At 37.7% G+C, this 472,265-nt stretch overlaps 28 protein-coding genes and 2 long non-coding RNA genes across 62 annotated transcripts in view; 14 read left to right on the top strand and 16 right to left on the bottom strand.

Moving 5' to 3' along the window:
* The first annotated feature begins 478 nt into the window (after positions 1-478).
* On the top strand, positions 479-21,591 carry LOC144205649 (uncharacterized). The gene is made up of 4 exons (XR_013328145.1): positions 479-609; positions 8,199-8,436; positions 15,776-15,845; positions 21,357-21,591. It is a non-coding gene; the product is annotated as an uncharacterized LOC144205649 (long non-coding RNA).
* A 387-nt stretch (positions 21,592-21,978) lies between these two features.
* Positions 21,979-104,382, top strand: eys (EGF-like photoreceptor maintenance factor). Its single transcript, XM_077729412.1, has 50 exons — positions 21,979-22,153; positions 22,413-22,529; positions 24,322-24,515; positions 24,833-24,963; positions 25,631-25,745; positions 26,431-26,590; positions 28,673-28,777; positions 31,359-31,495; positions 32,236-32,399; positions 32,524-32,777; positions 32,894-32,998; positions 35,765-35,887; positions 36,577-36,690; positions 38,088-38,210; positions 38,365-38,478; positions 38,614-38,844; positions 39,209-39,331; positions 39,420-39,533; positions 40,912-41,025; positions 41,146-41,259; positions 42,014-42,211; positions 43,559-43,680; positions 45,249-45,367; positions 45,989-46,248; positions 49,741-49,837; positions 50,430-50,537; positions 52,957-53,108; positions 57,334-57,505; positions 57,749-57,827; positions 58,304-58,494; positions 60,156-60,280; positions 60,791-60,915; positions 61,749-61,962; positions 65,585-65,772; positions 65,918-66,009; positions 68,450-68,600; positions 68,979-69,082; positions 69,232-69,392; positions 72,851-73,027; positions 77,268-77,418; positions 84,879-84,987; positions 89,937-90,157; positions 95,138-95,310; positions 98,399-98,581; positions 99,316-99,482; positions 99,895-100,039; positions 102,146-102,308; positions 102,395-102,567; positions 102,687-102,848; positions 103,196-104,382. Exons 1-50 carry the CDS (start codon positions 22,120-22,122, stop codon positions 104,380-104,382), a joined length of 8,355 nt encoding a protein of 2,784 aa, XP_077585538.1. The 5' UTR covers positions 21,979-22,119.
* A 377-nt stretch (positions 104,383-104,759) lies between these two features.
* phf3 (PHD finger protein 3) lies at positions 104,760-114,207 on the bottom strand. The gene is made up of 16 exons (XM_077729413.1): positions 114,059-114,207; positions 112,913-113,163; positions 112,602-112,718; positions 111,233-112,514; positions 110,839-111,151; positions 110,299-110,347; positions 109,944-110,052; positions 109,702-109,858; positions 109,496-109,612; positions 109,277-109,405; positions 109,053-109,188; positions 108,798-108,972; positions 108,566-108,713; positions 107,744-107,833; positions 107,466-107,661; positions 104,760-107,379 (listed from the first exon to the last, which is right to left on the bottom strand). The coding sequence occupies exons 2-16, from the start codon at positions 113,145-113,147 to the stop codon at positions 105,695-105,697; spliced, it is 4,938 nt and encodes a 1,645-aa protein (XP_077585539.1). The 5' UTR covers positions 113,148-113,163; positions 114,059-114,207; the 3' UTR covers positions 104,760-105,694.
* Positions 114,208-114,692: 485 nt separating this feature from the next.
* On the bottom strand, positions 114,693-115,328 carry LOC144205592 (isoaspartyl peptidase/L-asparaginase). Its single transcript, XM_077730080.1, has 2 exons — positions 115,096-115,328; positions 114,693-114,856 (listed from the first exon to the last, which is right to left on the bottom strand). Exons 1-2 carry the CDS (start codon positions 115,280-115,282, stop codon positions 114,693-114,695), a joined length of 351 nt encoding a protein of 116 aa, XP_077586206.1. The 5' UTR covers positions 115,283-115,328.
* Positions 115,329-115,556: 228 nt separating this feature from the next.
* Positions 115,557-141,491, top strand: khdrbs2 (KH domain containing, RNA binding, signal transduction associated 2). 3 transcript variants are annotated; one of them, XR_013328240.1, is made up of 12 exons: positions 115,557-116,662; positions 122,082-122,215; positions 125,761-125,877; positions 127,690-127,836; positions 130,833-130,960; positions 133,008-133,206; positions 136,422-136,504; positions 136,626-136,684; positions 138,223-138,319; positions 140,253-140,296; positions 140,833-140,900; positions 141,248-141,491. XR_013328240.1 is itself a non-coding variant. In XM_077730464.1 (9 exons), exons 1-9 carry the CDS (start codon positions 116,572-116,574, stop codon positions 138,315-138,317), a joined length of 1,053 nt encoding a protein of 350 aa, XP_077586590.1. In that variant the 5' UTR covers positions 115,558-116,571; the 3' UTR covers positions 138,318-138,656. The 3 variants fall into 3 exon arrangements, 2 of the variants coding, with proteins under 2 accessions (XP_077586590.1, XP_077586591.1); XM_077730464.1 differs by lacking the exons at positions 140,253-140,296; positions 140,833-140,900; positions 141,248-141,491 and having other exon boundaries at positions 115,558-116,662; positions 138,223-138,656; XM_077730465.1 differs by lacking the exons at positions 115,557-116,662; positions 140,253-140,296; positions 140,833-140,900; positions 141,248-141,491 and adding an exon at positions 121,605-121,661 and having other exon boundaries at positions 138,223-138,656.
* A 4,274-nt stretch (positions 141,492-145,765) lies between these two features.
* Positions 145,766-157,369, top strand: LOC144205638 (mechanosensitive cation channel TMEM63B-like). 5 transcript variants are annotated; one of them, XM_077730141.1, is made up of 22 exons: positions 145,766-145,856; positions 146,286-146,353; positions 146,892-146,985; positions 147,064-147,098; positions 147,180-147,322; positions 147,532-147,577; positions 147,660-147,768; positions 147,869-147,939; positions 148,445-148,525; positions 148,623-148,737; positions 148,929-149,062; positions 149,147-149,284; positions 149,364-149,517; positions 149,775-149,881; positions 149,966-150,052; positions 150,158-150,223; positions 150,455-150,617; positions 150,991-151,096; positions 151,268-151,435; positions 151,525-151,640; positions 151,711-151,834; positions 156,981-157,369. In XM_077730141.1, exons 2-21 carry the CDS (start codon positions 146,292-146,294, stop codon positions 151,798-151,800), a joined length of 2,085 nt encoding a protein of 694 aa, XP_077586267.1. In that variant the 5' UTR covers positions 145,766-145,856; positions 146,286-146,291; the 3' UTR covers positions 151,801-151,834; positions 156,981-157,369. The 5 variants fall into 5 exon arrangements, with proteins under 5 accessions (XP_077586267.1, XP_077586269.1, XP_077586265.1 ...); XM_077730139.1 differs by lacking the exon at positions 145,766-145,856 and adding an exon at positions 145,907-146,124; XM_077730143.1 differs by lacking the exon at positions 147,180-147,322 and having other exon boundaries at positions 156,981-157,368.
* Positions 152,789-161,626, bottom strand: prim2 (DNA primase subunit 2). Its single transcript, XM_077730144.1, has 14 exons — positions 161,494-161,626; positions 160,888-161,037; positions 160,695-160,807; positions 160,522-160,616; positions 160,335-160,455; positions 159,812-159,907; positions 159,566-159,703; positions 157,756-157,823; positions 157,231-157,303; positions 156,946-157,131; positions 153,580-153,706; positions 153,389-153,471; positions 153,238-153,306; positions 152,789-153,148 (listed from the first exon to the last, which is right to left on the bottom strand). Exons 2-14 carry the CDS (start codon positions 161,030-161,032, stop codon positions 152,903-152,905), a joined length of 1,560 nt encoding a protein of 519 aa, XP_077586270.1. The 5' UTR covers positions 161,033-161,037; positions 161,494-161,626; the 3' UTR covers positions 152,789-152,902.
* Positions 161,627-162,006: 380 nt separating this feature from the next.
* Positions 162,007-166,537, top strand: rab23 (RAB23, member RAS oncogene family). The gene is made up of 7 exons (XM_077729968.1): positions 162,007-162,366; positions 163,152-163,386; positions 163,466-163,551; positions 163,885-164,041; positions 164,131-164,213; positions 164,391-164,483; positions 164,561-166,537. The coding sequence occupies exons 2-7, from the start codon at positions 163,232-163,234 to the stop codon at positions 164,692-164,694; spliced, it is 708 nt and encodes a 235-aa protein (XP_077586094.1). The 5' UTR covers positions 162,007-162,366; positions 163,152-163,231; the 3' UTR covers positions 164,695-166,537.
* bag2 (BCL2 associated athanogene 2) lies at positions 165,715-168,423 on the bottom strand. The gene is made up of 3 exons (XM_077729969.1): positions 168,162-168,423; positions 167,903-168,012; positions 165,715-167,406 (listed from the first exon to the last, which is right to left on the bottom strand). Exons 1-3 carry the CDS (start codon positions 168,281-168,283, stop codon positions 167,012-167,014), a joined length of 627 nt encoding a protein of 208 aa, XP_077586095.1. The 5' UTR covers positions 168,284-168,423; the 3' UTR covers positions 165,715-167,011.
* Positions 168,424-169,022: 599 nt separating this feature from the next.
* znf451 (zinc finger protein 451) lies at positions 169,023-173,660 on the bottom strand. 3 transcript variants are annotated; one of them, XM_077730356.1, is made up of 13 exons: positions 173,500-173,660; positions 172,925-172,985; positions 172,706-172,789; positions 172,500-172,613; positions 172,315-172,426; positions 172,088-172,229; positions 171,899-172,025; positions 171,670-171,829; positions 171,394-171,541; positions 169,780-171,200; positions 169,485-169,574; positions 169,257-169,280; positions 169,023-169,192 (listed from the first exon to the last, which is right to left on the bottom strand). In XM_077730356.1, the coding sequence occupies exons 2-13, from the start codon at positions 172,979-172,981 to the stop codon at positions 169,152-169,154; spliced, it is 2,520 nt and encodes an 839-aa protein (XP_077586482.1). In that variant the 5' UTR covers positions 172,982-172,985; positions 173,500-173,660; the 3' UTR covers positions 169,023-169,151. The 3 variants fall into 3 exon arrangements, with proteins under 3 accessions (XP_077586482.1, XP_077586483.1, XP_077586484.1); XM_077730357.1 differs by having other exon boundaries at positions 173,419-173,577; XM_077730358.1 differs by lacking the exon at positions 169,257-169,280.
* Positions 173,661-174,841: 1,181 nt separating this feature from the next.
* dst (dystonin) lies at positions 174,842-247,510 on the top strand. Of its 15 annotated transcripts, none has more exons than XM_077730184.1 (98): positions 174,843-175,225; positions 175,423-175,454; positions 176,380-176,568; positions 178,557-178,770; positions 185,881-185,942; positions 186,749-186,838; positions 188,847-188,924; positions 189,734-189,826; positions 192,116-192,282; positions 192,584-192,696; positions 192,771-192,877; positions 192,941-193,060; positions 193,148-193,243; positions 193,332-193,459; positions 194,628-194,721; positions 195,083-195,237; positions 195,335-195,755; positions 195,840-195,968; positions 196,037-196,114; positions 196,224-196,385; positions 196,481-196,585; positions 196,655-196,750; positions 196,835-196,960; positions 197,049-197,201; positions 197,315-197,469; positions 197,558-197,684; positions 197,774-197,957; positions 198,055-198,212; positions 198,280-198,458; positions 198,533-198,671; positions 198,757-198,950; positions 199,068-199,230; positions 199,317-199,400; positions 199,497-199,604; positions 199,670-199,768; positions 205,644-205,790; positions 206,698-206,786; positions 206,867-206,975; positions 215,775-215,927; positions 216,007-216,240; positions 216,344-216,616; positions 216,696-217,244; positions 217,504-217,680; positions 217,823-217,946; positions 218,028-218,236; positions 218,355-218,672; positions 218,747-218,913; positions 219,002-219,158; positions 219,272-219,398; positions 219,526-219,576; positions 220,010-220,245; positions 220,332-220,461; positions 220,646-220,845; positions 221,054-221,552; positions 221,879-223,347; positions 228,593-228,754; positions 228,866-229,036; positions 229,289-229,455; positions 229,806-229,965; positions 230,130-230,456; positions 230,629-230,713; positions 230,793-231,034; positions 231,183-231,389; positions 231,495-231,614; positions 231,699-231,806; positions 231,878-232,096; positions 232,170-232,373; positions 232,531-232,756; positions 232,840-233,066; positions 233,149-233,271; positions 233,355-233,456; positions 233,526-233,627; positions 233,746-233,919; positions 234,007-234,162; positions 234,244-234,441; positions 234,762-234,890; positions 235,252-235,413; positions 236,193-236,348; positions 236,497-236,703; positions 236,840-236,959; positions 237,653-237,822; positions 238,049-238,208; positions 238,784-239,107; positions 239,214-239,357; positions 239,445-239,633; positions 239,880-240,009; positions 240,201-240,364; positions 240,442-240,604; positions 240,842-240,996; positions 241,383-241,457; positions 241,616-241,633; positions 242,416-242,532; positions 243,470-243,587; positions 243,830-243,895; positions 244,952-245,130; positions 245,348-245,458; positions 245,822-245,948; positions 246,609-247,510. In XM_077730184.1, the coding sequence occupies exons 1-98, from the start codon at positions 175,042-175,044 to the stop codon at positions 246,863-246,865; spliced, it is 17,121 nt and encodes a 5,706-aa protein (XP_077586310.1). In that variant the 5' UTR covers positions 174,843-175,041; the 3' UTR covers positions 246,866-247,510. The 15 variants fall into 15 exon arrangements, with proteins under 15 accessions (XP_077586315.1, XP_077586310.1, XP_077586309.1 ...); XM_077730183.1 differs by having other exon boundaries at positions 243,830-243,943; XM_077730185.1 differs by lacking the exon at positions 219,526-219,576 and having other exon boundaries at positions 243,830-243,943.
* On the top strand, positions 200,263-205,697 carry LOC144205559 (uncharacterized). Its single transcript, XM_077729990.1, has 2 exons — positions 200,263-203,055; positions 203,156-205,697. The coding sequence occupies exons 1-2, from the start codon at positions 200,263-200,265 to the stop codon at positions 205,199-205,201; spliced, it is 4,839 nt and encodes a 1,612-aa protein (XP_077586116.1). The 3' UTR covers positions 205,202-205,697.
* A 1,635-nt stretch (positions 247,511-249,145) lies between the features above and the next one.
* LOC144205486 (uncharacterized) lies at positions 249,146-258,830 on the top strand. The gene is made up of 26 exons (XM_077729886.1): positions 249,146-249,269; positions 249,543-249,666; positions 250,364-250,757; positions 250,834-250,911; positions 250,984-251,079; positions 251,152-251,205; positions 253,060-253,113; positions 253,191-253,244; positions 253,367-253,420; positions 253,508-253,561; positions 253,650-253,703; positions 253,787-253,840; positions 253,926-253,979; positions 254,078-254,122; positions 254,204-254,257; positions 254,458-254,511; positions 254,593-254,646; positions 254,759-254,830; positions 254,917-254,952; positions 255,536-255,580; positions 255,666-255,698; positions 255,792-255,938; positions 256,372-256,548; positions 257,320-257,410; positions 257,680-257,757; positions 258,369-258,830. Exons 1-26 carry the CDS (start codon positions 249,191-249,193, stop codon positions 258,584-258,586), a joined length of 2,307 nt encoding a protein of 768 aa, XP_077586012.1. The 5' UTR covers positions 249,146-249,190; the 3' UTR covers positions 258,587-258,830.
* Positions 258,831-260,777: 1,947 nt separating this feature from the next.
* Positions 260,778-275,834, top strand: col21a1 (collagen, type XXI, alpha 1). 3 transcript variants are annotated; one of them, XM_077729784.1, is made up of 29 exons: positions 260,778-260,887; positions 265,238-265,362; positions 265,673-266,233; positions 266,302-266,467; positions 266,540-266,768; positions 267,917-268,090; positions 268,467-268,544; positions 268,732-268,815; positions 269,015-269,077; positions 269,246-269,299; positions 269,378-269,431; positions 269,521-269,574; positions 270,411-270,464; positions 270,552-270,605; positions 270,675-270,728; positions 271,056-271,109; positions 272,295-272,339; positions 272,425-272,478; positions 272,558-272,611; positions 272,674-272,727; positions 272,840-272,911; positions 273,062-273,097; positions 273,367-273,411; positions 273,607-273,639; positions 273,753-273,899; positions 273,976-274,030; positions 274,106-274,297; positions 274,360-274,437; positions 274,582-275,834. In XM_077729784.1, the coding sequence occupies exons 2-29, from the start codon at positions 265,266-265,268 to the stop codon at positions 274,770-274,772; spliced, it is 2,886 nt and encodes a 961-aa protein (XP_077585910.1). In that variant the 5' UTR covers positions 260,778-260,887; positions 265,238-265,265; the 3' UTR covers positions 274,773-275,834. The 3 variants fall into 3 exon arrangements, with proteins under 3 accessions (XP_077585910.1, XP_077585909.1, XP_077585911.1); XM_077729783.1 differs by lacking the exon at positions 260,778-260,887 and adding an exon at positions 262,229-262,321; XM_077729785.1 differs by lacking the exons at positions 260,778-260,887; positions 274,360-274,437; positions 274,582-275,834 and adding an exon at positions 262,229-262,321 and having other exon boundaries at positions 273,757-273,899; positions 274,106-274,285.
* Positions 275,835-276,950: 1,116 nt separating this feature from the next.
* On the top strand, positions 276,951-284,319 carry bmp5 (bone morphogenetic protein 5). Its single transcript, XM_077729786.1, has 7 exons — positions 276,951-277,748; positions 279,756-279,948; positions 282,099-282,247; positions 282,382-282,579; positions 283,069-283,145; positions 283,240-283,350; positions 283,486-284,319. The coding sequence occupies exons 1-7, from the start codon at positions 277,265-277,267 to the stop codon at positions 283,633-283,635; spliced, it is 1,362 nt and encodes a 453-aa protein (XP_077585912.1). The 5' UTR covers positions 276,951-277,264; the 3' UTR covers positions 283,636-284,319.
* Positions 284,320-289,528: 5,209 nt separating this feature from the next.
* On the top strand, positions 289,529-305,777 carry hmgcll1 (3-hydroxymethyl-3-methylglutaryl-CoA lyase like 1). 2 transcript variants are annotated; one of them, XM_077729730.1, is made up of 10 exons: positions 289,529-289,944; positions 290,446-290,734; positions 291,351-291,948; positions 293,060-293,155; positions 298,342-298,433; positions 299,143-299,317; positions 303,451-303,673; positions 304,718-304,795; positions 305,420-305,497; positions 305,700-305,777. In XM_077729730.1, the coding sequence occupies exons 3-6, from the start codon at positions 291,784-291,786 to the stop codon at positions 299,147-299,149; spliced, it is 360 nt and encodes a 119-aa protein (XP_077585856.1). In that variant the 5' UTR covers positions 289,529-289,944; positions 290,446-290,734; positions 291,351-291,783; the 3' UTR covers positions 299,150-299,317; positions 303,451-303,673; positions 304,718-304,795; positions 305,420-305,497; positions 305,700-305,777. The 2 variants fall into 2 exon arrangements, with proteins under 2 accessions (XP_077585856.1, XP_077585857.1); XM_077729731.1 differs by lacking the exons at positions 305,420-305,497; positions 305,700-305,777 and adding an exon at positions 304,999-305,135.
* On the bottom strand, positions 303,216-312,616 carry gfral (GDNF family receptor alpha like). The gene is made up of 8 exons (XM_077730079.1): positions 312,580-312,616; positions 312,263-312,367; positions 311,845-311,988; positions 311,652-311,693; positions 311,244-311,556; positions 303,429-303,685; positions 303,286-303,363; positions 303,216-303,232 (listed from the first exon to the last, which is right to left on the bottom strand). Exons 1-8 carry the CDS (start codon positions 312,614-312,616, stop codon positions 303,216-303,218), a joined length of 993 nt encoding a protein of 330 aa, XP_077586205.1.
* On the top strand, positions 305,840-306,596 carry LOC144205386 (uncharacterized). Of its 2 annotated transcripts, XR_013328067.1 has the most exons (5): positions 305,840-305,915; positions 305,983-306,056; positions 306,124-306,196; positions 306,264-306,337; positions 306,405-306,596. It is a non-coding gene; the product is annotated as an uncharacterized LOC144205386 (long non-coding RNA). The 2 variants fall into 2 exon arrangements; XR_013328066.1 differs by having other exon boundaries at positions 305,853-306,056.
* Positions 312,617-313,283: 667 nt separating the features above from the next.
* On the bottom strand, positions 313,284-320,892 carry hcrtr2 (hypocretin (orexin) receptor 2). Of its 3 annotated transcripts, XM_077729727.1 has the most exons (8): positions 320,434-320,892; positions 319,600-319,874; positions 317,031-317,209; positions 316,410-316,653; positions 314,887-315,002; positions 314,556-314,776; positions 314,341-314,462; positions 313,284-313,816 (listed from the first exon to the last, which is right to left on the bottom strand). In XM_077729727.1, exons 2-8 carry the CDS (start codon positions 319,739-319,741, stop codon positions 313,647-313,649), a joined length of 1,194 nt encoding a protein of 397 aa, XP_077585853.1. In that variant the 5' UTR covers positions 319,742-319,874; positions 320,434-320,892; the 3' UTR covers positions 313,284-313,646. The 3 variants fall into 3 exon arrangements, with proteins under 3 accessions (XP_077585853.1, XP_077585854.1, XP_077585852.1); XM_077729728.1 differs by lacking the exon at positions 319,600-319,874; XM_077729726.1 differs by lacking the exons at positions 319,600-319,874; positions 320,434-320,892 and adding an exon at positions 319,246-319,591.
* A 134-nt stretch (positions 320,893-321,026) lies between these two features.
* Positions 321,027-327,909, bottom strand: fam83b (family with sequence similarity 83 member B). Its single transcript, XM_077729725.1, has 5 exons — positions 327,725-327,909; positions 326,360-326,833; positions 325,380-325,544; positions 324,173-324,297; positions 321,027-324,061 (listed from the first exon to the last, which is right to left on the bottom strand). The coding sequence occupies exons 1-5, from the start codon at positions 327,794-327,796 to the stop codon at positions 322,144-322,146; spliced, it is 2,754 nt and encodes a 917-aa protein (XP_077585851.1). The 5' UTR covers positions 327,797-327,909; the 3' UTR covers positions 321,027-322,143.
* A 3,611-nt stretch (positions 327,910-331,520) lies between these two features.
* mlip (muscular LMNA-interacting protein) lies at positions 331,521-344,161 on the bottom strand. The gene is made up of 12 exons (XM_077730078.1): positions 344,088-344,161; positions 343,352-343,448; positions 337,796-337,969; positions 336,072-337,568; positions 335,500-335,571; positions 335,234-335,308; positions 335,067-335,150; positions 334,946-334,990; positions 333,872-333,901; positions 332,821-332,883; positions 332,579-332,713; positions 331,521-331,763 (listed from the first exon to the last, which is right to left on the bottom strand). Exons 1-12 carry the CDS (start codon positions 344,159-344,161, stop codon positions 331,566-331,568), a joined length of 2,544 nt encoding a protein of 847 aa, XP_077586204.1. The 3' UTR covers positions 331,521-331,565.
* A 3,827-nt stretch (positions 344,162-347,988) lies between these two features.
* Positions 347,989-388,862, bottom strand: cdh5 (cadherin 5). Of its 3 annotated transcripts, none has more exons than XM_077729400.1 (15): positions 388,554-388,862; positions 363,904-364,137; positions 363,274-363,553; positions 363,094-363,216; positions 362,851-363,018; positions 362,426-362,604; positions 361,260-361,373; positions 360,996-361,138; positions 360,731-360,864; positions 359,447-359,556; positions 359,228-359,330; positions 355,148-355,278; positions 354,965-355,079; positions 352,527-352,659; positions 347,989-351,839 (listed from the first exon to the last, which is right to left on the bottom strand). In XM_077729400.1, exons 1-15 carry the CDS (start codon positions 388,596-388,598, stop codon positions 351,437-351,439), a joined length of 2,415 nt encoding a protein of 804 aa, XP_077585526.1. In that variant the 5' UTR covers positions 388,599-388,862; the 3' UTR covers positions 347,989-351,436. The 3 variants fall into 3 exon arrangements, with proteins under 3 accessions (XP_077585526.1, XP_077585528.1, XP_077585527.1); XM_077729402.1 differs by having other exon boundaries at positions 388,565-388,862; XM_077729401.1 differs by lacking the exon at positions 388,554-388,862 and adding an exon at positions 371,052-371,511.
* Positions 388,863-389,460: 598 nt separating this feature from the next.
* Positions 389,461-392,004, bottom strand: mtx2 (metaxin 2). Its single transcript, XM_077729410.1, has 10 exons — positions 391,803-392,004; positions 391,224-391,271; positions 391,084-391,130; positions 390,928-391,000; positions 390,603-390,679; positions 390,422-390,514; positions 390,303-390,341; positions 390,107-390,232; positions 389,954-390,030; positions 389,461-389,810 (listed from the first exon to the last, which is right to left on the bottom strand). Exons 1-10 carry the CDS (start codon positions 391,840-391,842, stop codon positions 389,651-389,653), a joined length of 780 nt encoding a protein of 259 aa, XP_077585536.1. The 5' UTR covers positions 391,843-392,004; the 3' UTR covers positions 389,461-389,650.
* A 1,024-nt stretch (positions 392,005-393,028) lies between these two features.
* Positions 393,029-395,510, bottom strand: LOC144205202 (homeobox protein Hox-D4b-like). Its single transcript, XM_077729408.1, has 2 exons — positions 395,008-395,510; positions 393,029-393,840 (listed from the first exon to the last, which is right to left on the bottom strand). The coding sequence occupies exons 1-2, from the start codon at positions 395,480-395,482 to the stop codon at positions 393,566-393,568; spliced, it is 750 nt and encodes a 249-aa protein (XP_077585534.1). The 5' UTR covers positions 395,483-395,510; the 3' UTR covers positions 393,029-393,565.
* A 13,992-nt stretch (positions 395,511-409,502) lies between these two features.
* On the bottom strand, positions 409,503-412,768 carry LOC144205201 (homeobox protein Hox-D9b-like). The gene is made up of 2 exons (XM_077729407.1): positions 411,902-412,768; positions 409,503-409,825 (listed from the first exon to the last, which is right to left on the bottom strand). The coding sequence occupies exons 1-2, from the start codon at positions 412,662-412,664 to the stop codon at positions 409,581-409,583; spliced, it is 1,008 nt and encodes a 335-aa protein (XP_077585533.1). The 5' UTR covers positions 412,665-412,768; the 3' UTR covers positions 409,503-409,580.
* Positions 412,769-415,429: 2,661 nt separating this feature from the next.
* On the bottom strand, positions 415,430-418,046 carry LOC144205203 (homeobox protein Hox-D12-like). The gene is made up of 4 exons (XM_077729409.1): positions 417,627-418,046; positions 416,890-417,031; positions 415,680-415,828; positions 415,430-415,604 (listed from the first exon to the last, which is right to left on the bottom strand). Exons 1-3 carry the CDS (start codon positions 418,006-418,008, stop codon positions 415,714-415,716), a joined length of 639 nt encoding a protein of 212 aa, XP_077585535.1. The 5' UTR covers positions 418,009-418,046; the 3' UTR covers positions 415,430-415,604; positions 415,680-415,713.
* Positions 418,047-422,957: 4,911 nt separating this feature from the next.
* Positions 422,958-429,455, top strand: lnpk (lunapark, ER junction formation factor). 2 transcript variants are annotated; one of them, XM_077729406.1, is made up of 15 exons: positions 422,958-423,687; positions 424,178-424,234; positions 424,569-424,610; positions 424,730-424,780; positions 424,866-425,002; positions 425,070-425,128; positions 425,203-425,243; positions 425,358-425,441; positions 425,524-425,575; positions 425,707-425,817; positions 426,147-426,221; positions 426,283-426,388; positions 426,559-426,629; positions 426,803-426,967; positions 427,544-429,455. In XM_077729406.1, exons 2-15 carry the CDS (start codon positions 424,208-424,210, stop codon positions 427,735-427,737), a joined length of 1,215 nt encoding a protein of 404 aa, XP_077585532.1. In that variant the 5' UTR covers positions 422,958-423,687; positions 424,178-424,207; the 3' UTR covers positions 427,738-429,455. The 2 variants fall into 2 exon arrangements, with proteins under 2 accessions (XP_077585532.1, XP_077585531.1); XM_077729405.1 differs by having other exon boundaries at positions 422,964-423,687; positions 426,141-426,221.
* Positions 428,620-435,190, bottom strand: LOC144205199 (acetylcholine receptor subunit alpha-like). Its single transcript, XM_077729404.1, has 10 exons — positions 435,051-435,190; positions 431,974-432,116; positions 431,723-431,767; positions 431,449-431,558; positions 431,181-431,376; positions 430,879-431,116; positions 430,589-430,812; positions 430,402-430,516; positions 430,185-430,309; positions 428,620-430,100 (listed from the first exon to the last, which is right to left on the bottom strand). Exons 1-10 carry the CDS (start codon positions 435,103-435,105, stop codon positions 429,972-429,974), a joined length of 1,380 nt encoding a protein of 459 aa, XP_077585530.1. The 5' UTR covers positions 435,106-435,190; the 3' UTR covers positions 428,620-429,971.
* The window catches only part of mcm8 (minichromosome maintenance 8 homologous recombination repair factor), a 244,565-nt gene continuing 202,904 nt past the window's right edge, over positions 430,605-472,265 (top strand). Inside the window, exons 1-3 of the mRNA XM_077729396.1 lie at positions 430,605-430,769; positions 430,882-430,987; positions 469,339-469,388. The gene's annotated coding sequence lies outside the window, so the exon portion shown is untranslated. The remainder of the gene's footprint in view (positions 430,770-430,881; positions 430,988-469,338; positions 469,389-472,265) is intronic.
* Positions 454,140-472,265, bottom strand: part of cdh11 (cadherin 11, type 2, OB-cadherin (osteoblast)) — a 48,016-nt gene continuing 29,890 nt past the window's right edge. For both annotated transcript variants that reach the window (XM_077729398.1, XM_077729399.1), the window contains 14 exons: positions 468,577-468,861; positions 467,537-467,676; positions 466,868-467,162; positions 465,912-466,031; positions 463,813-463,980; positions 462,345-462,532; positions 458,980-459,093; positions 458,762-458,901; positions 458,546-458,682; positions 457,607-457,728; positions 457,429-457,546; positions 456,660-456,911; positions 456,323-456,474; positions 454,140-456,151 (listed from right to left, as the gene is read on the bottom strand). In XM_077729398.1, coding sequence (XP_077585524.1) covers positions 455,789-456,151; positions 456,323-456,474; positions 456,660-456,911; positions 457,429-457,546; positions 457,607-457,728; positions 458,546-458,682; positions 458,762-458,901; positions 458,980-459,093; positions 462,345-462,532; positions 463,813-463,980; positions 465,912-466,031; positions 466,868-467,162; positions 467,537-467,676; positions 468,577-468,709 — 2,442 coding nt within the window. In that variant the 5' untranslated portion in view covers positions 468,710-468,861 and the 3' untranslated portion in view covers positions 454,140-455,788. The remainder of the gene's footprint in view (positions 456,152-456,322; positions 456,475-456,659; positions 456,912-457,428; positions 457,547-457,606; positions 457,729-458,545; positions 458,683-458,761; positions 458,902-458,979; positions 459,094-462,344; positions 462,533-463,812; positions 463,981-465,911; positions 466,032-466,867; positions 467,163-467,536; positions 467,677-468,576; positions 468,862-472,265) is intronic.

Here is a 472,265-nt window from a genome sequence, read left to right as displayed (position 1 = left end):
CTAAAATTTAGATGTTTTTTCGTTAAATAAGTAGAGCCAGACATTTAAACAGATATGTTTATAATTTTTATTTCTGCTGTACTGGGCTTTATTTGTGATTTCAAGAAACTCAGCTAAGTTGCACTATCTCCCAATGGTGCTTCCTATCTTCTCAGGGACATTCCTAGCCCAGTTTTAAATTACTGCTGCTGCTCTTAATGTGCATTTTTTCTCTCTCTGACCTTTAAACCACAGGGGTCTCTCCCAGGACTCACAAGTTGGCATTGCAAATAGAGTGCATTACATGCTGTAGGTAGAGAGCCAAGATATCCAGTTGAATGATCTTGGAATTTGCCATGAACAGATATATTTATTTACCTCCTAATGCTGAATGAGTTTGAGAAGCAGAAAACCAACAAGAGCTAGGAAGAGACAGTTCCTGATTATGTTTGGTGTGGATTAACTCAAATCTTATTTTTGTACCTTCTCTGTCATTGTAGTTAAAACCCATCAAAAAATTCACCAGTTTCAAAATAAGCTGCAAGTTACAAAGTGCCAAATGGATCTTGACCAAAATGTGCATCTGGACAAACAGAAAATTGAAGTCTGTCAAATCCTGATATAAAAACGGTAAGAATGTTTTCAATTTTAAATATTCTATCATCAATGCAAACCATGTATCAATCTGTATCATAGAATATGTCCATTTTTTGCTCTTGAAACTACTCACCTAAAATCCCACCCAAAAAAACCCCCACACAATTAAAGTGTCAAAAGCAAAGAAGACCAATTAACCGGCTGCTCCTGCTCAGATTGTTAAGATTCAAATAAACATTTTGGCCTGAGTGAAGTAGTGACAGCTGTAGGGCATGTTTGCCATGGTCATCTAAAAGATGATGATTGCTCTCCCCTCTTTTTCACTGGAGTATAAAGCTTGTAGAATATTTATTCATAAGCTTCCAAAAAGATGTGTGAACTTGCAAAGCACACAAAAAGAGGTCGTAAACACAGAGCTTTTTTGCCCTAGAAGCCAAATTCTGGTAGTTACAGTTCAAGGTCAATGCAATTTAAATAGATAAATATAAATAATCAGTAATCCTAGATCATAGATTTCCAGTCAACTTCTTTCCACATAATGAACTTTAGTTCAATGCCATTTAAAAATATGTATATGTTTTAGATTCACAGATGAATCCCTTTCCAGTAATATACAGTGCAAAGCTCTCTCCACTTCACATATTGTTGCATCTAGCACGGCCTGCAGTGATGGCCAGTCAAATTGGATTAAGCTGAGGTGGCTTGGGGCTTTTCGGCAGCTGCTGCTGTTTGATATGAGCTTTAGGTGTGCCGCAAGTGTTCACTTGGCTTGCCTTAAAGGACTCACAGATACACATTAATATTTTATGTGACACTACATGCCGCCGTGCCAAAGAGTGATTGGCCGTACAAGAAAGGGAGCATTAGAATGTCTGATGACTAAGTCGCCCATAATGTAAGACCCTTCAAGAGTATACAGTCATGAAATTAATTTCATTCTATCTGACTCATGACTGTCAGTATGAGTGTTACTATCTATTCTTGGAAAATGTATACAGGATAAGATGGTGTAAATGGTATCGTGACAATAATTGTTTTAGTTACTCGTTCCCAAGTGTCTGTAGAATGTCTTAAGGGTAATAATTAATTTCATTTTCTTCTTCACACATATTGAGCTCGTACGTATTTAGCACTAATGGTTTTTCACTTTATTTATAATGAATGGTCAAAACAAGGATTTCTTTACTTAACAACACATCAAAAAAGATGTGAAAGTAGAAATAGAGTGGCATTTAAAAGTTAATGCATAAAATGGATAAGCTTGATAATTCCCTACGACTACAAATAACACAATCACATCCACAATAAGGAACATTTTGAAAAGTTTGCATAACTGCGCTATGTGTGACAAAGTTGGATTTCCTGAAGGAAACCCAGACAAGCTCAGGCAGAACGTTTAACATTGAAAATTACGGCAGACACTAACCGCGTGAGGCACCGTGTCGCAATTTTACAGACCAATTTACAAAACCATCTTTTTATTCTCTGCCTCATTTTTATTGCAGTTGCATATTTTATAACGCTTTGGGCATTCGTGCATAAATCTTAAGCGGATGCAATAAGAAGCACAGCAAATCCCTGCATGTCACTGATAAGTCTTCACTCCGATAGGGATCACACAGCATTGGAGTCTCTTGGATCAATAGGAGTGAATGTTCAGCCTGCACACCACTACATGTCATTAAGACAGAAATAGTGTCATATGAATGACAATATTGATCTAGCCAGCCTTAAATGACTACACAACAGAAGACACTATAACTAACAGATGGCCTAATTGCAGAATATACAGTTAAACAAGACCACATATTTTTTAAATATTGTGCAAAATCACCTTAAGTCAGTTGAATGGTGTTGCATTTCTGTGCAAATATAGTCTGACACTATTAGATATAGATTTAATAAACCAAAATTTTACAGCTTCCAATTCAAGAAACCTTTAAGAAGGGACTTGCGATGGCTGAGCAGAAATATTATTTTAAAAAATCATCGGAATAAATACTGAAATAAATCATTTATGATAAAAAATAGGTGGATATGTTGGAGATAATTGTAATGTAATATCTTAATGTTAAATCTTTATAAAATATTGTTTTAAAATGTTACATATGTAGATATAAATGCACAGAAAAATACTTTTTTAAATATTTTTTTTTTGCAAAACGTCAATGTCAATTTCCAGGTCATATTTTTAAATTAGTCTTGCATGGCACACGCCCTAAAAAGATCTAGAAGCGCAAAAAAAAAAAAAGAAAGAAATAAGGCACGTGATGCATCAAATATGGAAGGAGGGCAGCTGCTATGAGCACCAGAAAGCCCGCGGCAGATGTTTGGCTGAATTTTGGATTAAAAACTAGGAACAGTGTAAAGAGATGAGAGGGTGGTTATGGGAGGGGGGCAACAAAAATGATAGTCATTCGCAACTTCATTGAAGCGCCGTGCTTCATCAAAATTTCAATTACAGCCTTGCAATTGGTCACTGGGCATCTGTTGGGTTGAAGCCCTTGGTTCAAATATGACTATAAACTGCAGGTTTCCATTACTGTGACATATTTTAACCATACAAATAGGTGATTTGGGGTCAAATATGATCGTTTTTGATCAGACTGTAAAAAAAAAAAAGGTTGACCCAAATTATTTTTTTGAACTGGAGAAGTGCAAGGGAGCATCTGCTTGCTGTTCTAAGCCTAGGGTCCTCCTCATGACATGACTAATTGCAGTGGGTCGTTTACATTTAATTATCCACTTCAATGCGTATCTCAGTAGCGAAGGACTGCACATCTTTTACACGACATCTGTAACAAGTAGTCTTTTTTTATACCTTTTTATGTTTCATTAATTCTTAAAAATGACTCACTGTAATTTATTCCATGAAAAGTATACGTTAAACATGAATAATTAACATGGAGATGTAATGCACATGAACTTGCTAGAAGGATGAATGAATCCTTGGATTCACAGCCTGCAGTATTTGCAGGGCACACATCAAGGACGCCATATTTTCTGTAGAAATGCATTTTAGCAGCGGCTTAAAATGTGAGCACAGAATCTTAAATATAGATAGTGTGTGTTATGATCGCTTAAAACTGCATTTTAATGCTTAAAATGTCATTTTTTTATCACAATGAAGGAATGTATTTCCATCTATTATGTCAGTAATGCTTTCTATACATATTAGACTTCAGTTTTTATGTTTCCACAGAATGTTTGTGGTGAACATGCGAACAAGATGTTAAATGCCGTTGCACAAATCTATCTAGCCATCTAGAATATTTGGCAACTGAAATGCTTAGTCATAGAACGAAGTCATCTGTCGAATTTATGTTTCCTTTATTTTCCACAGTCAGGCTGGCTTGACAGGCTAGATGTGATTGCCTCGTTAGATATGTTCTTTTTTTTTTTAATAATGCTTGTAGTCCAATTTTTCAAGTGGAAAACTTTGGCATATGTTGCCATCATTACATTTTTTTTGGACATAAAGCCTGTACTACGACACAAAGGCAAACTCAATGCAATTTTAGGACTAACAAAGCATGAAATGCAACTACGACAACCACAACAAAACAGCAATAACAACATATATATATCATATGAATGAATGAATCTGTTACAACATGGAATTCTGCCTCAAAGCAATTAAGTTTTGCGTGTATGCATATATCGTACTTAAATGTAACATAACTGACTGTACTTGCTAATTTGAATATGACAGAAGGGTGAATAACCATTCAACTGTAACATCAAGTCAAGCGAATCAAACTGTGTGTATGTTTTTCTTTCCTTATAAAAAAAAGGTTTGTAATTCTTGCTGAGGTAAGTATAATGAGCATGTTTACAAGCCTGAAGGTTTTCACTGTTTGAATGCTTGCTGCCATTTGAAAGCGTTCACCATGAAATTGACAAACACATTGATGACGCAACAAAAGCACATTTATAGGAAGTGTTTTCTTCAATTTAAGATCTGATGACACCCTTTACTCTTTTAAATAATCATGACGGATACAGTTGGCTTTCTCAATCTGATGTTATCATTTGCTCAAAGCGAATGTTTGTATAGAAAGACAAATTCAATCTTTTTGTCTTCCATCCGTTGAAAAATGTGAAACTATGGCTGCAAGATTGCATCAACTATGAATGACAGCATGACATTTTTCCACACAAATTTCATTTAATGAACGTATCCACTGAAAATACCATTTAAAAATCCAATTTTATCCCCTTCTTAGGAAGTGTATGTTTTACTCTAAATGAGATTATACTTTTAGAATGAAGTGGGGCCAAAATTGCAATCAATACAATTGCTGAATCAGATTTGACTTGTCACTAGCAAATAGAATGCAATGCACATAATGTCAGGCTACACTAATGACTTTTGACAAGGGAGATTGATCTTTAGGGAAGATCAATTTATATTAATGTGGTCGCTGCTACTTCAATATATATTAATGTAGGGTATACATTTCTATTTTGTATGCAGAGGTACTGTATCTCCTAAGCATTCTTTTTGCGTTTAATGGAGCCTGTGTTAAATTTTTATTAACCTTGCAGCGATGGATAAGGAACATAGAAACTCACCATAGTTTTATTTTGCTCTGTTTTCATGACATGTTCTTTTTCAGGTCAGAGGAAGTTTAAAATCTGATAATTTTATTAAATTATATAAAATTCTGAGTTGAAAGAAGTTTAAAATTTGATAATTGTATTAAATAATATAAAATCAGAATTAAAAGACGTTAAAAATCTGATGATTTTATGAAATATATAAAATTTAGAGTTAAAAAAAGTTAAAAAATACGATAATTTTATGAAATAATATAAAATCAGAGTTAAAAGAAGTTAAAAATCCTATAATTTTATGAAATAAAATAAAATCAGAGGCAAAAGAAGTTAAAAATCCAATGATTTTATTGAATATAATAAAATTCTGAGTTTAAACAGTCATCCCTACAAACAAAGTGGTATTATTTACTATAAGGAAATAGATATTGCCCAAAACATACTACCCTATATTATCCAACCATCTATATGTCTGAAAACCTCCACCTCAAGCCTTATGTTAAAAGAAGGAATGCATCTCAAATGAGTTTGGTCTTGAGCAAATAACAGCTTTAGATAAGTCACCACTGGAATATTTCAGAGTATGTGATGTCTGCTTCTGATACTCTCAAAGTATACCACAAGCTTATTTCCACCTATTTCCATTGACACATGTGCTGAGTGCTATGTTTGACTGCAACGGAACAGCCAGACCGAGGCTGCACATCATTAAGGCTGCATAAAATGTTGCACAGAAAGATGAAAATCAAATTGGGCTGCTGCCAAGCCTTTCTCGTGCCTCCCCATGAAATACACATGGTTTTGCAGAAATGAATTTTGAAGCAGCATGCACAAGCTATCGTTACCGCTCACCCTCACGAGAGTTGTGAGGTTGCTGGAGCCTATCCCATCTGACTTTGGGCAGCGGGCATGGTACACCCTGGACTGGTTTGCCAGCTGGACAGGGCCTAAATAACAACCAGACGCTCACACATGCGTGTAAAGACTGGAAAATGTAAATTAACTGAGATGTTTAGGATTTTGCAAACATGTCGGAACTGTTGCTTGTATTTTTCCTAAATACGATGATTTAAAAGTAAGAATTGCATTAATTTCAAGTGCATTTCCAATTAGAATAAGAACGCCGTCATTTAACTTGTAGGGACTCGAGCGATATAGTAATGTTTGACGCTGGCAACTACAAGAGATGAATAACCAACTCATGAGGCACAATATGTCCCATGGCTACAGTATATTACGAGTGGATACTAAGAATTATGATGCTATTTTATGGCACCAAATCATCCCAACATGCAGTGCCTCCTCATATTTTTTTTCAGTGAGGCAGAATGACAAAATCTCCCTGCATGAATACAAATAATACTTGATGATCATGCAAACGGAGTGAAACATTCTTTATGAAAATACTGTTTGTTTTGTAGCACAGTGAAATGTAGTACACATAAATTCTCTACATTACTTTCAAAATTAGTTCATCTGTTAAGAATTGTTTAATTTACAAATACATATATTCCCCTTACAATTTATGATGCTCTTTTCTATAGTTTTATACTATTTTTAAAAAATTATATTGTATCATTATAGATTTTATTGTGCATATTGTATATGTGTAAAATATATATATTGGAGTAAAATAAATCTTCAGAACATAAGAATTAGGTTCTATAAACCTTGATTTGATGAATTCTGGAATCTGACAGCATGAAAACTTATCCTGAATATAATTTATGGTTTTAGGCTTGCTGTTGTTGTTGTCAAAGTTTCTCGAACAAAAGCAGAAGACAAGTATGAATGACTCATCGAGCAAGTTAAAACTACAAACTTTATCCTTAATACGTGGTCTAGACTTCAGACTCGGGATTGATAATGGCTGGTCGGAGTTAAAGAAAGGATTGTGGGAAAAACACTTCCATCAAAATCTCAGTGCCGCGCAATGATGCTGAATGATCCTTCGCAAGCTCGACTGGATAAAGTCAAACGTCCTGGTCATGGACATCAATCCTGTTTGTGGCTGTTATGCTGCAGGATGTTTTCTTGCTCTGCCGTTCAACAAAGCCCCTCACGGTGACTGCTTGGAAAAGGCCAAGCTGTTCTGCAGCTCGGGGGAGAACATCTGTCTTCCGCATGCACGCGCATATTTAGCAAGGACATGTGCAATTCATCGACATTAATGCTGTCGAATGTGGATCATCCAATTTTTGGACTTCTTAATCAACCCAATGAAGTCTTTTAAAAAAACCCAATGCATCAGCCAAAACTCATTCATTCCAGGAACTATTCATGCCCACGCATTGTAAAACTTTTGCCATCATTAAGCAACATGAAATGTAGAGATATTGGCACATCTACGCGCCTCACTTGCAAACGTAATGGCCTTGTCCATTGACTGCTTGGACAACCACAAAAAATGATGCATGATCCTGCTTGTAAGCTGTCTCCATGTGGGTCAGCTGAAACATGATTGCAGGCCCCCGACTCGGCTTCTCTTGAGACAAACTGGTGGTTTATACCAGATGTGTGCAGCTGGAGCTCATCTTTGCACAGGAATTGGCCACGGCTTCAGCTCGGTGGGCAAGACCCATCAAACTGAATGTGTTAACATCCGTTTTTTTCATCATTTGGACCAAACAATAAAGCCCAAGATTTGCTTTGTTGGGTTTGTGTTGTTTTACCACATCTCTCATGTATTATACATTCATCTGATGCTTAGGTTTTGTGTTTTCTTTTGTTTTAGTTTAAGATCTAGGTCATGGGTGCTAACCACAAGATATGTGATCTGTATCATTTTGAGTGGCAAATCCCATGCATCAACTTTACCTCTACTTCTGACTAATGCAATTCCTCTTCAAAAATATATTATATTTTGGGCAAATCTAAATGTTTTCACTATGTCACCTGTGAACATTAAGGATTCCAGTCTGTCTGCTTATCTATGACCACTAAAAACCGGTAGAAGATCAGAACTGATCACTTTCAGTTCCATCTCAACTTCTTCTGATACCCTCCTACTGTGCATGTCCTATACAATTCTAACATACTTTTTTTGCCTCTTCTGTTCCGCTCAGGGTCGCCCGTCAAAGGCTTTATCTCCAAAGATACAATACGCCATGGATGGACGTGTTCTTTTTCCCAGAGGGCAACAGGTGGAATACGTGATGTGCAGGATGAAACGGGTCATGTAGGATATTGTGTGCCCATCTTGAACAGCGGGTGGTGTCGATGGTCCCGGTGACACTCACTACTACTTACACAACCCTCTACTTGGCCTTAGTTAAGCTGGAAAACCACACCAAGAATCCATAGGTGAGTGACCAACATTGCAGAATTTCAACTTTTAAGTGTTACCAGTATGGGACTGCCTGTCTGATTGTTGAAAATTGCCCAGTCATTTTTTAACCTCACAAAAGGAATGGTTTTCTACTTGTATGGAAGGAGCAAACACTGTAAAATCTATAATTATTTCATCTTAAATGACTAAATAAAAACCCACAATCACAGATATGATAACAAATGGCGGGAAATATTCCTAATGGTTTATTAATTCTAAGATAGACCAAAATAACCAAATCTCCAAACATAAAAGAATAACTAAATTCCTAAAATAATGTGCTTCAATACTACCCAATAACCCAAAACATAATAGAACAAAGAAACACAAATTAAAACACAAATCCTGTCTTTCATTTTTATTTTCAAACGTATCCACGCTCAATAATGACAAGTTATATTTCCGAGTCATAAAATGATGAAAGGGCATTGTATTTTCTCCCCTTTGTCCAATTTCCTTTCACAAAACAACAAGATGAAAGGGAAATAATGTCAAGCACAATATAGGGTCATAGAAAGCACTTAATGGACGCCATGGTTGCTGTTGAAAGAAAGGCCCCACTGATGTGGATGGCTGCTCTTATGACAATGATATATGGCGCTTCTTGCAGCCTTGCAGGGTCCTGCCGGGCTGCCAGTGACACTTGGGAGTCACACTAAATGCCTGGGCCCATGTCAGGGACCTGCCATCAAGGCCTAGGGGGAACGTGGGTGAGATTATCCAGTGACACATGTCCCATCAAAAGTTTTACAGGCATTAAGCAACGAATAGTGAAAACCCCTTTTAAGTTTGGATGTTGATTCGCTGATTTCCAATACAATGTTTGAAAAAGATAGGTCATGATTTCGACATTTTGCACCTGATGTGGTTTGTCCCAGCTGCAATTACTGCATTTGAATTTAATTGTTTTACTGTGTATTTAAGATCATTATTTGTAGATGGGCTTCCGGCCAATCAGTTTAATAGAAATTAGCTAAAAGTGAAACTTGGGTTTAATGTCTATGCTGATATACTTTGGATTAGAAGCTTTTCTATCTCACATTTTTTAAAAAGCATTCAATGGGAATTGGAACAGAATTTGCTAAATTATTACCTGTCTTATTCTTTTAATCCCATAAATAATCTATCTAATAGCTATACCATTAAAACAATTTGAGTCCCTAACTATTAAGTTATATTTAAAAAAAAAATCAGGGTGCAGTACAGTGAAACCATGGGGGAAAAAAATAAATTCAATTGTGTAGCATTAAATGCCTGTGGGTCTCACTGATATGAGTTATTTCTTTTATCTGAATTTTTAAAATGAATTGTCCTCCTCAAATCTATTTCAAGGCCACTTACATTATAATATTGCATGTATTCTCTGTATTTTAAATTGGTGATTGACATTCTCATGATAAATAAAATCGCTCACATACAAGATGATTATTTCTCTTTGGTCGTCAAAGACAATTTGACTACGTGAATGAACCTCAAGAGGGAAATTAAATATATTTTCCTAAATTAGACTGCCCTGTACCAAATTCAACTTGCCGGCAAAGGCTGACAATTGCATAATGAGTCACGCTACAAAGATAAACCTTCCAAGTGGGGGAATTCTGGAAATAATTGGCGGCGATACTTTAGCTCTTCATTTGAACCAAGGGACAATGTTTAACAGGCATTTCATTATATTGACAAGAATAGTCACCATAATGAATTTGTCAATATACCTGCAATAAATGACTTGACAAGCAATTGATCCTACCATTACTGCCCTATTAGAAATCCTCCTTAAATCAGCAACACAATGGAACATGATTTTATATTGTTTTGTTGTCACCATACATTGTAGTTATGGATAATCATGTATATATTATAATCTGACAAAGTTATGGCCTCGTCTTGATGACCTGATGAGTTCATAAGAAACTACAGTACTACTCTCAAACTTTTGTAACTTTAAGTCTTAGCCATATTCCCAATCTTCTAGTATCTTGCCCTAAAAGGCAACACCCTTGGATGTCTTTCTTTTCAACACCCCTGCACAACATTGTTCAGGTTTCAGGGAAGATATTTGCTTGTTATTGTTAATTGAGCTCCCCGAGGCATTCACTGTAGCCAATTATAAACGTCTTGTGAGAGACATTTATATTTGCAAAAGGTCACATTGCTCCAATTCTACCACATATTTATCAAGTGGTCACAGTCCCCCTGTAATATTTCACCAGTGGATGAAGCTCTACTATAAAATGAAATATATATACTTTAGACCATGTTCAACATTTTTGTATAAGGTTACCTCAGGTAGCCGTAGGTGTTTTTTAAAGTTTTTTTAACCATCCTTTTTGCCAGCCTTCTTCATAGATTTTCACTTGGGTATTTAGTTTAAGTGTGAAAGTAGAACTGTAATTGACATTTGCAAAAAGTCAAAAAAATGTAGCAAACTTTGAAAACCCTAAAATAAATAATAATAATACAACTCTAGTATACAATGTTCGAATTCTGATAGTGAAATTTCTGACTTCTGATTTGTAGTAAAGCAGCATTAGCTCAGTACTTCTAAGGACTAAAAACAAGGTAGAAATGCCTGATGTTCCATTCATAAACTGTGCATCGTCTCATCATTTCATATCAAGGTGTTGGGATTGTCGCTTGTCACGGCATTTTTATTTTATTTTTTTCCCTTTTGAAGCTTTTAAGTAGCTTACAGGAGAGGTGCCAACACAGGGCCTCTCCCTTGAGCTCTCCATTTCTGTGTAACGCAAGGTCATATGGAATTGATCTACAGAGCTGTTTGGAATATTTATATGGTGGCGCGGGACTTGAGAGTGCAAAGGTGTGGTTGTTGCCATCACAGCAGCATTTTAAGGCCTTTTTTGGAAATGGCTTCTATTCAAAACACAATTTAAAGCACACATGAAGACCATTTTATCCCATTTAATGTAAAATGGGTTCTACTCCAATTGCTTCCTAAAATCACATAATCCTTTGATTATTATTTGATGCAGATTTAGAAAAACCTCAGTTTGTGATAACATGGTTTAGCCTTTTTTTGAACATAGTTACCATGGTGATGAGCAATGTAATAATTTGGCATATTTCCACAAGAAGTGTTCCATCAAATTGCCCCGAAAGCATGAGCAAAGTAAGACTTCTGTCTCCAAGAATATAAATATTTATTATATTACAAGTACTATAAATCTTTAAAAATGTATTTATATGTATTTTTATCCAACTTTAGAAGGTTTCAACGTCAGCGTCTGAATAACATGTCTGAGACAATGCTTTTTGTCAAAATACCCAAAGGATGGAGCAGCACTTAGCCCAAATTTCATGCCACCTGAAACACGACCTGTTTTGAGGGGACATGTCTGTCTCATAAAAAATATTCTCTACTCTGCCATTAATATGACACACTTTTACTACCATAACAACAGAGGTTGGCAATTGTGGAAGGTTAACACACTTAAAGAATACTAAAATATATAGAATTTTGCTGCAATAGCAGACATGATAACAGACATAACTACTATATTAGAAAGAAAAACAATTGAATCATTCATGAAGGTTTTTCTTGGAATAGATGTTGGTGTGGATTGCAGATTGTAATATTCAAACATCATTCATTTTCCAGTATGTCGACTCAAACTTGGTACCTCGCAAAGTCAAAGTAAGCAAACATTATTCTACACAGACACAAGACAACAATGTGAATATGATATCACATTAAGTGTCAGGGGAAATATAACAAATAACCTTCAGCACACTGTATAGAAACAGGAAATTACCTTTAAGGAACCACTGTGCTGACTCAGGGAAGAAGCTACAAGGCACAAAGAATCTGATGGCTCACAAAGGTGCCATCCTAGGGATCCAATCGCCTACTGAAAGCTGCAGGCAGAAGAACAGCTACTTAAACGTGACCGCACATAAATTTCTTACACATTATCAGTATTGTAACAGCTTCCATGATGTTTTTTCCCACCTTAAGACTGTACCAATCTGCCATAATTCCCCTTATATACTATATTGATGCATACATTTAGGCATTCATTTCTCAACTCCGAGACCTTCAGTACATTTGACATATCTTCCTTAACCATTTAAAATAAGTATAGTATATATTCACAGTGTCTGCTTTGCCAGCAACACGGTGACAGAAATAGACGTCATTTCGTTGAACTTTTGTCGAGTTGCTACCTTTCAAAAAGAAGAGGGCGACCTCTTATGTGCCACTGCATACAGAAATATGCTCTGTCCACCTTGATTCATGTTCTAGCCACTATGAGCCATAGCTGCTCCCCACCCAATTAACATCCCATAATACATCAAGGGAATAACGTGGAAATAACACATGGAACTGTAGAAAAAGTCTTGGAGACAAGTGCGGCTAATGGACAGTGGTGGCATTTGCTTCAGACTACGCCACAGATGTAATGATTCAGGTGGACAGAGGCTGGCTACACTGATAAGTAGGTCAACAGTAAAATATCTATTCCTGCACTTTTTTTTTTTTTACCTCCTCTCACTTTGTCATTTTGTTGTAAGGAGAAAGTTATAGTTCAGTCTGGCATGATCTGAATACATCCACTTTAATATGAATTAGCCATAAGAAATGGTAAAAAAAACAATCAGTAGGCTAATGTATTTTAGAAGTGTGGGTGAAGATATGTGGGTGTAATACACGGATGGGGGTAAATGCTGTAAAATATTCATATTACATGACTTACTAAAATGGGTTTGCCTCTATCAGTATCTTAGGGACGTTTTCGACAACCTTGACCTGCTGAGTACGAAGTCATGAGACATGAAGCCCAGTGGTATTAAAGCTTTTATGGGCTACATCTGCTTTGTTCTCCTATATTTTGTGGGATCTCGGGCCGATAATGTAAAACTTTGATGAGGGTAGAAGAAAAATGTTCACTTATCAGAGAGAACATTTATTTACGAAGAGAGGGTTATCATAGTTTCCAGTCAAAACTGTTTTCCAATGAGGACATAGTCTATTCACTGTAGTTTATTCACTATTCACAAGGAGTGGAAGAATGGCACATTTTGATTGTGATATATGAGGATGTAATTTCTCCAGTAGGTTTCTATCACATACAATTGTTGCTCTGTTTTCAAACAGAGCATTGATTTATACATAGAGTTGAGTTTTGACCTCAACATTCTACAATGTGCCACGGGTGTACACAAGCAACAGTTCTGTTGTCATTTGAGCTGACCTTTTCTATTTGAATGAAGTAAAATGTCAGATAATGTTCATTTACATTTTCATCCGATAATATAATTATTATTCCATTGAATTCTATGTAGTCATGCCAGTGTCTTCCTCTAATCTTCCTGATATTATTTGATAAGGTTTTGATATTTTTAGAACCAAGTTAAATTATATTTTTATCCATTTGGTGCTCCTTTATTAGACACAATTTCTAGTAAGCAACAGCAAAGATCCATACTATGTTTCTAGACTGAATTAATTTAATAAAGAACTGTGAAATCCATCAGGCAACTTTTTCAAAGGAAAGTTTGGAGAAAAGAGTTTTGCAGTACGGGGTTTAGATTATTCACACAATTGGCTCTATTCATGGTTACTGCATTAAATTATCTATTTCCTCCCGCAATCATATTATAGGATTTATGATTACCCATATTTTCATTTTAGTTACAGCTTTAAAGCTGGTTCTGAATTCCATTGATCTCAAAACACCAACGATTTGATAGAAATATGATTAAAAAAAAACATTTCTATTGCTATTCAATAGATCCTGTCTGAATTTGAGGAAAAGTCAACAAGCTTTGCATTCAATAAAGTTTTATTCTATTCCATTTATTTGGATAGACTAAATTGCATTATTTCTTTTCCCCTTAGGTTCTTATATGTGAAGTCTGCACAGTAGCGGGATTGCAGTAAAAGTCTTGAAGGGGTTGTCATGGAAACTGGGTATTAAAAATAAGTAGAAAATATTACTTTGTCCTGGTGGAGATGTGCTGTGTTGGCAAGGGGAGAAAATGTGTGCACATCCTGGGGTATACATGTGTAGATAAGTTTTTCATGAATGTATGAAATACAGTTACTCACTATAGTTTTCTTTTGCACATTTATTTCAGAATGCACCTCAATGCAATTGTTATCCAGTTACCATGGCTACCTATAATTCCTCTCTGTTGACTGTATGATAAAAACTTTTTTAAAACTACATTTATGAAGACTCATCTTGTATTATGGTTCAAAATAGGCATAAAGCTAGAATATAATAAGAATACAATGATGAATGGTGGTCTTGAATTTCAATGAAAAGGAATTATGCTTTAATAATAAACAAGCAGTCTCGCTGAAATGGGTCACTGTTAGTTTTGGTTCATGTAATGCAGAGAACCTAAAATAGCTCCTTGACATTAAGCTTCTTCTTGAATAAGACATGAAAAATTGGGAAAATAACCGACTCTGTCACTCTGTATGGCATAGGGATTATTATAGTAGTTTGACTGTAAAGTTATTAAGAGGGCAAATCATTGCGATGTACACACTTTGTACGTTTTGTGCTTTTTTTAAAAGCGGAAATTCAAAGGTCAAGGTCAGGAATATGCTCTAATTTTAATCCGACTGTGCTTAAAAGTAGACATAGTAAACACATTTTCCATGGAGATATACTTTATATCCTTTAAGTCATTTTCCTGGTAAACATCTCTATTTTGGGGGAACCTGAGATCACTGCATTGTGTGACACAGCAGGTGCAGTTAAAAACAGAATATCATTGCTTAAGGCAAGGTGACAGGTCTAATAATCTGCCATCCTTTATGCTTAATATTTAAATCCCAGGGGTAAAGTGAGAAGGATGGGTTGTCCTTGTTTCAAGCCTCGTCCATTCTCTATTTTATCCTTTTGATACATTGTAATCAAGGAGTGCTTGTTTTCCATGTAACGGTCTTTGATCAGGATCCAAAAGATCTTAAATTTAAATGATGTAAAATAATTTTAATTATTGATACTGTTTATATATTTAACAAATTTGAGCCATTTGGGGTTTATTTCCTTGGTTTAAAATGTCATTTTTAATATTTTAAGGCAATATACTATGTATTATACTGTATATCAGTTCACATGTAATCTTGTAATATGTTACATTTGTGTTAAGTGAGCAGGGTGAGAATAAAAACAAAAGAAAATGTTATTTACTCTGATTGTAACAAAAATATATCACTTACCTGCTCTTCTCAAGACATTTCACTTGAAAACATTGTCCAGTACTGTGTAGGTGTCATTGTGAAGGTTTTATTATATTTTATTTATTGGTATTTATTTATGTTTTTTTTGTCCTCTGCAGTGGAATGGCTACCCATTGTCAGTTGGGATAGGATACGACTACATCCGTGCAACTATCATGAGGATAAGAGGTAAAGATATTTGGATGGCTGAATAATGAATGAATGAATGAATGAATGTATGGGTTGGATATGGAGTTTGAATTCAGGATAGGTGGGTGTTTTATTCTTATTCTTTGTGCAATACAGGGCACATTTTCATCCAAGAGTTGTAGCATTTGCCATTTCATTATGCACAGTGTTAAGTATGAACACCACATTTGCATAATATAACTGGTATAGTGCTAACATTTGCAGTATTGATTTATACTGTACCATTAATTGCATATGCAGTCCTACGTCTCACATAGCACAATTGTCATTCTCCACTGAAAATGTTTGGGATGCACCATTGCTACTTTATGTGGAGTGAACACCAATGAGGCCTTTAGTTCATTATTCAGCCACTGTTTGCTTGAGCAACAGTCTCATTACATTTATATTCAAGTTTTTTTTATTTTGTTTGTTTTTTCGGGGGCTCTGCACAGCTGACTTTGCGTGCATAACCGGGGCCTTGATTAACAAGATGGTGAGTCAGCATATTTAGCAGCATAAAGAACCTAAAGGCAACATATTTTTAGTAAAGTGTTGCAAAAAGAAGAATACTAATGTAAATGACAGTAAATTTGCAATAAAATAAAGGTTAGTTAGGGTTGTTTTAAGTGATCCAGGTGGAAAACTCAACTAAATTGTTTTACAAGTTCGTAAATGCAACGAGTTGAAATAGAAATTCTGCCCAAACACAACTCAGCATGTCCCAGTCCACCGTGCTGTTTGGAGCTGTTGGTCGATTTTTCATATCATTGATGTTTGCTGGGAGTGCTGGTTTCGTTAAAGACAGCGTTTATTTTCCTCAGCGTGAGGGCTGCTTTCTTTTACAATGCAGCCCCGAAGGCTGCAAATTGGGGAGCGCTGGCCAATATTTTATGATTGAAAATACATTTATAAAAAACATCCCTAGCCTGAATAAACTATTTTGAAATAAGAGAGTTAAACACTATGGCCTTTTTTCCATCTCATCTTCCAGATGGTGGAATGATGGCAGTAGTTTGCGGTAGTATACACACAGATAAATGCTTGCTTTTTGGGTTATACATTCTAATAATGGAAAAAAGAAGAAAAAAAACAGCAAAGGTCAATATTTCTACACCTAATGAAGAGGCCTTAAGCTGCAGGAAATATTGCCAACGTTACAAGCCAAAGGGCAGCTCATTAATCTAACCACAGTGGGGGAGCCAACCGCATTCGCCTTCTTAAATGTCTTTGACCAGGATAAGCATTAGAGTTAAAATATATCAAATGTTAAAGTCATGCGTATTTTGATGGATTTCCTTAAATGGATTATTCAATAAGTATTTTAAAGTAATGCCGTTTTAACACAGAAAAATATCCAGTAATGTCTATTTCACAACTATGTAGTTTATGGAGATTATTTTTGATCATGATAATTTATCATTACTCAGCAGACTTCATTTATCTTTACTATAAATTATCGAGCTGTTTAAAAGCAAAGCATCAACCTGATTTATTACATTCTATATCTGTTTAGATATAAACAATGTGTAAACATAACCATATTTTAGATTTTTTTTTGTTATTTGTTAGTATTTTTTAATCAGAATTTAAATCTACAGCACCCAAGAATAGAGTGGAATAATTATTTTTTCTGTATTTTATATGAAAAAAAATATTAGGCTAATTATATTTTTAAGTATTTTTAAAAATGAAACTAAAGCATGCTATCCTGATTCACAATTATCTTTATTTTAATGTCATTTTCATTGTGTAATTTGGTCCAGACTTGTAAACAAAATCTGTATCATCTCAACAAACCTGACACCATGTTGTCCTCTAATAAGGCCCTTAACCCCCAAGTCATACCGTTGCTCGGCAACAAGAAGTAGAAAACTGATGGCAGTGGCATAGCGGAGGATGTGAATGGAACTTTGAATTTCTACTAATATATAGATGTCATTGTGTGAATCTCAAATACACTCCTTGTCAAAACAGCACTCTAACAACCAAATGTGAATATTATATAAGCCATGTAGAAGATTTGTTGAATGGTAGAAAACTCATTCGACATCATTGCAAGAATTTCAACATACATATTATACCTCCAGACAAAGATTTTGCACAGAAATGATGAGACCATATTTCCCAACGTGCCTAATTAGTACACGATACTTGAATCTGTCTTTTTTTTCATCCATTAATTCATCTTCTGAACCACTTTATCCTCACGAGGGTGATGGGTATACCGAAGCCTACCCCAGCTCACAAAATGCAGGAGGCGGGCTACTCACTAAAAATTGCAGGATTCTGCCATTATTTTTTCTCCAAATTGAACAACCCATAAAAATGGTCATTATTTAAGGAGCTCTGCAATGTATATTCATGAAAAAAAACGTCAACACGTCATATTTATACCATGCATAAAGTCTAGCAGTCTGTTTATCGAGTGTTAAGCAATGAAGTGTGTCAAGTAATTGCATTTAGGAATGGACCACAAGTATCTTCTTACAAGCCACAACTTGAGTTTATGTTTGATTTGAGCTCTATTCCCTCTTGTCTGAGAAAAACAAATATTCATTTATGGAGTTATTTACATAAGGTAATAGCTTCTCTTGCCTGCCGCATATTTAGCCGAGCCTAATTGAATAATCAATCAGGCAAGCTGTATCTCCGCCCTGTTGTGCCCCATAGGGCCTCTCTCCCGTAAGCAGGCACGCCTCCAGTTTTCAGCGTCTGATCACGTCTCCTAGCAACAATTTCATCCTGTGAGCTCCTAAAATGATCCCGCTGTCCAATTCACCTGGGAGAGGCACATCTGACCTCTGAATACCAAACTCCACAATAGGATGCCGTAAGTGGGTCTCATAGGCGAATATATCCGATCCAACTTAGTGGTGAGTATGCATCCTAGAAGCAAAGACGTGATCTAATTGACAGCAAACGTAGATGAGTGCTGTGCTGCTTGGCACACACTAGCAGATGGCCTTACTAGACAGATTACGTAGCCTTGCTAAATCCTAGACCTAGCCTTTAGAAGAAGAAAAAAAAGCTCCAGACAGACATGAGAGCCAGGTGTAATTATAATCTGTTGTTTAAAGAGCAACTATTTGATTAGAAGGCTGTTCCAGATTAGTGTGTGACAGATGCATCTTCACACCCAAACTCTGTCAGATAGAAAAATATATATTATGTTATACATTTTCTCAATAATATTTCAACATCTTTTAACAACAAGGCAATTAAATGTAGTGTTGTAATGAGGTTTTTTTTTTTTTATAATCGAAATAATGATTGGGAGAGTACTACTTGTTTTACTAACATAACTGACACTGATGAAGAGAGATGTGTTATTTAAAGTGGAAGAGGACACATGCAAATTTTCAGTAGATTCAGTAATTCCATCTAGCTTATTTTTTTCATGCCACAAGGGCTACGTGGATTTGCAATATGCAGGAATTTACATTTTACTATTTATACTTTACATTAGTTATGTTTTGGCTGATGCCCCAGGTCTACCACTTTCAATTAGGATTAAATTAAATTAGGTTTGTTTAAAAAAAGTGTACAAATAACTTTTTAAATAATTTGAAACTGTAAATTGATTTTGGGGATGTTGTTACTCAAACACCACTGCGGAATCTTAAAATCAATCATCAAATTATGTCATAACCTGGAGTTTAACAGTAAGAGTATTCATAATTTTATCTTAATGCTGCTATTTAAACTATGACTTTGACTTAAAAGTTAATAATAACATTTTAGAATGACCAGGAATTAGAAAAGTTGTGTAACACTGACACTTCTAAACGATTCTGAGCCAATAGTCACACAAAGTTGGCTGAATAATGTGTAATTGATGCAATAATGTGCCCAAAGCTGCTACAAAGTCACAAAGCAATTTTCTGGTCTGTGGGTGTACAACCTAAAACTAAATCATGATTATGTGACTAATGCTGTTTCAAAGACTCCCTCCTTTTTTTTCTTCTTATGCTCGACTCTTAAAAGTCGCATGTGTTTGAAAGAATGGATAATAATAATATATTGTTTTCACCTCCCAAAAACAAAACAAAGCATAGCTCTAAATTGCAATAGGATTCTGCCCCCCGACTGTTAAATACACACAGAAACAAACTGGCCAATACAGAGAATTCCTTGAAAACATTGTGTCAAACGGACAGTCAGTTCTGCTGAAGCCAAAGTTTAGAGTGAAACAAAGTTTATAGAGGTCTTAAATCAACTCCTAAATTGCTCAAAGTCTATTTTAACCATTCAGTTTTTCTTTGAAATAATTCATGCCAAACATAAAAACAACAAACTACAGTTCAAAAGCAAAGACCCAACCTACCTACGTTAGTGTAACTATATTGAAAATTATATTATACGTTGCTTCTATGTGTTTTTCAGAACAGGTTACGTTGCATTGATTACTCCTTGAACACATCACATAATTCAAAACATTTTCTTCATTCCATTACTGACTGAAACTCCTAAAAAGGCAATTGTAGTTGGAAGACTGCGTGCATTTGAAAGAGATTTTGTGCCAACTTTAGTGATTCAAGGGAACATAAAATTCACCAATGCAAAGAAGAGAAAAGCTTTGTAGGGTTCTTTTTAATAAATTATAATATACGAGTGTGTTAAATGTAGAATCTACAGTTATTTAATTAAAGTTGAAATGATTTACCCACATTTTATCACACTTTGGAGACTAAAATACACTTTGCATCTGCCTTTTTAAGATTATCAATGATGTTCTGGACTTATTGGTTTTATTATTCTTATCTTTGTCAGAGTGATGATTTTTTAATTGTAATATTGCAGTTGTAGCAAATTTACCAATCAGAAATGTTAATATTCTTTATTTATTATTTAGCTTGGTCACAGTGCGTCTTTTTCTTTTTCCATCAATCTCTGCCATATTTTTAACTGATCGACTGTGAAAAATGTGCTTTTCTACAAATATTTTTCGCAAGACCGATGACACTCTTCAATCACTGTGAAATGTTGTTTCCTATGAGATATTTTGTTGTACTTTACACATATTCCCATTGTTATATAAAAAGCCTTTTGGTTCAGTGAAATGATTAGTGGTGAGTGGTCATGGCTGATGATAGAACATGTTGATTAGTGTTATAGTGCTGATAATGACTCACAAAGCCAGTGCAGGTAAACCCCTGCATGGATCTAGCCGCAGTTCTCTGATCCTAAGTTATAATCGCTTCTGTCATGGCTGCACAGGGACATTTATGGCTGGCAGCTGACTCTGGCCATCAAGTTGAAATATATATTTTATGGTTTTATTTAGACCTTCTCTGGAATGATCAAGTACAGTATTTGTTGATTAAGTCTATTCTCTAGATGCTTCACAGAAATTTGTCAGTGACTTATGTGTTGAAAAACATGAGTCAAGCAATGCAATATATTAAAAAACACACAAACACTGAATTAGTTGAAATATAAGGTCTAAGGTAAATGAACGAAAGCATATTAAGTACTGCAATGTCTCAAAGTTGCATCAATGTCTTCTAGGTTTTCTGGGGCAGCACTTCTTACCTGGAATTGGACCAAAGAAGAAAACATGAAGGCATTACTATGTTCTTTGGAGTCCATCTTTGTGATTGGGACAGTTCACGTGAGCCTTTGTTTCGCTGTTTGTGGGAAATTACCTGCTAAGGAGTGGCACCCGGACCCTATGATCATCCAAATGACCTGGACTCTTAGGGAGAACATTTGTGGAACAATTGAGGAGTGTTGGGGCTTTGGTGTTACAAATACCCCAAAAATGCCTCTTAACTTCCCTCAAATTTGTCCACTTGAGTTGCAGTATGGTGACAAACTGTCCCTGGACACCGATGAAATACTGACTGAATACGGTGTCAGAATTCTCAACGTATCAAAGGAGAATTTTGAGAGTTGTTCAACAAATGGACTAACAAGTGACCAGTTGGTTTTCCCCCGGAACATAAATGGTAGCAAAGAAGTGGATACTAAGTGGCTCGAGTCTGGTCAACACTATTTCATCGCTCTGTACGACAAAGACACTCAACTGTGTAAGCATGGTTTAAGACTCAACGTGCTGGTCAAGACACAACTTTGTCAGGCTTCTCCTAGGCTTTCACTTTGTTCTGGAAATGGTCTTTGTCGTTCGGACTCCTGGGAATGGGCGTATTCATGTCGGTGTCAACATGGCTACTCTGGAAGGTTTTGTGAAAAATTGGACGCTTGCTTCGATAATCCTTGCAAGAACAAAGGAGTGTGTTTGAGCAACAGCTCTGCAGAACTGAAACACACCATGTTCAAGTGTCTCTGTCCTCCACATTTTTCAGGTAAGAATGAAAAATGTTCTGCAATGTGACTTACTCAGATCTAACATTGATACTCTTACACTAGCACTGTTGTAAATGTGTAGGTGATGTATTTCTTCTCATATTTGTTGTTAACAATTGGGCTCCAATAGTTCCAGGACCCAAAAGGGTACAGAAAATCAATGAATAGAAATCTAAAAGCATTGCAGACAGTTTTTGTGCATAATGCAGAGGAATGAATATATTATCATTATAGTTTTCTTTTTTTCTGTATTTTTAGGAACAACCTGCTCTGAAATTATTGGAAAGGAAAATTGTGACAGACTGTGTAAAAATGGGACATGTGTTAAAGTTTCATCCATCTCATTCTCATGCATCTGCAGTGAAGAATTCTCAGGTAGGTACTTTTACAAATGTTTCACTTCACAAAATATCTTGAGGAAAAGGTCAAAGCTGAAGACGTTTTTTTTCTATCTAAGAACAGCATTTTCATATTGGCTTTAAACATGAACCTACTTTATTGTATTTGTCATCATAGTTTCAGCAACCACTTAAAATCAGACACTTTTGTAGCTGATATTTGGCTCTAAAAAGCTGCATAGCTGCTGGCTAAAGGTGCTTGCCGTAGTTTATAAAACACAGGTTTACATCTACCAATAAAAATGTCATTTATATAGTATTGTTTCTGCGGATATGAAAGTTTTCACAAGTTTGATATTGCTGTGATTTTCCATATGCTATTCTCTGTCCGGTTTATATGAAAAGATTTTAATGGTTGAACTCCTCTTAACAGCTATTAGAACTATTAACTTTTTCATTTTCCAAATCACTTAAGCTAACATGCATTTTTGGAATATGAGAGGAACCTAAAGTACCAACAGAAAATAAACAATTTTCTCGTTTTATAGACTTAAGTCATTAACACATCAGCTAATTACTGAAAATTAAATTAGAGATAAGAATAGAAATTACTTTGTGCTGGAAATGCTAAATCTCAAAAGCATTTTATATGGCATATGCAAGAAAAGCATCATCTACTTAGAGTAGACGAGGAGGCAAGACAAGACAATTTATTTGAGTTGTAAACAAAAGAGCCATTTAAACTGCTTTGATAGCACTTTCAGGCAAAAACAACTTTTATCTGAAAGTAATAATCTAATGGTCTAAATGCTTACGAAAAACATTAACATTTTGCAGCTTGTTGGGGGGTTTACAAATCTGTTCACACACTGTATGAATTAATCAAATTTAAATGATTATTTTGGTCGACATGAAGTCAATCACACTTTAATGTATGTAAAAATGCAGAGAGGAAGTCTAACATACACATATGGACAGAGGCCTCATATGCTTTGCATTCTGAGAATAAATCATTTAGGGTTCTACATAAAACATCAGACTTTCTAAAAATATAAAGCTTTGGAAAAAGAAAAAGCTTATTGTTAGTGTTTGGCAGTGCATTGACTTCACCCCAAAGACAACAACACAACATGTCTCATGCTGATGCTGACCCAAATGCTCATTTGTTCACCTGACTTCACCACATAAAAGCCACAGATAGCACGTATCCTTTGTTGCACAATATGGTTAGTATTGCATCCAGAGAAATCCATCCATTTTGCTTTAAAAAGAAAATAGAAAACTAGACCTCAGTCCTAATCAGTCACTGGTGATGAGGTAGCAGAATTTGGCAAACATGACATTACACTTAATGAAAGTAAATGTGATGTCCGCTCATGGCGGAACAATTCCCCCCAATTGCCCTAAAAAGTAATGAGTAAAGAACTAGACATTTTTGTTAATGCATCACACTATCCTTACTTGCTATACCATACAAATATTAGAGTTAGGACATTATCTTTATTGTGATCGTTTAGTCTTATGATCAGGAATTGATTTGTGGAGGGAGGCTTGGCTCTGGGGGTAGAGTGATCGTCAATCACATCCATTGTCTAAATTGCTAAAGTATCCTCGAGCAAGATACTAAAACCACAGTATTTGCTAATGCCTCTGTAGTAGAAGGAATAAATAATTTTGAATGTGCTTTGAGTATCCAGGACGAACATGGAAAAACTTAATTTAACAATTTTCTTTTGAATTCTTATGACATTCTTTTGTATATTCTTTCTTCAGTCATACAAAACACTGTTAGATAAGTCTTTTTTTTTTTTTTTTTTTTTTTTTTGCAGAACCACCTTGCGAGAAACCATCCACTTGTGAACCAAATCCATGCCGAAATGGAGGTATTTGTGAGATGACTCCCACAGGACTGGTCTGCCATTGTTCTGAAAATTTCGGGGGCCTCTACTGCGATTCGGCATCCTCCATTGATTGCATGCCAAACATGTGTTACCAAGAAAAAAATTGCAGAGCACGAGAACATGTGAGCTTTTAATTTTCATTTTTCTATTATCACTAACACATTGAATGTGGTCTCTTTAAACAGAATCAAATTGTAGCACAGTTTTTTTCCACATTTTTGGTGACTTTTAGTGCATTTTAAAGTTCCACTGAATCTCGGCTAGATACTCAAATGTATGCACGTTATTCATAAAAAAATACTAATGTCCAGTCATTTATTTCAACATTGACTAAAGAGACAATTTCACCATTAGAGAAAAAAGACAGGCCTATTATTCAGTCATATGTGAAATCCATCCTTGTTTCACGTGGCCTGGTTTCTTCTGTCTGTGTGTCCAGGCCTCACAATGTGTGTGTGCAGATGGTAAAGTAGTCCCAGCATGCAAAAGAAGGCAGCGGAATGTGTGCAACCCATCACCATGCCTCAATAATGCCACCTGTGTGTCCAGAGGCCATGATTATGTGTGCAGGTGAAATACAAAAACAAAATACTCTTTTCCACTAGGCTGGATACAATTTTGTCAATTTGTTTTCCCACTCAACAATGAATAGTCTTATGAGATAAACTCAATAATGTAAGGATATGTATGACCGATATGTATTAACTGGAAGGATGATACATTTGGAAAATTGGAGGTTAATTTATGGAGGTTTTTTTTAAATAGTATGGGGGAAAAAAATCCATCTTTTAATCTTGTCTGTTCTATTGGGTCATGCAGTGTGGATTTGGTTTCCACTCAGTGAACATGGGAGTGAATGATTGTCTGTCTATGTGCGTCCTGTGGTTGACTGGCAACCAGCCCAGGGTGAAATATGAAATTTGGTTCAGCTAGGCTAGCCATGACCCTGAACAGAATGAGCAGTGGAGAAAAAAAAGATAGATGGGTAGATATATTTTGTGTTTCATTTCATTTATCTTTTTAGTTTTTTAGTTTTTTCACCCTCAACTTAATCTGTGTTTGACATTTTATTCCGATTCCAATTGTTGATCTTTGTCGAGGAAGAATATTTGCCAAACCTATCAATCGGCAACTCTGAAGAGAAATCCACAAGTCCAGACATGGTGTAAAAATAAAGCTTGTTAGAGCCTGAAGCTTGAAGTGAAATGATTTTATGACACTCACCTACCCTCAACAGATGTCCTCGGGGCTTTTCGGGGAAGAACTGTGAAGAAGTAAATGACTACTGCCGCATGCTCAATATCAACTGTCTAAATGAGGGATTGTGTTTGAGTGTAATTGCCGGATATCAGGTGAGTAATTCAATGTCTCGGTCATAATCAAATACTCAGAGGCCTCAGAAATATGTCTCATGTTGCACTTGGAAGAGTCATGTGATATCCTCTAATACGACATTGATTAGTTTGATGGTGACAGATGCTACAAATTAGCTGTGCACATTACTGTAATTTTTCAGCCAAATATAAAATGTGAAATAAGTCCTTGGTGTCTTTTAACTGTGAACATCCAAGCGACACACCTGCTTGTCATATGCTGCTTGCAAAAAAAAAAATACTACAGTGATTAATTGGTACAAAATGCTATAATTGTGTGTGTATTTCCACCTATTGTAGTATCTCAACCCTAGAACAACTTTAGAATGAAGTACAATAATGAGTATTGTATGTAAATATTGCATTTTAAGTAAAAAATAGAAGGAAAAATATATTTCCCTTTTTTTAGTCACATTCATGCTTTAAAGTAATGTTTAATTTTTGAAAATGCTATTATAATGGCACTATAATTGTTTGCATGGAGAGAAAGTTTTTGTTTATTCTTGAATTGAAGCCTGGCGTGCATAGTCGTAATTATCCTGTTCTCGCTGTAGATAACACACTAAGCCTCAGCGCCTTCACTGAGCTGAAATTTACAGTTGTAAAGTAGGATTGATGAGTAGCGCATCATGTCAAATGTACTGACATGGTTGATTTGCTGCAGTGTATCTGTAAACCTGGATGGACGGGAGAGTTCTGTCAATACGTGAGTGATGCATGCCTGCTAGAAAACAGCAGTTGCTTGAATGGAGCCACGTGTATTACAACAAGTCATGTGTCGTCCCCTCCACGCTACATATGCAAATGTCCGGATGGATTCACGGGTGAGACCACCGTTTGTTTTATCAGTTCACACAAGAGTAGCATATATATTTGAATGAAGGATATCCGATCAAAGCTAAAAGAAGTAGGTCAAATCTCTAACTTTGCAACATGAAATGTCAATGACTGATTTCTCAAAGATGGAATTGCATTTTGCACATGTAGTTATGCAAATTTTAGCCTTTAATTTGTATTCAAGTGTAATTTGTTTTGTAGCTTTGACAGTTTAGCTGATGCCTCAAATCTGAATGCAACTTCTTTGAAAAATAATGATTTATGACAATATTTAAGTCAAATTGATATGTTTACATGGCAGATGACATCACGAGCAGTCATGACTTTTAATCGGATAGTAAAAAAATATTTTAAAACTGGCATATATGTTTTTCTAAATTTGGAAAAAAAACATTCTACAATGAGAGAAAACTTGTTGACACAAAGTTGCAGATAAACAATCCAAACAATATACAAAGTTACTATCAGACTTAATATTAATCAATTTAAAGATCACTTATTAAAGTTCTCCCAAGAACCCCTGCAAGGACTTTTATTCCACTATATCTTGCCTTGACTTAAATAAAGCTAAATGATAAGACAGAACATGTAGAGGACACATCAACCTATTTAGGAAGTGTCTATGACCTCTAGTACTATATACTATATATCATACTGAGGTCAACAGTGCTGTAGAGGTTTAGTTTTCTGCTGCCATGTTTGCAAGAAACAGTGATTAAGTGCCCAGAGAAACGGATTTGCTACGGGCTCAAGGTCTTTTCTGTCACTGACTTCTTACCTCCAACCTTACTAATAAGACACACAGGGGAAAAATATGACACAGATTGAGACATAATTTTCCTTAGCTGGCCAACATGATAAATAATTCAGTATAATTTTCACAGGCGAGTTCACTTTGTGAAACTTAAGGTGGCATATTATACTCACAGAGGAACCTAACATAAAAATGTAGATCTTCCAAAATGTAGATTTTTGTATTTGCACTCAAAAAGCCATTTTTAAAGCGTTTCAATATTATTTTATTAGTTTTATATATACAGATATAGTATTAAACCCTGACCAACTCATTGTACAAAATGTTCTACTCTTTTTACTGCTTAAAATCTGCGCCCACTTCGATAATAGAAAAAAATGTCTCTTAAACGAGTGATAAAAATTCATCATTTGACTTTCTTTTTTTTTCCACTTGAAATTTTGAGTCATACAGCATAAAAACACGATTTTAATTTCAGCCGTTGGCTTGAAAACTCCCACAGTACTCTCTCATAGATCATGACTACAAGTGTATTGCTCACGACAAGTATGGAGCTTTTATTTAGCTTTATTTCACTGGTTGCAATTTATTATCTTGGCTTTGTTCACAAAATTTGAGTCAGCCCGGCACATCCACATTTTTCATCCACCACTAACTTTTCCAAATTGCAATTTACTTGTAAGCTTCTTTGGCGGCATACCAAAAAAACATTTAATGTCTTTATTTAATTGTACACCGAGTAAAACAAGAAAATATAATAGCTGTATGAGGTAAATCACATCACTAAACAACTTATGTATGTCATCAAGTTTTGAAATAGTCTTCATACATTATTTTTTTTCAAAAAACAACTTGATGCAGGATCACAGGCTATGTTAAAATTGCAAAATGATGACACGAGTGATACATTGACACCTAGTAATAAGTACAGGCTTTTCTTAGATGTGTAGATTGATGCAAAGCATGACTTACTTTGTGTATAATGAGCTGCAGCATCTACCCTGTGATGATATTAATCTTTGTTTTTCTGCTATGACATGAAAGCGCGTCTGTCATGGCATGGCTATTTTTGCTCCTCTGGTTATTGATGGAGGGACATTTTGAATTAATAGTCTACTTTGGAAGCTCCCCTACCCCCTGCCGACAGAGTACCGTAATAACTCTGTTTCTGAGCTTTATGGGAGCACCAAACAACTAAAAAAAAACATAAAAATCAAAAATCAAATCACTTTAATTTGCATTTTGAAACAAGAGCAACAATAGTTATTTTTTTATTACACAGATGCATTTTAGTTTCACTTTTGTCTTTTCACAGGAGCAAACTGTGAAACGGATATCAATGAGTGCCACTCCAACCCCTGCCGGCATAATGGCACATGCTTTAACCGGGTGGGACATTATGAATGCCAGTGTCCCACAGGTAAGTCGTTTATGCCTTTGTGCATTTATTTGTATTAACAATGGTGGCAAGCAAATGTGCGACATTTTTCATTGAGGTGAATATGGCGTCCGAGTCTTAGCCAGGGACCTGCTGGCCTTTTCAGTGTTTAGTAATCTACGGCAATTGGAATTTGTCGGTAGCATACCTCAGATAAAACATAATTTTGCTCAAGGAAATACAGCTAGAGAAATAGACAAGACCTAAATCATTTTTGTTTTTGTTTTGTCTCAACTCTGCAAATCAAAAACAAATCAACTCAGATTTTCAATACTGCCTTCTCTCCCTTGGATTATAAATTAAGACCAATACTGATCACTTTAATCCAGAGACAAGTTCACAACTTTGGACAACTTTGTTACATAACAATGTGTCAAATTCTGGTCCAATGTAAATTAACATTTTATGGGATTTTTAGACAGTGGCAGTTGGTAGAGAAGTCAAGGAATAGGTTGACCTTTGCTCAAAAGCATCTAAAATTCTTAAAACATGAATGCTTGATTCACATATTTTCATGCAAGACATTCTTCCGTCAAGCTGCTTTCTTCTAAAAAATAATTATAATATTTTCACTTGTGCAGCAACAAAAAGCCTGGGGTGCGGCGGACATTATATCTCCGTTAAACAAATTTGCCATGTGATTGACAGCAAAAAGAAATCACAAAGCTCATTAACAGACTCCAATAATGTGTTGGAATTGTGCTAAAATAGCCTGAGACTCTCATAAAAAAAAAGAAGAAGAAAAAACAATCCATTAATCTCTTATTTTGCTTCACCGGCTGAGACCTGATTTTAAATTCACAAAATGCAAAGGGATGAATGCCTCGTGAGAGACGGGGTTGTTGGCAGGGCACACATTGTGTCTCACAGTCCCCTTACCCCCTTTAATAGAGCATTTTACTAAAGTAGATGGACTTTACGTCAATTTCAGAAGAATCTGCCTAACCAGTAATAGTATACATAGTATATAGTAGTTCTTCAATAAATAATTTTGAATGTTATTACACATTTTTGTTGTAATTAGTAAATGTTCCCTTTATGTGGTGCATGAAACAACTATTCTAAGCTGCCAGGGTTGTGAGAAATGTGGCTATATTACGTTAATGCGTGGAAGAAAAAAAAGCTCTTCAGTTTATGGTTCTTATCATAAAGTATGACATCAATTACATTTACAATGAAAATGAAAACAAAAATTTTAAAGTTAAATTTTCAACTCAGGGGTGCAAAACTCTTGAGTGATGAATAATTTAGAGTGCTACCTGGTTGTAGAGCTTAAATAAAAAAACAAAAGGCGAACATATTTCATATGCACACAAACCTGTACGATTTTCTTTTCTACCAGGGTCACCAAAAGCATTCTTTCTGCTGTCTTTGCAGCCTGAGTTAATCCTCCATCGGGAATCCCAAAACTCTAAGTAAACTGGTGCTAGATATGTGAACACATCACGGTTACAAAATTCCACAGGGCAAACCTTCTCCAGTCTAAATCTCATCTTTTATCTCAGTACACTTAAGCCTCTTACTCTCAGATGCATCATGTGCTGCACGTACTCATGGTGGAGTTCCGTAAAGCAAGTTCCAGTTGTAAGAAAATAGACCCCTGGGTTGTGGACACTGTTGCAAAGTCAAATCTTACATTACTCAGTTTATATAAGACTGACCTGTAAGATATGTGCTGTTAAAAAACAAATATGTGTCCATAATAGCTTGTTTGGAGGGGAGAATTCATCCACACCTTTCAGCTTAAATGGAATTTAATGTATTTTTCACCAGTATGCCTGACCCTTTACATTGTGTAACTTGTTGAGCAACTTTTTACGTTAAAACCATGTTGACAAATTAGCGCTTATTATCAGAAATAGCAAGTAAGTTGTTGTTGTAGTTTTCCCATTCAATGAGAAGCAACCTACACAGCATTATTCTTAAAATCGACATGGCTATTATGTTTTTTACTCTACACCTGACATACGTTTAACTGACTAACTGACACAATGATGGAAATACATGAAACTAGTGTCCTTACAATTGTGTTCCACATCTTTATTTAAGTATACAATCAACAGTTGAACATAGTAAAGCATTGACAAATCTGCAGAAAGCGATAATAAGTCATAGCAGACGTGCCTTGGTTGTGGAATGGCAAATACATTTAATAGAAGTGTCCTTCACACCATTCTTTGTCTGTGCTGAGCTGTGAATAACAAGTAAGAAAAAGCAGTCTCAAAGAAACTTCATGAGTATAAAGCACTCTATCTGGATATAAACACTAATCACATATACGTATGATATAAAAACATTTTGTCACTGGCAATGCTATTTTAAATGTCCAGTTACTAATGCACATGTCAAATGCAAGATATTTGTTTTTTAATTGCTTCTAAATGTACATTTGCATGAAAATGACACGCAAATCCATAGAAATTTTATTTTTTGCTAATTATCCCGCGACATGTAGACAAGGTCATAAAGCAGGGCCAGCCAACCTTGTCGTGATTGGATGATGCATTAATAACTCTGGATGAGGCATCAATTGTTGTATTTAATATCCAATCTCCTCTTACAGGTTTCCTTGGCAAAAATTGTGAATTGGACGTAGATGCTTGTGCTTTTAATAACACGTGTCCACCCAAGACTCATTGTTTGGATCTTTCTGATGGACTTAAATATACCTGCCGGGTTCCTTGTCCCATAAATCTCCAGGTGGGTCAAATGTCTTGGTATTTCATATAAATATACTATATTATGGCTTTTTTTGGAGTATTTCAGCCATCAAGAAATAGTGACTTTGAGCAAGGTCTACTATTCTGTTTATTACCTATGTGTGTAATTAAAATAAATTTTGAAAAGGAAATTCCTTTAACAGTAGTCCATCATTAACATTTTCAAAAGGTAAAATGTCTTCAAAAGGAATGGGCTTCAGTCAATTCAGACTTGAATTTAAGGAATCCTTTGTGAGAATGTCTAACTAGAACATCTATGTCTAACTGCAAGAAACTACAAAAAGATGAATAGACCATTGGGGAGACTTCGATGACAGATTTTTTTGTCCGTGTTGAATGGCTTGTCTTCAGTGTTATGTATGTAAACCTTTTAGCATTTAAAAAAAAAAAACATGCACACAGCATGACAGACTTTTTTTCCATTCTTTTTGTTAGTGAGCTCCTGGGAGCTTTTGCCCTCAATGGTCATTGATCTTGTCTTGTAAGACGTGATTTAGATGCAACATGAAATAGCACGGATCAGTATTCATGAGTATCATGTCCCAGTAATGATGCTCATTTTCCGGCTGTCAGGAAGAAAGAAAATATTAGAAGCTGTAATAAGAAATAATACACTGAGCCTTGACCTGTGCAATGTTAAATATCATATACAATACAAAAATATAAAGATGATCAACACACTTTCTAGATGTATCAAACTTCTTTCTCTTCTTTCATCAGCCATGTGCCAATGGAGGTCGTTGTGTGTTGAATAGCGGAAACAGCTATTCGTGTATTTGTAGCCCTGGCTGGTCAGGGCATAACTGTCGCACAAACGTCAATGATTGCGTGCAACATTGGTGTCAAAATGGTGCTACTTGTGTGGATGAAATCGATGACTATAGGTGAGTGTTACAATCCCAATCATCTTTTTGTTACCAAGGTACTGTGGTGTCATATATATGCCATTAACTATCCTCTCGTGTCTCAATTAAAATGGTTAATCATTTACTATACAAATTATTCCAGCTGCCTATGCCCCATGGGATTTGATGGTACCTTTTGTGAAAAGGACATTGATTACTGTGAGGACCATGACTGCTCCGACCATGGCGTTTGCGTGGATCAGGTGTTGAACTTTACCTGCCGTTGCACTCTTGGATTTGAAGGGCTCTTGTGTGAAAAGGAAACAGATGAGTGCAATGTCTTTCCATGTCTAAATGGGGCAACATGTGAGGATCTCATTGGTGATTATCAATGTCACTGTCCCTCAGGGTTTGAAGGTAAGATAACTATTTCTGTGTCCAAAACCAACATTTAAAAAGTGATGGATTAAGTTGTCCATTACCTAAGTCCAACCTCATGTGTGTTTCATTTTTATTTTCTCCATATTCTGCAGGAAGGAGATGTGAGGAAAATGTAGACGATTGCTGGTCATTGCCTTGTCTCCATGGTGGCTTATGTATGGACCTAATAAATGACTACATTTGTGACTGTCCTCTTGGTAAGTGCCAACTCCATGTGTATTATTATTAATCATCTTGACAATTTAAAAACATAAATAAATACAAAATGTCAATTTTTGCCTCTGGTACATAGCCAGCCATAAATTGATGTTTTATGTTTAGAGGCTTTATTTCCCATCTGTACTCTTTATTTCAATGGCTAATGCCATTGTTAGTTCAGACTGTTGTTTTATGTAGATGCTAAGACTTCCATAATAACATGAATACAAAATATATTGCTTTAACTAAGATACATTGATGTAATTTAGTCAAAGGTCAGGGTCACTTTAAGACCTTTCTTTTGGATTAATATTGTACGTCTGGAATTATGTAATGCAAGTCTGGACTTCCAGGTGGGCATGAAATGTAAACAAGGAATTTAAAACAATAAGGAAAGACTTTAGGTAATGTATTCCATAACAAGTGTCCTAGAAAGTATCTCTAATCAACTCATAACAGAAGGCTATTTTGCATTCTACCCTAAGCAGCCGGTTTGTCGTCTCCTTCTGGAAAGAAAATATTTAATCACCACTTGATTGCACCAGTCACATTTCTGCTTCTAGCACTTGTTGGCATTTTTCAGTCCAATGTCACATTTAGTTATAGGCAATAAAGCCTAAATATAAAAATAAAAAAATAAAAAATAGAACAACACCTGACATGTTTAACATACTAGTTATACTTTATGTTTAGAGTATAAATTCAATCTTTCTACTGGTTTGTTGCTTTTGTATTTAGTTTGTTACTGGAATACATTGTCACTGGACAATAAATTCATGGTCATAAAAAACATTAGCCAGGTTTTACCTTTTACTTGGTGTGTTTATGACATTAGCAAAAGACCAAATGCATCACTGTGAATTATCTGCCCTTGCTAATTTCCTGCATTTTGACCAAAATTAGATTTCAGCAAAAAACAGACCACCAATGTGTGAGTACAGCTTCCATTACTGGTTTATTACACGGACAGATTTATAGACAGGTGTTTATAATGTGCTTATCTTTTGTTCAGAAACCCAATAATGTGTGTGCATGCATCTGTGTCTGAGGGGGATGCTCGTTCCTTCCTGAGAAATCAGAACACATGGCTGTGTGGTCTAAGTTAATGAATTATATTAATTTAGTTTTATGGTACAATGCTCTATTGTTTTTGTCTTTTGTATGTCAAACCACTGTAGGGCAAGTACGGGAGACTCGTTTAGTCTTGTATGCACACGAATAATTACCTATTTACATTTCCCAAAGGAAATTCTTATGTTTTAAGAAAATGGGCGTAACGTACTAGGAAAATAGCATAAGTAACTGGATTGTTAGACACGTATTAGTTTATCAAATGATGTTACTTACCATCCACTGATTTTCATCTCATGATTATCCTATAAAATATTTGCTCCAAATTGTTGAAAAGGTCATAAATTTACCCCTAAACAGCTAAGATTGTATAAATGTTTCTCTATTGTTTTGTAATCACCTTCAATATATTTGACGACAACGCTCGGTGAAATAAATCAGGGCAAAATCTTTTTTTAAGTGGCACTAATAAACAAGTCTACCAGCCTCAGCGGTCACGTGCAAACTGTAATATACACCCGTCAATGTTAATCTTCCTACCAGCAGATGTATAGTGAGTCCCGTGGATGGTATTAAAATGGCTATTAAAATATGCTGACTTGAAAAACTAGAGACAATAAGACGTGAATGTAAGTGCAAGTTTACCTTTAATCGATGCGCAAAGCAAAACAGCAATTCGGGCCTGTTTTACATTTTTTTTTAGAAAGAATATCATGACTTAAGGTGCTTATAATTGAGCTGAGATGCAAGTCAGACTGAACAGTGTGTTCCATTTGATGATTGTGATACTAAAAATGTGACATTCTTTCATGCGCCATTACCTGCCGGGTGAATTGCATGCACAATTGGTTATTAAGCACTTTAGGAACAGTCTGTGGGGACAATAGTTGGCTATTACCAAGTCCAGGTAATATATTACGAAGGGAAAAAGATTGGCCAGAAGGTCAAATGGTTTTGTTGCATACAGCTTTTTACGGAAAAGAAAAGTGCTTATTTGGAAGGTTTTAAAATCCAGGGAAAACTAATTGATCTGGTACACTTATTATATCACATTTTACAATTTCAACAGTTAACCGTGGACTTAAGAGAAATTAGTGAGTAGCCAGTATTTTTCAATGTACCCATCTATCTAGCTACCTGTCTTTCTGCCTGCTTTCAAGAGTCATTATATAATTAATCCATTCACAATAAAATTTAAAAGGTAATTTAAGAACGTATAAGGTTATTTTGAATGCTTCCCATTCAAAAATACAGTCAAGGATTTTGCCTTTTCCAGATTGTAATGTTAAAGCTGTTCAATTTTGAACCCACTTGGTTCATTTTAAGATTTCCCTACTAAATTTAGGACTGGGTCGCTTCGAGAACTTGCCAACAATGGCCTTACAACAAAATATATTGACTTTGCTTTCTATCAATGGCATGCAGATGTCCATTTGGTGCCTTTGATAAATGTGATCTCCATCGGTGAGGGAAGTTGGGTCACTGTCAATGAGACGCTCAATTAACATAGTGCATACACAGCATCGGGATTACAAGGGGAGAATCAATAATGCATGAATGTGCTAAAAGGCGTATTCTCCTTATAAAACACAGTCATATAGTGAGTGCATACTGTACACGAATCTTCTATGTATTGCACATTTGGATGTGTTTTGAATTTTAAATTTTAACCACCATCTATATTGTCATTACAGGATTCAAGGGTAAAGACTGCTCCATAGATATCGACCTTTGCATATTAGGAATGTGCACCCAACATACATTAATGTGCACAGAAACACAAGATGGGCAAAATGTATCTTGTGAATGTGAGAGAGGTATGGAAAGACCTTCAACGTAGTACACTTTGAAATGTGTTCATATTGTATTTTTTTATTGAATTATCATATAGTATGTGCTTTTCCCTTTCATTTTTTTCTTTTAATGAGCTTGCAGGTAAGGTTTCTTAGTGTACTTTATTAATTACACAACTATATCTGTCTTTTATATAATATTAGTGCCAATTAGAGCATGTGTTTGCCTCCAGGATTTGACTGAATGTGTGGGCATGTGGCTAGACCCAAAGACATTATCATACTGTGCATACAACTAGACTTTTTAAGCTTATGGTAAAATGGATGTTGGCAGTCAAAAGCTCATATTTCTACTTTTTCTACTCATTTAATGGACGTTCATGCAACCAAATTACCATCAAAGTGACTTTATCACTCATTTCACATGATCTAGGCATAATACATATGACATAATGGAGATGTGATTTCTTACATGAATGAAACTGGCCGCAAGCCATACCGCCTCTCAAGGACACACACTTTAGATTTTGCCTTAACTTAGATGTGCCAGTTGGGCATTAATATGTATGCCAGTTTAATTTTGTTTACATATGTTTTAGAATGGATTGGCAATTATTTAACTGCCGTACTTACACAAAATAATGTCGATGGAAGGGAATATTGGAAAATGTGTGTGCCTTAACTTACTTTGTTTGTTTTTACATTATTTGCAGGTTTTGGGGGGTCTTTTTGTGAAGTCAATCTCAATGAATGTGAGTCAAAGCCCTGCCAGAATAATGGAGTTTGTGTGGATGGTACTGACCACTATGAATGCTTCTGCTCTATGGGTAAGTGTCCATGTTTGTCACAGTTAGATATGTAGAATATCAGGATATAATCTTTCAGATAACTTTCAAAATACAACTAACAAAACAAATGATATATTTTACTCCACACCTTGACTTTCACACATTTAGTCTGGTAAGAAATGGACAAATGTAGTTTTAAATTGCAAGCAATATACACTGTTTGCACACAAAATACACACTTGCATCATTATGTAGAGCCCTTTTAAATTTCAGCAATTTTCCCACTCATGTGGTCCAGTTAGCCTTACTTAAGAGTCATAGTTGTGATTAAACCACCATTGCAGGTTAAGCCATTTATGCATGCTTAATGAAGTCAAGATAATTGTAAAATGTTATGACTCATGGAGAGCTGGAAATCGGTTCCATAGTCTGTTTGAGAAACCATGAAATGATGAGTATTTGACCTGCATCGATAATGCTGATGGTCCAGCATTCGCCATGGCCCTCCTGTAGTTGCTATGTGTGACAGTGCTAATGACAGTCATTTTGTAGCGTGACCATGCACTGCAATAAATTTATGAGGGGGGATCAAATGTTAGAAATGGTGGCAAACCTTTTCACGTCATGGCATTGAATCAATTAGGACATTTGAAAATGTGCAGAAATATTAATCGAGGAGATCCATGCATAAAATTACTGGCCTATTTGGTCTTTGTGTCAGTCACAAAATCACAATGGGGTGCCTATTCAATATACAGTATATTAATACATTTGCCCCTATATTAGATTCCAATCAGACAGAAAACCGAAAGATGTACAATAAATTAAAAAGAAGTACCTTAATTTCGTACGTTATCTAAATCTTGAGTCTGTCAAGAGTGAGGCAGAGTTTTTGGTCAGGTTCTGGGAACTTCAGGGATAGGTAAGATTGACCTTTTGAAAAGAGGTTTTGATCCACTGAATACGGGCACCCACCTATACTTAAAAGGAGAAAAAAATAGTATTTTTTTTACTAGCAGCTTGGTGCAAAGCATGCTTGGAATGACAAAACGATTGGACTTTGGCCAATGCAAACTGCGTGTGTGACCCTCCCATTCCCCTCTACCATGGCTTTGCCATGATCATTGAGATGGTTTTAGAATCTAATGAATATGATAATCAGAATTATGCATTGAATGATTTGATTTCAATAACGATTCAGAGGAGTTGATGACATTGACATCCACATCACTCGACAGCTGAGCTGAGTATCCATCTTCTCGCACATTGTGTGTTAGTGCCAAGAACAGTGTTTAACCTTGTGTTCAAATATAGACTTTTCAATGTCATACTTAAGATTAACAAACATGTGTATGTATACTATATATACTTTGCATCTTTATAAAGGATGGTGTTTACTGACATTTTCACACCGTTTCTATTTCTCTTCAAATCAGGGTTTGCAGGAAAGAACTGTGAAATCTATTCTAACGAATGTGACCATGGATACTGCACCAATAATTCTACATGTATAGACTTGGTTGGAGACTATGAATGCAAATGTATGTTGGGCTTTACTGGTGAGTTACCTAAGATTACTATGTCATCCTTTTTATTATTAGAGCACGGCTGAATTTGTTGACCATGACTTCAAAATTGCTGATTCTTGAGTAATTGTATTTTAAAAAGGATCATGACTGAATTGTTGGGCTTTGAAATCCCATTTTTTTCCAGGTAAAAATTGTTCAGTTCCTCTCTCAGAATGTACCAATGATGTTGAGTACTGCAAAAATGGAGGAACCTGTTTGAATGGCATAAGTGGGGAATTACATTGCATTTGCCCACTAGGTATTTATAGTACTTTATTATGAAGAACTTCCATTAGCCCAGCATATATAAGTGGAAAGTCTGGAGGATGCTGTCCAAGGGGCAGCAACTCACATTCAACATTCCATCATTAATCCCACTTTTCCCTAATGCCAGGACACTTTGGGAGTGACTGCTCTTCATCTGTAAACCATTGTCTGTCAAATGACTGTGATCCCAACGGGACTCTCCACTGTGAAGGTCTTGCAAATACCTACATGTGTGTTTGTCAACATGGCTACCATGGTTCACAATGTGAAACACCCATTGACCACTGTGTGGATGGCTTGTGTCAACGTGGGACATGCGTCGATCTTTGGAGTGGCTTCAAGTGTGCTTGTTTTCCAGGTAACTACGTTGTGCAACAAGCAAATGGTTTCAATTGAGGCTTGACTTGATTGAATTGCTATCATAGCAGAAATAATCCAGACTAAACACATGGTGCATAATACATTTATGACTCTTTATGTGGTAATTATCTAGATGTGACTTCTGTTAATGTTTAAAATGAAGCTAAAATTAAACAATTTGCATGTTACAATATGCTCTGCTATATGAGTACAGTTTCTATCAGCATGTCTCAGTGGTAAGCAACAACAAATAACACATTCCATCAATGACTAATTTTGTTACAATAAATGTTCACTCCTATTTTACATAATGATCCTGTAAAATTGAGTTTTCAGGTTTTTTTTTCTAACTTTCTTTGCAGGTTCAACTGGTCGTTATTGTGAGCTGAATATAAATGATTGTGGTGGTAATCCATGTGGTGTCTTAAGCATTTGTAAAGAGACTCTGGACGGCTACATTTGCTTCTGTGCGCCTGGATTTGTTGGTGCGTCAAGATAGTTTTGTTGCGTTGTGTGGAATTTCATTGTTCACTCCACACATTTGTTTTCATTGTTCCCTGTGATGCTTCATAGGAAATAACTGTGAGATTGAAGTAAATGAATGTCTCAGCCAGCCGTGTAGAAATGGCGGGTCCTGTATTGATGATGTCTCTTCTTTCAACTGCCAATGCCCAGTTGGATTCAGAGGTAGTACACAGTTAGTATGAATATTTTTCATTGTTTTTCTTCTCCCCCAAAGCTGAATTATTTTTTTCCAGTAAAATATTTGCTTTTCATTTGACTTAGTATACTATACATCTCACAACTAATATACAGTAAGTACACAGGCATTCACCCACACTATATTTTTCTAACTTCAAGGTACTCAAAGTACTTTGACACTGTCTCCTCATTCAATTACCGCTGACAAAGCATCGGGATCAACTGGGGGGCTCCAATCCAATAGAATTTATAATACCACTTCCAACATAATCACATACCTTTTGTAAATGTAGTATATCCCTCCAATAAAAAGCTACTGTATGTCCCTACTGAAATCTTTTTAAAAAGTGTCGTTTTCTAAGTTCAATTTGGATTCCAAGGTGGCTCCATGATCACATAACATATACATAAATCATCTGTGTGATGGGACCATGGTAAACCCTAACCGTAATCTCCGAAATAGCCAATGCCATTAGTAGTCAATAAGAGTTTAACAAGTTGACTTACGCAAACTGTAAAAAAAAAAAAAACCTATCTGCTAAATCACTAGTAAATTAACTAGTAAATGTAATTGCCTCCTGATGATGCCAGCAAAGGAAAGTCACACCGTACTAATTGTCCTTATGGTTTGACATTTTATCTAAGTAAAGTCGTTAAATGACGCTGTACTCCCTATTGTTAATGGGCAACATATTCGTAACGGGATGAAGACGAGGGCACTTAGTGGGATTTTTGGCAAAAAGTGTTACAACACAAACTATGAAGTTGTAATTCCTACATCAGGTATTAAGATTGGAATGCCATCATTTTGCTCAATGTGACCTCAAGACTGTGGCGCAATCATAAAACCAATTTGATATGTGACGTGTGGGGAATAGAAGAAGTCATTAAACATTTGTAGATGCATTATTGACCACAACTTTTGCATGCATCACATCAGCACTCTCAATGCATTGAGGCTTCTGGTTATGACAGTCGATATAGAGCATGGGAGCTTAACTTTTATTATACACATATACAAGTCTCACCTTGAGCATTAGTGGCAACAATACATAAGTTAAGAAAAAATAACCCTTTATGATTACATTTAACAATCAAAATCCCTACTCTTCAAAGTTCATCACTGAATACAGTAAATCCACACCATATTTCTGTCACTTAATATCATAATCTATTACTGGAAACTATTATAGTGTGAAGAGTGTATTCTAGGTGCAACCAGCGTTCAGATTTAATATTCTATGCCGCATTTCAGAGCTCAAGTGTGCTTAACGCCAACTTAATTCAGAAGAGGAAGACAGTGAAAGAGTATGGATCTATCAGAAGGACTATTTTCTATTCTCACATATGTTTTTCCTCTTAGGCAGCTACTGTGAAATTAGCATCAACGAGTGTGTGTCGTCCCCTTGCATGCACAATGCCACTTGTGTTCACCTTGCTCATGGCTATGGATGTGTATGTGGATCTGGTTTTACAGGTTTGTAAATGCACGTTTTTCTTGTGTGTTGTACTGTGTTTGTCAACACATTTTCCAAATGAATTTTTATTTATTTATTATGAATTCAGTACATTATTTCTGTTTGTTCCTTTCTTCAAGGAACCCGATGTGAAGTTCCCATTGATGAGTGTACTTTGTCACCCTGTAAAAATGGCGGCACATGCATTAAGCAGCCTGGTAATTACTTCTGCCAATGTCTGCCCCCACTTAAAGGTAATAAACCCTTAGACAATAGACACCTTAGAAAAAAAAAAGAAAATACATTCAAGATTTAAAAAGAAAATCAAATATTTAACCGCACATACTGTTTTTCAATTTATTTTTTGTTCGTTTTCTAACTGAATTTAATAATGCAGATGATTCATCAAGATTAAGGTTTCAACTGAATGTGTGGTTTAAGTGTCATTGAATTATGATATGATTGCATCAACAATGCAAGTGCTTTAGGCTAATGTATGATGATTAAAGTAGGTCAAGCATTAAACACCATATAAAGAGCAATGAGGCTAAACTGTTAGTAAAAATTCAGTTATACTCATTAGTAAATTGTTGCAACAGTTACTCTATTTGTTCATTTATGGGTGCAATGATAAGGGATGGAATCAATTTCTTAGTTTATAATTTGTTCTTAATTCTTTACCCCATGCAGGTAAAATGGTCTTTTAGGAAAATGTTAGGATACTACTAGTACTCTAGTACTCCCCCCATTATTTATCAGGCACTAATATTAGAATGTTGTATTTGTACATGTTATTCTGTAATCATGCCATCATTAGAAAAACAAGCGTGCTCTAAATTGCTTGTTCGCAGAAGAGATAAAGCTCCCATAATAATCAAACAGCATTGAATCTGTCGCAAGGTCGAGTTCAAAGAATCAGATAATAAGGGGGCAGTTTTTTAAAATCCCAAGATCTGCTATTTTAACTCTATTTCAACAAGACTGTATTCTTCTGTGTATTCACCCCAGGTCGAAATTGTGACTTGTCCCCCTGTGAAGCCAGTAATCCCTGTGAGAATGGAGCCTTGTGTGTGGAAGAGTTAGATGAGGACCATTACCCTTTGGGCTTCCGGTGCCGCTGTCGACCAGGATTCGGGGGTCCCTATTGTGAAATCAATGTGGATGAGTGCAGCTCCAATCCGTGCATCAATGGATTTTGCTATGATGGTAAGAAAGTTGAAAGATTGAGAGAGCAAGAGAGAGAGAGAGAACATGAAATTGAATCAGTGTTGCTTGAATTAGTCCAATTCAGTAGTAATGTTGAACAAATGACGCTAACATAGATGACATTTTCTGTCCAAGTCTATATTTCATAACTACAGGATTTACTGCACTTTTACATGTAAAATATATACATTGCAGTAATGTATATTCAACTTTTTAATGTATTATTTTCGATCAGCAGTGTTTTTTCCCTTATTCAGATGCACAGCTGAGTTAATTTCATGATCTACATTTACACATTGAATGTTCCGTTTAAAAAAAATAAACCAAATCCGACATTTTCCATGGCACAAACTTGTGAGGCTAGGGTATAACTTTATTGTGTTCCTATACACCCCCAGCAAACTGTCTGCACTAACCTTGATTGCAGCCAGTTTGGGGGGGCCTCTAGGAGCCACTGACCCTGCGCTCAACACGAACTAGTCCCATCCCCAGGGAGAGGACCACAGAGCCATAGAGGCTCAGATGAGTAATGCTGCTGCCACCCATGACCAAAAGCATTTAATGAGAGTAATAGTGGCTACACACAGCAAGACAGAGTGACAGCATAGATTACCTGGTAAATCTTCGGGATAATGAAGAATCCTGGGACCCTGACTAGGGACGTAATAAATTCACTCCGGAAAGAAGCGCAATTATCTCTGTCACTGGCTAACTGAGCATCAACGTTGTATGCGGGAGACGGCGTGCATGTCGCATCTCTTGTTATTAGTAACAAGTAGAAACACATTAAAAACTAAGGAATATTTTACAGAGTGGTGTAAGAAATTGGATCTTTTGAAATGTGAAAAAGATTCCTCTTTTCTATTGCTTCTTATTGATTTGCTTGTAATGTGAACTCTGCTGTGTGGCGACACATTTTATGCTTTCTTTCCTGGCTTCTATGAAGAGAAATGGTTGGAAGTGAAAGGGGTATTAAGAGGGAAAAAAAGAGGGCCATGGGCCGTACATGTTGAGTAGAAGGGAACTACAATATTTAATTAATTGAAAAAAAACTGAATTTCGTTTTAGTAATGTGTAAGAAGGGAGGAAAAATTTAAATAAGATTGTGTATATGTAAAAATGGTTTGGAATAATATAATAATATATAATTAAAATAAATAAGACTGAAATGGCTCATGGGTTAAGGCCTGCAAAGATGCTTATTATGCCAATATACTTTTAAACAGTTACTATTGGCAATGCTTACTATTAGCTTTGTAGAAATGGAGTGATATCTGCTGAGAATAGTAGATAGTAATTGATGATGCAAGGTGATGTATTGTAAGTAAACTGCTGATCTTGTTTCAGTTGTAGATGGCTTTTATTGCCTTTGCAATCCTGGCTATGCTGGCCTGCAATGCCAGAAAGACATTGATGACTGTGCGAACAATCTGTGTAGTAGAAACTCCATATGTAAGGACCTCCATCTGGTAAGTAGATTTTTTCTATATATATGACCATATAATGGAGTGATAGCAAATGACTGCAGGCCTGTAATGAAAATGTGTCTATAAATCAGCAAAGTTGGCAATTTGAATTGCAGATGGACTCGTTTGATTCACATAAGGTTTTTCCAATTGTCTGTTGACCTGTGTGGTTATTATAGGAATATCAAAAGGGATAGAAAATGTAGTAGCATGCATTTGTATCCTGTGCATTGCCATTTTCTTGATTTTTCTTAGGATTCTGTTTATAATTGACAGGATCTCTTTTCTTTGCACATAGTTTAAGACTCTTGAAGTCCAAGTAGCCTTAATTGTCTTTTTTGTTCTTAGTACATGGCTCTGTCAATCATTCCCATGCTTTGCATTCTTCTGAAAGTCAGCTGCAATAATATCCAGGTTTTATCAGGCCTATCCGTATTATCAACTTGAAATATTTTACTGGAATGTATTAAGTATTTTCTTGGCCTTTCCTAAACTCATTACGAAGACTTTTTGCTGCATAGCCCTGTTTACAGCCCAGCCAACGCTGTCTCCGAATACAGTGTCCTATGGAATTTATATTTGAAAATTGCAGTCCCTGAAGGTGACTTAGCAGCAAAAATGAGATTATATTCTCCTGCCCAGGGTAACGAATCTGAATATCCTGGAGGTAACTAATTTATCATTAGACGAATTCACCCAACATCCTCACTAACACCCAGCAGTCACATAAGGAAAGTTTTAACAGTACTGTCCCCTTAGCAAACACATTACTGATTAGAATACTTTCAATCCAGGACTTTTGGCCACAACATCAGCAATGATGAATCCTGGGGAAAACAACTTTGACATCACAGGTCCCTTGTGTATAGTGTACTCTAAATTAAACCAGTTGCATAAAACATTAATCTTCCGTGCTCTGATTAATTGTACTAATGGAAATTATGATGAAATAAAGGACACGTTGTTCTCATGCTGTTTTAGACACGGGGAAGAACATAAACAGATTAATTTATGTGTATATATGTGTATATATGTGTATATGTGTGTATGTATGTATGTATATATATGTGTATATATGTAGGTATGTATGTATATGTAGGTATGTATGTATATGTAGGTATGTATGTATATATATGTATGTATGTATGTATATATATGTATGTATGTATATATATGTATGTATATATATATATGTATGTATGTATATATATATGTATGTATATATGTATGTATATCTATGTGTATATATATATATATATATATATATATATATATATATATATATATATATATATATATATATATATATATATATATATATATATGTATGTATGTATATGTATGTATAAACATGTATATATATGTATGTATGTATAAATATATATATGTATACATATGTATGTATTATGTTGTACATTGCCTTCTGGGGAAATGTATGCCAACATTTTTATGTTAAAATGTAACAAAGTTAAATAACCATTCCTAACAGATGCATTCAGACAACTGCAAGGCGTGTGTCCATTTTTCATGTTAACCAAAACACTTATTTTTTTGTTGTTGCTGTGATGCAGAGTTACGAGTGTGTATGTCACACCGGTTGGGAGGGAGAATACTGCCACCAGAAAACAGATGAATGCTTGTCACAACCTTGTAAAAACAACGCTACTTGCACTGCACTCAATGGCTACAAGTAGGTACATGCAGCAGAGGTATCAGTCATGTAGTAATCGTAAAAAAATAACGATGCTATGTCGTTTCTTTGGCAAACGACGCAATGAATATAACTGGCAGATAACACAAATGTTTCAATAGTGGGTTAGCCGTGTGGAAAAAGAAAATACCAGTGGATGTATGACTCATTGAAACTGCTTGCGTCAAACTGCTTCACAAGAGAAAGGAAGAGGGATGGAGAACAATGGGTGGAGTGTTTTATTACTCACTGCCACCAAGTGGAATAGTTACCAGCTGCTTGAGTACAGTAAATCCAAAGCACACACTTGCGCTCTCTTTTTGTTGCGATAGTAAAATTGGCCAACGAATACCTACGTCAAGGCCACTCTAGCAAATGGGCCAATGTGAGTACGGGTGCTAGAAGAATGGTTATTTCACTGTTGAAAGTTGCCAGTTCAATCCCTAGTGACTTTTAAGAGTCTTCTATGCAACTCCATGATAAACGGAAGCTATTTACATTTTGGTTTGGGTAAAATTATTGGACTTAAAAACGTTGAATCACCCTGAAAACCCTGAAAAGTATATATATTTTTATTGTTTTGTTTTTAAGTCAGACATTTCTCTTTTTGGTGTCTCCTAGGTGTATATGCTCACCAGGATGGACGGGTACGGACTGTGCTGAAGAAGTGAATGTGTGTGAATCTGAACCTTGTCCAAATGGAGCTCGGTGTCAGGGGTCACATGTACCTGGGGATTTCTTCTGCACCTGCCCCCCCTTTCTCACTGGCCCATTGTGCAATCACCCTTATGAGCCATGTGATGCGCTCCACAATTCCTGCGTGCACAACTCCACCTGTCTGACACGCTCTGATGGAACGGCATTCTGCAAATGCCCAGCTGGTGAGTGCAAAATTGGCCTTATTTCATTTTTTTTTAACAAATTTGGTTAAACTACACTGATAGTTTTTCATTTATGTTCCCTGGTTAAATTAAAGTAGAGGTAGAGTTCCGTTAGAGCTGTTTTATCTTATTTCAGAAGTGCAACATCTTTTTCACTCCCACCCATAACAGTCAAATCTATGAGACACCTGTGAACATTTGGCACAACACACACAAAAAAACTTTCCTTTCAAATGCGTCAGACTTGTTATAAAGAAAATACAGATAAAAACCAGCACATGCAGGATTGTCCTCCTTTATTTTGTCAAACTGAATCTACACCCACATTTTTTTCTGATCCACCCACTTGGTCATAATTTGCAATATTTTGTACATCTTACCATATTTTTCTTTTTTTCTAAACACATTTAGACTCTGGTTTGACTGCTAACTATACAAATATTTCTTTTTCTAGTAGCCCAGCAAATTTGCAATACATTTTCAGCCTTTGTAAAACAATGTTAGGCAACGTTTACAAAGCAGCAAACAAAGAAATGTTTATAATAACATAAAAATACATTATGGTTGATTTGTTGACTTCAATCAATCTCCAAAAGACAGATTATTTATATCATAAAGTAAAAAAAATAAACCTTTATGTTGATAAGGATACATTTTGACAGTTATAAGTTGATGCTTGACACGATGTGTGTGTGTTCTGTGTAAAATGCCTCTATCATGGCAAAGAGGTGATGTTTTCAGATATAAATAGAGAGGCTAGGTGGTTTCTGAAAGCTTCCTTGGAGAGGAATAAGAAATTAGGTGCTTGCTGCATACATTACACAAGTACTCTGCGTGGGCTCACTCGTTTTCACTTCACACAAGAATGATGACTCATTTCTGCCATTATTATTCAACCTATATTCGTGCTATCTGCTTAGTTTTTTTGGGAACAAAGCTAAAAGGACATTTTACAACATTCGATTATGTCCTTTTGAATTAATAGGATGATTATTTTTTATTGAGTTATTATATATATATATTATATAGTGGGTTTTGTAAAATGGGAGGAATGTGCCATGAGAAAAGCAACCTAAAAATGGTGTCCGCATCCTAAGTGCCATAGAATGGCTCATTGTTTGTTTTGCCATCCCTCCCAGTTTCTATGTTATTGTGACATGGATAATGGTCACTTCAGTTTATTGTTGAGAAGTTGATTGCAAAAACTACATTGCTACTTCACCCTATAGGCATTACACAATGGTCACTTTCGAGCACTCTAGCTGAAAATGCATATACTCTGAAAATAATGTGTATGGCAGAGCTCAGAGGAAACGTACAACTGGGATAGACAATATAATGAGTGTCATTCAGATTTAGTAGGTTAGTCTGTAGGGCATGAACTAAATTTTGTGATTGTAGTGCAGGAGAGAAACACTGCATAAGCTACTTCATTAACTTTTGACCGCAGCCATAATCACCAATGTTGAAGACCATCCCACATGCGCTCACTGACCACAACATTAGATGTAACAGCACCAGGTTTGAATTTTGATGATCAATCTTTTTTGTTAGGTTAGTTATGTAATCTATTTACGCTACTGTTTATCCTTCATTAATATTTTTGACTCAAACCAGATAAGCGCTGTCCATGGTATGCTGCTTTTCTAGTGCACATTGCAGCCTTCTAATGAGTGTACAGCAGCAGGAAGTTAATGACCCGGAAGCAGAACAAACTGAAAAGGCTATTGTAAGGGCAAATGTCAGAGTGAGGGTTAGTATATGACAAGCGTGACAAATTAAACAATAGATATCTTCTGAAAGTTAAATTAGTACTATTGTAATGCCTATTATTGCATCTCCTCCTGTGAATATTGAAGTACCCAAAATATAGTAGGCAAATTAGTATTATAGTAATGAATAATGAGCTCTGCCTTAAAATAAAGAAGCTCTTTTTGGGGGGTGGTGTGGGTAAATCCTTTTTCACAGCACTGTCCTTTCCTTCTTCCATTATGTCAAGACATTAGAGATTTTAGAAACCATTATTTCTTCTTTGCCCAGATCTATTTTCGATCTGATCAGACCATAAGGACAAATGTTGCAGTCCAAAGCAAATTCACAGTCACAAAATGAAGACATCAGTCATTTTTCAATTGAAACGCCTATCAAAGTTAGCTGACTGTCCACCGGGGATTACCCTCACTTTCTATTTCCTACGAGACATTCAGTGGCTGTGGCAGCCATCTCATAGGCGAGCTGCGACCACATGATGGAATGACTTTGCGAGCTTGTGCCTGCACTATCTCTCTCGGTGCTGTCAAAAAGAAGCCTCCAGTCAGTGCTTAGTGGCACAAGATGCATTACATTGCAGTGACATTCCAAATAGCCCCCCCGAGGTGTACCGCCATTGCCGTGACTGACACGCCAGGTTGGGAAACCTGTGCTGTCCCATAATTCACTAGATTCTGCGCTCTTTGTTCACCCATGAAACCACTCTCATTCCTACGTCCCAAGTTATACAAAACTGTAACCTGTCACAACATTGCAACAGGCCGGTGTATTCATTTTATTATAAAAGAAAATATATTGTTTGATATCCATTACAGTTTGGGCTGGGTTCAAAAACATAATGATTTATTGCTCCGGGGGGGAAAAATGGAGGCAATCCGTCGACTGCCACCACACCCACAAAATGTAGAGTAGTCAATCTTTGCTTAACAGAAATGTCTACAGGCTTTCCTGGTCGCGCTCGGTAAATCAATGAAACAATTTATGATTTAATCATGCTTTTGATAGTTTTGCTCATTAAAAAGGCAATCCGCTTTATTTGGGGCATCACATTTTTATTGTGTACAGCAATATTTCTATCTAAGATAGCAACAGCCTGATCATATGATTAATTTATTATATAAAACAAATATATATATACATACACATATATAATAGTCAGAAAAAAGACCTCACACAGCAGCATACTGAAATTGAAATTAACCTCCAATAAGATTTTAACTGGTATTGTATTGAGTTTAAATCAATTCAGATTTTTTTGTGTTTTTGGACAGCACTGAAGGAGAACATTAGAGACTGACCCTCCTTTTTATATCAAAACTCCTTCTGATCTGCTTAGCCAAACTGCCCTGAACCCCCTAACGAATCAGGGCAAAAGAACCCATGGGTTTTTAGGCTCTCCCTCTTGCCCCAACTTAACAAGAAGCACCCCCATCTTTACTTTCCTTATTCCTAAAGACATATGCATAGAGTGGCCCATTCATCCGCCTTTTTCCCAAACCGCTAACCCTCAAACCAATCTGTCCGTGGCACTGAAGTATTATTAGACTTACACGCTCTCTGAGGAGAAACCGTATGTGCAAAGAGATGGAGGATGAGAAATGCTACAGGGGCTACTAGTTCCATTAAAATGGTCCTCACCAGGGCCTTGGTTATCATCGACCCTGACGTTTTCAGCAATGTGGGCGGGCTCACTGATCCACGACCATATCCTCTGTCTTTTAGGATTTGAAGGAAGCCAGTGTGAAACTGACACCAATGAGTGCAGCTCTAATCCTTGTGGAGACCATGGCACGTGCATGGACCGGGTCAACGGATACAGGTGATAAGTCTCAGTTTTTTCAAAAAGTACAAAACTACATGCTAAGCTTTTGCTTGCCATATTTTATGGACTAATGGTCAAAACATAAAAATGTTCTGAAATGTATTTTACACCAAATATTACCCTTCCACTAGATTAAGATAAATTAATGTCAATGAGATGAGTATTTGTTACAAATGCGAGTTAAAGACTGTTTAAATGCTATGTAGGTTAAAGAAAGTTGAAGAAGTGGCTGAGCTGCAGTGCTATAACATTGAAGCCTGCTCAGCTAAAGGAAGATTACAGTAGTCAGCATTAGTACTGCATGCAATGCTGCTGGCCAGTCACGTCCTACAAAGAGAGTATTGGCACTTTTGCGACTATGACTTTTGAACTGCTTCTTGTTGTTGTTGGTTTTTTTTTTTATGATGCATTTTATCTATAGTGACTGATCATTTTTACATTACGAATGGATAATGTCAAGAGAACTTTTATTTAGAGTAAGAAGTCTTTATCAAAATAAGGAATTGCCTGTATTTTATGTGTTTGTCAATTCACCATTCAACTAGTTGGTTACATGTTTTTCTGTTTTTGTTTTGGTTGTATTTTACAGCTGTGTTTGTGAACTGGGATATTCAGGGCTTTTCTGTGAGCAAAACATCAATGAGTGCTCCTCAGAGCCTTGCCTCCATGGTGGTACTTGTCAAGACCACGTGAACAAGTAAGAGTAGAAAAAAATGTGGAACTGATAACAGCCTGTAGTCAGGGGAGATGCAGAGGTACATTTGCCTGACTTGCTGTTAATTTTCTGGATGAGCGAGGGAGCCAAACGCAGAGGAGGGAGGCAGTTGTAACTAAAGTTTATTGACGGGTTTGAGGGTATGCAAATCTGTAGTAGACGAAGCAGGTGGGGTGTTTGTTGTGTGAGCAGGTGAGCAGGCTGACAGATGGCCCGGCAGGCATTCCGGCATGCAAACGATGTGGGATCTGTGAAACTGAAACCAAAATGAGCTCTAACTGAATGCTCGAATCAAATAATCGGGAAATTGAAATGTTGATCTGACAATGAAATGAAGCCAAAGAACGGCTTACATATGCTGTTGAAGATGATCATCTGCATCAGATTTAGTTAACTGTCCAATTGACACACCTGCTCAAAACATACACATCCCCATATTCACTTTGCAAGGAGCATTGATTCCTCTATTATTCAATTTTAGTGGGAATCGCCTTGCAACCGCCTGGCAACAAGTTTACAGTGTAGTCTGCTATCCACGCAAAACCATATGAACAGCCTCCACTACAAGGCAACCCTACAGGATAAGCGGTACTGAAAATATGGAAATTTATTTTAAATGTGTAGCCATCTTCCTCCATACATAGTGTATTATCTGTAAGATGCCGTTCTGAAGACGGAGAGTTGATCAGCTGGAAAATATCATGTACCTTTAGTCCGTCTTCAGTCCAGCGCTATACTACTGCTTCTCTCTGCCATGCCTAACGAGAGCCCCGGGGCTTGTGAGCTTAGCTGAACAGACGGATAGGAGCAGTCCCAGGGCCAATTTGAGTCCTAAATGGTTTGTCTCGAGTTTGTCTCCCATCATGCGTTGGCTCCCTTGTGACCCAGGCCTACTCAATACTAGAATGCTCACCTTATTGCACAGTTCGGTGTGTTTTAACCTCCACGCTCACTATAGAAACAACACAACACGCTCACCCTTATCTTCATCTCACTGACACGCCAACTGAATAAACTGTTGTACACTGAGCTGATTCAGTTTGTTCTGCAATGTGTTCAACAGTGTCTTTTCGCTTCTGCACACATTCCTATTAACCTCTTATCACACGGTAGGCATAGGCAAATAATACAATGTTATCAATGGATACAGTTTTGTTTCATAAGAAGCTCAAAAGCAACGTTGGCTGGCAGGCAGCAAAGCGAGAGAGCGTTAATCACCAGGGTACTGTTCCTGACCAGTTGAGCCACAATTAGAAGGTACGGTGCTTTTGTGTCATATGAAAAGCATCTTGCATATCAGGAAAATTGGGTATAATGTTGCTGATTTTATGGAGACAAATTATACCATACTTATAATATTATTTGGATTTCAGACCCCCTATAAATAGGGAAGCCATTGCCTTAGAGACGTGAGGTCAAAAGATATTAGAGCCACTGACAGCTGGGGAGAGGGATTTGAATGGAGTAAACTGCATTATCAGACTCATTAGGCTATTCCCTTCAGTAATAAGTCATCAAGCATAATTCAAAGTGAGTTGCACCATGGGAAACTTAATTGCTGCTATATTGTTCCTGTTTGAATGAAATGCCAGTCAGACATGAAAAAATGACTGTTTATTCCAAAGTTTCTCTTTCTATTCAAATAGCTCCATCAATCGTATGCAAAATCTATTATCCTAAGAAAAGATTTTGCCAACCATTTATGAAAGATTATTTGTTTCTGCTCACCTTATTTTTTATTATACATGTATCCATGTCTTTTATTTATTGTATGATACTGCTTAACTTGTTTTGCCTGTAATTTGATGAGATAACACAGTAATAATCGAATTATACTCCATAACAGTTGCTCTTAAAGTGCAATTTACAAAATAAATGTTAACTTTAATTGAGATTATAGTTTAGTTTTCCATTTGCATATTAAATCCACATTATTTGTCCACCTGCTAAGCTATCATCATTTCTTTAATGCCAATGAACAATTACTTATGACAGGGATGCCCAAAGTGGTCCTTAAGTGCCACTGTGGATGCAGGTTTTAGTTCTAACTGATTCAACACAGACTAAAATAAGCTACACCTGACTGCCATTTACACTTCTACAACACCTCATTGATACAAGACTGGTGTCCTCTTCACTGGCTAGAAAACCTGCACCCATTCGCGGCCCTTTTTTTAAAATAATTTTCCCACCTCAGGCTTAATACTTGGGGATATGTCGAACTTGTCCCCTGCCTTAGTTTTAAAGAATAGGCTCCAGCACTCATACAGGGCTTTGGGAGATAAGAAGGAAAAAGGATGAATGATTTGTCATGAAAAGAATTTGAATTCTGAGAGCATGCTCAACTCCTCCATTCATCGACTTCGGTGATTGCCTGATAGCGTACTTTTTTATTCCATAGGTTTGCCTGCATTTGTCCTCCTGGTTATTTTGGAACGGTGTGTCACCTGAGTGGGAAAGACTGTCGAATTGTACCTTGCCGGGAAGAGGAAGAGGGTACCTGTATCAGCGAGGCGGGGGCTGTCGGCTGTATCTGTCAGCCAGGATACTCAGGTATATATATCTTATTTTCCATGGTGACAATGAGAAATAAATAGAAGAACTGAAAGGCTTTTCACAATTGGTACAATTGGGAGAACTGACACAGATGTGTTAAAACTGCTTCCCAAAACTTTCTATTAATTGGTCTGCCTGGGGCAGATGGAATGGTTGCTTTTTGAGAGAAACATTCCTTTTACCCGTTTGCTCTATTAGAAACTTCTCCTGATTCTAAGCTCCTTTATTTAATCAAGCTATTTAGTATCAGAAATCCTATAGTTGCTTCACTTCAATCCATTCGTCTTCTTTTCCTACGAGTCAGATATTGAGCTATTTTAGTGCACGTGTGTACGTGTTTTTTTTTCTACTGAAGCCGATTCCTGTCACCTCCCGGGAAGATTAATTTCATTTGTCTTCCGTATTGTATCATCAATTTATCCTTCCTCAATTGAGAGAGGGGGAGAAATCTCTGAGGTATTGCGACTCTAGAGAGCACAACCTGACACGCATGGCCCAATTCCCACTGAAGCAGCTTTTATTATTAGGCCTGCGAACACTATAGTACAAGTCATTACTTTTTCTGATGCTCTAAGTTCATGCAGGGAAACAGGACTCCCCAAGAGAGCAAGCATCCAGAGAATGTGTTCTGACTTGGCTCAAACCAACTGGAAGTCTTGCAAGTATTCTCTCTATAACTTTCTACTGCAGCACAAAAAGTACTGTGCTTGATAATAGGTTTTTTGGAGAGTTCTTTGATGCTACTTGGCTCAATTTGGAGTGTTATTCTGAATTAATAAGTATGTGTCAAGTCTATTTGGGATGAAACGTGGAAATTTGATTCTACCACATGATTAAGGTTTCTCTCTGCTACTGACATCAGGAAAGCACTAGATATTTTTTTGTTGTTTTTGTTTTTTTGCTTATTAAATGCCAGAATCAATTTAGGGGCCAATAGATGAAGCTGTTTACTATTAAATGTGTGAAGGCGTTATATGGTAGCTTACTTGGATGCAAATATACAATAATGATAAGGTTTTTTTACGTGCATTGCATCCTTCATTGGATTGTTTTTGGTATGAATTAGCATATTAATTTTAAATTTTGTTCGGTATGAAAGATTAGCGTCAATATATTTTAAAAGTTATGGTTTTGGATTTTGGAATATTTGCATTTTTTTTAATTGATTTAAGACTTGGACTTGAGCATTTTTTCTACTGTGAAAAAAGAGTTAAGGGTATGATGTTTGAATGAATCAAAGTTTTGGATGTTGTCATTTGTCAGATGCTATTTTTTTCTTTTTTATCCGTCATTAAGGAGCGTGTTCCCTTGAGTGATAGTACAGTACAATCAGCACAATGGAGTATTTTTTTCTCAGTCAGCACGCTGTTGCATGCTGATGATGTTGCAGTGAGGCTCCAGTGAATTTGCACTGCTGGATGAACATGACAATTGAGATATGGTCATCAGTTGAATTATAGCAAGTCTGCACTTTTATGTTGTGTTAGAAATACGACTGTGTTCATTTTTTAGCCTGAAACTTTTGAGTACTGTAATACACATTACTAATTTTATTACATCATGGAAAAATGCAGTGTTAAAAATGAAATAATGAATTAATAACGATATATATCAAATCATTCATGAATCTACCCCACTAGAATTATAAACCAGAAATCCATTCATCAATTGCTTGTATAGATATTATAATACATTTTACAATGATTGGTTCATCTAATTCGCTGTATTTGTTCCTTAAGGAGACCTGTAGAAAATGTTTTAAAGCCTGCAGTAGTGTATACAATCTCTACTTTATCCTTAATTCGGTTGCTTATGTTTGGGTGGAAAACCGCTGATTAGAGTTAATGCTGAGGAGAAACTGAAGGATGTTTCTCTGTATGATAACTAATGAGGTGTCGGTAATGATTTGGCTTGTAGCAATATTTTTTTCCCCTTAGAAAGTATTAAGGTATTTTTTTTTCAGTTGTAGAATGTTAAGTGAGCATGAGGGAATTTGAGGTTAAAATAAAAGGTTGCAAGCAAACCTCGAAATGCTTCATTTGATATAAAAGAGGGACAAAAATGCATTCCAATTACGCCTCACTAAGAAATTACATTTAGAGGATAGGCTGTAATTATTTTATTTTATTTTTTATTAAATGCACATGATATTCCATTCATGAGAATAGAAATTACAAAACGAGTCGCTAGTCTTTGAAGGAAGATCATTTATCTTAAATCAAATCTCATATATCATATTTACTGACTCGTAAAGGTAAATAAATGTATTTTTTATATCTTTTGTATGGATACATTTTAGGTAAAGGTATAAGACACAAGAATTATGCTTTACTCTAAGTAAGGCCTTCAACAGAGACCATATTGTAATGACTATATTACTTGTTATAATTTCATATTCTAATTTGAGTCGCTACAGCAAATTGCCTTCAGGCTGGCTTTAACATCCTAAAAAAAATGTTTTTAAAAATGAGACCCCGAGGCGACCTACACAGAAAACAGTCAACCCACAACACACAATCTTGTTAAAAAGTACCTCCTTAATATAAAATTAGCACTTGCACATTTGCTATGAATTTTTTTTATTCTGTCTTTCATGTCAGAGTACATAAAAATCAATACAAGATTTTATCTATGAAAGAAAAACACACGTCTGAATGAATTCCATAAGATCGCAACTCAGATTTTGCACAATATAATTCCTGGATTTCTTTAAAAATCATAATTAACAAATCTTCTGTTATTGTGAAAACGAAATAAAGCAAAAGATAAGATTTATTTTTCTTCTTTCATCCAGGAAAAGTCAGTCACTATATTTCTTTCTTTTTTAATGAAAGGGATAAAGAAGAAGAAAAAAAATCATCAATACAGTTAAAAACAAAGGTCCAAAATGCAATGTGACCTGCCTCTTTTAGATCTATTGGAAATAATGGATGAGCCTGACAAAGCAGTTTACTGCATTAATGAGATATACAGTTCAACAGATAATCATTATGTACTTTCGTCAAGGGCATCCACCGTATAACCCATGAGTAGCAATAAAGGATTAAGCAATATTTATTTATTCATTCAGTTTGACAAAAAAATCCACATACTCAAATGTTTTTTTCACAAAGGCCAAACTGCACTCAGATGAAATAGTGTACTTTCCACTGGAATGCATGCATTATATTATATATTTTCAGGTTGTATTCTTGCTTACATGCATGATTGCTGAATTTCAAATAAGAATGACCATTAAGTAAATACATCCTTGAGTTCCAAAGTATTTGCAGATATTTCTGTGGATATAATGTCCAGATATGGCCATGTTTTTTTGTTTTTTTTACCTCAAGGTTTGACCTTACCATACAACAGATGAAGCATTCCTATTGCTATACTTGACTGCCAAATTGTAGATTCTTCCATTTTTTTTCCGATGCTGAACTAAGAAGGGCATCAGGTCATGTGTCAAGTTGAATGTTCTCTTTGGTTCAAATTGTTATGCAGTCAGAAAGATTGTCTTCTGAATACATCTTTTCAATAATTCTGGTCATTTTCTGCTGCTCTCTTTTGGATTCTTGACAAGAAAACTGAACAATACTTTGTTGGGGCTCTCTTGCATAGTTTTTTGTGTGTGTGTGTGAAGTACTATTACATTTAGCAGATATTTTTGAGTGTCTATCAATATTTGCATTTACAAATGCACTCTATTTACCATAGACACCATGATTTGGAGTAACATTTCAACTTCAAAGTTGATTTTGCTATCAAATTTAGGAGATCAGTGATCCAATCAGAGCAAAGTGCATGTGTGTTTAATATTTATGAGAAAATCAGCCATGTGAGCTGCCAAGCAATTTTGAGCACCTAAAATACCTTGAAGGAGGATATCCTGGGCATTAAGGCCAAGATGGCCTTAAAAAAATAAATCAATAAAAATAGGTGTGGTATGGGATCATTAACTTTCCTTTAAAAAAACGGAACTATGGTCTAATGAGCTCATTTCAACTTTCCCATGATGTGATATTCTGCATGATGCGTATAATTCATTTTGACCTTTATTATCAAAACACACCCACACCCAAATACTGTATATATAGTTTTAGAAAATGACTTCTAGAGTCTGACTGTCTACTGTTGATAGGTTGCTAGAAATGTATGTTTTCTTAAAAATTTAAACAATACAACACAATTCCTTTCTTGTTGTATTTGACTGTTTAAAGAAATGGGCTTTATTTGCTAGGACCATGGTGTGAAGTCAACATTGATGAGTGCATTTCAAAGCCGTGCCAAAATGGCGGGAGATGTATTGACGAAGCCGATCAATATCACTGCGTGTGCCCTGACGGCTTCTCAGGCCCCAACTGTGAGACCAACAGTGATGAATGCTTGTCGGCACCTTGTTTTCAAGGGAGGTAGGTATTTATCTCTGTCCCCTTTGAATCGGAAATGCTGTAGATTAGGACAAACCATGATGAAATGACTTTGAATGAATGTCCTTCCACACACACTCGTGATGAATTCCAGGTTGTCAAATGACATGTTTCCCAATCGTGTGTTTTGCATTTACAATAGAGCTGCTTTAAAAGAAACATTGTATTTAATCTCAACTCTTACTCAAATCAATTCTACCCCCTTCTGTTTCTGACCCACTTTAGCTGTCATGATGGAATCTCTTCCTACACTTGTCTCTGTGATGCAGGATGGAGCGGCAGCAGATGTGAAACAAACACTGATGTGAGTGGAGTTTTAATGATTAAACCTGCTGAATGTTCGGGAAGAACTTTGTTGTCTTTGTGCAGTCTCTAGTGTCACTAACTTTATCAACTGTTCGAAACGATAACGGAACCGAAGCGGTGCCATCATGCAAACTTTGTACAAATACCTTCAAGTAAATGACTCAGTCTAACACCTAATTGATTGAAGCAGTATGCAGCTTTAGATGGACTGCAAAGATAAGGCATTGGGTTACTTTTCTAAGGTGTCTTTGAACATTTAATTGAATCTTTTTGGATTGGCCGCGCAAGTTCTATAAGACCAGCCAAGACACCTTTCATGTTGTATAAGCACGAGAATTGGTGATAAGATTGTTTTACACACTGTCAAATTGTATTTATGCTGAGTTCAAATTAGAGTCAACAACTATAAAGGGCATAAAATAATGCCATATGTATACATGTTTGTTGTGAACCATCTTTGATCCTTATTTGCAGGATTGTGCTATCAAACCCTGCTTGAATGGAGGCTCATGTGTGAAGATGATGGATAAATACTTGTGTACTTGTCCGGATGGTTACTCAGGAAAATTCTGCCAGTATAACATTGATGCGTGCAAAGAATTTGGTCGCATTTGCACTAATGAAGCTGCATGCATTGGTGGGCAAGGACTCAACTTTACTTGCAGGTGAGTTTACTTGTTTCCTACTGTTTACCTAAAACCTCATGACATAAGAGCAATCTAATTATTTAATAGTGTAAAAGGCCTTTACCAAACATATAAAACACCAACTGATTAGACATTTGTTGTACCCATTTGTAGTTACCAGAGGAAAGTCAATGTGTTTTATGCTGTAAATATATATATATTTCAAATAATTGAAAAAAATCCCAAGTGCAATGCGAGTCAAATCAAAACAATTTTCATTGGCCTTGTAGATTTGACTGCATGCCAAGTTTGGCCTGTCCCCAATTAAAAATACATTTGAAGTATTTGATCATATGGCCTAATGGTCCTTCAGGTAGACTGCCAGTCTGTCATTCGAATTTAATTGCACACATTATGTCCCCTAAGTGATGACACGCATCTAAATACATGTTTTATGTGATTAAAGTGTGCATTTTGAACTCTGTACACTGCCTCCAATGTCCTACAGATAATTGCTTTGTATGACCTTGTACTGATATGTCGCTATATGCTCTTTGTCGTGCTTTAAAAGTATCCATGACGACAATGACTTCAGAAAGAGCACTACCATACATTATTCATGTAGAGATTGCATTTTTATATCTACTTCAGAGTAGCTAGTATTTGTTTGTGGTTTTTTTTTTGTTTATTATGGGCAGGTACTATAAGATAAATTTGCTGTTTACCAGACACATTAATGTGTGGTCTGGTATAGATTTGAAAAACAAAAACAAAAATCAAGATCCAAGCCAATTACTTTTTTATAACTGATTTACCTTTGAAGATTTTATGCAGTGTATACAACAAAAGACATATTTTTTCACTCTAATCATTTAAAGTTCCTTTTAAAATAACCAAGTTTAATTCTTTGATGCAATATGTTTACTTGGTAAAAAAAATAATAGATGTGAATGAGTAGATAAAAAAAACTGAGATACAGATTGATGTTATCTGCAGAAACTGTTTGAAGTGATGCATATTGTGTTCTGCACCTGTCTAACAAATAGCCTGAAAAACACATTGTTTTCCATGTGTTGTGGGCTCAAATGTCACGCTTGACAAACTTGCGCATTCGCTCTTGTTGCTAAGATTGAATTAAAAATACCTTCCACACCTCACTCTAGCAAAAAAAAATATATATGAATGATTAGACCGTTTTTATATTTTTTAAAATGCTTGCTGAGGTCACACTAAAGCAGTGTTTTTTGTTACAGTCTTCGTTTCTGTAGATACTATTTAGATATATCATATACATTAAATTTACAGGGGAGAAAATATTCAATATTTCTAATGTTTGTTAGTATTTTAAAAGGAGATTATCGAGAATCATTCTAATTTTAGCACAAAAAAATGAAGTTGGCTCCCATGATTTACCTTCGAGGCTAAGAAAAGTGATGTGGCGGACCACATCTGGCCCCAGGGCCAGTAGTTTGAAACCAGTGATGTTTCTGATCAACTGAAAGACAGATAAACAGATCCTTCAGGGCATGTCCTTCTAACAGTTGAAAAGAAATCTTATTAATACGCTTTGATGGCTAAAACAAAAAAAGACAACAGCCGACAGGCTCTGCAATAAATAATGAAGTATCTCTTGCTTACAGCCAACACTGGAGATAGAACTGACAGCCTCCCACATTTAAGAACATGATATGTTTTCTTAGCTGTCCAGCAGGTTTCACGGGGGATTCATGTGAAGTGGACGTTAACGAATGCGGCTCATCTCCCTGCCACAACGATGCCATTTGCCAAGATCTTATTAATAGCTACGTCTGCCAATGCGGGTCAGGTAAGTCCTTCAAATGTTGTGGAGGTTTGTCATATGACATCAAGCCAATGAACCAGACCGTCTGTTACAAGAATCCTTTGTTACTCATGAAAAGGCTGCATCAACTTGCATTGCCCCACTTTCCCAGAGTGGACTTTGCCATATGTCCTTCTTTGTTTTTGTTTTAACCGGCCATTCATAATCGAAATAAGGTGCTTCAAGTTACAATCATGTCTGTACAGTATCACTTCCACTCTTCCCAGCCATCCAATAGTCATCTACCTGTCTCTGGGGAATGATCCAGACATACAGTATGGAAATAATGTGATAAATAGATGATACTGCTGCTACCTCATTAAAATGGATGCAGCGGCCATACACTTAGTGAAAGCCTTTTCTTGTCTGTGCATAAGTGTGAACCCAAAAAGAAGAAAATCAATGTGGGAGCATCTGATTGATATTCACTTCAGAGGGTGGAAGTGGGAGAGCCAGGGCTCACCAGTGCACTCTGTGGGCTTTTGTTCCTGGCAGGTTGGACAGGCCTTCACTGTGAGGATGACATTAATGAGTGCCTTCCACAGCCCTGCAACCAGGGGATCTGCGTTCAGCGTGATCCAGGCTACGGCTACACCTGTTTCTGTCGTCCTGGATTTGTGGTGAGCCTCCCCACCTGTTTCTTCCTCACCATTATTATTAAAAAAAAAAATGGAATTAACCTATCTCCTTCTGCACTGGCAATTCACTCCATAATCATGATTATTATGAAGCAATAACTGTACTTCGCTGTACTGCTGAAATACTGATGTAATCCTGCTTTAGCAATGACTGGAGTGGAATATGTCTGGCAGGCGTGAACAAGAGTAAATTGGATCAGTGCCAAATTTAGTCATTTGGATGCACTTGCAAGTTCATAAACGTATATTTACCCTTATCAAAACAGACATATCTAAGCAGGGAATTCACATTATTTCTGATTTTATAAAATGGTTGGTGGAATTTAATGAGAATGGGATTTGGGGCATATAGTAAATAATATAGTAAGGATTTGCCTGAATTTTGATGGGTTGCATTTTTTTCAGGGTTTTTTGCCACCTCAAATTCCCAATTCATTGATGTTAATTTTTAATTGGAAAAGCTCTATACTAAAAGTTTAAAATGTTGTGTGTCCAAGATTACTAACGATAATCCTATGATTGGTAAAACCCATTTCGCTGCCAAAAAAATGGTTATTTTTTGCTTTTGCCCCACTCTCCAACAAAAGTACATTTCAAATTGGTGAAATCACATCCACAAACAAACTGCTCTGGTAATTTAACCTCATTAAATTGCTATTCATGCCTAACACCACATTTACATAAATGCCCATAATTCAATATTACTTCTTCAGGCAAGAATCTGTATTTTTCATACTGTTAACATTATATACAGTTTGTGTTTCATTTCACTCACACACACACACGTCTACTGGCTGTTTATTCTTTGTACACAGGGGAAAAACTGTGAGCACAACTATGATGATTGCCTCTTAAATCCATGTCCAGAAGCATATTCCTGTGTAGATGGCATCAACAAGGTCACCTGCCTCCCTCATGGAACGGATGCTGTTCCCTTGGAGACTGCACTCAAGAACATCACTCGCGGCTTTACACCAAGTGTGCAAACACTGACACTCCGCTCCTCGCAGACAGCTGAGCAATCCACAGGTACAAAAGCACATTTTGGGAGTTATATAGGCGCCGGACCGCCGCAGTGTCCTCACGCTACCTTCCGTATTGCAAAGATTTAATTCTCCGAGTATGAGAGGTTGGATCAGTCTTTTTCTTGCTCTCAGATACATATGATGCTTGGCTTGATGCTCTGTCTTGTGTTTTTTTTATTTTGTTTTGGGTTTTTTTCTTATTCGTGCAGCTGGGAAGAACAAACAACTGAAATGAGGAAGCAGGTGGTCTGCAAATTGTCAGTCACAACACTGAAAGAAGGTTCTAAACCAATCAATTCTTTCTACATCCTTTTCCATTGACCCCTCTTGGTCTCTGTGGAATGAGTTGAGACGCTATCTGAGTTCAATGTTTTCCCCCCCAAAATGATTTTATGATGTTAAATGGTGGTTGTCAATGAATTTAAAGATAAAAGTATGCGATAAATAAAGGCACTTAGTCTTAAATAAGTTTAGAACAAGAGGAGTATTGAGTAAATCTTGTTTTGCCAGCTCTGAAGGTCTTGCTATAGGGTTGCTTTAGTTTTCCAGGGGAATATAAAATATATTCGGAGTCTTAAATTGTAAAGGCTTGAAAGTCTCCTGGATGTGGGTGGTACATTTCGAAACTGAACACCTCAGAGACACCCTTAAAAAAAATGTCGATCCCTGATTGATTCTGAGCAAACTAATGTTGAATAGGAAGTCAAATACATGACAATAATATTGCTTACGTATAACAGACAAATGGCAAATCATTTCAAAATTTTACAGTCACGAGAAAAGGGTGCGGATCAGACATTCTCCACGTTGCTATTGCTATTCACCTACATCGTGTTAGAGAGGAGGCAGATTGTTTCTTCTTGACAGATGAGGTCTGCCTTGGCTTTGAAGCTGTTTATAGAGCAGCAGAGCAGTTAAGCAGACCTATTGAACACAGACAAGCTTGAACCAATTCACTGTGACACGCTGAAATTCACTCTGGGCCAAACATAACTGAGTCTTCCCAGCTGCACCTGATCCGTTCTTGGGTTGCACGACGCTGGGATTATTAAGACACGGTTACTTGTGTTGAGTCTAGAAAACTCAAGGTTCATCAGTTATCCTCTATGGACAATTTTGAATAAGTTTCAGGTGGAAGGACAAAGAAATCTGCATGTTTATCTAACCGGGTCACTGTCAAAAGGAAAGTTGTGGTCTTACTGCAGTTCGAAATGAATTCAGACTGCTTCTTTAAACCCTCGTCTGATAAAAACACATCAATAGGAATTCAAACAGAGGCAATAAGATACTGGTATACAGACACACCCTTTGCTGAAATGCAAGGTCTTCTTGAGATAAGCATTTGCTAGAGACTCGTCTGAGGGCCTATCAAAGAGAATAGTTTTAAATTTGAATATTAAATGTTCAAATTCTATGAAGTCAAACTCATCTAAATGAGAATCCGCCTGTTTGTAGAGATAAGCAAAAATAACCAACTAACAGCTTGGAAAATGAGTTTCTAGGCATTTTGCATTTGCAAATTGTATTATCAAACTTGATAAAATGACAACAGTTGTGAAAAACAATGTCACAAAAACTTTACATCCACCTTTAAATAATGTTTAATAGTTTAAATCAATGATTGTTAATATATATTCATTTCTCTCATTTATAGGATTAAAAATAGCCCTTGTATTTGCCAACACGTTAGAATAAGTCGTTGAGAAATTTGCTACAGTCCTGAATGATTGACTGTCTGAAAAAACTCATGAATTATTATTAATAGCTATTATTTAAACCCATCGAAGGTCCAAGCAAAGAGCAAAAAACATGTTAAGTCTTACACTGGGAATGCAGTTTCCCAGCTTTCCACATTCACTTAAACCTTTTTGTATCACCTCGCCTCAGAACAAGAATCACAATTGTTGAACGTGAAGAATGACATTTTGCCTTGCCTTGAGGCTCAGAAATTGCTAAAAGTCTAAGAATGGTCCTCTGCAGCGTTTTATCTCAGTCCGGTGACAAGTTCAATCCGTCAGTCTATTGGATTAACCAATATATCATGGACAAAACAAGATGGCTATCCTCTTTTCTTTTTCTTTTCCAATAAATTGGAAATTACATCTGCATACACCATACACACACTCACATATAGTACAGTAATAGCATATATATATATGTGTATATTCTCATTCATTTGAGATACTTTTTACCCAATGAGGTGACTGGTGAATTGTATACAAATTTGTAAGAAAAATATATAAAGGGGGAAAATGGGAGAACTTTGAAGGCGAAACTGAAGCTAGCTTTTAATGAGGCACCAGGTTCAGTCCTTGCAACAGTCTAATAGTGCATCAAAGACTACATCAGACCAAACAAGTCTTTAAAATGAATGAAAAGCATTGTCTCTACTGGCTAATTTCACATCATCAGCACTGGCAACTTTTATTGTCAGGGGTAAAGAACACAGCTTTCTATTGTTACGGTCTCGGTTAAGCCTCATTAATTCTCAGGTCACAGTAAGTATGCTCCTCATGATTGTCTTCTTTTGTCAATGGCTTCTCTTCCTATAGCTTTGCCATACAAATGGGATATCAAGGTAAACCTGCTTGCCAAATGCCTCAAAGAACATGCCGTTAGATCAAAAGTGCTCGCAAGCCTTTTAGGAGTTGACGTGTAACAAATATTGATAGAGGTCTCCCTTGTGCTTGCTTGATTAATCATGGCAACCACTTTAAAGGAGCTTTTGCTGATTTCTCTAGTGTAATGAATGTCTTTGTTTTTTTCCCCCTTTTTTTGGTTACTTGTCCTCCAGATAAGAATAGACGGAACATGAGACAAGTGCATCCACAAATGCTTTTCAATTTAACACACGTCCCGCTTTGACATCCCAGTAACAGATTTGCACCCTTTCTTTCAAATGAGAAATACAGCGTATCGAACATAGGCTCCCTAAATGCAAGGCCGAACCTGTCGTTTAAGTGGGTCCTCGACACTACGCCCAATAAGTTCTCGGCCAGGGAAGCTTTAACAGGAGTGTCCCATAATTGCCTTTTCTCACGGATGATACAAGACAAGTTATTCCACTATAAAACTCAGCATGTAATAAACGGCCATGACTACATTGAGCTTCTCTCTCCTGGTATTGTGCCATTTGCATGCTTCACAGCTTTCTACCCGAATAGAATTATTTTCAGTTTGCCGCTACAGTGAGCAAAAAGGGGAGAAAATACCGACAGAGAAGAATTATTTGCAGTTCTTTTCATATAAAAGCAATCTACTCTACCTTCCTTTCCTAAGTTTTGTGCCGTTCTCTTTCGGTGTATTTCAGCTGTATTCTATTCTTGTTGCTAAGGTTATTTGGCGAATACATTTAGATTTTATGCCCCAACAAAAGCTGTGGCAAGGGACTCGGAGGAATAAAAACAGGAAGTTCATATCGGTTTCGCATCTTTCTGGCTAGACATGGAAGCTGCTCGGTGATATCGGTCAAGGTGATGTTTCATAAACTCACCCAGTTTTCTTAGGTGGAATTGTATGGAAAATACAACTTTCCATGCAGGGATCAGGTCTGAATCTTTTGTAGAGTGTCTTGTAGAGATAAAGATACTTTTCTCATTATTTTACTTTCTTTATATTCTCTTTAGAATCAAACAATGTCCAGTATTTTGGAAATTCATATCTGGAATTTGAAGGGATTGACCTTAGCCCATTCAACGTCACCGTGAAATTTCAAACTCAAGTCAACCATGGAACTATTATTTATTTGGGCCAAGGACCGGCTGAGGAAAATATCATTTTCATGGAACTCTTTGTCACGGATGGGATGTTACAGGTAAAATGCCAAGATGATAATAGATTATATATAAAACATAAACACACGTATGTGAAGTATGTTTTTCTATGGAACACATGTATTCATGTGCACAATTTAGAATGTATTTAGCATTAATTACCTTCAGTTCTCACTTTTCTTTCAGTATGTCTTTTCCTGCAATCAAGAGGGTGATGTGACGTGGATTAACACCCAAATTTATGTTGATGACAACAAAGTACACATCGTCAATATCAGGTATGTTCATTCCAATTGAATTGCATTGCAATGTGTGGGATTATCATATCATGGAATATATTGTGTATTGGATTGGTAATTTCTATTTACATTTCTAATTTTATTTGCTTAAACTCATTTGCCTCTGGGTATATTTTTCCTTTAATGAGTAGGTAGCGGCCTCATTGCATCATAAGCTTCTTAGCTCTAACATTTAAATACTATGTTCAAGAGTATTAGCGCCTCTGGTGGTATTAACTTCCCATTCTTAGTTATTGTTGTCAAGTGTTAAAACATGTGTTCAAAAATAAAAAATGTAAGTCAAACCAGCAGGGCATAATCATAATGAATATTTTAGTTCAAACAAGTGTTTATTTCAAAGAAATTTTACTCAGTGACACACAATGCTGTAATTAAAAAGCGTGAGGTTTTATTAGCTCTTTTTATGTCATAATTTTTAGTTTTTCCCCCCAAAAAAAGATTTGCAGTCGAGAGCCAAGCATAAAATCAATGCTTAAATAAATTAAAGTGAGGCTGAAAACCTTTGACATATTGTTTTTGAGTCTTGGCACAATTTTGCAAGCACTTTTCAATGATGTTTTTAGTTCCATAATTGTAACTATTTGGGCTGTCCCAAACCATATATTTATTTTAGTTTTCTCTGTTCCTTCTTTCATAGCTGTGACAGAAAAAGACCAAAATATGGACATTAGCCTTAATTATAGATGAGTTCCAATTTTAAATGTCGCTGGGGCTTTTAACAATTGTAAAAAGTCAGACAAAATAACACATTAATAAATTGTTGGGTAACTACTTCTCATCATTCTTTTTTTTCTCATTTTATAGAAGAGAAAGGCAATTTAATTTTGAAACTATTGTAGCTTTTGCACTGCTTTTTGGTATTGTAAAAAAGACATAGTACTTGGAAAAGAAAACTATGACAATATAGAATAGAAGATGTGAAAAACAAACAATGTTTTCACATTGTTACATTAAGCAACACATGAACATAAAGAAGCTACTTAAGTTATACTGAATCTTGGCAGAGGTGTTGAACATTTCTTGGAGCAATCTGGCACGATTACCTTAACACCCCCACAGCACTGCAGAAATATACTCCATATCTGGCCTAAATATCAATGTGCATATACACAAGACTACCAGGTTAAAGGGGTAGAAAACTCCACCCCCTTTTTTTCCTTGGAAAAAAAATAAAAATAAAATAAGAGTGGTAAAAATCCATCATCATGTTCTTTGCTGAACCCTTGGAGACAGTTTGAGAACGAGAGCTGTCATAACTAGAGGGTCAAGAGTGTGGAAAAATGGTTGTCGGTGTCACCAAGCAAAGACTTTGTAATTGTCTGACAGCATATGCCGTCCATCTTTGTCTGATTTGACCCAGAGCTACCACACCATGGTCATCCTTAGCACCACACTCATAATAGACTTTTAACATATCTCCCCATTGAAGAGACTTTTCAATATGTTAAACAGAAACCCGGTGGGGCTGGCTTCTCAAGGACGGCGTGTACACTGCCCTCTGGCTGTTGGCCAGGCTGCTCTGGCAGACTGCTTCTAAATTAATCGCCATCCCATGCAAGGGAGCTCTTGAGAAAGGACTTATGCAGCTTGCAGTCTTTGCCCCGAGAATTTATCCGGTGTATGCAACAGTTTGCAAAGTGAGGTCTAAACAAATCAATATAGACTGCTGCGTGGACCTCCCTTACTTCCACTCCCCATAATAGAAGGTATCAGAGGAGAGGGATTGGTGGGATTTGTGGCCTAAGTACCCTCAAAGTGCTGATAGTTAGTGCTGCATCTGCACTGATGGAAAAATCGGCCCCCTCTGGCGTTTCAAATAGACATTTTGAGAGACGGACCTTTTGAGAACAGCCCATGGTTCCTGGGTGCTTCAGAAGTCTGTTACTAAGGAGAGACCTTGAGAATAGACTTCACAGTGGGTATTGTTCAAGATATCATTGCCTTCCTATTAAAGCGTGGTTGTTGCATTCCTATTAAAGCGTGGTTGTCACATGTTGACGTTGTTAGAACTAGCAGGCATCAAAATGTTGTAGGTGCATGGTTTATAATGAGCAGTGGGAATGTGTGTTATTTGAGAATGTGTTCTCATTATAGTGTAACACATGTAACTCTGAAAGTAAAACTAAACGATAATAATGATGTGAGGTGAGTTGTGTAAGGCTGAATAAGTGAAATAAAATGTATATACGTAATTAGGGATATTGGAGTGTTTGCAGGTCTGACTAACGAACCTCTAGGATCTTCAAAGTTGTAAATTCCATCATTTAAATATAATAAAATGCTTAATTTTGCACCCCATTTCAACTACAAAGCATTGAAAATCAATCAATTCTTTACCCAGATTTTTTGGGGATGAGTTGCAGTTGTGAGTTTTTCATTTTGAACCCTAATAATCACACTTGTATATTTCACTTTTTAGGCAACATGTGGGTCCTTGTGAGGCTGAAATAACTCTTTCTGGCCATGGAAAATTTAAAAGAGCTGCAAGTAATTATGGTTTGAAACCTACCATAAAAAAAATAAACCACATCTTTACCGGTGGTCTTCCGCAACGATACTCAGCCAATCAGGTAAAGTTTGACGAGTACTCGTGAAAAAGTCATCACTGCCTATTGAAAGAAATGTTAAAAAAGATTATCCTACCCAGACTTAATGGAGTGTTATAAAAGCTACACAGTTGTTTGTTGATTATGCATTGCCTCTGTAAACTTCCAATCCCCAACTGGTTACAAACTATGGTAAGACTATATAATAGCTAAAAATAAACATTTATCCATGAAAGAAAATCAGTTTATAGTTATCTGGGGAGTAAAAAAAACCTCATCCATCCATTGTTCCATTACTTCTGGTGTTATTAATAAAGTTAAAGGGTAAAAAGCATGCACCTCTGTCAACAAATAAGAGATTATAACTGTTAAACTATTAAAGATAAATCTTTTTTTCTCTAGAGGGCAAAGCCTTTCTTCAATTTTACAGGCTGCATTGAAATCCTTGAATTTAATAAAGTCAGCCCATCTGATGCCATCAATGGCAGCAACTTTGACTTATGCAGGTAAAGTATGGCAGGATTTTATGTGTTGTTGTTGTCAATGTTTGAATCAACCATACATGTGGTGATCATCATTGGATTGGATAACTTTATTCATCCCGTATTCGGGAAATTTCATGTATGGCTGAATTTTTAATTTCACTTACCAACAGTGCCAACGTGACCGGAACTTCTGCTCAAGCACTAAAGCATGAACTTTGCGGTGATGCCATTTGTCTCAATGGGGGATTGTGTCGTGAACTGCGACAACAAGACAAGCATGTGCCTTCATGCCAGTGCCTGCTTCATTTTACTGGAACATTTTGTGAAAAAGGTACCATTTTCCATTTTTTTGTCCATCTTATTTTTGTGTGCTCAGAACGTTTCCCACTTTGGACACTCTGCGAAACACAAAACTTGTACAGCAACTCTTTCGTGACCTCAACTGTGATATCTTGAAGAGGCAGCCAGCTAGTAATGTTGGTTAATATATGCTGAGCCTCTGTGGGTAATAGGTTTCACATCCAGGCAGAATAGACTCCCCTACATTAGGAATTTTGAGTGAAGTGAATTATTCAGGACATGATTAATGAAATGAAAGATCCATATAATCAGCTTGAACCATTTCTGAATGAGAATGCGACCTTGCGGCAATTGCCCATAATTCAGCAGAAGGTCTCGCTCAGGTCCCCCTAACAAATACCTCCTTTTTGTACAGGAGGCATAATTAGCAATACAAATATAAATATACATAAAAGGAAATACATATGCAAAACATATCCACTTATAAAATGATCATTATTCCTTTCCCAGAGAGTTATTAGAACACAACTAATTTATTCCATCAATACAATTCATTTTAGACCTTTTACATAAATACCATTTAACCCCAGCATTTATTTTTTGGACCGGAGAACAAGTTCTTGCTTATCCAACAAATTCTCCTAGCCATGAAGTCTCGCTTTAAAGACCAGCAGTGGGGCTTCAGATTAGTTTCTGCTGACTTTGTGAGAACGAACCGTCCTCAAAAGTATGTTATGCAGTCTCTCAGGTTTAAAGGAGTCCAATCTTATACAAGCACTCATCCATTGCTGTACTTTGCAACCACTGATTACGATGTACTGTAGTAGTCCATGGGCTGTTTACATGCTGACAAAGCCTTTGCTCATGTTTGTCACCATGGCAGCTTTCCTTGCTAACAACCTTGTCTTCACATCTCGTTAAATTAAGTGATGGCCACAAAAGAAGAGAGAGTCATCTCTGCTCTTCGTTGTTTATCCAAATGTCATCTTCGGATGGAACTAATGACATTGAACTGCTTACTTGCATCGTGAAAGCTTGCATGCTTACACATCAAGAGTACACATTGCATAGACTTGCAAGTTAATTTTGAATCAAACTGATTTCAGTAAGATACATATAATGTGCTTGGATCTAATGTAAAATGTATTTATGCAGGTTTCGCCCTCAAATCTTATTTGTTGTTTAGTCATTTGAAAATGGTGTTAAAAGCCTAAAGCAGCATGTGGGATGCTAATCTTCTACTGCTCAGAGTAGACAACCCATTTACATGTTTTGAATATTTATTTTCATTGTCTATGTTACAGAAAGCAATATCATAAGGTTTTACAAAAACTGCCACGGTTAAAGAAAAATCTAACCTGCTCGGTGGAAATATGCAAGGTTTTTTTTTTTTTTTTTTAAGATTACATCACCACACTTGTGGGTGTTTTTGTTGCTCTGATTATTTCAAGTCGAGATAAAATACAACTGCTACAGCATTATATTCTATTTTTTACCAATGCACCTGTAAATGGTGACAGTATAAACAAAAAATATTCATTGAATTTGATGACTTAAAATGTCTTTCAGACACTAGTATACATAAATAGTATTTAATTATTAGTGCCAGTAATTTTAGTTTCAGCCAGTTAAAATTTAACTTGAATGTTTCCATTAAACTTCAAAGATTAACTTTTTCTTAAAGAAATAATTTGTTAAAGTTGCTTTCAAACTTGAAATGTCAATTTATTTTCAAGGTCTAAAGTTCTTGGGTGAAGAAGGCCAAAGAACAAAAGTACTCAAACTGTCCTACAAATTCTGGAAATAGGTTACATTAATTCATAAGACAGAATAAAGCATGGTATCATACTTTTTTTTAAATAACCCTCGATAAGGTAGAACTTTTTGAAAAGACATAAATGGGACAAACCTGCAATCACCTTTCATTTGAATGATTCACTCTCAGCCGACATCCTACAACAGACCTTCAGATATTCAAGAAATAGGGACATAAGGTAATGAGCCGTAGAAGGAGGTCATAATCAATACAGACTGAATAATTTCCCGCCTCGATGGTTTTGTCTTTTATGACTACATCTTTCCCTCTAAGCCATTTAGTCCTCAACTAATCCTGTCATCATCACGTAGCTTTCAATTGACTACTTGCAGGGATAGCACATTGTCGTTTCTCCAAGGTCTAGCACCAATCACCTCCTATTTGAGGAAACAATTTATTATATCTTAGAAATCTAACTGGCATGACCATATTCTTGGCCACTTAATATTAAACAGTCATTGACCAGGCACCCTTTGAGATTAAAATTCTGAAATCACAGTTGTTAACTTTAGCCGGTCAAATTTGAAGATCACAAATGTCAGGCTGAGGACATAAAATCCCAAATCTAGAAGGAAGCTGACTATTGCCTGGGATTGTCACTAAATAAAGTATAGTATATAATATACGTACATATATTACAGAAAAGGAAAACTTCCCAAACGTAACTCTTAAATTTGCTCGACTTTTGATAAGGACCTCATGGTGTCAGTCACGATTGCAGCACAAATGCATGTTAATAATCATCATTTTCATTCAAGTTTAAAAAGAAAAGTGAACTAGGTACTCTTCCTAACAACAATATTACATAAATTGCAGGAAAATGGGCTGTTTACTTGCCTATTCCTAAAGTCTTGGCAGGGACCATCTCAAAAGTCCTGCCTTTTCACAAAACAGTGGCAAAAAATGCCCCTGCTAATGATTTACATGATATGTTGTCATGTAAACCCCCAGGAAAATAAATATCTACATGGTTTTGGACATTCATTTTATGACTTGGGCTGGAACTGGCAATTTTGTATCTGTCATGAAGCCTAGCTCTCTAATGCACTCTACCAGGTGTGCAATGTCATTGTCTTTTGGATCTGATGACCTGAGTAGGCACCTCCTTCAGCTCCCCTTCAAGTCATACCCTTTGTCATCCAGGGGGAAATAACAACACCATATAGCCCTGGCAGAGAATTGCTGACTGCTAATAGGCAAACTGTCAGTGCAGCAAAGGCAGACCTGACAACTTTGCTCGGTGTCACTTCAACTACACATGCTGGCTACAGCATTGGTACATCAACACTACCCAATGGCGATCCAAAAAAAGAAAAGTCTGGATTTTAAAGGTCCTTTCTGCTTTGTTCTTGTTATTTTTACTTTGTATTGCATGCATATTATGCGAAACCTACGCAAGCAATGACACGGGCTCATGACATAAAAGCCAGGTGAGCTCTTTGTCAAGACAAAAAAAAAGTCTATTGATTCAAAGATGAATGGAATGGAGATTACTTAATCTGAGAGGCCAAATTTCAGGAACTGAATCACATCATAGATCAGTACAGATATGATAATGTATTGGCCACTGTTTAATTGCTTCAGTTGTTATTCAGAATATCCAAATATCATTTTCTCTTTTATGAAGGAGTAATGTGTTTTTGTTTTTGTTGTTTTTTGTCTTCTTCTAACAGAGTCTAAAGTATACATCCCAGCTTTTGATGGCACATCTTATTTGCAGTTGCAGTCGCTTACATCTGTTCTCCATACCTCTGATTCCAGTAATAATGTAGCCCCTCCTGCCAAGGACACCACTGTTACTCTCCATTTGACTGTGAAAACTCGATATACGCAAGGCACCATTCTCTACAGTGAGTATAGTTTGAATTTTTATGTTTGAAAGTATTAGAGCATTGCGGCATGCAAACGCAGATAAAACAGAAATATGCATTTCTGTACAAGCCAATTATTTTGATGGCGTTTAATGTTGCTTTTTCCCTGCAGATGTCCTTGTAAGTGCAAATTACCTAATGTTTTCCATAATTGTGATATTAATGTCTCTTGTGGGACTGCTTTCATCTGAATTAAAATCTGAACTTTAAAAAAAAAAAAAACTTGCAAACAAAACTGTGAATTTAAAAAAGTTATTCGTGGTAAAAAGCTAAGTTGGCCTTGGAACTCATATGAATACTGATGAAGTATCAAGTGCCAGGCAGGTCAGTGAATAACTGCAGTACTGAGATCAAGGGGCCAGTTTGTGGGTTTTCTCAAGGTAGTCAGTTTTCCTGGCAACTGTGTTTCCTCAATGGAACCAACTTATTTTTTGTCCATTAATGAAAAGATTAAGAAATCTAGAAACAGCATCCTTGTTGTGGTGATTACAGATGATCACATGTTGCTATGGTTACAATCCCAAGCATCTACTAAATGTGTTGGTTTAGTAGATTGAGAAAGCGTTGAATTTCTGGACAAAGACAAGCCAGTCTCAGGCAGACCTGCTGGAGCTAAGGCTTGCACAAATTGAGCTGAACCTTAACATTAATTCTGTGTGCTACATTGTCCTGGCAGCTCTTTTGTTCTCTGAACTTCACCCATGCATGCACTCTTGTCTTTTGAAGCAGAGGGACATTTTGATAGCTAGGCAGACACCAATGTACAGAAGTTTAAAACAATACAGCATTGTTTTGGAATCACTCAGATCTTGGTCATTTATTTCAATGTTGAGTTAACTTTCAGCTATGTGAAATAAAGCTGGATTTTGCAGATGTAGTTATTGGTGTAAAAATAATTTGTGCTTGACTGTTGGCAGTCATTATGCTGTAATTGTAGAAAATCTGCTCGGTTAATTGACTAGGTAGACAGTTTAGATTAGGGGAAATAGTCTTTGGGCGTAATGTTATTGAATATAAAAATCAATTGGCTTCAAATCGAGCTGCAGGGAAACCCATTTTGTTTAATAATTTAGATTTATAATGTCAGTTTTTTTCTTGACAAGTGTCGGTGTCGAAATAGTCAATTTGGCGTCACTAAATCTTGTTTTCATTATATTAGTTTTCAAACTGCATTATTGAAAACAGAATTGATTATGCAGTATAGGATAGGTCAAATAAATGCTTTAGGGGAATGGTGAACCTTTGTTCTAGAACCATTGTGTAAATAAAAGTAAGATGGCGACCAAAAAAAGCAGGTCTCAGTTGAGCATGGTTTTGCCCTGATGAGTGCAACCACCCCAATCGTGCAAGGCTATCTCTGCCCTGTGTGACTCCACACTGAGGCACTTGCAAGTCCAGCAGAACTCTAACCTCGATGGATTGGGTGGTGATTATCCGTGATTGATTTGCCACCAAACGCGCGCAGACATCACAACATTCATCTCTTGCGCTGTAACCCAGATTAACCTCTTATCCGTGACATCACTGTCCAGTTCATGGCCTCTCATTTACATTTACAGAGTCATTATACATGGCAATGCACTTCAGGGCATCCTCTTCAAAATGATCAAGTTATTTATTTTCCGCTATCATCTTTTGAAAATCACATTTCATTTTTAGGTGAAAAGAGAAATTGTTAGTGCCTTGCAGAGAATGACTTGTCACAAGGTCCAGCAGGAGGACTTCATTGTGATCAAAAAAAGGAATTAGATCATGTCAAAAAAAAAATCCTAATCATTTCACCTTCTTCCTGTCAAGACTCACCACCTCATTTATCAGCTGCCACACATCATCTGGCCTCTTTGATTTTTAAGCAAGCCCTCATCTTGGCCTTTTTCAGATTTTCTTATAGATTAGTCCAAAAAATAATGACTACTCTGATGACATGCCATCTTTTCATCATTACACTCACAGAGAGAAAAAAATAGGTTTGAAGCTTGAAGTCTATTCTATAATTCCTAATTATAATGAGGTCTGTTTGCTCAGTGTCATATTTGTCTGAAATGTTTACCTTCAGCTCCTTGCGGAAGCCAGGAAAAAGAAACCGTGATGCTTGTCATAGGAAGAGACGGATGTTCAGAAAGCATACATTGAGGGCACATTGCCTTTTATCTAGTAATACTTCCTGGCTGATGGCAGAGCATGTCTTTGACATCAGAGGATAGCAATTGCAAAAAAAAAACCCTCCAGAGATTAAACAGACAAAATTAATCAGGAAACAACTAAAAGACATACATTGAGATGCAAAAATCCTTCATACTAGAGCTGATTATTCTTACATACCCCCTCTTTTTTTTTGCTGTTACACCTCTTCCCTGAAGCAAACATGTATATCTCCCCCTGGACTTCAATTGTCAGCTCAAGCAGAGAATTCCGAAGCGATGGGGTGAGTAAGAAAGAGGCTATATATGAGTAAAAAATAAAAAAAAATGGTGACAGAATCCAACATAAGGATGAACGCAGAGTAGCAGCACCATGGGGACTAACAACCATGTCCTCAATGTTGAAAAATGGAAAGTAAAAAGATGGGTCAGTCTTGACACAATAAATACTACTTGTCGACAGATGAATAATGGTAGGGGCTTCCAGTTCTTTTGTTTTGAAAGGACGTTTGTTGCTGTGCGAAGTGAATCATTGACCTATATGGCTGTCAACTGCTCAATCATGTTCTGGATTGGGTACATTTTTTTATTTGTTTTGTTCTTAGGGGTCATCATGTAAAGGAATTTGTGGGTTTTGAGTGCCTAAAACATGTTTGTATCGCTTTTTTTCTGTTTCTAACCACTTTGTGTGTCAGACACACCAACTTTAGGGATGAAAAAGCATTGAAAAAGAATTTATGCTGGCCGGCTTTTAAAGTTATTTGAGTTATATCCTTTACAGTGTAAAAAAAAAGTTAAATCCCATGTGGAAGAACTAAAAGGAATGTAATTCCAGACTGACTTTTCACCTCGTCCTGCTCAACGATCCTCGGTCGGACAGAATTTAAAATCCATACGGTTCATCTTGCCCTGGTAAATGTAAATTAGCTACAATTGGAGAGTTCACGTTAAATTTATTTTCCCTGAATTCCCAAAACTGTGCTTTTAAAGAGCACTTTTTCTTGGTAATATTTGCGGTTGTGATAGTTCACCAGAGAGGACGACGAGTCATACAGGAAATGGTGGATTATCTGAACATGATTTTCCTTTTGCGTCCCATTCTGATAATATGTCACAGTTAAGAGTCTCACTGTCTCAGTTTATGATGAGAAAGACCTCCAAGTCAGCTTATAACAGGCATTATCTGACTCCAGTATTAAGCTAAGCGTAGCCTATCTGTGACAAAAAGATGGGGGATTTTCGAAATGCTCGTCTTATCCTGAAGGAATTGTTGAGCGCTGTCATATCAGTAGCCATGCAGGCTGGAAACAACAAGCTCAGCTTTTGCACCAATTCCTCTCATCCATTTCCATTCTTTCTCACTCCCCATCACTTTATCACACATGGCAGGAGTACTACAAAGACATACTGAACTGCGTCTCAACGGTTTGCACCTATTTGTCCAAATTCTTCAAGCATGTGCCAGATTTTTCAAAGCGCTTTGACTCGGTCATCAAATCAAAGTACCCAAGGTTGCTTATGTTGCCTCTTGGTTGTCTTTTGACCTCTTCTTCTTGATGGGATTCAAGGTTATTAGTGGTTTCGTCATGATGGTATAATGCTTGCGCTTTGGTTTACACAAAGACACGTACATTCTCACATCTTCTTAGGGAATTGTGCAGGATTAATGTGCATCCTCCTTCCTTCACCTTGCCGTAGATCCTGAGCTTCTGTTTGGGTGTTAGCTCTGTAGTTCCCTGTCGGACCCCCGCTGTTTTTCTCCACTGTAGACGCTCCCACTGTGGAAGGATTTAAATTAGTCTGGAAATTTAGTCGGATGTTCAACTTGTGATGCAGCTTGGTGCTGTTGTAGGATCAAGTTTGGATTCATGAAAAAGTACAAGTATGATTTCCAAAGCGTTCTACAAAGAAGCATTTGGTGTGATAGTGATGCTTCTGGAGATACCATTTGGCCTAATTTTTGCTTTCTCAGAAGCCTGTTAAAGATGGATAGGAACTGGCAAATGTGGGTGAAATCTCTTTGCTTGATATTATGATGACAAATAATCAGACATGGTATTTTTTCCCAACTTTTTCAGCTGAGGAGCAGACGTTTGGGGGGACTTTCCTTCATGTGTTCCTCCAGGATGGAAATCCTGTTGCTGAGCTTGGATGTGGTGGTAAACATGTTCTCAATGTGGCAGCCAGCCAGAACATCAACAATAACAAATGGACGCCAATGACAATTCGGTAAGAATCATTTTTTGATTACAGTTCACTCCACTGCTAACTAATTTAAGAAAACTACTTAAATTTACAGATTTTCCTTAGAATATTATTTTAAGTATTTGTAACTCCCCTTATCCTTAACTTGAAGAGTTAGAAATAGAAGTACAATTAGTTCTGCTAATTTAAATGATCAACATGGACAAAAAAAATACTATTTGGAGTATAAAGAGCTGAAAAAGAACTTGTTTTGCTATTTCTTTGTGCTGGTACATTTATACGAGAACGGCCAAAGAAAATATGTTCACTTTTATAAACAAGAGCAGCACCATTGCGAACGGATTACGAAGGCAATGTTTTCAATGAGACAGCAGATTTGTTTCACCATGTGTATCCATGTAAAATTACATGTTTAATCCAGATAAAAGTGATCACACTGTTTGAGTCTGAGCTTTTGGACAAAAAGAGTGAACGTCTGCTGCTGAGCTCTGCCTCCCTTTTAGCCTTAAATTGTGAAGCAGTTCAATTCATATGCAAATGAGGACATGGCATCATGTGGTTAGGTTTGGACAGTGACAACCTGCTTTTCCCAACACTTGGGTTGTCCTCATTGAATCAATTTGCTTTTTATACAGCTCAGGTCATACTCTTGGCTGTAAATTTACAAATAACACATTGCTCATTCTCATTCAGTCTTGCCTTTGCCTTTTTTTGGATTTTAAATGTTCACTATTTGGTCATTTTCTGCACATGTCATCTTGTCAATTGTCAGATCCATAGAGACATATTCTTGTCAGTGTGATGGGTAATAGGCCAACGAAAAAAAATTATATTCAGTATACATATCATAACTAAAATGCATACTCATGGCCCCTTTTTGCTCAGCGCAGTAAAATATTTGTTCAATCTCTCTACATACCTTTTGATAGCTTATTGAAAATGTCTTATATGGTCCGGATGGGCAGTGTAAATTACCCATTTTTATTGCATTATGTTTTACCTTCACACCACGCGAACTCGCATATTATACCACCACGGGGGAGGTCAATTAGATAGTGAGGCAGTACAAGTTCTTGAGAATACTCTTGACTATGGGCGGAATGGAATACTAATATGGATGTTAATTTTTGTGACTTTAATGCATGTGCAAGAGCTTGAAGATGTTCTACCAGGCAGTTATAGCAAATGTTATCTACTTTGCTCTTGCCCCAAAATTTAAATTTAGTCCAATTAGCTGCATATTAATGACTTTCACTTTGCCTCCAAAGCATGTTGAAATTGATTTTTTTCCCTCTTTAACTCAACAAATTAATCATTGAACAGCTCTTACACTAAGCATAAAATAAAGAATTAATAATCAAAACATGAAGCTCTAGTTAACTATAGAAATTCACTTTGCAAAACCCCCAAAAACATTTTCTGGTTGGAAAACATTGGCGTAACCTACCATGGCAAATCTTGTTTGCTTTTTTCTTATTATTGCTAGATGACAAATGTGCGTGGTATTGGAAGAATCCATTGTAGTGTTTAGGTGAGAATGTACTGCAAATAAAAAGTTTCTTGCCTTTCTTAGCTGTTTATCCATGCTGTGCTGTTATGCACTGCAGTTTTTATAATGACATAATTGCTCCCACAAGTAGTTGGAAGGATGAGTGCAAATCAACACATTAACCAACGTGGAGGGTCTATTTAAATGACATTAAAAGCCCTCTGGTGGGTGATCTACACAGCTGCTGCACCTGCTCTGAGCTTAGCAATCTTACTTCTCTTCTAGTGACACAGTTTTGGGGGGCGAAAATGTATTTCCTAAAGTTTCTTCTTCTTCTTTTTTCTTTTGGTTATTTTTTTTTCTTCCTTTTTTTTTTTTTGTTCTGACCAAAATCTCGTTAACAATTCTCCTTCTTCTGCCAGACATTTGACAGTGTTGTCTGGCTACCACACTTGAATAAATCATGTTCCTTTTCTTTTTGTTTTATACATGCAGAAGAGGTTTGCATTGGGTGTGTTCTTGCTGTGTGTTTATGTACATCCACTAGCAATTGCAAAATCAGAATAGAATAATGCAAAGGTACATTATATATGGTATACTGGGGATATATAATGAATAGAAATGCAGGTGATTTGAAAAAAATTGTTCTAATATTGACATGATTTTCCTCTTTTCTGAAACGTGATTTACATTTTGCTAGATTTTTGGTTTTTAGGAGTTGGTTGACTATTTTAACACTTAGAAAACTGCATTCCGTATTAGTTATAGATTTTTGTTCAACGGGTAATTCTGCAAAATCACCTCTGCTTGTCACAGGATGCGAAACTTCAGGTTCTCGGAAAATGCTATTAGTTTAAACGCTTGCCATTTCCTTTCTCCCTCCTCTTGTCATTTCAGAGAATGGAAGTCTTATTACTGTCTATCATTAGGATTTTGTACTCGTTTTGCTTTCTAGCTCTTCATGTGTAGTAGTCTTATCTACATCTGACAAAATGTTCATTGAACATACAAACATGAATCCTCTCTAAGAATTCTCTCAAATCCACATAAACGTTCTTGTTCTCCAGACCACATTAAGCGATAGACCTGCGATTTAGTAGCAACTTATGCATGGTCATTTATTGACCTCTCCAGCTCCCACATTGGGCGGGTTAAGAATTATAGCAAATGAATAGCTAGATGGATCGTACCAAAACGTGCACCCACCACAATCCCGAAAGCAGCGACATAAACCAACGTCACAACAACCCCAGATTATAGGAAAGTCATAACTAAAGTAATCACTACTGTAATTAGTGTCTGAGTGAATAATGGGAAGATCTTTCATTTAGCAATGTGGAGTTTTAATTAGAAAAGGACAATTGATTACCTTTTCTGGCTCCATCAACTGGCAGAAGCTATCCTTTGATTCTCCAAATGGCTTTTTATCACTTGATGATTCCTCAAGGAGTAGTATTTATTTTAGCAGCCATCATGCTAAGTAGTTGTGTTCATAAGTTTAAATACTGTGGATTTGAATGAGATATCTCATTATTTTCTTTATTATACTCAGTGGGATTTTGCTGATTTGGTCTTGGTAGTGGATGTATTGTAGATGGGATTTGATTATGTTGATTTGTATTCTATTTGTAAGATGTTGATAGATATTTTACTTTGTGTAGGTTTGCTGTGTATATTAGTGTTTTCCGTCAAATCTTTTTTAAGACAAATTAATTTGTTTTTTGCTGAAAGACTCAAAAGAAAGATTGATTTATACAAAAAAATGAAAGGTTGAGCGCATCCCAAAAGTGTGGGATTTCTTTTGGTGTTAAAATTCTTTGGGTGGAAAAAAGCTCTTCTGTTTAAAAAAAACAATGCAAATAGTGGATGGTAATCATGAAAACTTTTCCTCTTCTGTTTTTGTGCATCCTATAAAATTCAATAGAAGAGCTGCAAAAGATTCTCCTCTTTCTTCACCAACTCAATTTCTAGCACTTCTGTCTACTTTATTGTAGGAACTGAAGTACTAACCACACACAGTTACACACTGTCCAAATACAAATACAAAAGCAGGTGCTGAGGTAGACGAATCCAATGGAGTGATAGCACCACAACTGTCACTAATTCAGTGAAGAATTTAGTGTAAACATCTCCACTTCACTGAAGTCAATAGAAATATCAATAATCTGGAAGCGCTTGTGTACACGATCATTAAATAGATGCAAACTGGTGGTTTTATCTTCCAAGTGGGAATGTAACAGGTGCGTGCTCTCTTCCATCTACATTTATTGCATGTGACCTATTTCTTTTCCTGCTCGCAGGTATGAATCTCCACTGAGCAAACTCACTCTTGCCATAGACAGACTGGGGTGCTAAGTGAGCTGAAAATGATGAATTCTGGAATAATGGTGTGCCTTTGTAAGGTTATGAAATATGATTAGAATAATAAGACTTCATCAACTGCTGAGAAGTGTTGCATAGACGTGCTGCACAATGCTTTACTGCCATCTGTCGCCAAAGCTTTCAGATGTTTTATGCAATACTAACATTTTAATGATCCAACCTTGTCGTTAATTATCTGCGGGGCACCGTGAAGGAGCCTTCCTTGTTCAAAAGGACTGTTAGGAGGGAAAAAAACCTTTGCTCGTACTTCTGTGTTAACGTGTGGTGCTGCAAATACTGAAATGCTATCCTCTGAAAACAGCTTTTATTTCATTTCAAAGTGGCTCTGTGCGCTAAATTAGTCACGTAGCAGAGTCTAAATGAGGATGTCTAAGATGACAAAAAAACAACAACCTATGATTAGAGCGTTAGCCAGATGAAGTCATGAATTAGTAATGACCCAGTGTAAATAATCACTGCCATATTGTGGTCGTGTGTACTTAGAGAAAATGAAATATTCATACATGTATTTGTTTGTTTACCTCAAGTGGCACCACTGTCGGTCCTGCGAGACTGAACACTGAATGGTGCACAAGGGAGGAATTTACACGCAGCCTTTTTCGCCTCTCTTTGTGTGAGTAATCGAGTCTTTGTCAGTGTGTGATTGTATTTCTACAGTCATGGTCCACAACACTGAGAACAACTGCCTGATACAATAAGATCCAATACAAGAGCTGGAACAACAGTTCTATTTTTGAAAAGATTAGAATGTTCAGTTACCCGAAAGGTACTGTTCTTGTCTGCAGTGTCTTTTTACTTCCTCACTACTTTTTGTCCAATCATTTCAGAACATTTTTCTCCTGAGCACATTTTGTATTATTAACATTATGCTAGGATTATTTCTTCATGATTATTATGACTATAACCAATGTGGATATAATTGCAAAGACCCCAATGGACATCTATATGATAACCCATTGATATTCACACTTAATTTCATATACAGAAGAAACTAAATGACACCGTTTATTTCTAGAAAGACAAAATGTTCTACACAATTGTATCAAAGTCACTAGTTAATGCAGGTGTACCGTATGCTGTGCATGATTGCATGGTGTAGTAGCAAAGATGATAATTATGATGATGATGACAATAGAGCTGGCAAGCACCTGCGGCAGAATAATTCTTTTTTTTTTTTTACGTGGCTACTAGATGACGTAAAAAAGTCATCTTCATGAATAGTCATGTGTGCCTCAGAGCAAATCCAGCAGATGAGCGAGTTGAAACATCCTGTATGCTCACGAGAGCTCCTGAAGTCGTATCATCATGTTTGCACAGTGAACCTGCTCTTTGGGTCTCGCGGGGAACGTCTTTGCGGCATTAGCAGAACCAATCAAAGAAAGATACTATTATAAAATGCTCAAATGAGATATCCCATGTGTCTAACATGGTGTTAAAAATCTTCAGGTGCCTCTTCAAAGTGGGAAATGAGCTTGACTTTGAAAAGTTTTTTCAGTGCTTGAAATTGCAAATGTTTCTATCATAAGATATAACCGTCTCATTGAATGGTTTACTGGTAAAATCATCAAATGGAAATTAAGTGGATTCTCCATTTATTACATAGCTGTTTATTTTATCTTTATCATTTTTAATAATATTATGACGATAATTTAAAAAAAGATGTCAGCCTACAAAAAAAGATGTAAAACCTCACTACCATGTTTATTCTATCCTCGCATACCTTTCCCAGAATCCATTTATTTCGAAGTGATGTACGAACGTTGGTAGTATGTATTTAGGTCTTCTGTTATATTTGTTCCAATTGGTTCATTCTCCATGACCACACTGGGCAAAAGACTGTTTGGAGTCCATTGTAAATATTATAGTTCATTCACAAAAAGGACAACAATCTTACTTGGGCAGTGTCTTGAACTAAAAGGATAAAAATGTTAGTTTTCCACATTAACACTTAAGCTAGATACGGCATTTCGGGCCTATGTGCATAGCCGATAAAGCCTGCTCGGATGAATGGCAAACCGTCTTCAAGACAACCAGATCACTTCAGTTATAATCGATTAAGTGTACTTGGAAGGCATCCCAGTGTGATCGTAAGGAGTGCATTAAGGGATAATTAAAGGTTTCCTGTGTGAACAACACCACCAATGGCAGACTTTTGGTTCCGATTCATTTATGGAGTAAACAAATACTCGTGTGTGTAAAGACACTTATCAAATGGTGGTTAGCCCATCTGCCTCACTGTTATTTTTGGATTGATTTATTTGATGAGACAGCACATATTAATGAACATATATATATTGATGTTAATGAACATATGTAAATATGTAAGATTGTAGCCAGAGAAGGTGCTTTGGCTGTAAGCACTATTTTTGAAGGGAGCTACACAGTCACCTCTCGAGCCAGCCATAGTTGATGGGTTGGATTTTTTTGTACTTGCAGTGGAGGATGTGGTTTGTGTTGGAAGATTTGGTAGACTAAGGTGGTATCTGCATATTTAACAGTATTGAAAGAACCTTCATCGCAGGTTTTTCCTCATTTTTAAGCAATACGCATGGTATCTCATAATTGCTATGATATGCTCGGATGACTTTACATCAGACCTCATCATTAGTGTTGTGATAACTTGAGATGTGTAGGACTCCCTGGATTTATGCATGCTTGCATAGATTATCGAGTTCAGCAATCGGGAGGGTTGCCATGGATATAAAGACATGCAGTTTGCTTTTTTTCCAGCTCAAATTTTTTAAATCAAATGTTTTATGCATGCTAAATAACTTGTACTTAAATTATGAATGACAAATGATGTACTTGTTAGCAAACAAAGTCAAAATAAATAGAGCGAAACAATTGCACATTATTCCCGTGCAGGAGAGTTTTTTAGAATGTGTGTTGCGTAGCTTGTAGAGTCTCATACATAATGCACAGCCCCTTATTGCATATTATGTACAAATGATGTATCGGAGAGCGGGAATCACTTGACTTTGCCAAAGCTGCCTTATGACACAAGTAGACCATCTACTTAACATTGTGACTGCAACATTAATGACTGGTACAAATGTATATTTCCCTTGAGAGGCCAATACAGGGTCGAACTAGAAAAACGGACCTCAAACTCATTAGCTTTATTATGTATATCTGCTTTCTGCCCCCATTTTTTTCTCAGCATTAATTAATCTTGAAGAACATAATGAGCATTGTGCTTATCTTTTATTGGGTGGTAAATAACGCATTTTGTTTAGAACATGATGAGTTTGTATAAGTACATCTTAATGTGATTCCAGCATTAGAAATGAAAGTTGTTGGGTTTTTTTGTGTGTCGATTAAAATAGAGCTATGAAAATAGTCATAAACTTTGATTTGCCCTGCCTTTGGGTTTTGGTTACGGCTTGGACTCCAAATGAACTAGCAATGACTAAAGTTTGTTATAAACTTGTGTGTACATAGCAAGTTTATAGTGTCGTCTCAACGGTGACATTAGACGCTGCATTACTGCCTCTACTTTGTCTTCTGTATTTTCATGCTGGATTTTATTGTGCGATATCATTGGAAGCGCATTGTCTGACGAGCGCATTTTTCATTCACTTTCTCCTTTCTTTTTTTTTCTTTCTCTCTCTAGATACAATCTGCCCAACGGCAAACAAGCCGGGTCATGTATGATTGAAATAGCGGTAGATAATGGCCCGGCCCAGCTTCTCCAGGAGCACGTGTCACAACCGATGACAGAGGTAACATGACCTCTTTCTATCTTTTCAACAACCACTTGAGTGTTTTTAGTCTTTGACCTCATCATTTGTGTGTTGTTATATTTAAAAGACAAAGCAAGCTGGACAGCATTTGCATTTGGAATGTATTACTTTGAAATTAGTATTTGACAGTTACAAGACTATGCAGAAAAGTAGCCGCTTGATATTTGGGCATTTTAAATTATGCATATTTTGTGCAAAGATGTACTCTGAAGTTCCAATGAACATGACATCACTAGCTTAATAGAGAAGAACATTTTGGGGGAAAATTATGTGCTTTTTCCCTTGTGGGGTGGGTGTGTGAATGTGTGTTTTTGCCAATATTTTTTCTGAAAACAAGTTACACTCCAGTGTTTCACTTTTATGATGATCAAAGCTATACTTTTCACTTTTACAACTATACTTTTCCCAGCAGTATTATTATGCACCAGTGCACCTTAAAACATTAATTTACAACATTATGAGCTGGTCCAGATAAAAATCTCAACAAAAACAATAATAAATCACACTTAACTAATTGATTGTTAATTTTCCATATCAATGACATTTCCATTATATCAATGTTTAAAGGTGGAATTAGAAAATTAGTTTTATCTCTTTATGTTGTTTTTCTTTTGACCCTTTCAATGAAATTAGGAATATGACTACATTTTTAATCATTCAAAAGCTTTTGTGGAGCTCTTAGTCTAAAAAAATGCTTTCATATGATATAAATGCCAGCTTTGATGAAATGTTTTGTATGAAAAATTACATGTTTTTCCTCTGATAAGTGATGAAAGGGATTTTATAGATTAAAGTCACTTGAAACAAATATTCAATATTCTACACATGGAATCACAATTAGGCATCCCTCAATTGTTTAAACAATGCTACAAGGGATATGTCTCACATAAAAAAATATAAATATATATTATAACGATAAACTCCAACACAATATAACATATTTTAGTTGCTACATACATCCAGTTGCTATACAAAAAAAAAACATTCTGTGAAATATACCTCTGGGTTATTCTTATTAAAGTGCAGGATTAAAAAGTTTAACAATTTTTAAAAATCCACACATTTAAAACATAAGTTAATAATTCAGGCCAAACTGTTGCATAAAATACCCTTGCAGTAAAAAGTGATGAATGGGGTTCTTTCAAAGCAACTGCGAGCAGAAAGGCCATTAAAACAAGAAAACCTGATTGAATATTATCCGCAATTATTGTGTTCCTTTTATAATGGTGTGTGAGGTTTTTTTTTTTTTTTTTTTGACAAGCAATGAAAGCAGCACTATGTTGATTTTTACCTGCTGCCATGCTGGTTATGCTCATTAGTTTGATTAACAATCTTAACTGAATCATTTTCTTTTTCCTTTACAAATACACTTTAGAAAACCCAACTTTACACAGGCTTAAATACACTTTACCTTCTTTATGCTTTGAAAATTTGAAGATTGTGTTCGTGTACTAATGCACTTTCACAACTTTCTTTTCTTAGTGGCCTTCTTGTTCATTTTTAATGTGGGCAAACATAATAAAAATGAAATTCTGACTCCGCTGACTCATGACCAGACGTTTGGTCGCCCGGACATTTGGTCGCCCAGTCGTTTGGTCGCCCGGACGTTTGGTCGCCCGGACGTTTGGTTGCCCGGACGTTTGGTTGCCCGGTCCGGGCACCCTGAATATGGATGTGGTAGTACTTTCAAAATGTTATCGACAATTATTTCTGCAGTGTACACTTTTTCGACTTGAGTACATGGGAAATCTGCAGGAAGCAGTGGGTGTCAGCTCAAAGATCTCTTGAGTTGACAACTATATGCTGTCGTTAAGAGGAAACACCGCTGTCTGAACCAAAGGCAACCCACAGGGCTTAGACAATTTCAGCACGCTGTTTTTGCTGTCAAAGCCCTACATGGTGTTTTGGCGTTGACGACAAAATAGCAGTGAAGCAACGGATATGCATTTGAAAACCTAATGAACAATGTCTGAAGGCAGTGACACAACACAACATAGAGATCAGAAGGAAAATCTTGCCAAGAACGCCGGCTGGGCTATAGCTGTTCTTTTAATGACAGGATAGAATTTGGAGTCCACTTACAAACTGGTGAATAGCACATTAGCACATGCTTCAGATGAACGCATCTCATAAATAGGGTAAACACCCTTGAATCGTCATTTCATTGCATACCAGTTTCTTTTCGACGTGCAGCTCGAGTGGCTTGTAAAATGTGCTCCCTCAGTCTATCCAAATGCATCAAGTCAAAGCACACACGGAATTTTATGCTAAAACTTTGTGCACGCGAAAACAAGAGCAACTTTGACTGTAGTGGATGTGAAGGCTTGTATTTCAAAAGACTGCATCCAGGATTACACACCTAAGCGCCACAGAGTACATTACATATAGGTCATGAGAGCAGTATATGCAAATATAAATATTTTGCACACAATATGAGAAGAATTACTGTGTGATTTTTACCATCTTGAGGCCCAAACATATTAAAATGTTCTAAAAATGCAACCCATTTGGTGGGCACTCAAGTGTTAAACAAAATGTTTTTTTTTTTTTTTTGTTTTTTAATGTGGTTGCTGGCATCACCATGTTTATCAGGGAAATAGATTTATTCTCTGGAGCTCAATCTTTGCATACTTCTGCAAAACTTTCCAAGCTTTCAGGTGGTCCATTTGTCGTTTCAATGACATCTGATGGAATTAAGCCAACATTTCAAAAGATTATTTGGCTCGGCGCCTCATTTCCGCCCTCCATTGCATTTGTGTGGTAACGCCACTGTCAAGTTATGAGGAATGATATTGTGGGGATAAGTCAGAGTCATAAAAACAGCAATGTGACATGTGCACACAATTCAGTTTGGCAACATCCCATTCAATGTAACGCATCAATTCCCACAATGCCTCTTTTTGTCTATTAAGAGGTCTATTGTCAATGAATGACTGGGGGGTTGTTTATTTGTTTTTGTTTTGTTTTTTCTTTGCTGGGACGAAAAAATACATAGAACTGTTACTTATGAAGGACTCCACCAGTGGGATTTATTTTTATTGTTTATGACACTTTCACTGACTAACAATACAGCTATGCCAAGAAAAACATCAACTTTCCTAATGCATGACATTAGAGATTAGTATTTCTAAGTATAAGCATTTGTATCTGATATGAAATGTTTTCATTTTGGTTTCATTTAAGATGACAAACATCATAATTATACACTGCAAAGCCAACTTTATCGTGAATTAGCTTTAATTAGAAAAAGGATCTAGTTTGCTTTAGAATACACAAAAAAATATACCAAAAAATGCCTGTTTGAGGTACGGTGCCTTTTGAATGGTCTCTGATATAAACAAGATTAGATTTAGGCTCTGCTATGGCTTTGGCAAAATTGATTAGAAAGAAATAGGTCTGTTGTACTAAAAGTTTGTGTGGGTGCTTCCATAAACATATGGTGAGTAAAAAGTTATTTAAATTGCCACTATTTTCTGATACAAGGCTTTTTAGGTGTTTTTTTTTTCAATTTTACAGTCAAATAATGGATGTCAAAGGTTAAGCCAATTTCAAATTATGCAAAACATTGCTTTTATTCATTGAGGTCACCAGAATTATGAAGCTGATAGATTTATTTTTTTGGAACTCAGTCATTTGTTTGTTTGCCACTTCCAATTTCATTTATCCAAACTTAATTCACCATTTGTGATTCTCTCCAAAAATGTTCCATCATAAAAACAAGCTGGGCTACCTAAAATATAAAACCTCTTGCATTTGGCAGATCTCCACAACTTTTAGGCCCATTTCCCAAAGCACGTAAAATAAATTAGAGTGATTGAACATAAAATTTAGCACCTGCTATTTAGGAATTGCTCAAATATTTCAATCTGTTTCACCAAAAACACTGAAAGTGACAGCATTCTCTTTCAGATCACTCAATCAGGCCCTGGTTAGTCTATTTTTAGAAGAACATAAACCAACCAATAATACCAATTGAGGAATTAAGATACAATTGTGCTGTTCTGCAACATCAATGGAAACCAAATGAGAATGGAACCCGAGCTTATAAAGTGCTGCAGGCAGATACCTTCAGGGAAATAGTTCATCTGATGTGGGCAGGCAAAATTCTCCTTAACAAAGCGTCTAGTGAAATTGACGCTATCAGATCTTGGCCTGGTCGGTCAGTTTAGAATCTATACAGTAACAGCCACATAATCGATCATTTTCACTTAGAGTAGCTCTGTCTTTTAGCAGTGGAAGATGGGGGAGGAGAAGCACAGTAAGAAAAAATGCTTTGTGAGGTTGAACTAAATGCAAAGCCCTACAATTTTTTATTAAAGTGTTGTATTTTCTGCCCTATAAAGTGCAACTAAAAGACTTAAATGTTCTCAAAATTGCGCCTTATGATCTGATGTGCCTTGTATATGGATCAATATTTCTTAATCATAGTATGAAATGTATAAAGTATGGATGTATAACGCTATCTCCAACAACTATTACCACTACTACTACTATGTTTTATAATCTGATGCACCTTATAGATGAAATACACTTTAATATTCATTGAATGTGCGGAAAAGATGGTATTTTTTTCAAATTTCTACACAAAAACTCGTATAAGTAAAACTGAGGTAGATGTCGTATGTGATCATAAAAAATTGTCTTGGCCTTTTCTGCAGCTGACAATTAGTTAAAGTAGCATAATATTATATCATTATCTTCAATAACAAATCTGAAAAGTTATTCACCGTAAAGAAACCTTTTAAAGGTTAAATGCATTTTGTGTCCTTATATCGGAATGACTGTATTAAGACAATAGTAGTAATATTTCTTCCATTTCCCATTTTCACAATTTGGGGTCATACTATATATATTTTTGATTTAGTATGATTTAATAAACAATATTCATGATATGTGGCTTCCTGCCTGTTTTCTCTTTTATTTTGCAGAGAACATTCGGTCCCATTTTTCTTGGGGTTGTTTCCACCCATTGGGAATTGCATGTCGGAATTGCAAAAGGACCGAGATTTATTGGATGCATCCAGCGACTTCAGGTCAACTCAAAGGACGTTTCTTTGGTGGGTGAAGCCGTGAGAGGGGGAAATATCAAGAACTGCGACCCACCTGTTTGCCAGCACCTTCCCTGTTTGAATGGAGGGAGCTGTCTAAGGTACTTGATTCAGTCTTTGCCAGCACCTTCCTTGTTTGAATGGGGGAGCTGTCCAGGGTACTTATTTTAGGACAGCGCCTCGGTAATACCTTTTTTTAAATAGGATCGTAACACATGCAGAGGAGGCAAAAACATAAGAAAATAATTTATAAAAATCACAGTGCATCCAGTTTTCATGCACTTAGGTTCATTTAAAGTGTTTAAGCATTTAAAGCAACAAAACGTTTGTGAAGTTGATGAATTCCCCTGAATTAGTATTAGACAAATGTATTAATTTCTTGTAACGCAATTATGCTTGTTGGCTTTTTTCCCTCACAAACATCTCACAGTGATGAAATATCTTAACTTCTTATTACAAACTTCATATAAATAGTTTAGTACTGATCCTTCTATGTTGTAGATTCGACCTTGATAGCATATGAAATATCCTAGTTACAAAAAATATGATAGATTTAGAGGTTACATTAATTTCCTAGTTGAGTCTGGTATGTGATCCAATCTTCCTTCATATTTAGCTATCTTAGTTCAGTGCAACACAATCACAAGTCATTTTGCAGTATTTTGACCCTATTTGTTAGTCTGTATAAATGACCTATAATGCACTTTCCCCTTAGCTAATCTAAAAAAGGTAGGTGATGTAAATGACTTTTTTGTTGTTTTATAACACAATTAATTAACAGTTACATTTGTTTAACAGGAAATGAATGTGGGCACCCTGATTGTTGAGATAAGAACAAGCTTGGCGAATACAAATTAGGATGTGATGGTATTGTGGTTCTAGTGGTTTGTCATGTGTTAAAGAGGTCTTGCAATTATCCCAGTGTGATAGACACCCATTAATGTAAGTGTCTCTTGCATGACACACAACATAAGGGGGTCATTGAGAGTTCGCAAAACACAATTGGATGACGGAAAGATGGTGGTTTTGACAGAAGTTGTTTATTAAAGTGTTGCATATTATTATTTGAGCATCCATGATTGGATGGAACCTATTTTTCATACTTTGAGTTGCACTTTTTCCCACAATTTACAACTAATAGTCAATTGCAACTGCATTTTTTTTTGGCTTATATGACTTGTACTCATACGATTTATAGTCCAAAAAATACAGTGAACAGCTCTATGTAGCTAAAATGTATTTCTTTTATTTATCAAGTGAGTTAGTTGTTCCACACACTTGTGTGAGTTTGTTCAAAATGCTTTCAAGGTAGTCAGGCAAAATGGCAACCCATTTTATTGGTTTGGAAAGGGGTCCCGAGCCTCGCTTTCCCCCTGCTTTGGGATATAGCACTTAATTTGATAATCCACACTGTGGATTTCATAAAGGAAAATGCATCTGCTGGATACAGTTTGACTCCCACCAGTCTCTGTCTGCAAGTGGTGTCCTGCTAGGGGGGCCCTTTTGTTGATGTTTTTGAATTTGTGTGGGTGTATTGTGAGCCTTTTGGAGGAACAGATGGCTGCATCTTTCACTGCTGCTCTCTGTCATTGAAGCATAGAGGCCTACATATAAAAACCACATGAGCTTTTCACAACAACACAGTGGTTTACTTTTTTTTCCCCTATAACTCCAATTATTATTGAAACAACTACCTAGGAGTTAGGATATGATCAAATCAAATTTCTTAGTAAAATGAATGAGTCCAAATGAATATGTACAAATTATTATCAAGTCTTTAAAATAGAAAAATGCAAATTACTCTCACATGTTGAAAATATACTATCTCTAATCATAATTCTATGAATAATCTTAGTCTGTAGTTATGTTATGATGAATTAATTTCTACATATTTTTCAGATAGTAATTGAAAATAGACTTTGCTTCACACAATAAATTAAAGCTTACTGTAATACTAAAATTGTATCCGTCAGTATCTATCATAAAGTATGTTAGAATGGAACATTTTTATTGCTTTTTTTCTTTTAAATAATTTAATCAAATGAAAACCGCTGCAGGTAAAGTCGCTCATTTAAGGAAATTAAATACTGTGTTAACCTGCAAGTGATTGAATTTGAGAAAATTAGGTTAAGGCAATGTAGATGAGGCCGGAATTAATCAAAAGGGCATGTTTTCAGCACATTATTCAAGAAATGCAAAAAACAAAAATTACCGGTAATTGCTTTTCTCTGTTGAATAAATCCACAGAGGACAGCAGTGTCAACATGCCACATCGCAGGTGCATCCCTTAGGTTTTTTTTCTGTTTATTTTTTTCCCTCTACGGCCTTCAGCTTGGACCATCCCAAGTTTCTTATTTGCAGAACGAGAATATATTCCAAAGCTTTTGAGAAATTGCATGTGAGTGATGCTTTGCTTTGACAGTTTGTTTGAAACAACGTCGACAGAAGCTCAGTAAAAGTCGCCCTTTGTCACTGATGGACAAGCCAAGAGTGTCTGTACGAGGTTAGGGAAATGTCGCCTAGCCGTCTGCTCAAACAAGAGCCTGAGTACATCAGGTGAATGTCACATCGAAATTCAAGTTCTCCTTTATTCCCCGGCTCGTATTAAAATTCACCGAGGGAACCGTGAGGTGATGTTGAGATGATTTATCCTACCGCCTTTGCTAGAGCTCTCAATTGTCATGCTTCCAACTGTCTGTTTGCAATAATAGAGGGCAAGCGTTTCATACTAAAGTACTACTAATCTATAAATAACATCTACTTTTTTTATTATTTTTTTTTTAACATGGGATAGTGTGGACTAGTTACTATTTCACCCAGATGAGAAACTTGGGAGTTGAATTTTATCATAAGCTCGCATACAAACAAGCACTTGAAAAGAAGTGTTTAGTGCATAATTTAACATGGATGACATTTATGAAATGTCTTTGGAGGTTATTGTTTTTGTGATTTTCTGTGTAGCAATACAGTAGAGATGGCAAAATATTTATGTATTTATCTGAGTCATAGTTGTTTTAGAATGTGCAAGGGCAAGTGGGAACACAATTTTCAGATTTTATTTTTTCTGTGACATGCTTAGGAATGAGGAGGAACATTTTAAGGGTTTGTTCTAATGGACAAATTTGAAGTAAAGTTTCATATTTCCATTAATATGCAGAAAGAAATAGGACCATTTCATCATCAAAGCTGCCACAGGGAAATTTAAGGCAATTAAAAATTCAAAAGTATTTATAGACTGGTATTTTTTTCTCTCCTCAACTTAGCAGTGTTTTTTTGTTATACTTAATGGGAGGGGGGGCTCAGTTTTGAGGCAATGTACTTAGTCTTCATTAAGTAAGGCATTTCATTAGCCTGTTTCTACAATGAGTCACTTTCTTCACAGCTGAAGATGAGTCATGTTATTTCCCTAAAAGGTCATGAATAGGATTGTGACCGTCCATTGTTTAGTCAAAACAATCTTATCCAATACATGATAACAATGCATTCAGTTTTTCCCAATGGATAGCCTTTTTTAACACTCCACCATTGGTGGTTTGTCAGAAAATCTTGATCCAATGATTTTATGACCACAAACCTACTCCAAAGCCTTTTTTTTCATCAGACTCTAACAATGTTGTCAAAAAATTCAGCTACATTACTTTAAAAGTGTTGAAATGATACAAAAGCACACATTTTAATGTATAGAAACGTTTTAATTTCCGAGTATGGCTCCCAAGGAATAATATTTGAAAATAGAAAGTTTTTTGGCTCTCTCTGTCAAAAAGGTTCCCAACCCCTGCTCTATAATCTGCTATAGAAAGTTCTGACATGATTTTAAAAAATGTAAGGCACCTCAGTTGAGTTAAGAGCATGTCCAAACATCTGTAGTAGTCCACCAAGCCAAGCCAAGTCCAAACAGGATTCAATACTACTACAATCTCAGAGTCCCCATGTATTATGTAGCATTACAGAATTTCCCATGACATTTCTCATGATTGACAAGCAACCGTAATTGATTCTTAGCGGTTGACAGATGTCTTTCATTAAAACGAATGCACTTGTTTACTCAAGCAAACTTTGTTCTTGTTCATACATAGAACATTTTCAAAGCAGTGCAACAGTGCGACAGTACGATTGCACCTTCCAAATGGCATTAGAAGGTCATTAATACTGCTTTCTTGATAGCAGAACACAGTCGCGTTCAACAATGCACTTTGCAGGCGACAGAATGTAAATATTTCATTTCTGGCAGGCAGTTTCTCAAGAAGCAAAAACACACCCTGCAGAGCTTACTGCACCAAACACATGATTAATTTATAGGGCTGAAACTCACCAGTGCCTCTTCTATCTGTGACTAACCCTCAGTACACATCTTTTCTGCCACAACGTCAAATGTTGGTTTGTGTCATTGCCAAGTAAGAAGCAATGGAAGAAAATTCCATTGTGTTTGTCTATTGTCTGACCTAGAAAACCTCACCGATTGTCTTGAGTGAGTTAGTGGCTACAAAAAAAAAACAATTAACTGCACAGTATGGGATTGTATATATAAAAAAAAAATCACTATAGTAACTCGGGTATACATAAATCATAGATTGACATTTTCTTTATGTAAACATGTTCACACTGTACCAGCTTAAATTTCACAATGTTTCTGCTTGATTTTGCATGTAGTAGATATCATTTCACATGTAATCCTAGTATGTTGCATTTGTTCTACCATAGCTTTTGATGTAAACAGAATTGGTTCTTATCATAAACCTCTTGCAGACTAAGCAGAACAGCCCAAGGCTATTTAGTAATATTCTTCTGTATATTGATTGCTCTGCTGTAGCATCATTTTAAATGGTCTAACCGTCATTTGTCTTTCATTCTTAGTTTAATATGTAGATTAAAATCTCTCAATTGTAGTGGAGGAGTATCTGTCGACCACATGCACTTATGCTCCACTTCAAATAATCTAAGTTTATGTCCAATTCTTAGTTTGCACATGCAAATGTTTTACACAGTAGTACCATTTATCACACACACACACACACACATTGTCGCCATGTTGTTTCACTTCTTGGTCTAATGATGTCTCCCTATGTGTATCTGCCATTTAGTGATTCAGAGGACTGGTTCTGCAAGTGTCCCCCGCTTTACACTGGCCAGCTGTGCCAGTTTATGACCTGTGAACGCAACCCCTGCAGTCATGGAGCCACATGCATCCCAAAGTCACCACTAGAGGCAGTGTGTCTTTGTCCTTATGGAAAACAAGGCCTACTTTGTGATGAAGGTAAGTCTTTTGGGTCAAAATACACAAACTGTAGTCATCTATTTACCAACCATTGTTCAAATAATTTTGTCGTCCAATATTATTTTTTAAAAACGATGCATTTTCTCCCTCTAAAATACAACCGTTATATGAATAAATAGCCAAAACAAGGCATTTTTCCCCCCCATTTTCAAAATGATGCCCCTAAAACAGCAGCCACATCAGAGCGCTGTAGATTTTGCAGCTTTATTAAGGGACTCATCTGCAAACAGTTGGTGAATGGAAGCCTTGAGCAGTTGGTCGAATGAGTGCCTGTTGTTAAGTAAAGGGATTAATGGAACTAAATTGTGCTGAGGATGTAGAAATGTGCTCTTCCTCCAGCAATAAAGTTGGATAATCAAAGGAAAGCTCACAGTTGATTTGCTGAATATTTCAAAGCACTTTTAAGTGAATCAGATCGTATTTACTTGAAGCAACTTTCCTTAACAGTTTAGCTCTAAAAGTTCTTTTTTTTTACGATTAAGAACCGTTTATTTTGCAAATACTACATTAAAGCACAGGTGTCAAAGTGGCGGCCTGGGGGCCAAATCTGGCCCGTCGCGTCATTTTTTGTGGCCCGGGAAAGTAAATCACGACTGGCGACTTTCCGTTTTAGAATAAAATTCAAATAAAGATGATATAGATGTATATTATATTTCCTGATGTCCCCTTTTTAAATCAAGAATTGCAATTTTTAATCACATTTTTCAATGTTTTCACATTTTTTTTAGTTCAAATTGTACTTGGCATATCATAGATATGCTCCAGCCCCCACATGCCCGACGCATCAATTCAACCAACCAGCACACACCCAGCGTACGCCTGACATTTAGATGCCGCCAACATTCGATAAGATCAGCACAATCGCAGCTGATCACTCCCCAGGGTCCTGTTGTATGCTCATCTCAAGGCCTCAGTACCCATTTCCTAATCTGTATTAGCCTCTAAAAAAAAAATTAGCCCAGTAGTCCTTCATGATATGTTTTACCATTGTCATTCTAAAACTAAAAAATAAACATCTACGCCCAGGGTGTATGACTCGGATTGGTTCGCAGGGCACTTTAACGTCAACTTGATTTCATGTGGGTCGGACCATTTTAGATATAATATTTAGATTTTTTTTATAAATGGATTAAAAGTACAGGATTAAACTCACTGAGTATTCAGTTTTTTATAGATCTAAAACAATGTTAATTTAGCTTTTTTTTATATTTTTAGATTTTACCAAATGATTTTTAAACTGAAAATACGAATAAAATGGATAACAAATTACAATTGATTTAAAAAGGGGAAAATCAGTAAATTTAATATAAATATAAATTCATTTTAAATTTATCCTAAAACAGAAACTCACCACTCATGATTTACTTTCCCGGGCCACACAAAATGATGCGGCGGGCCAGATTTGGCCCCAGGGCCACCACTTTGACACCTGTGAATTCTACGCTATTCCCATGAAGTCTTTTTCTAATGAACAACCTTAAATCCTACGAGTTACCTCAGAAAATAGTTCAAGGAACGTGTTGATTCCACTCAATAAACTATTAGCAAAGAACAACACATGTTCCTTTTCAGCATTCAAGTAATCACATTTCATTTTTTCAAACCCCGAGGGATGATTACTCCATGTCAAAAGCAGAACTCTTATGGTTTTAAAGGACGTCCAACCAAAGAGGCTTAGGTGGCGTAGCTTAAAGGTCAAAAGAAAAGAAAACAAGATTTTGTACCCTTAGTGTAATATTTTCAGCTCTGCTCTCATGTGCACTTAAATTGATACAGTTGCTCTCTGAACAACCGGGAAACCAAGTGCAACGGATGTCGGAGTGGCTTAGCGGATGCCATGAAACATTCATGTATATTTTCACTGACTTCCTTCAGAATTATTAATAGTCTACCTTTGCAGAAATGTTGCTCAGGGAGCCAGACAATGTTGAGACTGAACAAGGCGGGTGATTCAAAACACGGTAGTTTTACGTACACTTAAAATTATTTTATTTGTCCCCAGAAATAGGTGATGTGGCTTATGGTGTATGCTTGGTACTACTATAGCATTTTTGGTTGTGTTTAATGACCTCAAATCGATTTTTGTTGAAGCATAACAGTATTATACGACTCCTGTCAAGTGCTCAAGACACACATTCATCATTCATTCATAAATAGAGAGATTAAACAAATAGTAAACAAATCAAGAAATAAAGCTAATGTTCTAAAAATTAAAAGAATAAAAGACAAAAAAAGCACAATTTTGATGCACTAATGCGTCTTATAATCAGACTATTATTACTTATTCACTGATTATACCTAATAAAACCAAAATTATAGGTACATTTATTAAGAAGTAGAGTATTGACTATTATGGATGTGCAAGTGTCTCTTTATTTAATCCAACTTTTACTAATTTTGGCATGTGATGTAAAAAAATAAATATTAAGCACAGTAAAAGGTGACAATGTCCACATAATTGGCAAAATAAATGGTCCCTGTTGCATGTAACATGTTAATTGCAAGAAATTATCTAATTTTAAGCTATAGAGTCTAACTCTAAAGATACCTGAGATAATGCATAGGTATTATCGATCATTTATATGCATGAATTGGGCAATTGAATAGCCAAATTTTGAGCCTGTTGCCATCACAACAACCATGAGAAGTGTCCTCCAGCTAAGAAAAGAATAACTGATGTTTTTTGGGGAAAAAAATCTCGTCTTTTTACATCGAATGAGTACATAGTACAAAATCAAATCCAGAAATGCAATTCAAGTTGAGCGCTTTATAGCACAACAACACTGTCATTGTGACTCAACGTGAATTGAATACGACTGTTCTGGCATTGTGTGTAGCGAGAGGATGAAGAAGTCACGGGCTGCTTGCCAAAATTCAGCCTAAATAGCTTCTAATGGAAATAGAATGGGACTACTGGAGAGGTGGTGCTGTTTGAAAACGGGTCACCGTCTAATAGTATTCAATACGCCCCACAAATGCACTGTGTGGCAATAGTGCCATCTTGTGGCAAATTGATGGAAAGCCACTGTGTCCTTCTAAAAATGTCCTGTTTTTTTTTGTCTTGCAGCGGTCAACATCACGCGTGCGAGATTCAGTGGCACGGATGTCTTTGGCCTCACATCTTTTGTGGCTTTCACAAATATTCCCAGTCTGAATTTGTTCTACGAGTTCCAGATTAAGTTCAGGCTGGCCAATAACTCTTCTGCTGTGAAAGACAACTTGATTCTATTCGCTGGGAAGAAAGGACGAGGTCAGCAACTCTTTTGTGTCTCATCAATAAGTGAGATGTTAAATCCACCGCAGGTTTTAAATGAATTAAATGCGTTGGAGTAAAAGCAATTAGGAAGGAAAATATAGGCAAAAAAATAATTTCTTTTAGAGGTATTTTTATTTTTTATTTCCATGTTTAATTGGAATATTTTCTCAAAGTCACACAACAGGGCATCTATTTAAAGTACTTTTTTAGTTATAATTGCATTTTAGTTGTATAAAAAGCCTATATCTGCCAGAAATTCCATTTTATTTCCAATATTGGAGGTTTTAATCAGCCTACCATGCAGATTCTGTTGTCTACTTTGAATTCATAACAAAATGAGTAGTAATAAGAATAAAGAAATAGGTGTGGGAGAGAAATTGTGCATATCCAAACACAAGAAAAGTGGAAAAAATGAATAATTGAAGCAAAAATTGCTTTAATGGAATGTCTTCTTTGATCAACTCCACAAACCTATGAAGCACAATTATTTAACTTATGCATAAGATCACGTTACAAACCATCACAGCGGTTGCAATGATGAACATTGTCGTCTATAATATGCCTTCAAGCAACCCCATTTATAATTGAGTTTAAATGTGGCTAATTGATTGTTATTGTTTTGTAGGTTACAGTTCACTAAGAGTTCATGATATTTATAAGATATTTATATCCTAACTGTATTCTATCTGGAACCATTCTCATTATTCATTCAAGACTTATTCCACCAGGCACCGACGGTGACGACTTTCTTGCCTTAGGTATACGGAAGGGAAGAATTCTCCATAAATTCAACCTCGGCTCAGGTATTGCAACCATCATCTCGGATCGACTGAACCTCCACGTGGACATCCACACAGTCACGTTTGGAAGGACCAATAAAACCGGATGGCTAAAGGTGATTGGATCGTGCCTTATTTGATTGCAAGGCATCGAACATACCCGCCAGCCTGTGTAACAACCCCCCATCCACTCCCCCCTAAAGGCAAATTGATCACTAACGACTTGAAAGAGCATTTTATTCTCGTCCTTCCTTTCCTTTTATACGTATGTCCTCGACAATGTGAGCTTGTGTAACATATCCCGCCTTGCGCTGGTTATTTTTGGTACATAATCCCAATGGAGAAAAAAAAAATGTCTTGAAATTCGCCAGAACAGCGTGACCAATAATTGAGGTCTACATTTGTATCATGCAAAAACACAAGCATTTAAGAGCTAAGTGAATCGAATCAATAGGAGGTCATGCATTCCCCACACTTGGGACTTTTTAAATAATTTACTTGCTGGAGTATTGACAACATCTTTCTTAGGTTGACGGACAAAGGACCAGAACGGGCTCGTCTCCAGGACCTCTGCGGGGCCTCGCTGCTGTCAAGCTCCTCTTTGTAGGCGGTTATAATGAGTACACCCCTGACCTGCTGCCACTTGGCTCTAGGTTCCGTCAAGGCTTTCAGGGTAAGACAGCCACTTTAAGCAGTGTGCACTATAAGAGCACTGGAGCTTGGCCTTCATCCCAGGATGGTTGTGCTTTTGTAAGCAGAGCAGAGGCATATAAGGCAAGGACAGAACTCACAGATTGCTTCTATCAACACCTTTCATTGCTGATGCGTGAAGACATTTTGCAGCTACCATTTCCCTTTAATAATGAAGATATAATACAGTATGTCGTGAACATATGGTACACCCATTTTCTATACATTGCCCATTGCCCTATTAGATTCGTATATCTATGTATATGAGGAGTATTTGTTGCATTTTTGGAAGGACATTTTTTTATTTTAGCAGAAACCAAGAACAAACAGGTTTTTAGTTACAATAGTTAGATAGAAAATAGAGATATGGTAACATAAATGTTCTTTTCAGATAAGTATAGCCTAAGAAACAAAAATATATCAGGCTTTTGGTTGTCATGGATAGAAAAAAATATATAAGTCGCACTTGAGTATTAGTTGCAGGCCCAGCCAAATTATGACTAAAGTGCAACTTATAGTCCGTATACTACGGTCATTCACTTTGCAGTATGACAAATATTCCTTCAAACTCTCATTTCTAACAATAGTAAATTTTGAGTTTTATAGTTATACGTACTTTGGAACTTTTACACAGAAGTATAAGTTTTATCAAGGGTCTGTTGTGTTTAATACTTAATGTTTACTCAGCCCGATAATTGCAAACAGAACCCAAAAAAATGAGGTCCCTCCTTGCAGAATGATGTACTTAATAATAGAATTGCAAGTCACATCTGAACGGAAGAAGGCAGGTCACAAAGGCCATTTTAATTCAATCCTAAATAAAGGGACACTTTATTTGAGTGGAAATGCCTGGTCACCTTGCCCATTAAAAATAGATTGCAGTGTGCATTATTGAGATTCTAATTGGAACAACATTACCAAATAATTATTATGAACACAACTTATTCCCATAGAATGCCAATTATATGCAGGAATGTTTATTTTCTGCACCTGCTCTTGTGCAAACATTGACATAAGTATACATTCAGGATTCAGACCGACTTGTTATAAGCTTATTTAGTGTTAACGCTTGGATTAATTTCTATTTTGCTTATGATTTTTGACATTTATTTCAATTCAACCTTTAAAATTGATTTTTTTTCTCCCCCCCAATCAAATCCATTGTGGGTAACACAGTTCAAATATTCCACCTGACTCCCCACCGTCCGTCTCCATGTTGGTAAGCTCAACAACACCAAGCGGTCCCGGGGATGTAATGAGAACTCACTGGTGTCTAATCAGATCTGTGTGACCTTCCTGGAGCCCTAATCATGATGGCTGGCAGTGAACACACTGATAATTCACTTCACTCCCAGTTATCAACAGATCCACACACTTCCCCTGTGGAAATGTGGCAGAGGAGAGACGCGGTGACTCCTGAAATGAATCAATCTGCCAATTTGAGCCAGTGATCAAATCACCAGTAACTGGAAATAGTACTTGTTGACGCTCGACATCATTCTATGCAAATATTCTTATTGAGGACATTTGTTCAACACAATATTTACCTGATACTTTAGTTATTGTGTATAATACAGTTAATATAATCTATATACTATGATATATCCATGTATAAATTATATCACTTTAGTCTGCCTTTAGATGGCATCAAGGCACAAATGGTCAAAAATGACCGTGGCTTTTATTTTTTTAGTGCATCCTGTTTGTCCTGGGGACCAATATAAGAGTGTAATTTTTTATGTCTCCCTCTCATGCTCTGCACTTAGAGACAAAGTAAATATTGCCTGGATGAAAATAAATGTTGAAAGCAAAAGTCAAACATGACAAGGAAAGTGCTGGATGACAACCACTGACATAGTTGTTTGGTTTTGGTGTCAATTCTGAGAGACAAACAGTCACATTAATGTTATTTTTACAAAAGTCAATGTTTTGACAATCCACTGACAGGATCACCAATTCTCATTGAGGTCAAAGGTTATTAAAAAGTTGACTTTTTATCTTATTTTTCCCAATTTCTAAATAGAATTTAATGTAACCTCTTGATCTGAGACACATTTAAAACTTCCCATCTTTGTCTGTTTTTTCCAAGGATGCATTTTTGACATATACTTGCGCACAAGAAGAAATGGCGCTGTCCAAGTGCTGAAACGACCTGCCTTTGGGCGAAATGTGGGTCAGTGTGGGGTCAACATGTGTGATCATGTTCACTGCAAGAATGGAGGAACGTGTATGGACTCTGGTTCATCCGTATTGTGAGTATACATTTTTTTTCCAAGATCTTACTAAAGAATATTGAAAAGTAAATCATTATCTCTGTGTGGGTATTTTCCTCTCGCAGTTGCCACTGCCCTTTAGGACGGAAGGGAGCACTGTGTTCGGAAACGGCGTCGGTGTGCGATGGCGCACACACCCCTCCGCCTCTTTGCGCCCTGGGCTCCACCTGCATCCCTCTTCCAAATGGATATACCTGTCAGTGCCCCCTGGGAACAGTGGGACTCCACTGCGAGAAAGGTCAGCCCATCAAACCCAATCTTCATCATTACACGTGTTTTTTTTTCTCTGTTCATTTTGTCAACAAGGAAGCACTTTGGCTGCTCAATTATTTAACTGCTCTATTGTCCCCATTTCAGCTGTGAGCATCAGTGATCCATTCTTTAGTGGAAAGTACTCCTCCTGGATGTCCTTCCCTCCAATGAAAATGAGACATAGGACAGTTTTAGAGTTGCAGTTCCGACCTTTATCACCTGATGGCATCCTTGTTTATGTTGCGCAGAATCTTGGAAACCCAGCAGGTAATATTTTAAATTGGACTTTGTTAATGCAGACATAAAATACACACGTTTTGGTCATTTCTCTCTATCAACCACATAAGGTTAAATGACATGACTGCCATTGCCTACCTTATTTAAGGCTCTATGCACCTCTAATGTGCCATGTTTAATGGTTTTTGCTTACACTGTTGTTGTAATCTACAGCTTTTTTTATTATTATTATTATTCATGACAGGTTGTTTGGGTAGCTGTAGCAGTATTCCAATTATATCAGCCTATTTTTACAGAGCACTTCACTGTCAATTTACAATGATTTTCACTGATATTGTATCAAATTTTCAACTCATTTTTGTATTTCATCCCCGCAGGAGACTTCCTCTGTCTGTCTTTGACGTCAAGCTTTGTCCAACTGCGGTACAACCTAGGAGATGGTCTCCATATCCTAAAGACAGTCACCAAAGTCCACCTGCACAACAGAAAGTGGCACACGGTAAAAGCTGGCCGGATTGGTCGAAACGGCTTCCTCATTCTGGACGGCGAGGGACTCAAAAACAACGTAAGCAATGGTATGAGCACACTGGACGTTGCGACGAATATCTTTATCGGGGGCGTGTCCTCTCTGACCTTTTTGTCCGCCGATGCGATCCAAGGGGAACCGGTGGGCTTCACTGGGAGTGTTAGGGAAGTGATAGTAAACGGCCTTGAGTTGGAATTAACGGAAAAAGGAGCTCTTAGTGGCGTGAATGTCGAGGATCGGGATGGGAGTGCCTGTGGGTACAAGGTGTGTCGTAATGAAGGTCAATGTAGGCCAACGGGGATTAATTCGGCCATGTGTGATTGCCCTGTGCCGTGGAGCGGGCCAACGTGTAATCAATCTTTAAGTTGTGTTAATAACATATGCAAAAGTGGTTCTATTTGCATGCCTATTAATGGGACGTCTTATATTTGCATCTGCCCAATTGGGTGGGGGGGAAAGTACTGCACCAATGAGGTAGCAACTTACACTTTAAAGTTTATGGGGCAGTCCTATGTTAAGTATGTTGATCCGAAATATAATAAGAGGAATTTAAGGTATGTTCGACTTTCTTTTATATTTCTTGCCAGCACAAATGATAGTTTGATTATGTGGATGGGAAACGCGGGGCATGAAGATGATGATTTTTTGGCGGTAGGGTTAGAGAATGGAGGCCTTAAAGTTGCGCTTAATCTCGGAGGGAGGATTTGTGTTCTGGAGAATTTGAAAAGTCAGATTTTGTGTTGTGACAGGTGGTATCATGTCGCCATTTTGGTCAATAGTACTGTTATTCAAGTTTATTTGAATAATGAGAGGGTCGTTTTTGAGGATGTGGATCCGCTTGGGAAATATGTAGCCTTGAACTATAGGGGGCAGCTCTACTTTGGGGGGTTTGAAATGTATACAGATATAGCTGGTGTGACAGCGGGGTTGTTTTTACAAGGGTTTCAAGGGAAACTCAGAAATGTTTATTTGTTTGACGAGCCTGTTGTGTTTTTAAAAAACAGTGAGGGCTTTAATGTTCATAATGGGAATGTGTAGCAGGGAGGGAGGGGGGGGTTATCATAGTTCTTGTTGTTATGAGATGTGCAGTAGTTAAAAAAAATACTAGGAAAGCTCATGGATAAATTAATTTAACCAATCTGGTGCTAAAGTAAAGAGCATGTGCAATGCTTTTATATTCTTTGCAGAAAAAATATTTGCTTTTAATGGTGCTATTTGTGATGTTGGCTTCCATTTGAGAAGAGTTTGAATTAGACCAGTTTGTTGAAGGTAAAAGGTAGGAACGTGTGTAATGGCTTGTTGTAATGTTTTTTTTTGTTGTATAGGTTATACAGTATCTTTTTTAAATGTATATTGTAGAATTTCATATAGCAAAATTCATATTTGTAAGACAATGTAAAATGTAATTCTTTAAGTAGAATTAAAGATTTTGTGATAGTAACAATTTAAGGGCAGAGTACTATTCGTTGTAACTGAAATTGTGAGTTGTAGTATGTAGTATTTGTAAATCTAGTGAGTTTTAAGTACATTTAATACAGCTTTGTTGCTTAGGTGACGGTAACCTTTAATATTTTATTTACTATCCACAGAAATTTGTGATGTTTTTAATGATAATTAAAAAAAAATTAGCTTTATTACCAACTGTACATACACACGTGCAAAGGCACACTTAATTTCTAAAGGTATATTACAAGCCAAAAATGTACAATGAATTTCTGGTAGAAAGTAAGATTATAAAATATTTAAAGCAACAAAAGGAATCAACTTGGGAACACAAGATTTTGTTCAATAGGTGCATCTGTCAAGGTATTTACAAGGTAAATGCCAGCTCTTTTCCAAAATGAAATGACCTAATGTCTTTCAAATGTAATTACTAGGAGGTTGAAAACATGTCACAGCAGTTTAGTAGAATTGAATATAAAAAAATTGGAACATTTTAAAATTGGAAATGGCCCCTTTTCTAATTTAGGAAAACAATTAAAACTTGTTGCCAGGCCTACAATCGGATGGATCAGCTTACATTGGAACACAAAAGGAACTTTAGTTCAGGCTGAATCTGAAAAACCGAAGTATTCTCCAGTTGTGTTATTAGTTTTCCAAGAAGTAGCAACTTTGTCTGTCCATTAAAACAATAGCTCAACATTAGAAGAGGACTCAGCAGCAAGTGTGACAAAAGCTGCACATTGATGACATCGAGGACATAACTGAATGTACGCACCCTCCAAAAAAGTGGTTTGAACCAGGGATTGTGTTTCAGAGCACCAATACTCACTACAGGTCTTCATTTTTAAAAAATGGGAAAGTTAAAAAAAAAAATTAAAAAATAATAATAATAATAAAACCTCTCAAATTACAAATAATTGTCTTTCTTGCTCCTCCGCCCATTTTCATAATCCGAATCCCGCCGATGTCGGTGTCTGTCTTTGTGTCTGCCGCTGTAATCGTCGCCATAGTGTCGCTCTTTCCGCCTTTCGCCATATCTGTCCTCCGAGTGTTTGTGGTGCCTATTCCTATCTCTGTGCTTGTCGCTGTAGCCGTGCTTCCTATTGCGCTCCCTATCGTGGTGATGTCTGCTCTTCTTCTCGTGATGTGAGTCTCTACGTTGGCTTTCCCTCTCGTCGTTTTCTTCCCTTTCCTCGCTGTCCTGATCCCTCTCTTCCCACGGGTGGCAGTAGGTGTAGAGTTCTTCCTGGACTTCCTCCTTGGCCTCTGTTGGAGCTTGACCAGCTTCTTGGGAGATACCCTCGAGCTGTCCTGCCTCTATTACGACTTCCTGGGCCTGTGCCATGGCGTGGTTTTGCTCCCAGACGTGTGGCCTGTCGAAAGAGTGGGTAACAGGTGGGATGTGGTTGATGTCAGGTACCTGAAGCTGAGGCGACTGCTGGTGGTGGTGGACTGGCGCCATCTCCGTGTCCGGTTGGACCTCGCCGATTGGTAAGTCCTCTGCTTTTGGTTCTTGGACTGCAGTAGGGTTTCCTCCCTGTGTTACCGTTTCTTTCAGAGGGACTTCTGTGAGATCTTCCTGTTCCTTAAGTTTGTGTTTGGCTGGAGACATCTGTAAAAAGCCTTGGTGAAAAGTAGTAACAGTGCGACTATTACCGCTACTCAAATCGGGAGTGTTTCTCGTATCCACGGTGATCAAGAGCCTATTTTCACTGGCTTGGATTTCGGGTATATTTGAAAAAGTGGAGATCTTTTTCAAAATTCCACTTAAAGGTTTGGACACATTTGCTTGCTCTGACACTACCTGTGTTTCCACCTTAACTTTATCTGGATCGGGGGGTGGAGGGGTGTCGTTTTTCTCGGGGGGGTCAATGCTAGTTGTTTCGGTCTCGTTTTGACGCTTTGTCAAGCTATCCAGGAAAGCTTCCGTGGAAACATCTGGGGGCTTGTCTCTCAGGGAGATTGGTGGACCTCGAGGTGCAGCCTCAGCATCTTTTCCTGGAGATATATTCGCAACTTCCGCCTGGCTAGTTGATTGTAGTTCAGCTTGGACAGGTTTGACTTCTTTTTTCTTGATGACAAAGCGCTCCCGGGGTGCAGCTGGGACAACATCTGGACCCTTCTTGGCACTCTGGCTGGATGCCGCCTGTTTTTTCTTCAAAAGAATTTTCCTGGCAAGTTCGGTAATAATTTGGGCATTTAGGGGCTTTCCACCAAAATCTGGCAACGGTGGGAGATGTCCACCTAAGCCAAGTAGGACACCTGGAAGAAAACGCAAGGGCTTGAGTGAGTCCTGGCCGCTGTTTTCCGCCGCAGACGGTTCTTCAAAGGACACCGGGATGGGCTCTTCTGCAGCCTCTTTGGTCTCGAGTGATTTCTCCATCTCGCTTTTATTGGGAGTAGTCAAGGAGGCCAGGAAGAGCTTCTCGTCTTCTTCTTCTGTTGGAGTTTGTTGGACAGAAATTGGGACGGCGGGCTGGACTTCGGGAGACATTCTTGTGGGTTTGTTCACGTCAACGGGAAGATAATCTGTTTTCGGCCTTTGACGAATTATAAGGCCCAAGAGAAGATTTCCTCGGTTGTTTTCCAGACCTGACAGATGATCAAATACATTTTAATCAGAATCGGAAGAATGACATTTTTGTTAACACGGAGCAGATTTTTTTTTTTTTGGTCACCTGGTCCGTCGAAAGGCACAAGCTGGTGTGGTACTTTTTCCGAAGCACCCAAAGGAAGAAGATACATGTCCTTGACTTGTTTGCGGTTGTTTGACACCACCCCAAAACGCTTTCGGCTACTGAAGTATGCATACAGGAGAGTGTAGGATATCTCGTCTTCCTCAGTTACAGGAGAGAAGCGGATAAGACACAGTTCCTTGAATATAAAAAGAAAAAAACTGCATGTCAAGAAAGGATCAACGGAAGGTGCAATGCAATGAATGAACATGAAATATTACTTTAGTTCCTGTAGCTCGGATCTTCTCCAAGTAGTCCCACACAGTCTGCGGGCTTATCCGTCCACCAACCTGAATGCTGTCAGGAAGATCCTGAAAAGATATATTGTATATTGTTAATATAGACTTTGCTAGAACTGGGTGATTAAATGATAATGATAATTAAATTCTATTTATATATTACTTGTTTTTTTTTCCACTGTGAAAATGTACTTTGTGGAGTAGCACCACCAATTTAGTTATGGGCAATTGTGAATGATGACAATAAAGGATTTTGAGTTGAATTACCGTGATTTTTTGTTGTTGTCAACAATGATATTAAAAACTTTCGAAAAAATCGACCAATTTAAAATGTATTTTGTGGAGTAGCACCACCAATTTAGTTATGCGCAACTGTGAATGATGACAATAAAGGATTTTGAGTTGAATTACCGTGAATTTTTGTTGTTGTCAACAATGATATTAAAAACTAGAAAAAATCGACCAATTTAAAGTGCAATTAAACCACCTGACCAGTTAAACTTGTACTATAAAACAAAATGAGAGAAAAATAATTTTGTTGACAACTGGCAGTCTTTTTAGAGTACTAAACTACTAGTTCAATGGCCATTATAAAAAACATTTATTTTAAAAAACAATAAAGTAACTGAAAATCCACCATTGCTTTGTAGTAAAGTGCTGACAAGAAAATGCAATCTCATGTAAAATGGATCGATCAAAGGTCTAACTCTTTATAAGAAGCTTTGTAGTTAGATTCACGTTTCAAAGTGGACATGAATAAAGAAAAGTCGTGTCTGTAGGCTTTGGTTAAAAATGCTTACATACCTCAGTCAAGTTGTCCAGAATTCCTGATACAGGGAAAGCTTTAGTGACAAGTTTGGCCACAGAGTTCATTGTAAGGAAACCTCGCCACAGGGATTTCAGGCAGGAGAGGAATGTTGTTTCATCATCTCGGCCAGCTGCTTGGTCAGCCCTGAGATATGAAGGGGGAGAAAAAAAGCTCTCAAGTCACCTCTTTTGACATAAAATTGCAAAGGTTTCAGAAATGAACGCTCACTTCCGATCGTAGCTGGTGTGAGCCTTCTGAAAGCTCTCCTCTAAAACGGTGAGGTGCAGGTCATCCTCCACAGCCATCGGCGACTCCTCGCTTTTAGAAGACTGTCTCTTTGCCACTGTGGTAGCAACTTTAACCACTTTAGTGGGTGCTTCTTTCACCGGGGGTGCCATGCGCCCTTAATCAGGATGGAAAAGTATGTCAGTCACGATATGTGAAATGCGCCAAGTTACAATTTGGACTTGTGATATGAGCTACCTGTACAGATTTTGCAGTTGAGGTCAAATAAATGAGATTTGTGTTTGCTGGTGGTGTCTTTATCAATCTCGGTGCTCTCTGAAAGCTTCTCTGGGACAGTCGGAGGCTCTTCTTGCACTTCGACCGGCGAATCAATCTGTCAAAGAATCCACCAGTCAGTTGTATATTTATTCTGAAAAAATAAAATACAAAATGAAAAAAAAAACCTGAGATCTCTTTCTTACCTGCACCTCCACAGCCTCAGCTACTTTCCCAGGTTCTTCATTCTCAATCTCAATCTCCCCTTTATGTGTGATTTTAATGATTGGACGCCTCTCAACCTCTCTTTGCTCTTTTTCAATCATTTCTATTGTCTGTGAGAGAGAATAAAAATAGCCACATGACAATTTGTTAATGAGTGAACCTACATACAACAGTTATCAAATTTAGATGAGGATTCTCACATGTCGGTTTTCTCTCTTGCGCCAAGCGGCCAGTTCCTTAGAAGCCAATTCCTCGGGACTCATGCGGATTAAATTAGCAGGAGATATTTCCCCTTTGAGAACCTTCTTAAAGAGAACCTGAACAGTAGAACAAAGGTAGATTACTTTAAAAATAGTTCTGAAACTACCATTTTTTTCCCATGCACGTCATTTGGTGACTAACTTACATTATTTTTAGTATCTTTGAGATTAAACATCAAGCTTCGATACTTGTTCTTATATTTGTTTTCGGTATCTTTATACATGTGGAAAAGTTCTCTCTCAGTCTTCTTGGAAACCTCAGAAGCTTTTTCTACTGGGACATTCAAATCTGACTCCTTCAACCTAAAATGGAAAGTGTCACACATTCAGCACCACTAAAGAAAAGTATTTCAAACCTCTGCAATGTTAATTTACTGGATTTTCTTACCTCTGTAGAAGGATATCTTTCAAAGAATCACGCACACTGCGCCGGATCTCCTCCATCGAAGCAGGCTTTTTTGAAGTGGAAGATGCACTTTTACTTTTTGACTGAATGCCTGAGAGGACAGAACAAGTCCTGGGTTATGTTTTGCAAGAAAACAAAAATTCTTCTGAAACTCCAAAAAGGCTTTTTTGCGCTAGGTTAAATTCACTTAAAAATGTAAAATTGTCCAACAGCATACCATGTCAGTGTTATAATAAAAGAATCATTCCATTAAAGAAAGACAATTGTTTTTTTTCCAAATGTAACCAAAGTCACCAGTAGAGTTATTATATAAATGGTAATATATTTTATGAAATACCTGTTTTATGATGACTTTCTTTGCCATCTGCAGATGATCGAGCTTGTTCCTATTTTGGAAGACAGTAACTACAAATTACTCAAGGGCAATTCAATAATCTTCATACAGAAGAACATCGTATATGAAAAAAAAACATGAGTATGATGCAGTGAAGTTTTATGCCACATTAATGGGCTATTGTAACGGATATTGTGTAAAATACACTTTAGAAATGGCTAAATATCTTCAACTGTGCAGGTGTACCAGTGGGTCTATTTTTTTATATAATGCCATTATTCGTGTTCTATAAGATACACGTGTAAAATTGCTATGACGATCTACTAATGTCGAGACCACAGACCTGTAGCAGACAAACACCCAGGTTAAAGCCATCGGTGTAAATGGAAAGTAAAAGAACAAAATAACAAACCCTTGTTGAAAACTGTGGACATGGCTATTAAAATCTGAGCATCACTTAGCTGAGGGAAACATGGTGGAAGACCCTTTGAAAGGAAGACTTTTGTTAACCAACTTTAGAATGAAAATGCCAACGCCTCTAACCTTTCGTGAAGCTCTGACTCCCCCTGATGTCAGCTCCTCAGGAGCTCTGGGCCTGGCTCTGGAAGGGGAAGTTAGTTCTTCCGAGACACCTGTTTTGGCTTTTGGTTGCTGCTTCAAAGCAAGGGCTTCGGTCTTGATTTCGGCCGCGGGTCTGGCAGGGGTTTCCAGCTCCACCTTCTTGCTCTCCTCCTCACAGCACTTTAAACACACGTACATCTGGTCCTCCTCTTCCATTTCACGTACTTTGAGTAGATCAAGACCAACACAGTCCCCGTGAAACCAGTCATCGCACCGACCGCAGCCTACCATGAACCTGTATGGATGAAAAAATAAGTTGCTTTACAACCTACAATAAATAGTTCTAAATTAACTGTTAATTCGAGTGAAGACTTACATGTTGTTATGGTGTTTCTTGCACTGACCACAGCAATTGTTCCCATCCCACACAGATTCGCTGTTTGCAGGCTCTTCTTGCTGTAGCACCTGTTCCTCAACAGTTTCTTTTTTCATAACAGGAGCATTGTCCGGAATAAACAGCTGTGGCTCATCCACGGAAATGCTTCTCGCCGTTTTACTCCTTTGCTTCTGCACCAACTTTTCTGGCTTCTTTATTTTAGACTTCTCCTGGGTCACTTCCTCTGGTATTTTGGAGGAATGTACCACCGGATGGGTGACGAGCGAGGTGTTAAGCTTGTTGAGTTTGGACGGACTATGTAGTTCCACGCGGCTACCACTGGGTGGCGCTTTCTTAACAGGTGAACTGGGTTTAACTTTGGGATATCCTGTTTGCATCTTTGGGTGCTTTGAGGCATGTTCACTGTGGGAGTTTTCACCACGTCTTTTTAATTGTTCACTGCTTCTCTTCTCTTTAAGAGACTTTAATTTGTGAAGGTTACGGCTATGGACTACTTTGGGTGTTTCATTTTGGGAAACTGACGTTCCTTTAGTCATATCGCCTGGTTCACCTATAACCACACCTTTCTTATTGGAATTAAGATGTTGCTTGGATTGGAGCTGGTTTTTGGCTGAAATTGGTTTCTTTTCTTTAGTGTCCACTCTGTTTCTTGCACCTGTTGTGTGGTTGGGTGGCAATTTAATAGCACATTTTCCATCTTGGACAGGCTTTTCCTTTCTCACTACAGTTTGATTGTCATCTTTAGCTTCTTGAGTGCACGTTTTAATTTCTGTTTCTGTCCCGTTTGCTGCCTGAACATCATTAGGGTTTACATAAGGACCTGATGCAAGTAGTGTTTCATCAACACACATCTTCTCTGTTACATCCTGATCTTTGACTTCCTCGGCCACAGGAGGCTGTGTGGAGATGCCGTCATCTGGCAACACGGGATACTCAATATCTGCACCGTAGGACAAACTATTGTCAAGGTTAGCTTCGGAATCCTCCAAATACGATGGCCCGGGAAGAAGTTCAATCTTGAATCCTCCAATGGTGACCGTCAGTCTTTTCAATACAACAGAAGGTTTTAACCATAATCCACCCTCAATATCGTTGATATTGATGCGTCCGCCCAGAGTTAGTTCTTTCTTCAACTGCACGCCTTTAACTCCTTTCTTTATAATAAAAGCTTTCTGTAATCTGTTGGAAAACTTCCTTCCAGGTCGTCCTCTGGGTCCAGTGTTTGTGGTAACCTTGGCAGGCTCTTGACCATCACTGGAATCTGTATCAAGATGACAAACACATCACCACGTCTCTCTTAATCTCTTCCAACGTGGCAAATAAGACAAAAGATAAACTTGGATCTTACCTAATTGCACATTACATGGACGTTTCTTGGGTCTGCCTACAGGTTTCTTGATTCTGACCGGATTGGTCTCCGATAGGTTTCCACCAATGCCGGTAGATGTTGGACCACCACTGATATCTGAGGTAAGTGTACAGGTAGGTAAATGAACAAGGAAATAGTCATGCACAAGAAAAAGACACATTTTTTTATTATAATCATACTAGTATGATCCGTTTACTATTAAGCCACCACTGACTGAAAAATATAACACCTGAGACTTAACTTTGATATTTTTTTGTGTATTGCATGTCCTGTTGTGATGGAAAACGTACCTGCTGAGCCTGTGATGGGAAAAGTGGCCTCCTCATTGTCCAGCAGGTTAAACTGAGAAGTTGCGCATCCAAACATGGGATCTGTGTCACTCAGCATGTTCTTGAGAGAATCTTCAAGGCAAGGTCCTGTTCCAAACTCATTACTGGCTTCACATTCCAAATTTTGACCTATTAGAAGGGTGTCATCTAACTGGTCACTTGGTATTAAAACGTTAAAAGTGTCCACAACATCCATGAATGCTGCTGCCTTCCTGCATGGGTGCAACAAAAGTAGTACTTACTACCTTGTTTAAGTGGCATGTAAATGCAACAAGTGGACATCATCAAGACAGAAAGCATGTAAGTAAACGTGAAGAGTTGTTGTTGTTGTAAGATGCAAATAATGTAAACAAGTGAGGGTCAACGGGGAATTTGTACCATAATGCAATTCAATGACGACTCCATTAGTGGTGCGAGTATTTAGCAAGTTGTTTACTGTGTTTTACATGCTTTTTCACTTCAGATGCCGGAGTGCAATAGCAAATTAAAATGTTGAGTCAATATTGATGGATCGTTCTGGATTTTGGCAAATACCAGATGCAAATCAACAATTTAAGTTTGAACCTAGCGTGTACACAAGTTCTACCAGGCCAAATTGGATGTATTAAGCATGAAATAACGTAGAATATATATTTATGTGATAGTAGTTAAGATGAGTATCAATAGACAAATGTAATACGATCCTCATTTTGACTAGATCTCCAAAGGGACGACTAATTAATTTCCCGATCGTTACTGCACGCGTTGCTAATATCAGTCTGCAACTATAGCTCATATACGTTAGCAAGCTAAAGATGACCTGAAGATGAAGTTTGCTATTCCTCCGATCCCTAATCTAGTAAACCTACACGGATGCCCCGACGTTACCATAGCAACCGGTTAGATACGCGGAGTCGTTCTAGAAACAACATCAAAACATGCACAATGTACAATATTATAAAGGAATATATCAAGCATGCTAACTAGGTCGTGCTAGCTGGGGCCTAGGCTTGTTTGTAGCCTGATCGAAGCTAACAGGCGTTGCAAGAACACGCCCACGGGCATCTAATTCATCTTTGGATCACTTTATACTTTTGAACATGGCTGTGTTTATACTTCGAGACGTACCTCTTTCTGAGTGCAAGGATGTATCCAGTACGTGTAGGTTACATAGTACCGCGGGTGCCTGCCTGGCTGCCTCCGCTAACTTCCTCTACAGCTAAGCCGTCAGTCGTCCCGCTGCCGCAAAGCTGCTGACGGTGAGGACTGTTGGTCACGTGGTTTGTGTTTACAGCAAGTAGCTGAGCAGCCGATACCATGCACAACTCCATCCACATGGTTTACTCAAGGCAAATATACCTGACTTATTTGAAGAGAATATTTGAGTTTAGCTTGGAGAATATACAGAAGATTTTATGTTATATTGTGATCACTCAAGTGTAATTGATTAATTTATGATGCAATCCAAATTTCAATATGTTTAATGAGATCAGTTTCATGTAATTACATGGATATGAAGTTACTCTCCTCCTTTATCTCGTTTAACAGTTTATTTTATCCTTATTTATTTAGCTTTTTGGTGAGTCTCTATGATTCTGATGTAATGAAGGTGATCTTTTTAAAAAAAATGTGACATTGCACTTTTATAAACATGGGTTTTATCACCAATACCAATAATCAAACAAGTTATTGTGGTTTAATTACACATAAAAGTAAAGTCATCATGTAATCATGATTCAAAATTTTCCTCGATTATACAAGATCAATCCATGTATTTTGGCACTTTCTTCATCACTGCCCTTGCCAGGGAAACGGGATTAGCGATATTCTTTACAGACGACACAGCATCACAGGCTAATGTCTTTCCATCCACGATGAGGGCATCCATCTCCACTTCGCCATCTGTGTTTGGGGTTGCTCCGTGACCTTTAACGATATCACACATTTTCCAGCCACAATAAACCAAACCTCATATTCACCATACAGTGATTTCTGGGTAAAAAAAACTGAAAGTTAATGGACCTGACAAGAAGTTGCAGCTGAAACAGCCAATGAAAAGGGCATGTTACATTAGGGCTTGGGTAAAAAAAATGCTTGTTTCTGTGTTTTTCCACACCAAATGGCCCCAGATGTGTCAGCATAGAAGTGAAGATTATTCTGCTTACCTGCATTAAGTACCGTGTTATCTTCCAGGGCTCGCACGGCTGACTCGACAGCATCCAGCGCAGTTCCATTTTTCTGCAGAACAGCAAAGCCTTCACGTGCCGATGCCTTTACGCCATCAACCGAGGCCTTGCCGAGGTCATTGGGAATGGCCCATGCTCCACCGTGCACGACAATGACGGCAGACATCTTTAAATTCCAGTGATGGCATTCAACAAACAATTATTGTCTACATCTCTGTCCACAACAACGTTGTTCTTACCATAGACTGACTAGACACTTTCTGCATTGCTCACCTATGTTAACTATTTTTTTAGGTCTGCCATTTGCTGCTCCAATTTAACAGTAGGTCGTGATAGATTTTCACTTATTATAAAGTATAAATAGATCATTTATTATTCTTTTATAATCGAGCTGCAAAAAAAATGTCATGTTTGCAGTTCTAGAATTGTTGTCTCTCAGTTACACTCTTTAATTCTTATAGATATTGAAGTTCAAACAGGAGAAGTTCCCACAATTTAAGTAGAGTGAAATTGTATTTCATCCGTACATTAATGTATTTTTTATTTAGTGCTGAACTTTAAGCAATGCTAACTTTTGACCACTTGAGGGCGACAAAAAGCTGCCAAAGAATACCATAAAAAACCTGAGGACAACAATCAATTGCACCTTTATTTAGTACTTGACAAGTTTCAGTCGTTGCTCAAATCAATTTGCAATCTTATCTACTCGTACTTCAAATGAATTATCCCCTTTAAGAATAATCAATTATTTTATTTCAAACCCCACCTACCACCAAGATCAAGTGTACACCTGTAATGTACTTCTCACCACCCATAAAACAAGCGCCTTTACAACTTGATTCCATTTAAAAACATCCCTTTTCCAATCCCCTTATCCTCACGAGTATCACAAGGATCCCAGGGCATATCCCCGCCAACAGCTGACATTAGCCAGTCTATCGAAGTAATTCAAAACAATGGAAACCGATGACTGCATTATTGTAATGTGTTCTTAGTACATGTTCAATATGGATCTTCCCTTTGTTGTTTTCAACACGTGTTACAATTTTCCATAGAGCCCATTCACTTCTATGCGTATAGGCATTTGGAGGGAGGAGAGAAGCCTTTTGTTCTGCAGCACGAGCATCCCCAGTCCCAGCATGTGTTCTTTTGGGGGGCGGGGAAGAGCATCAGTGCGCACCCAGTTGAGTGCAAGCTTCTGGCGGGGTGCTGAAGAGAGAGGAGAGGCATCAGCCACCGGTGGAAGAGATGGACTCACATTTATGAATCATAAATTCACCTGCAGGCAAGCATCCCGGACGCCCTGAAGAACGAAATTAATTGGGACCCTTTTTTTTTTGCTTTAGGTGGGAAACTCTTGGCTTTTGAGTCTGCACCTGGCAACATTCGGAGCAAGGAGCTCAATATCGGACGCGAGCACATCTTGCTGCTGGTTGCAAATCTCCGCTGATAAGAATGCATCAAAATAATATCTTACCTGAATTGAGGACTGAGAAAAACACGCTGGAGCCTCAGTTTGGGCATTCTCTACGTTTGCTTGCAGAAGGTAATGTCACTTCATATTTCATGTGTTATGTTCACACTCACTAAGTAAAGGAGCAAAGTTTATTGTGAACTATTGACAATCCCAAAATTCTGCAATAGGACACTGCACCTGGATACTTAAATGGCTCCTAACATTGATGGCAAATTATTATGTAAAAGTATTTCTGATTTTATTGATGAAGTGTCTGAAATAACACTCCAAATGAGGTTCATGTTATATGAATGTTGAGTAGTTAAGAACAATACTAAATGTAAGAAAAGCTACTCTGGTTTTGTTTGTGTAATTGAACCACAGTCTGTACATAAAAAAGGTTTTATTTTGCCTTTTAACTATTAGGCAGACCAAAAATGGTAGAACAAGTTTTAACAAGATGAGTTAGTTTTTGCACAAAGCAATCATTTTCACTGTGGCTCATAAACACAAAGACAGGTGGTTTGTTGTGATTTTACCTTTACCTGAGCACCCAGCTGCTGGCACTTACAGTATATAGGCAATGTGTCATCTTTATAGTACGAGTATAAGGGGGAAAAAACTACTCAATTTGTTCAGCACAAGCATATATCCCATTTCTCATTTCCACCCTCTACACAATTTTGTTAGGCTGTTACTGAGCCCCATGTAAGGATTTTACAGTTGTGCCAAATTAATTCATGAAACTGTCCCCCATTAAAATGATTAAAATCCAGTTATTTTGATAGGAAACATCTATTTTTAATCATCCCATACAATTTATAGAAGTAAACTAATGCAGAGTATATATATATATATATATATATATATATATATATATATATATATATATATATATATATATATATATATATATATATATATATATATATATATATATATATATATATATATATATATATATATATATATATATATATATATATATATATATATATATATATATATATATATATATATATATATATATATATATATATATATATATATATATATATATATATATATATATATATATATATATATATATATATATATATATATATATATATATATATATATATATATATGCAAATTGCTCTGTGTTCTTGTATTTTGTTAAATTGGAACAATAAATGTTGAACTCAGAGATAAAAAATGACAGTCTAAAATAACCTGCATGTAGAGATAGGTAGGTACCTTGTGGGGTTTTTTTTACACTGGGGATTAGAATGGACGCCTCTTGTGTGTTTGGCAATGTGTTGATGAAACACCTGACTGGTCTGCACTGTCTGTCGTCTGTCATGCAGATGTAGTATGATTACAAATAGTATCACTGCCTTGCAGTCTGCCTGACAACGTTTGAGCTACGTGGAAGTATTTGGAAATATCTACTGGGAATTTGTTTTTATTCTTAATTTGTATGAAGCAAGCAGTTGATTTAATGTGTGTTTGTATAATGGCAAAAAAACACAATGAGGGGTCAATTTAGGAATTATTTTAATGCCATTGCTTATGTGAGATGTCCAATGTGGCTTTTTTCACCCGTATGCTGTGAATGGGGATCACTGTTTACGAGTAGACATCCAATCCATTTGAAGTGGAAGGGCTGAGAGCGAATGGACATTCGTTCATTCGCTGCCAGCCTACTTCAAATGATTGGATGGCTATGAAAACCTACAAAAAAATTCCCAACACCATATCTCGATGGAGTCAAAGTTTCACTGATCCAAGACGAAAGATTTCTAATTCGTCCATCAGATTTACCAATCTTGTTTTGTTTTACCTAAATTCAAGACTTTGACTTTATTCCGTATAATTTCGAAAATAACTTTCATGGGTTTAGTAGTTGTTAATTTTTTGTATTTCCCATCCTTGATCAGTGGAAACACACTTACAACCCCCATATCTGCTCCTGTTGCTTCACATAAAGTACAAACACTACATTTTGGCTGTTTGGGGATACGTATATCCTTTGGATCTAGTCGACATTGTCAATGAATATTAATTCTGACATGTCCCTACAAATGCTTGGAGCTCCAATCAGGATTAACAACAAGTTTGTGCTATCCAAACAACTAATGCTAGTGTCAACAAAATATGCACCTGCAGTGCGTAGCTAAGTTGATTTTTATTATATCATATTTTATTATATTGCAGAAAAATACTTGAATTTGAACATACTTTAATCATATATGCAGGGCTTTAGCCTGAATTGTAGTAGCCTTTTGTAATTTTGTAAAGTGTTGTAGGTGGCGGATAAAAATGACATTGTAATGTCATCCATCAAAAGGACACACAAGTTACATTCCGGGAAAGTGAAACTATGCATTACATTTTCATCATAATGCAGACAAGGTTATCAAACTCGACTTATACAGAATGTTTGGCACCATTATCATTCACTTTCAAGGTCTGGAGCATTTCAAGCAACTCTAATGAGCAAATGAGCCAGAGAATGGACATGGGCATTGCTGATAACAAAAACTGGACTGTACCTCTTCAGGGTTTAAAATGCTTCATTAAATTATGTGTCAATGTCAAGTGACAAAAGAAGGCGAACATTAAAGCACTGTTAAAACAGCACATTACTTTTTTATTGTTTAGTTTCAAAGGCAAAAAGTAGTTGTTAGGGCAAGAAGTTAATTATCTTTAATCCACATTTTATACTCTGAATATGTAATATAATTCAAGTTCAATTAGGTTTTTTTTTTAATTTCATTTGGTCTTGATTATTCGGATTTTTATCAATTGATTAGATTTTTTTAACTGTTAGAAAAGAATCTGCAATGCATATAAGAAACTAAAAGCTTTTTAAAAAAATTCAAATTATATAGTATTCCTATTCTGGAAACACTGAACTCAGCATGTTTCCTTTGCATTTAGTCATTAAAATAAATTGGCCAAATGTAATACCGATCCTGCATACATAAAAAAATGGTTGAATTATGACAGATACGTGTTGTGACCACTAATTAATCACTATTTTCTCTTTTTATAAACTGTCATCTGGGCTTTGGTAAACATAAAGCCGGAAACGTGACAAATAGGTTGAGCGAAATAGAAAACAAAACAAACAAAAAACACTCACAAGAATGCTCCCCGCAGGCCATTTTTAATTTTTTTTTTTTTACAAACTAGCCAAAGCCTTATTCATCCTGGATTATAACATTTTATATTGAAAGCATCACTGGCTAAGTGAAGATTATTGAAACGTAATCATGATTATATTTCCATAATTTGCTTGGTTTTTATACATCTCATTTTGTGTGCGTGATAATTGGTTTTTGCGCCTTTCAAAATCACTTTTTCACTGTGGCAGAGAATTGGAAAAATGGCATCAAGATTTCATTTGTAAATCATTACTTCAACACTGTGTTGCAAACAGACTTAAAAAAATGCAGCTCAGTCATGAACAAAAATAACAAGCCATCAAACAACCAACAATTCTTTCCATTCATCCATCCAAACCATAAAAAAAACAATGTTAATTATGCTTTTCAATCCATTTAATCAATAGATTATCCTGCAAACCATAGCTTGAATTGACTGGAATGCCTTTATTGTCATTATACAAGTACAGCCTCATTATATTTTCATCTGAATAAGCCTAATTTGATTTATTCAGCAGTTCCCTACATTGTTCATCCTTAATAAAAGGCTTTGATTTAAAAAAAAAAAACAATTGCAGATTCATCTAATGGTTGTTTTATTTTTAGACCCTTTTCATATAGACTTTGATGCATAATATACAATTGTTATGTATGAAATTAGAGCAGTTTAACTGGATATAGTGTGACTCCTGTATTGTACAGTTAACACATTGATCCTATGGTTTTAAACCATTCTCTTTTCACAATTCTCTTCCTGTGAGATTCAATGCTGTAGCGGTTTTGGCCGTTGCATCAGAGCGGATCAAGAGCACCAGAATAGTAACTCAGAGTTGAAATGATTCGTTTTCACCCCAATGAGTTTTTTTTTTAAATCTGTGCGAGAATTGAAAGCATTGACCTTGAATTCACATTTTGGCGCCTTTGATCTTTGCCCTGGAAAGGCTCCCATTCACATGGAATGGGGAAAAAAAAAAGAAAAAACATGACGCCGGTGCAAATGTTTTGCCATATTTATTCAACTGTAAGCCGATTTGGCTCTCTTTCACGCAAACACAATCTTCTTGTGGCAGGCTGCTGACCACATGAGAAGCACTGCTTTGGATTACAAAACTCCTGTTTTCAAGACAATATTACTTCCCAGAAACCATACTCTAATATGGCCATTTGAGGAGGTAAATAAATGTAAACATACAAAATAATATTGATTTAAATAAAACAAGCACAAGACCAAATCAGTAATAAATCAAGGGCTTTAAAATGAAATTAGACTGACCTTAATTAGATCGTATGCCTTGACAAATTGCACTTGTGTCTTTCATTAGTTCATGCTGACACTTGCGATGCTAATATGTTATTAAAGATTTAAAGATTTTCATCATTAACCATGCCGGAAGGTCTTAGCACATAATTTGTAAATGAGTACTTATAATCTTCCATGTACTTTTTTGTGTATACAGGTTTAAAAAAAAATTAAATAGAAAAACAGATAGGGAAAAACAATAAGAAAATGCTGTCATTATAGCAGGATTACTGTGAAGAGCATCCAAAGAAATTGAGTGGCAGACTGACCGACCATTTGGAAAAATAAATGCTACTTAGGGTATTTTGCCCGTTTTTTTCTCTCTAAAGACAGCACTGTGCAATGTTCTCTTTTTGGTGGTGATAAGAAATTTTGCAAAGTGATAAAATAATTCCTGAGTCCTCGTCTAAGGAAAACAACCAATTATTGTGTGATGATGAGCAATCATCCTTGCCCTAACACCTGCATTTCATTTCCTAATTTACTCTTAATCTCATTTCTAGATATCTCACCAGTTTATTGATTTTACAGCTCCTCCCAGTAAGAGCTGCTTGACAGTTGTGGATCAACTGAATTTAAAGGCTCTATGCAGGAAATCATTAACGGTGTTCTGGGGTGTCTCTCCCATGCTAATACTGTATGTTGAATCGGAATCATTTTCCCATAAAGATTGGTGTACATCCAATGCCCATTGGGCCAATTTGCATGAGGTTTCCCACTCATGTAAATGATACAGAGACAAAGTCCTGTTTGATTGGAATCAATGATCTGCAAATATTATCTTAATGTGAAGGGCTCACAGATCTAATCTCCGACACCCCAAACAATTGCTTTCTAATGACATCAAGCAGCGCCATTCCCGTATTGTAATGTGATCCTATTTACAGAAATGAGGGAACACAGTTGTATTGCTCCAAAGTGTCCCCAGAGTCAGAATTTTTTATTTTAACATCAGTTTTTGCAGTCACCCTTATGCCAGAATAGACATTGGCTAATGTAGTTTAACATATAATCCTCTTTATCTTTTTGTATTCTCATTTTTTTTGCTTGACTATAGAAATTGAAAAGCATGAAGGTGAAGGCGACGAACTGCAAAAAGATGGAATAATGAAAAAATACCTTGATATTATCAGCAATAAGAATATCAAGCTGTCGGAAAGAGTTCTCATTCCTGTTCAACAGTATCCAAAGGTAAGATTGTTTTATGTGCAACTGTTTAGTCTGTTAAAATGACGTCTTTATTAAGACGGTTTCAACTTTAAACCGAAAATCTTAACAATCTTAAGTGTGAAGAAGTTGAATTTGTGTTGGACCAAAGTAGATGTCCAGGGACTTCAACCCAATGAGCTCCTTTGGAAAATCCATACATTAATTAACTTTCCATTTCAAGATCAGTGTTGAAAAAGTCATTAATCTGTGGTATAGTGAGGAAGTTTCTACTGTGTTTATTGATTTTAAATCAACAAATTACAGATTGCCTTCTACTGCTCATTCTTAATTAACTGTAAATTCATTGCAAAGGCTCTTTTGTAGTCATTAAATCAAGAAAAAAACTTCTTTCAATAGCAAACCTTCTAAAAAATCCTCATCGATGGTTTTTTAAAGTCATTCCCTTCCAACACATGATGGAAGAATGAAGTGCTGCATGCTTACTTTTCAATGCCGCTTAATTACATTCATCCCGTAATGTCCGATAGCTCCAGTAGGTAAATCCGTTCTTGATTAGATAGTTAATGAAAGTGCAACAGAGCCTGCAAATGGAAAATGCTTGGAACATCATCAAAATCAATGAAAACACAAAAGGAAAAATGGGGAAAAAACAAAACATCATAATGAACATGTTTAACTGAAGATGGTTTGACATACACTAGGAATCTCATCATAATTTCCAAATTACAATTGACTTTCATGGTCTTAGCCTCGTCTCAGCATTGGTTTTATCTTAATCTCAGCTCCCCTACAGGCTTAGTCTTGGTGAATTTTGGTCTTGGGCAAATCTCAGTGTTGAACAAAACACACAACACATACAATTAATTGGCTTCTTTTCATTTTTCAGCTCACTTGTCACTGCTGCTGTTTCCTTAGGTATTCAATAACGTCCTGCTTTGGTGGCAGAGCAATAGAGAAATTTACAAGACATCATAAATCTCTTTTGTCAGGTTGTAGACGTGCTGCAGTGCCTATACTACTTGCTTATTGCAGCCCTCCTGGCTGAACATAATTAAATGTGAATTAATTACAATATTACTTGGGAAAAGTCTTCTGCATGGTTTCAGATATCTTGAATTGATGCATGAAAGATTAATGCCAGTTTGCTGTTAAGGGCAGCTAAAGGATAATCCCTGTGTTTGGTCTTGGTGATGCACTACATGAGCCTAGTACTGCTCTCTTCTGGGGTGCTTGAATGGAGATAAGCCATTGTTGAGCTTTTCTTGCTGTCCAAATATGTGATGTTTACCAGCTTTACTGTGCATGTTGGCCTGCAGATTGCAATTAATTGTTAAGAAAGTTCTTTGCTGATTAAAAGTGCATCTGCTAAAACACTTAAAAATAAATAAATTGTCTGTGCATGCATTTGTTTGTAGATTAGATCTTTTGTCATTAAAATTGAGGACTTTTTGGATTAGATTAATAAATAAGGTAGGACTTTGGTAGCCTTTGAAATGTAAGATTAGTTTTCTATACAAACAACAATTATTATGGGGACTAGAGGATTTTTGGTAGAATTTATGGGTGAAGCGGTAAAATACAGTTTTAAATACACAGTTGTCCCTGTGTTTCTAAGCAAAATGCAGCTGTTTACTAGGTGAATACTGAAGGGCATATTCATTTGTGGCGCGTCCTTGTGAAAGACATGTTTTGAGAACGTTCATTATTGTAAATTGTAAGTAGTGTTCTGCTATGTTCATAGTACTATTCCTTTTCTGTCTGTTTCCCAAAGAACCATGATACTATGGAAATAGGTTGTACTTTGATAAGTGGAACAGCATGCATGTTGTGAATTAAATATGAGCAAGTGTGATATCATGGTGCAGACATATGATATTTGTCTTGACAATGTATTTAAAAATGGACCATGATAAGGTAACAAAGCACAGTTTGGATTGACACAGTCAGGGAGATTAACACTTCATACTTAGTATACTTATTTAGAGGCAATTTGTTTCATTTTTATGGTTGAACTTCAGTGATAAGTGTACTTCAACGTCTCTGTGTACTTTTGTAACTTTTTCAGTATACCTCCCTCTAATGTGTAGGGTCTATCAGGGTTGGGACAGCAGGGGGCACATTGGATCATTTCAAAGCTCATTTAACAGTGGTACCTGCCCACTCTTTAAAGCCTAAATTACCCGCCTTGGAGCTGCATAGGGGGCTCTAGACATTAACTTAATGAAAACAGGCCACTCTCTTTTCTAGTGCCCAGCAAATACGTTTAAACCGTAGCTACCGTGGCCATCTGCTGTCCAGCTTCCCGCCAGCGTAGGGATGGATAGCACTGTCCCGCGAACAGTGGAATCCAAAAGGTACCCTAATGATGCAGATCGGAGGACAAGTGAGGGGCGACGGGGATGCTTTTATTTTCTTAAGGATGGTTTCATCTGTGTATCCCTTGGTGGTAAGATGATGATGTTAATTTGGAGGAAACAAGCTGAGTGTGCAGTTGTTCGACTTGAGTCACAGCAGCACCACAGCTGGCAGGAGAGTTATTAGCAGTTCAGCCGCAGCGGGAGAAGGTTGTTTTGTGAGAAGGTTAATATCATTTGGGTTAGGTTTGTTAAGTATTGGTGGGTTGATGACCACCTGTTCCCTTCTGGAGGTGGTCTCTTCACTCTGAAAACAGACATTTGAAGGTCAAATACAAACTAGTACGAAGATTAGTACATGAAAAATAGGTCCGAATACAATTGCTATTCCTCTATACTACTGGATGGCTATGTATTCCTTTTGATTGTAAAATGCTGTCTACTTTAATCTGTGACTTTAGTAATGGAAGAACAAGACTATACCAATGATTTGCTTCAGTATTGAAGTGATCCCCCTTTGGGTTTGACCATAGTTTAGGAAATAACTGCACGTATCTAGCAACATCCAAAACATGAGTAGCCTTGTGAAAGTACACAATGCAAAGGCTGGTGGTGCACAGTGCAAGAGAAATGATAGCACAAGTGCCCTGAGGCTTGAATCTGATCGTTTGTCATCTGGATACTATTGCTTAATTTCCACAGGGAGGAAACTCATTATTTCTGACTTTATCTCAACACTGACCTCTAGAACAGTCAGTCAGGAATGTTATTGGTTTCATCCCATGTTTCCTCACCTTTTTTATACGCCTGCATGACACATATGATCCTCAAATGAATAAGATTCATGTCCAGCAGGGGCAGAGTTCAAGCCAAAGATAGGAAAAGGCATTTAATACTGAATAACGGACAAAAGTCCTAGTCACTTTTAGTGTGCGACAGAAAAAGCACAATTATATTGATTTATTGCCGGCTACATTACACCATCTTTTTGTGAAGGATGGTAAAAGGAATCTGAGATTATATTGACTAAAGATGACAAATGGTCGGTAAACACCTTTTGCGGTTAACCTTTTTTTTTCTCCCCCGAATGGCTCACGTTCCATTTCCTTTCATTGATAGATGGCAAGTGGTCTTTGTGTAAATTATTGAATCATATCACCATTTATATTTTTCCTTTTCATGACACTTATTTTCCTCTGACTTGTGTCGTAGTTTAATTTTGTTGGAAAGCTACTTGGACCTCGGGGAAATTCCATGAAAAGGCTACAAGAAGAAACAGGAGTCAAGATGTCCATCCTTGGAAAAGGGTCCATGAGGGATAAAGGAAAGGTACTATACACTCATTTTATTTGGAAATATTATTCCTACATGTGCTGAACATTTGGATTGCACACATTTAATCAAATTCTTAATGATCAATGAATGGCTCTCACCTCCCTCTCTTATCTTGTACTGTTAATAATTGTCTCAATAATTATGAAGCATACAAGGATTAATAAATCTTTATAATTGGCAACAACCGGTGGAGGGGGCAATGAATTCAGTTGCAATTAATATGCCACCTGAAGTGTAAACTCTAAAACCGGCAGTAAAATCCATGGAAATGACTTTGGGTATTGGATAATGTTATTATTGCAACTGTGTATGTATGTTTCCTAGTAAGGCAAAAAATTAGACATCCAAATTCTGGAAACTGAGTGATTGTTTCCTCAACGACCTCACTTGATTATACTGATTTTTTTTGGTATATCTCTGCAGTTTTGTTTTGTTTATTTTATATTTATATTGTCAAAGAATTGTGTTTGGAGTAGTGTAACCTTCCTTGGGATTTAGAGAACAATTTGACAAAAAAAACAGTGTTTTATCACCTGAGTTTAGAACTTGTTCAAGGACAATGTTTTGAATAAGTCAACTATAAAAAAAAAAGTAAAAAAAAGGTTTTGTTGGAACTGATTGAAATCAAATTTTCAAGTTTTCCGTTACCAAGGAGTTTGCCTTAAGGCCTTGAACAATCTTCAGTTTTAATTTGCTTTAGCTCCTCTGCTAAGTTAATTAACTAGTAAAATGTTAAGGAATCGGAAAGTCTCATCTGGTATTTCATTTTATGGTAATTTTAGAAGAGGAAATTTATGATACACTAAATTACATTAAAAAAACTGTGCAAAGGCTCTGTTTCCAAAGACCACCACAATCAGTGTGTCCATTGTTGCCTCAATGTCTTTTTTGGGTGTGATTGTGTCTACTACCTCATTCAGTTGCGACCCACATGGGTCAATAAGATCCCCAATGGGGTGATGGATCAGTTTGGCGGATGCATCAATAGTCTTCCTTGTGCTCGTGGATCAATCGGATTAACAGTTCATTCAGTCCAAGAAAGAACATTTTTCACCTTGTGGACATGAGACTTTTCACAAGATTGAGAAATGTATTTGTGTTTTAACAGTTGCACACAATGTACCTGTTAGAAAATATTGGAATAGGTTGTCATAATTCCAATACTAGATTATAATTTGCAGATATTTGTGGCTGCACACCATTGCACAGCCATTAACTGACCCCTTTTGTTGTTGATGGTTAGTGCTAACAAATTATTTTACTTTATTTTGGACAAAAAGAGGGAAGAGAGCATGTAGAATTGGTCTAACCACAAGAGGGTTGTCCTTGAGCATGGCACTGAAACCTTGATGTGCTCCCTAGGATTTGCATCAGTCGCCTTCTGCTCAGTGTGTGTCACTAACAGTGCACATTTTTTTGTTGTCACTAATGTGATGGATTAATTGCAGGGGCAGAATTTTATTTAAAAGCATTGCCAGTATTCATTTTCTCCTTCTTCTGCATAAAGCAGAATATGTAAAGAGTAAAGTAGGAAAAGAGACATTAGTTTATACTGGATTTGGTTATCGATGACAAAAGTGACTTTTAATGAATAATGCAAAAGTAGCAAAAAAATGCTGAGATTAATTCAGGGATTAATTCTTTGATCCCAGGCTCATTTTTTTTCTCTAAATTTGAAGTTTAACTTTTCTCAGAGTAGTGTATAAAACTTGCTCAAATAACTTTATCTGCTGAATTATTCGGCATGTGCATGCATATATTAACAATTTTGTAGCCACTGTTTTAATGCATGGATTCCTCTCCCAGGAAGAAGAATTAAGGAACAGCAGAGAGGCCAAATACGCACATCTGAGCCACGATCTTCATGTTTTAATTGAAGTCTTTGCTCCACCGGGCGAAGCCTATTCCCGTATGAGTCACGCTTTGGAAGAGATTAAAAAATTCCTTGTTCCAGTAAGTGAACCATTTTACATCTTTGTTTCAAAGCGCTGCTTAATCCCTTGTAGAACTTTTGCTGAAATATCATTGAACTTTGTTTAATTGTTTGTCAAGTGGTTTTTGTCTTCGTGTGCAACCTGCAAAAACTGGCGACCAGATTAGGATGTAGTCCTGTTTTAACCCGGATTCAGTTTACATAGGCATTTAGATGTTGAAAATGAATTAATTAATGTTTATGTCAGGTTTGGTGACATAAAGAGAGAGTACAATATTCAGTCAGGGGTCAGTTATGTAATTATTCTGACTATAAGATGTAAACATACTAAATCTCATTTTGCAAAGAACATTTTGAAGCCTGAAAAAGCCTTGAAAAAATTCAAGGTGGGCAGTTAGTTTGTGACTTGTGCAAAAATATGAAAAGAAATATGAATCTGCATTCTTAACGTTCAACAAAAGGCATAGTGGTTGGTTGCTGTGTTAATAGGAACATTTACTTTAAAGCTAATAGAGTTTATCCATAGAGCCGCATTGCATACTCAGCCAAATTAGGTCAAAACAAATGGTTCTGTATAATTAGTTGGCATGCATGGGCGAAGTTAGTTTTACCCTGCAAAGAGATCTGACAATTTTTTTTTAGCAAACTGGCAACCTGGGACGACTGCAGGTGGGTGGATGTTAGATAAACAACACTCAAAATGTGCTCCAGAGATCATTTTTCACAGAGAAGTTCAATGTGACAGCACGTATTATGGGGATTTTAGCAAAGTCTCTTTGTTGATAAGCTTCTTGAACAATGCCCACTGTGTTCTGTGAAGATTTATGTTCACCAAGCAGCGTCTTTAAGAGTCTTAACCAGTGTTGATGTGATAATAAGATCAAGAAGAGTAATTGCAGAGCATAAAGCAGCGATAGCTTGTCGATGGAGCAGACAGGAGTTTTAGTCACTCTTCTACATGTGCGAGGACAACAACAAAGGCCATGTTTTTTATTTAAAAGGACTTTATGAATAAGCTTTTCTGCGGAAAAAACTTGTTTTGGGTTCTATTCGTGCATTGAAATGTAGAAAAATCTGTATTTCCTCATTTTTTTCTTTCGTTACTTTGAAATTCTCACCTGGATTTACTGTACTTTGGACAAAATATAAGGAGCCAATATCTTTCGTTTGCACAGGGTTATCGGTTGTCAGGACAGATTGCTGTGTTTAAACTGGAAATGAAAGAACACTCAGAGGAGCCAGTAGGTTAAACAGTTTACGAAGTCTTGTCTTGACTGACCATGACTGGCATTGTGTGGTGGTTTAACCTTTTCAACATCCTGGACGAGTAGCATCACACACGGTCAAAATTAATCTCTGTGAGCAAACAGTCTGACCCAAAGAGACCCAGCACGGTTTATCTCTTATGTAGTCACGCTAACGCCTCCGTCAAACAGTCAACATTTACAAGGTCTGGCACATTTATAGCGCTTTGAATAAACTGCCAGATTTCCAATTAAAAGACCTGCCAGTCTGAGTTCAAACCAACAGAACGCTCTCGGCCATATTAATTCACGAACGAGCGTGCGGCGTGTCAAATATTTTGGATGCTCGGCTTGGGGATTTTTTTTTTTATAAATGCATGATGTACGCATCTAAAAATTGAGTGTGGAAAATACAGACATTTTTAATTATGTACTGAAACACCTTCATGCTGCAGTTTGTACTGTGGGGGATAAGTTGTTTTTTTGAAGTGCTGAACCAAAGCGAAAACAGTTTATTCTTGACAAAAAAACATTTTTTTTAGATACTATATTCTTGCATTGAATATATAGCCCCTCAAATCCCATTCTTGAATGATATCTTAAATTTTTTAGCATGTAATGTTTAAATTTGGACCTACAAAATATTATAGCTAAGATACTAAAATTGCTGAGTACTTCTATTAAAACCAAATGGCAAAAATAACTTGAACAATACTTCACTGAATTTTTAGTGCAACACCAACAGTGCACTGAGAAACTAATGTTTTTTTTTTTGGGCGACTTAATATTCTGCAAAGGCGATCGCCTCCAAATTTATGAACAAATAAAGAAAATACATGTGTATACTGAATTATTTAAACCACGTCCTATTTTTCTTGTAGATATAGACTGCACTATTCAAATGCCATAATTAAAGTACATAGTTGGTGGTCATGGGAAAACAGTGTGTGAGTTGCCATCTCATATTGATCTGACCCCATGAAACATTGTGCTTTAAGTCAATATTATTTCAGTCAATAAATTAAAATAAATGTTTCACTGTCTGAACTGAATAACTACAGAAAATAAAAGTCTAAAGGCAGCAATTTATTTAATGTGATGGAATATTGTCATTTAGTTTTGGTCATTTACTTTGTAACCATAGTTAACCACAAAATGAAATACAAAATGTGAATTATTGAGGTGACAAAATTTGTTATGATTCTTTCAACCTGCCATAGAGTACGTCAGACATTTTAATATATACTATTGTGTCATTCATTGATTTTGTTTTTAATATCATATGTCTGCCAAAGAGTTTATAGAAAACATGCCTTTTGACTGCTTTGTTGCTGTCAACAACACCATTAAGATAGGAGTGTCCAATCATGTTCACTTGGCATTTCTTTTGAATTAACCACGTTCATTTTGTCACAAATGATGAGATGATGCATTCTGCCGATCTACGTAATGATATCTTGTCTTGCAAATTGTTGACTTAAAAGGCTCTCGCCTATTTTATACAACAAAAAGTGTTGAACCCTTCAATTTGAGGCAGTTTTTTTCAAAGACAAATGAATAGTCTGAGATGGAAAATTCAGGGGATAGAGAGTGTTGAATGCAAAATAAATTGGGTCCACTTTTTCTTTTCCATTCACTGCAGTGAAAAAAAATCTGTCATGATGGTTAAACACTAATGACAGAAGCTATTATTTGGACCATCTTGGCAGTCAGAGCAGAAATGCATGTTGTGTTTTAATAAATGGGACATGTTGTTTTTCTTGCTTCTACAGGACTATAATGATGAGATTAGACAGGAACAACTACGAGAGCTTTCACTGTTGAACGGTTCTGATGAGTCCAACAGAGGCAGGAATGTACAGGGAAGAAACATTCGGGCAACAACTGCGGTATCTACCAGGTAACATGTCTTAAAAGGCTTCTATCAATCAGTCATGTAATGAAGGATAATCCACTAGATGGATGAAACATTGAGTCCTTGTTACATACGATGACAATAACGAGACTTCTTCCAATGCTGATCATTTATTTTATTCAATGAGAATCCCGGTGCTCGGACATTTGGTCGCCGGACGTTTGGTCGCCGGACGTTTGGTCGCCGGACGTTTGGTCGCCGGAAGTTTGGTCACGGGTCTTTTGGTCGCCGGAAGTTTGGTCACGGGTCTTTTGGTCGCCGGTCAAATGGTGGCAGAGAGTTTACTGTTGAAACCAGCTCTCAAAATTATATTCATGAGAGAAAGTTTAATATTTAAGAGAGAGAGAGAGTTTAATATCTAAGTACTGCTTAATATGTAAGTACATTTGACCGGCGACCAAAAGACCGGTGACCAAACGTCCGTTCACGAGAAGCCCTGGTCACAACTGGCCCTTTTTTATTGTTTTATTGAATTTTCCATCATATCGAGAAATGTTATTGTGATCCAAAGATTGTGTTACTACCTTGATGTTTGCAATGCCATCATAATCAGAATGATGTCTCTTTAAATGTGAATCAAACAAAACATTTCATTAGCCTATTCCTGAATGAGGTTGCTCTTAGGCGCTTTTTATTTCTTTATGAGAGCAAATTATCGGCAGTATAACAGCCGGTGGTGATCTGACTGGAACAAACCGGTATGGTCTTGGAATTTTTTGGTGCCATAAGTAGACCTGCTAATTCCAGCAGTATCAAGGAATGCTCAAAACAACAAGAAAAATATTCAGCACCACCAACAGCACTTTCCTACTCAGATTTACTGCTTATAGCACACTGATAAGCAATTAGTGTAAATCTCCGTGAAAAATATACACCGCTAATACCCCTTTGAGATGCCGCATTTCTGGCTCACAAGAGGCTGTTACCTAGAGGAGAATATACCACTGTAAAAAAGGTTATTCCAGCCTACCTGCATTAAAATGAAAGTTAGAGGACAATAGACTGTTTTGCAATGCTAAATCCAACCTGCAACCCTGGCAGTAATTTTTTTCATCCTGCGCCAAGACGCCCCACCCAAATATAAATAATGCAGTGGCCATTTTTCTAAACTCTACTTTGACTAACATTCACTCAACAGTAAATATTTAATGGGACAATTGATGCAAATTTGTTTCTTCATGTGTGGACAAATGTATGATATAAACATTGTTCTGTTCATATAGAATGAAAATGTAGATTTGTTTAAAAAAACGATGTACGTAAAAGTCTTTTAATTCACATTCCCATGTAAATTTATGTCAGACAGAATATAAATATAGACATTTGAATTCACTTACAAATACCACGTGATGTAAATATCTTTATACCTACATCAGCCAATATTTCTAACCAGTATTCAATATCAAATTCTATTGAGACACTATGTACTGAATAATTATATTATTATGGCATATTTTTCCAATGGGTCCATTGCCAAAATTCCACTCAAACTATCTCAAAATCTGGACTGATCTCAAAATAAAAAGCAATTTAACTTCAAACTGCATGATTTTAGTTCACAATCAATCTGTTTTTCAAACCTGAGCCTCTTCCAGACTTATTTGTTGAAAAATATACTTGACGTAGTAAATACAGAACACATCAGTGCCAGTAAACATCTGGATTCCAGTTGACGAAAAGACATCAATGGCCACCAATAAGTTGAGCGAAATTGGATCACAAATGATTGACAATTTACGACAGCCTATATATGAAGCACTTTAGTGCATCATTGTTTGGCCTTGGCAGAGTAGTTTTGTCGTTATACAGTATCATATCTCAACAATGACACTTTTCATCCTGCCAGCTTTACAAGCCTTAAATACGGTCTGAGCTTACGCTCATTTCAGCTTTCACCCGAGACATACTTTCCTGCAAGCCGACAGATAAAACCGATTTTCAGGCGATTTGCAGACTGTTCACACACAACTTGCATTGTGGCATTCCCAAGGAAAATCAATGCCAAGCTCTCATACTTGCATGCTTTGTTCAGGGCCCGCAGGAACACGGGAAGGAGTACGGCAACGCCTCGGGGGACGACTGCCGCGACACACGGCAAGCTCGCGGCGCCCGTTTTAACGAGGGAGGCTCACCCGCCGAGGGCCAGGGGAACAGCGGCGGCGGCGGCAATCGGAGGAGGGTACCGACCTCCACCATTGGCCGTGGTGACACACGACTCCTACGACGACTTTGTGAGTGGAATCCTCTTTGCTTATGAAAAAAATCAGATCTGATCATAATTGCTGTTTAACTGTAAGTCAGCTTTATTTTAATCCGCTGACTCACATTAATAAGTTAACATCTTTTAAGTACTTATCACATTTGAACCAATAGTTGTTCAGGGAATTTAGAAGAAAAAACGGTGATTGATATGAATATCACTTTGAAGAAATAAAAGATGAAAAATCTGAAGTTTGGGCCATTTTCCAAGGGCGTTTTACATCTTAAAGGTGCTCTCCAAGTTCCACCCAAACATTAAAAAGGCAAGACTTTTGCCAGTCGAGACCATCCAAGGCTTCCCGCTAAGCAAAGCCACCCCCCTGTGTGCAGGCATGTGAAGATTGGGCTGTCTGCACAGGGAGATGCAAAAGCACAGTCTCATTACCAAACCAAATTGAGTTGTGATGTAGAGCCTGCCTATTTCTCCAAAGTGAAAAAACGCGTCTTTTCTTCTCTTTGTAATTGGCGGTTGGAAAGGAGGTTGGGAGCACAGAGACTAGGGGATTACAGGACCAAGATGAGTTTGTCCTGAACATTTTCTTCTCTCATATCTTACATTGACGGGAGTTTTTTTCTCTGTTTTTTTCTACACTGTACAATTTACTTGGAGCGTACTTTGATAGTTGCATTTTTACCCCCGTGACTTTGAATAGGGATGCTATAATGGCTTTCTTTTAGCCAAACCCAACATCCTGACCAAGCCGATAAAATGCCAAAAAATGGTTCCTCAAGGGCATATTTGGCTCCAAAATTATGCAGCCACTCTGGATATTGTGTCAATTTCTTAGTGATGGACACTGTCAAGGTGTCAGGCACCATTAAATTGATGTACAACTTTTAGAGAAACTACAAGAAAGGTAGTTCTTATCATGTGGCCATGCCTGTTCATAATTTATGAATTCAATATTCATTTTTCCCCACTACGAATATCAGTATGCTACAACGTATCTGGCATTAATGCGAATGCATTATGGACACCACTCAGACATTTATGAATAGAATGAAATAATGGAATGTTCAATAAAGAATTAGCACAATACCTTTGAAAATATAAATTTTGGACAATGGCAGTGTTTGAAATTCATTCTATAAAGATGAGTCGGGACCCAAACGTGATGAGAAAGAAAAAATAGTATTTCTTCATCATAAACTATATATAATATATATACATGTATGCATGTAATAACAGTCATCGCCCTTTTGTGAACGAATGATCATGTGATTGATGTTTTCCCCTTATTGAGAGCATAGGTGTCACCGAAAACCTCTCAAGAGACTGTCGGGGATTAGTGAACTCTGTCGTGGTGCCATGTAGTCAAATAATAGTATCGTTTTGGCTTTTAGAAGAACACAATTAGGATTGGAGGGCATTAACAGCAATAAGTAGAGTGAGGCTTAAAGAGGAGTAGAGTGTGTTAGTGTATTTGGGCTATGTGTCCTAGAATAAACTCTACTCGGGTAACGCGCGTGATTTACAGCGCATTCTTAACTATGTCATTAAAGATGTGATCATTAATTAAGAATTTGATGTGACTTTGCTTAGAAAATTGAGTCCAAACCCATACAGTGTGATTAAAAGATAAATTCCAAACTTTGGAATGCATTTTTCGCATTTGCAATTTCCTTATTGGACTTCTTTAAGCACCTTTTTTTTATGGATTCCTAGTTCTATCTCCTAAAATGACTAATTTTTTTCCTTAAAAATGTCATACAGGGGCACTGTTCATAATATTATGACACTAATGATTAAGAGGGATATAGGTGAAGCACTCAATATCAACTAGGATGGATAAATCTTTTAAGAAGTAGACTTTTTAAAATTAAAAATTGGACTAAAAACATCATCCATAGATGTATGATGAAGAGCAGTAATTCAAAAAGTACTATCCTACTGCTATATTACAAAATTACTCATTATGATACGAAAGAAAAGTACTTTAAAAGTAAATCTAGTGCATTCCAGAAAGTTTTATATTGTAATAGTTATATTACATGGCTGTAACGTGCAGGTGAGTGTGAACAATGTTGGTGAAAATTTCAAATGCATTGCTTTCTTCTGCAAATCCTGAGGCCCCCAACCATAACAGGACTGAAAACCCCTAATGTGATTAAACACAGAGCTTTGGTAGGATTTTGGGTATGGTGGGTTTTTTTTTGGGGGGGAACTCAATCGTCTGTGGAAGCTGCATAAGACAACCTTTTGAAATGAGAAGAAAAATCCTACTGGTGTTTGGAAGAGATGCTTCAAATTTATGCTTTTCTAGGACGGTAGCACTTTCTTTGCTCCTCTTTGGAATTCTTAGTGTATCCTTTTTCTGCTTTTAAAAACAGAGGCTTGATGTAGAAAGAGCTCAGAAAGGAACCAATTTGCTCAACTTTTTGCGTCATTTGGACTTCTTTGGAATTAAAGCGAAATATAACAGAACTGAAAAATTGGTGAAAAATGCATTGAGCTCATCACAAAATTGAATTTGAGTGGATCGTGTGGATAAATGAGCCCCAACAAAAGGTTTTTTTCAAAAAGTAGAAAGTCTGAAGAGCAAGAACTATTCACTGAGACAAAAAAAAAATAGTGGGAATCTCATTTTGTTTCACATCCTGCTTTGCAAGCAACACATTCGAAGGCATAACGGCGTGAAGATCCATCACTGTCGAGGGAAAAGCAGGTTGTCAACTGATAATGAAGCACACAGCTACAGGGCTTCAACTCCTTGCTGTCCTAATTATGCCCAATAACAACCTTCAACCTTTGTGTTAACATTTCATTTATTCCTGTCATCCTGTATAAAAGGCAGCGTCTATTTCCTTTAGTTTTACAGATGAGTGTCAGGCTTAAAGAAACATGTCCCATTAATTAGAGGTTACAAAGGGACATTGTCACTTCCAATAGTGTGTTCAAAAGGTAAACCCAAATCTTTAGGGAAAATTTGCTACAAAGGTGATATATTTTTGAATTATGTATGCCTCTAAGCTCTACATATTTGAAGTTAAAAGTCTTTGATAGCTCAAAAAGTACTGTTAATTTTGCTCAAATATAAAAAAAACATGCATATTCAATACCAGCAACAGGGAATTTTTTTCTGCACATTGTCTGTATTAGTAAGTATTTATTTATTAATTTGATCCACTTTAAGTGTGAAAAGGTGAGTGGTGAGTTCAGTTTTGCTAATATTGTCCTCCATTGCAGGGCTACGACGATGGATATGGCGGAGAATATGATGATGACAGCTATGATGCTTATGATGATAACTACAGTAATCAGTCAAAGAGGTCGGCTCAACAGTATTTAAAGTATTTTAAAAGGAGTAACTCATTTTCTTAACTAATTTCCCAGCTACATATTTAATACATTGTCAGTTAACAATGATGTTTTGCTGTCTTTTTCTTTTAGCAACTCGGAATATTATGAATATGGAGAAGTAACAAATGACAAATCTTACAACAACTATGGTAAGTAATAATTGTTTGTAGTAAATTTGTGTTTAAAAAAGGTTTTTTTGTATTACTTTCACAATAATTGTCATTTTTGATATGCCAGCTCAAATAAACAACACATATATTGAGTAATATGGTCATTAGTGATGCATGTGATCAAGAAATCCATTATTTGTGATGGTTATGGTCCATGAATCATAAATGACCAATTCTTGGATATTATATAATATTATGCTCCAGTAAACATTAACGAGGATGGAAAAAAGGAGGATTTTCATCAGACGCTTCAGGCAATTGTCCAGAAAATAACACCATGCAATATAATCATTCATTCTATTTAAGATTGGAATCAATAGCTGCAATAAAGAAAGTCAAATAGTAATGATTAAATACTCCAGAGGAAAAAAAATCTGTGATTTTTATTTTATTTTATTTATTTTATTTTTAACCTAAACAATAGGTTGTTTGTTTTCTATAATGGATGCATAGGATACCCTGAGTACTATTTTGCAAGTTAGCTCCAGAAAATCAGACCGAAGACATTTGTATTCATTGAAATTTCTTCAGGTGCCTTCAAGATGAATGTGTGAAAAGGGCATCAGATGTAGAATCAGACAATTTACTGGTGTCACAGAATGAACTCAAACTAAAGAGAAGACTTTTTAAATAATGGCGTAGCACTCTTGAAGGACACAGACGACAGTGAGCATTTCAAAATTACACAACACATTGAAAGCATTATACTTTGATAGTAGTTGACAGTAATACTAAAAGACAAGTTTCCAATGATTCCCCTTAAATAAATAATTCCCAGTTTTGATGCCTTCAGTTATTTGCAGATTCCCACAATGCATTGCAATCATAAAACTCCTGTACCTTTTCGCCAAAACCTGATTTAAGAAATTATTCCAAGACTTTAATCCATTCCCAAAGACAAATTTTGACCACAAAATCCTATGTGGAATGTGTTTTTTTTCCCCACTGATCCCGTCTTGGCTCCAACTGTAGTCAGTGTGCCAGAAGGAGCTTTGGGGAAATGACGGATGCACATTGTGCAAGGTGGAGTGTTTTGCATCTTGGATGTACGCCCTCTTCACTACAAAAAAAAGACCATAGCAACAGCCTTTTACTGTAAAAAAAAAAAAAAAAACACTAACTCCATCTCAGTCACGTGGTGGTGACATTATAAGAGTTTCTATGGCTTTGAATGGATTTTTACCAAACCCAATTCACACTGGAGTGTTGATGTTGATCAAAAACCAAGAGGCCAACGACTTTATTTTCTGCCTCATAAACATTTGCCTATTTGAAATCGTGCTCAATGTGCCATGCAGAAGAGGTGGCCGCCTTTTTTTTTTATATGGCTTGCCGGGAGAAAGGAACTGCTGGCTGTCAAATCACAGAATAGCTCCAACAGAGGCCAAAGTCCTTGTAAAATTAATTTGCTGTAGAATCTCATGAGATGAAATGCACACATGTATTCAGGCTCTGTGAATGCATATGATGATACGTACCTGTGTGTACTAACTCATGTTTTTTATTGGTTTTTCCAGAGGAGGAGTGGCCCACTTCACGTCCTAGTTTGAAAGCGCCAGTGCTCCAGTTGACAAGAGGGGGATACAGAAAACGTCCCTATGGTCGATATTGAAGGTGCTCCGTCCATGACCTGAGATTTGTGTCTTTTTATTTCAAACACTGTCTGTCCGTTCTTTTTCAAAAGTCCTTAAAGCTGTGGCTTTTCAAAGTGAGCCTGAAAAATAGAGGACAAAAATACACAAAAAAACGCTATTTGAAATTTTTGTCCAGTGCGACAACTAGATTCATTGAATTGAGAGGTTAAATAGAACAGATGTAGCAATATAATTAGATCGTATAGGATTTGTTGGTAAGTCATTTTGAAATATTTGACTGACAGAGTGCACAATTTAAAAAAAAATTAAAAAATCAGTTTGTTTTTTAAAATAAAATCACTTTGAAATTCCCTGAATTAAGATTGTCTTTATTATTTATATCATGATAAGAGTGGAACAATTCTTTATACACAAATGCAAACATATCAAATAAAAAACACTCATTTCTTTTAAATGTGTGTTTTTTAATCAATTTTATCCAATTTCATGTTGATCAAAGATCGCCACTGCTACATATAGCTAAATATTTTGGCCCCGCTGGTAAGCAACTAATTAAAATTAATTTAAGTCAACCATGATCTTCATAATTAAAAAAATTAAAAGAATAAAATGAGAAGGCTGTCTTCTGTACATCACTTTTAGTTCACAAAATTTTCCACAGTTCTGTAAATGCAGGTGTGTAACCACCATATGGTTTGGAAATAATTGCATGATTTTGCCAAAACAATAAGACAGAGAAAATAAGTCAAGAATAAAACATACCGTCATTTTCCGACTGCAAAGTTCACTTTTTTCTTCACAATTTGATTGATCCTGCAGGATAATAATGGACCCGAATAAGGCCTTATACATCCTAAAATATCCTCCAAAGCCATCTAAAGTCTAAAAAACAAACTAAATGCTGTTTCCCAATAAATAACAATGTGGTGCTAAAAAGCAATTTGACCAATAGACTGAAATTTATTCACTTCTTCTGACATTTTTTTTTCTCTGTGGTTAAAAGCAATCAAGAAATGTACAGTGTGTTCTTCATAATTAGTGCTTTTATTCGGTGTTCAATTCCTCTTTGTACATAGTATTTAATAAAAACAAACATAAACACCAGCACCATGTGTACGACTTTAAATACAGCACGTGGCAATGTGTTTGTTTTTGTATTCAATTTAATCCAGTGAGAAAAATGTAATTCTGTTTATACAATTATAATATCTGCGTGCTTCCCACTAATCCACTGCATTAAATGGCTGCAAAACAATCCCATTTTCCATTTAAATGGATGCTTAAACATCCTGACAGTATATGATAACTTATCTTAATCGCAAAATTAATGTTTTTCCACCCCTTAATCCATTTTGTCAAGTTTCACATCGATAAACAGACTGAACTATGCTGTTAAAGAGGTAAGACACCCTTCCCCTTATATTGTATCATCTTAAATAATAATCTCGCTATTGATAACACAATAACAGACTGAATGCAATTTCTGAGTGAAACATTTTAGCATTTTTTTGAATACTGATTAAAAAATGCTAAAACTCTTTGCTAACCTTTTTGTTTTTCTGTCATTGAATCTGAGATCTCTTAAACCTCATCGCTGATGTCCAGTTAAACTCTAAACAGGTAATTAAAATACATATTAATATTTAATTCTAACACCCACTAACAAAAAAAGTAAACCTTACAAAATAAACATTGCTGCTGATATAAAAAAATACCTCTAATTAGATGCTCATAAAGACCACATTGTTAATGTGACCACAAATAAATGATGATAAACAAACACTAAAACTGTGCTCTAAATAAAATTCATGAAATTCAAAACTATAATGCATTCAATTTCAGGTCTTTTGATAAAATTGGTTTACTTTTTTTCTATGCATGCATGCATGAAAGTATTTACAATGTTGTTATTTGTTAATGTTGAATACAATCTGTCTTTGCATTTTTTTTAGGTATAAAAGCACTGTAGTGTCAAGACAAATAAGTCATAAAACAGGTGAGAGGATGCATTTATACACACATTGTAACACTAAATTAACTTCTGAATATACCATTGAGCAACATTTATGATCATTGGCACTTTTATGGATAGGTTAAAAGATTTGACTCTTATCTTTGGACATTAAATCATTTGCCATTCAATGAATTACAGGTTTACCAGTGGCTTTCATTCACAAATCTTAAAAAAAAACAGTTTAAAAGGTTCATGTTATGAGCAGTATTTACAAGAGTAAGAGCTATCTGAGTTTTATGCCGCTGAATTGAACAGTAGTTTGCAAACATTGGCTTGTTGTAAATTTCCCGCAATGGTCGCAAAGCGCTACTTTTATAACTCTGACTACCCATTAAAGACAATAAAACTAAACCCAAGGAAACTGCAGTTTAGTGTGTGGACATATATATGCATGTGTGTGTGTACATATATGCATATATATATTGGTGACAAGATTAGTATCAAATATTTTTCCAGTATATGAACGATAATGTCTTGTTTTTGTCTGTCGATAAACATGTTTTTCTTTTCTTTTTTAGACCATGTAGATTCCAGAATCTGCTGCAGGAGCATGGGTTCAATTCCCATTATTGCTCTGGAGTGCCGGGTATGTATGTTGCTTTTTCAGATTCAATAACTGTTACTTTGTATTAATTTCTTACTTTAAAAGAGAAAGTTAAGCATTTGTATAAAGTTAATGTGTTTCTGTTTTTAATCCGTGTCAAGTGAAATGGTAGTAGTTGACAGTATACATATTTTTGAAGTTGTTTGGAATTGTGCCAGATTTCATTCTCAAAATGCCTCCACAAATCTATTTTACCAACACGCTCTGTCGATGCAGGTTTATGGGGTTGTGAATTCAATTGATGAAAACCCCCTCTTCCATTCAGATTACATGCAGGATTTTCAAAATGGATCATTTTTTTCACACTGAGTATTTGTCTTGTTTTGCAGAAATACTTGAGTCTAAGGTGCTTAAAGACTTTGAGGCTGTCATCACATTTCTTTTGCCTTCACTCCACATAAACAAACACAGAAACTCTTTTACATTGCGCAACCTTTGGCACAGAATGCAACATGAAGAACTGGACTAGGAGAGTCCTCTTGTGTATACTTTTAGGTAAGAAGAAAGTGACTTGAGTTTCACTGAGATTAACATGGGAAGTACTATATATTTTTATATTTATTTGAACACAGGACTCAACAATTATAGTCCACTACCAGAATTAAAATAAAACATTTTGTCTAAGCTTTGTTGTGTTTTATTTTTAGGAACATAGAAAACCCTTCTCAACCAATCCAATGCAGAGTAACATAAATGTCCTGCACACGGTGGTTGAATATTTTGCAATGTGGCACTGGCTTGACTGTGACAGAAATAGAACATGTGAAATATTAATGTGAACAAGAATACACCAAAGGTTGCAAAACATTTGTTTGCAACATTATGCAGCGGCAAGATGATACCATCTGCTGATGCGATTAAATTGGCTCAGAGAGCAGGCTCTACACAGAATGCTGTTACTTGGTTACTCGCAAATAATGGCTGGAGCAGGCAAGTGAGAACAATAAATGATGGCTTGTTGATTGTTGGTGATAACGTGCCATGGCATTTCCGCAAATAAATAAAGCTATTTGGTCCTAACAAGAGAAAATGGATTGTTTGACAATAACACGATGGGATAGTGAGTGAGGCAAACAATACAAATTAATCATTTATTCATTTGCTGTAACCACTTATCCTAAAAAAAGGGTCACAGAGGGTGCTAGAGCTGAATTCGGTCACTGGATGGGGAACAAACCAAGGCAATCGCAGTGCACAATGAGATGCAAAACTACTCTTGATTTTTGCAAATAATGCTAACAGAATATATAACAAGTTGTATCAAAAAATTGGGGAACACGATATGACTAAAAAGTGTGAATTCTCGGTGACAAAAGACTGTATTTAAGGACAGAATGTTCCGTATTTTTTCCATTGACAAGTAAATTTGATGTCATTACATTATCACAGGCATTTCCAAGCTTTGTTAGCATGTCAAGAATCAAAATAAGAACTCTCATCTGTTCTGTGCAGTTGTTTACCGCATACTTGTTTCTTCACTTAGGCATGCTGCTATCATCTCCTTGGCTGGCACCTCATTGATCATATTCACAGCCGCTCACAATGCAAATTAAATCTCAGTCATTACTTCAGGTGAGATGCTACAACGGCGCAAGTCCAATCGGTTTACACGCGCTGTATAAAAGCAGACAATGAAAGCATGGCAGGCTTCAATGCTGTTTTTCATTTCTCTCATCTGCACTCCCCCTTCTTGAGGTCAGCGCAATGACATGTCAGATAAACGCCTCAGACGACAGCTACTGTGATGGAAGTGTCAAGTTCAGCATCACTAATATGCACATGGAAATGTGTTTTTTTTCCCCTTGTTTAACACAAATTGTTTATATCCATTCATTTGTGGGTTGTTGTATTCAACAAAACCCATTCAGCAGTTATAGAAATTATAATTCAGTCGGAAGATGTCGAAGGCTATGACGAAATGGTAAATAAAGAGCAAAATTGGTTATCTGAATGCTTAAATTTGTCAGAATCCAACTATAATAACATAAGAGAATACATATACATTATTAGCTTTCAGAGTTAAACACATTTAGGTAAGTATTATATCTTTATGTGGATTTTGTTATTTTTTTTCTCCCCAATTTCATTTAGTGGTGTCTCCTTTTCTAAAGTTCAGCTACACAAAATTACCTCCTAAATCAATGCTAGTTCTGTTTATATGGTATGTGGGCTGGTCCAACAATATTAAATATCACCTGGCTTGTAAAATAGTTTTAAGAGTGTTCCCGCTTGTTGGAGGTCATTATATTATTAAATAGCAATGTTTCAGTGTAAAATGTTGGTGGCAGAGTATTGTCATCGTAACCTTGATTTGAATCCTAACAGAAAAAGCAGTCGGGGCATGAGTGGATTATTTCTAGGCGGTTGCTTTGTTGCAGTGGTAAAGTACCCTGGGGGCTGCAGCACTAAACTGTTGAAGTCAATTATGAACTCAACTTTACCTCATTTTATCAGTCTGGCAGGCCGCAGTGTTGCATTAGTGTTCCCTTTTTGGGATGAGCGAAAAAAAACAGTACAACTGTATGTATTTATATTAAAGAAATGCAGAACTTCAGTCAAAATAAATCAGATTCTCTAATGCTAGTTCTTATTTCATCTCCCTATGGACCGTCTTCTCCCGCAGTCCACGTATAATAAGATTAAAATGTCTGAAGCGAAATCTCGGCATGAAGTTGAATTGTTAAAATATTGACTCAATACTCAGTGTGTACTTTTTAAGCCTGTTCAGGTGTTTAAGTCCCAAAGTGCTTGCACTGCAGCCACAAAATCTGCCCACGTGTGCAAGCTACCTGCGCTGTCAAGCCACCGACAAGCACCAGGTAAGAGGAAATTGCAATTCTATTGTGAGAGCTTCTGGTGAAGCTGTGAAGATGAAAAATGTATGCGTATGTAAGGGGGGTGCGGGTGGGGATAGCAGCCTCATAAGGGAGTGAACATCCCATCCTCAAACAATTCCCAGCATAGCTCTGTGAGAAACCAGGCCTCCTCCTTCAATGTAGCCTCACTAGGTAGTCATTTTTCCAACCGTTCATTCTTCAACACATATCCAGTGTCAGGTGGGGTTTAATAGTCCAAATAAATTGTGTGGACATGAAAGGCAGGGCCCTTCTTGCAATGATAGATTCACTGTTGTGAGGAGTTTGAAGCCCTGAAAACAATTTTATTTTTTCAGCAGAGTACAAATTGAACATGGCAGGAATGGCAAAACTTGAGATATATTAGAAGATATATTTTGGCGGTGTGCTTTTAAAAATGTGTCTCTAATCATTGTACCGCTACAGTTTGGTATGCAGCTTTTGTATAGAAGCATTTACAGGATTGTGATCAATTCGCTTATTATAATTTTTTCCCTATGCTCTCGCTTTTGTGCTTCCTCTCTGTATTGTACTTTCACTTTGGATTATAAAATTATGTAAGTGCAAACCTGGTCTATATATGCATTTGACTATAATTTCTCAATTAAGAAAACGCGTCAAGAGGAACCCAATTGTTTCAATTGTTGGGTTTTGGGACCAGTATATAGACGAAAATTCTCAACACTCTGCACATCCAAACAAATTAATCTTTTACCTACAAAATATATACTCAGAATTGTGTATACCATCTTTGTGAGGTGGGATGGATTACACAGACACCTGTTTTGAAGTAGAATTGGTTCTAGCCAGTAACCAAATGAGAAGTATTGACAAGTGATTGGAACAAGAAACCATTTAACTTTTTGTATTCCCACCCACCCAAGAACTAAGAGAGGATCTTATTTTGGATTTCATCCAAGTGGCAGCTCTCCCACAAACTGAACAATTACCAAACCATTCTCCGCTGTCTTTTCGATTACAAGGCGACAACAATAAGAGCCAATGAACTGTCCTTTTCTTGTCTTCTATCTTACTAAACCACATCAGGAAGCAGTCTTTAACGGGATATCCAACCTGGAAATAAGGAAAAAGCAAAAAGTTCTTTCACATCTATCAATCTCCAGGTCGCAATATGGTGGACAGCTTGGAGCTACAGCTCATCAATCTATCAACGTCAAATGGGAAATCCATGGAATTGTTTTCAACAACAGTTGCCCCTCTGGCTATCACACAGATTCTCATTTCTTGTCTGTTTCGGCCTCTAACGTTTGTGTCAATTCACGACAAATCAGCAAGCTCTTGTGCTCTGTCTGGCCAACAAGCCCTCCAGGGAATCAGCACATGCATTCAGTTGCTTGACAGCCAGGCCCATTACTGCATTGCTCACCCTTGACAGATCCACACATGATTCCATTCTTTGACAAGTGTTTTCCCTTTCCACCACTCAAAAGCAAGAAAGGCTTCCTTATTCTTCTTTCCAGTAACGTTTAATTATATCAAAAACAGAATGTTAAATATATAAAGAGTGTTAGTGCACACCCAACTTTACAATTCTTGAATTCAGGAAAAAATATCGGATATTGTCTGGAATTTGAATTATGATGAGAAGAAACAGAATGATGATAGTAATATTTGCTGGTGGTAGTAAAGTAAAATAGTTTAGATTAAATTCTAGAACACATTGAAATAAATATATGTAACTTGCTTGGTCCAGTAATAATAATAAACATTTTTTATCTTACTTATTTCTTTTTCTTTTGCCATGCATGTCAAATGATGAAAAGAAAACATTCTATTTAATACCTTTGAGGAAAAAACAAAGTGTTTTGAATTAATCTGCAGTTGTATTAATTATTAATTTTCAAATTTATGTGGAAAACATTAAAATACTATTCTACAACATCAGCTTTTTCTATATAAAAGTAAATAAATCATTTAGATAATATCATGCATGTTTGAAAACACCAAACGTAAACGTACTGCATTGGTATTCAATGTACTAGATTACTGAGATTATTTTTGTGACTTTAATTCAAGGCATACGCGCATCACGTCTTAAATTGCAGCAAATGATGACGTCTTGGTGAGTTTGCCCTCTTTTGAACTTCGTTTTCAGGTGACACATTGTCGGCGAGACACTGTTTTTGAGACAATAAATATTGCGGCTTGTTTAGACGAATATGTCGCGCGTGTTTCTATTAATATTGTTGATGAGTCCATTGACGCTGGCAAAAAGGAAGAATGTATCCATCGATCACTGCTATGGGGGTCGCTTTCACAGCACTTTACTGGAAAAATTCTACTTTAGTGGGGTCTTCATTGTTCTCTACGGACACTTTTTCTGTTTTGCGGTAGGTTTTTGCAGATATTCGCCTCGTTCTAGTCAAGATACTGTCATTTGCCCTTTGAAATGTATTGATACATCCATATTCGGGCTCTTATTATAGATTACTCAAAATAACAACTCCTCATTAACACTTTTTAATTTCTTTTTTTTTTTAAATATTGTCAGCTGTTGATGTGTGTGTTATGCTTTCGCATAATGACGGGAGGTTGGGGAAACGTCCCTCAAGAAGACAAGTGAGTCAAACCCTGCATTTGTTTTCCTATAAAACACAACAAATGAATCATAAACCTATGATATAAGTCTATATTTCTTCTATTTAGTGTTGCTTAGCTGTTCTAATCTTCATTCATTCATTTTTCATACCGCTTATCCTAATCAGATTTATCCATTCATTTTCTGAACCACTTATCCTCACAAGGGGTGCAGGGGGTGCTGGAGGCTATCCCAGCTAACTATACTGGCACCAGGCAGGGCATGCTTGAAACAGTGGCCAGCCAATCACAGGGCACCATTCATACCTAAGTGCAATTTAGAGTTTTTAATCAGCATGTTTTTGGCGATGTGGGGGGAAACTGGAGTCCCTGGAGAAAACCCACACAAGCCCGGGGTGAACATGCAAATTCCTGGAATTATTCAGTCAGTTTAAAAACTCAGCAAAAAATCATACTACTTTCTGTGTAATACATGGTAGAATAACACAAAATAGAAATATTTTAGGGTATGTCTGCTCTTTGTATTGAATACATTCTAATACAATGTTTTTATTAACAGTGCCATATCTAATATAGAGGACATAATCGATGATGACAGTGAATCCTCTTCATCATCCAGTACACCTTCACAACAACAGACTGATAAAGAAACAGTGAGTTTGTAAATGTTTTTTATTTTTATTTATTATTTTTAAATGAAGTGACTTAACATTTCTATTTTGTTCTCCAAGCATATCATGTCATGGATGGATATGTTCTATATCAGGTAAGCAATTAACCATGTTTTTTTGAAAGAAAAGCTGGTGAATAATGACATTTAAAAATGTTGTATATTGTGTTGCTGCAGTGAAAATGCAATCAGGAGAAAGTGTGAGGAGGATGTGATTAATTATTTGTCCTTCCAGCGCCACATCATTGGTCTGTTAATAATTTTGAGTGTATTTTCAATGGGCGTCATCTTTCCCATGAATTATTCAGGCACACGATTTGGTAAGTTTGTGGGAAAGCATTTCATATTTTTGTTGTTGACATCTTGTATAACCCTTGAGGCTTAACTTTCTTGAACATTTGGGTTCAACTCCAAATTGTACCAATTGTACCACTTTTAGAAGCAGTCGGTTTTCATTTGCCTTGTTAAGCATGTTTAAAAATCTCAGCCGACACTGCGACTTATTCTAATTCCTGTTTTGCTTGTACAGAATCCGAGCATTATTTTGGAATAACAACTATTGATAACATGGATAGGTAATTTATTAATCATTTCCCTTTAATGTTAATGCATATATATGTCATTATAACCCTGTTATTTTTCTCTTTGCTCACCCAGTGAAATGGGTTTATGGGTGCACAATGTGTTTTCTATCTTTTACTTCTTCCTGACTGTGTACAGCATGAGAAGGCACACATGGAAAATGCACGACAGAGATGACGACAGGGTAAATTGCATTCTGATCACATTTCCAACAACAAATGACACATTTTTATAATGGTACATGCCAAAAGTTGCAACATTAATCAAACATTTCATTCTTATAGACAAACTGTACATTGTTGGTCAATGGAATCCCCACCGATGCAGAGGCAGGGGAGATTAAGCATCATTTTGAGTAAGTACTATTGAGAATTGAGGTTTAGATTTTTTTTTTGTATATTCACCATATAGTTAATATGCATTTGATGAAAGCTTACAATGTTCCAACATGGCGGACAAATGTCCCTCAATATATTTAGACATCCTTGAGCATATATAACCAAAACAATGATGACTATACATGAATCTGAATTTTCTTTTCCTTTATATTTGCAAGTCTTAACTCATCTATATTGCATTGTGCATACATACCCATTCTTACAGTTGCTTTTACATTGCATTTACTGAGTCTATCAGGATTTTATAATAGGATGGACAAATATTACATTGAGTAGTTTCAAGTCTTTAACTAATAATAATAAGACTTGGTGCATTATTTTGATCTAGCTACAACAACTAAACTCTTACTATATCCAGCAGTGAATGAAATATGCTGATTTTACTGACATACTTAAAACTGCTGGTTACAATTCTTTTTATTTTTGCATGTTTGTCCCTTTCTTTGCTTTAATCTTTAATAGGCAGGCATATGACTACTGTCATGTGGAGGGTGTACGTATCTGTTACGATTTCTCTAAACTCCTGGATCTGTTTAATAAACGGTAACAGTGTACCCATGTGTATTTAAATGTTTGATTATCTTTTCCCCATTTGTGCCCTAGCAGTGTTTTGAATTTTTTGTTAATGTCTGATGTGCAGGAAGAGGGCAGAGATCCAAAAAAACCACTACCTTGAACTGGAGGCTCAGGGCATCACTGCAATGATGACTCCAAAGCTTTGTAGACATTTCTGGTGTTTCAAATGTTACAAGCAGGTTAGAACCAGTCCACTCTAAAATTGACACTGCGTAAAGACAATTTTAAGAAGTTTTTCTTGTCATTTTAGGGACTTTTTTCCAGAACATTGGAGTTAAACTGAAAATGATGCAGTTTTTAACTAGATAGGCATTTGTAGGGAACTATTCCCCAAAAGATATGAATAATAACCTCAATTCTATCCTTCCAGGAAGAGGCAGCCAAGTATTACACCAAGCTGGATGAATTGTTATCGCAGATCTTTGTGGAGGAGAAAGCGAAAATAGAGAAGAAACATTTACAAATGGTCTTTGTCACGTTTCAGAATGGGGACGTCGCTGAGAGGTAAGTCCTATTTGACAAGAATCAGTATTACTAAGGCTGCTCTGTAACTGACATTATGTTATCTGGACACGTGGTTCTTTACAGAATTTTGAGAGACTTCAACATGTGTATATATCGTGGCTGTCACTGCCGTCAAGAATCCAGGTCGTCATCAAATAGCGCCAAGCTCAGGACAAACAAGTGGACTGTCAGCTTTGCACCCGATCCACACAATGTTCTCTGGTAAAAATGACTTTAAGACATACAAAAGACATGACTTATGTTTAGCTTTGTACTTCTTCTGAACAGCTCTACTTCGTAGGGACCATCTGGCAGTGAGCGGAATTGTTTGGTGGCTACGCTTTCTTATCATCAACGCTTTACTCATCGTCATTTTGTTTTTTTTTACAACACCTACCATCATAATGGCCACTTTGGATGATTTTAACGTCATCAAAGCAGTAGAGACCTTAAATGTGAGTAGGTTTTGGATATTAGGATGTTATCTCAAAGCACCATAATTGTGGAATGATCAATATTGGTTAGTGTGCATATTCTTTAACATTATTTATCTTGATATTTGAGCTTACAAGAGGTTTAAGTTGCCTTTAGTGTTTCATGTTTGCATATAAACTTCATGAATACACACTGCCATCGTATTTTGTACAAAAATCCCTTTAGTGATAAGTAGTTTTCTCTTGATGACTCAATTTGTTGTCTGCTTTACCTCCAGAATCCACTGATAACCCAGTTTTTACCCACCTTTCTCCTGTGGTTGTTCTCCACCTTGCTCCCTACCATCGTCTACTACTCATCTACTTTTGAGTCTCACTGGACCCGGTGAGTTTCCACAATCCAGAACCCCCCATTTTTTTATATTGTGAGTATGCATTCATTTAGTCAGTACTTCTAATCATTCCACAGGTCAACAGAAAACCAAGTGACAATGCATAAGTGCTATGTTTTTCATACCTTAATGGTTCTCATACTGCCCTCCTTAGGCATTGGCAAGTAAGTACTTCATTTTTTTAAAAATTATAAGTCTTGCAGTTAACCAAACTCATATGATATGCATAAAATTGTAAATATCTAATTCCGTCGAACTCTTTTCTGCAGTCTGGAGTATTTTTTCGAATGGATATTTGAATCCAAATCCTTGTCAGATGCGACTCGTTATTTTGCGTAAGTAGCACATCCATTTTCCATCCTGCCGTCCCTCGAGATACAAGTTGAGCACGCTCGATTCTCAAAACAAGGAAGCAAGACATAAAAACCCCTCCAAAAACTGTAAATTTCAACCCAATCAAATACACAGACAAGGATATTTGAAATTTATACTGAAGCGCGTATCTGTTATTTCTGCTCAATCCTCATGATTTATGAACCACCTGATAAAACCTGTCATTTCTTTAGGTGTATGTTCCTTCCGGACACAAGCTCCTTTTTTGTTAAATGTCTGATTGCATCTGGTTTCACTGGTAATGCCATGGAACTGATGAGGCTGCCAGCTCTATTGGTGTATGTTTTTCGTATTTGCCTGGCTTGTTCGGAGGCAAAGCGGAGAAATGTCCGAATGGTTAGTGTCATGTCGTGGAATTATGATGCAAATAATGACTTGTTATTGTTAATGTATAGAAACAATGTTGACCAACAAGAGTTGAGTCAAGTCATTATTGGAAAAGGTGAACCAATGGAGGAGTGTCAGATTTGGATCAAATATTTACATTTGAATACACTAAATATACAGTATATTATATATTTTTACAACACTTATGAGTTTATAATATTGTAGCGGCCCTACATTTCTGTTATGTTCAATCACAGGCTCTTTAGATTCTTACAGTATATCCATAATGGAAAAAAGTGTTGCTGTATTGAAAGTCATGGTATATTTTTATGATGTACTATGCAGCTCTTGGATGCTAATTTAGTTCAATGTATTTTTACAGTTACCAGCAAGAGAGTTCCCATGTGGAGCATCTTATGCCTGGATGATGTGCATATTCACAATAGTTATGTCCTATAGCATCACTTGCCCGGTCATAGTCCCCTTTGGTAAGTTCCATTTCCTTGGATTCTCATTGTTTCTATAATTAATACTGAATAGGATGAAATAATGCAAGTTGAAACATACTTAACAATAGCTGTTGTACAACAATACATTTTCATACTATAAGTGACTGCTTTACAAAAGAGCCTTTGAGTGAAATGTCTCTCTTTGCACAGGACTGGTGTACATGTTAATAAAACAACAAGTGGATCGCTACAACATTTACTACGTTTACAGGCCAACCAAATTGCACAAAAATATCCACTCTGGGGCTGTTAATCAAGCCATGGTCGGCCCCGTTCTTGGAATATTGTGGCTGTTTTTCTTCTTTATGAAACGTTTCGGTATTGGAACTACGATGCCATTGTTTGGATTTTTTCTTTTTTTGTGTGCTGCAATTCAAGTTCAAGGTACCCCTTCTTTCTACCCACAGGTCATTTGGCTTATATAACCCTATTCTCGGGTTCCATGCTGATCCTCATATTTGTAATTTTCTTCACACGCACCTTTTTGGGATGTTTTGCTACATTAAGTCCTCACAACTATCAGGTAGCCTGTCTGTTTTGTGCATTTTAATTCAGCAGTTTCTGTTTAAACTTTACTGTTTTCTTGGTTCCAGGTTGATGCTCATAGTCGAAGTCAAAGGGAAAGAGAAACTGAAGTCGAAGACCAAGACACAAACTTTTATTCTCTCTTCGAACTGAAATAAACTTCACCAAGAGGCCATTCGACCACAAACACAAGTAATTTTTTCCTTTAATTATCGTTAAAAGCCTTAATTAATGGCCAAATACCATTACATTGCATGTTCATGTTTATTGGTATTGCGGAAATTGGGTCCGATGCAATAGTAGAGTAAATTCATCTAACTTTTTTAGCTTCAGTCACTCACACTATCAAAACAAATCCGACATTCTCTTGCTGACAGCGCCACTGTTATCGACTTGGCTAAATCCTTTAAGTCGAGCACCATTCTCGACTGTTAAACCCAAATGAAACGATTTATGCTTTGCTGGTGTTTCTGTCTTAATGTTGGTGGAAGTCACAATGAATTCTAGTCCAAAAAAATATCCTGGCACAGAGAAACTAACAACGACACATCCATTTTGAATGTTACACCTCCATCCGGAGTTATGTATGACTCACAAAATCATTTACTAGCTACCGGAGGATTCACTTAACCATTCATGGCACCACTCTTCCTTTAGGGGAGTGTGCATGTATTCATATAATTAAGGGCTGACTCATCTAAGCCAATAATTGGATCTCAAGTTATTAATCTTGACAAAAAAAATGCTGATCAAAGAACAAAACTGTACTTTCTGAAAAAAAGGGGGAGATAAGACTGCATTGCCAAATACACAGGCAGGAAAAAAAGGTTCCGATTTTTAGACAGCCACCATTTTTCACATCTTATTAAGAATCCTCAGTGGTAAAAAATTTGGGAGTGGACCATGTATGCTAGGAATATATTCTGCACTGAGAAGGCAATATTCCCGTGGCAAGCGGCATAATACGACCGAGGGAATTATTTCATTCAACCAGCTGCCACTGTTCATCCACAGTCTTGCCAGCAAATGTAATGATATTGTAACTGAGGCTATTGGGGACCCCTTTTAGATAGCACCACCACATAACAACTCTTATCAAAAGGACCATCCAGTCTGCTTGGAATAAAGAAAGTAGAGTCAAAAACATATGCAAAAGATTTGAGTTTATTGAGAAAGGACAATGTGATATAAGGTTTGAGGTAAAGGCCCAATTCACACAGAAAACTAACATTTATTTAAAAAATGAAGGCAAAGGACACATTAGATGTCTTGGAAGTAGGAGTCTAGATCTTCCGTCATTTCGTCCAAGTCCTGAGATCCACTTGGGGTGGCAACTTCGGGTGCCTTCTCTTGAGTAGCAACAGGGTTTTTAGGTGTAGAATTTCCTTGTGACCTCTGCGGGGTCTCCATAATATCACGCTTAACATCTTTGCTGCCACCTAGGACCTTCTGGCTTTCCACAAAGTATTGGTTGGGATGATTGAGGGAGAAATTGGCATCCTCCAGCTGTCATAAAAAAAACAACAATTTCACCTAAAAATTCTTTAATTAAAATATTTTGTCATTTATACAACAGAAAGTATGGCGGTTCTTACATTATGAGTGAGCTCAAAATACTTCTGGCAGGCCAACTGGTAGTGCACACCTTTGACTAAGTCTAATATCTGCAGGAAAAGAGGACAAAGTAGCAATTTTCTAGAATCACATTTGAAATTAATTAAGTATTTCCCCCCCACAAAAACCCACCTGATTAACACCACTAGGAGACACCTTGTAGAACTGAAGCTTCTGCTTTAGAAGCTCCGGATCGCTGTGACGAAAGGGACAACCTACAAAATACACGCATTCCACGTCATTTATCTTAAAAAAACTGTACATTTTTCAAACGTTACGTCATTTAAAAACGTCTTAATTTGGGCTGACAGCTGTTAACTCACCATGATGGTCACCCTGGCTGGGTGGGTTTGACATAATCACCTTCATGCAGCTATAAGGGGAATAATCTGTCCTTTTGCCTTCTTTGCCAAACATGTGGCGGATGCTGTAAGCGTATGCTTTGTCAAACTAAGAAAGACAGAAAAAGAAGGACAATATTAGGGGTTAGAGCTCCAGATTGAGATACACTGTTAATCATCATGCCATTGATGAAATAGTAGAGAAAACTGAAGAATTACGTGGTGCATATGTTGCAATTTGGAACATGGCATGGCCATTTTTACAGACATTAAAAGAGAATTAAGGCTGCCTGCCTCTAAAATGCAAAGCCTTTGCACACACGATAACACATTCATGCTGCAATAAAACTCTTGGTCTTGCTAATGTAACAACCAAGCATGGCAATTTAAAACACATCAGCTCTTACCCCACAACAATAAATCTCTAATTAATTATTGAATCGAATAGCTCACTGGATTCATCTGGCGTTGAGGACCTTCACCTTCTGTATTAAGACAAACACTTGCACTCTGCTCTTACCCAAGTGTGTTTAATGTGTGTATAGTAAAAGGGAAATCCTCATAACTAGATAACACCCCTAAATGTTGAGTTAACAATAGTTTGAGAGGTCATTTTTCCCCAGCCAACTTCTCCAACACGACCAATAAAACATGTTAAATATTACAATTAACAGATACTGAACATTGGATAAAAACAAATAGGTTGTGCAGGTTGAAAAAATAAATTCCTTTCCTACTCCAAAAAACACCATCCCTCCAGAATCTTTTTTTTTAGTACTTCCCATCTGAACAATATTTCATCCCCAAGTTATTTAAGGGATTTTGCAAAAAAAGTTGAGTTAACCCTCTACTTTAAAGTTTGTCATTCCTTCTCTATGTTCTCGATAATCCTGGATGTACCCTAATATAGCTGACCTCCAAACTGGCATCTTTAAGAGCCAGTAGGAAATAAAAACAGGATCACAAAAGCCGTATTTAAAAAGCCGAGCCATAGCTTGGCACATCTTGGCACATGAGCTCTTGATCATCCCCGCAGCCTCCGGATGAGAACACGCTCACAAAAACCTTAGGCTCCTCCAAGAGAAAAATAGGCCGCAATCAAAAGGATTACGTTTATGTGCGTATATATATACACAGTACACTTGGCATTGCTTCTTAGACACAGTCCATAGTGACTGATCTCCCTCGAGGTCCAATCTGTTTTAGATGTAATTTCATTAAAGCGTGCTTATTTATAAGCATTTCCACACTAGTCCAGCTATGAGAGTAATATACTGCTAACAGGTTGCAATTGTACTAGGTATAATTACAGTAAAAAGTACACAGGGGGGAGGGAAGTCATTGACCTAGTAGCTGTAATTGGAATTTTATGGTAAATGCATTTATACATATATAGCAGCTTTCCACCTTCACAGCACTTAGTATAGTTTTAACTCTGCACTATGACTTTGGTGGTGCTATTTAGTATATGCAGGTCTCTCCAAATCTATAAAAGTTCTTTAGGTCTGCTTAGTTGCTGGAACACATTAAAAATTAATACAAAATAACACAAACTCTGGTCGTATAGTACTTAAGGACATAAGAGAGGGTATTGCGTATGTACAATTAATGTTAAAAAGAGCAAATGGCAGTAAAAATATCAGTGCTGTCGAGTTGCGTAAATCAATTTAGTCAAGTATATTAATAGATATAAAACCAAGCGCAGTTTTTCCTCGAGGTCCACATAGTGCAAAGATCAAGATGTGTGGCCACATAGACATTTCACAATGAAATTGTGATACAAGACACGCACAGTTGTTCTGAACATTTCCCCCCTGATATTCCATCGCCTTTCCTTCTGGCCCTGCATTTCGGCACAGTTGGCTCCCATTGCTTCTGATGTACTTTGCATACTAATGAGGCAGCCCACCGAGAAGACCAACCTCTGACATGACATAATACAGGGTGAGAGCAATACTGTCTTGTATGGGGGTGTGGTGTTCTGGGAATTCACTACTATAACTAAGATGGCAGTAAATATGGTGCACTCAGGGAGTCACATAAGCAGATGGTGTTAGACACAAGGGACTGGAGAAGAAAACTGATGAGCACATTTTAATTATTCTGTTGGTGTGCTTTTGGAACAAAAGATAGGAGGGCATGTTGGCATGAATCCAGAAATAAATGTTGTTCGTAAGTGCTAAAACTACTACACAAAACAACTCCCGGTATTATTGGTATTCCCTGACATGGGTTGTTAATTATATTCTGCATGAGTTATGGAGCCAGATCAGGATTCATTCACCTAAAGTTATTGCAAGGGATTCCAGTACAGGTGGAAGTTGCAAATAAAGCAGCAGATCCCATTTGTTATAATGTGAAAAAGGAAGAAGCAATATTTTCATATATCACAGCCTTGACAGAATACATTTCACCTTGTGTAAAAGGGATTTTTTTTTGCTCATGGCTCTTCTACAGTGATAAAGTGCAATTATTTTTTTAGCCATTTAGATAGAGACAATAACAGTAAAAATAAAGTAGAACTAAATGCCTAAAAGCATTAGTAAATAAGCTAAGAAGACAATGGCAAAAAGGAAAAGCAATGCCAATAAAAGACAATGCAAAATATTAACAAATTAAAGTTTGCATTTTAAAATAGGGGAAATAATAATGGCCAGCATACCTACAGTTATTTGGAATATAATTACATGCCTGCCAGGTTTTCTTGCTTAAATTGGCTGCTGTATACAGAGGAATTAAACAATGCTAATGAGGCATTCACACTGTTTTTGCCATCATTTTTATAACGGAGTATTTTCAGTTTGTATGCTGCCTTCCACATGACGGCATTGACAGGTTGATGTGTTCATTTTCTTATTATAAAAGAGTTTGTTTCATTTTGTAACATTCCGCTTCTGCATTTACTTGCAAATGCGATAAGACGGCAGTTTTGCTGCCTTTACAAAAGCGTTTTCCGATACTTGTCCCAAGAGATTTAACTCTGGAATAATAATACTGTTTTTGATAACTACCTCTGGACATCAGGGATTCCAAAACAATTAATGCATACCGGATAAGTAACATTCTGCAATATCAAGGAAAGAGATTCCTGCATTTGCACATTCTGGGGGCCCCTTAGAAACATGGAAAATTTGAACTAATGCATTTTAAAGCACAACAAGGCAAAAATCAATTTTTTTGCAGTGTCCTAATACTAAAAGTATGTATAAAGATGTATTGAATGACAGGTCAAAAGCAGCATTCAGAACAAGATATTATAGAAACACCATCTATTGAGTGTGATAGCTTATAGAGAAGAGGTGTGGAAAGTAAACAACCCCAAAAAAAAGAATGTAAAAAAGCATTAACCTTGTCTGCGTCGATTTTGCCTCTAATGAATTCAGACCTCCAGAACTGCAACGCCTGCTCCAGAGAGAGACCAATGCCCTTGAGAAAGAGACCGTATTGCATGCGGCCACCATGTCGGAGATGGTGGTTCTCTCTTAAGGACTGATGGAGCTGCCTCATGCACAAAGGGAAGGATTTGCCTGACAACTGGAGGTGGACACAATTGGTTAATAAGCACACTGTACACTTGAATCATTGAGATAAAATAGGAACATTCCGATTTGGAAAAAAAAAAAAAAAACTTACTGAATCAATTTGTTCCAAAGAGATTTTCCCAACATTCTTTTGGTTGCTGTAGTCTTGTCCCAAATAGGAATGACTAATAATAATAAAAAAGGAAAACATACACAGTTTAGAGCTTTATTTTTATGCTCTTAGATTCCTACTTAAGTATTTTTATTTCGAATGGGTAGTTTTAGATACATATAAAGAGATCAATGACCCTTAGTTTGCTTAAAGTAAAATAAACATTACATTAGATTGCCTCTTAGTGGATTTTATCAACTTCAAGAGAACTCTACTAAAATACACAATGCTTTGAGGGAAAAGTGGCACAAATATGTGCTTTGTTTTGAGTGTACAGTAGGATTTATGGAATTTCTGTTCTATTTGGGATGCACAAATTGAGTGGGCTCTCATTTTGAGTGCATAAATGTGAAAAAGATCTGGACCTGCTGGACCACAAATGGCCCTTGGTGTCAAAAATCAATTCCAAAACAAGTCCTCTAAGGTAAAACTGAGTAGCTAAAAGTTCAGAATCCCACCACTTACCTGAGGTGGCTAAGGAGGGGCTGAAGCCGTTCATCAGAATGCACCGCCGGAAGCGAACGCGCCGTCAGCTGCGGGAGAGATTGGCATCGTTTGAGTAATGGTAAAAAGGGCGGGTCGAAGAATGAAGAAGAGCTGAACACGGCATGTCGGGGATAAAGATTAAGTGCCGTGGAGAGAATTAATTAGAAGACAACGACATGGATTTGTAGCTCTTCTGATAATTTGGGGTGGGGGGGGGGCACATAAAATATGACTAAACAAAATGAGAAATCAGCAGTTTGATCAAATGGCTATCACAATCTGAATTTAACTATGCTCAGTTTGTAATTAATTGTCATGCGAACCCTCAAATGAAAACACCCCGTGGTTTATGGATTATTTCTCTTGTAAACACGGGTTACGATGAATTAAGGCGTCGTCCAATCAACTAAAGCGCAGTTAACACAGTCAGTTTTAACAGAGCCATGTAATGCTTCATATAACAGAATCATAAAGCTGTAACAAAAGCAAGAGTCAGATGGGAAAAGGATAATTTTAGGAGAAGGCATGTTCAAACTGCCACCCTGTGTGTCCCCAGTGGACAATATGAGCCATTACACTTAATTAGGGCCATTACGTGGCTTTCTCATTTGTGTTTCCAATTTGAAAAATATGCTGGTCAGTCCCTTATGAGACATGTGTGCCCTGTTCAAGGAATAAATGACTTTATGCAGCTTGTAATGTTTAGGATTCAGTAGTGACAAATTGGGTTTGATTCCATATTCAACACTTGTCTCGCAGCCTCAAGTTCCCCATTGAACATTTTAATGGTTCATGCATAATAACTGATGCCATTGCAGCTTGTTTCAGTTTTAGGAGACCCTACAGTCTTAACACTAATGATCGAAATAGAAATGATATGCAAGTTCCGAAATAAGTTGAAACTATAAAAAGTACCTAATGAGACTTGCTTATCTTTGAGTACAGAAGTATAATACTGCCACAAAGCCCTTGAGAGAAAGGATGCTTAGAAATACAGTGAAATATTTTTACTGCTCTTACAAAGTAGCAAACCTGAGCAATAGCCCACTCAAAATGGCCACCAAAACTCCCTTCCACATATAAAATAAATGAGTGTCCACAGAAAACTGCTTCTACTAATCACTTTAGAGGCGAAAAAACAGTAAAAATACTTCTTGATGAAACTAAAATGTCTTTCTAGGAGAATAACAACACCCTAAAATAAGGACCTGTATTTAACTATTCGTAGCAAAGCTATTTTACTTTGTATTTCCAAACTTGTCACTACACAACTGGTCTCATTACATGCAGTAAAATTATAGAAAAACGCCTCCAGCTTGCCCCAAAACTTCATCCTGCGAGAGCCTATGGGCATCCAATACAGTGCAAGGTGTATTTCAGTATTATTCCTTACACATCCACATTAAGTGTGTGTGTATGTATGTGTGTGAGTGTGGGGGGGGTCAAAGCAATGCTTAGCCCCATCTACCCTGCAGGCATTTCCTGTTATACATGCACACACGTTTCCCTCATTTGAACCCTGTGTTACTTTAACAGCATTCAGGGCCCTTTAAAGAGAGCTAAGCTGCAGTATAATACCAGCACAGGTATAGTACATTTTTATATATCAGATCTACTATACGTTTACACACGTATATATGGGTGCTGTTGGAAATGCAGCCACCAAATTGATTATTTACACCAAAAACACATGTATAGATGATTTGAAACATTTGTTTATAGGAATTTATGCACGTCTACCCTTTAAATCTCAAAGCTAGTGCCATAACAAGGAATTTCAGACACTTACTGCAAGAGCTTTAGACAGCCTTGTGCGAAAATCATTGAGTACTATGGTGACAATATCTTGATGAGGGATGTACACGTAGCCTGCTTTGAGGTAGGCTTTTCTTGTTCGTACTAGATCCAGAGCATCTTGGAAAGGAACCTCAAAAGAGAGGACATACAGTCAGTGTTAGAGATTCATAGCATTCTGGAGTCGGAAATTTTAAATTCTACATCAATTGAAATAGAACGTAGGAGTTGAAGAACTTACTCTGTAGAAATCTTGATCTTCCACAGTGATTCCACTAACGCAGTAGCTGGAGTTGATAAGTTTATCTTTCATAGCACGCTTGTCCTCGATAGAAATCTGAAATTTAATCAGTGGTAAAATAATGAAAACTCATGAAAAAAAAGCTTTTCCTAGGTTGAAAAAGTTCTAAAAAACACGATGCATTTTGAATTGTGTATTTCCATACAGTACACTGGTTAATTAATGTACTAGGTGCATAGCGAGAACAAAGTTTAACAAAGCTTTGCAAATCAGTGCTGCCGTTTCATTGTAGTCAAACTGCACCATCTAGTGAACATTTTTTGGATGGCAGTTTGCATTCTTGATGCAAAGTATCTTTGTACGACAACATCAACAAAAAAGACCAGAAATCCAGATTTGAACACAACATTAAAACTGTGATGTAAAAGTGTATAATAAATTATGGACAAAAGTAAGAAACATGTCATGAAGTGGAAGAAAAAAATGCTTCAAAATTGTATTTCAAATAATAAATAGGTCATACCGCATCATATTCCAGATTATTTTTGTGCAGAAATTCGGTCTTTATTTTAGGATTCAGGTCATTGAAGCGGTAGCGCAATAGATCCACTTCTTGCTGTATGAACCATCGTCTGAGGTCCTCCCTGATCGGATACCAAATTAAAATACATTTGCTTCCAATGAGACACACTTTTCCAAGCATCACTTACGTCTGGCAATAAGCGAGCCTCAGAATGAAGTGGGAGATGTGATCCTTTCTTCGTTTTTCGTATTCACTTGGTACGTTTGGAGCTTTTCTATCATCCTAGTATAGTAAATTGATATTAATTGGATTGGCTCGCTATTCAGTTCGTATTATTGATGATGCAAGAGTGCTACTCACAGCCTCGACTTTGTAAGGAAAATTCAAATTCTTAAACTCGTTATCCAACTTGGTCACGTATTGCTCGGACAATTTCACGTAACTCACACCTAAATTCTCAACGGTCTTCAACACTGTTGACATCAAAAGGAATAGAACATGATTATTTCAGTGTTTGAAAGGCAATAGGCATGATCTATGGGCATGTACTTACGTTTCAGTCTTTCAACTGCAAATGTTTCAAATTCAGTCAGTGATATATTCTCTAAAGGGGGTTGACCATAGAACTGCAGAGGAAGTCCATAGAGATCTGATTGAGGATTGGTGCCAAACTTTTTCCTTCTGCTGGAAAACTGCATTATGTCTGCAAGAATAACAGGTTGTGGGAATATAACATTTTTCTAGAGAAAATGCAATTGACATTATTGCAAGAATACAGTTCCCTCTAAACAATAAAAAATAGATTGACCCCACTCATACTGTACTGTGGCTATTCTATCATCTAGGTATTACTATTATGACTATATTAATACAGTGTACTCACTGGATTGCATCAAGAGTATAGATATGATTACAAATTTAACATTAGTCATTACATAACGTGTTTACTTAAATAGTCGTTACATCCTATCAAATCAGCAATGTTTAATATATCATTCATGAAACTAGAATACAAGATTTTACAGTAGCAAACGTTGTACTTGTGGTGAACGCAGATAACATGGAACGCATCAGTGTTCATTTCGCAGAGAAATCTGATTGCTGTTGCATCGTGCACCAGATAAATAGGAACAAAAATAGGATATAAATGTGTTCTTACCATTCAACTACTATTGCCACTTCTTGCGCTTTGTTTTTCAAAGTCTGATCCCGCCAAACAGTGTTGGCTGACTTTAGGAACGCGGGTAAACTGATGACGAAATGCCAAAACCGGGAAGTAAAATGGACTAAGCCCTGCCTCTTTATGTCATGAGCTGTTCGTTTTGTCGGTCCACTTGTCCCGCTATTCCCAAAATCAGCTGTTAACAACATACAAAAAAAAAAAAACATTTTGGGCTTGTATATATAATTTCATTGAAAAATAAAAATATAACTGATCGTGGGAGAATGTTTAAAAGTAATTGAATTGGATATGTCTCAGATCTGTACTTTGAAGACCAAAAACATAGAGACTAAAATGTGTTTGAATAAAAATATTAAAATGCATTTTTAATGCAAATACCATATTTTACTTCTCCAAACATGCTGTTCTCATAATTTGCCTACCTTTGAAAATAGAACTACATACGCTCCCGTGAGCATCGAGTTCTGACGTCATAGCCCACTCGTACTCTGCTGCCTAGCAACAAACATTAGTGAGCTAGCAATGCCACCTAGCCACTCGTGTGCTACGTAGCTATCTCGCCAACTAGACCTTACGATGAGCGCAGATGGATTTCAAACTAGGCAATTTTAGATAATATTATTTTTACATCGACACTGACATGGATGTAATAGTTTACACCAGGAAGCTTCGCCTATTGTATTAGTGTTTCGCAAGACGACATTATAGGGAGGCACATAGTTTTTTTCTTCTGCCGAAAAGGAGCTAATCGTGGTCAAGTCATTTTAGCGTGAAGAGTCACTTTTATTATTTTTAGGGGAAAAGAAGACATTTCATCTGATGTTGTCTAACGCCCAAACGCCATTCCAGGTAAGAGATCCATTTCATTTTGGTGGTTTTCTCTGCTTGTCACCCCCGTTGGCCAGTAGGACTGCATCAGCAGCTGATGACCACTTCCAAGCCTCTTGTGAACTAGAAGAAGCCAGAAATGCGAAGCTACAAGCGTCAGCATTAGAACACAATATCGGCAATACTGGAAGCAGCTCAAATCAATCGATTTTAACCTTGCTGATTTGGTATTAAAAGGTTTGGGCGTCAAAATTCTGATTGGGGTTTCATATGAGCGTTTGGTCGCACTGAAAAGATGCCACGTTCTACCAAATGTCAAATCATGCAATCAAAATCATTACCGGTGGGAATATATGCATGTATTTGTATATTTCTGCTCAAGGAAAAGTTATCACGAACTCGAATAGAGGTGTGGCAATATGTCGCAATCTTTTGTCTTCCCAAAAGTTATCAATATCCTCTTGCCTTGAATCAATATATTGTTTTAAAATTCCTAACCCTTGAAAGAAAAGTATCTAACATGTTCCCCAGCAACATTTTCCACCAGTAAAGTGCCTGTTAATTCATTTGCTGCCATTGACGACGTTAGACGTCCAATCCACGTTGACTATATTAGGAGGTGAGCAGCCAATTAGTCTCCCCACCTTTGGGGCCGCCTACAGGTCACTTCCAGGTGTTTTTATTTTATTTGTCCAATTTTCTATGTTTGAAAGCTGAGAATTACACAAATATTTTGACCTGTATTGCATTTTCTCCTTCATCTGATAGTTTCTTTTTAGTATATTCAATTAATAATTCATTTTCAGAGGGTTTACGTGTATGTTACACATTGGTGAATAAATCCTCCATCAACGTCAAAGTGAGACGAGCAAGATTCCCCTTGATCATGCTGGAGGAGGACATGGAAGTGGCCATCAAGGTGGTCGTGGTTGGCAACGGTGCTGTGGGGAAGTCCAGCATGATCCAACGTTATTGCAAAGGTGTCTTCACCAAGGACTACAAAAAGACTATTGGAGTGGACTTCCTCGAAAGGCAGTTAATGTAGGCCACATGTGATCCTTATGTAGGCTGATGTCACCGTGACTCATCTCTCACTTTGCCTTCTTGTTTTTTTTTTTAGTGTCAATGACGAAGACGTCCGCCTTATGTTGTGGGACACCGCTGGGCAGGAGGAGTTTGATGCCATTACTAAGGCATATTATCGTGGTAAATAAACACCATTCGAACAGGTCCAAGCAATGTTCCCTCTAATTTTTGCTAAAACATGCTGTAAAACACGAAAAACATAAGAGTGAATAGAGCTACTGCCACTGGCTGCCATCATGAGGAAAGGAGTAAAAAAAATGTTTGGATTTTATTTACTGCGCGCCATATGATTGCTGCTGCGCAAAGAAGACGAGAGTAGTGCGCAATTGCGCATGTGCGCAGCTTAGAGGGAACATTGGGTCCATTGGCTTATTAAATACACCAAGCAAATCTTGAAGTAGTTGAGAATAAATGTATTTAGTCTGGTGTTTTTTTGTATTTTTCGTGTTACAGGCGCCCAAGCATGCGTCCTGGTGTTTTCTACCACAGACAGAGATTCATTTGTGGCTATCGACAATTGGAAAGATAAGATTGAAGCAGAGGTGGGAGATATTCCCATAGTTCTGGTGCAGAATAAAATTGATCTCCTGGAAGAAACTGTTATCAAAAAGTAAGTTCTTTTTCATGCTATACTAAATGATAGTTGGGAAATTGGTGAATTGGAGTCCTATTCTTATATGGTCTTTATTTATGTTGCAGCGAGGAGGCGGAAGGCTTGGCCAAGAGACTTAAAATGAGATTTTACAGAGCTTCGGTGAAAGAGGACTTGAATGTGACAGAATGTAAGTTATTGAACTAAACCTGATGATCACATTGATAATCGTACAATGTACAATTTAACCGTAAACATGTGTCATTAATCCTAAAAATTCCATCAACAATTTTGGGCAAGAATGTCTAAATAATTATCCTAGATGTACACAAATTAATGTGTTTCTGATTGCTATTTTTATTTTCAGTGTTTAAATACTTAGCTGAGAAGTATCTTCAACAACTTAAACAACAAACAGCAGAAGAGACAGAAGCAGTACACTCAACAAGCAATAAAATAGGTAAGAAAAACTATGGTTAATGTTGTTATTGTTTTAAATTCTGCTTTTCTGACATGCTATACCATTTCCTCACACAGGAGTTTTTAATACCACAAACAGTAATCAAAGCAGCCAGACTTCCAGCAACGGTAGGGAAGTCATCACACTGCGACCCAACAAACAAAGGACCAAGAAAAGGAGAAACCCATTTGGCAGCTGCAGCCTCCTCTAAGAAAAAAAAACACCTCCTTCCCCATCTGACCATCCACAGGTAGCCTCAGATAGATACCAAAGTGCAAAGACTGAAATCACCTTGTTACACTAACCCCACATTTCTTATCTTCACTTATTCACACTGATGGATGGATTTCCTTTCCATAATCTGCACAATATTTTCACTCTTCTTCATGCTTACTGTACATAATGTATAGTTTGTCATGACTACTGCCACTGAGATTTTTTCTAGTGCAGAAGTTATATTGTCATACAATTCCAATTTCATCACGGTACATTATTTTGAACATTTATTATAAAAAAAGGTTGACAGTTTGATTACTATTCTCATTTAGCAGCCATTATACTTGTAATCATATTGCTGCTTTTATTCTTTTCTATAATTAATGCAAAAGGAAAATATTACCATGCATTTCAAGGTGTTTCAAGGAATACATTCCTATTTACATGCATTTAATTGGGATTATTCATATTTTACTGCATTTGCACATACTACACATTTCAGCAGGGCAAGATGATTATTTCAAAATGCTTCGACATATCTGTAATGAACTCGGTATTTTTACACAAATCACTTAAGTGTTGAGTGATCTTTTAAGTGATGGCTTTCTGGTGCCAATTATTTACTGTCTTACAAAAAAAGCAGAGTTTTGAATGTAAGCTTCAAACCGTTAGTCGTGCTAAAATATAACCAAATTGAATTTGTGTACTTAACTGTCCTCTCATAAACTTTGAAATTAGTCTGACATACATACATTCCCTATAATTGAACCCATTCATATTATATCCCAGTTTTTACCCGATATTGTCTACATTTTACTTCAATGTAGAGGCATTTTATACCACAATATATGTGATGTTATATTTGTAACACATTTAATCACATTTTTTAAGCCATACATTGTATTTATGTCATGTTGACATTGGTACATTATTGTGCATTATTAAATTGCCCAAAAATATTGCATAACTTAGTGAAGACATTAATGTACTCACTTGAAAATAGGCCATGAAAGGGTTATTTTAACATGCTTTATTGTGCTGAAATATCAAAAATCCATTTTTGGTATTTTTCCAAATGTCCATTCTTTTCGCTTTTTATGCTGCTATTAAACGCACAAAGTAACATGGTGTGTTGTAGAAAAGTATCCTCTGTTATATATTGTAAAGTGAAATCATCCCTTAACTTCCTTCTTAATCGTATTTAAATGAATCTCTATAAATTACATTGGCAGATTACACATGCATGCACATTGTTTATGTTTTATTGGAAATTGGTTCACAGGAAATAGGATAGGATCAAATATTTAAATACTGTATTAATACTGGTGGTGTACACTTTTGGGTAGTGCTACTGAAAGAAAAGAAAAGTGATGTAATTGTTTTTTTTTTGCATGCAAAAGCCCTTTGTGACAAATCAGTGAATGTTTCATTATGGTTGCAAAGCCACAATGCCTTAACCGTGTTTACATTTTAGATTGACTTGGAGGAAAGAAACATTGCTCTAAAAAAATGTACAATTGTACATAGTTATTTTCTTTGCCTTTTTTTTTGCTGTTTAATCGAATGGACTTTACGCACTTTATCCGTAAAATTGCAGAATTATACTAACCAAGAATTTGAAATTCCAATTCATCATAGTAATGTGTTGTCACTCAGGTTTTGGATTTCCGTGTTGCTGACATTTTATTCACTACATTTTCATTTGTTGCTTTCAATCTGTCAAAAAATAAACAAAAAAAAAATGATTGTTACATAGTTTTAACAATGTGCCCCACAGCTGTGCTTTTGCTGTCATGGTACTGTAGGGAGAGCTAAAATAAAGCAATCTTTACTTTGTTCTCAGGCCTGTATGTTTTTTTTTCCCATTTTCTGTCCTTATATTCCCTTTTTTTTGCATAATTTGGGGGTATATTAAATGGGGGGGGTATATTAAATATTGAATATACCACCCATTTAATATCAGTCCAGTCATTTTATGGTGGAATCGGCTATATATTCTTAAAGTACCTTGTTAGTAAGTTTGACATTTAGAAAAAAAAACTGCTTTGTTAACACGTGAATACACAAAATCAACTTAATGGAAACCAACTTTAAAATCCTCATCTTAATGTGACTTTCATTGTCTTCATGCATTAAGGTAAGTGCAATCAGACCTCAATAATCTTTTCAAATATTTCCTATTTGTGTAATAACTTTCACATGCTGTCATTTTGGCCCCATCATTCAAAACAAAAGTATTGTATGCATCGACAATAGCATACTTTAGAGTTGACTTAAGACAGGGAGGACTACATTTCAAGGTTTGGTGAGTACTATTGACTGCCATTGGTTTTGTGCTCTTCTAATTTCTGGTTATCCATTATTCTAATATTTTTCTCAGCATTTCCAACATTCCTCAGCAGCATCTCCAGCCTTCTCTTGATCTTCTTCTGGTCCTCCAGAGCACAGCTGATCACAATGGCCTGAAACTTTGGGTCAATAGGGACGGGCGGTTCCTCGGTGACGCAGGCCGAGTGCAAAGCCAGGAGACGTTTTTTGGATTCCGTCATGTCAAGCAGGAGTTTCTTGACAATTTCGTCAATGATGGACGTGGCTTGGTGCAGGGCCTCCTCCTGCTGACTGCTTCGGATGGTGCCCACGTTGATCTCGACTGATAAAGTGCGGCCCATCAGTCGGTCAGCAGTTAATGTCAACTCCTCCTTCTCCCCTGGAAAATATGGTCGAATTGGCATTAAGGCTGGATTCATTCTTTCTACCCAGAGAAAGGCCACGTCTGCAAAGGATGGTGAGTAAAATTTGATTTTTGGGGGCCTCTATCTCTCCATTTATTTGTTAAAAATGGTTAAAAATTAAGAAACGGTAGTGTTTTCTGGAAAATAAGGCAATTAGTTCTTAGTTATCCTTCTTTATCATTCCAATTAGAGTAGTGTTGAGTATATTATTGGATATTTCATAGATGCGTCATACAATGTATTCTTTTCATTGTCCTAACAGAATGATAAATATTCAGATGCAGTTTTTATTAGTCTTGGAAGAGTGCATGGTCCATTGTGGGTGGAACTGCTTGGAAAAATATTTTTTTTTGAATAACACCCACACTGAAGACCAAAATAAATGAGTTGCTATAGTACAATAAGACACAAACTAAAAGTACAAAATCACACCTAAAGAAAATTGTCCACATAGTGGAAATCAGAGCTTACCAGCACTGATGTTATGCATTTCTTGACTGTTCTGTAAGGATTGAATCATTTCCAGGATGCACTCCCTTTCCTGTTCCATGGCAGAAGCGGTTTCACGCAAAGTCTCCACCCTGAAACATATGCAAAATTACATAATAATAATAATAATTGTAAAAAAAAAACATCACCATCCATAGATAAATCAAAGTAAACAAATGAAAATTGGGAAACCCCTCTGAACATATGTTACCACACAAGGAGCGTCAGTGCCGCACTTCACCTCATTTCCAGCTGGTCCAAATTCGCCAAAAGTTGTCCAGCCCGGTCCGCCATGGACATAGTTCTGTTAAACTTGCTGCTCGATACCTCATTGAATTTCGCCTGTATTTTTGCTTGAGCCATGGCGATCGCTGTACCGTTGTTTACAATGATCTAGAACTTTTGAAAGTGATCTTTGCAGTGAGCAAGTACACTCCGAATCCAGTCCACCGTACACTGTTGTCCAGTTGAACGCCCTGGGGAACATTGCCAAAAAAGGTATGGACTTCCTCTGCTCGATCTTCACCGAAGTTTTCCGAAGACGCCCGAATGGACGATTAGAAAACCCGAGTTCAGGGGACCTCTAGGGGACACTGAAATCATTTTGCAACACATTCAGTTTGATAATTGCGATAAGATAGATTTATTTGCTTGGTTTTTAGTAGTTTTTGTCGTGTGAAATTGTAGAATTTTAAAATTTTACATGACATTTTCTTATTTCTCTTCAGTAATGGTGTTTGCTGTTCTATTTACAGATGAGCAAGACACTAGTCTTTCCCCCTGCTTCTAATCTAAAGGATGGCTTCAAACCGATATCACTTCTTGGCATGCAGTTTATTTGAAGGTATGTGCAAATCATGGCCTGTGTGTTTTGTAAAACCATAATGTTTAACTTATTGTGGTTATGAGAGCACTGGTGACCTAGCAATAGATTTAATTCAGGTTTTTGACAGTAAAACAGCCATGTAAACACCTTAACTTGATTTTTACTCTGGTTACTCTTTTTTTAAAACATGAATTGAAAAGGAAGCATAGTATTACAAAAAAACTTGTAATATGGCATAACTACTACAAAATGCTTACAGAGTAAGACAGTACTGCATTATTTTTTTCCATGAGAGAATCATGTTTATTATTGCAGGTAAAATGTAGTACGATTTCCAAGAACAAAAACAAACTCAAGATATGCAGGTTTAAGTTAACCGTGGACCAAAAATGTGTATAACGTTGTTCAGAAATCCAGAAGGCTTCTTTCAATAGCATCTTCTAAGTCTGGAATATATGAAAAATAGGCATTAATAGAATTAAAGTTAATACATTTTTCTCAATCACATACCTGCAGTTTCTTGGTCTACTTCATCTGTGGTAAATGACAATACAATATAGGTCAATACTAAAATATGTTTGCCCTAATTATAATATTAATATCAATAAATTATTTTGGCCAATAAGAACACTTGTTAATATATGCCTTTTATCAACTTAAACATTAGTTAAGTTAAAAATATTTCATGTAGGACTTGTTTTAAGAGGAAAGAAATGCATTTAGTATATATTAGTTTACCTAGTGAGCCAGAGCCATGTTGGGCTTGTTTCTCAAGTGGATTGACATTGGGCTCCTGCTTGATCTTAAATGCATCATTTTGAGGTTCACCTGTAGAGAGAGAGAGAAAATAAATCATAGTTTTGAATTAAATAAAAGAAAAGGAGCTACGTACACTACTTTATTGATTTAAACTTATTATATTGTGACGTTAATTAGCCTAGGTTTGGACAATTCATTACAGGCTGTCAATAGCAAAGTTTTACTGTAATTAAATTGTTCAAAAAATGAATGCGATAAAGAAAAATGTTAAGACCTTTCAGGTTTTTGCCCACAGTGTTCAGAATTTGGGGTTCTTTTGTCGATTTCCTCTTGGAGGCGATGCATGGCTCCAACATGCAGTGCTTGGAATGATGGTGATCATGATATTTTGGAATAGTCGCAAAATGTTCTCTGCAGGTTTGGCATTGGACTTCAAAGGTCTTGTCCACATTTAAGCTAGCGTGGGTGGTGTTGACATGCGTTTTGATCTGAGCATAGAATTGCACGCTTAGGGGGCAGAGAGCACACACATACCGACAGAGCCCATCAGAGGCCAATTTCTTCATGCACCGCGTGTAGGCGGCTTTCATGTCTTGTTTGTTCTTCACAGAGCTCATGCAGGGACAACATTCCGCAGGTGTGACGGCACTTTCAACGGGCTGAACGGGGTCACTGGTGTCAATACAGTAATAATCTTTACTATGCAAGCGTTGGTAGTGCTGCAAGAACTCCTTTTCAGACTCAAAGTGCATGCTGTCGCAAAGGCCGCAGAAGTAGGCGGTCTTTATTAACCCGTCGTGTTCGTTGGTACAATGGCGCCGTAAAGTGGATTCCTTGAAGAATTTCTCCGGGCAGTGGCCACAGACGAACTTTTGGAAGCGGTGGTTGTTCAATTCGGCGCAATGTTTGCGGACGGAGGCCTCAGAGTTGAAGACATCTTCGCACATTCTGCACATCCAAGTCGGCGTCACTTTCGAAGTGGATGCGGTGGCCTGAAGTGTAGTGGTCGGAGGTGAGGACTGTTCTTTTTTTCCACTTTGGCTGGTGGATGGCTGAAGATCTTCAGGTTCCTCCCGTTCGGTAATGAACGTGTGCCCGCTATGTTTATCCGACACATGTGACATGATATCTTCCAGGCGAGGCATTTCCACTTTGCATTTACGGCAGTAGAAAAAGAAGTTAGAGAGATGTGCTCCACCATGAAAACGGCTCATGTGCAAACGAGTAATGGAAGATTCTCCCATGAGTTTTTGGCACACACCACATTGATGGAAGATTTGATTCACTGCAAAGAGGTGATTACTAGCTAAAGTTTCCTCTGGGAACTTCAGGCCACATTCACAGAACCATGCGGTTATATAGCTTCCTATTCTTTGTCGTTTTGTCGGTGTAGTGTCATTTTCACTCTTGGATTCATTTCTAGGTATAAATACTCCTGCGCTGAGTGTTTTCTCGGCATCGGTCATCCTGTTGCCGTGCGATTCGTTGAATCTGCCATGCTGAAGTAAGGCTCGTTCCATGGTACTGTTGACCTCCACCTCGTGGTGGGTGTCTTCTCTATGGCGGTCCACTTCTGTTTGGCTCAAGAAGATTAAGCAGCAGAGGGAGCATTGGCCTCGGACTTGCAGTCGTTTGACTACGTGGACCACCGTTTCATCAGCAGTGGCTACTGCAGAGCCGTGTCTACAGTTAACACTGGTGAGGAAAAATAAGGAAAAGCAATCATATTAATGCATAAATCCATCTATTAAGCACAGTTAATTCACATATCTTGTAAAGTGTAGATTTATGTTACATTATTTTCCTTGGACTGTTGTAATTCACACTTAACTCTCTTTTTTTTTTGTTCATTAGGAAAAAACAGCGACCAATAAAAATAAAAGCTTACTCAAAATGAGCTTGAGCTGCCTGATGCGAGGTCAACACTTTTTTACAAGAAGAGCATCGAACAGTGAACGGGGTTTCCCTGCACAAAGCGATGAGGCGATTTCTGGCTTGCAGTGGAAACGGAACTGGTACTGCTTCACTTTTGGAATCTTTGAATATGTAAAGAAAGAGAAAATGGAATTCACAATACTACACAATGGCTACTCACCATCAGAAATTGGACTTGTATGTAGTGACATTGCTGTAGTTCTATATATATGGAACAAGTAAATCTCACCGCTCATTTTGAGGGATTCAGTGAAGTGTTTTTTAGCTGACATGTGCTGAAGACACTCATCCCGCAAGTTAAATAGAAGGTAGCAAGCAGGGCAAGCAAAGCACACAATGGGCTGGAATCTCTGAGACATGCTGTGACCATCAGGATGAAATGATGACACCTACGAAATACAATAATGAGTTAAAACAAGGGGAGGATTTCCTAAGCTTTTTTTTTAAAATGGAGAAACCTTAGCTAGAAGATGTGTGCGCCATTCTTGTTTGGTTTGGAAATGACAACAACAGGCCACACAGGCAAACAGCATTTTGGAACTCCCTTTGAGGGAAATGGTTGGATCACAAGGTGAGTGATCAAATCTACGAAAAAAAGGGCAACATTTTGACTTCAGGAACCCAATTGGTATATCAATAAAAACAACCTTTTTAGATGACCACCAAGGAGAGAGACATTTTCATAAACACGACTACAGTTAACGACGGGACATGTATGTGAAGTTGATGAGTTTCGGGGAAAAACAGTTCTGCGTCGTCTTCCAGTTCCAAAACCGCCAACAGCAGGACCTAAAAGAAAAGTGGAGGTTAGTTACAAACTATAATATTTCAAATGTTGGAATTGTACCATTTTGGTTACTCAATGATGCAATACCAGGCATTTTTAGCCACATGTCCACACAGCGTTTTGCTTCTAGATTCGTTCCATTTGATGAACTCAACGCAAGCTCTTGTTGTCCGTGAACTCTTTGTTTTAATTGGTTCTCCTGATTGAAGGAGAAATAATAGAATGTAATCAGACAAAAAAATTACATATATTCACGTTCAGTTTTTGCTTACCTTGAAAGCTCTACATTTATCCGCTCTTTCCCGCTTTTCCAGAGCGACCTCCTGCGCAAGTCTATCCAAGGTCGATTCAACACGTGCCTTTTGACGATTAATTTTATCTTCGATCTTCAGGAGTGTAAAGGACAGACACAGCATCAAATAGAAGAAATTGTCTTTCCCACTTAATTAAGGTGTGCGTATATAGTTTGAGCTCTTACCGTTTTTGAAAGGGACGAAGTTCCTTCTTCGCTATCGTCACTCAGCAAATCAACACACTCCATCTGTGGCCTGAATTGACCTTCCTGTGAAAAAGTACAAGACAACATCCTCATCAATTCCTAAAATATAATTGACTGTAAAGCTGGCAAGTTGTGTGGATCACATTATTTGGTCATTTTATACATTGTTTTAGTTATATAGGATTATGTATGACTTACAGATACAAACTCCACTCCGTCCATCTCATCTTCCTCTTCTGCTTGATTTTGAGACATTTATCTGGAGTAAACAATACAAGTTTCTACAATCTGGATTTAGGACCCTTTTAGTACATATGCATTTGAAAATAAAGAAACAAAATCATGATGCCTGAGAATGTTGCAGACAACTGGCCCATATTTAACACGTGCTTTCTTTCCCTTAATGATCTCAAATACTCCAAAAACGTATTAATGCAAATGTCCACTAGAGGGTCTACCGAGCTAAAAAGAAAATCCAAAATGCTTAATAAAAGAGCGAAGAAGACACTTGCCGCGAAGTGCTAACGTGACAAAGTATTTAAGTTGTGCAAGGCAATGCATTAATTGCATTGCGTTTGATTTCATTTCATGCTTTATCTTAACTCAATTTGCACGCCAATGTGACGCTTTATAGATGGCAGAGAAATCTAACTGTCGCAAACAAATGCCGAAAGAAGGAGCAGAGACCTCACCCTTGCTCTTGGAAAACCCACAGCTTATTTCAACGGGGCATGACGTTAAGAAACTACAAACAGCTTCAATCATCACATTACCTTTACAGTAAACGCCGATTTTGTTGACTAAATGCACTCCTCTCTTGTTAGCTTGCAGGGGAGCTCGCCAAACTACGTGACTACGTCACAATGACGCTCCTGAGATGCGCTCCATTTGAATGCGATTGGTCTCACACGGGAGGCGTTTATGGCTGTTCTAGAAATGATTTGAAAACAAAACCTCGTGTTTTAGATGTTACGCTTTTCCAGGATTCCATTCAAAGATGTGGATCAACGTTTTAGGAAAATATTTGTACAAAATGGATTGCTCGATGTCATTAGAAATTGAGGATACAACCAGCTCAGCGCCCTCCTGTGGATGACACCGTGTAAGTACATATACGTTCATTTTTGTAGACTTGGTATACTTGAATTCAATGTATATTTTCACTGAAAATAGTTTTTCTTTCACTAGAAATGTTTTCTTTGATAGAAGTGAAGGTTTTTTAAAACGACTCTTTTATGTTGGGCAATATTAGAGGTAGAATGTGTGTCAATAATTCAAGCCAAAAAGTTTCTTCAAACAAAAATAGAAATAAGAATTGATAAAATCACAAACAAAAACCTTACAGATAGATACAGAGTGCAAAAAGATGCTTTATGACACTTTAAAATGGATCATGCTTCCTTTGATAGAAGAAATGAAAAAGAAATATTTCCAATCCAAGAAAAACACTCAATGCAATTAATGGGACTAATTGTTTACAAATATGATTTGCCATTGACTACCACCCAATGCAAGTTGGCTCAAAGTCAGACTCACTGTCAGCTCACCCTCAATTGAACCCAAGCGCTGTGGAAGATGGAACAGAACCAGCAAACTAATGGATGCATGGGGCCCTTCAGTGCACCCCCAAAACCCTACATGGGGGGAAGGGTCCTGATACTACACATGCCTTCATTACCCTCTCCCATGGTGGCATGCTATTCAAAAAAACAAAAAAAACAAATGCAACCTCTGAGGTCAGGCAAACCATTTGCTCCCCAACCCCTAGCCAAAAAAATTACATAATCCCAATTGCATCATTCTAGCATAGCTAGTGTTTTTACTTAATCCTGAAATTGTATGCAATAATACACCCCACCTAATCAAATCCCTGGACTTAAAAAAAAACACGATGCACTTGTTTGCACGCATGCAAGAAACTTAAAAATGTCTCCTCGGTTATATAAAGCACCCCCTGTTTTTCTAAAGAGCCCCAATAGTTTGATCCTTTTGGCTGAGGGTTTCTGATGCAGATTACTGCAAGGGCTCGGCTAAATGTGCTGACTGACTGACTCTCTCCTCCCAACCTTGTCCGAAAATAAATAAATAAAAGCGACTTGCTGCTGACTCACTAGGAACATAACAGTGCCACAAGCCCAAACTGGAGCTGGGATTTTTAATTTCAGCTCCACGAGTGGCCCAGTAAGCAGGGTAATGATTGGTGAGCCCCCGTGCGACTCCTATCTTTCGGGCTTGGGGGAGTTCAAGAAGGAGGAGAGGGAGGAGGAGGAGGAGTGAGTCGAGTGGATGGATCTGCGCCACCTCATCCTAGTTTGATGATGATCGCTGCCGTGTTTCTGGTCCTTCTCAGGCCGCTTAGTGTCCAGTGCGCGTTGCTCTTGTTGTTGCTTTTGCTCGGAACCGTTGCCACGATCTTATTTTTTTGCAGCTGGCAACGCAACGTCGCCCACGGGAAGCAACCCGTCAAATCGGCGTTGTCAGGGCGCTCCAAGAACCGCGGTGAGTGAGTGCCTGACTCTTTATTTTTTTGGTTGTTGTCATGGATGCGCAATACAACTGTTCCAATGCATTCTGAATTACGAGCGCCTATTTAAGCGTCTGTGGAAAGATGGTGTCATGCATGATGCACGTTATGTTTCTTTTCTTCTGCATTTTCAATTTGGTGCGTGGCTAACTTGTTTATTTCTGTTTCGCAGTGGGCCTTCGAACGCATCATTTTCGATCAGAGGTAAGGTGAACTTTTGTCATTACAAGTTTTTTTTTACGTCATCGCCATCGCTGTCATGAACGCAGCATCATCACTTGTAACCATAAATAGCAATTGTTCTTATAGCAGATTCCTCGTGTTTTTAAATACACACTGACAGTTCTGGCATGTGATATTGCTAAAACGTTTGATTTGACTTTATTGAAGCACCGCATTGCTATTTATGGACTACCATGTGCGCAGTGCGCATGTGTCGTCGATATCTAGGTGATTTGGCACTTTCCTTTTAAAGAGCGTTATCACTCGGATTTAGGGTATTCGTGACAGTATACAGAGTAATAGTGGAGATTTGGTCATAGTGCAATAGCCAGATCATCATTTATTCAGAATTAATGGGAAATAAACTTAGTGTATTTAATATGGGTCGAGCTTGTGTTTCCTGTTCAAGGACCTTGTTTTCAAAATAAAACGAGTTAGGATGTGTATATTAGGGCTGCCAGGCGGATGAGTGGTTAGTGCTTTGGCCTCACAGTGGTAGTGGGTTCAAATCCAGGTCGGTCCACCTGTGTGGAGTTTGCATGTTCTCCTTGTGTGGGTTTTCTCCGGGTACTCCGGTCAGCTGGGATAGGCTCCAGCACCCCCCGTGACCCTAGTGAAGATAAAGCGGTTCAGAAAATGCGATGAGATGAGTTGTGTATATTAACACAATTTCACATCACCTATGTAGAATACTATTGTATAAGTATATTGTATAGAGTACTAGCACAAAGACTGCAAAGTAAAGTACAGATTAAATTGTTGATGATTGAACTTTCCTCATATATAGAGCTTGCAAACAAATGCTGTCTTGGTTTGGTCTTTTTGATTTATACTTCTGCACTTTGTTTACATCTCAGTAAAATGCATGCCATTCAACTCTGACTAATTGTCTCGTCTCATTTTCCAGTGCTTCAGACATAGTCCACGTCACTCGAGGAGAAGCTCACATGCCCGCGCGTTGGAAGAAAAATCCAAGCTGGTTGAAGTCCCCAGAAATGAGCCTGATTCCTTATCCGTTCTCAGGAAGCGCAAAGTGAAGAAACGAGTCCTACCTGAGTTTTATCAGTCAGTGCAAGTCACCCCGACACGCAAAACTGTAGGTATATACTTTATTTAGATAAATGGTCAACCATAATAATGGGCTATTTCACAGTATTTTGTTAGATGGTAAACTATAAAGAAACCAAAATAGATCCACTTTTAATGTGGCCTCAAAGCTACTCATTACTGTTCTTTCAGTAATGTTTTAGGTTTGTATATGACGTGGCTGCTATGACTAGCCAGTGGGACATAAAAAATGATCTCATTGATCCCTGCAGCTGTGAAGCAACTTCCTGCTTCCATTAGTTGTGCTGCAGTAATGCAGATAGCATATGAAACCTATTAAGATAACCTGACACGTTTGTTTTCCATTATAGTCAAGTAGAAATCTGACCTTACTGTTGACAAAAGTATTGGAATAGGCTCAAAATGTACACAAATCTACGTATGAAAGCACCACATTGGGGTTTGAGTTTAAAACTAAATAATGTGGATCTCAGGTAATAAGGGGAATAAGCCAAAATTAAATAAAAAAACATGGCAGCCTTTAAGATAAAAGCTATTCTCATCCTGACCTGATTGCTTTGACATCAAACAGAATTATTAAAGATAAATTATGATAGAGACTTTTCTACGTAACCATTTGTATCCTATTCTTATCTTTTCTTAAGAAGAATATTTGAGCACTGCGATAAACATTACAAAATGTTAGTTGGCCCAGTTTATTGTGACAAAATGTGGATGATGGATGAATGGATTTCTATTTTTAACAAGTTTGTGCTTGGGAGCAGTTTGCTGCAGTGGATTTCTTAAATTAGAAATCCTTGTATCTCAGTAAATGTACAATTTTTTTTTCACGACATTCAACTCTAACCTTAAACTAATATAGCTAGTGAACATTTCTTATTAGAACATATTAAAGAATTTTAATAAATGATGTGTTATTTTTCACAAAGGACAGTATCAACATTCAGAAACATATATATCAGTCCCTATTTATTAGACATGTCCGCTTTAATAAAATCATGTAACATTTTGATTATTATATATTTCCAGTTGTGCAAAAAAAAAACAACAACCATGACCTCACTTATTGGAGAACAATGCCTAAATATGGACACAAAAAAGGGAAAAACAGCTCTTAGTATGTTACAATTGTAAAAGCACCTAATTATCCAGTTTCTAATGTATTTTTTTTCTACGCTTTTTTCTTCGAGCTCAGAGCTGTGACTACACTTTTGGGGCTGAGTGAGTCTCTTGTAAGGAGAGAAAGGAAATGTTTGCTTAGAGATTTTTTTTTGTCTGTGAGTTTGTTTGCTCCCTTTATTTTCATCTTTACTTGGTGCCATTGACGTCTAATGCCGTCAATGGCACCAAGTAAATGAACCCACCCCACCAAAAATGGTCCTGATGAGATCTTCTTCTCATTATTGTTGCCCACCAAGCCAACTGACTTCAACACCCCACTATAGACAGTCAGCAGACTGTTCTCCTTCTCCCATCTTGTTGTACATTTGTATCCTATCCTACCAGCCCCTTTGCGTGTCGCTGTTGGCTACAGTCTTTTCCTTGGCTGGCTGGCGCGCATGACACAAGGGAACAGTTGCACTAGGCTGCACTCGCCCGACATCATCAGCAGCATCAGCAGCATCACCCTTGCATCCTTGGCTAAATGAGCTCCAATCGTGACCCATCCAGAGCATCCCCGCAAGGGCGTGGTACTGCGTGGACGCACGGAATGGAAGACTGACCGTTAGAAGTAGCTAATAAAACCAAAAAAATAGGATTGTTTGGATTTTGCTTCCTATCATGTACAGCGTGGTAAGTCTTAATGTTCACCTGGCGGGGGAGCTAGACACTGTTTACTAAATGTTATCGTTATTTCGCTTCATTTTTTTTGGAGAACATGTGGTTACTTAGAGGAAAAAAGATGCATATGCTGTTTTTTGCATTTTTCATCCTCATATTGAATTGTTTTTGTCATACATTCAGAGAGAGATGCATGCATTTTTTTATTATTATTATGCTCTTCTATTGTCTCAGAGCTCCGGTTCGGGGAACCCTTCCCTCCACTGTTCCATGTCTTCCTCCGCGGATTTATCTGAAGATGAAGATTTCAGCGTGAAATCTGGGACTGCATCGCCAGCACCTGGCGACACCTTGCCATGGAATCTACCCAGACACGAAAGGTCCAAAAGGAAGATCCAGGGAGGATCTGTTCTCGATGCTGCCGAAAGAGCAGTGCTCAGAATCGCAGGTAAGAGCCACTTGTGTTGTTTTGGGCTGGAATTCATAGAAGGGGGGAGGTGAGAAGCCCACTAGACACCCCGTGGATGTATAGTGATCTCTTAATGAGCATTTATTTAATTGACTGGCACACCCATGTCTGCTTGGGGCTGTGCCATGTGTGATGTCATTTTGGATAGAATGCTGCTCTTTTGTGCATTGGAGATTCAGCAGGGGGTTTAGAAAGATGGATGCGCTTTAATAGATGGTTGAACTCGAGATTCCTGGTCACGTGTTGTCTAGTTAAGCCTTTTGTATCATTGACGGTGATTGATTTTAGTCGTTGTCTGGGCTGTGAAGCTATTCGTAAAGAACTACATTGATTGTGTTTCCCTTACTCTTCTCTAAATGTCTTGCTAACATGGACAATTAACACTGAAGGCACTTATCAATAGATATATGTAATAAGTGGTGGTATTTGGTGTGGATCTGCCCTTTATCTATCAATTTAGCTGAAAATACGAAAATAAAACCCAGATAAAGCAAATAACTGGTGCTTTTATCGCTTTAAAAACTGCCTAATTGATAGTGCGTCTCCACCCAAAGCTGCAAAAAACAAACGTGCTATTCTATGAACTAATTGACTACTATTGACAACAATATACATCTAATCTACTAATGCGCTGGATTGATCTTTACTACTAACTCGAAATCAACATTGCTGTATGTAATCATGTTTGAAAGACGATTCTAAGTTAGGTAACATGACATTCTAGAAGAGCGACTTTCTAAAGCGCGTGTAGTAGGGTCGCCTTGGTCGTTCCCGATCAATCCACGCAAGTCCGGGCAGGAAGTTGGTCTTATTGGACGGGGTGCCCGCAAGGGAGGGTTTTAGGGCGTTTCCTTCGGCGCAACAACAGCGCCGATCGCTCTTCAGGATCCAACACACACACGTTGAAATCGCGCACCACACGCACATGTTGTGTCACTGTCCGCCGCTCGATCGCGTCCAGTGTGGGGAGGCCGTGTTATGGCTCAGCACGCCGCGCAGGGATATCCTTTTTCGGACGAACAGGAATACCTCCAGGCCTATGAGGACGTTCTGGAAAAATACAAAGGTAAAATGACTTTAAGGATCGTAGTGGGGAAGGCTTAAATGGTTGTCCGATTGCGGTTTGACAGTGCAATAATGTGAGCGTAACCCACCCACTCTAGTAGCCAGGCAGCACTACTGCCCCGCTTCACTCCATTTCTGTCTCAATTCTCATATTATTTTTTTGTGCTGTGGAAGTGTGGAAATATTTCTGGTTTGAGATTGTAGATCAAATGTCAGTGGCAGGGTTATGTGATGGGATTCATTTGGGGGAAAGATTGGAGTTTTGTTTAGATTTTTTGTGGTATATTGGTGGGTTTAATGGCACTGCAATATTGCAAGATGTTACTTAAATAGCTACTGTTGAGTTGACACAAGTTTATTTCAGTATTTTGTGCTAGATTATTGGCTAATGGAGGTTGTGTAGGCCTTTAAATAGCAATATTTTGTTTTAATTTCATAGCTTTATGCAAACATGCACTGTATTTCACAATTCACAGATATATATCAGCAAAGTTGTGATTATAATGCATGCATTTTCATTTTTTGTTGAAATGTTTGTCATGTTTTGGTGGTTGGGTGTTTTCTTGTGTGCAGTGTCCGTCTGATTAGGAGTTTCACCTGGTGTTTTAATCATCAACCCATTGTCTGTGTAATTAAAGCCCTGTGTTTTTTGTACGTTTGCAGCAAAGGCGCTTAAATCATTTTATACTTAAAAAAATAGAAATTGTGCACCTGATTGGCAGGCAATCTACTGAAACTAGTCAGAATCAAAATGTGTATATGGTGTGCAAGAATTCTTCAAAATGTATATTGTTAGCTGATAGGCAGAAAGTTGATACTATACTATCTATTATGTCATTGTGGAATTGCTGTACAATGAAGAAAAAATCATTGGAAAAATGTAACAGATGAGACGGTGACAAAGCATAATTAGGCGTTTCCTCCCTTTGAGATGCTGAAGTGGATGCGTGTGTAAATGTGGGACACGTGAGTGGACTATATTATTGAGACAAAATCATGGACACGAGTTGTCAGGCCAGGCCAAAGGGCGGAGCTCACGGAGGTCGAAATTGAATGTGACAGCCAGGCTATTAACTCTTGCATGTTTTATGTGCCCATGCGTGCAAAAAGAAATGTATGGGATGCAAAGATCCACTGATGTGTTCGTTTTTTAGCTGTTCTAAGCGCCAATTTCCATGCTTCGGGGTATTAAATACCCTTATTGGACCCCACTGTGATCATATGATAAAGTATAATTAGCCCGTAAAATTGTGGCAGCAAAGGAGGGGGATTCTGCCTTGCAGTATTTACTGCTATCGCATAAATATGCGCAGTTTTTCTAGTTATCGCTGTGCTTGTTAGATTTTTTTTTTACTGGACACCCTGGCATTTTCCCCATGTTTGGAAATGATTTTATTTTATGGTTAATTAAAAACTATGAATTGTTGATGACTTTGAATGTGGGTGAATTACTTTGTTTGCACTGGTTAGTTAGGTCATATGTCTCATCTTGGATAATCTCCATTTTATTGTTTGGAAATTATTTTGTTTTTAATATTTGTTTTTATGATGTGGTCAGGCCTCAAGCTTCTTCCCATGTGATAAGATTAGGGAAAAAAAGAACAGATTTCCATAGCAAAATAACAACATAAGCACAAATAGAAGTCAACAGCCAGAGGTTATATTTGGTTTGGATTCATATCTAATTTTATCATGAAAACTACAGCAGTTGCAAATGTACATTAGTTTCAGTAGAAGTTCATTTTAATTACCTAATCATATTCAGAAGGAAGTATGTACTGTAAATGTTGGCATCTCATCACTATAATTGCAGTACAAGAGAAAAATATGTACCAATTTACAGCTGTACTGTAACACAACTGATTTATAGTTGTGGAAGAAGTGAGATTTTATGGTGAAACTGAAACTAGATTTAGCAGTACTCCTTGTACTGTATTTGTTTGCCCTCTCGTGCAAAAATACCGCACTAATTAGGTATTAGAGGTAATCATACACTTATCTACTCTGGGTCACACAGAAATTCAGTGGTGGGTTTACAATAGCCTACACACTTGTGGAAGGACATAATGAGAGCATTTCCGAGGGACATGCTTGTGAATAACAATTGGCTGGGTTGGTTTAAAGCATGTCGTTTGGTAAAGACTGATGGACATTCAACCTTTGTGGATATATTTTAAAATAACCTTTAACATGTATGAGCTTTTCTGAAGGCCCATGTTAGTTTTTTTTCTCATTTTTATTATTAGTATTTTTTTGGACAAATATTTATGACTTAAATGTTAATATTTATCTCTAAAAAACTACATGAGTGTTTATTTATTTATTTTTATATTTGCATTGCCCTTTTTGTCAGTTTTGTTGGTCCTTGCCCACCCCATTCCCTCTTGCTCCATGTCGACCACCCCACCCATCACTTTTAAACAGCCCACCCACTCTGTCATCCACCCTCCTAGGAGATTGACTGCTATCACACAAAAGAGACTTTGTTTTTATGGGAGCAGCATACAAGTTCCAGATACTTGTTCATGTGTCAAGTTGATAGTCGTAGCTGTCTGACACTCCTTTTTTTGACTGAACAATGACATTTAAACACCAGGGACTTGAGCCACACTTTCAAAGTGTTCTCTTGTACTCAGCAGATTTACACCCTGTGCTGTCAAAGCATTGACTTAATGAGTTATAGCTCCCACAAAACAACATACGGCCCCCTAAATTATTTTGAAGATGCTGATTAGTGTAGCATTGTATGTACTATTCCTGTTCAAAGACAGCCTTTTTTTTTACACATCAACCAAGAGATATAAAAACTGCACCATCATCCCTTTTAAGTGAAATGAATAGCAGCCTTTGTCAACCATTGCATGTCAATTTATGAAAATAAATGCCTATATAATAATTGAAATAAAATAATTTTGTTAAATCCCCTAATTTTTCTCAAACACATTTAATTGCTATTTCTGTTATTATGATCATCATCTGACCCTTGATGATTACCATCCTCACCGTTCACATGGGTTATTCACTCTGTATTGATTTGGATTGTTGAGTATACCAGCAATGCAGCCCAGCGTCATGTAGTCATGCCTGTGTTGTATTTATATGCTGTCATGGTGACTAAGAGGCTAGAGGTGGGACCGGACTCCATTCCACAGCTCTGTTCAGCTTCTCTCACATGAGATCATCTATTCCGCTCTGACTCACGGGATGCAGACAGCCTTCTGCACTGGCAAGCTCCACCCTTTTTTTTTTTACTGAGCGAACATACCTAGCATTTATTTGGTAAAGCCAACCGGAAATGGATTCGCAGCAAAGTCAAATCTATTGTTTACATTTCTCTAAGGGTTGGGATCTTGAATTAATAATCTGAAGCGAGCCCGTTTGATGAAGGATTTAAAATGGGAAATAGTCAAGATGTTCTTTTCCATAATATGGATTTGTGTGACACACTTTTTTTCCAGTACCTGTTCTTATGCAAACCAGTTTTCCTCCTACTAAAGGACAGTATTATATAGAATGGTGGCAAAATCTTCAGTAAAAAATCCACAAATAGCTCGTGCCTATATTTTAAATATGAATCACTGGTAAATGCACATTAAAACTGTACAAAAAGTGACTTTTCTTAATTCTACTTGACATTGTAACAGCTGCAGTGGTTGCTAAATATTTGTTAACATTGTTCTCGGATCCGCACTCTGGAACAAACACTCCATTTGAAAGAAAAAGCCTCACAAGCAAGCTGGGATTCACTATTTTCCTCAAGCCTACTCGTATATAAAGTACCTCACGCCCCTATTTTTTTTTCATCATTTTTCTAGTAATATTGTTAACACATTATTTAAGTTCTATTTTGAAAGGTAAACGAGAACCTGTTCCAGCTGTTTAACTGTTCTTGTCACATATTTGTGACATTGCCTTGCCCAGTTGAGAAAGCTGACTTTTTTGTTACTGCAAGAATGAGAAAAATGCACTATCTTGCTCTACGACTGAATTAAAATCCACAATAAACTCATGTTGGCTCTATGAATGGAAATGAAAATCTCAGCAAAGATTCTGATTGTGTGTCTTTGCAGGGGTGGGATGGTTATTTATAGCAACGCACATGTGCTTTGCTGAGGTCTACAAATAAGTGTCTCGGCCAGGCTGCATGTTTGACCGCTTTGGTGGACTCATTAACACGGGGGGCCACTCAGTGTAAATGGGGACAGAACACATACACTCATTCATGTGACAGTGTAGGTCTAACTTGAACATTTGCTGTGTTAAAAACTTGTTTGTGATGATTGTTAGGCTTGTACTGGAATAATGATGATGACTTGGTCTGATGTGTTTTATTGGATTAAGCCCAGTCATTCATTGCTCAATTTGTCTGAGCATAAGAAGAGGATGACGGTGTGTTTCCTGGATGATTCCCTAGTCGATCTATATTATGGATTTATGTGTGAATATTGCAGTCATTTGGGGGCGGAGTTGTTTAATATGGTGTCTTACAGTATTCACATTGGGTGTTGTACTGTTTACAAGTTTAAATCCTACAAATCTGTATAAGTAAAGACAACTTACTCTCCTTACCGATGTTAATTAATCTTTAATTTTCTGTATGCCATTTTTTGCAGACACACAACAATTGCATTGTTAGGGTGTGTAAAATGTGACTTAAACAGTAGTATAAGAATGGAACATTTGGGGAATTTTAAAACTTTGAATGGAATTTTTTTCGAGCAGTAAATTGCTAAGGCTGTGTGTTAGTTATTTCTATTTCATTACAACAGTTGCAGGAGTCTTAGCATTTGCACAATGGAAGTAATTCTGTATGTATTGGTCAAGGTATATGTAATTTGATAAGATCTCACTTATCAAGTGAGCCAATCAAGATGCATTGTTCCATCAGTGTCTTCTAAGCCCTTCTCTTTCAGAAGCATTCTGTGTAATTTTAATTCTTTAAGCGCTTGTTACTTCAGTGGCTGCTGCATAAACACTCAAATTCAGCTTAGAATACTTGGTCATGGAAAACCTGACAGGACTCGTTTGGGAGAGAGAGTTTGGAAGCCAGGAAGGCAGAAAGAAAAGACCCAAACTGTTGCCTCAGTCATTCGTGCTCATAGCATCTAGGAACAAGAAGAAAGATTTCCTTGGTGGTACTTTGGATAAAGTAGAAAAGATGGAATACCTGCTTGGAACCGAGAGGGAAAGGCGGGCTCACCTGGTAACTCTCATGTGTTGCATGGGTCAGTATTTGTCTTTAAAGGGAACCTTGCTTTTTTAGTCTGTCATTTTCCATACTGCTTATTTGCACTGTGGCTGTGGGTGCTCTTTTATATACAATTATATTTGGTTTAATGTATTTTTTTAATTGGATGATGATCCACAATGTTGAATGATAGGGTTAATTACTGGAGGATAATGTTGCTTTTGAGTTTGCTACTTGTACTGTTGAGTAATCCTGGTTGGGCGGGATTTTAGTTGGCAGTCAGTGTTATTGGAGTGTAGAGCTGCAAGTGGAACTACATAATGTGGTTTATTGTTTTAATTGTGTTGTCTATGACAGTGGGAAGGAGCATGTTAATGTAAAAAAAAAAAATATATATATATATACATTTTATTTCATAAATTTGGTATGCAGTCAGTGCTGGAAATTATGTTGCCAGGGTGGTGAGAACCATGTGGTCATTTTTCCTTTCTTTTCATTGGAATAAATGTTTCTCCTACCATATGCCATGTTTTGGACAACAGCAACTGTGAAACAGATGGCAGCAGAATGTGAAAATTTGGTTGAGGTACGGCTTAATCTGGTGATAGGAATGTAATAATTTGGCTTAATAGTTGCATCTAAATCTAGGACGTTCTGCAAAGTATTGTGTCACTGCATTGGGCTATTTGCAGTTATATAAATTGCCTTAACCACTACAAATCAGGGTCTAACAGAGGATGGAGTAGCCAATCAAATGGATTCTGTGTCTGTTTATGTCCTAACAATAATGGGTGTGAAAAAAAAAAATAATTGTGGATTTTCTTTCTCTTCCCCAGACGAAAGAGACAGAGTCCAAAAGAAAACATTCACAAAATGGATAAACCAACATTTAATGAAGGTAAGAACTCAATTTTTGTTTTTCTTTATTATTATTATTAATGCATTTATAATCATTTTTTCGAATTTGCTTGAATACTGCAAGTTGATGGGTTCTGACATGTGAAAGAGTTTTATTTGGAATTGCTTAGTGTGGTGTTGTGTAGAATTTTTTAAAACACTAATGCAGACAAACACGTGCTGGCATGCCTAAAATTTAATAACGTGAATCAGTCATATTACCCACTTGGTCCAAAAATAATAAATACATATTTTTTATAACAAAGGAAAATATTAATGTATTGCTTGGGCTGTGATTGGATGCTCACAAGAATAAGACGTTGAGAATTTGAATATAAAATCAAATGAACTGACTGCCATGCTACTTAACAGAATTGCTGACTAATGTTTGGGAATCTGCCCAATAACATGTGCAAGGTGCAGCTCTATTTTGGCTCACAACTGTGGCTGGTATGTGGGATTACAGTGATGAAAGCCCCTGTGTGAAAACAGGTCAACAGGAGGCCAGTTTGGAGAGGTTCGGTATTTAGGCCAGTGAGGACAGAAAGATGTCTCCTGGAAGGAGAAGGACCCGGAAGCAGTCAAATATGTGGCTCCGGTGTATAACTGATGGCTGATAGTGCTTAAATGGTTCATCATTTGAACATCATGGAACACTCCAAAATATACCTGTTGTTGATCTTTAAAAAAAAAAAAACACAGTGGTTTAAAAGGAAATACAATATTATTTCCTAGCTAGGAGAAAGTATTTATTGTTCTGCAGCCTTTATTTTAACATGTGTAAATTTATTCTTTTTTTATTTGGAGGTACGGAAGCATATAAATGACTTGTATGAAGACTTACGAGATGGACATAACTTGATATCGTTGCTGGAGGTCCTGTCTGGCGATAAACTGGTAAGAGGCATTCTTTTTTATATCAATAATACTATTTGATTGATTTAAGCTGAGAATATTGCGGTCGGTTTTCTTTTATTGTTCAACCACTATTTTTGGAGTCAGTTTTTTTGTTCACTGCTCTGATTGGGATATATATTTTTGCATAAAAACCAGGGTATGATAGTGTATCAGCATATAATAATAGTGAAAAAATCCTTCTACAATGCTATTTCTTTGCAGTACATTTTTGCAGCTGCAATGGTGTTTTCTTTTCTGAAAATGATGTTTATTTTATGTGTCTAGGTTTTTTTTCCATATTTTTCTGTTGGGAGTTAGTCCTTTTAAATTCCCATTTTTATTCATGTCACTTAGGAATAGGACTTGTAATTAGAAAGTTACTCACAATTCATTAGGAGAAGGCTATCAAGTGGGATATCTCATTTGCTTACAGAAATGTACAAATGCTTTGCAGCCAAAAAGTAATGGCAATCATTAATAAGGTTGCTTAGTAACCTTCTCAACCCACTAATTGTAGAGAATGTAATTAATTGAAAGCATGAAATAGGAATAACATTGAGTGTTGCTTAATGGCATTTTCACTATCTGTAGCAAGACAAGCCTTTAACTGCTTAAATGCTGGCTTTTAAAATTGAGTAGACAATTTAAGTTATTTTAGAATTCTGGAAGTTATGTGGGATACTTCCTACGAACAATTAGCATTTTACTTTATTAGATTTAAAAAAAATCATTTTTTGCTAAAATATGATGTCATATTTTAAGAGTTTTGGTATTTTATGGTTGTTTTGGTTGACGATTTTATCGAAAAATGACTACATTAAATAACAAATTATGATTTACCATGTCTAAAGAGAGACTGAAGTTACTTTTGTGATGAAATATTCCAAACATAGACGGACTTTATTTGATTCTGCTTAGATTTGTGGCAACTGTATTAAGGCAACAAATACAATTCTGGCCTAAATTATCCTGATGCATGTAATCCCATGTATACATTAGCCTATTAGTTTCATCCATTGTGACTAACTTTCATTCTCCAGCTATCTAGTTTGCTCTTTTTCCTCTTGATCCGTCCGTTTCCTCTGTTCCTTGGTTGTTTTTCTGTCCATTGTCTAACCTCCTTTTTTGATTTGGCTGCTGTGTCTGTCTCCATCCATGTCTTCCTACCCCCCCATCCCCTTCCCCTTTCCCATGCGTTGCCTTTTGGCCTGATAAGCCGAGGGAGCGCGATGTACTGAAGACATTGCGGTTGGTGAGTGGGACAGAAGCATGTGCAGTTGAGCGGCATGGAGACTTGCGGGATGATGACAAGGGGGTACGTGTGGATTGCCCACTCCCACGCCCTCATAACCAACTAAATGACATAATAACGTGTGCTGTGACCACTTGGCACGAGTGGAGAATAAATCCCACTGTATGATGTGTCTTCACCTAGTCGTATTAGTAGGGTTTAATGAAAATTGATTATTTCATCCAGGCTAGAATCCTATTCACATTTGAAGCAGATATCTGGAATAAGGAAAGTCATAAAGCATATTCTATGATACATTTTTCGTCCCCTGTTATTGGAATTTCAGCTTTTTTTACATCTCCCTCAAACTGAATGATTTCAATTGTTGCCGTTTTAGTGTCTGAATGCAGCACAATGTTTTTTTTCTCTAGAGCCGCATCTGAGCTTGATTGCATTTTCCCATTTCATTCTCCTCTTGCTGTGTGGTGGATACCCGGATGTCAGGGAGCATTAGTGCAAGAAATTGCACGGTGCCTTAGACAAAAAGCATTTCTGAACAAATAAAGCTAGCAGCAAGATCCTTTTGCTCATTCATAGCATGTTTCCTATAGGTGGAATTGCTGGGAAATATTATAAAGTGTGATCGCACAGATCCGAGTGAGATCCCGAAAGCACGTCCTTTATCTTACATGCTACTAAACTTTCAATTGAACTTTTTGTTCCATTGATAATGAACATAACCACACCACTTATTGCTTTTTTATCCTTTTTCGACAGCCTCGGGAGAAAGGAAGGATGCGTTTCCATAGGCTCCAGAATGTGCAAATAGCTCTGGATTATTTAAAGAGACGGCAGGTGAGACTCAGTCAATGTACAAGCATCTTAATAAAAGTGGTATTTTATTTTAGTTTTAAATGGGAAAGGTACATTTTTGTACAATTGCCATAAATTCACAAAGTAGCAAATATTATAAATGTGTGTGGGGAAATTAATATTAATTAATATGAACTGAAAATCATATGCACATCAATGTTTATGATGATAGCGTAGCATGGCCTAGTTGGCATATATCGGACTGGAGGCTTTGTGTGTTTTCTTAAATAAAACCAGAGAATGGTAATTGCAAACCCTGAAGTAACATTGCCTACAAATCCCATCACTGGGGTTTCAAATCCCATCAGTGGGTTTTCTGGGGACTATGATTGGCCTCCCTTCCCCCCTCTCCCAGTCAGGGTGTGATAATATGAATGCAGGCCAACTCAGCTGTTGCCACATGTGACGCTGAAGTACCAGACAAAGGAGTCATAGATGTGTACAATAGAGACATTGGATTGCCTCATCTATTTTACACATTCAGTCAAGGTTTTGTCAAAATAAAATCCATTTAAATGTCAATTTTGACAGGCATTCATAAAGACATATTTCAGAAATGTGATATTCAATTGACATTTGGCTTACTGTCTGATGTTCAAGTCAATATGCCTTTTAGTACAGTAGCATGCTTTCTTACATCACTAGCAATTGTGCCACCATGTGGACAAATTGTAAATTGTTGTCAAATTGTTTCCTTGAGACACACCCAATAAATAAAATAAATAAAACACAAAACGGGTCATGCATGTATATAAGTTTGTACTTGATTTAATTTGTTTCTTCATTTCTAGGTCAAACTTGTAAATATAAGGAATGATGACATAACAGATGGCAATCCCAAACTAACCTTGGGATTGATCTGGACCATAATACTGCACTTTCAGGTCAGTATTATTGAATGGCTAATTCATTGTTTATTGTTTTGTGCAAATAGTTTCAGACAAACATCATTTTTATCCCAGGAAATGTGTGTAAAATATTTAACTGTTCGAAGAAAGGACTGCTGTAGATATATTAGTACTGTGATTGACAATATGGAAGAATTATGTAGACAACTTTCCTTGGATTTAGCACGTTAACAGGTCGGGAAGGTGATAATGCCAAAATTCAGTCTCACGCAAGCCCTGCAGCAGGGGCCTGTTATTTCTTGATTTTCAGGTGTGTCAGGAGTAGGGAATGAGTGTTTACTTGTAGACTAGACTTTATTATAAAATCATATTTAAAAATATCCATGGAACTTTTTAGGGGCTCAATTATTCTGCATGCATCCCTTTGGTGAATAATTCCCCCGAGATGGGATTTAATATAAAACGAGTATTGTTGAACCGTGCTGGTTTTCAGTGGACAGATATTTTAAGCTGTGCTATTTATAGTGTAGTTGCTATATGGTTGCACTATGTCCACCTTGTAGTCCCCAGTTTAGTCATATTTTGTTTTATTTGTGTACATCTCTACGCTTTTACCAGTTGTGACATTATGATGTAATGCTTTCATATGGAAAATCACTTCCTGGTTGTGGCGTTTGGCATGCTTTTCACGTTCGAGGTTATTTTAACCACAGGGAGTGAAAGCTGCCTCCGACCGTGCCATTGTATGTGTCTTGATTAAAGCACAAAGACAAAGCTCTGTTGGATTTGCCAGTGCCGCTCATGTCAACGTGGACTCTTTGACAGCCGCCTGTGACTGTCTGGGTCACGGCAGACTGATTTGCTGAGCCAAACTTTCTCCCTGGGCTACCGTGACCTCATTTCCCATACAAATTGTAGGGAAACCTGGCATGGATTTGCAATTTCCCTTTTGCTTACTGCGTCAATAAGAGTGAACCGACCAGCCCCTAAACTGGTCCATGCAGGAGTTTTTACCCTTGCTCAGCTGAGAGCTGCTAACACGTGGGTCACGCTGCGTGTGCATTTATGATGTTTGTGCTGGATTAGTACAGCCGGCAAAGGGTTTCAAAGGTCGGAATGGATTCCGCTGTCACACTAGTGGAGCAAGATCTAAAGGGAGCCACAGAGAGAGAGAGAGTCGCCAGTTTTTTTTTGTCAATGGAATGGATTACATTGGGACAGATTTTTTTGCTTGATTACAACACACCGGTAGTTTAACTCTGGACTGACCTAAAATATCATGGGGAATTCGTGTGGCTGTGTACGGGGCCCTAAGGAGGAATGCTACGTTGACCCCAAGAAAGCTCCACTGAGCCTCGGATCGAAGCCTTTCAAAGGTCGTCGCTACTTTCAGAAAAAGAGGCAAAAATTGACTGATTCTGTGTCTGTTGACAAGGATCTTCCTGAATGTGATATTCAGGGCAATTGTACCAGTGAGGTGGGTTTAGGTGGAGAAATTGGTTCCTTGAATGTCTCCAAAGAACGTCTTGGTGAGATCTTAACTTGTGCAGTTGGAAGAATTTGTCCAGATGATGGAATAATAAGATCTAGTGAAGATCAGAATTTTCACCGTAGCTCTCTTGGAGGTGTCTTAGATGAGGATGATCTGTCTGTGAAGAAGTTACTCAGGCACCAGCTCAGGAGGACTTTTAGTTTGGGAGCAGTGGAGCATTTGTTAAATACTTTGGGAGGCAATGATGGCCATATGTGTAAGGAAATATTCACTGATGTTAATTGGGACTTTGAGTCAAACAGAAGAACCAGGCGGAGGACCTGCTCTGGTCACATTGAATATACTAAATGTATTTTCAGCCAAAAAGAGGTAAATAGATGTTCTTATGGGCTTTTTTTAAATGCAGGTTTCCCCTTTCTGCTTAAATTATTTTATAAAATGTGCTTTTATAATCACTGTTGATTTTAGACTAAATTGCTTTTGGTTGCAAGAAAATAAAGAAACGTGTTTATTTCAAATGATAACGGTATTGTGTTCCACATGTCAGGCAGCTTCTGAAAAAATTAAAAATGTATTTTTTTTTTACATATCAACTCCAAGTGTCCACTTAACAGTATGCATGTTGTATGTAACATAGAGCTGTGATAAATGATCATTTTTTTGGCTAACTTGCATAACCTTATCTGCCATAGCTGTTTTGTTTTGTGTTTTTTTCTTCTCGTACGTATAGCTTCTAAGTGTCACATTAGGGAAACATTTCCATTGTAACTGAATAGTAATATGTATTCATGCATTTCATGGAATCAGTTGCATGGTGTTTTCTCACTGAACAGATCTCAGAGATCCACGTCACAGGCGAGTCCCAGGACATGACAGCCAAAGAGAGGTTGCTGCTCTGGTCCAAGCAGATTACTGAGGGCTATGTCGGGGTTAGATGTGACAATTTTACAACATCCTGGAGGGATGGAAGGCTTTTCAATGCCATTATTCATAAATACAGGTATGTTGAAATGTTATGAGCCTGTGAGACTTAGCAGTAATTTAGAAGAAACTGACAAAAACATGTGGCCACACCCAAGACTGATGTAAAAAATGATGCAATCCTCCTAGAAAAAAGATGTCTTTGGTACAGCTTGCAATTTTAGAAAATGACTAAATGGGCCCTTTCTTTAAAGGAATGAACCTTTTTTTTCCTCCATCTAGTTACTTAATAATCATGTCTAATTATATATTTTAGAGGCTTAAAATAGTTGATTTTTGTTTCTGATCCTTCCTTAAAAGTCTAAATTGTGTCTTTTCAGACCCGACATGGTTGACATGAGCCGGGTCTCCACACAGACTAACCGATCTAATTTAGAGAACGCGTTCGGTTTGGCTGAGCAACTCGGGGTGGCCCGACTACTCGACCCAGAAGGTGCAATTTCCACACATTTTCATCCATATTTGATAACCTATTGTGCCTAAATCTTTTCTTTTCTTGCTCCACAGACGTTGATGTACAATCTCCTGATGAAAAGTCCGTTATAACGTACGTTTCAACGCTGTATGATGCTTTCCCTAGAGTACCCGAGAGCGGAGAAGGAATTAGTCCCAATGTAAGTTGATGTTATCGATTGGCCCATATGCAGATGCATTAATAATCTTATGCTTTTTAACAGGATATTGACATCAAATGGGTGGAGTACCAGAACATGATCAAATACCTCAGTCAGTGGATCAAGCATAATGTAGCTGTAATGAACGAGAGATCATTCCCCAACAATCCTGCTGAACTTAAGGTACTGAAATGGAATGATGTGTAAAGTCTAATTTATCTTCCATTTGGTTCTTAGCCAACTTACAGTTCATTCTCACTTTCTCTGCAGGCACTTTACACGCAATACCTGCAATTTAAAGAACATGAAATTCCACTAAAAGAAAACGACAAGACGAAAATAAAACATTTCTATAAAATGCTCGAGGTAGGCAAATTCCTAAAAAAAAAACAAATGCTTGCACATGTTAAACATATATCAATGTTGTCAAATTTTGACTTGTGGAATTCCACAGGTATGGATCGAGTTTGGGCGCATACATTTACCACCAGGTCATCATCCAAATGATGTTGAAAAGGAGTGGGGAAAATTAATTGTTGCCATGTTGGAAAGAGAAAAGAGCCTGAGGCCTGAGGTAGAACGGTATGTGACACATTCATTATTTTTTATTAAGTGTTCAGTCTGGGATTACAGCCTGGCAACCAACCACCCACACACTTAGTATTTATGTTTTTACACAGTGTAATAGTAGTTGTTGATAGATTTTCTTCATTGTCAAGTGCAAATTATGTTCTTTTATCTTCAAGTTTAACATAGATGTATTAACACAATTACGATACATATCATCGGTTACAAGATTCTGTCATCTCAAATGATTAATTCTTTTAAATGGTATATACACTATGTAATGTAATAAAACAACTCCATATTAAGATATTAAGAACATTTAAATCAGCATCATACAGTGCAATTCTATTGAAATGCATGAGTATGTGGTCTAAATATTTTGAATTGAACTGTCTTATATAAGACCTTATTCTATTATTAATTATTACATTAATATTCCCTGATATCATGTAATTGTCAGCTAAGTCTTTCAGCATTAATGCATACTTTCTAAAACAACACCTAAAATAAGCAATATGACTAACTTTTACTTATTATTTTACGATTGTTGAAGCAGATATGTTATTTTTTCTTACAATGTTTGTTTTTCTCTGTGCCTGCGGGTTTTAGGCGGAACCATATTTTTAGGGTTCTTTTGACACTTGTTTGTACAAATTGAAGTATCCAAACACTCCGTATTAGCAAAACTAAAGAGAGGGTGTGCCATAGACGGCAATTACAACCCTTCAAATGCTTTCATGAAGGAACGCTGTCTCAACCTGCTATCTTATATTGCTTTCCCTGAGGATAAAATATTATTTCAAAGTGGGATGGCCCTCATGCCCCCCTCCCCACTCTGATACTATAAATATTAGAAGGTTGGCATCCTTTCCATTTGTTTGACAACGCTTAGATGTTAAGATCCAAATAGAAGGTCATGAGGAACTATTAGGAAAAATTAGATAGATAAAATGGCATACTTGAGCGGGGTTTCATCTACTAGCAATAGTAGTTACGCCAGTTATGGTTCTAGTGATAATGTTTTTCCTCGAACTAGATCAGAACCGTTGCTACTTCACAGTTCTTTTCTTAATAACAATATTGCCTATGGATCCAGGTGGGTTCACCTGAACAGTTTTGATGGAGTGCCTCTTTGGTAACTTTTGTTTTGCTCTAAAAAAAAAAAAATGCTTTGCTTTTTCAGGCTCGAGACGCTGCAGCAGATCGCCAACAGGGTCCAGCGAGACTGTGTTCACGGTGAAGACAAGTTGGCTCTGGCAAGAAATTCCCTCAAATCAGTATGTTTTTCAATTTTTAATCTTTTTTAGTTTAAAATCACAAGCTACAAAACATTATTTTAAACTATACAAGTCTTAAAAGTTGGAAAATACCCCAAAATAATCAAATGCTATTACTCAAGAATTAATTCCTATACACTAAGGATACAATCTTAATTGAAATCTTGAGTGGGAGATAGTAGCATTATAATTCAAATGTCACAGTGTCATCTTTGTTGAATTGGAGGGAATTTCGCGGGTATAATCCTGCAAGATAAGGATAGTATTTAAAATAGATCTGCACTAAATTAATTTAGCCATTGACCAATAATCCATGTTTGTTTATAACATCACAAATTGCATTTGTACTTTTTTTTGTCAGGATGTTAAACGTCTGGAATCTGGCATCCAATTCCTAAACGAAGCTGAAATTGCTGGCTATCTATTGGAATGTGAGAACATACTAAGACAACAAGTAGTGGACATCCAAGTACTCCTTGATGGAAAATTTCCATTCACAGATCAACTAGTTCGAAGGTAAAACAAACAAAAAAAAATTACTCCTTTTACTGCATAATCACCATGGGTTGAAAATCCTGTACAAATCACGACATCACAAATTGTTTCCAACCAGGGTTTCAAACCTGCGAGACGATCTTCTATTTTTGAGAGCAGAGTGTGGCAACTTGTACAGCAAAGGCCGCACCCTAACAACCGAGCAGACCAAAATGATGATCTCGGGCATTACACAAAGTCTGGATTCTGGCTTCTCCCAGAATCCCGCCTTTCCTCCTGGTCTCACCCAGGGAGGGTTCGATTCCTCTACATTCAGCTCAAGCCTTACATCATCTTTAACTCCTGGGATGGAGTCTGTTTCTGAGCAAAGCTACATGAGCAGTGCTGGTATCATGGAGCCAGACAGCCTTAGGCATATGACACAAATGCACATTCCTAAGCCCTTAATGAAGTCTTTATTGGCTGACCCCAGTTTGACGGAAGGAGAGGTCAACATGAAATATGTTCAGGACCTTTTGAAATGGGTGGCAGATATGCAGGTGAACAATGGAGAATTAGCATTGAGTTCACCATGTGTCCTATTGAAAGCTGTATATAGTGAAACCTGTATTTTTTTTGTTTAGTTGCAGTTAGACCGTGCAGAGTGGGGATCTGACATGCCAAGTGTTGCAACTCATTTAGAAAATCACAAATCAGTACACAGAGCCATTGAAGAATTCGAAATGAGTCTGAAAGAGGCAAAATTAAGCGAGGTGAGCAGTCCTTCTTAATGAAATAACATGTTTTATCTCTTCATAATCATGGTTTTTATTCTCTCCAGATTCAGATGAATCTACCTTTGAAGCTAACCTACTCAGAACAATTAAGCAGTTTAGAGAAGCAGTATGAAAAACTATTGGTAAGTTACGTTTTCATTTTAAAATTCATTATCTGCCTCTTTGCGCATGATTTATTCCAAGTCCATGGCTTCCAGGCTTCTTTTCAAATTGTTAATTTGTGCTTGTTAGACTTCTTCAAAGGACCGACAAAACCACCTGGAGAGCCTGCACGACTTTGTATCGCAGGCAACACGTGAGCTCATCTGGCTTAACGAGAAGGAAGAAGAGGAAGTCGCCTTTGACTGGAGCGACCGCAATAGCAATGTATCCAAGAAAAGAGACTATCATGCTGTGAGTTTGACTCATTCTTACTGATTAATCCTTGTAACTACAGGAAGCAGTAACAACCTTCTTATTCTTTCTATTCTTTTGATGTATCCAAATAGGATTTGATGAAAGAACTGGATGAAAAAGAAGGCGTAATCAAGTCTGTGCAGGATTTTGCAGAACGACTTCTTTTTAGGAGCCACCCAGCCAAGTTAACAATTGAAGTAAGTAGTAGACTGTAGTTTTTTTGCCACCATTTATGCCAATATTTACTCTGGTTTTGTATTTTGCAGGCGTACAGAGCTGCCATGCAGACGCAGTGGAATTGGATCTTGCAGTTGTGCTCGTGTGTGGAGCAACATCTCAAAGAAAACGCTGTTTATTTTGAAGTATGTCCTCCCACTTGAAATCATGAAGATAACTTTGTGTGAGCACCCACTCACATCTTTTATTTACATATGCTCTGTGTTTAGTTCTTCAGCGATGCCAAAGAATCCCTGGATTTCCTTCGAAACTTGCAAGAGGCCATTCAGAGAAAGTATAGGTGTGACCGAACAAGCAGCTTGCACAGACTAGAGGATCTCCTTCAGGAATCCATGGTAAACTTGCACAAGCATGCATCAAGCTAAAGGTATTTTTTCATTAATTCTGAAGGTGATTAAATGCTTGGGGGTTGTATTTCTTTAGGAGGAGAAAGAGCAGCTTCTTCAATACCGCAACACTGTCGCTGGGCTGATGGGTCGGGCTAAGAATATCGTGCAGCTCAAGCCTAGGAACCCTGATAGCCCTCGGAGATCTTCCATCCCTGTCAAAGCTATCTGTGATTATCGACAAATTGAGGTAGAATGGTCTATGGGATTCAATAGCAAAAGATAAGAACAATTCAGATTAGTGATGTTGTTAATTCACTGGCATGAGTACAAGCTTAGTTACTAACAACTTTCTGTCTTCAGATAACCATTTACAAAGACGACGAGTGCGTGCTGGCCAACAACACTCATCGGGCCAAGTGGAAAGTCATCAACCCTGCGGGCAATGAGGCCATGGTGCCTTCTGTCTGTTTTACTGTACCCCCACCCAACAAAGATGCTGTAGATATAGCTTCAAAGTAAGATCTTTCCTCCAACCCTTATTTGGTGACTGCATACATTACATAGTTCAATAATGTGTTCATTTAATTTACTCTTCTCCTACAGAACTGAGCAATTATACCAAAATGTCCTTTCACTATGGCATCACTCCCATATCAACATGAAAAGTGTGGTGTCTTGGCATTGCCTCATGGATGATATACGCAACATCCGCCACTGGAATGTAGCATCTGTAAGTTCTTCAGAGTTCACTAGCATCTCTTACAATTGCCTATGAAATGATGTTAAAATGTTTTTTTTTTCTTTTCCAATCTGGTGCAGTTCAAAACAAAGCTACCAGGCGAGCACCAACAAGTTTTAAGCAACCTTCAGTCCCATTTTGATGAGTTCCTAGAAGACTCTAAAGAGTCTGAAGTGTTCACTGTGGCAGACTGTGCTCAGTTAGAGAGAGATGTCACTGGCTGTAATGAATACTACCAAGAACTTCTCAAATCTGCAGAAAGAGGCAAGTATCTGGTGAACAGAAAGGAATTTTACCATTTCAAACCTATTCTCTTTTTATGGCAAATCATTTTTGATGGATTTTTTTGTGTTTTTAACAGAGGAACACGACGAGTCCTTGTACAATCGTTATATCTCCGAAATACGCAACTTCCGCATGCATCTGGAAGGCCACGAAGAACACCTTATCAGGCAAATCCGTACACCTCTGGATAGAGATGATGTTTACCAGAGTCTGCAACGCATTACTGACCAAGAGGTTTGTTTGTTTTTTGATTTAAGATTTTTTAATTTATTTTTTAAATCTTGTTTTTTGCCCTCCATAGAAGAAAATGGCAGAACTGGATAAATTCAAAGAGGACTTGGATACAATGAAAGACAAGTGTGAGCTGTTCCTTACTCAAGCTCCCGGCTTGTCTTCAGCACCGACTCTTTCTTCCGAGCTGGCCATTGTGGTTCAGAGCATGAGCCAAGTGCAATCTATGTCTTCTATTTATATGGACAAGTACGTGTGAATTTATTCTTTAAAGTTGTTCACTTGTTCAGACATTTTTATACCATCTTTGTAATGTTTAACAGACTGAAGACCCTGAATTTGGTAGTGAAGCATAGTCAGAGTGCAGAGGCATTAGTGAAGGCCTATGAATCCAAACTCTATGAGGAGGATATTGTAAACTCTGACCTTCAGTCTATTGAAACAGTCATCACCCTCCTCAAGGTAATTAGCTTTATTTAAATTTTTATTGATTTTGGCTGGATGATTAGTTCACAAAATGCATGAATAACATATGACCTGATTGTAGGAATGGCGGACAGAGATTGATGAAAAGCAGGAGGTATTCCACAACATGGAGGATGAATTGCAGAAAGCAAGACTCATCAGCGATCGCATGTTTAAGGCCCATAACGAGCGGGATTTTGACCTAGATTGGCATAGGGAGAAAGTTGATCAACTGAGTGAGAGATGGAGGAATGTTCATTCACAAATTGATTGCAGGTAAGAGTGGTTCGTTTTGAAAGTACGGATTTAGTGAAATAAAGCACCCTTTTGACGCTTTGTGGATTTGGTTTGAGACCCCTGCATGAATGGTTTGGACATTGATTTCTATTTTAGGCTGAGGGACCTCGATGGTAATAGCCAATCTCTCAAGCTTTACAAAGACGCCTACAGTGTTCTTGACGAATGGGTTCGGGAAGTTCAGCTGGAACAGATGAAGGCCCAAGAAAATAAACCAGAAGATGGAAAGGCCCTCACAGAACTGTTGAACAAACAGAAGGTCGGGCAATAAGACTTTTTTTTTTTTTTTTAATGATAAACGGACTTTACAAAGTGCATGTAAATATATTATATGCTTTTTTTCAGGTGCTTGTTGCTGAAATTGAAGAAAAGCAGAATCAGATTGATGAATGTCAGAAGTACTCAGAACAGTGCTCATCTGCTATTAAGGTCATTCATTAAATGGAAACTCTTGGTTTAAAATGTCCACTAGACTGCACTATATTTAGTATGACAGAAAAAAATAAGGGTGAAATGTGATTTTAGGATTATGAGCTCCAGTTGATGACCTTCAGAGCCTTGGTCGATTCCCAGCACAAATCTCCCCTCAAGAAACGCAAAATGCACAGCTCATCTGATGCCATCCAGCAGGAGGTAATGAATTTCAAGTTCATAATGGTATATTTTTTTCACGTAAAAAATCCGGTATTTTTTACTAGTTCATGGATCTTCGAACCCGCTATACGGCCCTTGTGACCCTCATGACTCAGTATGTGAAGTTCGCGAGTGAAACCCTGAAGAGAACAGAAGATGAGGAGGTAAGCCTGTCAAATTCAAACCTCCTTTTTTTTATTTTCACACTCTTATGTTGCTGCAGAACATTTTTATACCAATAGGAATGATTTGGAGTCATTCCTATATGTAGCTGCATGCTCTTTTAGGTCTCAATGTTCAAGGCACTCTTGCTATTTTTTCCCTGCTTTAGGGCTTTGAGGTTTTGTTTTATTGTTGGCTTATAAGAAGTCTCATGTTACTATGCATTAGTAACATGTAAATGCATTGGGCTCATACTGATGACTTGAACTGTTGGAAATAGCTGGCATTTTAAGATCTTTTGCTATTGGTTTTCTAGGAGAGTAAAAAGTCTTTTGAGAATTCTGTAAGTTGCAACAATCTTGATGCATGTGTTCCATTCCTGGTTCTTGTTTGCATTGATGCTCTGGTGAAAGGGAAATTAGTTATGGGTGAGGAAAGGCAATGTTTATTATAGATGATTCAATGGATAACAAAATTCTTTGCGTTATAGAACAAAATGGCTTTTGAGAAGGCAGAGATTGCAAAAAGGACAGAAAGTATGGAGCTCCAAAAAGCTGCAGGGGATATCAAATTTAGCCAACTTAATCTGCTGGTGGGTGAACAAAAGGCCTTGCTGGTTGAGAGAGAAGCACAATTGCAAAGGTTGGAGGGAGAAGTACAATCACAGCAGAGGATAAATGACAATCTAACATCTCACAAATCGCACCTTGAATACGAGGTTCGCCAGTGTCAGGCCAAACTGGAGCTAGTAATGGCTGATAAAACTGCTCGTGAGCAGGAACTAAGTCATTCTAAACTATTAATCGAGCAGGCAGAGGCCAAGTGGGCCATGGCACAGAGGAAATTGGATGACCTTGTCAATAAAAACCAAGATCTTTGGAATCAGAGTCCCAAATCACAGAGAAAGAAAATAGTTGAGGAAATGGAAAAGGAAAGTGTTCAAAGTCAAGTCCAACCTCACATGCAGTTAACAGTAGACGGTAATTCAAGTGAGTCCCACTCAAATATAGTTAAAGAATATCAGAAAGTTAAAGAGGATTTACAGCAGAAGTATGACGAGTTAAACTTGGTTCAGAAACGGGCAGAAATATCTGAGGAAAAAGCTCAAAGTTATAAAAAGATGTTAGATGATAGGGATAACCGACTCAAGAAGCTTCAGTTGGATATGGAAGCGGAAAGGTTTAGTCTAAGAAAAAAATCAGATGATCTCCAAGGGGAGACACTCGCCATGCAGAGAACCATCTCTGAATTACAAGATGAAGTCAAATCTCTCCATAGGGTAAAGTCCTCACTAGAACAAGATGTGTTTTTCCAAAATACAGAAGTGGACGGGCTAAAAGAGCATCTTAAAATTACTCAAGGAGAAATTCATAGGCGGGGATCTGTGGATCAGGAAAACCTTCAAAAGATCAGTAGTCTTGATGAAGAACTAAACTCTAAGCAAATGTTAATAAATCAGCTTCATCTTAAATGTGCTGAATTTAAAAGACTGTCCACGTCATCAGAGAGTGATCTGAGAGCTCTTCAGCTTCATACTAGAGCGGTGGAAAAAGAGAAAACTTATTTTGAACAGAAGGTTAAGTCTATGAAGAGTGAAATTCAGCGCTCTATAGTTGAACTTCAAGAGGCGAAGGAGGAAGTTGCAGTAATGAAGAGATCAGAGCAGGAGTGTCTGTTCAAATGTAAAAGTCTAGAGGCAGGGATTCAAAATTGTGAATTTGTAGCTTCACAGTTGCAGAAGAAAGCAGATGAGACAAAGCAAGTAAATGCTGACTTGGAAAATACTTTGAAGAGTACAAGGGATAAGCATGATCAGGTTTTGATGGAAATAGACCGAAAAGATCAGCAAATTGAAATTCTAAAGTCTCAGGTCGAAGCAGCCAAATCGCAGATCAGAATTATCGAGGGAGAGCTCTATAACAAATCGCTGTCTTCACATGAACAAAATTCTACGTTTAACTCCAATGTTATTAACCTCGAAAGAGAAATTGCAACAGTGAAATCAGACCTGAAATCGGCATTAGCCAAGAACGAAATAGCAGAGCATAATGTCCGCATGAAAAATGCTGAAATTGATGATTTGAACACAATATTGAAAAACAAAAATGATGAAATTCAGAAAGGATCTACTGTGATTAATAAACATCTCACTAAAGTGAAAGCATTAGAAGACGAGCTTTTTAAGTATGAGCACGAAGTCAAAGGAGTAGCAAGGAACTCGGACAAAATGACAGGGAATTTAAAGCAAGAGATTCTTGTTCTCCAAATGGAGAAAAAATCTGCAGAGAAAAATGTAGAACTCTTGAACGTTAAAGTTTCAGAGTTGAGCTCTGCTTTTCGCAAAGTAAAGGAAGAATTTGAAAAAGAGAGCAAAGACAGGAAAAACAAAGAATTTATTATAGCGCAGCTTGAATGTGATTTGACGAAAAATAAAACGCCATTAGGAGATGAATTGTCTAATTCGGACCAATCCAAATTAAATCTCCATCACGAAAATGTAGTCCTCCAGAGAGAGAAAACAGATGCTTTAGAGAAAAGTGTCTCATTGGCATCTGATATCATCTTGCTAAAGGAAAAGATAAGGTGTAACCAAGTAGAAGATGATAGATTGCAAAAAGAGAATTCCCTCCTTAGATTGCGCTCACAATTGATGGAGGAACAGGTCGCAAAATGCAAGCGAATGCTTGATGAACTAAAAACTAAACTGGATCTTCAGAAGCAGGGCTACGAAAGGCATCTGATGTTAGTGCAGGATGAAATGGAAAAGAAAGTTATGTCCAAACAGTCAGTGAAGAAAACTGAAATGGAGGTGTTGCTCACAGAGTATCTGAAAGGAGAGGTTCAAGTATTGAAATCTGCTTCGCAAAACATATCAGAGTCTAAGGAGCAAGTTGATGTCAGAATAGACAAAAAGGAGCAAGAAAGAATTGCACATGAACAAGATTTACTAGAGATAAAATGGCAAATTGCTCAACCTCAGGAAGAAACACTAAACATATACTCAAAGGTAAATGCTATAGAAAGTAAGGAGAGTTCACCACGGTTTTCCAAAGATGGCAGTTGGAAAGTGACAGCAAAGGAAGCAAACTCTCAACCGGGACAAATCCAGTTAGACTTGAAAGAGAAGAAGGAAAGCCAGAACTTTAGGAAACTGGAAGGTCCCAAAGGCAGTCACCAATATGTAAAAGACTCAGATGCTGCTGTCCTAAAGACAGACAATACAGTCATGCAGAAATTGGACACTCAACTCAAGGAACTGGAGATTCTCCAAATGAAAAGCTCCTTAGAGGTATGAGATGAAGTCTCTATTTCACACATACACTGATATAAATCTGTTGTACTTTCATAGTTTTCTCTAACCAAAAGGTATTCTAATTTCCAATCCACAGATGAAGAAATTACAGAACAAAGACATTCTTAAACCATTCAATCCTGACAATATGAATATCAATTCTAGTCAGACAACTGTGGCACGCCCAATTTCTCAAAATATCACTCTACCACATAACACATCTACGACAGGAACGTCTCAGATTTATTCAAATAAGAATCTGGCCCAAAATACGCAAGGATACATGGCCCTGTGTGAACCCTCAGAATACCAGGGACAAAAACACAGCATCTTTACGACAACAACAACTTACGAACTCCAAGAAACTCCAGAAGCAAGTGTTACATTTACAAAAAGTCTTCCAGAAAGTCGGAAAAGCCTCATCCTATGGAACACTACTACATTGAGTCTCGAAGATCTCAAAGAAAGCCCAGTTGTCCAACACCTTATCAAGTACAAGCTCTTGGATGAAGATATTTTCCATAAATTAGAGAATGGTATTACTACAATAGATAAGGTGCAAGCATCAATCGCACCCTATGTTGGCAAACCACCCGTTATCGCTGGGGTTTATGTAGAGTCAAGTAAGAAGAAGATTTCCTTCTTAGAGGCAGCCCAGAAGGGTTTCTTGGCAAAGGTACACGCAATAGAGTTTCTGCAAGCTCAAGTAGCAATAGGAAGCCTCACTGATCTGAGAACAGGCCAAATATACACCCTAAATGAGGCTCTTGAGAAAGGAATTTTAGAATCCACCTTGCAAGATAAACTAATGTTGGCCGAGAATGCTTTTAGTGGTTATAGCCACATTGGCAAGACGTTGTCTGTGTTTCAGGCAATGGAAGCTGGTATTCTTGAGCGATACAAAGGCAAGAAGTTCCTTGAAGTACAGATCGCAACTGGTGGTGTGATTAACCCAGAGGGTGGTTTCAGAATGCCGGCTAGCGTTGCTATTGATCATGGCTTTTTAAACAAGGACACACTCCAATTTCTTCATGATCCTGTTCGTAATCCTAAAGGTTTTCACAACCCTGATACTGGACAGAAAGCATACTACGCTGAAATACTTAAGACGTGTCTCTACGACATTGATGGCGATGTCCTTCTCCTTCCGCTTGGGGACCGCCACCTTACACACAGTTCTCCTTCAAGTTCTCATCGGGTTTCTGTTGTCAGTAGCAACCGTGGCACTGAGATGTCTGCACATGAAGCATTCAAGAAGAAACAGATTGTTCAGCAGATATATATGTTTCTGTCACAGCAGGAAAGTGAATGGCAAGAGGTGCCTTCAGATGATGCTGGGAAGAGTTCGCCTCTCGTCATTTCTGATGTCAAAAACGGAAGAACGCTTTGTTTAGAGTCTGCTCTTAGTCAAAGGTTTCTCGAAGCATCTGAATTTGAACGGTATAAGAGTGGCCTTCTTAGCATCTACGAGATTGCCGACCTGATATTTTCAAGGATGGTTGTTGTAGAGGATGTCCACAGCCCCATTGCTGGTCTTTGGGACCTCAACCAAAAGAAGAGGCTCTCTGTTCTTCAGGGTTTACAACAGGGCCTTACTGATGGGATGACTGCTTTGAGATTGCTCGAAGCCCAGGCTTGCACCGGCGGCATTTGTGACCCCTTTTCTGGAGAGAAACTTACCATCAGTGATGCAATCAGTAAAGGTCTTTTGAACGAGAAATTGGCTCAGCAGCTTCAGCTCTTTGAGCAGTCATTCAACGGCTTTACTCACCCCAAGACTGGGAAGGTCGTGTCCATCACTCAGGCAGTCCAGGAAAACCTCTTACCCAAGGATGTCGGTACTCGATGTATAGAGTTCCAGCTTCTTACAGGAGGCGTGATAAACCCCGAGACTGGTGACAGAATCTCACCAGAGGAAGGTATTCAGAAGGGCCTTGTTGATAAAACCACAGTATCGGCCATCAAAGATGTTAAGTCCCACACCAAAAGCCTCACTTGTCCAAAGGCCAAGAGACGAATCACTTTCAATGAAGCGCTTGAAAGAAGTGTTTATGATTGCCACACTGGTCTACGATTACTGGAGGCTGCCAAAGCTCATGATTTTGGAGCATTATCAAGCTTTCATTACAGAAAGTTGAAATAAAACGGGCATGTTTTGTCGCAGATTCGGGTTATTAGAAATGGGCTTTTTTTTCATCTTGATGTATAATCAGTGGAATATTTTGGATTTCCCATTATTTTTACTTTCCTGCAATGTTGTGGCCATAGTTACAATTTCTGTTAATTAGAATTCTGTTAAAAAGACCTTGTTCTTTATTTGAGATCTGCTGTGTTGTTGTTCATGAATTACATCGCAGTTCAGCAAGAATTATCTGCATGTTAAATCGGTTTTTTTTTTGTACTGGCTGAAACACGAAAATGCATGTCTAGACTCTTCTACTATTTCATGTATTTTTATCTTCCCACTGGGCAATATTTAGTTTTGTTTTGTAATATATTTTGAGAGATCATATTTTAGATGGGATGTCACGTTTTTGCTCTTGAAATGACTCCCATTCTCATGCCACAACCTGTTCTGATTCCAGAGATCGGTGGATGAAGAGAAAAGAGAACATGGTGATAAAGTTAGCAAACTCTTAGGTTGGATGTCTAATGTAAAAAGGAATGTAAGCAATGAGGGAAAAGCTTTGCGAGATAGTAATGACAACACAGATTCTTCAAATAACTCTCAGGTAATAATAACATGTATTAGTTTTTTTTTGCTTTATTTTACTCGATTAAAAAAGGAGGGTTTGAGACATTTTCTATTTCTTTTGACTTTTAATAAAAACAAATACTTTCTGCTTTACTTATAAATGATTATTTTGTTAATTATATCAAGTGCCCAATTGAGGAAAACCACCTACTACTGTTGCACAAGCACCCATATTTCAAAACAAATCAATTTGAAATGAACTTTAGACGTATGTTGATATACTTTCAAGATTATACACACACAATTACCACTTAAAATTTTGGTCCCCTGATACTTGACATATAAAGTGCATATCGTGATTTCCATTTTGTATAGCATTTTTATTTTACTACATATGTGACTGAGCAGATTTTTTTTATTCTTACTATTCACATGATAAAACTCCTCATTAGTTGATATTAACAAATAGTGACTGCGGTTAAGTGTACTTTTTTTTTTCCCAAAAGCTTTCTGTAACTTTATAAAAGGACCCATCTATTTAAGTGTACAAAATATTGGGATGTAAAGTTTTACGCCAAAGTTCCCATAACATAATAATAGTATAATAATTACATATGTCACATTCTTATTGTAACTCAGTGTGATATTGCATTTATAAGACATTTGTAGTTTGAATTATTATTCAGCTACACTGAATACTGTATTTTATTTGTATACTTAATCTCATGTATTGGGTGGTTATGCTCTACTGGCTTGCACATTGAGTAAAACAGCCTGAAGCAAATTCTTCTGGCTCTGCTAGACTGGGTCAAAGCACCCGTAGAATAAGTAGTAGTAAAAAGTTTAAAATGAATTTCGTCATTTGCATTCAGTGTAATGCATAGTATTTTTCTTCTTTTTTTTTTAATGCCGTGTTTTGTTTTCTTATCTTTTTGGTTCTGTAGGTGTCTTTGGAGGAAATTGTTACTAAAAAAGAACAGGTTGCAGAAGCCATTAGGGCCACTGAAATTATGCTGAGCAAACACGGTGAAAAGTAAGCTATTTAACCACTAAAATAATTGGGAACATTTTTGTAGAATATATCAATTCAAAGGCTTTTTCTTTACATTTCAGAATGTCGGAGGAGGAGAGGGAAAAAGTCCAGAAACAGTTGGAAGACCTCAACCAGGCTTGCAATGAACTGTCCCATCATTGTTTGAGTCAACCATCACTTGAGAATGAGGTTTGAAATAATACTTTTTTCTTCTTTTCACTGGAATGCTTTTGCATTTTGTAATGCCTCAAAACAAGTGTTATCCGAGGGTTTATTGCATGATGAAAACATTTCCTACTTCTTTGCAGCATTTGTTTTCTCTTCATACTGACGCCGGTATTTTCAACTGTTATTTGCAACCAGAACATTTGAGTATGCTGTAAACATGCCTTTGAAAAATTGTCGGTCAATCTGCTGATATTTAACTGGCTAACAGGGTTGTTGCATCAATCTGTTCACTGCCATGTGACTAACAGACACTTTTTTACAAGCGGTTTAAAGCATGATTGCATTCACCATATGCTGACAAACAGACACTTTCTTGTTGCAACGTTGATGCAGTGTTGAACTCGTGCACGTGACCTTTAACATATTGGTTTACTGGTGAGTACACATTTACCTTGATTCTGAATACTTAAAGTGCCATCAGGATCAATTTAACTGTTTTTTCTCTTTCTTTATAGGATGTTAAATCCATCAATAGCAATGGCTGTGTTTGGACCAAAGCAGTTGACGGCTTAAGCAATGACATAATTAGCCTTCTCATCCCAACTCCTGACATATCTCAATCTGAGTCTGAACTCATCTGGGATGATGTTCTCAAACAAGATGCTCCTCACAAATCCACAGCTGGGAATGAGTTACTGGAGTTTAACCTGAAGAGCAAGTGCATAGATGGTTCACATGTGACATCCGTATCCATTGGTGAAGTAGCAATGGCAGCCAGAGAAGCCTCCATATTGGAAAACCATGTCATGAAAATGATAGAGTTCAAACAAGTCAATGATGGACTTGATGTGGCCTATTCAGGAGATACAGTGACCCTTGAGATGGCATTTCAGAGAGGGTTAATTCCTGCTTCTGTTTACGTTAACATTTTAAAACGACAAAAGACTTATCAGGCCACATTTCCGGACCATTCTATTCATAATGAGCCTTATTTAGAAGAGGTGCAGGTTAATAGACTAATTGTAAAATGCCTACAAAACAATACATCACGGACAGATAGGAATGTTTACACCTTGACATCTACCGGTGATCTGGACACACTATCAAATCTTAATTCCATGGAGGTAGATGTTGCTGACCCAACAAAGGAGGATAAAAGTGCAACACCAGGAGATTTTCCTTTCACCTGGAACAATGGTGATCGAGTGACAGTTGATGCTCAGGTCCAGTGTGATTTAATGAGCTTTAGTAGTACACTTATTGTACTAGGAAGCAGTCATCAGTTCATAAGCATTGTTTTGCCTCGGCCAAATGAATCCCAGTTTAGTTCTAGATCATCAGAGTCCTATGAGGAAAATATCAGTGATGTGTTTAAAAGTAGTCTGTTTAGCAACAGTGGGAGAATTGCAGCTTTTTACATTCCTGAAAGTGCTGAGGTTGTTGACATGAATTCTGCCATACAAAATGGTTACATTGATGTGTACATGGCAGATGTCTTGAAATCCATCGTAATCCCTGATAGGAGTCTTGATTTTGAGAAGCTGGATGAACATTTTTCATCGTGGCTCATGTGTAGAAAACTCAGAGTTGGTGGAGGTTGCCAGGATGAAGAACTTTTTCCTTCTTCAGAGACAAAGCAGCTCTTTGTATCTTACTTAATGATCAACAGTTATATTGACTCCAAGTCTCAGAACAGGGTTTTAATACTTGACAAGCAGCTAACTAAAATGGTACAGTTTTTCCTAGAAGATCCAGTATTGTCGGAAAATTTACAACACAGTATTACGCCTTGGAATGTCAATGATGGGGATGTTTCAGAGCAAGTTGACCTAGAAGTACCTTTTATAAGTGAGAACTCTGATGAGATGGACAACACAAACTACAAAGCATTTGATGATAGTTTATATATTGAAGATCCAGATGATTCTTATGATAGTTGCAATCAAGAGAATCCTGTTCTACCTTTGGAAAGCCATCAACCTCTCACAGAATCAATTGCTGAATCAACAGGCGTAGGGATACCCAAGGAGATTTCCTATGAGAACGTGTTTGAAGAAAGTACACACAACAATGATGCTTCACAGTTGGAAGAACCATTTGAAGAAAAGGCTATTGCCGATGGCTCATTTTTACACGGCTTACAAGCGACAACTGATGAGACATTTTTGAAGTTGTTTGTCAACCAAGTTGAAAATGAGGAGGATGACATGTTTCCAAAAGGATACTGCAGCCAGCCACACCCTGATGACAAACTGGGTTCCAATAATTCAAAGGAAGCTGAAAAAACACACCTCCCAACAAGTCATGTTGAACCAGAGAGTCCCAATGTGTCCCTCACTGGCGGCCTTCAATCCAACAAAGATAACCCAGTGTTCAGACATGAAGATTGCCACAAAGAATATGAGACACAATGCGAATTGGATGCATCATCACCTTTTATGGCGCTTTCTACTGAAGCAGTGCTAGATGAAGTGAGATCCTCATTACCTGGCAATGACATCCAAAATTTAGGTGCACAAGTTAATTCTGTCCAAAAGGAGGATGTCAATAGATTTCAGCAAGTTATGCTTCCTTCAGAGAGTGGATATAATTTCAAATCTGAATCCAGCAACTCTCTGCGTTCTGAAGATTTTCCACTAATGTCTAACACGGCGTCTGTTACACCAATTGGGTCTGATAAATCTACACCAATAAATGATCCCGGGCATGAAAACAGTGAAATAGACATTGAATTTTGCGCTGCAGTTCATCGGGATCAAACACAGACTGGTTCGAGTTGTAGTCTGGTTCACACAGAAGGAACAAATGATTATGAGGAAAACTCTGGTTTATCAAGCGATGTGCAGACAGGAGAGACATCTCAACTGGATTTAACTAGGGTTGAATCGGTTTCACCCCCAATCACTTTGCAGAACTCAACCCTAAAAGGCCATGCACCTCCAGATAAAAATGGGATGAATGTAGAAGAACATACTCAAGTCATTACGGATTTCATGCCACTCAGCACTGCTCCATCGCAGAATTCAACCTCTTTAATGCCAAATGTTAAAACCCATGAAGAGCGGGTGACGGAAGCATTCATTCAGAATGAGAGTGAAGGAGCTACTCCTACAAGTCAGTCTTTACTATCATTGGATAATTGTGTATCTTTTGAGCAAGATGATGCATGTCTGCTTGCAGAGTCTGGGTTTATTAACTTGGAGGGCAAAGACATACCCAGTATGACCAAAACTGAGCAAGAAATTAATGGAAAACTGCCTGGCAATCTAACCCTCCACAATCAAGAGTATGATACCCCACTTGGAAGAAAGGAAAATGAATCTTTTTCCACAACTGGAATAGATGGTGTTAAATTTGATGAACTGACCAGGACTCATTCCCCAGTTACAAACAATGAAGAGCAAATTAAAAAAGAGAAGTCATCTGAAGCAGTAACTGAGAATATTCAGCAGGAGTTCTACATCCAAAGTAGGGATGAAAATAATGTATATGCTTCAAATGAAATTGTTCAAGTAAAGTCTGAAAACCCAACTGTAAGAGAAAAAGACTGCTATGATGTCAGCCCTACAGAAAATGAAGTGAACTCCTTTTCTCCATTGAGTGGAAAAATTGAGGAGTTCAATACCTCAACTGTTACAAATGATGAAGATGAATATGATGCCTTACCTTTAGAAGATGGGAGCTATTTTTCTGCAGATGGACCTGATAACAATTATTCTGTAGGCCCACCTAGAGCTGAAGAAGAGGGGTCTTGCACCCCTCCTCCAATACAGAAGGACACTGATGCTCTAAAAGTAGGAAAGGAAGAGGACACTGGTTTTCCAACTCAAAAAGAAAAAGGACACATTCAGGAAGATGAAAATACGTCTTCTGAACCATGTATAAAAGACGATGATGGCTCTGATTCCTTCACTAAAAACGCTACAGATGAATATCCTAGAGGACTTTTAGGAGGCGCCATTGAGCCTCTGAAAACAGATGAGGAGGGGTATCACAACACCACTGAAAAGGTTGACGAAGAAGTTTTGAAGCAAACTGAAATGGAGGGAAGAGCTCAGAAAATTGATCAAATACAGCAATGTTCTCTAATTGGAAATGATGAGATAATTGATCAGCATGATACACAGCTTGGAAAAGAGGTTTTGGTTAATACAGTTGGAAAGAAGGGGGAGTTGTCTCCAAATAATGAATACAAATTAAATAATCCAACTCTAGGAGTTGAAGATCAAGAAAAGGATGAAATGAGATCTGAACACTCGCTCACGAAACAAGAATATGAATTGAATAACCCAAGCAAAACAGATGTAAACAACTCCAATGGCAAATGTATTGGAAAAGATGAGGACAACTCTTTGAATTCCATTAATATAGAGAAAGAGGAGTCTACATATCCAACTAAAACAGAGGAAGACTTCTCTGATGGCTCAGATGATGTGTTCTCCATCACCCCGTCCAGCAAAGAGGAAGATCGCTTTGATGCCTTGTTTGGAGAAATGTCTAATGATCCAACAAAATTGGAAAAAGGGGGTGATTCCCAAACTAGAAATGAAGACTCAGCTTCTCCATCTTCAAATGCGATTAATAAGGAGTTTGATGCCCAACCTACAAATTATGAACTTCAGTTCGACTCAATAACAATTGAAGAGGGGTCAGATGACACTAATATAAGCTTTCAAGTGTCTAGTTGCCAATCTGGAAAAGATTTTCATGCAGAAATTCGAGAAGATGATACTAACACATCAGCTGGAAATGTTCAAAAGAAATATGATAATTCATTGGAAAAAGTGGAACACAATTTTTATTCTCAATCAGAAAATGATGCTTTAGCGATGCAATATGATAAGGGCTTTGAAAATGACACTAAAAACATTGAAGAACAGTCCATAACTTGCCATGAAATGAAAGATTTGAATGGCTCACCTGGAAAAGATGAAGAGAACAATGTTCCTCAGACCAAATGTGAAAACATGACTCATGCCTCACTATTACAAGATGAAATTGGATCAAATGACTCTACCTTACTTGAAAAAGACAACTCAGTTGCTCCAACAAGACTAGATGAGATGTCTGATATCCAACCTGTATCATATAAAGAAGAACCTCAATCCAAAACTGAAAATAATGAAGAGGAGACTCACACTTTGACTGGCAACATTTTCAATGAATTATGTCATATCTCTCCATCTCACAGAGAATATGACTTGACCATACCAAGAAAATACAACGACGACAATGATCAACTGTCAAAGTATGACGTAGACCCTGACGCTCCACCTGGAGTGGATGAAAAGTGGTGTAATGCGTCAATTTTAAAAGACCAGGTCAGGTCTGGAATGCCAGATTTAGAGGAGTCCAGTTCCATGTTGTCAGGAAATGAACAAGAAGCTGAAAAAGCTGAAGAAATCTATCTTCTCCCACCTGGAAATGATCTACATAATTCAGGCAGTGAAGACTTATCTTCATTAAAAATTGACTCTTATTCCCCAACTAATAAAGATGGAGATCCCCTAACACAAATAGATGAAAATACAACAGAAGTCTCACTTCCAAAAAATGAAGAGTTTACTGAAATTCCTGCTGGAAATATTCTTGAAGCCAATACCCCAAATCAAAGAAATCAACAAGATGGCAGCATGCATTTCCTTCCTGTAAATGATCAACCAACACATTTTGCTGTTTCTAAAGAAGCGAAAGAGGTTGATGTTTTACCTGTAGAATATGAAAAAGGACCTCTTTCCTCACCACTACTAGCACTGTCCCCTGAAACCACTGAAAAAACTGCCCAAAAAGATCTCACATCAAGAACAGACTGTGGAAACCAAGGTAGAAAAAATGATGAGTCTGAAGCCCCAACTGGAATAAATGGAATGGGTTCAGGTATTTCAGAACAATCTTCTATATCACTTTTAAATATGGAGACCGGTGCCCCTCCTAGCAGAAATGAACAACAGTCTGAAATACACATAACCAACTCTGAAACACCGTCTGTAAGTGTTGAGGAGCCCAACACCCCAAATATAATAAACAAACAAGATACCAGAGAAGATAGCAGCTCATTCTCCACATGTGGAAATAATCAACATACATATTCTACTCCATTCGAGGACAGTAAAGAGGCTGATATTCTGAGTGTAAAATATGAGAAGGGGTTTGATTCCTCATTTCCCCAAGCCAAAGAGTTGTCCCTTGATACGACGGAAACGGTTCAAGAGTCTGACTCCCTCCTAATTTCCCAAAATATCACCTCAGGAAAAGACTTAAATTGCCAAAGTAATAAAGAAGAAGAGTCTAATGCCTCAACTGTCTCAGAAGGGTCGTTAAATGTTGAAGTAGAGACCAGTAACCCAGCTAGAAGTATAGAACATGATTTTCATATTCCAATCAGAAGAAATGAAGACAACTCTCCTACTCAACCTAGGAAGGATGAAAAGCATTCTGAACAGGGCTCTAATTATTCAACAATGGAGATTGAAGATGTTTGCAATTACCTAAATACAAATGTTGACTCTGATGCACAAACTGAAAAGTATGATCAGGGGTTTGATGCCTCCATAATAAGTGATGAGGAGGAGTTTAATCCCTTAACTAGAATATCTGAAGCCTCTGTCTTAACTCCAATTATTGATGTGCCATCTCAGGACTCACTGTTGAAGTTTGACAAGCTTTGCAATGAACTAACTGAAAAAGTTGATGAGAATTCTGCTGAACTATTCAGAATAGATGAAAATGACTCTCCTGAAAAGTCTGATCAAACTTCTGATTTCTCAGTACCAAATGATCAGGTGTCAAATAGCCCAACTGAAACAGATGATGACTCTCTCCTAACTCTAAATAATGAAGTGTCCTCTGATGCACCACTTATAAATAATGAGAGGTTACCAACCAGGAATGGAGTGGATTCTTCTTGTAAAGATAATATTTGCACACCACCTGGAAAAGATGAACATAATTCGGATCATTCAAAAGAGGAGGGTGACTCTGATGCTCCTGGAAACGAGGTGCAAATTCTGCAGGCACTCAAAAATGCTTCATCAGGCCAAAATCTTTCAATCCCTCATGAAGTGATGGCCAGCCTCCAAACTGCTTCAAGTAGTAGTAACACAGACTCTTTGGAATGCGTCAAGGAGGACAGCACAGAGGTTGAATTGCTAGCAGAACTGCCTTCTACATCCACTACTGGAAATGGAGAGGAGACCAAGAATCCGGTAAATGACCCCTCAGTATTTTTTTCTTTAAGTATTTTGAACACTTTATCACCTTTTCCTGTTGTTTTCCTGCAGATCGTCTCTACTCAGGATTATCTAGAGTGTGTAGGGAAACTCCAAGATCACGCTGATGTTTTAGATGATGTAAGAAAAGATCTTCTGATTGTGGAACCAGCTGGCAAAAGCATGGAAGAATTACAGATGCAAATGGATGTCATTCAGGTTAGAAAGGGAAATACACGATGACATATTAGTATTATTATTGTTGGTTTTGTTTAAGGGTGTACAAGCACTTTATCTGACTAAAATATGCTTTTTTCCCCTTTCTTTAGCCCCTGGAGTCACAATTGTCATTACTAGCTAGCGTTCTGACTGAAGATATGGAAAAAGCTAAACAGCTTTTAAATGCTTGTGACATGAACATTCCCACACAAATCTGTGACGATCTGTCTTCAATGTATGTTGAAATAGAGCGCAGTTTTACAACAATTTGCCAAATGTGTGCAGAAAGGACACAGTCATTGTTTGAAGAAGTGGAAACTAGGAAGGTGCGTATTAAAACTTGGGTATTTACACTCTGTGTACTTTTTTAAAGGATAATTTTAAATGTCCATATGCTTTCAGGCACATTTGGAATCAACGTACCAGAAACATCTTGCTGATCTTGAAGTGTTATCAGGCCTCATCCAAAATGAGTTCAATATGGAGGATACTGATTTCAACATGTGTGATGTGGAAGAACTGAAAAGATACATACAAAAAAACAAGGTATGTTTACCATAGTGGTTCTAACTACTATCATTTAAATTAGGCTTGTTAAAAAAATGTGATAAGCAGTACATTGAATGGATAAATGGTATTATAATGAATAGTAATGTAGTCATCTTTTTGTTTTTGCTCTAGGACACAGAGAGTCATCTGCATCAGAAAGTCAAACTCAAATTAGATGATGTCACATTCGCAATCCAGAGTTTTGTATCCGAGCATGCTCACTTGTTGAGCCCTGCTCATAGCAGTTGCCTCCTGAAGAACCTCAGCAGCTGTCAAAGAGCCTACAGAGACCAGACGGACAAACTTTTCAGCCTGAGGTCTACCTTAGATGTCCTACTGGGCACCAAGGAAAGGGAATTCCACAAGAAGGTCTGCCCTGTGTTGCCAAACATCACTGATGATCTAACATTTGCCTTGGCATGGATCTTACAGTCAAATTATCATGAGAGGACCAAAGCATTCTGTAATTGTGTAGCATTTGTTCATTTGTGAGAGCTGTTGTTCTTTATCAGTGCATTATCTTTTTTAACAAGTGTGAAATTGCATGGAAAGGATGCTTAATTATTTCTTTACACTAACCTCTGTACTGATTCTGTTCTACAGGCCTCCAGGGAATCCTTGCACAATTAACATTGGAATCAATGCCCTCCTGGAAGTCTTAATATATAGTGATTTATTGCATACACATTTTGTTTAATGCCTCACTGCACTTTTTTAAGACCAACTCAAAGACCGAATAGCATGTTTACAGCATACTAGATTTGATGTCTTTGTCATGTTTTCAATTGCTTTTTTGTCAAGCTTTTCAAGGAGTCTTATGCTCATGTTTGTTTTTCATCGACAGTCCATCTTGGAAAGACACCAAGCGATTTCAGACAAGTTAGAGGAAATGTGTGATACTCTCACTTTGACTGAGAACCGTCTGATTGGTCACCAACAGCAGGCTGACAATGCAGAGTGTGTCACGGATCTGCAGCAGTACCAACAGGAGCATCAGGTATGACAAATGACTGGATTTGAGTTATGAGTTTGTGTCAATTGAGCGCAAAATTCTGACCATTATGCCTGATGTGAAGGCCTTGCAGAAAGATGTCTTAACAAACGCCACCGCTTTGAATGAGGTCATCACCAGCACAAAACGGTTTCTTGAAGAAAATCGGGACAAGCTCTCGGCAGAGCAAATCGCAAATATCGAGACAAAATTGGAAGAAGCAAATGGCAAGGCCAAGCTTATCCAAAAGCAAGCTGAAGAGTCCAGGAAGGACTTGGAGAAGGTTGTTACTACTGCTATAAAACATGAAAGTGAAAAGGTAACACCAAATTTTGATTATCTACTTCAATCGGTCACAATTTTAATATATACAACATCTCTTTACAACTGTTTGTGGCCTTTTGTCAATATTTCTTATTTAGGCTGCAGCTGTTGAACGTCTGGAGGAAAGCAAGAACAAAATCGAAGGTTTACTTGAGTGGATGTCGAAAATAGGGGATAAAAATGAAAAACATAATTATGAAAGTGACTTTTTAAACAAAGACAATGGAAATCTACCAATGGAAACATTAGACAAGTTACTGAAAGGAGAGAAGGACGATGCTAATGGAAACAGTTTGCATCCAAGTGAAAGTGGTTTGGATGGGCAAACAAATGCCGGCATGGACATTGACAAGCAGTATGAAAGAGTCAAGGTATGAGTGCTTTACAGCACATAATGTATAGAGTGAGCTATACAGTATGTTATATAAATAATATGACTTTTTCATGCAGGCTCACCATCAGGAGATTCTTTCCCAGCAGCAAGATCTGATAATGGCCACCCAGTCTGCCCAAGCTCTTCTCGACAAGCAAGCCAATGTTCTCTCCCCAGAGGAGAAAGACAAACTACAGAAGAACATCCTGGAACTGAAAGGACGCTATGATGCTTCCCTCAAAGAATCTGAACAGCAGATGAAGCAAGTCCAGTGTGTTCAGGAGGAGTTGAAGAAATTTCAGGATGACTGTGAAGAGTTTGAGGAGTGGTTAGCGCAGGCTGAAGGCGAGATGGAGCATTTAGGTGCCTCGGCGGGGTCCTTAAAAATCCTCAATGACAAACTGGGTCGACAGAAGAGCTTCTCAGAGGATGTCATCTCTCACAAGGGAGACCTTCGTTTCATTACCATTTCGGGACAGAAAGTTTTGGATGTGGCAAAAGTATGTGGAGCGGCTGACTCAGAGTTAAAAAATGGTCTGATGCAAGTGGATACTTCAGGAACCTGTTCTGCTGTCAAAGATAAACTGGATACTGCAGCCAGTCGATATAAGACACTTCACTCAAAGGTATTTTCTTGGGAAATTAACATGGAAGCAATGTTATACGTTTGCCATGTGGGGGCAGCATTTGTCTTTCTAGCAAAATGTGCTTCAATGAAAATTCAGTCCATTGATTAAATCATTATTCAATTATAGACTAAGCATTTATGAAACCTTGCTTTGGTTTGTGTGTTAATAATGCAGAGAAAGAAATTACTTGATACTTTTTTTGACATTTTAATGCATTTTCTGTAGACATTTTAACAGATTTTTATATACATTTCAGTGCAACCAGCTTGGCAACAACCTCAAGGATATTGTTGACAAGTACAAGAAGTACGATGACTCAAGCGCGGGCCTACTAAAGTGGCTTGGAAGTGCCGAAGACGAGGCAAGGAAACAGCAGTCAGAAGCCATTGCTGCTGAGCCCAAAAAGTTGCAGACACAGCTAGAAGACACTAAGGCAAGAAAAACGTGTCTTATTTACCATATTTGAAAGAGGTCGTCAAAAATAGAATGGCTATTCGTACAAAGGCCAGACCTTTATAAAAATGTCCTCATCCCTTGACGGATTGGAAAATCTTACTTTATTGTTTCTTCCTTAGGTTTTACAAAGTCAGATGAGCGGACATCAAAGTGCGATTGACGCACTATCCAAGACGGCTGATTCTTTGATCACATCTGATGGAAACCTGTTGAGCAACTTAGACGAGATCAAGGAGACAGTAGGTGAGTGTCTAAATGTTATTAATTAGATTATAATTTGAGTGAGTTTTGAGGATAACTGCTTATTTTGTCCTGTGGCAATAGATGACATCGTGGAGCGATACGACAACTTATCCAAGTCTGTTAGTGATCGCAATGAGAAGCTACAGATCACCTTGACTCGCTCAATGAGTGTACAGGATGGACTGGATGAGATGATGGGATGGATGGAAGGAGTGGAGGCCAGTGTGAAAGAAAATGGACAAATTCCATTGGACTCTGTCTATATCACAGACTTGCTAAGCAAAGAAACGGTATGTATTTTTGTCAGTGCAGCAACACCTCGTTTTTCTCTTGCCAACCAATCAGAGCTACATATTTCCAGTGAGTGTGTCCACTTTAAACCATTCCATATTTTGTTCATTTTATTAGGCCATAGAACAAGACATTGCAAGTCGCCAGAGCAGCATTGCAGCCATGAAATCAAAAGTGAAGAAGTTTGCAGAAACGTCCAACTCCTCCTCTGCAGCTCTCCTACAATCCAAGATGGACGGTCTCTCCAAACGCTTCTCCGATACATGTGACAAACAGAAGCAGAAGGTTTCACGTCTTGAAGAAATTAAAGACAAAGTGGAAGAGTTTGAGAATGTCGCCAAAAATATACAGCAGTTTATTACCAAGCGTTCGCAAGATCTGGATGAGACTGACGGGCCGGGGAAAACATTTGATGAACTTTCTCAACTAACGCAGGTAAGCAGACCCTCCGAGATCTACAATTAAGCACCATTGGCGAAACAAACAATGACACGTTTGTTTTTATTTAGAATGCAAAAGCAGAGATGGTTGAACATGGCCGTCATTTGGAGAAATTGCAAACCCTGTCTAAGGAGCTCTGTGAAATGAGTAAAGATGGTCATAGAGCACAGATCCAGAGCAAGATAGACAATCTCTTAAACAGTTTTAGCACCTTCAAGGAAACAGTCAAAGAGAAGTACTTGCAAATTCTTCATTATCTGAACCTCAAAAATAGCACCAATTAAATGCTAGGCACTTTCTTACTGAATTTATCTACTCTGCAGGGATGAGGAAGTATCATCCTGTCAGGATATGTTGGGAGAATTCAGGGATGCCGCTGGTGTTCTCAGCAAGTGGCTGGAGGAGACCACTAAGAAGGTGCCTCCGGTGGAGAAAAATGGCAATGCAAAAAGTTTGGAGAAAGACCTCCAAATAATCACTGTGAGTCATCATCGACAACCCGTATCTCAATGTCACCACTATACATTTTTGTGGGAAATAATCACAAATGGAGTAAATTTTTTTTTTTTTTTATCTGTCCATTTTTATATTAGGGTTTATTGGACGAATGGGTGTCAAAAGATCCCGCAGTGCAGGATTTGAACTCTAAAGGAGCTTCCTTATGTGATCACATTGCCAGTCTCACATCACCAGGCAAAGCTAAGATCAGTAACAAGACAGGTAAACTCACATAATGTCATCTTTATGAATAATGAAAAAGGATGGGAAGGATTGCTGCTATTGTGCATGTTAATGTTGGCTAACTGGAAAATGTGTCTTGAGCGTTGTCTTCATGTTTCTGTGATAGCTCTTACTAATGGTGGTGGTCCGGTGAGCCATTCCTACTTAACCAATAAAGGTAATCAAGTGTGCATGAGGCTACTGTGTTGAGAAAGGAAGTAAAGTAGTGCTGGAAAATGTACTGTAATATTAATCAATGCAACATCATCAAATAATCAGTAATATTACCTAATATATAATTTTGATCCAGATTGTCCAGGCTTACTGAGCTTATGGAAGGTGATTTTCAAACTAAATATTTCTATTTCTTTAACTAATTATAAAAGGTGGTCTTTCAAATGTATGGATGTAATGAAGTGAAACATTACAATGTAACGTGTTATTAAATGTAATTTATTTGCATTCAAAAAAATCTTGATAGATTTTCATTGTAATGTTTTGAAAAAAGTTCCTTTTCTATTTAATTATGCCAGTAATATGTATTCATTTGCAAAAAAATAATGAATAATTTGAAAGCTATTCATAAATGTATTGTGTTCATTTTTTTTTAGAGCTGATGACAATTCAGCAAAATATGTCATTCATCAACGAGGGCTATTCCTGTCTGGGGGATACTCTGAAAAGAAGATCCACTGAAATGGGTGGCTTCGTGGGGGAGCTCAAGGATATCAAAAAGGAGACTGAAAACATGATGACATGGCTGGAGGACATGAAGAAGACCGCTTCCTCTTGGAAAAATGGCGCCACAGAGAAAGATGCCGTGAAAACACAGCTTGAACAACAAAAGGTGATGTCATCAGATTCCAAAGTTAGGGTCTCTTATTGTATATAAGTACTTGTTTTTTGTAAATATTTGTTTTTATCTTCACATAGATGTTTGAAGACAGCATGCAGCAGAAGAAAGAACAGCTCCAAAAAGTGAGGGAGAAGCTCACTGACTTGATCCAAAATCATCCAAACTCACAAGAAGCAGATAAATGGAGGCAAATGTTGGAAGAAATAGGTAAGCTTTTTTGTATTTTGTCTATTCATGCAATCCCAAAAATAGCTTGACCTGCCTGATCTGTCCAGAGTTCACGCCATGGCCTCAGCTTTTTGAAATCAAATTAACACATTTGTAAAGCCAAGTGCTGCTCTGTGTGAGATGTTGGACACTTTGTGGAATGACTCATGCTCTACTGTTTTAGATGCTGCTTGGGCAGATATCAGTGGCTCAGTGTTGGAGAGGAAGCAGCACCTAGAGCAGTCCAACAAGAATCTGGACATTGTCCAAAACTCTCAACTACAGCTCGGTCAGTGGCTGTCAGAGAAGGAGATAATGATGACTGTCCTTGGGCCACTCTCAATTGACCCCAACATGCTTAAAATGCAGAAGCAACAAGTCCAGGTAGACCATTTATTTAATTATTTATATTATAGTATAAAAACACAAATAATACATTAAAATGGTACAAACAGTGAATGATAAAGTGAAAATAATATACTAAAACATTGATGATAGACTATGAAAGCTTAATTTTTCATACAATTTGCTCTGATTCAGACTAAAATCCTAATAGGATGGACTAAACAATTTTACTATTGTGTATGTTAAGATCCTCCAGAATGAATTCAAGAGCCGCGAGCCTCAGTTGGAGCAACTTAAGGAAGCTGCCTCAGCCATTTTGAACTCGTCAAATAATCAAGACCCCACAAACGGGGAGCTGGTGAGAGATCAGCTCGCGACAGTCACCAACAAATGGCAGGGACTCATCGGGCAGCTGGATCAACGAGACGGGCTCATTGACCGAGCCGTGTTGAAGACGGGACTGTTCCAAGAGCTCCTGAATACTCTTGGCCAAACCGCTGCTCAACTGGAGGATCAGCTCGGGCGGCATCAGGCGAGCAGCACGCAGCCTGATGCAGTTAAGAAGCAACTGGAGGATGTCCACAACATCTCGCTTCAATTGCGGGAAGAGAAGGAGAAGCTGAAGCAGGCTGAAGATGTTCATGCTGACCTTAAAGCCATGGTGACTGAAGACTATCTCAAAGCTGACTTGGACAGGCAATTGGAGAGTGTCAGCAAACCTCTCAAACAGTTGGAAGAGAGAACAGGTTTGTCATCTTCATTTAATGACAATTTTGTATGCAGACCAAAAGTTTTCCTGGCTCCACCTACAGTTAAATAACTTGGAATCTTAAGTCATTTTTTCTTTTACTTTTGCGGTAGAGGAACATCCATTTTTCTTCCAACAATTGGCCAATGATCAACATCTCATTCTAACAAATGTGTTTCTATGACAACTGGTAAAAATGGAAGAACATTCCAATTCGTGTTAAATCATTTTTAAATTTCATTTGTATCTGAACTTGTGCTCATTTTTTGAAGAAAGCCTGTTCCAAGTAAAAATTATTCCAATGTTTTTCTTCTTCTGCTGCAGCCAAACAAATTGAGCAGTTGAACTCCACATTCGCCAGCTCTCAACAGTTTCATCAGACCTCCAAAGATTTCCAATCCTGGTTGGCTGAGACGCTGCAGGACCAGTCAAAGCCTCAATCCATCTCTACCAAAGTAGATGTTCTACAAAAAACCCTGAATGAGCACAACAACCTGCAAGTGGCGCTAAATGAACAGGAGGCAACTTACATCACCATAGCAGGGGAAGGCGAGACGCTTCTTCAGAGCACTGACGGTGCAGAGAAGTTGGCACTTCAAGGTCAGCTGTCTCTCCTCTCCTCTAAATGGCAGGAGGTGAAGAAGAATGCAGAGGTACGCTCTGAAAAACTGAAGACGGCTCAACAGAGAGCTCAGAAGTTTGAGGAGCATCTTGAGAAACTTAGTACATGGATTAAGGACTCCGAAGACATTGAGGGTGCAGTCAAACTCACTCTTGATCTTGTTGCTATGGAGAATGCTGGTGCTCAAGTGAAAGCTCTCCAAAAGGATCTGGATAAGCACAGAGGGACGGTTGAACAGATGAACTCTGCAGCAGGGAGTCTTCTAGAAGTGGCTGATACGGACACAGAGAGAGTAAAAAATGAGTCAGAAAGCATCTCTAAAAGAGGGGACGGCCTATCAGAAGGTCTTCAGAAGAAAAAGGAATCCCTGGACAAGATTTCATATGCCCTTAAAGAATTTAATGAGAACTCCAAAGAGGCCAAGGCTCATCTAGAAGGAGCTAAGATGCTGCTAGATACTTATGATTCACAGGGAGTGCATGCAAACAGTAATAAGAACTTGACTAATATGAAAGCTCAACAAAAGAGCCTTGAAGGAGTGCAAAACCAAATAGAACAGCTTGAGAGCTTAGCAAAGGATCTTGTCGTTGAACTCCCAGATGTTGATGGCGTGACAGACTTATTATTTCAAGCTGACAGCATAGGAAAGGAATATGGCAACCTTAATAAGAGGCTTGAGGAGAAATGCCAGATCCTAGAAGGTAAATTGCAAGGCATTGGGCAGTTCCAAAATCAGATCCGTGAGATGTTCAGTCGCTTCACAGATCTGGATGATGAATTGGATAGTATGCCTCCTGTGGATCTGGACTTGGCTGTTCTGAAGGAGCAACAGGAGAACATTGAGAGCTTTGTAGCACAATTGCAGGAGCTGATGGTCAACACAGACAATGCCAAGGATGGATGTAAAAGGATGCTTGAGACAGACTCCTCACCTGATCTCTTGGGTCTGAAGCGAGACCTGGATGCATTGAGTAAGCAGTGCGGCAAGCTGATGGACCGAGCCAAAGGTAGAGAAGGTCAGGTGCAGAGTACGCTGGTCAAGCTGGAGGAGCTTTGTGGAAAACTGAATGGCTTGGAGGATCAACTCTGCAGAGCTGTGGACAAAGAAGCCTCCCAAGGAGCGGTTGGCATGGAGACGGATATCATCAATCAACAGCTGGAGGCTTTTAAGGTACGTCCATGGATGTATGGAACGATGGATAGTACCATTAACCCTGAATATTTTGTTTACTATTATGTAGTAGTCAAAAGAAAATGGTACCTAATTTATATTTTTGGTAGTGCTCTCAAATTTGATTCATTTTCAATGAAAGATTTCAAATATGCAGCTCGTACACGTGACCACAGTCTTCATTTGAAACCACTCGGGGACAAAAGCGACCAATCTCTGGGGACTACGTGCTCGTCAAAGGCATCTGGTGTTAACAAAGAGAATGTTGCTTGAATCGGCTGGTAGATTTTTGGATGAAGCCAGCAGGGTGCCATTGTCATCCTTGATTGTGGGGGTATAGGCTTTAATCCTTACAGTGAGCAATTTGAGGGTCAAGTCTTTTGATTAAAGCCGCTGGTTTTAGATTTCAATTGGACTCTTTTGGTGCTTTTGACCATAATATTTGTCAATGCTTTTATTGTCCATAGCTATGGATTTAAATTAGTTATTGAATTGTAGATGAAATGGCCTCTTTAAATTGATTGGACGTTTAATGCCGTCAATGACAGCCAATGATTTAATGTGTTGTTGTCAGTATAGGATGGCTAATATATGTTAGTAAGAAAATATGGCAGTCTCCTGCAAAAAGGGCCTAATAGCTCCCAACCCTGTCATTCTATACCAAAGTCATGCTGGGTGACATGAATGGAAATCAACTTGGCTATCCCAAAGACTGTCAAAGCTTTTCTTATGCAAGTAATTGATGGGTTTAACTTGGAAACGTCATCCCTGTAATCACAGTCATATATCTGTGATGCTATCTAGAGAGTCTGTTCTTAATTCTTTCTCCTCACTGGATATTGTCAAATATGATAGTTAGCTATGACAGCTATAAATAAGGTGCTGACATAAATATATATTTTTTAAAAAGACTATAAATTTCTATGGAGTCATCCAAGAGAGGATTAGCCTACATTTGCAACTGTAATATGATAAACACTTGGGATCATTTCAGGTATTAAATGGCATTACACTAAAACAATGTAAACAGATGTGTTTTGGTACATTGACACAGATGTCGGTGCAAAGATGTAGGTCAAATGAGTGTTTTTCTTCTTTTGGGGGGGGAGCAGTATAGGGTGGCAAAAAGGGAGTTTTGTTGAAGTGTTAAACCTTCCTTTGAGTTGCAGCAATGAGTGAGTCCTCCTGTGAGAGGTATTTTTTTTTCTTCCACCACTCTTTGTCCTGCGAATCAGATGGGAATTAGTGGGAAACCCCCCGTCATATTCTTTTGTGTCAAAAGCAGCCAAGCAGTTTTTCTATGTTTAGCTGCAATGGCTTTAATGCTTAAAAAAATCAGATCCACTGGCATCGTACTATGATTTGTATTCTGTGGATTAGGTTGATGTCATTGAATTAAGTGAGGGAAGACTAAACAGAGAGGCACCGTTTTGGGTTCCTCTCTTTAATGGATTCTTACCATTTTAGGTCAGGTTTTGCGAGGGATAAGTGACGTAAGCTCAAGAAAGCTTGCCAGTGGAAGGTGCTTACTGTATGAACTCTATCTGTATGTATTGTATGGGATAATTGGCAGGTTCGTGACTAAACAGTATTGGGGGTCATAGTGTGGCTGACTCGTGCTCTTCAGACATTACATCAGTGTCTGTTTTCATTCAAATTAAAATTCTTATCTTCTGAGTCAGTGTAGTTAATCCATTAAAGTTTATAGTGAAGGAAAATGTTCATTACTCACCGCCACACGGTAATGTCTCAATGAAGGAGAACTGTAGAATAATTCATAGATTTGTAGAAGGATGGTATCTGAAATTTCAGTCCACTAAAGTTATTTTCATTTATGGTTGCCATGCCACAACTGAGCTACTATTCTCCTATTTCAAAACCCTGGAGCTATCACTCTAACTTGGAACCTGTTAGTTTAGAAACATTTTTACATGTTTTTACTGAAGTACAACAGGAATTTCTCTCTACTTTTGCTTTTTTAAATTTTTTTTAATCCAGGCAGCTCATGGGCCAATTCATCTCTGCCATCATCTTTTTCCAATGTCCATTTTTGCATGACGAGTAGGACAAATAAGTTAGGATTGTTTGCTCCTATGGTCATTTTGGCTTGCTGAAAATCCAGGGGGGGAAAATCCTGTCATCAATTGCTTCATATCCTTCTTCTGCCTTCCTGCTGTCTACTCGGGTCATAGGACAAACAAAGCCCCTTTTTGGACTTGGCATGCCTGCCGGTGTTAAATTACCTGCAGCCTCTGCCTCCGTCAGCATTCAAAAGTAATTAAGATTATCTGCAGGGTTTAACACAACCCTCCAGTGGAAAAAAATACACAAAGGGAGAATGAATTTGTTGAAAACGTTTCCCCAGTTCCATCAGTTAGAAAGAAAGGGAAGGGAGTAATTGAGTGATTGTGTCAGGATGTAGATGACTTCGACGTGAAGTCATATGGGCCATGCAAACCTTTAAACGGAATTAAAGTTGAGGGTTTGGGTGGGGGTCATTGGGTCCTAGATGGACCAATCAGCATGTGCCGGTGCGGCTCGGAGCACAAATGGAGTTGTGGCAGATGTTGTGTGAATAATGAGTGGAGGCGGGGCATGGGAGCCTCTGCCAGGAGGGTGTCTGTCACTGTGAGCTGAGCGAGGAGAGAGAAAGGACCGGCTGTTTTGTTTATGCTTGGAGTACCAGCACATTTTGGAATAAAACACGGACGGCATGGATATTTCACTTTGCTTCTTTCAAAGTTTTTCCAGGATGGATTCTGGAAAGATTTTAGGACCTTGAAGCTAAAGAAATGGGATTAAGTTTGGCAACGCAAAGGGGAAGGCTGAAACGGAGCAAATGAATGGCTTCTTTTGGAAACTTCTGCACTTAAATATCATTTATATCAATTTAATTTATATGGATAATCTTGTAATATAATTTATGAGATGCTGTTTTTTATAGGAAAAGCAAAAGTTGGAATTTTTTATTTATTTAATATTTAAAAAGCAGAAATACAATTTGCCTTATTTTTTTTATAGGAATGCAAACAGTGAAGTGGGATACACAGTAAGGTTTTTTTTTCTTTTTACGCCTTTGTAGTCTAAAGAGTGTATGTTTTGGCATGGGGAAACCGCTGAGTCGACCAGATTGCCTCAGACAAAACCCATCCTGCCTGGGGAAGGGGGAGGAGGAGGACATGAACATTGATGACTGCTATGTTCCTCAAAGGTCCATTTATGACACTGTGCGCCTCAATGAACAGATAGACTCAAGCTCTAAAGGTAGCCTCTCATCGCATCATTTTGCAGGAACGTTACCCTATACCCACCGCACTTTGGACTTCACCAACCTATGTGGAAATGGAGTCCTTTCCACCTCTAGTTCATTTGAGCTGCGTACCCGTAAACCTGCCACATTGGACGAACGGACGGTCTTTGACGGTCTCAAACTCAATGGGAATATTATTAGACCGAATGATACAGTCTTGCCAAAGTCGCGTCCCCAGAATGGAGAGAAGCAGCCTCATCGTCGACGGTCATGGAGGACTTTTGTCCCGACAAATCTTGGAGAGTACGGTAGCCGGAGTGGATTTTTGTGTTCTGGGAGTGCGGAGAGACCTGGAATGATTGGTGAAAAAAGAGGGAAAAGTGTCACTAGCTCCTTGACATCCGAAGAAGACTCAGGCCTTTACAGTCCTACTGTGGAAAGGGAACGGCATGCCGAACGCTCTCATAGGAAGGCAGGCCCAGGCACAAGAAGCCTCTCTTCTTCAGAGGCCGTGCACATGTCTGGGGACCTGAAAAGGCTCCGGTCCTTAAGCTCAGGACAAGATGAGTTCCCATTCACACCTACACGAGATAACCATACTCACTACCAAAGTGGTTGCCTGATTAAAGAGCCACAACAGATGCAATCTGACCTGGATAATTTGAATGAAAAAAATCCCCTCAATATTGGAGAATATAAGTTTGCTGGGAGATCTGCGTTTAGGACTCTTGATGAAACCTCTGGCTGGTATTCAAAGACTTTAACAGACTACGAGGAGTTATCTACAGCTGAGGTCTTGGAGTGCGCGCCATCCCAAGAAGACATTGAGCTGGTGGCACAGGCTGAGACTTACGGAAACTCTGTCACTCTTCCAATTGACAGCCGTCAGCAAAAGAAACCATACACTGTACAACGAGTGGCGTCACAATGCAATATGGAAGAGTTGGAAGAGTTCCTGCAGTCAGTGGAGGATTGCCTGCCAAAAGATTTACATGCTTTCCAACACGCAGGGGAGATTGAGGCTTTACTGAATACTATATGTCCAGAAACGGACTGTATGGTTTATTCCACTTCACAGGTACCCTGAATTAGCTTTGTCATTTTAAGATCCTCCATTATTAGGGACTTTAGAATCTGCCATACTGAATGATATGGGTCTTTAGAAGAGTTGTTGTTGGCTCAGTATACAGTACATATCTTATTACATGAAGAGGCAACTATGTTTTCCCTGCAAGTCTGTATGGTTACATGTATCTGACTTTCATTGTAAACTTGGCTCCACTCATGGAAGAGAACTTCAGGATCTGGGGGAACTCGGTGTCAAAGCAATTTTAGAGATCATAATCAAGCTATTATTATTATTTATTACGATTGGTTTTATGATGGAGTTTAGTGAACCTTTGAGTATGGGTTTGGTAACTCGTAAAATTATATTGGACGTAATTCCGAAATACAAGTACTACCTAAAGTAAATCAAGCTGCGCTTCCAAAAAAAAAGAGAAATAAAGCTCCTTGGGGATTTCTGCTATTCACATTAGCACCAACAATAGTTGGATGTTGCCAAGGAACTTTTTATGGCAGTTCATTTGTGAGTGAGCATTTATTGTAATTTTATTAGCCCTTCAACAACAATAAATTATAGTTGATTTTATTTTTTTTAATGGAAAATCCTACTGGGCAAATTGTTAGGATTCTCTGAGATTTTCTTTCATTTCATAATGGAGCAAATGACCAAAATTAGGCAAGTTGCTATCAAAAGAACAACACGTTTAGACCGTTTGTTTTTATTGTTGTCCATATATGTAACAGGCTGACAAAAGTGATAGATTGTCCATGATGTAAGTGTGTTTTTTCTTTAACTTTAGGCTATTTTAATAACAATATCTAGCTATTTAAGTTGCTTCTGGTTTTCCCGTACACACAATTGGATATTAAACCCTATTGTTCAGCCCAAGAGCGCACTCCTCCAAATCAACTGTTTACTTTTTATTATAGGCTTTCCAAAAAGACGACATCGATCCATTACAGACACAGCTCCAAGACATCAACTCCATCAGTCAAGGGCTGATCCAAAACGCAACCAGAGGCACCAACACAAAGAAACTTGAAGATGACCTGGAACAGATCAACACAAAGTGGAACACGCTTAATAAAAAGGCATGTATCCAATTTCCAAGCATGACAATAGAGGATATAAATAAAACACCAGAAATGTGTGTGATTGCGCCACTCCTAACAGAACATCTAATTTTACCTTATCAACCGCAGATTGCCGAGCGCTCGGCACAGCTGCATGAAGCCCTGTTACATTGTGGAAGGTTCCATGATGCTCTGGACTCACTACTCAGTTGGTTGACTGACACAGAGGAGCTGATAGCCAATCAGAAGCCTCCCTCGGCAGAGTTCAAAGTGGTCAAGGCACAGATACAAGAGCAGAAAGTAAGTATTTATTGTGTGTGCTAAGGAACACTTGCAGTACATAAAATGGCATTCTGCCTCTAACATTTCGCTTTTGCAATTTATCTTCTTTAAATGACATTCATTGTAAAACTCAATTGCAGTCTGTAAAGCTTTTAAGGATGTAATGGTGACTGAGTATGTGTCTATGACTGTTTTCCACCATGAAAAAGGACATTTGCTCAGAGCATTTAATGATGTCCAATACATCTTCTTCTTTGTCCGCTTTGACAGCTCTTACAGAGACTGTTGGATGACCGTAAGCCCACAGTGGAGCTGATAAAAAACGAGGGGGGGAAGGTTGTGGAACTGGCAGAGTCTGAGGATAAGGAAAAGGTTGCCAAAGCTGTCAGATCCCTTGGGCAGAGGTGGGACACTTTGCTCAAGAAAGCTGAGAACAGGTTAGTGTGTGCATTTGTGTGTCAATGGACTGCGGAAATGAATACTCCCAAGTAGAAAATGTCCAAACTATCAAAATAGCAGTTTAACTTGCAGTAAAATGAATTAATTAACATCATATTGACGTGTATGCATGTGCCACCTCATAAACTAGCAGCTTAATTTTCAAGTATAACTCTTTATCACTCGTATTGCGTTATCTGGACAAAACTTGGCTTACACATGCAGCTACCTTATCAATTGTGTTATTTTCTTAAAAGAACTTTGTTTAACTAAACACTGTAGATGTGAATTACACATATTAATACATAGAGACATAAACTCAATCTGTATTTTGATCTGTATGTGTTAGGCATAAGCAATTGCAGAGCATTTTGGTAGTCACTCAACAGTTTCATGAGACTCTTGAGCCTTTGAGCGACTGGCTGGCCGTAACCGAAAAGCGGCTCTCTAACTCAGAACCACTTGGCACCGAAACCTCCAAACTGGAAGATCAGATCACCCAACATAAGGTAACAGTGTATGTTTTTGTTTTGTTATTTTTAAGTCCTTCATCCATCATGTTTTGAGTTGATGTTTTCACCATTCATTTGTTACATTTCCATTCAATTTCAGTTGGTTTTCTGTTTGTCTTTTTTTTGTTCTGGTTGCATTCTTTGCCATCCCGTGCACTCAGGCCATAGAGGAGGAGATAATGAATCACAGTAAAGACCTGTTTCACATCGTCAGTCTGGGTCAGATGCTCAAAGCTGTGAGCTCGGTTGATGGCAAGGACTTTGTTCAGTCCAAGCTGGATTCTACGCAAGGCACTTACTTTGAGCTGCAGGAGCGCTGCAAGAGAAAAGGCGAGATGCTGCAACAGGCCTTGGCCAATGCTCATCTATTTGGGGAGGACGAGGTGGCGCTCATGAACTGGCTCAGTGAGGCATACGATCGCTTGACTGAAGTATCTGTGGAGGACTACATAGTAGACACTCTTGAAAAGCAGATGGCTGAACAACTGGTACACACACCCAGCCCAGCTTCTTATTTCCCCCTTGTCAATTTCAATCATTTCTCACATGGTTTCGAGTGTTTTGTTAGTGTTTTTTCTTTAATGATTTTGTTTTAATCATATTCATTCAAAAATATATTATTGATGTTATTCTCTAAGGTTGTAATTTCCATTTTTTTAGGCTTTACAAAGTGATATTGAATTGAGGAAGAAGAATGTTGACCAAGCCCTCTTTAATGGAACTGAACTATTGAAGCAAACGACAGGTATTTTCACTTTATTATTTGTGGATGATTTGTGCTGTTTGTTTTGTATATAGAGTAATGTTTATTTGTCTAATTACAGGTGATGAGGTTGTGGTTATTCAAGGGAAATTGGATGGTATAAAAACAAAGTATGCTGAGATCACCTCCATGAGTGGCAATGTTTTGAACACATTGGAACGGGTTTTGAGTCTCTCCACAAAGCTGCACCATACACATGAGGATTTTAGTTCATGGCTACAAAAGGCAGAAACTCAGATTAATTCTTATGTTGATGAGCAGCCCATCGGTGAGCAACTCACTGAAGATCAACAAAAACAAAAGGTAGGAAAGTGATTGTAAATTAAAATTCATTGTTGAGAAACTCAGTAACTTTTTTAATGGAATTTATTAGAATGATTACAGAAGAGATTGAGATCTTTACTATTGTTTATTTATGACGTTATTTGAAATGTTTAACTTGTTTTTTCAGACTTTGCTAATGGAGACTAAAGAACAAAAGGCTGTAGTGGACAAGCTGAATGAGGTGAGTTCTTCTCTACTGGATCTCATTCCCTGGCACACCCGAGAAGGTCTTGACAAGCTAGTAACAGAAGACAATGAGCGCTACAGAGCTGTCTGTGACAGCGTCACTCAGCAGGTTGACCAGATCAACGCCGACATTCTCAAGTCACAGCAGGTGCGCAAGAAGATAGTGATTTTCAAAGTCTAATCTTTCATTTTCTTTGTTGCTTTGATTTGAAATGATTCCCATCTCTCAAGTCTTTATCACCGTTTGTTTCAGTTTGAAGAAGCAATGGAATCTGAACTAGCATGGCTCAAGAACGCTGAGAAAAACCTAGCGTCTATGGGGGAGATCAAACTGGGTCAAGACCAAACTGCAGTCCAACTACAAGCACATAAGGTCAGCCAACCACCATGTGTATGTCTGTGGATGTGTTTTTTTTGTTAAACTTCCAACCAAATTCACTAAATCACTTTTCCTCAGGTCTTTTCTATGGACATAATGAGACACAAAGACTCTGTTGATGCAATAGTGAAAAAAGGAAATGCCATCATGGGCAGCAAAAAGCCAGAAGAAAAAGAAGTGTTAAAGGTGAAAATCATAGCAAGTGTTTCTTTGTCTACAGTCTTCTGCATACATTATAATATGTGGTCTCATGTCAGGCCAAGACCAAGACATTAGTCGAGAAGTATGCTGCGGTGAGTCAGCTGAACTCGGAGCGTTCGCTCCAGCTAGAACGAGCTCAGTCTCTCGCGAGCCAGTTTTGGGAAACCTATGAGGAGTTGTCGCCGTGGCTTCAGGAAACCCTGAAGCTCTTCAACCAGCTGCCCCCACCGGCTATCGAATACGAGGCACTTAGGCAGCAACAAGAGGAGCTCCGGGTAAGAAGACACAAGAGTAAAATCAGCATCTCTGTTCAAAACAGGTTGTTTCAAACTGTTTATTGCTCTGCAGCAAATGCGAGAGCTGATTGCCGAGCACAAACCACACATTGACAAGATGAATAAGACCGGCCCTCAGTTATTGGAATTGAGCCCAGCAGAAGGGTTTCCCATTAGAGAAAAGTACACGACATCTGAGCAACTTTACACCAAACTTAAGGCTGATGTCAAACAGAGAGCTGCTGAGTTGGATGAAGCCATCTCCAAATCGTCTCAGGTCAATATTTTGTTCTTAAACTAAAATATTTTGCTATTGTAAAAAAAATATGATGTAATCATTGGTTAGCTATGCCTATAAATGTGGGTACTGAGGATTATTTGGACTTGTAGTCGCAATACTGATTAAAATGATCCTTTTTGTTATTCCGCAACAGTTCCATGATAAAATCGCCCCAATGTTGGAATCCTTGGAGCGGATGGCTGAGCGCCTACGTCAGCCTCCATCCATTTCCGTAGAATTGGATAAAATCAAAGAGCAGATAACCGAGAATAAATATGTCAGCGTCGATCTGGAAAAACTACAGCCTTCCTTTGAGACTCTGAAGCAGCAAGGAGAAGAAATGATTGCGCGGTCAGCAGACCGAGAATTATCTGCCAAAGGTATAATAAGTGCAATCTATACATATACAATAGACGGTCAAACCTTCATAGGAAAATGATTTCATACATATTTTTTACACTAGCTGTGCAAGACAACCTGGATCACATGGTATTCTTGTGGACTGACATCCAAGTCTTGTTGGAAGAGCGAGAGGCAAAGCTATTGGATGTGATGGACCTGGCTGAAAGGTTCTGGTGTGATCACTGCGCCCTGATTGTCACCATCAAAGATAGCCAGGACCTCCTAAGGGAGTTGGAGGAGCCTGGCGTGGATCCATCAGTTGTCAAACAGCAGCAGGAGTTTTTGGAGGTCTGCACAAACGAAACAAAGTCATTATGAATTACAATCAGAAGTGTCTTCAGTCTTGAACATGTTCTCTTGATCTCTACAGGGTTTCAAGGAAGAGATTGATGGGTTTCAAGAGGAGCTGGATTCGGTTCGAAACCAAGGATCTGAACTCATGACTGCCTGTGGAGAACCTGACAAACCTGTGATAAAGAAAAGCATTGATGAGGTTCAGTCGTTTTCCTTTTTTTTTACACTATCGAGATTGCAACTATAGTATCATACCAATGTCTTGTGATGTTACTCAACTAGGTGAATTCTGCATGGGAAAATCTGAATAAGACTTGGAAAGAACGAGTTGACCGATTAGAAGAGGCCATGCAGGATGCAGTACAATTCCAAGATGGTCTTCAGGTACGCTGATCATTGCTTCCATCTTTGAAGACATAAGGATAATAACTTTTTCAATTGCCGTGCACACAGGGTATGTTTGATTGGGTGGATATCTTGGAGAGCAAACTGGACTCCATGTCACCTGTGGGAACCGATCTAGAAACTGTCAAACAGCAGATTGGTGAACTCAAGGTACGGTCATTAATGTACTTTGCATTCAGTTCAACAGAACAAGATATGCTATTGCAGTTCTAGAATTATGCCTTAATTGATCATCAATACGACTTTGTTTTCCTGCATGTCTTTTTAGGAGTACAAAGTTGAAGCATACCAGCTGCAGATTGAAATGGAGCGCCTGAACCACCAGGCGGGCCTCCTGCTTAAAAAGGTGACCGACGAGAACGATCGATGCGCCATCCAGGAGCCCATGTACGAGCTCAAGATGCTTTGGGGAAACCTGGATGAGAAGATCATCAACCGCCAGGTAGCAAAGAATACATAAAAAGTTGATGTCTGATGGTGGTTTCTACTCATTGGCCAATTTCTAATGGATTTTCTGCTCTTACCTCAGCACAAACTTGAAGGTGGCCTATTGGCACTTGGACAGTTCCAGCATGCGCTGGATGAGCTGTTGGCCTGGATGAGCCACACCGATGAGATGCTCAATGAGCAGAGAAAGGCAGGAGGCGACCCTAAAGCCATTGAGATCGAGCTAGCCAAGCATCATGTAAATACTCTCACTTTTTTATCTCCTTGTTAAGCATACAGAAGTAGGTAGTTCATTTTCTGCTCGTTGCTTTCTCCTCAGGTACTTCAGATTGACGTATTGGCGCACCAATCCACAGTCGAGACGGTGAACAAAGCGGGGAGTGAACTTGTGCAATCCAGTGCAGGAGAGGAAGCCGCTTGCTTAAAGAGCAAACTGGAGAATCTAAATGACCGATGGAAAGCCATCCTGGAGAGGACAGAGCAGAGAAAGCAGCAGTTGGAAAGTGCTTTGCTCCAGGTATATAAACACAAAGTATTTTTTTTATTTAATTCAAGTTCCTTTCACAACTTTGTCATTGAAATCAGACTTGAAAAACAAATTATAAATAAGAAAAGCTGATAGAGTACTGAATCCCATTGCTGTGCATACTTGGATCACTCAACATTCAGGTTTCCCTATCAAAGACATCTATATATCGACGTATATATGAAACAGAATGTATGTCAACCATTGTTTTGGAAACATAATGAATGAATCCAAGAAAATGAGAACCACTCCCCCTGGACAATGAGTGTTGGTGCGATCTTTTGACTGACTCGGGTTGTATTGTGTTGTAGGCCCAGGGTTTCCATGGTGAGGTGGAAGATATGCTGCAATGGCTGAAAGACACAGAACGTCAGCTGTTGGCATCAAAGGCGGTGGGAGGCTTACCAGACACGGCCCGCGAGCAGCTTAACGCCCATCTGGTACGTGTTTAACAATACGAGTTGCGCATGCAGATGGTCGGGCCATGAGGAGTCTGTCTCCTCTCTCTTTTGCTCAAGTGTGAAAATTCAATGTCTCTTTTGGCTTCCCATAGCAAAAGATGACCCAAAGACTTCATGGTCTTTTAAACTGTGATTCAGTGTAATCGGATTCTCTTATCTCCAGGAATGTCTTGATTTTCCTTGTCTTCCATTTAGGGTAGTTACTTTGCACGCTTTTTTGTGAGAAAGTTTTTTGGGAGCAGCAATTCTTAAGTGCAAACATGATACTGTTTAAAAGTTTGTGGGAACATAGAGATGTGCAGTTTGCACTCAATGACGGGTGCGTCATGTCATCACACAGGAGTTGTGTTCTGCCTTGGAGGTGAAGGAGGAGCTTTACCAGGAGTTGATGATTAAAGGTCAACAGTTACTCACTCTGACGCCGGAAGGCAATACCGAACAGGACCTTGCCAACTTGACGGAAAAATGGGAAGCGACGCAAGCCAAAGTTGCTGATAGGAAGGTATAATTCCCTCATGATTTAGTTTTGACCAAAAATTGATAGTTTTTGAGTTCCTAGTAATTTGCTACAATATAAATACCTTAATTACTTTGCATAATGCACAATTTCATCATCAATTTTAGTGGGGCAGTTGCAGGTTTTGCCAAAGATCACAAATATGTGGGTGTAGATTGAGTACTTTACCATAGATCAATAACAATATCTTTTAATATGCTACCTACTGAATATCACTCGAACAAATATAAATGAATTCCTGCAAAAAAACTATAAGGGTTCATCCTGCACTTGTCCTTCACCTTAATGAATAAACCAAAACAACAATAACACTCCCGCACAAAGAACAAGAGCAAAGTGACTCTCTCACTACAAATATGGCCTGGCTTCTCCTTGAAACATTCTGCTTCCCCTTTACTTTGGTCCCGTTCCCAGAATCACAGTGCCGTCTGTAGCCAAACAAAGTGTTCCCATAATAGAATAAAGAACTGACAACTAGAGTCCACTTTTAGCCCTCTCACTGACATATGAGGGAAGAGAGCCAGCTTCAAACATCACCCTGCTAACATTGTTAACATGGCTGTGTGACATGGATGTTTCTCCACATTCAATTAAAAATCCATTAGTTCCAATCTGTTTGACCATCGGCCTCTATGGCTCTACAAACTTCCTCATTTGGTTAGGGCTTCAATTCATGACTCACTGAAAATGATTTTATCTTACATCTGTGTTTAATCAAGACATCATTCAAAGGGATTGTTCTTCACTTGGGTTTATATTCACAGGCAAAACTGGAGGAGGCTTTGACGCTGGCCACAGACTTCCATAATTCTCTGCAGGACTTCATCAACTGGTTGACCCAAGCAGAACAGACCCTAAACATGGTGTCAGCTGCCTCTCTAATTCTTGAGAACATCCAATTCCAGATAGATGAGCACAAGGTAATACTTGCACAATGAGAACGATACATAAAAAACACATTACAGTACATGCTCGGGTGATGATGTCACAAACTCTTTTTTTGCTCGCCAAGGAACTGAAATCCTTTTAAAATGACACAATCATGTCCGTACAATGTCTCCTCTACAGATGTTTGTGACTGAGGTCAACTCTCACAGAGATGACATCATTGAGCTGGATAAGACAGGCACGCATCTGAAGTACTTCAGCCAGAAGCAGGATGTTGTTCTGATCAAGAACCTGCTCCTTAGTGTTCAAGGTCGCTGGGAGAAACTGGTCCAGCGATCTGTAGAACGTGGTCGGGTACTGGATGATGCGAGGAAGCGAGCAAAACAGGTATTTGCAGGCTTCTAGATCATCAGTTCTTTTTTAATGTCTATTGTATTCTTCACAAGTTATAATATTTATACACCAGTAATAAAAAACATCACAGAATTTGCTGATGCTGACATCTTATCTCATTTGTCCTCAGTTCCATGAAAACTGGAGTAAATTGATGGAGTGGTTGGATGAATCTGAGAAGTCACTGGACTCGGAAGTAGAAATTGCCAATGAGCCGGATAAAATCAAAAAGCAGCTGTCGCAACACAAGGTGAGTGGTGTAAACATTTGTCAGTGTTGGTACTAATGCTTGAAGCTTTTGAAAATGCATTGAGAAAGTGTTTGAAAAAGACCATAATGCGGATAATAGTATTTTTAGACATCTCAATAATGATGCAGCTTTTTAAAAGATTGCTTTTGTATAGTCTCATTCAGAAAGAAAAACGCATAGGAGCATTCTCAATAACACATCTCAATAACACATTGTCCGGTTTTAATAAAAAAATAAAACAATCTGACACCTATCCAAATGAATTAAAGTATAGTGCATACATTAGTCGCGCTTTTGATTCTATCGTAGGCTACATAATCCCCGCTCTGCACTGCTGCACTAGCAGATTGTGTTAATCCTGTCATAATACTAGGATAGAGCAAATGTAGTTGGGGTGGCCGTGTTTTGGGATACTTTTAATCTCTTTGGAGCAGAGGCTCTTGAGTTTTGACCCATTTTCGCTTTTCCATGCATAGAGCTGTGATCGTAATCAGAAGACGTAGACAGATGGATTAGGATGCTATCTATTATGCACTCAATTAGAATATATAGAATGCTCAAGTAAAAAAATGTGATAGGCAAAAGTGACTTTAATGAGAAAAAGCAGAAGTTTTAATAACAGTGGTCTGGTAAATGCGGTATTACAATTATTGTGTTAAATGTACTATAGCAGTGTGGATTTCATCTTGACAGGAGTTCCAGAAATCTTTGGGTAGCAAGCACTCTGTGTATGATATGACATCGAGAACTGGACGAGCACTCAAGGACAAAACTTCACTTCAAGATGATAATCAGAAACTGGATGACATGCTGAGCGAGCTGAGAGACAAATGGGACACCGTTTGTGGAAAATCCATAGAAAGGTAAGCTTTTATTTTATTTTGAACATATTTGGATATAAAAAAATGCCCAAAAATCACATTTTCGTTGCTTTGATTCATTTTAACTGTTACTTTTCTTTCAACCATTTATTGTTTTTCAAGGGAAAAAAGAAGAACACAACCTGCCTGATAGTATACCTTCATTTTAGGGTGCAATTATATGCATGGTCTGGGATAATTGATAACATTGATGTGTGTATTTATACAGGCAAAACAAGTTGGAGGAGGCTCTGCTGTTTTCTGGCCAATTCAAAGATGCTCTGCAGGCTCTCATTGATTGGCTGTACAAGGTGGAGCCTCAGATGGCTGAAGACCAACCAGTTCACGGAGATATCGACCTGATCCTGAACCTGATAGACAACCACAAGGTCTGAACTTCTTTTTCATCTTCCTTGTTGAATAAACACCTCATTGTATATCTATCAAAATTGAAAACAAAAGATGTGTTTAGAAAATAGTTGAGTCAATAGCCATGGTATCTCATTACCACTCCATTGAGCTTTAAGCCTGTGACGCTCTCTCTCTCTTCTGACATGTGTGGGAAAGCCTTTCTATGCCAGTGGCTCTATGCCAATAACAAAAGCAGCACAACAATTGGCTTCTTGTTACTTTGGCTAGCACTCTTTTAAAATACATTGAATGGATGCCTAAAGCAGCCAAATTGACAAATATTTTCTCATAAAACACAAACAAACACATAATAAAAATATATTTTTGCTTTTGGATGAAAATACATCCCAGATTTGGCAATGAATCCTATTCAAAATGACTCTACAAATGTATATAAAAGTCTTAATTCCCAGTTGAAGAAACTTGTAGGAATGTTGGTTTGGGCATTTGACCATTATATAATAAAACATGACCTTCATCGGATAGCTTTTATTTAGCCTATCATCACCCAGTTTTATGTTTGACATAGTCTTCCATTTGTGATGCACTCCAGGTTTTCCAGAAGGAGCTGGGGAAAAAGACAGTCAGCGTCCAGGCCCTGAAACGCTCAGCCAGGGAGCTGATTGACAGTAGCCACGCCGACTCCTCCTGGGTTAAAGTCCAAATGCAAGAGCTGGGCACCCGCTGGGACACCGTCTGCAACCTCTCGGTGTCCAAGCAGGCACGTCTAGAGCAGGCCTTGTCTCAGGCTGAGGAGTTTCACTCCACGGTTCACATTTTACTGGAGTGGCTAGCCGAGGCTGAGCAGACTTTGCGTTTCCGTGGCAGCCTTCCTGAAGATGAAGAGGCTCTCCGTGCACTCATTGACCAGCACAAGGCAAGTGCTTACATTTAGATGTCTTTATCTTAATGTGATCATGTTTATGTCTTCAGATTTTGGTCTCAATGGGATACCTAATGTGTTCCTTTCCTTTTTTTTTAAGGATTTCATTACGAAACTGGAAGAAAAGCAAGTTGCCCTGAATAAAGCCATTAGTCTGGGTGAGGCTATTCTAAGCATCTGCCATCCTGATTCAATTACAACAATCAAACACTGGAACACAATCATTAAAGCCCGTTTTGAAGAGGTAAATGCCGATATGCAGCAGTATATTTGGAAAATGAGTACGTTTTCTGTAGTACTGAAGTTCTAAATCTTCACTTGGCACTTTTAGGTACAAGCCTGGGCCAGGCAGCACCAGCAGAGACTGGCTACAGCTCTCAGTGAGTCCTTAGCCACTCAGGACTTGCTGGAGAACCTGCTGACTTGGCTGCAATGGGCCGAGTCAAACCTGAGCGATAAGGACAAGGAAGCTCTTCCGCAAGAGATCCAGGAGGTCAAAAATCTCATTGCAGAACACCAGGTAAAGGGATTTCTTTGCATTTACAATAGAAAATAAGACCGGATTGCAAGGGAGATTTAACTGTATTATTTCTATTTGAGGGTCAGTCATAATTTAACAATTAGATTAAGGGTACATTCACCTATTAGTGTTTTTTTTAAGCAAGACACCTAATGTATTGCTTTTTTTGTGGGTCCTTTTTAACAACCATAAAACAATAGCCACTTGAAGCCTTGTTTATGACAATTGTTTTGTTTAACCTTTCAGGCTTTCATGGAGGAAATGACCAGGAAGCAACCAGATGTTGACAAAATCACAAAGACACACAAAAGAAAGGTTGCTTTGGAACCTCAACTTCACTCTCAAATCCCTGTGCTGGACAAAGGAAGAGCTGGAAGTGCGTATCCTACTTTTTTTTTTTTTTTTTGCTTTGCAATGCAAAACCTGCACCATCTGGCAAGTGATGAGTCACTGCAGAGTGACTCAACATCCTCCTTGAGTTCACTTTGACACCTGGAGTGATCTTATCACTTGTCACAAGGTTCTGAAATACTTTTTGATGTTTTTTTTTTTAACTTTCACTTACAGGAAAACGTTCTCCCACACAAACCATGTATGCATCAGCGACACAAGCACCTATTGAAACCAAAAACCCACGGGTTAACCTGCTGGTCAGTAAATGGCAACACGTATGGTTGCTGGCTCTGGACAGGAGGCGGAAACTCAACGATGCTTTGGACAGATTAGAGGAGGTCAATTGCAATGTCTAATGTAGCATATATTTAGTCAGTTTAAGTAAACACGCGCTGTTTTTCTTTTCTTCATCTAGTTGAAAGAGTTTGCCAACTTTGACTTTGATGTGTGGCGCAAGCGTTACATGCGTTGGATGAACCACAAAAAGTCTCGTGTTATGGACTTCTTCCGACGTATTGATAAAGATCAGGATGGGAAAGTCACAAGACAAGAGTTCATTGAGGGAATTCTGTCTTCTAGTAAGTGGATGTGCTTTGAAATTACTCCCAATCTACTAAGCACAGTGAGTGTTTAAAAGGCTATCATTTCACCCAAAGCAATTAAATAATCAGTGTAATAAGGTAATTCTTTGTATAGTAGTTTTTTTATTCATGTTATTAATGTGAAGCACTTTTTGCCATAGGTTTTTATTCGTAATGTTATTGATGCCATCCAATATTTTTATTTTTAACACATCTGGGGGATTGTACCCTCAGAATTCCCAACGAGTCGACTGGAAATGAGCGCCGTGGCGGATATATTTGACCGGGACGGTGACGGTTACATCGATTACTACGAGTTTGTGGCAGCGTTACACCCCAACAAGGATGCTTACAAACCTCTGACAGATGCTGACAAGATTGAAGATGAGGTAACAATTATTTTGCCACTTAAGTCTATAAATTGCTGTTCCTTAACCTAATGGGATTTATAGTAATAAACTCAATGTTATCTATGGAGGTAGGTTATTCATGGAATTAGTTTCTCTCATCACAAGTATGTTTTTCTTGGATGTATTTGTCTGGCCGACCAATACAAAAATAGCTATGCTCAACAATTTAGGTCATGCTTTGTCCTTAAAAAAACAATACTGTAGGGATTGAAGGATAAATAATCTGATGAGGATAAATACTGACAATGGTGGCTTTATTTACTCTGTAACAGCGTCATCTGCTGGTTATTGCGCCAGTTTAATTTAATATCGAAAGCCAAGCATGAGTTGGTTTTTATAAATATATATATATTTTTTTTTTATAGGTGACACGCCAAGTGGCCAAATGCAAATGTCCCAAAAGATTCCAGGTGGAGCAAATTGGTGCCAACAAGTACAGGGTAAGGCAAATTTTACATGTCACAAAATTGGAATATAAGTTTAATGATTATAGTATAGTTTACTGACCATGAAAGAAAACTAGTATTTAAATTCCTGAGCTGAGAGTGTCAAACTAGAATGCTAACATGGAATTTTCCATTGTTCTCTGCACCTCCAGTTTTACCTTGGAAACCAGGTAAATTTTGTTTTCCCTAACTGTGCTTTTCTGCCTCAAATGGCTTTTTTTTTGCCCCGTGTTTGTTTTCCAATTAATAATGCCCACTTACCTGGCTGATGGTTACAAACTGGAACTCAGAAGTTTGGAAAAGAGCTGCAATCTTTGAATTGAAACTTCAAAATATGTCATGTTATTTTTGCGTCAAATTATGAAGTACTGAAAACTGGCAGAAACTAAAAGAATTCCAACTAGTGTTGTTTACATTTGAAATGGCCTAAATTTGCAATTAATATATTAACAACTAAGTCATCCCGTGGTGCATTAAATATATTAAAGTTCCACTAAAAGAATTATTATTTTTACTTTAAACTGCATCAGAACTAAGAATCTCCAAAATATAACCCCACGATTAACGCTCAAATCACCATATCGTCCACTTTTGAGTTTCAGTTATTGTCCTGCAAATGTGCTAAAACACCATTTCAGCCTACATTTTTATTGGTTATTCATCTGCTGGGCCCTAATTGAATTAAAATGTGTCTGCTTGCTATATTGCGCTTCAATTTCCTTGGGAATGTCTTACCTCAACGTTGGCTGACGCTGTTTGAAACTCACTTTTTTTTTGTTTTACTTTCATTTGACCTATTTTATTTAAATAAAAGAAATGCATGTTTAAATGTAAAATTCATGACAGGTATGGGTCACATTGTCATGGAATCGCGATGGGTAGTGGGGTACACGTATAGTTGATGTGTCCATGTCTCACCAAACAATGAATTGAATTATAATTCTTTTGACAGTTTGGTCTGGTTCACTGCTTACATGACTCCGTAGTCGGCGATGAGACAATAGCAAACAGGGAAAATCAAAATCTAAACCCTCACCTGCACGTTGCAGTTTTGGAAAGCTGTATCCTGGTAAATGGTTATTCTTCAAGTGTTTTATTGTGCCTTTTTTATTTTCCTCCAGATTCATGACTCAATCTCCATCACCTTAATGTATCTGATCACTAAAATCACCAGTGGCGTTGAATCATTCTGAGAAATCATACAGATTGCAAGATTCAGTTCCTTTTTCAGATCAAATATGTTAGTGGCAGGCACTCGTTGCAGGGTCATCATCAGTGTTTGCTCATGTTTGAGTGTCCCACTGTGATGGATTTAGACATTAGAGATAATTTCAACCATTCCTCCATGTGTGTCGTCCAGCGCCAGTTGCCTTGGTTCTGCATCATTGTCAAATGCATCTTGGATTGTACTAATCAAGCGTGCAAGGGGGTGCTGGAGTCGCGGGAGTTTGATGTCTGTGCTTCCGTCGATCCTGATTTGGACAGAAAGCATGCGGCTGTGTCATTCACTCACTAAACGCTCAAAATCACATCCAAATGGCTCTACCGTTAAGCGCAGTTGTGAGCAAGTAACAGTCCAACAGTGCTCTCCTGTGGTGGACACTGTCATTTCTTTCTACTAACTCAAACATGCAGTAATTAGATTTACCATAGAATCCGTAAAACTATCCTAAGTCAATTATCCAAGAATGAAAGTAAGCCATTTGGACTGACTTTGAGCTGTTTGTGTATTTGAGAATGAAAAAAATGTATGTTTTTGTGGTCAAACTTTAATTTGTGCCAAACCTTTGCAACACCAAGGAAACAAGCTCTGATTCAATTAATTCATTATTGATACCAAAAGTTTTTGCATGTGTATGGATCTTGATTGACAAAATGTAAGTGATGTTTAAACCACATTCAGTTGGTTTCCAGTGTTGTTCGGGTACAAGGCTGACCTGTTCACATATGCAAGACTTGTCTTATTGTTCTTTTTAATTATTTTTTTTCCCTTCATCTCGCTGTAGTTCGGCGATTCTCAGCAACTTCGCCTGGTGCGCATCCTGCGCAGCACCGTCATGGTGCGTGTGGGCGGCGGATGGATGGCGCTGGACGAGTTCCTGGTCAAGAATGATCCCTGTCGAGGTGAGCTAAATTCATTTTAAATAGAAAGTGCTGGAATGGAAAAATGTCAACAACTAACCCGGAAACCACAAAATGCTGTTTTATTCAACAATGTTATGAAGTATAACTAATGTTTTCTTCTTTTTTTTAATACATTACAAAATTCTGAACTCTTTCTATTCAACTGCAATGAGTATGCAATCCTCTTATATTCTTTTCCTGTTTGTTTCCTGCTGCTCGACAACTTTCATCATTTCTTCTAGTTCACCACCATGGCAGCAAAATGTTGCGCTCCGAATCAAACTCTTCAATTACTCAGTCTCCTATAGGTTGGCAAATCTCACACATTCTCTCCCTGCTCCATGAACCCACCAGTGGTATGTCTGTTCACACATCCCAGTGTGTGCTGCTTGTGCCGGGCCCATGACTGTGTGAAGGTTTTATTGGATAGGAGCGCTCAGTGTGAAACTCAGCACTCACTCACCCTTAGTCTTCATGCATGTTGTTATTATTTTTGTGGTCACATCAGCCTATGGGCTTCTTTTGTAGCTCTTTACGTCAACCAGACAAACAGAAAATTGAAAACAAAAATATTATAATACAATTTAAACAGTTTGAAAAGGTAGGTGGCGATGCATGCAACTCACTCAAGTTTGTTTTTCACAAAAAGGAGCAAGATTTTTTTTTTGTTGCAAGAATATTTGGTCATATTCATGCATATATTCACTGGACACAATCTTAGGGACACCCGCACTTAAATCTGCTTAGCATTTTTGGACAAATGCATTCAGTTTGCAAGGTTTAAATGAATCAAATTGAAAGAACTGTCTTTTGCATACAGTGTTTTTCAATTGAATTTGCTGTTCTCTTATCTGTCGTCTATGATAATTGAATGAGCAAATAGGAAAAAAAAAAGCTGAAAAAAGAAATGCCTTTTGCTTGCAAGGAAACAGAAGATCAATTATTATCCTTATTATTATGAGAGGTTAATAAGGTCATTTTCTGAGCCAGTACTAACGAGACCAACATATATAAAACTAAGATACTCATTGAATTGGGACAAACAAAACAACACCCTGTTGTTCAAATATATAATTTACAAAAATAGTTCTGGTGTACCATATAAAGTGTCCTCTGGGTGTATTTATATGAATGCATTGTGTCAAATGCAGACACTTTTTTGTGTCAAAATGTCAATGTGAGCCCTGTTACAGCACAGCCAAGACGTGCAATACACGCATGACATTTGGTGTTGTTATTGTTTTCCATCCATTCATATTTATTGTCATCATCAAATGTTTTCCACGTGAGACCATCAGCATCCTTTCTAGAAGCAAAAAAGGCATGCAAAGTTCCTCATTTGGATTTTGTGTGCTCACTTTCAGCAAAAGGGAGGACCAACATGGAGCTACGAGAGAAATTCATGGTCCCTGAAGGCACCACGCAAGTGATGGCAAGCTTCCGCTACAGGGGACGACGATCTCGGCCCTCGTCGCCCAACAGGTCCGTTTCCAGCCAAAGCTGTATCATCCCGTCTCATCTGGCAATGAACAACACCCCCAAGGTAAGAAGAGAGTAACACGGTATTTATTGGCATCTCAGTTGCAAAAATCATCCTCCATTTACCATTCAATCACATTTTGTTGTGCATTCTTACAATCATTTGTTGTTTATTCCCTCGTTTTGGTTTATTATCCCCCCCCCCCATTTCATGTAGCTTTTGTGTATTTGATTTGTCATTCCGTGTTTCTTTGTGTTGTTGATTTGCCGTTGTTCCCCAGACATGCCAACACATAAGCCGCAATTATGATAAGCCATGGCTTACAAACAGCAAACCCGTCACTACGATTAAATCATCCGACTCCTTCGGGAGCCCAGGTTCATCCGCAGAGGTATTGTAGCAGCATACATGATAACGTGAGCGCTTCCTGAAACTGACCCAACTGGAATCTGATAACTATTATGAATATTTTTTTGGACATTCACTAAAAAATGCCACAGATTCCAGTTGAGTCTTGAAAATGGGTCTTGGAATACTAACGATTTTATTGCTTCCAGCAAACCACAGTGATCCTTCACTTGTGCATGATATTTCCTCTTAACTACTCTGTTTGAATAAACAGACTTTTTAACATCATGGATTTTGTTCCAAGTTTCTTATATGCTGCAACTTCTTTTAATAACAGATCTTAGCCGGCGAATCATAATAGCAACCATAATAATAACTGATGGTAAGTGAATGTTATCTTTTGCAGACGACACCGGTTCAAGGCAGCAAGTTGAGGCTTCCTGGCTACTTATCGGGAAAAGGATTTCAGTCGGGTGATGACGGAACCTTAATAAATGCGGCCATTCTTAAAGCTCGTGGGCAGGCGTTTGGCGGTGAGTGACGAAGCTTTTATCTTTTTTTGTTGCATTTTTGTAGATTGGCATGTTTTCAAACAACTGTGTGCTAGTGAAAAGTAATGTGCATATATATGTAAACATAACATGTGCCATCTACTGTGACAGTGGTCTACTTGTGAAATGTTGGTAAACTTATGAATATCATTTACTAAGCATAGATTTGCCACCATTTGGCCTTTAGGTATGGGATATGGGCTTTTAGAAATGGGGTTAAAAGCAGTAATTTTTCCACGATTTTTAATCAATTAATGATTTTTTAAAAAAAATATTGTGACATATTGCTGTCAGTTTTATAGTATACTGTATTTTTTTATTATTACACACCTGTAAATGGAATAGGTATTTGTGTACAAATATTGTTTGACTTCCGCTGTTTTGGTATAAGTTACCATTTTTTATCTTTGAATGATAATCTCTATTGACATAATTATAGTCCTTGGTTGACAATGCTGTTAATGTAACACATTGGTTAAATTATATTCTGTAAACCAACATCATAGTTGTAATATTGTACTCAAATTAATTTGCAGTGACTAAATACCACCATTTAACAACTCATTTGTTGATTTTTTAAAATATTTTTGGGGGGGAGCTTTCTCCATTAGACAACTTAATGAACTCATTGTACCCTGGCAGACTCCCGAAAAAGCTTAAGCAGACCTGGAAGCAAAGCAGGAAGCCGAGGAAGCAGTCGCAGAGGCAGCGACGCCTCCGATTTTGACATCTCAGACATCCAGTCCGTATGCTCGGACGCATCGGAGACTGTGGGTGACGGACCGCGCACCACTCCGCGCCAGCTCACCCGCCACCATGGAGGGAAGGCCTCCAAAATTCCCACACCGCAACGAAAAAGCACTCCCACGAGCAAACTCGTCAAGGGATCCAAGCGATAGTCAGCGGCCATGAGAGCAAAAGAACGCCGCAAACACTGGAATGATCTAAATTAAGACTGCCAATGTGCTGAGTGTTATTTAAATTGTTGCTGAGTTGTAAAATATTCCTTTTGAAAGGCCGTATGATGGAATAGGACGTGTGTATGGGATGTTAATGGCCTTCTGTCTTTGTTTTTAATGTGTTTTATTTTTGGTGAAAATGTGAAATGTTTCTATTGTATTTGATTGACCCCGTCAAGGTTTGTTGGTCTCTTGGAATTAGCGTTCCAGAAAAGTTACTGAATGTACTTTTGTCATGTGCTCTGGAGATTGGAGTAGCATTGCGCCACTGTGTGTGTATGTATGAGTGTGTGTGTGTGTGGGCGTGCGTGGCATCGCAAATATTTATTTATAAGTGCTAATAATGTATTCTCAAGGGCAATGCAATATAACTATGGTAAGTACTGCGTAAACCTTTAACAACACTATTATAAGTAGCAGAAATCTTGCAGTTACCAAGTCCTCCGTTTGCAGACCACACCGTGCAACGTGTGAACCCCTTCACGTTAAAACTACGTATCTCTAGGCACGCCGCTTCATTTCAGTTGTTACTGTCATATTGTTACTTTGTAATAAACCTGCTTGCACAAAGTTGCCAGAAACTCACATAGACTCACTGCCCATGGAGTCTTTATTCATGTAGACCTCATTTCACATCTTAAACTCACCCAGGATGTGTTAAAGTTTGGGGTATTATTTAGTACCTCAGCTACTTGATAAAAATGATACATGTGGGCTGTATTTAATTTAATTTTAATTAATGGATATATGTGTATATATGTATGTGTATATATATAGGTATATGTATATATGTATATGTCTGTGTATATATATAGGTATATGTATATATATATATATATATATATATATATATATATATATATATATATATATACGTCTGTGTATATGTATGTATATGTAGATATATGTATCATTGTATATTTATGTATATATATGTATATATACATATACATATATATGTTTATGTATATATACATATATATATATATGTATATGTGTATATATATACATATATACATATATGTATATGAATATGTATATAATATATATGTAATATAACTGAGTGAGTTGCTATGAATGTTGACATTGTGGTCTCTTCCAGATGGAATGTTTGCAGAGCATCTTGTGTTTAGCTGTGACATACTACATCTTTTCCATGGACCGCTGCCGATTCTATTATACTGTCCTCCCTGAACTCGCTTCTAAAGCGGGCAATGTGCTAAAATGTCTAAAAGCTATTTGGATTCTCAAAAGAAATGAAAACAGCCAAGCTGTACGGAGGTAAAAAGGGATACAAGACCTTTCAATTAGATGACCGATGGTGATTTCCTCCAGGTATTGAGATGCAAGAAGGTGCATGGCTTTTGTTTGCTTTCAGTGATTGGCCTATGAGAGATGGCGGATCCCTTCGGTACCAGAGGTGGAGTGGAGCACGGGGGTCGCGCTGATCTGAGCCCCCGAGCTTCCACTTTCAATGGTCCTCCTGTTGAGTTCAAAGTGTGGCCCGGGATGGCATTTTAGAAGGGGACATCATCACACAGCCCCAGCTGCATTTGATCCATCCGCAAGAGCCCCATAAAATCTACACTTTGAGGAATATGTGAGTAATTCCATCAGTTATTATGTTCTCTTTTTTTCTGTATTGATGTTTGGTATATATAGCAGCACTATAAAGAGTGGTTTTAACCCCTCAATGCCTATTGGTGTGAAAGTCAGATTCCAGATCAAAGCAGCCGCAACCATAGATGCCCAATGGTGTAAATTAGCATCATGCATAACATTTTGTGTGTATTTGTTATCATTTTATTTCAAAAATGTATTTTAATAATTATTGCATCTACTTGGAAGCAAAGGGTGAAAATAATTTCTTATCTTTTTAAAAAGCTTTTGGCACGGGTTGATTATGCTACCATTACAAAGACGAAACAATTTTTATTTTTGTTCTTGTGTCAATCTAGTAGCCTACATGACAACTTTAATTATTCAATGTTATGTTTGGAATTTTGCAACATTTCAGTAGTTTTACAAACTCAATACAGTAAAAATAATTCTTTAACGGTGCAAATCAAAACTGGCTTTATTGATAAAAACGTTATGGTTGATTCATAGTTTCTTTCCTTAAAAAAGTGCTCTAAATATGTGATTATTTATTTATTATTATTTTCCTAATCCTGCAGACTCATTTCTCTCTAATCCATCCATTTGTTTTTAATTGTTGCTTTCCAGGCACTTATAGTGTCTGACTTTTCCAAATCGGAAAAAAAAATGCCTGCCTGCAAAGCATTACTAGTGTTTGCATCACTAGTTGTCATCCTAGGATGCATACATGGCCAAACACTACCAAGTAAGTTATGTTCATTTTTTTTCTTCATATAGTTTACATTTTAAATGCTGTACTAATGCCAATCTCATAAATAAAACTGCCTTTCCAAACAACGTCCAAAAGATGTCAGTATTGTCTTTTTATGGACCACAATCTACCCCATGGTAGTAGAGGAGATTAGAGTTATGATCTGATACCTATGAAATGCCATTGTCAAGTGATGGATGTCAAAACCTCCAATATTCCTACTTTTTTTTTAAAACTGAACTTGACTGATAATTGGTCTGCTATCAGGTTTCGATCTTCTGGAGGAGTTCCGTGTTTCTGAGTCAAGAGGAGTAAGAAGAGTGGAAGGCTCTGACCCAGAGGTGGTGGCTTATCGCATCAATCCATCCATCCATCTGAAGAAGTCTATGAGGTACACCTAAATTTACAAAATGTATTTATAATTCATAATGAATGACTTGTGATAATTGAAATAGATTTAATTTGGTTGCATTGTAACATTTTTTTCATTTGGATTGATGATCATTTTCACATTACTAATGTTATCAGTACCCTAAAAAGTACTTCCTATATATCATTGACACTTGACTTTGATAGCCTTGGAACATGATTACCCACTTGAATAGGTGCAATCTTTTAACTTGGAATTTATAGAATAGATTTTCCAGATGGTACTTCAACCATCAAACAAAGGACATATTTTTAATTGACTTGACTACAACTGACAGCTTCTTAATTACATATACTATAGGTGTTCCATACAATTCCGATCAGTAGGCTCATGCAAAGCATACGCAGGAGCTGCTAACACAGGATACACATGGAAATGACGCCAATAAATGTGGTTTATTTTTATGTACTCATGGGATATTCATAATATGAGATTGCTGTAAACAAGAGTCTAACCACAAGCACTTAATATGCTGCAAGCAGTGAGAAACTTTATTTTTATGACTTTAGTGTCAATTGGCAGGCCACCAAAGAAACAAAGAATGATGAATGTTTTGAGCTCACACGGATGCGATTTAACATTTATATAAGAACAACTAACAACATTGTGCAAGAGATTGTTGAAGTTCATTATACTATGTTGCCTCCCCCCACCACAGAGAAGTTTATCCAGATGGCCTTCCCTCGGATTACTCCATTATCGCCACCTTTAAGTTGACCAAAGACATGGTTAAGAAATCATGGAACCTGTGGCAGGTCAACGCACCAGATGGTCAAGAGCAAGTGGGCCTTCGTTTCCAAGGGGATACCCTCTCGTTGGACTTCTTCTACATTAGTCCGAGCGGTAGCCACATGTTGAGGACCTTTCATGGAGTGGGGAAGCTTTTTGACGGCCAGTGGCACAAATTGGCGTTGAGTGTGAAAGGAAGCCAAGTGAAACTCCTGATAGATTGCGAGGAGGTCAGCGTGGAGGCCATTGACGAGCCAATGCCAGTGATCCGCCGAGGGTACACCTCCATTGTCAAGAGGGCGGCAAGAGACCGCTCCTTCTCAGTATGTATTCAGCAAAACTATCTAAAACTATTTAAACTAGATGGCAAACGTTAACCACTTTTTTTAATCATTTCAGCTGGATCTCCAGCAAATGGACGTGTCATGTGACCCGGAAAAGGCCATTTCCGAAGGCTGCTGTGAGCTCTCCAGTGTTGTAAGTCCGCTTCTTTTCTGCAACTCTTGCTACTGTTCGAGTTCATCCTAATTTGAAATGTTTTTTTCACAGTGTGGAGGTTATGCAGAGATTGGTCTGTCAGCTGGAAGAGCATCTTGCAAATGCATGCACGGACAACCAGGAATACAGGGACGTCCGGGAACACAGGTGCTGGATTTACATAGGAAACATTACCCTCAGGAGTGGAAGTATGTTGACCTTTCTTTAATTCCTGTTTAGGGGCACAGAGGTCTTCCAGGGAAAGACGGGGATCACGGAAGACAAGGAAACTGGGTAACAAAGAACTGTATTTTACTCCATCATAATAGAAAGCTAAACCAACATAAAAATTGCGTTGGCCTCGCAGCACAAGGGTCCTGGGTTCAAATCCAGATCATGTGCACCTGTGTGCAATTTGCATCTTCTTCCTGGGCCTGCGTGGGTTTCCTCCGGGTATTCCTGAATCCTCCCACATTCCAAAAACATTCATGGTAGGCTTATTGGATACTCTAAATTGCCCCTATGTCAGGGTGTGAGTATGCATGGCTGTCCATCTCCTTGTGCCCTGTGATTGGCTGGCCACTGATTCAGGCTGTCCCCCCAGCTGTGGTCTAGAGTCAGATGGGATGGACTCCAGCGGCCATAATGAGGATAAAGCGGTTCAAAAATTAGATGAGATGAGAAAACTAGTGTTCATTGCCCTGCTAAATTATCATGAACACACAGCCTAAGCAGTTGGCCATAGCAAGCCCCCCTCAACCCCCCCACACCCCCTTAGAGTTCATAATGACACCATGTCTACTTTGGTGGAGTGTGAAGTTTGGCACATTGCGCCTACTTTTGCTCATGGGGAACGGCACAAATTTAAATTCCTTACTCGTTGATGCTGACCAGCCACTGTAAAATGAGAGCAGACCTCAGGAAGGTTTTTATTAGACAGTTGGAATTGGGAGACAAATCCAAAATGCCCTTAAACTGACAAAATTGCATTTGGATTGGAGGAAAAACAAACATGGCTAATTGGGTTTTCGTCAATCTGGATGATGATAAATGGGAGTTGTTTGTTTGCATGATTTTGGGTGTTGAATATGTATCTAAGGAAATCCCCCACACTGCGTGGACAAATTTACAGTAGGCCTGCCTACACAGAACAAGATTCCAGAAGCATTTATGCTACATTTTCATATCCTGAGTCTTCAGCTGGAGGTCATTTGAGAATAAACATCTGTCTTTTGTAACTCCCTGAATTACAGAGGCCCAACATGTTTATCCCTTCCCCTTCTTGCATCCTGACAAGGCACTTTCCTGGCACACATTTGCTAACTATTTTGGGTGGTCTTTTTTTCCATTCTTTTTTTTTTTAAATCTAGCTTGAACTTCACCGCCATAGAAATGTGGTAAAATGCACGGTCTTGCAATTTGCCTTTCGTGAGGTTAACCGTTGATAAAATCATTTGATATTCAAATAAACAGGCAACACGGAAGGCATTCTGGCCTTGTTTGTTGATCCAGAGAAACACTTTTCTTAGGTGGTTCGCATCTGTCTAAACAGACACAGTCCATTAAGTTGCATTTATGATTTGGGCATGTATTTATAAAATCCAGTTGAATGTATGTGTACATTTTCCATTAATACTACTTACTATAACACTTATTCTACTGTAAATTCAGTCAAACCTACATGTCTAAAAAAGCTGAATATATGAAGGGGACAATTATATGATATTTAACTATTACAGGATTTCATTCCATTAAAAAGCAAATCGTGATGAACTATTAACAAAATGGTATATCAGACAAAAGACGATTTTGATCAATGTCTTGCATTGAATTGAATTGAATGCTTTATTGGCATTATACAAACAGAAATTATCAATAACTAAAATTATTTATTTCAATTTAGTCTTGTTAATTGTGCAATACATGGTGAAAGCTTTAAATTCCATTATACTTATATAATGTCATATTCAATTCAATTGGAGTCAATGTACCATAACACCACTTGGATATACTCAAATGTGTTATTGAGATGAATACAAATGAGTCTGCCACTCAACTGTAACATATTAAAGTATTTTTCTTTTGAATTCTTCCACTTGCATTTAATAGGTATGTTTTTTTCTTTTTACTTGCGATCTTGTTTTGCAGGGTATTAGGGGAAACACAGGAGACTACGGCAACGTGGGTGAGCCAGGCCCTAAGGTAAATTCTGTCTACACACCCCTATTACATTACACTTCTGGATGTGGTTAATGATAGTTCACATGTATCATCCTCAGGGTGAGATTGGAAGCAAAGGAGAAAAGGGAATGAGAGGACTCTGGGGCACAACCGTAAGCAGTATATATACATATATTTATATATGTATATACAAATATTGTACTGTATATTACTGCAAAAATACAACCAAATAATAATTCAATTTCACAATGAAAAAAAAACATTCTATTTACAGGGAGAGAGAGGACCGAAGGGACTTTGGGGATTAAAAGGTGCAGCAGGCTTCAAGGTGAATTTATGTAGCAAAATCAGATTGACGTTGTGCAATTTTCACTGCATTCTATCGCTTAGGATGATAAATTGACTGTCATTTTAGGGTGTTCGTGGATCCCCCGGAGATATTGGAAAGACTGGGAGGCAGGGAGAAGTTGTGAGTATTCTGCCAGTTAACTCTATACTGTATTGTACCTAAAAGTTAATGTCTTTTATATTTAAACACATGTATTTTCTTTTTGAAGGGTGTAAAAGGCGAAAGAGGATATGAAGGTATTGCAGGCTTTGAAGGAGTAAAGGTATACATACATCTTTGTTTTTTATTCATCCACCTTTATGAAATAGATCGATCTGTTGTTCTGATTGATTGATATGTTTTTAGGGTAACAAAGGAAGCACTGGTCCAGATGGGAACCCTGGGCCAAGGGGAGTGCAAGTAGGTTCTACATCCATTAAAACAAAACAAAAAAGGGTAAACTCGTGTAATAAACAGTATCTTAATTTTCTTTTATATTTAACAGGGCATTGTAGGTGATCCTGGTGACAGGGGGGCTTCTGGACAGAAGGGAAAGCCTGTACGTATATTTCCAACTAATTGTCCAATATGTCTAAATCTGCGTTCTGAAGTGGAAATGAAGTTAAAGGTCAAGACCACATTTATTGTCCAATTTAGGGTGTCACAGGTCGACGTGGCAAAGATGGCACCATAGGACAAAAGGTGACAAGTCCCTCATAAATACTATTCCTTAATCTGAAGATATTTCTTTTATAATAATAAATCATAGCGACATTTCTTCAGGGCATAGTAGGAGATCCTGGAATACCGGGAAGGGATGGAGATGCTGGAATAGAGGTACTAACTACTATTTCTATTTGAAGTGGTATGTTAATCTTTCAGTGTCGTAGAAAAATATTACTTATGCTTTTTAATATTTTTTTTTCTAAATTTGGTGCAAATATTTTGTTCCTTTGGAAATGAAATGGTGGTAGCCTAAAGTTTGAACATTTCAGGATATCTTGTACGTAATAATTTAACTGTCATTCTTTTTCAAGGCCTATCAAGGACCACAAGGTAATCGTGGAACATTTGGACAAGTTGGCGTAAAGGTAAACCCATCTAGTTTTAAGGCGTCATGAACTTCAATTATTTTGGTTGGTTCAATTGTTGTGTGTGTGTGGCTTTTATAGGGGGAGAAAGGCGCCAATGGACCTGCAGGAGAAATGGGTCCCCAAGGTCGAACTGTAAGTTGTCTGGGCCAAACAAAATCATCAAGTTTTTATTTTTTCCACAGAAATTAACTGATACAAAATGAGCAGCCCCTTAAGTATTTTTAACGAACATTTTATCCTCGAGGGTCCAAGAGGGTACAAAGGCTCTGCAGGGAAACCAGGAAGACCTGGATTTATTGGCCCACCAGGACCTAATGTAAATTTCAACTTTTCCATTTATGTAATTTTTAAATGTTTTTTTTACTATTAGAATTAATTCATTAAGATAAACTGTCTTTACAGGGACATGTTGGAGTGACAGGAAGACAAGGAAGCAAGGTATTGTCATCAATCCCATCAATATTATAAGTATAAAAGGAGAACGTGCCCTCGGTATTATACTGCGACTCAGCACTATTTGAACCTTTAACATTGGCAATGTTAGCAACACCTTTTAGTGTGAAGCATTGCAAATTCAAATAACTGCCAACTGGTACTGCTACTACATTTTAAATTGTAAACTTGGCAGCTAGTTGTAACAGAAAATTTAGTTTGTCTATTATACTAACATCTGGTGTAATGTATACAATGCATGTTGCAATAAAATTCTTTTTGAGGACAGAGTAGGAAAATGGAGGAAGAAAAATCACTCAATATATGGGGTGCATTGTGTCTGTTGCAGAACGCACAAAATTGCCAGTTTATTGCACAATTCTTAAATAGAAAAAGCACTGAAATCATCATTTTCTGCCTGCTAAATTGTCTAAATTAAATATTTATACTATGATACAGACATACACCAATGAAAATCATTTTAAAAATGCAACATACATTTAATGCCTCCAAATTACATAAATGTAATCTTTCAGCCGCCTTTTTTCCCGGAAAAATATCTAAACATTTCGCCCACTTCCTTGTACAGGGTGAAATGGGAATTCCAGGAATTAAAGGAGTCAAAGGAGGACAAGTAAATATACTACAATCATATTTTCTTTCTTCATTCCATTCCTTCACTATTCCCTCTATTTAACTTCATGTCTGTTTTTTTAAAGGCAGAAAAGGGTGTCAAAGGCCCAAAAGGAAGAGTAAGTTCATTTTGGTTACCCATCACTATGGTCATTTTTCTTTATATGTTATCCCACAATTGAACTCATTATTAATGCTATTCTTCAATGAAGGTTGGCGACAGAGGGGACTCGGGTCCCCAGGGTGGGCGGGGCAAGCGTGGCCCAGTAGGGACAACTGGGCGCTCGGGTCCTGTGGGAATTAAAGGGGTCCGAGGTGAAGGAGGACCTGATGGATTCCGAGGTCCGCCAGGTTTGCCAGTAAGTAAAATACAATCCTCTGAATAGTTGTTGTTGATTTATTTGGAACTTAATAGTCATACTGAATTATCTTTGGCTTGTTTTTTGTCTGAATGTTCAAGATTGTGCATGTTCATGAACAAAGAAAACAAGATCTGTTCCCATTTGGTGGATAATATCATTACTTGTTAAAGTCGTTTGAATGTTTAAACCATTAGGTCAAGAACAATTTGTAAAATACTCCTCGTTAGTCAAAACTCTTGTCCTGTCATGAGGTCTCATCAGTCATGAATCCATGATGAGACTTGGGAAATCTCATTGGCCTCATTTCTTGCTGGGCTTTCCTCTGAAAAGCTGCCATCACTTCAGCATGCTCTCTGCTGGAATACTCATCGTCCATGTTCCATTATTGGCCTCCTTCCAGTAATGGATGTACTAATGATTTCTTCTACAGGGTCCAACGATGCCGGCTCAACATGTGATCGAAGTTTGTAAGAAAGTAGTACTGGAACAAATGTCTACCTTTGCCAATTCAATCAAGAGGACATGTGCCGCGGTATGTCCTCTCTATGGGGACGTTCCCATGGGTGCCCCTGGTCCCCCTGGACAGATGGGCCCACCTGGACCTCCTGTGAGTAATACCAGTTTTTATTTCATTAGCATAAACACACAGAACAGAGTTGTCCCTCCATACATTTTTTTTTTTGTGCCTGTGCCGCACATTTCAAATGTCTGGAATGAGTTGGCCGTAGTGAACGGCAAAAAAAGCTAACAATGAAAACATACTGGATTTCCACATCGACATGAGGGCTAACATTAAGCACAGTGGACTTCTGGTATGTGCCCAATGTTTGTTGGAGAGTTCCAACTCATGTCAAATCCTTTCCATTTTGTTTTGTAGCATAGAAGTAATACATGTGCCATCTCACGTTTTTTAACATGATTATTCTTTATATTTTGGATGGTATTTGATCTTAATAATGAAAATAAATGTCCATAGTCAATTTCTTAAGCAGAAAAGCAGAATAGTACAATTTACTACTCCTAAAATGGATTATATGGATAAGGTTAAGTACCTTGGTCTTATTCATGAGTGGCAAAATAATTGAAAATATTTGCACAGTATATCTAAGAAGATGGATTATATCTGGAATACAAATAAATAAATAATCCGACAAAAAAATCTATATATTGTGCATGGATGGCTAAGTAGTTGAGTACTAGATAAGTGACTGCACAATATAATTCCAAGTAAAATGAATGTGGAAAGCACCCAACTTTAACTTTTATGTGAGTGGAACCATTTTGGAAAAGAAAAAATGGAAGAAGCTAATAATGCAAGGTTGAAACACAACCAACAACACCAACAATATTATATTTTTTTCTTTTCTGATGTTGTCAGGGTGATACTGGAAGAAACGGTGATGTTGGAGAAATTGGTCTGCCAGGATTTTATGGTGAAGTCGGAGATTCAGGCCAACAAGGAGGGCCAGGTGTGGGAAAACAAAGCACACACTCATCACGTTGGATAGAATCATTATGTCCCAACATTAATACATGCGCCTTAGGTTTTAGCTGCAATCAGAGACCTAGTGGGATACATTCTCATTGGCAGTTTAAGGTGTTTTATTCAACAGTAATCTCAGTAATACTTGCTTTTTAACCAACAGAACATTTCTGGGTAATGTCCTTAAGGAGATTCTTCTGTGTACTGAGAAATGTTAGTTTGTGTGATTGCAAATGTTTTTCTGTGTATGTGCAGGGGACAGAGGAGAACAAGGTGATAAAGGAGCCAATGGTCATGGCTTACCTGGCTACACTGGAGAGCAGGGAGTAATGGGTATAAAACTCACTAGAAATATTCAGAATGTACTATGAAGACCTGAATAATCATATGCCTACGATTATTTTTTTCAACTCAAATTTTCGCATGCCTACGATTCTTATTCGGGTGCCTACGATTATTAATTTTTGCCTCAATTAAGTCCGTGTAGCAGCAACATTGTTCTATGTCATTAACTTTCTACGTGTAAAGCATACGTGCTGTTTTTACTAACGTACTAGTACTAGTAAGAACGTATTACAATGTATTGGTAGGCCTAATATATACGAGAGTTACGTTATACACAATTCATTGCAGCAATTATTTGCAACTGTAATACAACTTTGCAACACGATTATCCATCACTAATTATCTCGTGCCTACTAATATTCATTATTTTTGGAATTTTCCACTGCCTATTACTATTATTCCGGTGCCTACTATTATTAATTCATTTGGAATTTTCCACTCCCTACTATTATTCCAGTGCCTACTATTATTCGGGTCTTCATAGTATCTGTTTTAGTATAGTTTGTATCAAATTGTATCAAACCTGTATCTGTTTGAGTATAGTTTGTATCAAATTAATAGATTTCAGTATGATTGAAATATTTTTGGGTCAATCGTAGGTCAGCGTGGGCGAGCCGGCCGGGTCTTTAACGGACAACCCGGTAAGCCGGGTGAGCGAGGACAAACTGGACTGCTTGGTATCAGGGGTCATGCAGGTCTCCGAGGACCCCCAGGTGTCTGCCTCACCTCTGGGTGTGCTCTTCTTACCGCCACAAGTCCGGCACCTGAAGTTGCTCCACAGGCTGCACCCCCACGAAGGTTTAGGAACCGTCAGTAATGGAAAGAGTGGACAGTTGAATTATGGAAATGAGCAGATTCATTTTATGTCAATATGTTTTCAGTCATATAAATAGACATTTTCATGTAAATATTCTTTCTTTTTAACTGAGGTTTAGATTTTTTTTTCCAAACAGGAACAGATTTACACCCAAAAACACCCATATGGAATGGTAATGTATGTATAAAAATGCAACTTTTATTTGAGTTTATTTAAAAGAGTTCACAAGATGGATTTTCTTGAAAGATCTGTTCTTTATAATAAAATACCCAAAATTTATTGACTATTATGATCAGACTGATATTTATCCAATATGGGAAGACTTAATGTCAAAGATAATTATTCAATTGGATTATACATATTAGTAAAAAAAAACAAGACAAAAATACATTCGAAAAATTTTGTCCGATTTCTTCGCTCATAATTTATTTGGACTTATTTTGAAGATTCCGTTTTTCTTAAAGCCGCTATATGGAAATATTGTGCTACATTAAAACCTTACCCGTGACTATAAAAAAACAGAGTCCAGGACTTTTTAAAACTATAATATAAACATGCAGAGAGACCACGTGTGGTACAGATGTCCACAAAATAATCCAGTAAACTCTTACAACAAACTTCAACACTACAGTAAAAAAATCAGTGCCAGCGCAATTTAATCAGAAAAATAAACAATAATTGATGTAAAATGGAATAATCAAAACTGGACTAAGTCCTAGAAAAAGTCCAATAATAAGAATTGGAGGGAAAAAATAGTTAAAAAATGTACATTAACATGGCAATTTTATACAAACCATTTTTGTTGGAGTATTTTTAATTAATAGGTGAGAATAATTCTATGATTATAGTTAAGTATTTTCCCATATCTGGACACAATTATCATGATAAGTTAACACATCATAACTCTCAACCAAGAAAATTTGCATGTTGAGTCATTTAACTTATGATTAACTTTTCTGGCAACAGCAGGAATTTAGCTGTCAACAGTACATCAAATAATATATATCTTCTATAGAAGCTGCCGCACTGATGACTATAATGACACTAGCAGGAGCCTTTCTCCATTTGGACAATGTTAAAAATGATTGTGACTAATATTCCTGACCCAAAAGTGTCCCGATTCTGACTCTGTGGTCAAAAACTGATGCTTGATTGGAAAAGAGCCCATTACAAAAATCGGACTGTTTTTCAATAGAACAGTCAGTAAAAAAAGAAGTGCACTGTTTCAACTATCTTATACCACACTGATTGAGAAATATATTGAAAAGGGGGGACCCTACCAAGACTGAATGAATCAGGGCTCTCCTCAAAGACTTTTCCTGGCTCTTCTTTGTTTCCTCGGCATCCCGTTGACTGTGGCCGTCATCCTTCACCTCATATTGTTCCATTTGGTTCCATTAAACTCTCAGTCATCTTTCAGTGTTGCCTAAAACGTGGAATACAGAACGTTTTTAGCATAAAACATAACAGTTTATTTCTAAAATACCTCTTTTCTATTTCCAGGAATGCACTGACATGTGACGCTGCTATTCGGTGTTCACTCTTTTCCGCTGGCAATATCACATCTTACCAAGTTATATTTCTAGCTGTAAATTATGGTCTGTCCAAATTGACGATGTAAATGATTCCCCTTTATTTATAGGTTAAGTAGCATTTGAGGATAAAGGATTTAGATTTTATGTTGGGCCAGATTAGAGAGCTTTTCACATTAGTTTCCTCCTTGAAAGTTTGTAGTATTTTAACATCACTTTTTGGAAATCATTGCAGGCCATGCCAATAGAAAGAATAAAATGATGCTTTAACCTTTTGTCTTCAAGTCTCTCACAGCAACATACCAAAGAATACATTGGCATGACTCTTATTCTTCATTGTTTTTGTTTTTGTCTCGTTCCAACGGATATATTCAATGAGGTAAGGTTTTCTCAGTCTCTTAACGTGCCGTTTTTATAGCGGAAAGCTGACTGGCCTTCATGGAAGTGTGTCGAGCTAAAAGGCATCCACTGTTGTCTACCTCGTTTCGCACTTTAATGACTATAACTTGAACTAAAAGCTCAAATCTTAGTGCACCCTTTGAATTGTTTTGTTTTAGGTAGCACAGCAGAAGTTTGCAGTCAAAAGAAATGATTGCACAGCATCAGAATGTCTGCATATTTCATCATCATATCGGCCACTCCTACGCTGCACACCCCCACTTAGCAATCCAGCAGAGGCGGCTGAGACTCAAGGTCAACCAGGCCAAGGAGGGCAACCACGAACTTGTCGTAGCACAGAACCAAATTTTAAGTCATCTGAAGTTGGCAGGTAAGAAATTGAATTTTTGCTCTTTTGAAGGATCCTGTTCAGTCTATTTGAGTGATTTGAAGAAACCTGTGCAAGTTTTTTTTTAAATCACACGCAATCAAGGCACTGAGTCACCACTATGACTATAGTATTTTCTTTTTTGAATACCTTCTACAACCCTTAATAATTCACTCCCAGAATGCAAACTAACAAATACATTTGTCTACAATGATTATCATTCAGAAACCTGTAGCTAATGCAAATGATTTGTTAGTATTTCTAAATATAAATAAAAAATGTGCCTACTGTCCAATGTACCAATGCATTATCTACCTATATTGAGACCATATTTAACTTTCCACATATGTTAGAGGTCCTTTATTGGTTCATTGCCATGACATCAGGCTCGCATTGACAGAGTAGATGTCATCTGTCCATTTGTGGTGCAGTCGTATTGGCAGACACCTGATACATTTCTTGGATAGCATTTTTCCTCTTTACAATTCTGAACGTTTCCCAATGCTCACTGTCCCCAAATCTTTTTTGGAGTCTTACAAAAATGTAGAGAGTAAAAAAATTGGATCACTCCAAAAATGCATTTTTTGGGGAATATTTGAGCTGATGCCAGTTTTGACCATTTCCCAATTGATCCCTGACCATTGACCCCTTCAAAATATTTTGATTATTTTCCAAATTTTGCAAAAAGTAAAACACCTCTCAGTGCAGCACAAGAATCCTGAATTATTCCAAAGTTTAAAAAAAATAAAAGCCAAACGGCCTTTAACATCAATCACATCTGTAAGAAAATTGATTTTGCAGATTGAAATGACATTTAAATGTGCTTCAAAATTCTGTCTCCAATTATAGCCATCAAGATGATTTTTCTATACAATCCATCACATCAATTCCATTTCCACTGATACATGCACCCACATTATCATGCTTTTTAAATTATGTGGATAAATGAATATCATTTTAAAACTCATAAAGGCAGATCTTCTCAACTATGGTAATCAATGCAAAGGCTATTTCAGACAGAGACTTTGTGGGTTGATCCAGTGCTTGTATTCCCTTTTAAAACCTCCATGTTGTCAGATTATGCCTTTTACAAACAAGCCACTATTCCAAAACCACAACACTTGGAAGTAGACTGCTCACATTACTATTATTTTCCTTGCGGACCATCAGAAATGGGGTCTGTGTTGTACAATTTCATGCACTCTTATCAGCTTCTCTTTCCATTCACGGTAATTGACCCTGGCAGTTTGCCACTATTAGAAGGGAGTCGAGGGGTTGGAGGAGGAAGAAGGACAGAAGCTCAGATGAATGAGGGAGGGCTCTCTTTCGTTCACTTGACAAAACGTGCCTTTCTTTATTCACTTTCTGTAAATCCAGTAATGATCACGGACCTGTTTTAATGAGAAGGATTACAACCAGGTATTGGAGTGATTGCAGGTAATGTCTTTCAAAAGTTTGGGGTATTTACACCTGTGTTTGGGGGAGTTCTTGCATGGTGATGTGCGTCAAATGTATCAGAGCAAATTGCTCAAATGTGGCTTCTAATACAAAAGTTGTCCATGATGTTGGAATGTGTTTTTAGTGTTGGAATATTTCAACACAATTGTGGCAAGGATTGCATGTTGAAGTTTGTGCAACAGTCAAAAATGCATGCATGCATGTATTTTGGTCATTAGAGGTGCCATAAATGAATCTTGCATTATACTTTCCGTAGTATAAGTTGCATCTTTTCATTGTTGGGCTGGATTTGCGACTATTACTCAAGATTTAAATATGTTTTTATACATGTTTTATCTTCCTCTCTGATTACAAACAACTGCTTAGGTTGTTATTTCTTTAAAATATATATATATATATGGATATATGTTTACTCTTGTGTATTCTTTGGCTGGTTTGACCTATAATCCAAAAAATACGTTACATTGGCACCGAATGTAAGCAGCAAATATGTAATGTTCTCATGGTGACTATATAGTAATGCAGACCATATGAAGAGCAATAATCTATAGGATTTGAAGCAGTAAATTTAAAATTTTGGATATGCTGGTTGGAAAACATTAGGCGCCATCTGAGCTAACGCTTACAAGATTCTTGGATAGTGAGTAGAAGAACTACCAACATGACTTGGCATTCCTTGCTTGCTCGAAGAGTTTGGCAAGAGGAAATCTACATGATCTTGGCAGTGTTACTTTTGGAATAGAATAACTCCCTTTTTGCCAAATTTACATTTAATAAGAGCTGTGTAAACTGAACTGCTCTATTGTGGAGAGGAATTGATTTATTCTGTTAAATGACATGGTAAATGACATGGATGTAAGGGTTTAATATACGGTACATATTAAATACTATCTGCGGTCAGCTGGAATAGGCTCCAGCACCCCCCTAAGATCCTGATGAGGATAAAGCAGTTCAGAAAATGAGATATTAGGTGCATGTTGTCAATTGAAATGTTTAGTTAAAAGTAATGTTGTGCAAGTTGTAAATGGTAGTGATTGACTGTAATATAAAGGCATATTAATGCAATGTATTGCAACACTGGCTTTTTGTCCAGTAAACTGCACTCGCTCATTACAAAGTGCATGTGTTTGGAACCAGTGGACAGTCGGGAATCTGACTGTCTGACGGTGTAAATGAATTCCATGTGCTTTGAACAGAGGTGTAGAAACACTGCGCTTGGGGAAAGTCATTGGAGGGGAAAGTCATCCAGCGCTACACCTTGCCAATGAAGGGGTTTTCCAGCAGTGGCCCCCCAAATCTCTAGTGAGGAACATTTGGAATAAAATGGCTTTCGCAACCAGTTGAAGCATTTTTTTATTTTTTTTTCTTACTGTCGCTTCAGTACTGAGTTAACATTGTGGAAAATGTGAATCACAGTAAGGCTGAAACTCCTCCTTTGGTTGAACAGAAATGGATGAACTTTAAAGGCAAGGGTGAAATCTCAGCTACTGTTTTGTTGTCTTTGATGCGTCATGGATCTCATATTGACATTTATTGTCTAAGAAATGTGTTACGTATTGAAAAGGAATGAACATTTTATAATGGTATCTTTTTTTTAAGTAGGGAAACGATACAAAATAAATGAAGATTAGTGAGAATTCGAAAATTTGTTCACCACTTTGTACATGCTAATGAAATCTATTCCTCTGTCCTGTCCCTCCTACTACATTGCCGAGTATCTGGTCCTCATTTGCGACTTACTGCTTCCTATTAAGCACGTCAGCAGTTTCTGTCTTCCACGTGTTTGAAGCCGTCATTTAATTCTACGACCGCAGCAAAGACTTCAATGATACAACGTCTGCTTTCTGCTTAAATATCTCATATCAACTTGTAGATCACATTACAATTGTTCATTAACATTTACGTCATAATAAAACCGCATCATGTTGTATATTGTTAGTACCATGCAAAGTGGCTTCAAATTTGCATATGGAATTATTAGAGCTGACTCGTGATAGAGAAAAATGCCAATACCTGAATAATAGTTCCAAACACCTTCTGCCTGTTGTTAGATGACTTAGGCTCTAGCACCCCCGCTGCTTTTGTGAGGTTTAGTGGTTCAGACGATGAATAAATATATGAAAAACGAGTTATCGCCACGGTGGGGCTGAGGTTTGCGGGTTATACCCATCCTTGTCTTGATTTTCCCACCTATAGTAGAACTAAGAATATACATTTCACGCTTTATGAATTTCAGAGAAAGCCAATGAAAAGCCTTGAAAGCAGAGAGGAAAGTCAGTTCATCATGTCACTCAAAATCTTTTTCATCTGAACATTGGAATGCTAACTGTTGGAAAATATCAACATGTGTTGACAAGTATTGGCAACAAACACTATGGGAGAGCTATTTATAACTCTTGGATTTACTGTGTTCTTAAATTTGAGGGATAGATTGGTAATCCCACAGGAAACAGTGAGCACTAGCTGAATGGTAATTGTGGTTTAGAGGTTCAATAGACTATTCATTTAAGTTAAGTTTACAGTGTCATCTGAGGATGTGCTACATCATGGCAGAAAGGAAAATGGTTTAGTGTACTAAGATGTTGAAAGCTTAGAAAAAGGATTGAAGTGGTTTTGAACTCATTGGCAAGGAGGAGAGTTAAATTAGATTTACCTCCACAATGGCCAGCAAGCCACAAAATGAAGTAATTCAACACATTAGTGTTAGTTACTCTTCCAAAACAAATACATAAATTTTACTTGGTATTGTAATGTGCTTAAATATAATAGTTACCATAGGAGAGTGGAACCGCAATTTATTAACCTGACTTGGACACAAAACTCACTAAAGCAAGATGTTACAATCTTTAAATATACCTTTTACTATTGAGATGTTTTTTTTTTATTTCTCTACAGGTGAAACTGGAAGTTAAAACCATCCACTATGGGTTACAAAGGAGTATCCACTCACTGTTTATTAAGGTGCCTGTGCTTCGTGCTTATTAATTGCCTTATCGCAGCACAAGATGAAGACCTGAGGAGTAAGAACACTTTTGAGTGAATATTTTTCATCCTTTTCTGCACAAGATATGAACACCCCATCTAAATACACTTAAAAAATCAATTTTATGGTTAAATATGCTGCACATTCTTTAAGTACATTGTTTCTAACAATGTGAGACCATTGCTTATATTCTTCTTTTCCATTTTTCTGCTGCCTAGTCCAGGATAAGCAATGTTGCAAATGAAAAAAAAGGAATTATATAGAAAATAAACACTTAGCTGTGTCACTTACTGTCAACTATTGGTAACTAAATCACCTCTAAGGTTTTTTTTTTGTTGCTTCTTCAGGTTGCAGAACTGCAGCAGGTGACCTAGTATTTATTGTGGATGGTTCATGGAGTGTTGAAGATGTCAACTTTGAAATAGTGAAAAAGTGGCTTGGTAACATAACAAAAAAATTCAACATTGGACAGAAATTCACCCAAATTGGTGTTGTCCAATACAATGATGACCCCATCCTAGAAATACCTCTGGGGAAATATTCTACAAATAAAGACCTCACCCAAGCAATAGAATCCATTGAGTACATGGGCGGAAATACGAGAACAGGCACAGCCATTGAGTTTGCCACTGAGAAACTGTTTGGCCTCTCCGAGCGGGGTCCGATCGGCGTTTCACGGATTGCAGTTGTCGTCACTGATGGGAAATCTCAAGATGAAGTTTCCAACGCAGCAGAAGCTGCGAGAAAAAAGGGAGTCATTTTATTTGCCATTGGTGTAGGGTCCGAAACAGAGGAAGCACAATTGGGAGCCATCGCAAATAAGCCATTTTCTACCTATGTCTTTTCTGTTGAGGACTATAAAGGTATTTCCAGGATCATACAAGTCATACGACAAAAACTCTGTGAAGGTAAGACAATGCCTTTTTCAGATACTCTTTGCACAACACAGTTTTTAACTCCATCTCTTCCATTTCAGAGACTGTTTGCCCAGCGAGAATACCCATCGATTCCCGAGATGAGAAAGGATTTGACATTTTAGTTCATTTAAATTTCGCCAAAAAAGCCAAGAAGAAAAAGGGTACTTACCCTGGTACTAAAGCCTATGAGGTCACATCTCGTGTTGACTTCAGTGAAGCGACAAGGTGATCACTAAACTTTCTTTCCTTTCACACTGTTTTTTTATAGTTTAAAGCTGACTTATTTCTGTATTTAAGGACACTTTTTCCCGATGGCCTCCCACCATCGTACGTATTTGTGGCCACTCTGAGATACATGGGATCATTGGCATTGGAAAAGTGGGATCTGTGGAGGATCCAGACACGTGATGGGGAACCTCAAATGGCTGTGACCTTGAATGGACTTGATGGCACCATCCAGTTCACTACAACCAGTCACTCACAAAGTGGAAGGCAAACTGTAACATTTTCACCTCACACTGCAAAGGTATGGACGGATACATGTCAAAAATGAGATGTTTATCTCAAGGGGCTATCCTTAATAAATTCAAATGATAGATCTTTACAGTAACAGATTACATGACCAAAACTTTACTTGAATGTGGTGAAAACCTATTTTATAGCACTACCTGCTGTTTAAAATCAAAACAAACAAGGCTGCTCAAAAGCTTAACCAACAGTGAAATGGGTTAATGTTTATAGCATTTGTAGCTTTTTTTTAACACATAGTTCCGAACACTGAATGTTTCAGTTCAAATCATGACTGATTAAATGTGTCTAGGGACAAAGAAAAAGGTGAGTGTGGGTGCACCAACCATTTCCCCCAAACCAAATTCAGTAGAATACTTGAGCTTTGAATATACGCAGCTGGTAATACAATACACAAAAAAAGGCTCCAAAGAGAATATTCCTGGAAGCATCATAAATGGAGCCTCTGATAGAGTTTGACACACATTTTCAACACATTCCACCACTCTTGCTTAATGATTTTGACATGTACAACACAATAACTTGAATGCAATCCACTTATGCTTTGACTTATTGCCTGCACTTACTGAAACTGACATAAAAAATATACCTTTTCAACCATGTTTTTCTTTTATGGGGACAACATTTAGATTTTTTGGATACATAGTATATGTACAGTATTCAATTATATTCCATCTGTTCTATTAGTCATTGTTTGAGTGTATTATTTCTGCCAATAGAAAAACACAATAGTATCCCATAAAATTCAGTCAACCTTATTCACTGGCCAGCATATCACAAGCATTCATTGCCTGAAAGGTGTAATATTTTAAATCAAGTAACTTAATATGGATCATTGTCCTCTTCATTTATGTATGACAGATCCAATGAAATCACAACAAAAGGCTGAAAAAATAGCCTTTTGTTGTAACTTTACCTCCAGTTAGTTTTAAAGCTGAGCCATGAAATAGACAATAGATTGCATTTAAGATTTTTTTGTGGGTCATATTCAATGATTTTTCCATCATTTGATGCGGGACACCCCAGCTGCAGATGCTCTGTTCAAACCTGTTCATCGTATTACACTCTGATTACAATGCACCCTGCCAGATATATATTTTTTATGACAATATGTTGTTGTTTTTCTTTCTTTTTTTATGGCCAAAGAAACTCTTTGATGAAAAATGGCACCAATTACGATTGTTGGTCACAGAGGAGGATGTCACTCTTTATGTTGATGACCTGGAAATTGAAACGCTGTCTTTGGAACCTCCTGTTGGCATTTTTATAAATGGAAAAACTCAAGTTGGAAAATATGTCAGTAAAGAAACAACAGCACCGGTAAGACTTGGCTCATTGTTAAAGTTATTGGAAAACATTTTAAAGAGTTTTTTTTTTTTGATGGAAAAAAATATATCCGTTTGATACAGTATGCAATCAAATTTATTGTTTCACATTGTGCCCTACAATTACTGGTGGAAAATTACACACTAAACCCACATGTATCAATCCAAAGCAGTTATAATTGCTAGATAATGCTGTACGTGTTCGGAAGTTATCTGTTGCATGGAAAACACCTAAAGGTAAAATTGTAAGATGTTCTAATGTCGTTAAGGATGCAGTTGTTTGTCTATTTGGGCTCTGCAATTGGCTTGCAACCACTTCAGGGTTTTCCCTGAGGATGTTTTAATTGCATGTTGTTCCCTGTTTTATGCAGTTTGAAATTCAAAAGCTTCGCATCTACTGTGATCCTGAGCAGAACAACCGCGAGACTGCATGTGAAATACCAGGAGTGGTAAGTGCAAGCGCCCATATAGAAATTAAAAGTATTGCATACATGTCAATATGTTCATCTTTCAAGTAGTACAAATACTCAGACTTAAATCTCAATTGTTTATAATCACAGTCTACATTTATCCATTTATTAATGGACAATTCTACCCTTTATTTAAAACTCTGAATGCCTTTTTTTCCCCCGGCAGTGTTCTAACAGTCCAGATTATGCTGAAGCAACTGAAGAACCTTGTGTCTGCCCCCCGGGACCTCCAGGACTTCCAGGCATGAAAGTCAGTTTTTCCAAATAAAGATTCTTATTGTCCCCTTGCATAATTCCCAGAATGGTTCGTAGACATGTTTGGTGTTTTGACATGAACTTTCTGTCTTTTGCAACTGAGACTAGATTAGTTCAGATTTTCTTGAAAAACTAGTTACACACAGGGTATTCATAAATTACAGCTATTACAAACTAATGTTTTTATTTTTCAGGGTGAACCAGGAAACAGTGGCATATCAGGTCAGCCTGGACGTAATGGTGCTGATGGTAAGCCTGTGAGTACTACATAGTTCAATATACAAACACACACAAAAAAGACAACAGTAATTGACCTTTTCTAACTAAATTTGAGTGAATAAAAATGTCAGTTTATGCAAATTCAAAATTCTAAAATCATCATTAAAAGGTATACTGAGTACATAAAGATTTTTTGTCAACTAAAGGGCATGCCGGGCATTAGAGGAAGTCAAGGGTTTCCAGGTACAACAGGAATAAAGGTGATCAATATTACAATCACAATGTCATTTGATGGAGAAAAAACAATTGTGAAAATGTGTTTTTTTTTTGTTCGTAAGGGTCAACGTGGGGCTGATGGCTTAAAAGGCGAGCAGGGAATCCCTGGTGTTTCGGTAGGAAGGTCAAAAGCTCATTTGTTGCACTTTCTTCATCACCTTTTTCTCCACAAATCCATTGTTACACTGCCTTTCTTTTCTCTCAGGGTCAGAGAGGTTTGCCAGGATTGACGGGACCACCTGGACCATCAGGAGAGAAGGTAGTGATAGCCATCAAAATAGAACGATCCAACTTGTTTCAATCATGTTAAACATCATTTCCAAATTTATGATTATGGTATTTTGGGTACATAACTCAGTTGCTTTGTTGTCCACCGTCAGTCCTGAATCAGGGTTTGCATCTAATCTTTTTGTGTATTTCTGATTTACTGACAAAGTAGTGTATGTACTTGAGGGTAAAATCCACCCAGTTGCTGACAAGGGATTTTAGATGGCATTTTTCCTCTTTATATTACAATCAATAAAGGAAACAATTACAATTGGTTCACTTGAACTATTTGAAAATAAATCCTGCCTAACTACCTCATCCGCAAGTACTTCTAAATTAGAGTTAATGTTACTCTTAAATAACACCAAATTACAAACGTATCAATTGAGTTTTCAGCTGTTGGAAATTAATTTCAACCAAAATCCAAGCAACAACAGTACTTGGAAGTTGTATTTGTTTGTGTACGCTGCAATGAATGCTGCTTTGACGATAAACTCGTATATTACCAGGAAATCCCTGCAAGAATCATTCACCATTTGACAGTCTTGCATCAATCTAACTTGTTTGCATGTGTTTTCAATCTAAAAGTCGACCCCTTGAGAGCAAGACACACTTAAGATTGGGTTCTATTTGCTGACACAGTGAGTCTTGGTTCTGTTCAAGGTTTGTTATGTGGATGGGAGATTTTCCTTGCCTTAAGGTGCCAAACTGAATCTTCATGTGGAATTAGTTGTACTCCTTTAAAGTTTGGGCAGCATGATCCTAGATTTGATTCACATGGAAAGTTTAATTTCGTATTAATTTCTCTAAATCTTTCACCACTGTCAGGGACCTGTTGGATCACCCGGGCGGGCAGGGATGGCAGGTGAAGCCGGACAAACGGTGAGGCCATTGACGCCCCATTTTTTTTTTTTTTTTTTACTTTCACCAATTCAACCCATAGTCATTCATAATGGAACACATTTACAGGGAATGAAAGGAAGTATTGGACCTCCCGGGCCTCCTGGTTATCAAGGCTTACCTGTATGTATAGATATAACTCAAATTAGTCAATTTTCTTGTGTTATTATAACTTGTTTTGTGTCCTTATAGGGTGGACCTGGGAGAAATGGAGAGGATGGATTTCCTGGGCCGCCTGGCCAAAAGGTCTTTTGATTTATATGGGGAACTAATTGAGAATAAATGTAACACTTGAAGTACTTGGGTAAAGTTTGCAAGTTGTTAGGAGACTTTGGTGTTCCTAAAAGTTGGGTTGTTGCGATTTGGCAGCCATGGAAAAGATCTTACTATAAGGTTTCTATAGTTTGCCATAAATGTGATTTAAGTAAAAGGGATCTGTCATAGAGAATTGATATCCTATGACAGTTTATTTCAATTTGAATAAATAAAATAGGACCTGGTAATGCAGAGTAATGTTGATTAATGCATTTTTTAAAATTGTTTTTATTTATTTATCTTTTTATTACCATAAAGGGAGAAAACGGGGCCAGTGGCTACCCTGGTGTTGATGGAAGGCCAGGCCATACAGTAAGTCATAATACTTATTAATGTCTTTATTTTATTACCATAATCGTGAATGGTTAATTGTCATAGGGAAATTAAAAGTCCATCTCCATCATGTGTAATGGAAGACCCAGTGCATAATCAACCTTAATTTGGTCTAAGTTTTAGGCCTGCTGCTCATCTTTTTGATGGTTGCTTCTGTCAATTGGGTTAATGAATATATATGGAGAGTATCCCCAATGATGTAGAAATACTTATCAGGGTATTTCCCCTGTAAAGTATCCCAGGATAACCCTGTTATGTAAGCAGTCTCTGGCTCTAATCGAAAGCCATGAAATGACTAATCGAGGGAAAGCTGTACTGTTCTGGTGAATCTGTTTTTGGAGGGAACTCTTTCAAATGGGCAACAAGCCCAATGCTGATGATTAGAAGTCTTGTCCAGAGTTTATTATGAGTCTATAAAACATGACTCAGTTGGTCCATAACCCTGCAGGCTATCCTCATACATGCAGAAGCAAAGAGACTATCTATCCACAGAGACAGATTTGATATGATACGATACCCTTCGTTAATTGACGATAGAATATTATTAATGGACATGTAAGAGCTTTACTTTAAACTTGAGAAATCAAAATTTTCTAGTCACGTTATATTGCCTGCTGTATGACTAGTAAGGGCTTCTGATGAGCATCTGGAAGCCTTTGTGTCTGTAGAAAACAACAATAAAGAATCTTCTCCTTAGAATTTTGTGAGGCCGCACACCACAAAAATGTCCACTGTTTATTTGATTACTTTTGTATGGCTGTCATTGTTTGTTTCACTAGTGGATTCTAAACAGGATCTAATTTCTCTCGTGCCAGCACATTTTGAAAATGTATTTTTTTAACAATTTCCCCTCTACAAAGTTACAAGTCATTGCTATGTGGAAATTAGTGGAACATAGTATACATGACAGTGAAAATGTAAGCCCTGGTTTATGTTGATTTGAGATGCACACATTTTGTTCATCACATTTTGTCAAATTGATAAAATTTGGAGGTTGTTATTATTAATTAAACATGAAAATTCTATTCACATACAATGACTTCCACCCATCAAAAAATACTCTTGGTTCAAGCAATGTTGTTGTGCTGTATGGAAATGTTAAACTTAATTACTTTCTTATATAAATCAATCTAAAATTAGCATTTTTCCAACTTTTTTTATTAGGGTATGCCGGGTTTACCAGGACCAGCCGGTCTTAATGGACAAAAAGTGAGTTTTTGCCTCTCATTTTAATACATAAAATTAAACACTAAGCAAAAATGTGTGTATATAAATATATATACCTTTCTTCAAGGGAGAAGCTGGTTTTGGCGGATCAAGAGGCCCACAAGGAATAGCAGGATCACCTGTAAATTCATCTTTGACTCTAATTATAATTTATATGCCAAATTTCTGATTTTTACTGTTTGTGTTGTTTTTTTTTACAGGGGGAAATAGGTCCAATAGGTCCTCCTGGCTTGAATGGAAATATCGGGCCAAAGGTATCAGAAAACAAAAAAAGTCAAATTCATTGTGAGATGTAAAATATTATCTCTTTTTATAGGGCATTAAGGGTGAAAATGGAAGTCCGGGTAAACAAGGGACTCCAGGTTCTGTGGTATGCCTTTTTTTTGTCATTGACCAACCAATATTGACGGACAATCAAGTGTTTTTTTTTTATCTGGAAACAAAGTGTGTTGTCTTTTTTTCCCTTTGTTGTGTATTAAAAGGGCAGACCCGGTGAACCCGGACTAACGGGTCAACCAGGACATCCAGCAATGCCCGGCCTGAAGGGAAACAAGGTATTGATATGGCACTTACATCCCTAGACAATTCGCTACTAAGTACACTGTGTATTCTGCATTGTTTTTCCATTGCATTACACATTTGTATAAATGTTAGTCATCATTATCAATAAATAATCAAATCACAATTTTACCCTTTTCTTTTAGGGAGAAAGAGGACAAGCAGGTGAAAGAGGGCAGAACGTAAGGCTGCACTGGAGACTTTCAATGAGTAAAAACCTGAGCACATCATTTATTGTTGAATTCTTTAACAATCAATATACATATACACAACAGCTCTGAAAACTGAACCATATTATTTTGTCAAATCTGAATAGGGAAAAACAAAACATTGCCTATTGATTAATGTTGATTTTCTTACGTCTGTGTGTTTTAATTACAGATGATTTAATGTGTTTTTTTGTTGTTGTTGTGAAGATAAGACATGCATGAATGAATGTGTTTTCTTAAAGGGAATGAAAGGTGAAATTGGAGCAGATGGAAAATCAGGGAATCACGTGAGTTTTATGTCACCTATTCAGTTGATTAAAGCAGCTTTAAAACTCCTTTGACATACTGACTTTGTTTGACAACCGGTGAATACACACATTAGTAGTACTTCTGCCAGTAAACGTTATTGGCAAAAGCATACTACCAAAGTCAAAACACTTTGGGTCTAATTGAGTCTAATTCTTGTTCTCTTTGCTCAAAAGGGCTCACCCGGTTTGAGGGGATTACAAGGAGAGGTATGAGGAGCTGATTGTTTTTTTTTTTTTTTTTTTTTTTTTTTTTTTTTTTTGAAGGGCATTTTTGTCCAATCAGGCATTTGCATCTGACACTAGCTTTGTGTTTTTGCCAGAAAGGGACTACAGGAGATCCTGGCCGGAGAGGCCAAGAAGGTCAAATTGGCCGAGCTGGACCACCGGGTCAGGCAGGCCAAACGGGGCCTCGGGGATACCAGGGGGACACAGGTCTTCCCGGAAAACCTGGCCCAGCAGGAAGATCAGTATGTTTCTCTCAAAACAGCCTCCAATGTATTCTTTTTAATGATGCATTTTTATGTTTTTCTCATGTCATTACAGGCCAATGAAATTTCAGATTCGCACATTCGACAACTTTGCAGAGAGATTCTACAATGTGAGTGCTTTGTCATCTTTTTTTTTTAGTGACGTATCATTTAAAGAAACATTGACCTGAAATGTTTTTTGTCAGCTGAACTGCCGTCCATGTTGCTGAGCCAGCATTCAAGCGGCTGTGACAGGTGTCAGAGCCTCCCCGGGACCCCTGGCGTCCCGGGTCTGACGGGGGCTCAGGGTCTCAGGGGACCTCCTGGCATTTCTGGTGCCAGGGGGCAACCGGGCTACCGTGGTCGGCCCGGGATGCCCGGGATGAATGGCATAAAAGGTAAAAAAGTGCCCAGAATGAGCTTTGTGGCTATGTTTTAACAAGTTCAATTGTACTTGTAGGAGAACCAGGGATTATGGGTGTAAAGGGAAGCCCAGGTCGTACCATACATGGGGATCCAGGACCACCTGGACCTCCAGGTAAAATCTATTGAAAATATATATTTTTTTTTTCTATACTGCTTTTGAGTGATCTATATTGTAGCAAAAACTAGTCTCCAATCTTCTTTTGAAGGCATGTTTCATATTACAAAATACAGGTTATTTTTTTTTTTATCTTGACAGGTCCTGTAGGTAATACAGGCTATGGTAAACCTGGCTCTTCAGGTCAACCTGGACCACCTGGTCTAAATGGAGCAGAGGGTAAAAGTGGTAATCCCGGCCCACCTGGCCAGCCTGGATTGTGTGACCCATCTTTATGCTATACTAGTAGTATGATGAGACGATCCTACTATAGCAAAGGACCAAAGTATTGACAATGTCAGCCACTGTTAAAACTGGTGTAAAGCAAACAGACATTCTCAGGAAGACCTCATCCTCACAAATGTCCTCTGGCGCAGTTACAAATGGACCTGTTTTAAATATTTTCAGGCGATACCGTTGTTAAAAGTCTTCACATATCTGTTAAAATGTCAGTTTTGCGACCTTAAAAAATTCTAACTGAGCTCCTACACAGATTTCCAATGCATTCGATATACCACGTAATACAGAGTGTAATAATTATGACACATCGGTAAATAGTCTGCCATACTTCTAAAATCAATAAATCTTACATGGCCAAACATATCATATTTGATACAAGAGTTTTGAGTAATCTGATTTTAGCCCTTGATAAAAACAGATATGATACAAACTTATGGCAAATTATATTGGAAATCTTGTTTTAGTCTTTTTGTTCTGAGGGACCCTTAAAAGCTCAGAGTTTTAGTTCATTTGTACCAAATTTTGAAATTGCTATATGTGAATATCCTGGTATTTTAACAGGAATGTGTAGACTTTAACCCACTGCATTGTAACATATCATCAACAGAGTGAGATTGCCTCGAATTGCCATGGAAAATTGAGCAAATGATGCATTACAAAACTTGCTTTTGCTTAGTTTGCTCTGAATTTGTCGTTGGGTTATATGGCTGGTACATGATCCCATATTGCCCTCTAGTGATGGATTGCTGCACGATGGGCCCTGAGTTGACTGCTTATGACGTGTTTACTAACTGTGACCACTTCTTGATGCTCTTTTGACCTTTTACATAAAATACATCTGGGGACTGGATCATTGGAGCATGTTGAATTGGCAAATTATTTAGGCATTATTTAGTGAATAAAACTGCTAAATACAAGTTCTATACACAGAACAAGAATTGTATTTTTGGCCAGGAATTATCTGTTTGATACTTAGCGGGCCCTTCATTACTGTAGCAAATATTTTTCTCATTTATAATTCTAACTCTGGATGTCCCACAGCTCTATGATTTCCCTTTACAGTTGTTTTGTACCTTGTGTTTGAAAATATTCAAATTAAAATGATTTTTTTTTCAGATTTTGGTGTCTTTGAAACAAGGGACAGATACCAGTTTTTTTCAGAACATCTCAAAGGTATGTTTTTGTTTTATGAAACAAATTGAATGTTTAACCAATGAAGCCACAGCCTGAAATTGTTCCAATTAGATATGATTTTCAAAAGCCTTTTCTTTTTCTCTTATATAAAAAAATGGACCTTGAAAAGAGTTGGAATTTGCACATTGAAAATTGTCCACTTGGTGAAAAAAACATCATTTTTAAACATTCCTTAAACATCTACTATTGGATCACAATTTTATTCTTATGAAATTAACATCTGAAGGTATTTTATTTCACATTTTGTTATCTGATATATGCCCAAAGACACGTGTCTACTTTATTGCACACTAGATGGAGATGTTGTTCATTCTCAACTAAACTTCTCTCACCTTCATTAATTTCATTCACCCAGTCTTAATCCATTGAATAAACTGCCTCAAAAGTAGTTTATTCCAATACTCACTTTTCCCCTCCATTTATTGTATTTTTCCAGGATTTAAATATATGCTTATGTGTATATTTTAGTTGGGCTTTAGCTATTTTGGTCTCACAATTCATAGTGGTAGTATTCAGACAAGAGAATCACACTTGTATTATGATGACACGCGATTCATATGGTGCAAAATGTAATTTGACCATTTTGTCATTAATCATAGCTTTCAGTATAATTAATTGCGTCCTATTCATTTTATGTGAGTGCTGTAGCTATAGTGACTTGAATTGGTCGTCATGATTAAAAGACCGTCCACTATTCTCTCACTTGTTAGGAAAGGCTCTCGAATTTCAAGTGTCTCCGTTTACACGTTCACTGTGGGGTTGTGACATTTTTATTGCGGCCTCTAGAGGTGGATGCACAAAGAAAAAGTAGAGGGTGGGATGTTCTCAGAAGGTAACATGCCCCCCCTTCCCTACTCTCTCTCTCTCTCTCTCTCTCTCTCTCTCTCTCTCTCTCTCTCTCTCTCTCTCTCTCTCTCTCTCTCTCTCAGGGGGAGAAAAGTGAGCACAAGGGCAAAAGTTGACTCTTCTACTACAGTTTAATCATTGGGACACTCCTCCCAAAACTTTTGGGTGTAGCTATATATATGTTTCTCTCTTTCTCGCTCTTTTTTTTTCCCATCTTCATCAAAGAGGCGTGAGGTGAGCGACACTGTCGGAAGTCCATCAATGGTCAAAGAGTCTTTGGATGAACCGTGGATGAGTACAAAGTTGCGCAGGAAAAGGAGAAGGGCTACTGCTTCAGCTGCAAACTGATACCTTCATTTGTATTGTTGTCTGAGTTTCCAGCAGCGACCAGCCTGGACGCCGTCCTGTTACTACACCCATGTGCCCAAGATTCCACTCTGGATAGCTGCTCGAGGTCTTCAACACAGGGCAATGTAGTTGAACTTGTAAGCCTAAAGTGAGCAACATGTCCCCGTGGATCCGCCTGTTACTTGGACTTACATGGATCTGCTTGACTTTACTGTCCTGTGTTCATTGTGGCTTCAGTGACAACAACCATGTGCACTCCAGTTTTATCTACAGGAAGTTGCGCAATCACGAACGACGGGAGATCCAGAGGGAGATCCTCTCCATCCTTGGCTTACCTCACCGCCCAAGGCCTTTCTCTCCTGGGAAACAGGCGTCCTCCGCTCCGCTTTTCATGCTCGACCTTTACAACGCCATGGCTGTGGAAGAAGAGGGGGTGCCACCAGGTGTGGGGAAGAGCCATATTACTAAGGCTCAAGGGCACCCTAGGAAAGGCTACTACAGTCCTCATCATGTGGGATACTCTCGTATGGCTCAGTCCTTCCGAGCCGCTCCTCTGTTGGGTCAAAGTCCGGCTCTTACCCCGGCAAATGATAACAACTTCCTCAACGATGCAGACATGGTGATGAGCTTTGTCAACATAGGTAAGCCTGAGAGTTCAAATTACAAAACCTGAATACCACTGGTTATACTATATTAGAAATAGCCTTTCTGGCATGTACAAGATAGGCCGTATGGCAAAAAATCTTTTGTATGGGCCAGGTCAAGGTTTACAGTGTGATTAATTGATTTTCTTCACAATATGTTTGAGATATAATGTGGCTAATCAATGGAAATTAATTTAAACTTTCCCCCCCACATTGATCTGTGCCCTTTCAGGCAGTTCCCAGGTGAATAGAACATTTAAGATAGGTTATATAGGCCACATTAAGCCTGATAGAGTTTAAAGGCCTTTTCAGTGATGCATGCATTTGTGTTTTTTTGTTGTAAAACACTGCTGATCTTTGTAATTGCTGTGTTTATTCAGTAGTTTTGACCTCTGAGCTCAAAAGTTGAACACAACTTATGAGCTGACTGTCTGACCTTGACGAAATTGCTCTTAATTATTTTTTGACATTTTAAGGAAAATGGAGCTGATAGCTATGTTCACCTCACAATTTTGAAAAAAAAAACCTCATATTCTGGCTAAATTATAACATTCAACTAAAATTGGATGCTCCCGTGAGAACATCTCAGCAGGTTTCTGGTGCTGACATGCTCAATATGTTAGATTGTTGTGGAGTCGTGAATTTGTGTCCAATTGCTCGGCAGTAACTCACCTTGGCCTGAGCCCATCTGCTTCCACTTAACGCTCCAACCGGGGCATGTACATTGTCAGCCTTAAAAGCTCTACTCTCGTTCTGGTGACTGTCAGTGAAGTGTTCAATGGGCCTCTGTCTTTATTACAGTACCCTCAAATATAGCTACTGACCTCAGCTCAGCTGCACTACACTTTGTGACAAAACTAAGCGTCAATTTGATCTTTTACAACAACAACAAAAAATCAACCGACACTTGATAAATATCCGAAGAATGAGATCAATCAAGAAGACGCAATCACCAAATTCTTCACCACTTGAAAGTGGAATGTTTAACGCTTAGTGGCACTTCTGCTTAAAATTACTGCCTGTGGCTCCTTTAATGGAACACACTCAGCGGGAAAGAGTCAGACCTGACCTCTGACCTGTCTGTGGTAAGTAGCCGCAGGCGTGCCCAACGATATAATATCAGAAAAGTGCACTGCATGATATCACTGCAGATGGCACTGTCCAAACCTTTCACCTTTTTTTCCCCCGGTGTTATATGAAAGAAGACAAGCCCTCTATTCAGTTGAAGGACATCTTTTGAGTGGCCGATTTGAAAACTACACTCATCGGTGATCATGATGAGGGCAAATGTTAAAGTACAAAGTACACCATAGGTACTACACTAGTATTGTGTCTTATACAGGAGGCAAAATTGCCATGCAAAAGAAACGCTAATCACTAAAAAAGGTTTTTCAATCTCACAGAATGTGAATTTCTACCGTCTAACTTTTTTTATGTGTCCCAAAAAGTGCTGCCGTTTTGGGTAAAAAAATGAATTTGAAAAAGCTAAGCCTCGTTATTATGCATACGTGAACAATGGGGTAATTCAAGTGAGGTGGAGCCAATGGACATACAGTGTCTATAAGCGGAAGCTACTATTTGCAGAAATACCATATTATGGTTTTATAGAAGGAGGCCAAATGAAGGTCAGGACAGAGCTTCACATGACATTGAAGAATCCCATTTGCTCTCTTCTCTGTCAAGAGGAGCACAGTAAAGTGTCTTTAATTGAAATCAGCCTGTTTTTCTTAACTGACAGCCCATTCATCATGGCTACAGAATGCAGTTAGGCACACAGTGGAGGGCCTGTCTGGGAACCACTACCTGTATTCACTTGACTGATTTAATGAAGTGGAAAGTGCTTTTGTTGGGAGTCACAATGTTTAGATTGGAGCAGGAATGTAAAAGAAGATATGGAAAATGATACACATTGTGCCCGGTGTTTTCATATGATATGTATGTTCGGTAGGTGTCATGTCATATTTTGTGGTCGTGAAATTAACGGTGTATTATTTTCCTTCCCAGTGGAGAAAGATAAAGATTTCTCTCACCAACGAAGACACTACAAGGAGTTTCGTTTCGATTTGACTGAAATTCCGGATGGAGAAGCGGTCACCGCAGCAGAGTTTCGAATCTATAAGGATCACAGCCATGGCCGCTTTGACAACTTCACGCTGAGGGTTTCTATTCATCAAGTTACAAAAGAGTTCCCAAATAGGTAAGTCCAGAAACCAACCACATGTTCAAAAATGAGACCCAAAAACTGAAAAATTGGAGTTAAAGTTGCAAAATCTGAAATCCTACCATTATTTTCAAGTGAGGCATCCAAAAAAATCTTGGGATTAATTAAAAATGTATTTTTAAAAGACCTTTAATAGTTTAAATTAATGAATCAATAGAATTTTAGAGTTATTTGTATGCTATTAGAATAAATACATGTAAGCATGTAAGGAATAAAATAATAATGTCATAGTATTTTCAAAAAATTGGCCCTAAAACAGATGAATTCTCTTATTTTTATGTTTTTATGATCATTAGATATCATTCTTTTACTTTGCCTTCTCATTTCAACACCGTAAAAGCCCATCTACTCTTTAAAGAAGCAACAGTAAAAGCTATTGTCTCTCAACATGGGATTCCTATCTCTGTTCTCCCTCATTCACACCACATCGGCCTCACAAATATAGTTCTCGGATAAAGAGGAGCCCATTAGCAAGTTGGCCACTTATGAAGTTGGAGGGTCCATCACTTATCACTCGTCTTGTGTTTCTTTCCCAACTGGTCGAGTTCCAGACCAAACCACAAGGGCCCACATTATAGGGTTCTATACTACTCTCCACGGTCCCAGTTATAAGCACTATACCTGTCTGTCTCCACTAAAAACGGAAGTTTAAACGGTGGCATAGCTGAATGCACATGGGTCCGCTCAAAAAGTGGGCTTTAAAATAAAACGTGTGGGTGATCGGGGGAGAGATATGACCCTCGGGGGCTTTGAATAGGCCAGAGTCAATAAACTCCACCATCTTAAAGGGGAAAGGTTTATGTTGCCGTATTTGTTTTCACAGGGTGGAGGCTATTGCAGGTAGTGTTACTGAAACCAAAATCATATAAAGCACCAAGTAAAGACAAAGACTAAAAAAATAATAAAGTGGCAGTGTTTGGTAATTGTACGATGACTTCTTTTTTTTTTCAGAAATGTCAGATAGACATACGATTTTAATCCACAATTAAATGAGCCAAGGTCGGATAAGAAAAAAAAATGGAATAGCCCTTAAAAAAAAGATAGTACTTGTCGTGGAAAAGAAATTGGAATTGATCTGCAGTTTGAACGTAGATTTAATCTTTTTTGAGACTGACGGGCTTGTTGGACTTAGTTTTTTTTTGTTTCGTTTTTTAATGTCAAGACTGACTGATCGGCTGTTTTTTAACTTCACTAGAAAGGAAAAATACTCTAAAACAACAAATACCTTTAAATTATGGTGTTAGCAATCCTCCTTCACCCCTGTAATGTACAACCACTTTAGACAGGTAAACATAACTATATAAAAATTGACTTTTCACTCTTTTTTTCTGGTCATGGTCATAGCTTGTCTTTTTCTTGACTCTAAAAACCCAAAGTCTTGTTTTGAAGACTTTTGAAGACAGATTGTGTTGCCTTTCATTTAACCTGAGCATACAATCTGAATTAGCAGATGGTTGAGGTTCACTACTGTACATTGATGTAGAATTACTCATGAACCTGGCTTTTATTACACTTGTAATAAACACATGATTAATTCTTGAACCTTCAGGGCCATGTGGGAAATCCTGCTTCTTTCGGGAACATCAGTGTGCAACCACAAAAAAACAGAGCAGGAACTAGCCTTGAAATTCTATCCGGACACTTGAAAAGATCTGATCCAAATTAACAGTGTTTTTTTTTTTTTTTTTGGTTTACCTTTACCATGATGGATGGCTTATGTCAGACACCTGTTGAAAAACTGATGTGATAGAAAATATAACCAGATAATCTTAGATTTTTCTTTATCCTCAGAAATATGAAACATCTTTAACTGTAAAAATCACTCGATCTTTGGAATACCAAATGAGAAACCCTTCTATGAGTCATGTGTCTTTTTGTGTGTATGAATGAGTGCTCTTTAGGAGTTTGCAATGCTGAGGTACGCAGAAAGTTTTTATTTGCTTTGGAGCTGAGGAAGCCCAAGAGTTTAGTCATTTGTTGTAACATAGCAAACAAGTCCTCTCATTCATTTCAGCGACCCGAGTAGAACTGCTGCTTAAAAACATGATGAGTAAACCTGATTAAAATCATGTACTACCAGCCAAAACCTAGTTTTTGGTCATCAGTTGATGTATTTTCACATGCAGAGACGCAGAGACCTTCTTGCTTGATTCCAAAAGAGTTCAAGCATCTGATGGTGGATGGTTGGTGTTTGATATAACGGCTACTAGTAACCATTGGGTGATGAATCCGCAGCAGAATCTAGGCCTACAACTAAGTGTGGAGACTTTAGATGGTAGGTCATGATCCCTTCTTCTTACAAAAATATCAACTGTTTGTGTTTTACTTTCTTCCCTGGGGTTCACCTTTTAAAAGACAAAATGCTATCTATTCTTTGACCATCCTTGCCTTTTTATTTTTGTTTTAAAGGCCGCAGTATCAACATGAAATCTGCTGGTATTGTGGGGCGCAATGGACCTCAGTCCCAACAGCCCTTCCTTGTTGCTTTTTTCAAAGCCAGTGGGGTTTTACTTCGCTCTGTCCGAGCCGTTGGTGGGAAGAAGAAGAATCACAACCGTAATAAATCCACTCATCAACAGGAAACATCGAGAGCAACAAAAACTGGAGGTATTATGCTTCAAAAACTGGCATTCTGTAGTATTATTTGTGATTTTTAAGGATAGTAAAATCACATTTTGCAGTGAACAATAGCCACATTTAAAGTCTTGAATATAATAGCCAGCAAAAGTGTATTTTCAGATTCCTGTATCTTCTTTTTTTTTCTATAATAAGAAAGAAGATTATACTGATGTTACACTGGTAATTTCTTGACAATATGGTTGCAATAATCCTTAAATGTGGAAGTTTTACAGTTTCGGGTTATGAAGATTTACAATCTGGACAGTTTTATTCACCCAATCATTTTATTAAAGCAACAAAATCTCCCAACTTGCTCTTAAAAATAGAGCCCCAAGCTCATTTTTCGTGACCTATTACCGAGTCTCATGTAGTTTTTACGTCAGACAGCAATCCTCCAGACTTTCCACATGAACCACATCACTTTACTCCTCTTTCATCCTGCATCTTTTTCTTATGACAAGTTGGTTTACATTTCAGAATATAACACAAGTGAACAAAAGCAGGCCTGCAAGAAGCATGAGCTTTATGTCAGCTTTCGGGATTTAGGTTGGCAGGTAAAAACCAAACTATTCCCTATGATATCCTTCAGCAAAATGCTGCTACTGTTCCAAATGAGCTAATAAATGACATTTTCCCTTTCTAATGCAGGACTGGATAATAGCACCAGAAGGCTACGCTGCTTTTTACTGTGACGGCGAATGCTCGTTCCCACTCAATGCACACATGAACGCGACCAATCACGCCATTGTCCAAACGCTGGTACGTAGGTTCCCAATCGTAGTCTATGACACGTGTTTGTAGCAAACAGGTTTAGTGTGTATTTCAGTAACTCATTTGCCAAGTCACAGTATTCACACCTCTTCTAAAGCTCACTTTATTTGCTGTCTTTTATAGGTCCATTTAATGTTTCCTGACAACGTGCCAAAGCCTTGCTGTGCCCCGACTAAACTCAATGCTATTTCAGTACTTTACTTTGACGACAGCTCAAACGTCATTCTCAAGAAATATAGAAATATGGTGGTAAGATCTTGTGGCTGCCATTAGTACTTGTTTAATTTATGCTATCTGGAATAGGAATATGTTGGAAAACACGTCGGTTAAGGGTGCGATGTGATGTACAGTGTTATGTATATAGAGTTTTATTATCTAATTTATTCTCGGTTCAAAAATAGCACTGAATATTGTGATATTTAAATGAATGAGTAAGAAAAAATATCTTGATTTTTTTTTTTTAGCTAGCTCATATGATTCTATAATGTCCATAGGCATATAATTCTTAGCAAAAAAAAAAACTTTTAAATATATGTTCTTTTCACTGGAGTCATCATAAAAAAAACTGGTTTTCTTCTTCCAGGGGGAACTTTAATAACGTTAATTTCGCAGCCAAAGTAGTTTATTCTGTATTCATTTTCTATTCATTTGTTAGGCTTTGTGATCTGTAAATGCTCCAAAAGTCAGATTTTCATCACTAATTCATGTGGTTATTACTGCATATACTGGTAAGTAATATGACTTTTTAAATACAAAATGGACGGAGAATTTTCTACGTAGAATTGTAGTTAACATATTTCATCTCCCAATTTATCCGTTCATATTTTCTATTCCGATGCCTTTTGTTTACGGTAATCCTTCCAAAAAAAATGTTATTATTTTGTGGCTTTTGCTGCAAATCTCTAATATTCAGACCAACTATACTTTAATGTCGGGTTTTCAGTATTTTTTAATAAATCTACCACTTCTAAAAACCAGTATATTTACTTATTATCGATGCTTACCATAATTTCTTGTCTTAACTTCACTCTAAAAATTGCTGAATATAATAAATAACAAATATAATTGGAATATAATCATTGCTATAACTAATTGCGATGACTTAGAAAAGGTGACTCACAGAGGATTGATTATCCATTTTTTAAATAACCTTTCATGTAATTTATCAGTTTTACAAGACAATTTAGCCAGAATGCTTTCTTTCAAGCTATTCCAACACATCCATCACTAAAAATTGCAATTATATTTTATAAACAAAGCTGAGTTTGGAAACTTTGCTGTGTTATTACATAGCTGTCAGGATTAACACATTTTCAGAAGAAGAACCTTACCAAAGATAGGCTTTTCCGCATTTTTAAACAAGTCAGGGGCATTGAGTTGATGTTAAGAATTAATATGTATTTACACAACTGTGTTGACCTTCAATGGTATGATGTGTACAGTTGCACTCTCTCCTCCTCTATTGATATAATAAATAAAGTAAATATAGAGTACATATATATATTTTTTTTTTTCAGATATTTCAGGGTTTCGCACAAAATTAAAAACAGTGGCCTGCTCACATGTTATGTACTAGCCTATGTTGACATTCAGTGAATAGAAGAGGCCACCTGCTAACTTAACTCCTGGCTAGGGGGCTGATTTTTGCATTCCTCCTGCCGTGTGCCTTGGCCTGATTATTTGCAGAACTTTAAAACCATATCACCTCTCCTAGAAGGCACTCCCGATAATTCAACAACATTTTGTGCATATTCTTGCAGAGCTACATTAAAAATGTCTTTTTCAAGTTTTTCTTCTGAGTAAAATGCCCTGTTTTACAAAATGCACAACCGGCAAACTCTAAATACATAAAATCGCATGACCTCTACTCCACTGAGAGACCCAGAGGTCAAATTGGGAGTGAGTTAGAGTTTCATTAGAGCTTTCAATCATATTAATGGCCTTTTTGCTGTTAAAAAAAAGCTCCAGCTCAGTTGCAATGTGTTTTTTTTTTAATTGCATATACATCCTGATCTCAAGTTTTTATAGATGTAATAATTGCTCTGATTTTTATGCACAATGGGAGCTATAGATTGAAAAAAATCTCTGTTTTATTTCTATTTTTGTGTTTGTCCGCCTTGTTTCGAACCCAAACGCAATATATCATATGAAAAGTTAAGAAAAAAAAACCTCCATAAGGACGAAATAGAGCATATCCTTTATTTTTCAAGTCGTCGCACAGTTAATAACATTATTGGTAAATGTTTTAGTAAGCCTAGTTTCATTGATTTAAGCTCTGTTAACCTTATTTTCTCACTATAGCCATACGTTTATTTTCATAGTGTCACCTTGCAGTCCATCACGAAGGCAAGTGAAACTGTATCTAATAAAAATGTTGTGCAGTTTATCCAGTCCTTCTCGACACACATGGTTCTCCTTATTTATGTTCGGTGGGTGGCCGATGGCTTCCATGCAGCTCAATCAATCCCCCCTCCCTAAAAAGAGAGAGCACGTGGGTCACATTTTTACATCTTGTTTGGTATGACAAGGAATGTGTCCTCTCAGAGGGTGATCCTTAAACATGTTCATGTTTTGCTTGCCACCAGCATGAATACGATACATAAGAGAACCTGTGGAGAGAAGGATTCCATGTCTTGTGGTTACGACAAACTGCGAGGGAAATGGATGCCTTGTTTCCGTATGGCGGTGAACATTTAGCACCACTCTTATGCATTATGGATCATTGGAATAAGTTCATAAAATGGTCAGGGGAACCTTGATTAGATGTGAATAATCACATATAGATTGAACCTGCACAAAATAATTGCAATTTTGTGGGAGCAATATCCTGCAATTAGGATGTTGAACCTGGAAACGCAATGATTTGGGTAATAGTTCTTATTAATTGATGCAAGACAGTAAGAGAAGACGGATTGTAGGGTTTTTTGTTTTTTAGTGAATAGGAGTTAAGTCAGCCTGGCTGGAACTTCCTCTGTGATTAAATTCTTTGCAGTTGGTTGTAGAACAAATAGACAATGTTGGTTCTTCTTTTGTTACTCTTCTTGGAGTAGTGTGTGTTTTTATTAGTGTGATGGGTGTTTTCTTTCCTAGGAATTATGCAAGACACAATTTTAAAGGTAAGAAAGCTTTTTTTGTGAGTCTCTGAAGTCCAATTGATAGTTTTCAATGTTTTTTTTTTCATTGTATGTCTAAAAAATGCCCTTCAATAATGTAATAGTATACATAATTGGTTTCTAAACATGGTTATATTTAATTCCAGTAAAAAGCCCTAGTAAGAATGTAGCAAAATAGACTTTCTAAGTGATTTAAAAGATAACTTTTGATCCCAGTATATATGATTTATGCTATGAAATCCAATCCGCGCCATCAGGAATATCAATACACTTCTTTATGGTAAATTTGAATACATTATTCAGATGAATTCTGCCTTTTTTTTAGAAATTGAACCCATGAAAGAGCAAATAAAACATTGACAATTTGCATGCGATATGCAAATTTACATAAATTCAAAACCATCTGGATACATAAGTGTTGCACAAAGGTCGGTTAGCTTTTGGGTGCTGAAAGAAACATGTTGCTTCGTAGTGTGAAGATAATGTGTAACACACATGCTGTCTCCAAGGTTAACTGTGGAAAGTTAAATCACAGCAGCAGCCTTCCGGAAGAAGAAAAGGAAAAGGGAAAAAAAAAAGAAAAAAAAAGCTACAAACAAGGCTTTTCATTTCAGCTTAAAAAGACTTGGTGTCTTATTTTCTTCTAATGGAAACTCAATGGTATGGAAACATTTTGCATATATTCCCAAGGAATGTTTTGCAATTGCATGGCTGTAGATGAATTAAATACCATCAATGTGTGAATTACTTATAATATAGTGTACCATTTCCATCTTGTGTTAAAAAGAATATTAGAGTACATGCCTAAGATTTAATTAAAGTTGTCTCCAGTTATTAAACTTTAATGACAATCGGTCATATAGAGATTGTATGAATGCCAAATATGGTTTTGCTTTTGGCTTTAACATTGATTTTGGTTGACACATAGCAAATTTAACTTTTTGATGTACAATATGCTTAGTGACCCATATAGGTTTATATTTTCTATATATCTGCAATGAATTAGATCTAGCCCACAGTACTTAAGGTATTGGCATAGGTAATTTTAAACTGTATAATATGTATTCTCCGTGCTCCGAAAAAAGTGTGGGTTTATGAAAAAATAGGATTTTTATTTTAATGGGATGTGTTGGGGTTATAATAGCTCCTCTGAGGTTTAACATATTTTTAGAATGGCATAATAGGGGATAAAAGGATCTTGCTATATATGTAGTAGTTTGCCCACCTCCGATTTTAAACTGTCATCGTGCCATGTTGAAACCTGTCTACTGTAAAGCCCTGTTTTTAAACATCTGGCTTCATTTTAGGTCATGTTTTATGTTAAAAAAATCCAATTATGTCCAAGATGTTTTTAGACAATGAATTTTTTTTAATGATTTTTGGCTTGGTACCTCAGTGGATTTGAACATAAATATCATGATGAATGCCATAATTAGTTGGGTTTTTTTTAAACAAATTTATAATCTTTTATCAAAATGCTTCCCACAAAGTATTTAAATAGTGTCATTTTTCAATCCAATGAAAAACAATCAGCATAAATCTAAAAAAGCATAACTTCTAATGTAGTTTTGACTTTGAATTGAAAAAGTACTTCTTACACTGACATCCTCCTTAATTGAAAAAACTAATAAATTCACTATTTATTTATAAGTCGATTCAAAATGACATTAATTGGCCTGTCTTCTTAATTTATAAATACTACTTGACAGAAGTACTGGATAGAATCCTTTCTTGTGTTAGAAATGCATGTGACCATACCACATTGAGCTGAAACAGATGTTGTATGTTCTGTCATTATGGCTTAAACTAAAGCCTAACATCAAATATAATGCTAAGAAAAGCCACGTTGTGATAATTACAAGCAATGGGGACAGGAAATTAAGCTTTTTAACATTGTCTTTGTTGAATACTCTGCGTGTGTGAGGATAAATTCTATTCCAATGCTCATGTTAGATCTGTAAACAGGATGGAAGACCAAAAAAAAAAAAAAATGTACCCATGCTAATGGTGATTAGGAGCTTTTCCATGTGCTCTGATTTTTTTCCAAGTGTTCTCTTTCCAAGACTTAAATAACACACACTGATTAGTTTGTTCAAGCATAAGAAATTAAATATACAGAGGATTAAAGTAGCCTACTGTGATGTATTAGGGCAGTTGCTTCATTTCCCAAGGTGGCAACATTTGTACTTTTATGTGGATGCTAAAACTAATTTCAAAAGTTTATTCAAATCATAATAAATGTTATAGGATATTTTTTTGCAAATTGGCGACTAAGAAAAAAAGCATTGCTTTGATCGTGTATGTAATTTAGTACAAAAGGCATCAAAGGGTTAAGACTGAGGATGTTTAGCTTTTTGTGTCAACTGGTCAAGTCAGAAAACCGCATAAAAGAAGCAAAAGTCATCCCTTTGGAGAGTTGCTGTATATTTTCACTACCACTAAGCTTAAATGATATATGTGGGCTTTTGATTTTAAGCAGTTATTTCCTGCATTTTTTTATATCCATAAATAAAAAATCCAGTTATATTTCCAATTATGTTGTCAGATTAATACACAGGCATTCCAAGTTTGACTTTCTCTACTTAAATTAGGTTGAATTCTCAATTCCAACTTTACTAGATGTTTTAAAGCTGACTTGACACTTTAGTTGGATCGACTGTTTTTTTTTTTTTTTTTTTTTTTTTAATAAATTCACTGGGGCAAAACCAGAAAATGTATTTTTCGGGCCAAAAAATGTAGATTAATTTTCTGCGTCATTGCAAAATGGAATAATTGCTGCATTTATTAGAGATAATCCCTTCTTTTTAAGCTTCCCCTGTTTTAAAACCTGACTCCGATTTAAAGCACACCTGCATTGCATTCATTCCTGAAAGCCCCGGAAGGCCACTCGTTTCAAGTGACTTGCCACAGCTGGAATTTGTCAAGATAAACTGAAGTTGCTGAGCTTCCTCAAACAAAAAAAAAAAAAAAAGAAATGTTAAAAGGCCAGTTAGGGTTCAGGGAATGTTCTAGTTATCAATGCTTATGTGACAATAGTTCAAAGTATCCAAAAAACTACCGTTTTTCTTTGAAATGGACACATTTCACAAGAAAAATCATCTAAATTTGAGATATCAAGTGTGATTAAATCATACTGTCTTTAACGTGTATGGCTTTGTGTTGGTTAGTTTAAGAAAAAAAGACATTTGAAGAATTATCAAGCCATTTTGTTGGATTGACAAAATCAACTCTTTTGGAAAAATGCTTTTGTTAAATGACACTTTAACACTACTTTGATATTTCATCTGCTTTCTAATAGGGAAACTAACATGAAGAGGGTGTCTTTTTTTGGAGGATGTTGCAACTGATAGACATCAACCTTGAGGTCCACTCCTGGTCTCATTGAATGCAGTGACATGGTTGAATGGAAGGACTTCATTAAGCCCCTCTATTGTTAACATCTGGCTTCCAAAGAATGCTTCTTTCTGTGGTAAGTGTTGACCTGGCTTAACAAGGGATTTTATTACACCATGCAGTTGACATTGGCAATGGGTGGCACGTCTGGCAATGAAAAGCGCTCAACTGTTTTGGCCACAGGGGATCAATCAAAGGGGCTTATTTCTGTTTTTACCAGAAAAATTGGCGTAAATGTTCACCTAATCTTGTTATTTAATCGCTGAGGTTTGGTAGCTGGCCTGGTAAAACTCAGAGAGAATGAATTACTTTCATTACTAAAAACACAATTCATTCCAAGCTGGGAATTAAAGCGTGTACTAGTGGTCTTTTTTTTAAAAAAAGGGTTATAATATGTTAAATATGATTTTTGTATTGTCATTGTCATAAATTTCTGCTTAGGAGTATATTCATTCTTCCATAAGTAAAAAAGTAACACGTTGGTTAATCTCATTAGTGTATATTCCCATTTTCCTCCCTAAAAATCACAGTACCTCCACTTTCTAACTAATTTCTGTTTTCATCCCTTCTCTGCCAGGAGGTGGCTGCCATGGCAACTGCTGAATCATCCACCCCGACAGCAACAGGCTTGTATTTCCATCTTGGTAAGTAAGGCCTTGCATCATACTGGCTACAATGATTCCATTAGCTTTATTAGCTTCAGCAAACCAGGGGGAAGGAGTGTGTCGTCTGGAGAAGTGAGGAAGTAAAAAACAGCAGGCCTCCGAATGGGAAATCTATCCACGACAGTAAAGCACTGCCTAAGCTATGAGCAACTTATCCAGGAGTATCAATGGCTGAGATGTTGGCTGTTGAAGGAGGCAGAGGTGGGTGTCCTTCTCATGTGTCTTTTTCTGGTTTCCTCTCGAAAAACAGGCCCACTATGCTCTATTCATATTCAATAATTCTAGTTTGCTGCGTAATTTTGAATTCTTTATTGAACAAAAATGATAAGTCAGTGCAACAACAAAAAAACGGATGCATGCACATTGTTTTTGGTACAGTTTAGCCGAGTTCTGTATAATTATTTATGTCGGATTTAACATGAAAGTTATTTTCTATCCCTCAGTAGGATTCTTGCTAGGAAGCCTTACTACCAGAATAAATGTGGCCAGTTAAAATATGCAAAAAGTTGACACAAACTCTACATTAAATGCTTTTTTGGAGTTTTCATTTATGTCTTCATGACCAAGATGATTGCAGTTTTGGGTTCCAAACAGAGAAATGCCACGATCCTGAGAATTTCCCTTGTGGCTCTTGTGGGGAAATGTATCTAATTTATGTTTTTTAAAGGTTTTCCCCCCTAAAATGTCTCTTTTGGTTCACATGTTAATGCTTGACATGATTACGATTACAAGTATTTGGTGTTCTCCGGCTTTTGGGTGTTGTTAAATGAATTATTGTGATATATTGGTCACTTCTTTTTTTTTTTTTGTTCTGCAGACCGCTTCGGAGTATTCGGAGAATGTGAAAATAGTCGAAGTTGGGCCTCCAAAATGAAAAAGTATAGGCAACACTTTAGTTTGATGTACATTACATAACTCATTTTTGTTTTCCCTGTCCTCATACCTTCAAAAACAAGTGTTTTTTCCCTAAAATTGTCCTTCTCTTCTACATGAAAACATGTGCAACATATGGGTTATGCCATAATTAACATAGCATATGTTTTACATTTTCTTTGAAACTCAAGAGGAGACATGACATGACAAGGGTTCTGGCTTTGTTTACTCTGCTTAGAATGTCACCTCTGAATCATTTCTTATTGCATGCAAGTCATTTAAAAGATTTCACCACAGTGTCTACTTAAAAGAGATGACAGCCTTCTTGTGTTTGCAGAGTTCTTTCGCAAGTTGTCTATAATGCTGTACGCCCCAGCATGAATGGAATCAAATCCAGAAAGAAAAAGCCGTTTGGGGTTTTAATTGTCCCTCAGGAAATTGTTCCAACAAGCGTAAAAATCCAGCTGATGGACATGCTCTTGGGATCAGGCTTGTGTGTGATCGAAGCCACCAGTTTTGTCTCCTCAAAGTGGGTACCAAAGGTAATAATGCCACTTTTGGAGTGTTTTTTTTACAAATGTGGTCAGTTTTCTTGTTCTATAACTTTTTCCATCATTGAGCCATTCACACCAAACATAGTTTATTAAGAATTGGATTGGATAACGTTATTCATCCCGTATTCGGGAAATTTCATTGTGACAGTAGCAAGAAAAGTTATAAGTTAGACAGTACATAGCAAATCAAAGTAAATGGGATCATTAAGAATCACCAAATCAAATCATTAAGGCAGAAAAAGCAAAAACACAAAACAAGCAAAAGTGGACGGAACTACCGTCATTGGCTGTCACTTGGACGGCGCCATTTTGGTTGCAGTAGCAAAAACGGATAGACTCAAAGGACGTAAAGTTGAACAAAAACTTGAACCACACACAAGAAGTCTTCCACAAGCCGACTAAAATAAAAAAGATAGCTAAAATCTTAGAGCAGAGCACCTTTTTGTCTTTTGTTTCTATCAAATTCTGTCAAAAACACAGAAAATTACTGGTTTTCTACCAACCTACAATCCCCATACTCATCTTGCTCTCGCTTGTTGCTAATATAATGATTTATTGAGAACCCAACTGTTTTATTGAAGCATGCCATTGGAACCAACTGATCACATTACAGGCCCCACCACCGAATTGACCATGTTCTTTCTTGTAGTGGGAAACAAGGTAACTGTGGGTAAACTGCTTCAGCACCTCACCTCATTTTGTCGCTCTTGGCTCGGTTGTTTGGTTCCTCGTGTAAACGTGGTTGCTGTGGTCACATATATGTCGAAAGGAATCGATCTTAAGCTTTGCTGTAGCTGCTCTAGCAATAACACTAAGTCTACTTGCTTCCCGGGCTGCGAGAAGGAAAGGAGCAGATGTTTTTCTGGAGAAATATTTTTACATTCAGAAAGACTACATTTCCTGTCATAAATTGTATTTCTATTTCAAGAACACTCAAATGTTTTTTGTCCATTTCAAGGAAATATGACATCAAGTAACTTTGGCCTTAATGGCCTGTGCAAGGATGTGAAAGGCTTGACTGAGAATGTTGTATTTTCAGTAACAAGCTCTGTTGACATTTATTTTCTTGCGTCATATGTTTTCTTCTTTTTGTTTTTAGATGGCCGACCACACTCCGGTTCTCACAGGAATCCAAAAAGCACCTCATGTTCAGTACCCGGTACTGACATCTAACATGCAAGGCTTTCGAGATGCTGTAAGTATTACAACCTTCTTTGTTTCATATCAGAAAAAAACTAAAGTATTTGTCTTTTTTTGATTTGTTTAACAAGATTCTTCCTGCTGGGATACACATGCTTAATATGTTCTCTCCCTTTGAAGAGATTTACTCAATTGTGAATCATAAAAAAAACAAGACTTATTTATATATTAAAGTCCTTAACCACATATACTGTAATACAGTAACAGGAGAAGCTGTCAGTGTGTATCAGTACTTTAAACAATCTTTAAAATCATATAAATATGTTCAGAGATAAGACATATGGCTGGATAAATTCTCTGGGCCTCATTTTCTTCACACAAAACGTCACTCAGTGAAAGGGTGTAAAGTTTAGGGGGTCAGTAGATGTAAGGTGGCTCAGCACAAAGGCTCACCTATTCGCTGTCTCTTGTACAAAGCAACTGAGGGGTAGTAGGTGGATAGAAAAGCCCAGAGGGATCATGGTAAGGGGGGGGTTCCGAACTCATCCATCGCTCTTCTGACAATGCTGTGTTTAAAGGCAGCTGGAAAATAATCCTTTCATCCGTTCTCTGCTACGCATGTGATGAACGGCCATGCAGCTGCAGTAACAAGCTCTGTTGTCCACTCATTTTAAGTAACACAGCAAGATTTATTTATTTTCATTTCCTACAAGTACACACATTGCATTTTCAAACCGTTTCCTACTCATCCTGTACCGTAGCTTTAAAATCAAGTTGCTACTAATTACATATGATTGGCTCTCTTAGATGTTCATCAAAGTCGCCTCGCTTAAAGTTGTACTTTTGAACTTAGTGTGGTTGAGGGGGGGTTAAAACACAGTGGGTAGTGAATGACCTTCCTCCTCCAGATCATATTCTAAGCGATTCTTCTCAGCATCCCTGCACCCTTTGCAAATAATAGCCGCCAGGGCTGTTTAGTCATCCATTTGTTCACCTATAAACAAGGTGGAAATGAAAGATTTTTATCATATACCTTTTCATTAGTGTGGGCCAGAAGTCCACGCCACCAACTGAGCTAGAAATGAATTCCCCCAGTGCTGTCAGCCCTGAGTCACCTCTTTTGTTCACGGAAAAGACATTCCTAAGTCTTTGTACTTTTTTCTTTTTTCCCCAAAAAGTACTAGGCTTTGTTCCTGCCGCACTCCCTGTAGTTCATACAATGACAACTTGTGTACGTAGATTTCACAGTCTTGACAAGGCAAATTAATTATTATAATATCTACTATCATTGTTTCTGCATCTATATACAAAAGGTGTTTAATTCTAATATTGTTAGACGGTGTATTCATAGTTATTACTGTCAATATGTGACTCAAAAGCTGATAATCTGTGCCACGTGGCAGTTTTTTTAATGAATTTTGCACACAGCTAAATCAATGTAATCTCTTTTGTCAGTCTGTTGGAGTCTTTGTTGCCTTATCGAAGCCTGCCAAAGAAAGGATAAGAAAATAATAATGACAGTTGTATATCCACCAAAAGGTTTTTCAGAAAAACCTCTTAGCATTATTGATTTGACATTTGTCAATGTAGGGAATAGTTCAGTTTAGTTTTGAAATGGAATGACGAACTTGTCTTTATACTTGTTGGATAGTTAGGAATGTCAAAAAAGTGACTTTAGAACATTGTATATAGCACCTGAAACGAATGGAATGCTTTTACATGAGAGTATTTCCTATTTTCCTTAAAGCCAACTAATATAACGGAAGGAATTGTGATGCGTCGTCTCATTTTATTGCCGTTTCTAGTGGGAACATGTTCCAGGATTTGATTTTTAAGTTTACTGAGGTGTGCTTATTCATAGAACTCAATAAGCCGTGTTAGGAAAACCCATGAATGTTTCATTTTTAAATAAATCACTTGTTTGAAATATCATTTATTTAGTCTGTAAAAGTTTGTTTTGTTCTGCCAGTTCCTGGGCTTTTCTTTGTCACTGTAAGCTTATTTATATTTTCCAGGAAAAAGTTGATATATGTGTCAGCCACAGTTACGTGACAGCTTCTTTCAACCTGCCAGTTTATGTAGTTGTGGGTAAAGCATCACTGCTTCATATCGTCCAGTGAATATGCTCTCTCTCTCTCTCTGTGTCTGTCTCTCTGACGCACTTGTAAAACCAAAATGGGAGCTTGTCCATCTACAGCCTCGTCAAGTGTGAGTGTAGAATGTCAACAAGCATATCCGAAAACCATGCCCATTTCAGAATACAGTGTCTTTACACAGGAATGTATTGTTTTCATATAGCCACAGCTCAGCGAATACGGCTTTCCAAATGTACCGAGTGCACATCTGGTTTCTGGGCACTGCAAATCTAACCGAGCACTGGCAAACCCGAGTTTCTGACCACATCGGCTCTTGCACGATTACCGTCCAAATGAACAAGGCACACCACCACTGAAGGGTCTGTTTTGTTCCTTTCGGAAACTGTATGCCAAAGACCCCCAGCCTTGCACGTTGTGCAGCTGCAAGTGAGAGGATTGGCATGGTAGATTACAACTTTGGTGTTTATACTAGACAAAAAAAATCTGCCTAATATAATATCCTGCTCTGACTTTAAAACTAAAGTCTGGAAATGTCATGTACTGAACGCAGCAGAAATGTTGAGTCCTCCACCCCAGCCCCCCCCGTCACCTTCCACACCCCACCCCACCTCAACCTCTCGCCTTGCCAACACAAACAGCAATTACGGCGAGTTTAGACAGCCCCTGAAAGAAGTACATTCTTGTCTTTTAATTTTGCTTGCTTGATCCTTCTCTGTGGGGTGAAAGTCCTTCATGACCCACTGCCACTGAGAGTATCAGTGTGTTAATTTTGTCTCCCTGTGGGACCCCTTCTGACATCTGGTTTTGCTGCGGAAGCTAGGAAAAAAATCTTTTAAGATTCTCATGTTAATACCTGGGATATCTACAACTGGAACTAGATTTTTATCATTTGTTGTCTGAATTGAAAATGAAGCATTACAAGTTAGAAGCAGATTTGATTTAAGTGGTCCTGCTGGATCAATGTTTGGAAATTGGCTTCACATGTTTTGGTAATGAAAATGTTTGTTGCAAGTACTCCAAAGAACTGAAAAACATAATCATGTGGAGACCAGATTATTTTGGAATGGTTTTTGATCCAAAAACGAAAAGACATTGATGAATGAGTCAAAACAATTTAAAAAAAAAAACTGTTGTTACGCCTTTATCTGGCAAATAGGAAGCAGTGTGTCTGTCTTACTATGACGACAATACAAATTTAAATCTCTATCAAAAGTAAAAAATCACAATTTACCAGTTTTTATCACTGAATATGCATCTTAGATTAATTGTAAAAACTCTTAACTAATGTAGCATATGCATGTGAATGTTTCATCTATTGCTCTATGATTGCCTTGGCGACCAGTCATTTAGAAAAACCTGCGATAGTCAGACAAGCAGTGGTCCAGAAAAGGAATGGCATGGCAATACCATAGATTACAGTGTTTATCATTTTCTAAATCACAACCAAATGTTTAATGCTCTGAAGCCACTTATTGAACAAGTTACCTTTGTTGGAACTTTAATCACTTTTCAAACAGTCAGCACAATTGATAGATAAAAAAAAATGCTGTTTTTACTTGAATTCTGTTTCAGAAAATGTTCCTTTCCCGGCAATAATTATCTTCATAAAAACAACTTTTCCTGATAAATCACTTGTCGATTATCACGTTCAATTATACATCAAAACCAGGCTAGCAAATTTACAATACAAAAAAAAACCCTTTAGAACATATTGTAGTATTCACAACTTTGCGTGTTACTGTCCATGTGTTTCGACAATTCTAAATCAGGTACATTTATCCTGAAGGGATCAAGGAAATAATGGATGGCAGTAATGATTATAGTTTGCAACAACGGCACATTTGTGTAGTAATATTATAACTCCCGTGTTGATGGAAAAGGGTAAGTGGACACCCTCTTAACCGAGGCAAAAATGTCTCCTCGATGTTGCGCGGAAAAGATTGAGTAGTACTGTGAAAACACGAGTAACCAGCGGAATCAGAACCATATGAAATGTTACGCTTCACATTGAGAATGTGCATAAAGCTATTACTATGTGGCACCAGTGCCAGACACAGAAAAAGAGGATGTCTAAGCTATACTAAGGGACTTTCTGTGCCCGTTCATTTTCGAGGCCGCAGTCTTCCGAAACGGCTGCGGAAACCACCGCAGCCTTGGCAAGAAATTGCATTTAATGTCAAACCATGCAACAGAAGAAGGAGCTTTGTGCGTTGATTTTGTCCTGACTAATGGCAGGAAAGATCATTGTGACATTCCTATTGAAGATGATCCAAAAATTGAACAAACAACAACAACAAAAACTAGCGTTACGGTGTGTTGAAAGGACATCTTTAAATGTCTTCGTTTTGAAGTATCTTGATAAGAAAAAATATATTTCTGGGGCATTGTTTTATAGTGTAAATGATATATTTTGCTATGATATGATTTAGAAGAGAAAAATCAAGTGGCTTTTCTATTGAGGCAGAGTCATCGTCCAATCCCCAGTGACCAAATACAAGACTAGACCCAAATATTCCACCAGATATTCATCAAAGTGTGCAATATTCCTCAGGGAACCATATACTGGATTTTTTTTTTTCAGATGGACACTCAAGGAACATTATAATCGACTTGTCGCTTATCTTTTGAAGCAGCTTTACCACTATGAACCCTTCCATACCCGTGGGTGCTCAGACTCTGTCCAGTTTGTAATTCCTAGAATAGAAACACACACTCACAATGAATGCAACCTCGTTCCAGTTTTACGGCCTACATTCCACAGCCTCTATCGTGAGATAACAGGCAAATTGAGCCATTTAGCATAGCTTAACAGACTCTCAGTCAAACATAGTCAGATACTAAAAGAACCAGTCAAAAACAAATATCAAATTGTACACCAGACTTTATATAACAGTACATGTACCAAGAACAGGCTTTAAAATCACTATATTTTTCTTTATAAAAGAATACACAAATCAAAGTTGAATTGTTCCCGTTTCCAGTCTTTACAAAACATAGTTACCTGCATTAATATATATATTTATCCAGTTTTATGACAATATTTGTTTCTGTGTAGAAGATATAGTCGTTGCTATAACTAGTTATATAATGGATTGTATTGGTATATTTAAAAAAGCCATATATAATGATATTTATTGAATTACAGGTCTGCGAGGTTGTCCATACGCTTAAGGTTCATCTGGCAATGTTTCAACGGAGGATGTTCTCTACATGCTCCATGGCATGGGTATCCACACAGTAAATTTGCACACTTTGTGAGAACTGCTGTCATTTTTTATGTGTTGGCCATCGCAGTATAGCAGTCCAAGTCATTCCATCTCCCAGAGTCCATTTACATAAACATATAGCTCTGCAAACATACTTTTCTCTCAGTGTTTATTTTATAACATCAGTGGTTTTGCACGAGTTCCTGCGCCCACGCTACTGGGGGCCCTGACCCATGAACTAGTATTTATTTAACAATCTCTACCCCTGCTGGTGGAAGCTTTTCACTACAGGTGGGATGAAGTGTTTGAGGACTGTCAATTGCAGTTTCTTGTGTCCTGTTTTATTTTTAACATTTTGAAAAACATTTTTATACTCACTTTTTTTTAATAGTAACAACATTTTTTAAAAATTATGGACAATTAAACCACTTATAAATGTCTTTACTGTTACATAAATCAAGTTTGAATATGTGGTATATTAGTTGAATGGAAAACAAATACTTGTTTTACACATAACTAGATTAATTATTATTTTTTGTTTGTGCATTGCTATACAAATTTTATTTTATTGTATGTTTTTTACTAACCCTTTCATTATTAGGCAGATAATTGATTACCGTTATTTAACTCATTTAAATGAATTTGATGTCATGGCTATGAATTTGTTTAAATTCCCAGCAGAAGGATTCAAAATGCCATATGATAAATGTGATGATTTATTTATTTTTTTTCTTCTTGAGGGTGTGAATCTTCCCAAAGTCTTGGTGGCAGGTGACTTCATCTACGCCGCTCTACATCGCAAAACCAATTCCAAGGTTACTCAAGCAAGGACAAGCATGTCATCATCATGTCTTCCCTCCGTCTGATTTTATTTGATGAGGACTTTTTAATGAATCTCCATGGTTTGTAATACAGGTAGGTCATAGTGTACCTGACATTTAAACTCTATTTAATCCAAATAATCTTGCTCTGCTAATGATATTGACTGAGTTGACTTGTCCAGCAATCTTGGGTCTGTATTGCAGTTGGAAAGTGGTTTGCATACTAAAATAAGATGTAGATGGAACAGTGGCTTGTCAAAGTCATTCTCCTCTATTAGATCTCTGTCACACTCATGTCAAGAACTCTGGTACCTAATTAGTATCTATTCACACGTACTCTATGTCCAAATTAAGTAATCATATATTAAATAATTTTCATCCATTTTTTTAAAACTGTTTTTGGCCACTCTTTGGGTACTACAAACTAAAAAAGCACAATTTTAAGCTATTTAATATGTCATTTAGTCTCTATATAATTTACTATTGGAATTGTAAAACATCCTTGACCTTTGACCTCCCTTGTCTGTTAATAAGACTCAGATGAAGTGTCTCGCACGCTGTTGATTGTTTTATAGATAAGTTAAATATGCACTGATGGGTAAACCATTTTTTTAATTCAATAGCTATCCTTTGTTTTCAGTTGCTAATTAAAAGAATAAAAAAAGCTGTGGCGTTGCAAAATGCCAGGAAAAATTAATCTGATCAAATAATATCTCATTAATTAAGGGGTGAGCAGCATTTGTATACATTTGCATACATTTATTAAGTCGTGGTAATTGATTTTCCTGCAAAAGTCCATTCTAATTATCCAAGCGTTACATGAATCCATGCGGCAAAAACTCTTCCTATTAAGCTTGAGTGCTCTCTGATTTTTATATGCAGCGATATGGATGATATATGTTTTAAATTACCATATAAAATACCATTTGGTATCACATTTGTCAACTGTATTTAAAAACAATTGGATCAATAAATATTTGAATGTGTAATCAAACTAATCGATAGAATCAATGTTCAACTGAAAGGATTAATTTTTAAGCATATGTATTCATAATTGGAAAGAAATAAATTATTCATATATTAATTGAGATAAAGTCTCATTATATATCTCATATAGCTGAAAGCTATCAAGTTTAGAATGACTGAAAGATTCCATATGTGGTGCAGAATAACAATTTTCAAATCAATCTGACTTGAAGGGTGACAGCTTGACCTATTTTGACATGTCCATAAATACCTGAAAGCTGAAAGGAGCGCAACAATGTGTCGCAGGCGAGATTTCACGCTGACAATGATAGCACTCAGATTGAAAGGACTCCTTTCTGCATTGGAAAACCTTTATTTTTTTTACATTTTCTGTCCTGGTTTGATAAAACTGAAATTTTAGCCTAACATTTGGGACAATATCATTGGGCTTCAGTGAGATATCAGGAAGTAATTCAACTGTACTTCATTAATTTTTACTGCTTTGCAAGCAAAACTGCTATTAAGGCATAGTGAGACTGGTTGAAAATCTAATTCTTTAATGCGAATACTTGATCAGTTTTGCTATATTTGTGTCAAATGTATTTATACTTCATTATTATGTGCTATGAGATTGGGGAAAACATTTATAATGTTATTTAAACCCATGGGTAATACTAAAAATCTGCTTTTATATCATCCAATTTGCAATTTGAGTGAACATTTATAAAATGACTTCCCACTTAGTCAAGACAAATAAATGGAACAAAAACATCTCATAAATCCTCTTCTTTATTTTTCTTACATCCGACCCGGTTGAGCTAGTACTGTTGTCTTTCCAAACCATAGACTTTCTATGTATAGCCTCGTTTCTAGCGTAATATGCATGCTTAAAAAAAACGCTAGTGGTTATACATCCACCTCACCATCTCCTTGCTCTTGTGTGGGATCTTTTTACATGCTTTTGTTTCCTACCACAGTCCAAAAGAATATTATATTAGGTTTAAATCTCCTAGGGGTGTGAATTTATCTACAGTACCATCAAAATTCACATTAGGCTTTGTTTGAAAAATCTAATAACAACTGAACACTTTTTAATGTTAAAATAATACACAAAATTTTTAAGTTTTGGACCCCATATCTTTATGTATGCATTGGACATCATTGAATTGCAGATACAGAGCAATATTAGTGCGACTAAGTCTGATAAATATGGAAAAAACAAAATTTATGGAATTTCTTGGGTGATTACAATGCGACTACTTTTTGAAAGAGGCTGAAATCTTGTCTTGTCTCGTCTCTTGTCTTTTCTCACCACCCTATGAGCAAAAGATGAGTAGAATCCATTAACTAAACGCTCCAGAATATATATATATATATATATATATATATATATATATATATATATATATATATATATATATATATATATATATATATATATATATATATATATATATATATATATATATATATATATATATATATATATATATATATATATATATATATATATATATATATATATATATATATATATATATATATATATATATATATATATATATATATATATATATATATATATATATATATATATATATATATATATATATATATATATATATATATATATATATATATATATATATATATATATATATATATATATATATATATATATATATATATATATATATATATATATATATATATATATATATATATATATATATATATATATATATATATATATATATATATATATATATATATACATATATATACATATATATACATATATATACATATATATACATATACATACATATATATACATATATATACATATATATACATATACATACATATATATACATATATATACATATACATACATATATATACATATATATACATATACATATATATACATATATATACATATATATACATATATATATATATATATATATATATATATATATATATATATATATATATATATATATATATATATATATATATATATATATATATATATATATATATATATATATATATATATATATATATATATATATATATATATATATATATATATATATATATATATATATATATATATATATATATATATATATATATATATATATATATATATATATATATATATATATATATATATATATATATATATATATATATATATATATATATATATATATATATATATATATATATATATATATATATATATATATATATATATATATATATATATATATATATATATATATATATATATATATATATATATATATATATATATATATATATATATATATATATATATATATATATATATATATATATATATATATATATATATATATATATATATATATATATATATATATATATATATATATATATATATATATATATATATATATATATATATATATATATATATATATATATATATATATATATATATATATATATATATATATATATATATATATATATATATATATATATATATATATATATATATATATATATATATATATATATATATATATATATATATATATATATATATATATATATATATATATATATATATATATATATATATATATATATATATATATATATATATATATATATATATATATATATATATATATATATATATATATATATATATATATATATATATATATATATATATATATATATATATATATATATATATATATATATATATATATATATATATATATATATACCCTATACGACATAATTCAGTTCTCTTAACTAGTTTACTTCCTTGGTATTATTTTAATCAGAAAAGTTTTTGGGTGCAAATATTCCTTATCAATTCTACCTTAAGTATTGATCAACTCACCTTGTTTTACATAGAAGCATCAACGTGATTAACATCATTCAAACTAGTAGTATTGCCACACCGCCATAAAGAAGGTAGTCTGAAAAGATATGAAAAATAGAGTAAATTATATTCAGAAGTACACTATTTCTTACAAAAACATCCAAAGAAAATGTGGTTTCTGTTAGTGTTTGGACATTTACCAGACAACCAGGCTTGACCATCGGATTCGCTGATTGCAGGAGGACGGGAAAGACCATTTACCTTCATCCAGTGGGTTTCTTAAAATAGAAATGGACAATTATGGACTGTTTTATCATTTGAATATCATTTGCTGTAAACTCACTAAAGTGCAATCTTTTGTGAAGCACGTCATGAATCGAAAGGCATGTGTGGAGATCATCGCCATGCACGTGTTGGCATGTGCATGGATGGTGCAGAGGAGTGCCCAGAGTTGCTACAAAGGCCTTTCTGCATTCCAACTCCCCTCCAAGGAAAAGGGCTGGATTCATGAAATGGAAACATTCACTTTGAAGAGGAACGTCGCTGCATGATAGTTCGTCGGAGCTCCAGCATTTGGCTTGAAATTTGGTGAGCAATTCTCTGTAAGATGACAAGCACATGCTTAAATTCTAATACATTTTTATTTCAAGTATACTTAAAAATTGTGCTAAAGGTTTTCTGAGAAATAATTGAAAAATACACATTTTTAGGTAAAAAATAAAGTACTATGTTGTTTGTAAAAGAAAAAATGACACATTTTCTCTTAATTATTTCTACATATTTGTAGTCAAGATCTTCCAATGATGATCATGGTAAGTGTCCCCATTGTGGCGCAGAGGTTTGTTCACTTGACTCCCGCCTGGGAGACTGGGGTTCAATTCCCCGTTGGGAAACATTTTCCCTTAATTATTTCTAGATATTTGTAGTCAAGATCTTCAAATGATGACCAAAGAAATTGTAGCTGCTTGGTGGCGTAGCGGTTAACTCACTGGTCTCTCGTCTGGGAGACCTGGGTTCAAGTCCCGGTCGGGACACATTTTCACTTAGTTGTTTCTGTGGACTTCTTGTCAAGACACTCAAATGCTTACTAAGGAAAGTGTAGCCACTTGGTGGTGCAGAGGTTAGATCACTGGGCTCCCGTCTGGGAAACCTGGGTTCGATCCCCGCTGTCGTTTGGCTGATCACTACACCAAGTAGTTCAGAAGATGGAATAAGAAAAAAAAAAAGAAAAATCTTTTTAATTTATATTAAACACTTAGTCATACTTTTCAGCAAAAGGTTATATTCCGAACTGCCTTCGGCAGTTCGGAAGACACTTGATGGACCTGTCTGTGCAAAAGGCGTTCTCGGGTCGGCCTTCGGCCGACCCTCGACCGCTTGCTTGGTCAGTGAACCGCCGACACCGGGAAGCGAACTCACGTTCTCTCCGTGCAAAGGCGAGTGTGCAACCCACTACACCAACTCGTGCCCCACTTATACATAGGTGTTGAAACGTTTTATCCAAGGAAACGGGGTGAAACACTTAGTCATTTTTTGGACAAAATGCTTCATCCACCACTGAATACTTATATACTTAAACACTTAGACATTAGAACTTATTTTTTTAACCGAATATTTGGAAAATCTTTGCAGGCACTTGGATTCGAACCAAGGACCACAGTTGTGGGAGACTGATGACTTAGCCACTGGGCCACCACTCTGTGAGAGAAGGTAGTAATACTTATACTCTTATCTCATTCAATACCTGAATAATATTTGGAAAATCTTTGCTGGCACTGGGTATTGAACCTAGGACCACAGAGGTGGCAGGCTGATGACTTAGCCACTGGGCCACCACTCTGTGAGAGAAGTTAGTAATACTTATACTCTTATCTCATTCATTTACCTGAATAATATTTGGAAAATCTTTGCAGGCACTGGGAATTGAACCCAGGACCACAGATGTGGGAGACTGATGACTTAGCCACTGGGCCACCACTCTGTGAGAGAAGGCAGTAATACTTATACTCTTATCTCATTCAATACCTGAATAATATTGGGAAAATCTTTGCAGGCACTGGGAATTGAACCCAGGACCACAGATGTGGGAGACTGATGACTTAGCCACTGGGCCACCACTCTGTGAGAGAAGGCAGTAATACTTATACTCTTATCTCATTCAATACCTGAATAATATTTGGAAAATCTTTGCAGGCACTGGGAATTGAACCCAGGACCACAGATGTGGGAGACTGATGACTTAGCCACTGGGCCACCACTCTGTGAGAGAAGTTAGTAATACTTATACTCTTATCTCATTCATTTACATGAATAATATTTGGAAAATCTTTGCAGGCACTGGGAATTGAACCCAGGACCACAGAGGTGGCAGACTGATGACTTAGCCACTGGGCCACCACTCTGTGAGAGAAGGTAGTAATACTTATACTCTTATCTCATTCAATACCTGAATAATATTGGGAAAATCTTTGAAGGCACTGGGAATTGAACCCAGGACCACAGATGTGGGAGACTGATGACTTAGCCACTGGGCCACAACTCTGTGAGAGAAGCTAGTAATACTTATACTCTTATCTCATTCAATACCTGAATAATATTGGGAAAATCTTTTCAGGCACTGGGAATTGAACCCAGGACCACAGAGGTGGCAGACTGATGACTTAGCCACTGGGCCACAACTCTGTGAGAGAAGTTAGTAATACTTATACTCTTATCTCATTCATTTACCTAAATTATTATTGGGAAAATCTTTGCAGGCACGTGAATTTGAACCCAGGACCACAGTGATGAAAAACTGATGACTTAACCACTGGGCCACCACTCTGTGAGGGTAACTAGTAATACTTATACTTTTATCCTATTCATTTATCTGAATAATATTTGGAAAATCTTTGCAGGTACTTGGATTTGAACCTAGGACCACAGTGATGAAAAACTGATGACTTAACCACTGGGCCACCACTCTGTGAGGGTAGGCAGTAATACTTATACTTTTATCCTATTCATGTATCTGAATAATATTTGGAAAATCTTTGCAGGTACTTGGATTTGAACCCAGACCGCAGTGATGAAAAACTAATGACTTAACCACTGGGCCACCACTCTGTGAGGGTTGGTAGTAATACTTATACTTTTATCCTATTCATTTATCTGAATAATATTTGGAAAATCTTTGCAGGTACAAGGATTTGAACCCAGGACCACAGTGATGAAAAACTGATGACTTAACCACTGGGCCACCACTCTGTGAGGGTAGGTAGTAATACTTATACTTTTATCCCATTCATTTATCTGAATAATATTTGGAAAATCTTTGCAGGTACTTGGATTTGAACCTAGGACCACAGTGTTGAAAAACTGATGACTTAACCACTGGGCCACCACTCTGTGAGGGCAGGTAGTAATACTTATACTTTTATCCTATTCATTTATCTGAATAATATTTGGAAAATCTTTGCAGGAACTTGGATTTGAACCCAGGACCACAGCGATGAAAGACTGATGACTTAACCACCGGGCTACCACTCTGTGAGAGTGGGTAGTAATACTTATACTTTTATCCTACTCATTTACCTGAATAAGATTTGGAAAATCTTTGCAGGTACTTGGATTTGAACCAAGGACCACAGTAATAGAAGACTGATGACTTGACCACTGGGCCATCAGTCTGTGAAAAAAGGTAGTAATACTTATACTTTTATCCTACTCATTTACCTGAATAAGATTTGGAAAATCTTTGCAGGTACTTGGCAGTAATACTTATACTTTTATCCTATTCATTTATCTGAATAATATTTGGAAAATCTTTGCTGGCACTTGGATTTGAAACCAGGACCAAAGAGGCAGAACATTGATGCCTTATCCACTGGGCCACCACTCTCAAAGATTAGGCAGTAGTATTTGTTGTTTTGTCTCTTTTCACTCCTAGATCATACTTAGTATTTTATTGTGCCTTCAAGTGGGAAAAGTTAGGTATGCTTACTGAGCACAGCAAACCAGGATTTGAACCCGGGTCCACAGAGATGGAAGGCCAAGGCCTTATTATACTATGTCGCCTTTTAAGACAAAAAAGCCTTACTATACTATGTTGTTTTTTTAAGACAAAAAAGCCTTACTATACTATGTTGTTTTTTAAGAAAAATAGCCTTACTATACTATGTTGTTTTTTAAGACAAAAAGCCTTACTATACTATGTGGTTTTTTAAGACAAAAAAGCCTTACTATACTATGTGGTTTTTTAAGACAAAAAAAGCCTTACTATACTTTGTGGTTTTTTTAAGACAAAAAAAGCCTTACTATACTTTGTGGTTTTTTTAAGACAAAAAAAGCCTTACTATACTATGTGGTTTTTTTTAAGACAAAAAAAGCCTTACTTGACTATGTGGGTTTTTTTAAGACAAAAAAAAGCCTTACTATACTATGTGGTTTTTATTTAAGACAAAAAAAAGCCTTACTATACTATGTGGTTTTTATTTAAGACAAAAAAGCCTTACTATACTGTCATATTTTAAGACAAAAAAGCCTTACTATACTATGTGGTTTTTTAAGACAAAAAAAGCCTTACTATACTTTGTGGTTTTTTTAAGACAAAAAAAGCCTTACTATACTTTGTGGTTTTTTTAAGACAAAAAAAGCCTTACTATACTATGTGGTTTTTTAAGGCAAAAAAAGCCTTACTATACCATGTGGTTTTTTTAAGACAAAAAAAAGCCTTACTATACTATGTTGTTTTTTAAGACAAAAAAGCCTTACTATACTATGTGGTTTTTATTTAAGACAAAAAAAGCCTTACTATACTATGTCATATTTACTATGTCATATTTTAAGACAAAAAAAGCCTTACTATACTATGTCGTTTTTTAAGACAAAAAAAGCCTTACTATACTATGTCGTTTTTTAAGACAAAAATAGCCTTACTATACTATGTGGTTTTTTAAGACAAAAAAAGCCTTACTATACTATGTGGTTTTTTAAGGCAAAAAAAAGCCTTACTATACTATGTGGTTTTTTAAGGCAAAAAAAGCCTTACTATACTATGTGGTTTTTTTAAGACAAAAAAAAGCCTTACTATACTATGTCGTTTTTTAAGACAAAAAAGCCTTACTATACTATGTCGTTTTTTAAGACAAAAAAAAGCCCTACTATACTATGTCGTTTTTTTAAGACAAAAAAAGCCTTACTATACTATGTCGTTTTTTTAAGACAAAAAAAGCCTTACTATACTATGTCGTTTTTTTAAGACAAAAAAAGCCTTACTATACTATGTCGTTTTTTTAAGACAAAAAAAGCCTTACTATACTATGTCGTTTTTTTAAGACATAAAAAGCCTTACTATACTATGTCGTTTTTTTAAGACATAAAAGCCTTACTATACTATGTCGTTTTTTTAAGACATAAAAGCCTTACTATACTATGTCGTTTTTTAAGACATAAAAGCCTTACTATACTATGTTGTTTTTTAAGACATAAAAGCCTTACTATACTATGTTGTTTTTTAAGACATAAAAGCCTTACTATACTATGTTGTTTTTTAAGACATAAAAGCCTTACTATACTATGTGGTTTTTTTTAAGACAAAAAAAAAGCCTTACTATACTATGTGGTTTTTTTTAAGACAAAAAAAGCCTTACCATACTGTGGTTTTTTTTAAGGCAAAAAAAAGCCTTACTATACTATGTGGTTTTTTTAAGACAAAAAAAGCCTTACTATACTATGTCGTTTTTTAAGCCAAAAAAAGCCTTACTATACTATGTCGTTTTTTAAGACAAAAAAAAGCCTTACTATACTATGTGGTTTTTTAAGACAAAAAAAAAGCCTTACTATACTATGTGGTTTTTTAAGACAAAAAAAAGCCTTACTATACTATGTGGTTTTTTAGAACAAAAAAAGCCTTACTATACTATGTCGTTTTTTAAGACAAAAAAAAGCCTTACTATACTATGTCGTTTTTTAAGACAAAAAAAGCCTTACTATACTATGTCGTTTTTTAAGACAAAAAAAGCCTTACTATACTATGTCGTTTTTTAAGACAAAAAAGCCTTACTATACTGTGTGGTTTTTTTAAGACAAAAAAAGCCTTACTATACTATGTGGTTTTTTTAAGACAAAAAAAAGCCTTACTATACTATGTCGTTTTTTAAGCCAAAAAAAGCCTTACTATACTATGTCGTTTTTTAAGACAAAAAAAAGCCTTACTATACTATGTGGTTTTTTAAGACAAAAAAAAAGCCTTACTATACTATGTGGTTTTTTAAGACAAAAAAAAGCCTTACTATACTATGTGGTTTTTTAGAACAAAAAAAGCCTTACTATACTATGTCGTTTTTTAAGACAAAAAAAAGCCTTACTATACTATGTCGTTTTTTAAGACAAAAAAAGCCTTACTATACTATGTCGTTTTTTAAGACAAAAAAAGCCTTACTATACTATGTCGTTTTTTAAGACAAAAAAGCCTTACTATACTGTGTGGTTTTTTTAAGACAAAAAAAGCCTTACTATACTATGTGGTTTTTTTAAGACAAAAAAAAGCCTTACTATACTATGTCGTTTTTTTAAGACAAAAAAATCCTTACTATACTATGTCGTTTTTTAAGACAAAAAAGCCTTACTATACTATGTGGTTTTTTTAAGACAAAAAAAGCCTTACTATACTATGTGGTTTTTTTAAGACAAAAAAGCCTTACTATACTATGTGTTTTTTTAAGACAAAAAAAGCCTTACTATACTATGTGGTTTTTTAAGGCAAAAAAAGCCTTACTATACTATGTGGTTTTTTAAGGCAAAAAAATCCTTACTATACTATGTGGTTTTTTTAAGACAAAAAAAGCCTTACTATACTATGTCGTTTTTTAAGACAAAAAAGCCCTACTATACTATGTGGTTTTTTTAAGACAAAAAAAGCCTTACTATACTATGTCGTTTTTTTAAGACAAAAAAAGCCTTACTATACTATGTCGTTTTTTTAAGACAAAAAAAGCCTTACTATACTATGTCGTTTTTTTAAGACAAAAAAAGCCTTACTATACTATGTCGTTTTTTTAAGACAAAAAAGCCTTACTATACTATGTCGTTTTTTTAAGACAAAAAAAGCCTTACTATACTATGTCGTTTTTTTAAGACATAAAAAGCCTTACTATACTATGTCGTTTTTTTAAGACATAAAAGCCTTACTATACTATGTCGTTTTTTTAAGACATAAAAGCCTTACTATGCTATGTCGTTTTTTTAAGACATAAAAGCCTTACTATACTATGTTGTTTTTTAAGACATAAAAGCCTTACTATACTATGTTGTTTTTTAAGACATAAAAGCCTTACTATACTATGTGGTTTTTTTTAAGACAAAAAAAAGCCTTACTATACTATGTGGTTTTTTTTAAGACAAAAAAAGCCTTACCATACTGTGGTTTTTTTTTAAGGCAAAAAAAAGCCTTACTATACTATGTCGTTTTTTTTAAGACAAAAAAAGCCTTACTATACTATGTCGTTTTTTTAAGAAAAAAAAAGCCTTACTATACTATGTGTTTTTTGAAGGCAAAAAAAGTCTTACTATACTATGTGTTTTTTGAAGGCAAAAAAAGCCTTACTATACTATGTGTTTTTTTAAGACAAAAAAAGCCTTACTATACTATGTGTTTTTTTAAGACAAAAAAGCCTTACTATACTATGTGTTTTTTAAGACAAAAAAAGCCTTACTATACTATGTCGTTTTTTAAGACAAAAAAAGCCTTACTATACTATGTCGTTTTTTAAGACAAAAAAAGCCTTACTATACCATGTCGTTTTTTAAGACAAAAAAAGCCTTACTATACTATGTCGTTTTTTAAGACAAAAAAGCCTTACTATACTATGTCGTTTTTTAAGACAAAAAAAGCCTTACTATACTATGTGTTTTTTTAAGACAAAAAAGCCTTACTATACTATGTGTTTTTTAAGACAAAAAAAGCCTTACTATACTATGTCGTTTTTTAAGACAAAAAAAGCCTTACTATACTATGTCGTTTTTTAAGACAAAAAAAGCCTTACTATACTATGTCGTTTTTTAAGACAAAAAAGCCTTACCATACTATGTCGTTTTTAAGACAATAAGATAATCCTTTTTTTCTTTACTTTGATAAGATGCATACTTTAAACATTTGCTGAATTTGACCTCATTTTACCTGCAATCCACGTCTTCTACACAGCTTGTCACGACCTTCTGACAGATCCAAGGGTTGCCACCACATGTGCCACCCTGTATTGCGGCTTTCATTTCTAGGCAATTTCCATCTGACGGATCACATTCGCACATAACAAGCCTCTCAGCAAATTGGTACGGTATTCCACCGTAGAAATTTCGAGTTTCTCGTCCACAGCATTCATAGTCACACTGTGCCTCAGTGCAAGTTTGAAGGACAGGTGCCAAACGTTTGTTACACATGGAATCACTCAGACAAAATTTAATTTGTTCTGTGCATGATCCTTCGATATGCTCTGAAAAACAATGACACACAACACACACACACATAAGCTCTAGTATGCCACTTTTTTGGTGAAACAATTCAAATAATTGGCAAATTCTACTCCACCGCTTGACGGCAATGTTGTCTTTCTGCTTTTCTTGTGTGGAGCTACAACACAAATAACAAAGAGATGAGTTAGTCACCATCAAATTGTGAAAGCCTGTTATTCCAGAAGATCATTTGTGCAGCAAAAGCCTTTATTTATACATCTGATTGCCTTAGGCAAACAGCAAATACATGTGGCCAACACTGACTGCACCTGGCTTGAGCTCGCATTGTGCCAAAAGCTTTCGAATGCCTCCCTCTTCCTCCCAGGCACAAACACAGCCTCCAGGGCCAGCCAATTGGTCTAATGAAACATGGATTGTCGAATTACACGCCGCCAAATCTTTCGTTTGACATGCTGAGGAAGAAAAAATAAAGACAGCTGAGGGATGGGATGCAAAAAAAAGTTGTTTTTTGTACTTATTCATTCATTACTACACGTTCTATACTGCAGTGACTTTTCAATATACAACAGGCAAGGTTATTTATTTATCGAGTTATGCTTACTTTGCTTAAGGCTATAGGCAAGCAATTTAAGTAGCAATTCAACAAAAAGAGCCTCAAGAAGTTCAAGAAACCTCAATAATACGACAAGAAAATGCCTTTTACATATTCGAAAAGGGGCACTATACCTTTGCAAATGCTGTTAAAAAGAGCTTGGTTGTTTTTGCATAAATCTGAAATGCATGTTATGCAGGCGGAGGGTGCCGTAGTGCTGACCTGAGGAATTAGAAATCCTAAAAAATAATTGAAAAGACATTAAAAAAAAAATAAAACACTTTACTTGTATCACTTATTAAGTAAAAATGACTATTTTGACCAAATGTCTGCATCCCTTTTAAGGATGGAATATAGTTATTGGCCACTAAATAGCAAAAATGTCCTTCAATGTGTCAGCCCCAAAAATCAATAGTTTGGCTAATGTGATATTGGAATGACTGAGACTCACCAAGAAGGACAACAAATTGCACTCGTCCTCTCTGCATCGTGGATGCTCTGAAAACAAATACACCACTGCTTTTGCTGTTATCACCTGAAATATGTTCACGCCCACATTGAAGTCAGATTCAATATGCCTTGCACCTTGCACTATATGAACAATAAAAACCCTTCCCCTTGGAGTCCATAATATATCATGAAATCCAATCAAATCTTTTATTCAGCCACTTTTAAAATGAAAATAAAAAATACATTCACCAAAGTATACATTACATACAACATTTTTACTAAACAATCCCAACATGTGTGTTTCAAAAGGAAAGAAGGAGCTAAAACAATTAGGATGTTGAGAAAGTACATGCCAAGAAAATTCTGATCAATAATAATTTCCTCTGTTCACCAAGTGAAAGAACATTTTTCAATTGTTACGATAGAATTGAAGGAGTTTTTCCTCTTGTAAGTTATATGATTGGCCCTGATACTGGTTAGTACACATTTTCTGTACCACAATACATTTTTTGTTTGCAAACTGAACAGGTGGTGACTAAATAAGACAAAAACTGGAGCTACAGTATTTTACACAAAGCAGTACACTTTTTTTCACCACAATTGACAAAATGAAAAGATAATAAATTAGCATCATATTCAAAGTGCACAGGGGGAACATTACATTTGTTTTTGTCTCAAATCCCCCCCCCCCCACACACACACACACAAACCAAAATAGGAGCAATAACATTACATTAAATGCCTGTCATGCAAGATTCCATCTAGAAATGTAACCTTTCCAAGAAGATTAGTCTAGATCTTCTCCAGAAAATAGAATTTAAAGAAAAAAAAGTGCTATGATATAAAGTGATTGTATTCTAGAATGTCAGTCTCCTGAGGTATATGTTTTTTTTCTCTTTTTTGCTGAGTTATGAGGCGCAAAAGGGAGAGTGCTGATAAAAAGGCAGCTGAAATGACTTTCAAGTGTACAGTTGCAGAGTTTCACAAGAGTAGGCGTTCCATGCAGCCTTCATTGAAAATGAATGGTTTTGAAAATACCCCAAAAAGTCAAATGTCCCATGAACATGACTAGACTATTTGATCCGATATGTGTGATACATTGTCTATGTTGTGAACGTGAGTGGAGAGCGACTTCCGGCTGTCTGTGCTCATTCGGGCACTTGTTTGTTTGGGTCTGTCCTGGCCTTGACCGTGACAATGGCAAGAAAATGCTGCTTTGAACTCCTCTCGGAACTTCCCTAACCAAGAGAAAGAAAGTGAAATGTATCAAGAAATAATTTAACCCTGAATCAAGATGTCATTTTTTAAAGAAAAAAAAGCCATATATATATATTTTTATTCCATCAACCAGTACTGCTTTTATGATAAATTCCGATCATTTATTCCAATTTTTTTTTGATAATGCAATATTTTTTGATCGGTTCAGTACTTGAATTCAAAGCATAAATTCAAATGAATCCAGAGTGCATTTTAAATCGTTTCCTATTAAATTAATGAAGCAATAAATAAACAATGAACACAACAAAGTGTTTCATATATGTAAAATACAAACTAAATATTCAAGAGTTTTATAAATATGTTAATTATTTTTTAAAACAAAAATATGTGCTTTTCATCTAAGGCAACAAAGCAACTGAACACTCATCTCTTAGATGGAAGATAAATCAATGAAAGATAGGAAACATTGCACCAGAGGGCAGTAGGGAGCTCAGACTCCTGGGTTTCACAAGCAAATGAAAAAAAAAAATCAAAAAAAACTCACCACTCAGGAAATTGTAGATGATGGGATTGAGGGCACTATTGGCATATATGAGCCAGTGTGAAAAAGTGAACCAAGCGTATACTGTCTCCCTGTCGTTTGTATTTTTGAAGGTCCCAAAAACTCTGTAGAGACATTTCAAATCAATATCAGGAAGAGCAAAATCAATAAACACTGCCCTAATAAAAAAATGTTAAGATAAAAGACCAGATTCAAACCTTTTCATAACATTAAGAATGCTGATTGGCAGGTAGCACACCGCAAATACAAAGAGCACCACCATCAGCATGCGAGCTGTCTTGCGCCGCGCTCTGATCTGTTTGATCTCGGCACAAACCGTGCTGGTCTTGACCCGAACGGACTCTCCTGGCCCTGCAGTAGCTGCTGAGCACTGCATGGTCTTCCATTTTCTCTGCAAAACTGATGAGCTCCCAGGAATCTATCAAAAAGAAATATATACCTCAGATAGTGATATTATTAAGTGCTTTTTTTTTTAAGATAGAAAGGCAACTGTGTGTACTGAGAAGGATTATTTTTGAAGTGGAATACCTGTTGACACCACAGTTTGTGGCAGATCTGGATGTAGGCCAAAACCATGAGACATAAAGGTGCAAAGTATGTGACAATGAAGAAACAGCTATGGTATATTTTAGGGTAGATTTCAACTGAAAGAAGCACAGACAACGCAATAAAAAACATCATTCATTTGAGTATCTATTTCAGATTATAAAAGCTTCTAGAGGTCCTTTTAATGCTAATAAAAAAAAGCAGCTTGTAAGGAGCACTTTGATAGCAATATGGATCGGTATTGTCTCCCTTTTCTTCTCCTGTTTTGCTCCTCCTACCATACATCTGTCATTGCAGTAGCAAAATACAAGATAATTCATGTTTTTTTCCCTTACTCACTGTACATGTTCTCAACATTTTTCACTTGTTGCGATATAGATCAATAATACCCTTGTGTCAGTAGTAGGTCAATAAAAGAACACGTAGATAAATTCATTTTTGTTGTTGAAGGAAATTCTCTTAACCTTCCTCAAGCAAATAAATTGGTGTCTCTTCAGTGACATGATTAAAGATGTGTTTCCTACATATTTATTTGCCTATGTCGCTATTTGTGTACCTGACTTGAAGAAAAAAGGTAAAGCATGATGATACATTGACATTATATAATTCAGATTTTCAATCAAGTAACTATACACACTATCAGTTATTAGTGCTGCCTACTCACAGCACAGCAAGAAAATTCTAATTATGTCTCTGACATTTCTGTGTACATTTTGTCATGTTCTCCTAATGGTTTCGCGGAATCTATTCCTATTTTTAGCCGTAAATTGTTGCCAAAATGATGAAGGAAAAATAGTCCAGACTTACACAATGTTCTATTGAAGCTATAGCCTGTTGAGTTTACAGCGTTTTAGCGGGGCATTTTGTGCCGATATAGTGAAGGTATTACCACAACCAGTTCATGGTTTAAAACAGGGGTGGGCAAACTTTTCGGCTCGGGGGCCACATTGACTTTAAAAATGTGACAGATGGGCCGGTTCAGTACAAGAAACGATACATATAAAAAAGTGCATCCGTTAACAGTACATATAAAACATAAACTGAAAAAAGGACTAAAGTATTAACATTCTCATCACTCATCATTAAAGTAAAAAGTATAAAGTACAAAGTCAAGTAAAAAGGAATGTACTAAGAAATATTAAATTGTAATCTAAAAGTGTAAAATACAAAAAAACAAATTAGAGTGGACAGAGCTACTGCCACTGGCTTCCGCGTGACTGCGCCATCTTGTGGAAAGAAAAAAAAATTTGGACAACGTCGGCGGGCCGGATTAAAAAGCCTAGCGGGCCACATGTGGCCCGTGGGCCGTATTTTGCCCATATCAGGTCTAAAACCAATCTATTTAGGCTCCTGAACACCCCCATGAGCAAAATAAGTGTGCATGAATAGTAAAAAGAGAGGAACCCATCTAATGGATGGCTCATTTTCCCCCATCAGAGTTATTTACTAAGTGAAAGAACAATAAAATGGTAAAGTTATGGTAAAAAAAATGACTAGTTACACACCTTCCCAGTGTTCATCACATACAGTGAATAAACTGGTCTTGTTAGTGAGCGCCGGTAGTAGACTGCTGCTCTCCATCACAATGGCTTGAGGTATCATAATGATGCACGATACGACCCAGATGATAACAATGCTCTTGCATGCCCTCCTAGCTGTGCTTTTGAAGAGCAACGGGTGGCAGATGGCATACCAGCGGTCTTGTGCAATACAGCTGAGCGTCAGGACTGACACAGAAACCGAGATAGTCTAAAAAAAAAAAAATTAAGCAAAGGATCATTCAGATCGTCAAGCACTTCATTGACTTTTTCCCTCAGCCCCAAGTTAACTGGCATAATCTATCTCATTTTTTTTGGCTGCGTACGCCTTCAGCTTTTCTAAGATATGAACTCTCAGATGTAGTTTGCACTGTAGTTATTTTTCAACCCATTCCGTTGGAATTCAAAGCTTTTATCGATTTTAACAAAAGTGCATTTCTAATACTGTAACTATGAAGTATATATGAAATACTATTTATTTATGACCATTATATATACTTTAACAGTGTTTCGACTGGTCTGACAGTGTTTGAAAATTGCCAAATTATTATTTTTATTTATTTTTAATAATAAAATATTGATTGTTACCTGTAGATAGGGCACAACTTTGCAGAGTGTCTGTCCAAAAAACCATGTCTCTGTGATATCCACCACTAGACTTGCAGGCAGGCAGATGAGAGTGACCAAGACATCAGCAAGGGAGAGATTCACAATGAAGTAATTGGTCACAGTGCGCATGTGGCGATTTTTCCATACTGCAAAACAAACTGAAATAAAAGTATGCATGTAAATACTATGCAAATGGAAAGTAAAGCTTATTTTTCTCTTTCTATTCAATGCTGTAGGGTCTGCGACCCCTGCAAGCGTCGACATTGATTAAACTTTCCACCTCACACAACATTTCAAATGAAGGATTTGCATTATTTACTTAAAAGAGTAAGAAGCCAATCACAAAATTCATAAATTAATCACCACAACAGTCAGAGGTTGTAGCACAGAAAGATTGGAGCCATCTGTATCAAACTTTCTATTTCATATGCAACTCCTTGCCTGCGTCTACAAAATTACCATTGTCGGCCAAGATCTGCATTAATTATGAAAACAAAACTCTTGAGTTTCAAGACGCACTCCTATCTAGCATATAAAACCAGACCGACTTACTTTTCTCTTTTATCAAAGCCCTAAATATGATGGATGTTTTTCCAGAACTTCTCAAACAGTAGGATAAAAATACTCATCTCCCCCATTTCCAATCCTAAAAACTCTCGATCAACTTGGGTATTAGCAGATAATAACTTTAGTTTCAACATTCAAGGTACAGGAAACTGCTTTAGAAAGAGTGACAGGAAACTACTTAGTACCAGAAAAACAGTACTTACTTTTCACCATTATATTAGATCATCAATAAAGTGATTTGTTTCCATGACAAGTAGTTTTCCTATGGGAGCCAACAATCAATATTTTACATCAAAACAACTGAGTACCTCTAGGTGTATTTTGGGGAATTGCAGTTACAGTTATGTGGAGTATCAAGAAGAAAACAACGAGTACTAGAATTCAAATTGTGTGTCCACAAGAAGAACAACAACTATTTGAGACCTCTACGTGACCCTGGGAACCAGTGATGTACAGGATAGTTAAATACCAACAAATTCGGAGTATTAAAAGTACCCCAAAACCTAAAAAAAGTAGTTGTCTAAACTGATTCATGTTCTCATGGTTACCAGAAAAAAATTAGTTGAACATAACTGTTATTTTTGTTTATTTTTACCATGGTGAGTAAACCGTGCAATTAAAATTATTTCCCATCGCAGGCACATTCAAAGTTACAGTAATTACAGGAATTAGTATCATGTAGCGCCAAAGTTCAGCTAATAATTGCTGGGTCAAATGTGTTATTCTCTCAAGGTGCAACTCCGTAAGCCGATTAAATGGGATTCATGGATTTTTTTCAACATTGAAGCTGGTACAGTTTATTTTGTATTGTGTTGAGATTTAAAAACAGATGTGCCATTTATCCATAAGGTGATACAGTACATGCATATTAATTAAGTAACTGCCAATCAACTCAGAATAGCTTCATTTGCATGTTGTGACAGGTGCAGTTTCCAGCACTGGCACGTTAGATGAGGATAGTAAAAAATTGTGTACCAAAGATTATATCAAACATGGCATTTGCAAGATTGAAGTGTGTAGATTTTGGCTATTATCAAAGGGTGCTTCTTAGCAAATATAATTCTTAAATAAATTGGACATATGCATGCTTTTAGTCAATTACTGGGAATTAATATCTTGAGCATCTGCCCTCGGATATGTTAGTGCAGGAACTTGATGCAGTATGTAGAATTGTAAACAATAACGTTCTATTATACTTCAACCAATGCAAATGGGAGGAAGAAAATCAAATAAAATAAAAATGTGAGACATTTACACACTGTCTGTTATTGTCAATCAAATCTCATCTCATTTTCTGGACCGCTTTTTTAAAATTAGGGTCATGGGTATTGTCAACCTAAGGTTGATTTATGAGTCACACAAAGAAAATTCTTTTCCAGTAACCAAAAACAATAATGGAGTAAAAAAAGTGCATTTAATCAATTGAAGGCTTCTTTTCATGAAGGACATCTTAAGCTCTTGATATTATTAAAGGCATTATTAATGTAAAAATAGGGACTCAGATAACAACAAGGATTTTCAGCTTCCACACAAAGATGATGGTAGTCTTTAAGCAATAAAATATAAACAATAGATGCATAGATTCAAAAGAAAGGGTAGTATATTGTTAATAAAAAAAGAAACTCACCCAGTGAGTTGCCGATGAGTGAGACGAAGAAAACAAATATATAAGCTGCAATAAGAACCCACTCATAATGTTTGGGGTGCAAATACTCAGTCCAAATATAATGTAGAAAATCATCGTCGTCCACAGCGGAAAGTCCGTTCAACTCAGTGCCGTTGGCCCCTTGTGCGGAAAAACATTCCTCACATGTTAAGTCCCCGGCGGCCCCCGACATTACGATTGTGTGCGTGTTTAATATTCCCACTTTTTCTTCTTGGCTGGGTTTCCGTCTCCAGTGAATGGAAACTAAATTTGAGGATTGCCTGTCTTGATTGCAGTGCTGAATGCCAAATAAGAAGCGTGGCAAAAAAAGCTTACTTGATAGTGCGAAGATGATGATGCTGCTCACTGGATCCGCATCCTCACCTCTCTCTCTCTCTCTCACTCTCTCTCTCTTTCTCTCTCTCTCTCTTTGCTCGTTCTCTGGCGCGCACGTGGGATGCCACAGGTGCTTCAGCATCACGCAGATAAGCCACTGTCCAGTGGTTGGAATTAATCACTGGCACGGGAGCATCATTTTGTTGTACGTGCACTGGACCCATTAAGCAGCTGTGGATGCTGAGCAAAGTCAAGCAATGTGAATCATTCCGTGTCTAAAAACCAGCATCAAGAAGAATAATTAAGTGCACCTGCATTTTCTATATTGCATTGATACAGTGCGAGTCCTCAAGGCTGTAGGAAAATCATAAATAGGATTTGAATATGTCAATTCTTTGCAATTGAGGTAAAAGGAAACTTTATGTAAGGCTGAGTGAGTAAGTAGATAGGTTGAGTTTCTGTGTCTCATTCTTGCATCCATTTAGATTTTTTGCAGTTGTTTTTAAATGGCATTTCCTGATAACATATTAACTGAAGTGGTAAGATTAATAGGTTACTTGAATCTTTTTTTTACTGTTAAGATAGATTTTTTTTTAAGTATTATTTCTTCTGCCTCATTTTTCCTTTTAGAGTATAATTCTGTATGTAGTGCCTTGCCTCTCAGAATCCCTGCACTTCAACACGCCTTGAACCTACTTGAGTGGAAGTGATGCAGCCCCCTTGTATTTTACCATGGAAAAAGGAGTTTTCATACATTTAAATTTTTTCAATCAGCCAACACGCCTACAGGTTGCTAGTCCCCAAAGTGCAAAAATTACAGCTATAGTGACTTACTGCTAAAAGCTCAGGCTCAGATTATCATTCAGGGACTCTCCAATGACAGCATCAGGAGGCATCTGTTAAGATTGTGGTTTGGTACAAGACCAATTAACCACTTGTTAATGTTTCCAACCACTTGTTGATGTTTCCAACCACTTGTGTAGAGATCATGGGTGTCCAGACCGGTTCTCAAGGACTAGAGTGCGTGCAGGTTTTCATTCCAACCGATGAAGAGGATACATTTTCACCAATCTGGTGTTTGGAAAAGTGTAATCAGTTGATTGCAATCAAGGTGCTGCTTGTTTCAGGAAAAAAACCTCATTGGTTAACAGTCCACAGTGGGTGTGGATTACCTATAATTGGAGAGAAATTTGATAGATTTCTTGTCTTCTTGTCTGTCAAAATTAAAATTACATAGCATTATTTTTCTTCTTGGCCAGACCTATCTGCCAAAATATAGTTTATTGCTTAATTCTGATTAGGTAGCTGCATGAAATGTGCTTCAGAGGAATATTTTCAAATAGCATTGTACTTGTTGTGTTGTCATTGAATTGTTTAACAAGTATTGAACCTCTGAGTGCGTTCAAGGTAGAAAAATGATTTACAAGTTGTTTCCACTTATATTATTACTCATTTCCATGGCAACTGTTAAATATGTTTCCATGCAGTATACATTCACTAAATAGCACTGACAAGTTCTTGTTCAAAGTCCTGAATAGGTAGATGCTCTTAAGTAAAATACAATTCACCAACTGTAATTGTTCAATTCTATGTACTCTGTCCACTTAATCCAAAGACAGTCTTCTACCTGAAATTATTATCTAATGAGTGATATAATAAAACATTTCTTTTGCAGTTTGATGAAAAGCAGAAGAGTAACACAATACTATACAAAAATAGAAAATGCAGTGCAGATAATGAACGACCTTCCATTATTGTTCTTGCTGCATCTTGAGTGCTTTGCCGTATTTCATATTAAATAAAAAAAAAGATGCACTATTTGCAATACTAAAAGGATGATATTTTGACACAAACCCACTTAGTAGTTATGCAGCAGCGGCTGATTCATCATCTCGGTTTGATGTAAATTTGATCTCTAGAGTGCCGTATTTCAGGTTTTTTGTACTTCTGTAATATTTGACATTGTTTCCATCATGCTGTATATATTTGGGCAGATACAGAGGATGAATCCACAACATTGTGGTCCAAATGTAAACGGTTGACTCTGGGAAATTAATAGAAATGAACTCATCTTTATATAAAAAAATAATAATACAGATAAAAAAGGCTGTGCTGTGACTGTGCAATGTAAACATGTTGATGCAATTAATTTAATATGAACCCTTTGGCCTTACACAGTAATTGTGATCATTGATCGGTGTGTCTTTGGCATGGAGATGCCAATTCATCCATCCATTTCCGATACCCCTTAGCCTCGTTACAGTAACAGATGAGCTGATTCCTACTTCAGCTGTTATGAAACTGATTTGGTCACCAGCCAATTTTGGTTCAGTATTCACGCTGATATTTCCCCATCTATGTAAAATGTAAGCCTTTGCCAAAAATGTATTAGAACTAGTTTAGAAATATGGAAGGAAAGCAGATTGCCTGCTGAAGACTCACACATGCAAACCCCCATTAGAACCCAGATTTGAACTGAATGTGCCAAATACATTGATACCAGTTCACATATAGTCTGAAATATAAGAAATGTACAGAACAACACTACTTCGTCTTATGAATTAAGTTTCCCATTCTATGAAAGAATTTCTCAATCTTATTTTCATGGTGGCCTCTTCCCATTCGACTGTGTTCAGTAGGCGTGTTTTTTGTTTTCTCGATTGAGCTGTAAGCTGAATGTTTCTTTTGTACTGAACAAAATGGCTCAAATCTACTGTAAAGGCGATTGTCAGCTTTTCTGTCTTTATTCCAGCTCAGGACATCAATTTCAGGCTTTGGCTTTTTGTCATCAACGCTGAGTTTTCTTTGTGATGTCGATTCAGATGAACGCTGACTTGTATGCCGGTTTTCCTCAGTCTCGAATCTTGGTTTGGAGTATTTTTCTTTGGCCTCCTGCTCCTGATACCCTGGGAATGAGTTTCTCTGATCAAGTTCTGCCTCACTCTCTTCATCAGCTTTGATAGTATCTGTGCTGTCCTCTGACGTCACACTTGCCGTTTCTTCACTTCTGACTCGTTCCTCCTTCTTTCCTGGTATGTGCAAAAATGACCTAATCCGACTGGTGCTTTTCTTTAAAAAATGCTGAGAGCCTATTCTACTGGATTTAGCCGTCGAATCCATAGAGCCTACACCCACGCTTGCAGCAGACAAAGTTCTGGACGGAGGCTCCTGCCAAAATGAAGTACTGGGGTCTTTTGTGTCTGTCATGCTTTTGACATCATAATGAGAGACAGATCGCTGATCCTCTTTGAGATTTGAGCCATATCCACTATGCTTCATGTTGATTGAAGCAGAGCCTCGATCTATTTGCATCTGAGTAAAAGAGCCGTACATTGCACCTGAAGAATCCGGCGTGTATGCAGTGTTGGATCTCGGATCTGCCAGACTGTGTCTTTTGTGCCAATTGTCAGTGAACGTGTCTGGATTTGTAACCAGCTGCCCTGACTTGACACTCCCTAAACTGGCATATGATGGTAATGAACTCTGGGAATTGTTACAATCATCCAAAATCTGCAGGCTTTTTCTCTTTATTCGAAATTCTTCCTGGATTAGTCTATTGCTTTCTTGTGCCAATGTTGGATTCCATTGCATTGAGGAGTAGCGCATTGGGTTGTAATGTGATGATGAGCGACTATCAACCGAGGGTGTGTTGTTTATTTGTGACGTGTGTCCAATGTGGTCTGCCATGGTGGGCCTAAAAACATGAGAAGACCTCATTCTTGCCGCCATGAAGCTGTTAGATGGTTCATACTGGTCCAAATAGTCAGACGGGTCCCCAAATGGTATGTCAGGATTTTGTAGGTACGACTCGATCCTCAATGTACGCATGAATGACTTGGATGTTTTCTCCAGCGTTGGCATGTTTTGTTGCACAGAAAGAATTCTTTTGTCATTGCCATTGTACGTTTGACGAAGTTTTTGACTTCGATAAATCGGGGGTACTAAGTAAGAGTTATCCATTGGATAGTTGTTTGTTCCAAGTCCTGTTTCCCGGCAAATATTCCAGTTGCTTGCTCTGGCTCTGACGTTTTGTGGGATGTGTCCATCGTGTCGTTCTCCGGCATAGCTGTGCCTTTTTAAGTAGTTATTTGACTCTGGCGACAGATATTTGTACATGTGGTTTTGCAAGCCAAATTCATGTTCATTCAAAGGTACAAAATGATTATCGTTGTAATCTCTGGCATACACATTCCTCTCACAAGTCTTCCTGTAGACAGAGTCCAACGTGTGCCTCAACTGGTCACGCCGATCAATCGTTTGTGTGGATTGAGATGGATATTTTGTCCAGACCGGCAGTTTAGGTGGTTCATTAGAGGGTAGAGAATCATTGGGTTGGCTCAACTCATCTGGCACGGTCGACCTGGCGTATAATGTTCGGAACTCCTCATCGTAAGTCCTCACTAAGTGGCCCGTGATGACCTGCACCATGCTCAAATTGATCTTCGTACACGACCAAGTAAATCTGCAAGAAGAAAAAGCAAACATTAAGATTCCTTTCAGTTTTATTACTCAATAAAATTGTATTACTCAGTTAATGATATTTTTTTCTGTCCCATGCAACCATTGTATTCACCTGTAGGAGCCATAAATCACTGTATGACAGTCAACCAAAAGAAATTTCTGTTCCATTGCTCCATGAAATTTAGTCCCTGAGCGGCACAAATAATCTTCACCTTTCACAGTGCGAACCCTCATGTTCTGGGGGTGAAAAAAATGAAACAGTGAGTCAACTTGCCTACACACTGCTATCACAATAGCGATCGTCATTCACACTTTAATCCCTTTCCACACATCTGTAGGTGGAGTGACAATACGCTTGAATTTCAAGTGTGCCAAAATCACCTTGGGGGAAAGATAGTTATTTTTGGTTCTTTTTTATCATCATTATTTTTATTACTCCTAAAAATGTATCAACAAAAGAAAAAACACCCCGTAAAAAAGGCAAAAGCAAGAAATTAAGCCAATTTAAGCAAAAATTCGGGGCTTTAAGGAGGAAAAAATAGATATTTTTTAATGTTTCAGCAGAGAAAAGGCATTAAGACAAGGCATAAGTGTATTAAAGTCAAGTGATTGAATTATACCACAATTTGCAGTGTGTGCTTCCAAATGATAGCCTCACAAACTCAGTTTAGGAAAATTTTGTTTACTTTTGTCCAATACCTAATATACAGCAGACTGTAGATTCAATGCATTTCCAATAGCACCCAATATAAATAAAGACATTTCAGGGAATGGTCAGCAGTATTTGTGATACATGAAGGTTTTGTTAATGTCAATGTTTACATGGAGAGAGTCATCTTTTCTCCAAGCAAGATAAAAACAGTGATGTTATCAGTGGTGGCAAAGCACATTCTCTCAAGTATTGGTGGAAAATCAACAATCTCAGTTCGATATTTTTTAATGAGAGATTTTGATCCAAGCTTTTTGTTCTGTGAGGACTTCACTACTATTGAATATAATACGTGTGAAGGCTTGTTGCATTATAGAGACCCTTCTATCACTATTTTTAAACAGCCCGTGTAATTGCCCGAGTATGTTTTACTGGTACTACACCCTTTATTTATGAGAATAATGAGAACGCCAAGGATATAGGCAGAACAAATGACAAGACCACACATGAAATGGACTGAGAAGGACTCAACAAAAACAAGAAAGGCAGATGTGCCTTAGCTAATAAGAGAAAAGGTAAAAAAAGTGAAAGCATCCCTCCTGGTTTCCAATAGTTGGCTGGGGTAAGCAAATATATATGTATATATATTGTTGTTATTGGAATCACTTACACGTAGTTGTTGTAGTTTTACATCTGAATTCTCAGCGGCTGTGAGGAAGTGTTTCAAGTGGTAGTCATCCAACAGCACATAGACAGGAACTCCCCGAATAGAAGCGTCAACAATTTCTTTCAATATATCGACATCCGTGAACATGTCCATCACTATAGCGATGACCTGTAAAGATCAAGTGAATAAATAATATCAGCATCTTTTTGGTGAAGGAAGTTCCTCAGGTAGCTTACATGTGACTAACCCTGGAGCTGAATAACACATCTGTCCGTATAGAATGACAACTGTTCTCGTCAATCAATGTCTATACAGACCTGAGTTGATTTATCTTGAGACTAGTCATTTGTCATTAGCAGGGTTCAAGTTTACAAGTACCTGTGCAGGTTCACAAACACGCCCAAGGCAATTTAGAGTTTTAAGTTTCAGCAGTATTGGATGTGGAAGTAGAAATACCACAAAGTTCTGTTTGGCTCAATAATTAAACTCAAAAGACTGTAAGAACAATAGTTTACTTGTTAAAATTCCCATATTTTGCAACTTGGAGTTTCTTGTATATCTAAAAACAAACTTTTCCCTTTCATTTTCATCATAACCTGAATATTTGTTTGTATGTAGAGGTACTGCAGAATTGATTTAACAGAAGTAGTTTGACTAAACACTAAACATTAGCTAGTCTAGTCGTTGTCTCGTCCTCTTTTGTGAGGCATAAATGGGTGCAGCTAGAACATGTGTCTACTTGAAAAATAATACAAAGGGTTGACCATAACTGAGTCAGCCTTATTATGCAAAGTTAATTTAGTAGTAGTAGTAGCAGCAGCAGTAACGTGTTCCCACACTATTGTGATGACAGAAGTTGTTAAACTGGATTTGGTCCATAAAATTGTCAGCACACACTCCCTGCCATTGTAATTTGGAGGACCACAGAGCCTCGGGATGATAACAAAACCCACTTGTTCTGTAAAATCATCTTTTTTTTTTACCTGTCTTGCATCCCGGATGTGTTTCAGAATGACATCTTTAATATTCGGACAGTTTGGTCGTGGGGGATGATAAAGAAGATCTATATTTGTCTGTAGATTTTCCCGCATGGCTCCCGGCCATCCCAATTCCAGAGTGGGAGCATCCGAATCCGAGAGGACGGGCCAATATGTCCCGGAGGAGGATTGGCTGTCCAATGGGGTTTGGATTTCCTCTACTTGGGTCTGCTGTGGAAGCTCTTTTGCGTTTGATGTGATGAAAACAAGTTCCTCCTCTGACAGAAAGCTTCCAATGTGTTCTCCTTTGATGAAATCTGTGTAACTGTCTCGTCCCCCGCTCACTAGGCAATCAATGGCCAGACGATATGCCTCCTTGTAGTGGGTTTGGACAAAATCTCCTGTTTCATGTTCTCCCCTCAAGGATGACAGCGAAGAAAAATGGGACGAGTTCATTGCGTCAGTCATCCTTTCTGGCATCTGTTACATAAAATTAAAAGTCAGAAATTAAAACAAACAAATCAAGTCAAATAAAAATAGTGACATACTGGGGTAAGGAAATGTACTATATAATGGTTTAATCACAGTTTATGGAGAACCAGTTGGTTTCCTTCACAAAAGATAAAGTACTTATTTAGTATGTTTATTATTTATGACTACACAGCAGGCATTTTTCTCCGCCTCTATTCTGTTCGTGATCCCAAAGTAAATACAACCAGTCTGTAATTATGCTTTTAATCACATGTTTCGTAAAAACAACTAAACAAGTCTGATGGTTTGAGTATTCCCAGAGAGCAGAACAGGAAATTAATGTGGACGAATTGATCGAGGTTAGCTTCACAGGCATCACAAACACTGTTGGTGAGATTTGGTAACATAGATGAGCAAAGGCCAATATTTAATGATGAGTACAGTGTAAAGAAAAGCCTCTGTTAGGTTTGAACATGTCATTAAAACCTCTTTGTGCTGATATTGTTCTTTACATGGGTTGAACATGTGACGCACCGAAACTCCTTCAATTAAGACAAAAGCAACCTGCTCACCTGGTGACGCACACTGAGGGCCCTAGGGGCAAAAGTAATTGCTTTTTCATATGGTTATGTTCAACCCGGGATCATGTTTAATAAATAGATGACAACAGAAATTTACATCAAGGTGATGCCACACTGTTTGGCTGTTTTGGAATAAAAATATTGGAAGCTTCACTGGCACTTTAATTCCCTTTTTTAACTATTTATTTTGTCTATTTTTTTTAAAACACATGATTGGCATATTACATGAGCATCATAAATAAAATCCTGAAAATGTGAGAATTGCATCTAAAACACTGAATCCAAACATGATCAAGAAAATATGAAGTCCATAACTTACATTTGATTTGTGATAATCCTGCTGACTGTTTCCAAACACATGCCCATGTGGTTTATATAAAGGCAACTGCATAGTGATTGTGGTGAATATTTAAGGAAGCTATGGTCCCCCACCTAGAAGGCACAGAGAAAAGGAGGTGTCTGAGCATGATAAGCTGTCTTCTAACTGAGGGTGTGAGTTCCAGTTTTGACATGTAAACGGACGCTCTGCTTAGAAACTTGTTCACGGGCAACCATAAACCTGTTTGAAACTTTGAGCCACTCCTCTCATCTCTTTTTTTCAAAGTTCAGCCCCCTTCAAAATCAAAATGCTGACAGGACACAGGCATAAAATGAATGTGCATAAACTGTGCTAAAATGAGAAAAAAAAATGTAATTACTTGAATTGCTTCACTAGGCAGAGGTTTGAAATTTTGTCATCACAGTACTGTTTTCTTGAATATATTCTATGAATACCTGATAAATGGTTGGGTTTATTCTATAAGCATCAACAGGAGCCTCAGTAGCAATGTTATCTGCGGAAAAACAAAACAAATTAAATGCAAAACTCAATTTCAGTCATCTTGGTCCTTATTACAGGGGTGGGGTCAGCACTAAGGAGGTCTTTTGAGAAATTGTCCCCTTGTGTAACCTCGGCATTCCTTCACTTGGGGTGTGTGTGTGTGTGTGTGTGTGTAAGTGTGTTTGTGGAGGGGTGAAGGCTTCAATTACCCAAGACTGTAAGCTAGTCTACTCCCTTTAGGGCTCAATGCACCAAGAGGTCAGATAAATGTCTAATAAACTGAAAAGCTTGCTGAATATGCATTATATAATGTATGTTGTAAAGGCCTCTTATGTTGCAAATGACAACAGTGGAAAATTCCCTATAAATTTCCAATATTCCTGCAGCAATGTTTGTTTCCTTGTTTGGATCTTATCTAGTTTCTCTGTGTCTTAATCATCCAACCCTCAAGCATTTTTCAGGTCAGTTCCAGTTTACATGTCATGTTTGAGAAGCATTCAATTACATTTGGATACATGATGGCAGCATAACAACAAATAGATAGTTGGGGTTAGGATTAGGATTAGTATAGAACAAAAACATGCCCAGCGACTAAAAAACACTTGTAATTAGGAATAGGAAACATAAACTCAGTGCTGGGGAATAACTATCTCAAGAAAGTAAAAAAAAACAATGCAATAATGTACATCTGAATAAGTGTCTTTTAATTATAAATTGATCTGTATCATTATTTGTTATCTTTTATATGGCATCGCAATTGAATTCTCCTTGAATTAATCAGATGTGGAAATCCCCATTGTCATGGTGTAATTAAGCACTTCATAATCTAAATGAGCAAGCAAGAGCATTATTATAACCATTATTTCATTTTTTTCCATATCATTTGGAAAGGAAATGAGAGCAATTTTGATATTATACCGATATCATTATTGAATCACATTTAGATAGCGCAATTTAATTTTATATGAGACATCTTGGATACTTCAGAAGCAAATGCCTTTTTGGGTGTGAGAGCTTGAAACACCATCGATTTAGTCACAAGGGAGTATCATTTCCTGACGCGCTGACTCATCTTTCCCAGCATTTAATCGCATCATCAGCTATTTTATTTATTTATTTCTTTTAAAAATATTTTTACTCACAAAAGTGGGCAAGTTCTAGTTTGTTGTTTGCTTTGTTCACTCATGAATGAGAAGTTCAAATAGATGCCAAAGACATTTAGTTTATAGGCTAATAAGATTTCTTTAATACTCCCTTTGTGATACTTTGCCAAATATCATGCTGAGGCACAGCAAATTCTCACAGAGTTGATAACTATTGCTTACAGATGATGAGGAGCTTGTTGAGAGATTATCTACAATTGCAAACAGGGGGATGTCCGCAGAATCAAATTACAGACTGAAAAAGTAAGTACAGGATCAGATTTCCCCCAGTGGACATGCTTTTTTAAGAACAGGCGTAACCGGATTGTAGCACATGGCGACATCCTGCTCGATGGTTTGTAAACAAGCATTTCAACCTTGATGTCAAAGCTCAAGCCTCCTAGAATTATCTCCTATTAAACTCTAACTGAAAAGTCACACTCTCATGAAGGTTTTTCTTACGTAATATTTAACTATTTGCATGCTATTGACAGGCAATAGAGTTCCAACTAATTGGGCTATCAATGCTCATCTTTCTGTATAATAGATGATATCTTTTTCTTTAAGAAATGTTAGTTATTTGGAGCAGGTTTGATAGGGTGACAGATATAAGGAGTTTCTGAACAATGAACTTTATCCCTACTTATCATAGTATTATTTATAGTTCACTTTGACACAGCTTGGAGAGATCTTGTCTTTTTGAAGAAATAAGATAAGGATCACCTATTGGAAAGATTCCCATGTGAGATCATCTGGTGTTTGAAGTGATGTTTTAAAACATTCAGTTCATGACAATAGCAAGATCAAATAAGAAGTTAAAAAAAAAAGAAGCAAGCACATTTTTCTCACTAAACTTTGTCAATTTCCCAGTCTTTTTACCCCAACCCTGAAATTTAGTATCCTAGCAAATCTCAAATATGTTTGCAAGTGAATTTGAATGTAAAGAAACAAAATCTGGCATTTGAATGTTAAATTACAACAAGATTATCTTGAAGTACAGTTCGCCAAATGCACTGGATTATCTTGAGGGCTTTAATCAGTAACACCTGCTGCAAATGACTAGAATCAGATTAAAATTTCTCTTTTAAAGTTGCTGTTTGAAGGTAGTCTAGATCTAGGTGTATCATTTCATCTTGCAAGCATTAAAGTCTTCAATTCTTGTATTTTTTTCCTGTATGGTCAAAACATATGCTTTTAATTGATGTATGTCCAACTAACAAGTACAAGTACCCCATTAAAAACTAAATTAAAATACCACCCTAGTCTTAAATGCAAATGTATTGAATTGTATTGTGTATTGTGCTTTAAAATTAAATAAAGCTGAACTTATTTCAAAATTTCAACAGTCCAGGCCATTGTAAACTAAATAACAGGTGTCTGTACATTTCAAGTTGCAATATTTAACGCATATACCAATATATAAAGAACTAAATAAATTCCTATTGGATGGTAAATGATTAGTGATTAAGAATGAAAAGTTAATCTGTGAAATTCAAATTCATTGTAATTGTAGGCCTAAAAACTTTCTTCTTGTCCCCACTCAACATCAGCCTAATCTTCCTTTATAAAATGTTCTATCATTTTTCATTTTAATTAAAACATGCCATTGGCTAAAAAAATGTGGTCTGCAAAATGGACCTGGGGCATTAAATGTTCAAATGGAAGATTAGTTTTCTAATTTAATTATAAAATGCCACTCTGTGTGGAGGAACACGTCTATGCAAATAAATTTTAATTCTAGGTTTGCCTCTATTGTCTTGTACTTGTCAAGATAAAATGGATGACTAAATTGCATATTGGACATCTTGCTTCAGTGGAGTTTTATTGTGTATTAAGTGTGAAACCATGCTAACAATGGGCACAACAAAAATAAATGGTTCTCTATAATAGATTCCGTCTGCATGATAAAAGCAGCATTTTCTCTTTGTTGTGAAAAATTAGCAATGTCTGACAGTTTTACAAAATAAAATTTGACCCGTGAGTGATTCAAAGTGTGCAACTATTGACAACTGAGGGACATTCCACATTATTACAGGCTAATTTAAAATAAGATGATTTTCGACCCATTCTGCTCCATTGACTTTGATAGCAAAAGTTTAAATCGATTTCATCCACATTTATTTGTCATCAAAAAGTTAGCCAATGACATTAATTTGTAGCTGTATCTTGAATTCCATTAGTGTTTGATGTTTTTTTACTTAGATGTCACAAGGGTCCGAGCATAGAGTGTTGTAGGAATCCTCCTCAAAGTGAGTGATGGAGCCTTCAGGCTCAATGATCTGCAATTCACACACAGCAAATGGACTTCTTTCAGATGTCCTCTCTGCGTCCATCCTTTGACTTTTTTTACTTGTGTGACCATTCATTCCTCTTTCTTCTAGGCCCACACTTTCCATCTGAAATGGAAAAGAACACAAAATGCTGTGCAATTAGGGTCAGCGGTTGAATTGACAGCAGGCTGCTTGAATGTCTCGTCAATCAGATTCAGGTCCCCCGAGTCTTTAAATAAAGTTGCTTTCTATTTGCACTTGACATTTAAAGTGGCTGTCCCCACTGTGAAATTGCTTGAAATGATATCCTTACGCTTCTTCCCATCTATTCAGGTTTCTGTACAGAATGCTAAATTAGGCCTGTATTCATTATCTCCATTTGGGTAAAGACTCAAAGGTCATGTTCTGATAGTTCGCAAGATGAGGAGAAAACTAGAATTTGAAAAGGTGTATACAGTTTTGGTAAAGGTGAAAATTTTATTATTTGGAAATATGTGAACGTAAACAGTAAAAAATCAGCAAGTTGACACATTAAAATTCCCTTTAATATTTGTTTTTTTTACCTATAATTTATTTCTACATCTATCTGATACTGTATAATTTGCATGTATTCATTAATATATACTGTACAATGTATATGAGTATACCCCAAATTCCAATAGCATTCCTGGTTAAAAGAAAATCAACTTTTTTAAAAAAAGGTAATATACAGTATATAATTTGAACCTTAGCATACTTCCACCCACATTTCAATGTCATGCTCAACTAAAATACTTCAAATCTATCAAGTGGACTTTCCAATTATATATTCAATATTAAGAATATTCAGATACAGATGGACCAGTCTTATTTACCTTATAGTTTGGTATAGGGTGAACAAATATTTACCTCTAAACTATCTTTTGGGTGTATGTAGAGAAGAAAAATGCTGCTTTTCTTACCTTAGATGCAGAGTTATTGCTTCTTTGGAAGTGATGGGAATCTATTTCTATAAGTCGATGGTGTCGATATTCTTCTCCATATTTTTCTGACAATCCCAGATGGGTTTTTATTGGGTAAATAATCCCAGGTGTTGTCTGAAAATTCACAAGATGTGATAAAAGATAACACACTTATTTGTAATTAACCAATCTGTATTTTTTTTTTTAAAAGGCTGTACATTAATGATTTGAATGCCATCTACCTTCTTGGACTCCATTAGTCTTCTTTTATTATGTGCTGATGAATGCATGCTGCATAAAGATGCCTGATGATAATAACATGAAAAAAAAAGTCAATAGAAACAGCTACATTCATGCAAGTAAAAAAAGTAGAAAAAAAATGAAAAGAATACACAAGCAGATTCAAGTCGGATGGATGGTGTCGGCTCCATTTTGTCCAATATTAACGGATAAGCACACTAACACACACACACACACACACATACACACTCTCAGAAAAAGTATTATGTTTAGATATTCTATCTGATGTATGTGGTTGTGGAAAAACAGCTTCATTCCATGAATAGACATTAACTGAATTTACAAGAATAAAACTAAACCTGCATTTTTTTAACGTATATTTTTCAGTTTCCAGAAAATTGTAAATGCAACATCTCACATTAGCAATTTTATTCACATATATTTACTCTGCTAGGTTCCAATGCCTCTTGTTGTGCAGTCAAAACCAGAAGTTGTTCTCATTTGAATTTTTTATGTGTCACCTTCACGTTTCAGCACATCGGAGTCAAGAAGCCAAGAATCCCATGGACTTAATGTATCCGTTTCTGCAAAAGTTATGTTATCGCCGGCTGTGTTTTAAAATGCAATTTCCGTATTTTCAAGTCAAGGCCTGTATTGTGTATCTGCACAGTATTGCCATCTGCTTAGTACTGCCCAGCATGCTTACCTAAGCCACCTTTGAGGTTGAAAAAGTATTCATTTTAAATTCTAAAACTCTATTGTGCATTCTTCTCTCATGTTGGGTAGCTGCTTCTACTTCTATGTGTTTTTATCAGCCATAAAAAGTACACCACAGTATTTATTTACTTCACCAATACAGTATTATTCTTTCTTTTCCATCCAATTGGACAAAACAGAGAAAATTGAATCTAATCAGATTATCTTTTTTTTTAAACTGGATGAAAACCAACATGATAATCTATAATATTTCCTGATGTTTTCCCACTTTCTAATTTTCATGCCTCATATAAAAATATTGATTCATATTAGAGTGAGAACTGCAATTGTACTTACATATTTGGTTTCACGTCCTAAGGATTTATTCTGTAAAGACATAATATAATGAATGTCACAATGAGATAAAAGGTTATTAAATACTAATATAAAAAATTCTGTGCTTCTTTCAAAAGTTCCTATTCTCCAGTTAAAGCCTGAGGAGCTATTTTTAGACTTAGATAAAAGAATGCACATGTTCCTATGCGCACACACACACACACACACACACACACTACTGATGACTACAAGAAGGTTCCGTCTTTTGATCAATAATGAACAGATAGCTTCAATCATCATCCTAATGATTACACAGCTAAAATTCCCTTTTATCTCATTATTTTATTAGGAAACATTACCTCAACCCAACTACTTTTTCCTTTCATCCAATATTTTCTGTTCAGAATTTCTAATTAATAAATGTATTTAATATAAAATATTATGCCTAGTGCTTTCCAATCCACTTCATATATTCAACTATTTTTAAGTCGGTACAGACACAGCCAGTCACTGACCCATAAAAAAACCTTTCATAACTCTTCTTCTTTTCAAAGGCAATCTGTCTACACCTCAATGAACATGAATACCCCAAAAAATACAATAAAAGGTACCATTCTACCTTTTGAGGGGAAAAAACCCAAGAGTTAAAGATAGCAACAGAATATTACCCATCATATTTGTTTGGATTTCTCTGAACTATAGAAAATATTTGCCAAAAAGTTCTCCCCAATCAATAAATGGGCAAAAGTACACAGACAGGATGCTCTATATTCTTTTCAAAAGGCAAATGCCGGTGTCTTTGATCTTCCATTTTTTTTCCCCCATTCGTGATAACCTAGATGGCTTTTTCCTCTGACATTTTGAAATGAAAATTGTCATCCCTGTCTCCTAAAAAGATGCAAATCAATTTGATGTTGCTCATCTGTATTCTCATATGAAATCAAATGTCCAGATGTGAATCAATCACATCTGGTTTATATAACTCAATTTCAGCAAAGGACCTAAACATGCCAATCACCATAAGTGGTTATCCACTAATTAATATTATGCATGATTTCAAGAGGAAGGAATCACAAAGGACTGGACCCACTTTACCTGCAGACTCTGATCTGTCCTTGACATCTTGGATGACGTTTTGCTCTAAAACAATATACACATAAACATCTTTTATCAACAAAATAGCCAGTTACAATTGATCTGATTGGACAGAACCCACCGGAGGAGAAGAATTTGCCAATATCTCGTCAATAGCTGCATACAATTCTTCAGATTGCTGTCGGAGTTGAGCGGGTGAGCGCATCTAATAATCACATAAAAAAATGTATGCAGCTCAATTCTACAACATCAACTGTACAAATGTTTAATGACGGGTGAACAGGTTACCTCAGCGTGGGTGTCTTCATCGTTTGTGACATCTCTTTTCAAGAAGTTCTCCCTCTCCACCTGCTCATCTATTAACTTTGAATGTAAAGCACAGTGGATGCATTTAGATAGCAATCATCCTTAAGTGATTATAGTTTGAGCCCCCCACCACATCACTAATGTGTAGTCAGGTGTTACTTGGTTCTTAGAAAAGACCTCATTGCAACATCACATGATGGAACACTTAGAGCATAATAAGGTGCTTAGATAACAATCATTGAAAGTACCTGCTGATCCAAGAGAATCGTGTTTGTAGGAATCGCAGCCAGTGATTTGTAGCTTGACTTAATCTTGTGAGTCTTTGGAATGCAGAGAGAGTAGAAAAACATGCATTTGAATTCACAATTCAACTGAATAGTAACATATAGTAGTGTAAGACACTTAGTGGTTTTATCTGTTAGTGTTCCAGAACATTAATACACACATTGTGAACATAAATAATCCCTTCATTAAAGCACCTATTGGTCTGAATCTCAGTAACAGTAAAAGGAATAAAAGCAGCACGTAAAAATATATTTTTCCAAAATGTTCACAAGATACTGTAACATAAGCGTAAACAATGTCTATTGTCTTCAAAAAAGATTGATTTAGCATTTCCATAATCCAAAATTTATGTGACAAACATATCTTGGCAAATGCAGACTTGTAGTATCTGTTCATCTGTGTAGACTGTGCAGCTGTACCCAATGTTTTGATTGGCGAGCGCGTGACTGCATATAAAGTGCGAAATTTGAGTCAAAGAACAGCATGTGTTTTGTGAGCATGTTCAAGTGGTACACGTGGCAAGTGAAGTGGCTACCTTTCTTTTTTTGCCCTCTCTGTCAGTGCAGTCCGATATTCCACTCCCCGGCCTTGGGGAAGGCGTGGAGCTCAGGGAGAAACAAGGGGACGGCGTCAGGTCCCGAAATAGTACGGCGGGTGAGGGCGTTGGCGTGGGAGAGTTGATGGGTGAAGCCCACCCAGGAAAAGTATCCGGCGTGTAACGGGAATGTGTTAAGGTGGGCTGTTTGGGTGAATCTTGGGGTGATATACACCTGCTTGTAGTAAAGTAAGGGAGAGGTGATGTGGCGGTGCTAGCTGAGTGGGAATGTGATGGAGGGGAGAATTTGGTACAAGGGGAAGGGGAACGCAGTTGCTCAGAAAGCCATCGAAGCTTTAATAGGGAAGAGTTGGGTTGGGGGCTTTTTTGCACGTGGTAAGTGCTGGGTTGATGAAAAAAGGTTTTTTCAAAGTTGTATTCTCCTTTTCTGCTTGGGTACATTTGAGGGAACAGAGGCTCAAAAGGCTTGGACGTATATGATTGATCTTGTGTTATTTTTTTCAGACTCCACGGATCATTTTTGAGTCTTGATGTCGACGACCGTGGCGGTGGAGCGCTCGGTAGTACATTGCTCTTCAGTGCTGACGGCGAAACAACCTGTTCCCACTTTGGCATGATACTCGAGTGAATCTCCTCGGGGTACCTCTTAACCAGAGCGCAAGGCCCGCTGTGCTCATTAGCCAACTCTAGCAGGGGGGCTGTAACAGGCCTGCTGGGATCCCTAGGAGGAAAAGTTTGACTATCTAAGGATGCAGATGATGAAAACCGGGAGGAAAACTCTAGAGGAATGGAAGCTACGCTTGAGGCTGCTAAGCATGCGTTGCAGAAAGTCAGGGTCACTGGGTTAACTGGCCAGCAGGGGGTGTAAGGCCTCTGGAGAGAAGCCGATAGAACGGGTAGACGGCCTTTCCTCAGGATGGCAGTGAGGAGGGAGAGTCTGGTGAGAGGAAGTCGGTGCCGGGCAGGACTTGATTGTGGATTGACTGAAGCTAGGCTGTCGCATGATGAGAAACAGGACTGAGGGATGTGGAGCAGACTCGAGCCGGGAGCAAGAACGTGCTTTCGGACTTGAACCACAGAAGGACAGAAGATGCCAGAGAAGACCGAGGAGCAGGGGGAAACAGTGCGGCTGACAGAAATGGGGGAGGCCAAAGAGGAACGTGGCATGGCGGGCCAATACTTGTCTTTTTCCAGGTTATCGGAAAGGATGGACTCTCTGGAGCAAGTCGGTGTGAGGAAGACGGGTGGTGAACATGTGGAGTTTGCCATGCGATCCGACACGGGTGGCTCAGCAATAGAGAAATCCATGTTAGCCTCAGGAGTTCCAGAGGAATCGTGACCCCACTGCTGGGAAATGCCCCTGTGTTTATTAACAGTTGTCTCCATGGAGGCAGCGCCACTGTGTTTGGGTGTATTTTCAGTCTGGGCATTGACTGACGTAGAGGCTCGGGTGTAGTTCACTTGGTCCAATGGAGACTTGAGCAGATAAAAACAAGGGATTAGTTAGGCTGTAGATGTACATTTTAAACTAAAATCAGTTTAATTTTGTCAAACTGTTGACTTCAAATACTTTCAGGTTTACAGAAAATACAATGAAATATCAAGACTTCTATTTAATGCATTTTTAAAACATCCACAACATAAACTGTCAGGAATTTAGCTTTGCATTAAAACTAACAATTATAAATGATTATAGACCTTACCTCATTTGTCTTTGCTTCCGTTTCTTTTCCACTTTTCAGTGAATTCTTAATATAGATGATCTCCTCTTTGAAAATATTTCCATCAGACATCGTCTTGCCACTTGTAATGTTGTAATGTTGTAAGAGCCAGTAGAGTTCTATTAAGAGAAAGCCAAAGTGAAACAGAGAGTGAGACTTGAGAGAGCCATGAGTTGAACTTCAACAAGTCCTCTGAGCTCGGGGGCGTGTGTGTGATGTCAGCACACCACACGTTCCACACATATATAATTGACATGTAAAAGTCATGCCAATCCAAGTGTATAAATAAGCACTGTGCATTTGAAATATGCCTTTGATGCCGACTACTTCATTTCACATTTATAATCAAAAACACTTTTTTAGATATAAACAAATGACATCTCTCTATCAAAGTAGTTTATCCATTTTTTTAGAATACAACAACAATAACCAAGCATTCCAACTCAACTTAATAGCAGTGTACAGATGCCACACTTTACAAATAGTGACATATGCTCATTCGGAATGGTAATATAACTATTGTTTTTCTAAAAGATCACTGCCCATCATCGCCCCCATATTACTGTGCGTATTAATGAGCAGCTGACAGCCTCTCATCTTAACCGCTTTACATTCTGCCCACTCAATGGCAACATGCAACAAGAGCCGCCCACTATATGCTCATTTCAAATATAAACGTTTTGCTCACTTAATACCATTTAACATGCACTATTTCCATAAGCAATAAACACTGTTGCACACTGCGTTAATGACCAATATATACCGAAACACTGGCTTTATCTCCATTCAAATCGAAGGCTTAGAAACAGCACATTACCATTAATGAGCCTCCTCATTTATCTTTTAAGAAAGATGCCAAAATGCCAAAATCTCCCACAATGTCCTTCTACTTCTTCGACATGTTGTAGCGGTATCCTCCTTCTCTAGGTCCAATACACTATTTTCTGCAACCAATGAGAGAATTAAAAAGTTTGACTAAATCAAAATGCAAATACCGAAATTAATATATGTATGAATATGAACAATGACCTAAAAATCCAAGCACAGACTCCTCAATGTGCTACTTAATTCATCATATCTTGTAGTGTAATGATGTCCTTGCACCAAATTGAAGGCTAACTGCCCAAAAGGTTATTGTATAAATCATGAAAATGAAAAGGTTACATTTCTTTTCAGATGTAGAAGCACCAATTAAGGTTTAAAAAAAAAAGCATTAATGATGAAGATAGAGTTCATATTTAATTAGGATTTTACATTAATGTCTAAGTTAATATTGGCACACACTAAAAAAATGGTAGTATAGTTGACAAAAATTAAAGAGTTGGTAATATACAGTAATTCAATGTCATTTAATAATCCAACGCAATCAATAGCAGTGAAATATGGTCATTTGATGCTATTTTTCCAATGGAAAAGACGTCAATCACTGTCAATGGCAGTGAATGAGTCAAAAAGCACAATTCTAGAACAGCAGTAAGCATCAATATAAGCGAATAAGCTCACTGTCAATATTATGCAAGTTATGCAATCCAAACCTTTAGTTTATTTTCCTCTGAAGGTGGGCTGTTCCTCACAGTAGAATCGACAACTAATCCACCAACAAAAGATGAAAACATATGCTGGAGGGGTTTTATCGCTTCCACATGATCCTCAATTTTCTTTCTCAAATCAACTAGTACCAAGGGCTATTAAAATTAGAATAGATTGTGCCTGAAAAAAAAAATCGATATGTTTTGTTCATGTAAACACACCCAGTGATTTATTGCGAATTAGACTTGCCTGATTTGTTTTGGGTTTTCCCCCCTTGGGTGACTTCCCATATAATGCTTTTTTTATGGGTAAACAGATGGAGACTCTTATAAAAACCTTTAAAATGTACTCCCATGGTTGTTGACCAAAAAAACTGCATATTTGAAATGATTTTAAATTTTCCAATCATTTACTTAAGTTGCTTTTTGCGTAGAGGGTCAAGTTCCTGATGATTTTCATACCAACTCCTACCCCTCATCAAATTTTTGTATGAAGGATAATCATCCTCTTTGAACATCTCAAACAATTAAACTCTTCAGCACGCTTTTGCTAATTGCTTTGACGTGTAGAGCATGATGAGCTATAATTAGTTATCCTTGAAAAATGCCAATGTATGAAAATCCTGCGTATTTCCATGTATTCATTCCACATACATTTGGACAAAACCAAATATTCTTTCTATGTCACTGCTTCTTGAGATCTGTACAATTCTGGGGAAAAAGAAAATAGTACAATTCAAAGTGAGCACCTTTTTGTGTGTAAGGAAGTGAGCAAGATTATTGTATTGTAGTTGAATTTATTATATATTGTTATACGTCAATAGAGAGGCAATTCTTGCAACATTTACTGGCATTTCAAACTCCATACATAAAAGTTCCTTCACATCACAGATCGCGTTTAATGTTTGCAAGCTCGATTTGAAAAGCATTATACGTAACACAAGGATGTGTTTCAAACATAGCAAGAATCTCCAAGGGTTAACTGCTGCTTTCCCTTTGAACATCTCAAAAATATCCAAATCAAAACCGGCATGGTAGCTTTTAACTTCAAACTGTGCAGCGCTCCTTAGCAGATGCATCTACTTGCAGAAAACAACTGTTTTGATTTTTCATATTTCAATAAATAATTTCCATACATGTCAAATAAACATGATATAATTGAAGTGATAGCTTAGACTGGAGATATTTTTTACTGTATGAACTCAGAGCTTCATTTCCTATTGTGTTCTTGCTTGGAGGCTTGTTTTCTTCAATAGTGGATGACAGTGTCAAACGTTGTCACAACAACAGAGACTATGCCGAAGAGCAGGAAGATATTGATATGAAAATTTGAAAAAAAGTAAGTCTAATTGGGTTTAGAAACATGCAAACTGCTGAACAACATCTTCAAAATATGTTATGTCCTCAGTAGCCAAAGCAAAGTTGATAGTGAAATATTTCCTCTCTTGAATGTTTTATAGTGCCGAGTGTGCCATAGGTCACGTCGTCCCCATAGAGAATGTGCTCTGACCGTCCCATGTGTCAGTTCAACCAGTCCCCCATTGGTTAAACCATCTCTACTGGATCAGTTGGAACAAAAACCTGCACCCAGGTTTACCAAGCGCTACTCTAGTGCCATGGTATTGATTTAAGTAACAATAACACTTAGTAATATACATTTAGAGGGATATTTTAGAAGAATTATATAGTCTTTTGTTGTAAATATGTCTGGAAGTAAGAGATAGCCACATTTTTGTATTGAATAGTAAAGGTTTCTATTCCTCCTCTATAAATAATGTTCTTTTTTTAAGCTTATTGCCAGATTACAATTCTCTCTGTAACTATTTAAACACTCAATGCTTTTCCTTTGGATTGTGATGGGTCTCAGTAATAGCATAAATAATTGTGTGTCTCAGTTAGGTCTTTAAACCCCTTCCCCCACTGTGGAGAGGACACATAAATATAGCTCATAACCAACTGCTCTGATAGCAGTGGGCCTAGTGAGCACATGATATTACTCTCTTACACAAGCCAAAACGCTCAACTGTTGCCTTACTATAAATAGAAAGCTTGAAAACAATGTGTTTTGATTTTATTTTATTCTTTACTGAACCACATTGAGCACTTGCTTGGAGAAATTGCCACATTTTGATAAACTAAGCCATCCTGTTAGTTACTAAAGAACAAAACAGACAGACTCAAACTTGTTTTTTTTTTTCCTGGTGAAAGAAGGCTGTCTAATATTTGATGTGATGTATTCAGTTCATATGTCATCATAGAACGCAATATTTTCTCAGACTTGAATAATCAGTCAAAATGTGTTGGAAGAGCTGGTAATCATGGCTTTTTGTTTGGAAGCGCTTGCCACACAATGAGTTAAGTTATTTTTTTTTCTCCAATAAATATAGTTCTAAGGAATCAGCAGTGCATTTTAGGGAAACCATTTATATAATACTTCAAGTATGTTAAAGATAAACCTTATCAAGTTCAAGCCTTCTACAAAATCTGTTCATAAACGGTATGTATTTAACAATAATTTGTTTTTTATAAATCATGGCTTGAACACCATTATAGTGCCAACAGGGGGGCAATATGGCAGTTTAACTCCACTCAGCAGTCCGCAAAAACACTCAATTCACCATCATGAGCAGGTAATTGTGTGATAAGAAATAAGAAGATATATTTAAGGTTAGGGGGTATTGACTTGAGGGATAACTCGTAACTGCCGATGAAAGCAAATGATTGTTTTTATTTCTTTCTTTTTTTTTACTTGTGGAAAACCTTGAGGCGATACCACAGCTAGAAATGTGATAAGGAATACTGATGAAGCATTTGGCAATGTGTTCTCATCTGAAGTTTTAAGTTTCAATAGCAAATCAGAAATTCTCAACCCAATGGCTACTATCTTCCATAGAATCTTACTTTGGAAATTTTGTGACAGAGTCAAGCATCTTTTTCTAAGTGTCATGAACAGTGAAAAATTGCATATTATGGTCAGTCCATTGCCTGGTTGTTTATATTTACAGTCTTTATAAGAGCTCTTATTGTTAGTTCAGTTTGATGCACTGACAGATAGACGAAAGCTGAATACAATAGAGCATGTCAGAAAGCTGAATGGAAAAAAAATGACATCCAAGTGCTAAACCTGACCATGACATTAATGTATTTTTTTTTTAAAAAACCTTCTTTCATACACTAGATTTTTCTTTGTCTGTGTTTATGTGATTTTTTTAAGCAAATCATTCATTTTTTTTAGTCCTCAAAAACATATTAGTAAGTCAAATACATTTACATCAGTGTGAAACTATTAATTCATTTATTGTTTTGTTGACAATTTGTTCCATGTATCCTTACAAGTGTGTGAAGACAAAATTCTGAAGTGGATGCTAAACATTTAAGTACACTGCATTCTTCATTTCTTCACAGCTGCCCTTTTTCACGCCACTGCAGTTTCCCCCTCCCCTTACTATCGCAGCTCACAATCGCCTCCTTTTGCTTTACAGATTGGATGCTATTGGAATAAATTGTACCTACAATGATTTCAATCAAAATCCCTTTTATTTTTCTCCAAGTATATGCATGTACTCCATATAAAATTTCTCAAGGTATACAAGTCAAAGTCAGTCACATTCCAAAATACACAACCATGCCTTAATAGGTTATTTTTAAGTATTAATACCACACTACACATTGCCCTGTTGCACCCAAAACAGTCCTATCATTCCTTATCCTCTCCTATTGGTCGGTAGCTTTATCTCCTTCATAGTGTATTGGACTCTATATAAAATCCTCTGGCTACTCCCTGACTGAATCTATACTTTATATTATAGACTCTACTTAAAAAATACTTTGTAATACCAGTGAAAAAAAAATCAGCTGAAGGAGGGATTCCCTGAGGAGAATGTAATTATAGAAGGCCCTTAAGCTATATGTAACAACAACAACAACAGAGTGTCCTGCTGAAATTCAATTAGAGATTTGAAATCCTTAATGTGGACACCCCAGTGTGCTGCAAAGCAGGCGTGCTCACCTCAGTAAGATTTTTCCAATTGAATAGGCCGGTATATGAGATTGAGTGAAGCCTTGATCTCAGAACTGCGAGGCGGACATCTGGCCACTCATCCAAACTGCATAAAAATAAATAAATAAAGACATTGTCAGTAAAATTGTGACTCGACTTTGTGCTATAATTGAAAAAAATAAACCTTGTGATTCAGTTCAAATAATTTTTTAATGCAAAAAAAAAAACATGTCACTTAACCTTACTAAATTTCTCCAACTTGTGATTTGACCTATTACTAACCCGCCATTTTTTAAAATCAACTACCTATTGCAAATCTGTCAGCAATCCTTTCCTATCTCCATCTAAGAAAGTTTGGCTGTATTTTGTACAAAATAGTGTGGTTGTCAAATGAACAGTTGTCATGATAACCAAAAGTCAAGAAGGTGCTGCTTTAGCGGCATCTCTTCTTATTTCCTGAAGAGACCTGCATACGCTTTTAAATTATGGAAGAAAATAGCACACAAAATATATCTTACCTTCATTTTATGTTTATTTCCCTGAATCATTTCTCTTGGTCAAACCATCTGCTTGCAGCACATCTTCAAAACAGCCTGACAAAATAAACATTGAAAAGTAAAGAGACAAGAAAAAAAATAGGATGAAAATTCACCCATATACATAAGACAAACCCTTGTTAAGAAGTGGTTTGGAATTTTGGAATTCATGAACAAGTTGTAATGTAGTATTTTATTATTTCTATTACCTTTCAATATTTGCCAATTCTGCTGCACACAGTTTCCCAGTTTCCTCTGGCACATCTTTGGCCTCTAGCGTCATTCCAAGCCAAAAAGTCATCAGGTGGCGGACATTTTTTACCGTACCGAGCTTGGTCTTTCTTGCTGACCTGTGATCCTTTGTACATTACATTCTAGTAGTGCGACTCCCTGCGTTCCCTGCGAGGCCAGAGCTCAGACGGCCTCTAGGTAGGTCACTGCCTGCATGCAGAGAATATTGACCTGGAGGGTTACATGAATCTTGTATGAGTCAAGCCTTTCAACTTAAACATTATTATATACCATTGAGAGAAAAAAAAAGTGAAGAGCAGGGTTGGTTGTCACACTATAACTCCAACACCAGAGGGCATTATTGCAGAAAAAAAGTAGGGATGCCCAAACTAAGCCCAGTTTTCATTGGCATGATGAGCGTGAGGGTAACTCTTTTAACTTGTATGCCAAATTTTAGAATTAGAACTACATGACCCAAAATGTGATGTTCACTTTGACTTTTTGTAGCGGGGTTTGATTGTTTTTTAATGAGTAAAAACGGCCATTTGCCCGATATAAGCCTTAAATTGCACTGTCAGTCAATACCAAGCAGTAGAAAAGCAACTTTTTTCCTTTATATTTTTTCTAGCATGTTTCTTTCCAATTACAAAGTATACTATACCATACCATGCCATACCATACTATACAACATGAAAGGTGGAAGGTACCATTACCTGCACATAGTAAGTGAGCGACTCATGGGGAGTTGACTGCAAAACAGGCTTTAGACACTAGCTGATGGGGATCTTTGAACCGTGGGCACGGTCTCCATGGTGACCGTATCCAGTATTGGAAAATCCAGACGGCAAGAAATTTCCGTCCCTCAAGAGTGGCACTTCTCTGATGGCGAAATCGACGTGGGAAGCTATCACTCGACGTCACCTTGCTCTCCGTATCCTGCTGATAAGAAATGGAAAGACTTGTTTTTTGTTTTTTTACACTGAGGTCCATACATTATATGTACCCTTCTGTGTTGGAGTTCGAAGTTCCAGCAAAGTCATGAAAAGTGTGTAAGTACAGAATAAAATAGATAAACATAGAGATAATCATTATCTGAGGAGAAAGTTACTGAAAAAAAATGATAATAATCTCACTTTGGGTAGTTGCTCCAGTATCTTAAAGTGGTGACCCCCACATGCCATCAATACCTGGCAGGAAATGGATACCCCTGTGCAGAAAGGCTTTTTTTACCGGCAGTTGATCACCAAGGAGGTTGCCGTTTGATAGGGTTGATTCTCCATGGATCGGAGTCGAAGACCTGCTTTCAAAATGTGATTATTATTGAAGATATGTGATGAACTCTCATTGAAGGACACTTACTCCATACTGATTGCTATCAAGTGAGTTTAAAAGTCACATAAATGACAGCCAATTGATGTTTGGACTTTAATTGGTGCCACCTGAGGATCAGAGTAGAGTTTTAGGTTGAATCTAATGTGCTCATCGTTGAATTTAATTCAAATACATTGTGATTGTTCAATTTCTCATTACTTTATGACCAAAAGTCCACAATATACTGCCTGATTTCAACCCAGGTCCTTTTGAATTTCTCATTTTCATAGTTTTGAAATCCATTACCATTGACATATTCAGTTTCAAATGAGAGAACAAAACTGTTTATCTCTACCAGGTTGAAGGACAGAACACTGAAAGACTCATTTGCATATAAACAGAGAGAATTTGGCTTTGTCAAGCAGATTGGTGTAACCTAGAGGTTTGTTTTTTTAGGCAGTGCCTTTTATCCACATAGGCCAAATCTTGCCCTTGAGTTCAAATCTCTTACCTTTTCATTATCTTCCCTCCTCATGTTTATCTAAAAAGTGAACAGTGTTTTTTTCGTCGGCTTTGTCGGATCAAATTATCAACGATTGCAATCAGTTCTTCATTGGAGACATAATTAAATTGGGCTTTCAAACGTGTCAAAAACATTAAAATAGCTGTCCTCATTTGTTTTTGTACTACAATAGTCTCTATTAATTGCTTGTCAATGCATAAATGGAATTTTCCAACGCTAGTAAATTGAAGATTTTTTTACCATTTCCTATTTTAACCAATTAGTTTCCTTTGACATGAAAAAATTAATTTTTTTTCAGCCTGTGACAATTCCAACGGTATTCTTGTCAGTCAGTTCTCCCAACCACAGAGGATTTTCAAGCAACTGAAGCCCTCAATTGGTTGAACAAATATAATAGAATTCAATGAAAGCAGCTTCCCATGAAGCATATCAAGCAAGACTCCAGGTGAGCCAACGATTGGGGCTTATATCGACGGATTTGTACATGCATGAAAAGCTGTTTTTATTACCACTTGGAAATAAAAGACAGAAAATCCGTTAGGAGCATTCAAGCACTTTGTCCAGTTCAGTAAAAAGTCAATCTAAAATGGCAGTGCACCCTAAAACTAGCGACAATTTAGTCCCGCACTTAACGAGCTATTTAAAAATAACAAGTACTAATCTATGAATCTTTTTCAATGCAGGATGTGCTGTTAAAAAAAGGTTAAATGTGAATAAAATGCCACAACAAAGTAGATCAGTGTCAAAGGTTAATATACACACTGAGAAAGTGTCTCAGTCAATTAAAAGCCAGTGAGAAAAGAACTAATAAACGATCAATAGGATCTGTGAACATAGACAAACGGTCAATGAACTATTAAAGAAAAGGAATGTTTTGTGGTATGGTTACAAAGAGAGCATTTGTGTCATGCAACAGCTTTTGAGAGAACAAGGACAACATTTTCGTCATAGTCTATTGTAAAGCATCAAGAGGAAACACTTTTTACAATATTAGTCTTAAATGAAACTAGCCCCCATTCAGGCAGGCAAAAAAATGATATCAGTCTAAAACTGATTACAATTATTAGTCCAGTAGATTTGTATGAAATTGAAAACTAGCATTCAAATTCCTATTTTTTAATGCAAAGGCTTCTCATTCTTCCGTGTGACAATCTTCCATTTATAATGGATTTAATGCTACATAATGCAAATTCTAAATCTATTTCCAATGTATTTTTTTTGGCAAAAATATATAAATAAACCAAGACCAAAACTCATTAAGAGGTAGCATTGACTTGCATGGAGAGCAAAACAACAGGCAAATTTAGTACAATTGGGCATGCATGCACGTACTTGATTCTGCAGTCTGGCCAGCATACCAATTTTCTTTTGTTACATTGACAAAATGTGACATTTTCCCTATTTATTTTTCCATAACAATAACAAAAAAAGCTCAATATACCTGAGAAAAATGTTTAGGCTATAGGAGGAAAAATAAAAAACTACAAAGCATATCAATACCTTACTTAACAGAATTATTCTCAATTGGCACTGGATAAGTTGGTCACATTTGGCCGCATTTTTCTCAAAATTCTGACTAAATCCTTTAAATTCAGCTATAGTAGATTCCTTTTTTTTATGACAGCACCTTCTTTAATCTAATCATATCTGACACTTTAGCGTCTCACAGTGCTTGGAGCTGTGAACTGCATTTCATTTCTGATTTGGAGGTCCAATTCCACAAATACATTAAAATGTGCCAAAAACATGTTTGTAAAAAAACGAAACAATAATCATTTTGAAAAGCATCCTGACAAAGACCTGACACGAGTAACACTTCAATTGAAATATTATTTTCTGAGAGCAAGGGGTTTGTGGTATTGTATCAAAACCACTAGAGAGCAGCAAAGATATAAAATATGGATGGGTTTGAAAATGCACCTGACTGAATGTGTTGTATGGGGGATGTATTTTCTTTTTAATAAATTGGCAAAAATGTTAAAAATTCTATGTTTTCCAGTCAACATGGGCTGCATAAAAAGTGTTAAGAACCATCAACCACCCTATGAAACATTTCCAAATTTATTGTTATTGTACACTTACAAAAAATGGCAGATAATAAAAAGTTATTTTCTATACACAAATACACCGTAAAAACAATAATACATATTTTAAAAAAAGAAAAAGAAAAACTTCAGTATTGTTTTCTTGACATAATGAAGGCACACGTCTACTCTATTTACACAGCAGAAAATATACAATGCCGTGCATTGTATATATATTAGTTAAATGAAGATCGTGTGATCGCCTTAAACTTATCATTGAAATTTAGTAGGGTTGAGTACAAAATTGGCTTGATTATCTTCATTTGAAATTGATGGCAAGTTTTAATATTTTACAAAATGTAGCATTTCTGTGTGCAAAATCCTACTAAACCCCAATTTATTAAAAAAAACCTTTGCACTCATCAGAAAAAAATATACAACCTTAAAAAGTGATTGATTAAATGCAACATTTTGTTTAAATCATCACTTGGAGAGGCACATTTTTTGTATGCTTTACATCTCAATTGAAGTCTACAGAAACACCAGATATCTATCCACTGAAAACTAAATTATATTTTTTTAAAGTGGTACACAAGCGCTCACAAAAAATAAGAATTTTAAATCCCAACCTGAGACAATGACTTTATTCATCAAAAAAGTGATGCTGATTGATTTTGACTGACATTGCAATGATGAAATTCATTGTTTAAACTTAAAAGCACGACTGTACTAGCAAAAAAAAAAAATCTTTTAAAAAGCTTGTCGATAGCTTCAATGTTTTTAGACTTCTGATTTCTGCTGTTACCATGACGACTTCAGCGAGGACTTCAATGGTCAATAAAACTCGAGGGGGGGGAAGAAGTGTAAACATGTCTGAAACAGTAAGAATAGAACTAACATTTTGTTTTATCTTCTTGTCTTATTTTTTTTCTTCTCTGCTCATTCTTTGCACACTTTGTTCTTTGCCAAGGAGAGAAAATGGTTGGCCAATTTGCCCGTCTACACTTGCCTCTTCGGTGCTTAAATTGGATGAAAAACAAACCAATTTCTCAAGCTGAGAGAAAGCACATAAAGTTCCACACTCTAAAATTTGACTTCAAACTCAACACTATTCTTACCATATTTTCTGAGATAAATAAATACCCAAATGGAAAAGTGCAGACTGACGGCAAATATGTATTTATTAAGATGGCATTTCACTTTCCCAGTAATTGTATAGAATCATAAAATAATAAAGTTATCTCAGTGTCTGCCATTGAGGAAACCATTTAAAATGGGAGGGTTGGCATTAAAAGCATCTTTTTTACATGTCCAAGTTTCCTCTTCTCAATTTTCCAAGACCACTTATCAATCCCTCCAGGCAGGGAAAGAGGACAATGTGTTTGGTTTTTCCCCCCAAAAGGGGCCAAGCCCACCTCCCCATTCTCTCCAACCAACCCTCCTCCAGATGGACAGGAAGTTGAGGTTAGCTCTGTTTAGCTTAGCACTGATTAAATGGAGGTTAGGAGGAAAGAGCAAGTTCACACGTAAATATCAATGGGAAAATGCCTTGTGTGACTTCCGTCTATTGTGACGGCGACCTTCTCAGTGAGACTAGAAATGAACAAAAACACATTCTTTGCAGTTAAACTTAGATCTCCAGCAATGCCTCAAGACAATTCCCTATGTTAGAATATTTTTCTGTAAATATCGAACAATGTTTCGTGTAAATAATAACTTTAAGGAGGAAACTGGATTGAGCGAAATAGTTCTAAATAGCGTTTTTTTTTTTTGCAAGATTTTATAAATAGTTGCCTCTCAAATTGGTTCCTTCAATTTTAATTGGGGAAATTTTCTGATTCACACATTTTGGGATGTGTCTGCTAGTTCTCTTTTTTTTAATGGACGTGTTTCTACCAGTAGCCAGAGGGATGAGAGGTTAAAGTAGTTGAAGCACCTCAGAGCTGCTGTGTGCTTCCTGAGTTGTATGTGGCAAGGAGACCTCGGAGAATTGAGATTTCCTAGCCAAACAATGAGTACGATGACGGCTGGTGTCAAAGAAAGAAAAAAAAAAAGCACAGGAAAGCTATTTCAGTAATGGTTGTTTGGCTATTTCCCGTTGCGAGTTTTTGTTTTATTTTTTTGCCATCTGCTCACTCTGCAAATCAAATGGCAAAATGGACTAATTGACTAAAGTAGATGAATTTTACTGAAAGCATAAATGAATCTCTCTTATGCAAAAGAACAGATGATACCTTTGTTGGAGGCTAAGATATTCTTTCAAACTGGAATGGGCCTGAAAATAGAGCATTTGTGCAAAAAATGGGAATAAAACGATGGGAAAGTCATAGGATTTTTTTAACCATTAAAATTCCTAATTGTGGAGTTTGGGTTTTGCCTTTTGACATATTTTGGGGTATTGGGGGCAAACTAATACAAAGTAAAAACCTGGCCAAACTCTTAAAGTCCTATAGTTTTTTGTCAGAATTTTGGTGTCCACCATAATATATTACAGTACTGTTTTGATAACATATATTAAATATAAAAACGCTGGTACCACCTTATTAGGCACACTTGAACATGTTTTAGTACAGATTTAGCAAGTTTGTCATTTCTGGATTGAATGGTGTAAGCATATCTATTGAAGAGGGCATTGCTTGAATGTGTGTGTGTGTGTGTGTTTGTAAAATATATTTAAAAAAAACACAAAATAAAGCGGATATACAGTGAAAATACGCAATAAGCAAATAGCGCAAAGACGTCAACTTTTTTTGGCTCTCCAGTGTCTGTGTCCAAAAACAAAAGTGACACTATTAAATTCCGATCTTATTCATCCTTAAATGTGATGTTCTGTAGTTGTTTTGTATGGCTGTAGACCTTAATTAGGCCCCGCCCTGGTGACTGGAAAGTGACAATATTGTTAATCTGGACAGGAAATGTTGACAATAATGTGTAGAAGTGGGCGGCAGGGCCTCAAAATTAGATCATAACAATTCAAGTAAATGTACAATGATTTCTGTAATATGGGAATGAAAATGCTGAAAACTATGTGTGTAATTTCTGCTTAGAATTAACGACATTTTTATTGCACACAATATTTAGCTCACCCTTGTTTTACACAATTACACCGCAACGTTAAAAAGCGCAAATGTCGTCCGTTTGATAAACCGGCGCAACTTGAAATGAAAATAAAATTGACCATATAGTGTTAAAACCTCAGAAGTCAACAGTTTAAAAGTAACATTTTAAAACTTGAGCTTCTGTTTTTGTACATTTTGGCATCGAACGGCAAGAAACACCAAAGAGAGCTGCGACCAGTCACATTTCACGGACGGCTTTTTCTTTTTTTTCTTATTTTCAACAGATATGTATGAAAAAATTTGACTTGAAAATTCTATTTACCTATTTTCTGAACAGCTTTACCTCACATGGTGCCGTCTGAGTTTTTGCCACCGGAAAAGGTACACCTGTAGTCTCGGTCAAAGGTCATCTAGTGGCGGTAATCCGACTCGTCCACGCCATACAGCTCGGCAAGGGTCCTGAACCTGGGACCCCAATCGCTCAGAAAGTCGTAGTCTGAGTCTGATCCGCCGCTGGAAGAGCTCCCCAGCGAACTGAGACTCCCCGCGATGGATTCGGGACCCTCGTAGCCGTAGATATGCAGCGTATCGTAAGGGAAGCCTTCACGGTCATGGTCTGCGTCGTGTTTCTTTTCTTCAATCATGGCCGCCATGTCGCCCTTACCGGCAGAGGTGGGTTGCATTTGGTGTGGGTGATGGTGGGGGGGCTGGGATTTCTGGACCATGGCGTAGAGAGACGGGTGGGGGAGGCAATCGGGGTGACGGAGGAGGGAACCATCGTGGAAGGCCGATGTTAGGATTGAGACGTCGTAGCTGAGAGAGAAGAAGAATGGTTTTAAGAGTTTGCCATTATGGGCAATAATTATTGAGGTTTTTTAAGGTCTGGCAAAAGAAAAAGTCCAAATTTTTGACTGAGAAATTAGTAATTGGTCCTGTAAGTGGATATATCACATAAAGGGGGGTAAAAAAAAGAAGATTTATGAATGCTTGAGGGAAATTTAGGCACCAAAAAATGTCCAGGGAAAAAGATAAAGTGATGGTGGTGTTGTTTAAGCATTAAAACATAAGTGACGCATTAAGCAGGCGTCTTTTAATAGGCTTCACATTAGATTAGATTCAGATTACATAAAACTTTAATGATTACTTTCAGATAAACTGGGTCACTAAATGATAGGATGCAGCAGAGCGTATAAATATTGCAAATGGAGGAGGATTAATACAGCATGTGGCTTTTCTTCAAGTACAAAGTGCCTAGCGTGACTAAGTCTGCAAATAAATATTGATATACACCAAAAAAATGGCATCAAGTATCGTCATTAAGGAAGAATAAGAAGATTCTTAATTCTAACATACAATTCAAGACAGCCTAAATGTCTGTTTTTACTTATTTAGGTATTTTTCTCCCTGGATTTTTGCACTTCAACACCATTTTTTATGTATTGATTGATTTTCTGTAAAGAATTCAACTTTGGGGGACACAGAAAAGACGTGTTTTCATACCCGTTGGTGTCCATTTCACCTCCGCCTTCCTCATCGTAGGTTACCAGCTGTTCATGGATCTCGCCGCTATTCTTCATGCCGGCCAGCGAGTCTTTGTGAAACCGTTTCTTCATCACAAATAAGATGACGATCACTGCAAGACATACTTTATCAGTTTTTTGGTGGAAAAGAAAATGCTTCCCACTCCCTGCTTTATTCTTAGAACACAAAGAAGAAAAGTTGTCCCCCCCCACCCGAATTTTTAGATGTTTGACAGACGGACGGGATTAGTGACTGTGTGAAAAAACTTGGGTTGGCAAGATTAAAGCGGTCAGCCAAGTCTTTTCTGTGAAGACGTAGGGAAATTAGGGCAGGAATGAGAACGGGGCCACGACGGGAAGCTAGTGAGGGAAAAAAAAGAGGAAGAGGAAGGCGATACTGCGTTAACGAGGGAGGAAGCCAGCCTGGAAAACTGACGGGAAAATTACCCGTGGAATGATTTTAGGTATCTGCAAAGTTTGCCTCTAGCGTAAGAAGCTCTTAAAACACGCCGAGCAACTCGGCAAGGACGGGAAGATGGAGGGAGGGAATATCAATGAGGGAGTATAGGGGGCCACAGAAAAAGGAGAAAAAAGACTGAAAAAAAGCCACAAAAAAGCCAGATAGAGATAGTGAAGGACAGAAAATGAAAATAGTGCCTTGATATTTTGAGGACGAGAGATATGAGATTCAATAGCCAAGCTTCAGATGTATTTGGTTGAGGGAAAATTGATTTTATGTTGCAAATATTTGCACTTGCAAAATGAAATGATGGGATGGTACAAAGGATTGAAGGAATGGGAAAGAACTGAGAAGAAAAGGAGAGAGAAAAGGGAATTTGGAGGACGCTTCTGACATTAGATAAACCGTGAGCTCGAGGGTTCTAATGTGAACCTTTCTCTCTTTTTTTCCTTCTCGCTAACTCTCTCAGGACATTCGACATCAGCCTTTTAGCGAGTGTGCCTTGTTCTGGGATGCTTGGGAAAGCAACAGATTAATCTTTTACAGCATATGCTCCGTGCTTTATTAAACTCGACAGATAGCCGACTCAGAAGAAGAAAAAGAAGAAAGACAATCAAAACCAAGCCAGATTTTTTTCCTTTTTTTTTTTTTTTTGGAGGGTCAAATGCAACTTGAGGCGAATGAGGCACGCCGTCGCTAAATTGCTTCGGGGGTGCGGCTGATAATGATGAGAGTGTTAAAGAGTTAATCTGGCCTGTGGTAAAAAGAGTTTTGATAAAGAGAAGGAAACCCAGTGGGACTCATAAAGAAGTAGAGCATATGAATAGTTCATCCACTTAATGTTTGCCGCTGTTTGATAAGCAGACGGCACCTAAAGTGCCAATTAACTTCTCATTAATGCTGCTATTCTTCACATTTTTTCCCACAACTTTTTCATTTGTCCCGACTTTCTTGTTTTTATACGTATCGTCATCTCTGCCCTCTCGTTGTTCTGCTATTAAAGTCATCAAGATCTTTAGTTATAATTGCCATGCTTTTTTTTTGGTGTGGATTTCAAGAAGGTATCAAAGAGAATAGCAGCAGGTTAGAAACTGTGGGTATTGTTTTTCGCATCTGGCCATGCATACATTAAACCAACAACACCAGGGGCTGGGAAAGTACTACTATTTAAAATTTTCAGAAAATAGAATGAAAGTCAGGATTAATTTCAGAAATTAGTGGTAGAACTGCACTTATGTGAAATGATGACACATCTTTTCTTATAATATTTTTCCATCTAGAACACATATTTTTAGGAGTTAGATTACATGTGTCAAAGTAGCGGCCCGGGGGGCCAAATCTGGCCCGCCGCATCATTTTGTGTGGCCCGGGAAAGTAAATCATGAGTGCTGACTTTCTGTTTTAGGATCAAATTAAAATCAAGAGTATAGATCTATATTAGATTTCTTGATTTTCCCCTTTTTAAATCAATAATTGTAATTTTTTCAGTCCATTTTTTAGTTCGAAAATCATTTTGTAAAATCTAAAAATATAGTCAAAAAATGCTAAAATAAACATTGTTTTAGATCTATAAAAAAAAAAAAACGAGTATTCAGGGCTTTTAATCCAGGTCTTTTAATCCATTTATATAAAAATTTAAAAAAAAAATCTAAATTATTATATCTAAAATGGTTTGGCCTACATGAAATCGAGTTAACGTTAACCCAGCCCGAGAACCACTTGACACCCATGATCTAGAATCATTCATTATGCGGATTTTCCACTTTTCCCTAAATCCTGTATTGCTGATGCCGTTAAAGGTGGGATTTTTACAGTGTGAATGGGAGAGCACGATTCCTGATTGAGGATTTTAACACCACATCAGAAGCAGAGTTGTAACCTCTTCCACATTGCCTTTTTTCATTGCCCCTTTCCGGCATTGTTGCTCTGTATTGACAGCTTAACAGTTGTGTACTGACCCAGTATGGTGAGTATGCAGAGCAGAATAGCGATGAGGACATGAACGCTAACTCCCATCTTCTGCGCCTCGGCTTTGCACTGCGTCGGGATACGTCGAGAGTCGCAGCGACACGCCTGCAAAAAGCGAGTTACGAAAATGGACTCAATTCCTGTAATGGTTCATGTATGAGACAATTCCAGACCTTGATAACCAGTTTGGTGACACTGGTTTGGAGTGGTCGGCCCCCGTCACTGATCCTCACGTCCACGCTGTAATCTCTGGGATCATCCAGATTGAACGGCCCTTGTTTCACCAAAACTTCTGCACTGTTGTCTGAACACAAATAGACGACGTGTGGGTGAACTTGCAACATCTTGAATTTAATCAGCGAACATTTTGTGTCCGACAAGGAAGCTATTCTTCAAGTGGTCAACACTTCCTGCTTAAACGACCATTTTTCTTTTGTCCATAATATAAAACATGGCTTGAGGAATGCCAGGGCCAACAATGGAAGGAAATAAGGAGCCTCGCAGTCTCAAACAAAACACGGAGTTAAACTCTAAAACAAACATGTTGACGTTCAAAAATTTTAAGATGGTCAACCAAGGCCATATCCTTGCAAGAGCATGAGTTAGAAAACAGATTTACACATTTTTTTCCCCCAAAAATATGCACGTATTGATCTGTGAAGGTTTATGGACGAATCCTGATAAGAACATAAAACATAAAACAAACTGCCTTGTTGGTTTTAAACAGTAATTAAGATTTGTTTTGCCTTTATCTCTAATAAACTGATTATTTCTTATGAATTCTTATTTTCTCACTTATCTCGCAATCAAAACAAAATGCACAATTATGACCAACAATTTTCATATTTTGTTAATACATTTTGAAGAGCAATTTACGTAAATCTCATTTTACAATGGTTTATTATAAGGAGTTGTTAAAACTGACATTAAACATACTAGTGGTTGAACAATTGTATTTGTTTTTGTTATCATTGCTGTTGATTTTTTAAGCAATAAACGACTACCATATTTTCACGACTATAAGGCGCACTTAAAAATCTTAAATATTCTCCAAAATATACTAGGCGCCTTATAACCCAGTGTTCTTTATATATAGAAAACAAATAAAAGTGTAATTCATTGAGGGTGCGCCTTATAATGCAGTGCACCTTATAGTCCTAAAAATACGGTCAAAAATCATTGGTTGTCTATTTTTCACTGTCTATGCAAACAAAACAAAACAAAAATATTCCTTTGGCTATCCCCAACAATCGCAGTCAAAACCATCCACAAAAGTAATATAAGTTGCATTAATGCAGTGTTCTGCATCTCACACTGTGGGCTCCCTTTTCCCACTCCCATTCCACTTTGCAATGCACCACAATACATTCCGCCAGGCAGCCTTCATTTTATGTTGCCACTGTCCAATAAACAACACGTGGCGTCTCCAAGGGTCTGTCAATAAAAGATCTAAACATCTTCTGTCCTGTACCTTCCTCTCCCTCCTCATCTTTGTTTGACGTGGAAGTCTATGTCGTCTCCTTGGATTTTTCCCCGCATTCTCTCTCTCTCTGTCTCTCATTTTTTGAATCTCATTATCTTGTCTCGCGGCACTTTTGTGTTTGCTCGCTAATGCGGCGAGCTTGGCGCCAACGCTGCTGGCTGTCACTTCCACGCCATCAGGGACAAAAATGACAAGAGAGGAGGGCTTGCTTTGGTTTTTAAGGGCACGGTAGTGGCTTGGACAGTGGCGAGGTGGTAAAAGCAGGGTTGTACCACATGAATATTTGACGGTTCTTGTGTGTGTAAAGCGAGTGTTAAGTGGCGCGACTCGACGACTTATGACATGTTGTGAAATGCACTCATCGCTCATGTTTTTCCACCTCCCTAGTGGCTCTTTACCTCTATCCATTCTTTTTGGAGCAGAGTTTTACCTTCTGCCTGACCTTGTCTAACTCATTTCACACAAGTTTTATTTATATATTAACAAAAAGTAGAACATTCATAAGAAATTCCTAAACAAAAGAGATTTTACGTAACACTTGCTTTCATCAGTATTGACTGAAAAATCATTCCGACTCAAAGTCACATTCGATTTTCACATTTAAACTTTTCAATGAACTCATTTACCGCTATAGTCGTCAAACTACCTGTCAAGGGTAGCCATTGAGTCAAATCTTCAACCTTTCAATTAAATCTTACCTTTTTTTTATTCTTTCAGACATGACTTTGCTGTTGACATTTTTTAATTCATTCTCTTTCAATTTGTAGCCATCTCCTTTTTACTACGGTACTTAAGAATCTTTATCTTTGAGGAGTGATATTTCAACAACAAAATGTTCAAGGAACTCGGTTATAGTTCAATGTTCCCTCTAATTTTTCGTTGGTCTTGGCACTGAGTACCAGTGTGAGTGACATCATCATTGCTCGCTATGGGCACACCAGTATCACACCTGCCATAAGTAGGTGCAAGTCAATGTTCCCTCTAATTTTTCATGTAAAACATGCTGTAAAACACGAAAAACATAAGAGTGGACAGTGCTACTGCCACTGGCTGCCTCGTAAATGGTGCCATCATGGGGAAAGGTGTATAAATATTTTAAAAATATAAAAAGAAATAAAAATTTGATTTTATTTACTGCGCGCCATATGATTGCTGCTGCGCAAAGAAGACAAGAGTAGTGCGCAATTGCGCACACACGCAGCTTAGAGGGAACATTGGTGTTAAACCATCCTACTAACTTATATCACATATATCTCAATGGCAGTCAATATCATAATTGTGAATAGTCAAACAGTTCTCCACAAAATACAGTGGCATATTCAATAATATTTTCATCATTGGTTGCCGCATATAAAAACCGGGTAGCGAGCCTGACTTGGCCCTCGGGCCAAAGTTTGGACACTAATGGAATAGACCGATGTGTCTGGTTTAAAGCAAATTATTAACCGTTTTAGGGTCAACATGCTGTTTGCCTGGTTTGTTTAGGGAACACAGTTATAGTTCGAAATTTTCAAGATGGACATTTTAAGGGCCGCTAAGCCTAGTTGAGGTTCGTTGAGCGCCATTGTCATTATTATTCGTCATCCTCAAGCTATTTTTCCTAATTCTCCTCTCCTCCCTACAGTTTCCTTTCATCTTTTTCATCCAAATCATCCTCATCTGTCTGTTCTCCATCACCGTTGCAGCATGTCGGCCCCCCACGGGAAATGGATGAGACCACTCCCCCCCCCCCCCCCATTCCTCCTTCCTGTTTATCTTTCTGCCGTTCGGCATGTTATTTCAGGTTTGACTCAGATTAAATGGTAACGAGTCACCTGAATGTCTCGTGCGACGACCTGAGGCTTTCATCTACACGCTCCTTTAACATTTGATGAGAACACTTGGTTCCTATTTGCTGTCTTCTTTTATCATCACCTTTTTTTTTTTTTTTTTACCTGGAGACATTGTACGCCCCAAAAACTGACATTTGGTGCACTCAGGAATCAAGTGGTACACTTTGAAAGATCGCTAGTCATGTTCAGGCAAATTTTCTTACTTTACATGGTTTTGAAGATGACAACATCTCTTTTGAAAGTATTGTGCAAATACTGAAGAACACGTTCCACTGAAAAGAATTAAACAATTCAACAGTATTTCCCATTTTTCACCTACTCGCCTCAAACTGCCATTCAGAACATTTTCGCTCATATTGTCAACATTTTCGCTCCACAGCAAAATTCTCAAACTTTCAAATTTACAAGGCATTTTATAGTTTTTCCCCTTCCACCCACATTCCTTCACAACTATTTCCGCTTTAAACCGATTAATTCAGGACATCCTGGAAACCATTATATATGTTATAAAAATGCCCATATTTATACATTTATCACATCCTTCCACAATTCTTGGCCAATTCAAATACTCCTAACTTCAAATTCCACATTTCAACAGTTAAATTAATTGCACTGGATTACATTTCAGCATCAGCTGTTTCACATTGACACGCAAGTTCCACAGAAATCGTATCCTCTTGTTACAATTCGTTCAACTTTAAAGTTATGGTATGTCACTTAAACCACATGTGATCTAAAAAAGCTCACAATTTACCATCACTCATTAGTCTAATAAACTAAATCTGCAACAAATCCAAACTTTCTTGTATAAAGAGGAGATTAAGCCATACAAAATCAATTCAAAGTCATTTTTGGATATTTACAATTCCAGAAAGTACACAAAACCTAAGTTTCACCATCTAAATGGCTTAAATATTATGAAAAAAACACCAACTTACTGCCAAAATCTCTAATAGAGAAATTGGAACTTGGAGAAGCCAAAACAAAGGTGAACGAGGCTGGTTGGTCATCCATATCTGTGGCCCTCAATGTCCCAATGACCTGATGGTACAAACACCAAAAGACAAGTCAAAAATAAGTAAATACAGTAGAAAAAAACAATTTCATAACCCCAAATATAATGCATGATCTTTCCCTGACAGTATTATATAGCTTACTGTATTGGCGTTGTCATTCTCACACACAAAAACCTCATCCACATCCATTTCGGGCTTATTGTCGTTGACGTCTTCCACGATGATGTTGACTTTGACAAATGACTCCAAACCTGCAATCAAACAAACAGGCAACAATCATCAAGCTTCTCATTGAGCTGCCTACAGGCGTTGCTTTACTTTTGCTTAAAATCAACCACAGTCGCCGTAAGGTAATCCTGTCACCATCATACAAAAGATCTCCAGGATGTGTCGTCCTACTCGTATTGATTTTCCTTGACGAGCTTTCGACATTTTTTTTGTTCAAGGTTTTATTGACTTACATTTTTCTTTTTTAGGTATTTTCTTTTCTTTTTCCCTTTATCAGCCCTGGAGCTTTTTTTTTTCATTTAGTAGAAGGTCTACCAAGAGTAGACATGCCTTTAGTATTATCCTTCTAGCTAGATTGTCTTTACAACATCAAATCAAGGAGTAAACCAACCAAAAAAAGTCAATAAAAACCATACTTTTAAAACAGCAAAATAAAAGAAAATAGAAAATAGAAAAGAAAATAGAGTATGATAGGTGTGTGTTTTTCATTTTCTTTTGACTGATTGCAGATTTTGGCGCAGAACCCATTTTTTTTTTTGGATGCTGTGTATTCATTTATCAATGCTAGCAGTTTTAATTGGACTTTTATCCATACCAAAGCTTTGCACAAATGTTGCTGTCAATGGCACGGCTGATTAAGGCCAACGGACAAAAGGGTGTCTATTTGCGAGCTGTTTGTTTGTCACATGAAAGGCGCCTTGTCATTCGTCACTTCTTTTAATGTCTCTCATTTAATATAGCGACTATCTTTAGTGCCGGATGCGGTTCACTATATCGGAGACCCTGTTGAGCAGGGCTCGGGGGACCGTTGTGCTCCCTTAACATGATGACAAACCACTAAAATAGATCTTTGGATGTTGTTGGATGCCCGTCTAAAAATACAGACTTTGCTTCGGGAGGGTACAGACGAACAAAGCGTCGGTGTAACGTGATTTTCTGCTCGCGCTGAAGCCCGGCCAGGTGTGTTGCCAAGGTGTTGGCTGCTTTTTTTTTCGTTCCCCGCCCGGTATGAGGCGACATGCTGCCTTTTTGCAACACATGCAAGAGAAACTGTGAGTTTGGCCTCAATGGCTCCCTCCCTGAGTGCATGTTATCCGACACATGGCTTCCATTTGCCTGTGAGGACCTTCTGTTTTGAATTCATAAAAGTGTGTCTATGTGCCAAAGAGAGGGTGTGTGTGTGTGTGTATGACAAACCGCTTGGCTCCTCTTGGGCTTTAACTTGGAACATGTGCGTGGCCTCAAGCTCTCGGTCCAAAGTCCTCAGGGTGGACATCTGCCCAGTGATCGGATTGATAACGATTGGACAATCCTTGTCCAAGATGGAGTACCTGAGGGGAAACACAGTGCAACAACTCATTTTGCTGACAGCATTTTTTCCGGCTATATTTTTAACCACGTTGTCAGTACTTTAAAAAGAAAGAAACTAAGTTCTGCACTCGATATTTCTTGCAATTCTTACCGGATACTTTTGCTGGCTTTGTCCGGATCTCTGGCATTGACGGTGCCAATGTTGTTGACCAGTCGTTCTTCAGGCACTTTGAAGGTGTATGTCAGTTGGGAAAATACTGGCGGTTCGTCCACGTCTAATACTTTAATGTTGACCTGCACATGTGGATGCATGAATGAACTTTTTCCATCAATGAAGGTGTTACATTAACAAATATAATTAAGGTTTATCACTGTTAATAGCACGGACATTTAAACATATTTTTTTGCCCTTTACCTGTGCTGTGGTGACAGCAGTAGCCACGTTGTCTGCAGGAAAGCGCAAGTTTCTCAGGTTTTCCCGAACTTGCACACTAAACGTAAAGCTGTTTCTTGTCTCGTAGTCCAGAGGCTGAAAATACAAGAAAAAACCTTTGAAAAAAAATCCAAGTGGAAATGTATTGGGTAAATATTATGGGAATTACAGTAATATTGATCAAAACAAGAAATGCAATCTGATTTAAGTTGCATTATTATAATTATTTCAAGTAATATTTTGGGCATTTATAAAAAGTCACAAAATCACAGCAGCACTTGTAGTCTATGTATGCAAACATTTTTTTTATCCATACAGCTATATTCTCCAAATGTATGCGCTCTCACTTTGATGTCAACAAACATACACGCTAAGTAGCACAATCCCCTCCGTTCCTGTTCCTGCGGGTTTTAAAGCCAGTTTACGGTTAACATTTGCGTGTTTTTTTATCTATGGACAGGTAGACGGGAGAGTACCCCTAACTGGATTATTCCCGCTAACGAGGCCTTCTACAAGGCAGTCGGTAAAAAACCTTTAACGAGCGTGCAGGCCACGGACGACTAGACGGGGCCACGAAGCCGGAGGACGGACGGCGTTTCTCTTTCCACGCTGTTGGAATACATTTGGTGCTCTGTGATGTCTCTTAAATACTTTATCTGAAACCTTGCAAGCGTGAAATATCTCCACTCAGCAGACCGGCAATGGTGCACATTGTTATTTATCAAAGAGCGTGTGTAAATGTGTGCGAGGGCATTTAAAAGTGTGCCTTTAGCCTCGGCTGCTTATGTTCTTTTTTGCTCTCAGATGTTTCCTAACGCGCCCGTGCCGCATTCTATTTATGTTCTCGGAGTCAGCCGAGGATAAAAAGACGCTTAAATGTCACTTTTAGAGGCAAAACGATGCAGCTGGAACATGGTCGAACTTGGCTATTCACGGGGGGAGTCGCCACCAGAAACAGAAATAGTAGACAATCCCTCTCGGAGAATAACTTTTGTTGTCATGCATAGCTCCCTCTGGCGGTACGTGAAAGAATTGCAGACGATTTAACTCATGATGGACATCCAATTTACTGGAACTGGGAGGGGCAACGTTGGAAGTCTCCCAGTTCCAAAGAGTTCAGTTAAAGTTCAATCTGCGTTTATACTTACTTGTCTGAGCATAAGGTTGCCGTCCTTGTTGGGCCCAATCTCAACGTAGAACATTTTGTTGTCAAGGGGTAAGGAGAAGATTGGCTCTTTGTTTTGGATCTGATCGTGATCTTCAAGTTCCAAAGTACCGATCCTCGAATTCAGTTTGTGGTTCTCAGGGATCTGCAAATCGTACATCCCTATGGAGCAAATGGAACATTAATTATTTATCGTGTTCCCAGAAGGTCTGGTAGCTTTTGTTTTATTCTCAATTGTTACCCTTAGATAAGGGAAATAACTAGAATAAAATTACATTCTCACATGGAAAGAATAACTTGAATTTTTCTTCTTAAGAACAAAAAGTATTGAGATAACCAAACAATAGAGTAGTGATTTTTCTATATGAAAATGACCCAAAGACGACAATCCACATTTTCCTAACTTACGTCTAGTGAAGGAGGCAATGTTATCGTTAGTGTCTGCCACACTGATGGTGACGGAGGTGGTAGCCGTGCTTCCTGATGCCATCCCTCTCATATCCTGAGCACGGACCACCACCACATACTGACTTTTGGTCTCACGATCCAGAGTGCCCACCCTGCAACTAATCATACCTGGATACACACCATTGTTTGTTAACGGGTTTATAGCAATTAAAGAAGAAGATACAAGGCAGTCAAAGTGAAAACCTGTGATGGTGTCGATTTCGAAGGCAGACAGGTCGCCGTCGGGCGTCAGGGAGTAGCGAAGCTCGCTGTTGGCGGTGCTGGGGTCGTCAGCATCCGTTGCCCTCACCTCAGTCACTTTGGTTCCTGTGGAAACTTGGATTTGTAGTAGTTGTCATGGAACTAGGCTTTAGCGAGACATACCTATGGTGGACCTTTCCATAATGGATCCGTTGTAGGTTTTGGGGAAGACCGGTCTGTTGTCATTGATGTCGGTCACCTGGACCACAAAGTCGCCCGAGTCTTCAATGAGGTGGTTGTTGCCGTCGTACATCCTGGCAGTCAAGTGGTATGCACTCTTCTCCTCGCGGTCCAGAGATTTGCTGACAAATAGGTCGCCTTTGTGGTCTACGGTGAAGATGCTGTCGGCGCCCTCTCCCTCAATTTTAAATCGCTTCACCTCCACTTTTTGACTCGACTTTAGCTAAAGAAAAGGATGGGGAAACAAGCATTTCAGATTAAGTTGTAGAAAATGAGCCTGCCCAAACTTGGTGGAATTTAATCAAATTATAACAGCTGACCGAAATTGAATAGACTTGTTTTTTGGGAGTTTTTGTTAAATGTTTGTTATAATTTAGAAAAACATTTTTGTTAAATTGTAGAAAACAAGCTTGCCCAAACTTGGTGGAATTTAATCAAATTATAACAGCTGACCGAAATTGAAGACTGTTTTTTTTGGTGTATTTTTGTGAAACGTTTCTTATAATTTAGAATAACATATTTGTAAGACGTGTGGTCCACGATCATCTCAATTTCTGACCATTTCTGGTTTACCTGTCCAATCTTGTAAGGAACAGGCGCTGGTTTTTCCTCTTCCACATAGAGCGAGTTCCATATCCACTCCCTCTTCCTCCTCGACAGGACAGGATGGCTCTCTTTCCTCACAATTTCTTCAGCCAAGCCTTGCCTCCTCGCCGATCCAGGCTCTTCGGTAACACCGGGCGAGACGGACCAGGCTATGATGGCCAGAATAAGCCCCGCGGTCCAGAGCCGTAGCAAAGCCATGATCTGTGCAGGGGGGGATAGGGGGAGTTGAGGATGAGGATGAGTGTGACATTAAAACCACTTATCAGCTATGCGCACGCTGCCCAAGAGTCCTGGTCGGCCTATCGTGGACGACCAGGACTCTTAAAGCTCCTCAAAATTGGGACCCCTTTGGAACATTCTGGACTCCCGCTCTGAAAGCATTTCACTCCAGAGGGCACGGGGGAATTTATTAAACACGCCGGCCTACTTTTAACCAAGCACTCAGGATCCGGGGTCTTCTTTATCAGACACTTAGCAAACGAGGGTTTGACATTTCCCAATGTTTCTTGTTCTCGCTTGGGAAGATAACTTGAAGCGCTAAAAGGAACGACACGAAGCGTGTCAGCCATGTCGGGGAAAAGTTCACAAGATGGTCTACGTCATTTGGCAGTAACATTGGTGATAAAAAAGTACAAACGTGAACATTCCTGTTGACTGACTTCACAAGTGAAGTCAACGCCCTGATTTGAAACGCCCTCAATAACAAAATTGCATGCAGCACAGTTCAAACCAGAGTGAGCATGAAGAGAAAAATAAAGTAGAGAGACGTGCTTACTGGTTGCCTGAAGAGACACGAAAGACTTACCCCAAGGGGTACTCTAAGGGGGCAGTATGGGGTACAGAGTCACAGTTATTTTGCCTGGAGATGAGACTGACACGGAGTTTGAGGGAGGACTCGAGGCTATATGAGATCTAAAACTCAATCTCCCTCATCACCACCCTCTCCCAATCTCTCCCCTAATCCTACTCTCAATTTGCTCCTGGGAATAACTCTCATTATCATCTTTCCTACCTTAGCCTCCTCTTAGTCGGTCTTGTCCTTAACTCAGTGATGTCCAATCCATTAAAAACTGGAGAAATGGCAGTAAATGATCCTGGTTTGAGTGCCAAAGAGAGCTACAACCGCCATTCAAGTGTGTCTCACTACCTCCTAGGCTTCTCTTCAACTTCATCTTCCTTTTTATCCCCCATTGTTGTCTCTCGTCCTCCCTTTTTTTCATTGTTGCTCCATTTTACCACTTTGTTCCCCTCTTTAAACATTTTGCCTCAATCCCAGTCTTTCCTCCTTCTCCTTCTGTCTTTGACAATGTCATGCCATCCCCCCCATCTTCCCCTCTAACTTCCCACTTTTCCTAATCACCCTTCACCCCCTTTTCTTCCCATGTCTGTGTCCCTCGATCATCTCTGTCCTTCACCCCCTTCTCTGTTCTGCCGCCACTCTTCTTCCATCCCAAAAGCCCTCACCCTTGGTCCACAATAATAAATACGTATGTTTTTCATGTGTGCGTCTACGTCACATTAGATAGATTACGTGTCTTATTGTCTGTCAACCATTAGCGGCACATAAGGGAAAAAGCGGGATTACGTATGAGAGGATTATAGGGCCGCCTTCCTCCTCTAATGGCCTAATCTCATATTGCGACAACCCATCGTGACCCCACGTCCGTAAATCAGATCAAACAAAAACACACCGATCACCACTTTTCATTTGTCCTGCTTTTTTGTCTGCCAAATTTTTGTGCACTTTCACTGCTAAATTAATTAAAAGTAGAAGTGTGGGTGTTGTTTCTTGAATTATTAGCTGAGCAAAATTGGAAAAAGTGAAATAGTTTTCTTCCAATATGCATTCATCTCAATAACTGCAGTGCGCAGGCATTCATGAGATTTCAAAATGCGGCGATGGAATGCTGAATTCAAGGTCCCTTTTTTGCCGCTAAAGTGCCTGAAATTGCAACAGTTTCTTTCACTGTAGCCTCAACACTGACAAAGAACATCAAATTATGATCTGACCAACAAAAAAAGGGCACCACCAATAGAATTTATGCGATCATGAGAAATATAGCTAAATACTAGATGCTGTGTTGAACAATGTTCCCTCTAATTTTTCATTGATCTGGGCAGAAAGACAACCTCCCTGAGCACACTGAGTACCAGTTTGAGCGACATAATTATTGCTCGCTATGAGCACACCAGTATCACACCTGCCATAAGCAGGTGCATGTCAATGTTCACTCTAATTTTTCATGTAAAACATCTTGTAAAACACAAAAAACATAAGAGTGGACAGAGGTAGTGCCACTGGCTGCCGTGTAAATGGTGCCATCATGGGGAAGGGGTATAAAATTTTTTTTAAAAAAGAAGTTTGGATTTTATTTACTGCGCGCCATATGATTGCTGCTGCGCAGAGAAGACGAGAGTAGTGCGCAGCTTCGAGGGAACATTGGTGTTAAACCATCAAACTAACATATCACATGTATCTCAATGGCAGTCAATACCATTATTGCAAATAATAAAACTGTTCTTTATAAAATACAGTGGCATATTCAATGATATTTTCATTTCCGCATATAAAAACCAGGTAGGGAGCCTGACTTGGCCCTTGAGCCAAAGTTTAGACACTAACGGAATAGACTGATGTATCTGGTTGAAAGCAAATTATTAACCGTTTTAGGGTCAACATGCTGTTTGCATAGTTTGTTTCATTGCTGGCATAATTGAAACATTTGGCTAATATATTCCTTCGGATAATCATAGATGACTCTAGCTTGTTACTGCATATTTACAGTACATTTTCTACTGGTGTTAGCCATTCCCTTTAATCAGCCATTCGAAGTGTAAACACAAAGCCTTGTGGGAAAACGTGCTTAATGAAAGTCAGTCATTAACATAGAAGGACACTCCCTTCCTGCTTTTCCAGATGTTAGATGTGTAGGGGGTGAAATGTGTGCGAGTGTGCTTCCTCTTCTTCTTCTTCCTCCTTCATTCCTTCGCTTTTCTCCACGCACGTCACGTCTGTCTTGTCTGGAGCTCGTCTTCTATCTGTCACTCATCATCTTCCTCTGTCTTGTTTACGTGGAAGCCCATTATTTACTTTGCGTCAGTTGAATCAGACAACACTTAACCTCATCTGACAGAATTCTATGTTCAAAAAGGTAAAAGGTTACATTTTTAAACATGATAACTCATGTTTTGTTGTGGAAAAATCTTTCTAATGTTCAACTTTAACATTAGTAGACTTCTTTGGAGTTTAGGTTACAATGAAAGGTTCAATTCTTGTAACTCAATGGCCCTTAGCGAGAATAAATGTCCAATATTTTTGGACTAGGACACCTGGTAGCGATCATTTGGACATCTTTGGTTGTCAATGGCATTGAAAAATTATCATTCACTGTCAGCCTTAACTGCCGCAATGCAGTAGTTAATTTTTCTTGCACGTTTGGTGCAAAAATACTGTTCTAATTCTAAATAAAGAGCTCATTAGTAGGGTATAGTATGTATATACATGTAAAGTTGTGACAAGTAATATTGCACCTGTGTTCTTGCGCCACAGAATGTCTCATTAATTTTGCACAAAAAAAACTCTATTTGCCTTATGTACCAGAGAGGTACAGAAAGAATAAACAAGATCCCAGAATATCTGTAATTACATCCAAGTGCGGTCCGCGGGCTGCGGCAACAACGGCGGCGGCGGCGGCTCATCGGCGTGCGAACACAGACAACCCCGACGACAACACGCTTTCAATCGTGGCTGCCAGAATGAGTAACACACACAACACTGACCTACTTTTTCCTCCACTAACAAACAAAGCCAGACAAAACTTTGTGATCTTCAAAGTAAAAAGTAATCTTTCAATTTACATCAAGTTACTTAACGCACTAGCCGCCATTAGCGGTGCTAGACATTAAATCTATTTTTATAAGTGATGTTTGGCAGTGAATGCTATTTTTTGTCACCCACAGGACATAGAGGGCCTCAATTTATGAGTTTGGTAATTAATAACATAAGAAAAATAAAGATATTGTAATGTATGTGTAGTTTTAAACAGGTTGTAGATTTGGCAAATACATAAAATATGGGGTTGTCATTTGTATTATAAATGTTTCTGGAGACAATGTTGTTTGGATAGTAAATGTGGGTAAATAAATCAATTCCTATTAGTGCCATCATGACTCAGAACATAAAATAAAAAATGTATGTTCATATCATGCACCAAAACTGATAACTTATTGTGAAAACAGAAGCTTTTGTTTCAACTATTCATCTCATTTTCTGACCCTTTTATCCTCACGAGGGTCGGAGGGGGTGCTGGAGCAGAGGTGGGGAACACCCTGAATTGGTGGCCAGCAGGGCACAAGCAACAAACAACCAATCACGTTCACAATCATACTTAGGGGCAATTTAGTGTCCAATCAGCCTACCATGCATGTCTTTGGAATGTGGGAGGAAACCGGAGTACCCAAAGAAAACCCACAAACACCCAGAAAGAACATGCAAACTCCACACAGGTGGACATGACCTATTCAATTAATTTCAAACTCAATTAAAATGTAATGTGAAGCCTTTTTTAGATAGTTTTTGATAGTGAAAGCTGCTTTAGACAAAAAAACAACTCTCCCTTCTACATTCACAGTCACAGTTTCTGTGTGTGTGAGTGTGTGTGTGTGCCCGTTGAGATTAAAACAGGTTTAATCACATCGCAGCTTCTAACAATCTGTCTGCTTGCAAGTCACACCATTACGTGCCCTCCCACACGCAGACACAGATTGCGCTGTGTAATGTCAAGCCAGTGCGCGGAGGTTGTCTGCGGCCATGTCGGTCAGCTTCATTTGCTCTGACACTAATAGCCACCCGTCATCAGAGCATAATTGACGGCCTCAGTCGGCTTTTAATGGAGGCCAATTACCGTCCATGAATGCAGCCGAGGCCTTTTGGGGTGGCGAATAATGGTGAGAATGATCATCATCCATCTTTTAGACTTGCATTCACTACCTCAACGGACACCATTCCAGGTGACGTTTAAAAGTTTTAAGCAATTTACACTAAATGCTCCTTGATCCCTGTCAATGCCACAACTATTATACCCGTCATATAGATTATTGGGCTGGACACGTTTTTCCTGTATAGCACCTGCTAGTGCCTCCCCAATGCATTCAAATATATTTTTTACTACTTATCTGTATTTATATATCAGTATACACTACACCCAATGCCAACCAATACAAGAGACTTACATAAAGTATTGAAGTACATTTCTTACACATGCTAGTAATGGAGAAAATAATGTTTAAAAACTACAAAAATGACACCACAAATACAGCTCAGCCAGTATGTCAATGTCAGTCACGCCACATGAACAATAGTACAGATGAAACTGTTCAAAAAATATTAATTCATTCCTTTTCTGTACCGGTTATCCTAACAGGGGTCACGGAGGGTGCTGGAGCCCATCCCGGCCAATTGCAGGGCACAGGGAGACCAAGCCACACTCATTCTAGGTGACGATTTAGAGTTTTTGACAAGCCTAGCATGCATCTTTTTTAGGTGTGCGAGGAAAAAACCCACACAGGGACATAGCGAAGGGGGCAAACTCCACACAGGAAAAGCGGAACCCACCAGGGATTGAACCCTCGATCCAAGAACTGTGAGCCACACATGCTAACCACTCACCACCCACCACCCTTTATGTTTTTCTTATATTTTAGATTTGTTATATTTTTCTTCATTATTAGCATTGCTGGCTAAATGTTAAACTCAAAGATTTAAAGATACTATATTTTCTTTATTCGTGAAGACCATCCTTTATTTTAGATCATTATTATTATATCAGTGTGAATCAAAGTTGATCTTTCCTGAAGCAATCAGCAAGTGACTTGGGCCAAGCCAACATGGTCACAGCTGGACAGCTTGTCAACATCTCTGACATCCATCCCAATGAATGAATGAATGCTTCTAATCATGCCTGTGCTCGTGCATGTGTGTGTGCATGTGTGTGTGTAACGGCGGGACAAGCAAGTATCCCAGATGGCACCCAAAGGATTTTCCCCCGATTTTTTTTTCTACCTCTTTGCCTCTCCAGGAATTAGACCACTGGCTTTAGTTTAGTCATAGATAGCTTTGCACAAAGCGGAACAACAAATCAAATCACCTCTGTCTGTCTCCCTCTGGGACATAAATCATAGATTGTGCAAAATATTGCAACCACAAAATGCTTCTAAACTTCCTTTCTGGGGGAAACTTAGCTGCTGGTTTGATGTCAAAGACCACAGAATTTTAATAATTCAGATTTAGAGGTGGGTTGACTGGATTGAGATTCATTTATCAAGTTGGAAAACTTAAATTTGTGTAGTGTTTGACATTGGAAACTTCCCCTATTTACAAATTGTGAAGTTGAAAATGACATCCATGCTGTTAACTCACTTATTTTTTGTACACCCTCAATTGAGACCGACAACATCTCAATAATAACTTATTTACCGATATCAAAAGTGACAGACGTCCATTAAAATGGGAGGAGTTAGCAGGCAGTGACCATTTGCCACCCAGCCACTCCCATTTTAAATGGCAGCCAATTAATGAGACGAAATATGATGCCCTTTTATGGCATTTTATGCCCAAAGATCTACAGTGCCATTTCAATTTGACCAAAATAATCATTTTTCATGACGTTAGAGCATAATTAATTTTAATTATTAGAATTGTGGACTCTTGACAATCAGGCTGGTTCCATTATATGATTATTTCTTATTTTAATAATCAATTCGGTTTACTAAAGATGTATTATTCACCTTAGTGACTCACATATTCATAACGTTGCTTCTATGATGACAATTTGCAAAAAAATGCCATAATCACAATACCATGGAATTATATCGGGTAATTTTATTACAAAAGTTATGTTTTTTAATGCTACAACTATACTTAGGTGATAAAAAAGGGGAATTTTGCGAGGATGTTTGTCATGAACTTGTAGCGTTGTACCTAATGAAGTATCATACAAGCAAAATATGACATTATCAAAATATCACATGAATACACAGCAGAATTTTCATATCGAACACCAAGTGACAATCAATTCTCCTTAATGAAGTCTCCGTGAGTGGAATCCAACTCTTACCTCTGAGCACTGAAGCGTCTGAAACCACACAATGTCCTTCCTAAAAGTCCTCTTAAATCCTTCCCGATTTTTTTCCGAACCCTCGCAATCCCTTATTGTTCTTCACAGTGACAAAGCGTCCAATTGAAATGCTTTCCAACTTTCTTTCCGATACTTAGAATCGCCCCAGTTAAGTGATGAAGACCAGCTCCAAGTACTTCCAGAAGGCAACTGGGGACAATTTTAGCCACGCCAACAGGTTCTCCTCCTCCTTCTCCTCCCCTTAGATTGTATGAGACCCTCGTCGTCTGTACCACACCCCCCAAAAAAGGTCACTGGCCGTTTCCCCTTCCAGTTATTGTGTCCACTTCTAAGCTACTGTTAGTCTTCCTGTCCTGAAAAATAAGACCACCACCCGCCAGCTACACACGCAGCAACACTGAGCTTTTTTTGGGGGGGGTGCGCTTGGTTGAGATGATGGAGCGAGTGTGTGAGAATGAGAGAGAGAGATAGAGTGAGTAAAAGAGAGAGAGGGAGGGATGGAAGGGATCTAAGGAAAGAGGGGGTGATGGAGAGCAAGGTGAGAGAGTAGATTAAGGGAGGGGAGAGAGGAAGTGGATTTATTATTCATGTGTTTGCGATAAGGATTAAGTTAAACAGGTTATTGGGGATAAGCCATAAAGATTTCGCCACATGAGGCAGCCGTGTGTGTGTGTGTGTTTTTGTGCGAGTGTGTGTTGTGTGTGTGAACGAGAGAGTGACAAAGATCTTGTTTAAGCCGGTAAATGAGATGAGAGCGACGCCCTCCCGCATACACACACTGTTAGAATAATATTGTGGACGCAAAAGTACACACTGAAGTGTTGTGTTTGTGGGAATGTGTGTGTTGTATATTTGAGAGAGTGGTTGTGTGTTTTTGCTGGGAATGTGCACGAGTTTAGAGTAAAATATCATGCTGTCTCATCTTGTCTTTTCCTCCCTCCAGACTTTTTTTTTGCTCAAATTGTCGCCTTGTGTTGACAGAAAAAAAGAGGAAACTAAATATTGACTTTAGAAATCTCCAGGGATGGGGAAATACATGTGAAAATGTTTGTTGCTTTTTTAATGGCGTAATATGCAGCAATGTTTTTTTTTCCTAGAGTAGTTTTTAAACAAATTGTTTGAGTGAGTGAAAGGATTTTACAGATGGGCTGGAATACATGATTAATTAATTTCTACTTAATTGACGGTGATAATAATTGAGACAAAAAATGTCCAAATATTCTTCCTTGAGGCCATTAACAGCAAATAATATTTAATTTTATTTTTTGATTTAAAAAATCAATTTTTGGATTAAAAAATCAATTTTTGGATTAAAAAATCAATTTTTTGATTAAAAAAATCAATTTTTAGATTTAAAAAATCATTTTTGAATTTAAAAACATCAATTTTTTGATTTAAAAAACAGTTTTTTGATGAAAAAATCATTTTTTTCAGGAAATCCTTTCAAAAATGCTTTAAAAAATATTCTAATGGCATGCTACGATTTATAAAAAAAAAATTGTCACATGACTTCAAAGCTAAGCTTGAAACCCTTCATCCTCCGACTGCTTTTTAATTGACCCACCAAAAAGTGTCAGGTTTTGTTGGTTCCAGGAGCTTGACGGATTTAGTGACCGCTGACCAATCACAGCATGCGAGTGGGCGGGATCAAGAGTCCGATTAAGTAATCTGCTTGTCATCCCACAAAGTCACCATGATGAGTTTTTGAGAGCCTTGTCGAAAATCACTGACGCTGTGGGAGGTGCAACGAGAAGGCAATTAACTTTGGAGTGAACCCCTGAGGCATCAACTTTCTCACTCACACAGCGCCATAGTTGTTCCGCTGCAAGCAAACTACGAGCAACGGTTGGATTGTAACAAAACAACAGACTTTTCATTCACCCCGCGAGGACTCGTCATTCCGAACTTCCTCGTAGTCACTAGTTTGGGATTCCGAAATCAGTCGTGTAGGTACGCTAGGTGTATTTCACAAGTATCAAGTCTTAATCATTAAAAAAAAAAATAGAAAGTCTCATTCTACTGTCAGAAAAATGAGGCAAGTCAAGTTGAACTAAAACAGAAAAAATGATCAAAAAATTACAATTATCGATTTAAAAAGGGGGAAAATCAGGTCTTTGAATATACATCTATACTTTTCATTTTAATTTCATCCTAAAACAGAAAGTCTGCACTCATGATTTACTTTCTCGGGCTGCAAAAAATGATGCGGCGGGCCAGATTTGGCCCACGGGCCGCCACTTGGGCACATGTGATCTAACTCCTGAAATATGGAATATTTTATCGTTTCCTCCTCAATCATTCAAATTTGTACTGAAACAGTACTTTGCCAAATCTTTTTTTTGCTCTCCATTTTTTCAGTTAGAATTTATAAACTCCATCCATGCGTTTATGTGTCTTTTCAGACATATAAACTGGGAAAAGTAACATAATAAACAAGACAAACAGTTGATGTTTGTCACTTTGAGCATCAAAACCACTAGAATTGGACCTTAATAGCATCTAGGTCTAAATAATAGAGTTTACTTTGACGCATTTGAAGAGTTCCTGGAGGAAAACCGAGAGAACGATGCGAGACGCGATGCCACATATCCCGTCAACCATCTCAGTAACGAATGACGTCCGTCCCCGTGTCGATCAAACGCGACACGGCAAACATGACGGAAAATCTCTTGTTTACCCGTTGCTTTGCCTACTCTTATGTTCGCACTACAGCTCGCTTGCTCTTGGCCTACTTTCCTTAAAAAAAAAAAAAAAAAAAAACACTCCAAATGGCGTCCTGGCAGGCTGACATGTAAGGAAGCGGTTGATGTTCTCCCGGTTGGCGGCGGGATGGCGAGGGGGACCACCGGGAGGCCGACATCAAGGACCGCCAGCCAGAAACGACAGGAACGAAGCGAAGGAAGAGAATGTTGAACGAGATTGACTTACTTTTTTTTCCCTTCCCCTCCCCCAGCTTGAAGGAACCACTTTCATAACCAAACCTGACAGAGCTTCACTTCCTCTAATCAAAACGCAATGTTGTACCTCGAGCAACAGAAGAACAGGACCAACAGTCCCTCTATGGTCCCAACTCCCAGATACTTGCCCGTATTCCCCGAGTAGTCCGACAGCTGTGAAATTCAAACTCAAAAGCTAAGGCCTAGCATCGACAGTTGCCACATTTTCTCTCTTCGGTAAGAAAATCGACTCCATTGAAATGATATACAACATATTCTAAGGCGATCTACAAAACAGGGTTGCATCATGAAGGAATGACACAGCTATACCGGATTGAATATTTCCATTGCTCTCAATATGAATTTTTGGGGATAATTAAGCGCGTAATTGTAAGCTGAAATGATTGCAAGCCGATTGTTGCCACCGTTAGGCTATCGCTTGCATCATCACGTGCTCAGTGGCTGGCCGATATGTGCAGAAAGAAGAGGAAGGATGCTGGTAAATATTCAACCTAGCACTTGAAAGTCCACAAGGTGAACACCTTTGTTACAGTATTTAAATTCCAGCAAAGAATGAGAAATGTGTGTGTATGGTTTAAAAAAGGTGGATATTTTCACATTTTCTTAAAATCCTCTTCCTACTGCAACAAAGAAATTTCCCTAATATGGGATGAATAAAGTTATCCAATCCAATCCAATCTAAAATGATCATTTTTCTCTTGTTCACACAAGAAATATTAGGGCAGCATGGTAAATGAGCAGAATTTGAGATCAAGGATGTTCTACCGAGAAATACAGCTCCATCCTTGAACAATACTTTTTTTTTTTAAATATATATTTTATTGGATTGGATAACTTTATTCATCCCATATTCGGGAAATTTTGTTGTCACATTAGCAAGAGGGTGAAACTGCAGATATAGGAAAGGCATTTTAAACATAAATAGATAGGTAATAAGTTAATAAATAAAATAAATACATGAATAAATATATAAATAAGCGTGTGGCTGAAATATACACATATATACACATACATACATGTACATGTACACACATATATACATATATACACGTATACACATACATACCTATATATATATATACACGTATACACATACATACCTATTTATATATGTATATACACATACATACCTATTTATATATGTATATACACATACATACCTATTTATATATGTATATACACATACATACCTATTTATATGTGTATATACACATACATACATATATATACATATATACACGCATACATACACATACATACCTATATATATGTATATATACATACATTGTCACTTCATTTAGTCAAAATAATTGTTTCTATTATGTTGGCTAATTCCTGTAGTCGCATTCTTGTGGCATCTGGGTGTGTGTGTTGTGTACATAGCCCAAATTCCCTGAGGACCAATGATGAGGAGATGATATCTTGTGAAGTGTGCCCTTTAAAAATAGCAGGCTCGCTGTCCACGTTGTTTGCCTTGAGATGAACCAACGCGTGTTTCTCACTTGGACGTGCTCGTCTACTGTACTTGACTGACTTAAGTGTGGCACAAAGTAACAACTATTAGGATGTGTCAACCCGTATGACTGAGTTCAACATAACGGGTGCATGTAAAATGGTGTGTGTGTGTGTGTGTTAGAGTGTTGTTGTACTTGGGCAAACACAGACTGATGTTTCCGTTAATGTGAAATACTGCTGGAGGGGGGGTGGAGTTGTTGGGGGTGGGGGATGAATGGGTTTGGGAGATTGGAGTTGAAGGAGGGAGGGAGGGACAGAAAGAAAGGTTAGGGCTGTGGGGGAGGTGGGATTATTTTGTTTTATCTACTATATAGGCTAGTAGAAGTTATTTTATAAACAGTATTTTACCTTATTTTTTTTTCATAAAGATATTTGACTTTATTCCCTTATACCCGTGACTAAGGAGGAACATTTTTTATTAAATAACCATAATATTGTTGACACAAAAATGAAGGTTTCAAAGATTAGGATGTTTGTTTGTTTTTTTCATCCCAAAACCTTTTCTCCCCAAATATTTTGTTTTCCCATCCTCTTGTATTTGCCCTCCGAGAGAGAGAGAGAGAGAGAGAGAAAAAGCGTTGGAACTAATTTCCCAACTTCACTTCTCAGTTGTCGACTATTTTCTCATTCAGTTTAATCTATTTTGAAAAGCCACACTTGCTACTGTATTTGCAAGGCGGTGTGTGCTCAGCTATGATGCTCTACATTTGAAAGAGTGTTTATCTCTAAACGGAGGCCAATAAACGCAACGTTAGCAATGCCGTTTGAAGTCGTCGCTGCTGGGAAACGGTGAGGAAGAGGAGGAGGAAGGAGGAGGAGGAGGCTCGTTGAAGACGTTCACAAAAGAGAATTATTTGACTGATATTAGGACTTTTTTTTCTTGACAGTATTAATCTCCAAAATGTTTTCCTTTTTAATTAAAACAGTAAATAGCTGACTTTATCATTCCTTATGTTGTCTGTTTTTCACACAAGCGAGTGCACTTTGTTTAAAGGGGATGGGAGGGGTCGCTTTCATTGTAGGCTATTTACATTCAAAATAGAGCATGCGCAAGGTTATGCACAAATTCTTATGCACGGTTGTGCAATGCGTCAAAGCTTATAATAGTTGTGATTATTATGAAATAAATTCAATTTGAACATTTCAACATGATTTTTTTTGTTTTTTTCTGTTTAAAATTGTTTGGGGTTTTTTGATAGTAAATTCTGGAAGAATAAAAAAAAACATTGACTTCATCCTTGTTTTTAGTGTTTACTTTTAATATTAAAATATTTAAATATATCATATGATCACACAATAATTAATTTTTAATCCTAAAAAGACAAGCTTAGTGATATATACATTTGTTATTATTATTTTAGGTTTCATTTACCCATCTATAGGATGTATTAGCGTCACCTATGGCTCATTTTCTTGTAATTCTATTCATCTTTTTAAAGAAGTTGCACTTGCTTGTATCATTTTGTTTATCGCGAAAGCGAGACTAAAGAACACAGTGTTACCCATGCTGTTAGAAGTTGTTGCGCTCAAGATAAAGTCGTGAAAACGGGAGAGGTGGGGCTGTCAAAGGTGTTCAAAAAAAGGCCTACATGACGTTTGAAAAATGTCAGCCACTAATAAACTACAAATGTCTCGTCTTTCATCATTCATCCGAGTCACCCAGCAAAGCTTACGTCAAATTTGTCTCGGTAGAATGTGAATGCGATAAAAAAATAAGCTAAAGGTTAAGGGTCAAAGGTCATAAGTTGACAACACGCGCATGAAAAATGAACAACATGCAAAGGAGTCCAATATGGCCTCGAGAAAAAAAATGTTTGTCTGCGAAAGCGGCTAATAAATAATGCAGCGTCTCTCCACCCCAACAACATCATTGACGAGCTATGCAGGCTTTGAAAATATTTGCACTTTAAACATTCACGCCGTTCCTCGTTTTTGGCAACACGAAGCTGACATGTCGAATATGTGTGGACCCTCACACAGGCATACCAGGTCAGGCAAACACTTGTTTATCATTTATTAGTCTGTCATATCCACTCATGTCTCTACTGGGACATTTAGAGTGAGAAAAATGCCTTCAGATACCACTTTTTTTATTTAAATATTATTGAGGCGCATTGTAACTACAGGAAATATAAATGTGACATTTGGTTATGTTTGATAGGAAATTAATGCATCTTGAAATTGAAAAAATGACCCCTTGTAACCTAAAATATATATATTTTTTTAATTATGTACATGACCTAGTGCAGGGGTGGGAAAACTGTTCGGCCCGGGGGCCATATTGACTTTAAAAATTTGAGAGATGGGCCAGGTCAGCACAAGATACGATACATATAAAAAAGTGCATCCGTTAACAGTACATATGAAACAGAGAAAAAAAGGACTAAAGTATTATCATACTCATCACTCATCATTCAAGTAAAAAGTACAAACTAAAGTAAAAAGGAATGTATTAAAAAAAATATTAAAATGTTATTTAAAAAACGGGCCGGATTAAAAAGCCTAACGGGCCATATTTGGCCCGCGGGCCGTAGTTTGCCCATGTCTGACCTAGTGGCAATGGCCTCTTTTATTGGTTATTTTGACAAATTTAGACTTTTTGGGCAAAAGGATTTAGATAAATGAATAAAAATATTTATTTTAGGACTCATTGGCCGTCATTGGCACTGAAATACAATCGGCAGCCTTCCCATTTATAATGGATTTATGCTTGGCCTACATGCAGAGTATCACTTCTTAAATCTTTTCCAAACAGTTTGTATGTTTGCACAAGAGCAAAGATCACAGACTGCAATCAGCGTCTCTCCAGGGAAAACAAACTATTGTTTTAAGAGTTGATTCGCTGCATGCAAAACTCCCCAACGTGCATGTTTGTGGAGTAGCTGTGTTTTTTTGGCAGGCATGCTGATTGGAGGCTGCTTTTCCACTGCTCCAACATGCTTTTCCTGATTGGCATTGTTTATGTTTTGGGAATCCACTCATTCTATCAACATGTTTGAATCAAGATGATTATCCCCTTAAAAAAATACTATGCTGTTTTGGTTTCCAAAATTCTGCTTTGAGGGTTTGCAAAATGCATTGACACACTTTTCTAGTTTCCTGGTGACAGTGTCATTGATTTTTGGTCACTATATATTGACTTTTTTCCTCTTATTTTCATACATTTACAACATTTGAGATTTTACTGAATTTATGGCACTAAATGGCATAATTTACCCCAAATTTATCTTCTCCAAATGCACAACCTACGCTGTTTCCATGTCAAATTATGCCACAAGGCCACTTTAATCTCAATTTCACACATTCTTAAATTACGATCCAATGTGATTGTTCCCAAGGATGCGCCTCATTTTAAACTAAATGTACATATTTCAGATGAAGGGATTACTGTCATCTTCTTGCTAAGTACAACCTGACACCACTCATCCCACGCATATGATCCAAAAAAGTAAATAAATTGATTAAAGTACTTTAAATTAAACCATTTCTACCAATTATCCTATTTCAAATGAATTGCACGTCTATCTCCATCAATGGTAACCGTTCCCATGAAAAAATATAACACTTAAAAACCGGATTTTGGCAATGAATGAGATTGAAAATGCCACAAAGAGATTTTAGGGGTTGACTGTAACTCTGTTTTTTTTAATAATTGACTGTGTTAAGAGAATGCATCCAGGCCGGTCGGTCTGACTAAAATGAGGCAATAAAAAAGCAGCTCACGGTGTAGCAAAAGGAGTATTAAAATGCCGACGGCGTGAAAGCGTTCCCCTCTGATTGGTCGCCAAGCTCGGCAAACAAGGTGAGGAAAGACAAGCTCCCCCGTTTAGAAAGAAATAGAGAATTGGCAGCTTTATCTTCTCAAATGACTGAATTGAAATGAAGGCACGCAGCAAACAAAAAGAAAGCCCGAGGCTGAGCGCGGCAAATAAACATGCGGAGCACACTTTGTTTTCTCGTCGCTGCCTGCCGCTTCCGAGGTGTCTTTGGGCGAACTTGGGCACCGTTCTTTCAACTTATTCATGCAACAATCGGAACTGGCCTTCGTAGACCACGGCTATGTAAAGTCACTTCTACAAATAGTATACCACAAATGTGGATGTTGAAACAAAGTTGTCATTCAGTCCATTTTAATCACTCTATTTCCTAAAAAATGCATTTTTGTATTGACATTATAAACTCTTGATTACATACCATGAGTTTATTTAGGTCGTCCAACTACCCTTGGAAATTTCATAAGGGTCTTGTATTGAAGTGAGAAGGGCTTGAGTCCTACAACTTTAAATATATGGACTTAGTTACATCGTTTGTCATTCGTTCTTTAAAATCCTTTGTGTTGGGGATTATTTACGTTGTATTTTTCCCCCCATTGAGTTGACCTGTATCCTACGTACTGCCTTTTGTATGTCTGATTGTCTTATCAGCCTCTGTCTGTCTATTTAAACCCTGTGTGTTTGTCAGTCCTTGTCAAAACGTCGCTTGTGTACGATCGATCAATTTTTAATGCCATACTAAACGTGCAATTCATTTTTATTTGAATCTTTTAACCCCAATTCGATTTTACACGACTACCTGAATCAAAATGTGTCCCTTTCCACACAGACATGAAACCATGTAATTAACCAGACCCCCCATCCCTTTAGAAAAAGTCAAGGTCAGCTCGCTAGAGGTTTTCTTTGAGGATTGGCCGTGCAGCTGCGACCGACGGAGCATCAAGGTTAAACACTTTTCATGTTTATCAGAGGAGGGCAGGGGGAGCCCCCCCACCCCCCAACAAATGATGCAAGCGCTCCATAGCGCTTGCCAAACTGGCCCCCCGCTCCCCTTTCACTCTTCCTCTTCTTGTTTTAATGGCCTGAAGGTGATCCAAGCAGACTCCTCGAAGGGTTTGGAGGCTACAGGGATGCCAGCTGTAACGTGTACTACACACTCCAATTACACACACGTACACAATCAGAGCAAAACACACTCATGGCTTTCATGTCCTCACTCACCCCATCTTGTTTTGTTTTTCCACCATTTTGGCTTATCGCTTTGCCTCCCGCTTTAAACACCTATTTCCCCTATTACCCTCCCCTACCCCCAAATCGCTAACCCTCCTTCCTTCCAGCCCAACTCCGACGTCAAATTGCGGCGGAATTTCATCATGAAAGGACAATCTCGTTGCTAAACATGCAGACGTGTGCAAACACTGGCTGTTTAACGCTCCCTAACAAGCCAAGATAGAAAAATGTGGGGAAAAAGAAGCATTAAAACATTGTTTTGGTACAGAAGTCCCATTTGAAAGTTTCCTAAGAAGTAAATACAGAGAATGATGGATTTATCACAAATTAATGTACAAGTGATTACTTTTTTGGACTCTGTTGACCCAACAATCGCTGCCACTCCTCCCAGTCAAACTAAATTGGACATCTATCAGCATCAATAGCAGTGAATTTGATTTCTATAACTGTTAATAGCAGTAAATGTCATTGGTTGACTTGTCCATGCTGGTTGAAATCTGATATTTTATTGTCAGCCTACCCAGTAAACTTTGAATTTATCGGGGTTTTTTTCCCTGTTTGATGGCCTTCAATAACTTGCGTTAAAAAATAATTCCTAGTTGAAATAAGTCAAACACCTAGACCAGTGAAGTCCTGCTATCTGATAGAATTTCAAAGCAATGAACTCATGATAAAGAATAATACAAAAACACCTGAGTCACATTCGTAAGTTCTTTGTCACCTTCATTTTCAGCCTGGCGTCATTTCTTGAAGGACTTTTTCTGCTCTTTTTATGTTCGTCTAACTGAGCTCACCTCATTGTTAAGAACTCAAGGAAGTTGACGCACAATGACACAAACGTCTTCAAGAGGCGCACAAAGTAAAGGAAGTCAAATGCCAATCTTTCCCTTATAAGGATATGCTCCCATTGGGAATGACGTCCATGCCAATGATAACTATAGACGTCCAATGTCCAGTCAGTACCATTCAAAATAGATTAAACGTCAATGGTAGTGAACGAGTTAAGTCGTCATCTCGTTACGGACCGATTTATGTGTCTTTTTCCTTTTAGCAAATACTAACAAAGGTGATGTCTATCACTGAATGCGCTCTCAATGATAATGTGGAGTACAAACAAACAATGGGAGAGACTTCTCTACGTCCTTATCTGGCCAATCGCAAATCAGTTCCCGCCAGAGCTTCCTCCCGTCTCCGTGGCAACAAGCGCCAACTTCCTGCAAGTGTCCTCCAGTTTGGGAGTGGCGGCCTTTCATTTGTACGCTTAGAAGCATAAATGCCAGACGGCTTTGTTTGGAAAGAAATAAGAGAAAAACACTAAAGTCTTTTAAAATGTTTTAAAAAGTTGTGATTTGAAAGTTTTTCGGTTCTTTTCCATTGAGCAGTCGGTCGTGACAGAAGGGTTTCTCACCTATAATGCGTTTTAATGAGTCATCTAATGTGTCTACTCTCATGAATCACTGAAGTACCTCAGGCAGGGAAAAAAATAAATAAATCATAATAATATAAACGCGAGAATGGAGGGGGGGGGGGGGGGGACAGACACAAAAAATGGCTAGTCGGTAAAACATTTTGCAGCTGTGCTACTGACCTGACTCACACAAAGCTTCCTGCCATTCAAACAGTAGCAAAGCGCACATTTTTAAAAGACCGACTCCTAACCTCGGATTTCCTTGAGGGGAAGGAAATTCAAGGTTGTTGTTTTTTTACAATAATGCTTTAAGGTTTTAAACAAGATTTTAGGGTTTCAAATGATGGTTTAATTTGTGTTCACTCGTTTTCTGTGATTGACTTGAAGTAGAAGTCTGTTGTAAATGATTGTTTTACTGTCATTGATTGCAAAAGACTACTAAGTAAAGTAAAAATGGCTTTGTTACAGATTTTTGAATTTTTGGGGAGCAGAAAAAAGAAAAAAAATCAGGTAAAGGAAGTAAATAAGACATTTTATTAGGGGTAGTCAATGTAAGATTTTAAAAGGGCACAGGAAGCCTGGCTTGAAGTTATAGTAAGTATTGTAAAATACGATTCCAACACATAGGAAATTGAAGCTATAATAAGTTGTTATTTCAAGTTTTAGTTCATATTCCATGATTCAATATGATTCAAGCCTTTCGTTTGTCTTAATACAAAAATTTGGTGCAAATTATTATTGATTAGGTGCACAACATTCTTATATTAGCGTATCTCAAGATGACAATGTTAGAAGAGTTGAAGTTCATTGAGTCTGTTCTCTTGTTACAAGTCAAATCTTTTACATAAAGTGCTTCCAAGCCTCTTTTGGACATTCAAACAAATCCTCTTTGTCTTGGTCCAATCCTCTCCCTCGTCATGTTAATACTTTGGAAAAGATTTCCATTAGTACAGCCTCAGTCTCAGCTAAATGGACTGTGTGTGGAGGTGAAGCTGGAGTTTTTTGTGACTCCCACAAGAAGTTTAGGAAATGTTCTTGGACGAAACAACTTGAGAAAAAACAATGACAATGGCCAAGGGTGCGTCTTTGCAGATGTTAAATTCCAAAACTTCAAACAATTGTTCTTATTGTAGTGATTTAAAAGAAGGGGAGGAAAAAAATGTATTGTTAAAGTCTATGTCTGTGAGTTTTGGCTTCTTAGCTGACATTGTGTTGCAATCAGGAACAATAGAAACTTCTAATCATCATCAAACTTTTGCTCTGAAGTGTCAATCTACTCTCTCGTCAAAAATTCCCTGTGATGTTAAACAATACATGACAATAATTGAAGCAGTCAGGTTTTCTTCGCAATTCCAAGCCTCCAAATAAATATATGTAAGCAACTAAAAATGTGGTATTTAACTACTCTGTTAAACATGAATACATTAATTTTATGTTTTTATAGAACCTGTTAATCACTAATAAATACAAAATACAACATAATATAAGAAAAACCAATATACTCAAGTCAAAATAAGCAAATTTTTCTCGTTTTCAAAACCAGAACACAAATAAAATCTTTTACATATTTTTTACATCAAACCTCGCCGAAAAATACTATTTTCCCTGACCCAATGCCAAAATTGCAATATATAAAATGATTTATATTTATTTACTTAACCTTTAAATAAACCCCACTAAACCCCTCATGGAATCAATTTATTTCATTTCTTTCTTTTTTTTAGGGTCATTGTCTTCATAAGTTCTTTCATGCCCATTGGCGCCATTAAGACAGTCAGTTCTAGACAAACCATAAGTAAATACATTTGTGCGTGCGAATGTCATATTTGTATTCGTTTCAGGATAGTGGGGGGGCATATGGGGCTGTAAGCTTGTTATCAGAAGCTTGGGTCAAATGGTTGGAGCTAAGAAATCCCTTTCTCTTTCTGCTAGTGGATTTACAAATTCCGTTTAGATATATAACAACAACAACAACAATAATAACACAAAAACACATTAAAAAGATTAGGGCAAACTTTCACTTGGTCACTAAAACCTTGTAGGCTTTTTTTTATATTGCTGCTAAAGCAGTTTGAATTAAAGACATTCATTCTGCAGCTTTATTTGGCCTCGCTGTTGAGTTCTAAAGTAGAAGGTCGGGCTTTGAAAATACGACTACTTTTTTAAATGATTACTTTTTGCATCTGTGGGCAGTGACGAACGATTAAGAATTTGCAATCCCACTCGATATGGATTAGAAATTTATAAATAGCTTGGATTAATCTTCCATAGCAATAATGATATTAGCATCATTAAGACTGTGGTTAAGTGTTATAGAATTAGCCGACTGCCGCCATGCGTCAGAATGTTCTTGTCGTTTTTTTAGTCAATTCTTGCACTGCCTGCCATCGATTTATCGCAGCCTTGACACAATCTCCATCGTCGTCAATAGAAGTGAATTCGTGGACTTCTCTAAAGTTTAGAAATTCATCATAGACAGTGTGTTGGACTTTTGGGAATAGGATGTTTAAATATATAAACATGAGAAAGGCATTACACGCACGCACGCGTATACTCATTGTTGTTGCAGCTGTGTTCTAGTGCGCCTCCTCAAAATGGGAAAAAAGCTTGCATTCCAAAAGACACACAATGGATGGAGGCATCCTCTTCCTTGTGTGTTGAGCTCATTATGTTGATTTGTAACGTGCGTTTGCGAGTGTGTGGAAGTTCAAGTTGAAGACTGCTACGGATTCTTTGTGATGTTGTTGAAGTGTGAAAGAAACCAAACATTTAAAATGCGAGACGATGTTTTGCAAAACACATCAAAGAAAGGCATGCTAGCTTTGTTCAATAAAGACGAAAAGTGAGAACATTTTAGCTGGTCCTTGTATAGATATACTCAATTCTTCTCCAGTGCGCCTTATACTCCAGTGCGCCTTATACTCCAGCGCGCCTTATACTCCAGCGCGCCTTATACTCCAGCGCGCCTTATACTCCAGCGCGTCTTATACTCCAGCGCGTCTTATACTCCAGCGCGTCTTATACTCCAGCGCGCCTTATACTCCAGCGCGCCTTATACTCCAGCGCGCCTTATACTCCAGCGCGCCTTATACTCCAGCGCGCCTTATACTCCAGCGCGCCTTACACTCCAGCGCGCCTTACACTCCAGCGCGCCTTACACTCCAGCGCGCCTTACACTCCAGCGCGCCTTATACTCCAGCGCGCCTTATACTCCAGCGCGCCTTACACTCCAGCGCGCCTTACACTCCAGCGCGCCTTATACTCCAGCGCGCCTTATACTCCAGCGCGCATTATACTCCAGCGCGCATTATACTCCAGTGCGCATTATACTCCAGTGCGCATTATACTCCAGTGCGCCTTTACGTTTTTCATTTTCATTGTGCATTTTTTGGCTAGTTTGACGTAATATACTCCAATATGAATCCTAACCTAAGTCTGCCTTTCACCCAAAGTCAGCTGGGATAGGCCCCAGCTACCCCCGCAAACCTTACAAGGATTTATGTTATGGACGATGAATGAATATATATATATATTTATGTATGTATTCTATACATATGGCTTGATGACTAAAGTTTGCCCATTCGTGCTCTAATCAGTAAGACTACACTTTGTTTAGTCTACAAACACTCATCCACACTTTATGTTTCACATGATCATTAAATTTCACGGCCCAAGTTGCATGTGTGATTGCGGTCTGCAAGCCCCCCCACACACACACACAAACACGTGTGGAGTGAGGTCATTGGCGCAAGAGTGACAGGTCCAGGAAATGAAAAGCACCTCAGATTACAGCCGAACAAGAATGTCTCACATGTTAGACTTGCGCTTTTTTTTTTTCTTCTTCTCATTTTCGCATTACGGCCATGCTGATTGAAACCGTTCGCTTACCTCTCAAAACATAAGAGGCCACTATGAAAACAAACTGGACTTTTTCAACCGAGCTGGATTCCTGCCTTTCTTTATTCTAAGGAAATTTGGTGAAAGTCAAGTATTTACATAGCCTCATTACTCTCATTTCTCATGTGTATTGTCCTCGCATCTTTCACATAAAAAAATTGAAGTCAGGTATTTTCGGTTCAGATTTCAGTAGGTGTTGCGTGTGGTCCACTTTCAGGCAACCACATCTGCTTCGGGGCCGATAAAGATCAATAGATGCGATCATTTCTAGCCCGCCCAGACTAGTGTTGCCTTCAAGATCAATAACATTCTTGTAGAGTGGGACGATGCTGAAATCATCTCGAGTTTTCGCAGTGAAGTCAGACAGAAAAACCTCTAATGCGCCTTAATCCACTTTACCGAATAAGCTCTGTTTGGTTAGGACAGCTGGGTTTACATGCAGGATACTGCCAACGGGTTGAAAAGGCCACACCGTCGTAATGAATTATATCAAATCTGTGACTCGATAACCTTCCAATGACGGCTATGGACGTCCAATCTATTTTGAGTGGTAGCCGGTGACAGGCTACCAGTCGAAATGAATCCGGCGTCTATCGCTGTCAATGCCAGTGACACCTTCTTGGCGGCTTTTTGAATCGATGTCACACTGCCACACAGACGCGTGTGGAAACATAAAGCCAGCAGATGGTTGCAAAATGAGTTGCCGTGAACAAATTGGCAGTATAACCTTGACAGGTTTTCACAACATGACGTTTGCTTTGCTAAAGACTTTTTTGTTAGGGTATGAATGTGATTGACTGTGTGAATGTATTTAGGGTTGGAGATGTGGGGAGATTTTCCACACATTTTAATCTCTTTATTCTGCTCAAATCGACATTACATCTCCCCTCCAGACAGAAAAAAAAATGCTGGTACTTTAAAAATTAGTTATTTTGGGAGATTGGGTTCATAAATCAACACAAACAAAGGCATGTTTATGGATGGTCCAGAGTGGAGATCCCTATCCAATTTCAATGAGCTTTTAACCAATTATAGATTTTCCAGTCATGTTAAATACATACAACGAAAAATTTGAGGGAATATTGGTTAAAGGCACATTTTATTGAAATGTTGAAGCGCATATCATCCCTTCCCCTCTGAAATACCAGATAAAAGCTTCACAATGGAGAAACTGCATTTGCATTTCAAGAGGAAAGTTAAAAAATGCCAGGATAAAGTTCACAACGTTCTAAATACAGAATCAAAATCTTACATATTGGACCTCGAAAACAAAGCAATCTTAGAACTGGGAAAGATCCAATAACTGATAAGCTCTTTTTTTTTGTCCTCCTAAATCCATATTCGGCTCCATGTGTGTGTGCGTGTGCGTGTGCGTGTGTGTGTGTAGTTCCTGTATTGTTGTCTTTGTGACTGCCCTTTAGTTTTATTTGTTATCAGCCTTGAAAGTTGGCTATAAGTCTTGAAAACATGAGATTGTTTGACAAGTTGAGACCAATACACGGCCCCGCCTGACTCCAAAAAAAGTCGGAATTGCTTTGACACCTGTGGTTTAGACTATAAAAATTGGAGAAGCATTTGGGCTGTGTGGCACTTTTTATATAGAAAACCCTGTAGACCTGTAATATGAAAGACGTGCAGAGAAGGTGTTGAATTCAAACCCCACTTAACCTCTGACTGGAAGGACGCCTTAAAAAATTCAAACCAAAAAAAAAAATCTGGAATACCATAGCATGTTAATGATGTCCTCACGGAGACCTTTTTTTTTTTTTTTTAGGTCTGTGTCACGGTCTTCATTTTCGCTAACGTTTCTACCCATTTTAGTATTTGAAGCTGCGGGGTTGGCTTCTTTACTCATTTGCATATCCCTGAAGTCTCAATCTGGGAAGGCGAATTCATGTTTACATGTGTTGCACGTCAAGTCGGATCAAACGTGGCATCGATGTGAAAATAGACACTCGCGTTGCTCTAATGTTACACACCTTCATGCCTTATATCCTTAATTCCTTAGCGTGTGTGCGTCTGTTTGCCTTGCATTGCATCATGAAGCTGCTCGCATCAGGAACGTGATAATCAGCAGCTGCTTACATTTCAGCGTTACAAGCTATTAATATCATTTTTCAAGGGGAGATAATTTCCACATTACATTGTGACTATTACAGATGCAATCCAAAATGGAATTGTTCTGCCATTGACGGCTATAGACGTCCATTTTATTTGGGTTAGTCTCTTCTAGTTCGAATAAAATGGACTTCTATTGCCGTCTATTGGAAGGTTGGGGGGGCAATGAATTATAAAAGCGTGAGAGGGTGCTGCTTGGTTTATATTTTCTCAGTACAAAGTAGATTCGGTGCCTGGGCTTGTACTACCCTCGTGTGGAGAAGATTGGTATTGCAACTATAGGGTATGCATTTCCAAGTCCTTGATTTGAAAGTGTAGCCACATATGTAGTATATACACCAAGACACTTTACATCCTTATGTCTGGGCATACAGACAGCTCACTATAGTTCGTGGGAAAAAAGGTTTTTCCCCGTACAAAAGTTGATTTATGGCGTACACAATTTGAAATGATAAAAATAAACCGTCTAAAATACGGGAAAACGTAGAAGTTGATAGGTAACAGTCAACAGCCCATAAATGGTCAATTCATATCTATGAATACAACATCTTAATAAATGACAATAGAATATTACAAACCTTACTTCAATTTTACCTTGTTTTTCACGTCGGTTCTTCTCACTTCTCATTCTCGTTTAGAGGACTTTTCTGCTGAATGTGCAATGTGAGATTGTCAAGTTTCCATTTAGTACATGCAATATTGTTCGATCTGGAAACTTGCTTACAACTTTTAGCTTCACTGCATGTTTGGCAGAGAACTTTCTCACCCAAATGATCTTCTATTTGCTCCAAAAGCCATTCTGTTTGAAACGATCTACATTTCGTGTTTTACTCTGGCTCGTTTCGCCATGTTGAAGGCTTGGCACTGAAACGCTCACATATGCTAATCAGCCAATCAGAGGCTTTTGCGCAAAACGCGCACCAATGCAGCCAATCAATGCCGTTTATATTGCCAAGCACCGGAAGTATACACGCATGGCATATACCGCATCATATCATTGGCTGGACACAGCGTTAAAGCTTTATCCTTAATTAGCCTTTTGCATTTGCGCACACGCGCATCTTACAGGTACTATACAAGTATTATAGTCAAAATTGAGGAGTGGAATGACAAGAATGTCGTACCAATCTCAATTGAAGGCAACAAAAAGTCGACGTTTCAACCAAAACATTCTAAAAATGAAACTGATACATGACAAGTTCATTTCTTTGGTCATGTTTATTTGTTCTTCCTGTGCTGGGCATCTGTTACCATGTCAACGACCTCTGACTTTGTCATTACTCAATATGCTCAGTTTCTCGGAAATTCAGGGGTCACAAGATGACCTTAGAGGAAGTTGGTGAGACGGGTGGAAAAGACAAACGGGCAGGGACGTGAAGGGCATATTATGCTTTTTTCCCCTTAAATCTTTTTTTTACTCAAGAACATGACAGGCCACTTAGAGAGATAAATTCTTTTGAATAGTGGACGAAAAACTACAAACTTGCATCTGTAATTGAAATCATTTTTATTTAGCACCTTGCATAAAAAAAACATTATATTCATTCTGTTTGTTGTCCAACAAAAACACAAAGTGCTAATAATTCGTATAATAATAAATAAGTCGTGTGTCTTCACTCCTCAATATGTGGGATCTCCAATTTCTAAGCTGTGATAAAGGGGTGCGTGAGAAATCAAGATTCAGGAGGTCCTGTCCTCAAAGTAGGTCTGCTCGATGCGCCTGCAGAAGGACAACAAGTTTCCGTAGCTGCGCACGCGTTCGGCGAGCTCGGTGCTAGTCAGTCGAGTGGTCAGGATGGTGAACAGGTGACCGAACACCAGGGCGTCCAGCTCTGTCGGCCTGGGTGAATCAATAATACACAATTGGTTGATAAACTGTAATATGTGCACCAAGCGTATACAACTTGAAATTCCAACCAAACATTCATATCAAGTTAGTTAGAAAAAATAAAGAAACAGGTTCTGACAGATACAAAAACATACTTTTTATTGAAGAAGAATTGCTGTGTTCCAAGGCGCTGCGAGAGCGCCTGGCAGCACTGACTCACATCCTCATAAACCTGTAATATATTAAGAGATTGAACAGTCTTCACACATGGAACGAGAGCATTTGAATTTAATGTGTGACTATCTCACCTGTTCCAAACCTTTGCCTCCCCAGCCAATGGCGTTCATCTTCCGCCGAACCTCCCACTGTTTCTGGTAGGCCAGGATGGTGCTGAGGGGCCACGAGTAGGGACTGCTATACCTAGGACGAGTGATCTAAAACCCAGCAAAGACGTGTCTCCAGAAGCAGAAACATGACAATTCTCAAAGTAGTTAACGCACTCACCTCAGCGGCTGTGCTGTCGTCACACCACTGGATGTACAACTACAAAAAAACGATAATTGATCATAAGTTTGACAGTGAAGACTATTGTTGAAGGGTGAATGCTATTTACGTGGGTGTACCTCAGCAGTCAGCAGCATGTTATTGACTAGCTCCATGTATGCTTTCATTTCCGCCCTCTGAATGTCATCCAAGCCGTCGCTCAGAGAATGACCCTTTAGTGACAACAACAAAAATCTTCAAATTCATTGCATTTGAGAATAAAATGTTAATTTGACTGGAAATCAAACATTTTTTACTCACTTTGGCTTTGGTGAATTGCACTATGGGGCCCAGTTCTGACACCACCTGGTTTCCCACGTGAATGAAGGGAATCTTTCCTAAAGAGAGATGCATAAAAGCATTTCATCAACTTACAGTTCATATGTGACCTTTACATTACTCTAAAAACTGGAAATGTGCATTGGAACCCAAATTATGTACCGCAGGAAGAGTTATGCATACTGTATCGCAGTTTTTTTATAAAGCACAAGCACTTTGATTCATTAGAAATTGATCTGTTTAATTAAGAACTAATACAATCTAAAAGTAACACTGATATGAAACTTTCAAGCATTTGCTGACTTACCTGAAGGTGACATGTACTCAGCATTTGATTTGCAAACCACCTGCACGGGCAGAGCACACATCCGCAAGTAGGTCTGCACAGGAAACAAAAGAGAGTCCATTTCTTTAAGCATACAATTCTAAAAGGTAAATAAAATAGGGGAAAATTTGATTTTACCTGCACTGCAAGGGATGAGGCGCATTCTGACAGCAGAATTTGGTCCTCTGCACAAGACAAAAAAAGTTAGTTTTTGTCGTAATTCATTAAGGAAAATATGATTGTATATGATATGATAAAGGGGGGAAAAATCAAATCACCCTTCAGCGGTTGGTAAAGGGTTGCACTCTCAGGCCATGGCTCAGCAGCTGTGCAAAATAACAACACAAAAGATTAACCTTGTTTGGGTTGGGAGATAAATATGATTGTTAGTTTTGTTTCTTATTTACATCATAGTGTCTTATGTTTGAGTTGAATAATAAAAAACACTGTATTTTTGTGATTTCAGTCACATTTTTAAACAGTAATACAAGTTGAAGCCATATATGAGCGTATATAACAAATATATTTTTTTGTTGCTAGACTTCAATCAGAAACGGGCATATTTATAAATGACGTCACTATTCACAATACAAACAACGTCAGATTCAAGGAGGCTCCTGCACTTATTGATGACGTAATAAGTATTTAACGCCTCAATGCATCGCTGCTTTCTTACGTAAAATGCGAAGATCAAGTCCAAACCTTGCTTGCAATGTATTGCACTGGTGTTTTAACACATCAAAACATTAAAAGAATCTATTATAAGACATACATATTAACGTTGTAGAGACGTAATTTGCAGCTCAACGACTGGCGAAAACAATGCAATATCACTTAAAAGCTATTCAATAACTTACCAGCCATTTGTGACACGAAGCTGTCTGCAGCAAGAGACATGTTTGCACTTATTTGCCCCTTTTAATATACTTGTTATGTTAAAGATATTAACGTTTTACAATAGGTAAGGTCAGATCTGATGATGAGTTTGAGGACAGATCTTTGCAGTCATCGACTGGTCCGTCAACACGTTCTGGTCCGACAGGAAACATATAACGACAATATACTATACCGCTTATAAGGTGGATAAGCCCCTAAAACATAAATTGTTCATACTATTAATATGATTTTCAAATAAAATGAACTTTCAAAAACAGTTGCATAGCTTTGTGATGTTTTTTTACACGCTGTTTGGCTCGGTGAAGATGTTTGCGTCATACGTCGACTTTAGTACTGCAGTTCAAGTTTTGACTACAAGAGGGCGCTTTTGTTCCAACAAAGAAAGGAAAAAACTGCCAAATTTCTGGTTTGGGTAAAAGAAAGTTAATGGTACTCATTTTTGTTTCTGCCCTTGTTTAACATGTAAACGATTATGTCGATTGTGGGATTGCACTAATTGTACTCTTTGGAGATAGTTCTCCCAGTAAGAGAGTTTCCATGTTGTTGGATGCAATGTTCTCAGTCATTCCATGTCACATTGCTTTTTTTATTTTGATAAATCTCTGGTGACTTTTCCTGCCCATTTGTCTCCAACGGAAGCTTCCAATTAAAGCAGCTCATTTCCCACCAAACACCACCAGATCACTTCCCATGCTATATTTGGGACTTTTCTAATAAACATGTGAAGTGCAACAAATTCATCGATTTTTAACTTGACCTGACTAAAGGGGATTTTACATGTTTACCTTTTTTGCTCGTGTAGAATAACAGTTGACTTGATTCATAGTATATATACAGAATGTGTTTTTTTATTATGTACATTATTTTAATATAGATTTTCAATGTGTTTTCCCTTTAAATCCCTATGTCTAAAACATACAACGTTATTTCCAATGTTTTCCCCCAAAATCAAGCATTTGATTGTGTAAATTAGTATGTTTTAATCTTCATTTTGGTTGAAACTATAGTATTTTTTCAATTTTCACACAAACTAAAGATTTAAAACTGTTGTTCATATACTATAATAATAATAATGTGTTTGCAAATGTTGGGAGATTTTTCTAACCTTGTTTTGGTGCAAAATATTAAGACACAAAACATATCTTAAAGCTTTTATTTACTTCACCAAAGATTTTTTGTTATCAAAACCCTTTTTTTCACATATAAAAATCGTACAGGTGGGTGTTTTTTCCCACATACAAAAAGACACATTTTCTGCTACCAAGAATAAAATACGTTTTGAAACATACACATAATACAAAATAATAAGTACTGACAGATGCAAAAAAAAAAGCATAATACACTGAAATTAAAAGCAATTGAAAATTCTTTCTATGTTGGTGCTGGATGGACTTCAAAACCCTGTAAGGAAACCCTGAGACAAATATGCAAACCTTTTGGAGCTCAGCTGTGTGTGTGAGTGTGTGTGTATGTATGTGTGTGTGTTGACCATTTGTCGTGTATGTGTGTCATCTTTGTCCTTCCAAAACATTTTGGTCACGTGCATACACTCTTATACAACCCTGTATTATGTACCCTGTAGAAATAATAATAATAATAATAATCATTTTGAGAAAAAAAAGCACCCTGTTCTCTCCAAAGGAAAAACCATGAAGAATGATGATGTCACTAGGCTATAAGAAGGCTAAAATAGACGCTTGGGAAATGAGTATTTCATGGAGCGTCACACTGGGATGTCCGGCTTGTCGACGTTTTTCTTGGCCTTGGCGCGTCCCTTCGTGTTGGGTAGCTTGTTGTCCTTCTTCCAGCGCATGCGTCGATTTTGGAACCATACTTTGACCTGGCGCTCGGATAGGCAGAGCGTGTGGGCCACTTCCAAGCGACGTCGACGTGTTAGGTAACGACTGAAGTGGAACTCTTTCTCCAGCTCCAAAACTTGCTGTCGCGTGTAGGCCGTGCGTAGACGTTTGGGCTCTGGGCCGGGGTGGTTGGGGTTCACTGCAAAGAGGGATGGGGGGGAGACACACACACAGACGGGATGCCGTCATGTCAATTGTTGCAATCCAGAATTACTCATTAGCAAAGGTGCAGTTTGTTTTAAATGGGGTGGATTGACGTGTTTCAGTGGCTTTGACGGTAATAGACATCCAGTTAATTTTGACTGAAAAAGGTTGGCGAAATGCAGTCCATCACCGTCAATGAGAGCCAATGAGTTCATACACCACACAGACTGAGAACTATTCATTTACATGAAATGCAAATAATGTAATTTTAAAAGAGATTTATATAGTGAAGCCAGTTCATGCATATTGGTGTAAGATAAAGGGCATGTAATTTAGTTGATTTTAGCAGAGCGGCATAATATGTCTACATAAACTCAATGCATAGGCAGTATTTTATGCCTACACTTTGTTAGCAAGTTTCCTTTATATAGTTTCTTCATCAGAAAATTGTGCTTTAACATCAACATATATTGATTTGTCTCAATTAGTTTTTGTTTTTTTTTCACATAAATGAAATACACTGTGTAATGCAAACTGTATATCCTTGTGGTCCTTTTAAAACACTATTACATTTCTAATTGACTAACTGATGAATTTCCCATCTATTCCCATTATACAGATACATACTTTTCCAAAATATGATGATAAAATATCATTGAATTGAATATATTTTCATTCTAAATAAATCAAAAAAAGAATATCCTCATTTTCCCCATAATATTCCTTTTTATTAATTCTAGTTTTTAAAGGCCCTGCAAATGCATAAACTAAATATCTTTATGCCAATTTCCTATTGACCAATAAACTGGTTAAAAACAAATTTCGGCCTATTAACGCTCATCTCTTTGTTCACTGGCAAGTCACGCGCGTACATGCACACCTACACACACACACAATCGTGCACACAACCACGGCAGAGCCATAAAAGTTTATAGTGGTCGTAATTCTGCCCGACTCTCACTGCGATCATAAATAACTCACCACAAGAAATGCTGCTCCCAAATGGACAAAACACTACAACGAAGTGTGAATGTGTGTGTGTGTGCATGGGTGTTCGACCCTGGGGGTGGGTGGGGGTTTTCATAGCGATAAATAAATAAATATAAAAAAATATTAATAATAAAACATGAAAATGACTTTGAGAATACACTGTCTTCCTCACCGTGAGCGATATGCACCTTCTTCATCCAGGGATAAACCACAATGGGCGGTTTATCTTTGGCCTGGTGGCCCCCTCCCGTAACGTTTCTTCTCTGCACCTGAGCGGCTTTACTTGCGCACGTCATCCACATCTCGGCGTAGCCGCTCTCCTTGCATCCACCGGCGGCGTCATCATGCTGAGCGTAGCCCGGGAAAGGCGCACCTTGCTGGGGCAGACGCTCGGGATTTTCCCGCGGTGGTGCCTGGTGCGTCTGCAGGGAATGTTCATAGGCGCTTGGCTGCCGCGGGTATGCCGGCTCAACGGCCGGTTGCTGGTAGCAGCGCCCACCGCTACCACCACCACTACTGCCGCCGTACGTGGCGCAGTCCTGGGGGCTGTTGAAGTACCCCCCTTGCTCAGTGAAATGACTGTAATCTTGGTCGCAAGGTGGGAAGTGCGGCTCGGCATATTTGCAGCTCACCGCGTAGGACTCCATGATTGATTTATAGCGAGGTTGGTGGGAGAATACTAATTTTTCTCTATCTCTCTCTCTCTCTCTTTCTCTCCCTCTATACCCCTTCGCCCTGTGGCCCCCTTTTCCCCCCTCTGGCATCGAGCCACCCTAAGGCTGTCAAATAGACGGACGACCGTGAGGAGCACGTGACCCTGCCCCTCAGCCAATAGGAGGCGTGGCTTTTTTGGCGTTTCTATACCTTTGAGAAATATAAAATAATGCTGTACTTAATTGACTTGGTGAACATTTGCTGGCGGGGATAAATTGGAAAATTGGATGTTTTTAGATTGGAATTGCTGTCTCATTATTTATCTTATCAATATGAGCCCATCCATCCATTACACCCCCCCCCTTTCAACCCCCCAGTTTCTTTCTTATTGAACACGCACAGTAGATTTATGACTTTTTCCATCTCTACAGATGGAGCCCCGATCTGAAAAATTAATCGGGCCCATATTGAAGGGACGCGGGGGCCATATTTGGCCTTGTGGCCGCGTGCAGTCAAAGGGCGCACAACAAAACGTGACCGCTTCACAGAGGGCACGCACACAAGAATGGGACAAAAAGGCCCCCAGACAGTGACTAGTAGTTGGCTTTGTTGGGGCCCGGGGTCAAGCCGAGGTGTCCCGTTCACCATCTCGCCATCATCATCATCAGCGTCTTTATATAAAAGCCCAGTTGGAAAAATGATACCTCTGGAAAAGAAATGGCATGGAGGCGTTTAAAAAATGATGCCAGCTCCGAAAAACCAAAAGTGGCTAAATTGAGCCCTCACACCAAGAAAAATAAATGATAGTCCATTTGAAAACACGCCCCAAAATAATCAGTCATTCCTGCATATGGTTAAGGTCTTGGTTTTTGGCATGCTTTTTGGCCTTTATTATAGTTTGGCTGAATCAGTAGTGTAAGTCAACCTAGAAAAGCAAATCTGTTTAATTTGGCTTCCAGATACAAATTAATGATGAGGATAAGATCTTGGAGATCATGCCTTGATGCCTTTTTCTTTAGCTGGAACCATTGCTGTAATTTATAGTCAGTCACATTAAATGCGGAAAAACAATAACACATTTAAAGGGAAATGAAGAGTTATGTGGATTACAGGTTTTAATGAGGGGATATTATAATGAAAAGTGTATAATTTGTCATATTATTGAATTTGAGAAAGATATAAATTGGTCAGAACATTAAAAAATGTGTTTAGCATAATATAAAAGGTTTCTGCAACTGTGTCTTGGCATGCAAAATGTACTGATTTTGTACTGATCTGGAATTCAAACCACATTTGAAAGCCCATATAAAGTAAACCATTTTCCAACAAACTAAACTCACAAAACGCATCTGTAAAACTGAAAAACTCAATTTATTTGTTCATGTTCAAATCCACAAAGATGACATTATCAAACATATGGCCTTAACGTCAAAGTGTATTTTTTTCTTTGTCAATTCTTTGCGCTCGCTGACCTTTTAACCACATCCCCAAAATAAGAAGTAAAATAAAAAAATAATCAAATGTCCTGCTTTCCTTTCTCATCCGCTATACCCTACAAGCAAACAAATGTATTCTTGCCAACTACAGGCCTGGCATGTAAATTACAGTATTCACGTTTTCCCCCCTACTGCACCCTGTATACAAAGATAAATCTAAGGTTCTAAAACACCCTTAAAAGTGTCTTGACATCCATTAGTCCTTTCCTTAAATCTCTTTGCCAAATGTAAGACAAAACAACCCAAACATAAAACACAAAACAGCATTTCTTGGGGTTTGTCCTGCATGTGACAGATGGTTATTCGCCGCCCATAGACTCCCCTAGAACCCAATCTGTGACTGAGCAAGTCCACACACATTCGGTTCTACAGGGTATTTATAGGCGATGGTTGTTCGCTGTTTTCCGAACGGTGACAGCATCTCGTCCCCTGTAATCCGTCAAACATCCACACCATTCTTTACTCGGTGAACACATTTCTTCCAGGCTTTACACACCAATAACTCACTCAATATCCTCAATGAATCCTCAGGCATGTGCAGTTGGGGAGGTTAAATGTTTTGGGAAAGCATGGAATTGTGATAGGGATTTGTATGGGGAAGGTATGTTAAATAACTGGCTGGATTTGAATTTGTCGAAAATAGGATTTAGTGCTTAATGATTTTGATTACAGTATATCTATTAAATATAAAAACAGGAGTGAAATGATCACTTATACCTCATTGTTTTTTAAAGCAGGAGTCAAGTGTTTTTTTTTTTTCAAAATGCGGTTATTTTCTAATAAAAATCTTGCAAAATTGCTTGATTATCTAATGGCATTTTTCATAGATATAACATAGAATTGTTTCTAGGTTTGAATTTCACAGCAAAACAGAATTTCAGGCCTCCGCAATTGCATTAACCCTAATTGACGTATATACTCGTGAATGGCAGTGAAAGCCCTGACTAGTAAACTCCTCAATGTTTTGTACTTATTTCTATATAATTTGATTCTCCATTGAATTTTAGTGTTTTTAATCAATTTGATGTATAATATGTGTTCGGAAGCCCATTTTGGATGATTTTTCCAACAAAACTCAGTTATATTCGAGAACAAAACACACATTTTTAAACCTTGAAATGCCACGTGAAACAAAAGCAAATTGACGAAAGAGTCCTAATGGATTTTCTTGAATAACGACGCTTTAGGTTCCCTAAATGCTTTCAGCATGGGACTATTAATCCAAAGCCTTCAGTGCCATGAAGAAGGAAAAAAAGGGGTGAACAATTTCATTTTTCCCCCTTTTGCATTCTCTTATCCTTTTTCTCTCTCTTTTTTAGGCTAGTCATCAACTCCACAACCTTCTGAATAGCTGTGAACTTTGCAGCACCACCTCCCTTTTTTAAAAAGAAGGCACAACAACACCAACAACAACAACAAGGGGATCTGAAAAGAGAGCATTCTTTTGCCAGAATGTAGCCTAGCTGCCAATTGGGTCGCTGTAGGGTCAATCTAAAGCGTTGACCGAGGTTTCACCGGACTGACCATTAAATTAGTCCTGGACAGCACGGATGGGGGGGCTATTGCATGGCATGGCATAGATGAGGGGGGGGGGGGGGGTGTTCAGGCAGAGTTCAGGAGTCGCTCGCCCATTGTTGCCCATTGTAATACATTGTGCGAGGGTTCAAACAATATTCTGCATGTACATTTTTTTGCTCATTTTCGTGAGAATATGAGATATCTGTAATTATATAAATGGTTATTGTGCATATTGGTGATTGGATATGGGTTTTGAGTCATTGCAAGTGATAGGAGTGTTAAAAAAAAAGCATTCAGATGGTGGCTTTTCTTCCTCTCGGGGGTCGTTTCACTTTTTCATCTTAGACAGGATGACCGCCGGCTCACCCCTCCGCCCCCGGGCCCGCAGCCGGGTCAAAGCCGGGCTGAGAGCGCCACACCAAGCCGGTTTAGACATTAACTCGCGCGACCCCTTCTCTGCCTCAGCGGTATCGCTAAATTCACCCTGGGTACCGAAAAGTGCGCACTTTCTCAGCTTTTGTGCTCGACTTTGCAAGATCATAAATCTACGATCCCCCTTTGAAATTGACTCGTAAAATCGCATTGTCTGTAGTTTTACTAGAAGTGATGCGATTACGCTCTTTTTTTTCTTATAACAGTGCGAGCACGTAAAAAGTAAATAAATAAATAAAAATACGTGTCACGTTTCCACAAAAACATCCACACGGGCAGAGCACAACGGGGTATTCACGCCTATTTAGTCTATATATATTCAGTTTAATAGTGTATTTCTAATCTATCCTTTCTGCAGCAATGGTCATTTTATAAGATTAAGACTGCATTTTTGCAAATGGGATTTTTTGGTTAACTAAAATTAAATAGTGGGGTGGAAAAATACACATGTATTTTGCCTTTGTTTTTAATTTACGATGTAATTTAGAACATATATTAGTGATGCAATTTTTTACAAAGCGAAGAATTATGTTCTATTTCTAACTAAAGTTATACGAATCTCAAGAAAAATGAAATCCTATGTTTCTTTCATGCTCCTCAATTAAACTATGCAATATAAATAAGATGTATTTTAAAATACACATTTAGCTGGAATAAAGAAAACTGCAATATAGCTGTATATTGTAACTATAACTGCAATAGCTTGGTGTTACAGTATAATTGAATTCCCACTCTATCCTCAAATTATAAATATTCTTGCTTGGATTTTCACTTTCCATTAAATTCATTTCCTTATCTTAATTTATCTCCAAAAACCTATATTTTAAGAAACTTGGCAAAATATCCCCCCAAAAGGTACATATTCCTAATAATTACAAAACACAATATAAATTAACCAATAGCCAACACAACCAAATACACTCCTAAAAAGTAACTAACATAATAAAATAATAACTGTTGCCTTCTTACCAGCCTTAGTGGCACCTGCAGCCGACTTGTCGTTGTCGAATTTGAGTGGACGTCCACGCTTGTCTCCCCTCACATCCACAGTAACTTAATTGGATATCATATTTGAAGCACAGGTGGATCTCAGGACCCCCTCACTCATCCCACCTGGCCCAAGAAAAGATCCCCGGACCATCGATTGCACCCCTCCCATATTTCATAAGATATATATTTAAAAAATCCCTCCCTGGAAGATGGACCAAGAGCGTCCTCTATGCATGCATGGCGACCCCATGACTATTTTTAAGGGGTGTGTGTGGCCGCAGATGCGATGTGATCGCCTGTCTGCTGCCTTCTGAGTTATATTTCGGGTCCTGTCACGCCACCGGCAATAAAACACACTTTATTGCTATCACGTGTTCACCCCCCTCGCCTTTTTCTTCACCTATCCCATGAGCGAGCCCCACAATTAAAGCTGGGAGGGGAAGAAACTACTTTTTGGGTATGAAGTCAGTGACTACCATTGACAGTTTTTAAACGTCCAATCAGTTTAAGATCACATGACCGAAATGGCTGTCTGATATAAACTGTTGAATGTTGCTTCTATTTCTATGTGGACGTTTTTTTAGTGCAATTTAAGAGCCCATTCTCTAACATAGCTGTCCAAACAACCCTGCTGACTTTTTTTTTGCACTTTTCCGGATGCCCCTGGAATGCTGGAACATTTGTTTCCTGCTTTGATTTCCTTAAATGGGGAGCAATAAAGCCATAAAGGAGGTGCTGTGAAAACACACAACCACACCCTCGGGTGTGCATGTACGTGTGTGTAGATCAATGTTTTTACTGTTGCACCAAATGCTGCAAAAACAATCCCAAAAGTCAAACCGAGTGAATTTGTACTAAGTACTATTTATGTGTGCATGTATGCATGCATGTGTCAAACTACAACAAGTCCCTGTCAATCTGTGTTCAAACGACATTAAAAAGAAAAAAATATATACGTAAATGCCTGTTTTTGCATTATGTGCATCAAATGCACGTTAGTTTTGAACGTATCCTGGTGGAAATTAGGCGAAATAAACCTAACAATTCGTGTACGTTCATAAAATAAATCAACCTAAAACTAAATTATAGGCAAGAAATACGTTTTATAAGCTAAACAACCTTCGAATTAATGTCTTACTTGCATTTTGCAAATCTGTTATTTGCATTGCCTAACACGATAGAAAGCAATATATACTTAGAACTGTAGATTAGAAACGTTGAATAGAAATGCACTTTCTGCACTGCGGACTGCTATTCTTTGTCTTTTGTCGCCGCCTAGCGGACACTGAGAACAACAGCAAACTGCGTTTTTGAAAAATGGGCGTTACCAGTGCACCTCCATTGCAGTGTTGCCAGATTCGAAAAACAGAAAGGCCTTTTCTTCTCTCAAATGGAATTCATTAAACATCGGATTCTCAGTTTTGCTCCAAAAATGGCATTAAGTTTAAATTTGAATTAATCATGACCAGTTGACGCCCATTTGTTCCTTAGACTTATAAATACACACATTACCGTTAATAATCCAACTTTTCGAGATCACATTGCTTTCAGTCTTTTAAAGTAACAGTAAAGAATAAAATGGTACAAATGTTACCATCTTCTCCAACTTAAAGTCAATGTGACCTCTTTTTTGCACATGTACAAGAGCTTACGTGACCAATTTGCAGCTGCTCATAGTCTTCATCGTCTTCGTCTCGGTCATCGCTTTTGTCCTCCTACACACACATAAACACAAATGCACACATAAAACACACACAAAGCCACAATCAGCACCACTGCATCTGTCTGTCGCATGCAGGTGTAAATTTTCAAGGTTTGTGTGGCGTCACTGTCATCCCTTTTGTCCCTTTTGTTGCACTCACACACACACTCTCTCTCATACACACACTCTCACACACAGAGTTCCTCTGCCGCATTGCAGTAGGTTGTAAATACTGTCAATGCCAGCTGAGCTCCAGTGAGCATCACTGGTGAAATACTGTCTTTGTTTCTACAAAACACGCCCCCCACCCACCAACCCCTCGTATACCCTCTCCTCGCTATAGGAATTGTACAATTGTAAAAGGAAAAACATAAAATACTGCCATCTTTGTCTCTCTGCTGAAACGAGACCCCTGTTAAAGGGCCCTCATAAAAAACAGAATGACACAAAACACACATCTAGTTGGAAAAAAAGAGGCTGGGGGGTTTTCCCAATTGCCATCTGGCTATATTACATATAATTTCATGTATTTTTAATATGACGTTCATTAGATTTGAGGTTTTTTATTCTTTTAAAGTCTTGTTTTTTAATCATCGGCTGCCTTTTACGACAATAAATGTCCTATTCTTTTGGCAACTCCTCCCAGGACAAATGAATTGGACGCCTATCCCCGTCAATGGCAGTCTTTGACTTAATTTGCAAACTTAGATGATCAGAAAAAGCCAAGCTCCATTCATTAAGATTCATACTATGCTTATTCCCTTCTTTCCCTCCCAGTTTATGACGTCACGTTGTGAGATGACGTCAACTCACTCCCACTTTCACATTATACTCTGCATGTGTCAAGTTTATCGTTCCAGATTTCTAATCATCGACATTCCCGTTTATAACCGTTAAAATGCACAAATAATTTAGAATTATATCCCTAAATATGTTTTAAAAACTCAACAGTTGCGTAATATTTCCAAACAAATAGTGCAAGAATGGCCTACCTGATGCTGTGGTCTTCCAGCCTGTTGAACGTCAGAGTTCTAAAAATAAAAATAAAACAAAAAGAAAGAAATAAACATGACGTAAAAGTGTTGTGTCTTAGACTTTGCGTTACGAGTGAAACGTAACGTGCACAAAGCTCGTGTGGGTGTGCTCGACGAGAGAAGAGTCGTTACCGTGCGGGCGTCGAGGCATCGGCGAGCGCGTCTCCGCCTCCACACAGGCGGCCGAAAGCCAAACGCGCACGAGAGAGAGACGCGACTGATCACGTGGGCGGAAGCGACCAATGGACGCTTAAGTGCGCTCGTAAAAATAGACGAGCGTACCTCGAGAAGGCGTGAACGTGGGTGATTTGTGGCAGCTGCACTCTTGAGGAAGCGACGATTTGGAGCATCCATTTTGGAATGTCTATGGGTGGGGTTGATGGGGATGTGGGGTGGGGGGTGTTCCATAATCTCATCATCGTGTGCCTTGCTATTAATATGGTTAAAATGATTAAAGTGGCCTTCATTATCTCTCGTGTTTGCTTTAGAAAGATATTTTCGTTTTGTTTATATGTATAAGCATCATTTTACTCATTTCTGTGTGTATGTTTTACATTTTTTTGTGGCTTGGTGAGAATGTGTGTGTTCTAACGATTATTATGATATATTTTCTTTAGAATTTAAACAGTTTTGTAGCCAAATATGCAAACTGCAAACGGATGTTGTGCAAGACGTTTGCATTGATTCATAGTTTTTCTAATGCAGTTCTTTTTAAAAAACCTTGGTTCAATGTGTCCAAGTGGGAACATGAATTGCAATGCATGTTTTCCTTTTGTCATTTTAGTCGACTATTAATTCAGTTTTGACACTGAAAATGCATATGCTTTCATTTTTTAAATGTCGTTTTCATCCGATTCTCATCTTCATTGCTGTTCCATCCTCAAATATATATTTGTTATGTATTTATATGTTTTATTTCAACGAAACATAATTTTATCGATATAGCAACATGCAATGAACAGTTTTAATAATGGGATGCAATTTAAATATACCATTTTTAGGTGCACATTTTCTAAAAATGAAATTGAAACACACCCCTTTGCCACATACCTTTTTTTGTCCACTATAGCTTTCTCTCTTTAGCATTCTGCAAGTGTTGTGCCTGCACCCTTATTACGTTTTTTTCTCTCAGTCGATGGTGTGCATGCAAAATAGAAATGTGCATTCATGCAGTGTTTTCAGGCCCCACTTACTAAAGAAAAAAATATCATTTTTATTTGGGTGATGCTTATAAGACACCCTCAGACGAAAAATAACACGTAAAAATAAATGCAGGGAATTGCTGTAGTGAGCTCTTTCTATTGCTCCTGCTCTGTGGTTTTATGACGTTGTATACACCCATATTGTGTGTTGTGTATGCATGTGTACGTGTGTGTGTGTGAGAGTATTTCTTTCTTTTTTTATTGCCTGAAGTGCGAAAGAGTGCAAGGAAGCACCATGTATAAAGGAGTATGTTTGTATTATGTATGTATGTGTGTGTGTGTGTGTGTGTGTGTGTGTGTGTGTGTGTGTGTGTGTGTGTGTGTGTGTGTGTGTGTGTGTGTGTGTTTATTTGTATTGCATTGCATTTCTATTTGTCTATGTAGGAATGCATGTATGTCTATATTTCGTATTTAAATTGGTTGTATTTTGTGTGCATGCCATTGGTAACTAAAGAAGAATGGTTATGCTTAAATTTAAAAGATGTCCAATACTAAATTCACAGATCTTGTTAAAATCATATTTTAATAAAATGATGACTGTCTTGTGTTAAAAGGCCACATCGAAATTTTAATTGATATGAGATGTTTGACATTTCACAACTGTTATTTACTTCAATCTAATACGTTTTCCTCAATTTAAATCTGCCTGTTGACTAAGGCGTATTTGAATAATGGTGTTTTAAGTATGAAACTTATCGACATAAAATGTGATATTTAAAATAGAAAAATGTGGAAAGATTTGACACTAAATTGTTTATGTAATTGGTTATTTAAGAATAGATCATTTACAATATTATCTTAAAGGGGAATTAATAAAACTATTGATATTGTCATGTAAACCATAACATGCCAAAATATTAAATATTTTACATTAAAGTATAACATTCATCAAATTGCATTGTGATTTTTATTTGATCATAAACAATCATGTTACCATGGCGAATTCAATGTTAAAAGATATCAATTTTACTGCTTTTGTTTGAAACCAATGAGAATGAGGCCATTTTAACCCATTGGTTACATTGGTACTGAAGTCAACTGTATTTCCACTAAAACTGGCTCAAAATTAATGCTTGAAATCTTTCCAGATATCCCAAAATGCTTTTGACATGTACATACACTTTAAGATTTCCCAATGGGTTTCACTGAGCATTCCTATAAAACGTTTTCTTTTATTTAACTGAAAACAATTCCAAATTATTACCTTTAAATCCTGTGTTTACCCATCATTCCACCAAAACAGCCTGTGAGATATTCCTTAAAATCCAACTAAGGTTTGAAAAAAACTGAGAAGGCGTTTCTTTGTGGTTTAAACGGTTGACAACATGAGGTAATTTGCAATTTATTTCTCACTTTAGGTCTTCTTAAACAGCATTCAATGGTTAAAGCGTGACAACACTACCACTTAGTGGCAAGAACCTGTCACTACAAAACACTTTTCAACCTCAAAAATGTCACAAGACTTAAGTGTGTGTGTAAGGAATTATCATAGTTTTTCCTGTAGTGTGGATTTGAGAATTGATTTGAAATTTTCTTTGGAATTAAACAAAATAAATGATACCCCTTCTTTATATTAATCAGTATAAAATAACTGTAGCAAAGCATGTTATCTTTTTTTTCTGAATAAGTGAATACTTTTGGTCTAAGCACTTGTTTAAAGTATGAATGATTGCACAAAGTACAAGTAGGAGCAACTTTAAAATATACGAGCAATAACTTCAACATTTCATACTTTATATTTAATTTTGCCAGCACTTTAACTACTCCCAAGGCATCTTGCTATCAATGGGTGTGTGTGTGTGTGTGTGTGTGTGTGTGTGTGTGTGTGTGTGTGTGTGTGTGTGTGTGTGTGTGTGTGTGTGTGTGTGTTGTTTTACGACATCCTCTAAAAATACAATTCCTTCTGCTTCAACTCCAACAATTTCCATTCAACTTTTTCGTTTCTCTTCTTCATTTTTCATTATTTGTCTCATTTGTCAGTGTGTGATATTCAGAAGCATGCAAAATATAAATCTTTTCCTTTTTTGTATTTTTATTGCCGTGCATTCTAGCCAAAGTGAGTGATTCATAATTAGATTTAATAACTATTATTCCTGCAGGGGCTTTATGACACAAATAGGGCTGGTTATCTCTTGCACTGAGAAAATTACAATTAGTGGGGAATAAGATTGTAAAAAGGGTTTTAAGAGCTGCAGAATATTTGTATTAAATACATTTAGGAATATTTTACTCTTAAAAAGTTCCTATTTAGTGAAAGTGAAAACATCCACATTTAGAAATTAATGTAACATACACTTAAAATGACAATAGTACATTGATCATCCCAACTCATTGCCATTGACGATGACAGACGTCCAATTTTGTGGTTGCTTTATTTCTTTTTAAACGTCTAGTTTAACTGAATTGGACTTGTGGAAGAGGGAGAATGCAAGGCCTCCCATGCAGTTTAAATTGGACATCTATTGCCACTTAGAGCTTTTAATGAATGAGTGAGAAATTTAAAAAATAAACCTATAAGAAGCACAAAAATTCTGTCAAATAACACAAAAAATAGGTCAAACTGCAAAATAGTATGCAGAAAATGTAAAAAAAAATGCCAAACCAGTAGTCCACATGATACCAAATAACTAAGAAATGTCAAAAAGTGTCTCCTATTATCTCCATAAGTCTTGCAATGACGTCATGCAAAAAAATGCTAAATACATCTACTATTTTTTGGTGAAATTGCAACATTTTTCTTTCTATCTTGTTGTTGTTGCACGGCCTCTTTTGTGTTGCCGAGGTTCGAGGCCAAACAACCCACCCTCAGCCCCCTATACACACCTCAGACAATGACTTTAACATTTCAAGCTGCAGTCGAGGCAGGAAAAGGATGTCCAATAAAACCATATAGTCCACAACACTGTCTGGCTTTAATTGCTTTATGACTTCTTTTTCTCTCTTTTAAGAAAAAAGGGGAAAAAAACCCACGCCATACACATCTTGCGATGGCAGAGTGTGTATAGTGACGATGGGTGGGAGGAAAGTCACGTTTATTCTCCAAATGCATGCTGTTGCTTTATGACCCTGCAGGAGGATGCACTTTATATGGCCACCAATAAACAGTAGGCGAATGCAAAGAGGAGTTTTCTGCACATATTTTCAATAAACTGGATGAAAGTACCTAGATTAATATTTGCACAAACACATAGACTAAGCATTTTCACTGCTTTTTATAAAGCCAGGTTGGAATAGAAGAGAGCAATAAAAAATAAGTATACTTGGCCTTTTATGTGATTTTAGTCTTTCATTTTCTGCAAATAAAATGGCATTAAATAAAATGTGTGTATTAGGATTAATGGAAGCCACCTAGAAATGTATTTAACTCAAATAGCACTATGAATCAGTGTGCCATTGGTCTTATCAACTAAATGTAATATTTATGTTGTATATTTTTTGTACATCCATATTTTAATTTATGATTTAAAATAGAAAAACAACAACACTAGAGCAAGTAATGAATTCACTTCTAGTATCCACAAATGAATTTAAATACTGTTTTTTAAATGGGGTAATCCATTGAAACTCAGTAAACATAGAAAAATGAAAAGAAAAATCAAAATTCTTACTTCCATGAGCCACGCCACACTGGTACAGATGTTGATTTATTCCATCACCACACTCTCAACTTAAATCACTTGTATTCCCGGTCAACCTGCTTCAAAATGGAAACACTCATAAGTCAAGATAACACATTTTCCTTGTATTACTAAGGGACGTCTGCGCACCAACAACATAGTGAGGTGCAATTTATTTCCATAAAAAAAAGAGAGGACATTTGACATCTGGACTCCGGTTGTGTCTCAAACATTCCACGGGACACTCTGTCACTTCTGTTCAGTTGTGCGTCCAAAAATAGAAAAAGTAGCAACACTAACGTTATTGTTGTTGTGTGAAATGACACCCAGCAACCACAGCGTGTGCCTACATGTGGGGGATTAACAACAAATATAAATATACAATGACAACAACAACACGTAAGCCCGCTCGATTATACATGCATCTTAGAAAAAAAAAAACACAATTTTTGATTGAACAGTCATTAAAACCTTTTGCATATGATCTCATTGGCTGCCATTGATGGCCATAGACATCCAAGCCCTTTGTCTATCGCCATCAAAGACACGTGGTCATTTAGTACCGCAAAAAAAAAAAAAGATTACTTTGCTGGATTGGATCATAATTAACAGTCACAAAACATCAAGAAAACAACTAAGGATTACTAGTTGAGAGCATCTATAGCACAGGCTTGCACGATATAGTGGTTAGCGCATATGCCGTGCAATTATGAGGTACAACATTTGAATCCGGGGTTAGCATTTTGCACACTTGGTATCTTTCTAACCCGTTTTTTTTATTTTATTTTTTTTAATTCCGGGCTAAGCATGTTTTGGTTGCTCTTTCTGTGAGGTTTTGTATGTTTTGATAAATCATTTTCACTGTACATGTGAGATATCGTGAGATAAACGTCATGACGATGCTAGTGGAGCAAATCGTTGAGGACAATTGAAGAGGAATTTGGACAAAAGTCCTCCATGACGCTTATTTAAGCAGCAAGGTTATGTTATTTCCAAACATTAAACATTCAAAAAATGTGTTTCATGGATTTGAAAGACAATTTAGTGGGAATTTGTACCAAAAAAAATCAACTCTAGTCACTTATGGATGAAGCAATCACCTCCAAAATACTACATTTTCCTCCTTACTTTGTAGTTATAATATACACGATTTGATGACAATTTGGTAGATCTACAATTTTCCAAACAATTTTATTTAAAAATCAAAATTTAAATGAGGTTATCGTTGTCACTCCAATGACCAAAAATTGACAAACATCATGAATTGCACATAACATGGACCAACATGTTGTGGTGTATAATATATTATACATAATTTCTTTTTTTCTTTGTTTTTTGAATTATTTTTTTTACCAAGACCTATTCCTACAATTACGTAAAAATATGAGACCAACACAAACATAAATAAATAATAAGAGGACTTTGGTACGCACAGATTTGTCCATTAACATGTAAATTAAGAATAATTTCTCCTCAAAATGCAATGATTTTTAAGCATGTTCTTAAACACCTTTCAAATCAGGTTTCCGTCTTAGACAAAAAAATATTAACATTTTGACACATTTTCCCTATTTCTTCTACCATAATTCCAGAGCAGTTAGCATATTTCACTATTAAGAATTTTCAGAGTTAACAAAAAATGTCAACCTGCAACTAATGCTTCGTACAAAACCCAACTACATTCTCTCAAAAAGTCAACTTCATCCTGAAGCATTTTTGACACAAAATGCTGACGTTTAGCACACAATTTCTGCAGCAGGAATTTAGTTGGCAATTCTACAAAAGTGCATATTACCTAGTAGACCTTAACGCTACTGTAAAATGACCAAAATGCTTCTCCAAAACTATTGTACCTCACGGTTTGATAACCAAATCACATTTTCAATCCCTATGCTACTATTTGGGAGTACTTTTTCTCCCATACAAAATCCCACTAAATTGTCACATCTACATTTCTAAAAGTGGGATAAAAGCAAAAAATAGTTTGCATTGACGTGGACTTGAAGTGCGTCTCAACATCTTATTATGTTTTTTTCGTGTTAATTAAAAGTCACATGACCCCCACTTATCTTGCACTGGGAGTCTTTTCGCCATCCCGTCTTAGTCATTGATGGTCCTCCTCTCCCGTATCATCAGCTTCTTCATCTTCATACGTCGGTTCTGGAACCAGATTTTGACCTGCCGCTCGGTCAGGTTCAAGAGTCTGGCAACCTCAAGACGCCGGTCTCGGGTCAGGTACATGTTGTACAGGAACTCTTTCTCCAGCTCCAGAGTCTGGTGCTTGGTGTAGGGACAACGCTTCTTGCGGGTAGACTTGGCGTGGATCCAGCTGGCTGACGGGTTCGCTGGAGACCACCATCCACAAAAACAAGGGTTCATATGACAATGTGATTTCATTCAATTTTCAGAACTATAATTTGTCATTTTAATGACTAACAGATATGATGACAATTCTTTGGATAGTGAAAAGATGTTTGCCAATATTACTAAATGATGCAGTTTTTGTGTTTTAATCTATTTGGTGAATTGATTAACCTAAATATACTCTTTAAATTTCCTCATGCTTATTCAAAATGTTGCAGTTTTTTAGACACACAAATTAACAATTTACAATATTTTCAAAGCACTTTGCACCAATTAGTGAGCAAAATGTGTAGAAAATCATCCAAAAGCCTCTCTGTTAAAAAATAGTATCCGCTATATAATACCATCAATATTTGAGCAGTCTGTACATATTGTTACCTAAAATCGACACACTACTTTAGATCTTTAAAAAAATCAGTTTAAAAATGTAACGTGTTTGCATAACAATCTGAGTCTTGCTAAAACAACAATGATGCAAACGCACAAATTATGACACAAAATAAGTACCTTTTTAGAAATGACATAACATTTTTCCACATAAGTCGATTCTTTCTCAAATAAGGAAAATTTCGATTGTAAACTATCACTGTCAATGGCAACCAATGAGTTACCATACCATTGTACTCTAATCCAAAACATCTTGTAGGGTTTTGTAGGAAGTGCAGTTATAAATCCTGACAAGTCCTACCTGGCAGTGCACGGGCCTTTGTTGTTAAAAAGAAAAAAATAATAAAATCCCGATATCCCTAGATGTATGTTTTATTGCCCCTCTGTGCTTGGAGAAGCTTGGGTTTTTAGAAAAGGCTAGCCTTGGAGCTCCAGGAGCACATGAGCAACAAGTAGATATGAGACTCGTGTTCCACACTGTGCCACTAAGCAGCTCGCAGCCATTTATGAAGCCACTTCCCTTTTTTCTTTTTTTTTTTTTAATGGAATGCCAAAATGACCTAGAAAAGCTTGCTCGGATTGTTCACTGTTTTTGTAGGGTTACATGTCACAATAGACTATACAAAACAGCAGAACATTTTAAAACGTTTTAATCCAGTGCCTCCATAGTTGTGAAGTATTCACATTTTCCTTCACTAAATTTAGCATTTAGCTTTTGAGGGAAAGAAAATCACGAATGATATTGTGCTGAGAGTTTTTATGAATTGTTTTCAATTGAAACCGTGTGATGACCTAGAAAGTTCTTGGTTAACCCCATGCCTCAAAACACACACAACACACACACACACACACACAACACACACACACACACACACACACACACGCACACACGCACACACACACGCAACACACATACACACACTGATGTACTTCCACATGCATTTCAATGGCATTTAATAGTTGTAACAATATTTTTTATATCATATGAATGTTAACCGACCACATCTATTTTTATTTTGCAGTTTTACTATAATCGGCCTTTTTTGTTCTGATACTTTTACCGCACTGTAACTCAACGATGGAAGTTGTGTTTAATCATCCATCCATAGTATATATGTTTACATTGTGCTTTTTGAGCTCATATTATTTCATTTAGATTTGAATAGTGTCCTTCTGCACTTTCTGTTGTGTCCTTTAATTTTCCAAATATTGAAAAGTAACATAGGATTCAACAGCCAAATTGTTCATTCTTAAATCTCAATGATGTTTTTTAATATACTGGTTCATTTATAGAGTCAGAATATTATAAAACTCACATTGACCTGGATGTATAAGGCATCCCCAATGAAGAGTCCATCGAGTGGGAATGCAGCAGTTTTGTAAACACACCTGTGCGGCTTGCATGCAGCCAAAAGATGAGCTAAATAACAGCAAAAATCCTTCTCTTTATTTGGTAGGACGATAAAGTTTTATACAATGTCGTTGAGGCCCAGAGGACATTTACAAGCCAATAAAAGTCCCCCCACAAACTTCCTTACATATGGCCGCATTGCTACACACACACACTTACTCACACACACACACTCACACACACTTAACTAGTGATTAGTGGAGGCATGTCTTCATTTATTTGTAAACTTGCGTGCGTTGGTTCGTTCATTCATCGTTACCTGGGTCAGGTAGCACCGGTCTGGCTTTCCTCCTGTCCTCGTCGTCTTCATCATCGTCCTCCTTCTTGGGCTCGGGCTTTCCACGGAGCTCATCGGCCGTCCCCAGCCGCTCGAGTACCACATCACCCGGGCTAGCGAAGCTTGAGTCCCCGGGGCTGCCGCGAGTGGAGCGAGGAGGCGAGCTATCGGGCTTCACTACCTCAAATCTCGGGCTCGGATTAGACGGGCAGCCCTGTGTCGGGGGTAGGCAGGCGGCGAAGCTGGCCTCCCCGGCTGGGCCCTCCCAGCAGCGGACGAAGCGGCCTTCCGATGCCGGGGCGAGGTGATCGGTGTGTGGCTGCGGAGCGTAGTAGGGGGACTGTTGCTGGGGCTGAGGCTGGAGGTGAGGCAGTGGCGGCGGCGGCGGTGGAGGCTGGTGGTGGTGGTGATGGTGGTGGTGACCGAGGAGGTGGTGCGGGTGGAAAAGACCCGGGATGGATGCACTAGGGGCGGCCTGCAGCGGTGGGGAGGAGGGTGACGACGTCGAGGAGGGGTTGGCAGCCGTCGTCGTCCATGGTGAGAAACCATTGAGTCCGCTTTGCTTGTTGGGAAAGTGAGCAAAATCCGGAATGTGCGAGCCGGGGGTACCCTCCTCTTCGTCCGCACCGCGGGTTGGCTTTGCGCAGCCGGTTGTCGACGCCTGCAAGCCTGCCGGGAGGAAATGCGCACCGTACGGCTCTTCAGTCTGCAGCCCCATCATGGAATAATAATTTGTTAGCGACATGTTTATTTTATTATTTCAATAAAAAAGACACTTAAAGGCGACTGTAAAACCTTAGATGGGTCAGTATAGTGGCTTCCATCCTCCCCTAAAATGGTAGTAATTTTTTTTCCTGCCCTTACCTTCTCCTCAGCCGCCTATTGGTTATGGTGCAGATCACATGGTCGCACTGTATTTACCCAGCAGAGCAAATAAATCAAATCATTCTTTTGTGCTCGCAAATGTGATAGGAGGCCTGTGCTGTGCCAGATGGACGTGTGTGCTGCAAATACACGCACACACTCACACAAAACTACTTTTACAGGCTGAATGAAATAGCAGGGAAGTTTACAAGCACATTATCAGGGAGCGGTGCATGCGTGTGTCTGCCTTCATTCTTTGTTTCATCAACAGAAAAATGAATGGGAGCACTACTGTTACTTAAAAATGATCACTTTCCAAGTTTTTGGGGGTGTGTGTGTTGGTATTATTGACCTTAATCATGACAAACTTAGATCTATTCTGTAATGGTGTCATCACAATTATGCAGTACTGTATTTTATGCATGACTAAATGCAATAAAGTTGAAACATGGTCCCATATGTGCCACTCATTTTAAACTGCAGTTTATTAACACATACATTACCTTTAGTTGGAAAAAATATTCTTCTTAGATTTTATTGTCATCCAAAGGGACATTTTCTGGGTTTATGTCCAAAAGCATCCATGCATCTCGTTTGTGAAAGATGGGTTCACTTCTTTAATTTGATTTGATGCATATTGTTGCATATAAAAAACATTATGCAATCGCAATTGTATATTTTGCTGCAAAATTAGCTCTGTAGCATTAAGTGAAGTAATCTCATCCAACAAGTGAGCACATTTATAATGTATCTGCACTTTAAATAAATAGATTGAGTTCAACATGAGCAATCCTTCTGGAATTCCAAACTATTGCTGCTACTTTTCACGAATCAGGCTGCCACATGAAGTGTTCCATCTGCAGACTTTACATAAAGAAAAAATAAAAAACATTGAGCAGCTTGCATGCAGCCAACACTTGAGAGTGGCTGTATTTCACATCCTAAAATGTCCTCGTTGCTTTATCGGTCTAGAATAAACCCCCGGCAGCAGGTCTGGTATTAAAGAGAGAAGGCATGAATCAGCTTCTAAAATGTCATTTAGCTTCGAGCTAGCTCCACTCTGCAGGGCACAGGCCTACAAAGCTTTAGCCAATCATTAGGGGGCGCTGTCTTCCTCAAGGGCCCCAAAAACACATCATTCATTAACATTTAACTGATTCATGAGATATAAGATATACCTCTTACAAAAATATTGATCAGTCGGACAGATATTTGCTCTAATTGGCATGCTATGATTTCTATTAGGAAAGCACAAGACTGGGATTTCTAATTCAATTGTGTTTACTTTTAGAAGGCAATTGGGTTTAATTAAAACATGTTAAAGACTTTTGTTTTCTATTTCCATCTAAATTATGAGCAATTGCTTTTATTTGAATCACTCTTTTTCAGTTTTTCACTTCTTTCCAATGGGAAAAAGCATATTTCTAATTACATTTCTCATTGTACTGCAGCTGTAGAACACAACCAGCTCATTTCAACAATTCAATTAGTCTTTCAGTTACCCTATCATTCCTCTGCTCTATATATCTTATTCCCATATAATCTCACCTCCATTTAAATCTCACATATCAGGACTGTGCACACTTCCCACATAAAACTGCATGGACCTGATTTGCATAATTACATTTCCAGTCAGTTGTTAATTGTATCCCCAATCTGCATGGACACTGGTCATCAAAATGACACAGAGAAATCAATCAGAATCAGTTTTGATGTGTCTTTATCACATATGTTGCTGTTGCCAACATACGGCAAATAGGAACCCTATCACTGGATTTTAGGGAATGGCTCCAAATCAGTCTTTCCAAACATTTCGGGTGACAAACTACACGAGATGATTGGTTTGACTTGAAAGGTTGATCAAGTGACAATGAGGCAGTAATGCTCTATAAAGTGGAAATGCATCAGTGTTGGCCCGCACAGTTGAACAGGCTGCTGCTGCGCTTTATTGCCGCTCATTTAAAACACAATCTCCTCTTTCATGTGCCTGTCTGTGTCAGTCTCTGTGTGTCTGTGTGTATGTGTGAGTGTTTTCACATCACACTCTAACACAAACAGGCAGACAGGCTGTAGAGTGAATGTAGAGAGAGTGTATTGCCCCTAATAAAAATGGCTGAGCTGGAGGAAATTGCAAGGCTAGGGGGGGTGGTAATGTGTGCGGTTCAAGTTTCAGACTTGGACTCGTCTGACAGTTTGTGTCCTCTGGTACCCTTCACACATGGATTATACACAGATATGTCCAAAGCTGGCATTAAAGTTGATTTAAATCATTGGCTGCCATGATGGTAATAGACGTCCAAAGCATTTGGACTGGACAGCAACCATCTCAATCCAAATGAATTTGACACCTATCCTAGTCAATAGTCTCCAGCCAGTTATCTTATTTAGGCAAAAAGAGGTTGTAAGTGACAAATTAAGGCAAAAAACACACAAACAAGGACATTATTTTTCTTTTTATCGTGAAATCTTTACTAATTGAAGATGATTTTTAAAGTAACATGTCTACATATATGGTTTTGACGTTGGAAGCCGGTAAAATGTTTTGTTTGACAACTTTTTAAAATGTATAATGTCAAATAGGGATTGGTTAAAAAAAGATTTGACCAACTCAGCGATTTTTAGTGACACAAATCTGTCATGTTGTTATTTTATTAATAAAAATGAAGTCAATGCACATGATTTACTCTTAAAGATGACAAAAATTTACATTTTTGGCTCGATCTGTCCACTTTACCTTGAGTTTGGCACCTGTACGATAAATGCTGGGGATGAGTCCAAACAATGTGCCACCTACTGTCAACCGTCAATTAAACATTGGCACCTAATGAAAAAATCAGTTATTTTTCTAATTTCTTATGCATAGAACAGACTAATATCTTTGAAAAAGCTACCATACCCAAGAAATGATGGCAAATCCATATCAATCACCCCTAAAGTTCTCCAATAGACTCATCCATTTGAGGTTGATGTCCACTGCAGTAGAATTGCATTCCATCTATCTTTTTTTCCTTCATCCTTCTATTCTGGAACCAGATTTTCACCTGCCTGCAGCAATGACAACAATCCAGCTCAATTGATTTACAAGAAAAGATCAATCAATAAAAACCAATAAGAAGGAGAAAAAAAGACAGTGTTTTTATGCACAAATTGGGCGTCAGCGTCTCTCATGGCCAAACAAATGCCAACATGGGTTCAGATTTAAAGCCATGATGTCACTGCTATCGTAAACATCATGGCAGGAATATCTGATGCAAATGGGAAGCTGTTAAAATTAGTGTAGAAAGTATTCAGGTGGCAACATTTTAACCCTAAAGTGTTCCCTTAAACATCTCCAAAGTACAGTAAATATTACTAATACATGTTGCATTGCAGCCTTTGACTGTGCACTTCATTTAAAATGAATCAAAATCCACATTTAGAACATGGAATAGGGGTGAAAGTGCTGTATAAGTTATTTCAGTGTCTCCTTTCTTATTCCTCTAGAAATCATTATAATTCACTACTGGTGGAGGTAGAAAATAAAACATATCAGAGCCTATGAGTGCGTGGGTGTAGCTGACATCACAAAATGGCTGCGCCCATAAACTATATCATTTTTTTTGGTGATTAAATATTATTGTCTACATTGTCAGCGGTTTGAGAAAATCACAATTTCCTCATAAATACTACTGATTTGTTTCTTCCTCTGGATCAAATGCAATGTACCTCCTCAAATTGACCTGGGGCATGTTTAACGATCCAAACATGTTCGACAAGAAACAAAACAAATTCCAATTAATATAAGATTATTTCTACAAGAATGTTCTTACATGTTAACTTTGATTCTTTTAACTTAATGAGTCAGTTTCAGTCAAGACATAACAAAAATCCTGATGATCATAAAAAGTAAATCCACAATGCCAAGTGGAGGAAGCCACTGTTGCTACGTAACAGCTTTACCTACAAATAAAGGGTAAAAGTCCTTCCCTTGCAGGAAGGAAGAAGCCTTCATGGAAACTTGAGACGTCAATTAAGTAGCTTCAACTGCTGCTTTTACAAGGTGTAAGAGCTTTCGACACATGCACACTCGCATTATGTACATGTTCTTGTTCTGAACAAATGCATACCTGTCACTGAGGTGCAGGAGTCGTGAGAGTTGAGCACGTTTCTGCTTGTTGACGTAGATATTGATGAGGAACGCTTTCTCCAGCTCATTGATTTGCTGCTTGGAGTATGGACAACGCTTCTTGCTCCTCCTCGCCAATGAAGCTGCAACACATGCACGGAAAACATTTTAAATGAAGTAAAAGAGGAAATCTATGCAGAAATGTTGACTGTTAAAAGTAGCAATGCTGGAACTTTGATTTCAGCAAATGTTTTTGATATTCAAAATATATAACTTTGACAAATAATATATTCTGATGTATTTTAATGTAATTTTCATACATTTCTTCTGATCTTCATCTACTGTTTTTTTAAATCCTTTATTTGTTCATTTCAGGGGTAATTTATCTTCCATTTGTATTATTAAAATAGGCTATGTAAATATCTACATGAATTAAAACAAAATATATACAGCATTTTTCTTACATTAATGTTGAGCTGTTTGGTGTTATATTTAATTCAATCATTGATTTTATTATTTAGGTAACACAATTTCCTGACTACAAATATTGTTAATATGCATTTTATTTTACATTTTTGTGCATCATCATCCAATGTATACTCATCTGTGGCCTTAGAATTGTGTAGAATCTGGTTAAAGTATTTCACTAAATTGTGTCTCAAAGTAGCATTTTATTCCACCTTTGAAAAAAAATGTCGCCAATATTCAGGCATTTACTCGGGCCTTGACCGAACTCACCAACGCAATACGGCGGGCCGACCTCGTCCTTTCTCCCGGCCTCGACTGACGTGAACACCGGGCTACCTTCGTCGCTTCCCCGGCTGTGATCGCTTGACTTCCCGGGCGACAAAATCGGCGCTACCCCTCCGATCTCCAACACCGAGGAGCGGCTTCCTTCTTGCCGGGGGAGGAGACTCTGTTCCGGGGTTGCACTACCGCACAGACCTCGGCTCTGGTCGACCGTTTCCGGCGGAAGATACACATACGAGCGGGGCTGCTGGAAGTGGAGGCCCCGGTACCCGGCGGAAAGAGCCGATTCTTCGGCCGCATTATGATCCCACAGAGCGGCGCCGAACGTGCCCGAATCAAACGCTGGCTGATTATGGATTGGTAAATACATTTTTATTTCCAGTTGAAATGGTTGTTGTCACATAAAAGTGCAGGATATAAAAATGCAGCTGCTATGCAGTCAATTGGGGAACGTTTGGAAAAATTGTAATAAGACTTTGACCTTGAGCCTGCCCACATTTTTTAGTCTGCAGGGTAAAATTAAACAAAAGCACTGAGTGTTTTTGCTGTTACAGGACCATGAAAGGACGGTATGGACGTCCTCCCTGCGTTTGACTTTATTTTGATTTTTTTTCTTCCGTGCAAAAAAAGAAGGAAAACATTCTTTGGGATCATGTCTCTTCATAAAAGTCACGGTATATAGGGCTCACTGTCTGAACTGATGACATCATTTCAAGAAAAATAGGACAACCGCAGTTCCTTTTGGTGGATGAAAATTATTTTTTTTTAATGATCAACTTGATAACTGTATACAGAGTAAAATTAATGAGCATGATGACATGTACAACAACCCACCTTTGGGCCCTTTGGGTCCTTATAGGTTATGGGAATGAAGAGAAAGAAGTTCTTAAATATTTAAAGGACATGTTGCTGATATCCAAAGCAGATCTACTCTCGAATGTCAACCAATGAGTCTAACAGGAGCTTTGGAAGAAGAAAAAAAATCAGCCTTACTTGGCAATTGCCATTCTCAAGTCCAGTAAATCGTCCCGGTTCTGCTTCTGCTCATGTTTTTTTTATGGTCCAAAAGGAAGATTTTCTTATCACAAGCAAAGCCAAATGTCTGCTAGCACTTGGCTCAGTGTAGATTTATACGCAATGGCATAGTAAACCATGGAAAGATTTAAAAATACAAATGGTCATAAAGCTCAATTTTGATGGCTGATTGAAGCATCATTTATCCTGTGGGATACAATGCAGATTCTCCATCTACGTACGAGATATGTTATGTTGTTGCTGAAGAGCTAGTAATCAATGATTCTGTTTCAAGGCCATTAGACGTGCACTCCACTTTGACTAGGAGGGGCAGACAGCACTTTGAATTAATATGGTGTGGACGTCTATAGCTGTCAATGGCAGTGGACATGACAATTGTTGATGGTTGTGATCACTTGACAATTGCAAATGGAATTTAAGACATTTATTAGTTGCATAAATGGTAAGGGAATTTTTCAGTGAATTTCTTTTGTATCCAGACCAAAAAAACAAACAAATATTTTGTATATAAACGTTTGTAAGTAGAGAAACCATTGTATTCAATTAAACATGCAATGTCAATGCAAAGTCATTCCAGAGTAGAAATCAACATGAAATTAATATGTTTTAATAAACTACCCACACCTACCTTAGTATACTGCATATCACTGGCATCATGTAGTATGTCCACAATGAGAAGTTGGATCACAAGTTTATGACATCAAGGGTCAACTAGTTTAACAACTTCACCTGTTTTTGATGTCATTACACATGCAACAGTGCTAAAACGGCCCATTACCTGGCCATGTAACACTGTTGTTAAAGTTTAACAACCCACTGCACTCGCACACTTAGCAAGGCCTCGCTAAGCTGTTTGCTTTGGCCTGTGCATACACTCTTAAGTGTCTCACTACAAAATAAAATGTTTTTAAAAATGGTGCATTCTGTTTTATAGGCTACAGCTAAATATTAGGAACATTTTTTTTTTATCTGAAAGCAGCGCTGTGGCATATGGTGCTATATAAAGCTGAGGGAAATCTAGCTAAGTAAATTGGGTGTTAATTGCCGGAATTAAGGTGGTTTTCTGGGAAAATTGGCTAAAATGAGCATTCCTTGCATGTTTATTTATTACATGTCGAAAACCGGCGATTAACGATGTTGCATGTTTGCGTGCATTCTTTCGAGCTTCCCTGCAGCGCACCTTGGGCCCAAATCGATGCAAAAGCTTACCTGGGTTCGACTGTTAGATCACTCATCTTTTGCTTGGCCTTCACAGAAAAATATGAACAACAAAGGGAACAAAACAACAATGATTATTTTAACAAAATGCTAGTTTTCTATTCAGGAAGATATCACTGAAAGTAATTTAGAAATAGATCATATATAAATTTATTTTATGTAATGCCAACCAACATATACAGACCACAATTCCATTGCTATAAAATTGCTCCCATATATAACACTGCACACATATAAAGCAATATTTCATGATAGCTCATACAATTGTGTTCACTAAATAGCATTAACTTTGCTTGTTAGGTCTGTAAAACCTTTCAAGATGAATAGATATAAATATATTATACAATATGATATATTAATCATCCATGGTGAATATTCATTATGTGTTGATATTTCTCCTCATAGTTCGCTCATGAAATACCACCCTGGAAAAAAAATATTAAATTGCAGCAGAATGATCACTTCACAAATATTTATTAAGCAATATGATGACATTTTACTCCATTTCAGGCAGCATGACAAAATTTCCAAATATTCTGGTTTGGAGTATATTAATTGTAGAAGACTCAAGCATCATAAAAAGCTCTAATGCTTAACAAAATTATGCACAAACAACAAAAATAGAACACTTATATTGAAATGACTGCATTTTAAACATTGTTTATTTTATTTGTATTACCTCTCTCTGTGTGCATCAGGTCTTTATTTTGACACCCTCAGACAGCCAAGTCCAATAAACGAGGCCCCCACCAGTCCGCCCTTCACCAACTGCCCCCAATCTCTACCCTCCTGCACTAAAGTGACTTTGAACCAAAGTGTGCAGCAGACACTTTACAAGGCATACATGCAAGCAAATGGTGGACTGTAAAAGGTCTCCTCGAACCACACACACACACTCAACACACACACACACACACACACACACACACACACACACACACACACACACACACACACACACACACACACACACACACACACACACACACACACACACACACACACACACACACACACACACACACACACACACACACACACACACACACACACACACACACACACACACACACACACACACACACTCAAACACGCACACACACACACACACACACACACTCAAACACGCACACACACACACACACACACTCAAACACGCACACACACACACACACACACACACACACACACACACACACACACACACACACACACACACACACACACACACAATTGTGCATATGCAAAAACATGCTCTCACCCATCGCCTTTTAATTAAAAGATTGTTGGACACCAATTGTTGGAGTTATTTGCATGGCTGTAGGAATCCCCTGTTTGAAGTGTATTTTTTTATTGGTGGTAATTTTAAGTAACCATCAACATTTATAAGCCTTCAGAAGCAACCACATGCCAGTATTCATTCCATTTTCAATTAATTCGCATTTATATCGTCTCGTTAAAGATGGACTCACAGTTTATCACAATTTCTGGCCAAGTGTGAGATAAATTGAAGTCGTTTTGTATTATGAGGGTGAAAACTTTTTCCAATGTAAAAAAAGCGACTTCAAAACCTCATTTGTTAAATAATTCAAAAAGTAATTGAAAATTTGAAAATGTTTATAATAGATTATAGTGTTTGTTTTGAAAATATCCTGCAAGAAGACTTGAATATGAAATAGCAATGCGCTTTTGTGAATATTTTTCAAATGATCAACTAAACAATATGTATTTGTGAATATTTCATAGCATGAAAACAATACAAAAGAGGAGAAACCTTGTATTTGTGTGACTTATTTTCCTGATGCAGCTTGGACACAAATTGTCCATCATGCAGTCATCTTTTGGGCAAAACATTCATTTGCATGATAGATTTGGTATGTTTGGTAAATTATATGATGGATTCAACCAATGATGCTATTTATTTAACAGATACAACATGATTTAAGTGAAATATGTTCATATTTTTCATCTAACAAGTCTCGATTTGATCTCATTTAAGATGTGGGGATTAAACAATTTTGAAAACAACTGTATCCTTTCCCATTTTAAATGATAATTTTTACACCATTCCCTAAATCCCATTTACTGGTGATCAGAAAAGGCCTACAGGGTTGCATAGTCCTTAATTGGAGGCTGTATGATGCCTACAGGCATCACTGCGATCATCCCTGAATTAATAATGTGATTTATAATGTAAAAAAAATATAAAGGATACACAGGAGTCGAATTTCAGTTGTGTGTATACATGTTTTTTCCAAATCCAGATTGCTGTACATACATATATATATGTATAATCTCTTCTTATTACATTTCTTAATATCCCTGCACGTTTTTTCATCACACAGACTCGTCCATGCATGCAAATGAGAGCCAAAGTGTCCATGGATGTTGTCGGGTGTAAAATATGTCTTTACGGCGAGCTGCTCTTAATTCAGCGACTACAAGGACCATAAAGGGCAGCTAGGGAGGCGTGCACCTTAATGTCTTTGCTGAAATAATGAGGATTCGCACGCATATTTTTACATGCGTAATAGTTATGTGCAAATATATGCTGATTTGCATCCGGATTGAGGTCTACTGCATAGTGTGTGTGTGTGTGTGTGTGTGTGTGTGTGTGTGTGTGTGTGTGTGTGTGTGTGTGTGTGTGTGTGCTAGTGTGTGTGTGTGCTAGTGTGTTAAGGGAATTAAAACAAGTCGTCGTTTGGTTTAGGTGAATTTGATGCAACACAGCCGCGTGTGAGTGTTTGAGGCTTTTCTTTTTTATGACGTCTATAACTCTTGAGCGTGTAGTCGTCGTTAAAGAGCTGAAGGCCACGCGTATCGTCATACATGCGCGCTTTCACTCATGATCAGATTCCACATATTGTACAAACGCCACGTCGTGAGTGCGTGCGCGCGCGTGCATGCGAGTGTGCGTGTATGGCATCAATTAGTGTCTTTTGGGGGATGATTTGCTAGCAAAGCGGTGTCACTTTAACACCAAAAACACCCGGGAGGATGCACTATTATATCGGCTTTATGGAAGATGGTGGTTCTGCTATGAATTTTAATATCCCAAGACAATGAAACGCGTTGCCACGCCCCCATTAGTGGGTGAAATACGCTCATGGACGTGCTGTATGGAATCGCCTGCGGTCATGAAGTTATGATGAATTTTGAAATCAGATGATGATGTTCCTTATTCTATAGCGATTGAAATAGTCAAATAGCGCCAGCTAGCGATGAAAGGGTTTACGTTATGATTCCACATTTGACGAAAATGAAAACGATTGCGTTTGACAAAGCGCGTTTGTTTTTGAAATCTTTAACAAGTAACAAAAGGGGTCCTTGATAGACATAACACCATAAAATTGAGCAATGTATAACGATTTCTATCCAAACATTCAGATGTCTATAATTCTCTTTAGTTTATAGCAAGCATTACACATCTCGCAATCTGAAGAGCGTCATTTTCTTTAGGTCATCATTTCGCGCCGCCGCCAAACTGTTCAGTCATTTAAAAACAAAACTATAGGACTGATCTTCATATTTACCATCGATATGTGTGATTAATAATCTATACATATAGAATTAATGTCAACAAACGACGCATGTGGTTAGAAAGCCTGTTTAGGAAGGAATAAAACTACAACACAAAGGAGTCTGGGTTAGTCCGTTTCAACCCCTCCTATTTGCTGAATCGTCATCGTTACGCGCCGACAAATCCACTTGCCACGCCAAACAAAAGCTCACAAAGTCTACTTTTTGCTTTTCATGGCGATCTACGAAATGCATCACTAGTTGCAGCGCTGACAATGTGAGTAAATACATTTATAGCTGTTTCAGATCACTCCCCTTCTTGCCTGCATGACTGTTGTTGTGGAAGCTAAAATGCTACAATAAGCAAACAAGAGTTTTGATTTGAAGTGTGCGGATGGTAATCTGGGTGTTTTTATATGAATAAAACAGCCCTGGGGTTTAGCCAAAAGCTAATTTAGGTCATCTGTGTCATTGGAATACAAGATTATAGAGTGAAAACCTGGAGATCTTCGTGGATCGACGAATTTGACACAGATCTGAACATTCCATATTGCTTAACAGATTTATAGTTTTGTGCATGGATCTTGAGATTAACTCATTTCAAACACACAACAAAACAGCTCATTGTATTCATCTTTTTTCAGTGACGTCAGGGGCAAATTAGGGCTGGTTTGAATACATAAGAAGTGTGCATGATTCTGCTGAATGCTGATTACACAATAAATGTATTGCAACAAGTTCTAACAGGCCTTTTTCCTGTACTACAGTGAGCCCACAAAAATCAAAGAAAAGGCATCATGGGGACTATAATCTCACGATGGAAGGTGAGTAAATGTTTTAGATAAAGATCCAATGTATCTTAAAGCTTTACACCAGATACTAGTTGTCAATAGTTGGTTTTCCAGCTACAGCTAAAATGCCTAACATCAATATGCAAATTTGTTGTAAATCAAAATTTCAATCAAAAATAAGATTGAACATTTATTCTTTAGTTATGTTAGTACGGAAAATATGTACTTTGTACGTGTTCTCAAGAATAGATTTACATTTTTACATGAAAAAACTTGACATTACAAGTAACTGAAGTTGTAATTATAAGGAATAAACCTATAATAAATCACAGTGCTTTCTAATGCATTCTTGTATTATTACATGCAGACAAAACCAACCACAGTGGAGCAGCTGGAAAGCTTGGACAAGGTGCTTATCATCAACAATCAATTATTATTGATAGACGTACAATTTAAACCAGATCGGTCTTGAACATGTCAATAAAGTATAATCTAATCAAAAAGATTATTAACCGCCTTTTCTTGTAGGAAATAAAGGATCTTGAAGAATTCCGAGCCAAAAACCAACGACTACAAAAGGTAGAAAAAAACTACCCTTAAAGATAAAACTATATACTACCTTTTGTTTCTCTAACATCATTAATTAATGTGCTTCTATGTGTAGTTATGGGTGGGCCGGCTGCTAATCTATTCATCAGTCTTCTACCTGTTAACATGCCTGCTGGTCTACTGCCTCTACCTGCCTGACCAGTGGCTTAACAGATTAGCCATGGCTCTACCTTTCTTTGCCTACCCTGCACTGTGAGTAAATATAAAAACAAATCATGCATATTTTATCATTTGTAATTAACATTTGTCTCGCTGCCAGGGTTTGGTTTATCCGGAAGTTGCTGATTCTTATTTTCTCCAAACGTACTGAGAGGAACAGTAAGTAAATCTTAGAGTGACTTTTCCAGAATATCTTTGAGTACAAGACATGTCTTTCTATTATTGTTTTTCAGGTGACCTCCTGGAAGAATTAAAGGTTTCCAAAAAAAAGATAGTAAGTTTGTGTCTGTTACTAGGGCTGGCAGAAACAAATGATCATGGCTTAAAAAAAAAAAAAATACTAATCCTGTGTGGAATTGAAGTTTCCTGTTTTCTTGCATTTTTCCAGCTAGAAGAAGTGATGGAGAAGGAAACTTACAAAAATGCCAAAATCATCCTGGAACGTTTCGACCCAGAAGCAAAGAAGAAGGCCGTGAGTGCCCTTCCCCAAAACCTATTTGAATTGCATTTGAATGCTCAATCTTATTTTTCTTGAATTTATTTCTAATTCATAGGAGCTGGAGTCAACCCCAGTACGACCTCCGGTCACTCCCAAACCTGGACAAGGTAGCTTCCACTCAAGTATTTTACACAAATATACACACACATATAATTTCTTTCGCTTTTTCTTTGTTTTACCTACTGCTTTCCATGAGGAAACTAGCATCTAATTTTTCTACATCACATATTATTCTCAGAGGTTCGGCAACGTGGCGTGCCCATGAGATCACCAGGAACCCCTGGCCCCATGATGATGACTAGTCCACCTGATGGCCGACCCATTCCGGACCCCAGGCTTACCCCCGTAGGTGAGTCAACAGAATCAAATGGATATTTTTGTAAGGGTGTCAACTAACAAAAGGTGAAAAAGTACTGAAGATATTTGCTTACATTGTACAGTAATCCCTCGAATATCGCAGCTTCAATTTATGCAGTTTCACTATATTGCAGATTTTTATCTGGGGGAAATTTTGTTCTTTTATTAATTTCTTTTTTGTAAGTTCATAAAAATGTGAAAATCCACAAAAGTCACAGTAACCACATTGCGTTTTTGGTTTATCATGGCCATGTCTGGTCTACAAGAACTGAGATAATCGAAGGATTACTTTATGTAGTTTTTGTATCCTCTAAGCTCCAGGTGGACCACCCGAAAGAGCTGCTGTCTACCAAGGGGGAGTAGCCAGGACCTTCAGCAGCCCTATTCCAGGTGTAGGTAAGATGAAATGACTTTTAAAGTCAAGAATTTTAGGTTGATCGCATGTGATGATGTCCAGGTCTACATCCTCCTGGTCCTCCGATGGCGAGACCCATTCTGCCTAGAGAGAGGGGGGCTTTGGACCGAGTGGTCGAATACCTGGTGGGAGATGGACCACAGAACAGGTATTTACCGATAACACTTTTAGTGAACAGTGAGGAAAATGCAAATAGAGAATTGAGTAGTATAATCGAGTTCCACCTTTAAATCTACACCAGCAGTCAGCAGGCTGTCCACATGGGGGTGCTTTTTAGTCATTTTTCTGAATCCCTTTTTTAATCTTTGCTCTTTTTAGATACGCCCTAATCTGTCAGCAGTGCTTTTCCCACAACGGCATGGCCCTCAAGGAAGAGTTTCAATACCTGGGTAAGGAAAAAAAGCACACGTTTACATGGTACTTGGTGAGTATTGCCTCACTGGCTGCCATTGTCTGTGGTAGCTGACAGTGGTCGTTTGGTGCCAGCTCCTCTGGACGTTTGAGTAAATGTGCCTCTCAACCAATTGGCTCTTTTTGGTGTTTTGATCTTTTCTCCCTCTAGCCTTCCGCTGTGCATATTGCTATTTCCTGAATCCAGCCCGCAAAACGCGTCCTCAGGCTCCCAGGTTGCCGGAGTTCAACTACGAGAAAAGGCTGCGCGCCGAGTCGCCGTCCCGTGAAAAATGCTCCATCACCGAAACAGAGGAGAGTGCCCCGCCCTCTGGAGGTAAATAGCCACTACATTCTTATTTCTTCTTTGTATTTTTTTCCATAAATATTCTCCTCCCTTCATCATCAACCTCCAATTTCTCCTTATCTTGCATGCTTCTATAATAAGACCCAAATATTAGCAAGCGTCAAATGAAAACAATGTGATCTTGCCTCTAGCCAAGGCACCTTGGAGCTTGGTCCACAGTTTCCCCATCCAGCAGAACCCTCAAAGTCGAGCCCTGCAGAGTCCAGGTTGCTCCTCCTTAGCTCCCCTTGTCCTTTCCACTCCCTCTTAATTGCTTTCACTTCAATTTGATTTATGACCTGTTAGACTTATGCACTAATCACGCCATTAACACAATCACATTTGAATTTAGAAGTGGATCATTACATCTGACAGATTCTTGTAAAGTATTGCTGTTTGAATTCAGATCAGAATCAGAATCTAAGCTGAATCCACCAATGACTTTTCCAGCTGGCTCACAGAAAAGCATGTTCTGTAACTATTTTTTTTTCACGAATCTGGCATGCCTCATTCTCATTATCACCCCGTACTTCCTCTTTCTTCACCGAACTCTCTGAATCTTCTCAGATGAACGAGAAACGGACGAATTCGTCCGAGCTCATGCTGTAATTGAAGATGCAGAGAACCATTTAAAGGAGAAAACTGAAGAAGAGGAGGAGGGAGAGATAGAAGAGCTGGGCCAGGAAAAGGCAATAGAGGAAGAGGATGATGAAAACGAGGAAAACAAAGGCTCTTCAACTCCTCCGCCTCAGCTCTCGTAGCCGTTTGGGGCAAAAAAACAGGTGTTTGCACTCGCCATCACACACACTATTTGTGCTCATACAGTATTTATTTCTGATATTTAAAGTCGTTCATGCATGACCTGCTTTTTAAAGGCAAGCTTTTATGGTTAAGTTGTATTCAGTAAGTTAAGACTCCATCTTCAAACCAAGGGTACTGTAAGATTATCATTATTGGTAATTTTGTGGTCCTTACGCACAAAACTTTACCTCTCCTTGGTTAAAACATTAAAACTCCCTTCAATGGGGTAATCACTTATCTTAGGGTATAATTTCAATCTTTGGTCTTCTAGCATCAATTTTAAGTGTTTGTCATCGTCTTTTTCTGTTGTTTTTGCCCTCAAAATAGCTGATGTTTTTGTCAGCTAGCTTGTTTACTATTGGTGTTTACTATTGTGTTATATTTAGTGACAAAACATTGATTGCAATTGTACCTGACTTTAAAAAAAAAATGTTTGCCAAAAGTCAAATATTTGCACTGACTTCGTGTTTATTTTGCCGTCAAATGTTTGGATGCACATTGTTTGCTGCACTCTTTTGAAAATGGCAAAAGATGAGGTACTTGCTTTTAAAACGGGTTCATTTTTCCTTATTTACAGGCTCAAATGTGTCAAAAACACTTTTATTTAAAGTTAAAAACTCAATTGGAAAATCTCCATTTTCCCAAATTTTTGGAGATATTCAATCATGAATTATTATTTAGATTGTTAGAGTCAAGTTTAGTGTTTACTTTAGATTAAATGTATGACAATGATTGTTTTTAAGACGCTGTGGCTGCTAAAATAAAACTTTCAGCTATCATATTTTCTCAGTAGAACCATTAGTAAATTTATTAATGAAATACAGTACCAGTTTATTTGCAACTCCAGATACACACAACTGAAAATATATATATATATAAAAAAAAGAATAATTTTGCGAGCTCAATATGAACTTCATTGGCAAACTGAACAAAATCGAATCAAAGATGGCTGCACAATCAATTACGTTGCTGGAAATATTCAACAACAAAGCCGCCATAATTCTTTCATTCAATTGTTCCTCGGTCATTATTAAAACACCATTTTTTCCATTTTGCCAGTTTAAATGGCACAAAACATACAAAATCACATTGCCACAAATATTTCCAAACTTTTCACATTTAGTTTTTAGCAGAAGACACTTTTTTTTTGTGCCATATAAGACTTCATTTTTCCTGCAAATTTAACAAGAGGAAAAATATGACTTATTTTTTAAAATATGTACATTACTTGATACTAATTGGACATAACAGGCTAGAAATACATGATTTTCATTTGGTGAGTCCCAGAAATTGATATTATCTTCTTCTAAAACATTCCCCTGAAGCACAAATCAAACGTCACAATTTAGTTCAGTTTAGTACAATGTTATAGGAAAATATGTTTCTAGTATTTTCTGCTTTGTTTCAGCGGCTTAAATATCGACTATAGTTTTTTTAAGGTTGCAAATGCTCTAAAAGGCTTATGGATCACTGCTCTAGATAATTAAAAAAATGTATGTCTTAAAGTGGCTAATGTGCACAATCTCTGTGCCCAATGAAAAATGCCATGTGATTTTTCCCACTCTCTCAAACGCAACAAAAAGTTGTTTTTCTGTCTGTAGGATGACATTAGACATGAGATTTTCACTGTACCACAATGTGTGATCTCCTGCAAATAAAAGCTGCAGTGGAAGTGGAAGACTAGTTTTTAAGTTTGGTTTCTGCCTGCATTGTGCTTGGAAATATATTAACCCCACAGTTAGGGATTAGACAAATTCAACCAAATCATCATATATACGAAATATATATACATACATGAAATGCATCATGAATATCAATGACCAAAACAAAATGAAAAAAACAAATAATAGCTTCAAATAACAATGTGAACAAAAATGATATCCACTCCCAAATCTCTTATTGCTCATTTGTATAATTGCTCTGACAAGAAGAAAATGAACCAGAATCATTAACAAAATAAAAGACTGCTTCAAGTATGACCAATGTAGAACGCAAGACGCGTCATTAGCCGTTAACATTTCGAGCTGAGGTCCCCAATGTGTACCTCCATTGCTTTTTTAGTTAGACAGCACTGCTTTTACCTTTTTTTTGGATAAACAGATTTCTCTTTACTCCACTACTTCAGCACCTTCATCTTCCAACCTCCCAATTCGTCCACTTTGAATGAAAGATCACCCTTTATGTCCTCCCTCCTTCACAGTGTGTTGAGTTCAATGAGTCGACCAGCGAATACAGCCAATGTGCCAATGATACACACAGCCATGAAGACACACAGCAAGATGTGATCCAGAACCATGGCTACAAATTTCCACTCCTCTGCCGCCTGAAACAGAAGAAAATGTTTATCTTAATCCATATAGCAGGATTGCAAGGATAGGGTTTTGGAAGGGTTCCTTATTTTTCTTACATTGTTAGACTCTTCGTCCGATCTCATTGTTTCTGCGATGAATTTGACACCTTCAATGGCACTACGGACATCTGGGTTCTTAATGATGGGGGACTGGTAGGGGACACTGGTGGGTGTCGGGTTGCCTGGGCGACATGAGGGTCACATCAGTTTTATACTTTTAACATATTTGCGTTTTCCCATTTAAAAAATAAAAATCCCTCGTTTGTGTCAGAACCTGAGATGTCGGAGATGTCCATGTCGGTGGGAAACAATCTCTTTTGCCGGATTTCCTGACTGGGGCGTTTCATGGTGGAGAAGAACATCATGTTGGGGATTTTTTCAATGAAAACCTGAAGAGAAACACATGTCCGAGTTTAGCTGATTCAACTTCTTTGAAACCCTAACCAATTCTTCTTACGTACCTTTCTAATCCAGGCGGGCATGGTGTGCGTGCTAGGGGAGCGATGATGCGTATTGATGACAATGACGGTGATGATGATGGAGGCGATGACAAAGACCATGGTGAACAGCATGTACTTCCCAATGAGCGGCACTGCGCTCGATGTGGATGGAATAAGTTCCACGATGACCAGCAAAAACACGGTGAGAGACAGCAAAACTGAGATGGACAAGGTCATTTTTTCACCTGTGGAGACACAAATGGACATTTTTAGGTGATCCCTTTAAATATGTATTTTTTTTAATCCCATACCAGAGTCTGTAGGCAGATAAAAGACAAGGCCTGTCAGGAAGGAGAAGAGCATGCACGGGATGATGACGTTGACAATAAAGTAGAGGGGGAGTCGAAGCATCAGAAAGTGGTAAGTGATGTCTAGGTAGGGTGTCTCGGGGCAACACGTGTAGTAGACCCAGTGTTTCCAGCTTCTGTAGTCCTTTAAAACCCACTCTCCAGACTCCATGAAGTTGCTCAGGTCAGGACGGTCGCTGTCCTACAAGCGTGCAAAAATGTAGGATGAGGATTTTTCAGGAACCAACTCAGTCGTATGAACTGACCTGGTTAATGACGACCAGTAGGCCGTCGTATGTCCATGTCCCGAGCTTCATGCTGCAGTTCTGCAAGTCGAAGGGGAAATGCAAGACTATAATCTCGCAGTAGCTCTTGAAGATGGCGGGTGGGTTCCATGTAATTTGGCCGGTGTGTTCCAGAAGCACTTTGGTTTCATGGATGATGGCAAAGTCGCCATCGGCACTAGGGAAGATGACAGAAAGGAGATTTGAGAAGGAAAGCATGACGAAAGATGTTTCTCGAGAATATATTTACTTGTTGTAAAGCACTAAGTCGGGCTTCCAAATATCTGTGGATGGGATTCGGATCTTTCTGATGCCACTATATTCGTCAGGGTTCCACTTCAGGTTCACATCTGTCCATTGCTGCAATTTAGAAACAGTTGGAGAGTGATTTTTTTATTTTTTAGTTCATGGTGGCTATGTTTCTTGGTGATTTTGGCCAGTTAAAGGTAGGATTTGGTCTGAAATGCTAACTAGCATTGGCTCAAAAGAGAAGATATGTGAATCAACAGTAAAAAGTGTCTTACTTGTCTGAGACGAACATTACTGGTCACAATCTGATTGACTTCATCCTGAAAGATGTACAAGAAAAAAAATCCTTTATTCTGAAAATCTGTATTGTGCTCCCATGGATAGTCTTAGTTTCACATTTGTAATCCTTGTATCATAATACAAGGCATTAATGAGATTTTTTCAGATTTAGGCAACAGCTAGAAAGGATACTCGAAATATTAGCACCATGCAATGCAAGGCTTAAGCTTGGAAGTTTCCTACTTACCACACTGATGAGCTGGATGAGTTGCAATCCCACAGTGACCACCACCGCTTCACTAAAGTGATTGACAGGACGTACCACCTTGTTATAGCCGGTGAACAATTGATTCACCAGACGTGTCTCGTCCTCTGAGCACCAGGCCTGACCTGCACCACAAATGGCAATGTGTGATTTTGGCCTCTGAATGAAATATTTAATGTTTGTGTCGTTAAGAAAGACATGCAAAAAAAGATTCTCATTTCTCAGAGTGTGGGCAGTAAGTAGTTGCGTCCAGGAAAGTTCAAGACATCCATCTCGATCTTAAACTGTCATCACAAATGTTATTTCGGGCACACGTTGAGCTCGACCTGACCAATATTTGAGTACAGTCAAATACCAGAAGTGGCAAAAATAGGGAAGATACGAAATAAATGTTCCTGTTCTCGCTTGGATTTTGACTGGCATTATGAGATCGCCACGGTTTGGCATAGAGGAAGAGTGGGTGGATTATCAGATGACAAAAGTGCAGAAGCAGGACTGTACAGGCGCATTGGGTCGGGATCAACAAGCAGCCGGCATTCGGTGTCGGGGCCATGGGAAAGAGAACTTAATCTGGCTGCTAAGAGGTTGAGTGGGAAGTGTGAAGGCCTTGGCCAAGCGGCTAGGCTTAGAAGTTGACCTCTTTGTGTGTGAGTAGATTTGGAAGAAGACGTTAGGCATCATTGGAATTAGAAAGGGCGGACATTTTATAATATAAACACATATGCATATATTTGTGCACTTATACACCTCTACCTAAAATATTAACATCTTCACACACGCAGCATTTTTTTTCTACTCTTAAATGTTTTCTGAGCTTCTTGTTATTGTGTCTGTCATGGCGTCCACTTCCTTTGATGCGACCATCCACCAAAATAGAAAAAGGGGGCGGATCCAGCTTGCACTTGCAGCTGTCGATCAAAACACTGATTCCACTCACGTTTCCGGACGGTGCCCCAGTCAAACGACACATGGCGTCTTTTTCCTAACACTGAGCTTCGCTTCCTGGTAGTGAGATGTTGTCAAATTGTTACGTCCGACAAACTCTATTGCCATTTTCTTGGTGGTTTTTAAACCAAATTATTCAACAATGAAATTGCAAAATGCAGTGTTTTCCCCAGTGTCACCTAAAAGTATTCCTGGAATTTCACTTTTTACTCTATGAGAAGACTCAAAAGGCATTTCCTAAGTTATCAAATTGCCTCATCGCGACCTTTTTGTTCATCAAATGACGCCTCGGCTGACTAAAAAAGACCTGCTTGCGCGGATAATTCCATTGTGTCTTTTGAAAAAGCTTGCCTGAGCTTATTCTGCAAAATCTTTTTTGTACATCTTTTCTGCTGAAAATCTTTATTGCGTCAATACCATCCGACCGCTTAGAATATCACACAGCAGTGCCACTTTATTGAAGCATAAAACAACCTTTATAGTCCCAAACAGACATGCTTGGTCGAATATCTGTGCAATTGAGAGTAGTTGAATAGATTATTAATTTGCTTTAGCATGTGTTTATGATGAAATATTGGACCTTAGGCGATATTGACGTCACCCGAGAACTATCAACTCGCCATCTTCTGCCCTTTTGATGTACGCACTAGTAACGGCCGGCTAGTAAATATTGTTCGGCATGAACCCGACTGACGATAAAACAAAAAGGCCGTCCGGTGATTTAGCAACTTTTACGGCGTCTTTATCTGCTCGTTGGTGGCAGGAAACGCATGGTGTTCATTTGTCATGCGGCCCGGCTCCACTCACTGAATCGAAAAAATGGGGATGTTATTAATTACACCCGGGAACAAGGGCTCGACTTTACTGCCAGCTTGATTTATACCTGGGAAGTGCGTAATAATACAAGAGTACAAGAGTACAATTTAGATTTTGAATTAACGTTCACTGCAATAGACTTCCAATGCTTTCGATCTGAAATGGCTTCAAATGATCATTGTAAATCCTTCCAGTTAAAATGAGTTGGATGCCAATCACCATTAATTGCATTATCCCAAGTCTAGCTTGAACCCAACTCCAACTTATTATACCACCAACGACCCTTACTCTGAACTGCGGCCCAATTTACTACTAAACCTAATGACCCACACCCAAACCTCTCCTCTAGGCACAACACAAACTCTCCCCAGTTAAATATTTAGATGCATTTGATCCTAACTAACACCCACTACTATCTGTAAAACCTAATTACTCGCCACCCTGAATCCAAACTCCATCTTCTATGATTTCCATGTTAGAACTGTTTTATTATCTCATTTTTTATTCTAATCTTTACAAAGAGGTACTGATTAAAAAAGAAAAATTTAAAAACTATATACATGTGTGTGTATATACACATATGTATATATATGTTATGTGTTTTTTTTAAATTTCTATTTATTTATAAAGGTAGTCATGAACTTCACCTTGGGATTACATGGAATTTGTTTGTCCACTTATGAAACTTTTAGACTTGAGCCCTTGTTTGTTTCATTGGGAGCCCTGGCGTCCTTGTCCAAAGTGAATGTAAATGTCTGCCTTTTCCCGGTTTATAAATCAGCGAGCGATAAATGACACCAGCTGCCCCGATGAAATGACTCAAATATGAATGTGGGCAAGAATGCTGACAATGCGGACTTGTCACTTTTACGGAATCAAGGGCGATGAGGAGGGGGAACTCACTTGTGTGAAAACAACAGGTTGAACCCCACCCTGGTCAAGCACATGCTGAGAAATTAAAATGGAGGATTCGAACCATTCTTGGTCGTAATAATAGCCATGCATTCTTAAAATTATATGAAAATACTGAAATTATTGCTGTTTTCCAATTCGTAAACATTAGTTGTTTTTCATGACGTTTACACTACCCAGTAATGGCTTTACACTGTCATACAATATAACAAAGTGCCATTTCTTCATTATAATATGCACTTAAACATTTTCCATGTCATTTAGTGGAATGGAACATATTGATGGTGTTTTCATTCATTAAAAATTTTGATTAACTGTTATAAATGCTGTTAGCCCTCCCAATTCAAATCGATTGGACATCCAATCCAAATTGATTCCGGACTCACCTGCAATTGTGCAGAGGATCCAAAAGAGCTCCTTATAGAACCTGGTCAGCTTCATATCTCCACTTGGCGTTATCAGTAAATGAAGCGAGGATGAGACGTTTCAAGTAAAGCAGCAGTGGGAGTCCTAGGCTAGCTTTGAGGGCGAGTCACGAGAAGCCGGCAAAGAGGCTCTGGTTTCGAAAGGCACGAGTCCAGTCCACCCCCTCCTCCCCTTTAAAGCCCCCCTGCCGACCCACCGGGACAGCATCCACACCTCTCAGCACACTTGGAGACAGCTGAGAGTGTGCGCTTGCATGTGTGTGTGTGTGTGGTCTCCATTTCAAAACAACAGAAATTCAACTCTGGATCAAATCTCGTTTGAATCTGGTTTGAACTTGAAACATTTTGGACATGTTCCTCATTTATAGTAAATTTGACTTATTTTGCATTGTGGTTAATGGGCCCCTTGTCACACACAGGACTACTGTGGCTGGACAAACTCCAAATGGAGAGACGAATAGCGCAGTCGTGGGGGCAGACGGAAGGACAGCTGAGGGCCATCACCGCAGGAACGAAAGGCATGTACACATGTACACATGCACACATGCACGCACACACTTGCACAGTGGCACTAAGATTGAACAGTGAACAACTGAGCACTTCCCAAATGATTCACTGCATTGCTTTTCTACAGCATGTGCTGTGTAAAAATAGTGTTCAGCTCATTTCAAGTGATAGACGGACACAATGATGCAATTTGCACCACTTTTTTTTTCCTTCATAGGTTTTGAATCACTTTGCATTTTTATCAAGTCGTTTTTGAATTTTTTGTTCAGGGAAAGAATTTGGTTTTACTTATTTTAAAGTACATGAATTATTTAATTCGGAAGTTAAGTGACCTCCCCTGAATAATTTCATTTTAAGTAGTGGAAACTTCTGCTGACTTTAAAAAAAGACTTACACTATTTATACTTTTTTGTACTGGCAGAATACTTCTATTATTTCGTGCAAGAAAAGTGTGAAGGGCCCTGAATTGCAATAGTGTTTATGTATAGATTTCCCTACAACAGTATGATTTCAATGATTTTGCTATATTTAAATAATCCCGATATATTAACGTAAACCCCTCCCAACTCAAAAAATAGTTTTGACCGTCTATCTGAAGCCACTAGATGTCAGTGAAACACTTTGTTGAAAACACACTAAAACAACTCCACATTCAAGTATTGTAGTACTTCATAATGTGCTAGCTGTGCTTTCACTATGGATTTTCCTCTCTTAAATCACATAACATTGATACAAACAATCAATACAAATAAATAAATACACACACAAACAATACATCACATATATATCAAGCAGCTCGCAATTTTGACTACATACTGCTTGCCATTGATAGCAACTGACGTCCAATCTATTTTGACTGGGAGAGAGGCCAGGAAATGATTGCTCCCAGTCAATGTGATTGGACATCTAGGCTGTCAACAGGATTGAAACATAATACTTTTTTTTTGGCCTTTAAACCTGAATCATAGCTCCTTTCCCCATCCCTGTTCCAAAATAGAAATGTTTCGCATCACATTTCCATTGCCCTCCGAGTTGGCCGACTTGTAATATCTGTACCGATAATACCATGCGCATATTTTAATTCTCCCCATTGTGCCCTGGAATAGTTCCTCTGAGTCCTTCAATACATTTGTAATATAGTGCTGATAATATCAGTCCATTTTGTTCCTTGGCAGCAGCGGCCCCCTCTGACACGGCAGATGCATATCTTGTCGGAAGTTCATTTTTACTTGCCTCTGCTGACGGTTGAACTTCAGGGGATTGGGAAGTTTTGGGGTGTAAACTGGCTCTTTTTTAGACGTCCTTAGCCGTGGTTTTTACATTTTTTTTTTGCTCCAATGAGTAAAATTATGAAAATCTGCTGGTTGATTGCAACAAAAGAGATTTTCATGTGTTTTGACCCAGAAGGTTTTGGATTTTAAAGGACGTTTCAGTGCATCACGAGGGTTTCACTCCCCGTAGTTAAGAGGAGGAGAAAATCTCCTGCTGTGTACATGAAATTAGATTACACACAAGATGCAGATTCCTGTAATTATGACTAAAATGCGACAGCACTGAGGATTAGAGCAATGGAGATGAAAAAGATGATGAAAAAGGGATTCCATTGGGACCGTTTGCTGAAATACATCATGTGCTTGGAGTGTTTTTTATAGATATGCCGAGAAAAGTCAACTGCGCTGCTTAAATTATTGGCGAATGATGTGAACGTTTCAATTGACTGCGGCTACTGACCCTCAAATTGAATGGCAATGTAAATACATCACATTTTCAAAGGATTATATTTTAACAGCAGCATTAATCACCATGTCATTGACTGAAGGCCTAAATTCAGCTTTGTCTTGTCATCTCTTGTTCTTTGTAAAGACAAGATAATATCAGCTTGTCTCTCATTTTGGAATATTACCACTGATTGCATTTTTTTCGGGGAGGCGTCAGAGCAAATGAAAAGTTGTCACATTTGCCACCCACATGACACAATGTCATTTTATGACAATATTCCGTTTGCCTTGGAATGACAGCAGCATTCTTTGTCACTATTTCTATTTTTTTTGTCAATAGTTGAAGCAGCTCATTATATTCTTTATTCTTATCCTACCCCTGTGTTTTAGCACAGTACTTTTTCCACACGCTTCATTTGTTTCTCCAACGTCATCGCAATGTTGTCCTGCTTGTTCATTGCGTTCCTTTTTTATGTTATATATATAATTCATGTGCAGTTACTGCATTACAACTCTCATTCTCAGATTCTAGTCGCTGGTCTTTTGGTCGCCGATCTTTTGGTCCCTTTTGGTCGCCGGTCAAATGGTGACAGAGAGTTTACTGTTGAAGCCAGCTCTCAAAATTATATTCATGTCAGAGAGTTTAATATCTAAGAGAGAGAGTTTAATTATCTAAGTACTGTTTAATATCCATGTGCTGTTTGATATCTAAGTACTGTTTAATATCCAAGTGCTGTTTGATATCCAAGTGCTGTTTAATATCCAAGTGCTGTTTAATATCCAAGTACTGTTTAATATCCAAGTACTGTTTAATATCCAAGTACTGTTTAATGTCCAAGTACTGTTTAATATCCAAGTACTGTTTAATATCCAAGTCCTGTTTAATATCTAACTACATTTGACCGCCGACCAAAAGACTGGCAACCAAATGTCCGGCCACGATGCAAACATATGCAGTATGTCAGATACAGTAGTAACAGTGGACGCAAATGGCGGCGATAAACATCCCATCCAATTGAAATGGAATAGCTAGCAGCGATCATACTCTACCTGATCGCAGTCAAACGCCGCCAATTGATATCAAGCATCCAGTTGTATTCATACATGAGTTTCTCCCCGTTAAAGAGGGAATGTTTGATAGAGGCTATTGGTCCCCCTAGAGGCGCCCCAGGGTGAGAAGACGATTGCTCATGTCCCTTAATGACGATTGTCCTTGAATATTTTAATAAGGATTCTGGGTTATATGATTCTATATTTACTTGGACCAGTGAGCTTTTTAATTTACCTACATTCACCAGGTGCCCCTCCCCAAAGGATTAAGATGTAGATTTCAGCAAATGCTTTAAGCCATCGTAGAGACTGTGAGTAATGGGAATAAGTAAAGCAGCGTGTGGCTCCTTTTGTTTTATTCTTATGCACCCTGTTTCCATTTTATGTCCGCGGCGATAGTCTGAAGACCTGGTGAGACTGTGATTTCTTTGTTTAATTTCCTCGGTGACCAACCGTGTAATTCTAATCACTCAAATGTTAGAGAACGTACTAACAAAAGAACCGCAGTGCCAATAGTTTCACCTTTTTTTAAATCAAATGGTCTTCTTTAGTTTTACATTGATTTCTTATTCATTCTGTAAATATTGTGAGCAGAGTTAAAAATGAACAAGAGCTATATATATATATAATGCAAAAAACCCCCAGTATTTTTTTATTTTTATAAAATATAGTGCTACAAATCCAAAGCATTGCAAAATGTTGTTCATATAATGCAGTTATGCATACTTTTTGTATTTATCAGTATCAAAAATATTTTTCTCTATTTTGACTATTTCTCTTCCTGTACCATTTCTTTTGGTGTAGAAGTTGTAGTATTATGACCGAAGTTTTAGATATTGTTTTTCTTTTTTTGTAATGTGTGCATTCTTCCAACATTACAAATCTTTTCTCATAAGTTCACTGTATATTTTCTTTATTAATCTGCCATTTTTAATGTATAAATAATACCTTTAGCTTTATTTTTTCCACCAGACATGTTTTCAGTTTGGGAATTTACAGTTCTGACTTGATCTTTGAAGAAATCACTGCTACTGTATCTTATCTTATTATTGGTCACCACCATTGTGGGTTGTCATGACCTTCCAAATATCCTAGCTGTTTCTGACACTTGTGTTGACATTCTTTTGATGCAGCTGTGCCCAATTTGGCTTGTAGCAACGCTTCCGTATTTCCCCAAACATGTTTGACTTGATTTTTCTTCCCGCGTGGACTCGGAAGCAGCCGTTAGTGATGCGGTATGATGAAAGGCGACAGTTATGACAGGCAAACAAAAGGTGGCAAACTGCAGAGTTGCAGCCTGAACAAGGCACTCCAGAAAACAAAAAAAAACAAGCAGCGAGTGAGCGTACGACTTGTGGAAGCGGTGCTTTGTGACAGGGATACGTTGTGATCGTCTCCTCCGCTCCGTTCCGTCTCAGGCATTGCTTTGTTGATCTATTTCGGTCGGCGTGGTGCAGAGATGTGAGCGGTAATGACGATTTGGCAGGGCCGGCGACACGGTGGGCCGGGTTGGATCAATAACCTCATCAAGCTGGTGATCATGTTAAACAAGTCGTGTCATTTAGTGCTGTTCACACGGCCTGACTTCACGGATGGATCAAAAGTAGAAGGGCAGGAGTACTAGTGGGTTATACTCGTATACACTTTAATGTCATTGGCTGCCATTGATGATGAGGAACATAAAGTAACTGATGATCTTTTTCATTGTCATCTGGTGTATTTCATTTTGGTATTTATTTCGACTCGTACTACTAAAAATTTCATATGGCTAAGAAAAAAACAATTTCTAGTAGTCTTATCTAACTGATATGTATGGACAGGAAAGGTCTGAATATGCACAGTACTCAGTACTTAGTCTGACCTGAATTACAGCAGTAATGCGACATGGCATGGCATGTTTTAAGTCTTCGGTGCTGCTTGGGTGTTTATGAGAGCTCAGGTTGTTGTGATCGTGGCCTTTACGTCTTCTGTTCTGTTGAGTCTGACTGAATGGGAATCAATTGTGTACTGCCTACACTAAAGTCAGGCAAAGAACTACTGAATGATTGGGTGCCTATTGTGGGAAAAAAAATATATATAGATATGTAAAACTACCACTTTATGCCTCAAATGACCTTGAGGAGTTATATGCAGATGTTCCATGTCCAAAACCCCCCCGCGGCGAGCATAATTTAACTGTAATTCCCCTCGACAGGCATTAGCGAGGCGCATCGGGTTGTTTCGCTTGACCCAAGCCGTCACACAAGCAGCGTGTGGCCCAAAGAACAAGAAAAGGGGATAAAAAAAAGAAAAACGCCTCTAAAATGATCTTTTTCCACACAAGGAGAGATATAAAATAGTTTGATTACCCTAAGGTGAAGAAGAACAACGCAGATTCGTCTTACCTCAAAGTCGTATTTACCAAAGACTGAGATGCGGAGGCGAGCGCTGATAAAACTGTGTTTACGTCGAGAATACGCTCGGCGAATAGATGACGTGTGTAATCTTTACAAAGAAGAAGTAGACTTTCCAGACGAGCTGGTGATAGAAAAATGGTAACAGACGTAATTGAAAAAACACAACAAACATCCAAGTCACATTGAAAGCTAATATGTAGTTGGACTTGGATAATACTGCTTTTATTTGATTAGCTTGCCCCCTGTTGCCTTTTTTGTTCCTCAAATCACGATGGATTCCCGTCGTGTTGGACTGAACGTGACTGGGATTCTGATCTTTTCGCCAGTGCATTTAGGTCAAGTGTGTCCAATTTAGTTCTCTTGCTTTTCCTAATTTGTCGCCATGTCTGCAGGGAACGCCCGCCTAGCGAATGAGCAAAACACTTGTTTTTGCAGTCACTAAGGGAGGCTCTAATACTTCCAAATTAGCAGGCAAATAAAAAGACAGCAGGCGGCATGGCGGGTAGTGGTTATGGCATCCGTCTCACAGTTTGGAGATCGAGGGTTTGATCCCTAGTGGCTTTTGACCTTCCTGTGTTCTCCCAATGCCTTCATGGGTTTTCTCCAGGTACTCTAGTTTTTTCCCATATTCCACAAATATGATGAAAACTAACCAATATTGTCCATGGTTGGCTTGGATAGGATACACTTAGTGGTTGGCACGTCTGCCTCACAGTTTGGAGATCAAGGGTTCGATCCCTGGTGGCTTTTGACCTTCCTTTGTGAAGATGTTCTTCTAATGGCTACATTGGTTTTCTCCAGATACTCCAGTTTTCTCCCATATCCCACAAATATGGTGAAAACTAATTAATATTGTCCATAATTGGCTGGGTTAGACTACACTACAGCACCCCCTACATTGTGAGGATAAGCGGTACGGAAAAAGAATGAATGAAGAGAGCTTTTTTGTAAGAAAAAACATTAGTCAAAAAAAATACAGGAGTATAGTCCGGAATAGAAACGATGAAGAAAAAGCTTCCTTGTACGTGATACACATCCAGATTATTATTTTGGTTGTAGTGGCTTTGCGGGATCTTGTTAAAACTGTGTATATGTAATATTAATCATGCCCAGGATGACGCTTAATCTGAGCCCATTATTCCTTTAAAAAAAACAGGCTTTTCTCAGAAAGCGGGATTACGGCAGAAAGTGTTGTGGCTTCTTGTTATTGTCACTGTGGAGATTAGATAATCTAAACCCAATCGAGATGACAACAGATTTATGATTGAGTGTCGCGCTCTTCTTGTGTGAACTTTGTGCAAACCACTTGTCCACCGTGTGATCCATGATTACATAACTTGTGATTATTTTTGTATTCATACTTGAAATACAGTCACTTCATTCTAGATTCGCCAAAACAGTCACAATTCTTACGTGATGTGTTTTTTCTCTCTTAAAATTTCAGATTTGCACTCTTGTTCCGGTGACTTTTCCCTCATAATATGTGGGCGCCATCTTTTTTCCGGCTGTTGAGCGTGTAGGCGTTATATTGTACCAGAAGTGTATAAGAAATCGGAATTTGATTGAAAGTTGAGAAGTTGAGCGAAGCATCCATCTCCCGCCGTCGCTTACTTTTCTCAAGGATCCGTCTTGCGTGTCCGTCCCTCATCTCATTTCATCTTTTCTTGCTTCTCAACTCTGCTCGTCGTGTGCTCTAATGTAGCTGTCACTCACGCTGTCGCTAGATTTCCAAAGGTTTCATTTCCTGCCCGGGATTCCATTAGCCTCCACTCTAACCTGCTGAATTACCAGCCTCCGTCTTACCCTCCCTTTCGGATGTCCTGAAGACTCCAGATGTGGAAGTGGACGTCCTTGTTGGCGATACCAGCGTTGTGGTGAATGACGTGCGCTTAGCCCCCATCCAGCTGGAAGTCATGGGCACGTTTGACATCTTGATCTTATTCGGAATTTGTATTCATAACGGTTCTATCAGGATGACTGACTTTAATCTGTAAAACCTATGCAATACCTTGGTGGTTTGTCTTTTATCTCAAACTCTCTACATTTCCCCATTTTCATACTTTTTGAATCACTATTTGGTTAACTCACTGCTCCCATTCGTAGTGCTTGACGTCCAATGCATTTGACCGGGTTAGGTGGGGAGGAGTTCAAATGAATTGGACTTCAATGGCAGATTTGCTAATACAATTTACCACTTCATGCTGTAGTGCTAGGGTGTCATTTTAGATATAATATTTAGATTTTTTTTTTATAAATGGATTAAAATAATTGGATCAAAAGCCCTGGATATTCAGTTGTTTATAAATCTAAAACAATGTTTATTTTAGCTTTTTAAAAAATATATTTTTAGATTTGACAAAATAATTTTTGAACAAAAATTCTTTAAAAAATTCAATTATTGATTTAAAAGTGTTAAAATCAGGAAATTTTATATACATCTATACTCTTCATTTTAATTTTATCCTAAAACATAAAAGTCAGCCCTCATGATTTACTTTCCCGGGCCACACAAAATGATGCGGTGGGCCAGATTTGGCCCCCGTGCCGCCACTTTGACACATGTGCTGTCGTGGTTCACTCGGCGGACTTCAGTCTGGGCAGGATCCGATCGATTCCCTATCTTGGTAGCAATGTGATTGTGAGAGATTGTCTGTCTATGGGTGCAGTGCGTCTTTCGCCCAAGGTTAGTCGTGATAGGCTCAAGCACCCCGCGAGTGACTCTGATGAGGGCAAGCAGTGTGGATAACGAATGAATGGAAAATATGAGAGCCTATTCATACCTCAGTTTGTGTTGTTCATAATTGATCAGCGTGCAAGTAGCTATCAGCGCGCCCACATTACGATTCCCCAGCCGCCGCCGTTTTCTTATTCATGAGCGTGATTACGCCGGAGCAGATTACATGCTGACCCCATTGCCTTTGCTTTACTTGGCTGTAATTTGGATGTGGCGGCAGGCGCGGGAGACGAAACTGAAAATGACTGAAGCGCCGCATGCGTGCGTCATCCATCTCGTGTGCAACGATAGTGAAGGGGGGGGGGGGGTAGTTGGAATGGCTGCAGCCCACTTCATGACATCTCCCCTTACTTATCGGTTTAAATGCACCACATGATATAAATGCTTCTATAACGTTTGCCTCGAATTTGACCGGATCTTATCACAAAAAAATATCAATTTCATTCTACTTCTTTCAATGTTAAAGGTTAGTTTTCTTAGTGTTCCAGAAAACTAGTTTATCACAAAATAATATCAATCTAACTCAACTTTCAATGTTAAATGTTAGTTTTTTTAGTTTCACATAAAACTATAACTAAAATTATAATCCATAGCCTTCTTATTTGTGTAATTCTTCCAATATTTATATCTGTTTACAATCATGATATCCTAATATTTCTCCTTTTTTTATCTTTATAAATTCATATCCTTCCTGACCCAGTCTTCAAACCTGACTTTATCTTCCTTATATTTCTTACGTTTCTTTTTTTTTTTTTTCAACAGTGCCTTATTCAATAAGCCCTTTAACATTGGTGAACGCCTTTGCAGAACATCTTCTAACTTTACCTGTGATAAAGCGCCTCCATTACACAAGACGCAAATGTAAAATAATCCAAAGTAATAGATGGAGCTGTGTTTTCTGTGCAGATAACTAAACGCATCATGAGTCATTTAGGACGCCTGTGCACGCTTCAGTCAAGAGCTCTTTACTCCACAGATAAAGTCAAAGTCATTTGCTATATTTTATTTGTATTTTTTCTTCACTGTAGCAAGGTTGTCCTACTGCGGACTATTTTACAACCACATGCTTTTCAGGTGCATTTAATCCTCGGTGTGCTACGACCTTTCTATGGGTACTTTGCATATTCTCCCCATGCGTGTGTGGGCTTTCTTTGGGTATTTCCCTTTCCTCCCTTCTCAAAAATTGAGTTACCATTGAACTATTTTCAATCCACTTAAAAGTCTGGATGTCAAATATGAATTAAGATTTCAAACAAGGCCTCATGTTAGGGTCAAAGTTTCAAATTTGGAAGTCAATTAGAGCCATCTTTTACTCTTTGTTATGCACACACACACTTTTTGATGTCTTTTAATAAAGGCATCAACTTTTCCAACCCGGAACTTTACAAATTATCCTTTTGATCCATCTCTGACCCAATCTATGAGGTTAAACCAGGAATGTAAGGTAGATTATGTTCTCAATCACACACATCTACACACACAGTCGCACACATTGAGTAATCTTTCCCTTTAGGATCTCTTCTTATGTCCTATTATGCCAGGATTTTCCCTACGATGGGAATCTAAGCGTCTGATTATCCACAGATGGACGCGTTCCAATGCCGGCAATGAGCACATTAGCCAGCGGACAAATCATTTTAACCCTAACAAGAAAAGGGGGACAACTTGCAACCCTAATTACAATCTTGGGCCAGCAAAAATAGAAAAAAAAACCCTCAAAACACTAACACACAAATGTGCTGTGAGGCCACATTAGCATTTCGAAAGAGCAAAAACATTCCTTTCTTTTCTCCCCAGTCTTTTGTTGTGGCTCTGCTCTTTTCATGGCTGTCTAAGCAAGTTACGAGGCTGCTGGGAGTTTAGAGATGATTTGTACTATTTCAATTTTTTTGGGGGGGGGGCTATCGTCTCCACCTCCCAAACTAGTCGCCACCACAAGAACGACACAACATGTTCTCACTAAAGAAAAGCATTGAAGAAAGCGCTTGATTTAACTTGTAAACAACACTGTAGAAAAGTGCTTGTTGTTGTACATAGTTGACCGTCAATCTATTTTGAATGGTTACTGGCAAAGAATATTCAATGTTTATGAGAACCATCGAGCATTTTAAATCGACAGCGCAATTTAAATCTCAATTTCTCTAACAGATGACTCAATTATCAAGAAGTTTCCATTTGCCAGCTTCTCGCATATATAAAAGAACACAAACAAACACACTGAGTTTGCACTGTGTATTTTACATAGGGGTTCTATGATGGACTATAATAGTGGCTAATGGTTATTAATGCATTAGCTTAAATTTGACGCACTCACAAATACACATGCATGGGTTCCTCCTCTCCTATTGTAATCTTCCGTCCGTCCTTCCGATTCAATTTTCATTCATTACTAAGTCATGAGCCGCCATGTTTGCGCTATACGCGTTCATTTTTTTCTCCACTACCGAGGCTCATCACCTTCATTCTGGGTTTAAAAATGGCTCCGTTGCGTCATTAATCCATGACACGCTAACACATCGAGACCTGCAAAAAACATGTTCAATTGATTGGCTGATGGGTTTTTTCTTTGACGCCAGGCCGTGGCGAGCACGTGCGTAATAGAGCGTGGCAAAGGATGTTCTTGGTGGTCGTTAACCTTGTTTTCAACCTGATGTATGACATACTTGGCGCACGTATGCTGGTACGTATTCTGTGTAAAGGAGGCTTTTGGGACTGAAACTCACTCGGAAGTGGATTGCTCAAGTCAGTAACTTGTTTATATGGATTGGGTTTGTGCAAATTGCAACAATAAGGCGCCATTTTTCTATATATATATATATTTTTTTTTACTGTGTGCAAGGTTATTTTTTGAAACCAAGTCATTCCTCGAAAAGTTTTAGACCACTTCTGCATATTTTTCTCCATGCAGGAGACTTGACTCAATCTTGTTAAAAGTCTACTTAACCCCTTTCACAATTTCTATTGGAGGCATTATTGACACACGTTCATGGAGTAAAAAAAAAGTAATTAAAGTCGTTGATGAAATAAATAAGACGAAATAATGGAATCAAACAAATTGGAAAGATTCTATTTGGGGAAATAATTAAAAAACATCATTTTTTAAAATTATTTAAATCTATTATTGTCATTGGATTGACCAGAATATTAATTGCTTTGTATTAAACACAATGACCCCTGCAACACTTATTTTGCTTAACTAAATTGAAATTCTAGATGATTTCAATGAATAAAATTTGACATATTTTATTAACTTATTCTTTGCCATTGATGACGACACATCAAATTCCTTAAAAATGTAAATTTGGATGTCAATTGCCCTGCAACGACCTAATTACACATAAAAAGCCTGAACTTTTGACTTTTTAAAACTAAGTTGCTATTGCCTTACTTCCGTTAAACCGTGAATATGAAAATCCAAAGAAAGTGAGCATTCATTTTCCCCTCTAGTATCAGATTTTAGTTCTAAATGGTAAGCGTGTCCAAGCTTTGTGTGAAACAAAGAGCTGCTTTTGACGCCTTGCCATGTTTGGCCTTTGTCTTCTTTTTTTCCCTCTCTGTCGCATGTTGTTTGGCAGCTTAGGGCGCTTTTTACACTTCTCACAATACTCTTCTGTCTCATGCGTTGTGTTGCGTTTTTTTTTCTCTGCCTCTTTATCTGCCTAGCTTCTAATTCAAGCGGCATGGCGAGTCCTCACCAAATTAATCTGCAGCGGCACAATGAGCTTAGATGGCATTACATATGCAAACAAGCGTCAGATATTAAAAAATAGGAAAATGACGCTACAAAGCAGATGCGATGGCCTTGTGAAAGATAATCAAGCATGTTCTATTTTCTTTGTGTCTCTGGGAGAAATGGGATCAAGCTATGATTTCATGTTCTATGATATTATTTTATGACAATATATTAACATGTAGTCATTAGGAGTCTTTTAGTGTTTTACAGCCATGATACCAGAAGTTTGGTTCCATCTATTTTCACTCATAAAACAGTTGGTTTGCAGAATTCCTGGATTTTATAACAATAGGTATACTCAAGGATTGTGTATTGTAGTTTGTAAAGAAGTTACAATTTCTATTAAAACAAAACTATTGTATTTTCACAACTATAAGGTGCACTGCATTATAAGGTGCACCTTCAATGAATGACACGTTTTATTTTTTTTCCATAGATTAAGCACACTGGACTATTAGGTCTCTATTTTGGAGAAAATTTAAGACTTAAGTCCGCCTTATAGTCCTGAAAATACGGTATTTCAATCCAAATATTGAGATAAGTCAAGATATTCTTGTACTCGTTGGCTGCCATTGACGGTGATAGACATTGAATGAGTTGGAATGGAAGAAGCTGAGAGTGATGTCTGTCTAAATGCATTGGACATCCATTTTTTTAAACTTACTATTTCAGATGGTAAGACGAGACAGACAATTGATTGGGAGGAATTTGAAGTATTGTTTGACATCTGCTGGGAGGCAGATGATCTAAAATGATAGGAGAAAAGTGTCACTTGTGCTTAATGTAGATGTTTGATAATGCAGCACATTGGAAATGATAGTTAGAAGAAGAAGAAACATGTTGAATAATTCAGTGAATTCCAACAGTCAACATCTTGGATGCTAATTCCGCCCTCGCAACCACCTCCCATTAATCATTTCTGTTTGTTTTTCCGGATGAGGAAATTCATATCCAGCATATTCCCATTAAACGGCTAAGCATGTGTGATTATCTCCACTCTTCTCCCAATTGGCTGGAGGGCTTCTACGCTCGTCTGATCGCCGCTCATCAGCTAATCACGTGCTGTAAATCAACCCACGCCTTAAAGCAGTGGCCTCTGTATTGGGACAAAACCTGAATAGGTTCTTTGGAAATGGAAAAGCGCATAGATAAAATCACAATTCCCCAAAACGTTTTTGAAAGATGATCACTTGACCAGACACTTTTAAGACATTTACTTTTGAAAATTGCAAAATACACCTACTTTCATAGTAGTGACTTGACTTATAGACTCTGTAAAAAGTGTCTCAGTGAGTTTTTTGCAGTGGATAAAGAATCCATGTCCAATAGTAGAGTTATATTGTATTTTCTACATTGTTACTTGGATGTTTAAGTACGACATGATCAATTATACTGCGAGTGTGTGTGTGTGTGTTTGGTATGATTTGATATATAATATAATTCATCATTCAACATACATTCTAGATTTGGCATCAAGTTCACATTCTCTTAAAAAAATAAGAACCCTTTTAGAATTAATGACCTTGGCCGGTCAGCATGCAGACTTTCAGGCTCTGCTGATTCAACACGTTCCAACTGGTGCAAAATTTATTAATTTAATTACAAAGCTAATCAAAAGTGGCAAAAAAAATGACAACGCGTTTTTCATCCGAGGCGACGACGTAGCCTTTTTGTGTAAAGGTCGAGCTGGCCGACGGCGCTAATTAGCACGCAGCCGCGGTGTCACTTCCCCAAAAGCTGCTGGTTAACAAAAAGCCGGCCGTCTAGTCGGTGTGATGGACGAGTCGAATCACTCTGTTGGCTTGCTTCTTGTTATTGCCAATACGAAGCAATGAAAATGGATATGACCCTGAGTTACCCTTTTGGTTTATGAATATATTTTTGTAAACATAGTTGTACCCTCCCTATTTGGTAGGATACAGTACCTAGACATGTGTAGTACTATACTTTTGTAAAATTAAGGGAATCTATGGTTTAATATTACTTGCTGTTGAGGTGGTTAAATTGTAAAGTCACTTGGTAATAGTAACTAGTATTTTTATTTCCTACTAAGTGACAAACATTTTTAGAACAGATAGTCAAGTGTCTAAATCGATGTCATATGGGCCGGACAATTATAGATACAATATTTAGATTTTTAAAAATAAATAGGTTACAAGAACTGGATTAAAAGCCCTGAATATTCAGTTTCTTTATAGATCTAAAACAATGTGTATTTTAGCGTTTTTAAAATATATTTTTAGATTTTACAAAATGATTTTTAAACTAAAACCGTTGAAAATATGGATTAAAAAAATACAATTATTAATTTAAAAGGGGGAAAATCAGAAAATTTAATGTACATCCTTACTCTTCATTTTAATTTGATCCCAAAACAGGAAGTCGGCACTCATGATTTACTTTCCCGGGGCCACACAAAATGATGCAAAGGGCCAGATTTGGCCCCCGGGCCGCCACTTTGACACATGTGAGATAGGTGAAGATTGATGAATGATTACATTGGAGAACGTCAAACAATTAAAAAAAAGGTAGATTATTTGCCAATGAAGCACAAAAAACTGTTCTACACTAAAGCAAAGTACTATTATAATTTAACAATTATGTCAAATCAAAGGTCATTATTAACACCATTTTCCTTTCCTCAAAGAATTCAAAAATAACCTCAGCTCTTACGAAATGCGTCTATTTATGTCTCGGCATATCCTGCTACATTCTTATTAAAACAATAACACCTTGCCTTAACATTTGGCATCACTACGGCAACAGAAGGCGAACTCAGCCATTCCCAGGCTGTTACTTTTACTTATTGCTTCCTTCATATTTGCAATGAATCGATCTGTTAGTGGTTTAAACCAGTTAAAAAATGTATCCAACGAGTCTTATTGGCGCCGGCTGTATTAAGATAAAGTTTTGTTTTTCTCCTCTCAGTTTTTTTCTTTAAATTAGACGTCAGGTGCTAATACGTTCTCATTAGGCCCACATCATCAACTGAGAGAGCAATGTAGGATTAAATGAGCTATTCCTGCCAACTGAAGCCATCTATATGTTTTAATTAGGCCGCCAAGAAGCATATACATTTTAATTAGCAGCGTTTCTCGCGGCCCGGGGGTCTGGAGTTTTAAACACCAAGGTAGAGCCTTAATCAAATGACATTAATTGTTTTTTTTACTCCATGCCCCTGGAACTTTTTATACAATCTTATTCCCCCTTTTTAGTTTGTTGTTTTCTTTTTTCTGCAAAGATACCATAGAATAAATAAATAAGCCTGACCTACTTTCACATATTCCCTGGTGACCCACGAGCTGCAGGTGTTGTGTGCACTTTCATCTGCGCGTCTCCGAAACGTGGCCGACTTGCACCCGCATTTCAAAGGGTGGAACATCTGGACGGGTCTGGACCCCTGAGAGAAATTATTCAGCACACACCTGAGATATATGGATTCCTTATTGATTCCAAAATGTGTTGTGCATCGTCTCTATGATGAGAGCAAAATACTTTAAAGACAGTTACATTAAAAACAGAGCTAAAGTGTGCAGATTTAGGCAATGTTTTAGGGATATTCTTTTTTCCCCCTTCTCTATAACATGGGGAGGGAACCTATGGCTCGGGAGCCCCATGTGGCTCTTTTGATGGGTAGATCTGGCCGCTAACCTGCGAGCTAAAATATGGAAACCAGATAGGACATCTATAGCTGATTTAATCTTCATTATTTTGCATTAGAGTCTTGTGGAGTGCATACTCTCATTTATTAGCAACTGCATACAAATGTGAAAAGTAGTTTTTTTTCTACTTTAAAAGTGGTGGAATTACTAAAATCATAAGCACCCATTTATATGTATTTTGACTTTTAAATTCTGAGAATGGCTCTCAAGGCATAACTAAGAATTACCTCAAATAATAGTGTCTATTTTCTTATACATTGCTGTACCTTGGTTAAATGGTTGAATATTGTTAAAAAGTATTCAGAAAACATGTTTAAAGACTCAAAAATATCCAACATTATAGAGTTTGTTTTTAGACTTCAAGGTAAAGTTTGAAAATAGGGTTAATGTGGAACTTTGGGCCTCAAAATGACGGTTTCAGTTGAGTTTAGTTGAGTTATAAATGTGTTAAGGTCAATCGGTAAACCTTGTGGCGCTTGGGTAGGTTTTTAAAGGAATAACACTTATTCACTTGCATTTATCATCAGTGAACACCCGTAGCTGCAAATATGTCGAGCGCATCGGCTTAATGATTGAGTTTTCCGCTCAGTTCTGCGGCGAATTCCGTTGCAAAATGTCTTCATCTAATTAGTAGAAGGAAAAGGAACACATGGCGGTGGCGGAAGCAGCAACAGATCAAATCAACTAGATTAAAGATGAAGCTTGTTGCAATAATGTTAGGCTCTGCTTGGGTTGGCGTCATAAGACTTGGTCCTTTCAGTCTTTCCTGCTTGACCAAACATTTTCAGACTTCCATGTTTTTGTGCAAATAAGATCACAGTATACTTCCAAGTGTAGGCACGATTTGGAGAGATGGACACAAATCAAATCATTGGGAATTAGTGTTAAATTTTTCATTTGGCATTCAAAATGAGCTTCCAAGTATGTCTTAAACGTAGGTGACGTTTAGAAATGAGTTTTCCAAGGCAGGTTTTGCCATTCAAAGTAGGTGTAATTGACAGCTTCTCTCCCTTTGGCAAGCACAACGTAAACAAAGCAACTCCTTCTTTCTGCCCGGCAATCTTGGAGGTCCCCGTCGCCTTTGTCGCTTTCCGTCGGGGTAATTGAAATTGGCACGTTTAATTTGGCCCCGCGGCCGACTTCATTTCGCTGACGGATGAGCCCGATTGAACTTTGGAGGAGAGAGGAAGCATTAGCATCACCTGATCGCTCCCCTCATTCATCAGCGGCGACCACTCACTGGAGTACGCTGCTTCTATTAACGTTCCATTGGCATCCGGGTTGCATTTTATGCCTTAACACACACACACACACACACACAAACACACATGCTGGTTTTCACAAATACTCAAGCCCCTCCCATCGTTTTCCAGGCCGTCTCCCGGGCAACAAGCCCTTGCTCCTCCTCGTTTTCATCTGTGTCACACAGAGGTGATTTCCAACTTTTAAATGGTTTCTGTGTGACTTGTATTTCCTCTAATTGTTATTCATAGTGCTGCCACGGGGAGGAATAGGAAGGGGAGGAAGATGCTCCCACGGCTTGATGGACTGACATGTAGCCAATAACAATGTTGAGACTATCCATTGCAATCTGGCCTGGACCTTGTATGGTCTCCTTCTTGACTGTCATTGCAATGATAGACATCTAATTCCTCTTGAGTGGAGAAATGATCGCTGCCAGCCTTTCCCATTCATACTGATTGGACGTTTCTTTGCGTCAGTAGCAGTAAAGGAATGACAGTCCTTTTTATTCACTATGAAGCCTCTTTTGCGAAAAACTTGACTAGATCCAATTAGTTACTGCTGTCTGTGGAAATGTGATTTCTGCGGATTGGGGACCCCTGTAGGCATCTATTCAAATAGTTTGTATTATTTAATAAATCAGAACAAGTGTGTAAAACAAACGCACAAAAGTGTTGATGGAAAGTTGTTATTTTTTGATCAAATTCCATTTTAATCCACGATGAAGACGTTCTCACGCATTTTTTTGATTTTTTTTATGAATCAGCCTTTTATTTTGTTTTTGTCGGGGAGCAATGATGTAGCAACGTGAGCACGTAGCGAGTCCGAGCCATCTGGACTACAACAACTGTCGCACATTCAACGGCGACACACTGACGCTCACACATGAGAGGATTGATAATGGTGCAAATTAGCTGTAGATTTCCAATGAAAGATCAGTTCATTAAAAATGCATTACATGTCAACAGGTCCACTTGATGCTAAATGGAAGCAGGAGGAGAATCTGCATTAATCTGCACACTCCCCTCGGAAGGCAATGCAAAAGATGTTGTGTTCAATGGGGGGCAGCATCTTCCCACAATAGCACTTGTAGCTAAAATAATATTCAGTGGCAACAATATGGAGTTATTCCACTTTTTTTGCCAAAATCTATTATAGTAGGATACAAAAAGCTCGAAATAAGTTCATCTTCCATTCTGTGCATCCCAGGTTGGGGCTAGAAATTTGGATTTACAAAAAAAAAAAAAAAAATCAGACAACTGTATATTCAGATCATACTTTAAAATCCTTTGTTTTTTTTAAGTAAACACATTTCTACTTTGGTTCTTCAAAGCCTTTTCACTAATAATTTTCTTGTCTTTGCTTCACATGGAAAAAACTTTTAAGTTGCCACTATTATGTGTGATCTTCCATATTTAACCAGCTTTCTGCCCAAGACTTTAACCTTGCATTTTCAATGTGACCAAGCCATCATTCTGAGGACCAATCAGGGGCAGTGGGGGGTTTAGGACAAAAATGAGGATTCGGCCTGCGCACACACTTGAACGTCAAGCGGCTGAAAGGGAGATGATGATTATGCAAATGAGCACTCTCCCTTTCTGAAAGATTAAACAGGCCTCTGATTGCTTTTATATAACCTTCACTTGCGCATAGGCCGACACATTGTCCTATTGCCGACTCCTCCCCACATATACAACATTTTGCCTGTAAAGACAGCCTTTAGTTCACCTTTCCTTGGTCACGATGGGTGTCGGACACACCACTGAGTCATTTTGGTTTCTTCTATGGGCAAAAGCATTTTTTAAAATCTTTATTCCGATGGTTGACTCTAGGTTACTGCTTTCTTATAATGCCAATTTGCTCTATATGGTATAGGCAAGGCAATAACAGTCAATATGTTATCTATCAGTCAGATGCTATTTTAACTACTTGGCTTCCATTGGTGGTGAAAGATGGCCGACATATTTGTGTGATATAGCACGTAAAGGGCACCCACACTTATCCTTCACACTTTATAAAAAGAGCATTTATTTCAAAGTTTGTTTCTTTTTCGCTTCGTAGATTGAAGCACATAGTAAAGCAACGGTACAATGTTCAGAAAATATAAGTGTGATGCGGAATCATTTTATTATTTTTTTTTATCTTAACATGTTTTTTGTCGTAATACTGGAATATTCTGCATGTATACTAAAAAATAAGAACTTTTAAAATTGTACAAATTGCTTCCATAAAACTCGACAGAAGAATAAAAACCAGGCGTTTTCTCTCCAGCAACATAAGGTCGTTTTTAACCGTATTCCTTTCGGGTACGGAAAAACTACGATGAAACGCTAAAAATAGGACAGAAAACAAGCACAAATTTAAAATAAAAAAGCTGAAGAAGCCAAACAAAACGAACACCAGGTTGACTGCGCTTAACTTTTTACCGCTAAACGGCTTGAAGCGCTAATCGCATTGCCAAAGAACCAATAATAATAATAATGATAATACTGATAAAAAAGAAACTGATAATAATTATAATTATACATTAGTTTAAAAAAAAAAGGTCAAACAACTTGGAAAAAAATTAAAAAGACGTCCTGGCTGGGTAAAAATGTTTTTTCAGAATTGTGTGCAACACATGTTGATGCAACAAATGTCACCCGGCCATTACGAAAAGACGTCACATCCTGTTTTGTTTTACCGATGAGTGGAAGGCGCCACTCGCTTTTAGCACATTCTCTGCAAACATAGAGGCTAACTAGCTTGCTTTTTAAACAAAAAAACTTGAAAACAACAACAAAAACAAACAAGAAAAAACAATGGATAGATAGAATGCACTGCGAGTGTCCGTTAAGGCGATATTTAAGCTCTCACAGGTTTTGAATCGTTTATGATTGATCACCACTGGTGGAAGTACAGTTGCAATAAGGATGTTGGAAACTTTCCATGGGAATCCTTGGGGACATCAAATCAATGGTTGGTTGTTTTTTTTTATGGCTGGATGCTTTTGACAACAAGTTTGTACTAAATGTTTGTGATTTGAAGGATTTTTCAAAATTCCCATGGAAATTTGCCAGAAATTGACTGGAAATAAGACAGAGGATCAAAAGATTGAAAAAAATTCCACAGTTTTGGATGTCCAATCAGGTCCGTTTTGTATTTTTCTCCATTTTTTTTCTTGCTATTGAGCTACAGTCCTTAACTTGGTAGATACCGAAGAATCTGACAGTTTTGTGTGTTTTGGTCTCCGGGATTGTTGTTGATTTATTTTAAGGCCACTGTACTGCCAAGACAGTATCAACAACCCAGAGTCCTAAGCGGTATCGCACAGCAACAACAAATGGCGAGACCACCGGTCAGGCTCGGACCGTGTTCCAGAGGACCCCCGTCAAGGGACAAAAAACTTTGAGAATGTTTGTGAATCCAGTCCACAAAAGTGTACACAATCTCTAATTTCAGCTAAACTGTTTTTTTTGTTTTTTTGCGCTAAGTAAATTCCAAACACACAAGGGGTGACGTGATACATTTTTCCCACCCGACTTTGTCAAGAGCTCTCAGCATTGGTTACTCAAGAGAAGATAGGAGAAAGTTGGGAAGGCGTCGGGGCTAAAAATCCTCATGGAATCATTGGGATTTGTTTTTATTTTGGATGGCAGGGGGCGGGGGTGTCCACCGTTAACAGTCGTCGTCATCGTCGCCATCGTGAACGGAGCAGTCTTTGGTGCCGTATAAATCGGCCAGCCTCTTGAAGCGTGGACCCCAGCTGTGCAGATAGTCATAATCGAGGTCCGACTCGGTGGTGACTGACTCCAGAGAGCTGAGTGAGCCGGCCAAAGAGCCGCGACCCTCGTAGCCGTAGATTTGGATGGAGTCGTAGGGCGGTGCCGTTGGGTCGCTGTCAGCCTCAGCTACACGTGTCTTGATGAAGTCGTCCACGTCCACGCTGTTGGCTGCCATGTGGCCGCCTGGACGTAGGGGGAACTGAAGCTCTGGTTTCATGTCTTTCCTCGGATGGAAGCCATTGGCTCCATCTGGATTCTGGAAAAGGACAATTTGGAGATTAACTATCTGTTCTAAGTATTTTTGGAATGGTAACCTGGTCACATTTGGGCTTTCTAACATAGGTAAAGGTTTCAAATCTAGTTTGAAGCCTAGGTTTTTGGTTGGCACTAGGATTTGAAGCTAAGGTTCACTTCCTCTTGTCGTTACCTGCAGAGTGGCGATGTCAAAGGCTTCTGTGTCTTCCTCTCCGCCGCCCTCGTCGTCATAGGTGATGATATTCTCTCGGATGTCCTCCTCCTCAAACACGATCAAAGGCTCTTTCTTTTGACGTCGTAGCGCCACAAACAAAACCACGATGACTGGTGGTACAAAAATCAGACTCTTAGTTAAATGCTCACATGTAAACACCCATCTGACAGTTTAACTGTGACATTAATTGCTATAATTAGTTTTATAATGTTTCATTTTAGAAAAACGATAGGGCACCCAATTCCAACCCTAAAACTAAAATTTAATTCCCATATATTTGAAGGAAAATGTTTACCCAGTAGGATGACAATACATGCGAGGATGGCTATAAGCGCTCCGGTGCTGAGGCCGGCCGGCAGCACATAAGGTTCCACGTTGCATGACAAGATGGTGTCCCTGCTGTCGCAGGAGCACACACGGACCGTCAGTGTGCCGGTGCTGCTCATGGCCGGAACGCCGTTGTCGTTGATCTCCACCGGCAGGAAGTAGACATCCTGCGTTAGTCGGCTGAAACCTTTGCGCAGAACAAAGATGCTAGCAGTGCTGTCTGTGTGGGAAGAAGACCACAGATGGTCAGTTGACATTATTGACATTGGATTGGGACATTGAATACGTTTTTTTAAAACAGATTCAAGGCTTTTCAGCTAGAGATACAAACTAGAAAATACATTGGAAAATGACACTTGTTGTGTTGATTGAAGCCCTAAGAGCAAACAGTCATTTGCTGTGATGTGAACATCGTCTGCTCGACAGACCTCAAATGCCAACATGTTTGTCTCACGACCTATCTCGTTCCTTTGCTTCCATTTCATTATCGACACACGAAAATCCTTCTCTCTGTAGCCAACACAACTTGGACGCTATGGCTGCTACTTGAAGCTTCTCTGGTGGCTTAATTCAATCACGCTCGCCCCCCGAAGACATAGGGACAGATGGATCGAGACCACAATGCAATTATTGGGGCCCGCAGGAAACATGGCCCTGTTCGTGTGTATATGTGTGCGACTGGTGAGAAGAAGACGAGCAGGACCAGGCAATTGAGCATTAATACGAACGCTGCATACCTCGGTTGTCTTTGATGGAAAAGTTGTGGTTGTGGACCACCTCAGGAGCCAGCCTGAAGGTAAAGTGTTGTCGGTGGGCCATCTCGTCTTTGTCTGCCGCGCTGACTGTTTCGATAACCTGTGAAAACCCAAATTTCAATTCCCTTTCTTTTTTTTCAACTGAGATCCCTATGCCTACCTTTCCGGGAGCAACACTTTCACACATCAGGACTTCGTTGTTGGTAGCAAACTCTGGAGCGTTGTCATTGGTGTCTTTGACTTTGATGTTCACACGCACTTTGGTGTCCTGGTGGTGACCTCCTACACAACCACACAGGAAAATACAGCCTGTCAATCAAGCCCTGAAGATTTATTTTGCGATTTTTTTTTTTGCTGTTTGGGAGAGTGCCGCTATGAAGCTTGCAGGCGCCCACGCGTCTAACACTAACATTTAGAGAGATTGCATCATTTTTGCTATAGATGAGATCTCTTCATTCACTTTTCCTCTCATCTCATGTCTTCTTCCTTTACAAATTAATCATCTTTTTTTCTTTCCTTTACATTACCCTTTACTCAAACCAATATTTCCTTCTTTTCCCCCCTCTGGCCCTGTTGGTTGCATTTCCAACATTTAATGTCTTCCTCCCTTTTTAAAAACAAATGATTTCAAAAAGTAACCAAGTACTTTCCATGTAAAAAGGCTTATTTGTTTTTTTGGGGAACGAAAAACCCAGCTCAGTTTCTCTTGTAAGTGGGGCCTCTTATTTGATTTTTCCAGTACCCCGTCATTACCAGGCTTCTACTTAGCTTCCCTGGGCCCCGTTAGTGGTTTTGCGCAGCCCAACTCTGTGGGCCGTGAGCCCGTTTCCATCTGGCCGTCTGGCGTCGGCAGTGCCGCAGGGAAACCGCACAGCGCTTGGAAAGCCAGAACTGCCGGCCGCAGAATGCCAGGGCGGGGCCCGAAATGCGAGATGGCTTGTAGGTCAACTTGCTCTTTTTGTCCTTTTCATGCTGTCTCGGCCACTTTTATTTTAAGTCATGGCTTACACATGAGTTTTTAGACATTATTTTCCCACGAATCAGGATTTTGTCTGGGCTCCATGCTAGAAAAAGCACCAGAGCCAACATAGCGACTCACCTATCTCAGTGGCTGATACAGAGATGTTATGCCAGGCCTGGGCCTCTCGATCCAGAGGCTTGGTAGAGGTGATCATGCCATCCTCAGAGTTGACACTAAAGAACTGCTCTACGTCTGTGTAACGTGGAATCATGTACCTAAACACAAGGGATGGTCAATTTTTAGTTCCAGATAGGCCTCAGCTTATTCTCTAATGGAATCTGACCATCATCATACCTGACTGGGTTGTTGGCGACGTCCGTGTCCTTAGCGTGGACGCGTCCCACCTGAGTGCCAGCAGGGGCATTTTCCTCTACTTCGAAGGTGTACGACGGCGCAACAAATACGGGCGGCTCGTCGGCATCCTCCACTGAAATCTGCAGGAAGATACGTCAAATGTAGTTGGTCTCGGTCCACTAGGGAAATCACTTATCTAGAATATCAACACGCTATACCTTTATCGTAGCCTCATCCTTGTAAGGCCCCCAGGCCAGGTAATGGGGGTCCACATGCACGTTGTAGCCCTCAACCTTCAGTGTGTACGATCTCTTGGTCTCGAAATCCACACGCTGGATGACACACAAGAAAATATTTGATCAGATCATATTTTCACATTAGAATGGAAATGCTGAAAGCGCAAGTTGGTTAAGATAGGCCAGTTCAGTGTCAATGTCTACTGCTAGGGGGAGGTGTTGCTGCATGGATGTTTCTTCCAGCTGCATCAGTTCTGCAGTGACTGCAAGGAGACTTGGGAAACCCTTAAAAGACGTGTGCTACTGTCCTATAAGAACTTCCTTGTCGTTTAGAAAGCACTGGGATTAGCATGTAAAGCAGTGTTCTAGCTCACTGTTAAAATGACTGTTATTGGCTGCAGATTCAATTGACTCCTATTGAACAAAGAGGAAATTCAATTACTTTATATTAGTGGGAAGGACTGACATGAAATTGCCAGTGGTACTGATATTTCGAGTGAGGAGTTGAGGCAGCTTTAAAATGGGCGGAACTTTTCCAAATTGCTTTGGTTCAAAGTGGAGTGATCCTATAACAGATATTTTTTTATAAATTGAGATCATCCAATCAAAAATGGTGCCCTTGCTATAAGGGTGAGACTTGGAATTTTGAGATACAAGAAAATCATGGACCCAAATACAAAAGCAAATCAACTCGAGAATAATTGGGATGCATGTCATACACCACTACAAATAAAAATTAAACAATTTGTAAAATGATAATCTGGATTATTAACAACAAAGCTCAGAGTCACAGTCCTAGGATTCTAATTTGAGAAAAAAAACCTCTCCAAACCTCCTTCAGGGAATTTTTCAAGTTATGCATAGTCAGCCTTTGTACGCAAACCAAAATATGCTCCTGCCAAGAGCACTAGTCATGGGCTTATCCACATCACTGTTGTCTCCATAATGACAGTAAATAACACCCTCTTCCCTGCATCAATCCTTCTCCAGAGAAAGTAGGATAATAACATGCTTTCTCCTCCCCCAATACTGTTTTTCCAGCAGCTGCGGGAGCTTTAACGTGGCAGTAGTCCCAGGTGGGATCTTGATCTCCTCATAGGCAGGCCGGAGCATCGCTTAATGGAATCCCGACGGGTGGAGCAGACCCATAAGTCTGACGACAGCTCAGCAGGGTCTGCTGTACTTGCGTGAGCTCCACATGCACACGTTTAGTAGGTGTTAGTGTGGATTAAGATGCTCGGCAAGACACCGATGGAAATTACTCGCCGGCTCGATAAACGCTCAATGTGGATACCGAAAAAGTCCGACTTCCTATTTTATATCATTTGCTTTTGTACTGAATTCAAGGCAGTGTAGTCGGGCAAAACAGAAAATGTTTTAATTGTAATTAACAAGTATAATTGTCAAGGTGTGTGAGTTAAAGTTGTTTAAGGAGACAAAGTGCTGAAAGGAGCCATACTTTAAACTCAATTGATTGGGAGTATTGCCAAATTAGATAATGAATTCTTACATAAGAAACTAAGTCATTTGTTTCAGATGCATTCAAGGATACATTGATATATTGAAGAATGAAATCAGTACATATTGTAGTCTGTAGAAGAGGAAAGTAACTAGGGAGTGAGTCGGAGAACAGACAAAGTATTTAAAGTCAGCGAGCTGAGCGCGACAAAGACGATTTCAACTTTCATCCGATCGTCAGACACGGCTAGTCGAGCACCCGCAGCCAAATGCGGCTCGGTGCATTAACTGTCCATTTTTACGAGTGCAGTGATGACAGCAGTTAAGTGATCACAGATTTAATTAGCGGCAATACAGCGCGGCGCAAAGCATCTGTTCCGTCTCGACGAGTTGCCCGTCGTCCCTGATGCAGATGCGTCAAATACAGGTGAACTTGTTGACTCTTAAAAAATAAATAAAAGGAAAACACTATAAGGTAACTTTTTTTTTTTGGTTTAAACGTCATAATGCCTGACAGTACTTAAACGCACCAGCACCAAACACAGCGGGAAGCCAGCATCACCGACGTGTCCCACTTCTTTCATTTTCCATCGCTTTGGTCACACTCTCTGAATTGCTCGCTCACTTTTCATTCATGACATCATTCACAGTGACACACAGAAACACACACACACACACTCAGGGCTCCTTAATATTCCGCAAAGTGCTTTCGTCAGGACACAGTTGAAAGAGAATAGTTGATTAAAGCTCATGCCGGTGTGCGTGAATGTGTGAGAGGGAGAATAGAGATTAGTGAAGGCTTCTCTCGTTGGTGATTTCAAAGACTTCAGGTGTCTGTGTGTGTGGGTGTGTATTTTGGGTGTGTATGTGTGTGTTGCCTTCAGTGGCCAACAGGTGATGATTTCCCCTGAGGGGCATCTGGACTCAATAATCACAATGCGGCGCATCCAAATCAGGACACTGTAATCAGATCGAGACCGAGAGGGTCTCGTGACGTTTGCGACGAATACACACACACACACACACGTAAACACATACTTGTGCACACACATTTTAAATCAGCCTCTGGCTCTGCTAGTGTTATTACAAGAGACGTGGGTAGTCGGGATGAAGGATTTCAGCTGTGATTGTGCCCTGTTGTTAGTCAACACACTCTCACATATAAACAGGGGAACAGGACCATCTCTACTCAATGCCAGGCTCTCCCAATCAAAAGAGATTGGACGCGTATCACCATTAATGGGAGCCAGGGAGGTGGAAAATTTGATTTCTAAGCAGGACTAAAGGTGAAAATGGAGGGCTACTCCCTTGTAACTACAGGAAAGTTTAATCTACCTTGATCTTTTCATCAAATCATCCCTCATGTGTCTTCTCTGCATTGGATGTGGTCAGAGTTTTGGCCTCTCCTGCTTTTGGATGACGCTTAAACTTGAGGTTAACCACCTCGCTTTGGGCCAGTTCAACAGTTTATTTCTTTTTTTAATTCATGCTCTCATTCCCTCATAGCCTTGGAAAATAAAGATCTGAACATGCCAGAGTCTCCGAGTGGCGCTTAGCTGCTGCATTGAGACAAAGAAGATTTGTATCGATCCAATCGAGCTAGAGAGATTTTCCCACAGAAGGAATAAAAAGTGAGCTGGTTGACTGAATAGCTTTGTATGGACTTGAAGTCTTGTTACAGATCTCAAGATTTTTTGTTGAGTAGATTCTGACCTCGAAAGCTTCTACAAATTATTACATTTTTTTTCTTGTGTGTATGATATTGTAGTTAATGACAAACTCCAGGCAATGTAGATCATATTCCATTTAAATACCAATCTTTCTCTGTTTGGTATCCAGTTTATCTAGACATCTTTCTAGTAATCTTTCCAACTGACTGACCCACTTACCTTTTTAAGCTTGATGATGGCCTCTCTGGTCTCAGAGTCTACGCTGAGTTCAAACATTCCCAAGCCATCTCCGTCTGTCAGGCGGTAGTTAACCATCCCGTTGTCTCCCATGTCAGGGTCTTTGGCCTTCAAACGGCCCACCTCCTCCCCTTCCACTTTGTCTTCAGAAACAGACATGGGGTACACGCCTGGGGAATGACAATAAATTCAATTTTAGTGCAAAAACCAATCATACAAATACCAATTTTCATTGTTTCTTGAGTCAAGTAGTGCCACTCATTATTTGTTAGGAACAAAGCAATCTGAAATTGCCTTTTGAATTTAACCGCCAATTTCAAAAGATGAAATATGGTAGAAAACTTATTGGAAAGTTGCTTTGGAGAAAATGAAACAGTTGCTTTTTGTCTCATAAAAATAACCTACTATTCCCCATGTATTATATTGTACTATATCCCCTCCTAATACTTGCTTCTTCTCCTTCTTCTTGCCCTCATTCTACTTCCAAATCTCAGCACGCATTCTCACCTCTCCTCCCCCGTTCGCCCCATTTCTCTCGCGTTTACCTCCCACAGGAAAACCTCCATTTCCTCCCTCTGCGCCCATTGCGTTCCATTCATACATGAGCACAACACTCATATACAGACGTGTGATATTATTAGTACGATGAGGTACTAACTTCAGTGCTGTTTCCAAGGCACGGAAATCATCTTTTCAAGTCAGGATGTCTTTTGTACGGATGGATTGTGGCTCGTTTCGTTTCATTTTTGGGGGTGATGCGCGAGGAGGCGGTGGCGCTGGCTCAGTAATCTCACAAAAGAAGTATCGAGTAATTGATACGTGCCAGCGCCGACGTGAGAGCTCAAGTCAAAAAAAAATGTTTTTCAGAGCTTCTTGTCCTTTTGTTAGCATCAGTGTAGCTGAATTGCATTTAAGTCAAGACTCAATGATAATTCTATGTTGCTTGGAGAAAAGGGATCTACATAATGGCACTAACAGGAAGTCTTTTACCAACCATAAAGCGGACAATATTTTTATTTAAAAAAAAACTGTGCAAGAATGTTCTTGTATTGATTTTTTTGTTGTAGTTGGTTATTTCCAGTTTTAGCTCCACTACTTCCATAGAAGTACTAAATATGTAATCAGCATTTCCATTTGTGCCATCTGCAACATTCTTTTTGCAGGTGGTCTTGCTATTTGTACTTTACTGATCCACAAACATGTTCTACCAGTGTAAAATTGTTTTACAGCTAAATCTGCTATACTTAGTCGCGCGAGGAATCTTATTTACACTTAAGATCTTTCCAAATACATTACTAGGCTTGGGAGTGAATGATAATATTAAGTGCCATAGAGATTTCAATTCATTTGCTTAGGCCTGAAACTTACATTGTATTTGTGTATACAGTACACTCAAATACCGAAGCACACACGTGGTATAAAAAAACATCACTAATTGACATGTACTCACTCTGTGGGAACTTGGGTGGGTTGTCATTGACATCGGTGAGCGTGATTTTGACCTCGGTGGTTCCCGACAGTCCGCCCATGTGGCCACCCATGTCCTTGGCCTGGATCACCACGTCGTAGTCTTGCCGGGCCTCGCGGTCCATGTGAGGCAGCGCCGTGCGAATTATACCTAAAGGCGAGGGAAATAAACTTTTAATGTCAGCCTTTACATGGAAATAGGGATGTGGTGCATTTCTAGTTGGTCTTTAGCTACCATTATATTATTCTGAATGTTTCTACAGTTTGTTTTTGGTATAAAGCATGCCTCCTGTTGGGTTAGTTGTTCATTTGCCCGAGTTTAGGGTATAGTTGAGTCAAATTATGATGATTTACTGTTGGAAAATGTAAGTTCTCATGCTTCAAAAGTTGGCGATAATGCGTAATTTTGCAAATACCATTCACATCAAACCTATAACGACTATAAAAGAGGTATTATCCAATCTTTACCAAATTTGAAGCAGGTGTTGTGGACAGATGGCTAACTCTAAATTGCCAAGTTGACAAAAAGGTTTGGGAAAATAAAGCGAGACTATTGATAATTCACAATAAAAAATAATTAAGTCTGCTCCCATTGTACATGCACTGACTTGTAGTGAATTCCTCCCATTGCAATGAATCTAAACCAAAGGAAGTCGACAGATGAAGTAAATTGTTAAGCAATTGAGTTTTCCTCATGAGTAGTTGGAGGTTGGCAGCAATGTTCATGCAAAATGAAACAATAATACTTATGCCGTACGTGAACAGAATATAAAAGAATGATTACAAATACTACGAGCCAGGTGTACTAGACAGATGGAGCGTATTAAATGGCAAAGCTTTAGGCCTCCAACTTTGGCATGTCAGTTGAACAAGTTGACAAATTTGGGTGATTCCAAGTACATAATAAATAAAGTAGTAATAGCTCTTCTCCTGTTGGACCCATCTGACTAAGAGAGTTTTCGAATGCAAATCAGCCTTTTGGTAACAAATTCTAACTAGGTGTAACAGACAGATGGATGATACTCAATTGCAAAACGTTTTAGATTCCACCAAGGTATGTGGGCAGGACAAGCTGACAAGTTTGGACGATTCCACATACATAAAGCCAGAATTACTTGGCTCTTGTGGCACATCAACAGACCTCTGATGTGCAATTTAAACCAGGTTTAATAGGCGAGTCTTACTTTGTTTTATTTACTGCTTTTTTGTCCGAAACCGCAAAAAGGAGAAAGAGTTCTCGGATCAAGTATGCGCAACACAGAAGTCGAGATCTGTGCTGAGTGCCAATTGGTTAGTTGCCTCATTCCCGCAGTGAAGAAGAGATTGCTTGTTGGATCTTTTACGTAAGTTGCCTTGGCAACCAGGACACATCCGTCTGATCTTATTGTACTTGATGACGTGGCAAGCAGAAATCATGTATTTTCAACAGAATTAATCAAGCTAAAACCTAGATGAATTTAAACAAGTGTGAGATTATTTTCCTACATTTCAAATATTCATAATCTGGTGGTGTGTGCTAAGGTTTATCTGGTTAGTGTGCGCCGACGGCGTGCATACGTTTGGATGTACGAGTGTGTACGCGTGCGTGACAGCACGCAAAGCTGATAATCTCCAAACCAATTAGAAATGTGAGCTTTGGATGCACGCCAGTCAAATGGCCGACACCGCTCTGATTAGCCAGATTTACCCTGCACATATTCACCATCAAAACCTCATCCTACCCGTCCATCCTCCCCCATAGCTACTAGATGTCTCTCTGTGTGAAGCAATGTCATCTCCACTCTGTGCGACCCCACACATCTCTCTGTTATCACCTTGTTCTGTCCAAATGTCAAGCCAGGACTCTGTAACCACCAAACTGCATGCACTATTCTTTTTGAGCATTTTAGAGTCGCTGCCTCATTGACATTTTACACATTACTCATTTTTTTCTCCCTAAAATGGCCGGCGTGAATCATTTAGGTAAATATCTTTGTCAAAAAAGAACTACAAGTACAATTTAGCGTTCAACTATGGCATGTTTTTGGGATGTTGGAGGAAATCGTAGTAATGGATGGATGGATACTTTTTCTTTATCCTGACCTGTTTGAGGCTCCACTGAGAAGTACGGCTGTCCCTGCAGGATGCTGTACACCAGTCGGGCGCTGTTTCCGTATGTAGGGTCATCGGCATCAGTGGCCGTTACTTGCATCACTGACGTACCTGCGAAACACACACATGCATTTTGTCAATTCTACCAATTGGCACTGATATTTTTGAAGTTGAGCTCATCTATTATCATGACCAACTAGTATGATTATATATGCATACTTGTTTTGAAGTCTTAATTGAAAACCCCTATCCCCTATATCTCTAACCATGCCCAGTGATTCTGGACTGTCATTCTGACACCTTACGCCAGGTTTGAAGTCACCCTTTTAAAAAAAAATAATCTTAGCTCAAACCTCTATAACTATCTACTAATGCCTGAACCGAGTGTTCATGTTTCACATGGTCAGATGATCTTGAAATGGAATCGCTTCAACGTCCTCTCTGAGCGTCTTTCTTTGGAAGCGACGCCCGCAGTTTCAGGGACGTTAAGAGTCCCTGATACCACAGGCGAGAGAGTCTATCAATATCGGAAGCTCTTAGTCAGAAGAACCGCAAGAGCTTGTCGGGAGCTTGATTCCTTTTAATGTATGGCCTAATGGTGTGGTCATGTAGCCACGCTTCCTGTGCTCAGGTTTCTGTGACAATCGATCACTCCTGAAGAATGACCATGATGAGCTCCGGCAGGGACTTCTTTAGCGAGTGTCTCTCAATTGCTCACCTTTGGACGGTCACTTTTGGACTAGGTGGGCCCAGTGGGACTAAAAAGACGCAATTGTTGGCTAAGATAATTCATATCAGAACATTATACACAATTTCAGAAGGAAAGCAACATTTCTCAGAATAAAGTCAATGTCTTTTTTTAGGACAGTTATGTAAATTTCAGATGTTTTTAGCCGCTAGGGAAGACCATAATTTCATTTTAGCAGCTAGTATGGCATCCCACTTACCGACGTTGGACATCTCGGGCACCCTGGCATAGTAGGGCCCGTGCAGGAACTCAGGCGGGTTGTCATTGATGTCCTGCACCTTGACGATGAACTCGGAAGGCGGCTCTAGAGGCTTGTTGGTGTCCCGTGCCACTGCCTGCGCTGTCAACGTGTACTGAGCCTGCTCCTCACGGTCCAGCGTCTTCGTAGCGTGGATGTTGCCCGTCTCTGTGTCGATGACGAAGATGGTCCCCGCACCTTCGCCCGATAGGATGTACTTAATGTTGCCATTTCCCGAGTCCACATCGGAATGGAGCTAAATGCGGAGAGACAGAAAAATCGTGTTACGCTACTACCTAATAGATACTTCAACTGTGTGTTAATCCAGCTAATTTGCCAAGAATTAGTTTCATTTATCTCAACATTTTTCCATTCTGAAGATTGGTTAGTTCATGTGTATTATACATTTGGAGTAATTGCACATTTTACCTCATGCATGAATGAGCTAGCCAATTTGAAAAATCATAGTGTAAAATTCCAAGGTTGTGCTACTGTGTTCTCAACAAAGACAGATAACGATGCTGTGGTATAGTTTTATATATATAAATAAATGCCAAAATTACCTATAACTCTTGTTCAAAATGAACAAATGGAAGTTTGCAAGCTCAGGTTGTCAGATCCTTAACTCACCCTTCCCACTAGAACAGGATCTGGTCCGGTGTACTCCTCAATGACAAAGAACTGATTCCACACCCAACCTCGTTTGGATCTATGCAACACCTGACCCTCCTTGCCCACCCGGGGCCGGTGTCTGTGCAGCGATGTGTGACCTGCACGCATAAACACAAACACTACGTTATTACATTCATCATGAAATCACAGAAGTGCAATGTTTTTTTTCTCAGGGTTTTCTTTTTCTCTTCGGGATTCGAGCCAAAGTGCGTGTGGGCTACTGTAAAACACGTCAATGGAAATCCCAAGTGGACATTACAGTGCGAAAGTGTGCGTGGGTGGTGCTTTTTTTTGCAGCCGGATGTAGCCTTTTGGGATATAGTATTGTGTTTTTATGAAAAACATTGCTCAAGTAACGTATTTTATTAAACGGACACTTTTGGCAACATGCTATTCAAAGTCAGGAAAGTACCATAGTTTATCTACAAATTGATTGTTTTGGCAAGATTTCGCTATTTAACGGAAAAATCTAATTTTCTGCCCAAACTCACATTGGTAATAATGTTTTTTATGACAAAAATTATTATTGGCATAGCTTAGGACCTAAAACCGTGTGACCTTGACTACATTGAACAATCTTGGCAGAAACCAACCAAAACAAATTGTAGAATCATTTCTATTACCTAAGAAAATGGTCTCTATTTTTGAAAATTCTTAATCGGACTTAGCAGAACATACAGTCGTGGTCCAAAGTTGACATACACTTGTGAAGACCATAATATCATGGCTCTCTTTCGTTTCCAGTTATTTCTACAACTCTTGATTTTTCTCTGATAGAGTGATTGAAACAGAATTCATGTTGCTGTATGTATATTTTTGACCCAACAGATTTGATCATTTTGTTCCAATCACTCGATCAGAGAAAAAGATATCTAAGTTGCAGAAATAACTGGAAACTCAAGAAAGCCATGACATTATGTTCTTCACAAGTCTATGTAAACTTTTGAACACAACTGTAGGTTGGTTTGACGTGTCTACTTCGTTAACGCATCTCGTACCTGCATGTCTGTGTCTGTGGGAGTGACGTTCCACGCCCTCGTGTTTTCTCCGACTGGCCGTCGCCAGGCTACAAAGTACGCAGAGTCCCGCCAATACTAGGAAGATTCTCAGCGTCATGATCATGGTCGTCATCGTCAAATCCGACCTCCTCTCTGTCTGTGGTTCCTCTCAGTGGAGCGCACCCCCCCACTGAGGTGACTTTGTAATTGGGCGAAGGGAATGTTGGGAGTGGGAGTTCAGGCCAGACAATCTGCCTCTCCTTCTACTCCGACGATCCTCTGAGCCTGGAAGCAAACAAAACCGTTAGAAGTATTGATGATGCTCACAGTCAAGGAAGCATGTCCCCGTCTGATGTTCTCCAAGCTCGTTACGCGACTCGCATCTAATTATGCCGCTGTAAACTAATTAGCTTGAATTCTTTTGGACAGAGATGGATCCAGTCGTGTGAAATTGGTGGAATAACATGATGTTGTACTGTGTTTACACACTTTTCTTTTAAAAAGATCATCAATCACTCTGTAGAAATTTGACAACAAGCTGAAAGTGGTTGTCAGTTAGCATTATTAGACTAGACACTACGCTAAATTGCAAAGAATCCCAGAAATTCGCCTAGATTTGACTCAAGCACGATGATCAAAATTGCCTTCCCCCATTTTATGACTTAATCTGGAACACAAAAACTTGGTGGCACCTCTCGATTTTTTTACACGCGGCCCATTTGGTTCAATTTAACATTTTGGATGTATTTATTCTCTCCTCAGACTTGGCCAGAGGTGCGAGTGAGCAGCAAACGAGATAATGTCTCCCCCGGGTGAGTAAGCCCTTTTCACCCGCCTACTTCCTTTGTCTGAACACATGACTCAAGAGTCGCATTAGACTACTAGACATTGTATGTGTGTCCCTCGGGTTCTGGGAGTCACAAGTTTACCGAGGCAGTTGTGATTCATTAGCTAACATTAGATTTTATGGTGCTCGGGAGTTTTGACGTGCGGGGGAGGCCCAGGGTGGGGTCCCAGAGGTTGTAGTGGTAGGGTTTCGACCTAGCTAACTGAGACCACATGTGTCCCAACAAAGCTGGAAATTCATTCACACGCCACTGTTTAAGTGGCGCGATTACATTTCAGGGTCAAGTGCACTGATTCCCAAAAGAGTCGCAGACTGAAAGTGTAATAGTAACCTACTTTAATAATTACGCATTTACAACTGGTTAAAGTGGGAAATTTCCCTTGCTTAGACCTCGGAGACCTTAGAAAAAGCCAGTATATTCCAAATCATATTTTGTTCTAATTTAAATTTTACGTTCCCATATTCATATTTTCAGTTCCTCCATTTCCCTGTTTTTTTTCTCCTCTTATATATTCACTCTTAACTGACTAGTTTGTATTTTGATATTAATAGACTCTTTTGTTTATATTTGTAATTTCTTTTATAACTCATACACACGTGACAAAGTGTGATCAACTTTCTTGGAAGTCTGGTAAATACTTGAAAATTACTATGCATCTAGGGCCCAATTGCTTTTCAATTGGGTAGCCAAGTATGTGTGTGTGTGTGCGATGTGATTACCCCAAAAAAAAGCTTCTAAGCTTTCCCTGCATTCATGTAAATAAGTATTAATGACACACTTGCGGCTCTGAGACATCAATGCAGTTATCCCACTGAAACACAATGTGTGTGTGACTGTGTATGCCGAAGAGTGTATTTGATTTTAAGAGAGTGTGTCGGTGTGTGTGTGTGTCTGTGTGTGTGAAAAACTGCAAGCATGTTTGTGCGTGACTATATGTATGACAATAGGCATTTTTGTGTGTACTAGAGACTGAAACCATGATGATGGTGTAGCTTTAAATGCATTTGCGTCCATTTGTTTTTCTGTTTGCGTATTTTGTCTAACTCCAAGTTGGTGTTTTAATTTGCGATTGCGTCTAAGTCAAAGTGCGTGACTACGTGGGGTTGTAAACATGTGGGAGTATGTGTTAGGCCTATTGTGGTAGGCTTGTGCTTTTGTGTGTTTGCATGTTTGGTGTTAGTATGTACGTCGTCGTAGCTGATCAACGTTGAGCCATTAGTGCTTAATTATCACCCACAAGCCTCAATTGTAAATGTGCCTTCTGCACTGCAATGTTATATTCATGTGATAAATGTAAATGTCACAACAACTTTATTTTGTAAACAGAGCAATTAATGCGAGTCATTTGAAAAGCATGCTTGTTTTTATTGCATTAGAAAATTTGGATCATGACTCAAGTTCATAAGAGGACTTTTGCTGCTGATTTTATGCAATTATATTAGACATCATTTTAAACAAAGGAAGTTATAACTGCGGACTTTTCTCCCAATTAGCCCATCACAAACATAGGAAAGCAATCCGATTGGTCCGTTTTTGTTCAAGGCAAATGTTTTCAAAGTGCTTCCAAATGAGATGCCTCGAACCCGCAGGCGAAAAAAACAAAGCCGCCTCCGATCAGACCGTTGACCGCCGCATTTGGGGCTCTTTAACGACTTCGCCCACCATTTAACCCTTTTAATTAGCATAGGCTAATCTCCAATGTTCAATTTAGAACAGGAAAAAAAAAGACTTGGTTTGTGCTCGTGTGTGCCACGGCCAGCGCGGTCATTATTGACTCAAATAGAAATTGGAAGGGCACCCTCAATTAACTGCCATTTTAATTAATACTCCACGTTCTTTCACTTCCATGCATTATTTCTCCATTTATCTGCCTTTTGTTCTTTCGTTTCCCCTGTCACAGTTCAGTAGTGTCTGGAATGGCAATTACCGTCTCACTGTTGAAATGACACAATAATTGACTGCTGCACTATATTACAGTACACCCCGTAGAGTGAATATTAATTATGTAGGTGCGGTTGATTTTTTTTTCTGTCCTCTACCATATAATTATTGATCCAAATGGTTGGCGTATCAAATTAAGGTTGGAAATTAAGGTTTAAATACAGCTTTCAAACAAGGGTTATGAATTCAAATTAGGGTTTGAAATGAAGGTATAATGGTAGTTTTCAAGTTGACAAATTTGGGCGTGAAGATTTCAAACTAGGATTTGGTTTTCAATACAACATCGGCAAACTACGGCCCACGGGCCACATACGGCTTTTTAAACACCCTTTTTTAAAAATTACATTTTAATATTTCTTAATACATTCCTTTTTACTTTAATTTGTACTTTATACTTTTTACTTTAATGATAAGTGATGAGTACGTTAATACTTTAGTCCTTTTTTTCTGTTTATGTTTCATATGTACTGTTAACGGATGCACTTTTTTATATGTATCATATCTTGTGCTGACCTGGGCCATCTGTCAAATTTTTAAAGTCAATGTGGCCCCCGGGACGAAAAGTTTGCCCACCCTTGTTCTAAAATCATTTGAATTGACAAAAGAAGGAAGATTGGACGCCACAACATTGGTCGTCAATGATCATTTTGTTAAGAGGAACCAGTTGTTGGAAGAGTTCTCAAAAGGTACATATTGGATTACATTGGCACTTTAATACTCAGTCCTCCTCCACAATGAAGATGCTATTTAAGTGCCGTATCCGTACACACGGTAAATATTTAAAGGTCTTTTGAAAGGCCAGCATTATCCTACGTGATGACATGACCAAATCTAATCTGGTTATGGTTGCAATTTGAAACAATGGATTGGATTTAAAGGGTTTTAGTTTCAACTCTGGCT

The sequence above is a fragment of the Stigmatopora nigra genome, chromosome 12 (assembly GCF_051989575.1).
Source record: "Stigmatopora nigra isolate UIUO_SnigA chromosome 12, RoL_Snig_1.1, whole genome shotgun sequence".
Lineage (NCBI taxonomy): Eukaryota > Metazoa > Chordata > Actinopteri > Syngnathiformes > Syngnathidae > Stigmatopora > Stigmatopora nigra.
This window is presented reverse-complemented; position numbering and strand designations above follow the sequence as displayed.

Excerpts from the sequence above, each read along its gene's own strand:
- eys (XM_077729412.1), top strand. The coding sequence starts at position 22,120 with ATGTTCAAGTGTCTCTGTCCTCCACATTTTTCAG. Across the intron at positions 24,964-25,630 it reads GGCCATGATTATGTGTGCAG|ATGTCCTCGGGGCTTTTCGG; the intron begins GTGAAATACAAA and ends TACCCTCAACAG. Across the intron at positions 26,591-28,672 it reads ATGTCCGGATGGATTCACGG|GAGCAAACTGTGAAACGGAT; the intron begins GTGAGACCACCG and ends GTCTTTTCACAG.
- phf3 (XM_077729413.1), bottom strand. The coding sequence starts at position 113,147 with ATGGATGTTGTGGACACTTTTAACGTTTTAATACCAAGTGACCAGTTA. Across the intron at positions 109,189-109,276 it reads CTGAGGCTGTGGAGGTGCAG|ATTGATTCGCCGGTCGAAGT; the intron begins GTAAGAAAGAGA and ends ATTCTTTGACAG. Across the intron at positions 107,834-108,565 it reads TTCTGGACAACTTGACTGAG|GATCTTCCTGACAGCATTCA; the intron begins GTATGTAAGCAT and ends ATATCTTTTCAG.
- LOC144205592 (XM_077730080.1), bottom strand. The coding sequence starts at position 115,282 with ATGTCTGCCGTCATTGTCGTGCACGGTGGAGCATGGGCCATTCCCAAT. Across the intron at positions 114,857-115,095 it reads TAACACGGTACTTAATGCAG|GTCACGGAGCAACCCCAAAC; the intron begins GTAAGCAGAATA and ends ATATCGTTAAAG.
- khdrbs2 (XM_077730464.1), top strand. The coding sequence starts at position 116,572 with ATGCATCAAAATAATATCTTACCTGAATTGAGGACTGAGAAAAACACG. Across the intron at positions 125,878-127,689 it reads CCATGAGGGATAAAGGAAAG|GAAGAAGAATTAAGGAACAG; the intron begins GTACTATACACT and ends TTCCTCTCCCAG. Across the intron at positions 136,505-136,625 it reads TACAGTAATCAGTCAAAGAG|CAACTCGGAATATTATGAAT; the intron begins GTCGGCTCAACA and ends TTTTTCTTTTAG.
- LOC144205638 (XM_077730139.1), top strand. The coding sequence starts at position 145,954 with ATGTCGCGCGTGTTTCTATTAATATTGTTGATGAGTCCATTGACGCTG. Across the intron at positions 149,285-149,363 it reads GATCCACACAATGTTCTCTG|GGACCATCTGGCAGTGAGCG; the intron begins GTAAAAATGACT and ends TCTACTTCGTAG. Across the intron at positions 149,882-149,965 it reads TTTGAGTCTCACTGGACCCG|GTCAACAGAAAACCAAGTGA; the intron begins GTGAGTTTCCAC and ends ATCATTCCACAG.
- prim2 (XM_077730144.1), bottom strand. The coding sequence starts at position 161,032 with ATGCAGTTTTCCAGCAGAAGGAAAAAGTTTGGCACCAATCCTCAATCA. Across the intron at positions 160,617-160,694 it reads TTCCTTACAAAGTCGAGGCT|GATGATAGAAAAGCTCCAAA; the intron begins GTGAGTAGCACT and ends TTACTATACTAG. Across the intron at positions 153,307-153,388 it reads CTCCTAGTGGTGTTAATCAG|ATATTAGACTTAGTCAAAGG; the intron begins GTGGGTTTTTGT and ends CTTTTCCTGCAG.
- rab23 (XM_077729968.1), top strand. The coding sequence starts at position 163,232 with ATGCTGGAGGAGGACATGGAAGTGGCCATCAAGGTGGTCGTGGTTGGC. Across the intron at positions 163,387-163,465 it reads TTCCTCGAAAGGCAGTTAAT|TGTCAATGACGAAGACGTCC; the intron begins GTAGGCCACATG and ends TTTTTTTTTTAG. Across the intron at positions 164,484-164,560 it reads CTCAACAAGCAATAAAATAG|GAGTTTTTAATACCACAAAC; the intron begins GTAAGAAAAACT and ends TTCCTCACACAG.
- bag2 (XM_077729969.1), bottom strand. The coding sequence starts at position 168,283 with ATGGCTCAAGCAAAAATACAGGCGAAATTCAATGAGGTATCGAGCAGC. Across the intron at positions 168,013-168,161 it reads TTGGACCAGCTGGAAATGAG|GGTGGAGACTTTGCGTGAAA; the intron begins GTGAAGTGCGGC and ends CATATGTTTCAG. Across the intron at positions 167,407-167,902 it reads AATGCATAACATCAGTGCTG|GGGAGAAGGAGGAGTTGACA; the intron begins GTAAGCTCTGAT and ends CATATTTTCCAG.
- znf451 (XM_077730356.1), bottom strand. The coding sequence starts at position 172,981 with ATGTCTCAAAATCAAGCAGAAGAGGAAGATGAGATGGACGGAGTGGAG. Across the intron at positions 169,575-169,779 it reads TGTGGGCAAAAACCTGAAAG|GTGAACCTCAAAATGATGCA; the intron begins GTCTTAACATTT and ends CTCTCTCTACAG. Across the intron at positions 169,193-169,256 it reads AGTAGACCAAGAAACTGCAG|ACTTAGAAGATGCTATTGAA; the intron begins GTATGTGATTGA and ends CATATATTCCAG.
- dst (XM_077730183.1), top strand. The coding sequence starts at position 175,042 with ATGATGATCGCTGCCGTGTTTCTGGTCCTTCTCAGGCCGCTTAGTGTC. Across the intron at positions 196,586-196,654 it reads CAGCCAAGTTAACAATTGAA|GCGTACAGAGCTGCCATGCA; the intron begins GTAAGTAGTAGA and ends TGTATTTTGCAG. Across the intron at positions 238,209-238,783 it reads ACCTGATAGACAACCACAAG|GTTTTCCAGAAGGAGCTGGG; the intron begins GTCTGAACTTCT and ends GATGCACTCCAG.
- LOC144205559 (XM_077729990.1), top strand. The coding sequence starts at position 200,263 with ATGGCTTTTGAGAAGGCAGAGATTGCAAAAAGGACAGAAAGTATGGAG. Across the intron at positions 203,056-203,155 it reads AAATGAAAAGCTCCTTAGAG|ATGAAGAAATTACAGAACAA; the intron begins GTATGAGATGAA and ends TCCAATCCACAG.
- LOC144205486 (XM_077729886.1), top strand. The coding sequence starts at position 249,191 with ATGCCTGCCTGCAAAGCATTACTAGTGTTTGCATCACTAGTTGTCATC. Across the intron at positions 250,758-250,833 it reads CAAGAGACCGCTCCTTCTCA|CTGGATCTCCAGCAAATGGA; the intron begins GTATGTATTCAG and ends TAATCATTTCAG. Across the intron at positions 254,953-255,535 it reads CAGGAAGACAAGGAAGCAAG|GGTGAAATGGGAATTCCAGG; the intron begins GTATTGTCATCA and ends TTCCTTGTACAG.
- col21a1 (XM_077729784.1), top strand. The coding sequence starts at position 265,266 with ATGGGTTACAAAGGAGTATCCACTCACTGTTTATTAAGGTGCCTGTGC. Across the intron at positions 274,031-274,105 it reads TTGCAGAGAGATTCTACAAT|CTGAACTGCCGTCCATGTTG; the intron begins GTGAGTGCTTTG and ends GTTTTTTGTCAG. Across the intron at positions 274,298-274,359 it reads CGGGATGAATGGCATAAAAG|GAGAACCAGGGATTATGGGT; the intron begins GTAAAAAAGTGC and ends TTGTACTTGTAG.
- bmp5 (XM_077729786.1), top strand. The coding sequence starts at position 277,265 with ATGTCCCCGTGGATCCGCCTGTTACTTGGACTTACATGGATCTGCTTG. Across the intron at positions 277,749-279,755 it reads GATGAGCTTTGTCAACATAG|TGGAGAAAGATAAAGATTTC; the intron begins GTAAGCCTGAGA and ends TTTCCTTCCCAG. Across the intron at positions 282,248-282,381 it reads AAGTGTGGAGACTTTAGATG|GCCGCAGTATCAACATGAAA; the intron begins GTAGGTCATGAT and ends TTTGTTTTAAAG.
- hmgcll1 (XM_077729730.1), top strand. The coding sequence starts at position 291,784 with ATGAATGGAATCAAATCCAGAAAGAAAAAGCCGTTTGGGGTTTTAATT. Across the intron at positions 291,949-293,059 it reads CCTCAAAGTGGGTACCAAAG|ATGGCCGACCACACTCCGGT; the intron begins GTAATAATGCCA and ends TTTTGTTTTTAG. Across the intron at positions 293,156-298,341 it reads TGCAAGGCTTTCGAGATGCT|GTCTGCGAGGTTGTCCATAC; the intron begins GTAAGTATTACA and ends ATTGAATTACAG.
- gfral (XM_077730079.1), bottom strand. The coding sequence starts at position 312,616 with ATGCAGAGAGGACGAGTGCAATTTGTTGTCCTTCTTG. Across the intron at positions 311,694-311,844 it reads ACAATGCGAGCTCAAGCCAG|CTCCACACAAGAAAAGCAGA; the intron begins GTGCAGTCAGTG and ends TTTGTGTTGTAG. Across the intron at positions 303,364-303,428 it reads TCACAAAAGATTGCACTTTA|AAACCCACTGGATGAAGGTA; the intron begins GTGAGTTTACAG and ends TTCTATTTTAAG.
- hcrtr2 (XM_077729726.1), bottom strand. The coding sequence starts at position 319,456 with ATGTCGGGGGCCGCCGGGGACTTAACATGTGAGGAATGTTTTTCCGCA. Across the intron at positions 314,463-314,555 it reads ATTCTTAATGTTATGAAAAG|AGTTTTTGGGACCTTCAAAA; the intron begins GTTTGAATCTGG and ends ATGTCTCTACAG. Across the intron at positions 313,817-314,340 it reads CATCTACAATTTCCTGAGTG|GGAAGTTCCGAGAGGAGTTC; the intron begins GTGAGTTTTTTT and ends TCTCTTGGTTAG.
- fam83b (XM_077729725.1), bottom strand. The coding sequence starts at position 327,796 with ATGCAGTTGCCTTTATATAAACCACATGGGCATGTGTTTGGAAACAGT. Across the intron at positions 325,545-326,359 it reads ACATCCGGGATGCAAGACAG|GTCATCGCTATAGTGATGGA; the intron begins GTAAAAAAAAAA and ends TGATCTTTACAG. Across the intron at positions 324,062-324,172 it reads GTGATTTATGGCTCCTACAG|ATTTACTTGGTCGTGTACGA; the intron begins GTGAATACAATG and ends TTCTTCTTGCAG.
- mlip (XM_077730078.1), bottom strand. The coding sequence starts at position 344,161 with ATGACGCTAGAGGCCAAAGATGTGCCAGAGGAAACTGGGAAACTGTGT. Across the intron at positions 337,970-343,351 it reads ATTGGAAAAATCTTACTGAG|TCTCACTCTCTGTTTCACTT; the intron begins GTGAGCACGCCT and ends GGCTCTCTCAAG. Across the intron at positions 337,569-337,795 it reads CGGAAGCAAAGACAAATGAG|TCTCCATTGGACCAAGTGAA; the intron begins GTAAGGTCTATA and ends TATCTGCTCAAG.
- cdh5 (XM_077729400.1), bottom strand. The coding sequence starts at position 388,598 with ATGAGAAGTGAGAAGAACCGACGTGAAAAACAAGGTAAAATTGAA. Across the intron at positions 364,138-388,553 it reads AAAAACAAGGTAAAATTGAA|ATCATGGCTTTGCTACGGCT; the intron begins GTAAGGTTTGTA and ends CCCCCTGCACAG. Across the intron at positions 361,374-362,425 it reads GCAACCTTATGCTCAGACAA|CCTCTGGACTACGAGACAAG; the intron begins GTAAGTATAAAC and ends TTGTATTTTCAG.
- mtx2 (XM_077729410.1), bottom strand. The coding sequence starts at position 391,842 with ATGTCTCTTGCTGCAGACAGCTTCGTGTCACAAATGGCTG. Across the intron at positions 391,001-391,083 it reads CCTCATCCCTTGCAGTGCAG|ACCTACTTGCGGATGTGTGC; the intron begins GTAAAATCAAAT and ends TTTCCTGTGCAG. Across the intron at positions 390,031-390,106 it reads GAGGCAAAGGTTTGGAACAG|GTTTATGAGGATGTGAGTCA; the intron begins GTGAGATAGTCA and ends AATATATTACAG.
- LOC144205202 (XM_077729408.1), bottom strand. The coding sequence starts at position 395,482 with ATGGAGTCCTACGCGGTGAGCTGCAAATATGCCGAGCCGCACTTCCCA. Across the intron at positions 393,841-395,007 it reads GAAGGTGCATATCGCTCACG|TGAACCCCAACCACCCCGGC; the intron begins GTGAGGAAGACA and ends CCCTCTTTGCAG.
- LOC144205201 (XM_077729407.1), bottom strand. The coding sequence starts at position 412,664 with ATGTCGCTAACAAATTATTATTCCATGATGGGGCTGCAGACTGAAGAG. Across the intron at positions 409,826-411,901 it reads ACCGGTGCTACCTGACCCAG|CGAACCCGTCAGCCAGCTGG; the intron begins GTAACGATGAAT and ends GGTGGTCTCCAG.
- LOC144205203 (XM_077729409.1), bottom strand. The coding sequence starts at position 418,008 with ATGTATTTACCAATCCATAATCAGCCAGCGTTTGATTCGGGCACGTTC. Across the intron at positions 417,032-417,626 it reads CGGCCCGCCGTATTGCGTTG|CTTCATTGGCGAGGAGGAGC; the intron begins GTGAGTTCGGTC and ends CATGTGTTGCAG. Across the intron at positions 415,829-416,889 it reads CTCCTGCACCTCAGTGACAG|GCAGGTGAAAATCTGGTTCC; the intron begins GTATGCATTTGT and ends TCATTGCTGCAG.
- lnpk (XM_077729405.1), top strand. The coding sequence starts at position 424,208 with ATGGGGACTATAATCTCACGATGGAAG. Across the intron at positions 425,576-425,706 it reads CACTCCCAAACCTGGACAAG|AGGTTCGGCAACGTGGCGTG; the intron begins GTAGCTTCCACT and ends TATTATTCTCAG. Across the intron at positions 426,222-426,282 it reads CAGCCCTATTCCAGGTGTAG|GTCTACATCCTCCTGGTCCT; the intron begins GTAAGATGAAAT and ends GATGATGTCCAG.
- LOC144205199 (XM_077729404.1), bottom strand. The coding sequence starts at position 435,105 with ATGAAGCTGACCAGGTTCTATAAGGAGCTCTTTTGGATCCTCTGCACA. Across the intron at positions 431,768-431,973 it reads TCATCCAGCTCATCAGTGTG|GATGAAGTCAATCAGATTGT; the intron begins GTAAGTAGGAAA and ends TACATCTTTCAG. Across the intron at positions 430,310-430,401 it reads GGACATCTCCGACATCTCAG|GCAACCCGACACCCACCAGT; the intron begins GTTCTGACACAA and ends CATGTCGCCCAG.